Consider the following 430000-nt stretch of genomic DNA (forward strand, 5'->3'; position numbering starts at 1 on the left):
CGTGCCGTAATCGATGAAAGAAAGCCGAAAAAGAAATGAACGAGATGAATCACGATTGATACTCGCGTTTCGGACCGAGCCAACTTGAACCGGTGCTTTACGGCTGTATTTTACACGAGATTGAATTTGATCTTTTTATGACGCGATAATATACTCTCTCGTATCGATAATTAACGTATCGGCATCACATAGGCGAACGTTAATTCAAATCTTTGAAAGCCTGTTGCCTTTTCAACCTCGTAATTAATAATTAATCGCATTCCTCGCGCTTGATTAAGTTGTTTTAATGCAACGAAAATTAATTAACATATAAATTACTGAAATAAAAGAGCTATTGTCAAAAATGTATATGCAAATCTTTCACCCTCAAAGTAAATAACGACATTAATATCAAGCGTGCAATCCGTTATTAATATCAGCAGACAATCATTGAAATTTATTCACGATGTAATTATTTGTTCGGGCAGTCGTGTAAATCATTGTCGACATAATTGATTCCCCGTGTTATTTCTTTTAATTCGTGAAACGCTCGCGAGACTTTCTCCTTAAGGCAAGCTCTATTCTCGAGAATAACGGACGACCGGAGAAAAAAGGCAACAATCATCCTTTGATCGAATTCATACCGGCATGTGGGCGACGAGCTGGCTCGTGGCCGAAGCCGCTTTTTGGCACTCTGGCGAACCCTATCGTTTAACCGACCTTATCGCTATTCATCCAATCTATTCGATCGTCGTATTATCTCACCGACGCCGTACTTACATCGTTTCTTGTTACATAAGCCGACCAAGTAGTTCAGACGGAGACCGAGCGCGTCTAAAAATTGGCAGTTGTTCGCATGGTTTGTCGCTCAATTTACGTTTGCTCCTCTCACGTGACTTTCGGCCCCTCTCGTCCCCTCATCTTCGAACGTGCGCGCGTTTTACGGCGAAGGGGGACGAGCGGCCAAAACGCGAGCGACGACTCGTTCCAGGGATCGCCATTAATCAATGACATTAATTATGGGACAAGCCGACGAGCGGATATGCTTCGCGCAAATTATTTTGCCAATCAATTATTCCCGGCAGTCGTGCCGCTCTCGTCAGCTGCTTGAATGCTGTCCAGGCCACTCGATACGTCGGAATAATCGATCAATTGGATAATTTGCTCCGATAATTGGCCGCTCGTGTAAATTACTCGAATCGCGTTGATAACGGCATACCGATATCCGTATCAAGTGACGATCATTATTCGAGAAAAGAACGCCGATGATACTGTGAAAAAATGGATCGACAGATCGATAGATGCCATGTCCCAGACTGTCGTCTTGTCGACCGACTATATAGATCCGCGTGGGTAAACTTCCGGATATTTTGTAGCAAAAGTACATAATTTTGGAAATATTTGACACGTGGAAATATGAAAGATATTAAATTTGCAGGACGTAAATAAGAAAGTTTGCAGAAAAATGTGTAAAATCCTGCGAGAGAGTTGGGAATTTCTCCGAAAAAACTTTCTTTAAAGCGCACAGAGATTCTCCTTCGCCGTGTTAACGCGAACGCGTGCGTGAAAATGTTTTTTTTTTTTTTTCTTTTTGAGCGTGTGCTCCACGAAATGCGTCGAGAAATGCACGCGCGCGTGTCCATACGTTATATATATAAGTATACCGCGTGAGTGACGTTGATGCCGGTACATGTACGGTATATATATATATGTATCTATATATATATATATGTGTGTGTGTATATGTATATGTATGTGCCAAATGCGTGTGTGTAATGTATTATATATGTATGTAAGTATAGATGTGTAAAATGCGTATGAATCGGTACCACGGTGTACCATGCATCTCCTCGCGCGCTGTAAACGTCTTCTTATATAAAATCGGCAGTTCGGGCAGTTCGACGTCTCGCCGCACGACTCTAGCCTTACGTATGAAACCAGATTTACAAAAATACGGTGCGCGTGTTTTTCGCGTATTTGGCACTTTTTCACCTCTCTCTCTCTCTCTCTCTCTCTCTCTCTCTCTCTCTCTCTCTCTCTCTCTCTCTCTCTCTCTCTCCCCCCTCTCTCTCTCGTCCAAACTCGCTTGTTCTGTCTCTCTCTCTCTCTCTCTCTCTCTCTCTCTCTCTCTCTCTCTCTCTCTCTCTCTCTCTCTCTCTCTCTCTCTCTCTCCCTCTCGTTCTCTTTCGCACCCTCTTTCGCACCCATTCTCTCTCTATCGTTCCTCTTCACGTTCTGTTTTCGTTTACTTCCTTCGTTTTCCTCCCCAACACACACACACATGCATACGCATACACACACGCATACACATGCGCGCTCCTATCTCACGTTATCTCACTCTGTCACGAAAGCTCTCTTATCCTCGTGTACCATGCGGTCGCACGCCCTTATCTTATCTCCATCCCGAAGGGTGATCGGACCAAAGTCCAACCGATCTACCCTCTTCGAGAAGGGTTTACAGTATCCCATTTCACGGAATTTCATTCGTTCGTGATCCGTTCGTCGCATCGCTTGATCCCCTCACTTGCGTGTCCATCTTCTTGGTGTCATCCGTCCGGAACCATGTATCTTTGGCACCAGCGTGAGTTTGAGAGAGGGTCCTCTTCCACATCGACGCGAAAATCGGCAGTTTCGATGATGGGCGGCCGCGGGGAACGACGGCAACGACGACGGCGACGGCGACGACGGCGACGACGGCGACGACGACGGCGGCGGCGGCGGCGGCGGCGGCGGCGGCGGCAGCGGCGGCGGCGGCGGCGGCGGCAGCGACGGCGGCGGCGGCGGCGGCGGCGGCGGCGGCGGCGGCGGCGGCGGCGGCGGCAGCGACGGCGGCGGCGGCGGTAGCGGCGGCGGCGACGTCGACGACGACGACGGTGATGACGTGGACGACGCCGTCGTCGGCGATTAGGCAGCCGACACTGTGGACGCGGCACGAGGCCGCGCGGGATCGTCGACTAGTCCTCCTCGGGGCCCATGCCCAACAGCATCATCTTCTTCTTGGCAATCTTACTGTATTTGATGTCGATCGGCTTCGTCTTGTCGTAGAGGCTCGGCGCTTGTAAGATAATCAACGCCGTGCCAAACACGCAGGCCAGCGTGAAGATCCAAAGGAAGATCCGGTCGAGCACCATCGCGACGTACTTCCAGTCCTCCTCCACCTGGGAACAATCCAGGAAGAACGTACGTCGTAATTAGTTATTTATTTTGCTAGAAAATAATCAGCGTTCTTTCGGAATTTGTCGTAATAAATTTAAAAAATCGCATTTGTTTCGAGGACAAACATTTTTGAAAATTCGAAAAATTATAAAACTTTGGAAATATATAAAGAGTGTATTTTAATTTGCTGCTCAAATTTACTCTGTGCGAGCAAAACTAAGCTTAAACGTGTAATTTTTCATTTTTATTTTACTATTCAGAAAGAAAAAGGGATATAAAAAATTGGAGAAAAACATTACTTCTTTTAATGTTTTTAATATTAATTGTTAAAAAAAAAATCAATTATAAATCGTGTATTGTGTGTTAACTGTTTAAACAAGAATTAGAGTTTATTAAAAACTCTGAGATTATTAAAAGAAGTAATTTTTCTGAATAAAATATTTCTATGTGTATTTATGAATATAATACCAAACGTACTTTAATGAATTTTACGTTCTGTTTTAAATTGCAATTAGTTTAATTGCAAATTATTTTACTTTTACCATACAACACTTAATTTTAACAAACTTTAGCAATAATTCAACTACTGACTAATCCGCATCAAAACGAATGCGTCTCGTATGCAGAAATGTATATGGATCTCATAAAGACACGAGAGACTCTCGAGCCAGAGTCTGTCGCGCATGTTTAGTATCAACAACTTGCTGGGCGTATCCGTTATCCAACTTGCAGAGCATTTGGTATACGACGAGCTATAGGACGAGTTTCTATCTCACGTGATCCGCTGGAGTACTCTCGACATACTGCGTCAGCTTCTTGCATGGAGAAAGAGAGAGAGAGAGAGAGAGAGAGAGAGAGAAAGACGTGAAAAAGAAAGAGAAAAGGATCGATCCGTCGCGCTAACGGTGTATTGACTTCCATACAGATTCTCACTGCGTCAAGGGGGGAGCCAGAGAGACACGATAAAACAGTCACCCAATACTTTTATGATACTTTCACAAGGACAATGCACCAGACCGTTACTTCGCTACTACTCCGCTCTCACCATTTCCCTCGTATCTCCTTCCCGCTCTGCTCGTTGAGGAACCCGCCGAAGAAACATCTTTGCCCTGAGAGCATTCTCGATACGTGATCTCTGAGACTGATGTCAGAAAGCGAATGAATCCTCCCCCTTTATTTCTGTATCGATGCGCGACATTCATAACAATCATGTATTTGTATAATTAAAAGCAATTAATATAAATTTAATTATATATAATGCACATTTTTTGATGAAATTTATTTATATATATTTAATTTGTAAATTTGTTTTTTTACATATAATTAAATATTTACTTGATTAATAATTAAATATATATAAATAAATGAATAATTAAAAGTACACACACGCAAAATAAAATTAATTATTAATGATAAAATAATAAATATGAAAATAAAGCGTTTGATTAAGGTATGAGGTTTAATACGAATTTCTACGCAACGTTTAATATTTAATCCAACGATTTCGTATTGCAATCGAGTTATTCAAAACTCTTTCAAAATCTAACAGAGTATTGACAATATTTCTCATTTTACATTTTATCCACATAAAAGATTCTTTCGATCTCTTTTGCAATTTTATGTATATATTTGGCGTGTACGATTAAAAAAGTATAATTCCATGCAAGATAGGGTGGCATTATGCGGTTCTATGAAATCGAGTTGTAGCCAAGTTTTGGCTACAACAACTGGATTGGCTGCCGCATCATCCTCCATCCTTTACTATATGAAAATGCATTTGCATATTTTGTATATATATATATATATGTGTATATTTTGAAAGGTATATATCGTATGTATATGTTTTGTTACATAGCATACATAAGGCGATAAGCATACAATGTGCAATCGTTGCTGATACACCCACATTGTTCTATGGAGTATTCGATATATCGCTTCACATACAAAAAACATTTTTAATGTAATTAAATAATGTAAAATAGAATGTCAAATTGTCAATATAAATTTCCTTTCTTCTCGGAATAAGAAAATGTATGTCATATCCTGTAATAATTTAAATGTTAATTTAGAAAATTATAGTTACGTTTGAGATAAAGAATTTCATATACAAGTAAATATTGAACAAAGGTATTGTATCGCAATACTATTCGCAAAAATACCGAAAAAACAAGTAAATATTAAGGTTCTTTATTTTCCCCCCTAACTGTTTTGCTCACGTTCATAAAATTATAATTAAAGCAAAAAATAACAGTAAGAAAATATTATTTTTTATAATATTTATATATATTTTTGTTCATTAAAGCAACGATTTTTCTATAAGTGATGCAATTTAGATATTTGTTGCGCAGACGTCAAATTAGATGTAAAACAATTTTTTTAAATATATAAATTGGAAAATTTCAAATTTACTTAAATTTTTGCATCAAATTATTCGAGTCGTTTTTGTCATTTTAATCTTGCAAAATGACTCTCTCTCCCTCTTGCCCTCTGATACTTTTTGAGCACTCGGTATATATACACTTGCCGCAAAACGGGCGCATTTGGCAATGAACGGCACTTTGCCGCAATGCGTTCTCCACCGTATACTTTGCGCAAATAAGTTATACGCGAGACATTGGAGGGAGAAAGGGGGGCAGGGGTCGAGGAATGGTCTCAAGTGAAGCTTCATCGCACTTGGTTCGCCATGGCACCAAGATATCCAAAGATATGCCTTGGCAAACTACATAAATCTGGAAATCAGCACATATCCGGAATCACAAGGTTCCGATTTAACTGAAGACCGCTACGCGAAATGTTCCCTCCCTTGGAAATTGGACGCACAATATCACAATATTTTTTTCGTACGGTCTGGCATCGATTTTTATCAGAGAAAATATCGAAATGTTAAAATAATTTTTTCATGTGAAAAAATAAAACTTTAAAAGCAAATAAATAACGGAATATTATATATTTTTTTGTTTAATTTTTAAAATTGACTTTGCTGTAATAAAAAGCTTCAATTAAAGATTAAATTATTTAAATACTGCAGTTGTAAGAAGATAATCTTCTTTTTCTAATATTCTCGGCAAGAAAAAAATGTTTAATTATTAGTTTTATTCAGTAGAAGTGACAGTTAAGTTATAAATGCTTTCGAAATCGTTTTTTCGACAATTCTGAATAACTTTTGAATAAATCATAAGCCAGATATTCTCCCGTTGACGCTTCCTTTTAAAATGGCTGAAATGTGAAATGTATATGCGATGGTCAATCTGAATACAAAGATGTCTCTTTTTTATTGCTTGAGAGAATAGTCCGGTAAATGCGAGGGAAAAACAATATGGAAAGAGGCAGAACTGACAAAGAAAATCTTCTATTTGTTTAACATCCGCCTTCGCAATATTTTCAGCGCCGTTATTTCATGACTGTTGCCGCGGATTATGTCTATCGTCGAGATCCGACAGAGTTGATGCTTTTTCGATTTTACGAAGGAGATTTCCAAATCTCTGGAGTATACGCGTTTGAGTTGGGGGTCGCGGTGTATCTTATTGTTAGATACGCTATAAAATCCGAAATATCGCAGGAAACTGATCGCGAGATCTGTCTAAAATATGAGAATTCGGGTCAGGATATATAAATTCGAACATGTAGAGCAATTTGAATGCTTGGTATAATGATGATACGGCGCTAACAATGAAAAACGCATCATTATAAAAACAAAAGTCATTTTGAAATGTCCTTGGATACACACATATACTTATAGTGCGTTTAATCTCGAAATGTCTTGCATATACGATACGAAATATGAAGTCGATAACAGAAATGTATTTATTTATTTAATAAATAAATTTAATTAATAAGTTAACAAATAAATAAACCAATTAAATCAAATCAAATTTAAGAAAATTTAATTAAATCAAGAAATTAAATTACTATGTAAACTTGATCACGTTAAATAATTTGATAGCATCTCTCATAAAAATAACTACGAGACTGCATGTGTGTGTGAACCAAACATCGTTTAAGACGCAATAAGTAAATTAATATTCTATACGCATTATTCCTCCTTAATGAAAGCCAATAACCCTCTTATAGTATTATGGAATCACGGATAATGAGAGATTCATTACGTCGCGTGCAGAATCACAAAGGCAGTTACGTATGGTACACGTGGCATTATTGTCATCCGTGTACCGTATATTACGTGACACGATATATTATGTTCAAGAACTATTTCACTGCCATCTCACCCCGAAACGCCGCACAATAATAAAACCTATAACAATTCTTTCCCTCGATGCCATTAAACTTTGCAATATATAAATCACCGTTTTTTGTATCATATAAAACGGAGCGGCCATCGTGTACGTTCAACCGATACAAAACATTCGAGGTTTTGCAAACTGCTACTTTCAGTGGTTTTACTCGTAATCGAGAAATCCAATCGTTCGAGAAAATTATATAAATCAAATAATCTCAATTCCGTTCGCGCTTTCAAGTATTACAATCTAATTTAAAACAATCTAAAGTGCAAAATAATAATTAAATACTACGCGATAGATAAAAAAAAAATATATTATTAAAGTATGATAGTAATATATTAAATAAAATATATATACTCTGACTTGTACAGAATTTCTTCTACAAAATATGATAATAAACATTTAGAATACATATATAGTTAAAAAAATTTGTATTAAATAATTAATTTGGTATTTAAAGCGTATTGCAGTATTTATAAAATAAGTTTGTAATTGTAATAAACTTTTATATACTACACATAAACATTTTTTTCTGCTGCGCAAAGTTTAAAAGTTACATAAATAAGTGGGCGTTTGATTTTAAGGTCAGACGTCACACCTTTAAAGGATGACAGGACATGAATGGAATACTTTGCGATTCATGTGTTTTAAGACAACTTACATATCCACAAAGTCTCTTTCAATTAAAGACTTCTGATTGACGGTGTTTCGTAAACAGCTTATTTTTAAAGAAACGAGATTCTACAAAACAAGAAGTAATGATTAAAGTATGAAAGTATTTTTCTCGAATTATTATTGATTTTAAGGTTGTCGTTGAATTGCTTTCGGCAAATAAATACTTGCTTGTCTGACGGCGACCCAATCATTTTAAATCGTATAAAAATAAAATGCGCGGGGATAAAACATATAAAAATATGATTTTCTCTCTCTTTTCCTATGGATATAAAAAAATAATAAATAATAATAATACTCACGCTCTCGAATTTGTCCTTGTTCTTGGCGTGTTGGGCGATGAAGCGAGCGTCGTCGATGGTTTTCTCGATCTCGCGTACCAACGGCTTCTCGAAGGTGGGGCTGACGTCCTCGTGAGCATATCCGGGGCTAGCCGGCCCGAAGAGATCGTCGTCCGCCCCAGGCAGTGGCAGCGAGGGTAGGGGCTCCTCGAAGCAGGGTGCGACGGTGCCGACGGTGCCGACGGCGCCGAGGTCGTACCTCGTAGCCGGCGGCGGGAGCCCGTGCGGCGGTACCTCGTACTCTCCGCTGAACCTCTTGCCGTAGTACGTGTCGTACTTATCAGTCTCTGGTACATGGAACACATCGGTGAGGATGCCCTCGGGCGGCTTGCCGTTCGCCGCCTCGACATCGTCCTCGTCGTCGTCGTCATCGTCATCGTCCTCGTCGTTGGCGCCGTCGTCGTCGGCGTCATCGTCCGCACCACGACCAGCACCGTTTCTACCCTCATCCTCGTCGTCGTCGTCGTCCTTCTTCGGCCGCTGTATGAGGAGGAACCGCGGCAGCACCTGGATGAACACCACCCGAACCCAGTTGGACATGCGGTGGGTCACGGGCGAGCGGAAGTTGACGTTCAGCACGGCTATCGTGACGACCACCGACAGCGTCACCAGCACCATCGTGAAGAGCAGGTACTTGCCCAGAAGCGGCACCGTCAACGACGTGGGCGGTATTATCTCGGCCAGCAGCAGGAAGAACACCGTCAACGACAGTAATATCGAGATCGACAGCGAGACCTTCTCGCCGCTGTCGCTCGGCAGGTAAAACACCAGCACCGACAGGAAGGATATGCCCACGCACGGTATTATCAGATTCACCGTGTAGAAGAGGGTCTTGCGGCGCAGGGTGATGTTGAACACGATGTCGGGGTAGGGCTCCTCGCAGCATATGTAGAACGCCTCGTTCCTCACGGCAGGCACTTTTATGATGTCCCACTCGACGGAGATATAATAATCGGTCAGGTCGATCCCGACGTCGATTCTATTCGAATCCTCGGTCTGCAGGAGATGCCGCAGGTCGACCTGCAAACATGACGGAAAAACCGAACGTCAGTCGAATGAAAATTCAACAAGGTTTGGCACGAGAATTTTTTTGAAAAAAAATGCGTAAGATATTTTTATCTGTGCGATCTTAGCCAAGTAGAAAATGCAATCGTAAATCTATCATCTGTGGTAGAGTCGAAATAAATTCTTCCCACTCAATCTCGGTTAGCTAATGATCGTAATTATGTAGATATAATTATTTTTAAATCTTTAAATATCATGCGATTATGCTATTGTACACAATAGGTACTGTGCGGTTTGAATTTCCAAAGAAAATATTTTCCGTAACATTCCAACACTGAGATTTTCTATCTTTCGCGCTTCATTTAATATTGGGCATAATAAAATGTATATCTTGCGGGCAAATACATATGCATAAATATTTTATCTTAAAACATGCATTTTGCCGCGACATACACATGTATACGCATATTGTATTATTGACATAAATTTATATTTTACATCAGCAAATATTTAATACAATCTGAATATTTAGCTTTGCGTAAAACTCGCGTTATAAGTATGTAATAGCAGTAACGTACTATATAAATGTGTGTGTGTGTGTGTGTGTGTGTGTGTGTGTGTGTATGTATATGTTTATACATCAATCAGAAAACAATTTTAACTGTTACACATTGTTACAACGCACATTACATTATTAATAAAAGCTGAAGTTATCAAAAAATATGTACACTATGTATTAATGTAATAAAAAAGCCAAATTTTTTAAATTCTTTCATAAATATGTTTTCTAGTATTTTTTATATTTTCAGAATTTTCCAAACAATATATTATTGCAAAAAACATTTTTACAATTAGAACGACTATGATTTTTATGAAAAAAAAATATAGAGCAATTATAGAGTAATATTGATTATTAATTTAATTTTTTATATTTTTAAATAATATAACATATATTAAAATAAACAATTCTTCCGTTCATATACATATAGTATATGTAAAATTTTGTAAGAAGAAATGATGATAAAGATACTGCAAAGAACAATCTAGTTTTCAATTATTTATTTCCTTATATAAAGACTACGTAAAGTAAATTGGACTAAAATATCGTTAAATCTTTTAAATTTTGGTTCTTTAATGAATAGATTTCCTCATTTGTTTTTTAATAAATAATATAATATATATAAATTGCACGCGCGTTATCATATATACAAGCAGAAAATGAATTGTTATAAAATACATAGAAAGATGCTCATCTATAGTCGTCTAAACCATACTGTTATAATCCAAAGCATCTTCCTTTAGCGATAGCCTGTTAATCCGTCTCAAGATCTGTAATCTAACTAATCTTCAGAGTGAATCCTCGGCTTTCGAATCACGCCCATTAAAACGATCTCAGAAGTTCGATTCAAAATTGCAATAGCTAAGTCGAAATTGTTATTCCTTTCCGCCGCGCCTACTATTCTAATCCTCAATTGCCCGACATCTGATGCAGTACATAATCAAAACACGCCGACAAGAGATAAATCAGCAGATATAGCCGAGGAGAGTACTCTTGGAGTCCATAGATTATCTTAGCGCGCTGTCTAATCGATGCTCAGAATAATCCGCATTATGAAAGGAGTTTCTTGACAAAGCAAGTATGTATTTGTGCGATGTAGCTCTACAAATGTAAACACATTGATGTACAAATATTATTCCAAAATTGACAGCCACTTGTGGTTAGACGACACAACGTGTAGTCTTTCAAGCAAGCTAAAGTCGAGTTGTTTCGTCTAATAATGCGACGAGCGACTATTTTAAATTACTACAGATGAATAAATTAACGTTTTTAATAAATGCATGTGCGTATTTCCTGAAGAATATAAACCTCACACCAACAAATTACATTGTTTCGAAATATTTCGTACATGAAATGCCCGACGCAGGTATATATAAAAGCGAGAATACAGCTTCGCGCCATTCACACCAGAAGAAGACAATAACCAGAATCGTCATTGTGCTTTAAACTGCTGCGCCTTGAAATTTATGGACTGCACGACTTCTATTCGAAGACATTTCTGATACAGCTTTCGCGCGATAAATAAGATCTCGTGGCCTATACGTTGACTTTCAACGGTATACTTTGGATATATATCTGCTCGCATTCCAAAACAATAGATATCCTGTATATTATCCTTTGTATCATATACAAATATTAATAGAAGATAATTAAGAATGCCGTTTACTTTAACGTCAAGGTATGAACAATTATTAAAGAATGCAAATTGAAAAGTATTAAATATCTGAAAATAAATTTACTAAAAATACAACTTTTCTCAGGGATACAAATAATAAAACTTTGTCTTTTAATTTAATTTCATGTGATTATCTCATTCTACTGAAAACTTGATCTGAGAGTTAATTTAGCCGCTTATATATTTAATGCTGAAAATTATAAAGTTGTAAAAAGAGACATCAGTTCTTAAAACAAACCGTTGAAAGAAATTCGACTTTTATTTCGTCAACATATAACTGACATTTTATGTATATATGTATTTCTCTTCCATGTTGTTGAAGGTTTTCTCGATCAGCTACGAGTCGCCGAAATCCATTTATTCTTCCCTACAATCGATTTTCTAGGTACACTATAGTTTAAAAGAGAGAGAGAGAAAGAGAGAGAGAGAAGGAGCAAAAAGACTTGAAAAGGAAAGAAGGAGGAACGGAACGGAAGAAGCGAACGGAAGAAATTGGATACCTCTAATGGCTGTGATGGATAAATTCTGGCTATCTCAAAGTCTGCAGACCATGGAATTGGAATAAAGTCGAGAACCAAATCTCGCGACCGCGAGATCAGGGTTACCGGCTGATCCTCCCCGGACCACTTTCGAGATCTGTCGATAGTTCGATGAACGATCGTTGCTCATTCGCCATGCCTTTCTCGCGCATTTTCTCACTGCTGCTCGCTCTTTTTATTCGGGGATTCGTTTTCTGATTTTTCAATTTCGTCTTTGTGAATCGAAAAGTTTTCCCTTTTAATTTAAATTACAGAAGAATTTTGCATAACAATCCATTCCAATTCTTTCTAACGTCATTTCAATTTCTTTGAAATAAGAATAAAAGTAATTATCGTGTCATTATAATTACAAACATTATAATTAATAAATATAGCTTCCCTCTCTCTTTCTCTCTCTCTCTGAAAACTTTATTAAAACTCTATTAAATATTTTCTATCATCTTTATCTCTAAGTTATCAATTTTTTTAATGTCTTGAATTCTCTAGCAGTAAAATTTGTATTGTTGTATAAAGGTATATTGGCATCTATTGTTACATTGATTTTTATTGACATCTACATATATGCGACGATTAAACATTCCGTAAATATTGCAATCAGTTTTGTATCGATTAACCTTCACTGTTGAATATAAGCGCCGTTCTCTACCTTCCCGTATCACCCCGATGTCTTTTTCGGGATGGAAAATATACTCGATCGGAGCCGCGAGACATGCCGCTGGGAGAAATCGGAATCGAAATGCGGAAACGGAAGTTATCCACCGCGTGGGTAGATACGAGGTTGATCACTGGCGGTCCTGTGTTTTCGAAGTGGCTAGCACGGACGAGCTTCTCTGTCGAAATGGCTTACCCCCGCAGACGTGGGATTTATATCCGCAACTGTACAACGGTAAAACTCTCACAGACAGGCGGATTTGTCAGTGACGGATATATCCGTCGATCGAACGATGGCTAGGGCTTATTCCCGTCGGATTGCGCGTGAGAGAAAATGCGATCGACAGGACAAACAGGCGCCTCGCGAGTTGTAATCGCCAAAAATCGTGACATTTCATTGACGCGCGCGTTACTGCTCGCGTTGAAATTAGAACGCGCGGTGAAATTCCGTCGAGAATTTCATCGCGAAACACGTCTATAATAATAATAAAATACACAATCGGAAAAAAATAATATTATTTTGTGCCAATTGAAAATAGTCGGGCAAAATAACGCGCAGTTGGTAGTTTAAGAGATAAAACATTGCCATTTTTAACTCTATTCAATTTCATGTATTATTTACTTCCATAGTTAATTTATCTTATAAAGTTATCCGGCTTCTTTTTTTTTCTCTCTAGAGTATAATTACCAGAACGTAAAGCGAGATAGCTTGGCTAATTTAACGTATAAAGTTAACCAACGCGAGAAGAAACTTTTGCTCTAGATATTTCTTATAGATATTCTTTAGATGCTTTAAATTTCTCAACGCTAGTTGATTATTTCAGTTGCAAATTATTTTTTTGCTTCAAAGTTACAAAAAATGCGAATAAATATAACCACCTAAATATCATTCTATTAACATTTTGTAGAGCTATGTTTATCCAGATAAATTTGAGTTTTTACATTTTCATCTTACAATTAGTGCAATTTATAATAACACGTTTATTGTATCAGAAATTTGCAATACTCCTATTTTATATTTACAAATTTTCAAAATAAATAACATATACATAAAGTAATCTCTAATTAAATCCCAAAAATTTTAGATGTGTAATGTATACATATGCGTCGTTATTCAAATTAATTCGAGTTTTAATTTATATGCAATATTTGTATAATAACGAATATTAAAAACATCACTTTATTCATATATGAATGTGAAAACGCATGTAAAAGTATACGTACAATTTATGGTGAGAATGCAAAATTCTGACTTTCTCAAAATATATGTAAAAATATAAATTCAATTTATCGTAGATGTGTTGAGCATGTATGTGCGTGTATAACATTATTTAAATTATATCTATTATATTTAAGCTATGAAATATATTTTATAATACCGAACAAATTTTTATATATATTATATATATATATAATAAAAATTATTATCACATACACACTTTTGAGTTTTGAGAAATATGTATGATATATTCCTCGTTTATTTAAACTTATGCAACATGTGTGCAATAAATTGTCATTACATAAATACTATTTTGTATTACGCGTTAGAAAATGTTTCTTTCTACATGCCCAATATTCTTTTTATATGATCAATTATGAAATTCTTCGCGAAATAGTTTTATAAAATTATAAAAAAAAAATATGTAGAATAATTATAGAGTTACAATCTAATTTCTACTTGTCCTCTAACATCTTTCTACATGTTATTATTATATATTAATTCATTATATATTAACTCAGGAAGAGATAATTCTCAAAATTATTTTAGTAAACAAATATTTGACAAGCAAATTCGGACACGTGTGCACAATCTATCTTTATATAATAATAATAATAATTTATAACCGCAATATATATCTGATTACGTTAATCTACTTACCGTATAACCGTCGTAAGTCCACGAACCAAACTTCATAAAACAAGTCTGTTGGTCGAAGGGAAAGTATTCCACGTCGATCTCACAAAATGATTTATAGATTGCCGGTGGCTTCCACACGACCTTCCCCGTATGGTGCAAAATCGCCTTAGTCATGATGGTTACCTCATAATTACCATCGGCACTGAAAACAAAGAAAATCAACATTTTAAATAATTCTTAAACAATTTAAAATAATAACTATTATTATTATAACATATCACATTTTTCAAAATATCGCTGTAACGTGAATACATTTTTTTATATTGCCTTATAATAACTTGAATCGTCAATTTGTAACATTACATCACACAATATAAAAGGTATTTGTATAAGGATGTTCTTATTTTTGTTTTTTATTTTTTTTACGCAATAAATATTTATTCAATCAAACATTTTAGATTAATTATATTTAATTAATATTATTAATATTATTATATAACGAGAAAGACTTATGGTCAAGAAATATGTATCTTATAATCACTACAATTCTACTTCTTAAATTATCTGCAAGGAAAAGGATAAGCGCCATTAGGGTGCAGCGCAACCATACATCATAGTAGAATGTTAAAAGCTTTCTGCCATATGTAAAACCAATAGAAACGAAATCAATCGATATCTCGAATAAAACGAAGCGACGCTTCAAATGTTGCTGTGTAAAAATTTGACAAAGCGATATACGCTTCGATGCGTACATCGAACAGCTGTAACCAATCTATCGCCGCTCTCTTTTTCAATCACCTTCTATCTATAAATTTCTCTAAAAATTAACTCTCTCTTTCTCACCTCTTCTCTCTTTGATCTGTAGTAACATAAAAAAAATCACAGGATATAATAGTAATAAACGATTTCAATCTACATATCTATATCTTTCTCACTCTTTGAATTTACATTTACTGATAAATGTCCCAAAATAAAAGTATACTTGAAACACATTACTATATTTTAATCAATATTAAATGATGCTCGATGTATTGATCTCACATCATTTTTTACATTATTTTTATTAATATAATAAAAAAAATATTCTTAAGAGAAACTAGTAAAATCATCTTTCGTTCGTCTATGAGCAAACTGTGCAAAAAATCTTCCCATGAAATTAACCGATAAATGGAAAATTTAAATTAACACGACAAATCGCTTCTCTTCAATTCAATTCTATTCTCTCCAATTCCGTTTGATTTTTTCATTCTTTTACAGTATAATAAGAAAATAATTTTTACATTGCAATTTCACTGACGGGATTTAAGCACGTGTTAAATCAGAGATGAGTCGAGCACGGTTGTCAATTCCAAAGCTGTGAAAATTCAAGCGGAATTAACACGGGCAGCTCGCCGTGAGCGAGCTAAGAAAATCCGTCGAATAAACGACACAGGTAACGGGCAACACACCGGGGCGATATTATTACGCAAGGCTAAGGAAACAGAGCGCACGGAACGAAATAAACTCGTCGAGATAATGCGATCTCGCTCTCGGATTTCTGATATAATATTATACATGCCATGCCGCGACCAGCTGACGCTGTCGCAGCTGTCGCTGCCGCGACTTGCACTTGTTGCACTACTTTTAACCCGGCGTCCGGTCAGCCCCTGGCGTTCTTTCTTATTAGTCCGATACGTCACGGCTGTTATATCGCGCGAATTCTGCGACAATTCTGCCGTGTCGATTCATTTCGCGTCAATTCGTGAATTTTTCATCCGTACCGTCTCGCGCCCCGTGACGATACTATCGATCGTGATATTTCTTCACCACGTCCGTCGGGACGAGAGAGACGCCCGTTCTTTGACATATAAATTGTCGATCGACCAAATAATTCATAGCCTCAGCTGCTACAGTGTAGGTAACATGGTGTACACGAAGATATAAGCGTGTATATAAGATGTCCAAGAATATACATATATATATATATATATATATATATATATATATATTCTAATCTATTCTACTTCTTCAGAGACAAAGCTAAGAAAATGGTTACCGGCAGTCTCACTCAGTGACGAAGGATCAATAATTATGAAAATCATTTAGCATTTCACGTTACTCCACACTCAAAAAAATATTTTGCTAATGTAGATAGATTTCTAGATGTGTCAATTAAAATTTATCGCTACTTTTTGTATCTATTAGAATATTGTTTGTCACGTATAGAATTTATAGCAGCAATATTCTAGCAATACCTCTAGAAAATTTAGATCCCATTGTCAAATATTAATCACAAACATAATTGTCCTTAACAAGATAGATACCACAGAAAAATTTTCTATCTAAATTACACTAAGAGTACAGATATAAATTGCGTCTCTGTTATGTAAATTAATTAAGTACAAAATGTATGCGGTATTACAGTATTTGCTAATCATTTATTTACCTCGATTAATTTTTCATACCCAGAACATTTTTGCTGTAATTGCAAGACTATTTTTTTGAGTGTATAAACGTAATTGTTATAAAGTAAAAGAAAAATATTCTAACTTTTATATTTATAATTACTTACAATATATTTAAAAAAAGCTCTTATAATTTTTACAATTTTTGAAATATCTAGAATGTAATATACAAACAATTCACACAAAGCCGAAATTCTTTCTCTCAATAGATAGATGGATTAAAAAGAGTTGAAACAACTGATGGAGAAGATTAATCAGCATTTAAAAAAATAATAATTCGAAATCTTATAAGCGTGATGTATAAGGGGTTGTACGTTTAATGTTAGCTAAACGATTCATGAGACGAGCGTTTGCTCGCAACAAAAGCTGAATATCGAATAAAGTTCTCGCGTCTCTCTGTGAATCCTGTTACACAAGCTTCTGAGCGTCAATGTAGGTCTCCTGCACTTTGTGTGGTCATCCGATAATTATATTTCTGTTATCAAACTCTGTATAGAGAGAGAAGGAAGAAAAAGAAGAAGAAGAAGAAAAAGAAGAGAGTGGGTTGCGAGCTAAAAATAAGGGTAGTTTGCCTTAATTATGTATCTAATTTATTCCAAATTTCGATCTCACACTTTTGAAACCAGACACGCCCACGTAGTCATTAATCACATTTCTGCTATTATGATATTATATCTCTCGCTTTTCTGCATTCGATTGTATCGTAATCTTGAAATATATAGCCGTCAATAACGATAGAAACGATGTAGGGATAATTATCCGAGAATCGATTGCGCGATGCATTTTCCACCGGCCGCGTAGTGTTCAATTATGATCGATCGAACGGCTATCTTCATGAATGGTGAAAGCAGCCGTCACAATTCCTGTAAGCGGGACAGGAAACATAGCCAGGAAAATTAGTCTGTGCGCTTGGAATATTGCTTACATTAATCCCGCAAATTGGTCGTGCTGAATGCTTCGCGAATTGAAAGTCACTGTTTCCGACGCGCATGCATTAGAAGGGAATGGTGATAATGACGATTCATCTGAGAACACGCGGATCGATGGAAAGTGACGTTTTAATCGCGACACCATGTCGTCAAAACGAGAATTTAAACTTTGTTCTCAGGCGAGATACGTTACCGTCGTTACATAATCTCGGATGTTGCAGCATTATATTCTGCCGCCAGAAAAGATAATCGTTCGCTTTTAAATGGCAGAACGAATCGCAATTGTACTTGCAGTCGTGATTATCCAGTAAGTAAGCTTCAAGAAACTCTATTTCATTGAAATTTGCGTGTAATAAAATAAAGTATGCGATGATCTTGAATAAAATTTTGCTGAATCTTTGCTGAAGGTAGATGGTTGCGTGATAATATGTTTAAAAAAGCGCAATAAATGTCTGTCACAAGAAAGATGGAAAGTACAATATTCAGTCGTAATATTTGTACCTCGCCGGTTAAAAGACAGGAATGTTGTAACCGTGTCGTATAAAACAACGGTCGCATTCTGCGAGTAACGTCAAGAAAGTTCGAAGACTCAATTAATCACGTTTTTTCGTTTTCGGCGTGCTTTATGGCGCGTTTCTTGCGCGGTTACGTCATGTAAATCTCGGAACTCTGTGCCAGCAGTAAAACCTCCGTCGACGGCTTCGAGCCGCGATGAGAGGCGCATAGCCTTGTCGCAAATCTTAATGATAACGTCGCCGTCTTTTTCTCCCGTTTTCCTCGACTGTCTCTTTACCGGAGACGAGTCCTTGAAAAACTCTCGCACAAGAACCTGACATAATGAAAGACGATGTTCTCTCTCTCGCCGGTTAGCGCCGCGAAATTTCTCATGGCCACGTTAATTATTTTGATATTCATTTTGTTCGTTAATTCTCTCGTTGTAGATACCACTGAAATTGCACCTCTTTGGAATCTTTATTTTTAAATCAAACACACTAATGCCGTATACACTGCTGCTTGTGTATGTTTTAAGGTTCACATATAATTTTGTAATAAATACCAATAAATATATTTATAAAATATTTAAAGTATTAACTATATATAGATAACGTAAAAAAAAAAAAAAGAGAGAAAGATATTATAATCAAAATTAAAATGTGTAAAAATTGAAGAAACCAGTAAAATATACTAATGTATATAAATTCAATATAAAAAAATTAAAAATATAATTTAATTAAAAAATTAAATTTTAATATTTTTATGCGACGTTGTATCATCGTTCCGCGGAAATCGAGACCTCAAACGAACACGACGACGACATCGGCGCGAACATTGTAGATCGCCGGCCATTACGGTAAAGTCCACCGATAATCTTTTTCGCGTCTAGACCGCATCGGTATCCTCTTACCCGGGCAGTTTGTCCTACCTCGACGAGGTGAGAGCTCGTGCCGGAGTATATTCGCTGGTTTGAAAAGCTCGAATCGTTGCAACCGCATTCCGTATTGAGGCACCCTTTATGGCACGATATTACTTACAACCCCCTCCTCTCTACTGCCGTCCCTCGATCCGTCCGGCGATCGTTCCAAGGGAGAAAAGCTCCCTATTGTCGTAGATCTCAATGCTTACGATGTGGCATCCGCGTGTGAGACGGACCTGATCCCGCAATTGATAACGTGTTATGGCGCACGTGAGAGTGCTTCTCTGAAAAACTAGACGCGAGGGCTTGCGGTTGACACTTGCAAAATGCGAGTTGAATGGCTCGATGCGAGAAAGGGAGACAGAATTATTCTATAAATATAATCAAAGAGTAAGAGTCCGAATGCACTAGTAGCTCCCTACCATGGTAATTTTTTTCCTTTTGGCTCTGTCCCTCTATCGAGTTCATCCCTCCCACCACCCCTTTAGTACCTCGCTCCCCTTCCTATCAAATTTGCATAGTTCGCAAAAAACAAAATTGCTATATCGATTGCTTTTTTTTACGCGTATGTATGTATATTCGATTACTTAGAGAGAAGAACATTGCTTTGTTACCAGGTCATATCCGTTTTCTCGCGAGGCGACTGGAATGGATTACCGCGGCGCGCATCTGGGATGAGCTGCAGGTGCAGTAATCCGGTGATAATGGAGTAACGAGATTCGCCCGCACGTACGTTTCCTGCATATTTTAACTTTGCATTTTGCGGCAAGGTAGCACGTACTGCGCCAGGGTCGTTGTGCCTAAGCAACCCTTTGGCCGCCATTCTCTTGGCCCTTCGGGTACATATAGACGTTTATTTACTTCGCCGATTCGCCACGTAGACTTGGTGTACCGCAGCTAATTCTTACGAAATGGTAATTTTACGCGACTACTGGAACAATGTTTCGAGCTTTTGCAGGAAATATTATTTCGAACGTTGTTCGAATTTATATAATAGTAAATGTAAAATAAATTTAATAGTAGTATCAAAAACGCATAGTATAAAAGAAGGTGATTTCTTGTAAAATAAATCAGAAATGAAAAATAATATTTAAAAAAAAAGCTTTATTTTCGAAAAAAAAGTGATTTGGAAAAGTGGAAAATGATTAATAACATATTTAAACTTAATGAATTTATTTCGATAGTGGCTATTAAAAGATACTATAAAATTCCCTCTGTCAAAAAAAAATAAAGTTTTTGGATATTTTATCTACATATTTTTTTTATATATAGTTTTTTCAGTAAATTTAATCCATTTTAAATCGCTTTACTAAAGAGAATGTTATACTTTTAATATTTATGTACTTTATACACATATATGTATAATGTATTGGGACAATTTCGATTATAAGATCATTAGAGGTCTCATTTAAGTTTTAAAAAAGAGTGAATATATTATCTCTCAATATCCGTTTAAAAATTAATTTTCTCGAAACTAAAAACTCTCGTTCAAAGAAAAAAAATCTTGATCTATACTTTTTTAATTTATGTTTACACAGAAAATCTTGATGTATCCTATAAAATATGAGAATAAAAGATCGATACTGCAGAAATAGCCTTTTGGCATATGCCAAAATAATTTCTTAATTACCATAACACATCAAAGTATCGTTTGCGTCACTTATCTTGATGAACATTCACAAATAAAGTCAGTAAATATTAGCTAATTTCATGAAATCAAGAGAGTATAAGATAATTTTATGTAATTTGAAAACTCGTTTCGTTGATGTAATTGCTAATAAAATAATCTCGTTAAATCAACGATATTATCTCGTTAGTTTAGGGTAACAATTTTATCGGTTCAACAATATCCGGTCCATTAAATTGACAAAATCTTTTCTTCGAGTTGGTAATGACTCAGAGTTATTTAATTCGTTTGATACCTTTGTATCAAAACGTGACGATAGCTGAGCTCAGAGTGCACTTTGCATACAGAAAACAAAAAAATAGGAGAAGATATCGGGCGTAAAAGGCAAGCAACGCCGTCTTGGCACGTTACTGGGTGAGTTTTACATAATGTATCCTCTCGAAGAAATGAAGAAGATAAGACAAGAGATACCCGTGGCTCATGAACGGATTCAAAGCTCCTCGATGGAAATGAGAATGGCGGATTGAACGTCACACGCTTGAATGGAGTTTAATAGGGCGGGTTAAGTTTAGCTTATTTGATACACCATCTTTAAACGAGATTGCTTGCCTTCGTCCTATGAAACACGATTGTTGGGGAAGATATCGGAAATTAGGAATCGCCAAGAAATCGCGAAAATCATCAATCTTGTCAATATAACTTTTCTTTTAAATATTACATTCACTTTTTAACTTTAAAAGTATCTGACAGATTTCAATGAAATACGCTTTTGGAAAGTTCTTGAAGTTGCTGATTAAAACGTTTCGTTAACGAAAATGAGATGTGAAATACAAGTAATTTTTAAGTTGTTTGAGCAATCTAAAATCCATATTCGTAATGTTTCTTCCCCCACTTAAATATATGTTATTATTATTAATAAAACATATTTCCTTTTTGGAAGAATCGTCGTAAGCAATTGCCAACAATTGTAATGTTACAACAACGCGATGTAATTGTTACATAAGACGAAGGGCTGCATCAGCCGAGTATACACGAGTAATTAATTTCAGCTCCCATTTTCCGGATTAATGGTTTCGTAATTTGCGCGGACTTATGCAATTTGCGGCTTAGCTGACCGCACATTATGCGTCACGTCATTGCGTTCGAATACTATGTGCACGGTAAAGACTTCCGGCGAATGAAATCCGCGGTCGTAGACGTCGGTATCATGCACGCGTGATATCCGCAATCGCTAACTAGCATGTCAGCTTTCGTTGGTTCTACGATCCATTATTCGCGACAATTATACGAAGAGCGTCTACTGAAACCTAGGGGAGAAAGAATAGCAGCAGAGGGTCTTGTTTTCCAGATAATAGACTTTCTGAGTTACTTTTACCACGGAATCGCTTAAGCATCTGTGATATCGAAGCATCACACTACCATCGACCCCGTCCAAGCTGTGTGTACGTGTATGTGTATCCGAGATGTAACCTTTTTCCGCACGGTTACTCGAGAGTTACGTGAGAGGATCATCGAGCATGAAATGCGGCACCGCCGAACAAACGAGTCGACCTCTCTCTCTCTCTCTCTCTCTCTCTGCGCGAGGGGCTTCTACGACTCCCTCTCCTCGTAAAAGTGTCCTCGGCTAGTGCTTGAGTACATCCTATTTCTCAATGCTAGACGCGGATAGCTACCGCTCGTTCCCGCGGCATGGATTTTCAAAATAGCAGGCGAAAACGTGCCGTCCCTCTGAGAAATATTCCGAGCCAAGCTTTACGTTTCTTCGCACTTTACGTTGAAATCGTGTAAAATATGGTCGCTTCGCGTCGTGATCAACAGTCTAAGATAAGAAAGCTACACGTGGCAGAAATGATAAAATTGGCGAATACGCGCGAATGAAAAATCTGTGTAACGTGAAAAGACATCTAGAGTGATATCGTCGTTTGCATCAAGAGATACGAAGGTAGCTTATGTCAAAGTGATTTCAATGCGTCCGCTCTAATGTTATGATAAATAAGATTAGAAATTTCTACTCACTTGTTGTAAAGAACAATGTCAGGTAACCAAATGTGTTCCGATGGTACGTGAAGGGTGTCGACGCCGCCATAGTCGTCCGGATTCCACTTCAGCTTGTAATCGTTCCACTCCTGAAAGCATAGAGAGAAATCGTAAATGTCTCATCGATTTAAGGGAGATGAAAAAATCTTAATCGATTACCGAGCGTCCGACAAGGGTGAAGAAAAATGCCACGAAACGGGAACAGGAGATTGGTTTTCCTATTCATTTTTCCTTTTTCGCTTTCTCTTTTTACGTAATTCCTTTCATTCACTTTTCTCTCACTTTCCCATAATATTGAATGTTTTGAAACAATTATTACATATAATTTTTATATTAAATTATGTAAAAAATGAAGATATTAGAAAACATTTTTCTAAAAAATTCCTTTCTAGCAAAAAGATAATATATTTGTTCAAAGTATAAAATTGATTTATGAGAAAGAAATAGAAAATGTATATAATAATATTTTATTACATTTATGTAATACTATATTTATAATTAAAACCCTCCGAACTTCTACAGGAAATGCCAGAGAGAGTGGGTAATCGATCGTAATCATTTTAACTGCTGTCAATATATCCCGCCGTCCGACTCGGGGTCCCTCTGACCACCTATCTTGGCGACCCTCATAATTACCTCGCGGAAGTTTCGCCCATCGTAGCCGATATCCGGGCAGGAAGATCCTATTTCCAAGATTCACTTTCCGTAATAACGGCTTACGCGACGAAACGAGGTAAAACGATTAAGAGAGAAAGAGGGTGGGAGAAAAAAAGTAATTACACGAGATCCACGGTTTTTCTACCTTTTCTCTCTCTCTCTCTCTCTCTCTCTCTCTCTGCTCGTCAATCTCTCTTCAAGTTTTTGTGCTTGAAGAAGATAGCAATGTTTGAGTACATTATGACGCGGAAACGGAAACATTTCTAGAAAACTTTCTTTATTACACCTCTCAGCGAAGGATGTATCCCTTTGATATCAGCACGTCTTTTTCCTAACTCGTTAGCGTCGAGCAAAAGCGACGGTAACGAGACGGTCGACCGAGATATTACGACAAACATCATAAGGCAGGTATGTATCTATGCGCGTCCTATAAGATGCATCGATATTTTCTACCAGGCAGATGCTTGAGCTGCTAGCGAAACATAATTCATGGGAGACGCGGAGTTTTCTTACATCGGATCGATACTTGAGCAACGCCCAACTCCGTTGACATTCACTCGTAGATTAAATTCCACTAACTCATCTATTGAACGCTGACTGACTTTACATCGAGATTAACGTTGTTAATAATTATAATAACTTAATAATTATATTCCAGTAATTAAAGTATACGAAATTCCTGATTCGTAATAATTAATATTCGAATGGCTGCTGTGATATTCAAACATTTTTAAGTATCGGAATACTCGAATAAATTGGAGGACTAAATTACATCATCACTACTTGAATGTAAGAATGTCCAGAATTAGAAATCGTTTCTACGCCAGATAGCCCAATTACAATAATAAATTATTGTATAACAGTTTATTTTCTCTCTTTCTCCGCTTTCTCCTTTCAGAGAGAAACAATAAAATCATTTTTCGGTTTATTTTTTAAATTTTTCTTTTTAATAATATAAAATATAAGGTAATGGTTGCATAAAAGTAAAATATTATATTACTTTTCAATGCGTAATAATTTTGCACATTAAAATCTGTTAATTTATTTGTTAGTGGGATCTTTTCATTTTTACTATTAAACGCTCGTAGCATATGTACAGATATTTAAAGAAAAAAAAACAAATTTTATAAAATAGAATATAAGCGATCTCGTTGTGGCAAAAATATAAACGTTTTATATAAAGAATTTTGTTTTCACAAAAAACGATTAGCTATACATTTTGAAAACTCTCTCGTTGCATGTGTAATAACATATATATATATATACAGTGCAGTTTAATTTTTTTGCTTGCCTTATTTGTGGTGGTTCAAATTACGTGATTCGTTGAACGAAAAAAATAGCAGAAATTGTTTTGATTTTAGAACAAATATGTGTGTTTATATAAATATGTATATATATTTATTTATTTGCAATTTGCGTTCCCATTTTAAAAACAAATAACATTATATGGATATAGATAATTCTTTTTTTGTTTATTATTCTTTTTTTTTATTTCCAATTGAATTGATTTTGCATTAATTTATAAATTGAATCATTGCTAGTTACCAATCAAATTTGATAGCATTCTGAATAGACTTACTGAATCGAAAATTAACAGTTAAATTACACGAGCAACGGAAACATCTTGATTTCATCATCTTATACGCAGAATTATATAATATCATGCAGCAACGCGCGACAGAAAACAGCCACTGCAGGTGCACTTCGCGATGTATGTTCGCGCTCACGAAGCGTCGAGTTTCGTTGCTCCTACAGGTATTAATTATTCCGTTCGCAATTAGCCGAGTTTGGTATGTGGCTGGTATCGCCGCGTAGCGCATCTAAAATTTCGCACACAATCCAACAGACTCGAGATCAATTATTTTGGCACGTAATGTGAGAGCAGAACTGTCAAAAGATTTTAATTTATACTTAAAGATTGAGGCTGATTATCTTTCCTAATATCAGATTAATCTTTATATAAATATAAAAAGAACTTTATTATATATTTTTTTATTATATCGTTCAGTAAAAATATATGATTCGCATATACATATAAGACAATAGCATTAGGCATTTCTCAGAACGTACCATCTGGAGGAGAATCATTGACATGACGGGAAAGCTGCGTGTAATGTGAACAGATGCACGCAGTTATAGCATACACTTTAGTAATTTCTCTACGTTACCTTCCTTCTTCCCCGAAAACCCGTGGCATACGTGATGATAAACCGTCACACATCTACCATGGAAAATTATCTTCACGCTAAAACGATTATAACGACGACTCAGATGATCTCGACATTAATTTAGTACGCAGCACCGTACCAGAAAATAGGACCAGGAACGCCCTTGAGACAACTTTGTCGAGTATGTAAATGTTTGGTAAATTCAAAACTGAATAAAAAACTTTAACAGTATAATTCGTATCAGATAGCAAACTCTTTTACAAAAGTTCAACGCTTTGTTTGATTGAAGTTAAAATCAATTGAATTAAATAATTTCGTTAATTAATTCAATGCTAATTCTTCTGTTAAATTATTGTTTAAAAAATCCCTTTTCGTCGCTTCAATTTGTATATTAAAAACGCGTATTCAAATGCTTTCGACCACACATTATTTAGTATTTAAATGTTATTAAATAATGGATTGGAAAAGTAAATAAATAATATAGAGCTCTTTTTCTCTCTCGCTCTTGTAACGAGTTTGAATCCCTCTAGTTTCAAAAAAATCGTATATTCGGTGTATGGCACAAAAATAAATTTGAAGAAAATAATTTAATTTTATTAATTGTATTAAAGAACTCTATTATAAACTCAATTATCAAAAAAAAACCGTAAATTACGCTATATGTAATTTGCATTCGAATTTTTCTACCAGCGCTCCACAAGATGCGATTTACCGAGGACGGAAATCGATTGTAAAATCGCATAGCGAGCCTCTGATGTACTGAATTTCCGAGCGCGATTAATCTAGCGAGAGAAAAAAAGGCTGGTAATTTAGAAGCAATATTTTCTTTCTTACGCGCGAAAAGAATGTGCTACAGGAAACTTCAATCTTCTTTCTCGAATCTCCAATATTCTCAAACAATTTCTTTCTTTCCTGCTATTCTCTAACACATACATGTAATAATTAATTATTTAATACTGTAATTAATTCTACGCATATAAAAAAGAGTGATGATAAAACATGTAACTGAGTTCGAGCTCCTAGCTTTTTTTTTTTAAATTAAAATTGCTAGAGAATATGTCTTGTCAAAAAATGTTTGAATAAAAATTAAACTTTTTTATTTATGATACAGATATTTAATCTGTTATAAGATTCAGACAAATATATGCACTTAGCGTTTTCGTTTCCGACAAACTAAATTCTGCAAGTTACAATTCTCTTCCTTAAATACATTTCTTTGTTAAAGGAGTAACATTCGATGTCAAAGAGGTAAGGCTGAGGTGAATCGTAAATCGGTTTGCACCGCGTCGAAGAGCGTATTGTCGCGGAAAGGAGGCGTAAAGAGAGGAAGCGAAATCGACGACTATCTAAAGCGTAACCTCTTTTAAAACTCGAGAATGGCGGAGAAGAATCTCCGTATTTTCTCGGCGCCTCCTGTCGACGCGGCGCCCGAAGGATTTGTCGATGTAGCCTGCGCGAAAAGAGTTAAAAGGAGCGAGAGAGAGAGAGAGAGAGAGAGAAAGAGAGAGAAAGATTTCAGAGAAGAGGGCGAGAATTTAAACATCCACACACACACACACACACACACACACACACAGAGTCGCAAAGACGGAATAGGTATTGGCCCCGCGGTTTATTCGACCGCCGAAGAGTCTCACGCGATGTGTATCACGCGATTGACAATCGGGAAGCTTTTCGATTCGTGAAGAAGCGCATCCTTTTCCATTACAATGCAACGCCCGGAATAAAGCGAGCATAGGGTGGAATTCACCATCGTTTATTGCACACAGCAACGTACTATTTGAGGCACACCAGTCTTCTGTTCTGTCGGCACTTTCAGATTTAGCCTGTCAAATGTAGCGCAGCGTTACATTAACATTTACGAAAAAAATCTCACGGCAAAAAACACGGAACAAATGTGTGGGCGAATGAGAATTTTATATACCTAGCAGTTTTAGCAATAATATTTTTTGACGCACGCCAGCAGAATGTTACTGTTGTGGTAATAGAATTTCGGAGCTAGTAGCTTTGAAACGCAAGTATTGTTTATTTTCGTTACGAGACACACGTGCATCTTTCTGTAACCTATAAAAAACCGTAACTATCTGATTCTGTCGTATAAATATTTTCTTCTCTTTATAAAAAAAATAATATAAAATATTTAAAATGATATATACGTATAGAAAAATGCTTATATTCCTGAAAAGGTGAATCCATGTTAGAAGTGAAATTTGATAAAATTGATGACAGCATTTTTCTTCGGCGTTATAGAAAATAAAAGTCGAAATAGCGGTTGTATCGTTATAGCGATCGTACGAATGCATCGCGGATATCTCAAGTCAGCGCTTCTTTCTCTCGCGGCAGAGGTCAGATAGAATCTTTTAACTCCTATAGGAGTTCGTGTCAGAACATTTCCGCGCAAGGTGGAAAACAAGCGCGGAAGATAGGAAGAAATATCCGTTGTTACCAAAGTAGGTGAGAAAACTTGGCACGACCCTACGAAAGCTGTCGGCTTGTTTTCTGGCAAAGCTGACAATCGTCCGTGTCGGACATTAGGTAGCCGCAAAACTCGCTTAGCAGCACACAATGCCAGAATAATTGATAGAATAAACACGCGCGATCCGGACATCTTATCCTTGCCGTTTTAACATAAGCCAGGTCAGGCGTATCCATAATCCTTAAATCAACCGCGCATTATTTCCGAGAAGAGCGAGAGGAAATAACAATACCAGTCGATTCAAGTACCATTTCACAGTGCAAACCTCGGTATTTACATTTTCGTCGGGTGCAAAGTAAAACGTCTCGTTACGTCGTCTCGTTAAATATTTACTTTATTCACAACGTAAATAAGTCACGCATTGAAAACGTGCGTAGGAAAAACTCGAATATTCAGAAATTTGTCTAAAATTAATGTCCACCGTGTAATCCATCATATTAAACACGAATTTAAACATTAATTTTTAATCAAGCATATTAGATAATAATGTCACGATATACGCTCGCAAAAAATGGACGAGATAAACTCGCGCAAACTCACGGTAGAATAAACATTACGTAACAACGATATGACAAAGCTTATACTGTTCGCTACGTAAATTCTCACGCTCTCGCGATGCTGAATCCGTTATTCAGGCCCGTCTTTGTAACACGGACGACGGCTTCTTCGTGTTATCGAGAAGTTAAGTGCGGCACGAGCCTTGGGTCGGGCGCATTGGTTAATGAACAAAAGGGCCGGGAAGAGAGCGAGAGCTTCTACTTATATTACGTTGCAGTTACAAAGGCTAAGCAGGAGAGAGTACGGAAACTTCCCTATGACGCGCGCGCCCACCCCCGTTGTATATTTATAGTATAAATATCGTTGCGCGCGCGAACAGGTTCTCTCCAGCCCCTGTGTCGCGAACTCGGCCCGATTTCCGTCGGTACTCGACAATAGAGAGAGAAAAAAAGAGAGAGAGAGAGAGAGAGAGAGAGAGAGAGAGAGAGAGACGAGAGCGAAGCGAATTGAAAACCCGTCTCCACTAATAATAACGAGAGTCAAATCTCTCTCTCTCTCTCTCTCTCTTTCTCCCTATCTACCCATCTCTCGTAATATGCACGAACGAGATGCGACAGTAATAATACGGGCGATAACCCAATTAAATAATTTTTCGATGGAATCGATAATTTGCGCGCGCGTATCGTAATTGAACCACCGTGCAATTCCAAACGGCGTACAGTCGATTACGATTTCCTATCGACGATGAAATTCGCACTGATACACCGAGCGGCGAAACGTCAGCCGCGCGTGCATTAAATCGCCCCTTTCTTCCTCCCTCGTTCCGGTTCGTTGTAATTATTCTAACAATATCAATAATATCCGACCGCACCCGTATCGGGGACACTCGAACTCGATAAATTCGGTCGAAATTGATCGCGACGATTATGCAAGCCGCACACAGTTCTACTAATAGAAGCGATGTCGCTCGTGTCTCTCTCTCTCTCTCTCTCTCTCTCCTTTTTTCCCCAATTATAACCAGCTTACGAGAGAAATGTTTCTTTTTAGCTCTTGTCCTATTCCGGTCGCAAGATTCTTCACCACCCTCCCCTATTGTTTCCATCGGGGCTCCGCAATTTGTCTTCGGGGGGGGGGGGGGATAATATCCTCTCTCTGTTTTACAAACAAGATACGATACCGCTGCCGTCGCACAGTCTCCCGATTAAACTTTCCTCTGCCTCTCTCTCGCCCTTCCGTCGGCTTTCTGTCAAGAAAAACATATGACTGTTTACTTCCCCGAGTATATCGCGGAACTTCCGAACCCATCAAAGGATGCCGTTGAGACTGCCAGTCAGTCTTCTTTTCTTCTAGAGAGAAGAAGCGAGCTTCTCTCCGACGTACAGTAATCGCAAGCAATTCCGAAACTCTGATAAAAGAGTGCCACTTCATCGATGGACTGACATGACACCGAAAGGGGAACTAGTACGCTATCGTTCTGCGGGTCGAGGTTAGAAAGAAAGAAAAAGTAGGGAAAAAAAAGAGGCAGATCACCGACGTCGCTTTATCGACACTGACAAACGATCGTGACGAACCAACGATGCGAATAAAAAGGGGAATAGGACAGCAAAAAAAATTCCGTACAAACGGAAAGTACCCGATATAAATCGAGATCTTTTGCCTACGGCTTAACTTTCCAGGCCGAACTTCCAGGAAGTTCGCGTTCTTGAGTCTCGAGACTAAGGCTTATTGTCCGCGACTAACAGTGTTCCGACACTCAAGGTCGTTCAACGGATATTCTCTACAAAGCCTCGAGAATGTTATGTAATTGTTGTTTTCAACGATCGAGGGAGAAAGAGAGAGAGCAGAAAAAATTACATTATTTGAAACAGAAAACAACTTCAATAAATTATTCATAAAACTGATATAGAGTAAAATTTTAATATTAATAAGTTTCAAGCGTCCAAAAAATAAAATAATAAATCAAAAAATTAATTTTTTTATTCGGACCTAAAAAGATCTGAATAGATTCATTTAAGATAAATTAAGTATTAAACAAATAATAAAAAAATGTACATTAAATTTACAGTAATACTGTAAATTTACAGATTGAAACTCATATGTCATAAAAAATGCTTCGTGTTTGCACCAACCTAATTTTAAAAATTACAAATTATATCAATCGTAGAAGAATTATATTATAATGTAATTGTAGAGAATTATAACGTGACATTATATATATACTGTATATTATCAGTTTTTCAATTTAAAGTAATTTATTTAGAAATTTCACAATTTTTTTTAAATTTTAGATAACCCTTAATATTTTATCTAGAGCCCCTTTTCTAATTAATAATAAAATCTAACTTACAATAAACTCGATCATTTTAAATTCTCTTTCTTCTGCCTCGCACGTACGGAAAAACTTGGAACGCTCACAAAAAGTTATACCAAAGTCAACCAACAGGCATCCAGATACATTCCAACGAAATCCATTCTACCGCGATATCAAGTTTTTTGGGTCGTCGCCAGGCGTCGGCCGGCGACTCTTCGAGAATTCCAAATTTTCCACATTGCAAGACGAGGGTTGCATTCGCGAGCGAGGCAAGTACGTGCGCCCAAGCTGCTTTACAATTAAAATGCATCCCACCGACACCGCCTCGTCGCTTGTAGATTCCGTAAGGCAAAGCAAGCGTTTTGACATACCGCGTCTTTTGAACCAAATCAGAAGGATTCCTTCAACGAACATCATTCTATAACATCGTTTGTCATCACGATCTCCCTTTTTTACCTCGGAGCTTTATATATTTTAATAAAAGTATCCATGAAATTGTACATATGTATATATATATATATATGTGTATATAGGTATATTAGAAATAAATATTGTTCTATATATATGCTTGCAACAAATTAAATCTCCGAATACTATTCGTTAATATATATATATGCATACACAATAATTTTTTATCTTTTTTTCCTATTGTAAAAATTTTGTTAAAACAAAATAGTAAATAAAAGTAAAGAATATTTTATACGTTATTTTGTATACAAGTTTTAACCTGAATTTTATATATTTAGACTTATCAAATTTGTTTTAAAAATAAAAGTTCATGAATCAATCATGAACGTTAAGCTTAATATTTTATAGATTTTTTTTGTAAAAAAATGAGGTTTTTTATTTACATTCTAAAGCTTTATAGATATAACCTTAAAAGGCTGAATTTTTTATAATGATTAATGTTTAATAAATTGTATTACACAATGCAAAATAAATAGATCAATTTTTTCTCGTCAAAATAAAAATGTAAATGTTTTCTAATACTTTCTTACGCGAGCAACGGTAAGTAATAACAGAGAGTAATAATACGTAAAAAAGGTAGAATATAATTCTTAGACGACAAGGAGCATAAAATGGATTAAATTCGAAAGACGACGGACGAGAAACGATCGTGTCACAGAATTATTCTCGCGAATTCAAGAGGAGGGCATCACGTCAATAAAGGCCAATTGCTATGCGCCGATTCGGATTTCGTCGTCGAACGTGAATGAAATTCGTCTGCTTTGAAATTCCAAACCATCGCCTTACGTCGAGTGGGAAGATCTGACAGTCAAAGCGATACGATCGCGTTGTGTATGTACAGCACTCGCGAAAATGGAAACCAAATTTCGGCAGTTGGCTTTTGTAGTCTCGTGCTTCCCACAGAAATGTGGAATTTTGACAGCACGTATCTCTTTCGACATTCCGATAAAACAATTTTCATGTACAAAATCGGGAATAGCATTTTTGAAAATTATGAAAAGTTTTACAATTACATTAAGAGCAATACTATATGTTTTATTAATAGTAAAATAGTTATATTGTATGTTTTGCAAGAAAAGTATCAAAAATCAATATTAAATATTATCGAACTGATATTGTGCAAATAATTTACGAAAGGGTACATATCTCTTGCATATTTTATTAGATTCCTAAATTAATTATTAATTAATTATTGAAATACGACAAACTCCAAACTTCAATAATCCTAGAGATATATTAATATAAATATTTTAATTATGATAATAATTATAATTATTTTAACAACAATAAATAAAATAATAAATACACAAATAAAATACACATCGATAATAAGCAACTGACTATACAATTAATAATAAATTATTAATTACTTAGCTATAAATATTAAAAAGAAATATGCAGTATTATAAAATACTACATTTAGTTAACTTAATTTAAATTAATTTGTGTTTGTATAATAAATTCTTTCAAATTAAAAAATAAAAATTTTTAAAAAATTTAATGTTACTTTTATTTATTTATTTATTTATTATATAAATAATTTTATTTGATAAATAACAAGATTATATCAGAAAATATCATGTGTGCGCTTTACGTACACACTTAACTCAAATTTAATATATATAATAAAAAAACAATATCTACTTACTTGTTCCACCCAAACATTTGTCGTCATGATCTGGTTCTTCAGGTTCTGAAAAAGAAAACAGAGAAGAGGATGAGCATGCGATCTCCAGAAGGCGTTATCCTACTTCGTTTCTGGTTACTCAGAGACGGATTTATTGGTTCTTCGAGACACTAGAATGATACTAGAGAACAAAAGAGAAAGACGGAAGAGACTCTTAGAGAGTGCTCGCGAAGATCCCAATAAATCATTCCGCCGTCGAGTATATCCACTTTCTACATTGAAGATATATTTTCGAATATAAATATATTATAATATATCTTGTTCCAAAAATTCTTTTTTTTTTCAAATAGCTGTACCAGAATAATATCATTCAAAAGTTAAATTGCATAAAAAGCTGTAAATAAATATCAACTTCTTTTTTAATCGCATAGTTATCTAGATATTTCGCATTTCGATTAACGTATGATTGAAATTTGAAGAAACTTTAGGGAAATTAATTTTCCACGATACCGAGTAAACCGCACGAGACAATAGTTATTATCTGGCTCTTGCCGCATGCAGGTCAATAGATTTCCCGATCGTCCCAATAGAAACGTCAACGAACATTACAGTAGTTACGGCTCTCGGCATTGAACCGCGCCTCGATATCAGTAGTCATTGACAAGCGGCAGAATCCGGCCGGCGGGTAGTAATAGAATGCGATAATGTTGACAGCAGGTAAGGCATCGTATAGCTATCCGCGGTCACGGCAGTAGTAAGTGTCAAGCTTTGGGCGGACGGGCTGCGCGTGAGATCGTCGAACCACTACAATTGTGTTAACCGTGAAACGTTAATGTCCTACGCGATAACGGTTATAGTCCTGCAATCAGTCGCATCGTCGTCAATAGTCATCGCCCGAGTTTCACGTCGGATATGCAAATCTCAAGTTAGGACAAGGAGAAATACGACGTTCATTTATCACTGATATCTTGACGTTGAAATCTCTGGTTTTTCAGTTGAAAAAAATTAAATTGCAAAGAGATAAAGGATTTCGTGCGTTTTACTTTATGAGAATTTACATGCAATCATGTCAGTTTAGCATTGTATGCACATGATACAGATTTAGAGTAAAAACTTTTTTCAGAAATATAATATATATATATATATATATATAATTTTACTTATCTTAATAATTTTTAGTTTTATATTAAAATAAAATCTTACGACGAAATATAAATTCACTAAAAATTAATTAAAGAGCATAAAACATTAAACATAGAATCTAATATTAAATCTTTAACAATTTTGACACTTGATAAAATAATTAAATTTTAAACGATGTTATAATTTATTTTTTGATTTGAAAATTGCCAACTAAGTTTCAGTTTACTTGATAACGTGAAACTATATCAGTATCGCGAAATGAAACGCCGAAAATCTAATAATATATACATTCAACACACATATATCGTCATGTAAAATAAATAAAACTAAATTGTATAAAAGCTGCGCCGAGACACGCGCGGTGCTAAAATAATCGGTAGCATTAAATTAAACAGAACGGCGGCATTATTTTCAACGCGCAGCGACGCGCTTTCAGGATTAATGGCGACGGTTATCGTTGTCCTCTACGCGGTGGCAGTTCACGCGACAACGCTTAAAGTTCTCTTCGCAAGCGTATCATTAGCAATTATCGCGCAAACTCGAGAGAAACATACGAGAACGGCGCGCTAAGCGTGTAACGGATAGTCACGGCTGTGTAATCAAATATATCGGCATCAACGATCGTCCGCGGCGCGTAATAGCTAAGTGATAATAACAGAAGCCCTCGTGAACGTGAGCGCGGTTACGATTTCGTACTCAACCATATTAATGTCCGTATATATTCCGGATACGGACGAGACCTGCATCCCTGAAAGCGCGACAAGTGGATGTCGTGACCGTGCTCAGTAATTACGGTCACCAAATCGGACGTTACGTATCGTTACGATCGCTTTGAAACACTGCATACGCGACTATAATTATAATACGCTAGTGGCAAGCAATTATCTTAGATTATTGTGCGATAGTTTGATTTCGCGCGTAGCGAGAATAATAATCATAAAATCGCTCTATGTTTACCAAGCATTTATCATTTTCAAGTTAAATTAGTATTGCATATGTATATGTGTATAACATATGTGTTCAATTTTTAATTCTAGATGTCATGTTTGCAACTAAAAACTCAAAATAAATATATCAAGATAAGTTGCTTTTATCGATTAATTTCTTGATTAGATTTTCACATCTTTGTTCACTCTTATTCTCTCAATCGTCTATTTCAAATTCAAAACATGTTGACACATTTTTATTAAGGGAAAATAAATTCTAAGTAATTTCAAATAATATATTCTATGTGTAGATTTTACGGTTAGTAAAAAAAGATAGATCTTTCTATGGCCTAACGTTAACGTATATAAACTGAACGCAATATTTTTTCTTTAAATTTTCACGAGCCTCTCCTTTGTAAGCATTTTTCGCTACAAAGCGCAATTTCCCATTTATCACCGCAAAAAATCACGATACCGCGTTTTACAATCGCAAAATGATGCCGTTAACGTCACGATTAACTACTGCATATAGCCTGGAAGCTATTCTACGACAACTACAAATATGATCGATGCATCCATCGTATTGACAGAAAAAGTATCTGGAATTCAAGCAAAGGGACACTCGTAAATATCGATAAGCTTAAGATTAACTAGCGTGCTGTCTTGTTGAAAAATTACGGATCCTATATTGGTATTGATTCGACTGACGCAAAAATTAATTATATATTTAAAATCCATTAAGTGTGGTCCAATAATATTCTTCAACGGCAAGAGTAGACACTTTATTAAATATACATAATGCATCAAAAACGCTTTGCAAACGCTATGACAAGTATTATGCATTAGTCACTGTGTTAGTCTGCAAAAAAGCAATTTTATAAAGAAAAAGATGTGCTTTTGCAGATTTGATGTAATAAAAGCGCAATGTATGAATCTAAAATTAAAAGACCCAATGTAAACTGAAAAATATATAAAGCTAACTAAAAAAAGATGCTAATTAAATATTTCCATCTAACATTTTGATAATGTAATTCAAGTGTGTTTAATTAAATATAATTTAATGTATCATATTATATAAAGCAAAATCAAAGTAATATGAAAAATAATGTAAAAGAGATGTATGTAAAACTTGGCATTCGATCTTCTGTAGTTGTTCGTTTAAGGTATTGTTGATTCGGAATTTTTTAATTCAAAATGAGAATTATGCGCATATCAATCAGAGTTTTCATAAGCGTACATAGTCAATCGTGAATAGTTAGCGTGAATAAATTATATAGGTCGTATCGCAGGCACATACGTAGACGTTCAAAAATTTATGTCATCAAATCATGTGTTATTGTAACAGCCAAATAGAAGCGTAAAGTATTTCCTTCGCAACGCGCTGGACGAAAAATATTTTCATTAAATGTTTATCTTCTCGTGTAAACTCCATTACACGTCGTACTACTTTTGCATGCAAACATACAAATGTGCGTATTCGAATAACGATCGTCCTAGTGCTCAATATTTTATCGAACAAGCCGCTTTCCATTAATATCTGTATATGAGATTTTATTATTTATCAATTTATATTATGTGCAATTATTTACACTTTGCAATGGAATTTACGCATTATATAATCTTTACTAATATTTAATAATTAAGATCAAATTTATCTACAACTCGAATACGTTTGTTCACGCAATGAATAAATAATATTAAAATGGAGTAAAATAAAGACGCACGCAGTTAGAAATGTCCTCGAGAGAAATTTACATACTCAGCAGACTTTAAAATTTTCTACGCAATGATGAAAAAGAAGGTTAAACTTTCGAATTTGCAATTTAATTTGCTTTCTCTCAATATTATAAAAACGAAAACTCAATGTCCAGGAAATAAATTACAAGAATCTTAATTTTGTTTCTTTAAACTTTAAATTGTCCTCTCTACTCAGATTTTACCACTTTTGATATAATATCTATAAGATTATATTATATTTATCGAACGATTGTAATTATTTATCCTTTGCAATAATATTAGAGTTACGCGTTATAATCTTTGTTACTAACATTTAATAATTAAAATCTACACATTATTAATATTTATTTAATAGGTTAAATTAATATGTAACCTATTAAATTATTTAATGTAAGTGGATTAATTTTATCCAATGTATAGTACACTAATACTATGCGAATTTTATATATTCAAACTGTACTAAACTCCATAACACTTAACCTTCGATTGCAACTCGTACACTTACACGACTAAATCCCGAGTGAATGCGTTGGCAGGAACTTTCCGAAATGAAACTCGAAACTTTGCGCGAATAGTTGGAAACGATCGTCGCAATGCCGCGCGCAATCGAAGTGCGCAAAAAATCTGTAAGGAAGTATCATATATCTTACATAAGATTGTAACGAACTGCCGATTTAATCGCAAAAAAAGGAAGCTGTACGCGAAGAAAGGTAAAGGAACTGCGAACTCTTGCTCGTTTTTTGATGAAGCAAGAAATGAAATCATATTGAGGCATCGAACAAAGATAGTAAAAATACAGAATCCTTCCATTACGAAGTTTCAAGAAGTACTTTCGAACAATGTTGCCTTCCTGCTTCCTTCACGAGAATCTGATTCCTCGATAGGAATAATACGGATTTCACTGACGCACACAATGTATTGCGAAACAGAATCTTAGAATGGCAATCAATAATATCTACAGATATTGCGACGACGCCACTCACGTCGCGTCGTCGTAATTTTGAATTAAAGGATGATTTAATGTTGCTGTCAAATTACGATAAATACGATCATTATTTTAACTTAATAAATATACTTCAAACATGGATAAAATAAAATTCATCTTTGATAAATGTTTTCACTTAAATTTCCTTCTATTTAATTAATGCCCCTCTTCTCTAAATGTAGAAATTAGATGAAAAATGAAGACACTTTTTTTCGACGAGGTTACAAGTCACATATTTTCTTCGCAATTTTTTCTGGAAGAAGCGACCTTTTTTTTACGTAGCCGAGAGAATCGCGAGAAAAGCGCAACGTTCGCAATTGATAGCGTGAAGCTTTGGCAGCATTTAACGTCGTTATCCCTCAGGATCGCTTCTGCGTGACGAGAATTTATGAGAACGTCGACGGGTAAAGGGATGTTCCTCTTTATAGCTTGACGCAGGCTATTAAAAGAACAATGCGTACATCTATATATTTCTTTTTCAATCTGCTAGAATTTTTATTATCTTGAAAGAAAAAAAATCAAAGATTGAATTGGATAAAACGCAACAAGAGAGATAGCAAAAAAGAACGCTACCGTATTTGCCCACGTGTGTAAACTGTAAGCAAACTTTACGAGACGCAAAGTGATCAAAATTTCAAATTAAAAAAAAATATATATATAGATTTAATGCATTATAAAAATTTCGCTATGCGAGCAAAAATAATGATGCTAATCAAATTCTTGAAATTTCTTTCAAAGATTTAAAAGAATCCCATTTTCGCGAGTTATACATATATTGTGAAGAAAGCAGTCCATATAAATTTTTAAAACGACGATTTCTTAATAAATTAATGTGTGTAGAGAAATACAAATTTTATATACAAAATTGCTCGTAAAAAGATATCAAATATTTTTTATATTTAATTTTATAAGGAAATTATTTTATACATACGCGATATATTATTTATTGTTGTATATTATTTTTATAATCTTTGCTTAAAAGCAGTTATTCTGTTCAGAGGGGCAGAATAATGAGTTTTTCTCACGTTAATGCTATTACAGCGTGTTACTCTTACATCATCTTGAATAACATAACACATGTTATATGTTATTTTACAATGGGAGAAGTTAAAAGCGCAGCCAACCGCGAAAGGTTCATTACGGCAAAAATTCACAAACTTTGCTTATCAAGCGACATAGTTTCGTCGGCATTTATCGAGCGTGTGTTATACCTATATAGCATCGAGTCGTGCGAGTTAGCACAGCTGCTCTCTATAAGTGGATTAAGGCGTTATTCTGTTGAATTAACTCGCGTACAAATAAATTTTTGTTAATTCACCAAACAGAGATGCGAATATGCGATTCCGCAAATGACTAGCAAGTCGCAATTTAGCGCAGGTATTTTTCGGAATAGCACGATAGCATCTAGATGCCTCAATTTCAGCTTCCCTAGATCCTTAGACTGCCCATAAAAGAAAAAAAAAAAAAAAAAACAATGTTCATTGGATCGCGAGCTTAATAGGTAGAAAGAAGGGCAAATCGAGATAAGACCCTCTCGGTTAATTTAGAACAAGAATTATAGTTCGAAGAAAAGGAACGTCCAATTCAGATTTCAAATATCCTGTCCAGAAATAGCGATGGTCATTGCTGATTACGAAACTTCACTTCTTTATCATGCGAATCAAACGTGAAAATTAGCGATTATTATTTTACTATCGTACAGAGCCGAGTAGCGATAATTGTCGAAATAATAACCGATTTCGATTACTTTCAAGCAAGGTTGAAAAAAATGTACGTGCGCTGTTTGCCTGGTCGTGTGTTAAAAACCGGTTGTGTCAGTTGGTTCGCAACATCAGCCATCGCAACGAAAAAGAGACCGACGTTACGCTGATATAACTCTTTTTCTTTATTGGCAATCGCGCCACACACGATGGCAGTAACCGTTACACGCGAACACCCCAATTCATATTTTACGCTACGCGTGCCACAAAGGGAAATTCGCTTCGTCGTGTAATCCGCTTTTACGTTGCTCGCCCGATTATTAACATCGTTTATCAACCCTACCCAACAAGTCATTGTATTCGCATTTATCCTACCTCTTTAATAACCAATGCTGCGGCGAAAACAGTTTTATACCCGCCATTTGCCACGAGGATGATGATGTATCGTTCGCACGTATCATCGAGCTAAAATGTTATTTCGTATCCTCAAGGATTTTGCACAGACGATACATTTTTTCAATTTCTTAGTACATTACTTGATTTAATGTCAAGAAAAGTAGATGTTCCTTTTCATATAGCACTATTTATATAAATCTCTCTCTATATATCAATTTTTTCCCCTTTCTATCTCTCTCAAAATTTTATCGCAATTTAAATTACTCATCGTTGTTAAATTTACAATAAATAATTAAACAGTGAAAATATATATATATATAAGAACCTAAGTAAGTTTTGTAATATTTGGAACACATTATTATAACATTGAATCCTTTTCGTAATCTTGTAAATATATTTGGTAAATAAAAACAAAATTAAAAAAAAAAATGATATATTGTTTTGTTTCCTCAAAAAAAAAAAAAAAAATTAAATAAAAATGTCCGTACAAAACACAAGTTAAACAAAGGTACATGGTATTTAAAGTACATTTTTATTATAGTGTTTTTAAAATTCGTCATCAACAATAAAAACTGATTTCAATTTTTACCTTTTTTCAACCAAAAATTAACTAGACAATTAATTTTATAATTTTTGCGAGTAAAATGTACAAATAAATCAAGGCACTTAATGTGCCATGAAGCAGTGAAAATGAATAATTTGATAATCACGAATGTATCGTAAAATCTGATATACAATCGATAAATGTCAAAATTTCTTCTCTCCTTTCATCCCATCGTTATGTTGCATCAAAATACGAAAGCTTTGTTGCACGCCTTATTAATCATCTCAATTTGCTCTCGTGACTATAATTTAATGTAACATGGCTTGAAAGCTCGTTATTGAAACCGCGGCCACGTCCACTTGTCCGTACAGCACGGTCATGTTGAAAGCGACCGTGCATCGTTATCCGGAAGATATCGCTCACCATCCTTGATAACGTATAACGGGTGGCTCATCTTAAACATAGTTTTCGAGAAAAGATATCTCGCATGAGATCCGCGTTCGTATATGGGAACAGGTTTTCTTTAATGGCATGGAAATTGGATGTCGGAAAAAAACAGAGGAGAGTTGAATCAAGCTCTCTCTCTCTCTCTCTCTCTCTCCCGAGACGACGAAGAAAATAGATATATTATAGCGTTCAACTACTTCTTTTTTATCTGTAATTCTTTATTTGAAGAATCTACTGTATCTCTTTCTTTCCTTTTAATCTTTTCGTCGACTCGTTTTTTTCTCTCTCTCTCTCTCTCTCTCTCTCTCTTTTCCCGTATTTTATTTTTAATTTTTAGAATAAATTTTCTTTATTTTACATTACATAATAACACATCAAGTTAGAAATAAAATTCTTTTCTAGATTTTTTTACCACGAATTATATTGTAAATTATTTAAAGTAAGCTTGAAATGAGATCTCCACCTTGAATTGCACATACCTTTAAAATTATGTTCACGTGATGAAAAAAAATTCTCGATCTAAAACTATTACTAGCAGTGAACAAGTAAATTTATCTTTTCTCTATTATTAATTTTCTTATTGCTATTATCTTCATTTCTTCCCCTCTACGTTAAACTTCTCCATTACTTTTTATGTTTATTCCTGTTCGTTTTATCTTTTTCAATTTCGTTACAATATTCTGATATTTTATCTCACGTCTTTCCTTGCTGTTATTAATTCGTTCGGTTAGGATGTCAATATATGTGTAGATGTGTATTCGTGCATAAATATATATACGTGCCTGTGTGTATATTTTTCACTTGACGACGCTTCCGGAAAGTGTAGCTTTAACGATACCTCGGAGAAATTCAACAAAAGAACAAAGAGATTGTTCTGGGACGCAGGAGGTTGGTGGAATTGGAAAACGAACTTAGAGAGAATACCATTATTCGTGTCTTTTAGTCTTATTTGAGTTCAACCCCCTAAGACTTCGGGATATTTCCAGCTTCAGCGCCACGGTTGTCAGTAATAGAAATATGCTAAACGCGTACAAGCTATCGGAAATAAAAATAGATTCACATTGCCCTTTAATTGTTATTTTACGTAATATTAGACAGTGTAATTTGATTCAAAATGAATGAAGCAAATTTAAAGGAGACATCTGCAGCCAATTTTTCTTCGGAAAAAAATATTAAGCGAGATCATCATTTACTGTAACTTTTTCAATCTGAAAATCGCAGTTTTCTAACTAATTGTCAGCCCTAAATTAAAACTGTGCTAAGTAAGTATTCTTAAAACTGTAATAAATTAAATAGATAAAAAATGGAATAAGAGTTCTTCTTTTTTTTTTTTTTTTTTTTTTTTTTTGACATTAGCAAATATACTGTATATATTATATTTCTGCCATAAATATTTCTAAATGACGTGATCCTCAAAAATTTTTTATTATTTTTTAAACTGTGTTATTATATTATTATACATAATAGAATTTATTGTTATTATTAATTAACAAGTAGCAGAATCGCATAACGGATACTTCCTATTATTCGAATTTTTGCAACATCGTAATATCGGTAATTAATACGCGAAAGACTCGGGAAGGATTTACGTTACCGCGATTCTAATCTCAGAAAGTTCGTGCGCAGTTATATGCAAACGATGGCGCAGCTTTGTTTATAGAAAATTACGAAACACTGTTGAGGAACATCATCAACTTGGAACCACCTCATGTATCCGCGCATTGTTCAAAAGTGGGTTAAGAAACTAATAAAGCTTCGAAAGAGCAAACATGCGCTTAACGGAGAAAAAGGGAACGCGCGAAAGCTAGCGGGGACAAGCGAACGAAGAGAATGGAGAGAAACGCAACATTGAAATTATTCATTGTAACACAGTGCAATTCTAGTTATAATTATTATCGTCTCGACTCAAACTCACAACGAAGAAATATCCGGAAATAATTATCTTGGCTAATAATAAGGAAGGACAAAATAAATAAATGTACCTATTTTAATAAAGCAAATTGTTCATAAATTGACTAATGTGCAATTGATTTCTTATTATATTATTATGATATATAATTAAATGCATTATAATCTTGTTTCTTACATATACATATTTTTTTTCTTCTTACTATAATATATAATAATACTGAAATGTGTGAAGCTTTGGTGTCGATAAAGCTATCGATACCCTTAAGAGCGGTGTGAAATTTAAGCATCTACTTAAGATCCACTAAAGTAATCGATATGCATTATACGAGAGAGTAAACTATACTTGTTACAAACTTTCGAGATACTTGAATTAGTGAAGAGAGGTATATGGTAACCAACTCGTACGTACATATTAGACGGTTCCCACCATCTCGAACATTAAAACTGTGAGTAGAAGTTCTGCCGCTGCTTCGCGTCATCTAATACGAATTAGATCTGTTAGTTTAAGCACAGTATACGTTAGTTACGTAGGTACATTATTCAAAACTTCTTAATCCAATTATTCTTACATATAGGTATCTCCTAACTGGTGTTACAATCGAGAATGGAGCGATTACTGTATGATGAAATGTAAGTAAAAAGTAAAAAATTATTTTTTACTTTATTTTCTCAGAAAAGTCAATTTATAAAAGATTATTCTTCTTTTATCTTAATTAATCTTTACGGTTTTTTTTTAAACTTGAGTGAGAAATTAGAACGAGATTATGTTATGTTAAAAATATATATATAAATATTTTTTTTTAAATAAAAATAAAAATAATCGTAATATTCTATATATAATTTTCTCAGTAATCTAAATTTTAAACTGTTTTATATTAAATAGAATATTATTTGTTGTTTTATTTATGTATTAATAATTGCTGTCAAGTTGAGTTCAATGACATAAGAGAAGTCATTTAAGTTAATCTAATTTTATTAAGTCTATAAAAGCGAAAAGATGTTATCAGTCTTCTAATTTTTTAAGTAATTTTAATAAAGCTGCTTATGAGAAATAATCTACATTTTTCAATTGATTTTTTTCGCTAGAGAATAATTCCTTGTACCATTAATTAAAAGATCCTGTACAATTGAGCTTTCAGCGAATTTTATCGCAAAAATGTTATCTAATATTAGTTTTCTGTTTATAATGACTTATATTATTTCTCTTCTAACAGTATTAAAGCTGATTTTCTGTACATAAAATCTTTCTCTTTAAATGCGTAAAGGGATCGACAGAATAATTAAACGACGTTAAATCCTACATTTAACAGCACGAAGCGTTCTTTTAACTTTCGACCGTGATCTTCCTTGAATAAAGATAGAACGCGACTACCTGTAAATGAGATCTGGAAATACAGCCAGGCTGTAGTCAACGCGAATACCCAGTTCGTTTAAACCGTCCGCGTAATGAGTTTCGCGAACACGATAAGATTGTACGAGCGTAGAAGGTTTGCGCGGATTTATTTACGTCAGGAACGACGGCCATCCTTTGACAAATCGAGCACGGCTTGCCGGAACGTAAGAGGAAAAGTCCGCCGTTCGTGTTCTTTTTCGCCATAGAGGAGCCATAAGAATTCCTTTTAACGTATAGAAAGAGAGAGAACGTCTGAAAACGAAATCGTGATACGAATCGTAAAGAGAGGGAAACGAAAGAAATGTCGTTGCCGTTAGCGGGAAATACGGTCGCATTTCTATTTCCGGTATCGGTGCACGCGTTATTAGGATTCTTCGTATATGTGTATTTTCGTGCAGGAAATATAGTATTTATAATTATTTCGTGATCGCGAACGTGATCGTAGAATTTTAAGTACAACTGTGTCTTTTTCAATTTCGTATGATTTGCATTATCACCGATACATGCAGTTGTAAGGTCGTTTTATTCTTTAACACGGAATTAATATGCATAATTAAAGTCAATCGTTTATCTTGTACCGTTTTTAATACGTTAAATAAATTTGTAATGTATGAGTAAGCGATGGAGGGAAAATAATAAAAAATAATCTAGTATCCTTCGGTCGTTTTGGACCTATAACCCCCCAACCCTCCGGGGATTGTGACCGACCCGAGATTCCGGTTATCTCGCGTCGGGACGTAAAAAGCTGCCCAAAGACCGCAGACCGCAAACGGTCCTTTCATCAAGCTGTGTCGTAGGAAAAAAAAATCGAATAACGGTGAATAAGAACGGATGTTACGTCATATGTCAGCTCGATTCATCTTTTATCGCCCGCTTATCTAGTAAGGCTAAGCGATTTTTGAACGTGTCGTTGACAAGAACCCTGTCTGCTTGCGGACCTTTAAAGTGGACTGAAGAAAAGACGGCCATCTGACACGTCCGAACTTTCTGCTCTTCGCTGATTCTGCCTTTATCACTTCTACATCAAAACACCCTTTGCGAATATTCAGGACTTCTCGAAAGACCAGCCGTCACCGAAAGCAACCAGCTGTGCCATGAATAAAAAAAGACTCTACGAAATGTGAGGAGGAAAGAGATTCTTCGACCTTAAACTACTGTGCTGACCGATGTAAGCATAAAATAAAATTAGATTTTGAAGTTGATTTCGGCCCTATTTATATAAAACATGCAATTGCTGTAAATGTATATATCATTATATATTTTTAATTTCTCCACATTATCTCTTATTTTATTTCACTATAAATGTCTTTAAAACTTTGCGAATTAATATCTTACGTTTGTCTGAACATTTCTCGTTTCATACTTGTACCCGAAGCATTACAATATATAATAAATAACTCGCAAATAAATATAATTAATAATTTCGAGGAACATTTGTTGAAGAATTTGTGAAAATCATAAAATCTCAATTCGTAAAATTTTAATCATTTTCTTGTCTAAATGTAACAAATAAATATGTATGTATATAAACATACATACAATCTATAATGTCATATATGTTTACAGAATATTTTTTACATAAATTTACTCTAAAATTTCAAGTAAAAAAAAAATACTTTGATTATATATGTTGTAAAATATGTATTCTTCCGAGCGAAAGAAAGAGAGAGAGAGAGAGAGAGAGAGAGAGAGAGACATGTAATTATATACATTGTATTCACAATCACTCGAGTTAAAAATATCTGTCGATTAATCGATTTTAACGCGAACATATTATTGTAATCTGAAAATAACCGAATGAAACTTATAATAGAACAATGCTTTATGTATCAGGTGACAATGTTTCGTTGTTTCATAGTTTTGTATAAAGAGGAATCGATAAGAGCTTCGGCCTTTTCGTGTCCAATTTCGACTTTGGTGGAATATTCAATTGTCAAAGTGTTGGAACGGCTACTGACAATGAGTTTACAGCAGGCAGAAAAAGCAGATCGAATAAACGGCGTTTCATAACAAAAGGAAGTGCGACACCATCAACGCCAGTAACAAAGACAAATTAACTGGTGGAAGTAGAAAAGTTTTAATTGCGTTCGGCGACCCAATCGGCTAAGTCCTTTGATGTCCTAGCTTTCCTCACGCGCGCAGCCTGCACAGCTATTTTCTCATCTCCCTTTTATTCTTCATTTCCCAACTTTATTGTACTCCGATGCTCCACTTATGTGTACATTATCACAGACAGATTTTGGTCCGCGACTGGTTAAAGTCGAGCATCTCGTATCATTCCATCAGTAAGCTAATTTTTTAGCATACGAATGACAGCTTCTAAATTTCAATACTGTCAAATTATCATTATAAAATTCTGAATATACTATTATATGATGTAACATAGTGAGAGATGTATAAGTAAAAAATGTATACTATAAATTTGAAAGAAATTTATTGTAAATAAAGATTAAAAAGTGATTTTACTTCTTCCCTGTTATTCATTTTCATGCTTTAATTTCTTTAGGAATTCTTTTTTTCTAATTTGTAGAAAAAGTTCTAACTCTAGAAATGTTTTCAATGAAAATCCAATTAAAGTGCATAATTTATTATGTTCATATCATATAGGTATTTGTTAGCTATTATTATGTAACAATAAAAAAGTTAAAGAAACTTGCTAAAAAATTTTCATCAAATATTATCATTTTTAACGTGGAATTCGCAAAAAATGAACACTAACTTACAATACAGATTAATTTCTTATTCTACCGGAGAATGTTCGTTATTCTAAGCCAGAAAAGTTTTTTGTGACTTTCCTGCAAAGTCGTTAATTACACGCTTCGATCGCAGTGGTTTCATTATCGGTTCCATTATAATTATTAACCCCGATTCTCATCGAACAAAATCTGACTTCGCATTTCATAAAATTTTCACTTAATTTTCCGTGACAAAAAAATACATTTAATACAGTTTATTTATTTATGGGTCCACGTAAAAAAGAGACGATTGTGGTAAACTCTTTTAATTTAGCATCGTAATGCTCACGAATCTGGAACACAAACATTTTAGTAATTTAACGAAACAGCTTTCACGAACAGCCTGCGTAGTCAGATTCTTACAAACTGGCAAAAAAAAAAAAAAAATTATGATCCATGATCCACGTCTTTGCTAAACGAGAAAAATCCGATATTCCGCCGATATTCTGGCTCTTCTCTTTCGTCTTACGAAAAAATTTATATATTCTAGGACAATCGTGCTTGGGCAAGACTTTCAAACTCTTTTTACCGACCTTAAGGGACCTTTTACCATATTCGGGATCACGACGACACGCTATCGTCAATTCCCATCCTTGAGAATTGTCTGACGATGTTCGCGGCCAACTTTCAATCGATCCTGACAGTTTGACTTGCGGACAAACTTGAGCGAGGTACGACAAAACGAGAGGAGAACGATATATCCCGGAGCCTTTAGAGAGAAGCGACGAAAAGCAAGAAGCCTGCCCTCCCCGGTTGAAAATTCAACGGCGTCAAAGTGATGTCGACCAAAGATGAAAAAGAACGATCTACGCGCATATCGTTTCGCTCGAAAGAAAGCAATTTGCAAGTTGTCACCGACGAGGGACTGTCTCTCTCTTTCTTTTTCGCTTCTTATGAAATCGTAGCGGTTTGCGTCGCGTCGGCTGCTACTTTGCATTGTCAGCCATCGCGGCTCACATGTACGTTCATATCGCTTATTATATTCTTATATTCACACATTCCGCACTTATGGAGAAAAAGACATACAAAATCGACACATACATCATATAACATTTTGTTTTAGAATTTACCCTCTCGCTCAGAATTCGAAATATAAATTTTATACCCCTGAATATTTATTTAAAAACTGCTCCGCGTCTCAGATTATATATATATATCACAGTTTTGATAATATTGCTTCAAATTTTTTAAGCAAATTTGACTTCTTTTTTAACGAACAAAAAAGTCGAATTCTGTGAAATTAACTCTTAAAGTCGACATATCTATTAAAAATTATATTAAAAAAATATGTAATAAAAATTATATTAAAAAGGATAAAAACTAGAATGAAACAGATGCAGAAATCTAGGAACGAGTAAAAAATGCAATATTTATCAAAGAACCTGTTACTATTATGTAATTTGCCAAAGAAAATTATATAAAAAAAAAAAACTTTGAACTTGAAAAATTTTATACAAATGCAAGTGCATTTAGCGTGTAAACGAACAAGTGCACAAAAAATCTAGATTTTCAAGAAATAAACAAACTAATTAACTTGATTTTAAATATTGTATCGTTCATAATGTGTTAATGTGATTAAAATTTTAATTATTGTTATGCCCATTCTTTTTGATGCGAAAATATTTTATACTTTTATACTACATTTTATTTCTTAAATTCGTTCTATAAATTTTCTTCTATAAATCATTCAAATATTCAATTAGATAATCGCAAATTAAATTAAAAGGAAAGAAAATATAATTCTCAAAAAGAAAAATCTCAAATCTGTTCTTAATTAATAACTAAAATAATTGCTAGAATTAATCGCGTGTTTACTTGATCGCCTTACACTGAAAAAAAAGCTGCAAATAATCGTATCGATTTGCGAGTTTGAAAAGTGCTGAAAATTATTTTCAAAATAAAAATCTCTCTGCGAGAGAGAGAGAGAGAAATACATTTAAAATTAAAAATATCCCGGCCTCGCTAATCACTTAATTCTTATTAACTCCCTTATTCTCGGTATTATTTATTCCGTTTATTTCACTTTTGTTGTAGCGCGAATCCTTTTGCAAACTTCGTTGCTTTAAAAGAGTTAAACATCGGAGCTTAAGTAAAGTAGCGTTTGCGTTTTTTTTTTTTTTTTGTTGCTTCTTCACGATATGGATGTGTTTTTACTTTACTAAAAAGGATCCCTCATGCTAAGCGCAGATAGTTGACAATAGCGAGCTTAACTCCGGCGCTCTTTCCTTTCGGCTGGCTCCGATAAGCCATTTAATATTACGACAAAGTTTCAACATTCTTAAAACTCCGCCCTCGTAATCTCTTAGTTAGAACAATCGATGAGCAAAACGAGGGGAGAAATATTTTCAAACTTCCGACCCATAATTCCGGTAATGTATTGAAATGATTTGTGATTCATTTCTCGTTTCTCATTTCTTACGCATTACAATATGAAACGATCGGTATCAAACGCGTCCCAACATTTCTTTTCCAATTAGATAGTAAAAATATATTACGCTGCGCTTATATGCGTGTGCGCGAACGGCATGTTAAACCTGCTTGCGTGGGATGGAAAACGCGCGCGAATAGTAAAACTTACTCCTTCGCAAAATTACGATTATTTGAAAGTTGGCGCTGTAACTCGCGTGCGCGCTGCCACGCACTTTCGAAAATTGCATTTCCAACAATATATGCCATTGGCAAAACGGATGGTTTCCTTCGAGGGCGTAGTTATCTTTATGCTCTCTATCTCAGGCACACAAGTTGTAAGCCGTTTAGCATTAAGATGAAGTTTCTAAGTTCTCGGAACTCGTAGATATACGTCGCTATAGTTGTCCCTCTGTAAATAAGAGAATACAGTATCCTCAATTGCACTCGATGCACGCTTCACGTGGGTAGAACTTATGTTCGCGATTGACGAATTCAAAGAAATTGCAAAAAAAAGGATTATGTTGTAAAATTAATAATTTAAATCGCAGGAGATATATGATTAATATATGAAATTGTTTTGCTTTTAATGATTGTATCTTTTCTTCTGATCATTTGCACAATATGTACTTCATGTATTAGCGATATTCGAGTATTTTAATACTGTCCTATCATATTATATTTCTCAGTTTTTAAAATATACGAATGTATTAATTAAGACAATATGCTGGTACATCACGTTGATATGACTTTGCCGAAGCTAGATAATAAGTTTCGTTAAAATTAATATAATTAAATGACTAACAATAAAAACAACAAATTCGTTCGTGCCTATCGACACTAAGAAGATATATATAAGTGTGTCAGATTATAGATAAGCCTACTTTGTATGTTCTCTCTCTCGCTCTTTCTTTCTCTCTCTCTGGGTTCGGATCCGTAATCCATTTAGCAAGACTAAGTTTCCTAAGTGTTCTACAAACTCATAAATCCTGAACTGCCTGCCTCTTAAGCACGAAGATGAAGTTCCAATAAGGTCTCGATGATCGTAGAAGCCTTTTGCCACACCTACATGTATTACTTGCGGTCTCACACAGCAAACATTTTTAACTTTTTTTATGTGTAGATACACTATCTCAATCAACTATTATTGACAACAAGTTAATTAATAAGAATACTATACAAGTTAAAATTACTTGTTACGAATTAAAATTAATTAATTATGTAATTCAAACTGTTGTGCAAATTGCTTAATCCTTTTAAATATAATTGATTGCTTATAATTTACTTCATTTAAAAAGATTTATTACATGCGATTTTTAATTTAAATTTAAAAAATAAGTTTTATTTGCATTTTGCTTATATAATGTCGAAAATGAAAATAAAATTATTATTGTTAATTCTTTTTTCAGATTTCTATATGTTTTGTGAGAAATAAATTTTTTGTAATTTTAATAAATCAAGAAAATTAATTAATTAATTTCCATTATAACAATACGAATAACAATTACATACAGCATATAATTACGGAAATTAAAAATTTTACTTCTTATTATAACTATATAAAATAAATATTAAAAATTTAATATTTTTAAAGTAAAGTAATTAATTAATTAAATTTATTTTGTAATGCAAAAAGAAAAAAATATTTCACGGTAGCGACAAATTGCACACGATGCTCGATAATAATTTTTTACATGGTTGTGTAAACGTGATCACGATATGTATCAAGAGAAAACGCGGTCATTCTTTATAAACAATTAGCGATTATCAGCCCACTTGATTAATTAACTCTCGCGATTAACGACTCATATCGACAGCTATTTATTTGCGAAGCAGATGTTTCGCGCGATTTATTTATTTGAAGTAGAAATCAATAAAAGTGGGGATGAGAATTATAAATTATTTTGTGATATTTATGAGCGATAATTATGTCTTTAACTATACTCGGATTCAAATGTGCATCGCGCATTGAATATTTCTCGTCAATTCAAATGTAATTTACCTATCATTTTAGGATTGAAAGCATGAAGTGATATGCGAAAATCGCCGAATCAAGTAATTCCAGAAACGGAAAATTGTGATATATCGACCGTTTGTTGATGATACACAAATTTGGCAGGATTTATGCTCAAAAGTGTATTGCGCGAGCAATATTGAATATTCAATTGAATATTCGATATATTTTCGAAGGCAATTCCTCTCGTATTAATTAGCCATCAATTCAATCAAATTGTGCTTTTATGAGAGATTGTGTAAATTCTATAAAAAAGCAGCAACAAAAGAAGCAAAAGAAGCGAGAAACAAAGTAATTGTAAGTACTTAATTATTTATTTATATTATTTATTTCTTGTGAAATGAATTAATTGTGTATAATCCCACCATGCGATGGCCCATTTTGCATTATTGCTTAATATAATGCATGTACATGCATTATATTATGCACGTAAAGAACCGAAAGACAAACTCTGATTAAAAATCAATAAAATGATAGAAAACATATATGCAAATATACCAAATTAGCGCACATACAATTTTCATTTTTATAATATAATAATTTTATATATGTAAATTTTCATGATTCGTATGTATTAATGTATATTACATATCAGAGCACTTTCTGTCCATTTAATTAAAAAATCGGTTTATACATTAATCACATATATTAATAAGGTAACATAAAAAAAGCAAAGTACCGGGAAAATAAATATTAGAAGAAAGTATTAAGTTTACGATTAACGTACAAGACTTTGCGTTTAGAAATTTATAGTCTCATATGCGTTTCAAAATGTTAGTAAAATATTTTGCTAAACATTATTGACAAAATTAATAGATAAAATATCACTAGAAATATATAGTTTAAAAGTTCGTAAACAGTTAAACGTTGCTAGAATATAGATAAATTGCTGCCATAGCAATACGCGCCAAGGAATGAAAATGGGTGAAACGATGTAGACAATTCCGGAATCTGAAATGTTCACCATATGAGTTCTATTCCTTTTTATAGGGGACAATGGCACCAGCGCACACATTGTTGAAGCTCGAGCTGTCCCCTCTTCCTGGTCGCTCTCACCCTCCTGACAAGTTCGTACAAATTCTGACTGGCTGATATTTAAATATCGGAAAACCACTTCCGTCCGTGGCCGCTATTCAATCGGCAATCCGATCAGAACCTACTTTCATTCGGAATTCCCGATATCGTTTCCATCTGTCCGCGAGCACTTCAAATAAATCGCCGGATCGGTTTCGCGGTATCGCGCGTTTAACCAAAAACAACCGAGAACAGACCGCTCTATGAACGAATAGGGGATCGACTTCGACAATCAATTTCGATATGAATTATTGCTTCGTTAACAACAATGTCTGTTCTGGTTGGCATAACCTTCCTTCGTGAAGATTGTGTTCTCTACCACACATACCACATTTCCCATATGCAACAATATTGAAACTTTGATTAAACGAATATTATCTGTTTTGAAAAAGCAAATAAAAAATGAAAATAGATGTAGAAAGAAATTTATGTTTAGATCAAATAGTATTTATAACCAATACACCACACAATTTGATTAATCGATCGATATAAAAGAAAATGTTAATTTATACACATATATGTAGATCATAATAATCAATACACAAATTATTCTAGAAATAGATCTTACCTAATAAATAAAAATTGATATCAGCTTCTCATGTAACTTGTCTAATTTTAATTATATTTAAATTTAATTATAAAAAAGATATATATTATATATGTTATTAAAATATATGCCAATTATATGGTATGTGATCATTTTCTTATAATTTTCTTCGAAAGAAAAAGTAAATGTTATACTTGAAAATATCATATTTTATGACTATAAAATCGAGATTATAGTTACGTTCGTACGCTCGAGAGTTACAGTTTTTCCTTCTTGTTGAACTTTCGTGTCTACATGGAAATTAAAACCGGCTGAGCGAATTTTTATACAGAATTTTATACGGTACTAAAGTATTCAACTCGCAATTCAAGTTTGTTAAAGCGTTTCACGTTTCGTGTTTTTTATAACAAGTATTCGAGCAAAATGAAAATCTTTGCAGTCACGAATTAGTTGAGTTTGTAATCGTTAAATCTATACAAAGTGAGAATGTTTCAAAAAAAAAAAAAAAAAAAAAAAATAACAAGCAATCAACACAACGATGAATTCAATTCGCAGACTTTTTTTAATCTTCTTACGAGCAATATATTGGCCGGTTGGAATCCATTTATCTATTTTAAAACACGAATCCCCAAATCTTTTCTAGCACGTTAAAATTGTATACGCGCCGCTACCTTTCGGATTACATCTTTTCTCTTCGATTGGAGTGTTAATCTCGCGAAATGAAATTTTATCCTCTCACAATTCAATCAAAATTGATGCCGTAAAGCAATAAAAACTATCATTTCGCGAATATCGTATTTCCTTGATTCAATTACATTAACGCTTTCATCTGTCACTGCTGTAATAAATTTCGAGAACTCGAATATCTTTTTACAAACATTTGTGTTATACGTGAATTTGTTAAATTCTCTATTTTAACGGACATCTCAAGAATACTTCAGTCTATTTTAGGTGCTCTTTGAAAGAAAGAAAGCAGTGATCATTAGATCAAATAACGTCAGTTTTTAATTGCTGTCGACCCTTAATATTTCCGAGCGCGATCATTTATCGCGCGAAATCGAGCGGAATAACGCTTCAACCCTACCGTGATTTCCATACGCTACGTTGACGCACAAAAGACCGCATGTTCTTAACCGTCGTCAATAAAGACACAAAAAAAAAATTAACGGAAAGATGACGAAATAAAGAGCTGATAATCACGCTGGCAAATAAAGCGATCAAGCGTCGTCACTAACCGAAGTGTAGTATCTCGCCCATCAATTATTAATTCGCCAAGCGACCCGATAAAGACATAATGAGCTTAATGATGAGCACCACAGTCTCGTGGCTGGCGGTTTGGCTTCTGTCATTTGCATAGCCGTTCGAAACCTAGCTAGAGAAAAATATTTTCTTCGATATTTTCACTAATACGATTTATTACATTGCATATACAGAGTGCAAACTATAATTGAAAAATTACAAGGAATCCTATCTTCGCGATGTATTAAACCAACTTGAATTTTTTAATTTTTCTTTTCTAATAAATTTAATTTTTCTGTTTAGCAAAAATTTCACTTGAAATCGTTTACTATTGAACTTTTTTCTATGGATAAATTTACTATTATATCGAAATAATATATGTATTTCATCGAGCAACTTGGGCGATGAGCACTAAACATGCTTTGTAAAGTTAAAGTTTAATACTCTGTCTTCAAGAAATTCTCGTTTTATTAAGAATATAATATGATATGACATCATGCGATGGAAAGAATACCTCCATAAAAAGCATAATGGAATCAAAACTTCCTGCTTGCTCTTCCGTACTGTTTCCTAAATGTACTCTTCTTCTTATCAGAAAATGTAATGACAGCTGAGTAAATCCGGGCAAATTTTGATAAAAATTGCAAAATGCATTATCGTACACATAATAGATCTACGTTATTATATTTTTATGCTGAAAGAGATAGAAATTATAAAAATAATTCAACAAATTCGATTATTTTATGATTTTCCCTTCTATTACAAAATCACAAAATTATTTTACTTATTTATTTCATTATGTATCTATTTTGTCAGCACAATAGATATCTACATAGATATCTTCTTTCGCACAAAACACGAGAACAAAATTCTTCGTACAAAATAACGGAGCACTCCAACAAAATGTCCCATCCTCACGGGTGCGGAATATCAACATCTCGTGTCCCGGATTGATGCGGAACGAGAAATAACGTAACGCGTGTCGACGTCGACATGATCAACGAACGGTGGGCACCTCGGTCGCTAATCAAAAGTATTCAGCCGTCGCGATTGTTGCTTCGCGGAACGAACCAACCCCCCGTGTATATAATGCAGCTGACACAACACTCCATGTTCGTTATTATTGCCGCGTCGTGAACGCTCGTAAAGGCGACGCGGTGCTGCAATAGCCACGCCGCGACTGGATGAGAAATCGTTGCAACGAGTGCAGTTCAACGACCTCGTACGACGACGCTCATACATCGATACCTACACTGTCATCGAGTAAAAAAAATAATTTTCTCCTGTCCAACTTTTTGTATAATATAATGTATGTGTATAAAATCTATGACCGCCTAAAAATCGTCCAAGAAACAGGAGTGTTCCTTTTTCTTTAATTTCGAGTCAATTTGTCTCTTTAACGTGAAAAAATAAAGTATTATTATATTCATGAAAGACAAAACCTATCCATACAAAAAAAAACGAATAAATATATTTAAGTAATTTTTAATAGATAGTATTAATGCTGACATCTTATTTAACAGATAAATATACAACTGTAATTACAAGAAAGAAATAACGTAAATAAATTCATTTTTAATTAGTTACACAATCGTATTATTAACCGATATAGAATAAAACGATGAATTCAGTTTATTTCTATTGTAGATACGCGAGAAAGTATATTGCAAACCATTATACAATTTTCATCATTATATAAAAATTTCATATTTATGCCGATTTATTTGATAATATCGATGTTGAATAATATAATGTAACAGTAATACTAGTATAATGCTAATATTACAGAAGAATTAATATACATATCAGTATCACCAGTGTTTATACAAATCGGTTTTTTATATCTCGATTATTATATAAAATCCAAAAATATATAAATGTTATTTTTATATGGTTTTTATACGGTTATTATATGACCCGCTACCATACAATTCAAATGTTAAATCTTAATTTTTTTTTTTTTTTTTTGAGATTGCCCATCATTTAAAACAGAAACAACATCACATTTCATTTAAATTTTTAATACGAAATTGTTTCATCAATATTTCGGATAATCTAGGATGATTGAATAGTTAGTAATATTAAATATGCAAATTTTAAAACACGCTCCAATCAATAGTAAATATTTTTAAATCTGTATTACGTATAACACAATTCTTTCGCAATATTTAATTTTCACAATAAATGCATAAAATTTCGAATCGTTTCAATCTTACAAATATTCGTGACGGAAACAAAGTGTAACGCGACAGTTTCTCGCATACATGTTCGCATATCTGTTATATTGACGTCTAAAGATTGGGGTCTAAAGAAATTACCTTTTGTGACGAGAGACGGATAAATCGACATGGAAAGAAATTATTATTTGTTTCTTAACCCTCAGGCACCACTCGGGGTTACGTTAATCCATATCAAAAATTTAAACGTGTGTCATTACTAACCGATTAAGAATTTTAACTCGGAACTTGGGAAAATAAAAGTTTTATATCTCCATTACAAATCCCTCAACATAGCAATTTGAATGTAACCGAAATCTCTTAATGCGAAAGTCAAATCTGTCATTGGGTTACATTTACCCAGTGTGGTGTTAGTTATTTTTCAATAATTTAATAATAATAAAAATTTCATTAAAAGTAATTTAATTAAATAAATAAGGTAATATAATTAATAATAATTAAATTTCAATCATTTCCAATTTTCTTGTTCGACCGAGTACTAAAATATTTACTAGAAAATACTTTTTTACATTATGTATGCTTTTATTAATAAGAGAATAAAGTATTTTTATCAACATTACTATTGTATTATTTTATTATTTTTGAAGGAAAATGAAACATATCAGATAGACAGCTCATTAACAAAAGTTTAAAATTCTTCAAATTTATCTCGTCAAATAATTATTCTTTTTAAAGCTAATGGTAATAACGTATTTTTTTCGTAAAATTGAATTCAAATCCTTTACATTTCTGTATATTTAAACATTTATATCTTTTTTTAACAATAAATTATAATTTTTTGAAAATAACAATTTTTTTTGAAATTTTAGAAGATCACTTTTTCGTTTTTTTTTTTTCCAAATATCTTGAATCGTAGAAATTTGGTGACATTTGTAGCATATTCTTTTTCTTTACTATCTGGCATATCGATTGAAAAAAAAAACTTAAAAATAGCTTTATTAGATCCCGAGATATAAAAAAAAGACTCTGGATTACTCTAACCCATAAGTGGTAAAATAAAGTGGCCAAAATTCGGAGGTGCCTGAGAGTTAAAACTGTAAATGTTAGACTTAATTTCGAGCGTTATCGAGTTGACAAAACTTGTCATTTTGTTATCACACGTGTAATAAAATATTTGCTAGTTTTATTCGTGATTCAGTTATGATCATTTGTCGACGATTTGCCATGTATATTATGCCACATTAAATTATACATATGATTGCAATCAAGAATTCGACGCAGACGTAATCACGATCAGAATATGTTTATGCATGTATCACGTATCCTAGTAACGCGACAACTATGTCGATAACGTCGAAAAAGTGAGTGATCGATAGGGATAGTATTTTTTGCCAGGATGCTTTTTGCAGCAAAATTCGGAATAAAAACTCAGCCAGGGACAAAGCGGTCGATTTGAGCGACCTATATTTTTTGGTTCCTTTGAAAAAATTTGCATTTTTTTGCGATTTTAAAAGTAAATTCACAGTTTTGAAGTTTCCCATAAAAGAAGTTTCGAAAATGCTTTAAATCGACCAAAGAAATATGAAGGGTACAATCTAAAACTTTTTTACATCTTGAAAACTAAAGGTGCGCTACGTGAGCAGAGTTTTTATATTTTATATCAGAATAAATTTTTACAGCAGAATAAATTCTTGTCGTTTATGTAATTAAAAAAAAATTTTTTTTTTGATAAAGCTTTAATTATCTCACAGAATAATTATTATTCATCAATAGCATATGTAATCACATCCTATCATTATTCAAAGAGCTATACAAATTTTTATTATTTTATTAAAACTATAAAAATTTATATGCCGATAGCAACACATCTTTTAATCTTCAAATATAATAATGTTACGTAAACATTAGATATATAATAGATGTGTCGTATGTTGTAATAATTAGGAAAAAATATTAGAACACATTTATTTAAAAAATTAGATTGGCTGAAACGCCAAACGTATCGTACTAATATCGAGATAAACCGCTGATCATATTTCGATTTTAATTGAAACTTTATGTTCTTTTTGCAATCACTCATACTTTCTGAACAGAATTCTATATATGCCTAAAAATTAATAGAACATTTATTAAATAAATTAAATTGAGATGCCGGTATAACACATGAAATCTCATTTACGTCTTTCAGGCAATTTAATTTGTATATAATTAATATTCTTGTAATTTTTCATATTTGATAATTTTTATGCATAAAACTTTATTTTAGAACTATCACAGCACACTCAAGCGGTCAGTTTGTTCCCGGATTTTTTTCCGGGCTATTCTTTTAATGGTCGGTACTATTTGTTTAATCTATATCAAGATTTTTATAATTATTAAAAATAAAGCCAAACCTCTCAACAATTAACGAGTTTCTACGAAGTGAGATGCCAGCTTCACAATTTCAAATGGAATTGTATGAAATATGCACGATGATTGACAAAAACATTAATTCCACAAATAATACGTAATAAATTACCTCACATGTAATAAATTATCTGATTGCTTGCACAAAGCCCATCGCAGACTGTTCATTTTCTCCCTTGATGCATCTTCAAGAGTACTCATTAAACATTCGCGTGACATTTTGCACGACGCTCCCGATTTTGATATATTACGTTTATCGATACACGAAATCTATATCAGACTGATATTTTCTCGCTTACGAATAACAAAATCACCGTGTACAACGCGTTCTGTATACAAAAAAATCGGTGTACTTTTTTCACGAATTAATAGATATAATGAAACGATCGTCCGTCTTTGAATTCGACACTCCCGACGAACATTCGTTCGTGCGTAATGTCATTCTTCCCCTCCTTCTCCCGCAATCACCGTTTCCGACGAATTCGCGATCCTTAGACATGTCCTTTGACACTCGGGTACTCCTCTGGAATGTTACGTTACCGGATCGGAAGATTTCGAAGGTCGCGAACTGCCACCGTTGCGACAAATGCGTATACGGAACAAATCTGTCTCGAGACTATGGTTTATCTCTAAACTACGATTCATTCCCGACACCATATTCATCTAAGGAAACAACAACGCAAGGATAATTATTAATAATATGACTCGACTCGACTCGACTCGGCTCCGCTCGGTTGCACGGACATGCGATGTCTTTTTCCCCTTAATACGCTTCGCGCCGCACGTGTTTATTCTCTGTATTCCTTATTCCGCGACGAAATAATATAATAGTAATTTTTCTCTACAGGGAGAAAATATAATAATAAAAATTAGAATATATGTATAATAGTTGTAATCGTGGAATTTATTAACATTTATATACAAGAAATCACGCGTGATATTTTTATTCAATAATATTATATATACGAATATATGTATGAGTATATGTTATGCAATTATTCAAATATTTTGACAAACAAATGCATACTCATTAACAAACAATAAAGCAAATAATAATTTATCATCTTTATAGTATGTACATATGTACATACATATAGAAGGGGTCATTAATGCCTTTATAAATGATTCGGAATATATACATTTTCCTTATATGTATATTTAAAATATATGTGTATATAAATGTATTGACATGTGTATAAATTCATTTGCAAAGACATTAAATTAATGACGCCTTCTGTACACATGCATAATTAATTTATTCTTAGACAAACAGAGATACGACATCTCACATCGATACTTATATGTCCGGCATCTCGGACGACTTAATTTATTTAATTAATATTCTAATCATTTTTATGCATAAAACTTTTTGTAGAACCATTATAGAATTTTTAAGCGCTTAAAAACCGGTAAAAACTTGTTAAAACTGTTTAAAAAATTATCAGCGGACAAAGCAACGTGAACTTGACGTCTCACATCAGTTTGTCCCAATTATTTGTTTTTTATTTAATAGCCAGAATTATTGTTTAATCTATCAAGCAGTCTAGAATTATTAAAAATAAATCTAGAACAATTCATGAATTTCCATGAAGTGAGACGGAAGTTTCACACACACGGCTGACTGTTTAAAATATGAGCAAAATTATAAAAAAGAAAATTTTCCCCCAAAAAAATCCCTAAATCCCAATAGAATTTTATAAGATTTCTCTGATTTTTTTAGAAACAAAAAAAATCACAAGTTTTCCATGTTTTTCCATAGGGAATAGACACTCTGCTAATACGAGTTGCTACAAGGCACAAGTATCCGTGTGTTGTAAAGTACTTACAGTACACTTTTCGTAGTATTTATGTTGCTCTCCGTAATACTAATCGACTCTCACTCATATGTCCTTACAAGCCAAACGTTCGCGATTAAATAAATAAAGAAGCAAAGGCATGCCTTCTCGTGCGTAGCACATTCAATCCCCACTACGGTGTTTATTGACCTTGTACCAATGAGGCATTGTATATGTACGAACAATGTTTACGTTCGCGTCGTACTACGAAGTTTTATTTAGTCTCGAGAATCAATTTGTTTTATTTAAGCATATTATTTTACCAATTTTTCATTTATAAAAAAATATCAAACATATATCTCGAATCAAATTTAAATCTTCTTTTCATCTTATGTGAAACATCTTTGAAACAAGACGCTTATCGCATGTCAATTTATGGTCTAAAATCCTTAAATTTTTTTATCAAAATTATAGTTGGCTTATGGTGTGTAATGTATCCGGATATTGAAAAATGTATCTTAAAATTATGAGTTAAAACTAATAAATAATTTCTTTTATATTTACACTCCATCCCGTTCATATACAGTGTCCTATTTTTATTTAATTTTTTATATAAAAATATTGGATATTTCAAACGAGATATCTTATACTTACATTTGTCGTTAATAAATTATGTAAAATTTGAGCAATTGTAAAACATTTTCAGAAAATCGCGATTACTTACGCTGCATCTTATATGTGTATTTTATCATAAATACAGTTTATGTCAGTACCAAAAGAAAGGCATTCACCTGTAACGTCGCCGCTTAGTTTGACAGCACATCCCCCACACGTCAGATGAAAGAGATAATTCCAGTCGATCGCCCCCGATTAAGTAACCTTGGAGCGTATAATAAGTGGATAAACGAACCATCACCGCGCATGTTTCAGTGTTCTTTTTTTTTTTTTGTTTCATCTCCCTATCTCTTCCGCGGTTAATATCCGTGAGTAAACAAAACGATCTCCGCACTGTCGAGCATGATTAAATCAAATTATTATGATGAAAGACGGAGCGAGACGCGCGCGTATATGGCCCTTTCTAAAATTCATTAGCAAATTAACCGATCCCTTCTCGCGACGTGGTGCAAGACTTTGTGTCTGCGCGTTTGCCTCTTCCCTTGTCCCTTTTCCCGAATATCGTGTTACCCCCGCCGAACCACGCGACGACCGCCCTCCGCGCGTTTGCTGTCCCTCGGAAAACTGCCGCCGGCCACCCATCTCCGGAAACCAACCGCAAAGTTCGGTGACTGAAAATTGATGAAGGTGAATTCTAATTTAACTTAACTCAATCTATTCTGATTTAATTAAATAGTCGGAATTCGACCCCCTCGTGGCGAGAATCGACATGCAGTTTGCGCAGGAAATGTTTCTCGAAAATGTGACAACACATGTCTAGATCTCATGTATGTATTTTGTCTGATTTTAAAGGAATAACGACATAATTAAATATATATCCTTCGAAATAAAAGTCAATTTTAACAATGGTTTAAGAATGTATAGCTTCCAAACAAAAATAAAATAATTAAATTAAAAAAATTATCGGATTATTATAGATCTGTCCATTATAATATACCTGTTTTCATTGTTAAATTCTTTTCAATGTATCAATTCATTATAAATTTATTAATAAACATAATTTTATATAAATATAATATAATAACGAATCACAATTGTGTGTGACAATAATTTTATTAGCCATCTTAAGAAATCAATTTTTATTAAAGATAGATACCTCTGAATTTAAAACTTTTAATTAATTTACAGTATATTTTATATTTATATTTTATACTGTAACAGAATAATATTGATAACGCGATGGACTTCTCAAAAAAAAATCTCGATTCACTGCACTTAATTATGTGATTGCGACATGAAAATATGTTCGTGTATTCGTTGCTGGCGCAGACAGCTCAACGATCTCACTTCCGCTCTACAGTGTGGACACGTGTAGCGATTCAGGAAACTCGGTTATGCAAATGTCAAGGACTGAAACGGAATTTTTGCGTCCGCGCAAATATGACGTTTATACTCGCGACTCGCTGATTGCGTTGTGTGACATGATTTTCGGCAAAATTATACGTCGTGCGTTCTCATCAGAGAACATATTAACGCGCCGTGTATGTAAAAGAATTTTGGTGAACTCTATTAAACCATGCATACAACGGTTTAGCTAAAAGATTTGCCTAGACTTCGTAATATACATATATATATATATTTATTTGCCAGCATTTGGAATAATTTAATAAACACACGAAAGCTTCGTGTTTAAAAAGACCGAATAATCTTAAAGCTATTCTTGACGTCTAATTTGAATTAAAACGCACGTAATAATAAAAAATAATTATAAATCTCTATAAACAATTCGTACTTTGTACAAAAAATCGTTAAAAAAATATATCTAAATAAATGTGGATTTATGTTATTTTTTACGCACACGTGTTTCAGTCTAATTAAATTCATCCTTCTCTGCTTTATGCGACTAATTTTGAAAGTGAATTTTTATCACGTAGTCATCCATCATTCTGCACTTTTTGCAAGCTGCTTTTGAGAAAAGTAGTTTCCGCGCTTTAGCTTTCTTCGTTTCTGAGATATATAATACGATGAAGGAAAGAGGAACAGGTTGTATACACGGTTTCATAATGGATTCGTGCTTTTTTACATCGCGACACGTTCCCTGCGCCGAGAACAGAGGGTGTGTATAAATGATATAATAGAGAAGGAAAAAGGGAAAATGATCACTCGTGCGCCTTAAATCCCGCGGATAAGGATTCTCGATCCCGCAGCCGCCGGCGAGAGCACAATGTCTTTTTAATTTCTCCCCTGGACTCCCTTGTATTCGCGGATTTTCTCAGACGTCACGGCGCGAACGAGGACTGAATAACGGTGAAAATTGCACGGAGAAAACGGAAGTTAGCCGATGCGAAAAGAAAGTCGACAATGGGCAGACGGCGTTGTCTCGACGTCCGCAAGGAGCGAGGGAACGGACATCCCTCTTTGTTCGGCCATACGAGAATGGGAATTATGAGATGGAAAAGGAGTTAGAAAAAAGTTGGGGAAAAATGGGCGACAGGCGCGCGGAGACGGCAATGGAGAAAAGGAAAAGAAAAGGAAAAAAGAGATGGCGGTTGCTGGTTTAATACGTAGAAAAGAATACGATTACGGTAGGCGAGAAAGGTGCGAGGATTCCGTGATGAGTTGAGACGAGTTGGCTAAAAATGAACTATCAAAAACATATAGCAGAGACTTTTTTTCTACTTGGAATGGTGACGCAAAAGTATAACATGTACACACACAACAACCGCGTTGTATGTATGTATACCTGTCTGAAAACAATTGATTCTTCCTGCTCAACATATTTGTTACAATTTTACACAACACGATGATATTTTCTATTTTTAATTCATAATTTATTGTCTGTCTAAATTTTAATAATTTTACACTTTATTGTTATATTTAATAAAACTATGCAGATGTCAAAATTGTTGAAATATGTATATACATTTGAAATATGTATTAAAATTTCGAAAATATTAAAATATTGAAAAAATAATTTCTTAAAAAATCTAAATTATATGATTTTAATTAATTGCAAGTAGAAAGGAAAAATTAAAAATTGTATCGTATTAAAAAGAGTAATTATATTTAAAACTTTAATAACCGAAAATTGATAGATGTTATTCAATAAATGAAAATAAGTCCGTTTGAAATCGTGTTTAACTGATGTCACTATCGTACGCGACACCATAGAAAGTCGTAGAATGTCATAGTTTGATGAATTTGAAATGTCATTTTCGAGATATGTGATCGCTGGTTTTATCTTTAATGCGTCTCTTCATGGTTTTTCTTTTGTGGACGCAGTTGTGCGTCACAATAAAAAACCACATTTGCCTTTTAATCGGGAATATATAAGATGCTTTATATGGGGAACCGCGGATCTTAAAACATTAGAGAGAAAGAGAGAGAGAGAGAGAGAGAGAGAGAGAGAGAGAGAGAAAAGGAAAATACACACGTTGTGAAATGTACGTTTTGAATTCAAAAAGAACAAAGCAAATCAAGTTTCTTTCATAAATGAATCTCATTTTACTTTAATATCTTCCATACAACATCATTTCAAGTTATGTAACCGACGTGTTTATGCAAAATATCCTATGTAGCTACTGTAGATATTATATCTTCGCCGGATTATATTCGCCTGCGGCGAGCTACAACAGGAAATTGGAAAAGGTCCACAGAGCGCCCTCAGACACGAAAAGTTATATCTGATGAAGCTGCACCGAGGAAAATTGCGTATTAATCCGCTCGGAGCTAATGCATCGTAACGCGATCTTATTACTTTTCCCTTCAAGAAAAAAGTCGCCCCATCCTCCCTCAACTTTTCCATTCGCGTCATAGCCATCATCTTTGCAGTACTAGCTGGCGTGCAAGAGGGTGATTGTGCGAGTGTAATTTCAATATCGTAGCTTTTATCAGGAAGAAGCAAAAAAAAAAAAAAAAAAAAAAAAAATCATACATCTCCTTTTAATGTTGACATATCGTATACAGTCGGAAATTAAACTCTGCGTTCTTCGCATCTTAAATATGCAAACAAGCTCGCAAACGTCATGTGTGTGGCGATAATCTATCGCGTATCGGTAAGCGCGTGGTTTTTTTTTTTCCATACGATTTTTCCCCACAAAGCGTGCGGACGCGAAAGTCGCGGGCTTTGCGTTTCCACGCATCTATAAACCGTAATCCTGCGGCGCGACATAATTCCACATATAAGCTGACGTGATTCTCGAATAGAACGACTCGTAAATCCGTGGAGATTATTACAGGGCGTTGAAGGGGCGGGATTGTCGAGGTCGCACAAACATTGAAAGCCTCTACGCCGCGAGTTAACCAACCTTCATATCGGGCTTCATTTATATTTAACGCATCCGCACATTTTGCCGTTGTGCGTGTGACGAATAAAAATTTCCCGGTGATACTTTTGATGCGAATCACGTGCCGCTTTTCTTATCCAGGATTATGTCATACATTCCGGCAAGATAACAACGTACGGCAGATATGTATGTATATGCATAGCATATCGAACGCATATTGAAATATATATTAAACACACAAAGATAAGCTAAGAAAATGTACCCGAAATATATACAATTCTCTGATAAATACATAATTTTGTTGTTACAAAGAGAGCTATCCTTATAAATTATTTCGCCAAATAAACACTGTGTAAAGATTGATAAGGAATTCGATTTATATTCATGACGTAAAATCAATAAATCTTTTTTATATTATTTTGTATACAGCCCTTAAAGAACTGCAATTTTAATATAATTTAATTTAATATAATATAATTATATAATAAATATAACATAATTTAATTTTAATATATCATTAAAATCGTATAAGGCTTTATTACACAAATTTATCAATATCAATATAAGTATATGATTGCGATAAATCAACATTTCTTATTAACTTTAACGTGTTAAAATCAATTTAACCTGACAATAGACTTAGACACAAAGCGGTGCGAAACAAATATATTACTCAGGAAATATCAATTTCCAATTCCAATTCTCCTGAACATGACACAGACCTCCGGTCCAGCGTTTAAAGCTACAGGCAACCTATAGTCGCGAAGCACCGCGGTGATTATCAATGACAGCTCTCCAATATATCACAGGGTGACAGCGATCCAGAGAGCAACTTTAAGCAGCTATATCAAGTCCGTAACAAATCGGTCTTGCTATCAGGGCGCGGACGAAATTCAACGACGAGATTCAACGGGAAACGAGAATAATCCCCTTTCCTTCTCTCCCTTGCTACACGACAGCTGGGATAATTAAGTTCCCTATGGTTTTAACAGGCCCGCTCGCGCGGCCGGATGTTCGGCCTCCAAATTGGACGATTTTGAGTCAGCCGGTGCGCGGCCGCTTTAAACATCCATCCACATTCCGCAGAGCAGTGGCTGGATTACAGGAGCGGTCGATCTCGCATTACGTGACCGTCCGACAAGGCGCTTTTCAATTTTAGCGACCATTTCTCTCTCCCTCCCTCTCTCTCTCTCTCTCTCTCTCTCTCTCTCTTTCTCTTCCTTTCTCTCAGCCTCACGCCCCGATCATTAGCCCCGGAGGGTCATTTGCATTCGCGAACGTCCCGGATTTTACGTGCCGTTGCTTAGCGTCAGCGCGACGTATAAATTGGCATCCTTTAAAACGCGAATCCCGAATGTCGCACTAACTGCGATGCTGTAATAAACAGTTTGATCTCGCGCATGTCGACGTCGCATCGCCGTCTCGCATCGATAAACCGTCCCGCCAGCGGCTTTGTTTGCGAAAATTGCATCGCGCGTTCACGCAAGTTCAATGTTATTTGACACTGTTGATAAAAGTAGATATTATTCATTCTCTCTGAGAATCGACATTATGAACGCTGGATGTTCTATAGAAATATAAATAACACAAAATTCTATAGAATTTATTAAAATGTTAGGAGCTAATTAGTGCCAGTAATATTTAACGCAACGCGTTTATTATTTCAAAGAGCTGCAGAATAAAATCTTTCGTTGTATTTAAGTAAGGTCTAGAAAAACTAAAAATACAACTCGATTCTTGATTAGAGAGAGCTTTTTCGTTTTATATCTATTTCGAACCGATCGGCCATGTTTTCTTGGAGATTCTATTAGACAGCAACGCGATTTATCTATTTTCGCAAATAACAGCTATATCGAGGTGCAAATCTTAATACAATATAACGTGACAAGAAGTAAAGTGGATTTTCTGTTAACCGGTGACGTAAGACGTCGCGGCAAAGCCTGAGAAAGGAGGCACCTAATTTCATTATTCCCATAATCCAGAAAATAGGACATCCCGAACGCATATAAGAAACCTATTTATCAAGCGAGCTTTTTAATACATTCACCTTTTAGATATCGGTGTACCGCAGGAAAAGGAAAGCAACAATATTATTAACTTTTGTAACGTAATAAACCTACTTTTTTCATCACATCATTTGTTATTCTTCATAATCCGTCAATGTTATTTAATCGGTTTATATCGAATTAATTTTGGCTAAAAAAATACGGTATATAAACATCAGATAAAATTTCCGCTCGGATTGAAATCAAAAAACGTATATTAACAAAGATAATCTTTTTTCCCTGAAATCCGTCAGTTACGAATTCGATATACGATTCCTTTCCAATTCAATCATCTTCGTAGAAGATTCCGCTCTGGAGGTTATCGAGCTTTAGTTATTTCGATTAAATGCGTTCAACGGACAAACCGGAGATCCCCCAGAAGTTTAAAGCCGAACTGCTCGTATTATTAACACAACGGAATATGTGCCACTACAGGGAACTCAATTACCAGTAGTATTAAACCTCATGCTATCGTGAGATCATCAATCGTACCGTTATCAATTTCTGATACATGCGTATATATACAGAATATCATTTAAAAACTATTATTCGTAACCATACTGTATATCACTGTGAGAATTATATATTTCGATTTATATATACTATTACGTGGTGTGTAATTAATGACTTGTGAAAATTACAAAAGAACATATATACGTATGTACAATATTTGAAATATTTATATGGATAAATACATAAATGTCTTTCAGAATTTTTTCAAATATACAAGTTACTAGTCATTAAATTATCTATTGTCATATCAATTTTAAAGCATTATTATAGATTTTGATAGAAATTCTATGCCGATAAAATACATTACTGATAATACGGAAATAGCACGGATTTGGTGGCAGCGCTTGTCAGATTATAGTCGCATCGTCCATTGAAACGCATTATTGAACGTCCGCTCGACTGGAAATCGTAGGAACAGGGAGCTTAATTATTAGAATTACGAGGAGATCAGTGACTTGTGAAAATTAAGGGAAATTTAATTACCGAAGGCACTCGGTAATGAAGGAGAAAACCATTACTTGCTGAGCCAAATATTCGTACACAAATGCATACTGAATCGTGCATCCGAAAAATGCACTTGATCATTATAATAATTGTGAATGAGATTCGCTTGTATTCACTGAAATGTATTTTTTCACGATAATGCAAAAATAAATGTTTCGAAAAATTGATTTTATATCTTCTGTTATGTAATAAAAAATAATGCATGTATAAAATCTTATGAGTTCATTCTTTTGATAAGTATAAAATAAATTCAAGCAACTTTTTTAAATAATATCGTGCAAATTTCTCAGTTTGCAATAACAAGAATTAATTTCGTAGACTTAATATTTTATACACTATTAAACACATTAAGGCAATATATTCACGTCGCATTAAATAATAATTCCAACTCGAGAAACAAAAAAAAATTAATTTTTCAACGCGCACTCATCTCTAATGACCTCGAAATATGGTGGTTTAGCGATTAACCCTGGCACGGTTATTCGCGTGCAATTAAATGAGTCGGTATAGGAAAGGCGCACTGAATGTCGTAGAAAATGGGCTAACCAATTTTCATTGTCCCGGGGTAACTGCGGGAAACGCGGGCTCGCCTCCCACTTGCGGTGAGAGACAATTCTTTTTATTTTTTTGCTGAAAGCAGCGGCAACCAAGTTTCGCTGGTGGTAGTTACAGCAATTGGAAACTGAAACCGATGGCCTACGAAAACTATAAGAGACTTAATTACCACTGGCGGTGGCCGGAAACAAGGGCGAAAACAGGATCAATGATCCTACCGCCAGAATAATCAATTTTACAGACACGGGGCAGAGGCATGGCACGACAGGGTAATCGAAAATATATCGACTTGGAACATTTGGTCTGCCGGAAAGCGGATTTATCTCAGCATGTAAATGGACCGGTTCAATCTCGCTCGAAGTACCACAATCTGCTGGGGAGGCTATTGAATAACTATGAAGGCACAAGAAAGGATAAAAATTAAGTATATCTAGTAGATTTATGTAAAATGAAAAAGCACACAAAAGATAAAATTCAACAATATTTTAAGTATTTAAAATTGAAAGTATTCCAATATTGTATAAATATATTCTTATAATCTTAAAAAAAAAAGTTGATAATTTATATCATAACTCTGAACTGAAATCTTTAAGCTAATATTTTCTAAAATGTGAAAAATAATTAATGTTGAAGTTCATCATTTACAAATTTCTTCGTATAATCCTTTAACCATCTTTCTGTCTACTGAAGAAAAAGATAAAGAATGAAAAATATATTTAAATGTGCTTCCTTAAAGCTATTAAGATAAAATATAGCGTCATTTATTATCGAATTAAAAATTCTCACCATAAAACCACTACATTATCACTTCATTTAATCGCACAATAATTGATGGTAGGCATCTCGCATTATCTACACAGAGTTCAATAATATGCAGATTCAGGGTTTTTTTTAAGTTCTTACCATGAAGGCAAAACTCTCCGCGAGAATATAAAATATCGAATCATTAATAAAAAAAAGGACTCTCTTCCACAATGATCTTAACGAGCAAAAACGTGTCTTCGTTATCGCGCAGCGGTTGATAACGACAAGGCAACGCGATCCCTCTGTAACGCAAACCTTAAGGACCAACCACGTCTCGTCTCAAGACGCGATGAGATTTATTTCGCCACTCGACAGAAAAGAGAAACCCAAGGAAAGCGAATTTGTAATCCCTGATTACGTAAAGTGAGTCACCTTAATTGACACTCATGAAACAGAATGCGAACACGTGAAAGAAGAAGCGCGCGCTACATCGTCCGTCTTTTACGCCAATTAATTCGTTTGAGGCGCTAATCAACGCAAGGCTACTTGAAAGTCTGTGAAAAACGTTCATATAATGGAAAAATAAAAGCTATTTTAATTAATATCCGTAACTCTTTGCTAGAGATAATAATTCCCGACATAATAATGCATACATCGAATTCTCGTTTACTTTTAAACAAAAAATTACATTCAAATAAGCAACTATTACGCTGATTAATCTCTCCTCCCTTTTTCCTTCCCCTCAGTATATTTAAAAATTATTAATTGTTATGCACAATATATCCACAATTATGTAAATTGAATTTCATTTACAATTGTTATGTAAATTAAATTTCATTTACAATTGTCAGTATAGTATCTCGTGCTCACAATCTATAATTAATTAACGATTAAAAATATGTCAACTGAAAAATACACGGTTTAATGTATTTTTTTATTAATATTGTACACACACCTGCGATATGGAAATTATAAATGTATAAAAATTACTGTTTAAATAAAAAACATGACATGTATAGATGTCTCAATTACATGATGTTGCGGTCGTAAACAACATTTGATTAAAAGTCTAATTCGGCTTGTCGGATTTAATCTGCGGAATTAAAAATCCTATAAATTTAAATTACTATACTCTTCTGTTTAATAAATTCCCGTTAATAGAAAATAAATATATCAACAATATTATAAAGTTTTTTGTAAATTAAACACAGAATCTCGAAGCATTTATAATAATTGTATCATATCATCCTAACAATCGAAAAGATTGTGATAAATTTCTATGTAATTGCGTGTAACTGAAGAATAAAATTAATATAAAATGTTCATTTATTTATAATATTCTGTTTTTTATAATTCCATACTCCTTTCCATAATATAGAAACACATTCTACATATAAAAGAGCAAGAAAACAATGTCAAAATTATTTTTAATACATTTTATCTGACTGACTTGTTTAATAATGGTATAAGAGAGATAATAATGTTTTTACATTCTCATTATAAAACATGCTACAAAATCAAGTAATTTAACGTTTACAACCGATAACGACTATGTAGCAGATTATGTAACCGTATATATTTTCAACTTGTTTATTTCTGTATATTAATAAAATTAAATAATACATTGATACGTTTGTAAAAAGATTGATTACACAATTTATTTAAGGTTATATCAAATTGCATTCTGAATTTATTATATTTTAATATAACATAAAATATCGGTACTATCGTGACTCGAAATTTCTTGCGTAAAATCGCACAAAGTAATGTCCGCACGGCAACAATATTTTCCGGTAAAAAGTAGTAAAGTTCCTTTCGCGCGTGGCGAAGATAAGTGCGCCTTCTAACGGGAGTAATGATCACGGCGTAATCGATAATCGCCACCCGTCATAAATCCTCTCGCTACTTCGATCCTCGAAGGAGCAACACGCGCGGAATTTCCGAACAACGTGCGAACGTGCGCTCCAGTTTGCAGTTTCGCAACATCGTCCGAGTGGTTTAATTAGAAGAAGCGAAAAGTCGATGCCAAAGGATCTCTCCCGCATAACAATTTACGATAAATAAACAACCCCCGCGACTGTCAAATGAAACTTGTGACAACATAGCTCTCTGTCGGGATGCAATCATCCACTTCGATTATGCACCTGTCGCGAAACGTGTGCGCTCACATGTCTGCCTGTCGATCAAAGATAGATCGGATGGAATCGACCTCTGTAACTGATGACAGCTGATCGACAATTTTGGCCGTTTCGGGCGCGAAGATTCGCCAATCATTGACGCGACACATTTCGATTCGATCCAAATTGATTGCGGTTGATCACGAAATTAATAGCGAAGGCTACTCTGTCAAGGAATATAGCAATAATTTTACATTTTGCAAAATAAACGTACGCGCATTTATTCGTCAAATAATTTCCGTAAGTAACATTGCACAGCGAAAATAATCTGTATTGCAATTTTGCAGTTTACAAGAAAGAAAGAAAAAGTAAAAAGAGAAATTGTAGTAAGAAGAGAAGTTGTATAGAAAGACAAATAAAGGAGAAAATGTTTTGTACGAACAAATATAAGATGCATTCAACCTCACAAGCAAGGAACGTCATTTTGATCATGCTTGATGCAAGGTATTGATTTAATAACAGCCGTTACTTGTGCAAGCTCGTAATGCGGGTTGATCGAGGCGCAATTTATCGTTTGACAAATAAAACCTCTCGAGTTTCCGCGATTCACGTTTTCTGCACAACAGCAAAATCCTTTCGCGATAATAAAGGAAAGAGAAAGAAAGTGTTCGGAAGGGAGAAGGGAAGGGAAAACCACGCGCGTGATTTCGAGCTGCATCCATCCGCGGAAGTAAAAGTCAATCTCACTGCCTGCTGTTGTGTTGCTGCTCGTAAATCCCCGTAGAATCGATGCGAGAGAGAGGATTGGGAAAGAGGAGGGATAGATGTTTCACGGAGAACAAGTGCGATTCCAAGAAGGTGATTCTCTTGAAAAGGAGACCGTGTAAATAATGATCGAACACTACGACGCGGGGAATCAGTCCTCTTACGAGCCCGCTGGGATATCATTCTGTTGCGAATCAAGCGATTTATATTTCAGACTATCTGTTGACGTATTTGCATTGTTGTTCGTACAGATTTAATTCGCGTGTCCCTCTTACGTGACACGCGTTCCCATAAAAGTTGCGCAGTTAGTCTTACTGTATTTTTGTGGTCAACACTTGCTCGATCAAAATCATCGGTATCATAATAAATAATATTCTAAATGACTTCCAAGATAGTGTTAAAAAAACATAATTATTTTCTTTTATATTCATTCTCCTCAAACTAAACAAGCAATAAAAAAAAATATGTTTCATTTATTTATATTGATTTTACGTCCTCTTCTCATAGATTGTATCATGATTTTTTTTTTTTTTTTTTTTTTTTTTTTTTTATTAAATATAGTTTAAAATGGTATACTAATAAATTAATAATTTTCTATCGAAGAGAAAGAATAAACAATCGCAATGGTAATTATAAGAAGACAGACAATGTCAATTGTACGTTTAAACTTCGAAGCACTTATCATTAGTCGACACCTTTGAAGTGTGACAATTATAAATAAAAACTTTTATTTCCTCTCTTCGTCCGAACGTGCTCACGCCCGTTTTTCTAGCTCGCGATAAACTGGCCACTTGTATGAAGAAACAATCGTTCAGTTAACCTCTGACTATTGATCGAATTTCGCAGCTTTTATTTCGAGCCGCGAGCTGTAAAAAGTGAGCGTTAGTAGTGTTGCAACGGCAAGTATCGCCACACGTGAGGTAGAAAACACGCGAGATATCCGATGTTAATCGTCGCTGATCGAGCCTCGAGTGATTCAGCTTCCGATATCACGATTGCTTTAGATAACGCGACGCCCAAAGTGCGCGTTCGTTATTTCTCACGCTACTTTCGTTGGTAATCCGAAGCCAACAATTGTTTCATAAATTCTATAAACGATATTTGCAGAACCAACGAGTTCGTTGCACGTATACCATCGCAGTAATTAAGTAATATTTACGTCCCGCTACGGGATTTTCAATCAGTGAAAAGTTACGTACGCCGCATGTTTCGAATGAATAATATATAAACACATTGTAGACGGGCAATTATTTTATAAACCGATTAGACGATTTCCCGTTCGTACTTAGCAATTATTGCAGCCATGCAACGAGAGATGCGAAATTGTACAAGTTTTCGTTTAAAATTGTTGGCCTGTATTAAAGCGTTCAAATGTTGAAAGTTCTACTTCATTAAACAATAGCATAAAATGTATGTGTTAAAGTCAACTTTTTTTACACCAATTTATAATTCGTTGAAAAAAATTAAAAACCACGCCTATTGTATTTTATGTGTTTGATATGTGTGTATACGCGTATTTCGCTTTATTCTGATATTTTATATGTACATATATATGTACGATAAAAAGATAAATGAATTAAAATATTTGTCACACATATTTCTTCAAAAATGTTTTTTTTTTTTTTATATGTCTTTTTAGACATTAATATAATAATCAAAAGAACCTCGGTTGGCTCAATATTAATAATAATAATAATAAAATAAAGCTTTAGATCAGGTTAATTATTTTTGGACGAAATTATTTAAACATGCGTGCTAGAGAATGGAAAATATTAACAGAAATTAATTCGATCTATTGAATGGCAATAATAGATTTCTCTCTATTTTTGAAATCAAGAGGTTATTACGTTTTGATTCAATAACATTGTCTGCATTGCGTTCGTAGTTGATGATTTCTGCGTCGATAATGCGCGACAGTAAGCGCTCGGCCGAAAACAAATTAATTATGGTTTAGACAGAAGCGCGTATTAGTCGATAGAGATCCATGATCGAGGCAATTACTGCCGAAATTCAGATCGAGTCGCGGGTATGTAACTCGAATGTAATAACCGTGGGAGACAATGCGGGGTAGGGAGACAATCAACGTAATTCTAACACATTGATCGGCACTCGCGCATATACATACGTGTGTAGAAGCGCGCGTGTATACGTTTAGTTTCGAGCGTTCCTCGTCGAGATGCGATTGATTGCTGACGATCAGATTATGGCAATTAATAGCTCGAGTGCCACGGATCCCTTCGCTTGTAAATTAGTTCCGTTTCCGACAGAGGAACTCCCGGAATCCAACTTATCGCCGCAAGTACGTGGACGACTGTTATCGGTCACACATCCAACACGTAATCCGTATTCCACATGTTACAGCCACGTCTGAATGTCTTTTTGGATAAATTCGTGAACAAATAAAATTTTATTAAGACTTGACACTTGCGGCCTACTATTAACTATGTTAAATCGGATATAATTTGATGAAATTAGTTGCGAAACGTTCTGTTCTGCATGATAATGACTTGTCTTTATCATAGGTAATGGGAATATGTAATGAGAAGAGATACAGTTAAATATTACAAAGAGTAAATGGTTGTGAAATATTCTACTTCCTTTGATATATGTTATCGGCATCGTTAAAATGATAAAAATTATTTAAATCAAATGCTTATATAAATAGCTGGAATTTCTAATTTGCATTATAATGAAATGTTTCATATAGCAGTTGAGGAAGCTCGAGCTTTGCGCATTATATTGTCTCGCATTTGCATCACCCACATACATCAATATTGAGTAAATTGAGTAGTGCGGTATAATCCAGATTATATAAATTGAATGGAGTCAGGAAAATTGATTCAACATATGCATACTTCATCAAAAACAAGTTACGAAATTATACATCACTTATAATCTTGCAATTAGACGATTATAGTGGAGGATATAAGTAGAAAAAATATCTTTAATAATAACACGTGAAGAAAACGTGATTCAACACAATCCGGTACTTTATGACATAATTTCGAATGAAAATGGAAAAAAAAAAAAAAAAAACACACGGAGAGAAAAAATGTGAAGATAAAATATGCTCTTAATTTGTACGTTTAAACCTATTATTATTAGTATTACCTGCGCTTTATTGACTTTATTAAAACAATTGTATGCTCTCTACGGATATCATTCCTCGTAGCTGGAGCCAATCGATGAAACATGTTGGATTATTTCACAACCAAGTACTCTTGCTCCACATATCTGGCGTGCATCTCCAGGTCCGGGAAGTAGGGAGATGCAGCCTACTCTATATAGAGTATAAATGCTATTCATGCGACAGCATAATGGGTTAAGTGGGGTCTACTCACGACGTCGATGAGCTGGGAGAGGCGTAGTCCCATTTTGACAGTGAGGCGATCGCTGTTGTTGCCAACAGGGCGGATGAGGCGGTTGTAGTTCGACAGCAGGTCATCGTAGAGACGCTTCGCTTCCGGATTGGCCGAGGCGCCCGGAAACGGGGCAACGAGACAGGATATGGCTGCCGCCATCGCCAGCAATCCGCCCAACCTGGACCACCATCGCCACCAGCCTTTCCCACCGTCGTTCGTCCAAGCATCCCTAAGCATCGTACGCCTTGTCCACCCCTTTAACAATAAATTACGCTCCTTTGTAATCCATGCTTCGTGACGTTGAACGTAGGAGGAGAAAGAGAATGTGCAGGGTTCGTTGATCTCCCTATCACTCCCCCCCCTCTCTCTCTCTCTCTCTCTCTCTCTCTCTCTCTCTCTCTCTTCCTTTTGCGCGCGCGCGCACGTAAACGCCAAAATTCATCTTGTGCACTAATTATTCTGTAACTGTTTCACGTTATAACATTAAAGGACATTCTGCCTGTCATAAAGCAGAATGACTTTCCGGCAGTTCCTTAAACCGCCAACATAGCGAACAAGTCGGTGACAATTAGAAAATTTTGTTTTATTGAAATATTCTCGTTTCTACGTGTGAGAAAAATAATAACACATTGCGTTCGAATATTATATATAGTAATATAAAATCAATTTACGTATATATTAGTAAAACTGTCAAGATATATCGAGAAAAAGAGAGAGCCATTTATTTTAAAAAATTATTCTCTAGAGCATACAAAAAGTTTTTAAATTAGAAATAAAGTTTTGTTTTAAATAAAAAATAAACACTGAATATACGCCATCACGCTGTTAAATTAAACATCACGCGAAAAGAACAAACTATTTGAAAGGCTGTAAAAATGGATGGAAAATTTCTTTGGCAAAATCTTCTAGTAATTTAAAAAAAAAAAGTTTAGTAAAATCTCGGAAAAGAGCAAATTCAGAAGAGCAATTTCATGAAGAAATAGAAATTTTACTTTTCATACGAGTTTCGCAATTTGACAGTTGTATTGTAAAGCTTTTGCAAGTTATTACCTAATCTGAAAAAATAATCTAGAGAAAATATTATACAAATGTTCCATATATATGTAAATAAAAAAGTATATAATAAAATGACATCGCTCGCGAATGATAAAAAATGATAATTGTTATAAGTTTTACGACACATTTTGCCGGAAATGAAAAAAGACAGTATCGGCAAAAAAGCTAGAGAAATTCTAGAGGAACGCTCTTTTACGAGCGAATATAAATTTCACTTGGAATAAGAACCAAAACGACTTTGCAATTAGCCCGCTTTTCACGCTCGATTCCATGTCGTTAAGAAATTAAGATACGGACAATTCGCGAGTGCTTGCAACTTTTGATCCGTCATTATAATGCAGGTTTGATCGTAAAAGAGATTATTCGGGAAAATTACAGGCAGTTACGTAGCCGAGAAAGATGAAATATTCTATCATAAAATAAAATCGTAACTCTGCCGTATCCGCTTACGGATTATTTGTTTATTGACATTCCTGTCGTAAATTTGCGAGTGACATTTTCTCTTCCATCTATCGATTTCACATACCACAGTTATCGACCACAGTTAATTCTCGCGCTAAAGTTATCTAGTTGTTTCTATTCTTGAGTATGCTATTTTTAATTTATTTTTGTAATGTTTATTTTTTAATTTACAATTGAATTGAAATATTCTTATATTGCATAATTACATAATTGTATTACTTATATAATTACTTTACTGTCACATTATTAAAATATAAATCAAATAATAGATTATCTAAATTAATACATTAAATGAAGAATTTTTGTTTAAATATTATTTAAGTATTGTACTTAAGTAGGTATTTTAAAATTTAATAAAAGACAATTACACGTTTTTAAATAACCGATTATATCTGGAAAAATCGAATCAAATGTTATTTGCGTATTTTACATTTATTGCGACAAATAAAATCGTTTAAAAAATTTTGGGAAACGTCACAGAAAATGTAGGTACGTTTTTTAAATCACGAATACAAGTATCAAATATTCTTGTAAATAAAATTCAAAAGTGCGATTTAACTAAATTAATATAATGCGTCGGTTGAATTGAATTTAATTTTCTCGATGCAAACATCACAAGGGAATAACGAGTCAAATTATTTGCTCGCTGTCAAGTGCATTAAGCGGAGCGCTAGTTAATTACGTGCGGATTGTTTTGCAAAGGGTCGCAAAAGCGAACTGTTCGTTCGCGTATCACGCGAGGGAAACTTGTTGCGATGTATCGTCCGTATTTTAAAAATGTGTTAACAAGGACGCACGCGACGGGAAGCCGTACCTCTGCATCGGAGAGGTTCCTGTCGCCTGTCAATTCTTTATAATAGTTCGTCAACGTCAACTTTTCCGAAACGAGTCACCGTCCCATCCCCGGTAAGATGTAACCGGTTGGCTGGTAGATCAAGTCATTTACCAACCGTGACGAGGAGCGTAGTCGCCCATAAAGGGGACTTAAACGACATTGTTGTGTCACAAAAAGGTAGAGGAGAGAAGAAGCTCTCGAGGAAGTTTTATCGCTTCTTTGCTGACCTACCTCGCCTACCTCGCTATTATCAGCATAACCGTATGCCTCGAAGGACTACTTCGTCATATTAGGGTAACTTCTCGCGCTCTGATGCTCCTCTTCTTAAACTAAGACGCGACAAAGAGCGTTCAAACACACGTTCTAAAATGTATTCCGTCGAAACTCTCAAGGAAAATTGAGACAACTATATATATTGTATAAACAAAAAAATTTTTTTATTTTCATTATATGTATGTTAAAAAAAACGACGCAAAATTTATCAAATATATATTATCAATTAATCAAATATTTCAGTATTTCAAAAATTTTTCATAAAAAATTATTTCATAACAAAAATGTATTTGACAAATAATATATTATTTGTATTTTTTGGTAATATATTCCTTCTTATTGTTGTTAAAAAACTAAGAATTTTTATAAAAGTTGAAACATTTTATCAATTTTCTAAGTAATTACAAGGCAAAAAATATACTAGAATTAATCATTACGTTAAATTCTTCTGTCGTATATAATTATTTGAAATTTCTCGAAGCTCCTTTTTCGGGCATTTATTCAAAACATATATGTAGTGAAAACACACATTCACATATTCCACTTCTTATATTATTATATTATAGAGAGATTACAGAATTACAGTCAATTTGCAAACACATATACACAATTATTATTACCTGAAGTTTAGATAATTTTCACATGACCATTTACGTAATAATAGGTATTATAGAGGCCTGCCTTCATTAACATTTGACCGAAAACCTCGGGCAATGCAACTAAGTATGTGTGCGACCAGCGTGTATGTATATACAGTAACTCTGATCAGTATACTTTATAACAGATGGTCGGTTTCGTTATACGATAAAAGGACAGGTCGATTGAACAGCTTGTTCAACAGTGATCGGATGCGGCTTGAGGAAGCAGATATATAATGGAACCAATAATGAGGCGCCGCATCCATCAATCCGGATCAATTTAACCATCCTTTCCCTCGCACATCCAATGTACCTTCGGAAAACAAGTTACGCGATCTTGCATCGTGTGTATGATCGACGTCGAGATGATTGAGACATCTTTTGTAAAACTAGATCGATCCATATAATCCGAAAGCGATAATAATAATAATGATTGAAACGCTAACGTGATACTTCTGTTTTTCCGTTTTCTTCCGAGCTTGTGTATAAGAATAAGTTCGGATAAGTTACTGAATAAACAAACAACAAAGTATCCCGGCGTCTTTGACGTCAACAGTATCCGTTCCTTTCTCATGGAATAAACATAGTTTTGTATATATAAGACGTACTACGTGAAATTAATGAAGGAAAAGAAAAGAGGAAGAATATCAGTATTATACTGTGACAAGAAATATCTTTCCATCTTCATTCTTATTAATGTCAAGAAATAAAAAAAAAATATATATATATATAAATGAGACTCGTAATTATCGCTAAATTATCACATTTACGTCAAACGCGTTTGTGTAAAACAATTTGAAAAATACATATACTTAGTTAAAGCTCGACGAAATTAGAACTCTGCGTGACGAGCACGAGTCTGCTAACGCGAAATGGACTTGTTCCGAGGAAAAGAAAAGAAGCAAAAAAATTCAGCGCTGCTGCAGACGATAACGCTAAGTGCATGAGTCTGTATACAATCAGAAACGAATGGCGGACCGTTATCCATTCGAAGGATATAAATCGACACAAGGGTAGAAGGAGGCCAAGCAAACGTGTCGAAAGTTTTTGCGCTATCCATGAACGTCTTTCTCGTTCGGTAGCGTCGTTTTTTTTTTTTTATCCGACTCTTGCGTGAACGCTGTAACTCCCACTTTTACATGCGATGCGAGTTGTAACGATCAACGGATTGCGAGCGATTCATACGAGTTTGCGTCGAATGGAAAAGCGATGTCTGCATAGCAGTTAACGACAGGCGATGTAGACGACCGACATACATTGAAAAATAGAGAAAAATGTATTACGTCCACCACGAGACGTTAAACTACCTGGCAGTATGACATATTGCTGGCCGGTGTAATAATTTATCACGCATCGCGAAATTGGCATCGCGAAATCTTTATCGACAGTCGGAAGAGCTGGGTTTTTTTCAAATCGCTCGACAGATATTTTTCTTGTTTTAAAATTAATTAAATTTATACAATTAAATAAAATAATGAAATATTATCGTTAGATCCACATTTTTAGTATTTAGCGCAATTTAGAAAAACCGCGATATAATTTATTCTCTGAAATAATTAACCATTAACGTCGAAAAATTGTAATTGGAAATTACAATTGAAATAAAAATAAAAAAGTATGATCTCTACGACTACGATAAATTTTTGTTAAATTGACAAGGTATTAAAATATTCATAAAATACATATTTTTCCGAAATATTATTATATTTTTTCTTTTTCTCTCTATTGATAGGAGTGGAAATGGAAGGATATCTCTCGCAGAGAATATATAATGACGTTTTCTTTTCTCTCTTTCATTGGCATTTTTTTCCGAATATATAAATAATTCTCGTCATTAATAATAAGGTTTAGTGGAAACGAACAGAGATTAATAGACGTGTAACATTAAAAATATAATATAATAATAATAATAATTCGCATAATGTGCTCAGAATAAGCTATATAACAAGATGATTATTCCATAAATGTGTTTACGAAATATTTTCTAGGTTGTATATCTCTTCTCCCATATACAAGAAGAACGTAATGCAGTTCAAACGTATCGCTTTATCGTTTAAAGCTGCCACGCAGCTCGTGCAACTGCAACGAGGCTAATCGAATCTGGTACCGACTGCACCAACTAACTAGACTATTATGCACCCGGTGCGGAACTGTATCAGCTGGACCGACTGTCTATTTCCTTTCCCACTAGGTGAATCAACGGGAATGAGAGGCAGACGATTGGATAGAGACCTATGCGATATGAAGAGAGAACGAGAGCGACATTTTGTCGCGTCGCAGAGGGAAAATCGCGGAGTTTCAATATCCAGAGGTAGTATTGAATTTCCATTTGTACACGCACATATTATGCCAAATGCGTCCTCCACATACTTGCCGGTCTTGATTTTAATTATAGTTTCTCCAATAATTTTCAGTCAATTTTATGTTATTATTAGCGAAAATGTCGAGATCCGATCTCTGAATCGAATTAATTTTTAGATATTTTTAAATATTACATTGATAGAAAAATCCTCTATATTCTTTCATATTTAATACGTTGTTATTAAATCTTGATAAAGAAATTTTTATTTTTCAAAAATTTCATGATATAATTTTACTCTCATGTTTAAAATATGAAGAGTACAATGTAGAAGATTTCGATATATAGTCTATGGAATTATACTGCTCGCCACAGATCAAGAAAGAGATTCGTAGAGTTTCAATATTCGAAGATACAATAGAATCTCTGAATATGTACAAATGTATCGTATGATACTTGATGAAGTCAAATGATAAATTGAATCGCGTTGCAACGTTGCATTTTAGACACAAAGCTAACATAGCGAAATAAGAGAGAATTTTGCTTAAATCACGTAAAAATATCATATACATTATAAAATGACATATAATTCAGTTTATGATAACTACATTTTTACAAAAGCGTTTCCTTTTCACGCTGATGCAATTTTATTCTCACGCTTTAAACGTGTGATTAAGATTTCCATGTTGCATGAAATTGCATTTTGCAGGCTACGAAAGACGAAAGGGTAGGTAGATATGTGTATCTACAGAGAACACAAGGAAAGAGTAACGTCTAACAATAAGTCGGGGGAAGGCGGCCGGACTGACAATAAAATCAGCGCCGGTTTTCCACCGTTTTACAACTTCGTATACCTCTCTCTTTAGCCGACGAGACGCGGCTTAATTTAGAGCGCTCGCGGAATTTACGGCACTCTCATCCGGCTCGTTTCTGGCCGAGCCGTGCGGGTTATGGATCGTGTAACGCTTGACGGGCGGGGGCGAACGGGGGGTTGACGGTGGGAAAGAAATCAATTGTGCGCGCCCTCATCCCCTCTACCTCTCTCTCTCTCTCTCTCTCTTTCGCGTCCCATCCCCTTCGCGGGTCTTCGGTATCAACGGCTTTTCGGATAAATCGACGGAAAATGAATTGCCCCGTGACGCCAGGCGACGATTTGTACATCTACTCTCTACTAAACGTTTCAGACGATACCGCCCGGGATCCATGACGGGTTCATCACTCGTAAATCGCAGCCGACGGAATATATCCGGTCTCCAAACTTTGCATAACGGTAGCTATATAACTATCCGCGAGGATATAAACGTCGCTGTGTCGCGCCAAGAGAGAAATCCTCGGACGCGAATGTACATTTATCGAAATCGCCGTGAGATTATTGTTCGTCATATCACAGGTCAATTCGATTAATGGTTCTTTTCGTGAAAATATATTATTATATAATATCATACATACATACAGTATCGCCACTTCTCTCTTTCCCCTTTTCTAAATGGCGTCGACGGCAATGGGATTAAATCTATCGGAGTGTAATGTATTCAATTACAAAGAGATACCAAGCGTACGAGAAGATTATGAATTATTACTAGATTCCCATGAGCGATAAATTTTCGATTAAAACATTTTTGTTGGCGCGTAGACAGTGCTGACTCGCCTAAAAGAGCCGCAATATGTATCTGTGTGTATGTGCAACGAAAAATCAATCGTCCGCCGCTTCGATATTACATTGTACATTGGAAATACTCGCAGCCATACGTTTTCGACCGACGAGCTATCGAAAATGGATTGCCGCTCGATGTAAATCCATTCCTTGCCGTTTGGGAACTGCGCCCGCGATCATACTCGCGCACCGTTAATCAAAGTTAAAAAAGAGTGATAGAGATAGAAAGAGAAAGAGAGAGAGAGAGACAGAGAGGGAGAAAAAAGGAAAATGATAGAGAAGACCAGCGCGTTATTATACGTCGTCTGTGATTTTTTTTTCCCCTCTCGCTATGAAATTCATCTCTCTCTCTCTCTCTCTCTCTCTCTCTCTCTCTCTCTCTCTCTCTCTCTCTCTCTCTCTCTCTCTCTCTCTCTCTCTCTATCTCTTTCTCATCGCATGACAAAAATTGCCGTTGCAATTTAACGTGCCACAAGTGACAAATACTGCGCTTTATGACTCGTAATTATTCAAATGGCGTCGCTGTTAGTGAACACGAATAATATCGCGTGAATGACGGCGGTAAAGTGCTGGTCGCATCTACGATGAGGAAAAAAAGAAAAAGATTTTTCTGCGATATCTCTTTGCAACCGATCGTTGCTAATATTTTCCGAGCCGAAAATTCATATACGCGCATCGCTTGTTATTATGTCATATGATATTTTATTGATTTTTTTTACATATTAATTTAATACTGTTGTATATATAATATTCTATGAATATTGCGTGCTTCCACACATTTGGTAGATTTTTCGCAAAATTGACGACATTTCTTGTTTAGCAAAAATTTAATTGAATGTTATTTTCTTTCCCGCTGCACGTTCTCAGATTAAAATAAAAATAAATCTGAAATATAATATAAATGTATTAAAATTTAATATTAAAAAAAGAATATCAAAAGTCCTTTGTAACATCTAAATTAAACCTATTATATTAAAATTTCATTAATCTCTTAAAATAATAAGGGATGGCTGTGCGAAATTAATTAAACTACCTTCCAGTGTCAAGATACCGTACTATACCACGTTGTAATCGTACATACAATATTACAGTATATATTGTAAGTGTTTCGGTTTCTATTAAAATTTCGAGTAGACAATATTAATGCGAACGTAATATTCGCTACGCGGTGCTTTTGCATAAGTCATAATGAAATGCTATTCCCCCTGGTATTTTACACAATAGCGATACAATACAATATGTTAGTCTCCATATAGTACTAGTCTGTAAGAGTCCCGGTAAATGACGCTAAGTTAAAGCACTATAATATTATAGCACTATAATATTCTCTTTATAAGCACAGGTATCGCAAAGGGGGTCGCCCGTTCGTCAGATGTAGGGTAATTCAATAAGGAACGACTCGGGGATGCTTGTGGCAGACTGACTGAAAACGGAACGGGTGAAGCATTGAGATGCAAAATGGAGAGAATGAAGAACACAATGGGAAAGCAATCCTGGTGATCTATGAGACCCGCGCCGATACGACCCAACAATCGCAATCCATATGGATAAACTAATTCAGGATAGCGACGTTCCGGTATAGGACCGCCGTACGCCGTACCGGCATTACAATAAGAAACGATGCCGCATCCGAAAACGTCATTCCGCTATGGATCGCTATGATGTCTTCTCTATGAGCATGACGGTTTATCTAATTCTTCTCTTCCGTCGTGAAAACCTTTTTCATGTATCCGGCTGTATGCATCATGTAAATCTTTTGTTTTCCTTTTCGATACTGTCATAGCAAAATCTAAATACGTTTGATTATTCAATAAACTACGTTGATGCAGATTCAAACGTTGATTACCTGACAAATCGTATCGTAAACATGCGACAAATTGAGAAATTATTACAAAAATAATGCATGTAAAATACAATGTAATGTCAATCTTTCCGTATTACTCGAAATATAAAGTCTGTAAAATATTATATATAAAGATGTAATTTTTGTTTGTAATTGAAATAATTTTGCATGATTACTATAATAAAACAATTTAGAATAAATATTTAATGTATATGACATTTATTTTACATTCTTTATGTTGACAAATAATTTAAAAAGAAATTTGATATCTATAGTTAACTAAAAGAATTATTACAAAAAATTGTATCTCCCCTATATTTTATTTAAATGAAAGAAACTCAATTAGTAAAAGTAATTTGAAAGCGGCCGAAGATCAAGAAGTATTTGGGCTACCCTCAATAATTGCATTTTTATGCCGATATTTACCTAATTTCGTTAATATGATCTTTCTCTCTTAACAAAAATCAATATTATATTACAGCCTGCTATACAACATTACGTTCCTCTTGATATCATAAAATAAATCGAGTTAATCGAGTGTTCCAATTGTGCCTGCTGCACAAGTTCATAATATTTGAAAACCGAAAAGCTCTCTCTCTCTCTCTCTCTCTCTCTCTCTCTCTCTCTCTTTATTTCTCTTTCAAAGACATAAAACAAATTTCCATAAATAAATACATTGGTCTAATTTAATATGTAATAACAAGTTAACAAACACAGAAGAGATTTATGTAACAAAAAATAAAACTGGAACGTACTCGACATTCGACGCTTTATATCACTATCCATAATTTGCGATTGCAATCAATATCAAAGCAAATAATATTGACAACAATGTAATGTTTTGATCGACACGTGTACGACCGTTCTTCGAAAGTCATTCTACTTTCACGTAAACTGACATTATGCATTCAAAGTGCCATGCACAATGCTGATTTATCGTCGCCGCGGCTCGTACTTCGAACCGACCGCTTCCAGGCAGCCAGGAAATCGTAAATTTGGAACATTTCGAACTGTTCCTGCGGTAGAGCGCCGAAGTGCAAAGCGTCCTTTAACCGTGTTTAAGCGTCAACTCTGAAATATCGACTTTACAACTGTATATGTATTTATATGTATGCGTGTGTTAAGCGTGACGTATAACATATCCAGCGAAATGTATTTCAATGACTTCCCATATGTGTAAGCCATACGTGTATAATATGAATTTTGACATTTTTATCTTTTTATCATTCGTAATAAATTGCACAGTGAATAAGGGATAACAAACTTTGATAAAAACGTAATAACATCAATCGAAATGATTAATAAATAAGAAAAAGTACTTATTTTATTAACTATTTTATTACTCTGTTATTAATAGTTATAGCAGTTATTATCATGCTATAAGAAAATGACATATCAAAGACAGAAAAAATGGTAAAACTTGTTAAAAAAGTAAAAATAAATTATTTCTTAATAATAATATCAAAAATAAAATAATACGAATGTTTCAATGACAACTCTTACGTGTTTGTAAATATAGGAATGAATCATCCTATATGAATTAATAAAAGCAAATTCAACTAAATTATAATTTTTTATTCATTTACATTAAGAAAATTTAAAATATCGGAGAAAATTTCTATGACAAAACAAAAAGTTCTTTAATTTAAATTTTCTCGGGTTAAAAATTTATTTGTTATTTATCATGGATATTAAGTTTTACTATTTGCCCATTTCTGCAGGTGGCTAAACTTATACAGCGCGCTGTCGCGGAAGATTTTCCTAATGAATTTTCTGACGCGCCAGTTTCTGAAATAACGCGAAATGTCATTTCATTGCGGTGAGTCCATCGTCTCATTAACCCAATTAAGTGACGGAGCTTAATAATACGCTAGTTTTTCATCCAGCAAATTAATACTGGTGTTTGAAAGAGCGTTGAACAAGCCAACCGCGATCGTACGGGAAAAGGCTCTATTAAAAAAAAAAAAAAACTCAACTTTTCGAGCCGTCATCCCTCTCGATGCCGCAAGCAAAATTCACATCATTAATGAATCATAAATGGATTGCAGTTTACTCGACGACAGAGCATAAGCAGAGATAAGATCCAATTTTTCACAAAATTAATCCTGAAAATAATTCGTGATACCTAGTTCAAAGATTTCATCTTTAAGATCATTGTGCTTTTTATAATGACGAAGAAAATATTTTTAAACTATTTATAATATGTAATCTCGAATTATGTTCACGTTTACTATACGTTAAATAATATATTTATCATAAATTTTATATTTAAATAAAATAAAATATTTAGAACTAATTTACATAATTAACAATAAGTGATAATTTTTGGGAAATATTATTGTCATTTATGCGTATACCGAAAAAGTTATTGTCTTATAGAAATTCCGTCAACCTATTTTCAAACTGTTATATAATAACAGGCATACTAATACTATTGCGCTTTTTTATTGCAAATATATTTAAATATTTATCGTTGTTTTATATGCATATTGTTTCACGCTTGGACCCATTCGTAGTAACGAAAAGCGGACCTTTGAGTACAAACTTGAGAGTTGTGCTCTTTGGAAGTTCATTTTGAAAGCAACGACCTCACGTTTCCAAGCGTAACAAACTTTATTAAAATCGCTATCTCTGAAGCAACGATGAAAGTCTTTTAATGCTTATCGTCTGCAAACATCCCGTTTGATGGGATCAATTCTCTATGCATATAAATCGGCACTCGGCGTTAGAACTGATATTAAATGGCATACTAGATGGAAACTTCAATCATCGTCGACTTAATTAAAGTTGCATTGCAGTATAATATTAAATCCTTCTTGTGTAAATAGAAATCCATGTTCATTTAAATCGGGCAAATTTCTTGAAATACGTATCTGTCAACGTATAAATTTTCAAGCGATCGTTATTATGTGTATAACAAATAATAACAATTCAAAATTTCAACGCAACAGAGACTGATTATTTTCTTTTTAAGAAGTTGAGAAAATTAATCTTGAAAAAATTGCAAAATTAAACGTTGTAATAGTGTTTTTTAATTAAAAAAAAACAGAAGCTTAAGACATTACTGTGCTCTTTGAATCTTTCAGTTTAAAACAATATGTAGCAAGATAAATGGAAAACTCTAAATATTTTACGCGAAATCCGAGGGTGAAACGGAAACGTTGGGAGCGAGCTAATCCTAGCGGAACATCCTAGGGATCACAGACCTGCTTGGTCAGACGGGCTTATTCCTCTCGAAATCGGCTTTCGTTTCGGCCGTCGCCGAGATAGCACGCGAATATAAATCTTATGGCAGTTGACTATAGCTGTTGCACACATCGACAGGCAACAATTAACAGCGACGTCGTTCGTATGACACGCCCGATCGCTCTCTCGATTCATCGTCGATCGATGCGCGCTGGCCGAGGAATTTTTTACTTCGCTTCCATTTGCGGGCAAGCCTTAATCTCGACTCATCGATAAATTCTTGCCAGCCACGTGCAATCCGCGAGAGAGAGAAAGAGAGAGAGAGAGAGAGAGAAGAGGTTCGCTCTCACTCCTCTCTTTCTCTCGCTCCGCCTTTCTTGTTTTTTTTTTCAATGCGATTCAGTCAACCGTTATGTTCCGACAAAGTTTAATCGCCAGGAAGTACCCTCCGACAGTGAGTTTATATGGAAACTCCTTGCAGGTGCTTTTTTCTACCGGAGCATGATAACAATGTTACACGACTATATGAATGCGCACAGTAGGAGGTACAGAGAGCGTTTCAAGCATCGAGCATTTCCTTCTAAATCGATTATTAAATTATCTATAATTTTTAGAGTGCAATAAGTAAATTTTTTTATGTTAACAAAGTGAAGCACCGTTTGATTTTTTATATTACTTTTACTATCAATTAAAAATTAATTAATTAAATGGGAGATATTTCTTTTATTTATAAATAGAGGACAAAAAATTTCAAAATAACTGCAACATAGATATTCTATCGATTGCTCTATCTCTCAATATCAGTAATTAAAAATTGTACTTTAATCAAAGTTAATTTAAACTTGTTTGCTTAATTTATTTATAAAAAATCTATTGTTTATACATTGCTGCTCGCTTATATATTTTATCAAAGTGTATAGAGAATTCTTGAAATGCAAAACATTCTTTTTTATTTTTTTAATGTAATAAATAATTTTAATAAAAATAAAAAATCTTTTTTGACAGTATTATGTTTTTTCACACTTGTAAATTTCAATTTAAAACCTATTTTGTATCTTTCATCATGTTTATACATATACAATCAATTTTGAAAATCAATTTTTCATTTCAATTTTCCTGGCCTATAGATTAAAATCTTAGATTAAAAATATATAAATATAGATTAAAAAATATATATAAAAAAATATATAGATTAAAAATAACATGATATATATTTGTAGATCAATTCGTAAGCCAAGATTTGACATCTCTTTCCTCTAATAAAGTAATTTTAAAATAATCCATCGTTTTATTCTGTTCTTTCAAACTCAGCAAACAAGAGCCATTGAATTTCGCTTGCATAAAATTCCTCTATCAACTTGAGCAGTCTTTTTTAGAGATATTCACGAGCTCTCAAAACATTAACCCATTTGATCGCCGAGCATAGACGTTAGACGTACCGTGGAACATGACTGGCGCGCCGCTGCAGCTCGAGTGCACTTCGTTAAAATTATTCACCCTCGTATCAGGGATGGCTCGGTCACGGAAGGGTGGAGCCACCGCCCCCGGCTTCCGCCGGTGCCGGTGGTGTGGACGCACGTATTAAACAACAAATCGGGATAAGAGGCGACTGATTAAATTCACCGTGACGATGCGAGTGCGTGAAGCGAGCTAAAAGCAACCACACATTCGTTCCATTATAATTAAACCTAAGTACGCATTTATGTATGTGGAATAGACAGAATGTACCTAAGAAGTAATTGCTAACGCAACATAAATTTAGACTCTCGATTTATAAATAAATTTTGTTTTTACAGAATTTTACATCATAATTTTTTTATCTTAGAAAGATATACAGATTTAAAAAATTATTTATTAAAGAAAAACTTGAAACTTTATGAATAGCAAAAAAAAAAATATTTTCAAATATATTTCAATATATATATATATATATATATATATATATATATATAAATAATGTGCACACGCATACAGTTAAATATATATATATTTGACCGTATGCGTGTGCACATTATTTTAATTAAAAATATGTGCGTAAAATTAGCGTTTTTTTTACTATACTTGAATTTACTACAATACTGTATTATTCGAAATCTCTGAAGACCTCTAGAGACGATTTATTTATCTATTATATAATTCGCGACAAAATTCAATACATATATAGAATTCTGTTCATAAACTTTGTGTTGTAATATAAAAATTATTTTTAAATACGTAAAAAATATATATAAATCAAAATGTATACGTTATACAAAATACATGTATATATTAGTAAAACATGTGATGCTTACAATTATAAGTAAAATTCTGTCTTGAATTTTATTACGAATTATAGATTGTTTAAAGGGACTTCTTAAACGAGAAAATTTATTGTTTAGTTCAGGATTTATTTCATTCTGTATATCTGAGAGGATATTTATGTTTTATGTAATTATTAAATATATAAGTAAAAACGATAATTTTACAACTGCTCCCTCCCTCTCTCTTTCTTTCTCTCTCAATTTCAATTATAAAAGCATGCTAATTAACATCAAACAAAATTTTCGCTAAATTTGTGAAATAATTTCATGAAACGCGCATATAATGAATTATTCAAATTTTCGACGGCTTTTAATGACTCCTATGGAATTAACTTTTCTTCGTCAATTGTCATTAATTTCAACAAAATGCGCATTCGTTAGTTATTAAATTATTGTTACATTATCGCGTACACTTGACTGGGTACAACAATACATTTTAACGGAATACATTGCTCCTCTCGCAAGTCTATCGATCGCGCCGTAATTAAGAACTTGAGATGCAACAATTCATTCGCAAACACGAAATTAACCGACTACAATAAATTGCCAGTATAGTCTCTCTAATAGGCCAAACAAGATTTAGTCCGTCCAATTAATCGCCCGATAATACCGACGTGCACGCCAACGGCGCCACAAAATCATTCTAACATTGCAATGCAATTACATCAGAATGCGTAAAACGCGCGTAATAGCGCGAATGACGTACAGGTAAGCACCGATCACTCGACGCGGCAATATAAGTGAAATGGTAAGCGGTATTGAAATATCGTTTGTTATCGATTGTCCGGTATAATATCCTGGAATTATTATGGCTCACTCATCATTAACGACGGTCAATACCGTAATTTATCGGCAACGAGAGTCGAATGCAATATTTTCCCAGACAGTACCTTTGCTTTTGAACCTGTGCGCTTATACGTAACAAAACATAACGTGTAATAATATTAATAATAATGTTTAGTTGTGTTTCATTAATTAATATATTCATTCTTAATTATATATTGTAAGCGCCAATTTTGTTTTCATCTTTGTAGATCGATGAAACTTTAAAGATAATTTTATATATCTTGTGTAAAATAAATTTTAGCGATCGCGGAAATAAATTACTCTTACAAACTTATTATAAAAATATAGCAAACTTTGTAGATATACATATACATGTTCTCGCAAACTTATTTGATTTAGATTTAAATTATATTTTTAGCTATTACTGTGGTATATATGTGGCTTGAATCTTCGAAACTGGTAGAAAATCGATAATTAGAGTTTCAAAAAGTACATATTCTAAATTACTCGCAGCTTGTTTTAATTTAAGCGCCATAGCATATTCAGTACAATGTCTCCCAAAAGTGATGAATTATCGATATTCTCTTCAAAGGTATAGAAATTTGGAATCGAAAATTCTTTACAAATAAGGTCAATAAATCATGGAGCGACGATAATTCTTCGCCCCAAAGATTCCGACGATACAACTTCTGCCATTTCATAAATCATCACGGCGCTGAAATATCTCATTCTTTTGATTTATATCACGTAGCATCGAAATTTTACACAGATAGAGAGACGTATATGTATATAGTATATACACACGTGAGGAATTAGCGATAGTATGACGGCTCGACAATGGAGGTCAATATCGCATGAAAGTAAAGATTCGACAGATATGGGATTGTCGGCAATTTGTAGGGTTGCGGGCATCAAGTAGATCGAGAGGAGATAACCGAAGGAGAGCGGAAAGAAGACGTAAACGATAAGTAAAAGAAAAGAGACGAAGAATGGAGCAAGAGCGATCAGGCGAAGGACCGCCGGTATAAAGCCACCATTTTTAGTAAGTTACTCACGTCCCGACATTATTTAGAGCTCGAATACCGAGGACTGACGTGTTCCCGAGGAAAATCGTCTTTTGGGGGAGGGGGGAGAAGGAAGGAGGGGGAACCGACGGAAGACGTATTTCCACCTCAGCGCCGAGATAGTGGATTCATTTGAAACTTCAAAATCCCCACCATCGTCGGCGAAACGAACCGAATATCGTGCTCCGACTGTCGAGAAGAAATTTCCTCCAACTTGGCGAATTTGCCATACGGCACGAGAAGTAAAGAGAATCCCCCGCTTGGTACTCTTACGTATATAATAAAATTTAAATACGGAATATTTGCACGAGAATATATAGCTTAATGTATTTTGCATTAAAATCGCCGCGAGAATAGCGGGAATGCATTTTTTCCCTTACATTTCTCGTACGCGACAGACTTATCGTCGAGCTATTCCACTTTTATCGATCTATAAATTTCACGATGGGATAAGAGGCGTTGTGTCTACAATGAAAGCATATGTGGCGTATAATGCTGTAACAAATTAAGTAAAAATTGACAATACATTTTTATGCCTCGTTTGCCTTCCCCTTTTTCTCCTTCCCTTCTCTCTTCTCTCGACTCACTTTTTTCTCACGCTTCACATTAATGCGTCCACATGTAAGCACGCATATATCCAATATGTATATGAGAAACCTACGAGAACATGCGGTAAGGTATATATATATATATATATGTATCTCCGGTCTCTCTACCTGCAGCGATAGAAATTATGCAAAACAGCACTATGCAGGGTAGGAGAATAAGAGAAGCGCGAAGCACGGCGTCGGGCAGGAAACTGTGGAAACGCGCTAAAAGGAAAAACTCGTGAGTAGAAGCCGGGAAAAAATGAGAGGAAGCGAATGAGAATGCGACGGAGGAGAGAGTGAGGGAATGAAGAAAGGGAAAAAATAAATGGACGGCGGAAAAGTGTGTATTCTCGGAGTGTAAGTTGCAAGTTGCATCTCGAGTGAGAGAGTATCGCGACGCGGATATATGTGCAGTGGAGAGCGGGGGGAGGAGGGGCCTCGTCCGTGTATTATTGACACACCTAACGAGAGCACCTCTATGAGATCGTGAATGCAAAGGAAGGATACCAAGGGAGAACGGGCGGAAATTTTCACGGCACACGGGACGAAGACCGCTGAAATCAAAATCGTATTTATGCATGACAATGTTGCGACTCGCTGATGATCCTCGTTAGTGCACCGCCGTAAGCACAATGTATACTATCTATACTTCAGACAACAAGCTTAAACTGAATCTTCGCAGATTACGTTGTGTAGAGGACGATGTATATACAAATTTTTTTTTTTTTTTTTTAAATTCGCACAGATTGTTATAACATTTCTTAGGATTTTGCAGACCAAATTAACTTTAATCTTGCAAACAAATTGCCAACTAAATTACACGAATGACAAAAGAGGACAAGAAAGTTTTGGGAATAATTACGCCTTGTTAAATCGTCGAGTTAAAAGCTGTTAATTCGCTTCCCTAATTTCACATACGAGAGTCATGCTTATCGGCACAATTCCCCGCGTGCGATGCGGATCACGCGCGTGTAGTCGCGCCCGAGAGTCGTATATACAGACTACAAACTTTGGTTACAATTAACGATGTCATTGAACAGTCCCTAGTTGACGCGTCGTGTTACGTCGGGTTGTTTCGAGACTCAATAATGATGCCGCGGGTGCGCTCGGAGGTTTCAATTTCGTGTCCTTATTTGCCTAAGAGTGCCACTCTGTCCGACAACAGGGAGTAACATGCGATAGCGTAAATGCGACGATGCAACGTCTCTATCTCCGGCTTAATACTTTATTCCACTTTAATCTACAGCTCTGCAAGCAAAGAGACACGCTCGCGTCTTCCGAAATTTCTTTCGATGTCGTAGGCAATCCTCGGAAGTCGAAGTATTTTCGTCTCAGATATAACGTAACATTCTATTTCGCGAAAATAAATTTTTGAGAAATGCGTACCAATATTTATTCTTAAAAAATTCTAACTTATTTTTCGCATAAAAAATATTTTATCTAATAACGCATAATAAAAAGTTTGTATCTCATAATATTGTAATTAAAATTTTTTTATAAAAAGTTTGATTCATTAAAAGATAATTGTTTATAAAAAACTAATTCTATTATTCCTCAACAATATTGTGACGCTTTTCTAATTTTAGACATACGCGTTTTGCAAAGTTACTTATCCTGCAAATGTCTTCAATAATAGAAGCGATAAATATTTAATATTTAATATTAATGTTATAATATTAAATATTATAAATTTAAATATTATATGTATATGTATATGCTGTTTTTAGTATGACTATATGAATAACTTCATGTTTTAACATGTCATTGAAATCAAGGGTTTACTTCTAGTAAACAAGGAGATTCAAGTGCCATCATGGAAAGTGTCATCTTATTAATTTGCATCCTATTACGATAACGAGAATACAACGATATTATATCGTAGTCTTGGCTCCTTGATTTCTCGATACTTCAATAATTCAGTTGAGTTTTTCGAGAGTTACCTAGACTTCCATTCTTATCTCTTGTGCTCGATTCATCGCATAGAACTCATCATATAGTTTGGTTAACAACAATGGAACGAGAATAATTGAAATGTTATATAAATAAAGCGGAACAACTGAACTCCCATCATTATACCTATATCATTATATGTCACGTAAAATATTGTTCTATATAATTGATTTCTTCCTCATTTATTTATATATTTTATTTAAACAATCGATATGAAAATCAACGATTAAAGTTACACGTATCGTACCATCTGTTTATTTCAAAATTAATCTCAGAGAATTATCATATTTCTCTATATAAAAAATGTCAACACAACTATCGTACAAAAATATATATTTTATATTTTTAAGTACTTAATTACAAACCTAATAACACTTTATGTGTAATTACTTAGATGTCAAAGTCTTTGCGTACCTCTATTTTCTCTATAGCTCAGTAAAAAGCAACTAATGAGAAACACGACACTACCTCATTATGATCGGCGTATTAAATCATGATTTTCGCATTGGTGTCGAAATTCTATACATATACCATGCGTGCTCAAAGAGACTTTTGTCAGATCTGCGTATCAGAGCTAATGAAATTTATACGCACTACACACATCGCATATATCAAAGACATGCGTTTTACTATGTATCTTGATGCTAAAACGTACTACTGACAGCGGTGGAATCGCGTGAATCGCACAAGCGACACTTGTATCTATGTAATTAAGGACAGACAAGTCTCGCAAAACATGGTTCAACTCTCATTAAGGTACTTGATTAGAATCATTCAGAGCTATTAAGATATCATTGTCGATTAAATATATTCCATTTTTTGTTGAAACAATCTTGAACAGAAATCTTATTAAAACCATTTTTTTAAATATATTAATAATTTGTGCATCTTTTTCTACAGAAATATGATACTTTAAATAATATGTTCTTTAAAAATTTTTAACATAATAATTTAAAATTTATGATACACTTGTGTTAGATATTGTAGTATAATTAACTCAAAATTTTAATATTCTATACAATCTATATATAGTAAAATCTCTATTCAATTTTCTCTCTATTCAAAAAATTTCAAATAAAGAAAAAATTGTATTACATATCTATATAGGAAAAGTAATTTTCGTGGCAAAAATTCAATATTCAATCACTCAATCTAATGATTATAAAATTTAATAATGTTCCTTTCATTCCTTCAAGATTTTCTTATTAGATTTTTTTTAAATAAAGAAATTATTCTTTCAAATCACTGTCTATAATCATATTTGTGCTTTTGAAATGTATTACACTTAAAAGCTGAATTTAAAAGACATATAATATTGATGCACAGAAGTAGATTAGAATAGATGATTTCTAGAGCGAATAGTGAAGGAAAGGGCAACCAGAATCGGAATAATCTGGCACATCAATACCGGCACTAAGCCTCAGACATTGAGCTTGATTAGGAAGCTGATGTATATACATTCCTCATACGTATGTGTACCAGCCTGCCAATAGAACGTATTACATTAACAGGATATGCTACGAATCCATAACTGCTTCCGGTATTCTCTGAGAATATAATCAACATATAATCAAATATTTAACACTTTTATGATAAACGACAGTCTGGAAATACAATGATAAAATAATCTTCTTCGATAATTACATTCTGACTGAATTGCAAATAATTATTTTTTCATCATACATATTTCATCACGCCAGATCCATATTGACAAAAAAAAAACAAGCTGTTGACTCACTAACCTGAGGCTACGAAATCAATTTATGCGCATGAATTGAATGAGATACGCAAAAATTCAAAGTTTAAAAATCGCAGAAAAATCGCCCGAAAATTATTGTCCCGTATATAGTTTTTATTTCATGGTTAAATGTACAACAAATGCACAATTACTATAGCGACAGAAAGAGAGACATGAACAAGTTAGACGTCAAGGTTCAATTATCCGCAATCCCCAGCGATATAGTTACTTGCTTATCTAAAGAGAGAATTTAGTGAGTACATATACGTGATATGTTTCGATTAACCACATAATTACATACATCCTGTGCTAGACCATCTCTGAAATGGCCTGTCAACGTATGCCGCTTCTCGTTTGTCCATTTCTCGTACCGAGTACAGACACGCTTGCTTACAACATTTGCTCCAAATCTCGGGGGTTTTGATCATTGAAATGCATTCCTTGACTTGCAAACGACAGCAGAGTCGTTAGTCGCACACATTGATACGGTTTGCAAAAAATTAAAAAAAAATTCAACATATATACATATATAAAATAACGACGTTTTTATGATAAAAAAAAAAAAAAAAAAAAAAAAAAAAAACAGAAATTGTTAAATTTTTTTTAAAGTTATTTTTAAATAATTTATAACTATTATTCTTACATTAATCAATAATGCAAAAAATATTTTTAGTACTTTTTTATAAATTCCTTACGTTAGAAATAGTGTAAAATATAAATTATATATATATATGTGTATATATAATTCTAATTTTAAAAAGAGAGAATAATTAATATAAATAAGAGATATATATTATTTATTATATATAATTAAAATCCGCCAATCAATTGCAGAAAGACGAGAATTTGCTGTATTTGAACTCGAAGCACCACATCAACACATGCAGGCGTCATTTCGCAGGAAAAAAAAAGTGCTACCGCTGCGTCGTGCTTTATCATCGGTGATTCGCCTCTATCCCGTCCTCCGCTTTTGTCGCGAAAAAAAAAAAAAAAAACCTAGAATCCGATCGTGAGCCGCAATTGCGGAGATTCGTGAGAGTGCTCGGAACAAAAAAAAAGTCAGCGGAACAGCGCGAAGGGGATGCATGGGAAACAAGGGTCCGCGTGTCGAGCCCCTGGCGTAAACACAAACGTGCGTACGCGCATGTATTTCTACCTCGGAATTGGTTCGCGTATGGAAATCGATTAACGCGAAATTGGGGCGAAAAGTCGAGTTCCCGACGGACGACGTGCCGCGTAAAGCCATTTCCATCGGATGTGTATGCCTGTTCATTAAGATGCCGCCTACTGGAAACGATCGATTCGTGTACGTGCATGTGTACTACTTAAGATGCACGATGATGCGTCAATGTGTTCGTGACAGAAGCGCCGAAAATTGTTTATGCCCACAGAAAAAAAGTGTCAAATCAAAACTTATATATTCATATGAACGAATTTAAAATCTGAAATTTTAACAATATTATAATCTCATTTCAATACTACGATTGTCATTTCAAGAATAAAAGAATTATTTTAACTTTAAAAAAATTATAATCTTCGATTTGAACATGTGTTATTTTCTATCCAACATTTTTTCCACCCCAATCAAGAAAATTATTCTTAAATAACAAGAATATATTTTTCTTGGTTAAACTATATATAAAATGTCTTCACCCAAGCCAATTTTCTTTGTTTAACGCAATATAATCTCATTTCAAGATTTATATTTTGAAACTAAAGATATTGTCTAAATAAGAATATTCTTTTTTTCTACCTGTACTTGAGAAATAAACGGATGTAAAACTAAAATTTTTTTGCGAGAAAAACCCGAAATCATATACATATATGCGTATAGCACTTTTAAATTATAATTTTTACACTGCACTTTTTTATGGATTGTCATAAAATTTGAATCAAAGCGCAAAAAAGAGGCTAATTCCCTTTCGAATTATAAATTACCGTGTGTATAAAAATTATGTTCATCATCATTGTATATCGTGTTATACTAATAAGAAAAGATACGTAGCTTATGTCAAAATATTCACCCCACGTCCGTGACCCACAGACTTTGCGTCTCTTACTAATTCGGGTGAATCTTTCTCATTCACGCATCTAATACAAAATGAAAAAATACCATAAGGGATATTCAGCCATTGTCGGTATCATTGAGGAAAATGGAACTCTGGCGCCACTTTGTACATTACCGTACTATGCGAAACGCGAGCCGTGGCCAAGGGTTGACGGCAATCGATAAAATTCTTACGACGTGTTAATAATGACGGTCTATTGAACTCTGAGTCAAAGAGGATCTATTTCAATAGCGTATTTTTTTGTTTTGTAAAATAGTAACTATTTTCATAAAAGAAAAAAAAATATGAAAAATAAGAATCATCATATTGTGAATCAACAGACACAGAATGCTCGACCGTATGAATATCCTACCGCTGTCGGGATATGGCGCAGAAATAAGATTTAGACAAAATTCCCTCCCTCTCTTTCTTTGTATCAAACGTTGTTTTACAAACTTTCGTTCACGGCGGTTGAACAGGTTATTGATAAAATCTCGGCACGAAAAATTCAAGAATTCTATTCGTTATTTTATTCGTGTTTCTCTTGGGATATCTTTTCCGACATTCACGCTGACATTCACAAAAAAAGGGAGTGCCGAGAAGACGTCGTAGAGTTGCCGGGAAACGCGGCTTTGTGGAGCCTGTCTACCCTTATCGCGGATTTCAGGCGATTGTCCAGGCCCTTGGTCTCGTATGTATACATATATATAAAGCTCCATCCGCTTTTTTCCATTCGACCTCCACACGTCATCTTTCTCATCCCTCAACTGCGTGTAAACGGACGCAGAATATGGCCTTTGAATCGTTTCCCTTCGCAAAAGAGCTGCGTGCAAAATGAACGTACGAATGACCTACTGACACGCATTATACGGGGATATCTTGTACAGAATGCATGCGTAGAGAACAAGCGTGAACAGATTATACAATGGATACACTTCAACGATGATGTTATAAACTACATTATTGCGAGATAACATGCCTGTTCACATATTAAATAAAGATCACGCGCGCAGTAAACCCGGCTGAAAATTGAGACGCTAAATCGTGCAAGTCACGCAAGCTTTGAAATCGCATGCTGTCAAGAAAGAGAGAGATAACATTTTTTTTCGTGACTAAAATAAAATTGGAATTAATATTTCATCGTTAACTGTATCCGTGAAAGACAATACATTAATAGACTTTATCGCGAAATTGTTGCGAATTTATGTTCTTTTAGCCTGCTTTAAACGATCTATAATTCGCGATCTAAAATGTCGAATTAAATTCTATTTATAATTTTATGTACCATAATATGAAAAATATATTTGAAGAAATAAAATACGCACATGTATAAATTACACACATACATTATATGAATAGAGATATGCGGCGGCACATAAATTATAAATACATTTCTGTCTAGAATTTTTTGTCACTTATTGTGAATCATCTAACTTGTACTGCAAAACCTATTAGCAATTTTATGTATCTAGCTGATAAAGACAATATGTATATATGAAAGGTATATATATATAAAATGTAAAAAAATTATAACAAAAACGAGACGTCGAAATTCAACATACCGTTTTATATATATGCATAAAAAGAACCAAAATTATTCACGAAAAATAGTTACGTAAATTTTGTCAAGCGCGAACGTAGACGGCTGTTTCAGCATGAAAATCCTTTAGAAATTTCATGACAAATCCGACAGGATTGGTATCGCGTCGAACAGGGATTTGTGTAACACAACGAAACCAGCCCCCGCCATCCTCTAAAACACGAACTTCCATAATCTATTTGTTGCACTGTATACACAAAACGCAATATCATTCCTAAATGATACGTAATCTGTTCGCATATGCAACCGCGTGCGCATATGTTGCCAGTAACACAAAAAGAGCCAGGGTTGGCTCGGAAGTGAGATAAACAGAGAAGTAATTATATCACACATCGCACAAATAATAATTGAAAATCTCAAATGTTCTCCTTCTACGGAAAGAGAGAAAATTATATAATAATAAATTTTCAAAGCTTTTTAATATCAAATTATAAAATTTTTTAACCTTTGGATTAAATTTATTAATCGTTTAATGAAGAATGCACTAGTTATTTTCTTGGTTATTATAATTCCTTTTTTCTATTTAAATGTACAAGCAAATAATTTACAATTCTTTCCGAAGCTCTGATTGTGAAAATTGTATTCAAAGTTTCTTTTTCCTTTTATATTTAATATTATTTTAATTATTAGAAAAATAGAATAAATAAAACGATTTGATATTCGGATGATTTGATAATAGTCTAATAATAACTGTGATGCATTAAACCCTTTAGGTTGGCGTTAGTGGAGATAAGTAGTCTATTAGGGAGAAATCAGATCACTCGACTAATAGGTCGTTCCTACACAAGCATGCTAGACGAGATTAGCAGCCTCTGCTTTGTGGTCTGGTATACTAACGTGGACAAAGGTAACATCGGATTATCGGAGAAATTTGCATGTGAACAAGGCGATTATCGCTATAAAGAACGCGGAAAAATAATAACCCTTTCAATTCTATGGCTTTTTTTAATTAACGGTATATTTTTTTATATCATTAAGTGTTATATGTAATTTTATGAAAATTTTATGATAAAGTTTTTAAAAAGATTATATAAATAGAAGAATAAAATATATATATAAAAATATAAAAATTATAGTTATTACATTGTATATAAAAATTACGCAATGTTTATGTGTTTCATAAGAATCATTAGAATATGAATAAAGCATCCAGAATAATTCATCACTTAGAATATAAATCAAGATTCGCTGTATAATCTACATCTTGAAATCCTTCTCTACAGAGTTTTTCCTTCAAGTTCGTTCCATAGCGAGAGCCCCTCATTTCCTGTTCCATCTATGAGCCTCGAAGAGAAGCATCCCAGAACCTTAATTTCCTCATCCTACACTTTCTTATCTAGGTTTTCTGCATTCTTCGATAGCCACGTCTTTTACAAGCGGATAGTGCCTTCTTTTACTAATCATTTTTCAGGAAATAGTTTCTTCTACAGAAATGTTAGGCAGCATAATTTAACGCATACTATCTACATAGTTGGCGAAAACTATTATATCGCACAATTAAAATAAAATAATAGCACCAATTACGACATTTTATCGGTAAAAATTTAATTATTTCGCAGCAAGTTTTAAAGGATCTCTCCGATGCAACTGCATTTGCCTTTATCGTTTCGAGAAATAATAAGGGATTGATAAGTCGCGCTATACTACATTTTCATTTTCTTTTGTCACAAATTTCCAAGACCTCCGCCGTCTTCTTTCATCTTCCATTCAGTCTACTTCCTTACAATCTATCTTTCTCGAAAACAGACTTTCACCAAGCTGGAAAACCGTGCTTGCGAGAACTCGTTAATATTTCTTTCTTTCTTTCCCTTTTGAAACTCTCTTTTCTCCTCTTTTGACGACATCGGAATCATTAACTCTCGTAATTGAACGTTACAGACAAAGAGCGCACGTGCATTACGGACGTACAATGTAGACGGTTTCCATTAAATTCACCACCATAACGACAGACGTAATCCATTGTCCAAGAAATTATAATTTCATTGTCGGTTTCATGTCTCCAAATTACTGTTTGCAAAGCATCCAACAGAGAATATAACTGTTTCCCGGACAAGAGATGTAATGCATTAATAACGTCAAAACATTTTGACAAACAGTTTTTACGAGTATTAGTTTTAAGGTAATTTTAATTTTAAAATGTACAAATAGCGAGAAGACTAATAGAATAATCGATGTGAGAGAAAGAGTTGTAGCTCTTAGTTCGAATTTAAACTTACACATTTTGTTACTTTAATTGCTAGATTTTAATGGAATCTACAAAATAAAAATAGAAAAAAAAAACCTTTCTAAAAAAATTGAAATTGTACGCACACAAACGATGTCCTCTAACGTAGATAAATAAATATTATTTTTTTCACTTATAGTAAACAGTACAAACTTGCCGAGACATATATTACACAGGAATAATGTTTCAAACGAACTATAAAAATGTTCTTTTTATGTTGGAGCATTTATTTCTGACGTTGGACAAATTTTTCATAATCTATGTATATATGCATGTGTGAAGCGTAGATTATGCGGACATAATTATGTTGACGTTTATAAATTATATAGTACAAACATTAAATCTTTTTGTCTTTCGTGAATTTTCTTTTTGCACTCAACCAGGCAAACAGGCATATGTAAATATGAAAGTTGATCAAGTGATTCCGTGTCGTTGTCCTCGATTATTTTCCCGCGACAGGCTGTGATGATTATATTATAGCAAAATCGATATAGAAACATATGTAGCGAGTCAGGAAGCGATCGGTATAGAGCTCGCGCATGTGCCACAATGAATATTAAAGTGTCGTTTAGCGATATAAAGAGAAATTGCATATTAAATAGCTCATAAAGTTTGTAATTTTAAGCAAATAACCGACGACTATTTACATTATAGTTCGGTCAATAGTTTAACGGTCACATCGTGTCATATTTTTATCGTATTTATCTCTTCTCGATATGTCAAAGTAGCATTCTTTTTAATTGCACATCACGTTTGATGTGACGTTGTTGTTGCGTATAAACCGAATTGCTGTCCAAGATGTGCTAACCTGACGCTAAATCTTTTTTGAAAGACACTAAAAAATTCCAAGAGACTTTCAAGAAAATTTCAAGAATGATTCACTACTGCAACGAGATCGATTCTGACATAAAGCAAGTAAAGCAGTGCTTGCAAGCCCTACTTTTAAGGCCGTTTTGTCAATAACTGTCTACTTTTCTCGTCAGCGCTGCAAATTTACTGTAAAATCAGTGACCAAAGAGGGAACAGAAAACAGAACAACAGAAAACTGTATACCTTCATTAATATGTTCTTTTACTCGAAATTTTCGAAATAATTTTGAACAAACATAATTATTGCCGCCAAAAAGAATTAAATTTTCAAACGTAAAGACTAAATATTTTCTTACAATAATTAAGTTATAAATAAATAGTAATTTATTTTCAAAAAGATCTCTTTTTTAATTTCTCATTAAATTGTGAAATGTATATATTCTATTTTGTTTATCTTATTTAAAATTTTTTCACATTATCTCTATCTATATTATAGATTTATTTGGAGAAATAATTGCAAAAAAAAACAAAGGCAAAACTAATGTAGCGTATTATCGATATGTTTAATCCAGAAAAACGTCAAAGAAGCATCGATGTCCAACATATTCGATATTCAAGTGAATGTAAGCTGTGTTATCTGTGCTTCGTATCGTCGACGGTAAGATGCTCGATAAAATCGTTCGCGTGGAAAATGGCACAATGTAATAACGCGACGATGCCCTCGTTAGAAGAATAAATCGCCCGCGTTCGCAAAAAAAAAAAAAAAAAAAAAAAAAGAGAAAGAGAGAGAGAAAAAAAGGAAAAAAACGGACAGAGTCTCTCACTCGCTTCGACCAGCAGAATCGTGAGAAATGTATTTTAGGGAACGTAATGAGCAATTGGGTTAATCTGCAATGTCAACCGGAACTTGGGGCAATCCGGTCGAAGGAATACGGAGAGATAGCCGGGTTTTAAGGGGCAGGAGCGAAGTGGGCCTTCGCCAGGACGAAGAACATGCTTCGATAGCCACGTAACTCGGTCGACAAGAAGCTCGTAATTAGAACTCGAATGGCGCGCAAGAAAGATCCACCCGCTATCCCGCCGCCTCGTAAACGCCTTGGTGTTGGTGTGTAATAATGGACGGACGGTTTCCATCCTAAGGCGCGGCTATCGATTCCGCCGGCGATTAAAGCCGCGAACGTCTTTGTCTGCAGACGCGAAACCTCGATTATTCAACGGAGTCGCAAGAGTCACGGACTCCTGTCGTTAGACGCAGACGCTTTTTCGCGTCCGTTCCATGTATTAAACATACGTACTTGACTGTCGACGTGATTAGAGAAAGCGAGTCCCGTTTATCCAGATTAAATATTTCATTATCTCCATCTTCGCTATAATCGAGTGCGATCGAAGCTGTTGTTCCACTTTCGATACACACATACACACTCATACATTCTTTAGCTTTCTCTCTTTTACACACACACACACACACACACACACACAGCAGTGATTTCTTCGACATTTGGGAAAATTGGATATGAATATTCATTTCAAGTTTCACACATATATACACAAATGTATATATATATATATATATGTATATATACACAAGTCGGATTATTTAAACATCAAACGCGCTTAATTGCGTGCCGAAAAGGGATTGCGGGTTTAATTTAGCTTTAAGGAGAAACAGGGAGAACCTTTAGGACAAAAGGAATGCTTTGAAAGCTGGATTGGATCAGCAAAGAGATCGTAATTACAACTTAGATTGCACACGAGAAAGATTCATTAACCTTTCGAGTTGGCCGAAATATAAGAGAAGCTACTGCTGTGCAAACACAAACGACTCACATGACTAAAAGTGACAAGTGATCGAAGAAAGCAAGTACTTTAAGAGTTCTCGAATCCAATCATTCCCTTCGCAATTAGCGTAGAAAAGAAACCACTCTTGAGTATATAAAGTTTGATTAACTTAAAACTCGCCAATTCGATCATTGTTTGTGTATATTTACGATTATAAAAACACAAACTATGTGTACCGAAATATTACTAAATAATAATAATAATTAAAAAGTTCAAAAAGATACGGGCGGAGCGCATAATTTTTTTTTCTACTTATTATTTTCTATAATATATAATGTGTAATATTGGAGAATATATAATAGTATTATACAATATATATTATATTTTATACAATAATATTACACTATATCCATATTATGAGCTGTCCATTTGTAAATGTAATAAATTGAATAGAAATAATTTAATCAATATTATTGGTCATTAATAATTAATTCAACATAAAAATGATATATCCCAACAGATCATGTCTTTATAATCACGCATGTTTCAAATTAAGAAAATTAATTCCAAATTTACTTTTTTATATCATATTTATCTTACAATTAACATAAAAGAAGAAACTAAAGAAACTTAATTTCCTCAATATTGATCGATTAATTTCTTTTATTTCAAACAAAAATGCAAAGAAAATATAATGTTTCGCAAAAAATACTTTTTCCTCGGCTATTCAAATTGTTTTCAGCAAAGTCTACCGCGAGAACAGCTTGGGATCGACCGGAGAAACATGTCAAGGGGTTTAAAGAGGGAAGCTACTGCGTCAAACAAGTACGAGAACACGGAACTTCGCATCGGCGCTAAATTATGGATGGTCCCACCGGGCGCTGGGCTCCATAGAAACTCTCGTGGAAGTGACAGGGTCGCCCACCATCCATGGCACATGCTCATACGGCCAAATTTACTTACACCTAGGAGCTAGGTGCTCCTCGTACTTTCCTCTCGATCTCTAACTTTCGTAACCGCAAAATACTAGTCGCAAGTTCCATTACAATATAAAATATAAATCGACAGCTCGCGCATGACTCGCACTGATAACACGCTCGACCCAAAATGCATATGTATTTGTGTTTGTGTATATATAAAGCTGTTAGGTATAGTGGAAACTCGTGAATTACTAAGATTCTTATCTTTATTTTCAACAGCAGAGATAATTCTGGCCATTAAACAACTGAAGAAATTGATTCAAAATAAAATAAAATGATGCTAAATTTATAGCGTTTATTTTTTGCGACTATTTTATTCTGCGATTTTTTTCATATTTTAAGAAATTTATAATCCTATGTAATTTCTAGAAAAAATGTTGCCTTTTAAAAATACAAAGTAGTCATTAAAATAAAATAATGAACAAATATTATTAAACAAGTATACAAAATTGAAAATTTTAAATTCTAATCATTATAAAATAATTTTGTAATTATTTAATTCTGTAATTATTTATGCATTTTAGTTAAAAGTCTAAACGATAAGCAGAGTTACAATATTTTCAAACAATTTATTTTGCTGAAGAAAGTAAGTCAATTTTGTAGAATTTTTTCCCTCCAATTTGCGTTTAATTCTGTGTCTATTTATATATTCTAACGAATATGTAAAGTTGGCAGCCCGACTTCAAAATTCAGTAATTCTGATTAAAATTCGAGTTTCTTTCCAGAGAGTTTAAGAAGACTTCAGAAGTTCTATAACACCGATGAAAAGATTTCTAGCGTATAATTAACATTATTAAAATTACATTTAAAATACAAGGTGCTAACTTCTATTTTTTATAGTTTGGTAAAATAAAATTCTAAATATAAATTTAAATTGTACATTTGAGCATTTACATAATACGCTTTCACGATTATTGTACGAAATCACATCTAATCAAAACTTAATCAAATTTAAGAAACTTCTAAGTGAAAATGCTCGAGACACTCCACCTGATTTTCTAATAATCGATATTCGTCACGTCATTAAGATACTTTCACAAGCACTATCGACATTCGCACGCATGAGACCCTTTCTTAAATGGCAATTGTGCACACGACTCCCGCAGAAACTTATGATTTTATTTTAAATGGCCGATTATTTTGAAAATATTTACAATATTCAATTATCAAGGCAATGCGCGACGGAAAATTGCGATGGAGCGTTATAGCTATAGACTGGATCGATATGTATATGTATGTACGTGTGTAGTTTAAAGCGCTTTTAGCTCACCTCGGATGCTTTTCCCCAGGGTATTTTCCCCGCGCGCGAGCTCCTCATACTTCTATCCCCACACTGGCATGTCGCCGCGAAGTGCCCCAGGGCTACGCATAGTTTTACAAATATTCCGCTTCTTGTCGGTGAACCGTTAATATTTCCTTGCGGGGGTGGACTCTTGGTATAAGCGCATAGCGACGTGCCCAAGTATTAAAATTATCCGAGGAGGAAAGCTGAGGTTGTACGTTCGTGCGCGTAAAAGAGATTTCCACTTAAGTAAAAACTTCACCAAAGTCAGAAAAGCCGCAGAACCTCGAGAGAATCTCGATAAACCCACTAATTAATTGCAGATGCGCATATTGCATTATCGTATCTCCTATTATCCTTCTTTTTAATTCTCAGCTGAATAATTCAAATTCATGCATCATACGTCTCAGTAACGCAAAATCGACAAGATCTCGACATGGAATCTGTGAAGAACCATTTCAACTCGAATGTCACCGTTATTAATTTTTTCTAATTCAACACCGTACTCTACATTCGTGATTCCTATTCCGTCATCTGAGTACATCATGTAAGAAATATGATCATAAAACATTATAGCTCGTACGCAGTCGCTTGCAACCTGCAGCGAGATGTGACTGATGGAATTAAAAAGTTTCCCGGCGGGACGCGTCTAGAATTAGCTCCGGGGATGTGCACTTCCCCAGAGGGGGAGAAGAAAATGTGCCAAGAAACTCGGTATGAAAAGAGAGAGACGCGACTGTATTAAACAAATCGCAGTGCTTCGAAAACTTTGTTTAAATCGAATGTGAATTATGAACGATCCCGATGGGCCAACGACGGACCTACTGGGAGTTTCGGTCGAATGACAGTGGCACATATTTACGACACCCCGCGGCGAGACTTTAGTTCCATTGATAAATCTGCGAATATACGCAACCCTTTTTTTTTTCTTTTTTCTTTTTTTTTTTTTTGCCTACAGGTCTCGACCGACGCCATCCCGCAACGAGAACACAATCCATTTTCGCGAACGAAACAAGTTAATTTTCGGGGCGTCTGCCTTGCTCCATTCACTTGATACACTGTTTCGTTGCCTTAATTGGGGAATTAAAGTAAGGAGTTTCTTAATTCGACTTTTGTTACTAAGAATATAACCCCCTTAAGCTATTTTTTTCTCGGCACAAACAGAGAGAGAGAGAGAGAGAGAGAGAGAAAGCACAATCATTTTTTATAGCGAGCCTAAGGATGCTCCCGCAAGAAAAAATTTGTTTCCAGAGAAAGCACTTTAAGCTAAGGATCAGTTTAGTCTTATAATATTATAATCGACTTATTTAACTTTCCTAAGTATAAAAACGTTTCTCGAGGAAAAAACTTCTTTTATTGTGTTAAAAAAAATGGATTAGCGCGCATAATTAAGTTTCGTATACGAATTGTACAGCAATTCAATTTCACCGAAAGTCGTGTTTCAGCACAAAATTCTAGTTTTATCGTTCAGCATCTTATTTTCGCGGTCGACTTCGCTTCAAACGCTCGTACAATTTTATATAATGGACAAGTACTAGTTACAGCGTTTCTATGCACATTCTTGTAAGGGCATATTCAAGCCACCAGAAGTAAAACGTCACGAGCGGGCTGCAACTTTTCCACCGCAAGCATTTTTGGGAACACCAAAAAGAGAGTAATCCAGAAAATAAAACCGCGTAACATGTTAGTACACTTGTCGGACTATGCGGAGGATGTGTGTTGCAAAAGTCCTCCGTACAGCCAAAAAAAAAAAAAAAAGAATGCGTCGCGTTGTCCGACTCGGCTTCTCTCTAATGCCCGAGACACACTTGATATAAAAGTACGAAATAATGGCATCAGCCCTTAAAAATGTGCGTAGGGACAAAGAAGGCAAAAAAAAAGTCGCAGACATATTTTATTTTAACTCTCCAAGCTCGTTTTTCAATGCTTTGTAAACGGGAAGCTTCAGCAACCAGACACCAGCAACAACGTACCCATGGTTGTAACGGCTTTTCCATATTCATATTTCTTCGTCGTTTCGTTGCGACTACGTTGTATAAAACATATTTTAGTGACAGCCAGAATGATCACAAAAATTTCTTCTACGAGCGAGCTGCATGAATAAAAAAAATTTTTTTATCTCGATAACAACTCGGTAACAATTTTTCAGTGTGCTGTTATAATAACTGTATATACCTTTAGTTACATCGTGTACTCACATTTTTCCAAGTTAACACCGCGACGAATGTACAATTAAAACTTTGTACAACGAATATGATATAAATGAAAATTATAGCATTCAAAATTTAAATATAAAAAATACAAAAAAAAACTGTCTTTCTGAATCGCGTTAAAAGCAAAGGTATATATTACCGAATTTCGAGTTAATCCGCGCATTTTTCTTCGGACAGTCGCAACGATATGTTAATGAGAGAACGTGAGGAAAGATTTGGACTTCCTGGAGTCGGCGAGGAAGAAAGAGAGGAAAAGAACGGCCAAAAGGACAGATAGCTAGTCGTGATTCAAGACACTCGGCGTGCCATTTCGTACGAGAGAGAACGTACGCGTGAAAATGACCAGGATTTTCGCCGGGAATAATTCAGCCGACATTTCCACATGGCTGGATTTCGACGAATGGAAGGAAAGAAATCACGGATGTAGTTTCGTGCCAACATTGTGCAGGACATTGGACCCCTGCCATATTTTTTAATTTGGCGGAGTGTTTCTGTTGCCCTATTCACGATCGAAATTCGCGATGACGCTCGTTCATATCGGTAACGATGTTGCAACATTCGCGAGAAAACAGTATAGTACACACAACGTGTGTGAAAGAGAGAAAATAAAAAATTAGAGAAAGACGTAAGAGCGTGAAAGCGCGTTGGAGTGATTAAGCGAGGATTCAAAATTGACGGAATTTCTCGTATCACTGCACTTTCGCCATTAACCAGATAGCTTGAAACTTCCTGAGTTCACTCCAGAGGAGAAACTTCGCTTTTCACAATTACATTTAACCCTTAACAAATTAATAGTACATCGCCATATTATACATTACATTGTCACAAACTTGAATGAAATGCACGTATTACGTACATACATGAATCACTAATTGAAGAGAGAAACGTGTCATGAAACTCAACTTGTAACAAATTTGCGAACAGGAAAGAAAACATACATTACATTTAGTTAAAAAAAATAAATAAAAGTAACGGAATATACTATCTCACATTATTAAAAAGACTTTTTATATATAGTACACAGGGTGTCTACTCAAATCTTGCAAAAATATTCCTTCTGATCTTCCAGTATTTTTAATCAAAATTCTTGGTAAAGAAAATATTTTAAAGATTTTTTTGGTGCAATTTTCTAAAATAAATTTTATTATTGTACAAGTTTTCTAAAGCTTCCTTTTCAGACGAAGGAAAAACACAAGCCATTTAAATTTCAAGTGCTAAATTTACAAATGTACAAAAAAAACTGAATAGCTTTCCTTTAAAATGAAAATTTTTAACTTTTATAACATTTTCATTTTTTATCACAAAAAAATTAATATTGTAAAAAATATGTATTGCATATTCAATATTTTGTTAAAGTACTGAATATATAAATAAAGATAAATATATATTTATAATTTACAGTATAAAAGTAAAATTGTCAAAGAGAGAATTTTTCAAAAAATTCTCCGAGTCCCAATAAAATTCAATAAGAGTTTTCTAATTTCTTCAGAAATAAAAAAATTTCCTGAGAAAATTTCATACACCCTGATTATAATATAAATATACAGTTTATTATATATTGTATAATTTCATCAATATCTAAAAGTAAACTAATTAGATTCGAAAACAGATAATTGATTTTAATGTTTTATTTTTTTATGAAAAACAAACCCTTGGTATCTTATTTGAATATCAATTTCAAAGGAAGTTTGATTTGACCTGTGTAGGAGCGTCGTTACACGGCGTGCTACACTTCTCGAAACTTTGGCGAGCATGCAAAAGTGTCTGTATTTCAAACTTTCTATGTCTTTCGCGATCAACAATCGGGGAACGATCCAAGTCTCACAAATACAATACGAAGGAAACGACAATCGATTGTACTGACTTGGTATAAGAAATGATTTACGTGAAAGTTTCAAACTGACGCGAGTCCATGATATCTTGATTAATACTATAAACAGAATTGATAACACGAATAACATTTGAGATCAATAAAAGTAGTAAATAAAAATATCGTTTAGCGTAACAATCGAGTGAGAATTACAGTCTCTGATTAAAAATACGATTAATCATAATTTATTGTTAGTATCCATAAATTGTTTGTAAAGTTATGGAATCCGTTTTCATAAATCTATCTTTATTTAATTGCGATTATGACAATAGGTATATATAATTATTCAATTAATATTAATTACATGAGACAACAATTAATTCGTCAAGTAAACTGTAATTAATTAGTTTACTTTAATATGAACTTAGATTCTCCCAGAATTTACACATCAAATACAGTATAGTCATATGTATATTATTAATTTTCACATGCATATAATTAATTCAGCAAACTATTTAAATTAATTAAATTAATCAAACGAATTTAGTATTTTCAAATTTAGTATTTTTATATTCTTTAGTATATGCGTCAATTATTTCAATGTCAAAATAAACAAAGAATAAAGCGGAGATAATTTCGCGCTGACATCAATATTATCACGACTTCCATTTCTTTCGAATCGACACTGTCTCTTTCTTATATACTGCACCTGTCATTTTCAATACTTAGAACGTCTGTCTATGTACGAACGTGCCAACAAGGAGCAAAATCGCTGACGTCAATTTCAATTTGGCCACACATATATAGCGAAATATTCTCTATTATTTTTTACTTCATAATTGTATCTTGACGTATAATATCTTTATAGTCGTAAAATAATATTTGCACAAAAGTATATCAATACTGCTTAATTATAAACTCGGTATTTTACATGTATCTGTTTATTTTTATTTTATAAATAGCATTTTCTTATCACCGTCATATTCGAGATTTTCCATCGCTTAATTCCCTTTTCCATATTCTTCGATCCCTTTCCTTTTATTACTCTTTTACTTAATCTTTCATATCAACGTAATTTTTCTTTCAATATCAAGCGTTTCCGTTTATCTAGCGACACGCCTAAATCTGTTTTTAGTAGTTCTGTAGTATGATATTTTTGAATTGCTTCCTCTTTGATTAATTGTATATAGTGATATAAAAAATGTAAAAATTACAAAAAGTCAGAAATAAAATATTATTTTATCACAGATTGTGTGTGTGTGTGTGTGTGTGTGTGTGTGTGTGTGTGTGTGTGTGTGTGTGTGTGTGTGTGTTTAAATAATAAAAAAACTCAAAACTGAACTTAAAAAAAATTATTAATATTAAAAAAGTTAGTTTACATTGGAAATATGCTTGTGAATTGTAAAGCTAATTTAGCAATTTCAAAAATATAAATATTTTGTGTATATTGTTGTGTCTATCCTTTGAACGTATTAAAAATTTTAAAAAGTTTAAATTAAAAAACAAAAAAATTTAATTTAGCAAAATGATTATACATTTTGAAGTAAAATAATTCTATAATCGGACATTTTACAAATTTTCCATTACAGAATATCATCTCCAAGCTCGGTAAAACGACTGCAGCAATAGCCGATGGTCATTCCAACGAGGATTTACCTTTTATTTCCGGTATGTAGCCAATACCGGATGTCGATTACAGTTTCGGACAGTAATGTCTGAAATCGTTTAACGGGTCCATGGAATATTATCAAACTCGGCAAAATCGGTTAAAGGGTTATCGCTGGATTTGATATAGCATTAAAGTCTACCGAATCTTACGACCCGAAGGAACTTTCGAGACTTGGACTGAACAGTCGTACAAGTAATTAGGTTCTGCTTACCCTGACTCGCGTATACAGTCTCGTAACTTTGAAAATAGTCCACGTTATGCTGTCTGGCAAGCGCTTTGTTATCAGGACAATAATTCTACCTGAATATCGTTGTAGGGGAGTGGCACGCTGGAATAACGGAGTATCGTACAAACGGCAACATCTACATCTTGTCTTCCGCCCCAAGAGCTGTAAGCCGTATTTAGCTCACGAAGCATAATCTAATGTAAGAATCTATTTATCAGATTCAACGTGTTGAAATCATAAGATATGCTTGTTTCGCGATCTTCGTTTACTTTGACGAAATTATTTAAAATATCTTTTTTTTTTTTTTGCAAAATAATTTATTATTTTATTCAAACAATAAGATCTTCTCTCCCTTTGCTTCTCTTTATATTTATCTCTAATAAATTTGCATTTCTATTTTGATACAATATACGCTCGATATGTTATATTTCAACACTTTTTACAGAATATAATTGTCATTTTCTCTTTCCGTCTCTCTCTCTCTCTCTCTTTCTCTCGGAGCAAACTCGGTCAACTTTATCCGCGAATAGGCGACTGAATGGAACTATTCGATAGACGGCTCGCAGAGCACGCTTGTGATGCACAGGGTGGCATTATTATTTCGAGATATTTGCATCACAAAGTGCTTTATCGTTCGCTACGTTTGTGAAAGAGAGAAAAATACAGTTCGGTTCCGTCACGGTTCCGCTGTCTGCAACACTTTCATGCCGAGATGGCACTGGACCGGTTTGCATTCGACCCGGACTCGCTCCGCATGAAAAATGCATCCGGCACACTCCGCGCCATCGCAGGCATGGGCCGAAATTAACATCCCGATTGTGCGCGCGGACACGTTATAGATTTCATTAACTGGCCGGCCCCGAATGGGTTGTGGCGGATAGATGAACGGCCCGACATCCATCGATCAGATGAAATCGATGCGGTTCGAGAGAGACGATACTATTAGCCTGATCGCGCATAGAAAGATGAAAAACACGCGGGATCGATTGATCGATCTAAAATTGGGAATTTTAGTTGACTCAGTCTCAACGTTCTTTTTATTACATCGAAAGACTTATCTACGTTTGTACCTGACGAATGTCTGCCTGTAAATCGACGCGCGTTGATCTCGCGCGTGATTGATGTCTGAATTCGGAACTCTTGCTTAGATTGATCGTTTGTGAGTATTGTAAACGCTTGAGGTACGGCCCGACACTGCCAAAGGTAAAGCGAGGCACAATATATATCCTATATGTTTACATTCCCTCTCTCCCTCACTATTTATATCACGTCGATCTGTAATATTTCTTTCCGCGTTATTATAAAAAAAGTTTCCCTATTCTCCATTTATTTTCAATAATATATCATCCAAAAGTTCCTTAAAAAATCTTAACGAAATAAAAAGACGAAATAATTTAAAACATACGAGATAATATCACGAAAATTAGTTATGTTATTTCTGTGTGTAATAAACGATTTAAAATCCAGATTTAAAAAAATATTTTTAAATTATTAAAAAAAGCTTTTAAAATGTACGCATAAATTATTTTATTTTTATCACATTATTCCTTAATATTTTTTTCAAACGAATAAGATTTACGATTATTTTTCTCAAAAAACGACGAAACGGCTTGAATAATTAACGATAAAAAACAAAGAGCTTCCAGCAAAGTTTCGTCATATATTATATATGACGATATACTATTCCTGAAGTATCTTTAAACAGGCTTTAAGAAAATTTAATTAAGTCTTATTTAATTAATTGAATTAATAATATCTAATATTAAAACTCGCAAAATTGTGATAAGCATTTTCTTAATATTTTCGCTAAGAAAAATTTATTTTATAAATTAATTCATACAAGAATTCATCATTAAAAATGGAGTATTAAACTGTGTGTTTGTGATAGTGGATGTAATGTGCATGTGAAGAGGAGTTTGTATCATTTAAGAATAATTCGTTTAAAAAAATTAAATTATCTTAATATTAAGAAATAAAAAACTATATTGAAAAAATTATTATAAAATAACAATTACATTTACTAGTATAAATAACAGATTTTTTTACAATTAAAAACATGTTTTTCTTCATTTTTATACATACTAACTGCAATAATTAGAATGTAAATCGTGCGATGTTTTGAGGGGAAGTTTTATAACTGTAACGTATGCTGCTTTCAAAAATCGATTTAACCTACATCCCCATTACAAATGGGTCAAAGTGCATTACTCTCGAAAAACACGGTCAGTGCGTATTTCGACATAGAAACTGCAAATTGAATTAATTTATTAATTTTGACACGCTTGTTAGAATCTATACGCATTATATATTCATTTTCATTTATTTAACTTAATAATCACACCCAAACAATTTCATAATCATCGCATCAATATTATATTACTTATATATAAAAATCGAATATTTATTTAAAACAACATAATAATATAAATTTTAAAAAGAGATAGAGTAAATAAAAAGTAAAATAAAACAAAGCAACAATAAAAAATTAATTAAGTATATTAATTATTTTTTTTATTGCTGCTATGTTAATAATAAATTAATCAAATATTTAAAATAAACAATTCTATATTCCCATGTTAAATGCGGAGAAACTAATGCATTACAATGTATCATAATGCAAATTTAAGAACTACACATTCACCGCATCTCCGCATATAATCTTCAATATATCAATATTGTATTATTATAATCCTCGCATAAATAAATTATTCATTAATCTTCTCACGATCCTCTCTCGTTACATCATATCGGCAGGTAAATTTAGTATATTTAAACATTGTACGCCATTGTGTGTAACTCGATTATGTACGCGTAAGAAAATAGAGCAATACGGTGGGTGCGGTTCACTCGACTATGGAGCGTAACATCAGTACTTCACAGTGAACGACCAACTCGGTCGCTTTAAACATTGTCCGCAATCGCCTAGTATTGCTCACGGAGTAAAAAAAGGCTACAAACAGCCAACCTGCTTCCTTTGAAGAGTTAGTTAACGTCTCGGCCGTGCAACTCTCTGATTGATCCCTCAACACCTGCTTAATTATATCTAGATTAAGTTAATCGTTATTTTTTTGCTGGCAACATATACATGTATTCTGTTTATATTTACTGTATATACATTACACCTTCTCAGTTTCTCATTATTAGATTACGTTTCACAAAGTTATAACGATAATATTCATGAAACGCAAAATTTTAATCTAAATTTTTAATTAGCTATTTGTAAGTAATTTTATGCAGAAAATGCCCCACTTTTACCGCGTTATTTGTTCTGTAATGATACATCATGAACAGTTTAGAATGGAGTTTTCTTTGGCGAGAAAACGTCGGGGAAGATGATTATAATTGCAACTTTTCACATGTGTCAAATTAAATTGTAATCTGTCATCTATATAAATGTATATACAATCATACTTTTGTACGTGAGTACGCACTATTACACGCACATCATATATTTTTCCTTAAACATTATTTCTTCTTTTATCACTTAATCATCGCTTTGCCCGAGAGATTTTACAATTCAAATTTTCAAAGCGCAATCAACGTACGCGGCTCGTAAGAGAACTAATTTCATGACGCGAGTCGACGTTAAAAAGTTAAAAGCTTATGGCGGATAGAAGAATCACGCGCGATAGCCAACATTATACGACGCCAACGGGTGTGTGTAATGCTTATGCGAATTACGATGATATACAGTGGCTTTAATTGATTCGATGAAACCTCGGTTTAATAATAAAATATATTTATTCCCATTTTATGACGCGCCGGATCGAAGGCGCCAACATTTTTTCTAGACGCAGCCGCAAATTTCAGAAATTGTCTTTTTCTTTTCCTTTCCCTCTGCACGAGCAGCATTAAATGCTCATCATAAATAAGAGAACTGATCGCTCTCGGATAGACCGCCGCAGCCGGAAATCGAATCTTCTCGCGTCCTCCGCTATCCTGTCTCCTACGCTCCTGAATTTTTATATCGCGGTCGGTAGCTACTAACCTGATTAAACGCTCCATATAATTTAACGGTGATTGCCGACCGACAAAATAACCTATCCCTGGTCGCACAATTGGGTGTTAAAAGATAGAAATTGAGCTTGATGAGTATCCCTCTCCTTTTTTGCGCCGCCTTATCACTAAAATGCATCAGCGTGATAATAGAACTTAACAAGCGTAACCAGTTCGCTCACGTATTTTTTCTCCGTTTTACGCATCGATTTCGCACCGGTAATTCACGTTTATACCACACCAAAGTCGACCGCTCCATTTGCTAGTAGAAAAATGATAAGGCGCGAATTAAACGCGTATAGTAAATTTCGTGAAATAAAATAATTTTTCAAGCGGAAAATTAATCCTTTCTAGTACATTTTAATTTGTTAAAAGAAAAATATAAATTTTTTTATGTGCGTTATTCCTATTTGATTATAGATAGTTTTTTAGCATATTATTGCCTAAAGAGAAGAATAATGGTAGTGTCTGAGGCAACCTTTAATTATATATGGAGCAGAAAATTGAGGTCATTCATGCAATTTTACATTACTAGAAGATTATAAAACATCAATTTTTTGTCAAACAAACACGTTTTTCCCCATCTTCTTCGTCTTTTCTAAATTGTAAAATACATCGTATACAGTTGACTGTATGTCAAGTACATATAATATAGATGCGTGGTAAAACAATATATGCTCTATTAAAGAATTTAGTTTCTTTTCATTAGTTTAGTTTCACTCGTCAGTGTGCGCTTCTCAAAGCTGAATCGTTTATATCGCAATCAAGAAACTCAAAGCACGTTAAAACAAAAAACGTTACATTACGAAATAAATATATATGCTTCGATAGTTTGCATATCGGATATCAGTCCATGCTTTTGCGCGTGTGAACAATATTAATGTTACAAACAATTTTTGCATTCAATGGTGCCCAATGCAATCGACTGTGTGTTTATCGGTTATTAATTTATCTGCCTGGTCGCAATCTATATACAGCGATTAATCAAGAAGCGAAGAGAGTTTTCGCGTGAGTCTCCGATAGAATCGCATCGAGAAAAAACGAGCCGCAAACTGAATATTGACACGAGACAGCCGGACGTTAATTCGAATGTAAATTTTATCCACCAGCACGGCAGGTAGATCATAAATTTGAATAATATCAATATAGACCCGATCATTAAATCACACGCCGTCAGAGACGAGACAATTGACTGACGATGACAGTTTTCTCGCCACTAATGACGCTTCTTACAACAGCTTTGTATATAAAGTGTGTCACTTGATTAATCTCAATTGTTTTTCTTAGAAAAAAAAAGTCTTGTCAAAAATCATTGTGCTATATCTAACCACACGATGGAACAAACTTTAGTCAACGAATACATAAACGTTATAAAATGACGTTAAATGACGACATTTCCGTCGAAGTGCCGACGTGTCAGCAGATTTCGACCGTTCGTTCGCATTTCCATAGAAACCTGAGTTCGTTCAACACGCCGGAAGTGTCGCGCTTTATCCGGAAATGTCGCGGTAAGGACGAAACAGCTCGGTCGAAACGTCACGTCGATAAAAACTTCCCTGTATTCATTCCCGCGATACTCGCCCAAAAAAGCCATAGTCCTGCTGTCGTCGGCAGTTCCGACACGGAAGCTTTCGACGAGAACCCAACGATTTTTCGCCGTCATTTGTACAAGTTATCGCGGCCTTTGTTGAGCAAGGGTCATTCTTCAAAAATTATCAGGTGAAAAGGAAGTACTGCACACCAACATGATGCGTGAGTTGCTGGCAATATTTCGCATTGACGTTTTTGATCGCGGTACAGCAAGTGGTTATAAAACCCGAAAAGCAGAGCGAGATGAGAAAAATAGAAAAGCGGGAGAGAGAAAGAGAGCAGAATTCATGATACAAATGCAAATAGATTTATTGCGCACGTAAAAACTATGATGGAGTGTATTTTAAATCCTGTCCTAAATCGAACGTGGAAAAAAAAAACATGCAAGAGTGTATTGATGACCTAAAAATAATTTTTTTTTATATATTTTGTTTATTTTTTGTGAGGAAAGTTGTCGAAAAGAAAATTTACTAAATACTCAATAAATCTCATTAAATTTTCCTCTTAATCTTTGAAAAATTTTACTTAAAAACGGGTTTATAAATAAAGCAAAAAATCTCAAGCTCTTTTTATCGCAACAAAATCGAAAAAATTTTTAACACACGTGCAAATCTAATTAAATTGCCCGAATTGTTTTTATTTCGGATTTTTATGTAAACATAACTTTAATTGTTATATTGTTCTATTCGACAAAATAATACAACACAATAAGATACGAAGTAAGAAATTACTTGTAATTCAATATTTAAAAAAAAATAAAAAATAAAATAAATTTAGCTTTCGTATTCATCAATTATTTGTTACTTTTAAGATAAGAATAAGATTATTAGCGTTTTGTATTCTTCCATAATCTTCTAAAAAAAAAATAAAATAAATTTAGCTTTCGTATTCATCAATTATTCGTTATTTTTAAGATAAGAATAAGAATATTGGTATTTTGTTTTCTTCCATAATCTTCTTTTGTGAACATTTCATGTTTACAATCTAGATAAGTGATGTTCTGTAGTATGACACTATGGTGACGGAAAAGAAGAAGAATCGTAGAAACTGAAAATTTTACATTATTTCTATGTCATTGTGAAATGCAAGCCATCCTTTCATCGCAAAGAAAAAGAAGTGGATACGAACGCGTAAACAGCAGAATTTTATCATTTAGAGTGTCAGCCACCTAAACTTGTCGCTTTTATTATGCGTATTGTGACGCGCATGTCAACGTCAATGCGTTCAAAAGCGTCAGCATATTTTTCTACGTTATATACATATGTATGTTATATACATATTTTTATTGATACTTCAAAATAAAAACAACGATTCTGACACGAAAAAGTATAATTTCACTTTTAAAATATTCAAATACTCCGTACCATCACATGTACACTTTTATTTTCTGCTATTACATTAATATCAATCAGTTGAAGGAGAATTTAATATTTACCATGTCATCCAACCTATAACGTTAATAGGAGAGCAGTTCAAACACGAATGGATAATCAAATAAAAATTTATGGAACGTTTTATCGCACAACTCGCGTCTCTCTTTGCAGAGAAAAATATTGGATATATTGCCATTATTAGATGGATAACTGATATTACGTAAATTTACTATAAAACACTGGACGTTTTTGAAAATGATAGAATGGCCCGTTTAAACTTTTTTTTTTTTTTTAAATCGGAATTCTTCGGTTATATCGATTAAAACTAAATCGCTCGTAATTTAAACCAGGTCTCAACCGGATTGTGTGTAAAATCGTCGAATAATATTCACGCGGAAAATTTTGATGAATCTCACAATTTATCGTTCACAGACACATATACACACATACATATCAAATAGCAGATATAAATAACAATATGATTATTTAAAGCAAAGAAATTTGTATGTATCTTTTATCTCGAAAAAATATCCAAAATTTTTTCAATAAGTAAAAGCTATGAAAATTTGATATAAATGAAAATATACATTCATGTATATTATTATGTTTTGTATTAACATTATATAAAAGCATTAGAACGATGCCGACGGCACTTTGTTAAAATAATAACAACATGAAACTTTGGATTTTATGTATATAAAATATAGTAAGTTGCCATACATTGTGTGACGATCGGTTTTAATTAACTTATTAAATATCCAATAACATCATTATCGTCTCACACTGTTATAATTATTATAATGTTTTTTGTTCAGAGTCTAAAAACATAATCATGATAATCGCAAATATAAATTATACAATCTTATTAAAAAATTATAAATATAATATAAAATTACAAAATTAAAAATGTGATAATAATTATTTTAAATTATATTTATATCTAATACACAAAATAGTATTAATTGAGCCAAGATTAACTTCTTTTAACGCGAGCAATTTTTAATCATAGCAGTTTAAAATAAATGACTTTTTATCATAAACTATTCTTATAAATTAATTTAATAAGAAATTTTAAATTGACAATATTTACAGAAAGTTTTAATAAAAAAAATGGATAATACAAAAATAAAATCAATAATTACGTTTTTATTCTATATATGTAAATGTGAGTGAAATATTAACATAAGAATTCGGGATTATTAGAAATAGAGTTGATTGTAAAAAGAGACAGATGTAAACAATTGATTCATTTAAAAAAATCTTAAATCACCGCGAGTGTAAGAGCCGAGCGAGCGCACTGAAAGAAAGTAAAAGATAGAAAGAGAGGTCAGACAAGCGTGGCAGGAGGACTACGCCCAGGCCCTCCATCCTTTGAAAGCACTCCGACGTGTTCGCACGACTCCGTAGGAGCTTTCGGGTGGCTTTTCCTGGAGAAAAGTTCAGAGGAAGAGGCAATTTATCCTTCGCTTCGGGTAAAGACGCGGGCGTCGCGAAGAAATAGCCTCGGCGTGTATTTAACTAGAGGGGCCGAGCTCAATCGATCGATCCTTCATTTTTTTCGCGCGAGTTGTTCTGAGTTACTCATAAGTGAAACACACGAGTTTTATCATCCTAGTCTCCCCTCCAAAATCTATTTCTATAAAATATATGACGTGCAAAAATCTTGGGTTATTGGGAGGAAGATGTACATGAAAATGACATCGATTAGAGTAGTGTAATTTATGCTAATTTTGCTTGTTTAATTGTAAAAAAGGTTATGGGAGCTACTTTGAAAATATGTAATACATCAATACAAAAAAAATCTTCCAAAAAAAGTTTTGAGAAAATATTTAAACATGTCAGAAATTTTCTCTCTCTATCTTCCTCTTTCAATATTTCTCACGGAATATATTTCTAGAGAGAGAGAGAGAACACACAATAAAAAAAAAATCTACAATTTCGTCCACTTTTAAATATAAATTTTTAAATTTCTCGAATGTCACGCTACGAAAATAAAATGTGCCTAAAAAAGTTTGCGACGAAGAGAATATAAGTATCTTAAAACAAATACTTTTAAGAAATATATTAAGAGTTCGCGGTTTGATTAAACAAAATGATAAAACTTGTGCTTAAGAAGTTTATTACACGAGTTTATTAACTTTACTACAAATCGAATAAATAATTTAATTTCACTTCTGTATTCTTGTAATACCTTGGAATAAAAAATTATTAATGCTACATCATTGATTATAGATGTGCTTATTTGTTTTCAATGCGCTCAAATATATATTTTTTTAAAATTTCATCATAAATATATATATTTGTGTGTATTAAATCAAAAGAGTATATTCTCCAAAATAAAATACGCCATATGTAATCACTTCAATTTGTATATACACATTTTAAAATTAAAACTGACATTATTTTTTAAATAGAAGAGCATTTGTTAGAAAAGGCCTTTCTAAAATTGAATATTGAATAAGTGAAAAAGTAATCACATTTTTCTTCTTCAATATTAAATATTCATATCAATATTAAATTGACGTATAGATATTGTCTATTATTGATGTCACTTCATAGTAATAAATTGTTTTCATACAACCGTCCGATATAAACAATCAAAAAATATCAAACTATCAATCAATATTTTAAGAATAAATTGTCGATAAAATAATAATCAGGTCAGTGTACGCTTGTTTGGCAACAGCTTTGATCGGTGTGACAGAATGAATGCCCGTTAGTAAGAAGAGTATCTACATTTCAAGAAAAAGATAATTAAAATGATTATATTCTCTGGCGAAATAAAAAAAAATTGACGCGATTGCAAGAACCGGCCATTTCCATAGTGGTTGCGAAAGGGAGTTGGCGAAGGTGAGCGATAGATGAAGACCGATAGGCGAAGAGGCGAGGCGTACTCACGTTGCTATCCCGGCGGGTGGGCACATTGCCCGCGGGCGTCGATGAGGAGTAACGCCGAAGGACGAGCTACCGTATCCCGGGCGTCCTATGTACCGAACACGAGGACTTGGCGCGCCGTGCCGATTTACCCGCAGCAGTCCCGAGTCCTCGCCGCGTGGACGTAACGCACCCGCACATATCCCCGACGTCGTCGTGGTCGTCGTCGTGGTCGTTGTAGTTGCTGTCGTCGTAATCGTCGTCCTCGTCCCGGTCCGCGCCGCCGTCCTCGTCCTCGTCACCGTCGCCGTCGCGTCGTGGTCGAACCCCCGCGCGTAACAAGAACCAAGAACCGCGACTGTCGTCTGCCGTAAGGGTCAGCCGGGTAACGGGGCTTGGGTAGTTAGCCGGTGGTCGACCGGTACCGCCGCACTGCGGGTACGCGAACGGCCGGCCGGCCGGCAGTAGTGATCTGTAACACGAGGGATCGGTAGACGGCGCACCACCACACCAGCACCCACCAGACGCACCACCGACGGATATAGATAGCAGCCCCGAGAGGAGGAAGATCCGGACGGCACAACAGCACTGCTTCTAACAACGATTGAGGAGGAGACGCGCGACCGTTGCCTCCGCTACCAGGGTTTCGATGGCCCGAGAAACGAGGAACTTCCGGGGGCAGCGACAACGGGGGCGAGCGCAACTGCCATCTTCAGCATCGTCGTCAGTGTCGCCGGGACCATCGACATCGTCGTCAACAGCGGCATCTTGCACAGCGCGGGCGTCATCTTCGTACTCGTCGTACTCGTAATCGTAGTCGTAGTCATCATCGTCATCATCGTCGTCCCTGTCGGGTTTCTCGGCAGCGGCGCGATCCTCTGGCTTACGCTGGCAGTCGTCGCAGCGATCATCGGCATCGCGCTCGTCGCAATCACGGTGCTCGCGGTAATCGGGCTCGCGCGCGATCTCCTCGGTCGTCCCTTCGTCATACTCGTGAAACGGGAATCCCGTGACGCGGGCCAGCTCGCCATAACCCACGGCGGAATTCAGCGGCCCCTGCCAGCCGCCAGCTCGACGAGCGCGGACTGTTACGGCCTCCTGGTGCTGCGCCGGTGATCGGTAGTTCCACCCTGTGCGATCCAACTACCACCACTACCACCACCACCACAGCTACTACCGCCAACGCCACTACCACTAACGTACGATCGGTCACACCGATATCGCGCGCGGCGACGACGACGACACCCTTCTTCCGCCACCACCGCCGTTGTTCCCGTCTCTCGATTCTTCTTGCCGCCCTCGACGGCAAATTCCAGTTATTCGCGAGCGACGATGCGGCACACGCGGCGGCCCGCATAAGCGGCGGCCGCCTCTTCCACGAGGCCGACGACGATCATTCACCTAGAGAGCACCCACCACTGCACCACTACTACCACCACCATCACCACCATTACCACTGGCCACCGCCACCCTTTAGGGGAAGCCACGTTGACCTCCTACTGACTTTCGTCTCCTCTGACATACCTTACTACTACTATTTCACCTCCGATTCTTCCCTCTATCTATCTATCTATCTTATCTATCCTTCCTTTGTTCTTTCTTCCAATCGACTCCGATACATCTATCCGACCAAACGAAACCACACTGATCCGGCCGTATCAAACATTCCACCGATGACGGTCGAATGTCGCTCGACCTCCTCACTCATCATTCCGGCCGTTATTTCGACCTCTCGCTCGCCGAACGACGCGCCTCGGATTACGCCGCCTCTCCCGCGATTGTTGCCTGACCCGACATACGGCGCTCCACTGTTTCCACTCGCGATCCGCTACCGCCTGTTTCGCGCTCCCGGCGGATCCCAGCTGCCCAACTACTCTCCCTCGTTTCTCGCTCTTTTTCTCCCTCTTCTCGGTCTCGGTCTCGGTCTCGGTCTTCCTCCTTACGCGCCTACGCGCCTACGTACATGCGTGCTTGTGCTTGTGCTTACCCGAATCCGGTGTGCCTGTGTTCGCGAGTGTGTACGCCAGTGCGTACGTGCGTGTCATTGCCACTCGATCAGTCACTTTTTCCGGTGCGCGCTTTCGTTCTTTCCGATCCTTGCACCGCTACGAGTCCTGCACCAAGAAGTCGTGTCGGTGCGGCAGGCAGGCACTCCCAGGACGTATCTCTCTCTCTCTGGCAATGTTCCGACCGAGCAACCCACCTTAGCACTGACGCTCTGCCCGTTTCGGGGGGTGTTGTGGCGAGAGCCGTGTCTGTCTCTGTCTCTCTCTCTCTCTCTCTCCTTCCTTCCCTCTCCCTATTTCTCTCTCATCCCCGCACTCTCTCCTTCTCGCTCTCCTACCGCGCGTCGCGTCGGACACCCTCTCGCATCCGCCACCGTGTTTTCTCCCTCTCGCTCCTACCCTACGCCGTCTCGTTCTCCGTACCACGGTTAGAGTCTCTCTCCGGTTAGAGCCCCGCCGCACCAAGCCATCCTGCGCCCCGGGAGCCAATACCAACCCATGTGGAAGCCCCGACGCGAGACGTCGGCGATGACTTGCGAAGTCGACCGAACCTAGCCGAGCCGCCACCCCGCTTTCTCACTCGTCCTGACACCCTAACGCCGAGCGAGAGCCAGCGAGAGTATCCTACCACGCAGGTGCCGCCCCTGAAAGCTCGCCAAGCCCGCAAAACACGACGCGCGGCCATGTGGCAGCACCGACAGGACCGGCTACGAGAACGCTCGAGATGCGCCGAGCATCGTGCGACTCGCCCTCGATATAACGCGAGACCATGTGGAAACCTCGAGGCGGCGACGTGCCGACAGGGATGTATGCGCTATGCGCGCGTACGCCTTCGCCTTCGCCTTCGCCTTCGCCTTTGCCTTCGCCTTCGTCTTCGTCTTCGTCTTCCTATACCGCTCTCTCATTCCCGTGTTAACGTTGGCATACGAATAAATGCAAGATCCACGCGATGCATGCTCGCGTGTCACGACACCCGCGCGATATCATCGCCCGCTTAAACGACCGTTAACTTGTTTGGCGTGTTAACGAACTTGGCTCGCTCCAAGTGATTTTACGTATAATTTCAATGCACAATCTTCTTCAGCTTTGATAAAACCGGTTTAGCTAACAATAAGATGTACGTTCGTTTGTTCGTTTTATTTTAATTATATTAAAATTAAATTTTCCTCATCAAAAAAATGTATATTTTATTTTTAAAAAAATTCTGCAAAAACATTTATAATATTCGTCGTAAAAAGAAATTTTCATAATTTGTAAAACCGTACATAATATTCAATTTTTTTTATTTACAAACGCATCTAATGCAGTATGCGAGTATTTTAATTAATATAAACTTACATGGGTACTGTTTATACATACTGTTTATACATATATGTGGATTTATATTACATCCCATATTTATATAAAATAATCTGACGGATGGTAATTTTAAAGACTATTTTTATTAATCAGATAAATATTTTTTTATTTACTATTTTAGAGATATATAGATTATTGATATAGATTATATATCGTGTTATTAATTAATAGTTTTCAAGATAGCTACCAAGTATCATCGTATATGAAATATTATATGATCTGAAGTAACTATATAACAATTCAACATGCGTATAAATTTCTATTTGTACATATTGTTTCGTATAAAGATTGGATTACTTGATTATTGACTATCCGCGTCACGTTTATATTCAAATATAAAATACAGAATGTAAAATAGCTACGTTCTTAAACACAAAAATCTATGGGTTACGATAAAAGAGTCCTATCAGTCAATAAGCCTTACGTCAACATAATAGAAAATAAAATAAAGCCCTTTGCAGTCGAGGCACGCGGTAAGTAGTTGTGGTAGATATTAATCTGCCCATCTCTCTTGCATAGATGAAATTTCCAAATACGTTTTTCATTCCGGCATCATTATCGACGGTAACTCGTCAAAATGACAAGAAGATTCAGACAGTGATTAATGAGACAATTATGTGCCAAAAAGTTGGATGTTCACGCAGTATCTCCAACGCAAAAGGCGGATTCGCATACGGCACTGAACACGAGATTTGCCGAGAATCGACGAACCGCCCCATATCTCTCTCTTTCTATTTCCCAGCATCCCTCTCTTTCACGCTTTACTCCGTGTGTTCAGCAACCCTCTTTCCTCTGCCCTCCCTGCCGTTGTTCTCTCCACGAGGTACCCCAGTCGATACTGACGTGGCGGTGCGAGGTCGACTCGTCAGAGGGTGCTGAACAGAGTGCAGAAATGGTGACGAGGCGCGGGGGATGATGCAAAAAAAAAAGAGAAAAAAGGAAAAAGACGCTTCTCGATCTCGCCCTCTCTTACCCCCTGTATACGTCCGTTTCCGTCTGCTTATCTGTCTTGGTCTCTGTTCTCCGTCCGTCTTGTTACTAGGTTTGCAACGATGGGAAACGAACGCTTCATCCGATGCGGATGTATCAAACATAACTTTGCTCTCTTCATCTTTTTTCTGTTTCCCGTATTCCCTTGATATACTCTTTACATTTTCCAGTATACAATAATGTCGCCAAATTAGCCAAGATTATTTTTATGGATATTTTGTTAGAATTATTCAATAAAATATTATTTATATTATTATATATTTATTATATTATTTATTATATATTTAGTATAATTTTATTATCTAATGTAACGCTCTCAGTTTTCTCTTTTTCTCATCTAATGTATTCCTACTGGCGACATATCACCGTATATTAATGTTATATAAACATATCGAGTATTCATATTTCTTTGACCTGCATTTTCACTAAAACTCTAAATGTGACCACTTCATTCTGAGATTTATTTATGTAATATAAATATTATTAAATATAAAAATAAAATATGTAAAAAAATCAGTTATCATATATTTTTAATCAAACTGATATTTAAATATGCAATAAAAATACCATTCTTCCTACTTTTAGTTTATTCGTATTTGCAATTTAAAGAACTATTAATGCACAGCTGGTCATTTTAAAATTATTAAATTTAACGAGAGCATGAGAAAGAATTCTCATTATTGTTAAGAATAAAATACGTATGATTTATATGAATAGCAAAATCTGTCAATAGGTAGCATGAAAGGATCTGCTCTGATAAGAGAAAATCTGGAAATATTTTCCGATATCTTAAATAGTTTTGAAAATATTCATTCGACACTCACATTTCTTTTTGCGTTGTCAAATATCTACATATGTATATTATATATATATGAAAGAGATACACATAAATATCTTTGCAAAAATTAATTTATAAAAGAAAGCATATCGCAATAGAAATTATATCATAAAAAAAAAAGAAATTAAAATTGTATTAAGACGATCAATAAACTTAATAATTTAAATGACTATTTATCAGAGAATCTATGTGAAAGCTACCATGTACTGATTGAGTCAACGCGTTAATCACAGGATGTTTCGAATTAGCGAAAACACACACGTCGGTTACAGCAAACTGCGCGAGACCACCTCAGATATGTAACAGTCTACAGCACCACGATTTGATAGGGTATGTGTGAGGTATTTCCGGTAGCTGGTATCTACACGGATTCCCCAAAGTAAGTGGTATGCGTGAAGTTCTTGTTTCGCGGCACAGGCAGTGGAGAGAATTCCACAAGGGCCCAAGCGATTGTATGTTGCCTTTGCACGACACATCGATACACACTCTGCTTTACCTCGGCGATGCGATCTGATCGGGGCTTACTCGCGAAAATTCGATGGCATTCGAAACAGTTGGCGGAGCCAACTGAATGGGAATTCACCGCACCGTACAAAAGACACATCCCGATGAAACATTATATAGATCAGCAATGATATTAATAATTCATACGCCAATGGGAGACGATCGTGTATAGAATTCGCGTCCGCGGTCCAAATCCGCGAGTTATTCGACCCTGTATGTACGCCAAGAAGAAAACCAATGCGTGCTTTTCGTGCAAGAGAAATCTTCCGTAGTTGGATTTAACCCTGGCAGCCGAGGAAGGCCGCTGCAGTCACCGTTAACCCCTTCTTTCGCCTCGATCGCATTTGGACGAAATCCTCTTTTATTAAGTCTTAACGGACACGTTACTTTTATGGCGCGACCGGCACATTGCACCATGTGATATGGTGCATTGCACAAGAAATGCGGTTGCCACGTACGCGAAAATGCACTTTCCCGGCCTCGACGCGAATTTACTCGAATCTATAAAGCCGGACATTAAATTATATTAGGAGTTATCATGAAAATTTGTAGAGCGTTTTTAATTATCTTCATTATTATACATCCGTCACTACAGGCGATGATAATTTTACGACGATAAAGTCTCGCTTTCAGTGGTCATTTTAAAGAGAAAATAAGTTTGTAACACGGACACGGCAATTAAATTCTTAAAGCTGCCGTGACAACATCAGCTCATTCTTTAATAGCTGCATCTCTTCTCTGCATTGTTTTCAATCGGCAACTTTAACATAATTATTAATATACTTGTACAAGATAACGCTGTTGAGCATGAAAGCGGAAACGATCCGAGAGTAACCTGGCGCGTGTCGAGTACTAGACGTATTTCCCTCAGGTATTCTCAATCCGAAAGATAGATAGGCCGGTCCGAAGTATCGACATTCTCGATAGATTTGCTCACACACTCAATTATTCTAATCGAAAACGTAAAATTCAAAAATCATTCAGCAAAGAAACGTGAGGTCGGACGATATATTTTGATATCGGCAATCGCTACATCAAAGTCAGTTTTTATATTTCTATCAAGTCGCAAATATATATCATAAAACCATTATTAAATAATTATCTTTTCAAGTGTATCTTAGAAGAAATGTATCAGAAAATACGAAAATCTATTCTTTGATTTTTTTATATTAATAAATACAAATTGTCTATTAGAATTATAATTATTTATTAAGTCGATAAAAAAACAAAATTGTCAAAAATTCACATAAATATCTTTGCAAAAATTAATTTATAAAAGAAAGCATGTCGCAATAAAAATTATATCATCAAAAAAGGAAAATTAAAATTGTATTAAGATGATCAATAAACTTAATAATTTAAATGTCTATTTATCAATAAGAAATTTATAACTTTGTAAAAATAAATAAAATCCGTATAATCGAATAATAGAAATATGATTATTTAAATTAATCGTAATTTGAATGCACATGACGCTTAGATAAACACATATTGATATTATACAGTCGCCATAAAGGCTATCGCAGTTTCAGTCTGGCGTGATGCAGGATTATAGTATCATAAGCGTTATCGAATTTCCTCATCAAGTTTCGCTGAATAGAACTGTCTCCTCATCGAGCTTCGTCGAAAATAAATCATCGACTACAATTTATAACATTATCGCACGTGTCTGACAAAGCAAGATAACAGCGCTTCAGTTATGTTTTAGTAATTCCGTTCAAGTATCACGCTAATAGCAAAGATAAAATTCAACGAGAGATATTCTGTACAATTAAACGTTACGTCGAAAAATGCAATTACCTCTGGTATGCCATCCGACTAAACTGGAGGAATTCTCGCTACACCTATTTTCGCGTCGGTCTATCTTACATTCTGTTACTTATTTTCTATTCGCCGTACCGAGTGGCGAATCAATTTCCGTCTATCTTCAATTTCCTACTAAAATTTACGCAACTCCTAGTCTATTGTGCAAAAGCCTATGTAAGGAAGATATATTGTTTCAATATTTCTCATATCGCTTTGACAGAAAGAAAAATTGGTTAAAGATAAAACTGAGAAATAAAGATCATCTTTCTTACAGATTGAATTATATATATTTGTGACTTACCTCATTTCACAGAGTTATGCTGATCAATTATACTTAAAAATTTAATAACAAATTGTCAAGAATAGTTGCAAGGAACAAAAACTGATTGTTTGTATTTCACACAAAATTGAGATTGCAATTAAAAATTTTACAAAAAAATGATACGGAGAAAGGTATTTTTTCGAAATAATATTTTATATATCCAAGAAATGCAAAAAAAGCTAATTTTTATGTTTACGTTATTTTTAGAAATAAAAGATAAAATCTTTTTATGTCATAAAAGCCAATTATATATACATATAGTCGGTAAGGAAATCTAAATGGAAATGTTCGAAAACAGCAGCTACAGCTAATTACAATCTTCAAATTACCAGTCACGCTGTCTTTTATCCCAAAGGATTTCTATCCCCAATAACAGTTTAATTCGAAAGCATTTAAGAAGATGTCAGTCGTGTATCATGTTACTGCATTTTCTCAAGTAGACGTCATTCCCAACGGAAGCTTACCGGTTCCTTTCGTCATCTATAATGATGTTACCTTCAGCTTTGGCCTCTCGGGAACTAACGTCGTGCTTTAACGTCACTGAAAGATCAGAACTAGGGCGAATGATGTCGGTGACAGACGGACCAGGACGACACTCTTGGGATAACGCGAAAAGACCGAACAGGCAAGCCGACCAGTCTCTTGACGCCAAAGAAGAAGGAAACACCGATTGTGTTTACTGTGAAATCGTTTCTTACGCGAGACTATTTCACGAAAAGAAAATTCGCGAAATTACGAAAGGAAGAGAGAGTAATTATATCTGAAACTATGTATGCATACAGACTGCCATCTTCAAATTAAAATAAAAAAATAATTTAGTACTCACTACTACTCATTCCACACGATTGCTCCGTTACATCACACAGCACATCACTTTCTGTTCCTCTCGTGTTCCTCCATTCATGTACAAACTACTGGAGTTGTAACACAATTACTTTGATCTGTAACAGACAAATATTCAAATTATAGCGACAAGCAAAATAATTAATATATCTGTTATTTTGATCTGTAACAGACAAATATATTCAAATTATAGCGATAAACAAAATAATTAATATATTTTAAAACATATATACACGCACACACATACACAAGTTATTTAATATTTTATAAAATACATTATTGCGCGTTACATAATATTGACTTTTTTATTCTTCTTCCAAGTAAATAAATAATAAAATAGTTATATAATATTTCAAATAAAATTTTTTTTCTGAAATATAAACTCGTTCATAAAATTTGAAATCAAATCTAAATAAAAGATTTATTATTTATTATTAAAAGAAAAATATTCATTATAAATAATAAGAAGAATGTTATTATAACTTATAGACATTTCAAATATATTTTAAATATGTTTCTTAACATATATTTCTTAAAATGTAAATAGCAAAAAATTTTTTACACGTATTACATTACTTATCACACGTGTAATGGCTCATGAAGCGCGAAGAGGATTTAGTCACGCACGCGCGCGCAAGCGAACAATAATATATAAATAATAGATCACTCACTCTTCACAGTTGCTCCGTCAGCATCATTATTTTAACGCCCTTCCTTCCTCTCTTCCTTCGTTATTCATTATATCAATAAATATGATCGCGCGACACTCCCGATGTTAAATCGCGAAATTTACTTTATTATTACAGAAAAATATTAAACTACAATCCACCTATGGATCTCGTAACAAACGGAATCTCGAACGGAAGAGGAAAAATCGCTCGAGGTTAATTACAATTGAGCGCGCATTAATAACGAAAATAAAATCGCGCGACACTTTACACGGCACTCCTGAGGTTAAATCGCGAAATCTACTTTATTACACTGCGATGGAAGAATAACGCGAGAGAATTGTACGGGACTACAATACACTCGACACCCACGCACCTCGCAAATTAGCGTAACGAACGACGCTCGAACTGCAGGGGAAAAATCGCGCGAGCTTAATTGCAATTGAGCGCGCATTAATAACGAAAATACAATCGGGCGACACTTTACACGGCACTCCCGATGCTAAATCACGAAGCGGACTACTTTATTACGACGCGACGGACGGAAGAATAACGATGCCTACCCGACACTTACGCGTCTCGCAAATTTGCGTAATGAACGAATCTTGAACGGCGGGAATTCGGAAATCGTGCAGCCAACTTTACGCGCCACCTGCCGCGATACTACACCTGTTGCTCCTAATTGCACTTCCGCGCACTTTTCGAATTTTAAATAACAAGCAACATGTACGCTCGCGCTTTACTTAAGATAATTACTATTTCCTTTTATAACTTTATACCATATAAGAAAAATTAATAAATGCATAATCAAATTATAATTATAAATTACGATGAATTAAAATTAAATATATCCGCAAAATTTAATATTTAAAAATATAATTACAGGTTTGTTGACTGTGCAGTCAAACAATTTGGAAATATATAGATATTTTAACAAATCATTTAAATACTAATAATGTAATTATTGTAGAAATTAAAAAACAATATTAAACGATATTTAAATATTATTAAAACAATATTGAAATATGTGATTAAATATTAATTAAATAAATTGCAACAACTTATCTCTTTCGCACGCGAGACGTTCCATTATTAATGAAAGAATTTAAAAATAATGTCGAGAAGTTTTTTCTGATTTTGTGATACTATCAATAAAGTTAAATTAATGATTAATTAGTGAGATAAAGATCTCTTGAAAATATTAAAATTGTAATAAAATGTATGTATATATTCTTACATACAGTTCTTCTTTTCAAAGAATTTCTATTGTTTTATAAAAAATTCTGACAATTAATATTCGAAACAATAAAAAAATTATGTATAGAAATTTTGAAAAATTGTTCAATCGTCGAGCACAATTTTTTTAACTTTAATGGGTTAACCTGTTTCTAAATTGAACTAGTTTTGCTAGTAGCCCTAGATAGAATTCTATCGAAAAACTTGATTATCAATTTTGATTCAAATAAAAAAATGTTTAACACTTTTAATACAAAGTATAATGTAAATTTCTTCGAAAACATATTTTTTATATTTGGTCGCAAAAATTCTAATTGCATCGAAATTCTAAAAATGACATATTAATTTTGATAACATTTGATAAATTGAACTCAAAATAATTATAAATATATTTCAAAATAATTGTTCTTATTCAGCTTTAAACAAATCAGTATCTCGTAATTTTAATTTTAGATCGTGCGAAGTAATATTCATATCTGTCGCTATCATAACTGACTCAGTTGACTCATTTTTGATGATGATGGCAATAATTAAATAGTCACTGCAAAACTGACTAACCAAAACTGTTTATGATAAAAATGTAAAAAATTGCATGTATGTAGTTTTCCTCTTGTATTCCATTTCAATATTATGGAAAAAGCAGTTTTATATGTAACTAAAAGGTAGTATGGACAAAGAGTTATATTTTTTTAAATTAATTATTAATTTAAAATTATAATATATTTCTAGAATCTGTAGAATATTTAAAATTTAAAAATTTTTCGTCAATTGCTAAAATAAAAGTCAACTTTCGCACGACAAGAATTGTTAATAACGCGAACGATTGTACGACAAACACAATAATTAACAATATACCATTTTCTTCAATTAGAATTGAATTAAAAATTAGATAAAGGAACAGAATAAATATATATAAACATATATATATGTATATATATATATATATATATATATATATATATATGTTGTAGGCAAATGGTTATTTTAGGAAAATAGCTTTTGACTGGACAAATGCTATCTGGCTGGCCACATGGCTTTCGCCCGTTTATTTTTATGTTTCAATGCTATTTTCCTAAGCAAATGCTGTAGTATAATGCGTACGTACACATATTATTGTAACGAGAAAGAGAGAGTGAGTATTGTGACGCGTTCGACTTTGAGGTGACCCGGCGCGAGTCGACGACGCAAACGCCAGAGTGGGGATACGCGCTATTCCTATGCCTGCCGAAATCGGAATGTATTGTGATCTCGGCAGGTGTAGTAATAGCACGTAGCCGCATACCCCCACTCCGCCGTGTGCGCCGTCGACTCGTGCGCGATCCTCAAAGTCGAACGCGTCACAATAACACATTCTTTCTTTCTCGTTACAATAATATGTGTACGTACGCATTATACTACACGATCAATTTTAACGCGTTAATATGTAGTAAGCAATTCCGAAATAAAATATTATATAATGTAACATTGTAAAACAGTTACGCCTGTTTAGGCACTACTATCCCTTGCATCTTTTATTCACGCAACGACGGCAAGGAGGAGGAGTGTGCTCCCTTTCTCGCGAAAACAATACGCACTATACCACGTAATAAAATTTGACGCGTTGAAATATATTATGAAATGATTCTAAAATACATAAAATTTTTTACTCTTTTATTTTAAAATAATACTATTCATATACTATTTTATTTTTTTAAAGAAAAACACGTAAAGTCGATTCTCGAAATTAATAGTTTTATATATATGTTGTAAGCAAATGGTTTTTTTAGAAAAATAGCTTTTGACTAGGCAAATGCTATCTGGCTGGCCACATGGCTTTCGCCCGTTTATTTTTATGTTTCAATGCTATTTTCCTAAGCAAATGCTATTTGACTGAAGCGCTGGTAGGCAAATGGCTCAACGAAGCGTGCATCGATGCATTCAGTATTTGTTTTGTAAGATTATGAATGAAAAATTATAAATGTAGTGTAAGAGTTCGGACATAGGTTGAATTAAGATTTTACATTGAAATTTCCACACAATACTGTCAGCCTTGGTAGTTTCTACGCTCTCAAGTTTTGTTATATTTTCTTATGGGGACGGGGCCTCGCCCCGTCCTCCTATGCACTCCCATCTAAGAGTTCTTTTCTAGCATGTACATGCTAGAAAGTACATCTTGGAAAAGAACGCTTAGATGGGAGCGCATAGGGGGACGGGGCGAAGCCCCGTCCCCATAAAAAATTATAACAAAACTTGAGAGCGTAGAAACTACCAAGGCTGACAGTACTGTGTGGAAGTTTCAATATAAAATCTTAATTCAACCTATGTCCGAACTCTTACACTACATTTATAATTTTTTATTCATAATCTTACAAATACTGAATGCATCGATGCACGCTTCGTTAAGCCATTTGCCTAACAGCGGTTTAGTCAAATGCTGTTTGTCTAGGAAAATAACATTTGAATACAAATAAACGAATGAAAGTCATTTGACCAGCCAGAAAACATTTGCCTAATCAAAAGCTATTTTCCTAAAATAACCATTTGCCTACGACATATATATTCTTCGTTATAGTTATAGGAGAATTCAACGTTCGAGCAAAAAGAAGATAATCGACTACGCAAGGAATTGAATAAAAATATCGGCGCGTGGCATACATCGAACGGAGAAGGGCGTGAAGACACTATTTTAACGCACGCTGCACAATAATTAGCCAAGCATGAGATGTGACGACGGTGCACCTTCTGAACACCGCTCGTGCACGTATATAGCAATGAGCGCCTCGAAAGGGGTCGCCATAATTTACCGAGAGCGCGCAAACACTCATTTAAACTCCAACACCATTCTGGCCATTATCTTGGGGTTAAAGACCCCCAAAGAGAGCGGACAGCAAATGGCAGATACAGAGAGTCGGTGGAACAGAGATAGAGTGGAGATCTCGCGCGACTGTTCGAGGCACACAGCGGGTAAATCTAACGGAGAACTATAATGGGGTTTTGGCTTATCTCGCAGCCCTAAAAGTTTTCTCTGTACGAGAGCACAAGGGAAACAGTGAGTCGAAGCGAGAACGTACGACGGGAGATCGCCCGATGCGTGAGGCCACATTAATTACCACCATGTCCCGAAGACCAACCATTCCTGACGTAACCGTCTCTTCCAGCTACGATTATGTCTAGATTGTGTGTCGACTCTCTCTCTCTCTCTCTCTCTCTTCATTTTGTCGTATCATAAACCTGTCTCTATCTCTCTGTTCCTCTCTCGCGTTTTCTCAACATCTGCTCTTCTCGCTATCTTCGTGTTAGGATACTGGAAATTTCAAACCGGCTATGCCAGTACAACTTTCGTCATGATTAAGAAAGATCGCTTCTGTGTGACGCCAGATTTCAGCCACTAGTTCTGATTAATAATTCGTGGTAAGAGGAGGGAGATGGAGAGGTCCTACGAGGTCCTCGCACTTTACGAGGATAGTTGCTCAACATCGGATAACTGTCTTCCAATACATGACCGCGGAAGAACAAAATCCGATCATGTCGTCAGAAACTTCAAATACGCTCGACTAACTTTCCTGCAATTAAGGAGCACAGGGTAAATGGCGCAATTTAGGATGAAAGCGACGCTGATAACTTTCGCGGACTATGCGCGCTCGAAATATAATAGTTATTCGGTCGACTAAATATTTAGGTCATAATCAGAGGAACAGTATCGCAGAAAGGAACATGGTGTGAAACATTGTTTAACAATGTCGTAAGAGAAAAAGGAGAATGATGAATCAGAAAAAAAAATTCACAAGCCCTCCTATACGAATTCATTCGATGCGATTGCACGTATTCGTTCAAGCTAGACTGAATAACAAGACGTATAACAAAATATATAACTCGGAAGGATCTATTCCGTCCAACATGTATTGTATTCAAAAATAGCGTTGCGGTTTTCCGTTGCCTTATCAATGTGGACGAGAGACAAAGAGAAAAGGAAAATGCGGAAAAATGGTTACGTTTATCATAGAGCTTGCAAGGCAGAGTAGTACGAGGCTAACGTAAAATATATAAACGCAGAAGAATGGCTTATACGCATAAGAATAAAGTGCTGTAATGGACGAACGTACGATGTCTCGACCCTACCGTAAAGAAAAATGCTAGATGGCTGACTATACACGAGAGCATCATGCACTCGACGGTCGACAAAATGTTTTCATTACGTAGGGTTCATACATAACATAAAGTTCACTCTAGACCATCTCTAAAAATCGTGACATAATTCAGAATAAATTTTTTAGAATAATTTTAATTATTATTTCACACGCCATGTGCGTGTCTGTGATAAATAAAATTCTATTAATTATCCAGTTATATTAAGTATGATATAAAAATATTCGTATGTTGTCAAGTTAATAAAACTGGCACTTTATGTAACTAATGTTTTTATTATATATTTATAATAGTTTCCTTTTAAGTAATAATCTCAAATATATTTATTATTTCTTCAATAATGCATAAATTATTCGTATAAAATGTCGTTGTATACATACGTTAAGAATAGATATTTATTTACCCTTAGTAAAGTTGTTGTTGTACGCTTTGCTATATTTTAAAAATAAATACTTCTTTATTCAAGCCTTTGTTAATAATCTATCAATTATTCAACAAGATACAAACATGATAATAGTAAAGTATCTTACAAATTGTGCATTGTGATGAAAAGATTGCCATTTTATTCCCCGTTTACTCAAAAGACTTACGCTTATAACAAAATGCATTTTTGTTCGCGAGCTAAGTAAATTTACATATTTTAAAAATAATCTCTACAAGTGAGGAAGTAGAAACGTATAGTCGCACTGAAATATCATGGACAATTTAAAACAATGTTAATGCCACAAATACGAAAGCACAAAATGGGGAATGTAAATGTATACAATACAAAAGCGCACATTGTACTTACATGGGAAAAAAAACTACCAGTGAATCTAATGCTGAAAGTAGATCTGCTGCTCGGCAGCTGCAATGGCTCACAACAAAAAAATCCGGAAAGATAAGCGGGTTTATCACCGAGCTTATATACACGGTAAAAGGGATGAAGCTGATTCTTGAAAGACGTGGAATAATCGCAAGTTATCGCTATAAGAATTATTGTAAAAATAAAGTACAAAAAACGAGCGATTCTATAATAATTAAAAAAATTTATTGTAAAGGATTTTATTTTATTTTATTTATATATATATTTTTTTTAAGGAAATTGATCATATTTTGAACTCTATTCATTAATATTATGATTAATCGTCTTTCCATGAAATTGCAAAAAGCAAATCAAACATTAATTTATTACAATGATAAAGACTTATATATTAAAGTTAGCGTCATTTAAAATTGCATAATTTTTCAACATAAAGTTGATTAAAAACCTATCAACGCATTACTTTATTTTCTCTTTCGGTCATAAAAATCAAATTATTGAAGCAAACAGATTAATTATAATAATTAGCATAGTTTTATTCATAAACTGAATATTTATGCGATAGTTTACTACCGCATTTTTTGAATAAATATTAGATAAGAGATAGAGGACAATTAAGAGCTGCGAGAATTATTCGGAAAGGGCGTAGTGCTCCCAGGAAAGCGTCGAGACCCGGCTGGCTTGCGCGTCTCTTTCCACTGCCAAGTGGCGCAGTAGCATCGCGAGTTTGCGCGGTGAAAGTGCATTCACACCGCGCAGAGACCGAGAACCGGCCATGCTGGTACATGCGCAATGTCGTATTGATCCTGCGGATCGGAGGTGCACGTAGCAGCATCCAGTGGTCCAGCGGCTGTACACAATGTCATTTCTGTTCGACGTTCTTTCGGTATTTCGCGAGCGAGACAATCCGCGTGAGTAATGAGAGACCAGATCAAAGTCTGACTTAGCGTATCACCGATTGATAAACGCGCGTCAGAGATCCTACGTATTTATCAGGACAGATTATGATAAACAAGAAGGGCAGAGGATAAAGGTGCCGTATTCCGAGAAAGCGTGTAACGAGAAATCCGAGAAAGGCGAAACGCAAGTATGCCATGATAGTTTAGATTATGTTTGATATGTATATAATATTCTTCGTTTCAATAATAAAATATAACTCGGTGAACAAAATCGATAAGCATTATAAAAGTATGAGCATAACAAATAATCAAAATAGTTTTCATTTTAGAATAGTTTTCAATTTGTTCTTGATGTGGATGATAAATTAATTACAGGAAGGATTACTATGACAAAGAGATGTGTACAAAAAGAGAAGTTTATATTAAATATACTGTGTTATATATATGTATCTTTTTTACATTTTTTGAGATTTATTTGCAAAAAATAAAAAAATATACTTTGCCTAACTTTCTTATATATATATGTTTGCAGATATATTTCTACAATATTTAAAACTTGTTAAAACATATATAAAATAAATATAAAATAGTCCGTAATTTGTATTATTAATAAAATAATAAAAAAAATATTGAGCTTTCACAGATATAGAAATAAAAAATTATTACAAACTTCTAAATTTGTTGTAAAAAACTTTAACGAAACTTTTTCGTAACAACTATTCAAAAACTTTAATTTAAATTAATATTTTAATAAAAAAAATTTAATAATTAAAATATATATTTCTCATAAAAAATTAATACGAGCAGACGACCACTTAACGCAACAGGTTTGTAATTCTATGACGAATAACTCGCAAAGCTCAGTTAAGCTATCTATATATATATATTATAGAATTATAAATATTAGTGATATATAAATTGAAACCTCTCACCCGACAACGAAAAGTATGAAGACTAATTAATAAAAAATCAATCTTAAAATAATCTCGTGAAATAATCTCGATTAAAAAAATTTTTATTTGATATTTACTTTCTGATAACAAGAAATTATTTTAACGTAAGTTTGTAAACAGATTTTAAAGAATGTCATTTTAGATATATACACAGAAAAAATTAATATATGCTATAATTAATATATATAGAGAAAAAATTAATATAAAATTTTCTGTAAAGTGTTATAAATAAAGTAAAAAAAATCAATGTCTCAATTAAATTATTATGTACATGCATTCCAATGTTCTCAAAAATAAAATATTAAAATTAATATAATCTCTTTGAATAATTTTCATTCACAAATACCTCATAAATTTATATAAGAAATAAATTGCAATATTAATAAACGCGAAATGAACTTATATAGTTTTATTAATGTTTCTGTGCAGGATGCTTTTGATGATCTCTGTAATCACATATTAACAAAAAAATGATATTCCGTTTAATCATTCTGATCCTTTCGGTGGGGATCTGCTATAGCAATCCAGATGCTAAAAGACTTTACGACGATCTACTCTCAAATTACAATCGGCTCATTCGACCTGTATCCAACAATAACGACACTGTAGTTGTGAAACTAGGTCTCCGTCTGTCGCAGTTGATAGATCTCGTATGTGATGTGTACACATATCTTATACAGTCAAATATAATTTTATCATTATTGAAAATTATGTTAATATAATAAATCTATGTGCAATTAAATATGTAACATATATTTATTTATTTTCACATGTCTTCTTAATAAAACTTATTCGTTATATTTGCAGAATTTAAAAGATCAAATCTTAACGACGAACGTCTGGTTGGAACATGTAAGTGTTGAATTACAGGCGAAAAAGTTTGAACAACTATAGTTATTATCTAGATTGGAAGTCGAAGAGCCGATTGTAATTGTAGCAAATTAATATTTTCAGGAATGGCAGGATCACAAGTTCCAGTGGGATCCTTTGGAATACGGAGGTGTTACTGAACTCTACGTGCCTAGCGAACATATATGGTTACCCGATATTGTACTTTATAACAAGTACGTGATGCTGTACTTTCTTACAATTATTGTAGCTGAAAAACTACGCATAATTTCTGGCGAAATACTTTCCTAGCGTTTATTGATTTTTTTTTATTTAAGAAGTTATATATAATGTATTATATATGTAAAAATTTATTAGTTTATCAACTCGGAACCTACGTTTATTGATTTTTCACTGAGAAATAATATAATGTATTATATTTTTACATGGAAAAATCTGGAAACATTTAACTTGAAATAACGAGAGTACTTTCAGCGCGGATGGAGAATACGGTGTGACAACAATGACTAAGGCTATTTTGCATTACACCGGCAAGGTTCTTTGGACACCTCCCGCAATTTTCAAATCTTCCTGCGAAATAGATGTTAGATACTTTCCTTTCGATCAACAAACCTGTTTCATGAAATTCGGCTCATGGACATACGATGGTTTTCAAGTAAGTAAATCTGTTGAAAAAGACAACACTTAAACTTATAAATATATGAGATTATAATTAATTATATTGTTTATTATGTGATAATAATTTTTTTCATTCACTTTATATTTTGTAAAAATGTCGAATGCAAAAGTTCTCTAATGTATTTTCTATTTCTAATCATCCGAAATATATTTTCTTCAGATCGACTTGAAGCATATTAATCAAGATGTAGGCGACAAAGTTAAAGTAGGTATCGATTTACGCGAATATTATCCAAGCGTGGAATGGGACATACTAGGTGTCCCCGCGGAACGTCACAAGAAGTATTATCCTTGTTGTGTCGAACCGTATCCCGACATCTTCTTCAACATAACTTTACGACGGAGAACATTGTTCTACACGGTAAATCTCATAGTGCCATGCGTCAGTATCTCTTATCTATCGGTGTTGGCTTTCTATCTACCGGCCGATTCCGGAGAAAAAATCGCGCTCTGCATTAATATCCTATTATCCCAGACTATGTTCTTTCTACTGATATCTGAAATCATACCATCCACGTCGCTAGCACTGCCGTTGCTTGGCAAGTACCTACTCTTCACGATGATCCTGGTCGGTTTGTCGGTCGTGATAACGATCATTATCCTGAATGTGCATTATCGTAAACCGAGCACTCACAAAATGGCACCTTGGGTGAGAAAGATCTTCATCAGAAGATTACCGAAGCTGCTTCTGATGAGAGTGCCCGACGATATTCTCAGTGATCTCGCCGCGCACAAGATACACGGAAGAGGAAGATCCGGAAAGAAGAGTAAGTTTAATGCTGCTATCGCAGCAGCAGCGCAATCGTCATCGATAATATCTTCGCCGGATTCTGCCCGCCATCAACGAATCGATGGTATGATCCTTTTATATAAATTCTTTCTTTCGTTTAAAAGTAATCAATTTTATAAATAAAGAATTTAATTTTTTTAATTTCTTTAAATTGGTAAACTTTGTTTTTTCCTCAAATAACAAGTAGAATAGTAACTAATTTAAGAATCTAATCCAATTTCTCACTAATTTTTTATAATCCTAAATGCAATATGACATAGAAAGATAATTTTTTATAAACACTGCTATTTTCAGAAATTTGCATGTGTTAATTTTCGATTCACTAGTTCATATTGTTTTTCGCATTTTAATTAACATTCTATAATATTCTCCATTACTTTCCTATATAGTATTTCATATATATTTAATACAGGGTGTCTATTCAAATTTTGTAAGAAATTCTCTCCAGGTTTTTTCGTTAAAATTCTAAGAGAATATTTAAAAAATTTTTTAATACAAATTTCTCTAAAATAAATTTTTACTTATGTTTTCTAATATTTTTTATTTATTTTATTTATACGAAAGAAAAACACAGAGCCTCTTAAGTTTCAAATACTAGATTTATAAATGTATTAATAAAATGGAATAACTTTCATAAAATACGCATTTTTTATGCAAATAAAAATGCTTATTTTATGAAAATTATTCAGTTTTTTATTTGCATAAAAAAATGCTTATCTTATGAAAGTTATTCAGTTTTTTTAGTACATTTACAAATCTAGCATTTATCTAGCATATATTTTAAACGTATAATTTACTATTTACTTGGTTGGCTGACTGGTGTGTGTGTGTGTGTGTGTGTGTGTGTGTGTGTGTGTGTGTGTGTGTGAAGCTGATGTCTCACCTCGTGAAAGCCTCACTAATTATTTTAGTAATATTTTACTAATTAATTTAGAGTTCTAACTTTATTTTTAGTTCTAGAGTTCTTCACAAATTAAATAAATAGTTCTAGTCATTAAATAAAAAAAATGTTCAAAACTATATATATATACAAGAAATCACACGCAATATTTTTATTTAATAATATGTATGAATATTATATATATACATACAAGTATTATATTTTATGAATATTGCAATATTTAAACATTTTGATGCAGAAACATATACATACTTATTAACATATAATAAAATAAATAATAATTTATCATCTTCATAGTATGTATATATAGAAATGATTATTAATGCCTTTACAAATTTTATGCATATATAAGAACACATATATTTTCCATGTATGTATGTACAAAATATAAATGTAATGAAATGTGCATAAGTTAATTTGTAAAAACATTAATGCCTTGTGCACAAATTAATTTATAGACGAGCGGAGATACAGACGTCTCATCTCGATATTTATATGTCCGATATCGGACGATTTAATTTGTTTAATTATAATAAACATTCTCTAATAATTTTTACCCATAAAATATTTTGTAGAACTATTATAGAATTTTCAAGCATTTAAAAATTGACAAAAAAATGATTAAAAAATCGTCAAGGGACAAAGTAAGTACGAATTTGGCGTCTCAATTTGTCTCGACCATTTTTTTCTTTGTTTAATAGTTAGAACTATTTGTTTAATCTATCAAGTATTCTATAAAATTATTAAAAATAATCAAGAACTCTCAACAATTAATTTCCACGAATTGAAAGGCCAGTTTAACACACACACACTGTTTACAATATGAGAGCAAAATTATCAAAGAGAATTTTCGAAAAAATGTTCTAAATCTCAATAAAATTCCACGAAACTTTCCTGATTTTTTTCAGATACAAAAGTTTTCCATATTTTCCTAGAGAGTAGACACCTTGTAATAATATTAAATAAATATAACGTTAAATAAAATTAACATAACACATGAAATGGAATATATTATAATAAATATATTTTTGATGTAATAAAAAATGTTCAGATTATTATGTTTAAATTATATTAAAAAGCAATGAGATGTATAACAGTTATCGATCTTTTAGGTTGCAATGGTTTACATAGGACAACTGCCCATAATCGATTTTTAGTCGGCAGTTTAGGATATAATGGGCTTCCAACAGTTATGTCCGGTCTTGACGAGTCATTAAGTGATGTAACACCAAGAAAAAAATATCCTTTCGAATTGGAGAAAGCTTTACATAATGTTATGTTCATTCAGCATCATATACAACGCCAGGATGAATTCAACGCGGTAAACATTTTATATAACATCTATTAATATATTACAAAAAATAAAAAATATCTAAATATATTTAAAAAGTATATAAAAATATTTCTGTTACTTTTGAAAATATAAAGTTGATAAAAATAACATTGCAGAATTAAAAAAACAGCTATGACAGTATAGGAAACATTCGTTAAATTATTTCGTATAAATAATATGAAGATAATGGAATCTTTTTAGATAGATATTCAAGTATAATCTTGTATCTGCTTTATTCTACATTAATTACAACGTTCTACGTTGTATGTTATAGGAAGATCAAGATTGGGGTTTCGTCGCAATGGTTCTCGATCGTCTCTTTTTATGGATCTTTACGATAGCCTCTATAGTTGGAACTTTTACAATTCTATGCGAAGCACCAGCACTCTACGATGATACGAAACCGATCGACACGAAATATTCTTCAGTTGCTCAACAACAATTCCTCCCACCCGGCCAGGACTTGCTGGAAACTATCGGATAGACGTTCATAGGATGACGTGATTCTATTTGCTAATATATTATCAATATAAAGAGAAAAACAGCGAACAGTCTTTCCAAATATAGTAAATATTTATTACTATATTATAATAATAAATATTATAATATAGTAAAAATACCAATTTTTACTATATTATAATAATAAATATTATAATATAGTAAAAATTGGTAGTCCATATCGAGATATCCGATCGCGGAGAAAAATATCTTTTTATGCGAGAAGCATAAGAGTTTACAATCGTTTGTTGCATACATTATTGTTACACATATATTTAAAGATTCGATGATTCTAGATAAATTACGATTTTGATGAAATTTCTAAAATGTATGATATATATATATATATAGTTGCAATATTATCACAATTCTAGGAATTGGCCTAAAAATATAAATGTGATTTAATGACAAGGAAGACGATTCGCTTGCTTACCGTATAACTGACAATTATAACACGATTGTACTCTCGAAACAAACTGTATTTATACTTATTACTATACGCGCAAATAACGTGCAACTCGTTCTTTGATAATAACGACTATTGATGTTCGCGATGTTTGCAACAAAAGACTTTACTATAGATATCATTTGTAAAATTTTTGGTAACGTTAGTTACAGAGCCGATACATAACGGTGGTATTTCATTCGCACACCAAAGTCTACCTGTATATAGGACAAGTTTCATGCTCCAATTAATATCTTCCTGAAGAGCAATCGATTCATATATACGTAGCATAGTTTTTCGATAAATTATAAACAAAACTTTTTTCATTACAAACAAGAACATATATACTCGAGTTTGTTCGATATACTGTATGCATTAGAAACAAAATAAAAATTTAAAAATCAGAAAGTAAAGGGTAAGTCTTTTTTCTTAATTATATATACATATAATAAAAGATATATAAAATATACCTATACCTACCTTAAGAAAAGAAACGTACGCACAAACCTAACTAAATAAATATATATATATATATATATATATATATATATATATATATATTTATATATTATATATATATATAATTATATATATATATAAATATATTTATATATTATATATATATATATAAATTATTATATCATACATATACAAAAATTGTGTGATAAAATGTTTACATAAAGACTACAGCTTTTAGTAAAAGCTAGGAATGTCTAATATATGTTTTTAGTAAAAGAATGTAAAGATCAAAATTTCAAACATTATTAACATAAAAAGTTGAAATCATGAATGTACGAGACAATGAGTGAATGAATGAAAGAGACCTGAGAAAATGTCGGAAGTGATTTAAAAATATGATATGAATGTCGGTATAAATGCAGTATGTACATCAGAGAATGATTGAAATTTGCCGAAACGGCATAACAATACGTATGTGTATATGTATGTAAAAATGTGAGTGTGATGTATAATGGATGAAATATAAAAAAGGATTCAGTTTTTTCTGTGCAAGAATAGATCGAATATTTTCGAAAATAATAAAGAGCATATTTTCCGGTTATTCCTGATCTTAATATTTCCCATGTGTGTATTAAATATTTTATATCCAAAGTAGTTAACGCGAGAAAACCTATATTCTTAAAATTAGTATTCAAATTAGTTCATTTCATATACTTATTGTTTGTACAGATAACTTTGTCTCCCTCTTGCATAATTCTACATAATAAAAATCAATTTTTATCCTAATGGAAATGTTATGTTGGAAAGTAGTCGTGACCGTCATTCTATGTGTGGAAGCAATGGTCTCGAGGAAACACGTATAAAACTCTAAGTAATATCGATATATATAATTTTCACGTATCAGCCATAACAGACTTTCCTGTCATAAAGGATTTTTCAAAAACCAAGAGCACAAAAATGTGAAGAGCAGGAAAATGTGAGAAAAGGAAAAGCTATCGAGTGGCGCGAGTTTGCGCTTTTCTCCACTAGCCTAACTACTTCTACTTTTCCAATAATCCAACAATCACGATTCATACTACACAAACATCGTGCGATATTTGTACATCTTTCATGGAATAAAAACTGTGGTTTAGTAGACTAATGATCGTTCCAATTCCAATAATCCCACATTAACATCTTCACACATACTTTTAAACTTCAAAAAACATTCGCCTAAAATAGTGCATTCGAATATAAGATATATTAATTTCTCTGTAAATTATAATATCTTTATTTAACATTAATTGGTAATCATTTAATTGTAAATATAAACTCAATGACAATTATCGACGCGAAGACGAGCAGTATAAAAGAAAGCAATACACTTTTCTTATAAATATATAATGCAGTTTATATATGTATAAAGTAGTGTGCATTCTAATTAACAAAGCATTGTTTATTCCAAATTCGACTACTTTTATTCGACATTCATAGAATGTCACTAGCCAAAAGAATCTTTAAAACTTTTAATAAGTGCTCTTCTAATCTCGGCCGAGAAGCCGAAACAAAATAAAATCTTCGAATAGTAATAAATATTAAAATAAGAATTACAATAAATTGGAAATAGTAGAAAATGCACGTATATTGTTTCATTTGTGCAAAAATTGAACTGAGCCTGCTAATCAATCTTTATACATTTCAAATCCAGCGAAAACCAGTGAAACCAAAGAGTTAACAGACTTCGTAAAAGTTATTTTGACAACAATATAATTATTATTTCAATTAAGCATATTAATTATTAATTATTAATTATAATTATTATTATGGTAAAACAATGGATATTATAAATAATATGAAACGAGACTCTTTATCTTTGATATTCCATTAATATTTTTTATAACCAGCTGGTAATAAATCAAGCATTTTTCGAACAAAATAGGATGCTTTGTTGCGTTAAATGATTAGTTAGAATTCCAGAAGTATCATATAAAGTATCGCACGTCAATTTTTATTACGTCGCGGATGTTCTATCTTATCTTAATTGGAAAAAATATCTGGCATAAAATTTTCGCATCCAAACAAGATAATCCAGTAATCTATCGATCTATCGAGCTATCGCTATTTATTTAAAATTGTGATCACAATGTGACATGTTATAAACCTTAGTTATAAAAAAAATAACGTTACCAATTCTCAAAAACGAGGATTGAAATAGACAATGGAAAAACAATGGAAATATATTGAAATGGGGAAGGAAATATAATCAAAACCTCCAAAAATCTGAGAGAGGAACGGATTATAATTTGATTAAAAGTAACCAATACATTCAAGAGCTTTAGTTGACAGAGAACAACGAAGTAACAAAAAAAAGATTAAGACAGTCTGTTAATGTAAGTAGAAGTTTTGATTAAAGAGAACTTACATTTACTTATACGAAGACATCAAGAAAAGAGGATTCCATATACGCATACTTGCGTTCGAACGAGAAAATCTATATTACCTATTAAGTCTTATTTATTATAAATGCTTTTCATGCCGTGAGTGGTCACAATTAGACATTACAGACTATAGTTATAAAATATACCTATGTAACGCTACAAATTAACCGTTACAAATTCTAAAAAAAAAAAAAAAACGGACATTTGTACAGGCTATGGACAGACAATAGAAACATGTTGGAAGAAAATGAATAATCAAAATCTTCAAAAAGTTAAAAATCTGTCAGTAGAACAGTAAGACTTATTTGTTTTAAAAGTAGACAAACATTTCATCTAAAAAAAAAAAAAAAAAAAAAAAATTGTTAAACTACTATTAAATTATCTGATTCATTAGTTACGTCGACAGATTCAATATGTCTCAGCACGATAAACAAAATCAGCGTTATCGAGAAAGAAGTAATTATTTTAAGTTTTTTCAGCATTTCTAATAATATTTTTGAAAAAATGTATTATATATCTGAGATTAATACTAACAATAAGATAGCAGAACGAACATTTCACAACGAATGAGCTTGATAAAGAGCTCGAAAGATGTATAACAGCAGTGTTTCTTAATCGCTTTTCCATTTCCTATTATATTTATTTATCTTAATTTTTTTTCAAAATTCAATAGTTGTAAAAAAACTTATTTTTGTAATAATTTCGATTAAAATTGGTGTTAGAATGCATAAATAAACTTTTTTTTAACTCTGCGAGTTATTATAAATTTAAAAATATGAAACTAATGAAATTATCTATCTTCTAACTGTGATTTTAATGATAAGAAGATTGTAAATTTATCTATAAGTAATACTAATATTTGCAGTCTTAATATATATATATATATATATTATTAGAGAAATAAATGGAATAATGAAATGACAGATTTATATATCTTATTTCGATAGGAAGAAATATAGTAAAAAAGAATATATTATTACCTGTTGCACTTAAAATTAAAATATATAAAAAACAGCTAATATATGAAACAAAGGAAGACGACGATAATCTTAACTTTTAAATATAATTATAATCGAGAAGGAATCGATAAATAAAGCAAGATATCGAAGAAATGTTATACATAAAAACATTGATTATACGAATAAACCTATACTTTGCTAATAACAGAATGGAACAGAAAGAGGACACAAAAAATTTCAAGCGTGAAATTACTGATCTGTTAAAATAAGATGAAATCTAATTTTACAATGGCATATTCAAATATCATCGAATCATATTTTGAATCTTCCGAATTAAACGGCATTATCTATAATTTAAATCATTTAAGCCAAAGAAAAAGTTTCACTCCGCCTCAAAATATTATATTATTCAAGATTACTCTTAATTCCAACACACATTTTTCTTACTCAAACTTGAGAAAGAGAGTGGGAAAAAGAGATTATAACACCGCAAGACACGGAACTTTCTTAAAAAGTCCTGCTGCCTTAGTACTTATCAGTTTTATCTCGATAATATTACTTATGCATTCATATATTATTTTAATAAACTCAAGCATATAATTCTTACGCGTTCTTATTATACTAATTTCTTCTATAAAAGAAGTTCGCAAATCCCGTCTTAACTCTCGTACGCAAAAATATATCAGTTTACAATACACTTATTCTTATATGCTTGTATAATATATGCCTGTATATTTACTCAGATAAATTTGTGAACACGCTTAATAAATGTATGTTTGCGTTCTAACGTATATATCAGGTTTCATCAAAAAGAGAAACATATTTTTTTACACTTACCGTAAATCTTATCACCTATTTTTCACAAAGATCATATTTCATAGTACAAAAATAAAAATATGCGACAATATACGAAAATATATGACAATATTATATCATTTTAGACACAAGCCATATATAAGACAGCTTTCGTTGTTCAAGCATTTAATTTAATTAAACTTGTTTAACTTTAATAAATTTATTTAATTAAATTTATTAATTAAACTAAATTTACTAAGCAAATATAAAATTATAATAAAATATAATCGATTGCTCCATACATTTATAAAAATAATACAAAAAAGGCTTGAAGGAGCTTAAATGACAGGTTTTTTCTAATGACGTCAATTTTTCAATAAATAGATGTAATTAAATCAAACATAATACTTATAAAATATTGTCTTAAATTGTTTTGTTTACATATTCTTTGTTTATCAATTTCTTTAGTTTATTATTTCGACAATATTTTATAAGTATTATGTTTGATTTAATTACATCTGTTTATTGAAAAATTGACGTCATTAGAAAAAACCTGTCATTTAAGCTCCTTCAAGCCTTTTTTGTATTATTTTTATAAAATTATAAAAATATGAAGAAAAAGTTTCTTTTAATGCTTCTTTATTTTTTTCTAATAGAAAATTTAAACATAATTAAAAAAATTTTTTTAGCATAAAGCAACGAAAGTATCCTAAAGAATTCAAGTGTCCCAAATTCTAATAAAATCGCACATGATTCTTAGTTCATTCTGAAAATCTTTCTATGGAATACAATAAAATATTTCTATATAACATATTAGACCATTAATTTATTCAAGCAATATTCAAAATAAAATTTTATCCTGTATTTATTATTTTATAAATAAAGAATCAAAAATTATTTATGTATTTATATATTATTTATATATTTAAAAAATATTAATTTTATAATTAAAATAAATAGAAGATTGAAAGTAGTAATTATAAATCTGAAGAATATATATATTAAATTAGTATTTCTTATTTCGAAACTTAATGTTGGTAGCGTTTTTTCGCATGTATATATATAAATAAAAATACATTTTGCCTTTATGTAAAATATCTATAATTCTCTTCAATATTCTCTTTTTTTAAATGTATTTACTTTATCTATCACTATTTACATATATTAAGTCTAATAAGTTTTATAGAAATTTATGATTCGGAATCAATGTCACTTTCATCTTTCATACAATCATTCTTGTCCGTATTTATACAATCCCGACACGCTGCATCAATCAAGCCTAACTTAACCTGATTTTGATAAATTATCATCTTTTGCATATCGCAATGGAATGACTTTCAAAAAAAATTGAATATAACTTACATTCTCAGCAATTCTTCTTTTTTGTTGCTTAATGTGTAATAAGCAAAGAATGACTTATTACACGGGTAGTTTTTTACGTAACTGTATAACATTTCCTATATTCTTAAAGATGGAATATACACGCAATCTTGCAATCAGCCTTTCCATGTACCGATATAATTTTTACAGTTTGGACAAAAGTGATGAACACTCATGAAAGCACTCATACAGTATGGCAGGCATGAACAGAGACAGCATCTGAAACAACAGATCAAAATCTAGTTATATAAAACTTATATATTAACTTAATGTCTGAGATTATCATTTATAATACAATATATTTGAGTTATACAAGAAATATATACCATACAGGAAATATGTGTTACATACTATCATTTTGAAAACAATAATTTTTACATTTTGATGATAAAAACATTTAAAAAGATTAAAGTAGATTTTAATTTTTTCTCGATAAACAATCAACAAAAAGCGATAAATAAAAAACAAATAAGTAAACATTTCGATGTAATAAAAAAAAAAAAAAGTTTTATTATTAGATACTTAATCGAGATACGTAAGAAGTACAAATTTAAAATAAAATAGTAATGTAATAGAACATCACTCACCCGAGTAAGCAGAGCACAATACAGCAAATGTGAGCACTAGGCTGATGATCCGATATCGTGGTAGTTTTGATATCGGTGTGACACGATGGACAAGACATTTTCACGGAATGCGGTCCTAAAGTGTACGTTACATGCTGAAGCACCCGTACTTCTGGCTGCGGCACAGAATTCGGCTCGGCATTAAAACGAGGCTGCGATTGACTCGATCCCGGGTATACGGAAGGTGTTGGCATTGTCGTTTGATTTGGTGGTTGATTGTCTAAAATTGTATTATACACATAATTTATTTTACATATGCACTTTTCTTTTATCATCAAAAAAAGGTATATATTAAGTTTAAAAAAGTATAAGTATTATATACAATTAATTTTCGAAATCAATTTTCTTGAGAAGAAAGGCTCGAAAAAAATTACAATTTCTTCTAAAACTTTTTGAAAAAATTTATTTTAAAAAATACTAAAACAAAATATAATATTAAATAATATAATATAAAATAAGAAAATTAATAAAAATTAAAAAAAAACAAAAAAAATATCTACCTTTTTAAATCTAAATAACTCCTAATTTTTTAAGGCATATTACAATACATACATGGCATTGGCATTGGTATTGGCGTAGTTCCCAGGGGATATGGTGGGGAACCAACTGGAGGATGTAAAGGTGCTCCTGTATTAGCTATGGCTTCCTCGTAAGACGGTGGAGCCGATGGCAGAGGAGCCGAGGGCTGAGCACTAAAGCCTATGTTCTTCTCCATCTTCCCTGAAAAAAATAGAAAAGTTTTAGCTAACAATTATTTTATATTACATTTACATTTATAATTATACTACATATATATATATATACACACACACACACACACACACACACATGCGCGCGTGCATGTGTGTGTATATAAAAAAAACCCGTTATCTTTCAAATCTCTTTGATATTCTAAATTTTTTTTTTAAATATATTCTCTTTTATATTTTTCATAAATATGTGCCACGTAAAGCTAATATTTTTTTCTATTTATATAATTAAATTCCATTTATATAATTTATTTTATATATAATTAATTTTTATAATTAATTTAAATAATTAATTTATATAAATAATTCTTTTAGTCAAAATTTTACTCTAATAATCTAAGCATTAATAGTAGATATTTATATCGAGGATTTCAAGAATAGCATAGAGACATAGTTCAAAAATCACAACTTTATAGGAATAAAAGACGGCATCAAATTCACATTTAATACACAAGAGTACGTCTAAATATTTTTCTATTTATTTCCATAATTATTAGGCCAATTAGTACGCAGCTCTGTTATAAGATATAAGGCGTATAGAACTTTCTTATGCTTTAATAACTCATTTTTTTATTTTTTTAATCAAGGACACCCTTGTCCTTGTTATAAAATCTTTTCTCTCTCTCTCTCTCTCTCTCTCTCTCTATATATATATATATATATATATATATATATATATATATATATATGAATATGAGATTAAGCATTTATATGGATGAATAAATAATTTTATAATTTTATATATATATGATTTGTTTTCGCGTTTATAATAAATAAAAAAAATTAAAGAATATTCATTTAAGAGTTCATAAACATATAAAAAGACGCGCAAAATTAATATTAGTATCGAATAATATCTGGTTTTATTATAGATATTTCTTGTTAGTCTTTGACAATTTATCTGTTTTCATGTCCTATATTAAAATGTCACGCATGCAAATACATTTGTTATGATTTCATTGGCAAAAAATTGTGTACGCGAATACCAAGTGTTAGCGTAATAACTCTCTAACATGTATAATCGGAACATTTGTTTTTTTACTTGTTTTTCTTGTGTATAAAATTAACAGTAATGTATTTTGTAACAAGTTTTTCAGACGATTAATAAGAATGCGACACAATAATGCGCATTTTGCAAGCATTATTTTACTAATCAATCTTATGCATAAACATTTCCATGCAATTAATAAATAAAACATATTAAATGGACCATGTAATTTACAATGTAGAGTTATAATTACTGCAATTATGCTGTTATCGTGTCGGATTAAAAAAATGTATGAGCCTTCGTTAATAAACATTTTTTGTGTAAATTCATGCAATGTTAAATATCGAAAAAGTGTAATATTAATAAATTGTAACTTTTATATTATTATTTTTATTATTAATATGTTATTGTTTAATTTTAATTTTACATTTCTTAATTGATCTCTAAGTTTATTATTTTAAAATTTTACTTTTTAATATTTTAAATATCTTTCACTAATTCCTCGTTAATTGCAGCGATTATTATATATTGATAAGTTCTAAGAATACGGATAAATTATTTTATTACATGTATTATTAATATCGATAAAAATCAATTTTTTGTTGTCTAATACATAAAAAAAAAGATTAGATAACAGCGATGAATAGGAAAAACTTTTCTTTTTTTCTACTTTTATTTCAGTTGAATTATTCATTAAAGTTTTATCAAATTGACCCTGACTATCAATGCCTCGCAGTAATTTTTAACTTACGCAATTATCTTCTATACACAGAAAAAAAGTAAGTGTCAAATCAAAACTTATATACTCATATGAACGCGTTCATTGTTTCATATATACGCAATAATTTATAATCTTCTTGGAAGAATTTATAAATCTTAAATTTCAACAATATTATAATCTTATTTCAATATTACAATTGTCATGTCAAGAATAAAAAAATAATTTTAACTCTAAGAAAATTATAATCTTCGATTTGAACATGTGTTATTTTCTATCCAACATTTTTTCCTCTCCATTTAAGAAAATTATTCTTAAATAACAACAATATATTTTTCTTGGTTGAACTATATAAAATGTCTTTATTCAAGAAAATTTTCTTCGTTTAACGCAATATAATCTCATTTCAAGATTAACATTTTGAAATTAAAAATATTGTCAAAATAAGAATATATTCTTTTTTTCTGTGTAAGCTTTTTGACTTATTTTCCAATCTTTGACGAAACAAACATGTTAGTCACAAATCTCATTTTCGATTTTACTCCCAGAAAATTTTTCAAAATATTTTTTTACGAAATATATATTCTCAATATATTTTCGATCGACAATATTGCATATTGAAAAAATATTTATATCATCTACTAATTCTTTAGAATTAAGAAACATGTGAAATTTTAAGATCTTAAGATGAACAGTTATTCGACACAGAACAGTATGTCTGCGATGTCAATTAAGATCTGTAGGTCTGTATATTGCCGTAGAGAGAGAGAGAGAGAGAGTGAATTCTAAATGACAAAATAATTATACTCAGTGTGTACAAATTGAATTTAAGTCTTTATCTAATCATACACGTTCGTATCTGTACAGTTTACAGAATACTGTCATACTGAAGATTAGAAAGAAAGTTGAAATTAACAAGATTAAAGCGAGATATGATCACTCATTGGTGCCTCAATCAATCGATAATATATAATTTACTATCAATAATTTTTACAATAAAAAAATTGATCTCCTGATAAGAATTTTCCGAAATTTTTGACGAAACAAACATGTTAGTCACGAATCTCATTTTTGTGATTTCATTCCCAGAAGAAAGTCTTTCAAAATATTCTTTCGCGAAACATGTACAACATATTCTCAATACATTTTCTACCGACAATATTGCACGTCAGAAAAATATATCATCTACTAAAAGAAACATGTGAAATTTTAAGATCTTAAGCTAAAGTTATACAGAACATATGTAACGCTTGCAATAACATTTAAATGTAAATAACGAACGAGCACACACATGGGTGATCGAACGCAAATAGAAAGTTGAGCGGAAGTTAAGTAATACAGACACGATATATATATATATATATATATATATATATATATATATATATATATATATATATTTGCCAGCAGAGCTGTATGTGAAAGCTGTACTTGTTAAAATCCCGAGTGCATCGTAATCTCAAACATCTCGTAATTTAGACTAATTATACGATATTCTCTGTGTGTGTAAACGTATGATATTATAATATTTAAACGTAAACACGGATATATTTGTACGCTTTGCTACACTTGACTAAATCTGTGATCTGTCATTAAGATGATACGGATAGTCCATAAAAATATACATATAAAAAGTATATTTTTGAGAGAGGATGGAGATTTTTTGCAATTTTATTGTTATATTTTTTTAAACAGTTTTAAATAAACTGATCGACCAAAGTAAATAGTAATATTTTAGTATGAAAATAATTCACTGAAATTAATAACATATTATTAAATTAAGTAATATTAATGACAAGATTTTGTTGATTATATATATTTGCAAATTTTCAAAAATAATTATCTGTGAAAAAAATTATCTTACAAAAAAATAATAATTTCTTTTTCCGGTAAATTCATGATTTTGACTAGCAAAAGGAAAATTGTTTGCAACATTAAAGCATAGTTCCCATATTATACAATACTTTTGCTTTAAAAATAATGATAACTATACAATCATTTGTGCAAAGAATAAAAATTAAGAAAATAAGGTTTCACAAGATCATGTTTGTAATCCACAGCAGACTCAAATAGTATAAATTAAAATACACACACACACACAAACTTACAAGACTTGCTATGCGAATAAATTTTTCCTTTCACTAATGTTTCCGCGTTATAATTTCTACGGAGCATCTTCTACTACGTGTTCGCTTTCAATCAAATAATAATTAACAGCAAATTTATCTGTTAATATAAATAAAAATTTTTTTAATGTTTTCTACTTTAAAATAATAATTCATAAAATAATATCCCATATTGGTTTGTATAAATAATTCCGTGCTTTTATTACAAAATATTAACATTGTATGTATTTTTAATTATTTGCACGTTATTGATATTAAAAAAAAATATTGGTAGCCATAAAATTATAATAATAAAATCCATATTTTTTATTATCTATATCTTCCCGCAGTATTTCTTATATATTTTCTATAAACTTGTAAAACAAAGGCTTCCTGTAAATATAAATAAAGTTTAAACTGCTCACTTTATAAAATATAAATTAATATTATCATCTAATTAAATTATTTATAATAAAATATATATATATTTTTTTTTACAACTTTACGCACACATATTTATACAACATATATGTGACCTTGGAATGAAATAGTATTGACCAATAGTCGGAATTTGCGAAATACATTACAAACAAGAGAATTAACCTTCAGGCAAGCCAAATAAAATCTGCATAATATACAAGCATGTAAACGTTCATAGATAATTCACATATACATTCTCCACATAATTCTTTTTCATATTTATACAGTATGATTCAAGCAGTAATTAACATAAACATAAACGCATGTAAATTGAATATTGTGGTTTATGGAGACGATAACGATAACGTAAAAAAAAAAAAAAGATAAAAGAAACAAAACATAATTGTGACGAGACTTGTCGAACGATACAAATAAAAGAAAAAAAATATATAATATATACATGTACATACGCGCATATAAAATACTCACCGTGCGTCGCGGACCTTTGTAAATTAAATAACTATTCACGTAGAGTATAACCACCGACTGATTGGGTATTATTAGGTTAATATCCGTCGCTCGATTTGGTGGCGACAAAGCAGCAGAGGTCCGTCTGATGAAATGCACGCCTCACGCCTATTCACGCGACACAGAACTGTCACAGGATATGCCACCGTACGACTTGTCATCCATACCACTTGTAAATCTTCCTCACTTGCGAAAGACGCAAGCAATGGAAAACGCGCGAAACGACGAGATCAAAAGAAACGAAAAAAACGAAAAAGGGAACACTTTTGCTTCTTATCGCAACGACTACTGTGACAAGACTGGCCTCTCGCAAGCATTTTCGGCCTCTACTGTCCGACCTCGCGCGTTCACCAATCACAACGCTTCATTGGGTTGTGCTCGAAAACGCGTTGGATAAGGAAAGATCATTCGGCCAATCAGGACAAAGAAATCAAAGTGTTCTGATTGGTCAATCAATTCCCTCTCGGTTTGAATCAATCGAATTTGTCGGAGAATGCGTTTATAAAAAAACATTTCTCTTTGAAATAAAATAAATGTAAAATAACATAAAAAATGTAATATACATGTAATATGCATGTGAAAAATATGATCTTAGAGAATAACAGGATATATACATATATTTAGAACTAAATATATATTATACTCTTAAAACACAATTGCCTAATTAAAAAAATTGTGTTAACATAAATATATGTATACCTTGTATGATATATAAAAATAATTGATTTGTGAAGGAGACACTGGTCAATTATATTGAATACATATTAAATAGTATTTTTATTCAACATAGCTATTACTGAATTAAACGTACTGTGTCCTCGGCCTACTGGTCCTTGTTTTCTGTTCTGCCATTTGTAATGGTGACGATATTAAACCCATTAAAATACAATCAGCTTCTAAAAGAGTTACATCTGTGGTTGCACCTAAGAATCTGGTGGACATTTCCAAGTCCTTTATCCTTAATCTAACTTTTGATCCTCTTACATAAGATCTGAAATGATAATATCCAATAATAACAGCGTGAATCGTTTAAAGTAAAATATTTGTTAAAAAAAAAAAAAAAGAAGAAGATAAATCTAAACACGCACTGTCCATTCTTAATAGGCCTCCGACAAACACAGTGAAACTTCCATCCAAAATCAATATACAGATCATCATTGACTACATGAAAGACCTCACCGGTTACTACTTTCCCTTCAGGATCTCCCAGCTGCAAAAGAACATAAATTAATATTACACATTCCATGATAAAAAAAAAAAAACAAGTACTTGGTATAATTTATAGACACTGAATATTTACATCAACAAATTTGGAGTTGCGAATCAGAGAAGCAAATGTTTTGGGTGTCTCTGGAACTTTATCATCAATGTGCGAGAACTTCTCGTAACTTTGTGCGAAACCACTCAATTTTTTCTCAGATTCCGTTGTTTCTGCATTTTCTTTCTTTTCTACTTGCGCTTCCTTGTCGACAGCGGACTCCAAAATCGGCGAGTCGTTGCTTTCTCCCTCGGAATTTCTTCCCGTACTGAAACATCTCGTAAAATTCACCCTGAACATACTAAAAGATCGTAAATGTGCCAAGGTTCGCTCGAGACGATATATCTTGTTCATGATTGTAACAAAAATGCCGTTTCGTGTTGTCACAATTACTATCTCGATGATGGTAGGTTAGAGCGAACTTGAGGTTATGTTTCAAATCTCGTGGTGTTGCAATGATTTTTGTTGTTATCGTAGAGGAGCCTGTACTACGAATTGTTGATCCTGTTTCGACTGGAATTTAAAGTGGGAGCTTCTACTTAAAAATAGACGTAATTAAAAAAAATATCCGAGAAAATATTAATCAATATATCTTGTTATATTCGTAGAGATGTCAGACATGTCTTTTTCGCTTAAGATTAAAGCTAAGGTTATGTTAAGGTAATATTATGCAATTTATGTTTATTTTAGATTGTTTGAACGAGCAGACATCCTCTGTTTCTCGGAATAATGCTGCCTTCGATAATATTGAATATTACAAGCAGGAGTATTTCTACGTCAGCCCCTGCAAATCATATAATTAAATTAAGTCGATTGAGGGTAGTAGATAACAGCGAAATAGGAAAGAAAGCTATGATGGAGGGTAAACCACCACGATGCATACATGTCTATAACAAAGTTGGAGTTGGATTAATCGGTAAGACAGAAGGAAGAAATAAAATATATTTATGAAAAACTTTTTCTCTTTATATATAAAAATATATGATGGCATAAATTGTTTAGGAGATAGAGTTTTAGTCGCCATAAGAGGCGAGAAGAAAAAGGGTATATTAGTTGGATTAAAGCAGATTCAAGAACCTAAAGTTCCCAAATTCGACAGTAACAATTTGGTGCTCATTGATGATAATGGAACGCCCTTAGGTACAAGAATACAAGTACCTATTCCACATATACTCAGAACAAAAATGAAGGAGAAAACACACAGCAAAGGAGCAGATTACACCAAATTAATAGCAATTGCATCCAGATTTGTATAGTGTACATTGTTTATCATTGTAATGTATGTGTATCGATTAATTCAATAAAAAATGTTAATACTGTAATTATCTAATATATCAACTGCAAATTTTCTTTCAATATATAAGAGTATGTTATTTTATATTCTCTTTATATCTCGCTGTTTTAATTAAATTGTAATTTATGATAAAAATATTGCTTTTCATCATTTAATTCTTGTAATATAAATATATATTCTTTTTTTATATATCTGTCACATTGAACTTTACAAGATATACTGGAATAAGCTTTCAAGAGTGAAAAAATGAGCTAATTCGTAGAAAAAGATGTATACATGTGTATGTAAATTATTCTTTGTCAAAAGTTGACATTATATTTTTCGAAGTAAAAATAAATTGGAAAATAATGGTGCTCCAATAAAATGCACCAACTCGTCACAGTTTACGTAGTATCCCCTCTATATATGAAATGTGAATCGCTTTATTGAACGCGCATCTTTGACAGAGTTTGACAGCTCGGCGCCTGACCGCCTGACGCTCCGCGACTCCGCGCGTCCCGTATCGACGCTATCGAGAGTTTCATGTTGACGCAATCTGACGTCTGATCTGACTAGTGTTTTCGGAGCCGCTTTTTTTCGCGCATGCGCGAGATATTCAGTAACGTATAGATTACAGTTACAAAAGAGCGCGAAAATCTTGGCGAGATGTGGAATGATTAGGGTAGGTCGGTGATGAAATGAGACGCGGATGTGTAAAGTGAAAATAAAGTTGTGATAAGTGAAAGTTTTTTTTTTTATATAAAGCGTGGTATATAAATATTACCGTAAAAAAAAAAATTATTTAACTAAATGGTCCAAGAGCTACCCCTTTTCTTTACAAGTTACGTACATTACTGAAGCCATATTCGCCGCGCATGCGCGAGATAAAGCGGCCCCGACCCGAGAACAAGACTGCCTGACTGACGTCTGACGTCAGACTTTGAGCGTTGTCTGTTGTCAAATGTCGCATATAAAGCGACGGTTATCAGTACGTATTGTTATTGTGAATATAATTCATACTTTGTTTGATACACAAAATTATCTTATCGATTTTGATAATGCAGTACCAGATGAGACTTAATAAAGCAAATAAGTTTTTTCGATGCAATGACTGTGCGCGTTTCCGGAATACATATTCTGTCAAATAACATGGTTTTTACGTGAGTAATACTCTATATAATTACATATATATATATATATATATATATATATATATATATATATATATAATTATATATAATTGTACAATTATATAATTATATAATTATTATTTTATTATAAATTGTAACGATTACTGTTTATTTTTTTACCTTCGGTTACGTTCGAGAAACCGTTATTCAAAAACAGTTCTCTTTTTGTTACTCAACGAAAGTTAGACAAAAACCTTCTTTGGATAATTAAGTAAACAAATATACGTCATATTATGCGAATCACAAAATTCTTAACGCAATAATTGCTAATTTGGTGATGTGTAATAGTTATAACATGTAACTTAAATATAAACCTGCATTTTCGTATATCTATTGTGTCTATGTACATGCATATGTGCAATATGTCAGTGAAAGATTAAATTTAATGTTCTCAAATAAATATTTCGTTCTTATCTGGGACAGTAGTAATATAGATTAAAATATACATTTGTGTCGAATATAGTGATATTTCATCAATTTTATTCGAGTAAATTCTTATCAGTAATCATAAAAAGATTGTAAAAATATAGCTTACATATTATTATATGCTTGACGTGACTTTGACTTACTATTGTGTGACATATTTAAATTGCTTGTTTAGGTGAAATTTCTTGTGACAACAGGAAGATACTACTTTATATTTAAAAAAGAAAATTTTTTACAAGAAATATTCTGGATTATAGTCAAGGCTTTTTGATGTCCAAGGTTGTGTATAGCCCATTAATTGTATAGTATACTTAAAGTTAAAAGCCAACATACGCATCAATTCTAGTAAATTATTCAGAAGCCTTCAGTACTTTCAATGACAACCAGTATATATACCATTTGAATACAGTTTATTAATAAATTGTTGAAAAGATTATCTTCAAAGTTAAAACAAAAATGGCCAGTGGTTGGAAAATTTTTGGCTTGTTGCTATACAAGGACTTGATAGTACGCAAGAGACATTGGCGTATGACATTATTCTTACAAGCTTTTGTGCCTATTGGATTATTTGCATTATTACAAGCTGTAAGAGATTTTAGTGCGCAAACACCAACTATAATAAAAGAAAGCACATTTTATCCTATACAAACGCTAGATGACTTAATGGAAAAACTTGATAACGATTTAAATAATGTATATTATTCGCCAAAGAATGCATATACAGATAAGATTATGGAGTCTGCCAGAAATTGTCTTGGACTTGTGTCTGAAAGTAATATATAGCTTAAAAAATTATTATATTCTTCAGAAAAAAATATGATTATTTAATAGCATTTTATAATAGGATTTTTTAATAGTTAAAAATATTAATATAATGTCTTTTCTTTCATGCAGGCATGAGAGGTTTCTCTAATGAAACTGAAATGACAGATGCTTACATAGTTTCTCAGGCGCAAAATCCAATACTTTCTGTAGTAGGAATTGTTTTCGAACAATATAATACAAGTACCATAAAGTACAAAATTAGACATTCCTGGAAGATTCCATACAATTTGTATCAAACTGTATTAGGTGAACATATGAGTACATCACCTACAATGTACTTTGATATGGTTCCAATTGTGCAAGTTCAAATGTGTGTAGACGAAACACTTATAAATCAAGCAGCAGCAGCAAATTCTATGTCAAACGTAGAGGTATTATAAATTTTGAATATAATAGCAATAAGTATATAAATATATTTAAAAAACAGTACATAAATACACTTAAAAAGGAATATATAAATATATTTAAAAAGGAATATATAAATACACTTTAATTATGAATAATATATTATTAAAATGTGTTTCGACAAATATATATGCTGCATATGGAAATATTAGATAATATATTACTGGTGTATATGACAATAGTACATATTTTTTTAATATATATGTATATTACATTTTTCAGATGTCAATACAAAGAATGCCTTATCCACCATATATTAAAACAGATCCAGCCGATGTAATACTACGTGAAGTAATTTGTACATTTGCAGTTACAGCTTTTGTAATCCCACTTTGCATAGAAGCCAGCTATGCAGCAAAAGAGAAATTTATTGGTGTAAATGTTAGTACATTTTATTTTTTGTTTTTTATTTATATATGTGTTCTTATATAATTATTGCAAGATATCATTTGCTTTACTGTTTTATGCAGGTTTTAATGGCAATGAATGGAGTCAAATTGGCCTATAATTTATTAAGTTGGTTGATTACAGGAATATTAAACAGCAATCTCTATGTAATACCAATAATCATATTATTTAAAAATACTTTTTCTGCAAATGTTGATGCCTACTTGCAATATGGAAACGCATTTATATTTTGGCTCGTATTTACTGCACACATTGGTCATCTTATAACATTTGGCATGCACATTGCAGCTTACTTTTCAAAACGTAAGTAATATATTTTGCAAAATAAGTAACAGTATATTTTTAAAATTAATTGTTGATATCTTTTTAGCACGTTTTGTGACAATCGCTTTATCTATTATATATACGGCAGCATTGTCACTTCATGGAAATATGGCAAGGGAAGAAGCTTTTGGAATTATATCATATTTTGGTATATTATTTCCAAATATTTTGCTGTATAGATTTCTTCAAGAAACAAATGCACATGAAATCAAATGTAATAACTTCTAACTTATTTATATCTATTAGTTATATCATTAATCTATTTTAAAAAATTATATATAAAGACTATATATTGTAAATAAGGAATTTTTTTAATTTTAGTAGTTGGTATTCAATGGAACAATATTTTTGTTCCTGGAAACAACGAATATGGTATTGTAGGAAGTATAGGCTTCATATTTCTTTTCTCAGTCTTGGGTGCTGTGATACATTTTACACTTGCGATTTATATAAATGCTATACTTCCCGGTAAATACGGAGTACGAAGGAATCCACTGTATTTTTTAAAGGTAAATTTCAAAAATCATAAGATTTAAAGCAATATTGCATTTAGAATGAATAATTTTATGTGATTATATTTTATAGTGTATCAAGAAGAATAAAATATCCCTGGACGAAGAAGTTGTTGAGTTTGACTATGATAAAGTAACTAATGAAGACTTTGAACCAGTATTAAGTGGTGCACTTACACCTGGAATACAAATACGTGATCTTAAAAAATCTTATACAACTTCCTGGCTACGAAAATCTGTAAGTTTATATCAAAAGATAGTTATTACATTTCTGTAATGCATTTGATTAATATTTAAATTTTGCAATTTTTAGTATCAATTTCAATAAGAAATGACAAAATAATTTATTGCATGTATTTCTGTTAAAACAAATAAGACAGACAGAGGAATAGTAAATAAAAAAAGATTATAAAAATTATATTATCTATCACAATAGGAATAACTAAAAGAAACTAAATATCATTAAATTAATTATTAATATTAATATTAAATTATCATATTTTAGAAAGTTCATGCACTGAGAGGAATTTCCGTGGACTTTTACAAAGGACAAATTACTGCTCTACTTGGACATAATGGAGCAGGCAAAACCACACTTATGTCTATATTAACAGGTATTATATTGCATCACAAAATATTTCTTAACATGACAATGTTATTTTGCAAAAAATTTATTTTTTCTTTTTGATAGGTGTGACGAGTGAGACGGAAGGAAAAGTATTCATAAATGGCAAAAATATAAGAAAGCATCTACACAGTATTAGAAAGGATTTAGGTCTATGTCCTCAAGAAAACATAGTTTTTCCAGATTTAAATGTATTCGAACAAATAGAATTTTTTGGCTTGGTAAGAATAACAATAATCTTTATGGAATAAGAGCAATTGTGTTTTTATGTTATGATTTATGGTTGTTTTTATATTACGGCAGTTGAAAGCTAAGAATAAGACCAGAAAGGAAGTCAGGCTAGATGTTGATACCTTACTTGCAAAGCTGAAGCTTTTGGAAAAAAGAGATTTTCTTCCTAGCAAACTGTCTGGTGGTCAACAAAGAAGATTGTGCCTCGGAATGGCACTAATTGGTGATGCTAGTGTAAGTTTTGATATAAATATATAACTCGTATTGTATTATATTGATATCTTAATAAATTTACGTTTAGATTATAATTTTGGATGAACCGACGTCGGGAATGGACCCTGAAACTAGACGAGACACATGGGATCTTATATTAGTAAGGACAAAGTTTCATCTGAGTTTGTAAAATAATATTTTTAGATATATGTATGTACGTTAAAATATGTTTTACATGTCGTACATCGTTAATATTTGTTGACAGAAACTTAGAGGAGAGAAAACAATATTGATTAGTACACATAATATGGAAGAGGCTGATATACTTGGGGATAGAATCGCGATAGTACACTCAGGTCGTCTTAAAAGTTATGGCACTGCAATGTTTTTGAAAAAACAATATGGTAAGATATTATATTGGATTTACCAATATTTAAATGTGATAGATAATTTAGATGGTGTTATTCAATAAATTATAATTTTTTATTTCATTTTAGGTCATGGTCATATAGAAGTTACCTTATCAACAAAATCTTGGTGCGTTCCTGAAAAAGTTATAAATAAATTTGATTCAAGGACGCAACAACTTTACGTCGATACCGAAAAGATTGTTTTAAATGTGCCATATACTGATTCTTTGCCACAATCATTAGATAAAGTAGAAAGTCAAAAGAAAAAATTAGGGGTTACTGGAATAAGCGTATCGTTGATTACTTTGGAACAAGTTTTTCTAAAGTATGTTTCCTGGAATTATTTAGAATTTTTATTGCTAACTTCTTATATTTTGCTATTTGTCCTAGAATTGTGAAGAAAGAAGATAGTGGGAGACATCTTAATGAATTATTTACAGCACCATTAGGCAAAGTTACAGGAAGTATGTTATGTATGCAATCAATATTAGCATTACTTGCCAAGAAATTCACATATACGAGGAAGAATATAACTACCTTATTGATGATTGTATGTATTTTTCCTCAATAATTTCTTTACAGATATTTTGCACACATTCCATTATTAATATTTTTCTTCGCAATATATTGGAATTTCTATCATTAACATCTCATACATATTTTCAGATAATTTTTCCTATCTTGTCGGTGCTTTTAATGGCCATGAGTTACAATTTACCAAACGATTCCACAGATATTGTTCCATTAAATCTTGGCATGTACAGATATCCGAAAATTTTATATTCATCACAGAATGATATAATTGGTCAGCAATACGAAGATGCTGTTCGGTCTTTCGGCGAAGTAGAAAGAGTAGCGGATATAAGTGTTACAAATGGTAAAGTAGATCAAATAAATGATCTCGTATTAAATACGATAATAAAATTACATTAAACAATTTTATTAGTTTTTTGTTTTTTACAGCTCTTTTGAATGTTTCGAGAGACCTCGCAAAATATCGTAACAATTTTATTGTATCTGCTGAATTTAATGTCACTGAAGACAATACGATATTGGCTAACGGTTTTTATTCTGGCATAGCATTCCATAGTGTGCCATTAACAATGAACCTTTTGAGTAATGCGCTCATCAAGGCCTTTGCTGGTGATCAATACTCGATTCTTATATCCAGGCAACAATTACCAAATATGCTTATGTCGTCTAAAATAGAAGCACCAGAAGCGGAGTCGCTCTCACGCGTCTTAATATTCTGTTCGTTTTTCTTTCCCACCGTGGCGTTGTTTGTTGTGCATCCTTTGCAGGAAACAATTACGAAAGTTAAGCAGCTCCAACGCATGACTGGTGTCACAGCGCTATCATACTGGAGTACAATGTTCGCTTTTGATCTTGTGTTATATACAGTGATCATACTGTTGATTACCTCGGCATTTTATATTATGGATATTATCCTTGATCTTCGTCTATATTACAGAATAGAGATATGTAAGCCATTTATATAAATGACAAGACTTTAATTATAGTATTATAGATACTAATTATATTATTATATTTTTATTTCTCTTATATATTTTTACTTATTTACATCTTTTTTTAGTATGTACGATATTGATCCTGGAGTTGTTTGGTATTAATGCTTTAATTCTCACCTACATATTCAGTTTTATGAATAAATCGAGAAGTACAATAATAACCATTTTGGGTGTTGCACCTCTTGGTCTTGGTAAGATCTTGTTACATATATATTATATTTGTCTTTGAAAGTACGATTAAAATTCTCAATTGAATTAAATAATTGAAAAATATTCAAGTAAATATTTTACAAGAAATAAATAAATTTAAAAAATATTATTTCAGCTGTAATACAGTATCTTTTACATGAAGTAATACACAGTTTTGACTGGCTTAAACCGTTACATATTATACAGAAAGGAATCTTCCGTCTAATTCCTTATATAAGTTTGTTCCATGGTGAGCTATCCTTTTTGAACATAGCTGTGCAAAATGCAAGATGTCGTCGTCTACCTAATAAAATTCACGAGATGATTTGTTTTATACCCGGCGACGTTTGTTGTGGTAAGATTATATTATGTTCATATGAAATGTAATTTAAAATTGCTTTGTTAAGAAAAGTTTTAATTCAATTCATTATTCTCTTTAGGTATGAATTGTGCAGATGGAGTTTGCAAAAACCAACTGCCTTATTTTAAAAAGTTCAAGGATGATATAAATTTCGAAGAAAGTATATTATATTTATCTGTAACACCAATTTTGTATTTTGCTATATTGCTCATGATGGAAGGAAAAATATTTTCAAAATTATTTGCAAAGATGATTGGTACAAAACTAAAAAAGGAACAAGAGAACATGGATGATCAAGTAAAGAAGGAGAAACTTGCAGTAGCGCTAGAAATTAATAAAATTAACAATCAAAGTAAGATATATACAATTATGAATATTTTCTAAAATATATATTATGAAAAATTAGATAATATTAAATATATAATTGTTGTATTTATGTACAGAAACAAACATTACGAAACCGGAATTCAAAACAGATACTATAGATGCTACAGATAATAATTCCGAATTAATACAAAGTCCAGTAAATGAAGATAATAGCCTCTTTTTAGTGTACGAATTAAGCAAATATTATGGAAAACTAATGGCTGTAAAAGAAATTAGTTTTCGAGTGAAACCACGAGAATGTTTTGGATTACTCGGCGTAAATGGTGCCGGGAAGAGTACAACTTTTCGCATGCTAACTGGAGAAGAAATGTCTAACAGTGGTATAATGTACTTAGAACGAGCGGAAATCCATTCGAACAGGGAAAAAGTAATTTAAAATAATTTAATCTACACTCTAATTTCTTTAGCATTATATTGTTTATTGAAATATTAAAGAATTTTTTTCTTGTAGTATCTCTCTGAAATGGGATATTGTCCACAAACAGATGCCTTAATACCTTCGTTGAACGCTTTTGACCATTTACGATTATTCGCTCGTCTTCGTGGCATACCAAGCTCCAATGTAGAATTGGAAGTTAACAAATGGATCAATAGACTGAGTGAGTCAAGTATCATAATGTAAAATTTTAAGAAGAATCATTCTATGTAAAACCATATACATGACAACATACATACATATCTTTTCAGATTTAACTGCTTGCATGAGTCAGTCAAGCAGTACTTATAGCGGTGGAAACAAGAGACGCTTAAACATTGCGATAGCTCTAATTGGTAATCCTACTCTTGTTCTCTTAGATGAACCTACAACTGGTGTTGATCCTGCAGCTAGAAGATCACTATGGAATACTTTGCAAGCATGTCAAGCAGGAGGACAAGCTATTATACTTACATCTCACAGGTATCTATTAGAATTGTTCAAGTATTTTGTAAGATAAATATGTATTCCTTATTTAGATCTCTGAATAAATTAATATTTATTGAATCCGTTATATGAAAACTATATGTTCAACAGCATGGAAGAATGTGAAGCACTTTGTAATCGATTAGTTATTATGGTGAAGGGTGAATTGGTTTGCGTTGGCGCAAGTCAAGAATTAAAGCAACGATTTGGAGCGGGCTATGATATTCATATAAAATTAAATCCTGGCCGATCGGACGAGGATGTTAAAAATATTAAGTTAATCATTGAGTCTACTCTAACATGCGACATCAGAGATGATAATTTGGTAACAATTGTGCTTCACTTAAAAGCACAATCCATAATGATTTCATTGATAGATTTTAATTTTTTCTCTATCTATTATAATTAATTTTTCTACATTTTGCAGGGTCTTCTCGCCTACCATGTAACTGATTGTAACACAACGTGGGAAAAAATGTATGGTACAATGAAAGACCTTAAACAAAAATATAGCTGTATTGAGGATTATGCTGTTTTATCTGCAACTTTAGAACAACTCTTTATTCAGTTTGCAAGAGGTATTGAAATGCCTAAAAAGTTTTCAACTACTAATCTTGAAGAAGTATAAATTAAATATGACATATTGAGCTTAATATATACTTAAATAAATAGACTGATAAATATATTAATATATCTATTATATTACATTATCAGTATATAAAAATTTAATTAATCACATGATAATTTTATTCAATGATATTGTTACATATTGTATTTACTATTATGTCAATTGAGTAATTTCTGCATACTTTTGAATTATATATTGCAATCAAAATATTTTATTACAAAAATACTTATTTTTATACACAAACGCGCATATATATATATATATATATATATATATATACATATATATATATATATATACATATATATATACATATATATATATATATATATATATGTATGTATGTATGTATGTATGTATGTATGTATGTATGTATGTATGTATGTATGTATAAATGTGTATATAGAAAATTTTACTTGTATAAAAGAAAAAAGTTGTAGAGTTTAGAAAGATTATTAAATTCTGTGTATGTATATGAATATAAAAATAGTTTACACATATATTTCACGGCGTTAATACATCTTTTATTTATTTAAAGAATAACATAAACACATTTCAAAATTGATATATGTATAATCTGTATATATAAAAAAGAATGTACGATATATATCGCAGTTGCTAAGTATTAATTACACAATCACATTACACACATATACATTTGATGAATATATAATGTCTTAAAGTTATTATAACTATAATATCTATAAAAAAAGTTTAACACCAGTGCCCTTGATATGCAAAAGCAACTCGAAAAGAATTAAAAGACTTTATGAATTTTATGAATAAAAAGTCTTTTTATGAATAAAATACACGTATTTTATATAAATAAAAAGATCTGTGTATGATATATTGTTATGTACATTATATTAAGTCCAAAACAGAATAATATGAAATTCATGTCTGCGTATGGTATATATGTCGATGATTTGCGAGTTTGCTGCTTAATATTGGTATCCACCACCAGAACTTGCTTGATACGAGTTCGGTGCTAGATACGTGCCACCTCCATGGCCACCATGACCGCCTCCTATGATAAGAGGATAAAATTTTAATAGATTACGTGTGAAATATTAAAATATGTATAAATCACAATTGTAAATGATTATTTAAATCTAATTATTCGTATAAGTCACCTCCGCTAGGATATCCACCGTCTCCTCCCTGCGAATGTCCACCATCCTGATTCTCTCCTCTGGCTTCGGCGGCAAGCGACAGTTCAACACCTCGTTGGATTTCCGGCGGAATCGGAGGCGGTGTCGGCAAATGGGCACCTTGAGGATGGAACCCATTTTCGTCGGCCGTGTACGTGATGGAGTATTGAACACCATCGGGTCCGGTATAAGAAAAGGATCCGCTCACTGACTCGGATTCTCCTGCAACATTAATGATACTCATTGATGCAACGTTATATTGTCTAACGTATTACAATATTTTCACAATCTTTCCGTCTAGAGGCGATTGCTGTTTGGCGAAAATAAAATTTAAATTGTCAGGATATAATTCAAGACCGAAACGCGTTTATTTGATCAAGTAATTAGTAATTTAATCAAGAAATAGAAATGCAACAATTTTTATTTTACCTTGTTGATGACCAGTTTCTTGCACAGTGATACCATTTCCGGTTTCATAACTAAATTCATAATTTCCGTCACCGGCATTCTCATTACTGTACGCAAGGATGGGTATATCTTTATCGCTAGATCCGCCACCTGAGATACAAAATTAAACTTTAAGAGTGGGATAAATATATAAGTTATTCTTAGAAAGAAAAAGATTCAAGCTGTCTTATTTTCTTTGAAGAAAATAATAAGATATTTTTAAAAAATTCAATTAATTTGAATTAATCATGTAATAATTACAGTATTAGACGTTTCAAAGAAACAGACGAAATTACAAATTTAAAATAAAATATAATTAAATTTTTTTCATCTTTGCTCAGACTTACCTTCTTGATAACTGTCGCTACTGCCCCCGAATCTACTTGGGCCCCCAGGACCGCTTGGACCCCCATGAGTACCTGGACCACTATGACTTCCTGGACCACCTAGACCACCATGGCCACCTAGACCACCTGGACCACCTGGACCCTCAACTGGGCCACTATATTTAGTGGGACCACCTCCACCAGGTCCTGGAGGATGAATCAATCCTGGTCCACCCGCACTTCCGGCGCTACCAGGTGGAAGATAAATATTATCCAACCGTGCAGCATGACACACCCCGACGACGGTTAGTAGCGTGACGACGATTTGCTAAAACAATTTCAATCACGTTAAATTTTGAGAAAACAGTTGTTTGATATGAGAAGAATATATATATTAGAGGGGAAAAGAAAACAATGTAAAAAAATATATATATTTCATTTTTTTTTAGATACACTATCTCACACGCGAAGCGGAAATCACGCAACTCGAAATATTCATGCACGATAGATTGCCTCGTTTTCGATTCAACCGTCGCGAAATAGGAGATTCATACGAATGAAAATATTGAAAGATCCTGCACCTCTCGTACCGGTCTCATCTCGCTCGTCGACCGAATTTCAGCGATGTTATACGCTGCAGCGATACCGAAAACTGTGTAAGTATCGTCACGATGATAATTGATCTGCGCGGATCCAGGTCGGATTCAACATGCTTATATACCGATCCCGCAAGGATCGTCTTCCTCCCACCCGTTGATGAGAAAACGCGCGCGCGGATGGCATCTGATGGCTATAGAGATCACCCGATGATGCGTTCTTCGAAGATTCGCTTGCGATCTTCGCCCCGCGAAAGATGCTGCCGGGGAGAAAAAGAGAGAAAAATAGATCCCGGAATTGTTGGATAAAGAAAGAAGTGTATGATGAGAAGACTGAGGGGCGGGATTGGTGCGAAAGAGGCCTTCGTCGCGAGATGAAACTGTCAAGTGATGAGGGGTGGTTGCGCAATCTCAAGTGATATAGATCGGTAAACATCTCTTGAAGGTCGGCACCTGAAGAGTCAAAGCATGAAAGTGAATAAGCGATTCAGATAATGACGTGTAAAAGTGAAACGATATCGGTCGTTCAAGATACGTTTTTCATTCTCATTTTACAAAAAAAAAAAAAAATATTAGATAAGTTATACGAATTATTGTAAAAATCATTATTTTATAGCTTTTTTTGTCATAAAAGTTGTGATCTAATTACATGTATATCGAGAGTCTGATATCTTTTCAAATTATGCGATTGATTTTATCCATTTTTTAAATGGGAAAGCGTAGAAAAACGGGCCAAACCGATGACGTAGCTGGCATGTATACCGCACATTCTTCCTTGTAATTATATCGGCTCTTTCGACGCGAGAATTATACCCGAATGCCGCGGGGTCATCATCGCCGTTGTCAGCGATAGAGCGTGTCTCCATGGAGAGCAACATAGAACGCAGGCTCCGCGCAATCGAGCAGACTTGCGTAATCGTTGTGCGTTGAGCATCTCCGGAGCAGCATCATCGACCGGCTCTCGGTATACGTGTGCGCTAGGTCGGGAACTCTGAATACCCCTCGGCAACCCGGGCTAATCTATCGCGGCCAATATATGACGTAAAATTTTATTATTTTCACTCCTTCCAGCGACAGGGTTATTAATGGAAGCTATTATCTTGTCAAGAGTTTGCGAGCGCACAAACTTTTTACTTATATTAGACCGTCTGGATATTCAGTTAATTATACGATTGTAGCGAAGAGTTTAGATCCGGTTACCCGAAGATTTGACGATTACGCAAAACAAGTTACAAAAGGCTAATCCGCGAAATCGCCCACAGTTTCACATTCGCGATCACGAATCTTACGCGTCCATATAGTTGCAGCTTCAACGTGTACCGTAAGCGTTCCATAAAAATAAATGCCGCACGCAAATAGGTAAGCCATAGTGAATGCGTTGAAATCATCGGATTGCCGATTGACACATAACTCGTCGATTAACGATCCAGCTTACGGTCACCATACTCATCGGTTCGCCGTAAATGAAGCGCTGATTGCGTCTCGATAGACATCGCGTTCACCATACGATAGAGAAAAAGACAGGCGTCTCGATTTGAAATACAACTTGGCCCGAACTTTGGATCCATATTTAGAAATCGTTAATGTTGTTTTGACATTACATGTTAACGAATTCGATGCTCAAATAAGGAGGAAGAAAGTCACGAGGCAGAAATCGTGAAGCACCCCTCTGTATATAGCGTCAATTCCTGAGATTAAAATAAACGTGTTTTGCAGGTCAGATGTGGGAATGCGGCCGAGATAAAAAATCATGATGTCCGATCGTGAGTCCGCTACAAGTCCGATAATAGGATACGACGACCATCGAGACCATCGCGTCCCACTCTGCTCTCCGAGAGGCATCGAAGTCACCGATATTCTTTGAGAAGAGACCCTTTTAACACGCTATCCGTGTCTGCACAATCCATCCATCTTACTACTCGTGTACCAGAGGTGACGTCCGTCGATGTGAGACTTCTCAGAACTAGTCTGACATGAAACCCGAGGTGCATCGAGATCTGTGTATCGTTTGCACACATCGAAAAATAATTGGGAGGAAGCGATTCTTCTGCCGTCCTTCACGCTTAATCGCCCACGACTTCAATGTTAGAGCTGTATCGATCGCGTATGGACGAAGCTTTTTGATGCTGCACAAGATTCCAGATCAGCGATACCTCCTAAATACAGGTAAGCTAAAAAAAATTATTGTAGGATATTCAAAGTTATTAATATATTTTTTCTATCCAAGCAAGACAGATTTATTATACATGATTGATCTAGTTAATGTCTAATTATGTCTTTGCTATAATTATAGGCACGTCGAACTTGATTTCGACAACCCATCGCGGAAGTAGCATCGCGAGATTCGTTACTGATGAACGATATGTAATAAAGAGATTGTGCAAAACCGGGAGCGCACGCGTGCTCTCCTCCAGCGCTCTCCTTCTTACGACCTCGTGCGCGCGATCGCACCGTTTCGAAAGAATAGGTGTCTACGTCGGAGGTCGATGGAGAAAAAAAAAAGCTGTGGTCTCTCCTCGACGGTTCTCTTACGTGTCGCGGTTTTGACGCAACTCCGTGACGAAGCAAAAAAAGGAAGAAAGGAAGAAGAGTGATGCTCGCGGAGATTTCTACCGCGCCTTATGGTAGGCATTAGGGTGGCGAGAGACAGATGCGATCGTTTACGTTTAATTGCGTTTCGTTCTAGAGATCGGTGTGATAGTTAGAAATGCAGACTGCGCATTAAAGTTCATCCATTCTAATTGTTAAATTAAAAAGAGATTCCAGTTACATATATAAATACGGAAATATTATTATTGGTTATTATATTCATTTAAGAATAAATATTCTTGATTTGATTTCTTTATTTTTTGTCATATTAATATATAGAGTAAATATATCTTTAGATTCATGATATATATATGCTGCTGATTATATATTTATATAAATATTTTAAAAAGTTTTATTTAAATTTTTAACGTCATCGCAAAGATCTATGTTCGCGACAATAACAATTTAGAATGAATGGACATTAAATAAATTCGACGTGAGAATCGGTTTTTTAGGCACGCATGTATGCTAAACTTAATTAGGTACTAATCCATTCTCGCTTCGACCGTGTTGGGAATAAAAGGAAAACACATAAGACATTACGTCATCTCGCTCAATTCAACGCCTCGACGTTTTCGCGAGGCGCATAATTGGAATACCTCGTTAATTTCCCTTAACTTTCGTTACAACTGCATTCCGCTAATGAATAGACTGTCTGCATCTGTTACTTCATTTTCATATCTTCTCGTTTAAATCATTACAAAATAGAATGGCGTTATTTATTTTATTACCGGTTAGTATCTTCCCACGATCATCTCGACGTCTACTTTCTACACTATATGATGGATGTTCCTTGCGGGAGAGATCGATATTTCAGATCTCTCTATCCAGATCTATCATTTTAACTCCATAAATTATCCAACTATATTTGTTTATCCCTACGACTATTCGCGCGAGATATGCTTATGCGGAACACCTGGATGCATTACGCGTTTCAACGTGCAAGAAAAAAAATTGCAGTTGATGCTTCTGCAACGCAACTGACGTAATCGTGCGTGTCGTTCGCCGCATCGGAATTTGAAAATATGTCGTGCGGAATTTCGATCGGCGATCTCGAGATCGTTGTGTCGTCTATCGATCGAAGAAAAGAGAGAGAGAAAGCGATCCTTTCAATTGCACCAACGATGATCCTCTCTCGTTGGCAAGCCAAGTGAATGGGTGCTTCGGTAGCCTCTTCTCGCGCTAGAGATGAGCAAAAGAAAATATAGTTCAGATCGCCGGTTGCATAATATAACTATAAGGCGCGTCGCTCTCGAATCGTAAATTGATGTGCGAGAGGAGACACTAATACACTAATACTTCTTCTCGTCATCGTTGACCTTTGAACATGTAAATGCACCCGCCGAAGGGTGCAGCCGTCAAAGCGAGTAGGCTCAAGAAACCTCTGGCGATGATGGACAATCGGTGACAGATGCCATCCGAGAATTTCGCGTCAAGGATCCGCACCCGGCTCGCCTTGAGCGAATATAAGAGGAAGTGGCTCTTGACGAGCAGATCGTCGGGGATTTGAGACAGATCGCTGATGAGTTCCCCCAGAGGGGTGAATCCTTTCGCCGACTACTTTCAGACACGGTGTTTATAGATGCCCGGGGCGATTTCTCGAAGCGAGAAATCGTAACAGTCGAAATAACAGACTAAGAGTACTTGCCGCGTGTTCATTTTCCGAGACTGACGTAATCCGCATATATGTAGCATCGAATATTACAGCATCGAAATTTAATCGTTTAATTTAATAGCGGTAAGAAAGCGATTACGCGCACTGCATCAAATATAATTAGGTTACTTTTATAGATAATAAAATTATCGCTATTTTGCTTGTTATGTTTCTATTTAGTATCGATTTTTTTTAGATCAATTAGAACCGGTTCGCAATCAATAAAGTCTTCGTAGCGAATGATTTGCTAATGGTTATGGCGAAAGTTCTATCTATAAAGTTCTATTCTATAAAGTCTCCTACATTGACGAAGCATGTATGTACAGCACGAATAATTAATTAGTCGTCCCTGCGATTACAGCATCGTGCACGTCAATATATAATATAATTATACTTTGCGGCTTAAGGCGCGATTAATCGACTGTTCCTTTCTATGGTACTGTCTCCGGAGAATTTGAAGCTGCGTTGTACGTGCGTCGCATACTTAAAAAGCAATTGTCAATTTGTCGGCGCTTGCCTTGTAAGTAACATCTTTGATTTTGCTGTTATTTTCATCGGAAATGTTCCGCAATCGCGCCAATTGCTCGACTAATGGATACAAGGCTGCTTTCTGTGTATGGAGCGAACACAATAAAATTTCGCTCCGGTGAATAAAATGGATCGGGATTTATTTTCGACGAAATTTCGGAAGAATAAAAAAGACAGAAATAATAATCGACAGCGCGTATCGTTTCCTTGCCGCTATTAAATTAATAATAAATTAAATGATTAAAATTCGATGCTTTAATTCATACGCATACATCGTGAATTTTTGGAAAAAATTATGAAATAGCATCGCGATATATTTATATCAACGTTGAATAAATATATCTAATTGTATGTATATGAACGCTGCGAGAAAGAGAGAGAGAGAGAGAGAGATATCTGTCAAAAATTCAAACGTCACATCAGCTGACAGCACCACGCTGACGCGTTTCCAGCGTCATCTTCAAGTGACATTTGGAACTCTCGTGCACTGACTCGCTCCCGAGGTAACCAAATCCCGTCGGTAAGGAAGTATCTGAGCGACACTTGGCCGGCGTCGTCGAAAACCGTTATTATGAAGCGTCCGTTGTTGACGCTTCGTCTCTCGTGACTTGTTCTTTGTCGGCGTGCAAGCAGGTCGGGAAATGGCGGAGGACGAGCAAGCCGACTGGCCGAACAACGCGCGGTTATTCCAGATCGCAATCTCCAACAATTTCAAGAATATAAGCGAATCCGTCAGGTGAGCGACGTGTTGTATATCGAAAGCCCGCGCACGCGTGCGTCTCCTTTCGATTTCGCGCGCGCATTCCTCGCACGGTTAACCTCTCCTCTCTCGTGCGACGTAAAGGAGGGCAAAAAAAACAGTCTAGGTGGTTTAGATGTTGTAGGTGTAAGCGTGTGTGAGATAATTGTGAGTTGAAAGCCAAAAGAAGTGCTGTATGTTTTCCCGCACGTGTCTTTCTGTCACGAATTTAGATTGGATTGTTGTGTCAGAATAGGCTCTCTTTACTCTTTGTTTTTTTATACTTTTTCTTTGACATTTTTCTTAAATTTGATTGTAATATTTCTTTACGCTTTTTCAGTTTCAGCATCTGATCGTGCGTTCGAGTTTATAATTCTTATGCCCAAACTCGCGCGCAATAACAGTACTGTTATCAGAAGTATGTCAAGTACATCATGTGGCCGAGAATATTTCTCCAATCAAGCAGCATCTCACGTTTACATTCTTTATTACATTCTTTAGGATACCTCTTCTCTTTTCGGACATTAGCATATTTTAATAACAAGATTATTACAAATTTAAAAAAATTAATATTACAAATAATTCAATAATAAACTTAAAACAAAATTATATCAAGAATTTAAAAAAAAATACTATGGTATACATGTCTCTTGATGCAATAATTTATTACATTCATACACAATCTATAAATGAATATACGAGTGATATGAAAAATTTATATTTTTATATCTGTCAATATAGTTTTAAATTTTATGTAAATAAGAACGAGTACAAAATAACGATCTTTATACGAGACCATAGCCAATCCATCTTTTTCACGAGTTTCGTAATTTATTGACGCGATGAGGCATCGAGTCGAAACGGGAAACGGTGGGGGAGGGATCGGCATCGTCGATGACCCAAACGTACGACTCGGTGTTACTCGATGTCATTGGCCTCCGCGGTTTGCATGTTAATTCCCGACTCGCTGTCGCTCACGTGTACTCTGCGTTGTGTATACACGTCCGTGTCCGAACTCTTCTGCGATCTAACTAAATCGCTCGGTCCCTTTCGGCACATCGCGTGCGGACTTCCAGGAAAAATTTTTGCGCGGGCCCACCAGTTGACCTTCGAGGAATTCCACGAAGCGTTCGGCGAAAAAAGCCTCCCGTCGCGGTCGCCGGCGCGGGAACGACGGTCATTCGAGCACGCGTGCGTGCGTGCGTTCTGCAGCACCGAGTCTTTCACTGTGCAAATATAAATTGAACGTAGTTTGTCTCTGATGAGCGTTTCGTGCAGACTGAATATTTCTCAGCATCGTGAAATAATCAAAGAAATTGTTCACACTCGATTTTATATCTGTCGTAGCTTTTGTATTGCGAAAAATGCAGATGCATCTTATCGGATTTATCAGCAAGTTTCTCATTCTTGTGGAGCATCGCAAGCATAATTTAGTTAGGTCTGGACTAATGCAAATATGTAGCATTGATTTCAAATTGCACGAGTCCCGGCCTGATTACGTATGCAAGAAACAACGCTACCATTTTCGTTGACAGTGCGATTGTAAGACGGTACGAAAATCTTTGGTAAGTTAGAAGGATACGCGAATAAATGTTACGTCAAAAAATAAAGATAACGTCTCCCGGTATTTTTTAAAACATCGGAAACTGATAATGAGTAGAGAGGAGATTAGATCTTGCTATTGTATGTTTATTATAAGAGACACACAGCAAAAAGTCGAATTGAAACCTCGCGACTCCCGTCCCTTGTGATCGAAGGTGCCGCTGCTCTTTGTCTGACACATCGGGACAAAGAAAAATTCTCGATCCTCGGTGCGATACCCGTCACGTACTAACTATGCATCATACGCGGGGAATGCGCATCCGGTCATGCGTTGGAGCCAGCGGAGTAAAAGGGCGCGTATATCTTTCTCGTACACGTATATCGTTTAAGTCGATAAAATGCTTTTCCGTGAAGTGTGAGATAAAGCGAATAATTCAAATCGTGCCACGCAGCAGCTTGTATTATATTTCCAGGTGCGATGCATTAATCTTAGATAGGAGCATCAATTTATCTATGATAATTACATGCATTTAATAATTTGACACAATAATTACGTCATACTAATAAATTAATAAATTTATAATAATATTTATTAATAAAATATTATTTATAAATAATAACTTCTTAGTAATAAATTTATTTCATCCATAAACTAATCAATTTGCATTGTCATTTATTTTTCTTCTAGCGAGAATGAGTTTGTCGAGATTCTCCCGATTCTCAAGTCGAAACCAAGCGTTGTCCAGAGGTTACACAAAACTCTAATAAAGGAACTATATAATAGCATGAACAATGATTTGGAGAGTATATTGAAAGAAGGCAGTTTGCAAGATGTTTTGAGCAAAATAGCTAAACTATCTGAGGAAAGTACGACGTCCATTAACGAAGTCGCATGGTCAGTGATAGATTTGTTAAAAAATTTATTTAGTAATTGCTTAATATGATTTTTAATTAAAGTTATGTATGATTGCAGGCGCCCACCGGGGAATGTAATCACTCACTTGATATCACTGGATGCACACAAGATCAAGGAAGCAACCGAGGAATTGGAAAAACAAGTAAACGAAGTAGAAAAAGAGAATAAAACTCTAATGAAGACAATTGCAGAAAACAGATCGAGAATACGTGCCACGAATGACAACATGATTAAAATTTTAGATAATACGCCTATTATATTGCAAGAATTAGAGAAAATGTATGAAGAGTTAGTAGCCTGTCACAAAATGATCAGAGATGAACATTTTCAAGATAAAGTTTAGAAATATATTGTGTGCATGTGTATGTATGTAATTATATTTATGCTATAAAATGTACATTTATATTAAAAATAATAGATTTATTTAGTTATTAACGAGTTACAAAAAACATTTATATAAATTTTTATAAATATTTTATTAACATTGTATGATATTAATAGCAGTGTCGCTTTAATTTATTCTCTACCGCGTCTTCTAGAACAGTATTTATCCGTTTTCTTATGTTTGGTGAAATGGATGCGACGTTCTCGGATTTTTCTTTCAAATTTTGAAGTAGTATCGCATTCTTTTCCTGAAAATAAGAATTTTTCTCTTTCTAGAAATTTATATAAGTAAACTTTGCAATAATTATGCGTAGATGGTAAAATTACTTACTTTTTGTTCCACGATCATAGTTTTTACGCGGGCAAGTTTTTTATTGTTATCATCAGCGTTTTTTCTTAATTGTACTAGCTCTTCCATTAATGTGTTTTTCTGTGTCGTCAACTCACTTATCTTTGTGCGAATTGTCTCGTCCAGATCTTCGTCATCACCCGACTTTTTCACACATGCCTCGTAATTTAAATGTATATTTTTGAAACTCTCGTGAAGATCCTCTTCCATCGGTTGTACGTTATTTAATACGAATAACGATGTGCTTTGTAATCGTCTCACATTGCAAATTTTTGTCTCCATGTTTTCATACTTGTCACGGCAGTTGCGTAATTTCAACTTGTAATGATCAATCTCCTTTTTTATCTGGTGAAGCTCGCTATTGTAATCCATATTGTCGACATCCATCGCATTAACTGTACTAGATACTGTAAAACTCATTTATCCGCGTTATTCCATTTATTATTTTTATAATGATCTGAAGAAACTGGATAGAGTAATGATGATTACCTTCATCCGTACATTGATTAATAATGCTTTCGAAATTCTCATCAAATTTATTGTTATCCATCTCGATTATTCTGCTTCAAAAAGTTCAAAGTTGCTCGACAATATAACTGAAATTTGTGTAAATTTCATTAAAAGCACGAATATTCTCCTAGCAAATATCGTGACTAAAGTGAAAAGTAGTAAGAAAAGTAAGTGAAATAATTGAAGAAATACAGTTCTCGCAGGTTTTAATTATTTTTTTTTTTTTAACATCGGGAAAATTTATAAAAAATATATTCACAGTCTTAAACAATATATATATATATAACAATATAACTGAAATTTGTGTAAATTTAATTAAAAGCACAGATATTCTCCTAGCAAATATCGCGACTAGAGTGAGAAGTAGTAAGAAAAGTAAGTGAAATAATGGAAGAAATACAGTTCTCGCAGGTTTTAATTATTTTTTCTTTAACATCGGGAAAATTTATAATAAAAAATATATTCACAGTCTTAAACAATATATATATATATATATATATATATATATTAATTAATTATTTAATTATTTTTCTTTTATTTTAAAGACTGAATATATATATATATTCAGTCTTTAAAATAAAAGAAAAATAATTAAGATCTTATATAATATATATATATATCTTAACACACAATCTTAGATATAAAAAGACTATAAATATATAGGCCATACATTTCGAGTTACATTTCCCTCTAGATTTATTTACTCGTTTATTTAACCAATAATTGTTCGATAGTATCGATATGGATTCGCCTTCGATATTGCGATTCTCGAATCCAGTCAGTTGTCAGTAATGGAGCGCATCGTAACGGATTGTGCGGACTCGGTATCGAATTATTCCAAGTTTTTTTGCAATTTGAAAGTGAATCTCGCGTGCGAAAAGTAATCGGAAGTGTATTTAGTAAAGTGTCAAGTGTTTGTTTTGTCAAATAATGCTGTAATATCGTGATTTTCATACCGACGATGTAGGCCCGGTGTCTGTCGAAATCGTGTACCATATATTTAACGGTATTTTCTCTCAAAATGCAAAGAAAGTGCGATGGATCTATAGTTTATTACCAGGTATGTTGTCGTTTTACTGGATTAATTATGTTTTCGCTTATATATTTGATTATTCATTCAAATATTAAGTTTCGCGTTAAAATAGCAGCTCTTTGTTTCGACTGTACTGTTTTCTCTCTCCTCATAAAAATGGTATACTTATTTCACGTTAGATGTAAAACGAGCAGACCTAATTATCGCGATTAGCATCTAGTCTATAACGGCGGCAAACCGCCGCGATTCAAAATAAGTCAAGCAACATGGCGTCGCGTCGGTGACGCCAGAGCGTTTCCCGCGTAAACCAGCGCCACACCCCCTCCGCCGATAGATGGCCTGGCGTCCGCAAGATGGCGGCAGCGCGTTCGATCACAACGCACTCGCGGCTCCTCGCCATTGCGACGTGATTGCCTACTACCCAAGTTTCGTGTTTGTGCGTGAGAGAATTCGGTCCCGGTGCGTCGGATTTTTCTGTGGCGGCCTACGCAAGTACAAGTAAGTTGAAAATCGCCTCCCATTACGTCGTACGCTCGCCGATGGCGACCGGCGAGCGCGAGTCGCGCGCGCGGTACGCCAAACGTCACGCGTCGAAGGCGCGTCGTCGCTCTTCTGGAGAGAGGGATACGCGCTTCGTTCTTTTTCTTTTCTCTCTCTCGACGAGGGTTAATTTCGGTCGACCGTCGCGAGACACGTCGCGGCCGTGTCTCTTTCCTTCTTCCCCGCGCCCGCGCACGCTTGTTCGCTCGCTCCTTCGATCGCGACCGATCATGATCCTTCGAGAAACATCTTTTCGATTTCTTCGCGAGGCTACCTTTTTTTCGACGCCGATACAACGGACGCGCGTCGACGTTCACGTCTACGCGGCGAGACCGCGTTGCGTCCGTTTTGGAGGTTATACGCGCGCAACGCGCCGCTTCCAGAAACGCGCGTCGCGCGCGACGATGATGGCCGGAGTCGATACTTTCGTGTCGCGAATTTTTACGTTTTTTCGCCGTGCCATCGAGTTCCCTCGGCGAGGTTATGAATATACTGTTTGTTGGAGCAGCGATACTAGGGAGCATAGTCCGATTACGAATCTCGTTCCAACAATTATATACCGTGCTTCAATATTAAAGAATTAAAGTAAAATACTATGAACACGTATGTTCCATAGTCGCAAATGGCTGTGTAATTAATATTGTTATGATGATCGAAATTTATTTATCGTTAAAGATGTTTGTATGTGTATATATATATATATTTGTGTTGAGTCTCTTTATATTATTTTTTTCGCATATTGTGATAACTAATATTAGTAGCGCATATATTTTAACATAACACATTGTTTGTCTGCAACGAGGAGAAGGAGAATTCGATATCTGCACACGAGCGTTATCTCGCGCGATAAGTGCTCTGTATGACGTGTATGTTGTATTATATACATGGCCTGGAATATATTTTCTCAGAATTTTTATATTGTGTCTCTTTAAATCTAAAAGTTTTTTAAATTATAAATCTAGTTAATTATTATCTATTAGATCATTATTTAAAATCAAAACAGCAATAATTTATATTAAAGATATTATATTTTCGTCAAATATTTTTGATAAAATAAATTCTCTTTCGTGCGACGTGTTTCCTGTCTACAAATCGATATCGATCGAATTCAATTTCGTTAATCTGAAAGAGATTAACATATTTTTGTAATTAATGTTTTACCATAATGCTAATTCGCGTGTTTTGTAAATTGTTAATAAGAATGGTTTTATGTTCCGTTCATGCAAATTAATTGTGATTCAATGTTGATTTTTCTTTTTTCAAAGATTTTCATAAATATAGAAATGAAAACTTTTCCTGATACACTAAAGCGAGATGATAAATCTATATTGAATGTGCAGATTTTTATAAACGCAGTATCCACAATCGTGCAATTTAGTTTGAGATTTCAATTTTTAAAATAAAATTGTCTTGGATATATATTACAAAAAAAATAGATTTTTTTTTTTTCGAAGTTGTCTTTTTATCATACACGAAAACCCTTCAAATAATCTATTGAAAAAAAATCGTGAGAATACTATGATATATCGCGCTTTATATCTTAAAATTTTACAGAGTATCGAATAACACTTAGTGCTATTATTCTACTTTGTATATGTACATGCGTCAGGCTTGATATTAGAATACGCGTGAACTGCTCTTGGAATTTCCTGAGCAACAATTCTATTAATAACTCGATCTGGATTTTTACTTCGCAAGCAATCGCTGATGTGACACCGCGTGCTTTCTCAAGCATGTGCGTCTGTGTGTGAATGCTATGATATAACCCTTCGTTATGTTTACTATCAACTCTATTCGCAATAATTATGCTATATTAACTTAAGCGAGGGGAATAAAGCATACTCATTCGAATTGGAATTTGCTTGGCCTCGTTTTGTAGATTCTAGTTATTACGTAAACTTAACGATCGATTCCCGCTTTATTTGGTTTGGAGGATCTTTTTTTTTTTTTTTCTTTTTTTTTTTTCTTTTTTTTTTTTTCTTTAACTCGTCTTAAAGATTAGTCTTATCGAAACTGAAGAATTTTCAATAAATTGAACATTGTAGATATTCGCACGCGAAATTATTTATATATTGAAGAATCTCGCACGCTTTAACCGATAAAAAAGATATCAAATCCTTATTTAGGATTCTACGATCGCGTAAATGAAACATTACGGGAATAACTCTCGGACGGAGAGGGTCCAGAGGAAATGTGCCCTTTATTCGTCATTGTGGGGTGACAGAAAGGGGGAAGGAAGGAGATAGTTTGGGCTAGGTCAAGCCGAGTTGATTCGTCCCCGAATGGCAGTCGAGGGGAATGAGGGGGCTTCAGAAGGGGGGAGGGAAGGGGAGTTAGCGCGACCGTTTCATCCAATTTCTCGACGGCGGGGGAGCGGGCGAACGGGGGTGGATTTCTCCCGATTCCCTCCCCACCATTCCCTTCTCCCTTCTCGCCACTGCCGCTCGACACAATGGCACAACAAAGCGTTACCAGGGTAACTGGCCGACGGAGCGGTTGCCATCACAAAACTTTCCAACTTGTGATTGCAAACATTAACGTCGCCGCGCCGGCACACGCGCTCTGCCGTGCGGATTCACACGCACGACACGCCGTTCTCACACGCCCGTTCGGCACGCGAGCGCGCGTGCCTGGAACACGCACTTTGTTGTTTCCACTAAGTGCCGGGTGGAGAGAACAACGGTGGCGTCGGCGGTGGCGAGACGCGTCGGGAGGGGTGCGGGCAATGTTAGATGCTTCTTTGTGAATCGTTATGGTTCAAGGTTTCTTTTTATTATCTCTCTTTGTAGGTTGAATTTTGTTTTCCCTTTGTCGAAAGAAAGAGAGAGAGAGAGAGAAAGTATCACTTTTGATAGCAGATGTATGCCGGCAAAGTTAACGCCCGCTTTGGTAATATCGAATTTTGAGTTTAAATTTTCCCACGATCCGTGTAAAATGAAAATTTTCAACAGATGTATTCTACATAACTTTTCAACGCATACGTTATACAAAACTCGTAACTGCATACTTTGCGTTATATAATAATCATAACGCACGCGTTAAAAATGATAAAAGGTATCTGTTAGGTGACAATTATCGATATGGGCCAATATAATTATTGGAAAAACCCAAACAACCGGAATTTTAAAAACGCTCGAATGTGAATAAAGGATATTATTTTCAATTAACCGATCGCTCTATCTGATACTTATTGTTAGAAAAGTCGAATTTGCGAGTTAACCGGCGATTAGAACGTTTGATCGGGATGAGAGTCTTGCTATAATATTTTAGATACGAGGACTTTGTCGATTCTAGGTCTTGAGAAAATACATAGCGGGTTAGCCTTGATTATTTCGCAGTCTCCGCGCGAGTTGGTCTCACGATTTATGCAAAGGGATCGACCGCCACCACCGCCGGGCAACCTTGATTACACTTTTATCACTTGAAACGGGTCCCGGCACTTTCAGCGCGTAGCAGCGCGTAACACTGACACCGCGCGCGCGTGTAATAACACGTGGACAACAGATTGACCTAGTTGTGTGTAATTTTACAATCTGGCTTAGCCACTACGTGTTTTTATGTTAAATAGCTCGTAGGACGTCATTCGCGGTCGGCGCTGATTATTTCCCACGCGCGACGTAATCGATACTGACGGCGGAGGGTTGCAGGGAAAGAGCCACAAAAGGATATATGTATATATATTTAAATTTATATTTATATTTATATTATTTTGCAATCGCCATTTGTAATGGCACCCTTAGGCGCTATGATATTTCGCACATTTGAAATAATTGATGCACAATTTTATGGATATTGAAAATGAAATGAAAACGATGGAGTGAGAAAAAATATACACATGTATTATACGTCGGGATTATTTATTTAGGAGATTTAACTTTTGTATATATATCGTATACACGTGACCTCCGGAAGATTAAGAAGCGAAAGAAAAACGTCTCTCGGGCACTTTAGCTTCGCGGAAGGCGAAAATTAATGGTTTATTTTATTCGCTGCAGAAGACTTCGTGACTTTAATAACGGCGACAAGTTCCGCGCTATCTCGCGCGCGATGGATGACGAAACTCTTAATTAGATATCGGAAAAATAGAACTTTCCGCGTAGATCCGTCTCAGGGACGAGACGAGATATTTTGTTTCCGTAACTAGCGAACTGTGTTTCGCCGAACGATAAATTAACCATGTAATTCTCAACTTTCCTCTAGTTGATTCCGTTCGATTTTCCTCTCTCAAAAATTATTTACTCGCTAATTGATTTAATTCCAATGCGTCGCGAGACAAAAAAAAAAGAGTTATTATTTCGCGAATAACTGTATATTTAAAAATAATATTGCTGTACGGTTTTATAGTTATAATTTTCGAAGTATTGGTAAAACAATAAAGAGAAAACAGATATAGCGATAGTAACGTTAAATTAATAACTATTTTCTTTCTTTTTTTTTTTTTATTTTTTTTTTATTTGTTTGCCATCCAAGTTGTAAAATTCTGGCATTTAATTAAATTTTTATCCTCGCGTTTTGCGGTGACAGTTTGCGGATACAAACTCTTCGCGAATTACAAGTAAAAATGATACGTGTCATCGATTCGCACACTTTCGTCACGTTCTAGTTAGCCATCTGTCCGAAAGGAGAGCGGGCGGCTAAGTAAAGTGAAACCGCTTTGTGTAAATGACATGGATCTAAAATAGGATAGACTATGTATTATACAGTCAAACTGATAAGGTGCTACCGCGACAGCTGTTCAAATCATTTCTTTTATTTTTATACGTTTCATCATTCCGTGTATTTCCTCTTCTCGTCTGTCTTTCTTTTTTTCATTTAATCGATATATTTCTGTCTTGATCTTGTATAGTATCTTTCTCGTACGAACAGAATCTTTTCCAATCCGTGAGAAATCCGTAAGCAATATACCGCATGTGTTCTGTTTACCATTATATTTATAAAGACACTAATACTTGAGTATGTATCTAATTATGATGACAGGTGCGAATTCATTACTCGTAATTACACGCAAGCAACTCATGCGGTTGCACATCTATTCGCCGTATGCACTATTTGCGCTAGTGCAGTATTATTTTACCACTATTAGCTATTCATATACGAGTCATTGAAAACCAGACTGGTTCGAGTACTTTACATAATGATGGAGATTAATGATAATTACATATCGCAGACTTTCTATGCATATTTGTAAACATTTTTTTTTATTTATACAAAATGCCTAAGGCTGCTTTTGAAACAGTCTTTTGTAATTTCATAAAAAGCTTGCATCTCAAACGCTTTATTTAAAAATTGCCCGGAGAGGGAACGCATATATATATATATATATATATATATATATATATATATATATATATATATTGTCGTCGCGCAGCATAATTGCTACTAGATCTTTTAGCTTATAACAAATAAAGATTCCAGGCTAAATAATAATTCCAGGTCGTAATTAGCTCTCGAACGAATACACAGAAGGGTAAAACGTGTCATGTTGGTTGTTACGAGAGCGATTGCTCAAGAGGATTGCAACAACGACATTCCTTATTGTGTTCCTCTGCCGCGGAGTTTCCCTTTTTGAACTTCGCCTCCTCCTTTCGTCCACGTCTCTCGCCATCGTCGTGTCCCGCGTCCCGCCGACTCGTAGGCCTTGGAACGAGCACTTTTACGCGACGCTGGAATGCAGCGGTTCGCCGCCTCTGTTGATCTATCTAGGTCCTCCTCGTTTCGCGTGTGCGCATGAAAACATCGCCGCGCGTGCGATAATTCTTCGTCGCCTTTTCTTTTCGCGATCTCGCCGGCTCTTATGGAATTCGCGCGAGGTTACGAGATTACTCGTTCCGTTAATTCTTGTAAGCGCGTCGAGTTGCGACGTCGAATGGAATTTTATTGCTGCTCGCGAGCTGCCGCTTTAATTGCGCCGCGTTTCCACTTTCAATCGCGACGTTTTTAATAGTGTAAACACAGTAGACTGTCCTCAATCTATGTTATTCAGTCTCGTAATCGTTTATATCGAATTGCTCCTTTCCCTCGCGCTCATATTTCTATTCTTCAAACGCGAAAGCTTTTAAATAACATCTCTTGAAGTGTCTACGACAAAGGCGTAATTGAATAGGCTGCGAATTCTGCGTTTCATTAATCATGACGCATATAAGTATAATGAGTCAAGTACGACTTGAAAAGGATTAGTCTGATGTACTGGCAGATGTTGTTCTACAAGCGTATATACGAGTATATAGTAACGAACGCGCGCGATGATATTGATGGCGTGCCATGTTGCTTTGAAACAAAAAGCGGCGTCATGTAGGGATTAGCTAAGAGGATTGAAGGTGGCGAGTGCGATATCACACGTGTGTGTCTGTTGGATTAATGCGTTTGTATTAGAGCGCGCCATTAAATCTGATAGTCGTTTTGCCACCAGATGAAAGAGCGAGATTTACAATTGTACGTAATAACAACTATAACATTTTTCAACGGGTATATATTAGTTGCGAGAAATTGGATGTTATCAATCATCGTTTCACGATGTGACTCACGTTTTATTCACGATTACACAATCGGCAGAAATATTATCCTTTTATTTCTCCTTATTTCTTCACTTCCCGTAAAAATTGCCTTAACATCGGGCTATACGAAAAACATGTTCTGAGAAACCTGCGTGTAAGATATGTATCGTCTTAAGATGATTTCCGTTTACGTAACTAGTTAATCATTCAGATAGAGTAAAAGAACTCCCAGGATTCGGGAAGATCGAACATCAAGCTCTAAGCGCGCCGCTCATTTCTATCTCTCGTAACTGAACGTCAAACTTCGCAACTGACGTCGTTGTCGTTTACGTAACGAGTTCACAGGCAGGACTACACAGTTGAGATTACCTGCATGCCAGGTGCTGTTGCTCAAACTATCTTCTGAGAACTACTTGTCAGACGAGTCACGTGTAAAACGTGGTTAATAGGTACGATCGTAAAAAGTAGACGGGGGAATGTCTTTTCAATTCGGTTTAATTCGAATTGATGGTCCAATTTGTCGCATTAAGTACGCACTTGATTCATTCCCGTAAATAAATCAGTTTTATAAAAATCATTTTACAATTTTATAATAATTACATTTAATCAATAGTTTTAATTTTTGAATATTTTTAATAACCATTAGAAATGTTCCATATAAAAAAAAAAAAAAAAATGTGAATATAGTTATAGAGCTAAATACAATTTTTACTTTTTTATTAGTCATCGAAAATTAATTGTTGGCAAAGCGAATAAGTAATGCTCAGGAACACTCTTGTTCTTTTTGTCGGGACAGAATTTATCTTTGCTAGCCGACATGCTCCAATTAAAGATTTCTGACGTTAATGCCCGTCTGAGTATGTTTATCTTTTAATGAATGGAAATACTTTGGCCTTGGATAATTCGTACAAGCTGTTCTACGATCGCGCAAACCTTAATGTAACCGCTTTTTCATGGATCTATCAATTGATCAAATCTCTGTATTATTTAATTTAAAAACAATCGAGGTAATTGTGACAATTCACTGCAAGATATTTTCCAATGATAAAATTAATGATAAACAAAAATATTTCTAAAAATTAAAAGACAATTGAGTTAATGTATTTATTATTAAAATTATAAAAAGTTATAAAAAATTATAAAATTGTTATAAAATAATTATTATAAAATTATAAGATGATTATATTATAATACAAACGCGTCATATTTGGTTCACGCGAAATTAGTCTTCATTGATATATCTGATTGTGAGATCTTCGAAAGTCTCTCGAGCATTGAGAGGTCTCGAATTTCGCGTGGACCACGTGGGCGTTAATGTCCGTGGGCCTTGTGCAGGTGCAAGCTTGTATATGGCCACGATGCAAATGCGTCCGGCGTGGAACCTCGATCTGACATGTCGATGACCTTGAACTTGACATTGGGCGACCCCGCGCATCCTCTTACTTTTACAAGAGTATGAAACTTTTACTTTCACTTTGCACCGGATTCTCGTTTACGTGTTCTTAATGCACGCAATGTAGGCCGAATAAAAGGAGAGCGGCGGCTGCTGGTCCGTCGCAACATCTTACGACGCAGATAAATCGATCACGATGAATGAGAGACTAAGTTTCTCCGCGAGGATAAACGCGCAGGTGTGTAATTTATACTCCTTTTCCGATTTGCATAAACTTAATGTATTTCTTAGTCGTTTTTTATATTTTTGTATATATAAAATCTTTATTATATATGTATTAAGAGGGAAAGCAATATATGTATATGTATAAGACACGATAACTTTACTTGATATCAATGAACAATGTTTGATTCACAAATTACTGGAACAGCTGCGACAACAAGCGGTGCCAGAGGATTTCTCGGAGCGTGACGCTTATTGTTCCGCGCGATCTTGGCACGCTTGACTATGCGGTGCCGCAATGAACATTCAAACCAGTCGAAATTCTTGCAATTACAAACGAATTATACGCTCAGACGCCACTGTTCGTATTTTCGCGCCGTATAAATTTACGCGGGTATCTCTCTTTTTTTTTTTTAACTTTATCACGAAACATTGATTTATGCCGTTTCATTTTGTCGATAATCAGCTGTTCTTAACGCGTGTTCGCGTGATCGCGTGTTTAGTAACTTTGAAGGAGTAATTAAATGGTCAACTCCTGTATAGCTGTATCTGATCCAGATTTGTCTCTACTTTTAAAGATAAGCCCGCCCGCTAATATTAATGGAGTTGCACTGCGAAGTATATATATATAACACTGCTTGATGTAGTAATACCTTTGAGAAAAACTTTCCGCCTAAACGACGTTCATTAAGCGGCTGCTTTATTTCAAAAGCTATCTCTCGGATGTAAATTATTTTATCTCGCCGTGCAGGACAAGCAGATAGATAAGAAATTATTTGGAGCAAAACTTGTGCTTTCTTAAATATGTTTTTTATAATATTTTCATTGTTAAAGTAAAGCTGAGATGTTAGAAATATATTAGGCACATATATCGCCGACGCGTAGAAATGTAGAAACAAAAAAAGCAGACTAATAATAATAATTATAATAATAATGTGATAATAATAAGTCAAATTAGGTAAATTGCAAGAGATTGTACATAATCTTAGTGCTTTAGTATTTTCTTTACTCTCACAAAATAGACTTGAAACAATCTACATTTAGCTAGAAGGTATTATCTTACATAGAATGTATATAGAATTACATAATTTATTGCGTACGTAAAACTACATGTATGTAGTAACTATGTAGTAGGTCATTCTCGATAATTATTCCATAATTTCTTCATTGAAATGCCAAAGCTAATCAGATGGGAATTAGGTTGTCAACGCACATGTAAATGGAACGGCTTCGTATTCTCAGTTATTTTAGTACCTATTTACCCTTTTGCCAACTTTGAGCGTCTTCAAATATAGCGTCTTAACTGCCCTGTCTTCTCCGTACGAGCTACTTCGTAGTTCATCGTTAATACAGCGGTACCTCAATTCAAGAACGAGCGTGTACATACCACACTGGTGAGAACAAAAGACGAGTGGTGTAATTTGCCGGAGGATGATGCCACCGGCGTCGCGCGTATTCATTGTACTCGGATAGAGAAAGGCTAGATCGATCGGGTTATTTCGTTGTACGAGGTTCGAGAGATTTGCAAATTAGTAAGAGAAGAAAAAAATCAGGCAACGCATGATCTCTTCCTCTCTTTTCTCGAGAAACTCTTTATCTACGACGCTCGTAAATCAAATCGCCCCCTAAAGCCTCCACCCCGAGAAACCGATTAATTCCGAATTAAAAACGAATCGATAATTACGAAAAAAAAAAAAAAAAACGAATCGGGTGGAATTCTTCGTTGAAAATGGATCCTCTCGGCGAAGGGTTAAATACTCCCCTCCTCCTCCCCCCTCCTCCTTCCCCCCCCCCTCCTTCTGGCGAGTCGATCGCACTTGAATGGTCCGGTAGAATATCTGAGAAGTATCCTGACTTTGCAATAATTCTTCCTTTCTCATCTCGTCTCTGCTCTGTTCTCCTTTTTCACTTCCTCTCTTTCTCACCTTTTCTCGTTATCGATCCGTCTGCGATCTGCGAAAGAAAGACACACGAAAGGTGTGCTTCGTGCATGGATTTTAATCTCGTACTTTGTTAACTTTGGTAGTAGGTAGGTACGTTTGCTTATACGACTGGGAATCGTCCTTCTTAGCGTTCTTTTTAGCGTTTCATTAATTAGTACGGCATTCCTGCTTGCCATAGTCTCGCGTTTTTGCTCTTTTCATTATATCCGTAATAATTAAAAAGAGACAGTTTTTAATGAATCTCTTTTAATTTATATTTTATCGAATAACAAGAATTAGTTTAAAAAAATAATTTCCCAATAAAATCGTTCGTGTTCGCGGCAATGAGTAAAGACGGTAAGGGCGGTGGGGTCAAAGGGTTAAATCGCGCATTCAGTTCCGCATTGCGGTCCACGCGTGCTTTTCTCCACTACGCGCTATATCTTCGTCTCGCGATTGGGCTCGCTCGTCTCTCCTTATTGCGTACTTTGCCAAGGCTCTCACGAGTCCCTGACGAGCATCTCCTCCGAGGGCCTCGGCACGGGAATAGTACACGACGTAAGATAGAGCCGTTCGTGAATTATTGAGGGTGGCGTGTACGACTCGCTGCCAGCAATGTGGGGGAGCATCGTCGCGATCGTGTCGCCGAGACGCCTCTTCGTCTGCATTGGAGATCCGCGATGCGACTTAACGTTACATCAAAAACGATCGATTTCGGCGAATGGACAAAATTTTAAATTCACGTGGCCATTTTTAAATTAGCATTTCGTAAGAGAGGAGAAAACACGTTTCTCCAAGTCTATCTGAAGAAGAATCATCTCTCTCTCTCATTTTGCTTTAGAAAATATATATTTATTACAAATATATATATATATATATATATATATATATATATTTATTTATTTTAATAGGACTTTGAAAATTTGGCTTACTTTGCATGATTGATAAAATACACATAAATAAACTAAATGATTAATACGTGTATAAAATATATCGTTTCTCTCTCATTCGTGTTACGAAATATTTTCGCTTTGGGTGACATCAACGCGGGTATCTCACATTTCCGCTCCGCGTCGATAACCTGGAAATAGTGGTGTTGGAACGTGTGACGTAACGAATCGTTCCGAATCGAATAGGAGCGGTTTTAAAAAAGACATGGGTATATTCGTATGATTTCAGATCATCTTCCATTTATATCAATTCTAATTGCGATTCTAATTGTTACAGTCATTAAGGAAGATAATAATAATGCTTACACAGTCTCGTTAAATTCTTTTTGCATACATAGATGAACCAATATTTATTTACGAAAGTATTAAAAATAAGCATGGATAAGATAATAGTCGGAAGAAAATATACACACGCAGACACACATAAATATATATATGCAATTTTGCTCTCCTTCTCTCGAAATATTTTTTGATAAAACGAATCACGTGTATAAAATAAAGGTAACGTTAAATTTTACGGTTGAACCGAAAACGTGCTTAACAAATTCATTTACGATCTAACGAGCACGTCACGCATCGTCCCGCTAATTTGCCTCTGCCTCCCACGCGATCGCTCGATGTGGGTCCAGTTAATTATATTACACGATTACCTCCCACGCGAGGTACATTTGCAAAGCGAAATTATTTCACAATTAGTAATTAGTAATTAGAAGTTCTACTCAGAAAACGAAATTTCTTTCCGATCGGAAATGCGCTAGATATAATAAATAAAAAGTTAATAAATTCAGATGCGAGTTTGTCAGGATTGACGTTTCAATACTTTGTCGATCGATCATCTTTGTAGATATATTCCGTGGATATTACATTGGTCGTATTGTAATTTGCGAAATCATATTGTATTGTATCCTACACGACGTCAAGGCGTCTCCATCCGCGCATTTAATTTATGATATGCAAGAGCGAAACTACGTGATTTGCAAGCGTGTCTATCGCGCGGCGCGAGTGTGGGAGTGTTCCGAGTAGATCGACTTTTTATTGGGTCGCCAGTTTTTTTTTCTCTTTTTTTTTTTTCTACGTCGAAACTGCAACGAGCATACACAGTGGCGTATTCATTACCTGAAATATCCTCTCATAAATTTTCAAGCTGAATCCTTGCTCGACTGGTGCATATCACTCCCGCGAGCCACGTCCTTTGGCAGTAAGTAAATTACTTCGAAGGTTAGCCATCGTGTATTCGCGATATCGCGAATAAACTTACGACGCAATAAGTCTTACATTAAATAAATTTCATTGTTGAACGGGATTCATTTGTGTAAAAGGGAGCAAAAAAGTAAATATGGAGTCGTAAGCTGGACCGATTGCAAGTTGCAAGTGTGCTCGTAACACACACTCTTCTACTCATCATTTTTTCGTATAAGTACGACAATTATACAAGTTTTTGCATCTACCGTGTTTTCTCGAGAAGATGATAAATGCTTTATCATAAAAGTCTACTCTGTTAGAAATAAAAATATAAAAAAATAACTAAATAATTTTATTACTTTATTTTCTTTTATTATTTTATCGTCTCGCTTTGTGAAAGTGAAATAATTTAAAAATGATTCGACAATTGTTTGTCATCTTTAATACTTTCCGCTGTATATTTAGATTTTTGCGACGAGGCGTACGCCCCCGACAGAACGAGGGGGATTTCATGCTGCGTGACATAGACTTAAAGCCGCGGATATCATGGATGCAAGAGAACGGAATAGGAGGAGGGTAAAAGGAGGAGGAATATCAAATATGCTAGGACAGATGCATGATCCCACAGTAGTTTGCCATTCTTGCCGGTTTCGCTCTTTCCGATACTTGTTCCCTTTAAACGTTTCCTCCGTGTTCCTCCCCTTTCTATCTCTATCTTTATCCGGCCACCTCTACCCTCGGCACTCGCTCCTTCTCATCGTGCGTTTCTCGCGTCTACCACCCTCGCGGAGCCCTCTCGATCGGCCGTTTTTTTTTTTTTTTTCCTCTTTCTCGCGTAATTATAGTTTCCACTGTTGCATGCATGTAGTATAGCCAGTTCATGATAGCTTGGGAGTACTTTTTATTACGTTACGCCGTTGTGCCTTTCGTGGAAAAGTTCACGTTTCATGAATGTGGTTTTTTATTATTTATTACACACTGTTAAAACTTAATATGATTATGTAGATACATCTTCATAAACTTTTTTTAGAAAGAAAAAGCATTTAATTTTTAGAAAAAGTATGGGTATATAGACCTTTTTACACTACATGTATAAGGTTAAAAAAAAAACCATTACGATTACGAATAATTGCATTGGAAATCATTGCGTGTATTTCGATTCGAATTTCAAGATATAATGAGATTTATATGTTTGTAAATGATGAAACTTTTGCAATTCTAGTTTGCCGGTACCCTCTGCCGTAAGGCAAGCTCGATAACTAAGACTCGAAATCCGGCTTAATGATTATGACAGGATAGGATACGATCGCTCATGTAGATCTTTGCGATTTATCCTTTGTGGTAATCCGGATTTAAATATTGAACTTTGGCTAGCTTCTTCCGTCTTGCTCACGTTTAGCGTAAACTTCTACATCTCGCGTTCTATCACATTTCAACCTTCTTTTTATGTATGTACTTTCTATACTATTCAAATATTTGGAAAGTAAGCGTCCTTCACTGCTTCACTATTTGCGATCATGAGAAAACGCACATTTTACCGCAAGAACCACTAATAGTAATATCTGTAAAGTCAACTTGGAGAAAATTAATATAACTTGGGTTTTTCTCGATAATTCAAATTGTGTGCTCGTAGCTTTCATGAGAATTAAATATTAAATTAATTAAAACGTACATATCTTTAGGGTTTTTTTTTTTTTTTTTTTTTTTTTTTTTTTCTAACAGGAATTTCTATACGTGTATGTGTGTGTGTGTGTGAGGTAAAGTCGCGTGATTTCCAAGTATAATTTTAAAATAATTGCATGGAAACGTATGCTACATTTTAATTTTTTCCGCGAAAGGTTTGTTTTGAAAAATTGTATCCGTAATTTATAGATCAACGACACATGTCTTGATATTATTTTTACGCGAATTTAGATTTGCGCGGCGTCAGATTTTGGAAAGGTATCGGCGCTCCGTATCAGTCGAGAAGAGATTGACTTTTATTATACTCGTCGAGGCAATCTAAGTGGAGAATAAAACGAAATGCCTTTCGCGCGAGGCGAGATCCTGGGGCTATCTGCTTTTCTAAACTTTATTATTCCGAAGCGATAAGTCATGCATTCGTAACGAAATAGTACGCTCAGTTAGTTTTCCGGCAAACGGGAGGACTCGGGGAGAATGCCTTCATTTCTTTCTTCTCGCTACGGGCCGGGTTTTGGCTCGCGTTTCCCGCGGGACCTTCGGAAGAGGAGCAGACACCCGAAATTCTTTCCTAAGGAAAAGTCGGCTCCCCCTTTTCCTCGTCGGCACCTTTCGCGAATTCGATCGAAATCCACTTAACTCGCCGCCGCGGCACTGATTCGATTTTCGAGATTCACTCGCTCTTCGGCTCGATACGCGCGCGTCCGAGGGTGAAAGAAAGAACCCCGAGGGTGGTGGTAGTGGTTTGTACGTGTGCGCGTGTGCATGTGTGCAAGCGCTTTCGATAGGCCCGACGAGAGTCGACGTGCGCTGAGCGGACAAGGGATGGGGGGGAGGTAGAGTGGCGATTAATTATGCAGAAAAGCTGCGATCGATGAAGGAACGTGCACCCTTAAAATATTGATACCACGAACGGTCTCTACTACCATAACCGCCTCTCTCTCTCTCTCTCTCCTGCTATTCTCTACCCTCGATCTAACAACCGCCGCCGAGGCCGCGGTATAGCGAGGGGGCTTCGCAGACTCTCTCGATTGTGTGTTCTATACCTGTAATATCGAATCCACCCAAGTGAAAAGTAATATTCGCCTCGGGACGTGGGCGGGCGTTCGGAAACTACCATCTGCCTGCTTTCCGTACTTCATCCATGTGCATACTTTATTATTACAGCCGCGGTAATTTTGCTTTGTTTTGTCATATCGGCCGGCCGTTTTAAATCCTCATAGAGACGAAAATGATTTCGAATCTCAATCCGAGCGTCAATTCGGATAAATTGAATCGAGTCTTCGCCTATCTTAGAGAGCGTCTCTCGAGGATTTCGCGCGGCGAAATTTACGAAAAAGGCGGCATTTGCGATGAAGAAACTGGTATACGGCGTCTCTCATAGGATTTCTGATTTTCTCTTTATTACATTTCAAACGGCGAGAGAAAGAGAATCAACCGCGCAGCAGTTTCTTTTCATTCGGTGTAATCACGTCTAATAACAGCGATTGCGATTGATGGAGAGAAGCCACGAATAGATAGAGCTGTCCCTTCCATTTTTTTCAGCGGCGAAGCTAATCGCCTCCTTCTCATCAAGCCCAAAGTATTCGGAGAGAGAGAGAGGAATTCGTCTTATTATTTCGTAGACGTGCAAGAAGAATTAATAGGAAAATTCCGTCCGCGGGCGAGATTCTTGCCGTGTGGAACTTTTAAGTTCGTCAATGCTGCTGTACGTCAACAGAGAGAGGGAGAGAGAGAGAAGGGAAAAGAAGGCAGAAGGAGGGGCGAGAGCATGGTATTTTCACACTTTCCTTCTCCGAAGTTGGAGAAACTCACCGTGAGGAAAGCCTGCCGCGAGAGGTTCGCATTTTCTGCGGTACATTGAGCGGAACGCAAAGTTCTCACGGTTATATCGTGTTCCAATCAAAGGGGGAAACGATGCATACTTTATTCGCCGAAAGAAATGTCTTCTCTAATGCCTATTACTTTTTCATGATACACCTGTGTTACGTAAAAATATTACATTAAACACTTATTAGAATACGTATTGTACGATTAAGAAAGTTTGCCTTTTTTTTTCAATATTGAGTAAAATAGCTACTACAATCGTTACAGTAATACAATGGAATGTTGGGTAAGTCTGTACTGGAATAAGATAATTTTGAATTATAAATTAATTGTATATAATTTTATATATTTATCTGTTTTGTGAAATTATAATTAAATGTAAACAACATTATAAATTTAAAAGTTTGCGATACTGATTTCTATCTTTCGAGTTACGATTCTGTAACATGATGAAGTGTACTCAACGGTACGCGATAAATTTATCGACGGGAAATAGCTCTTATCGAGAGAAATTGAGTAGATATAAAAAAAGTACACAAATATATAATTATATGACGTATTAATTATATTTAAATAATGATAATATTTCCTGTACACATTATTAAAAATTTATTTTGCTTTTATTTCATTTCATGAAATTATATTAAATTTATATATGTAATAATAATTGTAATATTTAATTTGATTAAAATTGTCAAATCAAACTTTATCAACTTTTCTGTAAACATGACGTTTCTTATTTCTAAAAGTCATGCGTATCGATCGTCTCGCGTTTATTTTTATCGTATATTGAGATGAAAATAAACTCGAGAATTGGCACGAGAGATTCGATGGCGAATGCGCGCTAGAAATATTGGTCACGACCGATCCAATAGCTATGACTTCACCTGTTCGAATTCTATCGCATTCATAATTTTTGCGTTATATTTTCGGCGAATCCGTCGGATTTGCGGAATAAATCACTCTCTCTTCTCAGTCACACGTAATTACGTAACCTAAACCACGATCCGCCGCGCACTTTCGCAAGCGCGCATTCTCGAGATTGTAAACGTGAATGTAACTTGCTCGAGTACTTTTGACGTGTAAACTTGCAATGAAATTATATCTTAGAGCTAACACATATGTATCCCTATATTAAGATATGACTCAACACTGAAAGGGTTAATTATAATATGCATCGTAGTGTCTTATCCGTTTATTAGTTTAGACTAACACAGCAACGATTATAAATTCTCCGTGGCAGATAATCCTGCAGTAGGAACGCCCCTCTCGGAGAGGAAGAACGTCTTAGTGCTATTGTGTAAAATAATCCTAGAAAAATTGAAGAAATTACGTTGGTTACCGCCGTTTAATCGCGAACGATGAGAGCGTTTTCGCGCGGAATCGCCCGGTCGCACGATGGAGAAGACCCATTGTCCTTGCGCCGGAGCCGGTTTCGAAAGCTGAAAAAAAATCGTCGATATGAGGGTGGGGAGTAGAAAGAAAGAGAGAGAGATAGTTATACTCGCGGTTGTATACTTGCCTTCCTCCTAGTCGGAGATGAAAACAGTCCGAGGAATCTTTCTCACGACCCGGGGGTATCCTGGGATCAACGTGTCGAAGAACTGCGAACTAAAATGAAAGGAAAGGAGACCGAGTGTGAGGACTATCCTTCTTCCTCGCTCGCGTTCCGGATGTTCCGCTCGTTTATTACGTCGTTGTTTTACCCGATTTTCACGAACGTCGAACATCGAGCGCGATCATCTTCATCGACGTAGACATGTGGGAATTTTTAGAATTTAGCGCGGCGAAAAACGCGCGATGTCATTGTGCGACTGACGTCTACTTCTATCGAAGATCTATCGACTTTATATACGACGAAAAAATTATATTCTCATTTTCAGAATTTCACTTATCTTTATAATATCTTTCTTCAAGCAAAAGCGCTAAAAGAATTCTCTTAGTTTAAGAGAGAAATTCTTTACACTAGAAGTATCGAGCGACCATTTCTGACCATTTCTATTTTTTTTTTAGATTTTTTTTAAATTTTTTAAATCCTTTCTTTTTTTGCAAGAATAAGTTACTAATATAAAAAATAAAAACGGCCAGAATAACCGCTCGATACTTTTAATATTAAAGAGTAGAATAGTCTCAGATATTCTTAATATTTATATAATTTACGTAAAAAATATATACTGAATGGGATATTTTCTTACCATTCTATTCTTTAATATTTGATATTATTAATCCTAATGATAACAAAAAGAATTTTACATGGATTTTGCTATTTATTAAAACTTTGACAAAGTAAATATACAGTTTTTATTTAATTTATAAATAATCCAAAAAATATCTCGTAAAAAAGAAAATATCCTTATTCCTTAAGAATATCTATTAAAAGATTATAAAATATACATTTTGAGAATACAATTTTTTCGGCATAGTAATCGTGATTTCAGTTTGGCCTGTCGAGCACATCGCATATTTATTCGCTCGTGTTCTTTTTCCATAGTTGTGCGAGATCGTCGGTATTTCTTCTACGTATTTTTTCGTCATAATATAATATAATTGCGCGATTTCTTTCTTCCTTTTCATCACGATATAGGCACCATTGTCTTCTTTTATGATTTTACGTAAAACAAAGTACCTCTGGTAACGATAAATTCTCCATTTGTGCTTTTTCGCTCTCTTCCTTCCCCCTTCCTTCTCTTCTTACCGTCCTCTCACTCTCTCTCTCTCTCTCTTTAATTTTCTCACCTACTCATGTATTCTCTTGTTTCTTCCGAAGTTGTTCATGATTTCCGTTCATTCACCCTTTCCGGTCATCACCCTTTCTTCTCCCGCTGCCTCCACCGATCCGACATTGTTGTCTCCTCGCAACTCATTTCCGCGACTTCTTCTCAAGATCGTTTACCGCGCAGCGACAATCTCCTGACAAATTTAAGATTTGAACATCTACTTTTTTTCAAAGTTTAAGAGGAGAAATAAAAAAAAATTCAAGAGGGAAGAGATAAAAAGATGTAAACAGATTTAGTTTTTAAAACTTTTTACGAATAAGCGCGCGATTCATTTTAAACATTGAACTTTATATTTCTTAAGCGTGTGTTGGCGTGCAATTCTTAAGCTTACGGTGACTTCTTCACGAAATTATAACAAGCTGCGACGATTTTACTGTCATTCCTAACTTTTGCAATTATGCCTTCTTCGAGGACGATGCGTAAAGTGATTTCGCTAATGGAGAAAGATACATTGCGTTTGCAAATAAGAAACATGAAGACCTTTAAGATTCTTGAAGGATTTATCGCTGTCCGAGTCCATGCAGAAAATGCATCACGTAATCATCGAGTTTGTCGTATCGCGTTAGTTTAGAAATGTTCTCGCAGTCGGTCGTTCGTCATCGTCAAAGTGAATCTCGCCTTATTATTGCGATTCGCGTGACGCCTTGATTTTCTTCTTATAATTCCATCTCACCCGCTGTGTGCCATCAACTCGATAAAAGCCGGTCAGCTAATAATATCAGTTAAGTTTTGATACATGTCATCACACATGAAAGCTTATTTCTGGAAGAGAGATCGAGTAGATTTTAAAAATATGGACATGCATACTTATTGTGTGGTATATTAAAAACGGGAAAATTAAAAATACAATAAATATATGTTAATAGAGATGTAATTTTTAAAATCTTATTAAAAATAATTAAACATGTACGTTATTAAGATTTTTTATTAAATTTATTAAAATTTCTTGTCGAGTCAAATTTTTGATAGCTTCTGAATTTGTCTGTATTTAAAAATAGAATGTCTGGAAAAAGGCATTATTTTAAGATGCAATAAGAAATTCGAGTCTACATTGTTTTAGATTGGCAGGCACATTTGTCATATTTTATTAGGTCGGGCAGATACGCGATCGTGTGTGGGCTTAATTGACAAGCGGAATTGGCGAACTCGTTCGTATTGTGCAGGACAACAAGGTTGGCGTGTCGGATAATACGGTTTCCTCTTAAAAACAAGGCGAACCAATCGAACCAGTTTCCGTGGAACGAGTAACGTGCACGATATTATCTAATTTCTGAATTATTTATCACACCTCGCCCTTCTTCCAATGGAATCGTGTATCGGATTTTCGGTATCGATTTACAGCGCGATTACAATTGTTTAATGGTACGAACGTTTAATTATTTTCTTTGTGTTTTGTATCTTTTGGCCGACCATTTGTCCGCAATATTTGCTTTGTTTTTTGATCGAATGAACGCTTTTAAACATTAGGTACGTAACCTAGATTTTAGCAATTTAAAATTATTTGATATTCCTCGAACGGATGAGAAACATTTTTTTTTCTCTAGTTTAAATATGTAGTAATAAACTTTTAGAGGGATATAATATGATATTTCGAACTAAGATATACCTCAGTAATATATTCATGCATTTTTGTGACGAAGCGAATATAAGGTATGTGTATATATATATATATATATATATATATATATATATATGTGTGTGTGTGGGTGTGTGTGTGTGTGTGTGTATATACATACAGGGTGTCCGGTAATAATCGCTCGACCTTTCGTGGGCAGATAGAGTAGGTCAAACCGAATAAAAAAGTCCTTTACCATTTTGCGATTTGCGCAATAATTAAAATATTAATGAAAAACGTTCAACGTATGCCGAGGGCTATATGCGCCGCGTTTTTAATTAATATTTTAATAATTATTGCGAAAATCACAAAATGTTCAGTTTGACTTGCTCTATCAGCCTTAGATAGATGGGGCGATTTTTACCGGACACTTTGTATTGTATATATAATATCGTTCGCTGAGCGTTTTTAATTAATAGTTCAATAATTATTGCGCAAGTCGCAAAATGATAAAGGACTTTTCTATTCGGTTTGACCTGCTCTATCTGCCCATGAAAGGTCGGGCGATTATTACCGGACACCCTGTATATATATATATATATTTGAACGTGTCGTGCTAGATATCTCGAGCATCCGCGTTCATTTCGTCGTCACAGGAACCGGGTGTACGAGAGCAACCGAACGATCGATAACACAGATAATCGAACGTCGAACGAGGACATGCCTCGAGCGTTTCTGGTTCCTCTCCAAAGTCGCGAATAATACCGCGGGTCGTGCTCGATAATCGCTTTTTCCGAGTCTTCGCAGAGTGGATTTCGATAGTGCGAAGAGACACGTCGACACTTCGCGTGACAAATGGTCGCCAATTCGAGATGACGGTAAAGCGTCGTCGGTAATAGTGTCTCTGTTAGCCTTCTACATTCAAGATGCTTTTTCAGCGTATCGCCTTGTCTGCTTTTATTGAAAGAGTCATCGTGTCAATTTTAAAATTACTTATAGTTTGCAAAATTGATTTATACACAAAGCAGCAATTTTTGTAAAATAAAAACCCAGTCGGTTTAAAATGACTTATTCCACGAAATGGATAATCAATGAGCAACGTTACGCGAAAATGACATAACTTATGATACAATTAGCGTAGTTACAGTATGCAATTGTTGTCTATCAAATCTATCCGATACGGGATAGAACGTACATTGAATCGCATTTCGCTCGTTACGAGAAAATACAATTAGATATTTATACGCACTTGCGGCGTACGTTGCGAAATTAGCAATTAGCGCTAACGGCCTCGTTGCATCTCCATCACGGCTTAATTCAAAATAAGACAGAACGATGCGCAAAGCGCTAACAGTGAATTCTGGGATGTAGCCAGAGAGCTACGAAGCTAATACCATTAACTCAACAATTGCTAAAGTGGCAATTAGACTTCGAAGACGAAGCCGTGTATGCGACACTTTGGAACTGAGATTCGATTGTATGTACATATACATATATGCGGAATCGCACGAGATAGAAGCTTGTACAAGATAACGATAAAAATATATTTTACATTTTTAAAAATCTTATAATTTTTTTTTTTTATACTTTTATGTTTGTCAAATCAAGTCTTATTTTTAAGTAATAAATTTATTTTAAGATATTTTTATATATAAATATTAAATATATATTTTAATATATTATATAATGTCTTTTCAAATGTGTTTTCTCGCTAGACTGTTGTTAAAAAAAAATGATTTGTACAAGTTTCAATAGCGATAAGAAGGCGATATATTTTCTCACAATATTCTAAACGCGAGTTATTATTTTGTACAAAGCACATAGCTCTGAGTCGAGACTTAAACTAGGATTTGGCGATACCAGTAAATCCTCTTGGAGTCTTAAGCTTGTCGCTTCGACTTAATTGCCACGATTATCCTTAAATTCATTCTTCGCGTAGCTACGTCGTGGTGCCGAAAACGGACCCATCGAACGATAAGGAGATTGCGAGCTGGTTTGAAAAATAATCATTAGGGGATGTTCGAGGGTTACACGCCGTTGGCGGCCGTGGTACCAGCTTTTCAAGTCCCTTAGCCGACGGTAGCGGTCGCCTTCGACTTTCTCGAAACTTTTCAGCATTCAGGGAGGGTAGAGATCACCCTATAGAACGGCCAAGGGGTGGAAGAAAAGCGGTTGCCTTCGAGAATTCCACCTTCCCTCCCTGCCTCCACCGAGGGTTATGTAGGTGTTAATCGCGACGTGTGTGCGAGACGCTGAACGTAGAAGAGAATACCGGGATCGGGTAGTAAGCCGCGAAATATCGACCGTAAATGTTGTTGATGCAAACGGTAACCATGGGTGACTCGGCTAGGTTGACCAATTGCAGTCTTCACGGTGGCCGTACACGACCAATCGGCTCGCGGTACGCTGCCGGTTTTTTGATTGGGCGATACCAGGGATAAGAGACCAGTTCGAGGCCATCGAGACTCACAAATGAACGTGGACACTTGAAGTGGAGAACATCGGCCTGCTGCTGCGACCGTGCAAAGTGCCCGTCGTCGTTCTTCGTCCAACTTGGTCGCCGTTGCCTTCGCCGTCGCCGTCGCCGTCGCCGTCGCCGTTATCATCGATCACCTCGCTCGTCGTCTTCTTATCGCGTAACGCGACCTACGGATAGCGATTCGGATTTTGTGTCTATCTCTCGATTATCGGTACCGCCCCGAGCCTCTTCTGCGTAAGATTCTTTTACAATCAGCTTTAAGGTCTGGAGCACGATCTCCAGCATGACCACCGCACACCTACTGATGTGGATGCACTTGATGTTTCACTTTGCTGTGTGTCTCCTTGGTTCTGTGAATTCAAGTCAGCGGACATACCAGCGAAATTTTCCTCAATTTCCCTTGGACGAATTTTTCTATGCACCGCAGGATGCAGTTATGCAGATAATCAGCTTTAAATGATACTTGCGATTACTCTAGATTACCGATTTTTCACTTTACAACATTTTTTAAACAAGCCAGAAATGTGCACATTTAAATGAAATTTTTCCATTAGCTTCTTTTTGTACATTGCAACGTATTATGCTGTTATTCGGTTGTACAATTTTTATTCAGAAATTTAATTAACAAACGCACATCCTTTTCGCTCCTCCATTTGTTCGAGAGATCTTAGAGAGCTTTAATCACAATACTTTTTTATAGGCTTTTTATTTAGCTAAATCAGAAAAAGAGAATAGAAAAAGAGAATTATGTATATATTTTATATATATATATATATATATATATATATTTTTTTTTTTAATATATTTGAGAAGTAGAAGAGGTTGATTTGTGCTTTGTTCGATTTTTCCGATATTGAGATTTTTTTTACACTTGACCGATTAATTCAGCGTACTCGCAATCCAGTTGAACACACGTCTTACAATTAGACTATTCTTATAGCAGATCACAGGACTAACAGAGTGGATTACAGTGTATTTTGTGTACTATATAACACGCGTTTCGGTCGAGCGCGTATTTTACATCGGATTCGCCCGCTTTCAGCCACCACCACTAGCGTTACTTCCACCACTACTATTGCCAGCAGCAGTCACCACTGTCACTGTCGTCCCTTCTCGCTTGATCTATGTGTTTGTCGGAGCGAAATTAAGTTATTTCATTATCGCACGCTATTGTAGCTATTCCCGTCTGTATAGACACGCTGTTGTTTCGGCGCCGAACTGGCTTCATTCGTCTCGAGAGAGAAAACTCGTACGACAGACACATTAAGAGAATTCTATAAGTTTTTGCCTCTCTTGTGATCAAGTGACGCGTTAATCCTGAACTCGACGTTGTATACGTATCTCGTACCGTAGACTCTCGCGACTTCTATCTTAAGAATTAAATTAAATTCGTGTATAATAAAAAAACCTTTAAAGAGAAAGAGAAATAAATATTTTACACCATATATTGTGTTAAATCGTACATTCGAATCAATAGCGTTGCGTTTGTCATTGAGAAACGAAAATAAACACATTCCACACGGTTTGTTTATACGCGTGTTTCTATTTGAGTGTGTCGCAATTTGCTTAGAAACATTCCACAACACGTGCGCGTCTTTCCCGAAACGAATTTGGCGGACAGTTTAGTTCTCCTATCGAGCTCACGCGTTGCGGATCGTATGGCGAACCTGGAGCATAATTCTGTCGCGTTTTGTGTTTCAGACTGACTGACGGAGAGCTGGCATTGATCGTGGAGTAATTTACTTCTGTGTCAAGGTGAGTCGATAAATATGTTTACTTTGCGAATTAGTTGGTTCATAAACTTGAGAGAATACGATGAAATAAAAGTGTCACGCGATATCGAGTCTCACATCAGAGCGTCGCATTAATTAATTTATTACACTCAGATGTATTGTCCGTCACATATTTAAATCTTTAAATGAATCGCCGAATTTTGCGCACAAATAACGCTATTTTTATCAATTTTATACATTTATAAAAATAATAAATTTAATTAATTAATTAATTTTTTTTTTATTTTATTATTTTATATATTGGTATTTTTTATTATTTTTAAATTTTATAAATTTTGAGGGTAGCGGAATCAGTATGCACAAGTATCATTCATTAACATGTTACTGGGATACTTTTCTAATTGTTAATTACAAGCCACAATCACGTTCTCTATACTCGTGTACGAAGATTGACGATAAGATCGCCGTGGCTATTGTTCTTTCCGGGAAAGACGGGTAGCGTATGCCATTCATGCGCCGCATAATTTCCTCCGGTTTCTCCAGCTTTTCCGCCGTAGTCGTGCGAAATTAGCGCGATTCAAGAATTCTCAATCGCGTAAGAATAATATTATCCGTTACTCAGCCCTTCCTCGCATTCGCCTGGCATTCGAACCAGTGACGAATATGAGGAAAGCCGCAAGTGCTAACTGTTCCCTCCCTGCTCGTTTTCATTCAATTAGACTCACTATTTATATCCGCGTGAACCTCTCTCGGAAGATTAAGACGATAATCAAGTCGTCGGGAACATACGATGATTCTCTAATCGCAGCGAAAGGCACGACGCTTTTAATTATGTCAGCCGCTGGTTAACGAAATGTGTCTTTAAAATTGTATATTTCCGTACTAATAATCTCGCACGAACATATCACTTTATTAAACATTATTATACTTGAATAACTTATTAAGTAACACAAATACCCGGTGCGATAATAACGGGACATGATAAAGCTTTTGTCGCGATACGTAAAAACGTTTTTAATATATATATATATATATATATATATATATACGTATAATAATATTATATATAATATAATAATTTTGAAACATTAATAGAAATTATCTTCTATACTTTATAATTATGCGTGAAATAATTATATATTTGCACAAAATGCAAATCAAAAAGCAGCTTTTAATTTGTTCACTTTTCCACGAAAAGTCAATTAATGCAAATCGTTAAATCATATGCTTTATTAACGTAAACTGCAACGTGGATAATCATTTTCGATACAAGAGTAAAGTAAAACTTTCCGTTTCTTTTGGTCTGGATAAAGAAGAGAAAAGGAAGAGAGACCGAAAGAGAATCACGAAGCGTGACTGTGAATTCTCGTCTCAGCCGTGAAATCACTGTCCATCATATCTCACTCGCTATCGTTCTCCGTGTCTCCTTTCCCTTTCTCTTCCTCACTCATGTCTTTATTTCATATTTTACCGTTTACCTTCCATCGGCACGGAACAAAAATATCCTCTTCGAATCTCTACAATATAATAAATAAATCACGCGTAATCATTATTTAATCACGAGCTATCACTGTTGCGATAACACATTTACGCGTATCACCACTAATATTAGTAATTATTTAATGTGCTTGTCGGAATTCTCTCAACTTTTTTATCGATCGCATTTTCGATAATGTTGCATAATTGATGCCGATTTTTTCCCCTCTATAAATATGCAATTATATACAGGAATCAATCTTTCTTTAAAAAACGTTCGATCAGAGATGCCATAATTTTTTCAATATTAGTTTTCAACGTTGTATATGTTTATCGGCTTTCTATAATCCCGCTTAGTTTGTATCGCATTATCGCTTCGTGTAATCCTTTCGCGTTCGTTATGGTTCGTTAATTCATATCTCGGCAGAAACGAACGGATGTAATTTAAAAGCGAAAAGAAGGGAATCAAGTATCATAGATTGTTACGTGTGTTTACCGAATATTAATCAGTCCGCACGTCGTTGAACTCACCTTTTTTTTTTTTTTTTTTTTTTTTTTTAATCTTGCAATTCCGGTGATATTCTCCAGAGGACGGATCGATATGAAATATATATGGTGATCTGAAATATACGGCTGTAAACTGTGTGTTTTTTTTCCGTACTTTTTCATCGTGTAATTGTCGTTAGAGAGCGAACTCTCATTTAACATGGAAGCAATTGTAACAATTTGTCATTAGTATTCCGCACGTATTCGATCTCTGACTGCTCAAGAGTTCCCCAAAGTTATTGCGGATTATTGCGAGCAATGAAAATAGAAAACGCGGAAATGTATGGAAATCGGAGAAAGTCGTAGACAGACACAAAATACACGAACGGAGGTGTGCGATGGAAGTTGCAGCCGCGGAGAAACGTGTCGTAGAATATCGGAGAAATAGAAGATGCTGGAAATAAGAGAGAGGAAATGGTAGGAAAAGGGAGATGGGTTTATGTAATACGATAATGTAATTTAGTCAGTACGATGAAGTAAGACCGAGGTATTAGCATATTGAGGAACGATATATCGAAGGGAAAAAAAAAAAGCCGCCCCCGCCCCCTGTCCGTCCGGGAAGAAGGAAACTTGGATGTACGTGTGCGCGAGCGGCAAGAAGAGAGTATAACCGGATGTTCTCGCGCGCGAGAACCGCAGAGATACGAGACGCGAATTCGATTTTGTTTTGCCTTGCCTTCGCGGTCGTAAAGCTGTTTCTATCGTCGATCGTAACTTTTAGAACGAGAATTTCTCTATGAAGATTTTATCTGTTTATTCCGGAGTATATATCCCTTAGTCGTTTGGGGCTAAAATCGGGCTTCCTTATCGATAAACGGATGTGCCCGAGTTCTCTCGTCGTGGATTATTACGGCCCCCCCCCCCCTGGAAACACGTTCCGAAATCGTATCGCGGGTTCCTGCTGAATCACCCTGTATGTAGAGAGACGAAATTGCGAGGGTAGAGGGAGAGGGGCGAGGGGGTGGGCGCGGGCGCGGGCGCGGGCGCTGTGAGGGAGAAGAAAGTAAGGGAAAGAAAAAAGGTGAAAGAGAGCGAGAGAGAATGAAGGGACGAGGGCGCATCGTCGGCGCATGCGTGTCGACGCAACAATATGGTGAATTCCGCGAAGCGGCCCAGTATCCGCCCGACCGTCAGCTGATCGATATACTTCCGCACGCACGCCACGTCATACGCGCCGTACCCGAGTGCGACACGCATGTCTTGCATCGGTCTGACCGTTAGGCGTGCGACTTTATGCCGCGGTGCCGCGCATTCGCCGATCTGTGCTCGGGATTTCGTGTTTGTGTTACGTCATACGTGTCATTCTCGTTCTTCTCGTCATCCTCGTCTTCGTTGTCGAGCGGCGGACGAGCAGAACGCGTTCGGACAACGACGACGGGCTGCTCTCGACGTAGCTAGAGTAGAGTCCGAAGGGAAAAAAGAACTTGGCTGATCGCAGGTATGTTGAAACCTGCTGCCCGATCGTGTTTATCAAACCGATTTACAAGTATCTCCTACAGCTGCTCGATCCCGCGTAGTATCAAACGGCTAGGGTTCTTCATATCATGATTTTTATCTAAATGTAAGAGTTTTCTTATTCCGGTGCCACGACTTTTAATTATATTTTTAAAATAATATGATTTATCTGTCGTCAAATACTGGAGTAATTTTTAATTTTCCCATTAACTAATAAAAAATTTTAAATTGTTTACTATATTATTTGACAATTCTTATTCTTATTATTTATTAAAAAGAGAGTTTAGTTTACCAAATTTTGTTACAATCACAATTTAGTTTACACAATTATTTACTATTTTATTAATTAAGTACTATGTTTTTTTTAATGAATTTTAAAAGTAATGTGATTTTTTTTTATTATCAAATACTGAAGTAATTTTTAATTTTTCCATTAAGTTAACTAATAAAAAATTTAAAAGTGTTTACTATATTATTTTACACGTATTCTTATTATTTATTAGATAGAGAGTTTAGTTTATCGAATTTTGTTACAATCACAATGTAATTTACACAATTATTTACTATTTTAATTAAGTACTACGTTTTTTTAAACAAAAGCCTTATCTGTTTAATAATTGTATGATATTTTTTTTTGTATCTTCTGGCAGCTTTTATTCCTGGATGTATTCTTCGTTTCGCTGCGTTCGTGGCAGCGTATAATGTCGACGGTGTCGAGTATCGCTATTCATTTACTTTACAATTATTTTATTATTTTGCCGAGAGTTTATTCTTTATTAAATTTTGTCATAATTACAATTTACTTTGCATAATTATTTATTATTTTATTAATCCACGTACTAATTGCGTCTAATGAAAACGTCTTTCTCTCTAATAATTAACATTCTCTTTGTACCTCCTGATAGCTATTATAGGGTGCTTCGCATTCTTCATCGCAGCATTCGTGGCAGCGTATAATCTCGACGGTGTCGAGTGTCGCGGTTAGTCAGCGTTCGCTGCTCACGTAAGCGACGTAATCGCGCTTTCGGCATAAACAAGAGCCCCCGCTTATGGACGCGCGTCTCTCTCTCTCTCTCTCTCTCTCTCTCTCTCTCCTGGAAACATGATACTCGTGCACCCTTTTATCGGGACAATCTGGCCTAAAAACCTTAAAAGTCTTATCGCGCGCCGCATGACCCCTGCTCTGCCATCGGCAGGGGTTCTCCGCCTCCGCAAGCTGAAATTCTCATCCCGCGGTGATCTCAGAGCCGTTCATTGACTCTCTCTTTCTCTCTCTCTCTCGCATTCTCTTCTCCGTTTCTCTCCCTTGCGTCGCGATGCATCCGCATTACTCGCTCGCGCACGCACGCACACTTCGCTCTCGCGACGTGCACTTCTACGCCGCTCCTCTCGTTTCCCTCCCTCCACCCCTCTCTTTCTCGGTTCTCTCCTCTACCCCGCGATCTCCCTCTGCGAGCGATTCGCCCCACCAGTACTCGCGCCTCCTCGCGACGAGGAAGAGGTGGACGACGGAGCCTCGCCGGAGAGGAACGAGCTTTGGCCACTTGGCGAAGTGAAGTTTATTCCGTGTTCTCGGCCTAGTGTCAGTTCTGCCGTAACCGAGTCTGCACGCGCCGAATTATCACGCCGCAATTTATTCTCGCGTGGCGTAGTCTTTCATTCTACGTGCAAACTCCCAAGACGAAGGATTGGTACGATTGGAGTCCCGACTGTTGATGTTCTCATTCTCACGTCACGTCAGAACGCGCTCGCCAGGTTCGTTCGCGTCGTCCGTATCTCCTCCTCCAGAGAAGCGGAAACCGGAATATGCCGTCCGTGTCTTCACGAAGACAACCGTTTATTGTACAAAAGATTACGTCCCTTGCGAAAAGGTTGAACGAACTTTGAGTGCAGCTGCTGCTGCGTTTGGCACGTTTCATTGTCCCTGACCTATCCCTAACAGAGTGGGGGAGGGGTAAGGGAGGGGGCGTCTAGAATTTTCAACCTTGAATGCCTCCCGCGATCGCGATTGCACGAGCGTGGTCGAGTTCGTGAAATCGGCACACTGTGAAGTTTGTTCCCTCGCTATACATATCTGGTGACAGTGATCTAGCAAAAGTGCTCAAGGTTCCGCTTCGGTCAGTCCTTGAGATCCGTGCGAGGGCAGCGAAGCGCGATCGAGCGTTTTACGACTGCGGCCGTTTAATCGCGGTCGTTTTGTCCCAAGTAGAGACGGATTTATAAGCGGCGTCCCGGGTGTATCGGCCAGCGATTTGCTCCACGAATTTTCCCACCTTTCATACTCGTCGTAGAATTCGCATTATTATGCAAGCTCGCACGTTCCGTGTTGAGCGGGCGAACACGCTGCTTCTTAATAAATGCGCGACTTGAGCAACCGGAGGATTTAAGTAAGGACACCTTTATCGACGCGAGAGATCCGAGAAGCCCGGCAGTGGATGGCCTCGCGTAGATTCACCGAGATAATCGCGTCGGTTAATCGCGATTTATCTGCCGGCGGTTTCGCAATTTCTTTTTAAGGAACGTCAGGTTTACGGTCCGCTCGCGTACAGTCGCGTACTCCGGACGGCGATGAATAGTTGGACGAGCAGTTATAATTAATTCCAGCGCACACGTGACTGCGATATTCTGTCTCGGTGTAGTTTTACGACGATACGCTGCTCGAACGTGAGATGCATAAAGTGCGCGTTCTTCTGCGTTCTTCGATTGTGCAAAAATAGCGAACCGGTCGAGATCAGCGAGATACGCGTTTCTTTTTATTCGGTTGAAGCGATTTGTCATTATTAATCATTTTCAATTTAAATGCTTTGTTTAGCGTGAGAAAGTACTTATTTGTATGAGTATACAGTATTACGCGTATTTTAATGACGTTTCGCCACTCACAGTTGATCGATGTTTCTAGATGCATACTAATTCGCTAATCAAGTAGACACGTTTTGCTTATTATCGTTTAACGTGACTTTTTTTTTTTTTTTATAATTAATATTGAATTTTACACAAAAGTATACCCGAAACCTTTCTAAATCTTTCTAAACATGACGCAACACGGACACTTTAATTATCACTTTTCTTCTTACATAATGATGCTTAGAAAGATACAAGATGTTAATTTCCGAAACGCTAATTATAATAATACACACACGCGTAATGCACATTAGACGATAACTAATTCGCAACTATATTGATTGTGTAGGTCTTGGAATCAACATTCATCGCGGAGGTTGCAAAGGCGTACATCATTATCGGTGAGTAACAGCTGTTTGTTTTAAATAATTTTTAATGATATTTTTTTGTCTCACGATCGTCATACGATATTCTCTCGCGGCTCGTGCAACAAAAGAGCTCTGAAAAATACTCTTATCACCGCTGCATCCCCTCGGGGATAAACACGGGCTGAATGGGATTACGATTAGTGAAAAGCAGGTCGCGACGTTTTCGCGCGGTGAAGGCGAAAGCAAAGCCGGTGTAAAGTAAAACGGTCCGCGCGCGCGCGCGCGTGCGTACGATACGAAGAAGCGTTAGAAAAGAGGGACGCGAAGTGGTCAGACTGGTGTAACAGGACGTTACCCCCTGGTTGCGTGTGGCAGGAGCAGGACGATATTGTTGTTGCGCCTTCCTTCATCCTTTGCGCATGCTTTTCTCGGCCCTGCAGCGGCAACGGTTCTCAAACCTCACCGGATATCGCAATTTCCGTCTTAATTCTTGACGACGGGTCCAATCAAATTAAATGAATTAATTAATTACTTTATTTGTTTATTTATTTATTTGAAAAAAGTAATATATATGTAATAATTGTTGTATATACTTTTTAGTTATGCTTATTTATATTTGATTTCTTTGCGAATTTATATACTTTCTCGCTTTTTGTTTTCGCTTTTATTTTCTGCAGTGAATAGATGGGAATTTTATTGATCGCGCATATATTTCGCTTTACCTTCAATCGCGGTTACACCTGCAGCAACGCGATTACTTACCTCGCGCACCTCGCTTCTCATCTTTCATCCCTGCCTCGCATTCCCATTATATGCCGCCGCGAGCCGATGTCCTGGAATGCCAGACAACGAATGGGGCGCAGAGATTAAAAAAAAAAAATTACTTATCGTCATATATTTTATCTCACCGCGATCATTTTATCGTACTTTTTCGCGTGATACTCACTCATACGTATATGAGACAAGTATCCCTCGAATATATCCTTCATGCCATTGCCATGCTCTGTATACACGATCGTCATAAACCACTATGTTAACCGCAAGGGTTAACCTAATGCTATGAAATGAGATAGTTGACGCGGCGTTGAATGAATGGAGTTCTTATGGTAGAATAATATCGCTCGGTACTTTCGCGGTGTTTATGCAACTCGATCTTTTATTGTGCGATATACGTTATAAGATACACAAGATACATTTAGCGCTAGTCGGCATGCACATTTTTTCGTATTTAGAAGCATGAAAATTTTGCATATTTAAAATACAAAATAAATTCAACACGTTGTCAAATTAGTTTATCACAATTTTGGAACTATGACTGATAATTTTACAAACTTCCTCTCTCCCTATTGTTACGACTGCGGCCTACAAATGACGCCGGGTTAAAGATCGTGTTTCCCACTAATTACTATCCTTGTTCAACTGCGACTAGCTTGATGCCAGCTTCGGCACGTTTTCATAGGCGCGGCGCGCTAACGATTTTCTTTTACGACACCTTAGCGAGAAATGCGTTATAGGTCGGTCGTTAACCCTCTAATCATCGTCTCATTTCGCCTGTTGGATCTTTTGGTCAACGAGTTTGATTTATTTCACGGCTTATGTCTCTTAAACTCGAGACATTTCGAAATTATTATCGATAAAATTCCCGATATTCGTATAATAATAAATAAATGTTTCGATAAATAAATAACAAGTACATTGTGTTACGTTGCAATTACCTTTATGGAAAATTAAGGATTAATCAATCATCGAGACATACGGGACAAGTTTTCCGCGATAAATTTTACGAAATTTTGTTCCGCACGTTAAATAATGTGCTTCTCAAATTTAATTTAATTGCGGAAATTCTTGCAAACAACACGCCCCTGATGTAATTAACGCCAGACTCTTTAACGTCAAATCCGTTCTCTGGAAACGTAGCATAATAGATATTACGTAACATTAATCAAGTCGCGGTTTTAACAAAATGCTTGCGACGAAGCGTAAAACATGTAATTCCGGAACATTGAACAACCGTATCACGCGAGGAAATTTCTTTCTAACAACAGCTTTGGCCATAGGAGATAAATAAAGACTTTCACGGGAAAGTGCCGGGTCATCGCTTGTTCTTTTGTCCATGGAACTTCCAGCCCTCGCGGCATTCCAGGAAAATTTTCACACCAATTTTGTAAATAGCTATCGTGAGAAAGAAAGAGAGAGAGAGAGAGAGAGAGAGAGAGAGAGAGAGAGAGAGAGAGAGAGAGAGAGAGAGAGCGAATAAATGAATGAATTTTGCCAACACGGGATGGAATTCGCACTCGCGCTAAATAAATTTGGTGCTAGCTCGCTCGAGCTTCCGGCTTGTTCGTTTCATAGAGTCTAATTTTAAGCTTGGCCGGCTGGACGAACGGACGGATGGATAGATGGATGGGTGGGTGGGTGGATAGATGGACGAACGGACGGGAATGCACTGTAGTAGCTCGTTAGATGCTCGCCTTATGGGAATAATTGAACCATCTGCCGCAGAAACGCGTGCGCGGCGATCGATTCCTGCTTCGTCTTCCGGAAGTTAAATAAATTCGTTGCTGATGAAAACTACTAATTATTTTAATATGCGTCTGGATCATATAATTTTGTGTTGCTTTACCGAACATTGTTTAATTTTATTGCAGAATTTAGATTGAAGAAAAAAGTAATAATTTTAAAGAATCATTTTGAGAAAAAATAATTTTATCGTAAAATTAGGCGAGATATTTTCGTTTACATGTACTTTCCATAATACTTTTAATTTTTTTTGCACACTATATTACGTGTATTTTATTGGAAATAATTGATCGTACATCGAATACACTTAATCGTTCTCTTCATCAAGATTTTATTCGATATCTTTAAGACGCTATTATTATTACACAGTCAATTTGAGTCATCTCGTGCCGATATCGGCTGGCACAAAGCTTAACTCAATTTATATCAAGTACAAGGGGAGACAATCCGGTTAAAGTGACTATATCTAAACGCCATAAATAGATCATCGTCGGGGAAATATCTTCACTCAGTCTGCGAATTAGTATAGCTTGGATAGGATATGCCTGTGTATCGTATTCGTGTTACAACTATCGTCTGTCGTTTAATCGTCCATTTGATCTCGTTAATATTCAAGTATAACAACGTTGAAGCTCCGACAATGTATGTATATTTATGGTCGCGTATACATTGCGAACTTTTTTTTTTTTTTTTTTTATTATTCCGTGTTTCTTACTCTGTAATCGATTAAAAAATTCCAAAGCCAGTCGCGAATAGATCGAGTATCTTTTTAGCGGCAATTTTTTTTTTTTTTTTTTTTTTTTTTTTTTTTTGATACATTAATAGTGTCGCTTCTTTCGCGTAAAGAAGATTGCGGCAACCCTCTATTTGTTGTTACTATGTAACTACGTCTGTCGGCGCGAACGATTTCCGGCTTTCCAATCTTCTTGTCTGTCGGTATTTTGCATATTTCTTTACAGGCGTGTTTCTTTTCAACAAGGATGCGAGGCATTTTGTAGGCGAGGCGCGTAACGTATCGAACAGTCCGAAAGTACCGTAAGCGACTGAACGCGACGTCTGTCCCGCATACCGGGTGTCGAATTCGCAGGCGTGTTCGACGGCGTTAATCATTCTATTTCGAGAATCCCGAAGTAGCGGACAGTGTGTGTGCATTAGGAGACGTGTCTCTCATACTGACGTCAAACGTCGAATTTCTAAGCCAACTCCGTTTAGTCTCGACCAATAATCTCGCGGTTCACCTGCTAGTTTCGCCACCGTCACCGCCTCTCACCCCTCTTTCACTCGCTCGAGTCGAATATTATGCTCGGCTTGCGATCGCGAGCAAAGTATGTGCACGCATCGCAACGCTCATCCATATTCATGCTAATTTCCATGCGGTTGTGCTCGTGAACGCTCGACTTTATTTTGCTCTTAATAATGCCGTTCAACTGATGTAGCGTGCCTTATTTATGCTATTCACTAGTCATTTTTTCCTTGTCTCGTACTCGGGAATTTGTAAAAAAATTATCTACAGATTTTCACTACTTTTATTTAATCAAAGTTTATTTTGGAAAATGTATTATCACAGTTAAAATGGAGATAAAAAAATTGTGATAATAGACTCAATGCAGCATCGAGACAAATGTGTCAAAAAAAGGGGAATAATTGAAAATATAAGAACACATTGATTTTTAAAGATATTTGGAGAAAAAGATGAATATTTAACATAGGACGATATTAAATTAAAGGTTTTTCATCTATCCACTTAATAAATAAAATCTGACTATTATTTCTTTGTGAATTTATTCACTATTTCTCGTTTTTCGGACCTTTTTTTGGCCACTGTTATGTTTTCACTGCATATTAAATTTGTATTAAAAAAAAAACGAGCGGCGGTTGTTCATTTATGTACGCTGTTTATGCAAGTTACCGTTAGATTCTATTTCTCGAAAATGGCAAAAATTATTGTTTTATCGATACTCGAACGAAGAGTGGACGAATTAAAACGTCGGTGGAAAAATATTCTAGTCCGCGCGATGAGAAAGAAAATGGGCGACGTTGAAAACTGCGGGAATATCCTCGATGAAGAGAGCCATCGCGAGTTGGAAAAGCCGCAAGAACGCGGCTGAGGAAAAACAGTAAACGAGCTTCTCTTTCGACGACCACGACCACGACCACGACCACGCTTTACGGTACCTCGAACCGCGAATAGCGCGTACTATGGTAACGCTTTTACGTTGTACACCAGACGTTTGTTTACTAGCGCCAACATTACGTTCGTCATCGCAGTTATATGGCAGTTACTGACCGGTTCTCTCTTTTATTTCCACGCCCCGTTACAATCTACGGCAATTCCTCGACCCTCGCGCAACATCTCCATCCACACTCGGACTTGTCGTTTATCGAAACGCAGATGGATGTTGCGAATTACACACGGTTTCTTTCTATCTATCCGACATTCTTCGCTGAGAGATATGATCGTTGAAAGAAAGGAGAGAACTGAAGTTATAAAACGAAATTTCACGTAAAATCGTCTCTCGAGAAAGGCTTTTTCCTTAAAATACTTTTTATGCATATTTTTTTACGAACGGGAGGGAACTCGGGGGGGGGGGATGCCTCCATTGTCTCTCCTATAGAAGAAGCACACTACGTCGTCTTCTCGTCACGAGAGAAGAGTCATTACGTGTTCGAGGTCACCGGCCCTTGACTTGTAGATCAGGGATAAATCGATCGCCGGGTGTAATGCGACCGGGGTGGTTTACGAAATTACGGGAGGCCCCGTGGGAATCGTCATTGGGGGCCCTGATAGAGGAAACAGGAAGAGAGGTATGAGATGTCGGGAAACGCGCGGAGTGAAAGGAGAGGCCAGATGAGAGGTATACGAGCAAGAACGGTAAACAAGCTTCTTCTTTCCTCGCAACTCGTCGACTCGGATTTATGGGGCTCCGCTGTCCGGTCCACGACTGCCCGGCTTTGTACGCGAGCGAGTAGTTTCTTTCCGCAGCCGTGATCCCCTCGTCCCTTTTTCCCTCTTTTACGGCACTTTTCCTCGTCCTCGTGGACAACCCGTCGTTTGTAAACCGCCGCGTATGAACTTTCTTCAATCTCCCGCACGCTTTATCGTGCCTCGATCCTTCCCAGGGATGGGAAGGAAGGGGATTCTAGTTAAGAAGGAAATATACGAGCATCTATTTCTTCGTTTTTTTTTTTTTTTTTTTTTTTTTTTAATTGGTATCTTTGTCGAAAGAAATAAATTTTTTTACGCCATCGCGCGACACTCTCGGGGAAAAAGTATCGGCACGTATTCCTCGGGTAACGAAAAAGTATCACTATTCGATACTTGCAGAATTGCCAGCGTCGCGGCGCCGCTGCCACAATTATTCGCCGTCTCCGCGCGGCAACGAAATAATTACTTGGACAGTATATAACTACGGAAAGCGCCATTATATCTGCGCCGCAGAAACGGTCTCTGTCTCGGATGCGCCGCGAGTCGTTCCTTGGGGTTCTCTTTCATCGAACTTTCGGGAAAATTGAAATACTTTGGTGGAGAACGCTTGACTCGGCGATATCACTATCGATATACTCCCTCAGTTTGTTAGACGCTCCGCTTTCCTTCTCTCTTCTTCTCTTTCCTCTCTCTCTCTATTTGCCGCCGTATCTGTAATCAATTCTAGGACATTCCACTGGCATACATTCGGACATAGTTTCATACAGTGAGCAAAAGCACAAGCAGTGTTGTAACATCGAGCTAATTGCATTTCATCCGGCATGCCTCGCCAAACTTTGCGAACGATGGTTTGCTTAATCAGGTTACTATGGCATCTACTTGTTTTAATTGACTATGGTTCGTGATACGTAGTAAGAAGCACATGGTGCGTCAATGTGTGCGTCTGAGTTTGACTCCATTGATTGCTTGGATAGTAGGCCTAAAATTAAGTTTCGAGTGTACTCGAAAGCGATTGCGCATTTAAAAACATTTAACATTGTCATAACATTAAAGAGAATCTTGTTTTCCTTCAAACGCCGCGAAACGATTTGACAATTCAATCTTAACGAATTATTCATCGTATAAAATGGTGTGAAAAAGACTCTCGCGAATGAGCTTACGATAAGGTTTGCGCGTAAATCACGAGGAATTACGATCCAAAAATAATCGAATCGCCGAGAAACAAAGAGGTACAGGTAAGGTTAAATCGAGAAAGGGTTCAACACCGCGTAATCACCGCATTATCGAAATGGAGCATCGCGCATCGAAGGATTTAATTACCATCTCCCTTGGGTCGTTCGCCTTCTCTTTTCTTCTTCTTCTTCTTCTTCTTCTTCTTCTTCTTCTTCTTCTTCTCTCACGTGCCATTATATCACTTATGGACTAGCGTGCGGACTGGTTATGGACTAGTTAGTCGCTGCACTTCTGGAAAGAGTGGACTTTCAGGCGCCTCACGCTACCGCAGCCGATATAGACTTCGCGGCGCCCTTTTTTCCAACCACCTCCCCTTCACGTGCCTCGCCCTGTCTCCGTGTCTCTGTCGATTTTTTCCTTCTCTTTTTCTCTTTCTCTCTGTCTTTTTTTTTCTTTTTGCGTACAAGCGAGGCAACACGTGCACGCATACACAATCGACTAGCACGCGCGAGCGCGCTCTATCATTTTGTCATTTGATTTTTCTTGCGCGACGAAGCTCGGCGGAACAAATCCCCTTCGCCTTCGAGGGCGAGCAGGAGACCTTTTCGACTCGTGTCACGAGAAGCGCGGTCACGCACCCGCGATGGATCGATGATGGCACATTGTATGTAAAAACACGAGGTAAAAATTATAATTTCATAAACGATACTCGTGACACAATATAGTAATTTTAATAAATATTACATCTCACTTGCGTATTATTTTAATTAATTTTTCGAAATATTTCAAGATGCGATACTTCGGTACGAAAAAACAGTTACCTAGATAAGGAGGTATTTTGCACTTTACTAGGTAATTTCGTGATAACGGCCGGGTACAAACAATATTTCCGACTTATAGGTATGCGCGTCGTTCGCCGAGGATATTTTTGTGCAATCTTGTTCAGGTTATTCTCGGCATGGCCTCGTAACGGGAAAGAGGGATAAAGGATAAGTCGACCGCGAATCGGAAGTGCGCCCTTTCGCTGCGGAATCATTGCGGTAAATTATTAACGTCGCGTGTGTACCGGTATCTACTAGGTGGTATCGATTCCGCCGTCCTGCTTTTTCATCGCGTGCGTATGCACACGCGGCATCTAGATACCGCCGCGTCGCTTTAATTTCCATTTGCATCCCGCCGACATTGTTATTAACCCCGGGACGTACCCTCAATCTTCCTTCGCAATGCATTAAGGTCTCTCTCTTTCTCTCTCTCTCTCTCTCTCTCTCTCTCTCTCTCTCTCTCTCTCTCTCTCTCTCTCTCTAGCAAGAAAATAATTGCCGTTGAATCTTTCCGCGTTTTTTACAATCCCACATTGATCGATCGAACTGACATTTACCGTTATTTGACTGTTAATAATTGACACATGTGTTCGTCGCTCTTATTTACAAAAATAACGCAAAATGTGCTGGAAAATTTTCACAACCATTTATATATCCATATATTTATTTACTAATCAATATGATTATGAGTAAAATAAAATTATTACAGCTCGATCAATTATCTGTGCATGTATATAAAAGTGGGTAAAAAAAATATACTTGAAATAGAAGATAAAAATATTTACGTAAGGCTATTTTCCCTGAAGTATAAATTGTTATTTGGACAATTTAATGATAATATTTTATTTTACTTAACCAATATAGGTACCTTTTGAATATTTTATTTGCCTGCGTCATCAAACAAAGTACCTTGTAATATACAAATGGGAAATCCCATCAAAAAGAATCTTGTAATCGAAGAAACGTGTAGGGTGACTGGTCGAATCTGTGATTGCCAATTACAAGGCAACAGTTCCAGCAGACTATCATTTCTATTGTGCGTCTAATAAAGCACTAGACTTTTTCTTACCTGGCGTCTTCACAATTGAATAATTATTTTCGATAGTCTGAGATGTGCTCGCAGCTGTCTAGGCATCATCCGTCGAGTATATTTAACTCGCGTATGCTTTACTGTTATATAGCGCGATCGCCCGACATGAAAAACCGATTAAAATTAATTCAACTCTTTCGTCATATGCTTGCGTGCATTATAATCGGTCTCGAATATGGGTACGACCTAATTTAATTCGCGCGTTTCGTTTGCATATTCAGTTTGCATATCTTGCCGCGTACAAAGAGTGCGCTTTACCGCCACGTTTATAAAACTGCGGTATAACATTACGCCACGTCTTTGTCTCCTGGAAATGTACAGAATTGTAAAAAGTTAATCCGAGGATTTTCAGAAAATTGTTAAATGATCAAACTACTGTACGCAATACGGATCTGCACACTTACGTGAGATGAGAACTATAAACTTAAATAATTTTACATGCGGAATTCTGTGTATAAAATTAATTTAAAAATATAGGTAAATGCAAGTTTAACTTGTATTTAAAAAAAAAAATATCTATATTTATATAGATATTTCGAGGAAGTAAAAATAAATTTATCGAAAAAGAAATGAAATTAATTGATGTTTGATTTAATAAAAAAAATAAATCTATTAAGAAAGAGAGGAGAAAGAATTTCGAAGAAACATACGATATACTATGACGTAATTAGTGACACTGATGTACACACACAATACGCTCCCTTGTTAGATACATGTAAATCGCGCAAGTTTCTCTCTGCATTCTCCTGTAAGTGCCTATAACCTTATATTATGATGTTCCCATTGCCAGGTATAGTTTTGTATGCCGCGCATGTAGCCGCGATTTCTATGCTAAACGCGTCGCTCTATCGCCAGCTACATGCCGACAAATGATCGTCGGCAGCCAGGGACGTTTTTCGTTTCGTTTTCTTCCCGCGATGATAGCTTCGCAATCTGACGTGGCCAAGTAGTTTCCAAGCAAATAATTCGTCCGTTAGAATATACATATATGTTACATGGAAGACACGAGCCGTTCATACGTGAATTTTGATTAACAAAGCTTATGGTTACCGAGATACATCGCGTGTATGATTACCGGAGAACTGAACACCATTGTGTGGTTATAGCTTCACCGTTCTTTGATCCAACAGACTGATTATGTAATTAATTATTCGCAATTCAATCGTATTACAGTAAACATTCCGGACTGGTGAGCAGATAAACAGCGATTATCGCGTCAATTTATATGCATAATCTCTCTACATCAATATTGTACCGAGATTTGATTTATCAATAATGTGGTGTATATTTACACGATCTCAGGAAAACGAGTCGATAAATAATCTATTCTTTATTCGGTTATATATACATTTTTTTTTTTATACTTAGCAAGAATAATTTTTCTTTGCCATACATATTTATAAAGTGCAAACCGCTTTATGCTTCTGATACTTGATATCCTCTTAAATTTCCCGATCTCTGTTACATTTCAACAGAATCTAATCTCGCGTTAACGAACGAAGATCGATGTATTAACAATTTAACCTTTCGTGTCTCGGAGAGAAAATTAAGAGGTTAATGTCACAGTCTGCGTTTACGCCCGCGGCCATACTCGCAGGAACTGCGCTAAATGTCTAATTAAGCGATGAATCTTCGGCGGCGTGCGAAGGGTACCGACGCACGTAAGAAAGAATTATCGTCGGCTGGCGCGGAGAATTAATCGTCGTTTCTATTTTTCAAGTGGCAATGGCGGCGCGAGAGTAGAAAATAATTAAATTCCAATCTCCCCGTCGGGTTTATCATTCCGTAGATATTTCCGACGCGCTTGATCGGCAATTAAACGCGATTTCTGCCATTAACTTGATCAAAGCAGCTCTATGTGTTTTCCTTTCACTTGTATTCAAAGATTTTTAAAACTAGTTTATCCAGACTTTCAGAAACTTGAGAATATTATTATTATTATTATTATTATTATTATTATTATTATTATTATTATTATTATTTAATGCAATGTCTCTCACTGTTTTCGTGGAACATTCTATAGATAAATTCATTTGTATTAGCATACGTTGTAGAACTGGATAGACTGATTGTGAGATGCGCGCTCGCGACATCATAATTCATTGTCCGTTAAATCGTCTTGTTCGCCTTAATGACGTCGACGGCATGGGAAAGCCATTTTACGAGACGACGTCTTTTATTGCTCTTATCCGGCGTTTTCGTCAAGGGAGCCCGCGACTGTCAACGAGGTCGGGAGCGTATGTTAATTTATCGCGGCTTTACGAGCCATAATCCTTGCGAGCGTTCCGCGCTTTGTACGCCACCGGAGACACGACGTTTTGTTCGAAATTATGGTAAATTCCGCGAGCCGATTATACGACCACGTTAAACAACATCGGCTTCGTTGTTTTCCTTCCGCGAGACGCGATACGAGAGACGCACTTTCTGACGAGAAATTTCTATCTGTTTCAGGAATAATGAAGAGAGAAGCGGAGGCTGGCGCTATGACAGGTTCCGGGGGTCCAACGAGTCCCCACAAGCGCTATCGACAGGGTGACGATGAGCTTCGTCTTCTCATCCCGAGTAAGGTGAGTATCGTCAATCGATATACCTTGCGATATCGTGAAATTGATGTGTTAAATTTGGAGATGTGCAACCTATAAGGTGCCGAGGTACAGAATTTGTGAAACTTTGGCAATATAAAGATGGAATACCTTGATAAGTATGATACACAACTTGTCCGTTTTCCTTTTATTCAGAAAAAAAATGCGAAAGGAGAAAATAGTTAATTATTTACAAATTATTTATAATTCTTTAATTAAATGTAAATTTAATTTATATTTATAATATTCTTTAAACATTTGCAATGTTACAAATGCTAAATTAAAGGTAATAAGCTTTCTCTATGAAACTTTTTTATCTTCTTTTATTCGCGAATATCTGAGTAATTACCTAGTAAATTGGAAAAATAGTCTTTGAAAGTTAATTTCCTCTTCCAGTGAATATGCAGGTCACAAAAAGAGCGTATTACTTATTAAGAGACACTCTTGCTAATTTACATACTCTAAGGTTCAGTAATTTTGTAAAAATGTTCTAATTGGAGATCTTTTCTTGGAAGCCAACGTGTTTGCGAATAATATTGGCGGATTAACGTTTGTAACATTGTTCAAATAAAATACGGAAACATTTGCGTCCACGTTTCTGCGCATTTTCCGGATCGGAAGTCTAAAGTATAACAATCGGCGACGCCTCCGTCTCTTTTCTGCGAGCACGTAATGTGTATTGCAGCGCACAACGTGTGGATACGAAACGTGCTTCCCACACGTGTTCGCCATACTGGGTCACCGCATTTTCCAGTCACGCGTGTTCGGGCCCGGCTGTTTTCGCCGTCTTTGCTGTTATCGTTACCCGTCTTCCATATGTGCAATACGGGACCACCTCCGGCACGTCCGCTCCATCGATGGAACAGCCGGGACTCTTCCGGTCATTGTCGCCACGCTCGACGTACCGTTATCAGTTTCAGACTTTCTTTCCATCGCGGGAATCTGTAAAAAAAATCTCAAATCTCTTTCCGTAGATTAACGCGAGAAAATCGTGTACGCGATCTCGTAAGGCAATCGTTACGCTTCTCTCACTTCAGTGCCATAAGCTTCCATTTTTATTATATTGCCGATACATGATCGGACCGGATGTTCCTCTTTTTCTCTCTCTCTCTCTCTCTCTCTCTCTCATTGTCAGTTGGGCGGATATTTTCTTGCGCCACCGTTTCCTCCGCGGTGCAATAAGACGCGGGAGGCGAATATCGCGATTGCAGCGGCCGCCGCCTGCTTTCGAGGGCATCGGGAGAGAAGTAATATCATGAATCGAGGTCTATCTGCACCTCCTTTCGCTCGATAGTGATTGATTGTAGCATTGAGAATATCGAAGGGAACGAAGCACTCGTTTCTTGCGCTTTCTCTGTTCAACGCGCTATTTTATAACGCGAAACACATTTTCTTTTGTAATTTTCTCTCCGTGATTGCCTTCGTCATATCATCAGCGCTTTTCAGAGTTAAATAGCAACGACTTGTTGCCAATTAGACAAATTCGCAAAACACACATAGTTCACGTATACGATATAAACCGTTGCACACATCGCGCGCGTTAATAAGCTTGATTAAATTGAATGACCGATCGTGGGAGTGCAGATAAGCAGCATACCGTCGACACGCGAGCGTACAAAAACACCGTCGCGTGAAACGTTATTTCGACGAGCGAGCAAGTTGGAATTTTCCTAGCTGTATTTGCTTGGAGTTTAATTAATCGCGAGAACCATCTGCGAGATGCTGAACGGAAGGAAGAAGAGGAGCGCTCGCGAAAATTTAACGCCCGCGTTCGCGTCAGGCTTGGCGATACGCGCCACTCTGACGCGCTGCACGTGACATTATTAACGAGTGGCCCTGAGCAAGATCGCGCCTTAATTTCCTAATGGACGACAACAACGTATGTATTACGGTGCGTGCCGGTGCGATTTAATCGGCGCCTTACTACGAACGGCGTCGCGCTCGATCGCGCTCGAAGTTTGCGCTACGTAATCGACGATATCATCGCGTGCCGTCATTAATGCGCGGTGTGTCAGGGACGATCGATATAGCATTTCCAATACCGTAGCCTTCGTAGAAAGTTGCTGAATTCATAACGTTAATCTGCCAAGAACCTATACGTGTATGTGTACATAATGTCTCTTACAAGGAAAAGTTGTTAAAAATTCAAAGAATTATGAAACTTTGAGGTAACTTTATATAATAGTATCTTGAAAAATAACAAGTTACTTTGGTTTAATACTCTCTTTGCACTCTAGTTCACTTGAATAAGTTTAAATAAAAGACTATTTTTCACTTTTATCTTATTATTCGCAAGTCAAAGGAAATATAGAAAAAATATTACCATAAATTAATTAGAAAAATTATTTATAAATTTGCAATTATTTAAACAATCGTTAGCTAGGTCCAGCAAATTTGTTACAATCTTCCTCTACAAAGTTTATTATATATAAAATATACAAATAAAATCGTTTAAGAAAAGGAACTAAAAATAAAAGAACTAGACTAGATATTCTTTATTTTTATTTTATTATTCAGAAATAAAAGGAAATACAAAAAATATAGCCATAAATTGTTTAAATAATTATTTAAACAATTGTCAACTATATCTGAAAAATTTGTTAAAGAAGTAATCCTTTCTCTACAAAGTTCATTATATAGAAAAAGTAAAATATATAAATGGAAAATTTGCTGAAATTTAGCAGCGAATAAAAATTATTATTTATCAAAGTATTCTACAAGTATTCTCAAGAAGTTATAATTTTTTGAATCTCCTAATCGGGCTTTCTCCGAAAGTTTTGCTTTATTTCTTCCGTTTACAAATTTCTGTTTTGTCAAGCACGAAGACGGATACGTCGTATCGTTGGAATGAAGATGAGTGTGTAATAACCGCATTCCCGCGTCAATACCTCATATCATAATACATCGTTGCTTTCGCACGCGCATCAAAGTGCGTCCTTGACGCAACTTCTCGCGCAGGAGAAAGTGTTAATTGCCAGACAATACTAGAGTTTATTTAATTAGTTAGTTGGAACACGGTGACTCTGTTATTAAAGACAGCACCAGCTGTATGAAATCGCGCGACATTACAGATGTGTGTGTGAAAATTCAATCCAATATTCTCGCGATATGTATCGCATTCCTCCCATTCTAAGCTGCAATCATTTTGTGATTTACGAGAAGCAACAGTCGTTATTTTCACATGCGACATCGGGTACAATGCCGGAAGAAGTGTGTGTGTGTGTTTGAACTATGGAAAAATCAAAAACCCAACTGGAGAAGCGAACGTAAAATTTTTATCGCGCGCATCAAACGGGACTTTCTATTAGAGAAAGCGAGAAGTTGGTGCACACAACCGTGGCTTTTGTGACGGCAAAATGAAATTTCCGTATTTCATTCTTATTATTTCCTGAGGCAGATAATCTCACTTTCAAATTTTTTGCTAATTAAACATTTACCGTTGCCAATGTGCCCTTGGCCAAATATTCGCTTGTTAGTTAATAACGTCGTAAAGGCTGAAGATCATGTAAATTGTAAATGTATTACCAACCGTAATGTTGACGAAAGTTGTTTAATCCTTAGATTGGCAAGTCAAGTTTTCATACATGTTTGCTTGGGATATTATCGTATCCTAAATAAAACAATTTGTAGCGTTTAAATAAATAATAAAACAAAACCTACTAAATATTATTATTAATATTAATATTAATATTATTTAATGAAATTAAATTTAAAAAACTTTATTAATTGAAAAGCTTGTCTCTTATTTCAACGTTAAATCTTTCCTTTTTTTTTATTTAACTTTAAAATAGAAAGTAGAATTTTGTTGTAACCTTCTCATATATATTTTATTATTGTTTATATAATTTATTGTTCTTATTTTGATAGCATGATTTTTTTTTTTTTCATATTGCTGTTTATTTTTCTTATGAATATATATTTAGTTATACATATACTCGTACGACGATACTTTAAAAAACTTTAATCGAGTATTGTGAGGAATTTTATAAAAGTATAAATATATTTATTATACTTGTGAGAAAGAGAGAGAGATTGGAACTTTGATCGACAAAAAGATTATTGGAAGGTGTATGCGATAACATAATTCAGAAAAATTTATTTTATTTACAATCATAATTTAAAAATTATTCTTAGTACTTTATATATTAATTGAAAAATTAAATATAAAATATCTATAAGTATTGTTTACTTTTCAATTTGTCCTCGAAATTCTATATCTTTACAAGATTCGAGTTATTTGTTCTTCTAATTATGTATTAATTAAATTGTATTAAATTGTTTGTTACAGGTTGCCGGTTCGATAATCGGCAAGGGTGGCCAGAACATCACCAAACTCAGAAGTCAGGTAAGCTTTTGCGCTTCGATTCGTTTGTAGTTTCCACTGTAATTTCGTTCCTGTCTTTGTCTGTCTTATTCTCTCGCGAAGCTCCTTGCTACGAGCAAACACAAGAAAGATGGTGGAAGACAAGGATCGCTTAAATAATCGAGCAGAAGATCGTAAAAACCGTCTCAGCAGTACATTTTAAAACACATACTGTTGTGCATGTAATATAAAGCAACGCGTTTTTCCGATCTTTTGACTACGTTTGTGCTTAGTTCTAATTCTACGTCGGGTTTTCAGTTGATTGAGAGTCATTTTTTTGTTCCGTTTATCAATTTTCCGGCAATTAATTAATCGGCTGCTATTGTCATATTAATTAAAAGAATCGCGGCTTGCATTTTACTTTTCTCGCGCACCCCGTCTACGGATCGATGACACGAGTGCCTGTAACGTAATTAACCCTTTAGCTCCCTTGAGCCTTTTAACATCGTTTGGATCTAAAATAATTATGGTTTATACGATTATAAGGGACACACGGGGCGGTAGAGGGTTGGATACGGAGATTCATATAATTTGGTAAAGAATTAAACATGATAGAAAGAGAGAAAGAGAGAGAGAGAGAGAGAGAGAGAGAGATAGAGATAGATAGAATTACTGCGTGTAAAAGGCTTTATTGCGAGAATTTGTTTGGCCAGGCGCTCGTCTCGTTCTCCAAAGACATTCCCAGTACGAGCTTCATTATGCATTTGGTTCCCGAAACACGAGGGGACTGCTTTTCTGGTCTTCCGTGTATACCTCGCGTCGTATCAATATTTCATGAGACATTCGTTATTTCTCGGTTAAAGGGAAGGTAGCTTCGTTTGCTTCGATTTTCATTTTCACGCGTCTCGTAGCTTAAAAGCAAAAATTACACGTTGGCGATGATCGATGGCGAGAGAGCTCGTCGTCCTTCTACACGAAATCGTCGACGAATCCTCTCGTCTGCATCTGCATGTAATCGACGCATCGCGCTGTTTTCTGCGCAATGTTAATGTCGCGATTTGGATTACTAGAATCTCTGAATCTCTGAATGTTCGTGTTATTAACAAACGATCGGGATTCGTTCGTTATCTGAACCAAATGAGTACATGAATGTGCAGTACATCGTGACATTCCGCGAGGATAAAGTCATCTTTGTTAGCGTTATGACTCACAATCAATTCGACCGATTAATCGTACTCAAGTCTTCGATGAATTATTACAACTCTATAGATCGTTGCAAAATCGGTAGATATCATGAATGCGAAAATATTACAATTTTGCACAATTAAATTTTGTTATTATGAAAAAATGTTGATAGAATATTTTACATCTTTATATAAATATCCACCGATTTTGTTATTGTTACTTGAATTTATTATACATGTAATTCGATTTTCCGCGATGATATATACCGACAAAATACACCTCCGCTGAAATAACTGAAGGGAAGGAGGGGGGTGGGGGGAGGAGGGGACATCACATAATCGTGTCTTTGGTAGTATATATGTTCGAAATGGCTAATAAAATCCGCGATACACGATTATATCATTATGTTACTTGCATTATCATCTCCCAGAGTCACGATAACGGCCTCAACGCGGGGTTTCGAGTGCGCAACTTTAGCCCGCGAGTAATCGAGCTGCGATGCTAAAGTGCACTCGGCGCGGGAAGACAGAGGGTTAATCGCGTTAATATCGTGCGGTTGTGATGTCGTCGCAAATCACACGCGTGAAATCACCTCCGCCACGATTCGACACGCCGAATACGAAGCCGCACGTCCAGTCAGTTCATCGTACCGTGCGCACGCACGCACGCACGTCCTTGGACTTTATCGCAATATCCGCGTCTTAATACCTGTCGACACGAGCGCGTCCTTCTCTCGACAGGACACAGTCTGCTGTCTTCTAGTGTTAAATGGAACAGAAAATGTTGCGAGATATCGCTAAAACAGCGAGATTCCACGCAACTGCATGTTCCAAGACGGATACAGTACTTTGGGAATGATAATTGACAAGCAGAACAGAATTAATTACCGTAAAATAATTCGAAAAGATCCTGCCTCTCGAATTCTTGAAAAATTGACGGTTGTCGAATATATAATATACATATAATCGGATTGATTTATTATTCGCGTTTATTATAATAATTCATAATTTTTTTTCTTTTTTCTTCTTAATTAACGTGATTTAGCAGAGCGAAAATACAATCGTATAAATTATCGATATAATAATGAATGTTTAATTAATTGAATAGAATCGGGAGGATCATAAATTTAATCATTTTATATAAATATGACACGATTCGTCGACCACTATTCCCGAATAGTGTTGTATCCGAGAGACTCATTGGAGAAGATCTCTTGACGATTCATTTCCAGTTTGCGTTGCTATTCCGGCGGCCTTCTCCGAAACCCTCTTTACGCGAAATCTCTCGTCGCTTTGTGAAGCTTCATGATTCGAACGCGGACGTTTCGCAAACTTCCGTGAGCGACAATATGTTTGACGTTAGAGGGCTGCTACGGTTGTGTGTAGAAAAATATTGGGAAGTCGTAGGACGCGAAGAACTTTGTTCGTGCTGTGTGTGCAAATTGATAGATAAATTTTAGCCGCGTATAGTACAGATACGAATAGTACAGATAATAGTTACATATTTCTTGCGCGCGGAGAATGTGATGGGGAGAGATAGAAGAGTTACCGCTACAATTTTTCTGTACTTTGGAAGAACGGATGGTAAAGTTATTTCCATTCACCATCCAGAGCTATCGCGCGCATCTCGCGCAGTATCCTTGCGTCTTCGCCAAAGTTTCTGATTTACGTCGATAAAACTTTCTGAACGGTTATCGGTTACAAACACGCGAGACGAGGCTCACTCGCGAGAGTTACACGGGACGACGCTTAATAGACATCTTTTAGCTTAAAAATTAAAAATTCGCTTGATCAACGACACTTCATTAGCAATTAAAATATTCTATGGACCGCTATGTAGAGCAGACGTCAATTAAGTGTCGCGCCGGGAGAGGAAAATTATTCGAGTGCGCCTTCGGAATTCTTAATGGCTTTGAGGGAACGAGGGGGACGGATGATACTGGCCGCGATCTTTGCCAAGATGATACAAGTATACGCGGCGTCCGTCGACTAAATATTTCGAAGAGAAAAGTCGAGGCTCACTGTTACTTTGCGAGCTATATCGACAATTTTATTACGAATTTCGCGAAAGAATCAACCGCTCTCGAGACTTTAATCGAATAATCGTAAGCTTTTGTTGCGCGAATACGAAACGCGATTATTCTTGAGACGCAGATATTTATTTGGAACATATGCAAGCGCGAAATATTTCAAATAGTTACGAGTTTCGACTTGCCAATATTTTTCTCGCCCTCTCGCAACCGATCCAAAGACGATGACGAAAGAGAAAGAGGTAAAAGGGGAAGGGGGAAGGGGGAAAGACGGAGGTGAGTCAGTATTAGAGCGGAGGAGAGAACGCGGATGGGAAGGAAGGAGGGGGGGGGGGAATTAGGAGGTTAAGCCGCGAATTAATTCAGTCGTCAGACGTGATGTCTAACTTGGTTGATGGTTTGTGCCCTGGCCCCGCCCCAACCCCGGCGTTGCCCCCCTGGCGTTGCCCTGCCGTTGCCCTGCCGTTGCCCTGCCCGGAACGACGGACCCCGACTCGATCGGCAAATGGACCACCACGACCCTACCAACAATCGACAACAACCACCAACCAACCACCAATGAACCAACCACCAACCACGGCCCAATCGACAGTACAAAGCCTCAATCATTGTACCCGATTGCCCCGGACCCGAACGGTAATGACCAACACCAACTACTTAATGTTCTTATTTTTCTTTGTCTCTAATTATGAGGTACCTATTAAGAACGCCTGCGGAATCTGGCGAGCAAACAAATCTCTTTTTCTCTCTCTCTCTCTCTCTCTTTCTCTCTTTCTCTCTCTCTCTCTCTCTCTCTCTCTCTCTCTCTCTCTCTCTTCTATATTTTCTATATATTATACATTCATTAATTTTTCACCTTCCGTAATCTATTGTACTCTCTCTACTGTGCTTTTTGTTTCTTTTCCTCTCTATCTAATTATCTGTTTATCTATTTATAGAAATTTTATTACCTTCTATCTGTCAATCTGTCTGTCCATTTCTGTTAATTTGTCTGTTTTTTTTTTCTGTTTTGTGCGATACCGTATTTTCTTCCTATCGGCATATTACGTGTTAACGCGACGATCATTCATTTTTAAATAGGTTATTTATAATGCGTTTCTTTTTATTCTGTATATCTCGTATTTTATTTTTTGTGCGTGTCCTAGAAAAAATTTCAAATCACGTAAAATACATCGCGAGAGAAGAAGATTATTTCTAAATATTCTATGTATTTTGTTTTTATATACGTTAGTTTATTAATTGTTTTGAATTTCATCGGTTCATTATTGAAGAAATTGTTTTTTCGATTATCATAAGCGACGTCGCGAAAAACCGCAAACATCCCATTAAATAAAGTATTTTTAAGGGCAGCGCGTTCTCATATGGCTTCTAAGAAATCGTGATCAAGAGTGAAAGCCGCTGGATGCAGCGTCGTGACTGCACCTGCCGTTGGCACGCGGTTGCGTGAATCGTTTGTTGTCGTCGGAGCACGGCCCGCCCCACGCAACGTTTCGCGCCTTTCGCGGATTAGATTCGATTCAATTTTGTTTTATTGACAAAAAAAAAATCAATTCAAAAACATACCGGAAAAACAAGCCAATGTGTCATCCGCAGTTTTGCCGTTAGATTGCAGTCGAATTTTTAATCACCGAAAAAAACACGTTTTTTTTTTTTATACAACCAAGATCTGCGCGACGCGAGGTGATAAAAGGACATCTTGCAGTTTTTTTTTTTTTTTTTTTTTTTTTTTTTTTTTTTTTTAACACGCCTCGCATGCTGTCTAAAAATAAAAATAATCTACATTATTCGTGTACTTAATCGACGTAATTTGCATAGAAAAATTTCGTTGATTTTTTAACTTTATTTTTCCTTTTTTTCTTTTTTTCTCTTACGTGTGCTATCTTTCTCATTTTTATTATTATTATTATTATTATTATTGTTATTATTATTTAGTTTTTCCTGCGTAAGCGCCACGTGATGAGACGTGTGCAATATCACTCGACACCCATACACGTTTATACACACACGTACGATGTCGGGGATATGTTTTAAACGGTGTCTGTAATATGTGGCTAACACGGAAGCTAATATGTGGTATGTGACGCACGCGGCCTTAAGGCCGATTCAATGTTAAGGGTTGTAACTCAAGGTATTGTTATCGCGTTGAAAAAAGGCTAGATATAACATTATAAATGAATATCGAGAGAGAGATATATATATTTTTCCATTTTAATTAAGATGGGGGGAGAAAATGATAAATAAAATGTGAAATTTGAACTTTTAAATCATCGTGACAAATTGACGGGTGTCATATTTACATCAAAGTAGCACTTTCAACGCGACAAAATACCTTCATTTAAACATCTGGCCTCGATAAATGGTTGTCTTCCATTAGAAATACTCTGGACGTTGATTAATTAACACGCCAAGTCGAAAGTCATTACCAGTACACAATTAATGCCGCGCGCTCGATGCGGATCCTATCACAGAGAGAAGAGAAAACACTCTGACAATGACAATTTAAACTTACGCAATACAAAGTCATAATGTTCGGGTGATTTTGTCGTCCATCTCTTCGCGGTTGATTATACAATTTTACGTTGGATATATCGCGGATCTCGATCCACACACCCGTGTCGGTTGTTCCCTTGTCCCCCCTCCCCCCCCCCCAAGAAATTATGTCGCGCAGCGCGCGCACGCAGGTATTAACGGGAAATTTATCTTCGTCCTGGGACGGCAATAAATTTTTTTACCGCCGACGATAAAGCTCCTCGAGGAAGCCCCTAATGCGATTTCTATTCGCGGCTGTACGATCCGGCCGGGAATTTCGCCGACACGTAATAAAAGGCACTTTCGAGTTGAGAAAGATCCCGGAATGATCCGCGTGACAGCGATAGCTGTTTTTACACTCGATACAACGGACAGATAAAAGACTGAATGTTTCAAAACAGGTTTCTTGACGCGTCGAAGGTTTGAAAAATCTCCCAGGTCGATCACGTGCTTAAGGAACTTGTTTAAAGAGATAACGTTATTATATATAGCTTCTTTTTTCACTAGATCGTTATTATTTGCACAATTGAATCATTATCGTTCGATCGCTCTCGACAAGATGACGACACGCGTAAATGATGGAATTTCTTCTACGTTCCCCTACGTTGGAATCGCGCGACTGCCATAAAACATTCAGCTTAGAATTCTTCGACGTTTTTACGTGCCATGAAGTCCAGATCGCTCGTGCAGATCTCGTGCTTTTCTCTTTCTCTTTCCTTCCCTCTCGCATATAGTGCAGCGTAATCACAAACGCCTGCTACGAAAGTCCATCGCGAATCTACATATGTACATGCATTTCCTGCGATTCTCGAAGGGATGACTTTCGACCAGCCGACTCCGTAACTATCCGCATCATAACGCCATAATTCCTCGATTTATAATAGCTTCTTTAGAAAGTATTGCATCTGCGTGAATTACGTACCTCAGTCTCGACTTTTTAAATCGCCGTTTATTCGTGTAATCATCCTGTATTGTCTTCAAACTGGGTTGTAAATAGGAAAAGGTGATGGCATTCGCTTTCGCGATCGAGAATGTCCGACTAGATAATTCCTAGGAGTTTTCATCAAATACACGTAAAGAAATAAATGTGTAATTAATATGTAATATACAATAAATACATTTGCGTCGAATGTACAAAGAATTACAGAGATTAGATAAAATTAGCTAATTGTAAAATTACAAGGTTGCGCAATAAGAAGGAAATTCTCGAAAATAGTGTGAATATTCACGTGTTAGATCGCCACTTCTCTCGCCGGCAAATTGTTGAAAAGAACGTATACGTGACCTCGGTGATATACCCATTCGAATGGAAGATGCGCGATTTCAACTCATTATAATGGGGAAGGAAAACGCGGAAGTGGATGGCGAGAAGGGATGACTGATGGAGAAGGATTTATGGAGAGAGTGGGTCTTCTCTTATTTCCTCTCGTATCGATTGGGGGATAGATTCGTGCCGGTTACCGTTCCGAAAAGTCTCGTGTTTGTTTTCGATCGCGAGAGATGATAATAACGAGAATTCTCGGCGCGCTTCTTAAACAGAGAGAAAGGAATACCCGTCGTCCCCCTATCGAAAGCTGGAATATATCGAATGTATCGATAAAAAGAAGGAACTAAAAGAAATAAATAAAATATCAATTAATTTCGTATCAATTTTAATTATTATAATTTGAGAATAAGACTGTGTTGTTTGCGCAGAGCAAAACAGCTTTTCGAAACTCTTTTCGTACTCTTAGATCGCCAAGGGTGAATAAATCTTTAAACAAAGTTGAAACATGAGAAGGATATTAAGAGAGGGAGGGGGACGATATTCAGGTTCTTTCCGCTCGTCGTTTTCAGCCGGCAACGACAAACGGATCGGTATGAATTACCCTGGGCGAATTGGACCGTGTTTTTCGAGACGCGTAATTCGCTCGACGGTCGACGTCGCGCGTAAATACGATCGAAGCTGGGTGGATGTAGGTCGGAAAAATAGCGCGAGCGAGGACGAATCTTACGATCGATCTCTGCTCGCGGAATTTTGCCGTCGGCTCTCACACACGAAAGCACCAAATTGTTCTTATCGAATTGAAAAATGAATTTATCGTGAATCGTGAAACTATATAATATAATAAATAGATAATATACATATTATGCAACGAATAATCTAGAAATTTTATTATAATAAATAATATAAATTTTATTCCTTTTAACGTATTGATTTTTAATAATAATGCCTACAATGTGTGCAACGAGCGTGCAAAATATATTCGGTGAACTTATCTTTTTGTACGTTAAATGTTCTCTCAAGTCTCGATTAAATATTTCACAAGTGGTGTTTCGATGCAGCTAATTTTCGAAAATCCATTATTCGCAGTTATTAATAAAGAATGGTGTCACAATTTGGCGGTCGCATCCGCGTTAGAATCGATAGGGACGTAATGGCGTCGGGTTTGCGGTGTCCGCTGTGCTAATCGCGTGCACATAACAAACGCTGCTGCGGTACATCGAGCGTGACGCATTGGGGATTGCCATTAAATTTTTATCGATTTTAGCGTGTAAGCCTTTTGTCGTGTCGCGCGACATTATTTTATCGTTAAGTGTCCAGCAACTCTCAACTGTTACAATCGAATTTAGCATACGGAATAAAATATAATATTTATAAGCTGTGCAAAGCTAAATACTATGATCAAATGTGACGTATATTAGAGCATGCATCCAGCTCCGATCGACCCACACGCATTTAATTACTCCCTATTCCATTGGAGACGTGTTGGAATTTCATTGGCGCCGTTGTTCAAAGCGCACTATCGGGTGACGCCGAAGTACGTATAAGAGGGGAGAGGGAGGGTTCGGCATCATTGGTTGATGTAACACACGCGAACGTCATTCGCACGGGACTGTATGGTCAATAGCACGTACGCGAGAAATTACGCCGCCTGGTAAGGTCAGTGTAATTCTGGGGATCCTTCTGATTCTAGGGTGCTTACCATCAGCTCGGACCTGCCTACCGTTTTGCAAGTGCTGAACGAGGTCGTACCTAATTTAGAAGAGGTGAGTAAACCTCTAAAATTACAAATACCTTTATTTGCCTCATTTTTGTTAAGAAGAAACATCACGAGAACCGAGAGAGAAAAAAAGATGTTTTTAGAATATTTTTTTCATCAAAATAATTTTTTTTTTTTTTTTTTTTTTTTTTTTAATCTCATATTTTAAAAATGTTTTGCATAAAATTTTATTAAATGATAATGATATATTGCTGGCCATTAAAATTGCAATGTTATATCTATACAGCGTTGCAATTTTAATGGCCAGTAGTGTGTATATATATATATATATAAAAAAGCATGTTTTGCAGCTTTATATCATTAGTCAGATTATCTTGGCTTAAACAATATGAAACAAAAAAGGTTGTATTTTTATATATAAAAATTATATAAATATAGATAACATTCCTAAAATTGTACGGTTCAAAACATATTTAAGAATCTTTAAAATAATATAATATACAAATAAGAGATTTTTATGAACTCCTTCTCCCTCTCTTTTTTTAGCACACAAGAAAAATACTCGAGAGATATTTCTTTTTTTTTTTACACTTTATGATGTACTTTTTTAAAATATATATATTATTGTATTTTCTCTCATAGTAAAATTAATGTAAGGAATAATCTCGTAATGAAGAAGGACGTATAGAAAAAATGTATTCATATTTCCATAATTTATTATAGACACGATTTCAGAACGGTTCCCGTCATGGCAGCGACGAAATCGACGTGCGCATGTTGGTGCATCAGAGCCAAGCAGGATGCATCATCGGCAAAGGGGGACTGAAGATCAAGGAGCTCCGCGAGGTGAGTCACTTACTCGATAATTACTCACGACTTGTCAGAGGACGTAACTCGTTTCTCTCGTCGAGCAAATGTTGCGCCATGATATTAATTTCGCTGCGGGTTATTGCGTTCCTGGTGACTTCGAGAAACGAGAGACGACCGTTGACAAACGCGTAAATTGGAAACGGAAACGATACGAGCGTCAAAAAACACACACCGAAATCCTTTAACATTTTTAAAACTTGTAAGTTAACTTCTCAAATATTTAATTTATCAATTTATGCGTAACATCAAAGTGGTAACGTAACAGCTTGGAAGTAAAGTCCAAGCTTCTCGTTGAGAAATTTTATTTTATTAACAATTTAACGGCGACAATCGCGCATTTCCACTTCCGTGAACGCAAACACCGTGATCGGTTTATAGACTTTAGAGCGCATATTGACTTATTAATGAAGCGAGACAGAGAACTCGAAACTTGGAGGCAAGTTTGTTTATAAGATATTTATCAGACTCACGTGCTTAGGTTTAATTATAAACGCAAGGGAATTTTATGTATCGATGAGACAAAAATTTCTAAAATAATACTTTGAGACGCAAGATAGATTAGATTACGAAAAACTGTTCCGATGGCCGAAAAGATTTCGACATCTCTTTTCTGAGGCAAGAAGGCGAGGTGAGGTCCTATAAAACGACAATTAAGTTTCTTTTAATTAGCGATCTTTCTTCGACGTCGTGGCCCCGATTTTACATAACGAGTTCCATGCTCGAGTCTGGGTCTTCCCGTGAAGGGCTTGGCCTGGCTGGCTGGCTGACTAGTTGGCCCATTCTGAAATATGCAACGTGGCCAAGTGGCTTGTTACGTTTTCGCGTTCACGAGAGAAACAAAATCGAATGCAGCCGGAACGACCGTTCTTTGTCCCTCAATCGGTGAACGCTCGAGCCGCGTCAAAGTGCTACGGACTTTGTGCAGCCTCTTTCGTCTGTGTCGTCATCGTCGTCTCTCTTCCTCTTCCTCTCTAAACGATTCCGTATATCGTTGTTCCTTCGTCTCGTGCCCGACGAGAATCCGTCGCCGACGTTGGTGTATTCGAGAAGTCGATATTTGGAAAGCGGTCATTTGATAGCAACGGTTTTTTCTTTTGGGTGGATGATTATGTTATTTTGCAAGCTCAAATATGATAAAAACACGCACGTAGATGAAACAAAATTAAACTTAATGTATCTAAGAGAATAACGCATTTTACATATGGTTGTATTTTTCAAAATTTTAATTGGCTATGTTTTTGTAGCGGTACATACTGGTTAATTAATCAATTATGAAAAACCCGGGAGAATTTTTGTTTACCGCCATATTTCTCTGCTATTGCCGTCATTACCCGCTTGCGAAGTAAATTTAGCAAATTCCATATGGTGCTTGTATACCTGCGCAGCATGGAATAATGTTGTTTGGCAATTTGCTGAAAACTTATTTGTAATTTCGTCAGCCTTAACATCAGCTCCCCCGGTGAAGAGCAGTCGAGATAATTAGTCTATTAGAGCTTAGTTAACTGCTGCGTCAGGTAATACATTTAAACGTATTGCTCGAAGGGGAAGAAAAGTCGGAACAATCAAGTTTCGAAACTATCGGTGGCGCGTATAATATAGTAAAGGTAAAAATAGAGTGAATTTTAATCAATCAGAAACAATTTTTATTTTATACGCGCGTAAAGTCTCATGCATCGCACAAGCTTTAAACAAAAGAAACCTCTGCTCTCACTTTTTTTTTTTTTTTTTTTTTTTTTTTTCTTTGATAAATCTTCATTTTTGTTCAGCATAATTTTGATTGATAATTACGTGTCAAAAAATACAAAAAAAAATGCTCTTGTTGAAATTCATTATTAAAAAACTATTATGCGTGTGTTTAACATAGCGAGTAGTTAATGAAAGCAGCGAGTCAGGTGGGCCCCTGTATCCCTATCCCCCTCGAACGAGGGGGACGGAAGACGCGGCACCGCCACTCGGCGACATCGCCGAACCGTTTTATTTCGATTCGCGGGGGCTGGTAGGGATAACTTTATTGATTTCGAACGGGATTCCGGCGCCCTCTTTTTCTTTTTTTCTTTTTTTTTTTTTTCTTTTTTTATCGCGTTATCGGGGACTCCCGCCGCCAGAAAACTCGCGGCTTCCTAGTCGGCAGAAGATAAAGATTCGAACGGGTTGTTTATTATGCAACGTGCAACGTGCAACGTGCAAAATTGTCCCGAATTCTATTTTCTTCGTCCTCCCTGGTCGCGGGGGGAGGAGGAAATGTTTTCCCTTCGTCGTGGCTGGCCTTCCCGAAACGAGAGTAAAGATTGTTAAAACGCGCGCGCAATTCCAAACTGGCTCTCGCAATTTTCTTCGCAAATTTGTCGACTGACCGAATTCTCGCGCTATTTACCGCGCGAATTATTTCGCGGTCGATACGATTGTTGTTTCCGCGGACAATGTACGCGCGGAATGACGAGCATTACAAACAAATCGAAACTCATCGATTGTTTTGAAGCGTGCACGACCGAGGTTATCATTTCTAATTAACCCCTCGAGTTACAGTTGCTCAACAACAAACTGATTAATCGCGTTAATAGAACGACAATTTCGATTGACTACAATCTCTAACTCTAGGAATATTTACTCAAAACATTCACAAAATTGCTCCGATTTGTGCGATCGAATTTTTTAGAATCCCCTGTGTGTATTAAAAATTTGCCGCGTTTATTTACGACTCTGATCCGTAATACTCTCCCCTCTCCGTATTATCGAGACGGAATTTTTCCACGGTCCACATATAAATAGAATGACTGATAGGTCCGGATACTTCTCGAAGAACGTGAAAAGAATAGAAGATGCGAAAAGAAGAAATATGCATGACATAAGTCATGATGGTGACATATGAAACGCGATGCACTCGCATCTGAGTATAAAGACGATGGTACATTTTGAATCTTCAAAAAGATCCGAGAGAAATATACGACAGATGAGCGAATCATTAAATCGCTTTGATTTAACTTTTTATTTATGACTTTATTTATAGTTTTTTTTTGTTATTTAGATTTATAGGAGATTTTTTTAAAAATCATCTTTAAAACCGTGAGAATAAAATTTGTAAAATATTGTATTTAAAGAATATTATTTCTCTTATAAAGTGTGTTTTTTTGTGTATCATGCGCCTATAAAATCTATTAAAAGAGCAGACGCGACAGAAATGTCATATTGCGAAAAATTCGACAGCGATACGCATCGATCGATATAAATTTAATTTTGCCGCGCTTACTAGGTTTCTTCGGGGGTTTGCTCGATGGTGCACCGTAAAATTCTTTCCATCCGACGTAAAAACGAACGCGATTTGACCGATGAAAAATACCGGCGATTCGACAGGAAATCTGCGAATGCTTTGCTTCGAGAATCGACAAATGGATCGTGTTACGTAACGCGAGATTAACACGCGCTTGCGCGCCACAAAAAATGTAGGCGGTGAAACGTGGTGTATATATGCTTGGCGTACTTCTTTTTCAGGAATTACAAGCGTAATGTAGGCGGAATACAGACGTTGCGCCGTATTAAGCATGAGGAAGCCATATGTCCACTCAGTAGCTAATCATTAAACGTTCACCATGTAGTTGGTCGGTCGCGTGTTAACCACACGTGCGTGTCATCCGGAAGGCGCAGCCGACGTGTCCGCGTATGTCTATAACCGCATGTGTGATCAACATACACGGCGGATGAAAATTGCATAGCTTCGCAATTGCCGCGTCATAAGCCATCTTCGTCTCATCGATGCGTCATTCGAATCGCATTAATTCAGCGAAGAATCGATATCGAGGCTATCGCGGTTCAGTTCGAGGAAAATCGCTCGCAACAAGTAATGCTTCTCGCATCTCGTGTTTTTCTTCGCGTAAATAAACGTCTTCTGTCTGTCGCGGCTTTTTGCGACGCGTGCTTTTCTGCACTTGGATATTTTATCGATGGATTCTTTGTCGCAATAATCGACTCGCGGAAAAAATTTTGTGTAGTTCAGGTAGCCGAGACGACGAGTTTCGTGCATTCAACGGACGAACGGGAGAGAGGGCGATGTACCGAGTTAACGGACAGGGGCGAGTAAAAAAAGCTCTTGGAGCGAAGCTCGAAATTAATTCCGGGAAGGTACACCAGATAATTATGCACACGCGATGCCTTTATTATCCGCTGACGCCGTTTAGTCTGCGGCGACGTGTTGTACGAAGCAAGGTGGTACGAGAGGAAAAGAGAACGAAATGTCTGCATGCGTGGTGCACCGTAACTATAAAATTACGTGGCTTTTCTTACGCATCTGACGTTTACGTGACTCTTTTATCTTGCAACAAATACATGGTTTTTTTTTTACAACTCTGTATCAAAGAGCGAGAGAAAGAGAACATAACTTATATTAAAATATTAAATAGAAAATTATTCTCCACACATCTCACGCGTCTTTGTCCTCTTTCTCTTTGACTAAAAATTTATCAAGATTAAAATAGATTAGTCAATCAAGTCACAGTATGCGTATCAATTTCTATGCGGTCAATTATATTTATACATTATCGCGAACGAATTCGACGTAGGCAAATATAAAGAAAACGATTTATTTTATTCGCAGCGATAGCCTATATTGTATTCTCTCAAAATCGTTCCATTGTGTGACATTTCGTCTACTTGAATAAAAATAGTTTGAGAAAAAAATCATATCAGTCGCGGAATTTATACGTTGAAAAGTGTAATTAACTCGTGGAAAAAATCCATTTGTCCTCTGAGGAAAATGATGTTCTCGATGATGAAGATAAAAGACTTGAAAGTTGCAAAGACGAAAGGTAAAGGAGAAGCGGTTTCTAGCTGAGCTTTCCGTCTCTCTCTCTCATTGTCAGTCCTCTATTCTCCCGATTGTCGTTCCACCGCGCTAGGGAGCACTCGCGGGCAACATGTGTTGCTATGGGCCCTTCTGGAAGGCTCGCGCTGCACGCAATCCCCAAACAGGTGCTGTCGAACCAGGTAACGGACAGTTCCGAGCAGCTGCCACGCCAGGTGTAGAGCCCCAGTCCCTAAGCTCGTCGTCGGTGACGCGGCAAACCAAGCGATTCTCCGCGACCACCTTAACCTTCCGTTTCCTCTTCGTATCTCGAAATGTTGCTGCAGCGCACATAGCGGCTCATTCGATATTTCACCTTACGAAGAGGCGTACTCTTAGCGTCGCGCCTTATATGTTACGTTTTCCATTGCAAGTTTTTTGCAACGTCAGTTGAATGCGATGCGAATGGCTACGAGATTATTTCAGAGATATGCGTTTTTTAAATAGACGTAAGATATATATATAAAATCACAGATATAAATCGCGTTAAAAGAGGTAGAAATTTTAAATCAAAAGTTAAAAAACGATTTAGGAAGAGAAATGGCGCGATTAAGTTGATAAATCTTGGAAATCCCTATTTAACTACCAAATATTCTGGCGATTTGCAATCTGGTCTCGAGTAACGAGTAGTCCCAAGGGCGACTTAACGGGGGCAGCATCGCGCGGCGGAAACGAGTGAAGCCCTTTTGTGGTTGAATGAAGTCCGGGGTGGAGTCGCAACAGCGGCCGAAATCGTGCCAGGAGCGCATGACGGATCCACGAACACGAACCCTGCCGACTTTTCAGTATTCGTTGGTTCGTACGCTCGCGAGGTTCTCCTTTTGCTTCGTCCGAAAGCGAGGTTCGGTTAATTCGGGCAACGAAACGCATTTTTTCAGTGCACACGTTTCGGAGGATTTCGCAGAGTTCACTTACGAGAGATTCGTCGATCATGGGTACGTTAATTAATGCTCGCGTATCATTAAATCTTGTCTATTTTATCGTGCGTAGATATGTAGGTAAATTAAATTCCTTTGTGAAGGTTTTTTTATGTAAATATAAATTTTTGACGTGAAAATTTTATTTGTATTTCTGTTAATGAAGCATTTAACAGGATTTAATCAAACTTTGCGGCGTCGTTATAACTTTTAATATAAAAGAACTATTATCGCGGAAGAAACTACTAAACGAAACTTTCAAACATTATCCAGAAATACAAGAACAGGTATGCAAGTGCGTATAGAAAGGAAGCATGTTCGTCTGTTTGTTCGCGTCAAGAATAGACTACGCGAATATACGCGGAAGCGGGTTGAAAAAGTGGAGTTTGCGCTGAGATTTATAAACTGTTTATTAAAAGCAACGAGAGACAGCGGGATGGGATGTCGAAAGTGGAGCGAGGGATGCGTAAAAAAATTAAAGAGTCGGGAAGAAGAAGCGTATTGCAAACTTTATTTGCTTTAACTGCATTTGTAGGGAAAAAGAGAGATACAGACTGTGCGCATTGTTAGACGCATTTCCATTTTTCCGTATTATGGATCCGAAACAACGTTGAATAATTTTCAATTTCCTTTCTTACATTCTACTTGTTGTTAGACACAAGTGTCTACTAAATTTACAATCTTTGCGCATAATTTATTCTGCGAATTTTAATTTTCAACGACAATCAATGTTACACAATCAGTGTTAAATATCGATGTTTATTTCACCGCATCTGTTTATCGTTTTGAATTGTCTCTATTGTCACGTGGTCGGGCGCAAAGTAGACACGTGTGTAAATCTCTAACCCCTGATATTTTCTTTCTTTCTTTCTTTTTTCTTTTTCTCTCTCGTGTTAGAAAGCGTTAAGAAAATGGATGAAACTGTTCCTTTAACGGCCACTTTATTGAACATTCCGATTCTATCGTTTAGGCTCGTAAGGAGAAACGCTGAACGGTCTATTCCCAGGATACCTACATCGAATTCGAAAAGACTTTGAGATTCGATACGTTTTTTATTTTAAAGTTTAATCTTGAACAGAAATATTTATATATGTACATTTAACTAGCACAGTTTTTTTTATCTAATTATTAATTTTAAAATTATATTAATATATTAATTTAAAATCCATTCGAAAAATTCAAAAAAATATGTATCAGAATGTAAATCGTTCTAGAAAAATTGTTTAGTGATTTACTTCAATTTCAGCTCTGGTATATATAATAACAATTCATCCAACAGTTTATAATGGAAAATAGGCGCCGAGTTTACATCGATTACTTTGATATTCAACGAAAATTAAGTACATTTTATCAACCATCGTCATCTGTAGAGATATATCGAATGTAGGAGTATTTGATGAAAGCATAATATACAATATAAAATTATAACGATGAACGTTTATATCGGTAGGTGTATATATAATATTATCCAACAAATTCGGTATCGACAAAGTCTCTGTCGGTGATTTTGATGTTATCCTTCGTTTTCTCCGCTCAAAGTAGAGAGGAGAATGGAGAAGAGGACAAATTTTTTAGGCTCGTGGAAACGGGAAAAAATTGATCCGGAAGCTTTCATTATGTACACTTTCCACGTCTGTCGAGAGAAGCAAATTTCGGCGCCCCCCTTTTACTCTTTCTCTTGACAGCACGTCAGATTTTAATTTTAAATCGCGCCTCGTCGAGAGAGGAATTTTGCAATGATTTCTTTTTATCGCTTGAATCTACATCGGTATTAGAGAGCATATTAAAGCCAAAAATTTTTTACGATTCGAATTTTTAAATCATTGCGTTGATTAAAAAAAAAAAAAAGAAAATGATCTCTTGCATTTAAATGCCAATTTGATTCAAAGTCTATTCTTTATTTTTGAATAACGATAATTAAAACTGTATCACTTTTCGAAAGGTACGACACGGTTATCGAGTTACCCCTGTAATAAGATTCTCGTGCCTGACTTGGCGAGAGGAAGTGGGGATGGAGAAAAATAAGCGAACGAGTGCTTGCGTGTCATTGCACCGTACTTTTCTTGGGCGGAAATTTATGCTGTTCGTGGAAAACGCACAGCGAAAATAGTGTACGAGCAAAAGAAAGAGAAAGAAAGAATACCAAGGGGTAGGGGCAAGAGAGGAGGGGGGGAGGGGAAAGGGAGAGAGGAGAAGGGGCCAAAAATAGAACCCGGCCACTTTGTCGGGGACAATATCGTACGTCTTAGCTCCACTCCGTAAAATAAACAGTTCTTCCCTTTCTCCCCATCCCTCGAGAATGTCCTTTTTTTTTTTTTCGCCCGTTTTCTCCAGCACTCCCGGACTACATTTTCATATATCGCGTCTGCCGCGTTACGAAAGGCGAATATCCGCGATACTTCCTCGATCCTGCGCCACTTTATTCTCGCCGTTCTTTTCTCCACTCCTTTCTTCAACCAAAACGCACGAGCCTTCTGCTCTCCCCGGGAATCTCGTATAGAGGTGATTTGCCCCGCGTGTGTAGAAATGTGTGACACACACATATTTTGTCGTACACTCGTCGTGAGACTCTAAGATTGTTTATTAAAAAGCTTTTAGCGATATTAGACTGCCCGTGAGAAAAGCTTGGGCTCTTCCGAGACGGACGGACTCACGGCACCGCCACGTGATCGTGTCCTCTTTGATCATCGTCATGAGTGCGAACTGGACCCGTCGCGAAACATCCAAGATATAGAATATAGCAAGCAAGAACATTAAAGTAATTTAGGAATGTTTTACAAACTGAAAAATATACTTTAATCTGTATTTTGTATAGAAAAGAGTGGAAGAAGATCATAAAAATGCTTGAAATTACGCTATATATTTATGAAAGCAAACTGCTGCTCTCTTTTTAATTAAATTAAGGAAAGTCGAGACACTCTAATACTCAAAGAAATTTGAACATTTTACGTAATGCTGAAGTAATAAAGTAAAAATGTGATATTTTTCGAAAATATATAAATTTTGAAATGTGAAAACACTATCGTTATTTAATACTTTTTGCACATAAAGTTAAATTTCTTTTGTATATATAAAAATTATTACGCCATGTTTCGCAGAATTATTTTTGACAATCTTTACATTTTACTTGATTTTATTTTACTCGTCACGCAATATTGATCTCATAATAATTAACAACGTTTTCAAAATTTCATACATTTATACATTTATGATAAAAATTTGGCGATCCCTGACGTGTTGAAATGTTTCTAATTTAACCTTATATTGAAGTCTGGAAAGCGATAAATTTTTCTCGATCTATCTGCAATGCAATCTAGAGTAAATGAAACAATTTAAAATCTCTCTCGATGTATAATATTTATAGAATTTTTAAACATTAGAAAACTTTGAAAAGAAAGAGAGAAAAACTCATCGACATTTCGATCGATCCTTTTGACAAGTCTTGGCCTCCCAGCCGCAGCGCTCTTGAAACATTCGAATTCTCTCCGTTTCTCCTTTCCGTCCGCGATGACGCCGTCTGGAGTTCGTTAAAACACCCTCGAGAAATTGCGTACACAGCCGTCGCGATTACTGCAGCCATTCGACCTCTTGCCGGCCCTTCTCTCCTTCCCCCCCCCCCCCACCCCTGTTTCTCATCTTACCCACTAGTTCTGCGAAAACTTTAAGTACTCCGCCGCTCTAACGATCGTACCTTAATTTTGCGCGGATCGATGTTTCGCCCGCATCACCCCGAGCGCTGACGCACCCCCTTCCCCTTTTCGTACTCTCGTTCGGACGTGCTATTTTCCACGTGCGTTCGTACATACTCGCGCGCATGTCTCATTGCGACCAAACGAATATGTTTCACCAGAGAGTTGGCGGATATCGTGTGGTTCCTCGACCAAAAACTCCTTCACATCAATCTGTACTTTCGTCTTTTCTTAACGAAGATCGAGGCTGCGTTTTTCTGATTTTAATCTTTTTCCACAGAGAGAGAATCTCAAAAAAATTATAAAAAAAGAAAATAACTTATATTCATATAAATTTTTTTTTCTAATCATATACAATAAGGTATTATTTTCTTACAGAAAATATTACCTTCTATAAAAATATTATATATTACTATTACAAAATCAAATATACAAATAATGTAATGACAATAATATTACAATTTCCTTCCTACTGCTTACTCTTAACATTATTTATTTTAACAAAATAGGAAAAATTACGTCATACACAGTCCGAAAATATATTTTCTCTTCCATATCGGGGATTTTTACTGACAACTCCGAGGAAAGGATAATATTTAGTCTCTGCGTTAAAATAAAAATGAAGCTTGTAACAATTTTCTAAGGAAATACTATTCCCGCCACTATCATCCAAGAACAGTATTGCTAATTTTACGAAACGGAGTTTCCATACAGCATAGGAACGAAATTTCGGAGTATTGCCAGCGTTACCTCAGGCGATGAGAACCCGCTCGAATCCCGCTGTTTTCCACGTGCATTGTCTCGTTCGCTGGAGCTCCTTCGCAAACACACGGTTCTCCAAATCTGCCTGCACGCCGAAAATTTCGCTCGCAGCGACTCGCTTCATCCATAAGTCGACTCTGTCGGCGCGTGCATCGTGATTATATCCTGAGAAAACTCGCGAGCAGAGAGAGCCGCGAGCGCGGATCGATGGTGAAACGTCATTCGCGAATTTTTCGACGGCGCGAGAACGCGGTCGGGATATCGATAAATTTTCTACCTCATTAATCTCGCGATATTACGAACGGTGCATGGCGCGAAGAAGCGATAGGAGGATCCCTCCGGCCGTTCCCTTCTTTCTTTGCCTTTATTTATTCCTCCCCGGGCAATTAAATTTTTATCGTATTCATCTTTTTCGCTATCGCGGACCAGCGGCGGGTTCTCGTGTGCTTCTTATGCGCATATGAGATGTGCACCTACCGTATGTTAAACCGCGAAACTCTCTTTGCAAACAAGGAAAGAAAGAGAGAGAGAGAGAGAGAGAGAGAGAAACAATTTTAGGGCGCGGGAGTATGCGTATAAATTCGTATGCGTGCCGCACGCTCATCTCGCACGCATGAAATATTGTCGTCCTCGAGAGCACGGCGAGACGATTGTGCGATGTGCATATGCGTACGTGTGTATGCACACAAGTTCACTAGAATATTTATTGTACCTCCGACGCGGGGATAACGTTTTAAGACGATTCCGAGCGCGCTCGAGTACTTTGTTTCTCCCTCTCTCTCTCTCTCGTGTATACCTGTTATCATCCAGTATTTCCTCGGTTTATTTTCCTCGTCACCAACGAGAAGAAAATAGCATCTTGTTACGATGCTCTTAAAGCGTTTTATCAAAGAAGGATTGGAAAAATTGCTGCTTTTTCGAGCACGACACCGAGAAAAGGAGAAAGAAGCAAGGGCAAGGGTGAAAATAGGGGGATGGCCGTTGGGAATGCGGCAAGAAGCAACTGGGAAACTGTACCGAGAACTCGTTACGTCCATTTGAGAATTTACCTCATTCCCCTCCCTCCCCATTTTCCTCGTTTATTTTTTTTTTTTTTTTTTTTTTTTTTTTTTTTTTTTTTTTGCGTATTACTCTCTCGTCTCTCTGTTCTTTCCGCTACTGGTGGAACGATCAGGTGATTGCAACCTCCTCAAGTGTTCTCGCGCTTTTCTCATCCAGCGGAGAACACTTGGCGGTGTCATTTATTCGCATCGTCTGTCGACTTGCTGTCAATCTGCGCAGCGACTTAACGGCTCGCCGGTCGCGGAAGCTGTGATAAAATAAACGAGAGAAAGAGAGATTTTTACTTTCGAAACGTGGAATTCAGTTAAGTCACGTACGTTACGGTGCGGTGGTAAGGTTTCTTAAAGTGGCAAACACATCAGGTCCTTTGAAAAATTTACGCTCGTCGGGACACGCATCGGGTGTTTTCTCAAAGTTACGTTTGGAAAAGGAACGGTCGGTCGTTCGAAAGCGGCGGAATCATGAATCCCTTTTTCAAAGGCATCGTATCGAGTTTCCGCTTCCTCGCAAAGGGAGCGGAGCCGCGTCGAGAGGTCGGCAAATAAGAAAAAAAATCGCATTTCTGCATCGGCTTCTAAATGTAAACGATCCTTTACCGCCGTCGAGAAGGAGGAGCGCCTCGAATTGGCTAGCTCGAGGATACACGACGAAAACGTTGTGCAATTTGTTGTTGCTTGACACGCGAAGGTAGACGGGATAATTTGATTATTTAAATCGAACACGATTTTACTCTCAGCTGCTTTAAATCCGCTTAATTAGCGAACGGTCGTTCTCACAACAGAGTGCTTGCGTTGCTTATCCGATGCTCTCTCATATCAAAAGCGACCAAGATAACAAGACAATGTCAACGTCGTGGTTTTCACGTGATGATGCAGTATTTTCTACGTGTGCGAAGCTTTCATTAGATGAGAAGAGTGTCACTCTGTGCGTGGCGTCAAAGGGTTCGCAGAGAGAAATGAAAGGGAAGAGAAAGAGAGAGAGAGAGAGAGAGAGAGACAGAGCGCGACAGAGTTGTGAGAGTTGAAGAACGACCCAGAAGTGCGACCCAGAGAAGCCAGGGGGGGATTGAGTACATTTCAAAGTTTTCACCGGCGTCGGAAGTTGATATGGAAAGCAGATGGCCGACGGTTGACAGGAAGGATATGCGGTTTTCCACACATGTCATTGCGGTAACTTGCCCTTCTTATTCACGCCTTCTATTTCCATGCGCACGCGACGCTGACGAGAGAAGTCGGACGTGACGCGATAACGCTTGACCACTTTCCATCATTTGTCCGAAACACGATGGACCGATAGATCCGGATAGGTCGACGCATAAGTGCCCGATACGTCCAGGAACAAATAGTCCGTCCAGCGTTACGATTAACGTCGATATTAGCATAATTATTGGCGATCCACGTTAAAGACTTTCGTTCGAATAATAGCTGTTGTGTGTGGTTTTTACACAGAAAAAAAAAATCTATTCTTTGTTTTGAGAATATCTTTATTCTCGACATGTAAATCTTGAGATGAGATTATTAAACGAATTGCTTGTTCGGAAACATGTATTTAATTCTAGCAAGAAAAATATATTCTTATTTAAGAGTAATTTTCATGAATAGAGAAAAAAATGTTGAATGAACAAATAGTATATATTTAAATTAAAAAATTATAAAATTAAAATAATAATATTATATTCTTGAGGTAAATATTGTAATATACAATTATAATATTTATAAGAAATAATGATCGCGTTAACGTTAAATATATACATTATGTATTAATTTTCTTTCCGTGAATAAATAAAATCAATACTTCTTTGGATATAATGAGGTAAATATCAAAATTACTGCTTAATATACACTGAAATTTGGCAGAATGTTTGTTCGTCAATTCGTAGGGGTAACATTTACAATTAGTCTCGAATGGATTTTATCGATCGTCTCGAGTTTTCCGCTTTCTTCAATTTCAAATGTTGTGTTGTTAAATTCTTACGCTCCACTTATTAACGCTAGCTGATTCGTGGTTTTCCCTTTCTCCATTAATATTCTTAACTTTTCCAATTTAATGACTAATTATTTATCATTGTTGCGTACAATTATTTTATTCGTATATTTTCTTACGGATAATCAAACAGAAAAAAACTGCATACTGGACTATAAAGATTCGATTCTATTTTTTAGCGTATCGTTTTACAATAATTCACCCACGTATACAGCACTGAACATAATTGAAAGTAAAATCGAGCATATATTGCCGAACATATGTTTAAACGAGAAAGATAATGAAAATTGGAAATTGAAATAACGATATCATTGACAAGTAAAATGTGCGATATAAATAATGTAAATAGGTTAATATTTAAGAATATTTATTGTTAACAAGTATGTAAAATATGTTATAAATAGCATAACATAAACAATACAAAATATACAGTAAGCACAGATTAATTTCTTATTTTTTACTACATATAAAGTAAATACGGAACACAAAGTCAATGAATTTTAAAATAAAAGCTAACCTTGTCTCGAATTCATAGATAAAAAGTTACTTTAAGAAAAAAGAGAGATAATTTTCAAAATAATTTACTGAATTGGTATCAGTTATCACTGCAATATTTTTTCAATATTTATTAAATAATCTCTTAATTAATGGCTACAGGAGTAGCCATTAATTTGATGAATTTCAAAATTTTATATATAGTATAATATCTAATAAAAAATATATACGCATTTTTATTATATTTTTGAAAATTTATAATCGTATAAAAAGTCTATATTTGATTTCTTAAAAATGTTTTAAAACAATTTTCACGTATTCAAGTTTCCTGATATCTATAATTATATATTTTGTTTTTTCTTGAGATTTATTTCAAGTTTCGAGAGTCAAATGTTCTTACAGCCTTCAAAATGTCGTAAAGATATTTGTATTCTTTCTATTTCTGTTTCTCTTGTTTTTATCAATTTGGTTTTTTTATTGCAGTAACAACGCTGCAAAATTGTAAGTTATATAATGACTGTTTCTTGTAAATTGTCCGATTTGCATATAAAATAAAAAAGAAATAATACTTGTTTTGATAAGCAATTTGCTTTACACAATAGAAATCAAATCCAATAAGACATCGAATAAAACTTGTTTTGACTTAGCAATTTATAATACTTTGTTGAATGATTAAAGTGAATTCAATGAATTGACAAATATGTTCTCTAAATTTTAATGAAAATATTTGATTGATTTACAAAAATAGATACTCATTTCATATTCTTAGTAATTAAATTTACAATATATCTTCCTGTATAAATATTGCATATTTCAATAGACAATGATGGACTTAAGGCTTAGACATTAACGACATTTTAATTACCATTCGAACATTAACTGACTTGAGAAATAGTGACAAAATAAAATTCCATATCAAAACAAAATTAATTACTTAGAAATACACTTTGGAAAATATAATGCCCCTAAGATAATGTCCTTGCATTCTGTGCCGCCGTTCTATCACACTATCACTCGTTCACAGCATTCTCGCGATGCGTATAATCATCTAACGATATTTACTAAGACGATTGTTTAAAAAATATAATATATAATAGCCACTGCGAGCGCGATTCCACCTGCGAGTAGATAGAAAGGTACGCTAGGTCCTTTAACGTATTTCTCTGTCTCTCTGGTGTACCCCGATACCCAGCCCTTCTTCGGTAATTGATTCTTCCTTTCCGACTCGGCGAGCTCGCCGACTCGGTACTTCTTCATCAATTCCATAGCGTCGTTCGAATGTCCGACGTCGTCAAAATCCTCTGAAGCGTCTTTGCCTTTGTGATCTAGCAAGATCTCTTCGCCGCCCGGATGCTCGTTGAGGAAACTGTGAACATTGTATACCTTGTCGTGTAGGATCAACAGTACACTGTCCTTCTCGTCATTCTTTTCGATTTCGCTCCTCGTGAATTGCTTCGCCATGTCTCGTTGACGTTTCGCTCTACTTTTCCTTCGTACAGTCAGCCTGAAATAAAGAGGAATATTAGGACTATTGATTAGGTCAACGTGAGGAGCAAGACTTTTGAAATATATCTATTATTTTATTTCGTGTAAAATATAAAGAATGTATTGTAGTAGAGATTATTTATTATTAATAATTAAAATCAGTGCTCTCTTAAATGTAAAATAAGAATAATATAATCGGCAATAAAGAGTAGATAAGAGTCATGAACAATCGGAATGAGTAATAAATAACGAAAATTATACAAATTAAAAATTAAACATTGTTAGGTGTAAATTATAAATGAAATTACAGAATTTTTGAAAAAAATTTTCCTAAAATATTTTTATAATTACTTAATCATACATAAGTCCCAATAAATATCAGTATCTAACTATTATTATAACAATTTATATTACACAAAAACGTAAAGTTGCATGAACAAAAATTCTACAAATATTAATAATTAAAACTTAAAGTTATAAATAAAAATACAACTAATTAATTATAATGCGGACGTTTCGAGCTCAAATTTGAGTCTTCTTCAGCGCGATAATTAAATTATAATAATAAAAATTTTTTATATGAAAAACATCAATAATATATACATAAACTTTTAACTAAGCCTTCGACTTAACTCGCATAAAATCATCTCCGATGAGTATGTATTAATGTTTTATCAGAGAGCGGAGTCAACATTAGATTGAAGTCACTGACCTGGTAATATTGTTAGTGGAAAAACAATGATTGTTGCAATTCTTTTAACAATATTTTATGACGGTTGATAGTACTTTGTTGACTTAACTCCTTGTGCTGTGGAAGTCGCTCGGATAGTCCTATCCCTTATTTATTATTTATTATGATTCTCTACATAACACTTGAATTTCATCAACTCACTCGATACATCTAGCAAATCTCATCCTCAAGAAGTTAAAACGTGATATTGTGTATTTTATATATATCCAATTGGCAATTTATAATTTGTATAAAAAAATTATAGTCGCGACAGTAGAGACTTACGTTAGAGAAGAATATAAAAGAAGATCTCTCTTTATATCATACATCAAACATATGAGAATGTCATGCGCATGCTTCATAGTGTTATAGAAAACGACTCATCTGATATAATCAAGTCGAGGTCAGTAGAGAATGATTACGTAACGAGCGTTAGAACGACTATTTCAGTTGTTCTACAGCGGACCATTGTGTAGGACTGGTTTACAATCTTGCGGAATGTAATAATTATGTAGCATTATAATGATGTCTTTATAAGTGACTCGGCAAATTATTTCAAGTACCAGATAATAATAAGCGATCGTTCATTTGACGCTCAATCGATACATCTCGGGATACCAACAAGAAAGTGAATTGAATACTTGTTTTCATAATTTATTATCATTCTAGAATATTTGAGTGTTATTTTCATATCATAATTTCGATCTTTAATCTGTAAATCTATAAATATTTTCAAGTATCCTACATTAGACTTAAAGAATTTGAGACTATTAGTTAATAGGTTTTCTTTGAAATTTGCACTTTGAATAATTTCTGAGTTTTCCGCGAAGACGTCGAGCAAAGAGATTTCTTCGAGTAAAAATTTCATTCTCAAGATTTCCCTAGGCGTAGAAAAATTATATTTTTATTTTTCCCTGTATTTTTATTATCGCAAAAGAAATTTATATAATTTTGAAGAATCACGGTTTCAACTGTAATCACAGTCTCGGGAAGCAATGTTTTCCTCTGCCCACGATATAATCAAACTTGGTCCTGTCTGACAGTTAGACAAGCTCGTTTACGAAACTTGGTGTTTTCGCGACGAAATACCGATTCGAAACTTCAAACACTCGCCCGAACGCAAACACTCGCCTACGAGTAGAGAGATCATCATCGACGAGAGATATCTCGCCGAACAAACAAAATACGAATTCGAGAAGTGGGATCGATAAGATCTCTCTACGTTTTCCCTACAAAATGAACCGGTCGAACCGATATTCGTTCTCCCTCGCCCTTCGAGCGAGTTCGCCGATCGCTTCCAACATACCTCCGTTTGCTTCGCTCTCACGGACAGAGAGGCGTTCGACCTTCCTGGAGGAAAAGGACGGGATCAGGTGTTATCGGAACCGTTATCTAGAGAAATGCGTGAGGGCAGTGCTGCGTGAGACACGGGTGTGCCAATCGTTGATCCGCTGACGATGCTGTGGCGCCGTGAGCCTCTCCACGGAGCCGCACTCGCGTAAACACTGCGCAATCCAGCTTGTTGATCGTGTAGCTTTATGATCCCCCTCTTCGTGTACGCCACGTCGTGGATTTTGTTCAGCCCCACTGCACCGTCCGCTGTTATCCGGCCGCAGCGTTGCCAGCGTGTAATCATCTTTACGCTGCACTTATTGCAGTTAGATCTTTGATCACGGTCAATGTTCCGTGGGGTACAAATTTACTGCGTAAAAACCAGTCGAAGAAAATTGCACGAAAATTATAAAATTTCCCACATGTTTCCCTCTCTCTCTCTTTCTCTTTCTCTCGGTGCTTTCGTTCGAAAGCTGATAATGAAATTGTGAATTGTTACGTTCTATCAGAACTCTATTTCAAGAGGTTTCCAATATCAGATGGCGCAAGTCACGGATGCTGATTGTATGGTACATGTGTGTATGTGTGTGTGTGTGTGTGCATTTATGTAGGAATAACACTGATAAAGTGCATGAAGTATCTTACAAAATGATTTCATTCTTTATAGTGTGAATTCATTTTTGCATTTTTACAATCATGTAGATTATGCGTTGATAAAACAACTCCGCCAATTCAATTGATTTGACATATTAAAGCTTGTGTAAAATATTTTTGAAATACATTGATAAATGTGCATTTTATTCGTGTTATTTTTTAAACAGTAATTATATTTTATCATGCATAGAGCTTTCATAAAAACTAGGTCAACAGTGAAACTAATAAGTAAAAACATTCGTATCAAATCTGGATGGACCCGATATGGTCAGTGCAAAGATTGGAAAATAAATTATTTTTTATATAATTGCGTAAATATTCCGAACTCATTGCAGTAATATATACTCGCGATTAGAGCGTGAAATCTCTCGCAACTTTGATTAAAATTTGAAAACGTGTATTATAATATATATACATAAAAATAATAGATAATTCTATTTCTTTAGAATTTTTTATCGAATAGCTTGTACCATTTCTATTCCTCTGGACTCACGTATTATGTAGCATGACGTACGATTCATATGCAAAAGCGTCTAGTCACGGTGACGCCATGTATTTATCTGCGTGTATGTCATACGAAGATAAGCGCGATTTACAGTCGAGTTGGTCGATCGACCAAATGTACATTCACTGGAGACAATTTTACAATATATATAAAAAATGTATCGATATATTTATTAGATATTTATTAAATTTTTGCAGCTAATATTTCTAGCGAACAGTTGTTAATGTGATTATATACGTTTACTATTAACACAAATTTTTCTTTTACACACGCATACATACGGTATTTCATAATATTTATTAGACAGATGACACTTTTTCTGCAGTAAATAATAAATACTTATTACTGATACAATGCATTTAGATAATAATATGTTAATATTTCTTCCAGAATGTATATACATATTTTAAACATAAATTTTGAATATTGTCTGCATAAGTATTAAAATTTTAGACTAAAATGAGAAAAATTACATAAAATATACTGGATTTTTATTGAACTTGTCCGACTTATCTAATCTTTTAAATTACCTTTTATCAAAATACTACAAAATACTTGCTTAACGCTATAAATAAGTACAAATATCTTTCAGCGGAGAGATTAAGAAAAACAGTTTTAAATCGCTAGATAATTACTAACAGCTAGATAAATTACTTGAGAAAATTACTTAACAATAAACACAAATAAGAAACAAACTTTTCGATAGTAATAATTTCATAACATTACATTTTGCCCAGAATTTTCCTAAAATTAACTATCTATAATCTATGTTATGTACATGCATATATATAGATATATGTGAAATATTTCAAATTACTCATTGTTATAGTAGTACTTATTGTAATAGTAGAACATAATACCGAAAACTGCGGCAGTAAGGTAGGCAAACATAGACGAGGACTTATGTTTTGTCTCCTGTTTTTTATACTCGTCACGGTGCTCCGTGCATGTTATTGATTCATCTGTTTAAAGAAGAAAATTTTCCTTAAAGCATAATGACATTGAGAGGCGATTGACTTTTATATCTATTACTCTCATTGGGGGGGGGGGGCAATAGAATTATTGTAACAACTGCTTTTGGAACAAATGTGGGTTACATTATTTATCATTTTATTTATTTATCGTAACCATGTTAAAATGCTCTTTTGAGAGAAAGTATAGACAAAGATATTACATATAAATTTATTTTTAGAAAACTACCAATTTAATAAGTCGTTAAGAACAATAAAATGATATATTTGATCTATAACACGTTGATATTAAATCTATCAATTTTTGCATGATTAGAAATACAATTAAAGTAGACAACAACCTGACTCTTCTGCACTAGCTTTCTCTTCTGCATTAGCGTTCTCTTCTGCACTAGTTGTCTCTTCATATATGTCCTGGCTCTTTATGGATTGAGTCCGATTCCTTACTTTTCCGATTTTAAACTTTTCTCGAAGTTGCTTTGCCTCGTCAGAATGGCCGATATTATCGAAACATTTCGTTCCATCTTTCCCTGCTAATTCCATCAATACCTCTTCGCCGCCAGGATGTTCCTTCACGAACGTCGACAGATTATAGACATTTCCGTGTATTATTATCCATAGATCCTCACTATGCAGAGCAACTTCCTCGATTGTATATTTAGGCATCGTGACTTCAAATGCTGAAAATAAAAGTTGCAAGGAAAACAAAATTAGTGAAAAAACTCGACAACGAAGTGTCTCGGAAAAAATTCACTTGCACCCTATTTTTTGTTTTTAGCTGCGTTTTTTTTTTTTTTTTTTTTTTTTTTTTTTTCTTTCTTTCGAACAATAGGCGAACCGCTTTTTCGCGCGTAGAATATCACTTTTATAACATCACCTTGGAACAACGCACTTGCGCGCACGAGATTTATTTCGATGCTGGAGATCTCGATCGGATGGTGCGCTTTGAATGACACTTTGAAAGGGAAAACAGGCCGCGTATATCGGACGGAAATGAGTTTCTCGACGGCCAGGTCGCTTGGTCTCCTCGCGCGTTCGCGGAGTCACTGCTCCGGCCAGTGGCCGTCGTGTCGTTTCTTTTCACCTCACGAATGTCGATGGCGAAAGACGGGTTTCTCGTGCTGTCGCGTATTTGCATTTCACACTGTCCCGAAGAACGGTAACTCGCGGAACACTTTCGCGGATATTTTTCGGCCTAAATATATACATATTGCCGACGAAGCGCGATACCGAGCGATTATGCCTTATTTATTTTACAGTCCTTGTATATTTATTTCTCGACTAACGTAGGATAGTCCGTTGTACAACTATCTCGCTTTTATTAATATACTATCGATCGCTATTACTCCCTTCAGTCCATGTATGCGGGTTTTAGAAGCGCCCGTCAAAGTTTTGTGATCTCTATCGACTATCGATCGTATCAGTTCGCCACGTAGTTCGAGCAAATGTAAATTTTAATCTATTAATAGACGTCGGGCACGAACCTCGATATATTTGATTCAGAAACTTGAAACTCTACAATACTTTGATAATATCGCTACGTCGATTTGTAAGGCGGACATCTTACTTCGCTTAACTCGAAACGAAGTTTGACCTGTTAATACTTACATAAGTTACACACAGTCACACAAAGAATTTGTATCGAAACTCACCTAATTTTGATGATTCTGATAGAAAGAAACCTCAAGGCAGACGATTGTGTTGCAATACAATAGGTCTTTGTGCACGTTTTGGAAGTAAGAATTATATATCACTCTACAGTGTTACGGTAATAATAATCGAGCCAACTCTCTTTCCCAACGATCTCTGCGATATCGATACGTAGATTCGTATATATAAACACCATCTCATGAAAATTCATCAGTCAATACATTCTTATTCGACCGATGATACCGCAGAATTCGAGACGCACGATAGGGGAAGATGGTCGCGCGATAGTCGAATGTACATAGATATTCGACTCTTACAGAAATATGATTCTTTCAAGCTAACGTAAATGTATCATTATTTTATTATCACCTTGCAAAGACTATTTTATTATTTTTGACATTAATCTCTTTTTATAATTAGATTAATTGCAAAATTTTCAATCTCACGCAAGGATCTCATACTTAAATTATACTTGAATTTAAATATGTCTCGCTTACAATCGATTAACTGACAATAATTTTTCGTTAAAAATAAACATAAACATATAAATAAAGGTCAAAGACAGAAAACAGTAGAATCTATTTATAGCTGACACGATAAAAAAAAATAAAGTAAAACATAAATATCGAGTATAATATCCGAGATCATTATATATATATATATATATATATAACTTGTATGCCAGGTATAGTTGACATAAATGTCGAAATTAGTATCGAGTATATTGTCGACTGGTTTAGCGTTTACGAAAGTGCAGTTGGTGGCGCGGAACTTACCACAGGGATGGAAGTTTGTCGCATTGAATTGAATAGAGCGATTCATGTTTAGATTAGTTCATCACGCCGCTCGTAATACCGTGGAAGTTTGCAAACTCTAGACTTCTGCCACGGATGCCACTGCAGCGGAGGACTGTTAAGCAAATGCGAATTTGGACGCAATGCAGCTTATTCTCACAAAGCCGTGTTCCCTTATGGTTATCCCGTCGCGTCGACGACTTGCAAGTCCTTTGAATGTGTTTGCGTGGAATTGCCATAAGCCTATTAAGACATCTTCCTTATATCCTTTATTTTTTCGTTTCTCTTAAAAATTATCTCGTCTCTAGTCGCACATCTTGTGAAAATAAGTGTTTTATTTTGTTTTCTATTATTATATATATATATATATATTTTTTTTTTTTTTTATTTAAATGTAAATATAAAAGCGTGATGTAAATATTACCTCCATACAAATTAGCTTTTGCTGTAATATATATATATATGTATATATATAAATTGTGTAATGTCAAAGTTTTATCCGTGCGTGGGATGACATTATTTCAAGTTCGCGACCTTGAAACTTTGGGAAACCATTAATTATCTTCGGCTCTTGAATATTCAAGAAAATTCAACTTACGGAGAAAGTGCCGCGATCGTTCGGGAAAGTTTCGAAAGTCCTGAAACTCTTGGAAAATTGAAAATCTATATATATATATATATATATACGGCTATGGCGCATTTCAGAACGATTAAAAAGATCGATTATAGAGAATGTAATCCTGTATTGTCGGTATCTTCGTACAATGTGTGTATCGTCATTTAATGTTTGTCCGAAAAATAATCTCTTTCCGTCGCACAAAAGCAATCGCAAAATCTCTCTTTCACAAACGCACAACTCTCTTCAATGATGCAGCGTAGGCTGCTATTTACGGCACGTTGCCTCTTTCAAAGGACAATCGATCTATGTTGTTCTTTTCAAGTTTACCGATATCGAATGTCAGAGGATGGAAGTCCGGGCAAGGCGAGCGGAAGTTTCTCTCGAGAATTCTTCGGGATGCCTTGTTCGCGAGAAACGCGGATCAAGAAGCACTAGAAACGAGAAGCTTTCATCTTCTTTTATTTTTCTGTCCCTCCTCTCCTTTCGTCGATTAATTATCAATGTCGCTGCCAGCTTCTCTCTGATAAACTTTACTTTTGCACTACGATATATAAATAAGACGCTTATTACTCGTAAGCTCGAAAAATGCATTTCCGATTAGTTAATATAAACTTAATGTCACGTTATATGCTCGCAAACAGAAATGAAGAAGGAAATGAAATGCAAACGTGATACTATCGTCGAAGAATAATATAATATAATATATGTGGCGACAATGCAATTCAATCAATTTACCAATCCGTTGAATCCTGTCGCGCGTGTAAGAATCTTTGTTTATTTCCATTTCTATCACGCCGAGAGAGATTAATCCGGTTGATTCGAATGCACATGTTTGAATTAATTAATTTGATTAAAATCACATTTATAGCTTTAGCCAGAGGCGTATGCATTGTGTAAATACTGGTGTGCAATGTCGTTTTATCGATTGTTCTTTCGAATCTTGATAGCGACAATTCGGGGCAGAAAACTATGTAACGTACGTGTCGTAAGCTTGTTTTTCATTTCTCTTAATTCAAATGAATTTCATTGACCAATTATAGATACATTCGAGTATATTCCTTCTCGTTTCCCATTCATTCGCCAGCTATTACTTAGATATCGTCAACCTTTATTTTCAATGAAATGAAGCGGGATACGAATATTGTTGTTGCCTTCGCTTTCTCGAAAAAAAAAAAAAAAAAAAAAAAAACACATGCAATTTCTTGCCTCGCGAAACTGAGACGATTAAACTGCCAGAGTATAAATTGCATTTATTTTCTTTCTTTCTTCCTCTACCTTTATACATGTGTATATATATATATCCTTCTCTCGAGTCTATCACTTCGAGATTAACGCCGCATCCAGGCAGGCCCCTGTTACCGGACGTCTGCATCGGAAACGTTTGAATGGACTTGTACGAGATTGGTAGGGGATTCAGGTAGGAGAAGAGAGAGGGAATTGCTTTGATCTGCGTAATTAAACGGCGCGATTTCTCCGCACAATACCAATGGTTGCCGGACACACTGTGTACGTACATACACGTGGATTAGATCGTTATCTGTTTTGGATATTTCGCGTTTGAACACACAGCTGTCGATATTATCGGCAATTTTTCGCTTTTGCGTTATTCGCATCAAAGCCATCTCCGGATGTCCATCCTGCATATACGTACGTCATTGTCTATCGGTTTTCATCGTTCCGTACTCGTATACTCGTAAGTGTATTATATTTTCAGCGATACTGTAACAGCGACGCAACATTTCATAACGCGCCCGTTATCTTTCATAGTTTTACGATCGCCGATTTTCATTATTTTTTATTTTTTTTTTATTTTTTTTTTTTTTTCCTTTACTTTTTACGACGCGGACGACAAGTCGAAACTAGCCGGAGAAAGATTTGAAGAACCACCCGACGTGCTGCACTTAGCCGTCTCGACGTAGCGTGATCACGATCTGAGAAAATGGTCTACTGTTAGGTAGACTGTTAAGCGACTATCAGCACGCGATCTGACCATTGTCGTCTCGAGGTATTACTTAGAAGTCCCCGTGGCAAAAAGAACGGGGTGTAGATTAGCGTAGCGAGGACGAAAACATTCGAGCCATCGTTAGGTCGTTAACCATGAGGGGTGAGGAAAGAGTCGTGGACTCGAAAAAGTAGACAGACTCAGGTTATCGCACGATTTACATTGAACTGACGTGTAATTAAAAAGAAAGAGCGCGTCGACTCGTTGAACTGTCAACTTTACGATATCAGCTGAGATTACATAATCGTCTGTCAGTAGTGGAAAAGAATCGACGGAAGTACAAAAAATCAAGTATAATCTAGAGAATCGTATGTAAAAAAATTCCTTGATATATATATATATATATATATATATATATATATATATACACTTGACAGTTCAACGAGTCGACACGCTCTTTCTTTTTTAATTACACGTCAGTACAATGTAAATCGTACGATATATATATATATATACGCTTTACCCGCATCCAGATTCTAGAATAAGCACAAACTCTTTCTTGTGGAATCGTTATCTACTCGAATCCTTTCAGCTTTCCGACTATGATGGAAGTTCACGGTATCAGTTTCCTCTTCTCGATGCAAATCGATACGCGAAAAGTTCTCCGGAATCCACCCCCGATCCTTAAGTGGCTGTCGTACAACGTCATCTAACGCGCCCGAATATCTTTTGTGTTCCAGAAAACCGGAGCCAGGATCAAGATCTATTCCAACACCTGCCCCCGCAGCACGGATCGCCTCATCAGCATCTGTGGAAAACCCACGACGTGCATCGAATGCATACGCGAATTGATCGCCACCATTAAGACCGTAAGTATACCGTGCGAGAGATCATGACTTTCATATAAATCGAGGGGTTACATCCTATACGTACGAGCGAATGCGATTCTTCTTGTTAGGCGCGAATGATTTGTTTCGTATCCTCCTACAATGCGTCTCTACAAAGTGTCTCGATATTCCGTTTATATGTTAATGTAATCTTTCTCGTAGATAACGATATATCAAAAAAAGATTTCGTTAAATTTTTATGGAAAGTTCGCACATCTATAGTCGATCATCCCAAGGAAGAAGAGTAATACCACGCTTTTTTATTTTCCAGTCACCGTTGAAGGGTGTGAACAACCCCTATGACCCGCACAACTTTGACGATTTTTATGCCGATGATTATGGCGGCTATGGTAGTGCCGATGGTAATCAGGGAAAGGTTGGCGGATTTGGCGGACCCGGTGGTCGCGGTGGCGGCGGTGGCGGCGGCGGCGGTGGCGGCGGTGGTGGTGGCGGTGGAGCCGGAGGTGGTAAGAAAGAAAGCATTATAAAAAATAAATTTTTTTAAGATATTTTACTTTTTAATTTAAAATTTTAACTTTATATGTATAAGTAAATACAAATTTATTAGATAGAAAATTAAATTTCATTATTTAAAGAAATATTTTTGTTTTAATAATTGTTATCAAAAATTAATTTGCAAAACTTTTATTTATGGTACAATCTAATAAATATAAAAGGATTAATTTGTTAACAATATTGTAATTATTTTTATAATATATATATTTATAGTTAATTTTATTAATAGCAGTAAAATTTTAAAATTGAAAAATTTTATAAAAAAACGAGTTCAAGTGTAAATTTATATATATATATAAGTTTAAAATTTTAATTAAAATTCCACTACCAGGTAGCGGCGGAATGCCACCGAGACGCGACAATCGCGGCGGTCCTAATGACATGAACCGCGGCTTTCCACCAAGAGGCGGTCCGCGCGGCGGAGGCGGCAGTGGCGGCGGAGGAATGTCCGGTGGCCCGCCGGATCGTGGATACGGTGGTAATTCGCGCGTAGGCGGCGGCGGAGGCGGCGGCGGAGGCGGTTACGAAGGTGGCCGCGGTGGTGGTGGTGGATATGGCGGCGGTAGCAGTGGCGGAAACCGAGGCGGACCGCCACCCTACGGCGGCGGAAATTACAACGGTGAGGGGGAATTTTTTTTATTGATGATCCGTAGAGGCGTAGCGATGATCAAAGGACCGTCTTGATTTTTAACGTTTTAATTGAGGATTCGGGCAGAGAAATGTTTTTAATTCCGCTAAAAATATATATTAAAGTATCATTAAAGATTCAGATATTGATGAGATACGGATGACAAACATTCCGTTAAATCGTCGTATGTCGTTGAAATATATATTCGAAGATCCGCATACCCGTGAAACACGAGTCCATTAATGTTTCTTTTATCGCAGGTGATGGATGGGGGATGCAAGGAGGCGCGCCTAATGGCCTAGGTAGCGGCGGTAACTTGGGGATGGGTGGTCCACCTATGGGTGGAAACAATCAAGGCAACCAGGGCAACATGAGCGGAAACAAGACCAGTACACAAGTCACCATTCCCAAAGACGTAAGTTGATTAAGTTAATACTTTGAAATAATAATCGTATTTATTTCTGTATTCTCGATAAAAAATGTTTAACAATGTTTAACAACGAGCGCAATATCATAGATGGAATTGTTGTTCTTAGACTATATGTTGAAATGTGAGAGAGGCCTAATTAACAAAATTTTCCTTTTATTTGCAGTTGGCCGGAGCCATAATTGGCAAAGGCGGTGCGCGGATCAGAAAAATCAGGTCCGACAGTGGTGCTGGAATAACTATAGACGAGCCACTGCCCGGCAGTAACGATCGTATCATCACTATTACTGGGATTCCCAGTCAGATACAAATGGCACAGTACCTGCTGCAGCAGAGGTAATTATTACGACATATATTTTTATTGTATATTTAATGCTAAACGTAGGCATTCGCTTTTCATTTCATATTAACATTAAACGCTATCCTTATATTGGCAAAACTTGGAGTCAAACTTTTATTGTCAAGTAGCGCTAAATAAAAATGGGAGAGTACATTAATGAGAGAAATATCGACATTTATAGCTCAACATATTTAAACATGTATTGTATTTTTAATTATAAAAATGATAAAAATTGCAATATAAAAGTTTATGACACATCATATTGTAATACATATTGTTATGCGCCGCAATTTAATTATAATTTTGTGAAACTTTGCATAAAAATTTTTGATAATGAGAGATAAAAAAATATTGTTAAAATAAAATCGAAGAAAGGAGGGACGTAGAGAATCCACGTTAGAATACATATTATCCTTGAATCTCAGAAAATGTAAATAATTTTAAAAGATATAAATAAATGCATGCTGTAAGATAAAGTCAACTCATATGGTGTCTGTGAGTGATATACGTGGTGATATTCAGTCTTCGATTTTATATAACGTGTCTGATCATCGGAGTATTCTCCTCTACCGTTACCGTTCTCGCATGATTCTTCGTACTTCATCCGCCCGCTTATAACCAACATCGTCGCCATCGGGTCATTTCATCTCATCTCTAGGAACTAACACAATCTGACTAACAATAAACGAACGGAGGCGCATGTAACAAACTCGCAATGGTGGAGGAAGAATCGAAACGAACGAAGAAAGAAGAACGACGCGCTAGAGATTCTCTAGCCCACAGCATGAAAGAAAATGGAGCACCGTTGTATGGAAGACTAGTGATTTTGTTGTTCTACTTTCGATGTAACAAGGAATCACTAATCATCCTACAAAGGCGCTTACAAACGTCGCCTCCCCCGAGACCTGCTTTCGGAACTAACATCATTCCCGCTACGCCTCGTTTGCTCATCGACGCGTCGTAATTTCGCTCGACTAAAAGTAGCGCCTTTTATAATAAGTATGCTTGTATCCATCGACTAGTGGCTGTAAAGAAGTGATGTAATACTTTATTAATATTTGGTTTTTTTAATCATCCCGATTTTCGGATAACATAATACATTTCTATTCTTGGCGTATACTAATACGATTGAAGCTTTAAGCGCTATTATCACTGCGTTATTATTTGCTGTATATTATAGCATCGAGATAGCATCGTTCAGATATCATTAAATTAAGGCTTTTCATATTAACATTATTTAATTTAAACTTGCGCAACGTGCTTGAATTCTTATCTTTTTGTATTTTTACTTGACCTTTTATGAAAATATTTTTAGAGAAAATAGTTCTTAGCGAAAAAATTCTAGAGAAATTAATAACAATTACAATATTAGGAAAAAGAAATGTAAACTACATATATGTTATTTTAATTCCTTCTTGTTCTTTTTATTATTTATTTTTCTTCCTATTCTTTCAAATTCGACAATTTAACTTTCTCATTGGCCTTCGATTAAACGAAAACTTTGTTATTTTATCTGTTTCAGTGTGCACGAGAATGCAGATCATTACTAAGCCATGGGTGCATTCGGGGGAGAGGGAGCCAAAGATGCGTTTTTGTAATTTTTTTTTTTTTAGAAATATTTCTTGGATAAATATATAAACGCTGAGAAAGTGGAAACTGAAATAAGTACACATGCACCCAACGGAGACAACTTCCCGCAGAGCGCTGTGCGCAGGATAATCTGTAGAATTTATACATATACAAATACACCACACGTGAATCACCCTCTCCCAGGAAGAGAAACGCTTAATGGTCTATGCTAACGTGACCTTGATGTAGCGAGATACTATTCTCAAGGATGGTAGCCGCCCCATCGCAGCCTGCAAAGTAAATTGATCTTGAATCGAGTACCGCTAACATTTTCGATGTCGGCCTTTTTTTTTAGTATAGAACTTATTGGTATCGTGTCCGAGGCACATACACATACCCTGTCGATGTGACAGCGGGGGGGTTTCAAACTGGCGAGCAATCGCACCGTGTTCCCCGATGTTAGCATTCCCGAGAAAACGTATTTATCGCTTGAAAGAGAAATCCAAAGAATGATCCCTTCTTTACCGTAATAAGCACGAGCTTTTACGTCAAGACATCGTGTATCTCCCTCTTTTTCTCTCTTTTTTTTTTTTTTTTTTTTTTTTTAAATTATTAGATCTTGTTCCCTTTCATCCGAACGGAATTAACGTTTTAATTTCGAATACTATATAGTGTGTCAACGAATAATCGAGACGCTGGCGCGAAACAGCCAATTTGAAACCGTTTACACGCGTAAGCGACTCCTGAACATCGAGAACATGACAACGCACACTTTTTTCTCCTTACGTTTCTTTCCCTCCCCCCCCCCCCCCAGCTTTTTGATAAATTCTTTACAAATTTTAATCCTATTGAAGTGTAAGAGTAAATGCGCATAGAGTGAATGCGAAGGCAACAGTGTCGAAAGAGTGAGGAAGTTGCAGCGACAAAGAACAAGAGAGAAAGAGAGAGAAAAAAAGATTTCATACTAGGCAAATATATATTTGCAAAAGAAAAGAAGTAACAAAAATATATCGAGAAAAGAAACTGTACATAAAACCCACTAACATCCTCTTTCCCCTTCCTTAATTGCCGCATACACCCTTTCTCTGCTGTTGCATTATTATATATTATTGTAGTTACTATATATTGATTATTATTATCATACGATTTATTGATAAGAATATCTTTTACGTTATTATATCCCACCCTCTAAATCTGTACTAATCATACCTTTATCTATAGGGAACGCTAATCTGCGTTTTTAGTGTTATAATTAGTAAGAGTAATTAGACTTAACGAAGAGATGTAAGTAAATATAAAGGGGCACCATCGGCGAAGAGGGAATTAAATAATGGTTTAGGGAACGATGCTATAAATCTGCAACGAAGTAGCCAAGTCTGTTATGTATTAGTAATATAATATATTCTGGTAAAAAACATCATGTTCAATTTACTTTTTGACGACAAATGAAGCGTACTTTTTATTTCTCATTCGTCTCTATAATTATTTTTCTATTATTATATTGTACAGAGAACACTTCTCTTATGCGAGAGAGAAATGTGTGATGTAGATTATCGAAACGAGACCACGACGCTGTTGCCGATAATTATATTGCAGTTACAATCTTTTATCACGATCATCCTCGTCAATATGTGTAAAAATCTTGGATTCGAAACTTCACACAAAGATACGACGACTGCGGTCTTAAAAATAACACACGCCAGATTCAACGTATAACATGATCTGTAAATATATATACTTGTACCGTAGAAATAGCACTATCTTGTGAAACGCAATTCTGCTCGAGCGATTGTATTTTTTAACAAATAGCGGCCGTATAGGTAACTTTTTTCCAAGTGCAATTAAAGAATTGTACCGAAAAAGCGCTATCTAGTGCAGCCGTTCGAGCGATCGTGATTGAAGAACCGCCTCGGGGAATAGCGATTTTAATTTCCGAACTAACGTTGAAAAGTTATGATTGTCATATACCGGATATACCGGATTGTAGAACCCTTGACCCGGATAAAAGAAGCTGGTGGTCACACTGTAACATTACACGATCGTCGTTTCCAGTTTTCCCGCTACCGATGGTCGACCCTGCGTTAATTCGTAATATCACCTTTTCCTCTCTCTTCTCGAATCCCTGAATACATTAGTCTGGTCAGTAGCCCAGTCACTACCCCTTTTTCTCCCTTCCCCCTTCCTTCCCTTTTTACCGAGGTACCTTACAAAAGGGCATTTTTAAGCATCTTGGCCAACCGCGTGGCAGAGTGTCCGTTACAGATGACAGCGTACCGACCGCTAGACACGTGATTCGTCATATGCGGATGCAAATCTCTGTGCGTGCAATGAATTTTACATAGATTTAAAAATGTCCCATATTTTTCACAGCAACTGATTTCGATCGACTGTTCACAGAATTGCTGCGACTTTTCACATACATAATAAGATTTCCTTATTTTTTTTTTATAGTAATTTTTTAGTTCGTACACTGCATATCATTGCTCAAATTCGGATCCACGATTTCGCGAGAGAGAGAGAGAGAGAGAGATATCTGAAATTAATTTCTTTAATACATTATATTACTACATTATATATTTATTTTATATCCTTTGGAGAATTAAATCAACTACTTAATATTATTTTAATGATTCAACTTGGAAAAAATATCAAGATTGTTAATCTGTGAACAGTTTCACGGAATCGCCTCGGTTCGCCAAAGTTTACATTGGGAATCTTTTTTTTTTTTTTTTCCAATGAATTTTGTAAAAATTCAAACGAGCGTGCGACCCTGCAAACGAGAGAAATTTAATCAAAATTGTCCCGCGTGAAGCTTCGTCCGCGTGTATGCATTTTTCTTTTAACACACTTGTTAAATGTAATCCGTTTCACACTATACGACGAGAGGCACGTAAGCACGCGTGTGTGTGAATGATAGTGCGAAAGAGAACGTGTTCAGATGCCTGTCCGAATGCATGAAGGAAATATATTATGATACCAGATATATATAAACCGATTATTATAGAGAGAAAGAGAATCGGGTTTTTGGAAGAGGTAAAGATAACTTGCGAGCACCATGATTATAAGTGGAAGAGAGAGCGAGCGAGAGAGAGAGAGAGAGAGAGAGAGAGAGAAAGAAAGAAAGAAAGAAAGTGAGCGCTATACACTCGTTCGTATCACGATGTGTGTACTGTATAAGATATACAGTTTACAATTATTTGTAACGGATACTTTTTATTTGTCAAATAAAAGTTAGTACAAATGTGCTTTTTCTTCCTTTCAATCCGATCGAATTAAATTAAGTGCTGTTTCTGCGTCTTAATTCGATTTTCTAATATGATGACCGTGATGAAAGTATCTTTTTTCATTATAGTTAAAAATAAATTTGTATAAAAAAGTGCTTTGTCAGACATATGTAGCGCTAAATGATGAATTTATTAAATGCATCTCATACCTTTGAACAAATATAAGAACAACTTTTTTCAATTACTTACCTAAAAAATTAGCTGAATATACTGAATCTTAAATTATAGAGAATTCAAGATTGAATATTTTTCGCTTTAGTATGATAAGTATCTAATTTTTACGAGAAACTACGCAATTTGTTTGAGTGAATATTTAGATATTACAGTGAAGTCTTAATATCATTCCAATTTACTAAAGGATATTGGATAAGGAAAATTGAATATGACACGTGGCGATCGAAACGAAGATATATTGTAGAATAGCCGCCGAACAAAGAAATTACAAATTCGTGTTTCCCTGCAACACATTCAGTCATTCCGTGGATATCTTGGCATATACTAGATTTTTTTTGTTCTAGTTTCCTCGTGTTTCGTAAACTTCAATTCTTATTAGAAATATGAAGACACACTGGGATAAAAAATCTAGATTAAAAAAATTGAAACGTGGTGAGAGATATAAATAATATTTGCAATAGTTTCATTTGTTTTATTATGTTGTTTTTTTTTTTTTGTATATTCTTTTTTTATCCGGTTAGTATATATCCGGTGCGTGCGATATTACAGGATATCGTAAATGCTTGATGCACAGGATAAAAAAGCATATAAACGGTTGGTTTCATATTTATTGCAAGGATACGAGTCTGCACGGCTTTCGTTATATAACGATGGATGGATCGACGATGATCGAGAGTGTCCTTTGGTTTGCGGTAAGAAACTTATCGTTGTGATCTCTAAAAATCTGGACTAATATTTAAACAAAAACGATAAAGGAAACGTGTTGCGCTCTCGATAGGTCTGCGTATCGTCCATCATACTCTGTACTGTACTCATGCTACGTTTATGGGGTAATTATTCCAACAATCCCATAGTGACAACTCTCGATGTGACGAATCCGATTTGGGAATTGTCCTTTCCGGGCATTACGATATGCAATAATAATAAAGTTTATCGTCCACATGCTGAAATTATCGCCAAAAACTTGTAAGAGATTGCAATCTGTTTTTCTTTATTCCTGTTTTTTCTACGAAATCAGTTTAGATTAACTTTAGATCGGAGCTAAAAAAAATTTGATATCCCTTTAAGTTTAAGTTTATACTAGCGTGAATAAAAAATTGCGCGATTCGACAGATATATGAAGGGGTTCAGCATAAACGAGAGCGATAAATTTTTTTTTTCCCTTATGAAGCTGATACGACCTGATAAGAGCTTGATTGACAATGTAACTGCCAGGCAGATTCTCGATAGTCTTGACATGACTGTCGAAACACTCATGGAGCAGGTGAGTTTCTCGCATATTAAAAAAAAATGATTATTTTAATTGTAAGAAATATTATGTATTTCCGACTTGTGTGAGCTGCATACGCAGCTGCTATTCTTACAAGCTTTCCATTTTGGTCGATCAATTTGCGCAGCAGCGTGTGCGATAATTTCAAATTGGCAAAGCCATTGCTCAGACGACAGTGTAACAATAAGAGAAGACATTTTCCCGATCCGCGAGCGATTATATTCTCTTTATTAATAAAATTACGTGTTATTTAAGTGCTTAAAAGTGTGCGTTACTTTTAACATAAAAAATATAGAAGATAATATCTTACATAATTAATTCAACGTTTAATACACATAATAATATGAAAACCTGTTAAAGTTAATAAATAATAATACTATTGCTCGTCTACGCAGTTAATGCAGCCTTGCAGTGCATTATTAGTAAGATGCGTGTGGATCGGACAAATTCACGATTGCAACAAGATCTTCAAAACGGTGAAAACCAGAGAGGGTTTCTGCTGTTCCTTCAATTCTCATTACGATTTAAACGTCGCGCAAAGGTAATTCTCGCACGATATGTCACATTTACTCGAGTTAATCAACTGTCGGATCAAATTGTTAGTTCGAAATTTCAGCAAACTCGATGAACAGACGCGCGAGCCGCCAGATTTGAATTCCACCGATTTGGACTTTATTTCCGGGTATCTGCCGGGTGTGCATGAAATTCTGGTAATGGAATTGTCGTATTAATTCGAGCGGTATTTAGAATAAACAGATAGGTATACAGAGGGTATTAAACTTGGTTTGCAGAAAGCACCGGGGAGCGGTCGCGATGTGGGACTTGCGGTTGCCTTAAATGTCGAGCGAAACATGTACAAGGCTACTTCGCGCCCTTATGTAGGGGCCTCGGTTATGATACACGACCCCATCGATTTCCCCGACATTGGTGCACATATGGCTTCTGTGTTACCTGGTCACATTTTAGAGATATCCGTTCTCGGTATTTCCATGAAAAGCATGGAAAATTTGCGGTATCTTCCTGTAAAGAAACGTATGTGCTACTTCGACGAAGAGGTAAATAAATCCGATTTTGATCCTGTCATATTAAAGGAATACTTATGACATGCGAGATTTAAAATTTGACATGTTTACAATGGATACCTGTGTATATTATATATATATATATGTGTGTGTGTGTGTGTGTGTGTGTGCGCGCACAGGTGCCAGGTGAGACTCGTTACAGCTATCAATCGTGTGTCTCGGAATGCTTAGCGACAAATATACAGCGATTATGCGGCTGCTTGCCGTTTTACTATCCGGAGATACGTGAGTCGATTATAAATATTTAAATAGCAGATTATCATGATATAATAGATTAATTATCGTTATACATTTTCTTAATTCTTAATTTAATTTTTTCTGTTATATTTAATAAAACAAAATATTTTGCAACCAGATTCTTTAATGTGATAATTTAAAATATTATCTTCGACGCGTTAACAGATGAAGGAGTAAGGACATGTTATCTGACCGACCTTGATTGCCTTTTGAGTATTCAAAGTACGAAAACAATTTTTTAATTATACAATTGTATTTTATCGTAATCAAACAGTATATAAGGTCGGTAGAAAATTGCTACTTAATTTTTCTATTTTAGGATCGCCAGATTTTTGGAAGATGGAAACTTGCAAAAAGTGTCTACCCCAATGCAGCGATGTAGCGTACCGTATCGATACAGAAGACGTTCAGATAGACGATGCGGAATTCGACTCTGTTCTAACGTGAGTCTATTCATTTCTACAACATCGAGAATGTTAGCTTTCTCATGATAAATAATTATTTGTTTATAAATTACTTTTATAAATGAATAACAAATTTATTTCTACATCTTTTACAGACATGACTTGGATAAAAACAATATATCTTTCGTGAATGTATTTTTCCGTGATCGGTCATACGTCGAGTATCGTAAGGAGAGTATCATCAGTTGGGATTCGCTTCTCGGTGAGTTTTGAATCACCGTAACGTAAAAGAAGTGATCTCTTTTTGACTTTAATTTTTATATAATTTAATAAAACCGCGCGCTCGATTTATTTCAGCATCCTTCGGTGGGATCTTCGGCCTCTGCTTGGGCGGTTCAATGATAAGCATAATAGAATTGGTTTATCTCTTGGTTAAACAATTTTTTAAGATACAACTTCATAAAAAACGAGTGCAATCGCGCACAATTTTGCCGCCGGCGTCGGAAATGTTTCAGTCAATTCCCGCGGAGAGGAGAGAGATTCAATTACAGAAACCACAAAGCCATAAGGAATCGAACGACAAGCGTGTCTTTATCACGGGGTATCACTCAGCCTTTCATCGACGTGAAACGGCAAACTTTGACAAAGTATATCACGATTCCGTAGATGATTAAGAAATGCTTAACTTTCATAATTGTTTTCTGTAAAGGATGTACAACGAACTACGCTACAGTGGGAAAGAAAAACGAATAGAATATTAAGACGCGCGAGAGCGACTCTGCTTCTGGTGCTTCTAATTTAGACGACATAAGCGTATTTGGTAATTGTTGCCTGGATATAAGAATCGAGTATTGATCACCAGTAAAAACCTTGATGAGCGCATTACTCAAAAGGTTCATTGTCAACGGCACTCTATGGAATGCTATGCCAGAATAAAAATTGTTAGCCAATATCGTATTGTCTTCAGTGACATTAAATTCAGCGGATACAATAAAATTGTTACGATATTCTGCGCGATCTCTCGAAACATTCAAAAGAGTTGTAAAAAACAAAAAGCTAATAAAATTGTTTAATGTAATTTTATTATCGTATTTGATACGAGATCATTTATTTGATATATTTTACCATTTGTAACACTTATATCCGCTACGCTTTCTACTTCGCCGAAAGACCGAACAACATCTTCGTATTTCTGATACCAATTATATCATTCTGTGATGAATATAAAATTTTCGGATATCTGTACATGCCGAGATTTAATGGAACAATATCTGTAGAATCGTTTGGTAAATTGTAAATCAAGGACATTAAAAGCACCGACAAGATAGGAAAAATTATCTGAAAATATGTATAATGAGATGTTAATGATAGAAATTCCAATGTATTGCAAAGAAAAATATTAATAATGTAATGTGTGCAAAATATCTGTAAAGAAATTATTGAGGAAAGATACATACAATCATCAATAATATAGTTATATTCTTCCTCGTATATGTGAATTTCTTTGCAAATACAGACATTTTCGGTCCGGAATCTTCCCCTTAAACCTTTGATCCTACGACAACAATTTGAGAGTGAGGTATAATTCCCCTTTCGCGGTCGTAGCATGAGAGGATTTTTTGTCGTAGAATAAGAGGTCCGACTGTAATGCTAATATTGATTGCATACATAACATACTTCCTGTAACTTTGCCTAATGGTGCTGTAAATAATTCATTAAGATATCTCTCACTATCTTCTTTCTTCACAATTCTAGGACAAATAGCAAAATATAAGAAGTTAGCAATAAAAATTCTAAATAATTTCAGGAAACATACTTTAGAAAAATTTGTTCCAAAGTATTCAACGATACGCTTATTCCAGTAACCCCTAATTTTGTCTTTTGACTTTCTACTTTATCTAATGATTGTAGCAGAGAATCAGTATATGGCACATTTAAAACGATCTTTTCAGTATCGACGTAAAGTTGTTGCGTCCTCGAATCAAATTTATTTATAACTTTTTTAGGAACGCACTAAGATTTTGTTGATAAGGTAACTTCTATATGACCATGACCTAAAATAAAATAAAAAATTATAATTTATTGAACAACACGATCTAAATTATGTATCACATTTAAATATTGGTAAATTTAATATAATATCTTACTATATTGTTTTTTCAAAAACATTGCGGTGCCATAACTTTTAAGACGATCTAAGTGTACTATCGCGATTCTAGCCCCAAGTATATCAACTTCTTCCATATTATGTGTACTAGTCAATATTGTTTTCTCTCTTCTGAGTTTCTGTCAAAAAATATTAACGATGTACGACATGTAAAACATATTTTAACATATATACATATATCTAAAAATTTTATTTTAAAAAATCAGATAAAAAATTTGTACTTACTAATATAAGATCCCATGTGTCTCGTTTAGTTTCAGAGTCTATTCCCGATGTCGGTTCATCTAAAATTATAATCTAAACGTAAATTTATTAAAATATCAATATAATAAAATATACATTATATATTTATATCAAAACTTACACTAGCATCACCAGTGAGTGCCATTCCGAGGCACAATCTTCTTTGTTGACTACCAGATAGTTTGCTAAAAAGAAAATCTTTTTTTTCTAAAAGCTTCAGCTTTGCAAGTAAGGTATAAACATCTTGCTTGACTTCCTCTTTGATCTTAGTCTTAGCTTTCAACTGCCATAACATAAAAACACAATTGTTCTTATTTCATAAAGATTATTGTTATTCTACCAAGCCAAAAAATTCTATTTGTTCGAATACATTTAAATCTGGAAAAACTATGTTTTCTTGAGGACATAGACCTAAGTCCTTTCTAATACTGTGTAGATGCTTTCTTATATTTTTGCCATTTATTAATACTTTTTCTTCCGTCTCACTCGTCGCATCTATCAAGAAAAAAAAATAAATTTTTCGCAAAATAACATTGTCATGTTAAGAATTATTTTGTGATGTAATATAATACCTGTTAATATAGACATAAGCATGGTTTTGCCTGCTCCATTATATCCAAGTAAAGCAGTAATTTGGCCTTTGTAAAAGTCCACGGAAATTCCTCTCAGTGCATAAACTTTCTAAAATATAATAATTTAATACTAATATTAATAATTAATTTAATAATACCTAGTTTCTTTTAGTTATTTCTATTGTGATAGACAATATCTCTATAATTTAGATCAGACAGATGATATCTTTTTTTTTTATACAAATTGTATGGAATCTTCCAGGAATGTCTAATTTTATACTTTATGGTACTTGTATTATATTGTTCAAAAACAATTCCTACTACAGAAAGTATTGGATTTTGCGCCTGAGAAACTATATAAGCATCTGTCATTTCAGTTTCATTAGAGAAACTTCTCATACCTGCATACCTGTATTGTTTTCCATCCATTGTAATTGATTGGAGTTTGATAAGCAACCACATGTGTGTGACTAATGTGATTTATAATTATTTCAAGTTCGAGATGCGCACAGTAATGAGATTTTTGGCAGGAGTCGTAAATCAAAGTAACATTTATTGTAGGTTACTTTATGGTCAGTTTTCAGTTCAAAAGAATGACCAAACATAATGACCATGAAATCCATTAGTGTAGAGAGACATTTCTTTTAAGTCTTGGCGCGCCAGTGGAATTGTATGAGTTTTCGCTAACGTTCAGTAGAAATTAAGGAGGGAATCTCTTTTTTTTTGGTTTAAAAAAAAACGACTTTTTTGGTAATTTTTTTTTAGCAAAATTATGCAGTGTTTTAATTTCATCTTTTGCGTATGTTTTCATAATATATTTATTTATTTAAAAATATTTTTCTTATTAAAAATATCGCCTGCTATTCCTTCTCAACTATGATGCCGCGTGGAGTGCCTCAATCGCTGATTGACACGATATCAACCTTTGAGATCATCTGAAACAAAAAATCAAACGGTGTTTTTTTTCTGTATACATATAGTTATCGCTTGACTTACAAGTAAGCAAAAAAAAATTTTTTAAGGAAATGGCGACTTGTCAAACTTAAATAATTGATTTTACTTATTAATTATAGATAATAATTAATTATTTTATTCGAAACCCCCCGCGCGCGCGCGCGCGCGCGTGTGTGTGTGTGTGTGGCCACAAGAAGAAATGTCAATTAAGTGTGCTTCTAATAAATAATTCGTTAATACTTTCCGTCTTAATAAACTTTTTAATAAATGCCGAGCGCGACCTAAAATTTTCACAACATTACTCAAGATGATGACCTTGATAACATAAGTGAAGGACATTGAAATCGGGGGTGGCTCCGATATCATCCTAAAAGTAAATAATTACCGCTCGTACAAATGATTTTTAAATAAGACTTTATTTAAAAATAAGGTATCTTGTTATTTCCTTCCTCTTTTTTCTCGTCTCTTTATTTTTATAAAGTTTCTTAAAATGTTTTATTTTAATAAAAAATTTCATATTTATTTATTTAATTTAACATTTATTTAAAGATGCCAATTTCTTTTTGTTTTTTTCCTGTTTTTATTTGATTGCACATCATCCATAATATCTTAATAAATCCATAATATCCATAACATCTTAATATCATAATATCTTAATTATATCTTAATGTTCGTGTCCATTAACAATAAAACGAGAATTTTTACAGCTTGAAAATATATGTATGTCGCAGCTGTTACAGGAGAGAGGGATGTATTTCATCTTGAACGAAACCAAACAATAAAACAAGTTCTTCAACAATGGGTTGATAGAAAGTTGGATGATTCGACAGGGAACTGACATAATAATTGACTGTAATAAAGATATATTTTCTTTTGATATTTATAAATATACATATATTGTCTATTTCAATAGTTTCATTTTCTGCAATAACTATATATTTATTAGCAACATATAATCTCTAAAATTTATTAACAATATATTGGAGAAATATATATTACCTTCTAGGAAAATAATTATTGTAAATATATATTTGCTTGATAAATTATATACATATAATTTTACATAATTACGGTTAGCTTACAAATAAAAAAAGCATTTTCCTAAAGGTAATACAAATTTCTTAAATATATTGTTAATTGTATAAATTATTTTGCTAATAAATAGTTGACTTTAATGTGAAACTATCGATGGAGATAATATACATGATAAAGATAAACCTGTTGTTGCGTTCTGCAACATTATTTATGTTGAGCAAGAAAAGAGTAAAATAATTCAGTGAATAATTACTTGATTTCGATGAGCATAACAAACACACTTGCAAGGAAAAATATAATTCTTCAAATCTCCTAATCATATCTTTATCCGCATTAGACTGCAACAAATATAACTATAGGTTACAGCGTTACATAAATAGCGGTTTATGTATCATTTCCGTTAATTTCGTTCCGTCAAATATTTTGCCATGGGGAACCCAGTCATGAAAAAGCGGAACGGAATCATTTTGATTGGTTGACCTTCCATTTAGTTTCTTTTCCGTTATTATTTCATTTCGCTATTTTCTTCTCCATCGGGACGCATCCTTACGATCGGAAACTCGCTGATCGGAAACGCATCTTTCCGATCGCAATTATAAAAATTTTATAATAGGTGCCCTGAAGCAGATCTCGAGTTTAATGCAGCAACAATCCCGAAATATCTCGTGTCTCATTACCAAGGAAAAACACTACAAAGATAAGGCAAAAAGTGATTTGACTAAGAAAATCAAAGATTATAACTTTTATATCTTTTTCATTTAAAACTTTTATATCTTAGATTCTGTGATAAAACGGAAAAAAGAATTCGCGGAATAACTGATTTGAAAATAACTGAAACTTATTGGAGGGAGACTTTTATTACATCGCAAAAGATTGTCAATCTTGTTTCAAATATAATTAATCGAAAAGCAGATGGGAAGAAGAGAAGATTAAATTTTGTTGGATGTTTGGAAAAAACTCTGAATTTCAAAAGTTTCGATGATTCGTCATTGATGAAAACAAATTGTGTTGTTTTAAGAAGTTTCTCGTCAATATACATTCGTATTATAATTATATAATATAATAAGTTGGCGTCAAACCTTTGACATTTAGAAAAAAATATTGAAGGATAAAAAAAGAATGTTGTCTATATCCCCCCTTGAAAATTCGTGGATAGTTACTTGGATACTTATATATAAGAATCTCTTTTTCTCTCCATTTCTCTGCTTCTTTCTTCCATTATCATCAATTAATACTAATTTATACGAATTCTAGGAGCGCAATCAGTAAAATTATCTAAAACTACATACCTAATACGTAAGACAGGAAATAAAATATTCTATGACAGTTTGAGAATGTTCTATGACAGTTCAAAATGAAGTATCTAGTTTAATTAGTTTAATCGGTGCAAAATGTGCATGTATTTCCTTATCACCGCCAGTCGTGGCTTAAGGTAACGGCGTATTACGATTAACTGTGATTGGGTGATATCGATGTCCGGAGGCTGTTGCTCTTATCACGAAGCTGTTTTACCACTGTTTACTTGCAGCTCTCCACGTGCGTTGATCGATCTTCGTAGTAGAAGCCACCCAAAACCACGAGGTCATGTTACGTTCAAAAACTTCTCCTCTATATCCTCGACATTTCTTCTTCGACTCTTTATTCTTATCAACACTACAAAATTAAAATAATTTTGGGGAGCCGCCTTTCCAGTCTTTGTTAATTAACAATAAAGACCGCACGTGCGAACTGCATGTTTTTAAACATTAAAACTCTCTTGAAACAAAATGCTGAACTTTTATCACAATTTCCGGCAATAAAAATTTTCTTTCAAAAGAAAAATTTTTTAAAGAAACCATCACCTTCTTGCGGTTTCCGTTGAGCAACAACATGTACGTTGTTTATTTAATTAATGGATAGATATTATTAGAATTAGACATAGAAATTTATTAAAATATTATTTATTTGAATGTTAATAGCACAAATGATTTTTTGAGAAAAAAACGTACACGTTGGCCAAAAGTGGATTTTTATAATTTTTCTTTTCTTTGTCTCTTGCCTGAAATTATTTTGCATTTTTCATATATATTTTATATGTATTTACAATAAATTAAGAAGGTTAATTATAATTAGCAGATTTATTTTATTTATTTATTCAATTTATAATTTGTACGCGACATTTAACAGACGAGTCAAGTCGACAATATGATTCAAATGAACAAATTCAATAACATATATATTTCGATAATATATTGCTCACAGATTATTTTAATATCATATACATGGTGGCAACAATTTTTTATCTTTTATGCACAGAATAATGAGACAAATCAATTGGCGTAATTAAAACACATAATTATGTTAAAGTAAAAATGTGTAACTGCTAGTTGCAAATTCAGATTTTTTTTTAAAGATAACTATGTGTTTTCTTTACACCAATTGATTTGTTACCCCAACGGAACGGAACTCACACAAAGTTAATGCGACAGCTAATCACAGCAAGGGATAAATGTGCCATGGGTCTGGTAGTCATGAGAAATCAGATCTCGGGCCATTGACAAGTAAGAGGTGGTTAGGAGGTGGAACGAGTTTTCAATTGGTATTCCGCCCAGAATAGGGCGGCGAATCCAATATAACAACCCCTGTTGGACCGACCGGCGAGGTATGCGTAAATACACTTTCCTCTCGTTTAAAAAAAAAAAAGGGTAAGTGTGCCATAATTTTTTTTTATTTTTTAAAATAAAATTCATAATTCAATGTTTTTTTTTTAATATTATAAATATTAATATTTTAGTACTGCGAGAGAGCACAGTAACCACCACGACAAAAAACTTATTCAATTATTAGACACGCAGTGATAGAAACAAGTACGGAATTCTTGGATTCATTAAAAATAAAGCCATATATTTAAAAAATTAATTAAACATTTATTTATTTATAATCTATATAGGTTTTAAGAATGCAGTACTACTCTTCATCATAAAAGTTCTACTGACAAAACTCTGAAACATGATTATTGTCCAGAAGGACCAGAATCTTGGTGCACTTGGCAGTAGGTAAAAGCTGCAGGACAATTGAGCGATTATATACACAAAACACCGCTTCCAGATGACGTTATCAATGCAATTACTCCAATTTCTGAAGATTTAAGTAACAAAAATCTGCTCGAAAAATGCTTAGCTGATTTTATCCAAAACAATAATGAGAGTTTTAACAAATTGCTTTGGAAATTCGGTCCGAAAAATTTATGTAGTGAGGCTACAATAGTTGAAATTGCTGCATACTTGGCTATATTTAATGATGGTTACATTAATATATTAAAGGTAATTGAGAGTTACTGGAAATTTTAAAACACATTTAAAAAAGTGAACATTTTAATGGGCAAATCACGAATTTTTTTTTAAACGCCGCCATTTTGTTAAAAATTATTAATTAAAAAAATCTGTGCATGCAAATAAAACTACAATCATATAGTTTAAAATAAAAAAAGAAAAATTAATTTCAGAGGTCCTGTTCAGAAGTAACACGAGCGCCCGTGCATCAATTTTTTTGCGTACACTTGTTCACAGCATGTCAACAGCAGATATGTTAATATTAATTGATGATTTGTTTTTATAACATATTAAAGATATGTATAGTAAGTAGATAAAAAAAATTTATAAAATTTATTACTTAATTATTTTTAAAAAATTTGTAAAAATAGCCTTTTTTTCAACCGTCACAGTGGTTTCGGTTCGGTTACGATTTCGGTTTCAATTCCGGTTTGGTCCAGATCTTTGATTGAAATGTTAATAAAATTTGTTAATAAAAAATATAAATATTAACGTATAATATATATGTTTATAGAAAATAAAATTATATCTTTATATCGTTTATAAAGATATAACTACATTTCTTTATTGTCACTTCTTTTAATTATTGTATATAATAATTATAATTTAATTATTCGTTTTCGAAATATTTGCTGTTGAAATGTAGAATATTTTCTATTCCTGGATAAGATTCATAATCGACAAACGTTATATGAAATATTATTCATTTCCATAAATACGTATCACTTTTCTTTCGTGTTTTGTGATTATACGATTTATTTTATTATAATTGTATACACACGCTATTTCCGTGATTTCCGCTGACGCACTTCTCGTAATGTCCCATGAGAGGTAAACGAGAAGTTAGTGGAATTAAGTTTCAGTCCAATTATAAAATAATTTTACATTTATGTTAAAAATATTTTATAGAAAAATAAATTTTATTGTTTGCTAATTTATCATATATTATTTTATTTGTATAAAATATTATTCCAACTATTATTTTGTGAATAACATAAAAAGTAATTTGTAAATAATATAAAAAATGTACTTCTTCAATCATTCCGCGAGATCTGTTTATGCGTATTTCATTACGAGAAATGCGTCAGCGGAATTCACGGAAATAGCGTGTGTATACAATTATAATTAATAAAATAAATCGTATATCACAAAACAAGACAGAGAAAAACAGAAAAAGAAACGGAACGGTTGTGATTGGTCGCATTACTCCATGCGTTCCGTGATGTGGTTTTTTGGTTCAATCACGCTTAGGGTGAATGCGCAAGTTCAACAAGTGGTCGCGGAACTCGACGTGCCACAACCATGCGAGCTGAGAGCTGAGAGCTTCAGTTTTTGCCAGACCCTCGTCAAGGTTGCACCTCATTGGACGTCTCGTCTCGTGGCGCGAATTAAGGTCCATTTATACATATCCGTTCCGTATCCGTACCGTATTATTATTACCAGCGACTTGCGAAGTTTCGATATGGGATCGTCCAATAGAAAGAACATCAGGGAACCTTCCTTGGACAATTGCTCGGACAATTCCACGAAAATTTTCTTCCTGGTCAACTTTTCGGACAAGGACCATAAACCGAGGTTGGAATAAACAAAACTATAACTATAATAATTATTGTGTATAAATTGCTGTGCAATGTGCAAAAATAATCACCCGGTAAATTGTTCAATAATTTTATATTTATATTTATATTTTATATTTAGTATACTATGTTTTTTTTTATAATACATTCACGTATGCAAATTAGTTTGTACGTAATTTAATACATATTTTATTTCATTCTTTTGAAATATAATAATTTCTATTCTTAGAAAAATTTTCTTATTAATTTCATACTGTGTCTATGTAAATATTGATTAATTATAATTTTTTATATGATCAAAAGTAAATAAACACGTTTTAAGGCTTAATAAAAAATTAAATTAAAAAAAAAAAATAATAATAATAAATTTAATAAATAAATATAAATAATTAAATAATTATATAATATATATATATATATTATTATATATATTATTATATATTAATATAATAATATATCTTTTAATAGATAATAAGTAATTATTATCAATTTGTAATCGTTAATTTCAACGAAAATTTAATATAATATAAAAAAAATGTGAAATTGATACGATAGTATATTTAAATACAGGACTTTTTTATGAAATATTTTTTGTTTGTATAACAGGATTTTCGACTTGTGTTTATAACACTTAAGGATGTTTTGTACGTAAAATAATAGCAAAAAGTATAGTTGGAATTCGATTTTGACGAATACATGCTTTTTTCATATAGTTTAAGTAATAAAGATTGCGCGAGTAATAAAGAATCTTACTATTAAAAAAAAGTAATAAAGAATCTTATCATTTGTTCATAGTCAGAATGCAGAAATGTATTGTAAATTTTTTACTTTTTTTTCAAAGAATTATCTAATTTTCTGAACTATAATGAGAAACTTTTTAACAGTGAAATAAAATAGTGAATAATCGCAAAATATAGAAGATTTTTAATTATTTTATTGAAAAATTTAATAATTTGTTAAATTATATTTAATATGTTTTAAACCATTTAGTATTTTTTCCGAGGTCAAAATTATTTATAAATATCTAAACTGTATATCTAAACTATACTTTTGCTAATTTCCGTAATTTTCTATTTATTTTAGCCTTGAATAATACGTTTTCTACGGGTAAATTTGTTGCAAACTAAAACCTTTATAACTTTTAATTGCTTCAGTGAATCGACTCTAGATTTTTTATAAGTTTCTAAACATATATGAAAACAATATAAAATTTTTTAAAATTCTAAATATTTCAAAAATAAGTACTAAACATCCTTAAAAGTTAAAACATTTGAAAATAATATATAAAGTAAAGATAATAGGTATAATTTTTAGAAGCCTTCATTTAATTATCACCGTAATGCATTTTTTTCTTGCACAAAAGCGTGTTAAAGGTTCACAAAGGATATAAAGACATTAAAAACTGACTCTAAATAAAATTAATTTGTAAAGTATAATAAATAATATTTTTGTTTAAAAATATGGACGCAGTAGAACTTCTAGTACTAACACGACGATCTTCGAACCATCAACGTCGTCGTGTTTGCACAGGTATTAATTTTCGATCATTACTGTAAATCTGTCACGTGTCATGACTGGTAAAAAACATTTTGTATTTTTATTGAAATTTTCTTGTGTAGAAATTTTTGTGGTAAATTTTTGACATACTCTTAATGTTAATATAACATTATACTGTCGTTAATATACTGTCGTTATGTTATTTTAACTTTTCTGCATTGAGTTAATATTCACCGTTTCTAAAAGTTAAAACAACAAAATTAACAAATAAATCTTACACTAATTCACATTTTTGTGTTAATTTTTTACATATTAGTTGTGTTATTTGTTTACATATTTGTCTTCTGTTAAATTAACATTAAAATTAGAATGGATAAATTGGGACACGAGAAATATGTTAAATTTAACACAAAATTTTTTACCGCGTGTGAAATATTCTATTTTTGTCATTCTAGGTTTTTGCGAGCAACACCCAATCCCTTGCTCTCAGCCAGAAGCCCCATGAAGAAAGCGGTGACGTTTAGTCCAGGTGCTGCGGTGTCCTCGTCGTGTTCGAGCTCTAAGGTAAGCGAGAGAAAAAAAATTAAAAAATCAATAAAATTGTAATTATTTATTTAAAAGATTAGCTATTAAAACTTTTCATATTTTTTTATTATTCATTATTTTTTGAGAGAAGCGCCTACACATTTGGAATGAAACACGTATAACTAATATTCAAATTCAGAATCATATACATATGTACATATTATACTTATTTTTATTTTAAAAATATGATAAACTCATAAAAATGGCACAATTTTTATCAAAAAATCAAATGTTTCTTTAACAAAATATATAGCTATACATTTTTTTATCTCGTTATATAATAAATGGAGAAAGCAAAGACGTAGAAAACTAGGCTAGTTACAAAAATTTAATTAAATATTTTAATAGTCAAACAGGCTCAATAATTAAAATTAATGAAGGTAGAAACGTAAAGCGTAATAGAGCCAATTGTAATAATATAATTATCCATATAAAATTAAAAATAAAATTAAGAGGTTTATTGCCAATTTAATAGGTATACATCTGATAAAGGTTTTATCTTTATTAACCTTTATCAGATGTATACCTATTAAATTGGCAATAAACCTCTTAATTTTATTTTTAATTCTATGGATAATTATGTTATTACAATCGGCTCTATTACGCCTTACGTTTCTATCTTTATTAATTGTAATTTAAACCATAATGACTTTCTATAAGTAAATAATATATTAGTAGCTATTAGTAGTGACATTCAATAGCAAACGTTTCGGCTCAATTTTTTGAGCTGTTTTTAGCGCACGTACAATATTTAAATAGATCAATAACGAAACCTTTGCTTTCTCCATGTATTAATTTAAAGAAAGCTTTATATATATATATATATATATATATATATATATATATATATATATATATATATAAAATGAACAGGTTTAAAAAGGCATAAAGAGCTATACAACTATACGAAAGTAAAAATGAAAAGTAAAAACAAGTTATATAAAAAATAAATAAAAAATAAAAAATATAATAATTTAATAATCATAAATAAAGTAACGTGTTATATCGAGAATTAAACAGTTTTAACTGTGAGTGTGGGCGGACGTTTTGACTCATTTTTAAGTCGTCCTCAGTGCCTAATATTATATATTCCAATTGAAATTCACGAAATAGAGTACGCAAAAATACAAAAATAATTAAGTAGAAAATTGTACATCTACATTTTAACAGTTAAGAAGGAATAATATCAACGCAATGAGGTAATTAAAATCTATAAATGATGGTCGCAACAGTTATATCTAAAGTAATTTCCGCCATCCTGGAATTGTCGTTGACAAAAGTTCAAAATGTACACAAGCTTGATTGTTTGTCTGTAAACGTATAATAGTTATGCGCAGATATAAGTTATGTCATAACTGCGTTATTCTGTTAATTTAATCACTCTTATATCTGCGCATAACTATTATACGTTTACAGACAAACAATCAAGCTTGTGTACATTTTGAACTTTTGTCAACGACAATTCCAGGATGGCGGAAAATAACTTTAGATATAACTGTTGCGACCATCATTTATAGATTTTAATTACCTCATTGCGTTGATATTATTCCTTCTTAACTGTTAAAATGTAGATGTACAATTTTCTACTTAATTATTTTTGTATTTTTGCGTACTCTATTTCGTGAATTTGGAATTTCAATTGGAATATATAATATTAGGCACTGAGGACGACTTAAAAATGAGTCAAAACGTCCGCCCACACTTATAGTTAAAACTGTTTAATTCTCGATGTAACACGTTACTTTATTTATGATTATTAAATTATTATATTTTTTATTTTTTATTTATTTTTTATATAACTTGTTTTTACTTTTCATTTTTACTTTCGTATAGTTGTATAGCTCTTTATGCCTTTTTAAAAATGCCTGTTCATTTTATTTAATTAAAGAGAGCTTTTTTCTTGATCAATATATATATATATATATATATATATATATATATATATTTATTTATTATATAATATTACAATATAATATATTTCAAAGTAACAATTGCTTATTCTTTTGTGAGATTTCTCCGACTTGCAATGTTATTATTATAATTGAAATCATTAGACTATTTGCTACTTTTGATAATACACTCTAATTTTATTTAAGAGAAACTAATTTGATTTTTTAATTCGCGATTTTAAATGAAAGTGTTTTGTCGCTTGAATGAGGCACGTTTAACCCCCATTACTTAACAGACGAGAAATAATCTAACGGTTCTGCTCGTCGACGATGCATGTAAAATGGAAAGTAATAAAAGAAAGCATTATTAAAATAGAATAAAATTAATTTGTATTCTCTTTCACTCAAAGAGATATTATTTTCCATCGGCAACAGCGTTTTACGCACAACACAAAGCATGTTGATTTCACAGAGTCGCGTAAGCATAAATATTGTGTTAAGGGTTCTTCGTTTACCTTTGTACCACACCGAGAGTCCGTACTCGTATGGTATACAAGTGCATCGAAAATGCAAATCAACATCGGGACAAGCGTAAACCAGATCGACGTCGTTCTTCGTCACTTTGTTCAGAGTGTCGTAGCCAGCTCGATAGGAGATCCCTGCATTTCACCACTATTGTACCGAGCAAACTGGTACCCGAATTTACATCATTAGCTGAAAATTTGATAATTCGTACGATTTGACATACAATCTCGAGATAATTAATTCAATGCAGGAGAAGAGAGGGAAACGTACATACTAGAAGTATCTTGATGTTCCAGTAATTTTTTTTATATTCTCGATATGAAACATTTGATGAATCGAATATTAATTATGGAAATGCTTCTAATACTTCGCAATATTAAAAATTAATCTAGTTTCAAGTTATAATATTATAAAATAATATTATAAGGTGTATTAATATGTTAGATAAAATAATATGTGTATTATTATACATATAAAACAGATTGAAAAAAAATTATAACATGATTTTATAATATTAGAGAGAGAGAGAGAGAGAGAGAGAGAGAGAGAGAGAGAGAGTATAGTTAAAAAATACATATATGTGCGTGCAAAAGTTCTTTTTTAAAACATGACACATGACGGTACTTTACGTGACATTTTTTTAAAGAGGTTGTTTTGAAGAGATACTACATATGTAATCAGTCTTTTTCATCCTTTATGGATAAAAATATAAATGTAACACGTAAAGCATTTTATCCACCGTCCAAACACCGACCTAAGCTGTTTATTTTTTGAAACTTATAAATAGAGAATGAATTTATTCCGAGATATTTGGCACCTTCGAGAAAAGACTGGCAAACTTACAAATATCGTCAATAAAATAAATAAATTTTAAATCATTCTCCGAAGAAAGTGTTAACATTTGCCTTCGAGAAAAATGAGAAAAAATCTATCGCAAAATTCCGATGAACGTAAAATTCATTAGAGTGTAAAAACTGACGGATTAAATTTAATTAAAATGCATGAACTGACAGATCTCGCAGCGTGCGTTGATGCTGTCGTTGGCGAATTTCGAGCCGATCTACACGCTTCTCGCGGATGCCTGTGGATTGTAAACGCACTCGGACAGTATATCGATCTTCTTCATTAGCAGCTCGTTAAACTCGTATTCCAGAAAAAGCACGCCCTCGATCGTCCATTTCAGCAGCAGAGATCTGACGTCCGCCTTATACCTCGTCTCCATTAAACCGTTTAGCTGTGACATAAATTCATTGTGAATAAATTGTCTAATTTTCTTTTCAACATTTATGTCTCACCCAAATGACATCTGTTTTCAAGATTACTCGGGTGTTCGATTAATATTATTCGAACAAACTATTGCAATTCGATTTTCAATACGCGATTTTAAAAGGCAAACAAATATTGACATTTATTTAATCTATTAATATTGTGATGAAATGGCTATTTTATGAATATTAAAATATTGCTATGTACATATAAATTATAAAAATAATAAAGAACCATCGCTTTTTCCGCTTTTAAGGTAACTGCTCGTCACGTATACGAACGCATACAGTCATATGCACATAATATTGCTCGTATAATCCGATATATAATTAAAAGCAAATATTGCCGCATATGAAATAATTGATTCAGCTACATTTTCTCGCAAAATTTTTCAAATTTTCAGATACGCGCGTAGCGTATCATTTTCCATGAATAATGAATGAAATTATAAGTAAATATATAAAACAATACCATATTATTGCATATAGTAATACATAGATCGAATCTATTTTTGCGGCAAGAAATTTATTTCGTGAAATTTAATTTAAAAAATTTGTATAGGAGGATAAAATATGCGATCTTTGATAACATTTTTGTAATCAAAACGTTGATCCTAGCTTTGACGCCCCAAAATTCAAAGTTGTGTCACTCATCATCTGGAATCTATTGGCAGATTTGGTCTTGACAGTGAGCTTTAAAAGACCTTTGCCTTGGTGATAAGCCGTGTGGAAGACATCCCTTGCGTTTTTCTCGAGGTCAGCAAAATATGATACCTCCATCATGAATTCGTCAGAAATATCGTGGAATAAATGGCCTTCTTACTTCTATAGAACTTTCTCTCTTTCTCTTTCTCTCTCTCTCTCTCTCTCTCTCTGATATTAATAGAATATATTATGGAATATATATATATTGTTACATCCAAGCGTATATATATATATATATTGTTACGTATCAAGCAGGGACGTAATAATATAAAACGTAATAGAATATATTACAGAATATGTATAATTTTTTCTATTTTTTACTTGTAACACAAAGGGATTATACAGAGTTATTCAAATATTTGCGTCTCTAAATATTTCCAATTTGTATACCTAAAATTGTTGTTTTATACTCTTTTCTAATTTATTAATTATTCAAGATTTATGCGGACCGTATATATTTTCTTTATTTTACTATTAATCCTTTTGATTTAATTTTCATCTATAAATCGAGATAATTCATTTAGTCTCGAGTTTTTTTATCAGAACTTACGTTTTTACCCTGTCGGACAATATGAGAAACTCAGCAAATTGGACCTCTGATGTAATTTGAACTGACGACATACAGGAGAATTCCTCGACATGACGAAAACATGGTCAATGTTAATTGTTCGTCGCAGACTCGAATGGGACTCAAGTAGACCGATTAATCTCGCGACTTTTATAGAGAGAGACGAGGTGGATGCTTTTTTTTCACACGCTTTACTGCAAAGTCATCAGAATAATGAAGTGAACTTAATTGAGGAAGAAAATGAGCCACTATTGATTCGAACTATCGTGTCGATGAACGTTTGGATCGAAGATACAAGCGTAATCGTAATGCAGTGCGTTCGTGCAAGTGCATACATATAGATGAGCTAAACCCCGAATGATGCAATAAACGATGTCGCTAGACAACATTTGCATCGATCAATGAATGCGTTAGAATTCGCTCTGACCCTAATACGGAGAGTTTAATGCGTACTTTTGTCACTTTCCCACCTTGCTTCGCAAGGACAACATATAGTCGATGTATGCCGATGGTGCGAGGCTATTCGGTATAATTTACAAAGTTTTATACCTCGATTTACATCCTGTTGATTTGATTTAATTTAATCAAATATGCATCGGAGAATCGCATGTATCATGCATAACACAAGTTTTCGATTATCGAGAACATTTGGTAGAATTATTTATTTTCTATCAAGTGTATCAAAATATTATTTTTCAAAATCACCCCTTAAAATGTATAAGCATAATTAATAGTCTGATATTACAGGGGCTAGAATATTACAATTTACGATCATTCTATATAAGGGCCGGAGAAGTTTTTAACATGGGAGATTTGAGAAAGCCGCGTAAGACCAGACACATTTCGCACACCAATAGCGACCCAAGGTAAGAAATATTGAAATTAAATATTGTACACATTGGAAAATTTTGTCAGATCCAGTCATCACTGTTTGAAGATTACATACTTTTAATATTGACTAACTCCGAATTAATTTCATTGTAATATTTATTTAATGTTCTGGACTTTTGCATATTGTGCCGAAGAGAGCTTGAAGGATCAAGCCGAAACGTCCGCTCGCTAATTGTTTATTTTTTATTTTTTATGTATTATTTATGTATTATTTATGTCCTTTTATTTTTACTGTCACCGTCTTTCAAACTCATTTTGCTTTAATTAATATAATTGAATTTTGACTCTGTTTATGTCTTTTCTTTTACTCGTTTAATTGATTTAGAGCCGTTTTTAAATTTAATGTAATAAATAATATATTAGTTTTATTACGTGATAATTGCATTCTCGATGTTTACAACTTACAGTTGTCAAGAGGAGAGCGAAATTGTGTGCGAACTAAAAATAATTATATTCTCATTTATAACATCGCTCGAATAATATACAATACACATATATAATAACAATATACATAATAACGAGAATTATAACGGTACTGTAGCTGTTAGACTAAACTTCAATGACGAAGTATAATTGTATATTTTCGTCTCTATGATTACCGCATATAAATATAATATGTAAAAGTATAATGCATGCAACTATGGAGAAGATGATGCTGGAAAATAATCTTCCACATGGTATTTACATGTGCATTTCCTTCTCCACATTTTCATTTCTCGGGGCTCGGCTCGGCTGTTTATTTTCCTCCTCGAGGACTTCGTTGCAACAATGTCGTCGATTTAGAAAACAAAGAAAAATGCGTCACATGTTTCCTCTCGCATGGCTCTCGTATGCAAAACATAAGGTTTTTATAATAAATCGTATTTGTATAATTTTCTTAATTTATTTTAATTAGTTATTTTCTTGAAAATATTTCATACGCGTGCTTGTACAGTTAAAAAAATATAAAAGTCATATTTTTTCATAGAAAATTAATTAAATTTTGCATAAATTAAGATAACAAATATATATATATGTATATATTATATATACATATATATATATATATATATATATATATGCTATTTTTGTTTACACAAAAAATGTTAACATATACATTTTACAAATTAAATTTCTTAATACCTACCTTGTCGTTTGCGGGACAAACTCAAAACTTATTTGATAAACCGCAGGGGATGTTGATTGTGTAAATCAGAAACTACGTGATAGGAAAACTTCCCTTTGATGGGAGATTGACACACGTTGAATCTAAATTCACCGTCGGTAGTTTCCGTTCGAAAATACATCGGGAAGAAATAAAGGGAGAGCTCTCTAATCTTCCTGAAGGATTATTTACACTTCTCTGGATCGTGTAGAGCGTATAATAGATCATATTCGGGCACATGTTTCTTCTCGTTTTATGAACAGCTACTTGATTTATTGATCAATTCTCTCTAGCGGAGCAGACACTCGGAATAATCGTGACTTCGCGAATACTTAAGGGCATTCTAATTGCTCACTGGTAATTACACGCTCACCCGCACAGAATTGACGCAGAGGATTACCGTTGTAAAGAGGGTCACCCTCGACCCAGCAGTCATCAAGTGTAGGTCTAAAGTAGAATTAATCGTTATCTTGTATAGCTGTTTTTTATACTTCTAAAGTGTATACGTGGGTATATTATTTCTGACACCTTTGTAAGTGAGTAAAAATGTTGTAAAAAATTTGAAGAAAACGAGACTGACTTGAGGGTGCGATGCATATACGCATCCCTGCAGCTGTGGCGATTAATTTCGATCACGAGAGAGAGAGAGAGAGAGAGAGAGAGAGAGAGAGAGAGAGAGAGAGACGAGAGGTCTTGTAAATTCTTCTAACTGTACGAAAGTCGACGATTTAAAATTTAAAGAGATAGAGAACATTTCTAGTATTGTTATCGCGAGGCTTTGCGATTGCGTTTCGTAGGTTTTTTTGTTTTGCTACGTAAAAGCAAAGTTCTTATTTTACAAATCAGTTAGTTTTAATCACGTTTTTTTGTCACTCTTTGTTCCCTTTGCCATTTTCTATTTCAAAAGCACACGTACACGTACACACACACACACACATACACACACAAGCACATATTTTTATTCAATTTTAAAAATATAACGTATAAAATAAAGCTAGAAAAGTATTCTGAATAACGGATTTGATAATAACAAGATTATTTTTAGATTTCTGAATATGAAATATAATTGATGGTTGCGGAAAAGTTTACTTTAACTTTGTAAGGATGACGTGTAATCTTTTCTAGCGCGTTTTCCTCCGTGCAAAAGTGAAACTACTAAGACATATTTTTACAGCATAGTTACATTTTTGTAGGATCGTAAAAAATGACATTGCTTGACGTACATCACAACAATAATAACACCGCATCAAGAAATCACGTAATTGGGTATGATTAAGATATAAATAAAAAACTACGACTTTTTCAAAAGAGCGCGAAATATATTTGTATATGTATTAATTCCGCGAATATAATCTATCCTGTTTAGATTTTATTCATCTCTTTTTTTCTCTTTCACTTTTTTCAGTTTGATCCCGGGTACTTCCAATATGGAAAGAGAGAATGAAGCCAATAACGAAGTGGTGATGATGTACAAAATAGGCATGCTGGGTGCGTCGGAAGTCGGAAAAAGTTCCCTCGCATTACAATTGAGGACGAGCGATTACATTTTTCGTACTTACGAGAAAACCTTATGTAAGAAAAATTCAATGGTTGAAATATTTTCCCTCCAGAGACCTAATTTCGGTATCGAGATAATTAATTTAATTCGACGTTACCGCGAAGCGGAAATCGGGTTTTTCTGAATATAAAGCTCTTCTCCCGAAATCATTTGCGCGATTAAAGTTCACGGATTTGTCAGCAGAAATGAGTTATTTAACGTTCCCTTTGTCAAGGATAGATAGTAGTCTCTTTTCAATCACAAGCTACGTGTCGAGTCGCGGTGGAGGAAATTGATGTCTCCGCGTTTACGTACCTTTTTTGCCTCTTAATATTCTAGATTTCCCCGACGATTTATTCCCCTTTTATTCGATGAAGCAAGATATTCTTTTATATTTCACCGATGAAAGAAATAATGTTTTGCATTAATAATAAGTCAGATCTTTGACATCAATCTTAAACGATGTCCGTATCGGGACTTGTTAGCTTAGTGCAATCAATATAGATTTGTAAAATGCATTATACTTTGAGCAAACCGACGAGATAAGCGGTTAAACCCGAAAAAAAAAATAGCTCGATCGCTTCCTTATTCCACATATGTTTCTCCTTCGAGTGTATACGTGTACAATATTTTTTATTGTTATTCCCGCCAACGGGGTCAATCCCATGGCGGCTTTCACAAATTGACCTCACCTATAGATTTTGCGTTATCCCTATCGCACGAGGGAATGTAATCGATTTTTTCTATATTACGAATGAGATGTCATGGATTTTTCTCTTCTCGATAATTTTCTTTGACGATTCGTCCTCGACTTGAATTGTAATGGAAAAAAAAGCCAGGGGAAGAACGATTAAGAATCAATAGGTTCTATATATAGAACTGGAATTGTATCACCGAATTTTGGGGGCAATTTAATCTTATTAGGTGTCATCAGATAAACACTCACGCATATTATGTGTACATTTCTTCTCAGCTTCACCTCGTGTAAGATTAATGAAGGATAAAGCCTAATTTACATAGTGAGAGATGTAAGAGCTGGAGGAAATATGATTAACAAGAGAAGACCCGCACAACAGAAACGTTATTGTCCTCCAATTTAATTGTCAGAGTGATATATTAATCGTATTCCCATCTGTAAACAATGTTTATTAGTCTGTGGAAAATTTATTACCGACGCGTTCACGATTAATAATCCGGATACATCACGATGACAATTTTAATTGTGTAATTTTCAGTAATGGAATACAATGAAAAGAACGTTTACGTGATGCTCGATGGCGAAGAAATGGCTTTGAAGATCCTTGATTATCCCGCCATGCATATGTCAGTGAGTATGACAGATGAAATGTTTTCCCGCATATGTAGAAAAAGTCTGTTGTGAAAAATAACGACAACAATTATCGGGCTGTCAGTTACGTAATAAATTGCATTTAGTAAAATTTATTTAACGCTTTAACGGCTCGTAAGTAGAGTTATAACACGATATCATCCCCGTAGAATTTCTTTTATCGTCGCTGATCAAATGTCAACACGAAAATCTCCCGTCTCGATAAAAGAGAATGAATAGACTCGACAAAGGGTCAATAACACGAAAGAGGAAGCAAGTGCATTTATTTATTTGGATCTATCAATGGATCGGGTGGGCGGGGAGAAATGTTTCCGCATGAGTACATGTTATATATGAAATAGAAGTATAAAAGATATATATAGAATAAAAAGAGCGTATAAATTGTATACACGTCCATAAAGGAATAGTCAGAAACACACACGCAAATTTCATTGAAAAATAAATATTTCTTTTTATCGTTGCAATATATATTTCTATTCGAGCTATTTTTCAATATTGTGTCGCGTCAGAGCAGAATTTATTTGTGGGAAAAGTTATTCGCTGAATCTGTTTTCTTCATCACCGCTCGATGTTTTCTACCGAGTATTTTCATTTTTCTTTTTATCTTTTTCAGATTGAGAGCTTTTGTTCGACCAACAATCCGGACGTGTACACAGTGGTGTACTCGATAACAGACCAAAAGAGCTTCAAAAGGGCCAAAAAGATATTATTGTATTTGTCAAGCCATGATTACATGGATAATCACGGTGTAATTTTAGTTGGCAATAAGGCCGATCTGGAAGGAGCACGAATGGTTTCACTGGAAGGTGAGTATACATGAATTTTCATATGCAAATTTTCCAAACGCAATTACAATTCGCGAACTGTTTCAATCAAGTCCCGAGAGAGATACGAGTCAATCAAATTTTTATTTAAAGGAAAATCTTCATTATAGTGAGAGCCAAGAAAGGAAGGATATTTTTGTATTATATTTTTTGTGCTAAATTAATTTTAACAAAAATTTCTTATCAATTGTATATCGTTATTAATAAAAATCTCTTATCGATTATTTTGAAAATATACACTGCACGTAAAATCTTGTGAAAAAAACAATACAGTAACTAAGTATACGCAGTACAATACTATTGATTGACTGTTCAACAAATTATTTCGGTTGGAATAATCTGAAGACAAAAACGACCTATGAATGTAAATTATATGAAGCTATTAAAAATATTAATCTATTGTGTGCAAAATGACAAATTTTTGATAAAAACTTTGCCGGAAAAAATGGGCAATTTTTAATCAAACGGATATTTTTTCAAATAGTAGTAGATAAATAATCGGCAAAGACGACAATAGCTGAAAAAATTTATATTTATCTTTATTCTCTCATAACTTGATTTTTAAAACCCAAGAATGTAATAGCTGTACAACAATTGACCTTCTCTATTTCAGATTACCGAAATAATTCAAAAGATAGTTCGATAATGACGTGGCATATCGCAAGACATATAGTTTCTACATTACTATTTTTTAATGAAATTTATTTATATCAAGTCATTTTCAAAACATGCAGAAATAAGAAATCAATAAGACATTAATAAAATGTTATCTCATTAAAAACAATATCCTTTCTTTTCGGCTGTTCCACTTTATGCAATCATAAGAGTCTTAATATATTAATATACTCATTAAGATTAAAGATGAAATAATTGGCAAAGAATATTTAACAAGAATCTGATCAAATTTTGTAAAAATAAAATGCGATATAAAAAAGATACGTAAAAGAGATTTGTGAAAATTTCAAATGCATATTCGAGCTCTTGATTCTTGTCGACAGATGGATCTAAATTAGCGACGAAATTTGGAATAAAATTTATCGAAACATCATGTGCGTTGCGCTTAAATTTAGATGAACTCCTAGTTGGGCTTATAGCCCAAATCCAACACAATCTATACCGCACACGATTTACCCGACAAAATCGCGTAAATAGCCTGAAATGGCTATTTAATTTTAAATTTAAAAAAAGTAAAAGTTGTGAAAATCTTTTCACACTTTAAATAAAATTTATTTAAAGTGTGAAAAGGTAAATTAGTTTTCACTAGCCGCTAAATCCGATCGTTTGAGCAACGTTTTGCAGTTAAATCGACTCAAATTATAAAATGATTGACGCTGTTGTCGCTTCAATCGCTTGTTTTAGCGGCACGTGAAATTTTACCTTTAATGTATTGTATATGTAATATTTCTTATTACTGATTCTTATATGTGTTATATGTGAAATTATTATATCTTATATATGCGTTGTGTGAAATGACTGTGGTGTTTTGCAAGTAAAAATTTATACTTGCAAAATGTTTTATTCTATGTAACTCGGTGTACATACAGTCTGTACCAACGGTCTACTTGGAAGATTATGATAAGATTTTTTTCTCTTCCTTTCTTATTATTATTATATTATACGCGGATGTATATACAATATAAATAAACTATATCAGCCGTATAATATAATAATAATTCTAATAATTTTACAGTTGTAATTTGAAGTGCGCGAAAGGATTAATTTTAGAAACACTAATTTATACATATACTTTGACAGCTCGATTAAAAAAAATCGAGATGTCATAAATAATGGCGATTTGTTCTCTCAAAAAGAGAATCTGTCTTCATTGACAGCCTTATAATGTACAAATTTTTGCTCATCAACTCAGGTTCAAAAGAATTAGACTGAAAACTTATTTGTTTAGTTGTAATTTAAGAACACACTCTGGCGATTTACCTGCTATCTGCGTTGAACTGGTACTTATGTGTTCATTATCGATATCACACTTATGGGAAACATATATTTACATTATCGGCTCTGTACGTGTGACTCCTGTTAAAATCAACGAAAAAGATGTTTATAATAAATGTTTGTAATGTATTTTTTATATATGTTTGTAATGAATGTTTGTAATAATGTATATTTTATATAAATTTTTAATAAATGTTATCTTTCGCTCAGTTCTCTGGTTTCTGAATGAAGAAATTTCTTTTCCTTACATCGATATTATCTACGCTACAAAGACAAACGATCGCAACGAAAATGGAAAATCAGATAGATATATTATTTTTAGATGTTCCCTCTACATTTCACGAATTGCTTAATTTTTTATTCGTTAAAAATAACACGGTGACGAACTACAAGGATAACAGAATGGACTCGGAAGACACGGCATGGTTGCTGGTAATATCGAAGGTGGCAAAAGCCGGGGGCAACACGGTCCAACTGTTATCGGACAACATCGAGGTGGCGGGACACATGGTGGTCTTTGAGGAGGAGGTTCGCAAGGAAATTCTTCGATTCTCGGAGGTAAAATTACGCTGCGCGACACTGGTGGCGGAACACCCGGGCATTTGCTACGAAATGTTGCAATGATGAAATTATATACAATTATACTACTTTTTTAAAAGCACAAATAATGTTAATCGAATCTTTTTGATTAATTAAATATTAAATGTTTCGCGCGTACCAACAATCCATCATGCATATCAGATACTTCAGTTCTTCCATGTCGGTCCAACAGGGCTCCAATTTCTTTTTGTAGCAAGACAAGTCTTTTATTTCTATCGACATTTTATCTTGTTTTAATTGTAAAATCTAATTGTAAAATTTTATTATAAAATTTTAATTCCGTTGCACCAAAGTCTTGATGTATTTTCTGACAGATAATTTTTCCGATAAAAAGAAAATCGCGTGATGTGAAATTGCAGTTTAATATAGAAAATCAATTTATCTATTATCTATTTTTAATTAACATACTGGACAATGTCGCAATGTAACTAAAATGTGTCAATTTTAATTCTAATTTTAAACTTTTTATAAGCTTTATCAAGTATTTTTTATGTATTTACATTGTGAAACATTTTTTGCGGAAGATAATCGCAGAGAATCATGGCAATGCCTGGAAAAATTAGCGTTTATCGGAGATTAATGTTGAGAATTGCTTCGATCTTACCTGAAAGATTCCGCGCCGCATTTTTGCATCCTGCAGGTATAATGCTATTTAAAAGTTCAAATTTTCTTAAAAAGGAAACATGTACATTATTTGGTATTTGAGGCCCGACTACTGTATTCTTCTGGGCACCGACGTTTAAATGGGGCCTAGTAATAGCGGGCATAGGAGATGTTAACCGACCCGTAGACACGATCTCTCTCAGTCAAACTGCAAGTCTTATGCTTACAGGCGCTATTTGGTCTAGGTATGAATTTTATCAATTATCAATTTAATTACAATACCCTCAACTCGTTCTTATCTGCGCAATTCTAGGTATTCGCTGGTAATAGTACCCAAGAATTACAATCTGTTTAGCGTCAACTTGTTCACTTGCTTCACGGGAGCGTATAATTTCGTCAGAGGATTATTATATCAAATGCAAAAGAAATGAAAGACAGAAAGTGCCAATAAAGATGAAAATCGTGAAATTATCGTATACGATATATATATATTTTGTACAAATATGTATGTATAACCCTTGATCTTAATTTTACAAAATTATTTTACACTTACGCTAACTATTCGTATATCGTCGTAAGGCTTGTCAGTCTTAGGATTCGTTTTCACCTGACTGATATTTTGCACGACTTCCATTCCTTTGTGCACTCGGCCGAATACGGTATGTTTATTATCTAACCAGGGCTATAAAAAACAAATTAATTATCCGTATAAAATACTTTTTATAGAAACTACGTAATATCAATCTATGACTAAAAAATTTCATTCAAGGAATTTGTACTCACCGTTGGTGTCAGCGTGATGAAAAACTGGCTACCATTCGTATTCGGTCCCGCGTTAGCCATACTTAAAGTGTACGGTCTGTCGTGCTTCAAGTTCGGTTTAAACTCGTCCTCGAATTCACCTCCCCATATGCTCTCGCCGCCAGTACCGGTTCCGGTAGGATCGCCCGTCTGTATCATAAAACCCTTGATAACTCTATGGAATATATGACCGTTGAAATAACCATTCTTCGCGTGCACACAAAAATTCTCTACTGTCTTGGGAACGTCCTTGCCGAAGAGATTCAAGTGGATGTCACCAAGCGCCGTATGAATGATCGCCGTGTCATATATTTTCTGCATGTTTGTGGCTTCCGTCGAAGATATAATGTCTTCCTTAGAGGGCTTTTCATTAAAAACATCTCGATCGCATTCTTGACTTTTTGTATCCTCCGGCTCTCGTCTCGTAAACATGTAGAATCGATTTTTCTTGTGAGCTGTACAAAACAACGTCGGATCGGGACGGTTCATTTCTATCGTAGGATTCTCGGAGGCCTCCATTTCAACAGTTAACGCAGCGGTTGTTTTTTTTGCTTTTCCCTGCACATCATTAATATATTATATATTATACATTACAAAACGTATATCGATTGCTGCTTCTCCACGTTTTCAATTACAAAATTTATTAAATACCTGGAATAATGTTAGCTGCATTGGTCGTATGTTTTCCGGTTTTCCCATGATTTTGACACAACGATTTGTATAAAGATTCACCATTTTAACACCCAGCATTGTAGGATACAAAATAATATAACCAGATTCGTCAAAAATGATATTTCCTAGATTCGTCTCGGTTTTATCTAATTCTCTTTCGACTGCCATTCTGCAATGCATAATAATGGAAATTAATGTAACCACTTAAAAAAAGAAATGTAGAAACTTTCAAGAATTATGGTTCTTTCTATGGAAAGTATAAGCATTTTACCTGCGTCCAAACTCCATGTTTGGAAGTTGCTGCACAGTTTGTTGCAATTCACTAAATCTCTGAAGTGTCTCGTCAAATATTCTGTATAGTTTGCCCGTCTGGAAATTGAAAACCCTAACTTTTCTGTCTCCACTGAGGGATGCAAATCGTTTGCCATCGGGTGATATCGCTAAGCCACACGGGTAAGTTTTATTTTTAGCAAATTCAAACAGATCAGTGTCTAACTTTGATTCAAACGATACGCATTTAGGAAAACTGAATTTCATCTTTGGACCCGTCCAGTACTCCAATATTCCTGCTTTATCAATGGAGATACATGTCTCGTACACAGGATTGTACTGTGGAAAAAGATATATTAATCAAATTATGCTTTTAATAAACTTAATAAACCCTTTTAAAAACACTCTAACTTACTTTCATAATGACGACAGGTTTAGTGTGTAGTTTCTCAAATATATGTAAAGGTGTATGTGTTCCCTGACCATCGTAGATGTATATTTTATTTGATTCTTGCGAAGATACTGCTACAGCAGATATGGCATCGCCAGCCGAGTACACCCATTCAGCACAGAGTGGCACAAAGTCCAATCGTATCATATTTATCATATCTTAAATCAAAGATATATCATAAATTAAATATATTATTGTATAATACATAAAGATGTATATTATAAATTAAATATTCTCTGTAAATATTTAAAATAAGAATAACAAATAGATTTTCATACTTACCAAAATTGATTACGTCAAATATTTTCATAGTTTTATCAATACTAACTGAGCACATGTAAACACCATTGCAACTAGCAGACATCGACTGTATTGGCATTAAATGTGCTCGAAAATGCTTTACAAATTCTATCAATTCCTCCTGTTTTTTCCAAAATTTTACATGTCCATCGCAACTGGCAGTTATCACAAAGTTTGACCTATATTGATATTTCAATTATAAATTTTCCAGAAAGCAAAACTAAACATATTGTTTTATTATTTATGTAAAATACTTACTTTGTTACCAAAATATGGGTAATGACGTCTCTGTGCATATAAGACTTCTCGTAACATTCGCAACATGGCAAGTTATCTATGTACACCTGTTCATATTCCAAAACTGTAACAAATTATAAATTAAAAATATTTGAAAAGAATACAAGAACTAAGTAGTCATAACATAAGTAAAACGAGCCAAAACGCGTCGAATAAGCCTATTTTTGTCAAAATCTGAGGCGAGGTAGCTATTCTTCTGTATAATTACTATAGTAAATATACATAAACAATAAAGAATATAACAAAAATGTTTTATATATTAAATAAAAATAAAATTTTATGGTAAAGTTTATATGGAATAGATGAATTTTACATTTATTTTTATTCGTTAAATGTAAATTATAAAAATTGTTTTGAATGATCTAACCTCGTTGCTTCTTTTGCGGTGCAGCTTCCGAAGGTAATGGTCCAATCCAGCCATCTTCCGTGTCATTTCCTTCGTGTTCACGCTTACCACTCATTATTATTACTGCATATAACGTAGAATATTCCTAATTTTATTAACAATTTGATACACACAACATATATAACCTATATTTTCACGAATGTTTATGTTACAGCATACGGCAGCCTCAGCTGATTTCATTGATTAGATTTGAATGATTGGGCCATAGATCTTACAAACATAGAGACATACAAAATCAAAGCAACCTTTGCTGTGATTGGTTGATTCCCAATGTCCAACAGTAACCTCAACTGCAACCGAACCCGCAATCTGTAGTGTAATCACAACTTTAGGCTAAGATTCGCGAGAACCAATGAGCGACAAAAACAGCTTTCACCTCCCTCTCTTCAAGAACCCCTTATAGTAAAAACGCATGCTCCCTGCTCCCTCCGTCTTTTTGGAAACCTTGGGTTGGGGGCTGAGGGTTGGGGGTTAGGCAGCAATCGGGGATACAAAATAACGACCATCATTATCGGGCGGTGAGTTACGCAGTTACGTAGTAAATTGCGTAACTCACGTTGAGTGAAATTTATATATAGTCTTGGTCGGTGATTGAAGAAGAACGGGCAGTTCTTTATTAAGCAAGAAAAGAGAGCGGTTAGAGAATTGCACTGCCTTGATTTCCTCATCCATCCACCGCTGTCTCTCATCATCTCCTACGTATACAGCACAAGCATCCTCTTGTCAAAAAACCAACATGAATAAGATATTGTCTCCGATCCTTATTTTCCTCAACAAGATTGACATCAAGCTGTAAATCCCCTGGAAGTGAATCTGCCCTCAAATTAAATTCACGACCAATTCGTCAGCAATTATCTGGCGGAGTGATTCAAACAGAATCCACAAGTGCCAGAAACGAAGAAGAAGAAGAAGTGAAATTTATCTGACGCTTTAACGACTCGTAAGTAGAGTTTTATAACACGACATTATCCCCGTCTAAAAATCCTTTTATCGTCGTTGATTAAATGTCAACATGAAAAAACTCCCGTCTCGATATAAACTGCACGCGAGATAAGAAGTATAGATGAAAGAGATCGGAGAAACATAGGTGTTACTTTAATTATTGATTTGGATGGATCGGGAGAGGGGGGGGGGAGGAGGGGGGAATGTTTCCGTGTGGGTACATAATATAACATAAAATAGAAGTATAAAAGATATATAAAATAAAAAGCGCGTATAAATTGTATATACGTTCATAAAGGATTAGTCAGAAATATAAACGCAAATTTCATTGAAAAATAAATATTTCTTTTTATTGTTGCAATATATATTCCTATTCGAGCTATTTTGCAATATTGCGTCGCGTCACAGCACAATTTATTATTTGTGCGAAAAGCTATTCGTTGAATATGTTTTCTCCATCACCGCTCGATAATCGACGTTTTCCACCGAGTATGTTCATTTTTCCTTTCATCTTTTTAAGATTGAGGCCTTTTCTTCAACCTACAATCCAGACGTGTTCGTGGTGGTGTACTCGGTAGTGTGGACAGAAGCAGCTTTAAAGTCGCTCTATTTGTCGAAGCACAATTACATGGCTACTCGCGATGTAATTTTATTTGGCAATAAGGTCGATCTCGATAGAAAACGAGAGGTTCCATCGGTAGGTGAATATAGATGAATTTTCGCGTGCAAATTTTCCAACGCAATTACAATTCGCGAACTGTTTCAATCAAGTCCCGAGAGAGATACGAGTCAATCAAATTTTTAGTTACAGGGAAGTCTTCATTATAGTGAGGGCCAAGAAACGAAGGATATTTTTGTATTACATTTTTTGCGCTAAATTAATTTTAATAAAAATTTCTTATCAATTATATATCGTTGTTAATAAAAATCTCTTATCGATTATTTTGAAAATATACACTGCACGTAAAATCTTGTGAAAAAAAAACAATACAGTAACTAAGTATACGCAGTACAGTACTATTAACTGACTGTTCAAAAAATTATTTCGATCGGAATAATCTGAAGATAAAAACGATCTATGAATGTAAATTTTATGAAACTATTAAAAATATTAATCTATTGTGTACAAAATGGCAAGCTTTTGATAAAATTTTGCCAGAAAGAATGGACAATTTTTAAACGGATATTTTTTCAAATAGTAGTAGATAAATAATCGGCAAAGACAACAATAGCACTACAACAATTGACCTTTTTTATTTCAGATAATTGAAATAATTCCCGATACAGTTTGATAATGACGTGGCATATTGCAAGACATATAGTTTCTACATTACTATTTTTTAATGAAATTTATTTATATCAAGTCATTTTCAAAACGTGCAGAATTAATAAATCGATAAGACATTTCTAAAATGTTATCTCATTAAGAAAAATATACTTTCTTGTCGGCTGTTCCACTTTATACAATCACAAGATTCTTAATATATTAATATATGCATTAATAAGATTGATGAAATAAGTGGCAAAGAATATTTAACAAGAATCTGATCAAATTTTGTAAAAATAAAACGCGATATAAAAAAGATACATAGAAGAGATTCGTGAAAATTTCAGACACACGATCGAGCTCTTGATTCCTGCCGATGGTCGTAAAATGGCTGAGAATTTTGGAGTAAAATTTGTCGAAACATCATGTGGTCTGCCTTTAAATTTGGAGGAACTCCTAGTTGGGCTTATAGCCCAAATTAAACATATTAATATATAATATATACCGAACACGATTTAGTCGATCTAATCATGTAAATAACCTGAAACGGCTATTTAATTTTAAATTTAAAAAAGGTAAAAGTTGTGAAAATCTTTTCACACTTTAAATGAAACTTATTTAAAGTGTGAAAAGGTAAATTAGTTTTCACGAGCCGCTAAATCCGATCGTTTGAGCAACGTTTTGCAGTTAAATCGACTCAAATTATAAAATGATTGACGCTGTTGTCGCTTCAATCGCTTGTTTTAGCGGCACGTGAAATTTTACCTTTAATGTATTGTATATGTAATATTTCTTATTACTGATTCTTATATGTGTTATATGTGAAATTATTATATCTTATATATATACGCGGATGTACATACAATATAAATAAACTATATCAGCTGTATAATATAATAATAATTCTAATAATTTTACAGTTGTAATTTGAAGTGCGCGAAAAGATTAATTTTAGAAACACTAATTTATACATATACTTTGACAGCTCGATTAAATTTATACACGACTTCGTCGATTAAATCGTGTTCGATATATATTATGTCGAGTTTGGGCTATTAGCCTAAAATAACTATTTAATTTTAAGTTTAAAAAATGTAAAAGTTGCGAAAACCTTTTCACGTAAAATTTCACGTGCCGCTAAAACAAGAGATTGAAGCGACAGCAGCGTCAATCATTTTATAATTTGAGTCGATTTAACTGCAAAACGTTGCTCAAACGATCGCATTTAGCGGCTCGTGAAAACTAATTTACCTTTTCACACTTTAAATTAAAGTTTCATTTAAAGTGTAAAAAGATTTTCACAACTTTTACCTTTTTTAAATTTAAAATTAAATAGCCATTTCAGGCTATTTACACGATTAGATCGACTACATCTTGTTCGGTATATATTATGTTTAATTTGGGCTATAAGCCCAACTAGGGGTTCATCCAAATTTAAAGACAGCGCACATGATGTTTCGACAAATTTTACTTCAAAATTTGTTGCTAGTTTACATCCATCTGTCGGCAAGAATCAAGAGCTCGAATGTGCGTTCAAAATCATCATCTTCATCGTCTCAATTGGAAAAAATAATAGCGCGCACACTCTATAGCAAGTTTCGATCGCGCTCACGTACCAAGCGACCAGGCGTCGGAGCAAGCACCGCAGGCGAAGCAACGTCTACTCAACTTCAAAAGGAAAACCAAGAGCTGCGAGAATCTCCTCGTTCTCTAATGTATCTCCTTCCTTCGTTCACGACGAAGATGATGATTTCGTCGGGATATTGGATATCGACGAAATCATCATCTTCGTCGTGCGCGAACGATTGTCGTCTCAATTGATCCGGAAAAATAAAAGCGACAGAAAATGTCATGTTAGATTAGATTTTGACCGGTAATGTGGAACAGCTTCAGAATTCCCTTAACGCACTTTTTAAATCGTATACGTAAAACGCGATTATACGATACATAATGCGTAAAGTGTACTTTAACTAAAGCATTCTTACGACTTGATGCGTACAGCTGTACAACGATTCTATTTTTTTTATTACATTTATTATAATGAACAAACATTGTAAAGCAAATTGTCAATGCTGTTAACGATTATTTGTGAAAAATAGAAAACTTCCAAGATATATATTTAATTGTATCTTAAAAGACTTTCTATTTTATACATGTAATAAATAATTTTATATATATAATAAATATGTAAATTTATATTATTAAATTTATGTATTACACATATATATTTTATATAGTTTATATATCACCGACGAGATACTAATACATACATAAAATAATTTTAATTATTTCTTTATTAGTATGTATACATATATACGCCTATTATTGTTATTAATAATATGTATTAAAATAAAAAGAAATTACGAGCAATTAAAATAATGTGTAATAAAATATATTAATGAACCTATAATATTTCTGTGTATACTTTTCAAATCTACAATTTATTTAGTTCACAATGGATTTAGCACGAACATGAATCAACTGATATTGATTTATCTTGGTACCGACACTTCATGAATGGATCTAATCATGTAATTCTGCCCGCTCTAAAATGAATCTAGTTGGCGCTAGCGTATTGCAAGAAAAAGCGTCGTATCAAAAACGATGACGTAGCCCCTCTCAGGCTTCTCTCAGACGGAAAGTGGTATTGGAGTTTAGCAGAAGAGCAAAAATGGCTGCTTGGGTGAAAGCCGTTCGTACTTTTTCCAGAAAATATGCGACGTCCGCCACTCACGAACATGCCAGTTCAGGTAAATACAAACAAAAATATATATATATAATAATTCAATATTTTATTAACACGTATTTGAGAAACAAGATTTATACTTGCACAGAATATGATGTACTTGACAATGCTGTCTTTTACAATGGTATATTGTTATGATATTTTTGTTGAATATTAATAATTAAGAGATCTAAATATGACGCTTTGTATTTGAACAACATTACTGTGCTGCATCGTATTTTCCACAGACGGGAAAAAGATATATAATATCTTCAAATAAGTTACCGATGAATATTACATAACAGTAATACTTGCGTGTATTTTACAGAACAGACACTATTCTTATGGAAGAGGATTTCGCTCTTTGTTGGCCTTCCATCTATAGGTCTGGCTATGGTGAATTGCTATTTGAATCATCAGGCTCATCATGATGAGGAACGTCCAGAGTTTATTGCGTACGATCATATGAGAGTAAGAACTAAGGTATATATCAATATGTTATGTATTGATATCATTATATAAACGTATAAGATAAACATATTTTTTAAGATTAAATACTAATGTGATCTTTAATTATTCTTTTATTTTCAGAAATTCCCATGGGGTGATGGTAATCATTCACTTTTCCATAATCCCAAAGTAAATCCTCTACCTGAAGGTTATGAAGATTAGAGAACGATTCTGTTTAGTTTATAATGATTATATTAATATTACCAGCATTCTCTGTAATATCTATCTTACATTGTAATGCTTTATGAATGATTGAATCAATAAATTGGTAGAGATATAACATTTATATTTTTTCTATGTGTTATAATGCTTTTCTATACAATTACGATTAATTTAATGTATTTGCAACAAGTTATTGTTATATATTAAATATTTAACTATAATAATATATATCAGAGAAAAATTATTTATCAACATATTTTGGTAATAAAAAAGAACCTGTAACAAAGAGAGGGAATAAATTTGGATTGTATTTTTATTAATATTATATATACGAATATATTTTATTTTAAACATGTAGGTTGAATTGATGATAACAACATTATAAATACATAAATATTTTTTGCTCTTTATATATGTATGAAAGTATAAAAATTATCTTACATCTCATAAAGTCTTACACTTCGTATAGATAATAAATGTAATATTTATAATGAATTGAGAAACTTTCAAATAAATGTCAAATCTATAACTCGTATAACGATATCAAAAATTGCAGCAAAAACTATATATCTATTTTTTTTTAAATATAAAGTACAGTATTTTAATATTTGTTTTGCTTATGTATTGTTAATATAATTAATACTATTATATGTTAAATTAATACTATCATATATTACTCTCTTTATCTCTATATAAAGCCGATATTCATAATGCGTTAATATCATCCTAAGTATAAAACCAGACTATGAATATTGGTCATAGAATGACTTATACGAATATTTCGATTGAGAAATTGTAATGAATATTCCTTAGATGATCGGTGGTAAAAAAAATAGAGAAAGACGAAATGTAATGTATGAAGTTCTTTCACAAAAAAAAAAAAAAAAAATATAAATATTATATGCACTTTTCTAAATAAAATTATATATTTCTTATTATATATATCGATTTCTCTCGTCATTTTGCAAATTATTGAAAATGGATAAAGTATCCTAAATAAGGTTGGATTAAAAAATTTTTGTGTATCAGTATCACTCTACCTTTTCAAATAAGTATCTAAAAAAACGCCTCAAAGTTCTGCCAAAATTTATCACTAATCTTACTTTAATATTTTTATACCCTGAATGTGATAAGAATTCTTTATAAATTATTTTAAATTGTACATTTCTTTCCTTTTCTTTGCCTCTCCTTTTTTCTTTCGCATGCGCGCGTAAAAGAATTTGCAGAAAACTGTCATTATTTTATCTTTCAACATTTCCATGTATTATATTTTTTCTCGTTAATCCCGTAAGAGAGGAAAATACATCCCGCATAAATCACGTATAAATTAAAGAAAAAATTTATTACAAAAATAATTTTGTCAAACAGTTATTATATTTTTTAACACAAATAACAAAAAATATCAATTAGTCCAATTTGAACAAATATATATTTGTTAGGAAAAACCAAAATTTCAATAGAACTTCGTATTCAAGAGTACAAGTAGAAATCTTTAAAAATTATAAATTGATACAGATAATTGACTTGTAACGTTTCTTACATTGTTTGTAATGAACTGCTTTCCAATGCAAATCCGAGCAACGTTTGGAACAATAAGGAGCCTCTAAACAGGCCTGACAATATACCATGCTTTTGCATTTACAACGTAAACACGGCCTGTTTTCCATCTCATCTAGGTCTTCCGAATTGTCGTTCATGTCGTCCGACGATTTCTCTTCCTTTATCTCATTCAATAACGCGGAATTATGAACTTCATTGTCGCCCACGACCGATGATTTTTTTTCCTTCGTTTCATTCAATGACATGGAATCAGGAATTTCGGGATGGTCTTCCAACAACTCTTCCATCTTCATCTCATTCAACCACACAAAATTATAATTATCCGGATTATCTGTGTCAAACGATTTTTCTATATTCATCTCATTTAACGACAAATTGAAGACATCCAGATTATCGTTCACATCTGATGACTGTTCTTCTTTCTTCTCATTCAACAATGTCAAATCAAAACCTTCCGGATTATCGTTAACATTTAATGAATTTTCTTTCTTCACCTCATTCAATGACGCAGAATCAAGGACTTTCGGATTGTCATTCAGGTCGGATAATTCTTCTACTTTAATCTCAATCAACGATACAGAGTTAGGGGCTTCCAGATTGTCATTTACAATCGACGATTTTTCCTTTTCATTCAACAACATAAGATCATCTTGAGAGAGCGCATTGGAATTGTCTATTTCTTCAAACAACGACGGCGATATGGTCCTGACGTCCAGAATATTCAATACAGTAGAGTTTTCATTATCATCTTTGCTTTTCGTGGGACTGACATCATTGACGTTCAAAATATCATTTTTGTCGATACTGGCTTCATTTACATTTTTATTTGTGACGTTGCTTTTCATTGTAGAATTACACGAAGAGGTTCTCCGTTTTCCATAACATTTATGCTCGGACATATGTCTGAGCAGTTCATTAATCGCTTTAACGCCGCTATGAGTATCCATTTGTACTTGCTTTTCCTTTACATCTTCAATGGTGTCGATTGATTGCACCGGGTTTGACGTTCTCGTATTCAATGTATCCTCTAAAATTTCAGACTGCAATGTTTCCTCGGCTTGTATCTTCTCTTGTTTTAACTTCTCATTCTGGTTCTGAATATTTGTTTCCTCCATTTCTAATTCGTAATTTTCTGTGAATGGTAATATTATTTCAGATTTGCACAAGGTTTCATTAAAACATAAATCCTGCGACATATTCGGTTTATCTTTTTCAGAAAACGTTGCCTTATCACGTTGCTCTTCTTGCGAATCTAAATTCAATTTTTTCGCACTTTCGTCGATATGTAAATGTCCTGAACTTTCGTAGCTCTCGCACATTTTTTTAGAGTCATTAATCTGTTCGTTCATATAATTTTTTTGTTTCAAATTTAAGAATAATTCTAATAATGTACCTATTTGCGATGTTTCTGCAAATTTGCTTCTATTTGTCGGATATAATAATTCTGACGTGTTATCTGGTACAAACGGTGTAGAAGTTCGTAGTATACATGACGTATCAGACTGTGCTTCTGTGACATTCGATTTGGATTCTGTGGTCTTTTTTTTGACATTATCGCGCGTTCCATCTTGTGAATTTTTGTCAGATGTTTTATTGTTTGTGAGATCACACATTGCGATTTCATTATGATACAATTCTTTATCTTGAACCTCTGTATTACAAGGAACTTGTGAGGCCGCTTTTTCATTTCCTCTATTGCTATTTAATACTGCAACGTTAAAAATTTTGCATATGTTCGTCATTTCCGCGTTATCAGATCCTTCGACGTTATCGTCTTTCATTTCATCATCTTGTAACAAACTCAATTTTTTATTTTGTGCAGGAGAAGAACACGATTTTGACAGCCGTTTTTTATGCACATCTGGAGATTTTACAGTTTCCTTATATTTTATATGTTCTTGCGTTTCTGTATTGAATGAAGAATGTATTATTGTATTATTTTCTGTAATATTACTTATTGCAAAATTCGAAATTTTAGATATTTCTTTAGCGTCATCTTTTGTCACCTTTGAACAGCCTTTTATTTTATAACTTAACGCAGTTCGTAAAGAACTCGATGTATCTTGTGCGAGAGGAGAACATGATTCTGATGTCCGCTTATCGTGAGAGATTTCCGCTACAGATCTTGCAATTTTTGTGTCATCTTGCTCTTTTGTTACCGAGATTCTGTACGACGTTTTCGCTATTGGATTTTCTTCCGGAATGTTTGAATGTCTTGCTACCGATGTGTTTATATTTTCAAATTGTTTGTTCATAGCTGAAGACATACTTTTCTTGAATCGCATCTTTGGTGTATTTACATTTTGCTGTAGCAAATTTTTGAGTTTCGGATATAGTTCCTTAGTTATTGTGGATTGTGGCGTAAGTGACGTTTGAAGACGTGACTCTTTATTTTGTGTCTCTATCGATGAATCACTTGTTACCGTCGTGGATTTTGAGTTTATTAAAGCGTTCGGATAAGTATTTTTTTCTAGAGATTGTTTCTCTTGCACATTATCATAGATTGAATTATTATTTTTATTAGATTGAATTTTGTTGTGAGATGATTTGATTTCCGATTGTTGACTTGGTACTGTCGCTGTTTTTCCTGATGTATCATTTTGTAACTTTTTTTCGATATAATTTTTATTTATTATCTTGTCTGTGTAATTACGTAAAGATTCATAAAAGGAGACTAATATCTTTTTTTCAAAGTGGAATTTTTCAGAATCCTGCTGTTTAAATAAACAGTGCTCCAAGTAATATTTTAACTGATCTTTCAATATAAATTTTTGAAGTTCTGTCAGAATGTTCAGGTTAAAGTAATGGCTCACAATTTCGTTTGATGGCACTGGCGTAGTTTTCGATGATGTTAATATTATTTTATTTTTTGGCAAAGCTGCGTTAAACGTCGCATTTTGTGAGACACGTGGTTCCTGTGACACGGGAGCCTTCGAAGAGATGCCGGACGATTTTTGCGATACGTTATATATGCATTCGTACGCATTTACGCATACGTTATGCATGCGCGAAGTTCCTTGACGTACATCTTGTTGCGGTTTCGTGAAGGGTGTTTTATTTGGCACGTAATCTCTAGTTTGTGTCTCCGGCATCCCTGGTCTCTTGTTCGGTACGGATGGCTGCGCATTCTGCGAGACACTATTACTTGACGAACTTATCAAATTTACAGATGTACTTATGGGTAACGTGTAATGTGGGCGTTGTTGCTGCTGACTCGAGTTTGATGAAATATTCTGAACATGTGCGCGTGCAGATTGCGACGTAAAACTAGTCGGCACGTTCTTATTACACTGCTGGAAGTGGCACATTCTCTCTGCAGGTACTGGCAGGGTCTGCGGATTAACAAATTGATTCCCTGGTCCAATATTTCTCGTTACATTAGTGCCATTTCTCAGAGCGTTAACATTTGTACAACCTTTAGATTGTTGAGTGATCTGGTATAGAATCTTATCCATTTCATTAACGTTTTGATCCGTCGGAAAATGAGGTACTGCTGAGTTTACGTGAAGCGGTACCTGGGAGTGCGAAGTCTGATTGCACGATGTCTGTTGTTGCATATTAGCAAATCTTGCGGCCGAACTACTGACTGTCGTAGATTTCAGTTCGTTATTAAAATACCTTTTGTCAGTTGTAGAAGAGACGTTTGTCTTCATTGGCTGTGCGGGCGGATATGTGCGTATATTATTAATATTCGACCCTGATGAAGTCAACGACATATAAGAACCGTTAGCTAGATTTATGAAATACTGTTGATTATTAATATTCAACATGTTCGTATTCAGCATATGCTGGTCTTGTATAGAATTCGCGTTTCCTACAGATTGAGCATTAATCACTGGACTCGAAATTGGATTTGACGTTGATGTGCCTGTAAATGAAACCTTCGGACGAATCGGTACAGGTTGTCTTAAACGCGAAGGATTCCCTGTATTTTTCGAAGATTGTCGATTAATATTTGGTCTCGGGTGTGGCATTGTTGAGGATTGCGTTCCGAGATGTTGCATCCTGGAAGTGGTACCTGGGAGCGACGTGCCTGGAACATTTCCCAAAAGTGGTGGTTGTGCGTGAACATTCTGTACTGATGTACGTGGAACTGACTTGTTATTGATGTTCGAAAATTGCAGCATGTTAGAATATCTCGGATCGCAAAACAGTGGAGCATATTTAACAATCGATATATAGTTTTGATATAAAATCATATAGTGGTTTAATTCTTCGAGTGATATCAGTGGACTTAATAATTTTTGCTGATTTATGTAATCTACAATATATTCATCCTTTATCCCACGCAACATCATCTTCAAAGTATTTAAATCTTGATATATCCGAATTATACTCATTTTCATTTCATACATCTTTTCATCATTGAATATGGATTCTCGAACAATATTGCGGCACAATGAGAAGTTCCAGCAAATGTTTACTACTCCGTTTTGCACCAGTTTTATATCGTCGTTAAAGCTCGAAGGAATATTCTTAGCCGGCACATTCATCATTGGAGACTGATACGCAGGTTTGGAAGTGGAACTGTACGATGGCGATGGTCCGTGTGTCGATGACGCAGAAGGAACTGAATGTGTATTGCTTGATGTAATCGATGCATCAAGATTTTTCGACAAATTCACAGGCCTACAACTCAACGGGAATCCAAACTCCGTGTCTGTTTGAACTCTTACCTCACTGGTGTGCTTGGCAACCAAAGTTTCCGAGGAAGTCTTTGGTAATTGTTTTTGCAAATCAGGCATCTCGCACGCAGATTTAGCTGATTCAACATTGTTTTCAACTGCCATTCGCATTTCTTTCCCTTCGACAGACTGTACGCGTTCTGTATTTTTTTCTTTCTGCTCATGGTCCATCGCACCCTCGTTCAAAATTATATCCTGAGAATTTTGTTGTTGCTCGCCCGCTGTCTTTTCTTTCTCATTGAAGAAACTCTTTGATAATTGTGTTTCTAAATCAGACGCATCGCGCGCAGATTTAGCCGATTCAGAATCAGTTTCACTTGTCAGCTGCCTCTTTTTCTGTTCGGCAGATTGTACGTTTTTATTCTTTTCTTCTTGATGATTTTGCGTTGCATTTTCATCTCTATCAAAAATTTGGTCATCTTGAAAATTTTGTTGTCGCTGTTGTTTTGAAGAATAATTTGCATTATCTTTGATAGTATGACTAGAATTGCATATAACTTCCTGAGTTTTTAATGCTGTTTCAGCAGTAACATCTTCATTATTGTCCGATGATTTTTCCGACGTATTTTTCGCTTCATTTTCTTCGCTTCTGACTGTGTGCCCGTGCTTAGAGGTTTCGGAAGATGTTTTTAAATTCATCTGAAAGAGTTCGCCAAGAAAGTCTGGATTCTTTTTTAATGTATTCAGATTCTTGATGCACGTGTTGACTGCAGACAGAGGTGCTTTCAGCGAAAATTTTCGAGATATTCGAGATTTCGATTTGGGTTTTATTTTTATTTCTACTTCAATATCGCTCATATTATCATCATCTGTTGATGAATTATCATCACTGGTATCTGATCTTTTTGAAGACACGTTTGTTATTGGCGAGGAGAGAGCTTCGTTAACGACATCTTTCTTTTTCGGTAAATCTTCCTCCAATTTTAATGACGTTATCAAACCACACTCAGTTATTCTATTTCCTGCAATGCTTTCTTTATTCGTTAATAATTTATTTTCAACATTGTGCGATACATTACACTCATCTTTCTCTTTAATATTAGACATTAAGTCTTGCGGAAACATGGTTGATATTGGCTTCGTCAATACTATATTTGGTCTTATATCTTTTGGTATTTTTATATCTAAATTGGCTAAATCCACGTTTTCTTGAGTTTCTTGCCTATTTCTTTCTTTCGTGGATAATACTACGTTTGGTTTTATATCTTTCAGTATTTTCACATCCTCGTCAGCTAAATTAATATTTTCTTGATTTTCTTGCGTGCTATGTACATCTTCTTTCTTCGTTGATAATATTATATTTGGTCTTCTATCCTTTGGTATTTTTATATTCTCGTTGGCTAAATTAATATTTTCAACATTTTCTTGATTTTCTTCTTTGGTAGGCATATTGATTACTTTCATTTCCACATCTTCGCTTGTATCATTTTTGTTAACGATTTTTGTATCGACAATTGATGAAGAATTTTCTATCCGCTGTATTTTCGCCGAGATTGCGCTCTCTATAGTCTCCTGTGAAATACAAACTGACACATTACGTTTACGTATCGATGTTTCATCTTTGTTAAAATTTATTTTTTCATCTTGCTCTTCGTCCGTAGTCAAATCATGCAACATGTCGTTTTCAATGCATATGGTGGAATCATTTGAATTGACGGATTCTACTTTTATCGAGATTACGCTTTCTGTATCTTCTTGCGAATTATTAACCGACATATTGTGTTTATATGTTGATATTTCATCTCTTTCATCTTCCATTTCTTCTTCGGTCGTGAGATCGTGAAATGTGTCGTATATTTTAGAATTATTTGAAACAGATTGCAGCTTTCTTTTCTCTAGACGTTCCAATATAATTTTGCGATCTTCGTCACTCTCGCTTTTGCTAAAACAACCTCCGAATAAATTGCGATATTTTTTTCGTATGCTTTTATTCTGTCTTTTTAATTTTCTTCTTTGTCTTATACATTTATATACTTCTCTTTCCTTCGTCATATAATCTGTAGTCTTCTCCCAATACATTTGCTTTTCACTCTCATTATTATTATGAATTCGATTATCCTCGGAAAATATTTCACCATCGAATATCTTGGTATCACTTACCAAATTTTCGTCGAGTAACTTATCAGGTGATGCTTTTTTCTTTTCTTTCCTTTTTTTCATCACACTTTCTTCCGAAGATTCGGAACGTGTTCTTTTCTTATCTGCTGTTTTAAAATCGATTTCGACAGAAAGACTATCTTTCTGCAAATCTGTAAGCTCCGTTTTTACATTTCCGTCTCTAAACAAGTTTTCCTGTATGTCTCTTTTTACAATTATATTAGTAGGCGTGTGTGTTTGCTGAGATAATAATTCAGAATCGACACGAGAAGTCTGTACGTTCAAGACAGATGCACTTTGATTTTCATTCGTGATATTGTTAGTTCCCGTTTTCAAGCAAGTTTTTAAATTAGAAATTGTATCATCTAATACATTAACATTACGTTCACATAAAATATCATTACTTCTAGATTCATAGTTACGTTCTTGTATTTGCGAGTCTAACGATTTAATTTTTGATGAAGAGGACGCTGTTTCTCCTTTTTGCTCTTTTACTTGTTTGTATTGTTTTTCAACAATTTTATCATTTTTTGAAGGGTTAATACTGCTTTTAGAACAATGTTTCTTCAATTGAATTGGCACACTTGTCTTGATTAATTTATTTTCCAACGACGAATGTTCCAACGATGATTCTACCTTTCTGAAACATATAAGAACACGCTACATAATTATATGTATATAAAAATTTCTACTTATATAAAAGTATATATATATATATATATATATATATATATATATATATATATATATATATATGTATACACTTGTTGAATGTGTTAAAAAATTTTTTAAGCTATATATTGATATGATTTAATGATGGATCAATTCTGCTACGTAAAATGTGCTAATTTATATTATTAAGCCATTTTAAACGATTCATGATTCATTTACAAAAAAAAAAAAAAATATAAAGAGTTTTAAATTACTTATAATAAAATCTATTTTGCCTGTTAAATCTCTATAATATATTCAACAGAATTCTATCTCCATTAAAAACATTCGAAGTATCAGGACACTAAATTCATATTAGACTAATAAATAAAAGTTTATTCTGAATTCTGCTACGAATTACATGGATTGCTGTAAAATGGACTTTAAATAAAAAAGATTTCTTTTAGCTCTCTTTTATCTTTCTCATTAACATTCTCATTAACATATTTATCGATTCGAAAAAAATTCAATTATTTTTACTTTGTATTTATTATATACTTTTTCATTTTATTTATTTTTTCAAAACTGTACATATATGTATAAAATACATTAATCAATCTTTCTTAGTAGTTTAATAGCCGCCATGTTTATATGACGATATTTTATAATATGCTGTATTTGATTATGTAAATCGACGAAACGAACTAAGATTTTGCAGATCACCTGTTCGCAAGTTTGTCCGGGAGATTCGTAGAGGGGACGTTGCCCGAATTGAAAAAGTCGAATAATTCCGTCATCTTATTTTCGATATTAGCATTGTATTCCGATGAATGATCGCGATTCATAAACTCCTCAGAACAGTGGCGATCCGTGATCGCTCCGAAGGGTGCATTTGTGAGATCTGATTCTTTCTCGAGACGTGGAAGTTCCTGTGAATATGATGATAGGATCAACCAACAAATTAATAGTGTTGTTCGTCAATTCGTTGATCTCGTTCGATCAACATCGGTGTACCATTGCTGAATCTTTTTGCTCATTCGTGTTTTCGGTAACGAATGATTAAGAACGATGACCATCGTCAATCAATCAAATGCAGTTGAGAAAGCGAATTGTTCCCACACCCACATGTACGCCTTTTTTGCTGCTTGCAGTAATACATCAATGGAATCAAATGTCGCTGAAACGATGAGATTTGTATATATCGCAATGAGTCGAACATTTCGCTGACAATAAGATTCATGGCTATTGAAGTTTTTTTAAATAACGAAAAAAATGTTTACATAATTTTGGTTTTTCTAAAATTTTTGTTCTCTTATTAATTACATTTAATTCTTTTAGTTTCTTAAATTTAATCATTAATTAATTATAATTTCGCCTTCATTTTGCACACAATGATAAAAAGTTTACAATTATCGTTATTATTATATCTTGCGATAAAAGAAAGATTTAATATTAATAAAGAATTTATGCAAATGTGACGTACAATATTATATCGAAGTTACAAACATATATTACCGCTCTTTATTTCATTAAACTTAAAGCATTTGCGAAATACACTTAAGAATCAAAATTATTCATATGATGATCAATTAGGATGTTAATTTAAAATAATGATTTCTTTAAATCAGAAGACCCGGACCGAATAAAATTACGGTTCAGTTCCGGTTACGGTTTAATAAAAAACTTTAATAACTGTTCCGATTTCAGTTTCGGTTTTGTAACAAATCAGAGAATCGAAACTGTTTAAATTACGGTTTTTTTCGATTACGGTTCCGGTTCTTTTAAAATTATTGTTTTTCTAATTTTTTTCTAGCAAATTATATTATGGGATTTTCAGCAAGGCACAGATAACACAGTGTATCACAATACAGTATTCTATTATATCTTTGTTTCTCAGTCTAATTGAAAAAAGACAGAATAAAGTATTGCATTGGTTGTTGGAAAGTCCACATTGTTTTTTGTTAGCAATTGTATTATTGATTATTATGTAAAGTGCAACATATACATATATTTCCTTTCTTTATATATAAAAACATTTATTTTTCTTTCTTTCATATATCTACATGTATTTATATATATTTATATATATTTCTTACATATTTCTTACATATATTTTGTTATAAAATAAAATTTAAAAAAATACCAAATGTAAATAGTACATACTTTAATTTTCTTTAAAATAATATCAATTTAATTGTAAATGCTTGCTTTCATTGTTTTTTTATTTCTTTTTTATTTTATTTTCTTTATTTTTCTTCTAATTTCCTCTTTTTGAAAATTTCATTTTTATCAGATTTATCTTCCAATGACATTTGTTTTTTCACTTCTGTCTTCCTAAAACATTCATATTATATAGAAATTAAGAGAAAATGTGAATAACTATGTTTTTATATTAAATATAATATTATATATATATATATATATATATATATATGTATATATATGTGTGTGTATTTATATTATATTTAAAATAATATATATTTCTTAAAAAAACAAAAAAGACAAAAAGATTGTAAAAAGTCGAATTTTCGAAATTAATTATTGTCTTTCTTTTGCTGTTTTCACGATATCAATTGATTCTTTTGCTGTGTTTCAGTTGTATTATGAATAACAGTCATTACAAATTAAACGGAAAAATTGTGTTGAGTGTAACATATTTATGCTACACATATAGACACAATATAATTATAATATACAAATATTTTGTAAAAATAAATTATAAGAACCAAAAAATACCAAAAAAACCGAAAATAATTTAACAGTTTCGGTTATGATTCCGGTTACATATTTAAATAAATTTCAATACGATTTACGGTTGCGGTTCGACTGAAAAAAAAACGGTTATAGAACGGTTATCGGTCCTGGTTTCGGTGCGATCCGGGTCTCTGCTTTAAATAATCATCAAAAAAGTTTATTAACATAAATTATTTTTGAGTCCTGGATGTTATACTTGAGAAAACGTTCGTACTCTTTTATTGTACATACATGTATTCCATGTCGATCTAACAACACATCTTCACTTCCGGGAGCTTCTATCGACTCATTAAAAGATTACTATAATACTTTATAATATTACTATAATATATTTATATATACATGTATAGGTTTATAACGACAAGCAGATTGACCAGCTCAGAATTGTTAACACTTTAAAACGTTAGATCAAAATGCGCAGAAAGAAATGTGAGGGCGTCTTTTATACAGGCAAAGTGTAGATCGCGGGGTGTGGAGGTTTGCATTTCGTAGAATGCAATGTTCAAAGGATGCCGCCTTTGTTTGCATTTCGCAGAATCGACGCGCAAGAATTCAAAGGGATGCCGTCTAAATATCTTGGCCTTGAAGGTGCACGTGCAGTGTGCAATAATATTTTTATTGAAAGTTATAAAATATAATTTCTTTTACAAAAGAATATCTTGGCCTTGAAGGTGCACGTGCAATAATATTTTTATTGAAAATTATAAAATATAATTTCTTTTACAAAAGAATATTATATATATTATAAATACTATATATATTGTTACATCCCTGCGATTTGTGAAGTCAGGCTATAGATTCGAACATTTGAAATATCTCGATGAAATGTTTCGTCGTCAAGAAGTTTAAGAAGACGTTTGAAAAACAACGACTGGTTGGAATCGAAAATAGCTGTCAAGCTGTGCGATCGTGTCTTGATTAGCTGCGAGTTATTCGAAACCATTACGCTTTGTATTGTTTGATTCATTAAAGTGTTTTTGTGCTTCTCTTTATAAATCTGTGTTATTTATTTCGCAAGTACTTTTGCGCGTGGATTCTATCTAATTATGAAAGAATTAAGTGTAATTAATAAGAGAAATATTGCGATATATACTATAAATTAGATTTCAAAATAATTATAATTAATCTGAAATTCATAACAAACAACCTCAAAATTAATATCTTAATCAATTATTAATTTATTAGCATATAGCGCATAACTCAGGATTAATTATAAATATTAAACTTAATTTATAAATGATCATTTCATGTTAATGAGCTTTTTGTGGCGTTGCAAGAAATGACAAAAGAGAGTTATTATGCATTTATTTCGTACAAATGCAGAACACACAGGCATGATTCATGTAGCGATTAAATTGAAATTTATGCCTTGTCAAAACGGCGAGAAGAGCACATGCGTCCGATCGGTCGTTGACAACCACCTGTTACACTCGATGCGCGCCACGTGCCAGTACGGCACATGATGCATGCGCTCTTTAAACAATGCGAGCAGCCAATATCAGAGATCATATCGCCTATGTTTTTATTATAGAGAAAAAAGAAGAAAATCAAGATCAAAAAAGGGAAATTTTTTAATTGTGACGAAAAATAGTCATATGTTCAAATCAAAAGATTCTAAAATAATAAAACTGATATATTATTTAAACAATAGTATTTTTATTGAAAATAAACGCAATCTATATTTAATTTATATTTAATTTCTGATAAAGTCTATGTAACATTTTTTAACGTTTCTATATAATTCATTAAATAATTTAAAAGAAAGATGAATACATTGTAAGCAGTATAGAGGCACGTTTTTCAGTTAAAAACATAAAAAATTACAGTTTTAAATTATCGATTACTAGCGTCATGTCGTAACTGTATTTGCTTAATATAAAAGTTTTGCAATTTGCACGTACAAAATGAGATACACTTGGAAACGTATGAAAGAATATATGTAAATTCTTAGAAATGAATATATTCTTTCATGCATTTCCAAGTGGGAACATATCTCATTTTGTATGTGTAAATTGCAAAACTTTTAAAATAATAATTTTGATGTCTAACGAAGCAATTGTTTTGATCGATAAAGTAAAATGGTATGGCATTCCCTTAAAAGTAATTATATTTATTCTTTAATAATATTCAGAGATTTTCTTTTGTGTATTTTTTCTCTCTTGTCAGTTTCTTAATTTGTTCTTTGTTCTTTGTTCTTTTTTTTTTTTTTTTATTTCGATTTTCTAGACGATATATCAATTTTTGAAAAAAAACTACTCTATTTGTCAGATTTAATCTTTTCGAATTTTTCAGTACTGTTTGCATCAATTCGGATTCTTTAATAGTTTCTTTATGCTTATAATTTTTTTATATTCTTCAGTTATTAATTGCAATTCTAAATTTTTTATGTTTTCTATCTGCATTTCTACATTTCCTAATATATAGTTTTTTTCCATATTCTTACATTCTTTTTCGTTTTGATTCTTGTTCTTTTCTTTTCTTTTCATCTAACAAGGAAAAGTATAAAAGTGTCCCCCTCCAATCTTAATGAGTTTTTAATATGTTATATTCTAGGTCAAAATACGGGGCACATATTTTTTTATACTTTTATATATATTTCACCCATTTAACGGCCGTATGGGCACGGATATAAAAAAATATGTCTCTTCTACTTTGACCTAAATTAGAACATATTAAAAGCTCATCAAGATCGGAGGGGTCCATACAGTCCCATACCTTTCCTTGTACGTGCATATGATATGAACATATAATTTTTAAAAGCTTTCTGATATGTGAATATTTTATGAAATATAGAATTTAATTTCTCTCTTTAATTTGTCAATTCGTTAAGGCCCGCGCACAGATTAATGCGCTAACTACAAGACAACTGTATTTATTTCATAGGATGACTAACAACTAGTATAAGTTAATAAATTCCGTCTCGATTGATTTTATAATTAAAATTTTATAATTATAAAATAATGAAATAAAAAAAAATTGTTATTTATAGAATATATTTGTATGAATATATATATATATATATATATATATATATATATATATATATATTCATACAAATATTCTATAAATAAACAATAAAGACATTTAGATAAAAATCTAGATAATTTTATTTAGATAACGGAAAACACTGAAGGTAACCAACACAGTTGGACAAAGGATCTCATTTTCGTCTGGCTAATACGCACTGTGTCCGATCGATACTCACCCCACACACACACACAAGCGCGCGCATACCTCGTGCACACACACACATACTCATGCATCCAAATATGCCTACCTAGCGTGCGCCTCCCGACTGCTCTTGTAAGATACAATTAATAATACTACCGCATAATTTCTTTAATTTAATATTTAATAATTTATAGTAAGACAAAGAATTAATCGCATATGTCAATACTTACACATAAGTATTATTTCAATATTTTAGAAGCTTATTTTGATTATTATATATTTCATTTTCATTTTTAACTTTTTTTAATAAAATTTTTGTATTTTTTTATTTTAAATTTTTTATAAAGTTTTTTAAAACTATTTTAATGCTACAATTTTTTTGTTGGCAACAGTCGGGAGATATTTTTTTTTTAATTTACTATTTCATTCTTTTAAAAATAGTATACGTAAAATAGTGTACAGTAAATAAAGTATTAACAAGTGATAATTACACATGTATATATACCTCACGAAAGTAAGAATATGTACACAATATAAATTTTAAACAATAAGTAAGTTTTAATTTTTAAATTATTATTTAATTATTTATTATTAAAACTATTATATATATATATATATATATACAGAGTAACCTGAAATGATCAGGTAAATAAATTTTAATGGCAGGGTCTTTAGAACATTTTAAAATGATAAGTTTAATACAAAAATGTCGAGGCTACAATAGTTTTCAAACTGGAAGCGATTATATTTCACAAATGGTAGAGCTGAGATTTCATGCGCTCAGGTACCGCAGAACAAGTGATAAAAGTGCTTTTATGAATTTATCTAATTTTTTTATCACTTCTTATTTTGCCGTAGTTATATCTGAGTGAAATTTCAACCCTACCACTCGTAAAATATAATCGCTTCCAGTTTGAAAACTATTGTAGCTTCGAAATTTTTGTATCAAATTTTTCGCCTTAAAATGTTTTAAAGAACCTGCCATTAAAATATTGACCGGTCATTTCAGGACACCCTGTATATATATATATATATATATATATATATAAAACTTTATATTCTCATGTAAGATAACTTACTGTTTACTGATACATGTAACAAAAGAAAAAAATAGAAACTGTTGCGATAGAGAAGGAAAAGATAAATGGAGACAGATGTAAGTATAATAAAACTGCTTTTCAAGTCGCTCATATACTATGTTTTTGATTAGTTAAAAGAAAGGGATATAAAAAAGTTAATTAGAACTCCTTCCATCAAAAGTAAAAATTTCAAGAAAATACATTTACTTAATTTAAAAGAACTTTTCCCTCAGTGTACTACTATGTTTGATTGGTTAAAAGGGGAAGGGTTATAAAGGGATTACCTAAATATAGGAGAAATTAAAAGAAAAAACAGGAGATTGATGTAAAAAGGAGAAAGAGGGAAAATAGAAGAGAGAATCATGAATTTAAGAAGAAAAAAAGGGAAGATTAATATAAAATTTAGAAAAAGAATACGATTCCTGATTTCATAAACATATATATTCTCGTGTGCGATCAAGCAAAAAATGAATCATCGCACGTGTGCACGTTCTCGCTCTGCGTAAAATAAACGCTTATATAACGCGACATCCTGCGCGATAAATGCCTCGCCTTTTTTTTTTGTCATTCCTTTGGTCGTCACAAAAAGCTCATTAATGCAAATTATCTTCCTGCTATTTGTTTCACAGAATATGACTATAATTAATTCTAAATTACTGTGTACTACTCTTCTAAATTAATGATTGATTCAGATATTATTTTAGAGGACTGCAATGTTTAATAATTTCGACTTAATTATAACTATTTCGAAATATAATTTATAAGAAGATACAATTTATGTTAATAAATTTTTATTACATTTAAAGAATTTAATTTTTCTAAAGTAACATCTTAATTGATCAAGCATAATATTGAACATAATAAAGGCTATAATAATAAAATAATAATCCAAATATAAAAAAACATTGGTTATATAATAATAGATATAAAATTGTATTTTCTTTTAATTATTAAATGTGCGCTTTATCATGTTTGATGTATCTCTAATTGTGCATTTTATTATAAGATAAGAATCAAATCGAGATATTATCTTGCATATAATTGCTATACTTAAAACTTTAATGTAGCAATATGTTGTTTAAGCGCTTTATCTAAACGATGCAAAAGACTGGCGCGCAACTCTGAATAAAATTACTAGATAAATGCAACTTCCTGTTAGAGTTTTGATATAACACATTCATATATATAAATATAATGTACAACTTAATTTATCAAAAAAAGGGTCGATCATTTTCTGCAATATATGATTACATAAATCAGAAATGAAATATATACATACGGATAACAGCGTGATTGTTGTCATAAGCCTTGAAAATATTACATTGGCAAGGGCACTCGTGTTAGAAAACAAACAAGTATATAATTCAGATTCTACCAAAATAAATCACAAATGCGCAAATACACACTATGAAAGTCACATACCGATTGATTTATCGATGCTTTCAAGGTATTATATATGTCAGACGATTTTAATTTATTACACGAGCACACGTTTTTGATCATTGATCGAGTCCCATACATTATTTCTTTGAGAATTTTATGTACCTATGTAAAACTATATATGTAATATTCTATTTATAAAACAAGTAATAATGTCACGACAGTAAGATAAGATAAAAATATTTTACTAAAGATCTTTCATGTTTCGTCAATTATTATTAAAAAATACTTTTCCGCGACACGTTCATCGCACCATTCATATCGAGCAAATATTGTATCTATTGTTGCATTATGTGTGTGTCACTCAACAAGTGTTTTTCTATTCACATTCTAAAGCGTAGGATTGACGAACGTCTAACCGGCACAAGCAGTATGTTGAAACTGATGTTTCTTCCGCAACCCTCGCTATAGTACAGGTTATAACAGTAGGGCTCTAAGAAATATATAAAGGAGAAGGGGAGAAAGACATAAGAAAGGATAGACAAAAACCTAAAATAGCGACAAAGATATTCCTTTTGTATTTGACAGATATTATTTAGCTGTGTTTTTCACAAAAATCAAGAGATATTAAAGATTCCACTTGTATACTTGAAAATTTTCTTTCTCTATAATAAATTAAATATAAAAAATAAGATGCAATTACTATTAAAGTACATCATTTCCAAAGTACATTGTTTTGAACCAAAACAATATTAAATATACATTGTATAAGAAAAAATTTCAACCTAAATTTATTTAAACTTTTGTAAAAATTTATTTTAACACACACGCACACACGCACGCACACACACACACACACACACACACACACACACACACACACACACACACACACACGTACCTTTTGTAAAAAAGTTCTATTTGAATTTTATGTTTGCAATAAAAGAAACTCACTTTTAAAAATACAGATAAAGCCAAAGAATAGATCAGACCTTTTTGGCCCTAAAGGGACTAATTTTTATGGAGGAAATTCTTTATAGCGATTCTTTTTAAAAGAAAACTCGCTATGGTGTAGTAAAGGTTTATTTTGCTGAAGCACAATAAGAAAAATTAATGGGTCGAGAAATGTCGTCTTTTCGTTCAGTTTACGGTTTCCCAAAATGTAGACATATATTGTGAGATGAATTTACGAAATGTTCGAAAACTTGTGGAAAAATTTATACGTATTATTTGTGTATCAATCTGTGTAATCAATTATTTACATAATTGCGATATAATAAGTGCTATTTATATTTTTGTTCTGCTAGACATGATTTTTGGTTTATTATTTGTTTCGTAAAAAAAATTAGCACATATCTCGTAGCAGAAAGAATGTCTTGTTTTCAGTTTAGTCGAGTTCATAAATATTACTTATATCGTAATGAATAATCAAGTGTGATAAAAAGTGCGTGCTAAGGAAATTCACCAACGTAAACGATCAGATATCACATTCGAGTCGCACAGATCTAAAGTAAACTTACCTTCGACAAGAGTCGGCCAGTCGTTTATCAAGGATCACGTATGTCTTTCTGGTCAGTTGCATCAGCCCGCGATGCACTGCGCGCTTCGACAACTGCAGTTTCTTCAAGTCATCTTTCAGCTGAAACAGTCACCATTTTACAATTAAACCTTCAACGAATTGACTCGCCAATATCTAATTTTCTATCGCGAAACGGTGGGTGTTCGTCACTTTATTATTCTCTACATCTTTACTCATTTATTAATTATTCTATCGCATACGTGTTGTTAGTTTAATTGGTGAAGCTTAGAAAATGACACATTTTTTTTCGTTATAAAAGTGCACGTTTAAAATAAATTGTTATAATTATTTTAAATACATTATTTTAAATAAATTATTATAATTAAATTATTATAATGATTCTTATAATATAATGTTGTATATTTCTAAATTTAAACATTTAAATATAAACATTCAAAAAGTAAGGAATTAACACAACGGAAAAGTCTGTAATTAGTAATAACTAAGGGGGAAAAAAATTCGCACTTTGAGCAGCAACATGCGACGATTCTCGTTTCCTGCGCGACGAAGCCACCACTTCAGTTCAAAGTTGTCGAAGGTATAAATAATATCCTCCTTAGACCCTGTCATTTTTCGCCTGACTTGTTCTTTATCCGCGGTAATTTTTCTTTTGATTAACAAGGGGATTTCCTGTCACTCAATCCGAGAAATAAAAAGATTTTTAATAAGTTTTTCGATCAAAAGACCTTTTACATCGATGTAGGTGGATAACGTGGTAGGCAACGGTCAATGATGCGTGATTCGGATTTGCACGTAATTTATGATGTTTAACTGATACATAAATTCACACAGTAATAATGAAGGATCGCGTGAAAATTCGTTTTTCGTTTGTCACACAAATTATTTCTTCTCGTTCCTTCGTGATAAGTTTTATTATATGTTCGTCCTTCCTTCGTACTTGAATATGTTTTCTTTAAATCTTTCTTCACTATTATCACTTGTCTGTTCAATTCTGCCCGCAAATGAATAGACTTGCCATCTCTTGGCAAATTTTGAAACTTTATTATATATATATATATATATATATATATATATATATATACCCAGATAGACAAATCTGTCGAAAACAAATTATGCCAAGTGTTTGCTATTAACTGTCGTCAGCAAAAACGATACAAATTTGGTACAGAAATTGTTATGACCGATTAAATCGCCAAATTGATGTAAAAATCAACAGATCCTATATTCACAGACTTCGATAGCAGATTGGAAACAGAAACCAGGAAATCTGCTAATATTAGTTCACTTTAGATTGTCACCAAAAATCGAACAAGATCTGCGCGCGCGCAATCTGACGACAGATTAACTGCAGAAACCGAACAGAACACTGCTGCTTTATTTAGACCATTCGTATAAAATGAGACATTTAAATTATTTAAAAAGTCAACTTATGTTAGCAGATCCTGCTCGGTTTCTGCCGCCAATCTGCTGTCGGAGTCTGTGAGCAGGATCTGCTAGCAAATCATAAGCTTAATGCGGACATAACAGATATTAATTTGCTAGCAACTTACGTAATTCCGTTGCCAATTTGTTAGCTTACTGCGCGCATTTTGTTTACTGGGTATATACACATATACACACACACACACACACACACACACACACACACACACACACACACACACACACACACACACACATGTATATATGTATATATATATATATATATACACACATAGATATGTTGTGTATACATGAAAGATGGAGGTACAGTCTTTATACATGTAAGTGTACGTGATATGATATCCTCTCTCTTTTTTTGGAAATTTTATATCATTTTATTGCATTAAGAAAACAAACAGAAAAGATTCAATTTTTTCTTTTTTATTTTTTCTTTTCCGTGATATTTTCTATTTCTTAATATTTTTTCTAATCTTAAATTTATCAAGTAAAAATGAGTGCTTCTTCAAATTTTTGTCTTTTAATATGTAAAAATATCATAAAAATATTCGATACATTGAAATTTAAAATTTTTATGTTTCAGTGACATTTTTTTGAGAAATTTCCTCTTTGCATATCAAAATTTGTTTTTACCTTGTTAATAAAAAATGCCAAATACATGCACGCCCACACGCATGCATACACATATTATATATATATATATATATATAATATTTCTTTTTGGCTGGTAGATATTTCAATCATAATGCTGTGCGTAGCAAATTTTTGCTTAGCAAGGGACGATGTAACTTGAGATATTGATTAGTCTGTTTCAACGAATGCAAGCTCATTCCTAACGATAACGAAATTCTTCGCGTTGCTCGTCTTGCCTGTATATCTCGTATTTCTCTTTTTCACCGTGGAATCTGATAACAATTTTATTCTCTCGATAAATTAATTCCACACGTTCAATATTATATTTCTCATTATAATATACATAATGCATTTTGTTTGTAACTTTCTTTTAACTATCTTCTCTTTCTTCTTTTATTATTACTCGTCATCGATTAATAAAACAAATTGTCATATAAAATTATAATAATTAAGATAACATAAATTTCCTTACAAAACTGGAATCTGATCGATTATCGTTCATTTATTAATATTATCTTTTTATTAAAATATGTATGTATATAAACAGAATGATATGAATTTCAGGAGAATCACTCAAAGAGTTCTTAAAGAAACACTTCCACGATCTTTCTTCTCAATGATTTATAGACACTCATGGACGTTCTTTCCTGCACTGAGTATCGGACACTTCGTCGCGCTATTTATATTGCTAAATCATGATACGCTATAATAGACTGCCGTGTTTAACCAATGAAATCATTTGTAGTTATCTCGGTGAAACTCTATGAAGTTTGATAAAGAGTCATTTCCTCATTCATTTCCTCATTTTCTCATCGCTTCTTATCGGCTCAACAAGGGAATTAAAAAATCTCTGTATCGCGTGGATAAGATAATATGATTATGTTTCTAGTGGAGAAAGTTATTACAAAAGTTATTATAGAAGTCATCGTAGAAGGGACTACTGGGTATATAATTCCATGAAAAAAGAATAAATTTCACATGACGCAGCGTTGCGTTGGTGATATTTTTAGCTGCGCTTTGTTGCATATATGCATATCGTGCATACGTGATTTGAATGCGCTAGCTACGAGACAACTATGCCTGTCATATTTATTTCATAAGATGACTGGCAACTAGTATAATGAGTTGATAAATTTCGTCTCGCTTGATTTTATAATAATCAGATAATTAGGTATAAAAAATTTGTTTTTGTTTATAAAATATTATTCTTATGTAAGATAGCTTGTCTGTTGCTTACTCATCATTTAATATATATCGCATACGATGAATATAATTCGTTCTCGAGACGATTCTACGTATTATATTATATACTGATATATTGACGCATTTTCCATATTTATGAGAGATATTACGAAATATCGTGTTAAACTGATTAAACAAATAGCCTGTCAAACAATATCTCATGAGATAAGATTAAGTTATACCAACGTTATTTTGTATTTAAGTGAGACTTAAACATGTGTAGGCGTATTGCGAAAAATTCTGGTTGTATTTGAATCCTAACGGATCATCGAGCGAAAACACGTTTTCACAAAAATATATATACATTGTATTGAGTGAGAAATTTAGCCTTCGGCTAAAGGTGAGGCAGTCAAGGACGAGACGCGAATAAGCGAACGATCGACAAGTTTGTGCGATTTACGAACGACTAGTGAGATCACACAGAACATTTATAAAAGTAGACGAATAAATTATAGTTGCTTTTCAAATGAAATTAATTGAAAGTACTTTTATTTTTATCGGTGTTGTAAATTCCATTTAGACATTACACATGTGTCTGTCTTTATATTTTTTCTAAATAAATAAAGACAGAGACATATTTAAATCTCGTTCAAAAAATAACGTAAGTGCAATCGACTAACATGCGTGTTCTGTGGTCAGTTTTGTATAACGTAAATCGTTCCTTGAAACCACTTCTAGTGAAACATGACGCCTACAACGTTTCAAATTTTCTTAAACAGAGGGTAACGTGGAGTTAAAGAGCGGCTTCACCGAGATTCATGCAACAATTTTGTGCGCAACTAATCGTATAGATATATAGATATGTTGTGAATAAAATTTGTAAATCGAAAATATTTAATATGAGTTTTTTATCAATTTTATTACGTAAAAAACGATGCGAGCAAAGAATTTATTTTGTCGACCAGAACTTTTTCTATCTAGTAGAACAGTGACAAAAGAAAACTAATTTAAGCTTTAACGCAATTCACGCAATATAAATTTATTACGGAAGGAATCTCATTAAAATATAATTCGTTATATATTCTAGTTTTTTATTGTAGTTTTTGTTTTTTATTCCTATTTAAAAAAGAAATCTAGAGACCGCTGGAGGTGTTTCGTGACAGCCCTATGCTCCCCAGATGCGAAAGAAAATGATTGATTGATTGAAAAAAGAAATCTCGCAACCTATCTTTATATTTTTCATCGACATATAAAAAAGACTGATCATATCACGATGGGTTAACGTACACGATAAAAAGATATTATACCTGAGGCCTATGTATGTCTCTTACGAAGGTCTACGAGATTACCATCTTTGTAAAAGACAAACGTAGGCCTCAGATGTAGCACTTCCCTTTTTATGGCAGGCGGACTATAGACGGAAGATTAGCTCAGCAGAAAGAGGGTGAGTAGTGGTTAAACAGATAATCTTTGTATCTTCCTTTAGCATTAAGCCGAATATATCCGAAATTAATCTATATATTACTGAACCTTTGTCCTTTCATCTCCAATCCTACGGTTCCCTTCGCCTAAATTGGTATCTTATATTCGATCTATATATTTTTATGAGACGCAACGTTTGCCACATCGCGATGCTCAAGTCCATTCTATATGTCGATGATATTTTTCTATAATCGTAATAATTATTTTTATTTTTCTCATATTTTTTATCTGTTTAAATGACTTATTGTTAGATTATAGATTATTAAGTATACAAATACAAGAAATACATTCTTGTCAACAGCGCAAAAAGTGCGCATAATTAGAGAAGAAAGATGCGTGGAAAGTTGCAAGCTTATTTAAAACATATCGATATTATCATCGATACGATCTTCTTCTATATGAAAAATTAATGTTTAAATTGCATGCGATTCTTTTTTAAAGGTATACCCTATGATCGCCAAAAAAAATCTTCTAAAATTTTATAAATAAATTCTGTACATATTTATGAAACTTTTTGACATTTTATCATAACATATGTAAATGTATATATTCGTATCAATGGAAGTAATTGATCCAAATAAAAATTCCAAAAAGCTATTCGATATAATACCAAACAGGAAAATACAAATTAAAAACTAAAATTTCGCTTATAAATGTAAATATTTCTCGAATATACGTCAGAAAGATAAGGCAATTTATAAGAGAAGATGCTTACTAGAAGTACTGAACGATTATTTCTGATTAGTTCCTAAGCTCCTCGTAACGATGTTTGTCAGAGAGAGACTGTTGAAAAGAGGGTGGCGAAATCTGGTTTTATTGGCTCTCGCGAATCTTAGTCTAAAATAACCTTTGTGACAGTTGCGATTGCGGCAGTTATTGATTTTGTTGTTGAAGGTTTCTATATATTTTTTTAAATTAATTACTCCATTTTTTATGTAAAAGATAAACTCCTGAAATTTTATAACTTTTTATTAATCATTTAATAAAGAAAGTAATTAAGATCAGAATGTTATCTTTTATATAAGAAATAGGTTTTGTTAATCTAAAAAATAGAAATAGTCAGGAAAACGAGACTCCGTACTTCTAATGTTAAAAGATTTTTAAGCCAAATATACATATGCACTAGGTATAGAATATTATTTTATGATATATGTGTACATTTATGTTTAAAATATACATACATGTTTCGGCATGTATGTAATAAAGAAGATAAGTCAGAGTCTCTCAATTATCTATTTATATGTTTTCTTTCTCTCTCTTTACTATAAATACAAAAGTAGTAATAAAGAAGATACAATAATACAGAAGTACAGTAATAAAGAAGATAAATCAGAGTCTTAATTTATTTATTTATATCTTTTCCTTCTCTCTCTTTATTATAAATACAATCTGTATCAATATTATCAATATTTATTTTAGTCGTGAAAAACGTCGGTCGCTGACTTTATTACAATGTGATTTTTAATAATTGAACCGTCAGCAAATATTTCTCTGACACGCAATATCGAATATCTCTCCTCTCTTCTTATAAAATATAATGATTGCCTGATCTTGAGATGATCCTTCCATTATGATGGCTGAATTTTTTGTCGCGACTTTCAATCGTGAAAAATGATTCATACCGCTATTTTATATCGCGACAACGTTATTTTTAACAGTCAAGATATCGAGGAAAGATGTATTGCTAATTGAAGATTACTATAAAGAATATTTTATTGCGAATAAAAAAATCACAAAACTACAATTATTCTCACCTTACGGCAGAAAGCTTCATTTCTAAAAACACAGACTTGCTTCATTGCTGGTCGATGCTGCGTCGAATTAAAGACATGATTATACCTCCATGTATAAATATAATATATCCAATTCCTTGTATAATTCACGACGGTATCTCCGATAAACGTAGCATTGATCGGGAATGGCGACAATTTTTTCGCCACGAGCCATGACAACGCCGACTTCAATTGTTCACCGTCTTTGTTCGCCGCACGTTGTTGCACATTCTTCTTTTTCTTATTTAAGTTTAATTAGTTTCGTTCCCATCTGGGTGTCAGGCGGCCATCAACAAATTGTAAATAAATAAAGAAAAAGTTATATTTGATTCTCGATAAGAGATTTTTCGCCAGCGTTATCAACTATGTGAGGCAGTGAGTAGCGTTAGCTAGGATATAGCTGACGGACATAGTGTTAATATTAATGTCCAGGAAGTGAGATTTTTCATATGACAGATATGGAAAAGGAAGAGTTTCAAAGGGGATTATCATTGTTGTACACATTGAAAAGTTCCTAAGCCCCTCGTAACGATATTTATCAGAGGGGCTCTTGAAAAGAGGGTGGCGAAATCTGCTCTCATTGCTGATTGGCCCTCGCGGTTTTTGATCTGAAATAACTTTTGCGATTGCGACAGTTATTGATTTTGTGATTGAAAGTTAATTTCTCACATATTATGGATTGTGGCTGCATATGTTAATATTTTTTGCACGTTTTCCTCATTTGCAGATGCTATGTTAATTTGGCATATAAAATAAATAGTCTCATATAAATATATATATATATATACTCATATATTACATATATTATAAAAAAAAATTGTTTAACAATTAAATAACAAAATAAAATAATAATAAATATTTTATTATTAATAATTTAATAATAAAAATTATCGTTTAATAATTAATATAAGTTTTTTTATTGTTAAGTTCTTTATCTATAAAGAAGTTTAAAATATTTTACACACACACACACACACACATATATGTACACTCCTTGCAACAATATGTACATATATACATATTGTTTATTCAAAATATTTCTTTGTTAAGATTAAAATCATTCACCCTGTATATATAATAATTAAAAAATAAAAAATTAAATAAAGGATAATAATTGATAATTAATAATAAATTATTTATTAATTTATTATTATTAATAATTATCAATTATTATATTTTATTATCTTATAAGAATATTAATTAAATATTTTATTACTATACAAATTAAAATTTTAGAAATTAATATTATTTTTAATTTTTTATTTTTCACATATATATACACCCTAACTTAATCCAATCAAATCTATTACATGCGACGTCATGATCTCGCAAGCCTAAAAGAGTAACAGCACTTTTGCCACTCTCTCTTCGCAAGAGCCCCTCTTTGTCCCTCTTTGCCAATTTTTTGTTTTTATTTTTACTGCAATGTGCGTCTTTTGTTGCATTTGCTGACATCACGAAACGACAATAAAGACGCAAATGAGAAATGAGATCGGAATGAGATCGCGTCTACAATTGTATTCGACAACAATATCTTCTATGTATCACTCTATATACTTATTGTTATACATAAGAATATATAAACTTATATGAAAAAAGTTGGGCTGACAATGAGTCGACCGTTTGTGACAATTATAATTTACGGGGCTTGTAACCCCTAATGAGTTATATTTTCCAGAGCAATGACATAATTTTATTAAATAGACCAATTAGGATCGGCATTTGCGCAAGGCACGGGGAATTCGAGAAACATTAAAGTATGCCGACGACGTTCTTATCTACGGGACTGTTTAGACTATATTTCTATGTATACGTACCCTTGACAGATTTATAACACACTTGTAATACGCCGAACTCTTGTAACCGAACTCTTCTCGTATGTTTCTTTCATCTTATATTCGTATTCTAAATATTTGAACTCCAGAAAGAGAGAAGTGTGACATTTCAATCTAAAGTCCCAAGTTCCAATAGCCAGTAAACGAAAAGATCGAAAATCGTAAATTTAAGAGACATAGAAAAGGAAAAACGTGGGTAAGCATAAAAAAAAGGAAAGATCCCGACTGGCGCCTATAATAAAAATTAATCCGAAAAATTTTATATATCAAGATATTATTTTATTATTAGTATTTATATTTTAACTTTAAGAAAATATGTTACTTATAATTAGTATTTTTAAAGCGTATTTGTAAATAAATAATTAAGAATATAATTTTAGTGTAATAATTTTTCCTCTACTTTTTCTAATGTATGCAAACATTTTGAATAATCGATAAAAATTATTAATATTATGTTTAAAATTATATCCCTTATCTTTAAAAAAAAAAGTATAAAATAAAATTATCTCTGATAGATCTCTCGTCCAATTGTGTCCTTTTTTGTTATTTCAGTTATGAAAAGATGATAAAAAAGCTTGATTATAAAAAGTTTGATCATGTTTCAATGGATAACAACTTAATAGCTAGTCCTATTATAATTATGTTGAAATTCTGTCTACCTGCTAGTACTACACCCTTCAATATACGAAAAAGTCGCAACAAGTCGAAGAACAAAGATAAAACATTTCCAACGTTTATTGTATGAGGATAATACAATATTGTGTCTTCATTTAATTTTGAATCTTTATAATGTCTTTCATTTTCTAAATTTTTTGGAAGCTAACTTTCTCGCATATATATATACATATTGCAATTATAAAATTCGAAAACGTCAAGGTAAACGAGTAACATTTATTCGAATAATAGCACATATGTAATCAAACTAAATATATGATACAATTAATCAAGTTTTATAGATATTACATACATGAAGTAATATAAACTGCATTAATAAATAAATTATTATATAAAATTGATATTTAATATTTCGTTTCGAAGGAAACGAAATCAAAAAATTTCACTCTATAATGATTGATACGAATCAAATTTTCGTAATTTGTTCATGTCAAAAAACTTTGCTCTCATGTCAAAATATTTTAACATTGCTCTATTATTTATTGAAAAAATATGACTCGATCTGTGAAAGAATTTATTTAAGAAATTTTTTTGCGATAATGTATATTGTGTGCGTGTATGTGTTGTAATGTGTTGTAATTTTATAATTTTTGGATTGATTATTTAATAAAAGAGGTTTATTAGAATAATATTTTTCTTTCTTCATGTTGTGTTATTATTACTAATGACAGAAGATGTAAATATCATTATTGCAGCCCCTTCATTCCATGTTGAGTCATTACTGATGATAGAAGGTGTAAATAACGTTATAGCAACATTTTCACTCATTATGTCATTATTGATGACAGAGGATGTAGATATCGTTGTTACAGTATCATCCCCCGTACTACTAGTAGTGCTATTCTTAGTTAAAAAAGTTTTCACTATAAAATTATAAAATTCCGCGCTATCTGGTATTTCAGAACCTTGGTCATTTGCGAATAATGCCGGGCCATCGGTACTTTCTATCACTCGCGACGTTGATAAGCTACGTACATGAAGAAAAGCGATTTATTGAAAAAGAAATAGATATGTAAATTAAATTAAAAGAGGTAAAAGCTATTTTTTTTTTTTTTTTAACGTACCTCTTTCTTTGGATCGAGTGATCTAAATCGAAAAATCTGAGGCGAGTATCTGTGGAGTTATGATCTTTCTTGCCTAGATGCACAGCGGACCAGGTAATAATTGTCAATACGATTAAAAATATTACAAAGGATATTAACCACTGAATCAGTCCGAAAACCATAATAAAACTTGAATATTTTTAAAAAAGTGATTTTTAAAATCTCGTTAATTCCTTTTCGTTTTCGTTATGGGTTTTTTTTTTACAAATATGTTTACGCAGAAAGAAAAAATTCAGCCATTATGAAACAAAAAAATAATCTACATCGATTTATGTATGTTTGATTGTTTTATTAAATTAGTAAATGATTTATTGATAAAACATATATAATTAAGACATTTGTTATATATTATGCATATGATCATATATATTAATATTGTATAAGCAATTAATCATGATATTCATCAACTTTTACATCGCATGTATAAAGATATATCAATAATGATTTATATATCGATAAAATTATCAAACAAACATTAAAATATTTTTTTTACGTTTATTCGAGTAAAAACTTTATCTCTTAAATAATACATGTAGTGACATCTACCATGACGCTTCGCAATTAAATATAACGCTTCTAGCAAGCTTGTGGTCGGTAAGTTTTGTTATATATTATTTCGCTGTGACATTTCACACGTGTTCTATTTTATATTTTAAATATATAAAAAAATGCTAAAAACACACGTATAATGCGATGTTACTTTTAATTACACGTGAAAAATGTAAGCAAAAAGAACTGTCATAATGTTGCACTCTAGAATGATCTGCACCAGAAACGAGACAAATATATATGCATCTTCGAACGTTGAAGAGAGAAAGAAAGAGAAGAATCTGCGGGCAAAAAGTGCAACCGAAATGGGATAGAGCTTCACGTACCTTGTTGTTGTGTGTTGTTTGCCTGCCCATTTTCTCGTGCGATTAACAAAACACGTTGAATTTACAGTAATCAAAGTCGTTTCCGTTCGTTTTTTATTGAAATAATGAAACGCTGATATCGTGCGAGAACACTCGATAGAATAATGCTCGTGGTATCCAAGCTAACGATAATATAACCTATCTCGCTGTATCTCTCTTTTACGTTGAATCTGCAAATTTGAGATTACATTTTGATATTCTCTTCGCTAAACCTTTTCGCGATCATGCGTTACGTTTTTTTCTGATACGATGATCAGGCATATATCATGTACGGCGATCACGTGCATGGGAAATTCCAAACTGTTTTGAGGAGTTGGTCAGTGAAACGTCAAGAAGGATGCCTGGAAGATGCGCGAGTCTGATTAGATTAATCAGACGACGTGTCGTCCTTGGACTCATCTTCGCTCTGTCACTGACGTATTGTGCCTTTTCATTATTCCGAAGTGAAAAGGTAAGTACACATCCCTGGATTATCAGCTAATCGGCCTGAGGCAGTCAGTGTATTGTTCCGTAAAATTTTTATTACAGAAAAATGTGTCATGTTTCTGTTACAGAAAAACTTATTGAGCCTAGACATTGAGCTTGATGATATGGATCCTATGATGCTTAATGATAATGATGATTTGATGGCTGATGATAATATGCTTCCAGAAGAACTAAGAGCATCCGATAAACCTTTATTGTGGCAAGTGGAAATGCCTGATCGAGCAGATAATACAGGAAATATGGATAATTTAAATGAGAACAATGCTTCTACCCAGCCCTGTCGTAATTCTGTTCAAGTATGTGTTTATGTTCAAATGAGTTTATTATTACGAGTTTATTTTGGCATAACAATTCTATAATATATGTTATTTTATCAGGGAAAAGGTTTGATAGTAGATGAACGTGGTATAGTATGTTCAAGACACGAAGTTCTGTCAAATGGATGCTGTACAATAGAACGGAAGCAGGCTTTAAAGAATGAAGAGACTTCATCTATGGGCAAAAATGAGAGATATAGCTGTAAAACGTGCAATTCTCAAGGATGCTGTACTATTTATGAATATTGCGTCTCTTGTTGTCTTCATCCTGACAGGGTAGATATTTATCAATTTTATAAGCTTGTTTTTCTACAGCTTACAATTATATACTTGTGAAATATAAGAAGCTTAGATTTAACACTCAGGACAGAAAATTCACAATATTGATTAATTTAATTTATTAATTAAATTAAACTTGCTAAATTATAAAATAGATATAAATTTATTTCAGCAAATTTTACAAATGAGAGGTCGAAAGTTGGGCTCTTCAAGGATGCAAAAAGATGGAGGGAGACTACGTATACGTAATCAAGATTACTTTCAAATTTGCTTGGCCGTCTGTCGCACATCAAGTTTAAGCGTGCAACATGAGAACACTTACAAAGATCCCCTTGCAAAGCATTGTTACGTCCCTCAACCAAATTCTCAGCGACATCGACGCAATTTTAATTCATTAAATAATAACGGCGACAGTTCCGTCGTTGTCGTTAATTCTTCTTCTGTGGTGATGTTACTTATCCATCTTTCTCCCGAATATTATACCTTCTATTGTCCATTAAATGAATTCCATGTTGACCTTTTCCCCTATATTAATATGATTTACATCGAAAGTATGTTTTTAACGTTATCTCCAACTATTATCTTTGTTCTAAAATACTATAGTTTGATCATTAAATGTTTAAAAGGAAGACCGAAGGCCACGCACAAGCGTAGATTTGAAGCGCCATACATCCCCGTACTTAAAATCTATATCAGGATATTTTTTCTTCAAATAGTCCAAGATTTCACTTCTGATAGAGTCTTGAGATGGGTCGTCCTATTACAAAAATACATTAAAATTATTAAAATTTTTTGTAATGGTGGACTTGTACGCCCGGTCTGTTTACATACATCGATCACATTGCAATCTGCTGCCGAGTAGTGACAAGAAATGGCCCGTCTCGTCCTGTTGGATTTGTTGACGCCGGATCCGTGAATGAGCAACGGATGGAAGAATACCGTGTCGCCGGGTTGCATCTCGAGATTCACCCATTCTTTGATCGGAGGCAAGTCCTTCGGCAGAAGAGAAAGAGAGAACATCACTTAATAAAACGATAAAATTTATATATATAATAGGATAGATATATGAAAAAAAAAAGATATCTTACGTGTACTCCGTGATAAAATTTGTTTATCGTGCCATCCGAATTCAAAGGATATCTGTGCTCATATATACGGTCTACGGTATGTGTTCCAGGTGCTACGAAGAGACATCCGTTTTCACTATTACACGGTTCCATAGCTGTCCACACTCCCACTATACCATCAGCCGGACGTATTGGCATGTAGTACAGGTCTTGGTGCGGTGGATGTCTGCAGAAGCGCATTACATTATTTATTTTATCAGCTTTACATATATATGAGGAGAGTACGCTGCTATTAATATTAACTTCAAGGCTTTTCCTACAATCACCTTGAACTACCGAAACCAATGTCGGGCGGCTTCGCAATAAGCATACTGTGTATCGCTAATATGTTTGGTCCCGTAAAGCACTCAACTATGTCGAGGATTTTCTTGTGCTCGATATAATGACGGAATATCGGGTCTCGATTTATGTCCTGTATTTTATTTACCGACTTCCTGTCCTTCACATCATACATCACTGTGATGCCGTCTCGCTGAACTTTGCCTTCGACAATATCGTCAAATCTGAAAAGAGTAAGAGAGAGACAATTTTGGACGTATGTAGCCTTTAAAATGGATCTTACAATTCTTTTTCGATAAAATAATATATTGAGATACACATATATTACTCTATGAGTCCACGTTGAATTGAAGACGTAATTGATATCAAAGAAAACTCATTTGCAATTTACTGCATGCCAGCATTTCAGAGATATCTCGTTTGAATATTCAGATATCAGTCATCTGTGATATCATAGTCGGTTTGCGGTATTTGCGTGAGCGTTAAAATATCGTGAGCAAATTTACCGAAACATCGAGAATGTTTCAGTAACATTGGATTATTAAGCTGTATACATTATATTATGTAGTCGTCGAATCGTCGACAAAAATTTTGAATCAATGATAGTATAATTACGGATATTTTTGCTTTAAAAGCTTTTTTAATATCTGTACAAATAATCTATATATCTACTGAATAAATGTTTCAGGCTTTTTTAAAAGCTAATAGAATAGTCAATGGTCAAAGAAAAAACTAAAAAATATATATAATGGATTTTGTTTCTTTATATATAAATGCTCTCTACTTAATTTCTAAAAATTAGCTTTTAAAAGGACATGTGATGATAGAATAAAAGATAAGATGAAAAGATAAATATATACCTTTTGTGATATTCATCAAGCTCATGTTGCGATATAAGGTCACGAAATACTAAAAAACCTTTCTTTTCGTAGAACAGCCTTTGCTTTATCGAGAGACGATTGGCTATATCTTTTGTGTAACGCAAATATAATGGACTAGTCATTATTTATGATTTTCTATTATTCAATACAATTGACACTGGATGACTTCTTTTATCTTAACTGCTGCTATTCTGAAACATATAAAGTTTTCTGTTTTGTATAATAAAAATCTTTATACAAGAGATACAAATTGTTAAAGTAACTATTTACATTGTTACTAATTAAATTATTCATTCTTTCTCTCCCTCTCTCTCTCTATTAAACAGAGTATTTAATATTTATGAAATCATCATTTCAAGCTTATTCTCTGTGTGTGTGTGTGTGTGTGTATGTGTGTGAGGGATATATATATTTCTAAGATAATATAAGTAACATAAATTTAAGTTAATATAAATTTATAAGTCTACAAATTGAAATAATAAAATAAATTAATCTTAATTTTTTCAATAATAATGAGATCTTTTTGTCGCATGTTCAACTTCCATTAAAAAAAAGTATTTTATAATCGCAAATACATCAGCTATTGTGCTCGTGAGTTTACACGAAACCTGAAATTGTGATAACGCGATAAATTCTCGAGAAATATTCTTTCATTTATTTACACAATATACAATTTTATCTCTTTTGCAGGAATATAACAAATTTTACTATCAATATCCCAGGGGACTTTGTTCAAAAAGGCGATCAGTATTTACGAGATACTGGTACCGGGCTCGTAAAATTGGTCGTGGTGCTTAGGGATGGATTTATAGGGACGATGGTAGGGTGTGAGCGAACGATACGAGATCGCGGGAGTGAAACCGTCCTCTGATACCGTTGGATTTTGCAGCGTGTCGATTTCGCACTCGACTCTATCACGCACCGCGTACTTCTACCTGTCGAAACAGATTACGCGCTGTCGATTTACCCTCGACGTTTCCAGACGCGTGTTGATACCAGCCAGTAATCCAATAACTCGGTGGATTGACCCTTTACACGTAGAGCGCCACGAATGACAAATAATTATTGAATTCCTGGGGAGTATTGTGGCACGCAAAAGACGGGAATCGTTGTAAATTATGGCGTTGATTAATTAAGAAAGAGCTGTCATTTATAATATATATTAGAATATCTCGAAACGATAGTAATCATTGTCATCATTCAAAGCAGAAAATATCACACGCGTAAAAAAGAAAAAGAGATTGTTTAGTTTTCCAACTTTAAATTCACGGAGTGAGATTTTAAGGAGGAATTCTACGGATCTTATCTTATTTATTCACAAATTTGACAGTATAAAATTAATAGATTTAATTAATTTGTAACTTAAAATAGAATTTATGCTATAGAATATATATAATTTAATATCAAAATCGTAAATATCTTATATCGAATTAATTTTTTTATATAACGGCACACAAAATAATTTATGAAAATAAAAATTTTAACTCTACAGGACAAATGTTTATTTTAACTTACAAATTAATTATTTAATAAAATGATATAAATTATTAATTATTGAACTGTATATATATATATATATATATATATATATATATATATATATATATATTAAAAAGCTAAAAGTGCTTTATGCAACGTCAAATTCCCGAAGAATATTAGATTTATCAACACATTTGACGTAGCTGATCCGTCCAGTTTCTCCTTAATTGTTATCATTTTTCGAAAGGGTTGCGACGGTTGAGCCGGTGATTCAAGAACTACCACGATTCTTGCTTGGAATCCCGGAAGCGGCGATTGCGCACGTCGATGGACGCGTCGCGACGCGCCGACGTGGTCGCTCGCACCCGTTTCCTCTCTCTCTCTCTCGCTCGCTCGCTCGATTAGCACGTGGCATCAAAGAGAAGGATATACATCGGGGTGGTCGGTCTTTTCCCGGCCAAACGGCGACGACCCTCGGTCCCGTTGTCGTTCGTTCGCGCGCGCGGATTCAAGAGTTCGCTCTCCGCGAGTGACACCGTCATCGCCGTCAGCGAATATCCATGGAATTTTGCCGCGCGATCGAGTAATCTCTTCGAGGCTGAATGTAATCTTCGAGGCGGGATCTACGCCGGCTAGATTCCAAGTGAAGAGATCTGCACCGATCTCTTCTAGATTCTTAATCCTCGGCAGGTTGAATATGAAGATCAGTTGCTTTTGAATTTATCTCCGAGCGATTCTGAGATGGATACGTCCTTGGGTAAGCTCCAAATATCTCTCTATGTTATTGAAAATCCTGATCCTTCTTAAATTCTTTTAACTCATTGTTATAATTTATTAATATTATTATAATGTAATTATTATTAATAATAAATTCATTAATGTTAATATAATTCATTCGTATTAATTTTTATATTAACTTTACGGGAAGGGAAAATTAAGTGTGCGAAATTACGCGATGTAACATTGTAACTTTCATTTTCCAATTGCGTAACACATTGTTTATTTTGAAAGTATAATTCACTTTTGCGATAAATTGATGGGAACACCGTACGTCAAACATGCCACATAAGCTTTGATAATAAATAGAATAAACGATTTATACGACGGCCTTGAAAACAGAAAATTCTTAGCTAATCTACATCCCCGTTTTAACTCTCGATAGTTTACCTCGTAAAAGTCTAATGTGTAGTAACGCAAAATATATATTAATACATTTTGCGCGCGAAAGAACCGCTTCCACACGCACTCGTCTCGGGGACGTATTTTTAGCGGAAGCCTACGGCGTCACACGGATTTATACACGTACACGTTAACGTGAACAATAAAATTCTACCGCAAAATTATTGGATTGATCTCACACCTGTTCGCAATAAAAACTATATTATGCAACTTAACAGTCTCGACTCGACGAAGCGTGTCTCGCGCGCGACATTTGCCATTTTCATCGATAAAAAAATTCATCGCGAGATAAATTTCCGTTTTTTTTTTCTTTTTTTTTTTTTTTTTTTTTTTTTGCGGAAATAAAAGCCCCCTCGACGTATTCAGGTTATTCGGCATGACGTGATGATTAATTCTCGAATAACCGTTCGACGGAAGTCCTCGAGTGATCGGCGGTGGATCTCCCTTCCTCTCTTCCCCTCCCTCTCATACGTATCCGCAACCGCGAGAATAGAAACGAGTTTACGGAGGCAGGCAGACAAAATCGATATACATCGCGTTAATAATGAAGCGGCAAGGTCTATAACCTTCCGTGAGCGAATCGACCTTTCGCGGGGTGATATGAAGACACACTCGCGTTCCTTCTGTCGCTCTCTCTCTCTTTTTACGCGTGGAATTTCCAGATTTTTGCCCGCGGTACCGCCTTTGCGGCTTCTTTTTTACGTTTCGCGGAATTCCGACAGGCCTGCGTGCGAGTATTCTAATCCTCGTGAACTCCGTGTGACAGTTCTCATCCGACTTTGGTGAGAAATGTCACGGATGGAGGCGACTGTATTGGCGTATGTAATATCGGAACCTATCGTAACATATTACAACCCCATATCGAGAGGGTTAACTATTATTACGCAACGTACATGGAAGGATTAATATCGTGCGTGCGCTGCACGATTTATTGCGATATAATTAAACGGTCTCTCCATACCGTTCGGTTGATCTGTCGATACTTTTGTATACCCAGCCAATGTTGTTACACATTATGTAATTTATCGATGCAACAAGCAATCCGTATTATATCAGCGTTTTTCATTAACTTGCATATTCGTTCGCGCGCTAATATGGATCGTTTTCATCGCGTAAATTCACGTGTTATTCAGAATCGCATATTTGCCACTTAATTTACTAGCAATGATACGAGATTTGCAAATCAATTTGTTTTGTTATACATTTTTTCAAACATTTTTCATCAAGCGACATTATATACATTACTATGTACTTGTGTGAAATTATTACATATGAAAATACGCCAAATATGAAAATATGAATTTATATAAATAAAATATATAAATTTAAATCAGAAAATTCCACTTTATTTCTTTTTAAATATGATTTTTTTCTTTAACCCGTTAAAATTTTAAATTTATCATTGTTTACATCTGTCGTATTAATTAGTCTGAGATTTTATTATTAGTCTTCCTTTGATGTATTGTTAATGTGAAACATAATACAGGAAACTCACGTTTCGAGGAGGACGCGGAGGAGGGAAAAGAGAGAAATGTGTTTATTCCGCCGTTTATTCTCAATTCCAACCAAGGTCTGTTGAGATTTCGACCCATTAAATCGCCGTGCTTGATTAGCGATGCTTCATTAAGCAATCCTTACGTAACATTTACATTTATCCGACTGGAAGAAAATATACTATATCTGGATATACAAAACGTCATGCATTTTTTTTTTTAGTAAATGTAAATGGTCTCGAAATCTCAGCGTGGGGTAGAACGCGCAACACAATTAAGAACAATCAAACACAAACTATTATACGAAACTCTGCAATTATAATGCAACTGCAATTAAGCTCGACTAAAAACCTAAACGTTACACTTATAGAATATTAAATATTTTGCACGCGCATGCTCTGCTATTATTACAAGATATTAGGTCGAATAATTAAATTTCGAGAGTAACAAACTTGTTACGAACAAATTTCCTATGTTCCCATATCATTCATATCAGTGCTGAAGTATATATTCACGTGCGATCTACAGCTGCGTGTGACTTTTAGACTAGAAAGGATTTAATTAGCTTGAAAAGAGCGATATACCACAAGGGCTTGCAGCGTTCTCTCGCTTAAGTTAAATTCAACGCGATGCAATTGAAATAGAGGGAAAGAGAGGTTTTATCGCGGGCGACGATTCCATACTTGGCCGACATGTAGGTTCACTTGGCTAGACTCTCAGGCACCTTAACTTGATAAAGGGGAAACGACGCTCTGTCTCTGCCAAAACCAGAAAAATCTATCCGGAGGAACGTTTCTACTTTTGTACGTACGACACTTCGACTGGTTGCAATAACGGAGTTGTTAGTTTAGAAAAAAAAAAAAAAAACGCGGGGATTGTTTCTATCCAAAATGGATAGATAAATTTCAATTTGTATGGAAAAATGTGATTCCCTGCATCTTCCTTTGCTTTTTCCCGTGATATTTCATATTTTGAACAGGTCTGTCCGTGTATAAACACCGGGAGTATGTTCCTCGAGGACATGTTCCTGCAATATCTATTTGTTGTTGGAATATACACGTTAAAGTGCATTCCTTCGCTCTTGGATTGCATCTTGATTATATTTCGAGGGAATAGCGTGAATTATTCTTTGTCACTCGTTACAAAGAAAAAGCACATAGTCCTATAATGTTTCTTTCTTTCTTGAAAATACATATGCGCACGAGCGTGCTTAATTCTTTCTTTCTTTTTTTCGTATTAAAAAAAAAAAAAAAAAAAAAAGGAAACATTGCTCTCAACGACGATTACATCTTGAATTGCGCTACTCTCGCATTACGCTGGCAAGAGTTGTTAGCAAATCCTTGTCATATTGACTTTCCGCTTGGAATACCTCAGCCGATGATATAAATTCTTCCCTTTGAATCGTCTCGCAATCGCTAGCGAAATGGAAATACCGCGAACGAAACTTTACATTAAATTTATCTCGCTAAATGCCCTTAAGTATAGCTTTACAGCGTTTATATTCTAGAGACTATAGGATATACCGTTGGCCACATGAGTCCCGCAAAATTAGATAATTTTAAAATAAGCGTTATACAAATATCTATCTCTCCACGTCTGCTTCTCGTATCCCTTCAATCTTACAGTTAATATATTTCAACGACCACAGCTGTGTTCCTGTAAATAAAACTCTAAACTTTTAATGTGTATAAATTTATTTTTCTCTTCTTGCTGCTCCATCAAATTAGTAGTATTCTACAGAGAAATTGTGCAGATGTATATATCGAGTCTCCAAGATGTTGAACGGTAATAAATTACGACGATAATTTCGTTGGCAGATGCAGAGAGAATCGCTAATTCAATATTAAATAAATGGATTAAACGCCCTTTAATACAATTCTCTCTTCTCTTATTTCCCTAAGACACGAAATAAATAATACGGATATAATAATATAATAATATAATAATTGTACTACTATTCGAGATTAACAAACAGATAAGATTTTATCCGCCGCGATATATAACGTACTTAAAAATAATTGAAAATTAATAGCGCAGAAAGAGATTGCGTGTCAAGGTGTCGTGTCGGGCTTGTGCTGTGTGTGTCCTGGGCCAAGGTCTCTATATTTTTTCCTCAATGATCGACGTTTTCGAAGCAGTTTCCTCTGTGTATTTCACATAGAGCACATGTGAGAGAGTTTGTTCCACAAACAACTCTCGCGAGCGAGCGAGCGAGCGGCCCGACAAATAACACGCCGACTCACGTCACTCCGGCTGGATCCCCCGTACTTTAAACCGCGTTACGTCGAATTTATCCACGCGAGATTTCATTTCGCGAGCTACAAACCGCAAAGATCCTATTCGCGAGATGCGCATGCCGTGACAAACTTTTAGTTGCAATACGTTGCGAAACGATCCCGTTTCAGAGCAAATTTCCTTACGGATGGCACATATTTCCATCATACTTAACATACTAAGTCTTCATTGCAAATTACTTTAGAATCAAGCATTCGCTTCTTCTCATGCGTTAATTACTTGAATAGCATGCTTCGTATATATACCTAAAAAATAGTGAATAATATTAAATATTTATGAATGCACGTGCGCGTGATATTTAGATAATTTCCAATTGGCATGAAACAGTTACAGAACATCCCACAAAGATGCTATAAATATGACATTGGGGATATATAAAGTGTACATTAATGAAATATTTCATAGATATTTCTTTCGAAATGTATATTCACAACCTGTTCGCTGAATGTTCCATGTATACTCTCAAAGAGATGTTTTATTAATTAATGATTTTTCACAGAATATTAATCATGATATGTTTAAAGAACGTCCATGTAGGACTGCATCTGTAACATATCAATGAAATATATTTGCGACTTGTTATATACTTGTGAATACAATATTTTGTTTATTTTCTGTGAATATGTTTCTTTTCAAGCTACAATTGTTCCATGAGTAGTCTCATCAATGTAATAATAATTAAATAATGTATATATATATATATATATATATATATATATATATACATTTCATACTTTTATACGTCCAAATACAACAGTGATAACATAAAATTAACAATATCTTGAAATATTGAATATACTTTTTAGGGAATCTTTTATCAATTTTTATGTTCACAGAATACAACACCTGTAACATTCCTGGAACAAGACAATAAATATTCCCAGCATATTCCAATAAAATATTCTAGAAATATTTCACGTTGTGCCAACCAGAGCAGTTTCAGAAATGTTTTTTGGAACATTAATGGGGAACATCTGAACATTTCATTTGGGATATTTCTGGAATATATCTGACATATTCCGATGCAAATTGGATTATTATTACGTTTATTATACACTTGACGTTTGCGAAATATTATATTTGTATTGAATAGATCCCGAGAAAATCTCGGGCTGCTGTTATCGCTCGATCGAGTCGATATGCGTGTCGCGAAGAAATCGCGGCGATACGTCGATGTGCACCTTGGGAGAAGCGTGCCAAGGTCACCGTGGTCGACGGAGAACACTTTCCGGAGCCGTGTCGTCTGGTCGCTCCACCGGAACCAGCTTCGATCCTCTCGATTAGATTGTTTCCTTAACGCAGAATTTCTTTCGCCTTCACCCGGGTAGATCCGCGAGTAGATCCGCAAGATAAGCGAGATAAAGACGGGTCAAAAGGAGCACGGTGTATCCTTCTTTATGGCAGACTTGACGAAACTAGGACACTGTAGAATCGATATGTCAGTCGTCTCGTTCAGTTTCAATTCGGTATCGTCCCGATCAATACTGACGGTTAGGTCGTGCAAATCGAAGCTTATATCGTCATTTAAGTGACAGAACGAAGAGGAAAGGGACAAGGAATACGCGGGTTCTCTAAAATTTCAGACTCTTTGTTTCGCCGGGAAATCTATACTTGAGTTTGCTTAAATGAATCGGCAGATTCTGTGATGGGAGAAAAATCAATAACAGGAACCTTCGACAAGATTTTAACTTTGTCCAAGCAAAAATACTTTGCGTGGCGAAATTAAGAAGTAGAGTTACAAATGAATTTGAGGAGTGGCTTTTAATTAAATTTTCCCTAAGATATCAGCCATGGTTTTCGTTCGTCTATTTCAATACGCTTTGTATGCTCAGTGGATTGGCCGGTCAAAGTTAAATTGCCACTATTATTAAGTCTATATAAAGATCGCTAGACCGTTATCAGAAGCTAGGAAAAGTCAAAGCATCCTCCATTGTTTATTTCACTTAAAGCGAAAATATTTCTCGGACGGAAACAGACTAATATCTTTATGTGAATCTTGACGAGCTCATTTAATTTGTTCGATTATACCCGCGAAGCGTGACCGCGCCATCAAGATCCTCTTAAGTACTTTCCCTCCTTTCATTTTTACGTACGCGTCTTACGCGAGAGAAATAATACTAACTTAACTTACAATTAGTTTAATGCCTCGGGACAAGCACAATTATCGCGAGATGGACGAGCGGAAACTGAGAATATCGATTCTTAAAAGGAAGTCCTTCGAACGCAGGCTATGTACGATCCACGTGGCCGACGTCTGTGTAAACGTATGAGAGGACGTCCTCGCCTCTCCAAGAGATAGAAAATGAATATATACGGAGCATTATACGTGCGGTAGCTACTTTGTGTAACCACCGATATTCCTCTTTGACCTCTTACGTTATCAGGCACGAATACTACGTTTACCGTGAAACGAAATATACATTATCGATCGGTGTGTAATATCCGCTGGCAACGCGAATACATTAGAATGTTCGTATATTGACACGAGCAAACTTTTATTATTCAACAAAACATTTAATATTCTTGCAAGGATTGCCGGCGCGATTTAATGCATGGTTGCTTCCTAATTCACTTGGAAAAGGGGACCAGTGATTATTTCAAAAATAATCCCAGAGGATCATGAGAATGATTACGATCGCGAAACACGATGGAAAAGCAATCGCGTGAATTTGGCAAATAAAAATCGTAAATAGAAAATAACTTTTCACGAAGACGTCGCGATCGCCAAAACAAATATTATAATCTTTACTTTTCTCTCAAGAAAATCCTCTTTCGCCGAGCGATCAATTACGAGAAAATGTTTCGTGGGATGTTAAAAATATTGAAAAGAAAATAGCAAAAATATGAACGCGTTGAAAAATTTTCGTGTATCGTTAATCTCGTTCAAACCTGAGCTTGTCGATGATACGATGACACTCGATAGTTCAGAGAGAGAGAGAGAGAGAGAGAGAGAGACGCTATGCGTTATTTTCTCAATATCCTTCGGTATCTCGTTCATCTCACAATTGTCTCATTCCTATTCCTCTCGTTCGAATAATATAGGATTCGCCCACGTTATCGGTTAGAAGTGTATCACGTGTCATTGCATAATATTATATAAACCAGGGTTATAGGACTAGACGGCGAGTTGGCACGAAGCCATTTCACGTCAAGAATGCGATAAAAACCTGTGCCTCGTGAATGTGCGGAATCATTTTTTCTTTTCAACCCTCTCTTTTTTTTTTCATTTTGTTTGGATTCGTCAAGAAAATCCTTCGAGGAATCTGTTTTGACTTTTACTATCACGTTACACATCATGGCAAATAATGATATTTATTCACCTATGAAATACAAATACATTTGTGCGTAAATTATTCCAAATTCACATCAAATGTCCTTTTTATGACCCGTTTTTTGTCATATTCTTTCATCACTATAAGTTGTTATTGATTTTCCCTTAATGAAAATGTCGAGGCATCAATTTAGAGTTATAAATGAAAGTATGACTTCTCGCAAATCAACTTTGAAATGTCAAACTACATTTTTCAGATAATTCCAAATAAACTTTATTATACTTTGATCAAATTATAACTTTGAGATTTAATAAAAATAATAATAATAAACAATAATAATTAATTAATAATAATTAAAACATTGCTATAAAAATTGCAATAAATAATAAAGACTAAGGAAAAGTTGACCACAAGTTTGACGAAATCTGTCGTTAAACAGATATTTGATGATTTTGGAGTATCCTACATATTTCTTTCTTTCTCTCTCTCTCTCTCTCTCCATTTCTCTTTTTTAAAACGCAGACTATTCTAAAGATACGTTAATTAAATAGAAACACGTGTGAGACACGTTCTAAAACCATTCCACACTCCAAGCCCGAAAACACTTTGAGCAGATAACATTTTGCAGTAACGAGTAATTCGATCGAGTCCGAAACTACCGACATGAATCAGACATCGTAACTTTACGCGGCGTATAACCGTCTTCCTTTTCTGGTTCATGTTAGCGAATCGCACCGTTTGCATGATACCTCGCTGCGAACGTTCTATCGACGCACGTCGAACTTGTTAAAATAGACAGATGAGCGAAGAGAAAACGGGAGAAACCTCTCTCTTCTCCTTCCTAGAGGAAAAACGTTAGCAGACACTTCTCTCCCTCTTTCTCGCCGCCTCTATCACAGCCTCGTTAAGAAACAATCGATCCGTCATTCTCAGATCGATCCAACCGATAAAAAGAATAGCACGGAGCGAGAGAACGAGAGAGGGAAACCGGAGGGGTGCGGAATGACCATGTAATTTTGCTAAAGTTACTTTTGCCACCGTTGCGATCTCTGTTCGATTTTCTCATTATCGTAACCGAGGAAGAGAATCGCATTGTTCGTCTCCGTTGAGAATCGAACGAAAATTGAACGGCGAATTAAAATATAATATAATGTATGTAAGTTGGCGTTAAATTCCATCGCGCAATGTGTTGTCAAAATATTAATAATTATTACTTACGCTAAATATGACAATTATGCGCTCGCGCTGATGATGCAGCCATTGTGTCATAAAGATATGTTTTTTTTTTTTTTTTTTTTCTTTCACGAAGAAATCAGAGAGAAGTTTCTTTCTCAATCATCTTACGAACAGAGAGAAGCGATTAATTAACGCCAGAGACCACATGTAAAATACAGAGTCAATAAATCTACGACAGTCGACTAAGACATGTTAATGCGTTGATTGGGAGAAATCGATTATCGGCAACCTTGTCTCACGCACAAGGAGACGATCTCAATAATACCCTGTTGTTTTTCATTCAATACATCAGTCGGTTTTGCAATAACGACAAAATTTAACGAATCAATTTCCTACCGGAAGCATGTCACATGGTAGTTTGTTAAGAAATATCATCAAAGTTAAGATTGCGATCAATTAGGTTGCTCGAAAATTTGGCACAAAGAGCGGCAAAGTGTGCGCATCGACATTAATATTCTTTAGAGTTTAAGTTGTCGGTGAGATGGCGAGAAGTATGAAGTTTTGGCGATGTTCGTCGAAAACAGCGAGTAATTCAGGATTCGCAAAAACGGTGAAGAACCGAGTTGTATATCGTGTTTGTCGGGCCACGTCGAACTGCGACCTTCGTTCTTAATAGTAACGCCGAGAAAAGGAAAGAACCAAAGGAGAATAGATTATTATTCTTTCCGCGATTTAAAAACTATTATTTCCCTCGAATGGAACTTTCCGGGCTCGTAAGATCATTTTTAATGGGACGAAAGTTATCTGAACGATATTTCTCTATTTGCGCGACCTTTGAATTTATGACATATCGTTATGACGTATCGATATCTCGTTGGGTTGGTTACTGAAAGGAGAACTTGGAAATGTCATCATTTTCGCATAATGACACGTCAATCGAGCTTTCCATAACAAAGCGGAAAATATTGCGTGTCGTAAAGTGCGAGTGACAATTTTCTTATAATTAAGAATTATCGCACATGATAAATTTTCCCTCAGTAATGTTGGCGTTTACGATATTTCAAACTAAAATTAATGATCTCTCCAAATCGGGTATCGCAGCTGGTGAAGATACGCGAGTAAATCTTTTGGAAATTTCGACAAATTTAAGGATCGTTCATAATCCTTTCCTATAATTTATCATCCCGAGAAGATGGTAAAGAGAAGTTACGATAATACTCGTCGCGGTGCAATTCTTAAAATCTCCGGTATATAGTTTAAGCTCGCAGAGATCTCGCGTTGAAATTTATAATCTGGCTTACGTACAAGTTTTAACGAGGTATTACACGTAATTTGATCCGTAAGACTCCATAATGCGGGCTGATGCTGACAAGCCGCGAGTGGCGACTCCGATCCGAGATCTTACCTCTTTATCTCTTATCAAACTTTGAATTTGCATAATTTCAAAAAAAAATTAATACCGCGCTGTGGTAAAGCGAATAGCCGGGGGAATATAAATATTCCGGAGAGGTATAACAGTTCGCTCGCATCGCGATCTTTTATTCAAATCAATTACGTTTCTTTTTATCTGGACACGTGCGTTGAAAAACAGGCGCGCACGCGAAGCTGACGCGCGTTGATTAGGTCAATTTGCCGAGGGGATACTGATGTTTTTCAGCAATCTTCGTTGACCCTCTTCTGTTTTGCCTGTCACAAACGTCAATTTTTACTTAGGACTTATCATCTCCCTCTCGTACATTCGGCCAAATTCCAGGATGATCTAAATATACGTCATTCTTCGAAAGTGAAGGGAAGCCCTTCGTTCCCGCGTCCCTATTTCTATTTACGGACAATTTCTGTTGAGCCCTTCTTGAATTCAAATCTCTTCCATCTTTCATGGTCCATAAGCAATCACGCTGTTCTACGCAAATCGGGTAAATTTGTCTGCCTCGCTTGACCGATTAAAAATTTTTCCTACTATTTCTTTCGTTTCCCGCCTTCCCTTTGCGCGCGCGAAACTAAGTTATCCCGAAGGACCGATCGATCGCAGCACCCACAGCTTTCCACTGAGAGTTTTTCTCAAGGTTACGACAAATGCGTGACCTTTCAAGGACGAGCGCATGCTTCGCGGGGACGAAAGTTTCATAGTTATTTCAAACGTGAATGTCGGGTAACCACAATCAGAAAAGTTCATCAGGTAGAAGATTGAAATTACAATTTCTTTAAAAAAAAAAAAGGAAAAAAAATCTCGCTGCAACATTCAAAGCTTTAATTCCACTATAATTTACTTTCGATCGTTTCGACTCAAGACTTTTTCATTTTTTTCCTTCGGTTTTTTCTATCTCGTTTTACCACGCGATTCCTTCGAATATATTGCTTCTGTATAAATAATGATAAGCGGCCAATGATCGACCGATGTGTAACTGTATTTGTACGGAGATTTATTTGTATTGCACGCTTCCTTGAATAATTCTATAGACCTTTGGAAGGTCAATTGTCGATCGAGCGCGTCCAAGGACTCGTTTCATTATTTACACCTCAGACACCTGTGGGACAGGACCGGCAGGAGCCTCTCTGATTAGGGTAAAGAGATAGCCATACACAAGCAGCTAACGATATTAATTAAAATCCATTAACAAAGCCAGCTGACGCTAACTGACGTGCGATATACTATAATGTCGCTCTCGGCCGAGATATATAACGAAACCAGAGAAGACGGTGATCCTGTTCTCCAATTTATCCCGTAGAAGAAAGAGAGATTAGTCCCGAGTAGTGAGCTCATCAGTAGTGTTTGCATTCTTTCTTTCTCTTTGTTTTTTAACGCGTTTTTCTTTCACGATAATCTAAAATTGGAAAGTACGGTTTAGTACGTGATAGGTCGTATTAACGATTGCGAAAAAGACTACCGTACCGTACCGTAAAATATTTATTTTACGAGTTTCTCGTTGTCGTCCGGCCATTTCCTAAGGATGTCCACTACCTCTGGGAGCGATAAAGGCATAAATAAGGAGCCCACTCTGTTGAAATAATTATCGTGTGGGAGGGAAACGAGGGAGTTTCTGATCTCTCCAGTAAATCCCCCTCGGTTACTCTAACGCTCGAGACTAATGCAGCGGTATTTATATTCAAATCTTTTAATATAAACACTAGATTGACACAGCTTCCATGTCGCGATGTTGATAAAAAATAATATTGCACGCTCGAATTTTACTTACGATATTTTTTTAATTGATTTTCGTGGGGAAAAATAACACTGCTGACTACTTGAATTTATTGGATACCTTTCTTTATTTCCATCCTTTCATCCACTCTTCCTCCTCGCAAATGTTACGAAGTGAAACAAAGTATGACAAACGTTCTACTTCAGTGAGATACTAATTTGTCACAAAAGTCAGAAGACGTAGATCGATAAACAACAAACAGTGAACGCCTATTCGCAGTAGGATAATACACGGTAGTCATGAAGGAATATATCTTACTCTTTATTTTCATTACACAATTGCTCTCGGTGTCCGCCTTATAATCTTTGACTCTCTTCTCGGGATTTACTTGTATTGTCACGTCTCAAGTGTTTACACAAGTCCATGATGCAAAGAGCAATATTCACGCGCACACTGATAGTTAAACGTTTATTATTACAATTAATTACATTATCGATATTTGAAACGACGTTTTCATGCGTCAATACTACTTTCTCGTCCGATGTATGATAAAAAAAGTTGTTATGCGCGACAAAAGTTGTTTATGAGAGTGTAAAGAGGATCAACGTTTCTTCGCAAGTCATGCCAATATAGCGTCGAGAGTAAATTGCACGATACCTCGTCGACGAACGTAGAAAGATATGACCACTCTGGTCAAAATTAAATATGAAGCAGCGGTTGCTTCTTCGAAAGAAAATCAAATTTAATTCAAAAGAAAAATATTACACACTGCTCACTGTACCTTATATACGGAAAAATATAATAAATCATATAAATTATATTATAAAATAAATTAATAAATTAATAACTATAAATTATATTATATAAAATTATATGATTAATTATGTAAATTTTACATTCTCGCATAACTCGAGTAAGAATCGAATAAGAATACTGAAATAATGCATGATACATTTTATACAAAACAGAGCTTTGACAAATGCAATCTCTTTCTTCTCGAACGCATTCGATTGTGAACAATAATTGACGTATCTCGCATTGAAGATGGAACGATTTACCGCGCTTTGAGATAAACCGCCCGCATGATTGGCGAAACGTGCTCCTTCTACCTGTAATAAGTTTGGAAGAAAACTTATCGTGGGACGTGACAAATTATTTATCGTAGTACGTTATCGTCCACATTGCTGTGGAACCAGCAACGTGTACGAAGTTTTCATCGCTAAAACGGTTAATTTTATCTCCGCCTCGAAATTTTCGCTCGCGCAGCAAAAACGAACGAGAGATACGCAGATTTCCGCGCACGTGGCATATTTAACAGTGAAATTTTTCGCATCTGCGATTTGTCGTTTCTATTTTTTGCGAGAGATACTTTAGTTGATTTACCGAAATTATGCTTAATCAGCATAACGAGCTTGTAAATTAGGAAGGAAGAAAGGAAAATGTTTCGCGTGTAAGCAATTTCTATCATGTTTGACGTTATGTATGTCCCTTGATTGACTAATTTATAGCGATAACACGAAAAATATGATATGACGTGATATTTTTGCGAAGAAAAACACACTTTATCTTTGTATCAATTTTTCTATTTAAAAACAAAGAGTTGTTTGTGCTTTATATCATGAATAATGATTAAAGCGATAAAAATGAATTACCTTTATCATGAATATTCATCAAAATATCTTGATGTCAAATATATAAATAACCAGTCAAATCACAATTATTTAAAAAAGAAAAACAAGAGAAACAAAAAAGACAAAAGAATAATTCTAATAACCAAAACTTTGCCGCTGCTTGGACACGCGAGTGTAAACTTGAATGTAAACTTATTTGTTAATAGGATTTCTCTAGAACGTAACTTGTGTCAAAATACCAGCTCGGCCGCTTTCAACATTTTATCGAAACTTTCGCTCGCGGCAGAAGTTTCCTTTCTCGCTAATAGAGTGCAATGCAATTTCTACGATGTACCATACTGTCCAGGAACTGCATCAGGTTCAATTTAATTTCCCAATAAATAAAACATAAATCAAACATAAATAAAAATTATGTCATCACAGAGAGTTTGGAGAGAGAGCAATATTTTCTTTTCCTTTTTCCGTTATTTCACACAAAAAAAAAAAAAAAAAAAAAAATCAAAGAATTATAAATGGATATAACGTCTCGTATCTTTTTCATTAAAATGAAGAACCCATGCATCGAATCGTCCATGGTGTAATAAGACAAGGTGTAACATAATGACGGCAGCAAAATGGAATTAGCCAATCAAAAGTCGGTTCCAAATGCACCCGTGAAATTCAAATATATAACGAGATATTCAATCAGCATCGCGGAAAAGAAGCTTCAACATTTCGATATATTCAAGAGTTCGAGGTTTCACGGATTTTTTTAGAAAGGGAAACATATGTGCGCAGCCATATTATTTTTCAGCATTTGGGACCAATTCTTGATTGGTCGAAGAGCAACCATTACTTTGAACGACTGCGCATCCTCGGGAATGTTACAGCTTATCTTTTTACACCATGGAATCGTCGACTTTGAGGGATTCCGGATGCGCGAGTGCTTTCGAGTTATCGATCGTCCGCGGGATCCTTTCAGAGCACCTTAAGGCCGACGTGCGAGGTTTTTCCGTGCAACAAGTAACTTAAGCAATCCTCTTCTCCGAAGAGGAGGATCTACGATTCGGATCCTCGCAATAAATAGTCTCTCAAGGCTACCTCCATGTCTCGTCCGCGCGCAACAAGTTACTCAAAGCTATCGCTATATGTATATATAATATATATATATATATATATATATATATATATATATATATATAATATAGTTTACTTTTCCACTCGGCAAACCTATTCAGCACACAAGAGCAATCAGGTTTTTGGATAGCTTAGGTTTAGGGAAAGTTTCGCTCTTATATATACGTCATCGAACGGAAAATCAATTCCGGCTTTTGAAAAATTGCCAGCTAATCGCTCGACATGCAAATGGAAGTAAAAATGCTGTTATCATCATCGCTGCATAAATGCTACAAGACGGAGTTAATTTATCACGAAACGACAGATCGGGATTAATGGCGAATCCGACAGGGAGCACGAATCTCGCGTGCGCATGAATTATGGGATTCTCGTACAAAATTCGCGGTCAGTGGAACACGAAAAAAAAAAAAAAAGAAAAGAATAGGAGGAAGGTCGCGCGTGAATAATGTTGATGCACGTGTACCGGTGGCTCGCGTGATAGCATTATAGTGGTACAGGTGTTTTCACGAGGTAGATTGAGCAAAGAAGAATAAAAAGGGTCGAGGAATAACGGAAGGGAATCGATATCAAACGTCCTTCAATATGTCCGCGTCTATTGTGTAGAAAAAGCTTTAAAATAATATTTTTAATCTTACATTCACATGCGTTTTTTATTGAAACGTGATCACCTTTTGCGATAGCCATTCCTCAAAATGACCGCTAATGTATACTATCGCAAATTCGATTTCGTAAAGTACCGCCTCTCGTTTGTATATATATATGATATCAAGAAAAAAAGCGAGCGATTCATTTTACATAATGGTCACAGAGAGATGGGGGAGAACGTATTATTGACGCATGTACTGGTTAATAATAAAATTGTGAAAAACTAGCAGGATCGCTAAATAATACATGACAGAGATTCATTAATCCGTTGCGTACAAGCCACGCATTCGATTGCTTCGTGCACCCATTAATCATAAACGAGAAAAAAATTTCCGCATCTTTTTCTTCACCTCTCGAAGTTCAATTGATGATCTAATTATAACCTTCGACCACGTGTAATGGTATACCGTATTTAATGATATATGTTACAAATATGCGAATCTATTAATATATATTAATTAAAGAATAATAAAGAAAATTAAGACGTAAATTATATAATTTAAATTACAAAATTTTAAAATGCGTGACTTAATAAATTGCGTAGCATAAAATTTATGCGTTTCATGTCGAGAGTTGTTTTTAGAAATGATGTTTGGATTTTAAGATTATTATCTCTAAAGTCAAATAATACTGATAGCGCGGAGAAAAAGGAGCTTACGGATAAAGAATCGAATAGGTCTTTCTATAAGATTTGCAATTCCAACTTGGTAATTTATCAGAAAATCAATGTAGGACTCTCTAAAGGTGGAAGTCCTATAATCTCGTCTCTTGATTCCGTGTAATCTATTAAAAAGTCGTGTCTGACGAGAAAAATGCTTCTCTTCGATAAAATTATCAAAACGATATCTGTGACTTATTGAAACGTCTGCTCTGATTTACTAAGGGCTCATCAGTATTCTTATACAATTAGTTTCGAGAATTTATATTAGCAGTATCTTAAAGTATATATAATAACACGTAAACATTTATCGATAGAGATAATTAATTTTGGATAAATTTTTGTAAATACCTAATGTAACACGTTTGCAATTACGCTTATGAGAATACGCGAAGGAATTCCAAATGAGAAATTCCTCGTCCATATTTGCGGGCTTAATATGTGTTGTATATGAAGGGACGGTTTATGAAGATGAGATTTTATCGGAATTTAGGATTTTAACGAGATTAGCAACACATTCCATTAGGCCGTAATCAATGAATTATTCAGCATCGATTTCAAAACGAATTAGATTATATATTAGTTTGAAAAGGTGAAAACGTTAATTAGCTTTAACATGGAAACGATACTACGTGAAAAGTTTATTGATTAACTCATAAATGAAAAATTAATTATTTGGAAATCGTTTAGAAAGGTCTAACAATAAGGCTTACGCACAAGGCTTGGATATTTTTAATATGTATATGTCACGAGATATTTTTTTAGTTCGAATCCACCTTCAATTGTCAGTCTGGCAACTATTAATAGTTGGACACTAAAATTCAACGACGGCGAACGAGGTCGCCTTTTTCCTTCGTCGCGGCTAGACAGTTGGCCAACGATCGCAGCAGCCGCATCTCGCAAGTCGGTATCGACGTAGTCGACTGCTGCCAGGAGATACGCTAATGGTCGATAATGGAACTGCCGCGGCACGACCGAAATCGAATTATGCCACCCGGTAGTTGCTTGTGATCCGCAAAACAATGTGTCGCGAAAAGTATTCTGGCGTCGCGGTAATGTGGATCGATAAAAGAGAAAAAAAAGTCTTCTGTTGTTTGCTCAAAAATGAAATAAAATTACGTGGATGATTCTAACTTTTATATATAATTCCTATTTCCGAATTAATACTATTTATACAACGGAATTTACATTTTCTCCACTTTATCTACGCAAACTCTTTGTAATTTTCTTACGAAATACTTAAGATTCAAACAATGTTTGTGTCCCACTACTACAGAAGTCTTATTTATTTATTTAATTATTATTGTGCGCTATCACGAATAAAGGGAAGCTTTAAATTTTCGGTCATAACATACATAAAAATCACGACATTATCTTCGCGCACATTTAGATATTTACGGTCTCCATTTATTTCTTCCAGAGATTGTAATCACCCCATACCGTCATTAATTAACATCCTAGGATATGTGACCTTTTGCCTGTCCACCTAGTGCCCTTGATTATCTAATCCAACTCGTGTCACACACGTCGATATTTATATATGCTATTACAATGTTAATGCTAATGACAAGTGAAAGCTGAAGCGTACCGTTGAAGATAATATCGTTTACATTAAACGGCCGTTGTAAAGATGAAATTTGCTTCGTAACTATTTATATGCAAGTTATGTTTTCAAGGAAACTGTGTATAATAAAATGATCAATAATAATGGTTTTTATATAAGGCAAATATGTATTTAAAAATGATTTAAATAAAATTATTTACGCATTGAGCCACAAGAGCATTATTTTAATTAAAAATATATATGTGTTTAAAATTTTTCAGTCGTTATGACAACGCAGACAAGGATCCGGAGACCAAACAAAGTTGACAGATTCACTTGAATAGGTGCCGACTTTCCTCTCTTCTCCAGGAAGAAACATCCGAAAAAATAAAACACGCGGGAAAAGAAGGAATGGGCCCTTGGGCCTTCGGCGTACCTCTCATCCTCGTGTCAACTCTGGGTCTTCTCCTGAATGGCTACGTTCTTCTTGTCGTTCTTGGTCTTGGTAAACAGGTGAACAGTAACGAGCAAATATCTATAATGTTCGCGCGCGAAATTTCTCTATCTTTTCTTTCTATTTTTTTATTTAACGTCGCAATCGTCAAATCGTGCCCTTTGCAGCGTTCATTCTCCGAATCGGGTTAATTTTTGTAACGCAATCTCGTAACTAATATCGCGAAAGTTTACCGCAAACGTGCGATTTTAATGATTTTTGCGATCGCTTGTGTCAAAAACGAAAATAAATTCCAGAGAGATACGTGTTGCGGAAAACGCTCTCTCGAGCGTAAATTAACGTGAGTTTTACCAGTATTCCGGTCAAAGAGTTTTCACGATATTAAAGGATACGTGTGATATTAAAGCGTACGTGAGAGAATTGCGATGGCGAGGAAGAGGGAGAACGGAAACCGGGGAGGAAAAAAAAAAAAATATAATTTTTCGAAAATACTTCTATCAAGTTTCTGACAGACAATAATAGTATCGTTGAACAATTTTAACGCGAATAATAAAGCTGGGACGAAATTTCGAATTTCATAGCCAACGATGCGAACGCAGTCAGTTGCGAAAATTTATTTTAATTACTTAAAAAAAAGAAAAATTTCGAGAGCCTCGCCACAATGAAGGAAGAAAAAGATCCCGATAACGCGATAGAGAGAGAGAGAGAGAGAGAGAAAGAGAGTCGAGACGATCGGCAAATGGACGAATCGCGCCGCAATGTCCGCAGACGCAGCAACAGCAGACGGCGAACACTTTATTGCTGATCCATTTGGGCGCCGTGGAAACGGCCGTGTGCTTGATATTGCTGATATTCACGACCGGTTCGTGGCCAGTCGCCGGCACGTGGTGCGTTTTCCACGGATTCCTTTTGGCCTTGCTACATCCGGTCGCTCTTTGGACCGTAACCGGGCTCAATTGTGACAGGTGAGTCCCTTTCGACATATATTACCTTCCTCTCTCATCTTTATAGTATTAATATTTAATATTCGGATACGGGGATATATTCCATGCAAATTGGAAACTTGGGGATGAATGAAGGCTGCTGTATCAGTTCCTCCCACGTGATTCGTTGCTCGCGGAAGCGAGGGAAATCGATGCGTCGGGGTTTGAAAAGGGATATGTGTAACGGCTGTTAATTACATTGTTCTCGCGTCGATCATGCGTGAAACCGCGTTTTACGCGACGCGCGTTTAAAGCACGTGCTTTACGCGGAGATTCGAGTATCCCTTGTATATACGAGATTTCGAATCATCGCATTTTCGATCGGATTATTTCCGCAGTAATTCGATAAAATTATTCTCGTACTTAACTGCCTGTTGCTCGAAAAATTTTATTTTTATATCGTCCGAAGCAGGTGTGATATATAAGCTTCAACGAAATTTTACGCCGGATAAAGGGAAAAATGTCGCATTGTTGCTCGAGTAAATCGAGGACGAAAGAGGCGGAAACTTTCGATGAAAATCGAGTTCAATCTCGATATGCGAGCGACACGTGAACGAGGTCTCGCCTCGCGGTGGCTACCGACGCAAAAGGCAACGAGATTTCCGATGTAGGATGTCAATAATGATTCCCACAGACTCAAACAATATCGCCGCGACTGTCAGATAAGACAAGACATTTGTTCGATATAGTCTGCGTGTAACCCAGAAATCACGACACCCGTCATTCCGTTTCTACACTTGTTGCTTATCTTCTCGCTACGTTCCCGCATTAATAACTGAGGCATGCATTTCGCTGAATATGGCAAATTTGGATTGCGTCGATTAAATTCTCATCCTATGCTTTACATACATATTAAATTATACATATTATACAAATATAGCGGACCCTTATATAACGCAGGAGATTATATACATATATTCCTCCGTTGTGTGCTATTTATTATAGATTGTATAAAATTCAAAAATAAATATATTAATTATTTTACAAAAAATAATATAAAATTTGCAATTTGTCTATCGCGTTATAAAAACTCACGTAATATAAAAATATCGCGCAGTACGAGTTTTACTACACTCAAAAAAATATTTTGTTAATGTAGACAGATTTCTAGATGTCTCGATTCAAATTTATCGCTACTTTTTGTATCTGTTAGAATATTGTTTGTCACGTATAGAATTTATAGCAGCAATATTCTAGCAATGCCTCTAGAAAATTTAGATCCCATTGCCAAATATTAATCACAAATATAATTGTCCTTGACAATTATAAGCCTTAAAGATAGGCATGGCAGAAAAATTTTCTATCTAAATTACATTAATAGTATAGATATAAATTCTGTCTCATTTAAATTGATTAAGTGCAAAACATTTGCAGTATCACAGTATTTGCTAATTTATCTGTTTCAGTTAATTTTTCTACACCTAGACAATTTTCGTTAAAGTTGCAAAATCATTTTTTTGAGTGTACAATAAATTATTATATATAATTTACTATATAAATATATTATATGTATAACAAATTATTTTGCGAGCGATTCACAAACACTTAAAAAATCTTTTGCTAAAACCTTGCATTTCTTTCTTCACGCGAATTCCCGCGACAAATGTATCGTCTCGCGCGACTCTTTAAAGAGAAATGCAGAAAATTCCTCTACGAATATAGAAAATTCTTTCCTTCTTTCTTTCTCGGGAAAGGGCACTGCCGGGCCCGACCAACCGTGGCTCGATCGACCACGGAATATTTTATTCAACAGTTTAACAGATTTAAACCACCGGTGTGTATGGCTTCGGGTTTCCTCATCGCGCATACACACATATATATATCGTTGCATTTTCATCAACCCTCCAAGAAAGAGCGTTGGTCGTCTAAAGATGACGTCATTCTCTCTCTCTCTCTCTCTCTCTCTCTCTCTCTCTCTCTCTCGCTCATTATATCCGAGGTGTGTGTTTTAATCCCGTAAAGTAATAAAGGGCAGCAGCAGGAGGGTGGGAAGGGGTAGGGAGGAATCGTTAGAATTAGACGCTCGACCGAGTGTGAAAACGGAAGCTCGCGCGGTATCCAATTACGTTCTTACGGAGACTCCCATTATGCCATTATGCCATGCCACGCAATTACTCTATACCATGCAGGTATTACGCGATCGCTGCACCACTGCATTACGCCGCTTTGGTCTCGCCGCGTCGCGTGGCCGTCGGACTGGCTGCTTCTTGGACGGGTGCTCTGCTTTTGTGCTTGCCGCCGTTCTCCGGTCTGGTGCCGCCTTATAGGTTCGTATACCATACATACACACATATATATCTATATATATATATGTGTGTCACACCATTAACCACTACCACCATTACCACTGCTATCGCATTCCGTGACATTGCTTCTATGGTATTGCCGCGCGATTGCTGCATTTTCTCGCATAATGAACGAGATTCGATTTACTTTGTGTTCTCCGTTTCTCGACTCGCGTAAGTTGTTTTGCATTTTGCATAAAGGCGTGCTGCGAGAGAATTTCCGTGCCAGCGCTCTCGGAGAGTATGAAAGAATTCAATCTCATTCAAGATTTCGTCGGTGCTGGAGAGTTGGTTGAATTAATTAAAATGTATTGCACGGAAACAATGCTGAATAAACGAGCGATTTCGGTTTTACTTTACTTTTAACGCACGCGTACAAGTATATACGGTTCAAAAAGAAAAAAAGAAAAAAAGAAAAGAAAGGAAAGGAAAATTACTGTACTGTAATTTTGCATCGATTTCGCGCATATACACGGTTCCTCTCTCTCTCTCTCTCTCTCTCTCTCTCTCTCAAATATGTCCTGTGTATCGATCTTAGGTATAGCCCAGGCTTGGGTTGCTGCGCCCCGGATTTTGGCAACGGCACGTGGGGATCCGCCGCGGCGCTCTACGGCGCCGTTTATGTCATTCTGGGCCTGGTGCTGCCGGCCGTCCTCGTGACAGTTTGCAATTTACGCGTGCTGGGTATAGCCAGGTACCATCGGCATCGTATCGCCAGCGCGATCTACGAGGTTACCCTGAGCGCCCAGGTGACCATTACCCATCAACGAAATCCGTTTTTTGTGCCAACCGTCACCGCACCCTCCGCCGGGGGACCGCCGCGTTTTCACAGCGCGGCTAGCACGGTTCGTACAGACGAATTTTCTTTTTTCTTTCCTAAGATTTTAAGAAGGTTGCGACATGTATTTTTAACTGCATATAACGCCAACGTATTTAACAAAAAAAAAAAAAAAAAAAAAAAAAAACGATTTTCCTCATTATCTCTCTATAACACCGCGCCGCGCCGCGCCGGTACGAAAGATCGATTTTTCTTCAAACTTCATCCGGCCAATTTAGCCCTTGTCAATTTGTTTGTCATTCGATTTAAGTTAATCAGGCTAATCAACAGTGCTGTGTAGTTAAAGCCTAATCTATAAATTCATTTTCCCGAGTTAGCAAGTTGAATCGATAGACAACACGCTGGGAGGCATTGGCGAAATACATACTAAAACTTCCTCGCTTTGCGAAACACTCGACGACATCTCGCGATTACGAGCCGCCCGGTTTAACGTCTATTTTAGAAACTATAACCCCAGGACCTTTCGAATACAAGTCTCGATATTGGCGAATATCGCGTTTACCGCAAGGATAAATAATTACGCGCCTCGCGATCGAAAGCGGCTGTCAATCTGGCCTCATCGAATGATAACGTTTCAGGTGATGCAACTGGTTGGCTCTCTGTACCTGCTCTACTTTCCTTACTGCGGATTTATCCTCTGGGAAGCTTGCAATGCCGGTAATCAACACCGTCTGCACGCATACTCTAAACTCGCGTCTCTTCTTCTCGCGTGCTCGCCGCCCATCAACGGCCTTCTCTACGGCTTAAAATCGCAGACTCTGCGACGTTCCGTGCAAAATTATTGGCGGAAGAAGGCAACCAAGTCGGAGCTGCAACAGGTAATCCGAGCGCAAGAACAGCGAAATGAACTGAACGCCGAACGACTCAAAGGACAACTAGTTTTCCCAAGTTTATGAATATATTCCATCGAGTTAGATACATAAAATGACATTGCAGGAGATACAGGCAAGAACGCCGAGCGTCGCGGGATCTAGACGGCCATCCGGCAGCGGAAACGCTTCCTTCTTCCCGTTCCCGCCCTTACAACGTAGGCTGAGCGAAGCGTTATTGGTCCTCGGCTCGTGCAGAACCGGCAGTAACTTCGAAAGCAATAATATCGGATTTCAACGCGGCAGGTTGCAGCCCGCCGTCTCGTGCAATACCCTCAGAGTGCCAACCACCGAATCAGGTACGCAAATTTACGCGATTTACACTGCTGATATTATTTTAACGTACTCTCTCTCTCTTTACATATATATTCGTGCTTTCGGTAATATTCATAAGCCGAGAACCCGTAAATTAAGATCTTGTATCTTAAGGTAAAGTGTCTCTCTATAAGTCTCTCTCTATAAAGATTTATAGTGAAATAAATGAAACTTTTGAAAGATTTCTCTTGATCGTTGATGGGTAAACTTTTCGACACTGATATGAGCGTCATCCTTTCATCATGGCGTGTTAAGAGGAGCCGAGAAAATTGGTGAGGGCAAGCGCGAGTGCCGTCACTCTGATGGGTTCCCACTATCGGAGCGACTTCATCGGAGGTGACTTGGGGGCGGCATGTTCCATAGCTATATGCGAGACCCCGAGGAAGAGTCCGAGGATCCTCATAACGCGCGCTTACAGCGAAGAGAGCCAAGACGGGAGCAGCCCGCTTCTGAGAAAATCCCTCAATTCCAATAATAACCCACCGTCGTGCGAAAGTACGTCATACATTAATATTTGTGATGTCGTACATTTACCTCGATCGCATTTTCAATCTCGAAATAATATCGCGGCTCGAATGGTTGGAAAAAAATTCATCGCAAAAGTCATTATTAATTTATCTTTTACGCGACCCCCATGTTATATGGATGTTATAGATGGATATATCGTGCATACAGACTGAGTCACATAAAAAATTATTATCCCCAAAAAATTCAAAACTATGAATTTTTTTAAAAATATTTTAGATAAAATTATTTTTTTTTTTTTTTTTTTTTTTTTTATCTCTCGAAAGGGATAACGTCCGACGATCAATATAATCAACTTTTATCAGAAAATATCTTTTTATAAAACACATAGGTTTTACTGTGATCGATAACTTTTAGTGACTCACTCTATATTTATTTTTCCTTAAAATTCTGCCGTCACATAATATAATCTTCTCCATCAGCAAAAATGAATGAGATAAGTTTTTAATAACATTGGTGAACATCAATATGAGTGACAATATAACTTTCGTACGTTTCGTGACAACGTAAGTTTCGTCGTACGGGGATTATGTAAATGAGTATAGATTGTTGAAATAACCGAGATAGATCAGTGTATTTGTCCGTATTCGAGAGGAGAATTCTCATTTGTATCGCGCGTGCATAGAACGCCGATGGCGGGATTGCAGCACCGGTAGCGAGAGCAGCACGGGAAGCAGCGACGCGAGCGTCTGGACCACCAACGTCACCCCCAAGTCCGTCAAGGGTAACGCGAAGGACTCAACGGACGGCTGGTCGTCGCGACGATATGTACGCGGTAAGAATTTCGAGGAAGGCCCCTTATCAACCATCAGGCCGAACAACAATAGCGAGAGCAGCGATACCACAGATACGACCACGGCCACGACAACCACCACCACGCTGCTCAAGTCTCTCACTGTAGTAAGTATCATTACTAAAATAGATCCGCAATAATAATAAAATTGCCTATCAAAACTGTCAATGGTCGCCTGAAATTAGATTAATTTGACGATGCAGGAAAATGACGAGCAGAACGAAAAGAAAAAGGAAAAGGTAAACGGTAACATTAAGAAGAGAGAATTCAGCGAAAGTGACAGCAGTTGGAGCAGCGTCGAAGAGATCGAGACTAAGGCGATAACCGAGAGAAACGACGAGGATGACATCAGTCTCGAAAGATCGAGGGAGGAATTGCAGATGGAACTCCCGCGGCGAAAGTCAAGGAGCGACAACCGCGAGGTCGCCCAAGTTTCCGAGGACCGAGGCGAGGAAGCTGCGCAGCTGAGGCCCCTCTTGACTCCCTCCTCTTAAGATTATACCCTTAAGTCTAAATGTATTTTCCTTTCGGGTAATCCGTTCGTGTCTCAGACAAAATGAGATTCTACCGCGTGTACTTAAACGACATCACTATACAAAATGAATTTGTAATAGGAGAGAGAGAGAAAGAGAGAGAGAGAGAGAGAGAGAGAGAGAGAGAGAGAGAGCATCCAATCATGACGCACTTATTTTGTGAATTTGCAAAAATAAAGAGTTAACCGGTCAATTGCGACACAGCTATTTTAATAACTTGTATTTATCGATAGACAAAAGCGAAGAGAGGAGATATTTGAGGAATAACTCGTCCAAGCGTACATTTTGTACCACAAAATAAGGTGATCTCGATCATTTCTTATTACGTTCTGATGAGAAATGTAGACAGTTTTTGAAATAAACGAGAGGATTCGGCGCAGCCTTTACACTCGACATTAATATATATATCGACATATCCTGAAATTATATTTTTGTACTTTCACTCTGCAACATTACGTAACGCAACGACGACGTGAAACCATCCTTTACAACAACAAAGAGAACGAAATTGATACTACTGGCAAACCTGATTGGAAAATTCGCTCGCTCCCTTGACGTGCGAAAAGAGAAAAGAATTAATTATATACCGATCGTTTCTGATGAAAGTTTTGTGTCAACGACGAATTCATCCATGAAACTTCCGGTCCAATTTATCTTTAATTTGCCAAAATAAGAGTCAAGAGAAACTTGTACAGGAGAGAAGAAATAATTACGGACGCGCAAGTCAGACACCCGAGAAAGTTCTTTTTGACAGAAAACAGTAACAAAGATCGAATCAAAGGTGCGAGCTCCGAAGGAGAATGTTCAACGTTCGTATTAAATTCGTATTAAATATCGGACGCGAAGTCAACTTCTACGTAGAAATAAATCTCACTTTTGTAAATGTCAAATTTCGCTCGGTATATATAGTTACAATCGCATTGACGTGAATTCCATTTTTGTGGTCCTTTTACGAGTTTCTGACATCTACGAGAGATGTATAAATGATATTAGTAATTTAGATAAGTCAATAATTAGTCGATAGTGTTAATAGTAGCCGTTGGAATTGACACTCCAAAAATTGCGTAGGGCATATATGTGCGTGCAAAAAATCTATGTAAAATATTTTGACGTTCTTTGAACTTTTAACGGTGTTATTTACGATACGGCAAGAATGTGTTTTGTTTCGATTTGTTAAGAGCGCGCGAGAGTCGATCCGTATTTACGTATTTTGTTTACAATTAAGATGACCTATAAATAGACTATATTACTAGTCATTCCTATTGTATACACGATAAGTCCTCGTGCAAAAATAAATTGAAACTGTAAAATAAGACTTTTTCATAAGAGCTTTCTTATTCGAGAAAATTGATTTAAAAAATTGACAAATTATTATCATATTTACGTTTTTTAAAACACTTTTCCTTGAATCATTAATAATCTCGAACTTCGAACAGCGGCTATTAAGATGTGTATAAAAAGATATATTATCGCTGTTGAAAAAGATAAGTTTATTTTCATCTTCTATATACAAACAACTATTTTCAATAATATTTATTTTGAAGTTTTATTAAATGAAATATTATATTATTATATAATGTATTATAATTATATCAATTTTAAATTTCTCTTAAAAATTAATTTCTTCGAAAACAAAGCTTCGCACGAAAAATTATATTTTACATTTTTAATTAATTTTTCTGTTATATATTTCTTAATCGATCTTGTATATTTATACATATGATTACAAGTATATTACATATATGATTCCACCGTTTGATAATATATTTAGATAAATAATATTAATGTATTATTTATTACATTGATAGCTCTATAATGAAGAATTAATGATGCAAGTCGAGTTATTAACGACTTGTTTGATTATTGACTACTTACAATTAGTACGTAATACGGATCTCTGTGTAATTTATATGATAATATTGTTGAATATATACATCGTTATAGCCGAGCACTTATTGTACGAACGAAACTTGATAGTTTCCAACCTATGTCACGACGTCCATGTATAACTTCGAATTTACATACTACAATCTTTTATCTACGATCCGTCTCTGTTCATTTAAATTCGACAGTTAGAACTGTATGCGTGCAGCTCGGATCAGTTGACACTTGTCGTTGATTTGAAAAAAATCATGATCTCAATCAAATCCATTAACAATGATAAAAACTTAAGGAACTTTGTCGGGTGCGAGTATGTTGTATCGATGTTAACATTACAAAGAGTTGCGACATAAACAATGTCTGAGTGTATAAAGTTAGTGCAAATAAAAAAAGAAATAAAAAAAGTATACTTGGGAACTATTGAATTTATAATTTTATGAAATTTATTATAGAACATCTGTGTTTCTTGTTGCATGTATCACTTTTGTAAAAAAAATAAAAAATAAATAAACAATATATAAAAATAATATAAAATAAGTAGACGTAATATACGTTAAATAACGTACTCACGTTGCGAGTATATATTTATTATAAAAATACAACATTTCATTTAATAAAACTTTAAAATAAATTATTACTGTTAGGTATAGGTATAGGTTTATATAGGCATGTTTTTTTTTTTTTTTTTCTTTTCTTTAGAAACGTGTCGTTATTTGGTATATAAAAGAAAGAGTGGATACAGGTAGGCCCTGTAATTGTGACAATCCTGTTCCCGAAATATGTTCCCACGCATTCTTACGGTCGGTTACGTTAAGATTACGTTCGAATCTCGTCGAACAGGTATACGGCCATGCAGCGGGCGGTTTTGGACCACAGCTTTTCCTTCGTTCACTCTTCATGGATGAGCCACATCCCTCGGTTTCTCTTACGCTTGATCTAGCTTAGGAATTTCTTCGTACTTAACGGAATGACCGAAAAATTCGCGGTCGAACGTTCGTCCGAGAGTGTATAAGATAATATATTATAGTCCATCGATTCGCGATTATCTAAGCGTGCCGGTGAAAAATCGCTGGAAACGCATTCGCGTGCGTCAGTGGGATCGAGTGTGAAATATTGACATTTTGAAGAATTTGCGAGAAATTTTCTATCCGATGGAGATGGCAGAGAAGAACAATCTGACGTGTACATTCGAATCACAGGAGGAATGGAGGTATGAATTGCGTACGCCAAGAATTTCCCAAATATATTGCACGGATGTATCAGTCGACATTTGTCGAAGAAATCTTGCTGTCTTACAGTACAATCTTTCGAAATTCGTGTCGCGCACGAGCATTCGTCGATCTCGTTCGTGGCTAGCTACAGCCCTGATATTGGTGCGCAGGCTTGCATCGATTTCACCTGCTCAGCTGATGCTTGCTTCGCGGCTGGAATATCGTGACTCTGTTCCGTTCGAGAAACGTATTAGAAATATTTACGTTTAATAAATATGTCTTCCGACGATTTATTACCGAGCGTCTTCTTCTGACAGTTCTATATAGCGCTTGATTATTTCATTATCGCTCGTTGCACGCGAGCAAAGTTCATCGATGCGGTAATAAACTACACCTCGCAAATGTCCATGTGTGTGCGCTTTTGTGTTAGGGAATTCAACGTATTAACGCCATGCTGAACCGGTGTTTCGCATTTTCGGAATGTAATTGACACCGCCGATATGGCGCGTAATTCTTCTCCCACGCGTGCTAGCGTTCGAGAAAAGCGCCAGAAGAAGTACGTAGATGGTGAAAAACGGACGGCATGTCTTCCAAGTGAGTGTGATCAATGTTGAATTAATCTACGAGAGGTGTACATATAATAGGGACAAGGGGAGGAGAGCGCGAGGCTCTCCGTTTATCGTACTAATAAATGGAGCTTTCCTCAGAGAAGAGTCATGAGAGCCTCCTCGCCCTCGTCCAGCACGAGCTCCGGTTCCGTGTACACCAGCGCCGGCGATGCGCGCCGGTGCACCGGGAGCAACCGGTCCCTCGATACGGAGGACGTTGGAACCGCCTGGCTCCTCGGTTCGACCCGTTCCCCGCGCGACAGACCGAGACCTCGAATCTTTGAGCGATTCAAAATAAACAAGTGAGTCATCGCGTGCTCTTTCTATCACGAGATGAAAAATCATGCGTCACGCATTGTCAGTAATCACGCCATTATTCCCCTTCCCTCTCGCTCGTTTAATAGAAAAAATTTATTAATGCTCGAATTATGCAAAATATTTTAGGTTTAGCTTTGTGAAAGAAAAGCAGTTTATTGTTAAGAAAAAAATTGAAAGTTCCTGAAGTTCTTAACAATTTTCAAATTAGCACACATATCAACATGTTTTCAACGATAAGAGTCTACTATGCAACATGCTTTGCGCAATCGCATTGTAATTATGTTGTTAAATGTCATTCTAGGTATTACATATTATCGCATGTATTAAGTTGAGACTTCGAAAAACTAATTTGAATTTATGTATATACGTCTCGTAAAATAATTTTAAATTTAGTTTCATAATTAGTATTATAATTTTAAATTCAATTTTAAAGTTAAATTTTTTTTAACGAAAATTAATTTTTATTATTTTTTTTCATAAAAACACAGTCTTTTTGTGAAATTAATCAGTGCAATCGAGTGATTCAATATTGTAATTCAAACAACTTTTAAATTGATTAAATTTTAACGTTATATAACAAAACACACATAATAAAAGCACATTTCTTTTCGTAGTCTTTTTTCATAATTTATTATTGAAAATATTATCACATTAAATATACAGAATATTATACTTTAAAAAACGCTCTTTTAGAATATGATAACATAAATAACGAATGTAAATTAAATAATGCAAAAAATGACAAGTAATGCGAAAAATAATACATATAATTATTCAAATATAATAGATAAAATTTTATTTGAATAACAAATTGCATAAAAGTTTATTCAAATAATGCCCAATTCTCTATATAATATTATATTATATCTTCTGTATATAATAAGCTTACCTTAAATGTGATGTGATTTCCGTGAGGTGGTTAGGACTAAGTACAGAGCGCCAATTTATCGATGAAAGAGATAGCTTCTTTTTAATACTTTTCCCAGTCTTAATTCTTTGGTAAAGATTCAAGTGTAGTTTACACTCTTGACGAATTTTGCCAGCTAATTAGTTACACTTCCGAGAGAGAACTGTCAAGCGTATCGGAACTCGGTTGATGCGCTGAAATCACAATTGGACAGAAATAATTACTATACACTGCACACTACGAATAGACGTTGACAAGCGCGTTCACTGACTAACTGTTGGTGAATGACCAGTTATGCAGCGCTCTTGTACATATATATTCAGTCATATACATAATATTCTCCTTTTCTGTCTCTCTCTCTCTCTCTCTCTCTCTCTCTCTCTCTCTCTCTCTCTTTCTCTCTCTCTCTGACAATTGCTTCAGATATAAACGTTGATACATGTTAATGCGCAATTTTTTGAGATAACATATTTATATGATAATTAAATAATCATCATATGCATAATGCATTAAATAATCATATAATTGATAAAAAAATCAAATATTTAAAATATTTCTTTAAAATATTAAAAATGCATTTTACAAAATATATTGTATTTTTTTTTTCAGAAATAAATTTTTCTCATCAACTCTATAAATAAATTATAACATATTTTGAATTATTTCACGATGACTAGTTATAAAAATTGATTTATAAAGAAATATAATAAAGTTGCGAAGACAATTAATATTTATCAAACGAGTGGGAATATTATTTCGACTATACAAATGAAATATTATTTTGATTAAAATCATTAAATACGTCGAATGCGAATAACAACGCAGCAAAATTGAAAGCATGTACTTGAAAAAAAAAAAAAAAAAAAAAACATTAACATCTGTGATAAAAACTATTAAAGATTCATATATTTAATTTTGATAATAAAACCTTACCTTTCAGATCGCGACACGCAAGATCGTACGCGATCGTAATAATATGCACTACTATAGCCGCATTCGTGATCGCTATAATCGGTCTTGGAGTTTACGGCATATCATTAGGCACCACGATAAAAGACGAATCCCCTCTGATACCACCCGATCCGGAAACCGTACTGCCGCCGTCTTGGAGTAAATTGCGGACTTTTAAACACGGTGCCGTTTGCGCGGATGGAGCGCCATGCGCTGTTATCGGCAAGTACGTCATTACCCGCGCGAACTTTTAAATTCGATAACACATCAACGGAGATGACCTTACAATTAGTCAATCCATCCCTTTCACATCGATCTTTCAGATCAATCTTGGAACAGAATGGATCAGCGGTGGACGCTGCGTTGGCCGCCTTGATATGCAACGGACTTGTTAACATGCAAAGTCTAGGTTTAGGAGGTGGATTTATGATGACCATCTACCAGAGATCCACTCGTCGAGCTTTCGTTCTCAATGCCAGGGATCGCGCACCTTTGGCAGCGAATTCTACCATGTATATTAACAAGCCGGCAAATGCGTCTTTCCTCGGTAAACTTGGATACAATTTTTCTACCTCGTATAAAAGTGTCTCGATTATATTTGCGTCTGACTATTATTTATCTATTTAATAATGTCTTTGCGAATTTTTTATTTTAATAGGCGCAATGGCTATTGCCGTTCCTGGTGAACTAGCTGGTTACTGGGAAGCTCATCAACGATTTGGTAAATTGTCATGGGCGGATTTGTTCAAACCGAGTATCGAACTCTGCGAAAAGGGCTATATTATGACACGGGCGCAATATGACGGCCTTGGATATAATAAGGAAAGTATTTATAGCGATCCAAGTCTAAGGTATGTGTATCTGTCAAATAATATAATGTAAATTATATGTATATGCAATAAAAATTATATAAAATATTTATTTCGCATAACAAGTATTATTGCGTGTTGAAATGAAATGTCTTTTAAATCTTTTAGAGAATTGTTTGTCGATCCTTTAACCAACAAATTCCGTATACCAGAATCCATCATTAAACCCCATAAGCTTTGTGAAACGCTTCGAATCATAGCCGAGAAAAATGCGACTGAATTTTATAACGGCACGCTTGGACGACATCTCGTCGACGATCTGCGCCAACGGGGAGGAATCATAACGATGCAGGACCTTAACGAATACAAGTAACCAGAAAAACTATTACTATGTATTTTGTCTTAAAAATTAAAAAAAAAAAAATTAAAAAAATGTCTTTCACTTTTACGCAGAGTTTCATGGGATCAACCGATACAGACGAATCTCTCAGGCGGCATAAAACTCTTTACTACAGGACTACCCGGTAGCGGAGCTGTTCTCTCGTTTATCCTCAACGTCCTCGACAGCTACGACTTTACACCGGCCAGCATGGCTGATTTTAATGCAACGACCCTCACATATCACAGAATGATAGAGACCTTCAAGTACGCGTACGCGCTAAGATCAAATCTGGGCGACGGAGCTTTCGTCAATATGACCGAAGTAATAAATATATATATTATTCTTTTTTCTCTTTGCAATCTTACGATTAATGGTCTCGATTAATATCTGTATCGTAATTTGATTATTTTCAAGATAATCAAAAACCTGACGTCAGACAGCTTTGCACGCGCGATACGAAAAAAAATAAGTGACGAGAAAACCTGGCAGGATCCGCAACAATATGGTTCTTCCATTCACGCTGGTGCCGAGGATCATGGCACCGCACACGTGTCGGTGCTAGCGCAAAATGGTGATGCTGTGTCGGTTACCAGCACCATTAATTTTTAGTAAATAAATTTCTACTTCTTAAATAGTGTGTCCATTGTGAGATTTTTTGCTTGTACTCTTTTGTATCTGATTGTATCTATAATCTTGCAGCTTTGGAAGCGGAGTAGTCAGCAGGAGAACCGGCATTGTATTGAATAACGCCATGGACGACTTTAGTATTCCGTCAAAGATCAATTATTATAATGTACCGCCAAGCCCCAACAATTATATCGCACCTAAGAAGCAGCCGTTATCCTCAACAGTACCGTCCGTGCTCGTCGATCGGTTCGGTGATGTCAGAATGGTCATCGGTGCAGCTGGTGGTACAAGAATTACCACTGCAGTGTCTCAAGTTAATATTTTAATTTATAATAATAATATTGTTAATTTAATATTTTTATTTTAAAAGCTTTAACATTCGTAAATTCTATTCCCCGGCATCTCTATTTACCATCCGTTGCTTGTAGGATGGACAAACAATTTTCTAAAATCTTTCATTTCATTCCAACACTCAATAATACTTGTTATATGAAATAAATATTTTATGTAATTTTTATTCTATACATATAATTTCGATTTGACAGATACACATACCTTAAAGTTGGATCACTATAAATACTTTTAATAAAGATGATTATCATCACTTTCAGGTGACTGCAAAGATCCTTTGGATGAATCAGACGGTCAAAGAGGCCGTGGACTCGGCGAGGATACATCATCAGCTGTTTCCATCAAATGTAGCGTACGAGTACGGAGTTCCCAAGCAGGTGATCGATGGCCTGAAACGTCTAGGACATACCACAAAGCGCTACAGGGAACGTGGCAGCGTAGTCTGCGTGATACTGTACGAGAATTCCACGATCTTCGCAAACGCTGATTATCGGAAAGGTGGTGACGTTTACGGGGTCGAGTAATGTGCGTGTGTCAGTTACGTTCTTTTGCAGAGTAAAACTTTTTGCAAACCGGTTTTGTTTAGACAGTATCAATTGTCTCCTCGCGATTATTGCAACATCGATGCTTGCGTGATCGATCATGTTATCATCACAGTCGCATGTTTGAAAGATCGCTACGCCAGTATTGCTTAATCAATACAATCTCTGTATACGTTCGTCGCTCATTATCCATCGATATTGCGGTTTTCCTTCCAATTCCAGTATCCGTACTTTCTCGAATTTACCATACTCCTTTGAACTTTTGTGATATTTAAATTTGTAAAAACGAGCGTAATAATGTAAATGCGCGAGAATTGATGCGTTTCATTCAATTTTAACACTACGATAATGTAAAAATAGTATATATATTTTTTTTTCGTACATTTCGTATTTTTAGCATATAGCACAACTATACAATCCGCTCTGTAAGATATGATGCTTATTGAACACTTCTACCTTGTTGCGCTTTTTATAGATATGTAAAGTCTTGACGTCAGCTGCGATTTACTTCCTACTTTAAACTACTCGTACCATCCGTACACACGAGATATTTCACTTCCGCCATCGCACGTTTTAAGCTAATCTCTTACTCCATTTGAAATTTTTCAATGAATTTTTTAAATAATTTATCGATTATTTTTTTCACAAAGTGTACTTTGATAATATATGTATCTATATCTATAATAAAAAAAAATTATGAAAACCCGTGAAGCGTGTTTGTTCAAGTCGAATTTCGAGATTTATATTGTTACACTTTTCCGAATATTAATTCAATTTGTTGACAGTTTGGTGAAGCGTGCGCTATATGCTACTTCCAAATAATAACAATGATAAAAATGCATGTTTAAGCAAATAAAAATTACTATTTTACTATAATAACTATTATAATTCCATAAATAATATTTTTAATAAATTTGTAAAATATTTATTTATTAGAAATAATTTTTATCATACTGTCATCTTTGCATTTATCATCGCATGCAAAACTCAATAAATATTTATTCGACGTCATCGGCCAATCGATAATATATAATTTAACAATTTAATAGATTTAATATTAAATTAATACACTTCTCTTAATATCAATACATTACATTTACTAATCACTTACAAAATATGATACTTAAACATTCACTTCGTCATCAATCAGATACACGGAAAAGGGCAACAATATAAATTTCGAAATTTGATATTTTATACAAACTTAATTTTTTTCAATTTATTAAGAAACATAATCGAGAACAGAAATAAGAAACACAATGAGATTACTCGCATTTAGTCCACTTTTGTGAAGCTTCCTCGATGTTGATGATTCGAAATATTCCTCATTAGATAGCAATCCTAATCGGTTGTAAAATATACGAAAACAGAAAATAGATCCTTTTAAAATGATCCAGTGAAACGCACAAAGATACGACGATTATTGAAAAGATCACCAATTAGTCACGCAGATGACTTAATGAAACGATTGTCCATTGCACATCTCAGTCCTTTTGACACTCTTCTACGCACAATTCGTCGAAACACGTAAAAAGACGTCGAAAATGCTGACTCACATACTACTTACATACTGTATACTGTAATGGCAAATTAGCAGACTGGCAGACATTAACCCCAGTAACGCATGGAAAAGGTAGAAGAAATGACCTACTGACCTACTTTTCCGTGCACTTGCAGAACTGATTGACTTAAAGGGGAGCTTCCCTTATGTAACACGCGATGACGTTTCACGACGTGACGTAATACATATAAAGGACATTATTTCACGCGGAAAAATATCTTATCAACGCGGAGACTTATAAATATATCATTGAAATATGTCGAATTGCTTGCATTTGATGCATTGGACATTCCCTTTTATCAAAAATTTTTATGAAGTGTTTAAAAATTCATTATCGTTCATTTTACGCGTTTTATACAAATATATTTGTTAAAGCTTTTTATTTTGCATTTATTAAGAGTATTTAGTTACTTGATTTATGAATTTTTTAGAAACTTATATATTGTATGTATTTTGACGCATAAAAACTGAGTTTGTTTGAAAAAAATTGCTGTTTTTATCTTATTTGTTTTTTGTAATCCAACATAGTAATTATATATATTTTTCTTATTCTTTTATCATTTTATAGTATGTATATAAAATTCTTTCTCTTAATAATTCTTTTATAATATAAAAAAGTAAGTTATTTTTACACACATTTATATATAAGAGTATATTAAAATAGAATTAATAAAAGAATTTATTAAGGTTTCCAAGATTATAATATTGTTGCCATTCTTTGATTGATTTTAATCAATTTTGATATTTATCTTCGTACTATCACTTATTTACAAACATTTGCGCGGAAAATAATAACACAATTTTAAAAAAAAGATAGTATTTTAACTTAATATTTTACCAATAATAAGAGTACAGAACACAACGAACAAATGAACAAAAAATAATCCTAACTGTTTGAAAGATAAGTCTACATAGCAGTCAATTTAAACATATAAATAAAATAAATCTCTCGATTATTGATTATCAAGACGAGAATCTTGAAAAGAGGGGACAATGTTGCGTATCTTTTTATATTTTATCTCTGTATTGCATCTTTGAAGTAGCAAGTCAAATTTAATATTTACTTTTAATTATTCATCTATAAGAGATCGTCTCTTAGCATACTGTCAAATTATTTATTAACAAAGATAGCTTATACATTATACAGAGCTAATATCTTGTAAAATCTTGTGATTGCTCAAGTGCTTTGTAAACTCATCTTTCAAATGATGATTATTCTATTAATTTTGTTGTTTCTTGTGTTCTGTATTCTTAGTTTAATATTAAAGTTAACATATTACTTTTTAAAGAGTGTCATGGTTTTTGCGTAAATGTTTGTAAATGAATGACAGTACAAAGATACATATCAAAATTAATTAAAATCAATCAGAGAGCTCAACAATAATATATCTCGAAAACTATTAATTCTTTTATCAATTCTCTCTATTTTAATATACAATATATTTTTATATAAATGTAAAAATAGAGTGTAAAAATAACTTATCTTTTTATACTATATAAAAGAAAAAGAAAAAATACATGTATATATGTATATAAAATTACATGTTAGAAATTATAATATCATGTATATTGTAAGAATGATACTATTGTCGAAAGAATTCTCTAGTGACATATAAATGTCCGATTAAACTGTTAAGAGAACTGAAAGAGGATGAAAAATATTTTTAAACAAATTTTTCTGCTCTATGAGAAAGTAAAAGAGGCGAGAGAGAACTAATGGCTATACGTGAATATCCATGAAATAATTCCTAGTGATTAAAAAAAAGATGTACATTGAACCATCATTAGATTGACCTGATACTGCGCACTTTGCGAGGAAATTATCTTTCATGTCCTTGATCACTATGCACATTTCCTCTCCTTTCTCTGCACTTCTCTCTTTTCTACTCTTCAGAGTCGTCAAACTTATCGAAACGTAGGCTTTGAAAACATTATACAAATATACAACGTCAGTTATTCCTCTACTATTATCCGGCAAAACCTGTTTTGCCTGGAGAAGCCTGTTTAGGAGGATTCTCTGCTAATTCATTGGCTATTGGAGACCACACCCTCTTGATAGAAACATTTTATTAGAATCAGATCGCGATCAACGATACTTTTCACGCTTAATATTCTTTCGCAATGTCATCGATGTCACTGTCTTTCACGCAGTGGCTTTCATACAAAATTAACAAAAAAAAGAAAGAATGAGAGAGTCAGAAAGCGACATGGCCGGACTTTGTCTTTTGCTGACTCCGCAAAGATACAGCGTGCAACACGCTATAATTAAACGCCATCCCATGGCGAGAGAATACACAAGCATGATCATATATTTCGCGCCTAGTCAAAATATATCCGTCGTTAATACCCGACCTTGAAAATTGCGGTACGCTCTCATCGAAATAAAATTCGCTGTTTTGAATATAAATTGTAACGTCAGATATGGACAGATTTAATTATGACAAATAAGAAATAATAATGAGTCGTTTAACATGAATATATCGGATAAAAAAATCAAATAAATATTCAACATTTTCATGTATTATTATAATGTTTATCAAAATAATGATTAACCACATTAATTACCACTATCGGAGATGACGTATGTATATCTAATGTTTGCGAATAAATATCGCGCACTTTTATATCCGTCGCAAAAACACAACTGTAAATTGGCTGTGAAAATGCAATCTATTCGTTTAACGGCAATATTCAAATACGAGATATCAAAAAAATATGTTTATTAATTTTACTGTCTTTTCGTTATCTCACGACGGTTCGATTCTTTATTATTAACTCGAGGATAAAGTTTTGTAAAAAAAGAGAGTTTTCTTCTTATCAAGTAAAATTCACACGCATAAAGAAACAAAGTTATCAGTCTTCGTCATCGCGTTGACTGAAACAGTGATGACTCAAGGCTACATTATTATATATTTCTGAGACTTTGAAAAATTATTTAATCTAGAAATTTCGTTGGTAATGTGTCTTTTACGCTTCGACAAGTCTGCGTCGAGATATATCGTACGACGTAGAAACGTACAGGCCTTTCCCTCCGTGCATTTGCATTATTCTGCTCGTTTCAAATATGCACAAGATTAGTGTACGAAACGACAAAATGTTTCCCGAGACATTACGTCCTCTACGAGTGGTTTGCTACCCCTCTCCGAGGTAGAATACGAGTCTCATACTTTATTTACGGACGACCGGCGTGACACGTGCTCTCGCTATCAACAGTATAAATGCCATTTCCTTAATTATATACACAGATGATTTGTTTTCATTTCTTTATTTTTCTCGAACATTTATTTTATCTTAACATAATATAATGAATAATATAAGGAATAAAATAATTCTTATTTTTTGCGATTACGCAGAATTGACTCCTTAAAAAAATATTTTCTTTAAGTTTAAAATATATAAAGAACGAAATATCATTTTTTTTTTTTTTTTTTTTTTTTTTTTATGGAAAGATTTTGTTTAGAAATTAAGCATATATTATTAAAATTAATTTTATAGCTATTGCTGGCGTCAGAGGTACATAAAAGGCAAAGCAGTTGAATGAATTATACGTGTTGGAATTTTCTAGGTCGTGAGTGTCTCGACGATAGATTAGCTACGTGAGTAAATGACCATTGGATGTAAGAGGAGTGTCTTATCACCGCGGTCAAATCGTATGCACGTCAGAGGAACAAAACAACTTCGAATGTTAATACTGTCAATAACATTCGATATGTATTTCTAGACATTTCTCGATTATATACCTCACATTGTCAGCTAACGCTTTTTATAACGATGACATATTACGTTATATTATTTTAGTTTCATTTAACAGTTTTTCCTCTGTCGCAATCGCAAGACATCATTATTATCCGAAATTACGGATATCGTTTGGATATTTTAATATATCTGTATATAATAATTTTAGCTCCGATTTATACCGATGCAACTACTTTTAAAAGCACCGACGAAAAGTAAGAAGCGTTGAAGCTTTTCTGAAAGCATATGAAATTACACCTGAATACACAGTCGTCGGCGACGTGTGTAACATGTATGTGTTTTTCCTTTTACGCATTTATAATATAATTCGTTTCATTTTATTTAATTACATTTGACTGTCTCATTCATTCTTAATATTTTTACTCGAAAAAAATTCAATATATACAAAACAATTAATTTGCCAAAATATTGCGTCATAAATTTTATTTTGCCCAACTAAGATATCGATAATTTGCAAGAGTTGTATAATTTTATGAAAAAAGTCAAGTGTGGAGAAATGAGACTTTTTGATATGTTATCGGAGCTATATCGGAAGACTAATATATGAATGTGTATACGTATATTTCGTTTACTACGCAGTTGTGTAAAATTGCGTAAGCTATGCGAAGCCGGAATTTTTTACGTTCCGAATTATCTGAAAATATAATATTAAAACTCGCAAGAGTCACGAAAATATATTCAACTCAACCTTGAAATAAAACCTTTTAAATATAATACAGAACAAAACGGGAACTAATTAAAATTAAAAGATTACAACAAGAAAAGAAATAAATTCGTAATATAATTTGTAGACAAAAGTATTTTCGGGAACACGTGTCAGAGTTCGAATCGTACGAGTCAGCGACGAGACCGGCTGTCCGGTGGTCGGCGGCGCGTGCACCGCGCATGCGTGATATCGTGCAAGCCTCTTTGACGGATATATATAAACCCGGTGCGGCGAGCGCGGCGTAATCAGTACCGAATCGATCCCCTTCGGTGGAAGGTGATTATCCGAGATCGTTTATTTTGCTTTGTCGCGCGGCGACCTGTTTTTCACGAGCGTTCCCGAGGATCCAACCGCGAGAGCTATGTCCGAGGCGCACTTCGACGAGTACGAGCACTTCAATTACGATTACGACAAGCACATCTTCACCGCGCACGGCGGTAAGCAAAGGAGCAAACGCGAGGCCGTTACGCATACCAATCACTTCGACCCGAGCGGCCATTCCAGAAAGATCCTCACCAAGCTGATGAATACCGAGCACAACAAACGGCAGACCGGCAAGAGCAAGGTCTAATCTGCGAAGGTGAGGCACTCTTGAAGTTATACGTTCTACTTTTAATTCGTGTCGGCCTCGTCCGGATATTTTTTTTTTCCTCGCATTTTCCTCGGCAATACGATCAATTTACTTTCGCTTTGTTCTCAAGTAAGAATGACGCAATTCTCTTGTATTATCTCACACAAAGAAAGACGTCGAATAATATTCATCTCTCCGATCAATATTGATAAGCTGAGTGGAAATTCATATGTTTCATTGAGAACTTTTCTTCCTTTTTTTTGTTTTGTGTTTTACATGTGAAATTTACTCTTTAGATAGTTCAAGAGTATTCTGTGCCGGTTAAATTCCTGTATTCTCGAAGGAAAAGTATAACAATGAAATAATGTGCAAGATAAAATCTCTGGGTCGCATTCGATTGTGTTACATCTTTTTGTTTGGGGCCCGGGATTTCTCGTAGTTTTTTTTTTCCAGCAGCCTCTGCAAGTCAAATTTCAGTTAACGTGACAACCTTGTGTCGCTGTTTTTCCATTCTAAAATTATAATACGTGCCGATTCGCGGTATTGCGTCTTATTTTTCGTTATCGCTACCCACTATCTCGCACGCAGTGACTCACACGATACACGCACACACTCACACAGCATACTTGTATATTTATTTTTTTTTTCTCTAGTCAGTACATTCACACATTGCGTAATACGCACGTTTCGCGATATTTCTGGAAACATTTTCAAAATAATGAAATTTCATACCTAAGATTTCCCTCAATATTGTTTATGATGTTACCTTCTTATCCAATATCTTCGTGATTTCAGATTACGTACGTTCCTCGCGGCAGACGTTGTCAAGTTGGATCTCATCTCACAGGACTTACCTACCGCCTAAGACGACCGGGATAAAAAAAGAAATATGTATAAGCATTATATTGTCGAGAAATTGCATTTAGCAGTAGATTCTTACGTAATTCTCAAAACATAAGATCGGAGCACGGTAGCTCGTGCTTCGTCCATCTTCATTTATATGTCGGAAGCACAGATACCCATATTATTTATAAGAGTACAAAATAACATACATCGTACTTCGATTACTGTTTTTTATTTCGTGTGAATCTAAAGTGTGACATTTTTTGTCTTTTTTTTTTTTTTATATAACATAGTACGATGATATTGTTTTGATTTATGCTATTATATTAAATGATTTTGTTAATATAAGCTATGATTAATTAAACTCGCTTTTTTTTCTATTTTTACAATCATTAGATTTAATTGAATAAATGATCGTTAACTAGAGTTTCCTTTATGTGCGTGTTTTCGCGTACGTCGCATGCGAACAATTGCCCCTGATCAAACTAGATAAACGTCTTTGTTATCATTCGTTCTTACGACGAGAGACAATTGTGATATTGCAACGTATTGCAGAAAACATACACACAAAGAAAACCGAGTTGATAAAGCTTCGATCAACTCGTAAGAATATGCGATATTTAATGTTTAATCAGGCGCGTAAACTCTCTCGCGTATTGTGATTTGATGATATAAATCGATAGAATTGCCAGATATATATATCTCAAGTTTTCGACGAGAAATTCGTCTATTATGTATTAATATATAAGTATCAAAATATAATTGTATTGAAAAAAACTATGAAATAAAAATTTGTAGTTAATAAAAATGTATTTTTATTCATTGCTCAGAGGAAAATATATTTCCTGTCTTTATCCTGTATTTTTTTTCTTAAAATATATTAATCAACTCTTCTTTCATCGCTTTTCTTATCATATCAATCATTGTTATATAATTCTACGATTAACCTTCTATTAAATGTTTAATTACTAAAACAGAACAATTTGTAATTTGTTTAAAAATTCAAAACAATTGCACCAATTTTTATCTAAAGAAGGTTTTTGTAATTTAATAATTGGTAAGAAAATATTAAAAGAATTATACCAATCTTTGTTCACTGGGAATGTGACATTGTTTGTATATAAAAAAAAAGACTAGTTTTTAAAATAATTAATAATAGAAGTTAGAAATAAAAATATTTAGATACCTGAATATTTGATTGGGTTAATAGCAGATGTTGTTATCAAAGGAGAGGAGAGGTAATCACATTAGTTTATATTTATCAAAATCCGTTTCCTGCTTTAAAATGCCAGTCAGAATAAACTCTGTAGATTGTACTGTAACAGCTTTCGGTGCTTTCGCTAGAAATTTTTCCGCATTTAAAAAATCTTCTTCGCGGGATATTATCAACGCTTTTTCAGGCCATTTATTTGGTGGACGTAATAGAACTTTTCCTCCGCAAGATATTATTATATCTGCAATATGTCTCGTTACAAAGCTGAATCTGAATTAACGACATAAAAATATAATCTTTCAACTTGCCTTTTAACTCTTTTATAGGTGGTGGTGCAACATTTGGTGTCAATACAACAGTATAGTTATCTAGTAATCTTTCTTCCTTAGCCTTAACAAGACTCTCTCTCAATCTGAAGCCGAACTTGGCTTCAGCGGCAGGATCTTTTAATATGTACTTTTCCCAATCCAAAAATCGTCCTGTCGCTCCACTGGTTTTTAACCAACCTGTAGTTACTATAGGTATACCCTTTGCCAGTGCGCATAAGAATTTATACGTCCTGCGAACCTTGTCAGTAACTAGGATGCTGCACTTTGCCGGATCTTCCACTTTGTTTCCACCTGTAAAATAAAGTTAATTGTTAATAATATAATATAACATTGTAAATTTCTTAAATTTTTTAATTTATTACTCACCTAACATTTTAACAATCTGGCTGTAGTCCTTAATCTTCGTTATACCTGTAAATAAAACTTTATGTCTTGTAATGGCTATGGAATTATTCAAAACAAATGTGCTCCCACGTGTTGTGGTGGAAGATGTTGCAGGAGAAGTGATTTCTACACTTGTATTTATTTTTGAAGAGGCACTGTTATTGACCATTCTATAAGTTCGATAAGTTCGAGTCACTGCAAACCTCCGCTTCTTCCTGACACCTGCTGTCTTTGATCTTGAAGATCTAGAACTCGACGAAACGTCAAAATCTGTACTACTTTCGCTGGTTGTACTTTCTGTGAAGGAATCAGAGACAGAACTTGCGACATTCTTGTTGATATGTGTAGGTTTCTTAAACATTCCTTTCTTTTTCGAAACATGTGGGCCTCTAATGATTCTTAAGCGATTTTTTATTCTTTCTAAGTGAGACTCATCAGTATCTAATTGAGAATTAGATTCGGATTCAGAATCAGAAGCTAGGAGAGATGATAAAATCTCTTCAGCGTTAGTTGAATCTGACTCAGTATCTGTGTTAAATTGTTTCTTGCTTCTTGATTTCTTTTGAAATATCTTCGCAGTATTAGTTTCTCTATTCGACAAATTCTTGTCCTGCACATTACTCAGACTTTTTCCCATGATCATCTCTACTTCTTGCGATTCATCTTCTGTAGGATTTATTACAGGACTTTTTATGGGGTTAAGTACAATCTTTAGAACCTTATCTTGTGATAGATTCATTACGGTTTGTCTTTCTTGAGCTTGGACTTGTTTATTGTTAACACTACTTTTCGCAGTTACATCATCATCACTCGTTGCAGTTTGATCATCGTTATTTTTACGTTTGGCTCGTTTAATATTGGTTCTTCCAGAATCAACATTTTCATCTTTTTTTAAGTTCAAAGCATTTTTACTTCCTCCTATTGCACTTTCAGGTACTGTTTTATTATGTCGAGAAGATCTCGTATTTCCTATCACCGGGGAAGTTTCACGTGAGTTATTTGCTGAAAAGTAGTCGAGAATATTTGGTGATTGTCCGTCAACAGTTGTTTTCTTCAACATCGTGTTTCTTCGAGTTCGCGTGAAAACCGGACGTTCCTCGACGACTTGATGTGTTTTACGTTTCCTCGAATTCGTCTGTTCAACTTCATCTTTTTCAATCGTGTTCAGAGTTCTCTTTCTGCTAGCCATAATAGATCTCGTTTCTGGCTTCGTAGAGTTATCGTAGGTCGCAGTTTTCGTACAGGCTTCTTTGTGCGACACATCCGGACTCTCGTTATTTGGTTTACTGGAACGTCGCGTCACTCTTAAATTCGTTTGCGATGAACTTTTTATTTCATCGTCGGCATCTTGCTTCGGATCCTTTGATAGATTAGAAGAAAAACGCGCGCTTTTCCTTTTGTCGGACTTTATATTTTGTACACCTTTTTTATCATGTTGTTTCAGATAATCGAGCTCATTGCTTAACATTCTGTCTGCCATCTGCTTGAATCGTTTATAATCCATTTCAACGTCAGAATCCTCAGAGGTGTCGCCAAGATTTTTCGTCGCTTTATCAGTCTTCGAAGTATCCAAACTAGGCAGTTTTTCAAGCAAAACAGACGGTTTATCGTATAATCGATAAATTTCGGTCAAATTCGAACTTTCGTTCTTTTTAGAATCCTCAACGCTTTGTTTACATGATGACTTTTTATTCCGTACGACCTGTTTATTTTTACCTTTTACCTTAGATCTGTTATCTTCCTTAGATCTTAGGCTGTGCTCAGTCGATGTCGATGATGTAGAAGGACTCGCTGGATTTGAGAGCGTCCCTGATATTCTAACAGCTGGTAAACATATCAGAATGTCATTGTCGTCCTCGTATAAGTCCGATGTTTGCGTACGTTCTCCTGATGGACAAGGTGCACAAACATTGGACACATTCCCCAAGTCCTTTTCTGCATCAACGACTTTAACTTTGCTCGAATTATTCCTCAAAACTCGTTCACTCGTTTTCGATGTAACTTCATATTTTTTTTTCGTCGAAAATCTTCTTTCTTTTCTTTTGCTGTTTGAGATAGTTTCGGTTACGTTATCGTCGTTTACAGCATCTGTCATTGTGTCAGATTTATTTCTTGAGATCTTTGTTTTTCTTTTATTAAATTCCGTAGCTTCCGTATTATTATCATTGACTTTGTCATTATTTATTTTAGATATTTGTGAAGTATTAGAATCTTGACGAGAAGAAATTACATCTTGCGTGGGGTCTTCGAGCTTCTGTGTCTCTTTCAGAATATTTCCTTTCCGTCTTGTAGTAATAGAAGCAGAATAAGTATCCGAATTTTTCGAATCGATCTCTACAGTATTTTTATTATTTGCTTCGGTATCTGTTGAATCACGCGAAGATGGATCGCAAGGCGAACGACTTTCCTCTTCTAACTGCTTTCGCGATACGTTATCTATAAGCGAGCTTTCTTTTACAGTGCAATTGTTGGCAAATAAGTCGTTATCAGACGATGATTCCAAAATATGTTCGAGAGCCTGAGTCGACATATGCGGTGGCTCATTAATGCTGCTATTTACATTGTCAAACATTTCAGTAAGTTTTTGCTCCACACTGTCATCTGTAAAATGTTCTCCGGTTTTTTCGCGATCAACATGTTCCTTTTGTCCGTCTTTAATTACGTTAATGTCAGTAATATCTGCCGAAGGTTTATTTGCCAGATTGCTTTGTTCGTGTGTGTTTTCATCGTTATTTATAACCTGTGTCGGCGCCATATCATCAACAGCGTCAGTTTCATTGATTTTCAATAATTGATTGACTGATGTATTGACTGAATTTGATGTATCTTTAATCGTGGGAGTACTCGATTGTTGCGTTAATGCGTCGTATAAATCTTCCGATTCAACACTTGTGCCTGGATCATTTCTATTACTGTCGTTGCAGGACTTATCCAAAACTTCTAAAGATTTGTGCTGCTTTTCGGGATGTTCTTCTGTGTCCGTTTCCTGATCACCATCAATGCTTTGTCCGTGCTTCTTCGGAAAATTGATATTTTTTTCAGTGATTTCGGCCGACTTCTCTTCAAATTCGTAAACGCGTTGAGTGAGAGCATCGAAAATATTGTCTTCATCATTGTTCGATATGTTTTTATCTCTTTCTAATGACGTTTTTTTATGCGATTTTGGCGTAGATGTGTTAGTCGCTCGTATTTCTTCATGTTTATCGATACCTTCGCCAAAATATTCTAATAAATCTGATGATTCGAGCAAATGATGGTCGTTATGCTGTAATGAGGAAAAATCTTCATCGACTCCTGGTGATGATAAATTCAAAGATCCGGGACTACTGCATCTGGAGCCGGGCGACTGTGCAACGTTATCAGCGATTTTGGTTTGAATAATTTCTGTAACTTTATCTTTATCTTTCTGGTTATCATCATTAGTTCCATTTTTAGTAGTTTTTACTACGATATCTTTATTTGTATAGGCTTGTTTATTAATATCATTTGCAATGCCATCTATTTCAAGTTGATTTTCCACGTCGAATGTTTTTCTAGTTGCGTTTTCAATATCGTTTATTTTATATTGAGTTTTTGCATTGGATATGTCTCCCGCAATATCTTTATCATTGAATTTTTGCGTTTCTAAATCGTTAATATTACAAACGACTTGATCTAAATCTTTCTTTTGACTTTTATTTTTATCGATTTCGGATTGTTTGGTATTGTCGCTATCTTTATTAGTACCAGCAATAAAATTTTGCGTTTCCATATTATAAATATCTGTTGTAGATTTTTCCGCTGTTACATTACGAATACTCTCTTCACTCTTTTGACTTTCTAATTCTTTAATATAGCTGTCATAAAGTTGTGTTTCCATTTCATGAATATCTGTTGCAGAAGTGCTAGCTACTTCATCTTGTACATTTTCTTTCGATTGATTTGATTGTAGCTGTTCGTTAGTTTTAGTATTTGTTTCAATAAAATCTGTAGACTCATCCATGGAAAAGATTTGCGTCTCTATGTTAGTGTTTGATGCCACCGTTTCATGTCCTTCGAATTTCTGCGTTTCCATATCGTGTATATTACTATTAGGTACTTTTCGGTTTTCGCTAATATTGACACTGGACGTTGCAGTTTGTAAATCTTCGCTCTCGCTGGAAGATGTGTGGGAAGTATTCTTTTTATCGATGCTTGTGGAATGACGTTGTTGTGGGACCTCCGGCCGCCGGAAAACGCTGTCCTGTTCGTCTCTCTGTGTTCCGAAGATAACGGAGTCATCGCAGGACGAATTATTCTACACAAATGTTAAACAAATGCATTAATATACAAATGTCATATCACAGATATTAATCGTATGCAAAATAATATATTACGAGAGAAGAATCCGGAGTGCTTGGGATTATTGCAGCCTTAACTGTTTCGTGTGACGGCGCGGGTGTTTCTGGTATCACTATAGGACGATATGTGCGAAAGGTCGCACGCACTCTACCGAAATGAATGATACTTCCATCTTTGATTTCATAGAAACGAGTGGGTATTAATATTTCCTGTTAAAAAAAGAAAAAAGAATTGAGTTAATTAAGATCAATTAAATCGTCAAAATTCTTAGTTTTAATCGATTTTTAATCGAGATTTGAAAATAATCTTTTATCATTTGTCTTCCAGTTTTAATTTAAAGAAAAGCATACATGTATGTCATTTGATAAGATAATTTATATAATAAAAATATATTTTTTTAATAAACAGATAAAATATACGTATATGAAATATAATAAAGCTATAACATTTTATACAATTTGATCTTTAACTTTCGATCTCAAGAGTCACGGCGTAATATTTTCGTCGATATTATCTTAAACGGTCAAATTGATTAAACTATTAAAAAAATTTGGATTTACTCAATTTAATGTGCAAATGTGTGTCACATAAAGCAAATATATACAGTACATTGGAATTGACTATTTTATTAAATTAACATTTCATTATATTAAAACATGCTGAAACACATGTAGCAAAAAGATAAAAAGAAAAAAATTTATATTTAATATATATAAATAATTCAAGAATGATCTATAAGTATTTGATCATAGATATCATAATATAAATATATAAAAATTTAAAACAAGTTATAAGTGATTTAATGCATAGTCATTATGCAGAAATGTACAAAAGCAAAAAAATGACATTGTATCTATTATGTAAGCTGTATTATCAACGTGTGCATTATTTCTAATCGCAGTTGTATTATTTTAGTGACTTTATATATATATGGCAACGAAAAGTATCTATAAAATTTCCACTTGATTGCCTTTATCTTTTTTTGTGCGCTAATATACTATTTATTTATTATTAAAAAACCTACTTCTTTGGAAAGTAGTTAATCCATATATTTTAAGTATATTCGTTTATTGTAAAACTAAATGACATTATTATAAATAAGAAATAATTTCTAAATAGAGTCTTAAGAAATTGTACGAATGAACGTAATCGTGTTATAAAAAATTATCTTATTTTCACTCGTGATAAACTCGCTAACGAACAAGGCCAAATATTTCGATATGCATTCATGAGCGATTTATTAAGCGTGATTCTACCAACTGATCATCTTTTCATAAACAGGTTTACATTACAACTGTGCTGAAATATAGCATAAGAAGCGAAATAATATGTGGCAATATAAACTAACTATAAATAATAAAGATGTGTTTATTACATTATCAAGCCTGGTCTTGTTGGAAGAATTTAAATCACAGATCCAAATTTTTGATCCTTCATTTCTCATAGCTTCGATCTCTGCATGTAGTTTCGACACCGTCTAAAAAAAAAGTCAAATTCAACATTAGATTTAAAATTTATCTTGTTTGGTAACTAAATAAAAAATTATATAAAAAGGACTTATTTCTACATGTTTATTTTTCAAAAAAAGCTCAGGAGAAAATAGTACATCTCGTGATGGGAACTTGTATTCTTCCAGAAAGTAAATTGTTACATTTTTTTTATCATCCATTTTTTCGAAAATAAATAACAATTATTATAATTGAAGCATATGCTATATTAAGAGCATAAAATGGCATAAATCTGACATACAATTATATGCTATCAGAATTGATATTGACTTCTCACTTTGTAATGGCGCTTATCTAATTCTTGTGTATCATGATGTGTGTATGATGTTTTAGATGTGTATATGGGAGACACAGTATTCGTAACAGAAAACATGATTCGTTATCGTTAACCAATCAGAAATTACTAGACAGAGAAAGAAAAATATTTGCTATCTTCTCAGTGTATTTTCTTAACAGGATCACAGTATAAATATACCATGACATGGAACTTGTCTTTTCAATACAGGATATAGAGTTCACTAAGCATGACTGGAAGGTTGATTGTCGTCCTGCTTTTCCTAGGTTTAGCCGCACTAGCTACTTCAAATGAAACGAGTCCAAGAGTCAAGACTCCCTTGGGAGCAGTGAAAGGGTATTATAAGATATCGCAGAATGGCAAAGTATACGAGGCGTACGAGGGGATCCCTTATGCATTGCCCCCTATTGGAAAATTAAGATTCAAGGTATATACGCATATATGTATAATCTCAGATTAATTCTTGACTTAAATATTTTTGCAGTTGTATCTCTTGGCGTTCTTTATAAAATAGAACGAGATTAGATTGTGAAATAATAGATACTAATAATTTTACATTTGATTAAAGATGTCGAGTATTCCGTCAATTATCTTTTGTAATTTAGAAACAATTTTTTTCACATTAAATATTTGTAAAAGATTCTATTTAAAAGAATTATTTTTCTCCTTTTTTTTTCTCGCAGCCTCCCAGACCAATACCGGCATGGATCGGTGAATTATCGGCAACGAAGTACGGTTCTATGTGCATTCAATATGCCCAAATATCTAAAGATCCTACAGAAAAAGTTGAAGGTTCCGAAGATTGCTTGTATTTAAATATTTACGTGCCAGTAAGAGAGAAGACAGAGAATAAGTTGCCAGTATTTTTCTGGATTCACGGTGGCGCTTTCCAATATGGTAGCGGTGATTTATATAACGCTAAATATTTAATGGATGACAATGTCATACTTGTTACGATTAACTATCGGTTGGGACCGATGGGTATGTAATAATATCATCATATAACATAATATATAATTATCTCAACATTCTAAAAAAATTATAGAATACTTCCAATATTAAAATCTTCTTGTCTACATGTTACAATGTAGATGATAAAAAAAAGTGTTGTTTTAAAACTCGTTATCTTGTTTGTCATGTTTTTGTCATGTTTATCGTTCTCGTGTTTTTGTCATGTTTATCATTCTCTTGTTTTTGTCATGTTTATCTTTCTCATGTTTTTAAGTTATTGTTTTAAATCATTACAAATATCAGGTTTTCTCAGCACGGAAGATGAAGTGGTCCCTGGTAACATGGGTCTAAAGGATCAAAGTATGGCGCTCCGCTGGGTATCTGAGAATATCGAGTGGTTCAACGGCGATCCAAAAAGAGTCACCTTGCTTGGTCTGAGTGCTGGTGGTGCAAGTGTGCATTATCATTATTTATCGAAAATGAGCGCAGGTCTTTTCAAAGGTATTTCTGCAGAATAGCAAACATAAAACAGCAATTAATCATTTGTGTCTACTACGATTATATCATACTTTTAATTTTATCATATAGGAGGAATATCGTTCAGCGGTACAGCGTTCGATTGTTGGGCGCAAACTAAGAATGCTCTAGAGAAGACTAAAAAACTGAGTGTTTTGGTAGGATGTCCTACAACTAACTCTAGAGAGATGATACGCTGCTTGAGATATCGTCCGAGTCGCACGATCGTACAGGCAACAAGCGAATTTATGGTCAGTCTCGTTTCATAATTTTAAAAGAGAAACAACGCAGAAAAAAGAAAACTTTAATATCCGTTTTATGATTTAAGACATTCTTCTACAATCCCTTCTCTCCTTTCGGACCAGTACCGGAGAAAGTCGGTGATGATCCTTTCATTGATAGGACGCCAATTGAAATCGTGAACAGCAATGACGTACAGGACGTACCTTGGATTACGGGAGTAACAAGTGAAGAGGGCCTCTATCCCGTGGCCGGTAAAAAACAAGAAATGCGAGATAATTAAAAAAATGTATTGTAAGATATACAGATTTTTATCGATATTTATTTATTATTGTAGAATTTATCGTAAACGATGAAGCTTTAAAATACTTGAATGACAACTGGGATCGCCTTGGTCCGGAGTTCTTAGATTTTAATTACACTATTCTCCAAGAGAAAAAAATAGAGGTTGCTCGATTTATCAAGGAGCATTATTTCGGTACGAGAGCAATAGATCGAACAACTACAAGACAACTGGTAAAAATGACAGGTGATCGCTTCTTCGTGATCGATAGCGAGAAGGCTGCGCGAATGCAAGCTAAAGTAAATAAGAATCCAGTCTGGTATTATTATTTCTCGTATCGAGGACAGCGCAGTTTAAGCGATGTCATGAGCGGTACCACTGAAAACTTTGGTGTGTTATCATGAAAATTGTTTTAGAAATTTATATATAAAAAAGAAGATATACATATTTACATGTGAAAAAGAAGAGTTTTATATAAATGTTATTTTGTTCTTTTATTTAGGAGTTTCCCATGGCGATGACGTACTCTATGCTTTAGATACCGCTTGGGTAGATCCAACAAAAACTAAAGAGGATCGCGATATGCAGAGACACTTAATCGATTTTTGGGTATCTTTTGCCACAGATGGGTAAGTGCGAAATATACACATATCGTACATATATCAATTCTAATTGAAATTTTTTCAGAATTGCAAAAATGGCTAATGTAAACTGGCTCAAGGTAGATCCCTCAAAGAAAGAACTTAATTATTTACATATTGCTGGTCCTACTAAAATTAACATGGAGAGCAATGATAATTTAGGGCAGAAAGAATTCTGGAATTCAATTAAGTTTAAAGAAAACATAATGATGTTGATACAAAAGCGAAACAAAGAGCTTTGAGAGAATTTAATCTTTTCTTCTAATTAACATTTATTAATAGTTTTATTAATAGCTTTTTTATTAATAGTTTTACTGTTTATAAAAGTAATACTATTTTTAACTTGCATATAAATCTAAAATTTATCCAATGATGACCTTCTTATTTTTATTTTAAGTCATTTAACATATATTATGAAAGATGTCATTTTTAGAATTTACCTTATCTTCAATAGAAATGTCACAGTTATCATGTCTACCAATTTTTGTGTTCCCTCTTTTAATTTCATATTCCTTGGAAGCAATACTTAATGTTCCAACCTGAAATAATGTTTAATGAAATATAAAATAAAATGCTTCATAATTTAAAAACAATTATTGTAAATAATATATCGCTTAAAAAAAATATAAAATATTAATAATTTAACATGCTAATATGAAGCTAGCAAAAGAACTTAGCGATTAATTGTAAGATTTATATAATTAATAATCTACTAAAATTACAAATTTATTATAATACATACAGTCTATATGATTTAATAAAATTATATTGTAATTTTTTTATTATAATTTAAGACTTACTTGCTATTAAATCAATACAATTTCTTTTTATTTAATTCTATTATCATTTAAATATGTAAATATTGTTTACTAACCAGTATCGGCTCTTCTTCCTCAACAGTATCTACAATTTTCTGAGTAGACGCAAGAACGTCATCTTGATAGACTTGTGTAGCCTCGAGCTCCATTGTTACCGGAAACTGATTTTTCCAATAATAAATACTTATTCAGTATCGATCAGAAAGGAGGAAACATTTATATAACCTCTCCGTCAAACTAATTTTCAGCTTCGTGAGACTATTAGATTAATATGCTCATAATCGCATAATCACAAATAATAACACAAAATAATTCTTGATAACACGACGCGCGACGCATCTCATGCAACAGACAACAAACTTCTAATGTTCTAAACAGTAGACTGCTCGTACATCGTACATTTACATTGTTGTACAGTCGAACCCGACGCTTCCCGCCACAAGATGTCATACGCGTGTTCTGAAATTCACTGTCACGTGCCGGAAATCTATAACAGAGAGAAGCCTGAAAGACGCCACCACAGACAAGCGATACGCCCTCTGTGAACATCAAAACGTGGACATTGAACTACATAGCCAATGTCCACGAATGTTCTCAATGGATAACGCATAATGCGCACAGTTTTGATTGCGATCCGTGCTATGTCCACAAAATTTATTAACACATTTTGCTTATTCACTTTCACCTAAAAATAATTTGTTATTTCTCCACACTGGCAATAATTTACTTTTAATATCAAATAATCATGTATATATTGTCAATATTCTAATTTTGCCAATAATATCTTGATTTTTGGTAATTCTTTTTCTTTTATTAAACGCTATTTTTACATTCTACATTTTACAAATTAAAACTTATTTTATATGAAAAAAAAATTTTCTTTCAACAATTTAATAATTTAGAGTATTATATTATTCTACAAATACAATAATAAACTATTAGATATCAATAAATTCAATTAAATAAAATAAAAATCAGATATATTATACGTATACGTATATATGTACAAAATTTTTATAATTAGAGAAAAATGTTAATTTTTTACTTATTTAAGTAAAAATTGTCCGAATTATATCGTGTAACGAAGGCGCGGGGTGGTTTCGTTACGCGTATTATGGCCAGTATTTGACCACGTATTATATTTTTCCAGCCAGTTGGACCTACCTTTGTTGCTCCTGGCTATAGTTATTTTAACTCGATTTCTACGAGCTAAGAATTGAGGAAGAAAAATAACTTTTTCTACTGCCGGTAATAATTATCACCGGCAAATAAGACGACTTATATTCATTTAGGATTGTATGATATTATAATACAATCATTTTTTAATGCGTACCATTAGTCGTCAAAAGTTGCAAAAGATATATAACAAATATAATCATGTATATACCGAAAAAATTGTACTCTAAATGTAGACTTTATAAGCCTTCTTAATAGATATTCTTAATAAATAAGAATAATATTTTACGTGATATATTTTAAAACAACTTATTTATAATGAAATTAAAACTATTGTATATATTAAAATATTATATATATTTAACTTGTCAAAATTTTAATAAATAGCAAATGTCCATTTGTAAAATTGCTTTTTTTTGTTATTGGAATTCATAATCTCAAATATTAAATAATATAATGATAAGAAAATATTCTATTCAGTATATAAGTATATTCTTACTTGCTAAAAATATCTGAAAGTACTCTTTAGAAGATTTCTCTCTTAAACTAATTGTAAGAAGATCTTGTTAATGTTTATTTTAAAGAAATATATTATAAAGTTAAATGAAATATTCTTAAGCTGAGAATATAATTTTTTCGGTGTATGTAAAATATTTTATAATAGCATGCATATCAATCCCTCTGTCGGCGGGTCATTAAATATTTGTATTTTTAAAATTGTTTTATAAAAATCAAATATATATAATTAAAATAAATATTTCATGTATGTCTTGCAAAAAACTGGAATAAATCATATATTTTTATTTTTTTTAATATTTTTCTTTTTCTTCCAATTTTAATATACAAATGGTATATCTATTTTAACAAAAGTTAAAAAAAAAGTAAATGAAAAATGTAATATAAAATTTTCTCTTGGAATACGTACAAGAAGAAATTTTTTTATAATTTAAAATTGACCCAGAGTACGGCATGCATGCATTCCGCCGTCCGAGGTTAAAGCAACGAATTTATTTACAATCTACATCTTTATCTACAAGTCTATTAATCTACATCTACAAATCTCTACACAAATCCGTTGCTTTAAAATATAATAAAAGCTTTTTATCACTCACCGACACTGATGCGCAACAGTGGAGTTGTTGATATTGAATCTATACGTTGTCTGTAACATACAAATATAAAATATAAATTATAGCAGCGCTTAAAATAATTAATATTCAAAAAGTTATTATTATATATACTCGTCAAATTATTATTATGTACTCATCAAATTTTATATTCAATGCGTACAATAATAAGCAGATATATAAATATCGAATAATTATATAATTAAAAAAAGGAACTATTTTTTAAATAAATAAACTTTTATAACATTTATGTAAAAATCTTTATCTCTGAGTTTCTCTTGTTGAAATCAATCAACTAAATAAACTGAATTAAATCATATACGTGATTTATAATAATTAATCTACAAATAATAATATACAAATTATATTTACCCTGGGGTTGCTCCGCCGATGCAGGATGCCTCTCCTAGGCCTCCTCCTCCTCTCAGATTGTAAGGGACGTCAGGAACTATTGTTTTATACGCGCGATATAGTTTTTTTAATTTGCTGAAACGGCACAAAAATAAAATCGCGCAATATTTTAAACCGTACGAAAGTAAAAACGCGCGATAGTTTGGACGGCACTTCCGCACTTTTACGCGCGATACTTTGACGGCACTCCCGAATTTCGAAACGATCGAAAATCCCATTTCATCACGCACGAGAATCATACTTGAAGTCGACAAGTCGGGCGCGATCAAACTCCGAGCAAGAGTTAAGTCCGAATCGGAAGAGGACGGAAGATCGAGGGAATCGATCGCGAATGGGGTCTCTATACTGAACATACGTTCTACGCGGCCGGCATTCGCGATACTGAGGCGTGTAAACGTTGTTGCCCGGTAAGAAATGACGATTGAAAAAATGCAAATTAAACGCCGATAATCGACATCCATTTGGCAACATCTTCCTCAATCAATCATTTTTCACTGGAAAGCAACGCTGAGAGAATCCCAGTTAGTCGGCATCAAATACGATCCCCGACAACATAATTTCGTGATCGAAATCAGGAAATATGAACGAAAACACACAAACGACCGCGATCGCGATGAAGCCGAGAACCGAGAGCCAAGAGCCGAGATGAATGTCAAAAACAATAGCGCGCTATATGTCACCAAGGTCGAATGTTATTATTTTATTTCGGAGTCATTTTAGACGTACTTTAACACGTTAAGATTTATCGTAATATTATTACGTATATTATCGTCGCGAGAAACGTGTACGGCGCGCTCGACCTCGAGGTGACCGAACGCGAGGCGCACGTGCCGGCGCCGGCGCCGACATCGGAGTAAAAACACGTGCGCACACTACGCCCGCCGGAGTATGAATGAATGACTCATGGCTGTCACTAGTCACGTACGCCGTACGCGCCGGGCTCCCCTCTCTTACTATGGAATGCGTGACGTCAAAGACAAGGTCGAGTATGCTTATTCTCTCTCTCTCTCTTTCTTCTCGCGCCAGATAATAACAAATACGCACTATACTACGTGACACAATTTAACGCGTTGAAATATGTACAATCAAATGATTCTAAAATACATATAAAATTCCTTAACTAAAATAATATTATTATTCGATTTAATGCGATATATTTAAAATACATAAAACGCGATTACGAAATTTGTAAAATACTTCAACGAAAGCAATCTTATAACATTTGCCGTATAACTGTTTAACGATTTCTTTATTATATTCGTTGAAAATTATATCAATGACGTGAACAATTATTTGTAAAAATGATAGAAATTTATATTATAGATAAACACATATTTATAGACGTATAGTAATTAAATATAAATTAATAATGAAAAATATAAATTTACTGCCTGTACTTATTACATTTACTATATATGTATAACTCTATGTAATTATAGAAATTTGTTACATTATATTAAATAAATATTCTCTCTTTCATCGTAACTATTTAATTATTCCTATATATTGTTTTAATCCGTCAGAGAAAGTAAAAGAGAGAACGAGAGAAAAAACCAGAGATATTCTATCATTTTATTCTATCACTGAAAATTAATTTATTAAAGACAATTTATTAATTTTTTAATAATTGTTTATTATAAAAAGTTTTTTATTAGATGTGCGCCTGTTTTTATTATAGCTTATTCTAATTAATTTATTCGAATAAAATATGAATTTTTATTAATAAAATATTTTACATAAATATCGGCAATGTACTTCACGAGTAGTGATACATCTTAAAACACCCGAAAATTCGCTTCTGAATGATTAGGAAAACATATTTGGCAAAGAAGGTATCGCTAAAATCCGCGGGAAGAACGATACCTTCTTTGCGAAATATATTCTCCTAATAACTCAGAAGCGAATTTTCGAGCGTTTTAAAATACATTACCGCTCATTAAGTACATTGCCAATATTTATATAAAATATTTTATTAATAAAAATTGAACTTTCGAAGATATTAGAAGACACATGTTATTAATCGCGTACGAGGATGTCAATTGCATAATCGGCATTAATTAACAGTAATTAATAAAGTTTCATTTCCCGAAATTAATATATCAAACGTCTTGCCATTAAAATTGTAAATTCAAAGCGACAAATCGATGAATTAAACAAGGCAATAGATGTATAAAATTACAGTAATTAAATAAAATAAAATTATATTATAAATATACTTATATATGAGTCTCTTGCAACAATGATCTCGGTTAATTAATTTTGATAAGTAAGTTTCCTTTTCTTTTCGAATCATGATTAGTTGTTACAGAAAGCGTTTTGCATCAACTTTTTTATTAATAATACAAGAAATTATAAGATTAAATATTGTAAAATAAATTGCTTGTTTCTAAAAGAGAGAGAGAGAGAGAGAGAGAGAGAGGGGCAGAGAGAGAGAAAGAGAGAGAGAGAGAGATTAAGAGAGAATATAATTTATCGTTGTGTTTTCTCAATTTCTAATGTACATGTAATTGTTAACGTGAAATATATGGGAAACATATCTCTACATTTGTTTAAATATGAACCATATAATCTCACATATTATATCATCTCTCATATTTTAATCACAAGAATGTTAATCCATTAAAATTACTTTTAAACTAATAAAATGCAAGGTGGAAGTTTAATTCATTTAATTCATCTATTTGTCGCTTTGAATTTACAATTTTAAGAGCAGGACGATAAATATATTAATTTCCGGAAAAGAAACTTTATTAATTACTGTTAATTAATGCCGATTATGCAATTAACATCCTCGTACGCAATTAATAATATGTGTCTTTTAATCTCCTCGAAAGTTCAATTTTTATTAATAAAATATTTTACATAAATATCGCCAATGTACTTCACGAGCGGTAATGTATTTTAAAACGCTCGAAAATTCGCTTCTGAGTTATTAGGAGAATATATTTCGCAAAGAAGGTATCGTTCTTCCCGCGGATTTTAGCGATACCTTCTTTGCGAAATATATTCTCCTAATAACTCAGAAGCGAATTTTCGAGCGATTTAAAATACATTACCGCTCGTGAAGTACATTGTCGATATTTATGTAAAATATTTTATTAATAAAAATTGAACTTTCGAGGATATTAAAAGACACATATTATTAATCGTGTAATGAGCATGTCAATTGCATAATCGGCATTAATTAACAGTAATTAATAAAGTTTCATTTTCCGAAATTAATATATCAAACGTCCTGCTATTAAAATTTTAAATTCAAAGCGACAAATAGATGAATTAAACGAGTCAATAGATGTATAAAATTACAGTAATTAAATAAAATAAAATTATATTATAAATATACTTATATATGAGTCTCTTGCAACAATGATTTCGGTTAATTAATTTTGATAAGTAATTTTCCTTTTCTTTTCAAATTATGATTAGTTGTTACAGAAAGTGTCTCGCATCAACTTTTTTTATTAATAATACAAGAAATTATAAGATTGAATATTATAAAATAAATTGCTTGTTTTTGAAAAAAGAAAGAGAGAGAGAGAGAGAGAGAGAGAGAGAGAGAGAGAGAGAGAGAGAGAGAGAGAGAGAGAGAGAGAGATTAAGAGAGAGTATAATTCATCGTTGTGTTTTCTCAATTTTTAATGTTATATTTATAATTGTTAAGGCTAAATATGTATATAAGAAACATATCTCTACATGTGTTTAAATATGAAACATTAAATCCAACATATTATATTCTTCTATAGTAACTTTATATATATATATATATATATATATATATATATATATATATATATAAATACATATTAATAATTTTATTTTATTTAATTATTATAATAATATTTATCAGTTTAACACGTTTAATACATCTATTTAGTTTATTTTAACAACAGAATATGTTTGACACTAATTTCGGGAAAAGAGAAAACTTTATTAATAGCGGCTACTTAACGCCAATTATGCAGTTGGCATCTTGTGCGCGATTATTAATATGTGTCATTTAACATTCTCGAAAGTTCGTCTTTCTGATTTTTATTAATAAAACAATATGTATAAAGATCGGTAATGCTGTCCACGATCAATTATACGTCTTATTGAAAACATAATTTTAAAGTTATCGTAACTTTCGCGATAAAATAAAAATTATTTGAATTATGATGTGTATCATTTTAATCAAACTTCTACTTTGCATTTTATTAGTTTAATGTAATTTTAATGGGTTAACATTCTTATGATTAAAATATGAGAGATAATATAATATGTGGGATTATATGGTTTATGTTTAAACAAATGTAGAGATACGTTTCCCATATATTTCACATTAACAATTATATATACATTAGAGAAATTGGGAAAACACAACGATGAATTATATTTTTCTCTCTCTCTCTCTCTCTCTCTCTCTCTCTCTCTCTCTCTCTCTCTCTCTCTTTCTTTTTTCAAAAACAAGCAATTTATTTTATAATATTTAATCTTATAATTTCTTGTATTATTAATAAAAAAAGTTGATGCGAGACACTTTCTGTAACAACTAATCATAATTTGAAAAGAAAAGGAAAATTACTTATCAAAATTAATTAACCGAATTCATTGTTGCAAGAAACTCATATATAAATATGTTTATAATATAATTTTATTTTATTTACCGTAATTTTATACATTTATTGACTCGTTTAATTCATCTATTTGTTGCTTTGAATTTAAAATTTTAATATCAGGACGTTTGATATATTAATTTCGGAAAATGAAACTTTATTAATTATTGTTAATTAATGCCGATTATGCAATTGACATGCTCATACGCGATTAATAATATGTGTCTCTTAATATCCTCGAAAGTTTAATTCTTATTAATAAAATATTTTACATAAATATCGGCAACATAGTTCACGAGCAGTAATTTATTTTAAATTGCTCGAAAATTCGCTTCTGAATGAATAGGAAAACATATTTTGCAAAGAAGGTATCGTTGTTCCCGCGGATTTTAGCGATACCTTCTTTGCGAATCATGTTTTCCTATTCATTCAGAAGCGAATTTTCGAGCGATTTAAAATACATTACTGCTCGTGAACTATGTTGCCGATATTTATGTAAAATATTTTATTAATAAAATTTGAACTTTCGAGGATATTAAAAGACACATATTATTAATCGCGTAATGAGTAATCAATTGCAGCGTCAATTGCATAATCGGCATTAATTAACAGTAATTAATAAAGTTTCTTTTCCCCAAATTAATATATCAAACGTCCTGCTCTTAAAATTGTAAATTCAAAGCGACTAATAAATGAATTAAATGAGTCAACTGATTAATAGAATTACAGTAATTAAATAAAATAAAATTATATTATAATTATGTATTCATATATTATATAAGAGTTTCTTGCAACAATGATCTCGGTTAATTAATTTCGATGCCTTATTAAAAATTAAAGATAAGACATAGCCGGAAGGATATGCGATGAAAATGCTAGAAGGATGCGAAAAGAAAGAAATCAGTAAGTCAATAAGATATTGCGAAATGTTGCGTGGTAAACGAAATTCGAATTCTCTATTCGATCGAAAATCGAAAAGATTCATTAGCTGTCGATCGAGTCTGCATGAATTATTCAGTTCAAGAAATTAGAAACGCCATACCGAAATAAGATAATGTATTCGCAAAGAATGAATATGATATAAAATTTAATATAAAATATATTACAACATGTATAAAATACATTGTAAAATGCACAATATACATATTATGTATAATTAATTCAATGTTACATATAGAGAATTAATTATATTACAAATATATTTTACAAAATTTAATTAAAACGTCACCGAGAAAGGTAATTAGGAGCTAGCGCAGGTGTATACAAAATTTAATATAAAATATAATTTTAATTTTTAATTCAAAATAATTTTATTACATGGAATTATACGAAATATCCGAAATTGACCTATATAATTTATTAGAAATTTTTAAAACGTAATTGATATAGTCTATATCACAACCAAAAGATCGAATTATTAATAAATTTATCGATACGTCTCTCTCAATTAAGAAAATCTAAAATTTTAATGGAATTTTATGTTATTGTACGTATTCTTCCATTTTTCGTGTAATTTTACTTTTTACAATAAGTATATAATAAATATAATTTATACATATAATATAACGCAACTTGAATCTATCTCTTACGCAATAATATCTTATACTATTTTAATAATATAATATTATATTTAAAATTCATATTTAATGTTCATATAATCTTATGCAATATAATATATAACATACCATAAATACAAGATTATACCTGTATAATATACATCTTAATATAAAAGATATGCATATTATATACGTACATACAATAAATAAGTTACATTTTTTTACGTTTTTCATAATTAAACTAAATTTTATTATAAATATAATTTTATTTTTTACCTAATAATGTTTTAATACTTGTTTTTACAGTTTTTATATGTAATTTATATTTAATTAATTTTTTATTTTATTGAAAAAAATATTAAATTTTTATATTTTTACAATTTTATATTATCTTACTTTTATATTTTTATATTTTTTTTCTTAAAAATAAATTTAATTTTATAATAGCTATAATTTTTCTTTTATTAAATTTTATGTCTTTTTTAAATGTCTTAATAGCCCTAGCAGACCTAATTCTACTAGCTACATCAGCAAAAACCCGATAAACCAAGATTTGGGGAGTCCTAATTGGAAATTTGCGATTACATATTTTTTACGTATTGTGGCCAGAATTGACCACGTATTTTCAGCCAGTTGGACCTACCTTTTGTTGCTCCTGGCTATTCATTCTGACTCGATTTCTACGAGCCAGAACTTGAGGAAGAACAGTAACTTCTTCCTACTGCCGGTTAATTATTATCGTCGGTAAATAAGACGATTTATATTTGTTTAAAATCATTCGATATTATAATCGTTTTGTAGACGCGTTATTCAATCGTCAAAAGTCGTAAAAGATAAATATAATCGCATACATAAAAAAAATTGTATTCTCGAAATATATACTACATAAACCCTTTTAATATTCTAAGATATTCTTAATAAATAAGTATATTTTCTTCTTTTACGTGATATATTTTGAATTACCTTATTTATAAATTAAGTAAAAAACTAATGTATATATATTTAACTCGTCAAAGTTTTAATAAATAGCAAATGTCTATTTGTAAAAATTATTTTTTAAACACGTAACTATTAACTGGGCAAATTATTTTTTGTTATTAGGATTAATAATCCTAAATATTAAATAATATAATAATAAAAAAATATTTCTCATTCAGCATATATATTCTTATATGTTAAAAATATATTCGAAACTATTCTACTCTTCATACGATTTTTCTCTTAAACTTAGAAAATGCTTTTCGCTTATTTTAAAGAAAAATATTATACATAGATAAGTAAAATATATTCTTAAAATGAGAATATAATTTTTCGGTGTATATATGTAAAATATATAGTATGCAAAAATATTAGCATGCATATTAACCCTTCTGTCGGCGGATCATTAAAGATTTGTATCATTAAAATTGTTTTATAAAATTCATATATACATATATATAATCAAAAAAATATTTCATGTATCTTATATAAAATTAAAATAAATATCATATATTTTTTAATTTTAAAAATATTTTTCTTTTTACTATAATTTTTAATTTATACAAATATTATATCTATTTTAAAGTTTAAAAAATGAATTAAAAATATAATATAAAATTTTATCTTGGAATATAATAAGTGGAATATAATCACAAAAATAATTGTTTTTATGATTTAAAATTGACCCAAAGTTCGCCATGCACGCGGCTATCCCGCCGTCCGAGGGTTAAAACAACGGATTTATCTACAATCTATACATTTGTCTACACAATCTACACTCTGTCTGTATAATCTACAAATCTATACGCAAATCCGTTGTTTTAAAAAAAAAAAAGGTTTTTTTGTTACTCACCGACACTGATGCGCAACAGCGGAGTTGTTGACATTGAAGCTTATCTGTAACATACAATATAATATCCAAATTATAGCAATGTTTAAAATAATTAATATTAAGAAATTATTATGTACTCATTAAATTTGATATTTGATAGATACAATAATAATACGCAAATATATGTGGAATAATTTTATAAATTAAAAAAATAAACTATTTTTTAAACAGAAACTTTTGTAAGATTTATGTAAAAGTCTTTATCGCTGACTCTCTTTTACTTAAATTATTCCAAACAAATAAACTAAATTAATTTGTATAAAGTATTTATAATAATTAATGTAGAAATAATAAAATAAAAATAATACTTACCCTAGGGTTGCTCCGCCGGTGCAGGATGCCTCTCCTAGGCCTCCTCCTCCTCTCAGATTGTAAGGGACGTCAGGAACTATTGTTTTATACGCGCGATATACTTTTTATAATTTGTTGAAACCATACAAAAATAAAATCGCGAAATATTTTAAACCGTACAAAAGTAAAAACGCGCGATACTTTGACGGCACTCCCGCACTTTTACGCGCGATACTTTGACGGCACTCCCGAATTTCGAAACGATCGAAAATCCCATTTTATCACGCACGAGAATCATACTTGGAGTCGATAGGTCGGGCACGATCAAGCTCCGAAAAAAAAAAGATCAAAATTGGGATAAATGAACGAAAACACGATCGCGATCGTGACGAATGTCAAAAATAATGGCGCGCTATATATCACTAAGGTCGAATGTTATTATTTTATTTCGGAGTCATTTTAGACCTACTTTAACACGTTAAGATTTATCGTAATATTATTACGTATATTATCGTCGCGAGAAACGTGTACGGCGCGCTCGACCTCGAGGTGACCGAACGCGATGCGTACGTGCCGGCGCCTGCGCCGGCGCCGACATCGGAGTAAAAATACGTGCGCACACTATGCCCGCCGGAGTAAGAATGAATGACTCTTGACTGTCTCTAGTCAGGTACGCCGTACGCGCCGGGCTCCCCTCTCTTACTATGGAATGCGTGACGTCAAAGACAAGGTCGAGTATGCTCATTCTCTCTCTCTCTCTCTCTCTCTTTCTCCTCGCGCCAGACAATAACAAATACGCACTATACTACGTGATATAATTATAACGCGTTGAAATATGTACAATCAAATGATTCTAAAATACATATAAAATTCCTTAACTAAAATAATATTATTATTCGATTTAATGCGATATATTTAAAATACATGAAACGCGATTACGAAATTTGTAAAATACTTCAACGAAAGCAATGTTATAACATTTGCCGTATAACTGTTTAACGATTTCTTTATTATATTCGTTGAAAATTATATCAATGACGTGAACAATTATTTGTAAAAATGATAGAAATTTATATTATAGATAAACACATATTTATAGACGTATAATAATTAAATATGAATTAATAATGAAAAATATAAATTTACTGCCTGTACTTATTACATTTACTATATATGTATAACTCTATGTAATTATAGAAATTTGTCACATTATATTAAATAAATATTCTCTCTTTCATCGTAACTATTTAATTATTCCTATATATTGTTTTAATCCGTCAGAGAAAGTAAAAGAGAGAACGAGAGAAAAAACCAGAGATATTCTATCATTTTATTCTATCACTGAAAATTAATTTATTAAAGACAATTTATTAATTTTTTAATAATTGTTTATTATAAAAAATTTTTTATTAGATGTGCGCCTGTTTTTATTATAGCTTATTCTATTTAATTTATTCGATTAAAATATGAATTTTTGTTAATAAAATATTTTACATAAATATCGACAATGTACTTCACGAGCCGTAATATATTTTAAAACGGTCGAAAATTCGCTTCTGAATGAATAGGAAAACATATTTGGCAAAGAAGGTATCGCTAAAATCCGCGGGAAGAACGATACCTTCTTTGCAAAATATGTTTTCCTATTCATTCAGAAGCGAATTTTCGACCGTTTTAAAATACATTACCGCTCGTGAAGTACATTGTCGATATTTATGTAAAATATTTTATTAATAAAAATTGAACTTTCGAGGAGATTAAAAGACACATGTTATTAATCGCGTACGAGGATGTCAATTGCATAATCGGCATTAATTAACAGTAATTAATAAAGTTTCATTTCCCGAAATTAATATATCAAACGTCTTGCCATTAAAATTGTAAATTCAAAGCGACAAATCGATGAATTAAATGAATTAAACTTCCACTTTGCATTTTATTAGTTTAAAAGTAATTTTAATGGATTAACATTCTTGTGATTAAAATATGAGAGATGATATAATATGTGAGATTATATGGTTCATATTTAAACAAATGTAGAGATATGTTTCCCATATATTTCACATTAACAATTACATATACATTAGAAATTGAGAAAACACAACGATGAATTATATTCTCTCTTAATCTCTCTCTCTCTCTCTCTCTCTCTCTCTCTCTCTCTCTCTCTCTCTCTCTCTCTCTCTCTCTCTCTCTTTCTTTTTTCAAAAACAAGCAATTTATTTTACAATATTTAATCTTATAATTTCTTGTATTATTAATAAAAAAGTTGATGCGAGACACTTTCTGTAACAACTAATCATGATTTGAAAAGAAAAGGAAAATTACTTATCAAAATTAATTAACCGAAATCATTGTTGCAAGAAACTCATATATAAATATGTTTATAATATAATTTTATTTTATTTACCGTAATTTTATACATCTATTGACTCGTTTAATTCATCTATTTGTCGCTTTAAATTTAAAATTTTAATATCAGGACGTTTGATATATTAATTTCGGAAAATGAAACTTTATTAATTATTGTTAATTAATGCCGATTATGCAATTGACATGCTCATACGCGATTAATAATATGTGTCTCTTAATATCCTCGAAAGTTTAATTCTTATTAATAAAATATTTTACATAAATATCGGCAACATAGTTCACGAGCAGTAATTTATTTTAAATTGCTCGAAAATTCGCTTCTAAATGAATAGGAAAACATATTTTGCAAAGAAGGTATCGTTCTTCCCGCGGATTTTAGCGATACCTTCTTTGCGAATCATGTTTTCCTATTCATTCAGAAGCGAATTTTCGAGCGATTTAAAATACATTACTGCTCGTGAACTATGTTGCCGATATTTATGTAAAATATTTTATTAATAAAAATTGAACTTTCGAGGATATTAAAAGACACATATTATTAATCGCGTAATGAGCATGTCAATTGCATAATCGGCATTAATTAACAGTAATTAATAAAGTTTCTTTTCCCCAAATTAATATATCAATCGTCCTGCTCTTAAAATTGTAAATTCAAAGCGACAAATAGATGAATTAAACAAGGCAATAGATGTATAAAATTTCAGTAATTAAATAAAATAAAATTATATTATAAATATACTTATATATGAGTCTCTTGCAACAATGATCTCGGTTAATTAATTTTGATAAGTAATTTTCCTTTTCTTTTCGAATCATGATTAGTTGTTACAGAAAGCGTTTTGCATCAACTTTTTTATTAATAATACAAGAAATTATAAGATTAAATATTGTAAAATAAATTGCTTGTTTCTAAAAGAGAGACAGAGAGAGAGAGAGAGAGAGAGAGAGAGAGAGGGGCAGAGAGAGAGAAAGAGAGAGAGAGAGAGATTAAGAGAGAATATAATTCATCGTTGTGTGTTTTCTCAATTTCTAATGTATATGTAATTGTTAATGTGAAATATATGGGAAACATATCTCTACATTTGTTTAAATATGAAACATATAATCCAACATATTATATTCTTTTATAGTAACTTTATATATATATATATATATAAATACATATTAATAATTTTATTTTATTTTATGTTATTTTATTATTATAATATTATTCATCAGTTTAACACGTTTAATACATCTATTTAGTTTATTTTAACAACAGAATATGTTTGACACTAATTTCGGCAAAAAAAACTTTATTAATTACTATTAATTATTGTCGATTATGCAATTGACATACTTGTACGCGATTAATAATATGTGTCTCTTAATATCCTCGAAAGTTTAATTCTTATTAATAAAATATTTTACATAAATATCGGCAACATAGTTCACGAGCAGTAATTTATTTTAAAACGCTCGAAAATTCGCTTTTTAATGATTAGGAAAACATATTTGGCAAAGAAGGTATCGCTACAGGCAAGGTCGGTGGCAAGGTCGGCGGCGAGAGCGATACCTTCTTTGCGAAATATATTCTCCTAGTAACTCAGAATAAAAATTTCCTAGCGTACCGCTTGAACTGAATTAATTCACGATCTCTCCTCGCAAAATATTTTCTAATAATTCAGAGAGGAATTTTCTAAAATATTTGACGGCATATTATTATTGTTCGATGTGCATAATAACTACTGCAGCATACCTTTTTGCGAAATATATTCTCCGCGAATAAGAAATGAAAATAAGAAATTAAAAGATATGTTATTACTTGTGAACTGCATTTCTTTTACCTTGTTAAAGAATCGAGTTTTAAGAGTTGAAAAGAGTGTTATTCATTAGCAGTAATAATCAATTATTTCACATTTATATTGTATGATCGTCTAGAGGAGAAATTTATATGATTTTCGCATTATGTCATGCGAACAATCGCAATATTTTTGCAATATATCTTATTACTTAAATGTTAAAGACATTTTTTATATTTCGCGGTGCACTATATTTAAAAATCTTATTAATGAACCGATTATGTTTCAAGACTTTTTATGTACATATTGATATATAAAAATACTGTCGATTCCGCGACAGTCAACTGATCGTGGACCGCATTACCTATCTTTATATATATTGTTTTATTAATAAAAGTCAAAAAGACGAACTTTGGAGAATATTAAAAGACAGATATATTACTAATCGCGCACAAGTATGCCAACTACATAATTGGCGATAATTAACAGCAATTAATAAAGTTTTCTTTTTTCCCGAAATGAGCGTATCAAGCATATTCTGTTGTTTAAATAAACCAAATAAGTGTATTAAACGTGTAAAACTGATGAATAATATTATAATAATAAAATAACATAAAATAAAATAAAATTATTAATATGTATTTATATATATATATATAAAGTTACTATAGAAGAATATAATATGTTGGATTATATGTTTCATATTTAAACAAATGTAGAGATACGTTTCCTATATATTTCACATTAACAATTATATATACATTAGAAATTGAGAAAACACAACGATGAATTATATTCTCTCTTAATCTCTCTCTCTCTCTCTCTCTCTCTCTCTCTCTCTCTCTCTCTCTCTCTCTCTCTCTTTCTCTCTCTTTTAGAAACAAGCAATTTATTTTACAATATTTAATCTTATAATTTCTTGTATTATTAATAAAAAAGTTGATGCGAAACGCTTTCTGTAACAACTAATCGTGATGCGAAAAGAAAAGGAAAATTACTTATCAAAATTAATTAACCGAGATCATTGTTGCAAGAGACTCATATATAAGTATATTTATAATATAATTTTATTTTATTTAATTACTGTAATTTTATACATCCATTGCCTTGTTTAATTCATCTATTTGTCGCTTTGAATTTACAATTTTAAAAGCAGGACGATTGATATATTAATTTCGGGAAAAGAAACTTTATTAATTACTGTTACTTAATGCCAATTATGCAATTGACATACTCGTACGCGATTAATAATATGTGTCTTTTAATATCTTCGAAAGTTTAATTTTTATTAATAAAATATTTTACATAAATTTCGACAATGTACTTCACGAGCGGTAATGTATTTTAAAACGCTCGAAAATTCGCTTCTGAGTTATTAGGAGAATATATTTCGCAAAGAAGGTATCGCTAAAATCCGCGGGAAGAACGATATTTTCTTTGCGAAATATATTCTCCTAATAACTCAGAAGCGAATTTTCGAGCGTTTTAAAATACATTACCGCTCGTGAAGTACATTGTCGATATTTATGTAAAATATTTTATTAATAAAAATTGAACTTTCAAGGAGATTAAAAGACACATATTATTAATTGCGTACTAGTATATGTCAATTGTATTAATTAACAGTAATTAATAAAGTTTTCTTTCTCGAATTTAGTGTATGAAACATATTCCATTGTTAAAATTGTAACAAACCAAATAGGTGAATTAAACGTGTTAAACTAATAAATAATATTATAATAATTAAATTAAATTAAATTAAATTAAATTATTAATATGTATTTATATATATATATGTATATATATATATATATATATATATATATGTATATATAGTTATTATAGAAGAATATAATATGGATTATATGTTTCATATTTAAACAAATGTAGAGATATGTTTTTTATATACATATTTTTAGCATTAACAATTATATATAACATTAAAAATTTGACACTATTTTACGGTATAACGGTGTTGGGCATTTACGGATAGACTTAGGTAAACGACACAGTTATTGACCACTTGAGAAATATTTATTTTTAATTATGAAACTATCGATAGAGATCTTGTCAATAATTATATTTCATTGTATGTGGTAAATAAAAATATTAATTTTATTTGCAAGTTGTTCGTAGACAATGTAAAACATAAGCAAGAAGCATGTAGAGCGAGTTTTACATTAAAAGTTAAAATATAAAAGCTACATATATTGATCACTTTTAAAAATCTATTATATAAAAGAATTTGCGATACTTTATTTAAAGAAAAAAATATATCGCGAGTATTAAAGATAAATAAAAACTCGCGGTTTAAATAAAAATTAACAAATGCAAGTCATCAATAATTACAGTGGTCAGTAATTACTTTATACATAGAATACTAAAACTGTCACCTTATAAGTGTGTAGCGCAATTTTAAATTACCGTTAAGAAATATGAGTTGTTTTTCACATTTAAATACAATCTAAAAGCCATGTAAAGTTATCTAGAAGACGCCTTGATCCGTGCCAGACGTCTTTTAAATGCCTTTTGTAAACATGGTTCTTTCGGACATTTGTGCTGTTCCAGAGATAGCTTAATTACACATAAAGTGATAGTTTAGATATTCTACGCCGTTAGTATCGTTTACTCGAAGACGGCCAAGACTAGTAGTCGTTTAGAAGACACGATATAAAAGTATATCGTGGCGTGTAAGTTCGTGAATTTATATTCTTTACGCGAACAACACGCAGCGATAAGTTCCGCTCCTCCTTCGTCCCATCCGTACAATTTGCAATAAATAAAGTTGCTATTTTTTTCATACAAAAAAATTCCCCCACGAGACAGCTTACAATTGCACGTATCAGATCACATTTAATAATCGTCCATTTTCGCGAAGGGAGGAGATTAATCATACCATTAAATATCGCGGCAACATATCGATTATGATAATAAATCATCACTGCTACGATGACGACGCAATCATCATCGTCATCGCGGCGGTGATGTATCATAGATAGAGAGAAACGATGTTTGTAACGGAAAGATGTAATGTATCTAGTATTAGGATCTAGATAAGGTAAAGCTTTCTATTTTTTGCCCACGAAAACACATCATTGCATGCTTTTAATAGTTTTAGGCTCAATCGCACCAATATTATTTTAGATTTAAGTGAGACTTAAACATGTTATCTTTATCTTTTACGTACAAACGTATAAAAAGAAATTCTTCTATGATTTATAATTGACTCAGAATTCACTAGAATGCACTATATCTTGCCGTCCGAGGGTTAAAGCAACGAATTTATCTACAATCTACATCTCTATCTATCAAAATCTCTACATAAATCCGTTGCTTTTAAATAAAAACTTTTTTTCACTCACCGACACTGATGCAAAACAGCGGAGTTGTCGGCATTAAAACTACGTTGTCTGTAACATACAAAATAAAATCCAAATTATACCAGCGATTTTAAATAATTAATATTAAAGAATTTATTATTATTGTACTTAATAAATTTACATTCGACGCGTACAATAATAAGCAGATATATTAAATATGGAATAACTTTGTAAATTAAAAAAACTTTTCTTTTTAAATAAAAACTTTTATAAGATTTATACAAAAATCTTCATCTCTGAATTTCTTTTGATTAAATCATTCAACTAAAAGAATCGAATTATTTCGTATAAGGCATTTATTAATTAATATACAAATTATATTTACCCTAGGGTTGCTCCGCCGATGCAGGATGCCTCTCCTAAGCCTCCTCCTCCTTTCAGATTGTAAGGGCGTCAGGAACTATTGTTTTATACGCGCGATATACTTTTTTTAATTTGCTGAAACGGCACAAAAATAAAATCGCGCAATAAAAAAAAATTTTAAACCGTACAAAAGTAAAAACGCGCGATAGTTTGGACGGCACTTCCGCACTTTTACGCGCGATACTTTGACGGCACTCCAGAATTTCGGAACGATCGAAAATCCCATTTCATCACGCACGAGAATCATATTTCAAATCGACAAGTCGGACGCGATCAAACTCCGAGCAAGAGTTTAAGTCCGAATCGGAAGAGGACGAAAGATCGAGGGAATCAATCGCGAATGGGGTCTCTATACTGAACATACGTTCTACGCGGCCGGCATTCGCGATACTGAGGCGTGTAAACGTTGTTGCCCGGTAAGAAATGACGATTGAAAAAATGCAAATTAAACGCCGATAATCGACATCCATTTGGCAACATCTTCCTCAATCAATCATTTTTCACTGGAAAGCAACGCTGAGAGAATCTCAGTTAGTCGGCATCAAATATGATTTCCGACAACATAATTTCGTGATCGAAATCAGGAAATATGAACGAAAACACACAAACGATCGCGATCGCGATGAAGCCGAGAACCGAGAACCGAGAGTCGAGAGCCGAAACGAATGTCAAAAACAATAGCGCGCTATATGTCACCAAGGTCGAATGTTATTATTTTATTTCGGAGTCATTTTAGACGTACTTTAACACGTTAAGATTTATCGTAATATTATTACGTATATTATCGTCGCGAGAAACGTGTACGGCGCGCTCGACCTCGAGGTGACCGAACGCGAGGCGCACGTGCCGGCGCCGGCGCCGACATCGGAGTAAAAACACGTGCGCACACTACGCCCGCCGGAGTATGAATGAATGACTCATGGCTGTCACTAGTCACGTACGCCGTACACGCCGGGCTCCCCTCTCTTACTATGGAATGCGTGACGTTAAAGACAAGGTCGAGTATGCTCATTCTCTCTCTCTCTTTTTCTCCTCGCGCCAGACAATAACAAATACGCACTATACTACGTGACACAATTTAACGCGTTAAAGAATGTACACAATCAAATGATTGTAAAATACATGTAAAATTCCTTAACTAAAATAATATTATTATTCGATTTAATGCGATATATTTAAAATACATAAAACGCGATTACGAAATGTGTAAAATACTTTAACGAAAGCAATCTTATAACATTTACCGTATAACTGTTTAACGATTTCTTTATTATATTCGTTGAAAATTATATCAATGACGTGATTATTTGTAAAAATGATAGAAATTTATATTATAGATAAACACATATATTTATAGACGTATAATAATTAAATATAAATTAATAATGAAAAATATAAATTTACTGCCTGTACTTATTACATTTACTATATATGTATAACTCTATGTAATTATAGAAATTTGTCATATTATATTAAATAAATATTCTCTCTTTCATCGTAACTATTTAATTATTCCTATATATTGTTTTAATCCGTCAGAGAAAGTAAAAGAGAGAACGAGAGAAAAAACCAGAGACATTCTATCATTTTATTCTATCACTGAAAATTAATTTATTAAAGACAATTTATTAATTTTTTAATAATTGTTTATTATAAAAAATTTTTTATTAGATGTGCGCCTGTTTTTATTATAGCTTATTCTATTTAATTTATTCGATTAAAATATGAATTTTTGTTAATAAAATATTTTACATAAATATCGACAATGTACTTCACGAGCCGTAATATATTTTAAAACGGTCGAAAATTCGCTTCTGAATGAATAGGAAAACATATTTGGCAAAGAAGGTATCGCTAAAATCCGCGGGAAGAACGATACCTTCTTTGCGAAATATGTTTTCCTATTCATTCAGAAGCGAATTTTCGAGCGTTTTAAAATACATTACCGCTCGTGAAGTACATTGTCGATATTTATGTAAAATATTTTATTAATAAAAATTGAACTTTCGAGGAGATTAAAAGACACATATTATTAATCGCGTACGAGTATGGCAATTGCATAATCGGCTATTTATTAATTAACAGTAATTAATAAAGTTTCATTTCCCGAAATTAATATATCGAACGTCTTGCTATTAAAATTGTAAATTCAAAGCGATAAATCGATGAATTAAATGAGTAAACTTCCACTTTGTATTTTATTAGTTTAAAAGTAATTTTAATGGATTAACATTCTTGTGATTAAAATATGAGAAATGATATAATATGTGGGATTATATGGTTCATATTTAAACAAATGTAGAGATATGTTTCCCATATATTTCACATTAACAATTATATTTAACATTAAAAATTGAAAATACACAACGATTAATTATATTCTCTCTCTCTCTCTCTCTCTCTCTTTTCTCTCTCTCTTTCTTTTTTAGAAACAAGTAATTTATTTTATAATATTTAATCTTATAATTTCTTGTATTATTAATAAAAAAGTTGATGCGAGACACTTTCTGTAACAACTGTAATCATGATTTGAAAAGAAAAAGAAAATTACTTATCAAAATTAATTAACCGAGATCATTGTTGCAAGAGACTCATATATAAGTATATTTATAATATAATTTTATTTTATTTAATTACTGTAATTTTATACATCTATTGCCTTGTTTAATTGATTTATTTATCGCTTTGAATTTACAATTTTAAGAACAGGACGATTGATATATTAATTTCGGGAAAAGAAACTTTATTAATTACTGTTAATTAATGCCGATTATGCAGTTGACATACTCGTACGCGATTAATAATATGTATCTTTTAATCTTCTTGAAAGTTCAATTCTTATTAATAAAATATTTTACATAAATATTGACAATGTACTTCACGAGCGGTAATGTATTTTAAAACGCTCGAAAATTCGCTTCTGAGTTATTAGGAGAATATATTTCGCAAAGAAGGTATCGTTCTTCCCGCGGATTTTAGCGATACCTTCTTTGCGAAATATGTTTTCCTATTCATTTAGAAGCGAATTTTCGAGCGTTTTAAAATACATTACCGCTCGTGAAGTACATTGTCGATATTTATGTAAAATATTTTATTAATAAAAATTGAACTTTCAAAAAGATTAAAAGATACATATTATTAATCGCGTACAAGTATGTCAACTGCATAATCGGCATTAATTAACAATAATTAATACAGTTTCTTTTCCCGAAATTAATATATCAATCGTCCTGTTCTTAAAATTGTAAATTCAAAGCGATAAATAAATCAATTAAACAAGGCAATAGATGTATAAAATTACAGTAATTAAATAAAATAAAATTATATTATAAATATACTTATATATGAGTCTCTTGCAACAATGATCTCGGTTAATTAATTTTGATAAGTAATTTTCTTTTTCTTTTCAAATCATGATTACAGTTGTTACAGAAAGTGTCTCGCATCAACTTTTTTATTAATAATACAAAAAATTATAAGATTAAATATTATAAAATAAATTATTTGTTTCTAAAAAAGAAAGAGAGAGAGAAAGAGAGAGAGAGAGAGAGAGAGAGAGAATATAATTAATCGTTGTGTATTTTCAATTTTTAATGTTAAATATAATTGTTAATGTGAAATATATGGGAAAACATATCTCTACATTTGTTTAAATATGAATCGTATAATCCCACATTTTATATCATCTCTCATATTTTAATCTCAAGAATCTTAATCCATTAAAATTATTTTTAACCTAGTAAAATGCAAAGTGGAAGTTTGATTAAAATTATACACATCATAATTCAAATAATTTTTACTGTATCGCGAAAGTTACGATAACTTCAAAATTATGTTTTCAATAAGACGTATAACTGATCGTGGACAGCATTATCGATCTTTATACATATTGTTTTATTAATAAAAGTCAGAAAGACGAACTACTAATCGCGCACAAGTATGCCAACTGCATAATTGGCGTTAATTAGCAGCAATTAATAAAGTTTTCTCTTTTCCCGAAATTAGTATATCAAACGGATTCTGTTGTTAAAATTGTAATAAACCAAATAGGTAAATTAAACGTGTCAAATTGTTGAATAAAATTATAATAATTAAATAAAATAAAATTATATTAAATACATATAAATAATATGTATTTATATATATTCTAATATAAATATATATAAAATATAACTTTTCAATCATTCAATAGAATTACTTAATTTTGTGCTTATATATATTGTACTTATATATATATTGTGGGGATCTCAAAGTATGAAACAATATGGATTTATATTATTATGATTTATTACATATTATTAATAGCGCGTAGCCTTTTTCACTTTAGTATACACATATAGTGGAGTAATATATATATAAGCACAAAATTAAATGATTTTATTGAATGATTGAAAAGTTATATTTTATATATATTTATGTTAGAATATATATAAATACATATTATTTATATGTGTTTAATATAATTTTATTTAATTTAATTATTATAATTTTATTCAACAGTTTGACACGTTTAATTCACCTATTGGGTTTATTACAATTTTAACAACAGAATCCGTTTGATATACTAATTTCAAGAAAAGAGAAAACTTTATTAATTGCTGCTAATTAATGCCAATTATGCAGTTGGCATACTTATGCGCGATTATCCATATGTGTCATCTAACATTCTCGAAAGTTCGTCTTTCTGACTTTTATTAATAAAACAATATGTATTGTATAATGATCGGTAATGCTGTCCACGTTCAATTATACGTCTTATTGAAAACATAATTTTAAAGTTATCGTAACTTTCGCGATACAGTAAAAATTATTTGAATTATGATGTGTATAATTTTAATCAAACTTCCACTTTGCATTTTATTAGTTTAAAAGTAATTTTAATGGATTAACATTCTTGTGAATAAAATATGAGAGATGATATAATATGTGGGATTATATGGTTCATATTTAAACAAATGTAGAGATATGTTTCCCATATATTTCACATTAACAATTATATATACATTAGAAATTGAGAAAACACAACGATGAATTATATTCTCTCTTAATCTCTTTTTCTCTCTCTCTCTCTCTCTCTCTCTCTCTCTCTCTCTCTCTCTCTCTCTCTTTCTTTTTTCAAAAACAAGCAATTTATTGTATGATATTTAATCTTATAAATTTTTGTATTATTAATAAAAAAGTTGATGCGAGACACTTTCTGTAACAACTAATCATGATTTGAAAAGAAAAGGAAAATTACTTATCAAAATTAATTAACCGAAATCATTGTTGCAAGAAACTCATATATAAATATGTTTATAATATAATTTTATTTTATTTACCGTAATTTTATACATCTATTGACTCGTTTAATTCATCTATTTGTCGCTTTAAATTTAAAATTTTAATATCAGGACGTTTGATATATTAATTTCGGAAAATGAAACTTTATTAATTAATGTTAATTAATGCCGATTATGCAATTGACATGCTCATACGCGATTAAAAATATGTGTCTCTCAATATCCTCGAAAGTTTAATTCTTATTAATAAAATATTTTACATAAATATCGGCAACATAGTTCACGAGCAGTAATTTATTTTAAATTGCTCGAAAATTCGCTTCTGAATGAATAGGAAAACATATTTTGCAAAGAAGGTATCGTTCTTCCCGCGGATTTTAGCGATACCTTCTTTGCGAATCATGTTTTCCTATTCATTCAGAAGCGAATTTTCGAGCGATTTAAAATACATTACTGCTCGTGAACTATGTTGCCGATATTTATGTAAAATATTTTATTAATAAAAATTGAACTTTCGAGGATATTAAAAGACACATATTATTAATCGCGTAATGAGCATGTCAATTGCATAATCGGCATTAATTAACAGTAATTAATAAAGTTTCTTTTCTCGAAATTAGTGTATCAAACATCCTGCTATTAAAATTGTAAAGTCAAAGCGACAAATAGAGGAATTAAATGAGTCAACTGATAAATAGAATTACAATAATTAAATAAAATAAAATTATATTATAATTATGTATTTATATATATTATATAAGAGTCTCTTGCAACAATGATATCGGGTAATTAATTTTGATAAATAATATTTCTTTTCTTTTCAAATCACGATTAGTTTTCACAGAAAGTATTTCGCATCAACTTTTTTATTAATAATACAAGGATTTATAAGATTAAATAATATAAAATAATTTATTTGTTTTTGAGAAAAGAAAGAGAGAGAGAGAGAGAGAGAGAGAGAGAGAGAGAGAGAGAGAGAAAATATAATTCATCGTTGTGTTTTCTCAATTTCTAATGTATATATAATTGTTAATGTGAAATATATGGGAAACGTATCTCTACATTTGTTTAAACATAAACCATATAATCCCACATATTATATTATCTCTCATATTTTAATCATAAGAATGTTAACCCATTAAAATTACATTTAAACTAATAAAATGCAAAGTTGAAGTTTGATTAAAATGATACACATCATAATTCAAATAATTTTTATTTTATCGCGAAAGTTACGATAACTTTAAAATTATGTTTTCAATAAGACGTATAATTGATCGTGGACAGCATTACCGATCTTTATACATATTGTTTTATTAATAAAAATCAGAAAGACGAACTTTCGAGAATGTTAAATGACACATATTAATAATCGCGCACAAGTATGCCAACTGCATAATTGACGTTAAGTAGCAGCTATTAATAAAGTTTTCTCTATTCCCGAAATTAGTGTCAAACATATTCTGTTGTTAAAAAAACTAAATAAATGTATTAAACGTGTTAACTGATGAAAAATATTATAATAATTAAATAAAGTAAAATTATTAATATGTATTTATATATATATATATATATATATATATATATATATATATATATAAAGTTACTATAGAAGAATATAATATGTTGGATTTAATGTTTCATATTTAAACACATGTAGAGATATGTTTCTTATATACATATTTAGCCTTAACAATTATAAATATATCATTAAAAATTGAGAAAACACAACGATGAATTATATTCTTTCTCTCTCTCTCTCTCTCTCTCTCTCTCTCTCTCTCTCTCTCTCTCTCTCTCTTTCTTTTTTCAAAAACAAGCAATTTATTTTATAATATTTAATCTTATAATTTCTTGTATTATTAATAAAAAAGTTGATGCGAGACACTTTCTGTAACAACTAATCATGATTTGAAAAGAAAAGGAAAATTACTTATCAAAATTAATTAACCGAAATCATTGTTGCAAGAAACTCATATATAAATATGTTTATAATATAATTTTATTTTATTTACCGTAATTTTATACATCTATTGACTCGTTTAATTCATCTATTTGTCGCTTTGAATTTAAAATTTTAATAGCAGGACGTTTGATATATTAATTTCGGAAAATGAAACTTTATTAATTACTGTTAATTAATGCCGATTATGCAATTGACATCCTCGTACGCGATTAATAACATGTGTCTTCTAATATCTTCGAAAGTTCAATTTTTATTAATAAAATATTTTATATAAATATTGGCAATGTACTTAATGAGCGGTAATGTATTTTAAAACGCTCGAAAATTCGCTTCTGAGTTATTAGGAGAATATATTTCGCAAAGAAGGTATCGTTCTTCCCGCGGATTTTAGCGATACCTTCTTTGCCAAATATGTTTTCCTAATCATTCAGAAGCGAATTTTCGGGTGTTTTAAAATTCATTACTGCTCGTGAACTATGTTGCCGATATTTATGTAAAATATTTTATTAATAAGAATTAAACTTTCGAGGATATTGAGAGACACATATTTTTAATCGCGTATGAGCATGTCAATTGCATAATCGGCATTAATTAACATTAATTAATAAAGTTTCATTTTCCGAAATTAATATATCAAACGTCCTGATATTAAAATTTTAAATTTAAAGCGACAAATAGATGAATTAAACGAGTCAATAGATGTATAAAATTACGGTAAATAAAATAAAATTATATTATAAATATACTTATATATGAGTCTCTTGCAACAATGATCTCGGTTAATTAATTTTGATAAGTAATTTTCCTTTTCTTTTCGAATCATGATTAGTTGTTACAGAAAGCGTTTTGCATCAACTTTTTTATTAATAATACAAGAAATTATAAGATTAAATATTGTAAAATAAATTGCTTGTTTCTAAAAGAGAGACAGAGAGAGAGAGAGAGAGAGAGAGAGGGGCAGAGAGAGAGAAAGAGAGAGAGAGAGAGAGATTAAGAGAGAATATAATTCATCGTTGTGTGTTTTCTCAATTTCTAATGTATATGTAATTGTTAATGTGAAATATATGGGAAACATATCTCTACATTTGTTTAAATATGAAACATATAATCCAACATATTATATTCTTTTATAGTAACTTTATATATATATATATATATAAATACATATTAATAATTTTATTTTATTTTATGTTATTTTATTATTATAATATTATTCATCAGTTTAACACGTTTAATACATCTATTTAGTTTATTTTAACAACAGAATATGTTTGACACTAATTTCGGCAAAAAAACTTTATTAATTACTATTAATTATTGTCGATTATGCAATTGACATACTTGTACGCGATTAATAATATGTGTCTTCTAATATCCTCCAAAGTTCAATTTTTATTAATAAAATATTTTACATAAATATCGGCAACATAGTTCACGAGCAGTAATTTATTTTAAATTGCTCGAAAATTCGCTTCTGAATGAATAGGAAAACATATTTTGCAAAGAAGGTATCGTTGTTCCCGCGGATTTTAGCGATACCTTCTTTGCGAATCATGTTTTCCTATTCATTCAAAAGCGAATTTTCGTGCGATTTAAAATACATTACTGCTCGTGAACTATGTTGCCGATATTTATGTAGAATATTTTATTAATAAAAATTGAACTTTCGAGGATATTAAAAGACACATATTATTAATCGCGTAATGAGCATGTCAATTGCATAATCGGCATTAATTAACAGTAATTAATAAAGTTTCTTTTTCCCAAATTAATATATCAAATGTTCTGCTATTAAAATTTTAAATTCAAAGCGACAAATAGATGAATTAAACGAGTCAATAGATGTATAAAATTACGGTAAATAAAATAAAATTATATTATAAACATATTTATATATGAGTTTCTTGCAACAATGATTTCGGTTAATTAATTTTGATAAGTAATTTTCCTTTTCTTTTCAAATCATGATTAGTTGTTACAGAAAGTGTCTCGCATCAACTTTTTTATTAATAATACAAGAAATTATAAGATTAAATATTATAAAATAAATTGCTTGTTTTTGAAAAAAAAAGAGAGAGAGAGAGAGAGAGAGAGAGAGAGAGAAGAGAGAGAGAGAGAGAGAAAGAATATAATTCATCGTTGTGTTTTCTCAATTTTTAATGATATATTTATAATTGTTAAGGCTAAATATGTATATAAGAAACATATCTCTACATGTGTTTAAATATGAAACATTAAATCCAACATATTATATTCTTCTATAGTAACTTTATATATATATATATATATATATATATATATATATATAAATACATATTAATAATTTTACTTTATTTAATTATTATAATATTTTTCATCAGTTAACACGTTTAATACATTTATTTAGTTTATTTTAACAACAGAATATGTTTGACACTAATTTCGGGAATAGAGAAAACTTTATTAATAGCTGCTACTTAACGTCAATTATGCAGTTGGCATACTTGTGCGCGATTATTAATATGTGTCATTTAACATTCTCGAAAGTTCGTCTTTCTGATTTTTATTAATAAAACAATATGTATAAAGATCGGTAATGCTGTCCACGATCAATTATACGTCTTATTGAAAACATAATTTTAAAGTTATCGTAACTTTCGCGATAAAATAAAAATTATTTGAATTATGATGTGTATCATTTTAATCAAACTTCAACTTTGCATTTTATTAGTTTAAATGTAATTTTAATGGGTTAACATTCTTATGATTAAAATATGAGAGATAATATAATATGTGGGATTATATGGTTTATGTTTAAACAAATGTAGAGATACGTTTCCCATATATTTCACATTAACAATTATATATACATTAGAAATTGAGAAAACACAACGATGAATTATATTTTCTCTCTCTCTCTCTCTCTCTCTCTCTCTCTCTCTCTCTCTTTCTTTTCTCAAAAACAAATAAATTATTTTATATTATTTAATCTTATAAATCCTTGTATTATTAATAAAAAAGTTGATGCGAAATACTTTCTGTGAAAACTAATCGTGATTTGAAAAGAAAAGAAATATTATTTATCAAAATTAATTACCCGATATCATTGTTGCAAGAGACTCTTATATAATATATATAAATACATAATTATAATATAATTTTATTTTATTTAATTATTGTAATTCTATTTATCAGTTGACTCATTTAATTCCTCTATTTGTCGCTTTGACTTTACAATTTTAATAGCAGGATGTTTGATACACTAATTTCGAGAAAAGAAACTTTATTAATTACTGTTAATTAATGCCGATTATGCAATTGACATGCTCATTACGCGATTAATAATATGTGTCTTTTAATATCCTCGAAAGTTCAATTTTTATTAATAAAATATTTTACATAAATATCGGCAACATAGTTCACGAGCAGTAATGTATTTTAAATCGCTCGAAAATTCGCTTCTGAATGAATAGGAAAACATGATTCGCAAAGAAGGTATCGCTAAAATCCGCGGGAAGAACGATACCTTCTTTGCAAAATATGTTTTCCTATTCATTCAGAAGCGAATTTTCGAGCAATTTAAAATAAATTACTGCTCGTGAACTATGTTGCCGATATTTATGTAAAATATTTTATTAATAAGAATTAAACTTTCGAGGATATTGAGAGACACATATTTTTAATCGCGTATGAGCATGTCAATTGCATAATCGGCATTAATTAACATTAATTAATAAAGTTTCATTTTCCGAAATTAATATATCAAACGTCCTGATATTAAAATTTTAAATTTAAAGCGACAAATAGATGAATTAAACGAGTCAATAGATGTATAAAATTACGGTAAATAAAATAAAATTATATTATAAACATATTTATATATGAGTTTCTTGCAACAATGATTTCGGTTAATTAATTTTGATAAGTAATTTTCCTTTTCTTTTCAAATCATGATTAGTTGTTACAGAAAGTGTCTCGCATCAACTTTTTTATTAATAATACAAAAATTTATAAGATTAAATATCATACAATAAATTGCTTGTTTTTGAAAAAAGAAAGAGAGAGAGAGAGAGAGAGAGAGAGAGAGAGAGAGAGAGAGAGAGAGAAAAAGAGATTAAGAGAGAATATAATTCATCGTTGTGTTTTCTCAATTTCTAATGTATATATAATTGTTAATGTGAAATATATGGGAAACATATCTCTACATTTGTTTAAATATGAACCATATAATCCCACATATTATATCATCTCTCATATTTTATTCACAAGAATGTTAATCCATTAAAATTACTTTTAAACTAATAAAATGCAAAGTGGAAGTTTGATTAAAATTATACACATCATAATTCAAATAATTTTTACTGTATCGCGAAAGTTACGATAACTTTAAAATTATGTTTTCAATAAGACGTATAATTGAACGTGGACAGCATTACCGATCATTATACAATACATATTGTTTTATTAATAAAAGTCAGAAAGACGAACTTTCGAGAATGTTAGATGACACATATGGATAATCGCGCATAAGTATGCCAACTGCATAATTGGCATTAATTAGCAGCAATTAATAAAGTTTTCTCTTTTCTTGAAATTAGTATATCAAACGGATTCTGTTGTTAAAATTGTAATAAACCCAATAGGTGAATTAAACGTGTCAAACTGTTGAATAAAATTATAATAATTAAATTAAATAAAATTATATTAAACACATATAAATAATATGTATTTATATATATTCTAACATAAATATATATAAAATATAACTTTTCAATCATTCAATAAAATCATTTAATTTTGTGCTTATATATATATTACTCCACTATATGTGTATACTAAAGTGAAAAAGGCTACGCGCTATTAATAATATGTGTAATAAATCATAATAATATAAATCCATATTGTTTCATACTTTGAGATCCCCACAATATATATATAAGTACAATATATATAAGCACAAAATTAAGTAATTCTATTGAATGATTGAAAAGTTATATTTTATATATATTTATATTAGAATATATATAAATACATATTATTTATATGTATTTAATATAATTTTATTTTATTTAATTATTATAATTTTATTCAACAATTTGACACGTTTAATTTACCTATTTGGTTTATTACAATTTTAACAACAGAATCCGTTTGATATACTAATTTCGGGAAAAGAGAAAACTTTATTAATTGCTGCTAATTAACGCCAATTATGCAGTTGGCATACTTGTGCGCGATTAGTAGTTCGTCTTTCTGACTTTTATTAATAAAACAATATGTATAAAGATCGATAATGCTGTCCACGATCAGTTATACGTCTTATTGAAAACATAATTTTGAAGTTATCGTAACTTTCGCGATACAGTAAAAATTATTTGAATTATGATGTGTATAATTTTAATCAAACTTCCACTTTGCATTTTACTAGGTTAAAAATAATTTTAATGGATTAAGATTCTTGAGATTAAAATATGAGAGATGATATAAAATGTGGGATTATACGATTCATATTTAAACAAATGTAGAGATATGTTTCCCATATATTTCACATTAACAATTATATTTAACATTAAAAATTGAAAATACACAACGATTAATTATATTCTCTCTCTCTCTCTCTCTCTCTCTCTTTTCTCTCTCTCTTTCTTTTTTAGAAACAAATAATTTATTTTATAATATTTAATCTTATAATTTTTTGTATTATTAATAAAAAAGTTGATGCGAGACACTTTCTGTAACAACTGTAATCATGATTTGAAAAGAAAAAGAAAATTACTTATCAAAATTAATTAACCGAGATCATTGTTGCAAGAGACTCATATATAAGTATATTTATAATATAATTTTATTTTATTTAATTACTGTAATTTTATACATCTATTGCCTTGTTTAATTGATTTATTTATCGCTTTGAATTTACAATTTTAAGAACAGGACGATTGATATATTAATTTCGGGAAAAGAAACTGTATTAATTATTGTTAATTAATGCCGATTATGCAGTTGACATACTTGTACGCGATTAATAATATGTATCTTTTAATCTTTTTGAAAGTTCAATTTTTATTAATAAAATATTTTACATAAATATCGACAATGTACTTCACGAGCGGTA

At 34.0% G+C, this 430000-nt stretch overlaps 23 protein-coding genes, 1 long non-coding RNA gene and 1 pseudogene across 53 annotated transcripts; 14 read left to right on the forward strand and 11 right to left on the reverse strand.

Annotated features, from left to right (window-relative positions):
• Positions 1-2783: 2783 nt before the first annotated feature.
• On the reverse strand, positions 2784-133030 carry Nachralpha1 (nicotinic acetylcholine receptor alpha1). Of its 5 annotated transcripts, XM_072908377.1 has the most exons (8): positions 132877-133030; positions 132189-132303; positions 76370-76645; positions 33351-33395; positions 23104-23213; positions 14695-14875; positions 8348-9406; positions 2784-3137 (listed from the first exon to the last, which is right to left on the reverse strand). In XM_072908377.1, the coding sequence occupies exons 3-8, from the start codon at positions 76625-76627 to the stop codon at positions 2934-2936; spliced, it is 1857 nt and encodes a 618-aa protein (XP_072764478.1). In that variant the 5' UTR covers positions 76628-76645; positions 132189-132303; positions 132877-133030; the 3' UTR covers positions 2784-2933. The 5 variants fall into 5 exon arrangements, with proteins under 5 accessions (XP_072764478.1, XP_072764477.1, XP_072764476.1 ...); XM_072908376.1 differs by lacking the exons at positions 132189-132303; positions 132877-133030 and adding an exon at positions 123562-125940; XM_072908375.1 differs by lacking the exons at positions 132189-132303; positions 132877-133030 and adding an exon at positions 114775-119867.
• A 6817-nt stretch (positions 133031-139847) lies between these two features.
• Positions 139848-146785, forward strand: Nachralpha2 (nicotinic acetylcholine receptor alpha2). Of its 2 annotated transcripts, none has more exons than XM_072908845.1 (8): positions 139848-140123; positions 141318-141538; positions 141696-141740; positions 141843-141952; positions 142212-142392; positions 142576-143269; positions 145219-145427; positions 145714-146785. In XM_072908845.1, the coding sequence occupies exons 2-8, from the start codon at positions 141359-141361 to the stop codon at positions 145921-145923; spliced, it is 1629 nt and encodes a 542-aa protein (XP_072764946.1). In that variant the 5' UTR covers positions 139848-140123; positions 141318-141358; the 3' UTR covers positions 145924-146785. The 2 variants fall into 2 exon arrangements, with proteins under 2 accessions (XP_072764946.1, XP_072764947.1); XM_072908846.1 differs by lacking the exon at positions 139848-140123 and adding an exon at positions 140669-140762.
• Positions 146786-149099: 2314 nt separating this feature from the next.
• Positions 149100-160138, reverse strand: LOC140674911 (small ribosomal subunit protein bS1m). 3 transcript variants are annotated; one of them, XM_072908850.1, is made up of 4 exons: positions 159338-159475; positions 153571-153738; positions 152980-153238; positions 149100-152611 (listed from the first exon to the last, which is right to left on the reverse strand). In XM_072908850.1, exons 2-4 carry the CDS (start codon positions 153731-153733, stop codon positions 152509-152511), a joined length of 525 nt encoding a protein of 174 aa, XP_072764951.1. In that variant the 5' UTR covers positions 153734-153738; positions 159338-159475; the 3' UTR covers positions 149100-152508. The 3 variants fall into 3 exon arrangements, with proteins under 3 accessions (XP_072764951.1, XP_072764950.1, XP_072764949.1); XM_072908849.1 differs by lacking the exon at positions 159338-159475 and adding an exon at positions 158488-158843; XM_072908848.1 differs by lacking the exons at positions 149100-152611; positions 152980-153238 and adding exons at positions 159615-159736; positions 159827-160138 and having other exon boundaries at positions 153577-153738; positions 159338-159517.
• Positions 160139-160513: 375 nt separating this feature from the next.
• Positions 160514-161106, forward strand: Mrpl14 (mitochondrial ribosomal protein L14). Its single transcript, XM_072908851.1, has 2 exons — positions 160514-160700; positions 160787-161106. The coding sequence occupies exons 1-2, from the start codon at positions 160514-160516 to the stop codon at positions 161038-161040; spliced, it is 441 nt and encodes a 146-aa protein (XP_072764952.1). The 3' UTR covers positions 161041-161106.
• An 870-nt stretch (positions 161107-161976) lies between these two features.
• Positions 161977-170830, forward strand: LOC140674909 (phospholipid-transporting ATPase ABCA3-like). 2 transcript variants are annotated; one of them, XM_072908844.1, is made up of 26 exons: positions 162027-162045; positions 162122-162217; positions 162849-163445; positions 163568-163869; positions 164126-164284; positions 164374-164614; positions 164682-164849; positions 164957-165144; positions 165221-165385; positions 165653-165761; positions 165839-165993; positions 166076-166237; positions 166305-166376; positions 166482-166620; positions 166714-166951; positions 167017-167176; positions 167293-167503; positions 167590-168108; positions 168221-168346; positions 168481-168699; positions 168785-169057; positions 169149-169459; positions 169544-169691; positions 169780-169990; positions 170105-170318; positions 170421-170830. In XM_072908844.1, exons 3-26 carry the CDS (start codon positions 163130-163132, stop codon positions 170619-170621), a joined length of 5007 nt encoding a protein of 1668 aa, XP_072764945.1. In that variant the 5' UTR covers positions 162027-162045; positions 162122-162217; positions 162849-163129; the 3' UTR covers positions 170622-170830. The 2 variants fall into 2 exon arrangements, with proteins under 2 accessions (XP_072764944.1, XP_072764945.1); XM_072908843.1 differs by having other exon boundaries at positions 161977-162217.
• A 695-nt stretch (positions 170831-171525) lies between these two features.
• On the reverse strand, positions 171526-173220 carry LOC140674615 (uncharacterized). Of its 2 annotated transcripts, none has more exons than XM_072908276.1 (5): positions 173136-173220; positions 172567-172873; positions 172202-172330; positions 171755-171994; positions 171526-171648 (listed from the first exon to the last, which is right to left on the reverse strand). In XM_072908276.1, exons 1-5 carry the CDS (start codon positions 173142-173144, stop codon positions 171563-171565), a joined length of 771 nt encoding a protein of 256 aa, XP_072764377.1. In that variant the 5' UTR covers positions 173145-173220; the 3' UTR covers positions 171526-171562. The 2 variants fall into 2 exon arrangements, with proteins under 2 accessions (XP_072764377.1, XP_072764376.1); XM_072908275.1 differs by having other exon boundaries at positions 173127-173212.
• LOC140674616 (uncharacterized) lies at positions 172719-176759 on the forward strand. Its single transcript, XR_012048260.1, has 4 exons — positions 172719-172850; positions 172995-173201; positions 174858-175307; positions 175435-176759. It is a non-coding gene; the product is annotated as an uncharacterized lncRNA (long non-coding RNA).
• Positions 176760-178442: 1683 nt separating this feature from the next.
• Positions 178443-181544, forward strand: LOC140674629 (uncharacterized). The gene is made up of 3 exons (XM_072908306.1): positions 178443-178648; positions 180882-181088; positions 181167-181544. Exons 1-3 carry the CDS (start codon positions 178554-178556, stop codon positions 181450-181452), a joined length of 588 nt encoding a protein of 195 aa, XP_072764407.1. The 5' UTR covers positions 178443-178553; the 3' UTR covers positions 181453-181544.
• A 59-nt stretch (positions 181545-181603) lies between these two features.
• Positions 181604-184374, reverse strand: LOC140674740 (uncharacterized). Its single transcript, XM_072908508.1, has 4 exons — positions 184200-184374; positions 182332-182438; positions 181825-182249; positions 181604-181741 (listed from the first exon to the last, which is right to left on the reverse strand). Exons 2-4 carry the CDS (start codon positions 182390-182392, stop codon positions 181604-181606), a joined length of 624 nt encoding a protein of 207 aa, XP_072764609.1. The 5' UTR covers positions 182393-182438; positions 184200-184374.
• Positions 183191-271873, forward strand: Hnrnp-k (Heterogeneous nuclear ribonucleoprotein K). 6 transcript variants are annotated; one of them, XM_072908301.1, is made up of 14 exons: positions 183191-183412; positions 208108-208161; positions 214807-214858; positions 225807-225922; positions 230226-230282; positions 234047-234090; positions 238941-239013; positions 239691-239813; positions 265002-265130; positions 265420-265615; positions 265996-266283; positions 266553-266707; positions 266886-267055; positions 268582-271873. In XM_072908301.1, exons 4-14 carry the CDS (start codon positions 225812-225814, stop codon positions 268607-268609), a joined length of 1374 nt encoding a protein of 457 aa, XP_072764402.1. In that variant the 5' UTR covers positions 183191-183412; positions 208108-208161; positions 214807-214858; positions 225807-225811; the 3' UTR covers positions 268610-271873. The 6 variants fall into 6 exon arrangements, with proteins under 6 accessions (XP_072764402.1, XP_072764400.1, XP_072764406.1 ...); XM_072908299.1 differs by lacking the exon at positions 183191-183412 and adding an exon at positions 183731-183883; XM_072908305.1 differs by lacking the exon at positions 183191-183412 and adding an exon at positions 183731-183883 and having other exon boundaries at positions 239703-239813.
• LOC140674506 (cytochrome b5) lies at positions 254488-257445 on the reverse strand. The gene is made up of 2 exons (XM_072908091.1): positions 257165-257445; positions 254488-255083 (listed from the first exon to the last, which is right to left on the reverse strand). The coding sequence occupies exons 1-2, from the start codon at positions 257428-257430 to the stop codon at positions 254654-254656; spliced, it is 696 nt and encodes a 231-aa protein (XP_072764192.1). The 5' UTR covers positions 257431-257445; the 3' UTR covers positions 254488-254653.
• LOC140674630 (uncharacterized) lies at positions 258452-261937 on the reverse strand. 3 transcript variants are annotated; one of them, XM_072908307.1, is made up of 3 exons: positions 261683-261937; positions 259598-259936; positions 258452-259247 (listed from the first exon to the last, which is right to left on the reverse strand). In XM_072908307.1, the coding sequence occupies exons 1-3, from the start codon at positions 261726-261728 to the stop codon at positions 259099-259101; spliced, it is 534 nt and encodes a 177-aa protein (XP_072764408.1). In that variant the 5' UTR covers positions 261729-261937; the 3' UTR covers positions 258452-259098. The 3 variants fall into 3 exon arrangements, with proteins under 3 accessions (XP_072764408.1, XP_072764409.1, XP_072764410.1); XM_072908308.1 differs by lacking the exon at positions 261683-261937 and adding an exon at positions 260909-261194; XM_072908309.1 differs by lacking the exon at positions 261683-261937 and adding an exon at positions 260134-260475.
• Positions 271874-272014: 141 nt separating the features above from the next.
• On the forward strand, positions 272015-275820 carry LOC140674741 (sodium channel protein Nach). Its single transcript, XM_072908509.1, has 11 exons — positions 272015-272778; positions 272865-273052; positions 273200-273350; positions 273752-273897; positions 273973-274066; positions 274148-274415; positions 274556-274663; positions 274841-274897; positions 274995-275118; positions 275235-275341; positions 275437-275820. The coding sequence occupies exons 1-11, from the start codon at positions 272653-272655 to the stop codon at positions 275751-275753; spliced, it is 1686 nt and encodes a 561-aa protein (XP_072764610.1). The 5' UTR covers positions 272015-272652; the 3' UTR covers positions 275754-275820.
• Positions 275760-277634, reverse strand: LOC140674742 (ATP-binding cassette sub-family A member 17-like; annotated as a pseudogene).
• A 6949-nt stretch (positions 277635-284583) lies between these two features.
• On the forward strand, positions 284584-298475 carry LOC140674743 (uncharacterized). The gene is made up of 8 exons (XM_072908511.1): positions 284584-284936; positions 286409-286468; positions 286891-286999; positions 292720-292838; positions 295413-295579; positions 296780-296871; positions 297506-297698; positions 298330-298475. The coding sequence occupies exons 1-8, from the start codon at positions 284584-284586 to the stop codon at positions 298473-298475; spliced, it is 1239 nt and encodes a 412-aa protein (XP_072764612.1).
• A 2331-nt stretch (positions 298476-300806) lies between these two features.
• On the forward strand, positions 300807-301300 carry LOC140674857 (mitochondrial pyruvate carrier 2). The gene is made up of 3 exons (XM_072908728.1): positions 300807-300906; positions 300973-301114; positions 301183-301300. The coding sequence occupies exons 1-3, from the start codon at positions 300807-300809 to the stop codon at positions 301298-301300; spliced, it is 360 nt and encodes a 119-aa protein (XP_072764829.1).
• Positions 301301-301358: 58 nt separating this feature from the next.
• On the reverse strand, positions 301359-304419 carry LOC140674854 (peptidylprolyl isomerase domain and WD repeat-containing protein 1). Its single transcript, XM_072908726.1, has 8 exons — positions 304028-304419; positions 303622-303724; positions 303346-303542; positions 303028-303221; positions 302614-302951; positions 302322-302511; positions 301653-302228; positions 301359-301551 (listed from the first exon to the last, which is right to left on the reverse strand). The coding sequence occupies exons 1-8, from the start codon at positions 304119-304121 to the stop codon at positions 301408-301410; spliced, it is 1836 nt and encodes a 611-aa protein (XP_072764827.1). The 5' UTR covers positions 304122-304419; the 3' UTR covers positions 301359-301407.
• Positions 304420-308882: 4463 nt separating this feature from the next.
• LOC140674855 (cytochrome c oxidase subunit 6A1, mitochondrial) lies at positions 308883-309796 on the forward strand. Its single transcript, XM_072908727.1, has 3 exons — positions 308883-309025; positions 309329-309483; positions 309592-309796. The coding sequence occupies exons 1-3, from the start codon at positions 308947-308949 to the stop codon at positions 309670-309672; spliced, it is 315 nt and encodes a 104-aa protein (XP_072764828.1). The 5' UTR covers positions 308883-308946; the 3' UTR covers positions 309673-309796.
• Positions 309797-310057: 261 nt separating this feature from the next.
• On the reverse strand, positions 310058-331300 carry LOC140674853 (uncharacterized). Of its 8 annotated transcripts, XM_072908720.1 has the most exons (5): positions 331135-331300; positions 330663-330934; positions 329094-329609; positions 328570-328688; positions 310058-318654 (listed from the first exon to the last, which is right to left on the reverse strand). In XM_072908720.1, the coding sequence occupies exons 3-5, from the start codon at positions 329196-329198 to the stop codon at positions 311172-311174; spliced, it is 7707 nt and encodes a 2568-aa protein (XP_072764821.1). In that variant the 5' UTR covers positions 329199-329609; positions 330663-330934; positions 331135-331300; the 3' UTR covers positions 310058-311171. The 8 variants fall into 8 exon arrangements, with proteins under 8 accessions (XP_072764821.1, XP_072764826.1, XP_072764819.1 ...); XM_072908725.1 differs by lacking the exon at positions 331135-331300 and having other exon boundaries at positions 329315-329609; positions 330663-331067; XM_072908718.1 differs by lacking the exons at positions 328570-328688; positions 329094-329609; positions 330663-330934; positions 331135-331300 and adding exons at positions 319389-319594; positions 326949-326976; positions 327092-327512.
• A 9551-nt stretch (positions 331301-340851) lies between these two features.
• Positions 340852-376216, reverse strand: LOC140674843 (phytanoyl-CoA dioxygenase, peroxisomal-like). 2 transcript variants are annotated; one of them, XM_072908701.1, is made up of 7 exons: positions 376075-376216; positions 375124-375335; positions 342974-343185; positions 342101-342337; positions 341796-342000; positions 341539-341700; positions 340852-341464 (listed from the first exon to the last, which is right to left on the reverse strand). In XM_072908701.1, exons 3-7 carry the CDS (start codon positions 343114-343116, stop codon positions 341327-341329), a joined length of 885 nt encoding a protein of 294 aa, XP_072764802.1. In that variant the 5' UTR covers positions 343117-343185; positions 375124-375335; positions 376075-376216; the 3' UTR covers positions 340852-341326. The 2 variants fall into 2 exon arrangements, with proteins under 2 accessions (XP_072764802.1, XP_072764803.1); XM_072908702.1 differs by lacking the exons at positions 375124-375335; positions 376075-376216 and having other exon boundaries at positions 342974-343204.
• LOC140674840 (uncharacterized) lies at positions 344901-371726 on the forward strand. Of its 4 annotated transcripts, none has more exons than XM_072908694.1 (10): positions 344901-345230; positions 362903-363134; positions 363844-364040; positions 366188-366325; positions 366882-367188; positions 367760-367999; positions 368118-368349; positions 368621-368860; positions 369516-369790; positions 369869-371726. In XM_072908694.1, the coding sequence occupies exons 2-10, from the start codon at positions 363033-363035 to the stop codon at positions 370175-370177; spliced, it is 2040 nt and encodes a 679-aa protein (XP_072764795.1). In that variant the 5' UTR covers positions 344901-345230; positions 362903-363032; the 3' UTR covers positions 370178-371726. The 4 variants fall into 4 exon arrangements, with proteins under 4 accessions (XP_072764795.1, XP_072764796.1, XP_072764797.1 ...); XM_072908695.1 differs by having other exon boundaries at positions 369887-371726; XM_072908696.1 differs by lacking the exon at positions 368621-368860.
• LOC140674841 (scoloptoxin SSD14) lies at positions 372785-379620 on the forward strand. 3 transcript variants are annotated; one of them, XM_072908698.1, is made up of 10 exons: positions 373329-373902; positions 374016-374218; positions 376082-376318; positions 376416-376639; positions 376751-376943; positions 377070-377270; positions 377355-377604; positions 377698-377891; positions 377983-378223; positions 378522-379620. In XM_072908698.1, exons 1-10 carry the CDS (start codon positions 373873-373875, stop codon positions 378783-378785), a joined length of 2037 nt encoding a protein of 678 aa, XP_072764799.1. In that variant the 5' UTR covers positions 373329-373872; the 3' UTR covers positions 378786-379620. The 3 variants fall into 3 exon arrangements, with proteins under 3 accessions (XP_072764800.1, XP_072764799.1, XP_072764801.1); XM_072908699.1 differs by lacking the exons at positions 373329-373902; positions 374016-374218 and adding an exon at positions 372785-373307; XM_072908700.1 differs by lacking the exon at positions 374016-374218 and having other exon boundaries at positions 373330-373902; positions 378522-379619.
• A 5567-nt stretch (positions 379621-385187) lies between these two features.
• LOC140674358 (nuclear protein 1) lies at positions 385188-387048 on the forward strand. Its single transcript, XM_072907817.1, has 2 exons — positions 385188-385406; positions 386193-387048. The coding sequence occupies exon 1, from the start codon at positions 385188-385190 to the stop codon at positions 385395-385397; it is 210 nt and encodes a 69-aa protein (XP_072763918.1). The 3' UTR covers positions 385398-385406; positions 386193-387048.
• Positions 386633-398250, reverse strand: Mu2 (mutator 2). Its single transcript, XM_072907815.1, has 7 exons — positions 397795-398250; positions 397361-397459; positions 393862-393963; positions 392522-392695; positions 388149-392442; positions 387762-388073; positions 386633-387694 (listed from the first exon to the last, which is right to left on the reverse strand). The coding sequence occupies exons 1-7, from the start codon at positions 397885-397887 to the stop codon at positions 387483-387485; spliced, it is 5286 nt and encodes a 1761-aa protein (XP_072763916.1). The 5' UTR covers positions 397888-398250; the 3' UTR covers positions 386633-387482.
• On the forward strand, positions 394473-397397 carry Jhe (juvenile hormone esterase). The gene is made up of 8 exons (XM_072907816.1): positions 394473-394716; positions 394973-395270; positions 395544-395741; positions 395829-396007; positions 396085-396250; positions 396334-396669; positions 396782-396908; positions 396967-397397. Exons 1-8 carry the CDS (start codon positions 394519-394521, stop codon positions 397160-397162), a joined length of 1698 nt encoding a protein of 565 aa, XP_072763917.1. The 5' UTR covers positions 394473-394518; the 3' UTR covers positions 397163-397397.
• Positions 398251-430000: the final 31750 nt, after the last annotated feature.

Source organism: Anoplolepis gracilipes, chromosome 16, assembly GCF_047496725.1.
Source record: "Anoplolepis gracilipes chromosome 16, ASM4749672v1, whole genome shotgun sequence".
Taxonomy (NCBI): Eukaryota; Metazoa; Arthropoda; class Insecta; order Hymenoptera; family Formicidae; genus Anoplolepis; species Anoplolepis gracilipes.

What these genes read in the sequence shown, in the direction of transcription:
- Nachralpha1 (XM_072908377.1), bottom strand. Translation starts at nt 76,627, where the DNA reads ATGCTTAGGGATGCTTGGACGAACGACGGTGGGAAAGGCTGGTGGCGA. An exon ending in TCTCCCAGCTCATCGACGTC is followed by an intron (nt 33,396 to 76,369) that starts GTGAGTAGACCC and finishes TTTCTTTTTCAG; the next exon opens with AACCTGAAGAACCAGATCAT. An exon ending in GGACTTACGACGGTTATACG is followed by an intron (nt 9,407 to 14,694) that starts GTAAGTAGATTA and finishes TCATGTTTGCAG; the next exon opens with GTCGACCTGCGGCATCTCCT.
- Nachralpha2 (XM_072908845.1), top strand. Translation starts at nt 141,359, where the DNA reads ATGATATTCCGTTTAATCATTCTGATCCTTTCGGTGGGGATCTGCTAT. An exon ending in GATATTGTACTTTATAACAA is followed by an intron (nt 141,953 to 142,211) that starts GTACGTGATGCT and finishes GAGTACTTTCAG; the next exon opens with CGCGGATGGAGAATACGGTG. An exon ending in GCCAGGATGAATTCAACGCG is followed by an intron (nt 145,428 to 145,713) that starts GTAAACATTTTA and finishes TGTATGTTATAG; the next exon opens with GAAGATCAAGATTGGGGTTT.
- LOC140674911 (XM_072908848.1), bottom strand. Translation starts at nt 160,138, where the DNA reads ATGAACAAGATATATCGTCTCGAGCGAACCTTGGCACATTTACGATCT. An exon ending in GCAACTCCAAATTTGTTGAT is followed by an intron (nt 159,737 to 159,826) that starts GTAAATATTCAG and finishes GTTCTTTTGCAG; the next exon opens with CTGGGAGATCCTGAAGGGAA. An exon ending in AGGCCTATTAAGAATGGACA is followed by an intron (nt 159,518 to 159,614) that starts GTGCGTGTTTAG and finishes TTATCATTTCAG; the next exon opens with ATCTTATGTAAGAGGATCAA.
- Mrpl14 (XM_072908851.1), top strand. Translation starts at nt 160,514, where the DNA reads ATGCTGCCTTCGATAATATTGAATATTACAAGCAGGAGTATTTCTACG. An exon ending in AGTTGGAGTTGGATTAATCG is followed by an intron (nt 160,701 to 160,786) that starts GTAAGACAGAAG and finishes TAAATTGTTTAG; the next exon opens with GAGATAGAGTTTTAGTCGCC.
- LOC140674909 (XM_072908843.1), top strand. Translation starts at nt 163,130, where the DNA reads ATGGCCAGTGGTTGGAAAATTTTTGGCTTGTTGCTATACAAGGACTTG. An exon ending in TAACTACCTTATTGATGATT is followed by an intron (nt 167,177 to 167,292) that starts GTATGTATTTTT and finishes ACATATTTTCAG; the next exon opens with ATAATTTTTCCTATCTTGTC. An exon ending in ACCCGGCGACGTTTGTTGTG is followed by an intron (nt 168,700 to 168,784) that starts GTAAGATTATAT and finishes TATTCTCTTTAG; the next exon opens with GTATGAATTGTGCAGATGGA.
- LOC140674615 (XM_072908275.1), bottom strand. An exon ending in AGAAACTGGTCATCAACAAG is followed by an intron (nt 171,995 to 172,201) that starts GTAAAATAAAAA and finishes TTAATGTTGCAG; the next exon opens with GAGAATCCGAGTCAGTGAGC. An exon ending in CGGTGGATATCCTAGCGGAG is followed by an intron (nt 171,649 to 171,754) that starts GTGACTTATACG and finishes CTCTTATCATAG; the next exon opens with GAGGCGGTCATGGTGGCCAT.
- LOC140674629 (XM_072908306.1), top strand. Translation starts at nt 178,554, where the DNA reads ATGGCGGAGGACGAGCAAGCCGACTGGCCGAACAACGCGCGGTTATTC. An exon ending in AATATAAGCGAATCCGTCAG is followed by an intron (nt 178,649 to 180,881) that starts GTGAGCGACGTG and finishes TTTTTCTTCTAG; the next exon opens with CGAGAATGAGTTTGTCGAGA. An exon ending in TCCATTAACGAAGTCGCATG is followed by an intron (nt 181,089 to 181,166) that starts GTCAGTGATAGA and finishes GTATGATTGCAG; the next exon opens with GCGCCCACCGGGGAATGTAA.
- LOC140674740 (XM_072908508.1), bottom strand. Translation starts at nt 182,392, where the DNA reads ATGGATAACAATAAATTTGATGAGAATTTCGAAAGCATTATTAATCAA. An exon ending in TAATCAATGTACGGATGAAG is followed by an intron (nt 182,250 to 182,331) that starts GTAATCATCATT and finishes TGAGTTTTACAG; the next exon opens with TATCTAGTACAGTTAATGCG. An exon ending in CTATGATCGTGGAACAAAAA is followed by an intron (nt 181,742 to 181,824) that starts GTAAGTAATTTT and finishes TCTTATTTTCAG; the next exon opens with GAAAAGAATGCGATACTACT.
- Hnrnp-k (XM_072908301.1), top strand. Translation starts at nt 225,812, where the DNA reads ATGAAGAGAGAAGCGGAGGCTGGCGCTATGACAGGTTCCGGGGGTCCA. An exon ending in TCGTACCTAATTTAGAAGAG is followed by an intron (nt 239,014 to 239,690) that starts GTGAGTAAACCT and finishes AATTTATTATAG; the next exon opens with ACACGATTTCAGAACGGTTC. An exon ending in CAGTACCTGCTGCAGCAGAG is followed by an intron (nt 267,056 to 268,581) that starts GTAATTATTACG and finishes TATCTGTTTCAG; the next exon opens with TGTGCACGAGAATGCAGATC.
- LOC140674506 (XM_072908091.1), bottom strand. Translation starts at nt 257,430, where the DNA reads ATGATTACACGCTGGCAACGCTGCGGCCGGATAACAGCGGACGGTGCA. An exon ending in AACGGTTCCGATAACACCTG is followed by an intron (nt 255,084 to 257,164) that starts ATCCCGTCCTTT and finishes TCTTTATTTCAG; the next exon opens with GCTGACTGTACGAAGGAAAA.
- LOC140674630 (XM_072908307.1), bottom strand. Translation starts at nt 261,728, where the DNA reads ATGAATCGCTCTATTCAATTCAATGCGACAAACTTCCATCCCTGTG. An exon ending in GACAAACTTCCATCCCTGTG is followed by an intron (nt 259,937 to 261,682) that starts GTAAGTTCCGCG and finishes TTTTATTTTCAG; the next exon opens with CATTTGAAGTCACGATGCCT. An exon ending in AGCTAGTGCAGAAGAGTCAG is followed by an intron (nt 259,248 to 259,597) that starts GTTGTTGTCTAC and finishes TTCTTTAAACAG; the next exon opens with ATGAATCAATAACATGCACG.
- LOC140674741 (XM_072908509.1), top strand. Translation starts at nt 272,653, where the DNA reads ATGCACAGGATAAAAAAGCATATAAACGGTTGGTTTCATATTTATTGC. An exon ending in CGGGTGTGCATGAAATTCTG is followed by an intron (nt 274,067 to 274,147) that starts GTAATGGAATTG and finishes CTTGGTTTGCAG; the next exon opens with AAAGCACCGGGGAGCGGTCG. An exon ending in GTTTTACTATCCGGAGATAC is followed by an intron (nt 274,664 to 274,840) that starts GTGAGTCGATTA and finishes ACGCGTTAACAG; the next exon opens with ATGAAGGAGTAAGGACATGT.
- LOC140674743 (XM_072908511.1), top strand. Translation starts at nt 284,584, where the DNA reads ATGTGGTTTTTTGGTTCAATCACGCTTAGGGTGAATGCGCAAGTTCAA. An exon ending in ACGTCGTCGTGTTTGCACAG is followed by an intron (nt 286,469 to 286,890) that starts GTATTAATTTTC and finishes TTGTCATTCTAG; the next exon opens with GTTTTTGCGAGCAACACCCA. An exon ending in ACGAATGGTTTCACTGGAAG is followed by an intron (nt 297,699 to 298,329) that starts GTGAGTATACAT and finishes TCTCTATTTCAG; the next exon opens with ATTACCGAAATAATTCAAAA.
- LOC140674857 (XM_072908728.1), top strand. Translation starts at nt 300,807, where the DNA reads ATGGCAATGCCTGGAAAAATTAGCGTTTATCGGAGATTAATGTTGAGA. An exon ending in CGCATTTTTGCATCCTGCAG is followed by an intron (nt 300,907 to 300,972) that starts GTATAATGCTAT and finishes TTGGTATTTGAG; the next exon opens with GCCCGACTACTGTATTCTTC. An exon ending in ACAGGCGCTATTTGGTCTAG is followed by an intron (nt 301,115 to 301,182) that starts GTATGAATTTTA and finishes GCGCAATTCTAG; the next exon opens with GTATTCGCTGGTAATAGTAC.
- LOC140674854 (XM_072908726.1), bottom strand. Translation starts at nt 304,121, where the DNA reads ATGAGTGGTAAGCGTGAACACGAAGGAAATGACACGGAAGATGGCTGG. An exon ending in ACCGCAAAAGAAGCAACGAG is followed by an intron (nt 303,725 to 304,027) that starts GTTAGATCATTC and finishes AATTTGTTACAG; the next exon opens with TTTTGGAATATGAACAGGTG. An exon ending in AACATGGAGTTTGGACGCAG is followed by an intron (nt 302,512 to 302,613) that starts GTAAAATGCTTA and finishes TATGCATTGCAG; the next exon opens with AATGGCAGTCGAAAGAGAAT.
- LOC140674855 (XM_072908727.1), top strand. Translation starts at nt 308,947, where the DNA reads ATGGCTGCTTGGGTGAAAGCCGTTCGTACTTTTTCCAGAAAATATGCG. An exon ending in TCACGAACATGCCAGTTCAG is followed by an intron (nt 309,026 to 309,328) that starts GTAAATACAAAC and finishes TGTATTTTACAG; the next exon opens with AACAGACACTATTCTTATGG. An exon ending in ATATGAGAGTAAGAACTAAG is followed by an intron (nt 309,484 to 309,591) that starts GTATATATCAAT and finishes TTTTATTTTCAG; the next exon opens with AAATTCCCATGGGGTGATGG.
- LOC140674853 (XM_072908718.1), bottom strand. Translation starts at nt 326,972, where the DNA reads ATGACAACAATCACGCTGTTATCC. An exon ending in CAACAATCACGCTGTTATCC is followed by an intron (nt 319,595 to 326,948) that starts GTATGTATATAT and finishes TCATATTCACAG; the next exon opens with GAACTTCCACGTCTCGAGAA. An exon ending in CCGGACAAACTTGCGAACAG is followed by an intron (nt 318,655 to 319,388) that starts GTGATCTGCAAA and finishes TATATGTTTCAG; the next exon opens with AAAGGTAGAATCATCGTTGG.
- LOC140674843 (XM_072908701.1), bottom strand. Translation starts at nt 343,116, where the DNA reads ATGACTAGTCCATTATATTTGCGTTACACAAAAGATATAGCCAATCGT. An exon ending in CTTGATGAATATCACAAAAG is followed by an intron (nt 342,338 to 342,973) that starts GTATATATTTAT and finishes TACTCTTTTCAG; the next exon opens with ATTTGACGATATTGTCGAAG. An exon ending in AATTTTATCACGGAGTACAC is followed by an intron (nt 341,701 to 341,795) that starts GTAAGATATCTT and finishes CTTCTGCCGAAG; the next exon opens with GACTTGCCTCCGATCAAAGA.
- LOC140674840 (XM_072908694.1), top strand. Translation starts at nt 363,033, where the DNA reads ATGGGCCCTTGGGCCTTCGGCGTACCTCTCATCCTCGTGTCAACTCTG. An exon ending in ACCGGGCTCAATTGTGACAG is followed by an intron (nt 364,041 to 366,187) that starts GTGAGTCCCTTT and finishes TATACCATGCAG; the next exon opens with GTATTACGCGATCGCTGCAC. An exon ending in TTCACAGCGCGGCTAGCACG is followed by an intron (nt 367,189 to 367,759) that starts GTTCGTACAGAC and finishes ATAACGTTTCAG; the next exon opens with GTGATGCAACTGGTTGGCTC.
- LOC140674841 (XM_072908698.1), top strand. Translation starts at nt 373,873, where the DNA reads ATGGTGAAAAACGGACGGCATGTCTTCCAA. An exon ending in CCATGCGCTGTTATCGGCAA is followed by an intron (nt 376,319 to 376,415) that starts GTACGTCATTAC and finishes TCGATCTTTCAG; the next exon opens with ATCAATCTTGGAACAGAATG. An exon ending in ACCAGCACCATTAATTTTTA is followed by an intron (nt 377,892 to 377,982) that starts GTAAATAAATTT and finishes ATAATCTTGCAG; the next exon opens with CTTTGGAAGCGGAGTAGTCA.
- LOC140674358 (XM_072907817.1), top strand. Translation starts at nt 385,188, where the DNA reads ATGTCCGAGGCGCACTTCGACGAGTACGAGCACTTCAATTACGATTAC.
- Jhe (XM_072907816.1), top strand. Translation starts at nt 394,519, where the DNA reads ATGACTGGAAGGTTGATTGTCGTCCTGCTTTTCCTAGGTTTAGCCGCA. An exon ending in GAGCGCAGGTCTTTTCAAAG is followed by an intron (nt 395,742 to 395,828) that starts GTATTTCTGCAG and finishes TTTATCATATAG; the next exon opens with GAGGAATATCGTTCAGCGGT. An exon ending in GTATCTTTTGCCACAGATGG is followed by an intron (nt 396,909 to 396,966) that starts GTAAGTGCGAAA and finishes AAATTTTTTCAG; the next exon opens with AATTGCAAAAATGGCTAATG.
- Mu2 (XM_072907815.1), bottom strand. Translation starts at nt 397,887, where the DNA reads ATGGAGCTCGAGGCTACACAAGTCTATCAAGATGACGTTCTTGCGTCT. An exon ending in AGGAAGAAGAGCCGATACTG is followed by an intron (nt 397,460 to 397,794) that starts GTTAGTAAACAA and finishes ACATTATTTCAG; the next exon opens with GTTGGAACATTAAGTATTGC. An exon ending in ACCTATAAAAGAGTTAAAAG is followed by an intron (nt 387,695 to 387,761) that starts GCAAGTTGAAAG and finishes GACATATTGCAG; the next exon opens with ATATAATAATATCTTGCGGA.